This window comes from Pipistrellus hanaki (genome assembly GCF_964339955.1).
Source record: "Pipistrellus hanaki genome assembly, chromosome: 1".
Lineage (NCBI taxonomy): Eukaryota > Metazoa > Chordata > Mammalia > Chiroptera > Vespertilionidae > Pipistrellus > Pipistrellus hanaki.
In genome coordinates, this window is record NC_140503.1 from 148,349,482 (window position 1) to 148,908,630 (window position 559,149).

The following is a 559,149-nucleotide window of genomic DNA, read 5'->3' on the forward strand; positions in this document are numbered from 1 at the left end:
CACTTTCTGACATACTATGTACAATTCCCAGGTTGGATTCCTTTAAAGTAGAATTAGAACTCCAAGATACTCATGAAACAATCAGAGCACAGATTTCATCTAATTTTTAACAATCTTTTCCCAAAGAGTTAACTCACCCACACATAGTTCTATAGCAATATTTTCAGTGACTTGTTTTTATTGTCTTTCCAAAGCATTCTTTACAGTATTCATAGAAAAAAGAACTCTCATTTCATGGGATTATATAGTATGTAATTAAAATAATCTGACAAAAATAACAAGTACAACTCGAATTGACTGGTTTGGGGACAAAAATCCAATGGATCCTTGGACAGTGAGCAAGCCAGCTAGAGAAAACCAAAGGAGGTAGGTGACTGGTGAGGTAGGTGACTGGGGAGGTAGGTGACTGAAAAGCAGCCATAAGCAATGCCCATTTAGCCACTGAGGGCCTCAGTCAACAGGTTTTATTTAATTTTGAGAGAAGGTGATGCATAGGTCAGTTCATGGAACATCTGCTGTTTATCCCTTCTATAGTCCTATTTCCCTGAGGAAGCTCCTGAAGAACATCTGGAATGCCTAGGGCTGTGTGAAACACAATATGAAAATATCTGACAGAATCCAGTCCTTGCATAATAAAATGATAAACTGAGATCTAAAGGTATTATAACTAGAACTCAGTTTTTCTGGTTCCTAAGCTTAAACTTTTTTGCTACATTTTCTGTCTTTTATTTCCCAGGCAATTTGAGGATGCCCTTCACAGGCTCTTTCTGCCATCTGGTTATCTCTGTGTCGAATCCCAGAGGCCAGGAAGGAACATATTGGAACAGGTCCAACATGGCCCGAGTGCCCTGAACTTGTAGGTGCCAGCATCTAACCCCTGTGAATCAGCATGTGATGGGCCAGCATGATTTTCTTTCTGACCTTTCTTCAAGACTGTTATTTTCCAACACTTTGTGGACCAAAGATTTTTATTGTTTAGCAATTTTCATTGCTAAGTACATAGTCCAGTATTTGCCTTCAAATTTCTCCCAGGATAGGTAACATCTGAACTGGACTTGATCAGGAGAAGTGAAAGAGGAGTAGAAGGCATTATAGGCAGAATGAATCTCAAATGGAAAGGCCTTGACTTGCCTTGAACTAGTGTGTCAAAAAGGAGTAGATGTGATCAGGGACCAGAATCATGAAGGGCCTTCTACCCATGCAAATTGAGTCTGGATTTTATCTTGAAGGCAATGGAAAGTTATTAAAAGATTGCAAGCAGGATAATTACATGACCATATTTGTGATTTAGAGGGGTCACCCTAACAAACCTATAAAAGGGAAGGTGGTGAGAAGAGGGACTGTAAGCAGAAGGATAGAAAAGGAAGTGGTTAAAGTGACTCGGTAGGGAAAGATGATAGAGACCTGAATGAAGGCAATGACAATTTCATAGAGTGGAGGACATAGATTCCAAGGCATTAAGAATGCCTGTACTTAGAACACTTTTCAATGCTGAATATAAAGCTGGACTAAAGTGGTAAAACAATTTGGAGGACATAAAAGAGAGTGCAGATTGCACATGTGATCAAGCCTCAGATTGAATGTTAGAAAATATTCCAGAGCTTCTTGTTTTCCTGTCAGGGCTAACAACTATAGCTGGACATTGAACAATCTAGAAGATGCCACTGACATAGACTGCAATTTATCTGGAACTCCTTCAAGTTGTGTAAAGCTAGCATCCTTGTGGTTGTACAAGCAAACGTTTGCAGAGATAATTTACACAGCTTCTTAAGAAATATTATGTGAGGTATTGAATCCCACTAAATAGAAGAGGCATGGTAAGACAAGATTACTAATGGTAGACTGACACAGTGCTTGCTTCTCACAGGTGCTGAGAGAGGAGAAGAGTGCAGGTGGCAGGAGGCTCTCGGGCAGTTGGGGATGGATACCAGGAGGCCATGCAAAGCACTTGGCATCAGAACAGACTCTGGCAGAACTTCCACCAAAAGGGTGCACCTCTGGAACAGAGTAACCAGCCCCACCAAGGATACCCGGCCATGATTCCCAATTCAAGGGCTCAGGGTATGGACTGCAGAAGAACTTAGAATAGTATCCACAAACCTGTGATCCTAACAAATCTGTGAAGTGGGTGTTATTATCTTGGTTTTACAGAAGAGAAAACAGAAGCTCAAAAAGGTTAACTGACTTAAGTGCTCAAGGTCATACAGCTACTAAATAGTTTAGCTGAAACATTAATTGAGATCTTTGATTCTTTCCACCACTCAACAGCTGCTTGTAAAAGCTTTGTCCTGCCTAATTCCGATGGAAAGGAACCTACTTGGGAATCCTCTTACAAAAAAGAAAACCATGTCAAATGTATATTTTGTAACTCATTTTTTGATATTATTTTGGAGTTTTCTAGAATGGGGCTCTCATCTTATAAATGCATAAATCTCTACTCTCATTTTGAAAATGGAGTATCTAAAGGACGTAAAAAAATACACAAATGGGCTGGTGGCTACAAAAATAAAAAAGCAGAATACAAGAAAAAACTTTCCTCTTGTTTGTCCCATTAGAATCTACTTCTCTCATGTTTAAGCATTATATAATGTCTTACTTCTTTACTCTGTCTGATTTGAGACAGAAATATTTATTTTATGAATTTGAAAATCTAATTTGCTGGGTAGACTTGATAAACTAATGAAGTAGGTATTGGTCTACAGATAAATGAAAAACTTCCTCCTTCCTGTGCTCCCCGACCCCCGCAAAAAAAAAAAAAAAAAAAAAAAAAAAAAAAAAAAGTCACAAGTATTGAAAATTATAGATGAAAAGAGTCATGATCATTGGGGCTCCCATTTGTCTTCTATGTAAAAACAGAAGAAGTTGAGCTCAATGGTGAGAAGCTGATCTCAGAAAGTCTAACCTCCTAGAGGTGCCCCAGAGAGAGGGCCCTGCCCTTGCGTGGTTACTCCGTTCCCTGTCTCTCCCACCTGCGTGGGGGCTTGTGAGGTTTTGAAAACTTCACATCCTTCGGTGGTGTTTCCAGGGCTCCCACTGGAGAGCAGGTTCTTGGTTCCCATCCTAAATAGTTGCTGAGCTTTGCACACTGTGTGTGCTCTCTCCCCTGGTCTTTTTTTAGGTGAGGGGGAACAGAAGCCCAAGGATCGGGTGTTGGCTGCACAACAGAGATGTTTAGCTTCCATTAAGATCAAAGGTGAACATAAATCAAAGATAAGGTTAGCACCTTAACCTTTAGGGTCTTTCCCATAATAAATCAGAACATAATTTTACAATTATAGCAGCAGACACCTGCTCAGGAGAATTTGTCTAAGGCAATGCATTGGCCTAATTTGATGGACCTAGTCCTTATTTAACTGGTGGCAATGTCACACATGGACATAGGGCAGTGGACCTCCGTGGCCTGGTGGTATTTTCAAAAATTTCAGAGACCTCAACATTGTCTTTGGTTCAGCTCCATCCATTCAACCTTATCTGATTCAGAGACCCTTTCCTCAAGGTAATTTATCTAAAGTGCAGAGCAGAAACTGACCGAATGCCAAATGTTAAAAGGGAATTTGCTTAGTAATTTAGTTGATAAAAAGGGGCCCAATAAGACCAATATGTGTACTTGCATGCATAAAATCTTGGTGGAGGTAGCACTATATCCCACAGCCAGCAAACTGCAAATTCACAATGGTGTTTACTGAAGGGCACTATATTTAGAGAAGGCAAGTCTGTGGCAGCTTGGCTTTGAGAGAGCTGTTTGATCCTCCCTTTCATTGCTACGTGGCGGAGAGGGCCTTGGCGAGCCCGGGGCGGGGAGAAATCACCACCAGAGCTTCCACCGCACGAACCTCCGCTCTTGTGACCAAACATAGCCCTGTTGCTCCAGGAAGGTTTGCATAAAAGGGATTGATTTTCATTTGATTCTGCAAATAAACTCACTGAGCAAGCCTGGCAGAAAGGAAGATAATAAAAAGGGGAAAAAAATTTCTTAGGCAGTCTGGCCAGCTTCCAAATAGCACAACTGGTTTAATCTGCCTCTTTAGAGCTGCTGAATGGGTGCTTAACTTTCAAGGCCAGAAACCTGGGACGTAATGAGTGATTGCCCAAAATTCTGATTTCTTTTTCCGATTAAAAAAACAACAAAACCAATCCCCCAAGCAAGCTATTATGTTTGAACTATTCTGCATATATAGATGCAGAATACTTAATTTTTTACTTAATTTTTTTACTTATTAAAATGCATAACTTTTCCAGGGAAGAATTATTTTGCATCTGTTGTTACTATATGATGAAATTAAAAACTGTTTAAGACAAAAAGATGTCTCTCTTTAAAATGAAATTCATCAAGCTAGATCTTAAGTAATTGTCATTTACTTACTTGATGCTGGCTGAAATTTATTTATTACCACGGACCGGAATTAATGTTGGTTTAGTTACAAAAATAAAGACCAATAAAACATACCCACTATTCTCCGGGGCTCACAATCTAGCAAAGGAAACACAAATTCACAACTATGAAACGATATGTATTTTAATTTTTATAGAGGGTGATAAGTATTATATAAAAAGTGTGGGCAAGATGTAGTGGAAACAAGAAGACCGGGCAATGCATTTGACCTGGGGTGGAGCAGAAGTTTGTTACAGCTTTATATGGATACTAACTTTAAGCTGGCTTTAAAGAGATACTATCCAACAAGAATTAGGAGTAAGACCAGGGCTGAGTGCGGACATATAGTTCAATACTGCCAATTGGTGAGGCCAGCTCTGTTCAGACAAGGCGGCTGAGCCAGAGACAGGGTTCCTCAGCTGCTGCCACCTACTCCAAGCCCCCATCAGCTCTCACCTGAACTGGAATGCTAGGCTCCTAAATGGCTTTCTTGCTTCACTTCTCTCCCTTGTACAGAAAAACAAGATGTATGCCTTTAATATGATGACCCTCTCCTTAACACATATTTACAGAGCATCTGCTTGTAACAGGCACTCTGCTAGACACCTGGAATCGGTGAGTAAATAAAACCGTTAGAAACCCTGTCTTTGCTGAGTTTATTTCCCAGTAGCAGGAGACAGTCACATAATGGTAAATATAAATACGTTTTAGAACATATAGAAAGAGGTTGGCATTGTTGTTTCTTTAATTGAGCAGAGACAGGATATCATTAGTGGAGGTTAAAATTTTAAATAGGGTGGATAAGGTGGACCTCATGGAGAAATTGGCATGTAAGCAAAAACTTACAAAGCAGGGAGGAAGTTAGCCATGTGCACAAGTGGGGAAGAGTGTTACAGTCAGTGGAACAGCCAATGTAAACAACGAAAGTGGGACAGCAAAGAGGCCATTGAGGTTGGAGCAGAGAGCAAGGGGAAGAGAAGTAAGGATGAATCAGACAGGAGAAGATTTGACTTTGGGTGGTGGGCACATGGTCCTATATACAGATTTTGTAACTTAGTAATCCACACATGAAATTTATATGTTCATGTTGACTAATGTCACCCCAATAAAATTTAATTTAAAAAAGCAGTAATGGGGGTCCATCTCACAAAGGGATGGTTTGGGTTTTCTAAGGAATCTTGCTTTTACTCAAAATGGGTTTTGAGCTTCAGACTGACTTCAAAAAGAAACAATATGGCTGCTGTGTGGAGGATAGACTGGAAGGAAATGCTGAGATAGGAAGAAAACATGGGGGGCTGCATCAGTAACCCATGAGGTGAAAATGGGGCTGCATGCAGGGGAATAAGCAGATGAAGTGATAAGGAGGAGTAGGGTTCTGGATATATTTTGAGGGCAAAGCCAATAGGGTTTGCTGATAGATTGGCTGGGAGGTGAGAGAACGAGAAGATTCAAAGTTGACTTCAAGGAATTTTGCCTGAGCATCTAGAAGGGCAGAGTTTCCATCAACTGGAATGGGAAAGACTACAGATAAAACAGATTAGGGGATAGGATAAGATAAGGAGTTCGAGGTTGAAGTTTGGGATGTCCCTTTCTACACTGACATTATTTTCATGGTTTATTGTTACACCGAGGCTTGAATCTGAGTTTGTGAAAGAGGATGGGATAAAGATAATCATTTGGAAATCATTGGTATATAAATTGTACTGAAAGTACTGAGCTGCATTGAGTGAAATTACAAAGTGAATGTGTATATAGAGAGAAGAAAAGAAGACCATGGACAGAGAAAAAGAAAAGCAAGCACAAAAGACTGAGAAGGAACAACCACTGAGGTAGCAGGAACACCAGGCAATGTAGGGTCCTGGAAGCCACATGAGGAAAGTTACCATCAAGGAAGAAAGAATAGTCAGCTGTGCCCGTTGCTGCTGCAGAAAGTAGAGGACTGGCCTTTATGTTTAACAACGTAAAGCCTATTGTTAAATTCAAGGACTCATTGGTTATTCTTACAAAAGTAGTTCTAATGGCGTGGTGAGGATAAAGCTTGATTGAATTAAATTATTTGCAGCCTGTTTCAGAACCATGTTCCCTAACCTATTCCTGTTTCTGCCTTGCATATGATTTTCCTGCCAATTTCCTTGCTGTCGTCTCATTTCTGTCTTCATATCAGTTTTGAGTTTGGTGCTTGGCCCATTTCCATGGCTATAACTTTGACTCCCTTAAATAATGACTTTGTGTCCCTGTCATATTGTCTCAGATGCCTCAAACATGAATTCCTTCCAGCACTTTCTTATTCTGACCCTTTCTACACTGACCTTATTTTCATGGTTCATTGTTACTGGATTTGTTCTGGCTTTAGACAGGACCAGGTACAAGCATCAAAGAGCTTACCACCATTTGGGTGGTTGGCAAAACTTTCCTGGTGCACAGATCTTACTAAGCTTCTTTCTTTCCTTCACTCAGTCTGGTTCATTTTTTTTCTGATGCAATCTCCCCAAACTGAGGCTGGGACCCTTCATGTTTTGAGCTGGCTGGAAGACCTAGTTTCTCTTAGTTGGTCATGTGGCTTTCATGAAGAGCTCTATTTTCTAAGTAATCTGTCTTCTTCTGAATTCCTTTGAAGCTATTTTGGAACTTTCTCTTTCAAAGATCACCCTATATGGGAATTGCCACTAAGTTCTTGTCACCAAGAGCAGTATTAATATTCATCTTATTTGCATCACTCTATGCCAGACTATGATGAATATTAGGAACACACAGAAAGAAGGTCACAGGATTCCTAATAGATATTTGTCATGGAAAGAAACATGACCAGGAGTATTCTTCAGGGACTTATGTTGGTCCTTATGTTATGGCTCTATTTGACACCAAGCTGGGGCCATAATGATGAGGATGGTAATAGATTGCCAAATCTAAATTCCCTTTAAAAAAATAAGGAAATGATGGGATAACAATGGAAGCTTGTTGAAAGATAATTGCTAAAGGATACTATCCACAAAGAAAATTCAAACTAATTCTTTTTGTCAATGTACTTTAGTCTAAATATTTTATGAAAGCTTCCTAAAAATAACCACAATGCCTTAGAATGATCACAGTGATCAGGTTAGGCATCCTAATAGAAACCATGTGTAAAATTCACCATTTACTTATGTTGACAATTTGAAGAATTTTGGAAGATGTCTATGGTAGTCAGCCTCCAAGATGGTCTGAAGTGATCTCTCCCTTATTCACACACCTGTATAGCCCCTCTACCATTATAATCGATAGAATGAGGCAGAAATGCTGGTATGTGACTTCCAAAGCTAGGACATAAAAGACATCCAGTTTCTGTGTTGCTCTCTCTCAGATCATTTGTTCTGGGGAAGCCAGAAGCCATGTTAGGAAGACACTCAAACAGCCCTATGGAGAGGCCCACATGTTCAGGAACTGAGCCTCCTACTACTACCAGGAAGAAACCCACTGAGAAAGTATTTTGAAAGTAGATTATCCAGATCCATCTAATTCTCCACATATCTTCAAGCCCCTCTGACATCTTCACCGCAACCTCAAGAGAGTTCCTGAGGGCCCTTTAAAAGTGAAGTACCTTCCAAATTCCTGACCCACAAAAATTGTGTGAAATGATATATCTTGTTTTAAGTTGCAGTGAAATGTTAATCGCAATTGGTAGCAAATACAGTGCCATATGGAACTTCTTGAAGGTATTACCCTACCTCAAATCCTAGAGTGCTAAAACCAACTTCATTTATCAGATCTCCCAATGTACAATTTAATTTCAATTTGAAAATGTTTTCTGAGTTCTTGACATTTTAATCCTTCACCTTGGTTTTTGTCAACATTTAGCTGGGCTTCAGCTAAATGTTGAATTACTATATTGCCACCACTTTGTGAAATTACTGTCTGCCATCACTCATTAGTAGAATGACCTTAGGAAAAAATGTGCCTCAGTTTTCTTGACAGCATCATGATTATAATAAAAACCCAATTCAAAAGACTGATGTAAGGATTAATTAGGTAATACCTAATGAATGCTAAGTATATATATATATATATATATATATATATATATATATATATATATAAACACTTAGCATTCAGGTTTACAAAAAACTACTGGTGATGATGATGATAGTGACAATATGATGATATGATGAGGAGGAGAATGGAGAAGATAAAATCTTGTTTTCAACTTGCTGGTAAATTTTTAAAAAACATTTTTAAAATTGATGAGAGAGAGAGAGAGAAAGAGAGAGAGAGAGAGAGAGAGAGAGAGAGAGAGAGAGAGAGAGAAATATTGATTTGTTGTTCCACTTACTTAGGCATTCATTGGTTGCTTCTTGTATGTGCCTTGACTAGAGATCAAACCCACCACCTTGGCATATTGGAATGACACTTTAACCAATGGAACTACCCAGCCAGGTCTTGCAGGTAAATTCTTATGAGGTAAAAGAACCCTTGCAAATTTGTATAGTGGTTTCAGTTATTATCCCCTACTTCTTCCTGCACAGATGTAATTACCTCTATAATAATCATTACTTAATATTACAACATACATATTTAAATTATTACAACATACATATTTCTCTAATTTCTTCACTCCCTTTTCTATAGCTCACAATAAAACAAGCATGCTTCATGATAGAAGCACATAATGCTTGGACATTTAAAACACAATTTTAGCAATAAATTTAATTTTGATGATTATTTATGTTTGTTATTTCAGAGAGAAGAAAGGGGATGAAGAGAGGGCTAGAAACATCAATGATGAGAGAGAATAATCAATTGGCTGCCTCCTGCATGCTCCATATTGGAAATTCAGCCCGCAACCTGAGCATGTGCCCTGACTGGGAATCCCACCATGACCCCCTTGTTCTTGGGTCAATGCTCAACCACTGAGCCACACCTACTAGGCATGATTTTATTTCTATTGCTTACTCTTTTGACAAGTAAGTGACCTGTGATTAAATCTACTAGGGGCCCAGTGCATGAATCTTTGTTTCAAAAGGACTATCTAGTCTTAAAAGTGAACCCTACCAACTTTACTAGATGATTTCAAAAAGATCTAAACTTTTCCCCAGGATTCCTGTTGCCATGACACCAGCACCAGAAACATTATCAATAGCAATGAAGGGCTTCCTGTGTGCTGAGCATTATTTTAAGAAACTCACGTGTTTTACCTCCTTTAACCTCACCTCAACCCTATTAGCTACTGTTTTTCCCAGTTTACAGAGTTGCCTGGTATCTCATTATGAGTATCTACGTTGTCCACTCACCAGACAGAAGGGAGAGCATTCTTACTTCTCCATGGAGTCATCAACACAGTCTTCTTCCTGCCAGCAACAGTGGGAGTTGAACTTTAAAATGTGCTGTCCTTCAAAGTGAGAAGTAACACACACTGTTCACAGCAAAGGGATAAACATATGTTCTAGAAGTACATTTTAAGCTTTGCTTGGAAGTTGTAAAATCCAGTCCTCCCACCCTCCATGCCCACCCCGCATACAATACACACATACATGGGGCATTTGCTTCAGCCACTTTATTTTATTTATTTATTTAAAATATATATTTTATTGATTTTTTACAGAGAAAAGGAGAGGAACAGAGAGCTAGAAACATCGATGAGAAAGAAACATCTATCAGCTGCCTCCTGCACACTCCTCACTGGGTATGTGCCCGCAACCAAGGTACATGCCCTTGACCGAAATCGAACCTGGGACCCTTGAGTCTGCAGGCCAACGCTCTATCCACTGAGCCAAACCAGTTAGGGCTCAGCCACCTTCAATAACTTCAATTTGATTGCATACTACACATATTAGAAATGGAATGTATTTTATGTTTACTGGCTTTTTTAAAAAAAAACTCAATCTCACACTAAACATCCATCAGGTGAATGAATTACAATATTTCATAGAAATACAGATAGAAAGGCAGAAAATACAGATAGAAATTTGGGAAAATCAGGGCTATATCTAGGAAAGAAAAACCTGCCTGCCTTTCCAGATAATCAATTGGGTTGATGGGTGCCTAGATGACGGGTTTCTTGTGACTATTTGATTTATCTAATTAAAGCTGTTGCTATTCATTAACATTTTCCCCATGGAAATAATATCTAAGGCACACAGTTTGTTCCAAAAGGGCTTTTTCAAGCATACAACACAAGCAAAGCTTTAAGTGAGAACTTAGATCCTAAAAGGTGCCTTTCATTTCTGCAGTAAAGAGCCTTGAATTCAATACATTTGCTTAATGTCAATTCAACAACTCTGTGGGAATGGGAGGGAGCCTGGGAAATAAAATGTTACAAAGTATTATTTTGCATATTTATACCCTTTTCTATATACTGAGTAAACATGTACTTATATATTTCACATAATTATGCACGCTCACATATAATGTTATACAGGGATGTATATTCAAAACCCTGAATTAAGACTTACGGGCAATTGAAGGGATTTCTAATTTTGACCTCTCTTGCTTTTTGCTGTGAGCACATCCTTAGAATCCCAACAAGCCTGTGAATTCAATGTGAATTAAAATGGCCCTCAGTGGGTGAGAAGCCTACAAGATAGCTCTCTCCTGGTTCCAAATACTAATTCAAATCTGATTGTTGTTAAGGTGTGTGTCCCTGCCAGATACTGGAATTCACTAGGAATAGAAAAGGAAACAAGGTCAGAGTGACTCAGGAGCATTTTTTTTTTTTTTTATCACATCCAGAATTGTTCAAAGGTTGCTTTAGTCACACTAAGACACTGGGAGAACACTTAGGTGAAAGACCTTTCAAAACTAGGGAAACCGAGAAAAAAAGAGGAATAACTCATGGACATGGACAACAGTATGGTGATTGTGGGGAGGAGGAGGTAGGTGGAGGAGGGAGAGGGCCGAGAGGGGATAAATGGTGATGGGAAAATGAAAATACAATAAAAATAAACAAGTTCATAAGATCTTACTAAAAGTTAAAACAAACAAACATAAAACCATGGGAACATATTCCAGAGTCATTGGGAGAGTGTTCTGTGAGCTGCCATATTGGAAGTGCTGTGTTTGAGTTAGAGCTGGTTTTCATGCCTATGACTTGGCTGCGCTGGCTGCTGAGGACACACAGAGAGGGCAGGTCACCAGGGCCGGCCAGAAAACTCCTCTGCACCTACTGGTTTCTTAGGGGCTGTGCATGTGGTAATTATACAGAGAACAATGCAAGTCTTACGGACGGGCCTATATGTTTATAGGGACTCAAATAGAGCACATTCAAGTCAGGCAGGTGCTGGACCAGGGAATGCAAACCCATCTTCACAAAAGAAGCTCTGGAAGTTTTTATTTAAATGTTTTCAGCAAAATAAACTGTTACTAGGAAAACATCTTGTTGTAAATATAAGAAGGGTCTGCAGGCTTGAAATGTATCTGCCTGGTTTCTCCTTCCCTGGTAATCCCACTAAGCCTGGAAGCTCAGCAGTGAAAGTCAGATGTCCTTGCACCCTTTGTCAGCCGTGGCTGCTGGCAGAGAGATCAGCTTTCTGAGCTTAAAGTAAACAGTCTTTCTTGACTAATGACCCCTATAAATATAAAGACTATATATTCAGGGATGTCTTTTGGCCCAGGAGGCTCTTGCATGGTCTAATGGGCCATTAGAGAGCAAAGGGTTGTGCTGGAGAGAGTGGCTGATTTAATGAAGTGCTGTGGAATGTGCCAAAGAGGCCTGTTCTGAATTTATCTCTTTCACTGTTCAGTGGGATAATCAGCAAAAGTCACTGTTTTAGGATTTATTCATTCTGAATTTGTATTATTTGATAAGAATGTATTTGGAAGTTTATCTGCGTTATTTTAAAAAAAAGTATGTTACTTAGCAAATGTATAAGATTAATGAGATAACAGAAGAATGGTTTGTTAAGTTCTGAGTGTAAGTGTTTCTAAAGAGTTTGGATATTACCACTTATAAATAATCCTATATAATAAAGAGGAAATATGCAAATTGACCATTACTCCAACAACAAAATGGCCACCCCCATGTGGGCACAAGATGGCCAGCAGGAAGGGCAGTGTTGGATGATTAAGCCTGCAGGGGAGGGCAGTTGGGAAGGCAACATCTGAAGGGGAGGGCAGTTAAGGGCAACCAGGTTTGCAGGGGAGGGCAGTTGAGAGGGACCAGGCCTGCAAGGGAGCGCAGTTGAGGGGAACCAGGCCTGCAGGGGAGGACAGTTAAGGGAGACCAGGCTTGCAGGGGAGGGCTGTTGGGGGCAACCAGGCCAGCAGGGGAGAACAGTTGGGAGGGACCCAGGCCTGCAGGGAAGGACAGTTGGGGATAACCAGGCCAGCAGGGGAGGGCAGTTAGGGGCAACTGGGCCAGCAGGGGAGCAGTTTGGTGTCGATCAGGCTGGCAGGGGAGTGGTTAGGGTGTGATCAGTTTGGCAGGCAGAAGCAGTTAGCGGTAATCAGGCAGGCAGGCAGGCAGGGAGCAATGGGGATCTAGGGGTCCTGGATTGTGAAAGGTCCCAGATTGGAGAGGGTGCAGGCTGGGCTGAGGGACACTGCCCCCATGCACAAATTTTATGCACTGGGCCTCTAGTATATTAATAATACCCATAGATCACAATGCTTTGATGCATTGGTTACATATTCATTTAAAAAGAATTCTCCTTAAATAATTTTGCTGGCTTCTCTCTAGTTATCCAAAAGTAATAATTAAACAATTTATTTCTTGATTTACTTAATAATATAGATAAAATAGCATTTACTGGGTTCCTACCCTTTATTCAATAGTAAAAAAAAAAAAAGAAAAAAAAAATTTGTGAGCCTACTGTGTGGCAGGACCTTTGTAGGCATCAGGGTTGATACCAGAGAACAAAACAAAAAAGAAATGAAGAAATGAAAAAATAAAGAAAGGAAGAAAAAAGAAAGGAAGGAAGGAAGGAAGGAAGGAAGGAAGGAAGGAAGGAAGGAAGAAAGAAAGAAAGAAAGAAAGAAAGAAAGAAAGAAAGAAAGAAAGAAAGAAGAAAGAAAAATTCTGCTTTTATGGAGCTTATATTTCCCTAGATGTTGGAATTAAAACAATAAACAACTCAGACATGACCCCTGCCTACAGAGAGTTTAAATTCTGGTGGGAAAGATGGCAGTAAGTCGGGATAACAATTTTATAAAAGTAATTGGATTGCAATGTAATGTCATATACAAGATGATGGGATACATGGTCATTCTGCGGCTCACTTTAGTCAGAGTGCTCAGGGAAGCTCTCCTGAGGAAATGAGATTAAGCTAAACTAGGAAGGATAATAAGCCAGGTATTTTAGAGCCAGGGGAAGAGAGGAAGAATTTTTCAGACTGATAGCCCAAGGCAAGAAAGCGTTTGCTGCTGGAGAGAGAGAGAGAGAGAGAGAGAGAGAGAGAGAGAGAGAGAGAGAGAGAGAGGAGAGAGAGAGAGAGAGAGAAGTGAGAGAAACATCAGTTGGTTGCCTACCATACATGTCTGAACAGGGATCAAACCTGCAACCCATGTATATGCCCTGATGGGGAAAGGAACCAGCAACCTTTCAGTGCACAGGATGACACTCAACCAACTGAGCCACTCTGGCCCAGCAACACCTTTTTTTTTTTTCTTTTCTTTTTTTTTTTTTAATGTGGATTCGCAATTAAAAAAATATATGCAAGGCATACTGCTTAGTCATTGTGGACAAACAGATGTATAAATCAAACCCTTTATCCTTAAGATACTTACATTCTGACAGTGAGAGAGAAAAACACAGCACATGAAAATAAAAATGTCCAAAAAAAGGGGCAGGGGACACTTCCATAATCCAGAGAGGAATTACTATGGGCATCAAGAATGAGTCACTTTTCACAGTGTTGGTAGTCCAAGACCATACATGCAGGACTGATCAAGATTCAGGGGGATTGTAAAACCTTAAAAAATGGATGGTATATATATATATATATATATATATATATATATATATATATATATATGTACTTATTCTTTCTAAGATAGAAAATTGTCAAATTGAAATTGTTAAATTCTCAAAAGGGTTTATGAATCAAAACAGATTAGAGGCATTGCCATAAGAGATCAATTTAATCATGGTCTTAATTTATGGAAGTTCAAAGAAGGAGTAAAGATATTTCTGGAAGTGGGGAGAGTGCAAGACATAAGCAAAGAAACATTATGAGAAAGAAAAATGCAAGGCATGCTTGGAAATGGTTTTAGACTTGTGTGATTGGGATGGGGATTAACATAGAACAGTGGAGAAACTGAAACTGGAAAATAGGAGGGGGCTGAAATGGGGGACAAACTTAAATTCGAACTAAGAAGATAAATTTTCTCGTATAAACCATGAGGAGTCATTGGATTTGATTCAATTAAAAAATAGTGAGCATCTGATACTTATAAAGCAATTGTGGTATCCTGGTTACAGGAGTGAGGAAAGGGTTAAAATTTCTGCATAGAATAACTATAGTTAGCAATAATTAACATTTACCCCTTGCTTACTATGGGCCCATCTCTTTGCTAAGTGCTTTACATGGATTATCTAATTTAATCCTCACAACCCTATCAAAGTGAACCCTATTGGGATAAAGGGAAGTTAAATTCCTTGTCCTCAGTGATATGGGTAGGAAAAGTGGAGTCATTATTCAAACTCTTGCAGTGCAGCTGGAACACTTGGTTGATGGCCCCGGAATATTCTGATGTACTGCTGCAGCCAGAGATGGCCATGACATCATGCTTCTCATCAAAGCCACGGCTATGGACACCTCTGGAGTGTACCAAGGAGTATGTGAAGGACAAAATAAATGCTGTATATTTTAATAAACTGTCAACTTTATTTTAAGATTTTTAGAAAAATGTGTAAGAAAATAGATATGGGTATTCATGGTTCTAAAAATCATATTAATTTTAATGAACATATTCTGTAACAAATATTGAGAAGCGTGAACAATGACAGATGTGATACACTTTTACACAGTGAGTGATCCATGTAACCAGTCCCAAGATGAAGACAGAACTTTCCAGCCCTGCAGAAACCCCCTTGCCCCTGCTCTGACATCATCACCAGAGCAATCACTGATGTCCAACACTAGTGATTACTTTGTCCTGTTTTAGCGTTTTATATAAATAAAATCATTTCATATGTTCTATTTGAAGCTTTCTTCTTTTCCCAAAAAGATTCATCTCTATTATTGCATGTGGCAGTAGTTTGTTTATTTAATTCACATTCATTTTTAAGGTAAAACATAATGCCACAACAAATTATTTGCTGTTTTAGGGAACACACCCTCATTTTTTGAGAAAGCAAATCAGTCTCCTTTACCCTTTGGTCACTTTGATGGCAAAGTTTGAGCAACACAGGAAGAAGCACTGAATTGGGGATCAGGAGAAATGAATTCTAGTCCTCCTCCGCTACTCATAGCTATGTGACCTTCAATAAGTCACTGAAATTCTTTTTTTTTTTAAAAAAAATATATTTTATTGATTTTACACAGAGAGGAATCGAGAAGGACAGAGAGTTAGAAACATCGATGAGAGAGAAACATCGACCAGCTGCCTCTTGCACACCCCGCACTGGGGATGTGCCCGCAACCAAGGTACATGCCCTTGACCGGAATCGAACCTGGGACCTTCCAGTCCACAGGCCGACGCTCTATCCCCTGAGCCAAACCGGTCCCGGCAGTCACTGAAATTCTTGAACTTAATTTCCTACATTAATTAAAGAAAGAAGCAAAGTTCACTTTGGTCTACCCTAGTATGAGTTGCCTTTGCTTCAATTCTAAGTGGAATGGGTTTAATTTAAGTAAAGACTATAGAGGAAATAAAAATTTTCCAAAATAAAATTTTTTTCTATTATAAAAAAAAACCATGTGTACTGTAACAGTTCAAGCAACACCAAATGGCATAAAGGAAATTTAATAATAATTGTTCAATCTTACTTTCCCCTCATATACAAAAGCAATGTTAGCTTGGTGTTAATACGTCTATGTATTTTCTGTTGATACAACTATATGTTAACTTAATAAGCTATCTTATGGTTGTTTCTAGAATGCAATCATACTGATATATCTTATTCTGTAATTTTCTTTTCATGGGAATTATTTCAAGATTGGAATATATGTTCCTGTTGATTTAACGTCTGCAGAATTAATATCTGCCTGATGTGACATAGCATCCATCCACTGTAACCAATCAACCATTCCTCTTGATTGATATTTAGATGTTTTCTAATTTTCTTCTATCACAACATGCTTCAATAAACATCCCTGTACACATACTTTTATAAACCCTAATGTTCTTATTTTGTATGCTAGATAGAAACTGTCAGATTTGATTCTAAAAAATTGCTTATTTTTCATTTTAGTACTTGAGTTTTGAGCAGGTTCGAATGTGAAATCTGAAGCAAAAAAAAGAAACAAGATCTTAATTCTACATATTCATAGGAAATGGAAATGTGAAACATAAAATACTGAGTATAGCTTACAGGCTCATGTTTGAAATGGCTGAGGACTGAAATCAGAAATGTGGAAAGATGACACGTTTTCCTAAGTAACAAAATGAATCATGATTTGACAATGCAATATCAAGAATTAAAAGGCAAAGAAAAATCTTTGTAAATCACAGAAATAAGCCACTTATGTTATTCTGTAGATAGGCAGCAGAGTTGATTCATTATTGAAATTGTGTTTCAATACCAATTTGGAAAACTTACAGTTAAAGCCTTTTGTGGCATCTTCCCTGACCTGCTTCCTAGACCAAGGAGGTACCCTTCCCACACCCCTCCAGGACCCTGTCTCCTGCAAGCCAGGGTAACACAGTGAGGAACATGCAGTATTACGTAGAGGAAGATGTATTTGTTCTATCAATGTTTCACTTTGAAGCTGGTCTGGAAGAGAACATTTTCCTTTATCCAGTAAGATCTCAAACACCAAAACCTCTACCAATCTCTCAAGAGAGAACCAGATAAAAACTCTCATCATGAGAAAGAAGGGGAGGAATGGGGCTTGGGAAGAGGAGGGCAAAATGCCTAGGAGACCACAGAGGGAGGGGGGGAAACCAGATTGAGGAACCCCTTCATCCACATCCTGACTCCAGGGGAAAAGTAAAGAACCTTTTCGGCACCACCTCTGCCCTCTGCATGCAGGCTTGAGCGTCAAAGTTTTATTTCTGGTGGTGAACTGTTCCTTCCTGCCCTTCCAAGTTTTAAGGGCATAGCTCAGGGGTTGCGTCTGCAATGTGCATGGCGTGATTCTACCATAACGTGCTCTTCTTTGCACAGAAGGTAGTGTGTACTTATTCATCTTCGTGGTGCATGTTGTTTTCTATTCGCAGGGATGGTTTTACACTGATCCTGTTACTTCATTTCCTTGGATTCCATGGTGACCAGCTGGTCCCCTGTGCAGGCAGCTGCTTGAGATTGTGGAAGAGCTAATTGGCCAGCAGTGCGCATGAGCCTGTGACCTCCACCTCATAGATTGAGTGCTCAATCATCAACTGAGTGTGGGCTTCAGTCACTCAGAGCTGGGCAATCAGGGCTCCAGCAACAATTAATTGTGAAAAGTCATGCAGCTTAAAAAAGTCATGTCTTCACTTAACCTCACTTTGTTATCCATAAAACGGGAATGGCAATTGATCTCTCAAGTGTTTTGGGGGAGGGTTAAATGACCTAAAATATTTAAAACATGTACCTCAATAAGTAAACACTCACTCATTGGCACCCCCTCGTAAAAATCAAATACCATGGTGTCTTTCCTTTGGAAATAATTCTTATGTGTGTCTACCTAAGAAGTAGCTGGCTACACTGAGCAGTAAGCAGTGGCCAACAGAGAAGCCTTCTTCACATCAGTGTTTGAACATAGGTGTGCGGGTGTTTATGGAAAGCTTTATACAAAATTTAAAGCCATCTGGGGTGCAATCAAATATCTCCGACTGCACCTCAGAGAATCCTGAGAATGTCTGTGTTTGGTACAATTTTTTGTCTGACTCCTAATCTGAGTCAGAGTTTAAACCTATCTCTTCATTTCTAGTCTAGTCATCTACCTCTGATAAACTGTTCTTCCTTTTGAATTTGTCTATTAGATTGTGCCACTGTCAGAGACCTGAAATATAACCATGACCTTTTACCAGTTGGTAGATATCTGGTCTTCATTCATTTTGTTTGTTTGTTTTGTTTTGTTAATCCTGACTTGAGGATATCTTTCCATTGGTTTTTAGAGATTTGAAGGGAAGGAGAAGGAAGATGCTAAGAGGGGGAGACAGAGATAGGAGGAGGAGAAGAAAGGGGAGGAGGAGGAGGAGGAGAGAGGTGAGAAAGACACATGGATTGGTTACCTCCTGCACCCACCCTGACAGGGACTGGGGATCAAACCTGCACCCAGATGCATGCCATGGAATCAAATCCTCAACCCTTCAGTGCATGGTCTGATTCTCTAACCACTGAGACACCAACCAGGGCTGGCCTTCATTCTTAATTTCTTTAATCATATTAAAGTTTCCATACTATAATTCCATCTCACAAGACTTTCAGAGAAGACCAAAAAAACTTTCTCTGCACAGATTAAAAATAATGACACAGTCATTTCCTTCATTGCTCTTTGAATTCCCATATAAAGTTATCTACCAAATATACCTTGCCTGTCCTACCAAGTGTGCCTGCTTAACATGGGTTGATGCCTGTGACATTAGTCACCATTAATTGCTCAAGAGTTGAGATCAGGTAGGCAATCACTGAGTTCATCTGTAAAAAAATAAAATGACTACATTCGTATTAAGGAATAAAAGGCCCCATGGCTACCAAATGACTGCAAACTATTTCAAGAGAACAGAGAGTATATCCTTGTAACATATACTGTCCCAAATGCTGCAAACTCCAGAGAGCAGGCAGTTTGAATAATCCTTTTACTTTACCCTTCACTGGGTCATTGTTTTTCCACTTAGGAGTCTCTCCTTTTAAGAACATAGTTTAATAGAGTCTGTCCTACTCCAAATTCTGTGCTTCTTTGATTTTTAAATAGAATTTGTGGTTTGAATTAAACCCTACTTTCTGAAAATTGACTTTATTTGAAAAAGATTTCCCTACAATTTTTTTTTTCTTACACTGGCATTCATTGAGACAGAAAAGAGGAGAGGAGCCACACAGGTATTTTGGAGGTAAGTAGCTCTTTTAGGACAATTTCTCTCTTTGTCTCTTGGGGACCTTTGGCTAGGGCTGTGCTCTGGAAGAAGTTAGACTCTGGAAGTAGGTTTCCAGAACTTGGGCATTAAGCAAATATGCACTGTATCCAAGGCATCTGACCATCCAATGTTGTACTTTGCCAAATGCAAGGAGGTAAACTACTGAAATCTGTTCGAGTTGTCATGATAGACAGGGCCACATGGAAAGTGCTGGAAAAATTCCTCCTTAGACTATAATTGCCTTGATGGACAGAAACACTGCCTTCCATCAGCTGTGGTGTGCGATGGCCCAGTGTTTTGAGGCAGTGCTCAGGGTTTATTGTTTAAGGTCTCAAAGCAAAATTAAAATAGGACATTAAAAATACCTGAAGGAGCTAATTATATTTTATTTCATTTTATTTATAGTGTCAGGTTCCTTCATCCCTGAGCACAAAATGTGTATTCAGTTTGATGGTATATATATATATATATATATATATATATATATATATATATATCACAACCAAGATATGGTCATGTAGATGAAGTTGCCCAGTGGATGCATTGTTCCCTTCTAATTGAGCATCAGGGTGCCTTAGAGAGTAGTTGAGCATGGACGTCAGCAAGACCCTATAGCATAACTGTTAAGGTTCAACCTCTGGAGCGAGGCTGCCTGGGTTTGAATTCTGCTCCATACATCTCTGTGCCTCACCTTTCCTGCCTATAAACTCACTACAGCAATTAGACCTAACTCGTCCGGTTGTTCTGAGAATGAAATACATTAATATGCACATTTTAAAGTGCTTCAACTAGTACCTTGCATAAAGTAGGTGCTATGTCTTAGTTACAGTGATTATTTTTACATTTTTCATTATCATTGAGAATCCAGGATTTCATGTCACTGAACGTGGTTCTCTTTAACGAAAAAGCTGATCACCAATTTGGCAAATTCTCTCTCTCTCTATTCTTTCATTCCTCTCTCTCTCCCTCTCTCTGTTTCTTTCTCTTGCTTTTTCTCTTTTACTGCCTTCACCTGGCACTCTGGCTTCGCACCCACACTGCGATACTTGATATGTCCCGTCTTTGCCTCTGTAGTGTTTTTAATGGCAACGAAGTGGGCAGACCCAAGTTGTCGTGAGGGTGGTGGCAGGGCTGTGCTGTCCACCTCTTGAGTACGGAGAGGTAAATGCTTCGGTTGTTAGGGGCTCCCACTCCATACCCACCCCCACGCCTCACAGAGGAAGGAACATGTCTCTGTGCGGGGGTGGCTTTCATGCTGGAAGGGAATGGCTGATGGAGTTATTTTTGTTCCCCACAAATGTGGATGTTTAAAATAGTGCTTTATTCAATCGGCATAAGTGACACATGGACTATGTATAGTGGTGGAACTGGGCCTGCCAGGTGATGAGGGCCAGATCTCACCAAAACTAAGAGTGGTGGTTCTCCCCTGATAACACCCAAGGGGTCTTTCCTGAAAATGGCCAGCAAAGAGCCCCCATCGTGGGCTGCCTGGCAAATGCACTGGCACAGCCACTGAACTGTTGGAAATGGATGTACCTCGGAGCCAGTGAGCTGGGACTTTGGCTTCGTGTCCAGGGGGCATGCCAGCGGGTCACATTTCCTCTCTGAACCCCCCTCCAGGCAGCACTGTACTCCCGAAGGGTAAGTGTGTCCGTTGTTCTTTCGAGCCTCTTGACTCGCTGCCCTGCAGGCCTGGCATTCAGCCAGCGAAACCGAATCGGGAGGCTGCGGCTCAGGCCATGGTTAATTGGAGGTTTATTGTCTTGTCCCGGTTTCAGAAGTTTAGGGAACTTTTTTTTTTTTTTTTTTTTTTTTGTGGAGATTGATTGGATATTGTTGGGAGTTGAAGTAGTGTCAATTTTGACCTCATGCGCTCCTTTTTAGTGACTAAACTGAAAGTTTATTTAAAACATTATGTTTTAATTCTTTGAGAAAACTGCCCTCTTGTATTGCAAGTCAGCACAGTGAGGATTCTAGAAGGGACTCCTCCTATGTTGAAACAAACAGACTAGGTTTCATGGAGTGGGAAAAGGGGATGGAATGTTTTACTCCTATGAAAGTTTTTCTTATCAGAATTCATCTGATCTGAAGCGAACGAGAAGAAAATGCTTAGCTTCTGAGGCAAACGTGAAACTTGCCCTATGTCCAAGGGAGATTTCTAAATCCTTATAGATTGTCCTTAAATGGATTTGAGATGCAATGCAGAGCTTGGATTTTATTTAAGGGGTGGGGGTGGGGGTGGGTGGGTGGGGGTGGGGGTAAGGGTGGGTGGGTGGGAATCCATTGAATCAGAGGTGAGTGCAAGTGGCTGTGAGTGAGAGTGAGGTCACCCATCTCAGACACCGTTATGACAGACACACGGCATTTGGTTGAGAATCCACATGCCTCCTCCTCCCCCAACTTTCTCTTTCCATCACAGAGCCTCCTCTGTACCCTCAAGTGTGTTCCACTATGACCAGGGAATAGTCACTAAAAATATGTCTGGAATGACGTGACCCACTCTCTCCCCATCCAGGAAAAGGACGAGGCTACACGAGAAACAGCACATACTTTCCTTTCCTCTCTGGGAGCCCGGGGGTCGACCTACAGATGCTGCCCCTTCCATGGCCGATGGCTGCGGACAGTGCCCAGCGAACCACTGGACAGGACGGCTCAGCTACAGGAGGGTGGCCACAGTCTCGGCCAGAGCAGCAGCCCCCCAGCCACAGACCACCTCTGCCCCCACATCCAGGAGCTTTCCCACCTCCCTCAGCCTCGCCTGGGCCCCGCCACAGGGGCTGAAGCACTGGGCGGTGGTGGCCACAGGGGCGGTGGTGCCTACAGCCTTGGGGCCGGTCCAGGCCCGCAGGACCCTGCTCCGGGCAACTCTGCGCCCCCTCCGGGGCCAGGGAGGGACCCAGGACCCCCCCAGCGCTCACCACTGTCTCTTCCTGTCCCTGCTCCCTGGGCAAGGGCTCAGAATGGAAGCGGCTACTCCTGAGCCGAATCTGCAGGCCAGACTGAGGGAGGTGGGGGACGACGGGGTGAGCGGAGCTCAAGATAGCCAGGAGCTAAAGCAGCAGCTGCAGCCGCTGCCGGAGCCGCCAGCCTCCTCCCAGCAAGAAGCGAACTATGTGGAGATGTGCTCCGCTGCTGCCGGAGTCCAGAGGGAGAGGCCCCGGGCCATGGAACAGACCCCGGAGTGCGCCCCTGGGGATCCAAGAGCCTCTAGGAGTCCCGAGGAGAAAGCCCAAGACGAGCCCAGCAGTCCAGAGGGCCAGGCTCCGGCCCCCCAGAGGAAGCCTGCTTGGTTGGAGCTCAGCAGATCCCAGCTCTCCGGCTCTGAAGAGGGCAACCACCTCTCCTCCTTCTCCTCTTCTTCCTCCTCCTCCTCCCCTGCCTCCTCCTCCCCGGTGGACAAAGCAGAAGGCGGCCTTTTCCAGGATGAAGCCAGCACCTCCACAGGGGCGCTGGCCACCTCGTCCTCCTCTTTAGGCTTTGAGAGTGACAGCGGTGAGAGTGCAGGGAGCTGCCAGCCCCGGGGAGGAGTGGGAGAGGGAGAGGCAGGAGGAAGTGGAGGTGGAGGTGGAGGTGGAGGTGGAGGTGGAGGTGGAGGTGGAGGTGGAGGTGGAGGTGCAGGTGCAGGTGCAGGAGGACGAGGAGCAGCGAGGGGAGACGTTGGACCAGAGCGCAGGGACCTCATCGCCAAGTCCCAAGGGAGCAGGGGCCCCCCAGCCCCCGGGGAGGCCCACTACATCACCACCCACGAGATCCAGCTGAGCGAGGTGGAGCAGGACATGGACTTCGACGTGGGGCTCGCCTCCCGCTGGGACTTCGAGGACAACAACGTCATCTACTCGTTCGTGGATTACGCTTCCTTCGGCGGCAGCGACGAGACCCCGGGGGACATCAGCACCCCAACCGAGGAGGAGGAGGAGGAGGAAGAGGAGGAGGAGGAGGAGGAGGAGGAGGAGGAGGACAGCTGCTACCTCAGCACCACTCCCAGCACCCACGCCACCCGGACGCCCAGCCCCTGCAGCAGTGACCCTCCCCGGCCCGGCGGCAGCGCGGGCAGCAGCAGCAGCAGCGGCAGGGACACCAGCAGCACAGAAGTGGGCAGCGGCCCTTCTGACGGCGGCCCCACGCCCCCACCCCCCGGGCCTGGCACTGGCACTGCCCCCGGGCCCGAGCCCTCGCCGGAGCCCCCAGAGGAGGAGGCAGTGTCAGGGGCAGCCACCGCCACCGCCTCAGCAAGCAGCTGTGGGAGTGCAGCAAGCCAGATCCTCCTATCAATCAAACCGACTTCCCGGGCTATAAATGAGCCTAGCAACGTGCGTGCAAAGCAAAACAGGATTTATGCAGCCAAGCATGAAGGCGACATGAGCCTCCGCGTCTCCGCAGCTGCCCAACAGCGTTCCAGCCCCCTGAAGCAAGACCCGGCCGCAGCCGCCGCGGCTCAGGACCATGCAAAGAAGTTCATCGCCGTCCCGGCCCGCCTGCAGACCCGCTGCGGGGCGGTGCGGGCCAAGGAGCTGGTGGACTACTCCAGCGGGGCCTCCAGCGCCGTGAGCGAGCTGGACGATGCTGACAAGGAGGTGGGTAACCTGACCTCGCGCGCCTTCCGGAGCCTGGCGTACCCCTACTTCGAGGCTCTCAACATCAGCTCCCGGGAGTCCTCCACGCTCTCGGAGGTCGGCTTCGGGCGCTGGTCCACCTTCCTGGACCTGAAATGCGGGGGCGTGGGGGCGCGGGTGGAGCAGAGCCTGCTGCGGAGCAGCGCGGCCTCGGTGGCCGCGGGGCTGCGGAAGAGCGGCAGTGCGGCCAGGCCAGCTGCAGACCAGCTCTACATCCACTCCAGGAAGTCGCAGACCAAGGCCCTAGAGTTCGTGGTCAGCAAGGTCGAAGGGGAGATCAAGCACGTGGAGACGCCTCTGTGCTTCCAGAAGCAGGTCCAGGCGGGCGGGTCCTGCGTGGTCACCCTCCTGGAGCCCCTGAATGTGCGCAGCGAGAGCAAAGCCAGTTCTACCGCTGCTGCCTCCGGGCCCTGCAGGGCCACCAAAGGCTCCTCGGGCAAGGGCCCCGGCTCGGTGTACACCGATGATGATGTCTCGGAGACCCCCGAGAGCGGCAAGCCTGCCCCCCGCGCCGCCGAGGGCCCCCAGAAGAAGTCCACGTTCGCCTCCAGTCTGCTCAAGAACGTCATCTCCAAGAAGATGCAGCGGGAGCACGAGTTCAAGATGGAGAGGGGCGAGGTCACGGACACATCCCACCGGAACCTCGGCAGCGCGTGCAAGGAGCTGGAGGGCGCCCTCGAGCGGCCGCGGGACCGAGGCCTGCAGCGGCAGAGCTCCCGCCACTCGGAGGCCAGCTCCGAGCACACGGTGCTCAGCGTGTCCGATGCGGGCGGGGAGGGGTCCGTGGCAGGGTCCAAGTCCCCGATCTTCAAAGCCAGTGCCCCCCGGGAGAGCCTGCATGCAGGCTCTGGACCCCCGGAGGAGGTGTGTGAGATTAAGAAGAGCGCCTCCGAGACGGTCAAGGGCATCTTCCTCCGCAGCCAGAACAGCGCATTCCGGTCCTGGAAGGAGAAGGAGGCCGAGAAGAAGCGGGAAGACAAGGCCCCCGCCGTGGGGAAGCTGAAACTCCCCAAGGGGGGCGACTGGAGGGCCGACCTCGGGGAGGTCTCGGCCGGCAAGCCCACCATCATGTCCCGCCTCTTTGTCCCCAACATCCAGCAGACCCCCAAAGAGAAGCAGCCGGGCAAGCGGGCCACCAAGTACCCAGCTGCCCAGGCCGCCGCTGCCGCCTCCTCCACGGCAGGGACCGGGCCCAAGGCCCCGGAGATCAAGATCCGCCTGGGCAGCGTGCAGCAGCCAGACTCGGACTTCAGCATCGCCAAGCTGCTCACGCCCAAGCTGGCCGGCAGCAGCTCCTCCTCCGGCCTCCCCAAGGCAGGGGAGGACAGCAGCAGCAGGGGGCCACAGAAACCCTTCCGGGGGGACGGCCTGGAGAAGGTGCCCCAGTTCCAGGTGAGGGACGTCAGGGACAAGTCCAAGGCCCAGGGCCCCCTCCACCAGGTGAGGGACGTCAGGAAGCTCATCAAAGGGTCGGGGGACAGCGGTGACAAGGGCAGCGTGACCCCGGAGCAGGGGCTGAGCGGGGCCAAGCCCAGGCAGCTGGCTGCTCCTGCTGCCCCTGGCGGGTCCAGGTCCCTGTCCCCCCTGGTGATTACGTGTCAGGCCGTGGTGAACCAGAGGGAGGACGGCATGGACCGGGAGCCCAGGGAGGGCCTGGGCAGAGGCGGGGGCAGCAGCGGGGGCTTGAACCCCTCCTCGCCAGAAGGGACGGTCTTGGTGCACAGGGCGTCTGGGAGGCTGCCCGTGGCCACCATCGCCCCCAACAAGCCGGAGCAGGGCTCCTACCTGCCGGTGCTCAAGATCATCTCCAAGGCTTCCTCTGCTCAGAAGACCCCAGAGAAGGCCAAGGAGGAGGAGGCCAGGGAGGAAGGCAAAGGCCCCAAGCCGTCGAGGAACGCCCTGGAGAAGCTGACGGCTGCCGTGAGGTCCATGGAGGAGCTGTACAGCTTCAACAGGAACGAGTGGAAGCGCAAGAGCGACCCCTTGCCCACGATGGCCGACAGCCACGTCCTGTCGCTCATCGCCAGTGAGGAGAGGGAAGGGGCCGGTGGCGGGGCCGAGGGGGACCCCGACAAGCTGGCCAGACGCCTGGGCCTTGGTGAGGTGGGAGAACAGGGCGCAGGCCACAGAGACGGAGTGGTCCTGCGAGCAGCCCCCTTGGAGCGTCTGCAGAGGAGGAATTCCAACGAGAGCGTGTCTGCCCGGGCTGCGGCCTTTGAGAACCTGGCCAGGGAGCGGCCCCGATCCCTCTACATCCCCCCAGTGCACAAAGAGGGGGAGAGGACCCAGCCCCTGCAGCCCCTCCCGCCGCTCCCCAGCAGCAGGAACGTGTTCACCCTGAGTGCCAGCAGCATTCAGAAAACGGGGGGTGTTGCTGGCAAGTTCCCCCAGGGGCTTTCTCCAGAGAGTCCTTCGGCAGCAAAGGGCAGCAAGGCTCAGGGGCTCCGGTCCCTCAAGATCCCTCCGGCCACCCGGGCACCGCTGGATGAGGTGCCCGCCAGGAAAAGTGGCAGCACCTTGGAAAAGAGCCATAGTGACTGTGAAAATTACCTGACCATCCCCCTGAAAGGGAGCTCGGCAGCGGGGCCCGGGGCCAGGAGGGAGGGGCCCCCAGCCTCCTCTGCAGCCACTCTCTGCAGCTTGCCCCCTCTGAGTGCTCGAAGCCAGGCCCCCAGCTGCCCCAAAGGTTCCCAGGTCAGTGGAACCAGCCGGCCAGCTTGGCCTACCAAACCTGACAACCCACGGCAGTCGGTAGCGGCCCCCTCGGGGCCCCAGAGCCCCGGGCATCCCCCCACCGCTATCTACCACCAGCAGCCACTGCCCTTCCCCCTGCAGGGGGCCCAGCCCCAGGTCCTTTGCTTCTCCCCACCTGGCATGCCTGCCCCGGCACCTGCAGGCCCAGCTCCGGTCCCCACAGACGCCTTCCAGCAACCACAGCCTCAGCAGACCCAGCGAAAGATGCTGCTGGATGTGACAACTGGCCAGTACTACCTGGTGGACACACCAGTACAGCCCATGACCCGGAGACTGTTTGACCCCGAGACGGGGCAGTATGTGGACGTGCCCATGACCTCCCAGCAGCAAGCAGTGGCTCCCATGTCCCTCCCAGTGCCTCCCTTGGCCCTGAGTCCCGGGGCCTATGGACCCACCTACATGATCTACCCCGGGTTTCTGCCCACTGTGTTGCCTACCAGTGCCTTGCAGCCCACACCAGTGGCTCACACTCCAGGGGGAAGCGAGCTCTCCCAGATGGCCGCAGAGAGCCCCAGCAAAGAGCCAGCTGCCAAGTTCACCGAGGCCCCGTACTTCATGGCCTCTGGTCAGTCTCCCACCTCCGCTTCTTCCTCGGCCCCAGCAGCCACATCCCAGCTGGTGGGGGCCAAGGGCTTCGCCCAACTGCATGGCAAACCTGTCATCAGCATCACTTCCCAGCCCCTAGGGCCGAGGATCATCGCGCCCCCCTCCTTCGACGGCACCACCATGAGCTTTGTGGTGGAGCACAGATGACGGGCAGTCACCAGGAAGCAGGATGGAGCCGCTGCTGGTGAGTGAGTGGACTTTGATACTCAGCTTTAAGGGATCCAGATCAGTCCTGTTTCTCTGAAATGGCAGGTTTACAGCAGAGGAGGCTGTCTAGAAATGGGCATTTTAGAAAAATAGAACAAAACCCCACCCAAATGATTAAGGATATATATATATATATATATATATATATATATATATATATATATATATATATATATTTGTTATTATTATTTTTGCTGTGCCTCCTCCTCTCCACACTCCTCAGTCCCTGAGGCATTTCCCCTTTGACCTTTCAAATGGCCTATATGTTTTTCTCACCGTGAGTCGGAGAAACGTGAACCTTGGATCTGTCAGGGTAGCCTTTGGTGAAGGTTGACAGGGGAGAGAAACAAAAGCCCGTTCAGATTTCACGGAGCGAGCCTCTATTCCTGGAGCCCCCCTGGCAGAAGGCAGAACACCCTGAGAGATCATTTGGAACACTGTTAACGGGCTTGCTCCTCATTTTCTTGTTAGGGGGTTCTCTAAAATCTGCAGAAAAGCTTCTCTCCTTCCTCTCCATCTTCCTGAGGTTTCTTTTACAAGATACTGCATTTTTTTTAAGCTCTTGTTTTTCTGTTTTCAGACAGTCAGAATACTTTTTCTTAGATGAATCCAAGGTCTTTAAATTTACACACACACACACACACACACACACACGCACATGCACACTTGACCTCTGTGAGTGGGGGTGGGGGTGGGGGTGGGGGGCTGCTATGTTTGATCCAGTCGCTCAGACTGAATCCACTACTCTCAGCTGCCAGTCCCTATAAGGTGCTGACTTTCATATCTGCATTCGCTCCCTTCAGAAAAGAAGCAACTTCCACTGGCCCCCCTGAAAGGAAATCAGATAGATTCCTAACACCTCCGTTAATCCAAATTCATAGACAGGAATCCTTGCTGTAAACACAGTCCAAGAAACTTGATAGGAAAAGTGAGCCTGAATCAGGACACTTCAGGTCACACACGTAAGAAAGATAGTGGCAAGCTGCAGATCGGAGCACAGAGATGTCAGCACCATGGGGTCAAATCGCCCCTCATTCTCCTGCTCTCTTCACACTGGGAAGGGTTGGCATTATCAGTGTTTCTTGGATGTTGTTCACTCCTTGGTAAGGTTATACCGAACCAAGAAAGGAGATGGAGAGGAGAGAAACCCTTCCATGCATGTGTATGAAAGAAGTAAGCCATTTCTCTGTTCTGAGCTGAAAAAGAACAGAGAAGCATTGCTTCACTGAGCCTTAACTTAGGAAGTGGGATCATTCGATTAGAGTCACAGCTTCCTCCCAACAGATGTGTGTTCTTGGGCTACAAACTCTCGCACTCATGATACTCATGTGTCAGTTATATCTGCTCCTCAAAATGTATTGCGGGGGATGGTGGAGGTGAAAGAGGGCATAGAGGGGATAAATGGTGCTGGGAAAGATAATAAAATAAAATAAATGTCTCTGAATGTCCAATGATATAACAGCATATTGCAAGTTAAAAAACCCTCTTCAGATTAAGGGTTCATTACATTTATTGAACTACAAGACTCGAAGAATGCAGGTGAAAACGCAAGCCTCATTTTACTCACAGTCTAGAAATAGATGATTCAAATATTTCTCTTTAAGAGTTTGCCACACACACACACACACACACACACACAAAAAAAAAAAAAAAAAAAAAAAAAAAAAACACCAAAAAACAAAAAAAACAAAAACAAAAAACGTTGATGACCCAGTTGCTTTGATGATCTTACTGCTTTTGTGATCACAAATAAAGTGGGAGAGGGAGCTGAAAGAGAAATAATGCATCTTTTGTCTGATGTGGGAAATAAAGGAAAGTTCAGCATGCACATGGAGGAGAGTCAGAATCAGAGAATTCATTTTGCAGGAGGAAAAGAGTAGTCTCTAGATAAAGCGTTTTAATCTTCTGGACAGGTGGTGCCTTTACCTACGGCTATTTCGGAGCAGCTAATCCTGCAAGGCCTTTGTGTGAGCTGAGGAGGCGCAGAGACAAGGGGAAGGGAGGACAGGGCAGGCAGGGGAGGGGCAGGCACACCGCCTGCAGTCCCCTGGGCAGCTGCCTTTGGCCTTGCTCCTGTCTGCCGAGTCTGGAGGGGGTAGGCTTGGAGTTGTTTCCCTCAGACACAAAGATAAATCAGAGTTTTTAGCACTTAATATTTGAACAGTGATTATTTTGAAAGTTTATTTTTTTTGAAACACAACCTTTATGTTAGTCCACCACCCTGAAGATAGACAGAAATCAAAAGCTGGCTTCACGATTTAAGAAGACTGGTGAGGAACTGATTAGCTTTTTGTGCACAAGCAAAAATCTAATTATTAAAACTCAGATAACCGCCTGGCTGACATGGCTCAGTGATTGAGTGTCAAACTATGAACCAAGAGGCCATGGTTCGACTTCAGGTCAGGGCACATGCCCAGGTTGTGGGCTCAGTCCCCAGTCGGGGGCATGTAGGAGGCAGCCAATCAACGATTCACTCTCATCATTGATGTTTCTCTCTCTCCCTTCCTCTCTAAAATCAATAAAAATATATTTACAAACAGATAAACAAAAAACTCAGATAACTAACAAAAATCCTTCAAAACTCAACTTCCTGAGCGTTCTTTGCCACACCCCAAAGAAAAATCAGACACATAAACAAGTGTGTAGCTCTTTTCCTTGTATGTTCAGCTGTCTCAAAAATTACATTGCACACACTCACTTATCACCTGATGCTCTTATGGATGGTCCTTGTGAGAGGTCTTGGAAGCAGGTGTCAGGTCTGGATTTCCTTTGAAAACCTGCCTGGTTCCAGAGATTTTCCTGGCAGCAGGCTCCAGCTCTACGTGGCTCTTTCAATGAAGTCAATTAAATGATTTGATCCAATCACAACATTTCACAGAGCAGAAAGCTGGGGCTTAGAAAGAAATGGTTTTGCTCAAGACCCCAGAGAGTGAGCGAGCCAGAGCCTGTGGCACGCACTTAGCTCCTGGGCCTCACTGTGCTCCTGGTTATTCTGTGTGTTTGCTCTTGGGTAGGAGGCACGGAGCAAAGGATGGATGCAGAGGAGTGCTATGAGATCCACACTGGCAGCCAGGACTCCTGGGCCCGACTCTCTGCCTCTCTGGACATTTCTAAAATGAACGTTTGAATGAAATGTGCTAAAACCCTAATTCATTTAACAAACATGAATTGCATGTTTACACTCTACCAGCTGCAGTGTACTACGAGGTGACTCTAGGCCCCATGTGACCTGCTACGGTCCCATCAGCAGGAGCCTATACTCCAGCAGGAGGCACGCACCAGACACACAGAACTGCAAAACCAGTTTCCAGTTCTGTCTTAACCTTTAAGATGCCTGCCAGCTCAAATAATAAGGATTTCATCTTCTATTTTTAGTGGTGCCTTGTAGCAGGGAGCTCTGCTTTCTCCCCTGTATATCCACCGAGTGGCCAGATTATTATGATCTCTGAACACATAATAATCTGGCCACTCAGTGTATTTGAGCATAACAAGCTGCTGCTAGTTCTTTCTAATTATTGGGTCGGCAACTAAGTAAGTGCGGATTTTTAAAAGAAAATCAAAGACAATTTTTTTATGGAACTAAATAACTTTATTCTGTAATGTATTGCCCATTTTGATCAATGACCTTTTGCCATCTTTCAGGCAGCATCATAATCCCACGTTCAAAAAACTTCTGGTTTTTATTAGCAAAAAACTGAATCAGGTACGATTTGACATCATCATCATTATTGAAATTTTTACCATTCAAGGAGTTTTGTAAAGATCGAAACAAAAAGTAATCAGATGGTGCAAGGTCAGGACTATATGGTGGATGTGGCAAAACATCCCAACCAAGCTCCATTAATTTTTGCCGAGTGACCAAAGATGTGTGTGGCCTTGCATTGTCATGATGGAATACAACACCTTTTCGATTTGTCAATTCGGGCCGCTTTTCTTCAACTGCATTGTTTAATTTCATTAGTTGTTCAATGTAGACATCAGAATTGATCGTTCGGTTGGGTGGTAAGAGTTCAAAGTAGACAATTCCTTTGTAATCCCACCAAACTGATAACAAAACCTTCTTTTGATGAATATCAGCTTTTGATGTTGTTTGAGTTGGTTCACCTGGCCTGCTCCACGATCTTTTCCGCTTGATATTGTTGTAAACAACCCATTTTTCATCGCCAGTTATCAGTCGTTTTAAAAATGGATCATTTTCATTACGTTTCTTTAGCAAATCGCAGCTGCTAATGCGTTGCGTTAACTGTGATTCTTTCAGTTCGTGAGGAACCCATGTATCGAGTTTTTGAACATAGCCAAGTTGTTTTAAGTGATTTTCAACGCATGTATGTGATACATGAAGCTTCTCTGCAATCTCACGTGTTGTACTGTGACAGTCCGAATTGATTATTGCTTTGATTAGGGCGTCATCAACTTCAACTGGACGACCAGAGCGTTTTTCATCTTTGAGTGAAAAATCACCAGAACGAAATTTGGCAAACCAATTTTGACACTGCCGTTCTTTTAAGGCTTCGTCACCATAAACAGCACATAACTTTTTATGAGCTTGCGATGCGTTTTTCCCTTTGCGGAAATAAAAAAGCAAAATATGACGAAAATGTTCCTTTTGATTTTCCATTTTTCAACGAACGCCAAACGAAAACTACAAAACAGATCAAAAAACTTTTTTTACTGATTAACAGCTGAATAGCCAACTATCAAATAACAAAATGTGTTTTACATTTGTACTACGTCTGCAAACCTAAAAATTCAACTGAAGCCATATATGTGTGAAACCCGCAATTACTTAGCTGCCGACCCAATATTTTGGTATGAATTTTCCTTTAGTTTTGCTTTTATAGGTGGTTCTTTCCCATTACTGAAGACCATCAGTAATGTTTTTATTTTGTTATTATTTAGTAGGACATCGCAGATTGTGAGAAATGCACGGGGCTATGTATATCCGGTAGCCCGGTGGCCAGATAGTCACAACAGGAACCCATTTGTAACCTACCAGCATGCTAGGCACCGCAGCTGCAAAACTTCACTACTTTCTCCTTTTTTTGTAAGGACTTTCCTGTTATGGACTCTTGTTTGTAGATTTGTGTTTTGAAAGTCCCGGCTCCACAGGATCTTGGATGCCTTTTCCAATGAGATTATTTTTGTCTTTAGTTTTCTCTCTTTAGGTGCACATAGCTATATTTTTTCTTCTCTGACATATTCACTCACATGCTTTCTCCTGCCCACCCACTTGGATGCCATGTTTTTGTTTTAAAAGTTGTATTGAGACTTGATACTAAATACCATTTACTATGGCATAAAGATAAAATAAATATGTAATATAACAAAGGAAAACTTTAATTGGCACTATGCCTGCTATGCCATGAGTATTGCAATTATTTTGTTATATTTCAATGTCTTTTTTTTTCCTGTAAGATTTTATCTATTTCTTCATCTTTTCATTTATTTTTATTACTGACACTATCACAGATATCCCCATTTCTCTTCTTCCCCCCTCCCCCCGGCTTAACCCAGCCATGGCCCCCCTTCCCTCTGGCCACCACCACACTGTTGCCTGTGTCCATGGGCTATGTATGTCCTTTGGCTAATCCCTTCACCTTCTTTCATCCATTCCCCCCACCCTCTCCCCTTGACAGCTGTCAGACAGACTTTCTTCATTTCTGATTGTGCCCTGCGTGGCTACTACCTGTTGGTATTTCTTTTCTCCTTTCTTCCTCAGAGTTATTTCTACCCTCTGGGTAGAGCCCCACAGGTCAGTAACTGTAGTGGAAAGAGAAAGGGAGCTGGACTCAGGGGAGCTATTTTTATAGAGTGTTCTAAGGAGGTCCTAGAGAGATCCTTAGATCATCAAACCCTGTTCCTTGTGTTAAAAACTACAGGAGGAAATTTGGCCTCAGAGAGGGTAAGTGGCCCTTCTCCAATCACAGTGTTCTTTGGGGGCAGAGTTTTGACCCCAATCCCAAATGACCCCATGCCAGAGTCCTTTTATTCACTTTTACTTCTTTCTTATTGCCCTTGAGTCCCTTCTCCTTTTCTCCCCGAGGCCACTCTTGTGTTTGAGAATTTACTTTTAGTTCTTTGCTATTTTTTTTTATTTTTTTCAGGATTGGGGATCTTTTATTCCTTATTGTGGTTTCCCTTTCCCATTCACTTCAAGCTGATTTAGTTTAATGTCTCACCTTGCTTCTTCCCTTCTTACAGTTCTGTTTCTAGTTTGTTTTAACCACAGCCTGGACAGCTTAAAGGGCCAGGGCTCCCTGCCAGCTCCCTCACCAGCTGGGTTTTCGCAGCCTTGTGCAGGAGGCCAGGTGGCTGCAAGCTCGACATTACATTTTCTCTTCACTTCATAATTACATTCCCAAATCAATTTGTTTACTTCTATTTTTCTCTGACTTGGTTGTGACTTTCTCTCCCAATTATTATACAATATATGGCTGTTGTTTTATTTAAGTATCTTCTTAATGTCTTTCCTGTCCTTTTCCCCCCTCCCCTTCTCTCCAAAGGATAGCAGCTTTCCTCTTTCTTCCTTTTGCTTTTAATTTTGTGCCTCTCTCAACAATTTTGTTTTTATTATTTTCTTCTCTATCCTCTATAAAATTAATAAAAATGAAAAAAATAGCAGCTAATGTGTATTCACCATATGTTATGCAAAGATTTAACACCATGCTATCTGATTCTTAAAACAAGTAGGCACTATTTTCATCTCTATGTGAAAAATGAAGAAATGACTTGTCCCAAACAACATATCATTTGTAGCCCAGGCCCTTCATGCTCATGGCCGTGCTCTTACAGGTGGCACTTGTCTGCTGTTCTCTTACTCTCTGCCCTCCAGCTCTGTTCTTCATTGTGAACTGTCCCTCTTTCATCATATGGGAAAAAGAGAAAGGAATACGATCAGAAATTGACCTTGAATCTATTATTGCCTAGCACAGTGGTCGGCAAACTCATTAGTCAACACAGCAGCAAACATGTGGCTCTCGAGCTGCATTTTGCCAACCACTGGTCTGGCATATATGAAACCTTCATGTGTATTATTCTTTTGACTAAAAAAAAAAATCAGCTGTCTTTAGTTATTAGGACATTGTATGTCCCAAAGAGGGGTCTGAGCCAGTGTCAGCATTTCTAAGGACAGTGGCTCTCCGTGGTGGGGCAATTCTGTGTGTATGTGGGGAGGGAAGGGTGTGGGATGTCCCCTGGAGGCCAGCGGGTTCATGCATTTTAGTTGGAGGGGAGCTGTGTGGCTTGACTAAAGCCCAAGTATGTGCACCTCTGAGGTCCGGCAGCCCTGCGCCAAATTCTAGTATTCTTACTGCTCTGGACACTTGCTCTCTCTGAGCTTCAGTTTTCTCAACTCTGTAATGGGAATACCTCTCAGGAATGTTGTGATGATGGACTTTATAAGACGGTTACAAAGGACGTATCCAATAGTTCACAATATGTAGTAAGAGTTCCATCTGCCTTGGAGACTATAACTTCATAATGCTTTAAAAGCTCCTCACCTCTCAGGGGCCCTCACCAGAGCAGAAAAATCAGGCCTCATTCTTGTATACCCTCAGGGCAGCATGAGGAGATGGATCCGGGGCTGTTTTCTATTTCTCCAAACTGGAGGCAATGTCCATAGCTCTGCAGTCAGAGCTGGCTGATCTCTTGGGACAGGTCAGTTGGCTGTGGGCCAAGGTATTCTAGTATCCCCGAAGCTTTCCAGCATGTTATACAACGCTGAGCTGAGACTGTCAGTTGCATGGCGGTGATTTTCCTCTCCGTCTGGGCACAAGCCTGTGTGGAGCAAGGGAGACTCTGACCCTGCATCCCCTCTGAACTCTGTCATGTGCTCTGGCCCTACAGTCACAGGCCAAACTGTCTGGGCACAAGCCTGTGTGGAGCAAGGGAGACTCTGACCCTGCATCCCCTCTGAACTCTGTCATGTGCTCTGGCCCTACAGTCACAGGCCAAACTGTCTCGGTGACGCAGCAGAGTCACCCTCTCATCGTCACTGAATTCTTCCCAAGCCTCTAAATTAGGGGTGTCGAACTCAATCAGAGAAGGGGCCAAAATCTAAAATCCAGCCTAAATCGCGGGCCGAATGGTTTACTGAACAGTCATAAACTGTCAATGTCATAAACTGACAGCGGAGTGCAGTGATGACAGCGCGGTGCGGGCCACATTGCAAGGCCTGGGGGGCTGGATTTGGCCCGCGGGCCTTGTGTTTGACACATGTGCTCTAAATCATCAGTTAAACTGGCGATTTTATTATTTTATCCTTAATAAGAATTGGAGTGACTTTATTACTTTCAAGATTTTTAATAAAATTCCTCTTGAATGAGCAGAAACAATACGGCTGGTAGGTGAAAAAGCAGTGTCTGGTGATGGATCCCTGAAAATGTCTCGGTCGATTGTATAAACAGATTTTCCCTTCATTTCTCAACATTCTGAAGTCCTGCCCACTTTGATTTGCATACAGATGATTCTTTGTGGTCATCTATTTTCTTCTTTTCCTGGTGTAATTATATTTCCTTTTTCCTGTTGCTATTTTTTATGTCAACAGGTAGCAAAACTTAAATTTAGCAAATGAAAAGTCTCCAAACTCACAAAGGTCCCTTTCATCTTGAAGGTCATTCCTTAATGTAAAATACAAACAAATAAAAATTTAAAAAACATGAACTATTTATACATATGAAATCAACAATCATTCTTATAGACTTATTTTTTTAAGCACATATTTAGCAGGTCAGTTTCTAGATGGCAGGATTAAAATATCTCTTGCTGACTGCTGTGACGCCATATAATTGATTAGCTAACGGTTATATGATACTTTTTGGAGGTTACTTTTCACATGATAGACCTTCTTAATTCCTCACAAATATTACCTGTAGGCCACTCTATTTCTGTCTGTATAATATTATGTTCAAATATCAGCTTTCAAATGTTAAAAAAAAAGTTCTTTAGGCAAAGTTCTAGTAGATATACTGTAGAGAAAGATCAAGAGAAAGGGCTAGCCAAAACCAGTTTGGCTCAGTGGATAGAGGGTTGGCCTGCGGACTGAAGGGTCCTGGGTTCGATTCCGGTCAAGGGCATGTACCTTGGTTGCGAGCACATCCCCAGTAGGGGGTGTGCAGGAGGCAGCTGATCGATGTTTGTAACTCTCTATCTTTCTCCCTTCCTCTCTGTAAAAAATCAATAAAATATATAAAAAAGAAAAAAAGAGAAAGGGCTAATTTTTAGTAAACTTTTGAACATGTCACTTACTTATCTTATACTAGAGGCCTGGTGCACAAAATTCATGAAAGATAGACCTTCCTTCCCCCTGCTGCCAGCACTGGTTCCCCTCTGGCACCCGGGACCCAGGCTTCCCTTGCAGCCCTGGTTTTGTCCAGAAGGTCATCGGGAAGGATGTATGGTCTAATTAGCATATTATGCTTTTATTATTATAGATGGATTTAACTCCATTCTAAGGTATAGGCTCTAACCAGTATAAACAAAATGTACTAGATGAAATTCCACGTAATTTAGGTAGCAATCATTCATTCACAAAAATTCTTTCAACTAGATTACTAACTCATAGTAAATCCAATTTCTGAATAATATTTTAAGAACATATCTATTACACTGTTTTATCGCTGCTATGGATGATTTCAATGAAAGAGAACATTTCAGTCTAAAATCATTTTTGTATAATTCATTGGATTTAATATAATTTTCAAAGAGAAGTTCATCTTTGGGCACTTTCCTGAAGTAAGTATACTGTCTAGTAAGTTCAGAAACACATTTGCCATGCCAAAACCGGTTTGGCTCAGTGGATAGAGTGTACTTCGGTTGCGCGCACATCCCCAGGAGAGGATGTGCAAGAGGCAGCTGATTGATGATTCTCTCTCATCGATGTTTCTAACTCTCTATCCCTCTCTCTTCATCTCTGTGAAAAATCAATAAAAACTAAAAAAAGAAACACATTTGCCAAACATATTTTGAAATGCTAACTTCATCATAATTAATATTGAAATCAGAAAAATAGTTATATAAAATGAATTTTGACTTTTTTTTTGCTTCTTTAAAAGTGAATTTTACTTTTAGAATAACCATCTCTTCTTATCTATGCTTGTTTATAGGAGCAAGACAGCAAGATGGACTATTCTTTTTTAATCTGAAGGTTACATTGTAACAGAACTAAGAGTTCATCTGAAAAACTTCCTCTACATGTGTTATTCTTAGTTTTTGCTTCTTATGAACCAAGTGTGTAAGTTTCTATATTTTCCTTAACAACCCTGTTTAGAAAGTTTGTGCTATTTGAGTTTTACTAGGCTGATTGAATGATTGCATTTTCCCCCTGTAAAAATAATTTCTTTTTATACTTAATACAGGACATAAGGTTTTCATTTATCTTTTCCTCCATTTGGCTAGACAAAATATCCCTTAACTATTTTCATAGTTCAATCAAACCATATAGCAGAATTGGATTTGTTCTATTGTAAACCAAGCCAGTAAATCAATAACTTGGAACCCAAATCACCTTATAGGTTTTTGGAATACATGAGGACTAGCTGGTAGAATTGCAGCACATGCTTGGATTTTATATATGATGGGTCCTCACTTTGAATCATATGCCAGCCAAGCCTAGTCATTCTCTTGGTTATAATCTACATGCTCTTTTATCGGGTTTAGCATGATTTCAGGTGTGATTGTGCAAAATAGTGGTTTTAACTTTTGTGCTTTGTTTAAATTTTCCAATTTGTACAATGTCATGACACTGTTTTTTGTCTTATTTAAAATAGAATGGCTTAAAATACTGAAGAGCCAGTGATTATATTTAAAATTAAGTTCTTAGTCTCAGGAAAATATAAAATATTTATTTCCCTCTAGAAACCCAAACTTTGTTATGAGCGTATAGCTTTTTTTTTTTTTTTTTTTTTTTTTTTTTGTCTTCTTCAATGATTCCCTCCACAGTTGCATACTCCTGGCTCTCACGGATTATTTGGAGTCCGCAGAGTGACTGGTTTGGGGTGACAGAGCAGAATGTAAGCTCCTACTCAGTGGCTCCCGATCTCTCCAGCCACACCAAGAGCAGTGACCTAGGGTTACATCACTTGTTCATTGTGGTTGTAAGAGATGACAAGAGTCCATATCACAGAATCTCCCATCAACATTCAATACTGCCTCAGTTGTAACCCAACTTCTGAAGATCATTTTAATGAGTGTTCACAGTGAGTCTTGAAGAGTTGATAGACCAGATAAATATTTACCTTGTCGGGAATAATAAGTGTGTCAAATATATATTCGACAAATGTTACATTGAATATTTTTTACTGTTTAAAAGAGTACCTTGAAGGTTTTCCCAGGCTTTCTAATTTAATGAATCTCCGCTTCTTTATTGATTTATTCAAAGATAAAGCATTCTGGTAATTTTTTAAAAGCCTTATTTTGATTTTAGTAGTCATCAATATTTGGTTTCTGCTTAAAAATGATTCTTGAAGCCACAGGAGTTTATGCTATTCATGACTGAAGGTATGGGTAAAAAGTGGTGAGACTGATTTTTGTATGATTTATGTAATCTCATTATTTTATAGTTATGCTTCCTATCTCAAACACTTAAAAAAATAACTCAGTTTCACTTTCAAGGACTCCCTTACAGGGATATTTTTTTTTCTAGAAAATATGTTGGATAAAAGGAAAGGTTTGAGGGAGAAATAATTGGCTCTGTTCACAATTCAATCAATCATTGGGTTGATGAGCTATAAAATGCAGTGATAGCCTCCATGAGACATGAAACATGAAATATGAAGCTGCCTCTGAATATGGAAAAAAATGTCCTTGTGCCATATTAGGGAAGTATTATTCGTCACAGAGGTCTTACCCAGGTGCACCAGCAGATGCACCCCAGAACTGAATGAATTTTTCACCATTGGGAACTAGTTACAGGGTCAGCCCTTCCTCATTTTCAGTGGAGATTGTCTTGGTATGAGGTCACTTTGGATGAGTAGTACTGGAATGGATAAGATTGTTTTAAAACTATGTGTGACTTTGAGGAAAAACCAGTGGTCATGCTGAGTAGTCAACTGCTTGCCCGCTCTCAAAAATGAGAGACTCCCCTTTCCTAGAATATGTGAAGTTCTATCTACCAAGGGTCTGGGGCCCCATACGCTACTTATCATGATTTATCACCAGCAGATCAGAGCCTTAAAGTCTCACATTGAGGTAAACCAGGACAGACACTAGGAAAGAAAGGAGAACTTCTCAATTGTTGGTTCTATCAGAGGCCACGTCCCCTGAGGAGCTATCAAGGATATAGTAAATGTGTAAGTGGTTAAGAATGTAACTTTAAAATAATATTCTATGAATATGACACTATTGATAATTTTGTGGTTCTATATTTCCTTAAACCATACAAAGCTGCTAGGCCATTTACTACCTCAAATGACAGTGAGGAACATTTTAGAAGACCTGAGATAAGTCTAAATCCTCATTGTCATTGTTTTATCTATTCTTGAGGTCACATTGATGTTTGAGTGAAGTGGTGGTGCCCTTCCTTTTCAACCAAAGTTAAGTAGAAAAACAGTCTATAAACCTTCCAACCCATAAAACTATTACCCTAACACCATCCCTTTAGTTTATGTTTCAATACACAAAACTATTTGTGAAGCATGTGACATTTTCTAAATAGTGCCTTGAGCTCAAATCAAATTAGATTTGCAAAGTCTGGCTTTTGTCATTTTCTCTCAGGGTTACAAATATGACTCAGTTTTTCAGAGGAACCACAGTGCATTGTGGGTAGAAATGTTGACCCATTTCCTCTTTTTTTTCTTTCTTTCTTATGGTTAAATTGTCAGGTTGAAATATACTCTGATTTGTTTTTGGAAAACTGAACACATTTGTAACCAGTATGAAAATTAAATTCACCAGAATGTTTTTTCTTAAAATCACTCACTGAAACTGCCTTCAGGGTTAAATAAAGCCCAGATATGCAGACATATAAGCTGTCTGTATGTCTACATATGTCTGTGTATATGGCTCTTTCTATATCATTGAGTAAATAAGTTAAAACTAATTGCATCTTGACATCGCTATAATAATTCTCAATTGTTAAAAACACATTTCAAATTCATCCTTAGATCACTAGGAAATGCCTAGTAATATAAATTGTCCTTTAATTTCAGATTTGACTTTATCTTAGCCTCTTAAGGAGATTTAATGTGTTTAAATTATTTTTCTTACTCCATGTGTTTGCTGCAAATTGAATGCTCATGTTAACTGAAATACTTTGGATACTTTGGACTGTAAGACAGTATTAATTACTAAGTAGATTGACTATACTCATGATACATATATATACATATACACACATATATGTGTGTGTGTATGCAAGAGAAAACATATTCAATGATATTCTCTGTGTTTAAAAACTATCATGGTATACATTTTCCTATGTGGTGCTTGAGGAGTTTCATTCTACAGTTTACAAGGTGTAGGTTTGCACCCCAAATTCTCAGGGTATGCTATTTTACCCAAATACTTGAAAGAAAAAGGTGCCCTGTACTTTATCAGTACTGTTGAGGGGAAAAATGATAAATTATGTGTAGGTTTGTTTTAGAAAAATCAAATTCATACAATATGTTAGCCTCTTACAGAATTTCTAAGGAGATATACATATAGTTATGATATATATTTTCAAGAGACTATTTCTACATTCTTAACTAACTTCTGGGTCCTCAGTAGACCTTACAGGTGCATAAAATCATTAATAAAACATCTAGCATTTGCTAAACTGTACTTTGAACTTGAATCTAATCAGAATTGTGGACTCTGGGGGAAAAGCATGTTAATCTATGGCACATGTGATTACAAGGCCCAGGGGAGGATTCTGAAAATTGGACTTGTTTGTGTGCCCCATGTGTCAGAAGAAAACTGAACTTCACAGCAGCATTTGTAAGCTGTTAATATTCTCGTTCCAGGTTGCAACTAGAGCATATTATTAAATGTATTCCCATTTAATTCTTTAATTCACAATGGTGCAGAATAAAACACACACAACACTTATAATTTGATTTCTTTTTTAAGTTTCATAATTGCTTTTTACAACCTAGTGTTAATGGCAGAGTTCTTTAAAATCACCTATCGTCCTTGTATCTATTTTCTAATGGGCAGTCCTTCTCTCCCCCCTCCTACCCCCGCCCCCCTTGAAGATGAAGGTTTCTATATTTACATTTAAAGAATATTATTGTACAGTAAAGACAGTGGTGGTTGAAAAGGATGTGAAGACTGAGGAAGTTATGTCCTAAAAAGAGAAGAGTAAATTGTGTGATGAATGAAGAAAGACATTGGATAATGCTGAATTACACCCCTGGCCATGAGAAAAGCCGGTGGTAAATGGAAAGACTATGGACTGCTTTCAAGATAGAAATCTTTGTGGAAGAGTTCCTACCTTAGATCTGATGCAACTCTGTTAGAGAGTGCACTGAACTTGGCCAGTGGGACTGCGAATCCAGCCGGACAGCTCTGAGAATGACATTCTCGGTGTATTGCATATGGAGAAAACTACTTAGACAAGGACTCTGTGAGACTAGCCTGCTGACCTTAATTGCCAGCATTGGTAGGTGATTGTGCAATCTTGTGTAATGGTCTTTTATTGTGACTCTTGAGGAAAAATGTTTTGTTGTTGTTTTTTTTCCAGTAAAAGTAACTGCAAAGAATACATGCATTGTCTGTCTTTATTTTAACTCAGACATAAACTTTGGACATTTTTATTTCCTTCTGTCTTCTAACTGAAATCCTTCATTTAACTAAAACACTCTGATGGTTCATATCCAGGTTGTATTCATTTTCTACTGTTATTGTAACTACACACTCAGCAGCTTAAGATGAAGCAAGTTCATTATCTTGCAGTTCTAGAGTTCTGAAGTCTAGGATGGACCTTCCCTGAACCCATAGCATTTCACCCAGCCAACCAAAGGAATCTAGCTGCTTGCATCATTAAGGAGCACTGTGAGGAGCACCTCACGAGGTATGTGATGCTCCCCTGGCACCACACCTAAGTGTGATGTCCCTGAGGGCCCACACTGAGGCCCAGGAAAGTAATTGTAGTTATCCCCTTCAAAGCCTGAATAGGAGAGGCACACATTTTGGAGACCTACTGCACAAGATCAATGTTGTAACACATCCCTTAAATCAACCACTGTTAACTGAAGTCACTATAATAAACCTTAAGATTGAAGTCCCCAAAAGACTTGAACCCACATTTCACAAAGAGGGACAACCAGGATTCCTTACATATGTTCAGGGTTGAGGTTGATCAGGCAAGAAAGCAAATTGAGGGCAGTCTCAGGCCTCATATTTTTCTAAGTCAACTCTGCCTTCCAGCTCTTGTTTCCAGTGAATTCTCATATTCCATTATCCTTCTTGCCTCAAGCGTACACAGTTTTACTCTGCATTGCATTACCCTAGCAGTCTTCACTGCAGAATGCCCATTCAATCCTGAGCATTCCATGTGTGGCATGATTTTGCTGAAGGCTTAAGGGTACATAGGCTAGACATATGCATGTGCTCCTTCATATGGCAGCCAACTACATTAGCAGACACTTTAGACCTGAACTACTTACATACCTGTCCTCAAATACCCCTGTGCCATCTCTGGCACTAGAAAATTTTCACTGGTTGTTGAGTTTATTTGTGCTTCAGCCACCATCCCTCTCCCTCTCTTCATCCTTTGCTTCCTCTGTTTCTTGGTGTGCTGGCTCAGAATACTCTCATTTCTTATTTATTATATAGGGTAGTTTAGCCATCTATTGAATCCCTGCTAATGCAGATTCACTATACTACATCCAGAAGACCTCATCTTCATGAACCATGCATAGCCACTGTTCTAGTTGTGTGCTGCTGAGGAACAATCCACCTGAAAACTTGAGTCTTAAAAGCCACAAAAAAAAAGTTTTTAGCTCATTAATATGCAATTTGGACATAGCTGGGCATGGAAGGTTCGATTCTACTTCACACAAGAACTCAACAGGGATTTCAGAATCTACTTCCATGATGGCTCATTCCCATGACCAGAGAGCCAATGTCAGCTAGGGACTTCAGCTCCTCTTCAGCTGGACCTCCCTTGGGCTTCCTCCAAACATGGTGGGTGAGTGCCAACAATGTGTATCCCAAGAGATAAGAACTGGATGCTGCCAGTGTCTTAAAGCCTAGCTCAGAAAGTAACACAGCATCACTATCACCTATTTGACAAGCAATCACAGAATGGAGATTCAATGGGCAGGAACACAGATTCTATCTCTCAATGGGAAGAGTGTCAAATAATTTGGGAACATATTTTAAAACTATCATCCTCATTAAGGGCTGTTTTTAAATAGTTAATTTTAAAAGAGGAATTTTAAAGTCAATTCTCAGATTACTGTAAGCTCAGTCAAAGATTCTAGGGAAAAAATCTAAAGAATGAGAGTAGTGTATCGAAAGTGTGATGGGTATACTTTTATGTGTGTTAGACATATGTTGGAGTTTCATAGGGTAGAAGTCACTGTTATATTCCCAGTTTGGAGGATGTTAATGTTCTTTAGGAATAATAAAAAAGCCTACTATAAGCCAGGTGCTCTGATTCATGAAGAGGTTAATATTTCAGGAAGCCTTTAATATGGTGAGAATGCCTGATATGCTGATGAAGCTAGCTAGTCTAAGCCTTGTCAAAGGCACCGTGATTGAAAGAGGAAACTAGCTAATGGCCACAAAGAAGAGATCCATGCCAATGACCCAGCATGGAGTGGGCAGGGAGCAAGAGGGCTAAGTGTGAAGAGAACTCAGAAGTCCAGAGAGAAAGCAAGAGAATGAAAGTGAAGAAGCTGTTTAGTTTAGGGGCAAGGGAGCTATTGAAGATGACAAGGGAGGAGTGTAGCTAGAAGTAGCATGACCAAAGCCCGTTGATAAGAGGTTTATCCCAACAGAAGTATTGTGAAAAGAGTCATCAAAGACATAGCAAAAACTGATATTTCTTTCTGCCCCTTGAAATTACAATCTGAGCAACAGATAATCCCTTGAGTGAAGTGTTCTCTGAAAGCTTCTACACCTTCAGGACTACTGGGTAGAGTAAGAACAGGTGTGTATTACATTCATATGTATTTACACACTAGATATAGTATTGCAGAATAACATTATAGTCTATAGATTATGTGAGAATCATAAGATAATATTACCCTTGGCCTGTAGTTAGCATTTCAAAAATATTAACTACTATGATATATTCACTATAGCATTTCTACCTCTGAAAAATTCAAATTCACTGCGATATAGGTTGCTTGAAGATCCTCAAATTTATTTGCATGTTCTTTGAAGGAAATTTAGAGAATGATAAAATATTCTAAAAACTGAAAAGTAGGGCAATTTCTTAATTATTCAGAGGGACCTACTATACAAATTACCTTAAAAATGAATGCTTAGGGGGTAAGGGAGAGAGATCAATCAAAAAACTTGTAAGCCTAACCAATGGACACAGACAACAGGGGGGTGAGGGCATGAGTGGTGGTGGGGGGGGGGGCGGGGATGAGAGGGAATAATGGGGGAATAAGGACACATATGTAATCAGTAAATTTTTAAAAAAAATAAATGCTTATAATTATGTTTTGTAGACTATTATTTACTTTATGAAATTATAAAACAACCTCTTTCCAATATTCTTAGAGGGATGATTTTTATCAGCTGTATCTTATTTCCTCATATTGATGTATCATAATGTGTTTAATCAATCTCATATTTTGAAATATTTTGTTTTTATAATTTTGGGCTATGAAAATAATGCTGCAACAAACACCTTTGAGCACAAATCTTCCCAGGCATCTCTGAATATTTCCTTGTGATAAAGACTTCTAAATAGAATTACTGAAATAAAAGAATATAAATATTCATAAAACTTTTGACATGAGATTTTGAGATATCTCTCTACCTCCCATATCCCGACTCTGCCACACCCCCCAAAACATGCAAATACACTATTTAGAAACTTCATATTTTAGCACTTTACTTGTTTAAAATTACCCTGAAGATGAAGGAATAGGAGACTCTTATTGGTTTGCTGGAATACATATTTTACTGCAGAAAGTATGAACAATCTGCATACACACAAAGAAAGAGAGTGTGTGTGTGTTTACAAACATCACACCAATGATCTTCTTATGATTTTAAGTGTCTTCCTTTTACTCTGGGGCAAGACTCTCAAAGTTGTGGTCCCCATACTAACAGCCTGGGCTTCACCTGGAAGACTTCACCTGGGAAATCCTCGGCCCGACTCAGGCCAGTTGAATTCAAAATGGAGAAGAGCTTCAGTGTTCTGTTTTAAGAAGCACTCAGGTGGTCCTCATGGACACAATTTGAGAACGACTGCTGTGGACCACAGGGAACTGGCAACCATAAGTTTTTGGAGGAAATCAGAAGGCTGCTGCTCCTGAGTAGAGAACTCCAGTCTTGACCCATCATGTTAGCATACTGGTCCACAATGAGATAGACCCTTTTTGATCCTCATTTTCTTCAATGATTTTTTTTTTTTTAGTTGACACTACAAATGCTTATTTCAGGGTGTTTGCAAACTTTTTTAAAAGATCATGCTTAAGAAATATTGCCTTCCTTCTTTTTCTGAAAGTTAATCTAGTCTATATTTTTTATTTTTTTCCCTTGAAAGGAGTGTAAGAGCACTGGTCCCTGAAGAGAGAGTAAACTGCTTTGCTATGGATGCATCTTCCAAAGCCAATGTCACCACCAAAGACATATCACGTCCCCTTAAGGTTTCAATTTCTTTCTTTCCTCTTAGTAACCTAACAGTAAGGGTGCTGGTCCAGGGCTTTATGAAAACTGGGCTTAAAGCTTGTTTTCAGCTCCACAGGTCCTTACCCGGTTCTTGCTGCTGTGATTTTCAGTGGTCCATTTTCCCAGAGGGCTCTGACCTCCTTTTGGGATCTCTGGCCTGTCCTGTTCTATAGGGTTGCAAAGGCAACTTGTGTGTATGTCTGGGCGCAGAAATTGGCAAGAGCAGAGAGAGATGGTGTTTAAAGTAAAGGAAGACAAAAAGAATTCAATAGGATTTCCACATATTTATTTCATCACACATCATTTTAAATGTACAGTCAATGATAGGCTAGATAAACTTCTGTGTGTGCATGTGTGTGTGTATGTGTTTGTATATATTTAATAAACAAATGAACATCTGTTATGAGTTTTGGGTTTGTTACTATAAACATACTTTTCATGAATAAATATTTAAAAATGTTTAGCATGCCTCTTTTAATTTGAACAGATAAAAATCTTTCCTTGAATTCATATTTTAGAAGTCCAAATCCATCAGCACTAAATTCTCTCAGCCAACTCTACCTTGTGTACAGATTGTAATCACACAGACTAGAACTTTCACGATCAAACAGCTGAACAAAAGAGAAAATGATGACTACATCAAGTCCCTTATAAAGGACAGCACACCACATTATGGTCTCCAAGAGACACAGCACACAAAAAAATCAAATGGAGTTTCTGAAATTAATATCTCTAAATCTTACGTGCGAAGCCCAATGTTTTTGTAGGGCGGAATGCAGAGGACTGACTATGCGGTCAGCAGAAAGATGAGATGGTATGTGAATGTTGTATGCCTTCTCCCTCAATGCTCAATAAAACTAACAACAGAAGAGATATTAGTAAATGTCAATTCATGAATTTGGCTGAGAAAGTATTTAAAAAGTCTTGTTCCCTCCTCCCTCCTCACACCTCCCACGAAAAAAGGTCTGTTGTGTGTTTTTTTTCTTTGCATGAATATGTTTGGTAGAAACAATACACGTTTAAGATTCTATCGATGGCTACATACACACTGAAAATTATTGAAACAAAATTGGGTTTTGAGTGTGTGTATGTATTTTTTAAATAAACAATAGTTTCTTTATAGGGAAGGATAATTCTCGCTATATCAAATAGAATTTCCTAAAAGTATCACATTATTTTGGCTCAAAAAAATTGACACGGTTGGTGCTCTGAATAGGCCCAAATTTGGTCATTTGGGTTTTTTTCATAACTTTTTACAAAAATCTTAAATACAGGTAAATATGTAAACACTGTGCTCTCAGAGAGCAAGCACTTAGGCATGTCACCTGGTTTCCCTCCTGGGGAGATGAATTCAAGTGGGACATCACCCTTCAGTTTCAAAACCAACCCCCACCAGTGGAAGCACTCTCCGGCTGAGGGGGAAACACCACCTTGCACATATTAGCATTCTCTTGGTGGAGAGGGAATTCAGATCCTGCCACCATCATTTCTTTTCTTTTCCGCAAGACGTATCCTTTGCCTGTGGACAGCCTTTCATACTTGGTCTCAAATTGCCTGCAGAACAACAACAAATAGCAAAATCACACACATAGTCAAGTCACCTCATGCCTGTCAGAGCCACGCGCTGAGTGTGCCCTTGAAGCTTCTGTGTCTGTGTCGAAGCGATTTGAGAAAGGATGTGAGTACCAAGGACGACAGGCTTCCATCCCGTGAATGGGGTGATGTTTTTCTTCCCCTTTCTTTTCACACTTCACATGCTTGGAATATAAGAGTCTGCTAGACATTCTCCTGCAATGGAGGACTACATTCCTCTCAGTGCTTTGTTAGCTTTGCAAGCCTTGCTGGGCCCCCCTCTCCTCATCCTAGGAGCCCCACTTTGGGCTCAGTCCCCCTGTGAGGAAGGAGCAAGTGTAACTGGATTTAAGATGAGAATGCTGCCAGGGAAGCATTCCCAAAGCTGTAGCCAAAGGGAAATGTGGAGCCAAACGAGTTAGCCCAGTGCCTGGATTGGTGGTGACTGCATTGTGACCATTGGAAGGGTGATTTTTAAAAATGCATTAATGGAGGTTTATTCTATACATACATTAGTATAAACGAGCAACAGTTTAATATTCTGACTATAATCCACTCTATTCTGTAAAAATATAACTCATAATTATACTTATATCATTTATGCATATTTATATGGATCATGAAATGTCAAGAATATAAAGAAGGTGCTCAACTCTGGGTTACTTTTCAAAGAAGAAGAGGAAGATATGGCTGCTGTTTTAAGCAGACAAATTGCTTTCATGGTTAACAGTGTGTCAAGGAAGCCTCTACCACTCACAGTATCACCTAGACCAGTGTTTCCCAAACTTCTCTCATGATGAGAATCACCTGGTGGAGTTGTTAAAACACAGATTCCTGAATCCCAACTAAGAAGTGCTAAACTAGAATTTTTGGGAACATATAGGTAAAATTGTATACTTAACTAGTGCTCTAAGACAGATGTTATATACAGAGCACTAGTTAGGTATGCAATTTTACCTATATGTTCCCAAAAATTCTAGTTTAGCACTTCTTAGTTGGGATTCAGGAATCTGTGTTTTAACAACTCCACCAGGTGATTCTCATCATGAGAGAAGGTTGGGAAACACTGACCTAGACTAAAGGCATTTTACTTGCACGTGATAGTATTGTCATAAATATGGTCACATGATTCAAAGAACACAGTATAAAAGCCCTAGAGTGGGATAGGTGTTGGGAAATTAACATGGCCAATTACATATTCAGTTTTTGAGACACTAAGAATTCTGCTGAAAATTTTACAAACTCTCAAGCTTTGGCCAAAACTTAAACAAGGTGGAATTGCTGTTGTATGGATTACCTAAGCACTGTGAATTCATTTGGGCTCCTTAGCCATGGTAAGTGATTTCATGTTTTGTTTTGAGCTCTCTGCCCAGGAGACAACTTTGAAGATATAGCTGATAACAAATATATATCCGGTATTTTTAATGAAACTACATGGCAATTCTTGTGGTAAATCAGATCCCTTTATTTCCTTGATAAATTGTTTCTAGATAGAATATGATACCTCCTGAATTGAAAGAACTGGTCATTACAGTTCCTTGTTATCCTAGGGACTGACTCAATTTTTAGCCTCATCAAGAATTCTGTTACTAATTTAAAGATAATTTGTTTCATGAATTTCTTTTTACCATTTTCTTTTAATTTCCGAAAGTGAATGTTGAAGACTGGGTGTGAGTTCTGGTGAAGTGGGGCTGGCCCTGGAACATGCCCAAGCACTGCTTCTCACCTGTATGGAGCCTCAGCCCTGTCCATCTGCAGGCAGACTAGGAAGGGGTACTGAGAAAACTGCACAGTGGAGATAAACTCCATGCTGGCCTCCGTTTCTGCACTGATTTCCAGGCCAGCTTTCACAAAAGAGGAGTCCACAGTGACGTCACCAGCTATCACCACAGCCAACCTAAAGATTTGGGGCAGAAAAAACTATTAGCATTACATTTAACTGAGCTGGACTAACAGCTATAATTTCCCAGGATCTAAATTCATGATGCCAATGACTGTAAGGAAAGGGGCTAATATGCGACCTAAATGTGCTCAGAATTCTATTGGTAACCATGGCCCAATAGTCCCAGGGATTGTGCAGTGAAGATTTGCTCTTCCCCTAAACCCTCCCTCAGTCTTCAATTCTAGAAGTGGGAATGAAATGTCTATCAGGTACTGCTGTTTGGTATGGGCCTACTAAGAGCCAAGATGAAAATATTCCTGGAACCTGGTCTTCTCAGAAAGTCAGAAATATCTGAGTTATCTAAATTCAGCAAGAAGACAGCTAATGTTTATAATAATTTTCTTGCTCCCTTGGTTTCTCTGTTGGTGTCTAGGTAGATATTTCAATTCCATTTTATTGCTTTCTCCAAAGGGTCTCTAGGGAGCTAAGTCTATTTGAAAAAATATTGTCACAAAAAAAATTTCTATAGTGGGGCACAGTGGGTAGCCTAGGAATGACAGATATGGTGGGTTCTCCAATTGCTCAGAGGAATAGATAAGCAGATTGAATTGCCTAGGGAGAGTGGCTTGGATGAAAATGAAGAAGATAAATAACTCAGTAAAAGGCTTACCTCTAGGAACATTCTAATTTAAGTGTAGACTTTCAGTAATATTGTGGGAGTTACTCCTACAATTAAATCAGGGTTGTATGCACAAGCTTTTTTGATAGAGGTACTAATTTTTGCTGTGCAACCTAAAGCTTACCACCTACTGTTGTCAGGGTAAAAGTAGGTCAGAGGTATCCTGTTAAATCCCTGAATACCTCGCTATACCTTCTAATATCTTAACATTCAACAAAGGCTTAAGAGAGATTTTTAAATGAACAAATTAAAAATTGAGGATAGATTGGCTACAATGTGGATACTGATAGATTCTTAGGGATACAGTGTCCTTAAAAATCCAGATTTTGTTGTTGTTACTATTGTTGATTTCTTTCTAAAAAAAAAAAAAAAATTAAATTCAGTGTAATTTGGGGAAATTTCTACCTGGAAATACTTCAGAAAGAGGAAACAGATGACTGCTTCAATGAGAAGCCCTAAGTTATATTGCTGATCACTGCAATGACCACTCCATTTCTCATTCATTGGTTTGTTTTAGTAACACTGTGGGCCACAAATGTGACAGCTTTTAATAGCTCTCAATTCCTTCATCCATAGTTCAAAATAAACCAAAATATTTAATTTTACCACCCTAACTCACTTATCCCCAACCATAGTTTAAATATCTAAAAATATTTAAAAAATCTATTGCATTTCAATTTCCTTTTTTGATGTTATAATAAACAGAAGAGTAATTCTTTTGATTATTGCAATGGTTCAGAAACATTGTTTGTGTTCAAAATGAAACATTTCACTTAATCTGACAGGTAGATTAGGAAAACTAAAGGAGCCAGGAACATTTTGTTTAGAAAAATGAATGATAAAAAAAAAAACCTTAAGGACTAAATATTTAATATTTAGATTCTGCATAAAAGTGACCATTTAAAATTTTTTATCTACTGAAGACAGTAAAAAAGTAAAAACTTGAGATCCCAAATAGAGGGATAAGCTAAAAAAAAAAAAAAAAAAAGGTTGCTTCAGAGTAAAGTTTCCTAATAGCACTGTCAACTAGTGAGGTGGAATACCATGAGAAGATGAACCTCTCATCCACTGGGCATGCTGTTTATGGATGTCTTTAAAAGTCAAGAGTCAAGATTCTTGGCTGAGTTGTATTAGGCGCTGACCTGTTCATAAGAAGCTATGGAAAGAATGACTTCCCATGGTTATTTCCTACTCTATGATTTAATGATTACAAATAGAAAGTATAGATCCTGATAAACAAACAGGGATACATCAAACTAAAAAGTTTTTGCACATAAAAGGAAACCATCAACAAAATGAAAAGACAACCCATTGAATGAAAAAACATATCAATGACACATCTGATAAGGGGTTATAAAGAACTTCTATAACTCAACACCAGAGAAACAAACAACCGAATTAAAAAATGGGCAAAGGATCTGAAAAGATATTCTTCCTTAGAAGAGATACAGATGGCCAACAGGCATATGAAAAAATGGACTTGTATGCATGTATGTAAGCATAACCAATGGACACAAGACACTGGGGGGTGAGGGCATGTATGGGAGTGGAGTGGGGAGTCAATAGGGAGATATGGATACATGTAATACCTTAATCAATAAAATAAAAAAATAACATTAAAAAAAGAAAAGATGCTCAATATCCACTAATCATCAGAGAGGTGCAAATTACAACCACAATGAGATACCACCTCACACCTGCCAGAATGGCTACCATCAATAAATCAATAAACAACAAGTGCTGGTGAGGATGTTTCCTTAGTGCCAAGATTTGGAAGCAGCCCAAATGTCCATCAGTAGATGAAAAGCTGTGGTACATTTATAAAGGTGGAATATACTTGGCCATAAAAAAGAAGATCTTAGGAAATGGATGGACCTGGAGAGCATTATGCTAAGTGAAATAACTCAGTCAGAGAAGGACCAGTACCATACAACTTCACTCATATGTGGTAATTAATAAACAAAATAGAAACAGACTCAGCTAGAGAACAAACTGACAGCTGTCAGAGGGGTTGTAGGGCTGGGTAAAAATGGTGAAGGGATTTTTGCCCCTTGAGTTTGGGGCAAAAAAACAACACAATAATTACAACTCATAGACACATATTGTCGTGTGGTTATTACTAGAGGGAAAGGGGTGAGGAGGAAGGTAGAAGAAGGTATAGGGGGACAAGTGGTGATGGAAGGAGACTTGAACTGAGGTGATGAATACACAATACAATATACAGATGATGTATTATAGAACTGTACTCCTGAAACCTACATAATTTTATTAACCAATGTCACCCCAATAAATTCAATAATAAATAAATAAATAGTCAGAAAAAAGAGTACAGATTCTGAAAGGTCAGAAGGTTAAACAATTCCAAAACCTAATTTCTGAAGTTCTTTACATAGAGTACTTACAGATTTTTCACTCGTGTTTTTGACTCACGGTACCACAGACTAAACTCCATTGCACCGGAAATGTCAATGGCTAGAGCACCCTTGATGTCTATATTGGCCTTCAGTCCAGATTGCAGCTGAATCTCCTAGAAGCAAAAAAATATAATAATAGTAGTAATAATCACTATTTAGCCAACCCCTTTGAAAAAGCACATTCAACCTCCTCCTGTAGATAATAGCATTTGAGCTGCATTAATGTTGGAATCTTTCTCTAGGCTTGGAAACACATTTTAGTTCTGCATTGGGAGGGGAAATGGTTTTCAAAGAGTGGTCCCCTGACAAGTAACATCAGCATTCTGGAAACTTGTTTGAAACACAAATCCCATACCTACTGAATTAGAAACTCTGAGGGTGGGGTCCAGCAATCTGTGTTGTAACAAGTCCTCATGTTGATTTTGATGCATTCAAATTTGAGAATGACCAGATTAGGGAAAATGAAGGCATCTCTATCAGGAATCCAGCTGTGGCTTTGGAGTGGGGATGAGGATTGGGAAATGACCACTAATGGTCCTTTACCACTTTTCTTGTTATATGCTGTGTCAGATAGAGACAACTGCATCCTGCTGGCAAATGAAAATTATGATGAAAACTGCCAGTACAATGTAGATGTTCCAGGAATTGTCTAGTCCAGTTGGGAAAAGAAAGCAAGGCAATTGAACTAAGCCTTAATACCCTGCTCTTTGACATTTGAAATGACATCAAATTAATATGTTTTGTCCAACATGAACTCAACAGCATATTCCAGAGAGACAATACTTGCTGACAAACATAGTTCCTTCTAAGCATTTTTTAAAAATATATTTTGATTTTTTTACAGAGAAGAAGGGAGAGAGATAGAGCTAGAAACGTCAACGAGAGAGAAACATCGACCAGCTGCCTCTTGCACACCCCCTACCGGGGATGTGCCCACAACCAATGTACATGCCCTTGACTGGAATCGAACCTGGTACCCTTCAGTCCGCAGACCGATGCTCTACCACTGAGCCAAACCGGTTTCGGCCCTTCTAAGCATTTTTATGGTTGTCTGAACTTCATTGTTTTGTGCTGTTTGTGCCAGCATTTAGCTTTTAAGTCTTGCAGTTATAATATATATTAGCCCTGGTGATGTTGGCTGAAAATGTCTTCAGTTGGATTGGAATCAGATTGTCTGGGGACAGTGTTGGAAGTGATAATGATTTGGGGGGAAAGGCTTAGTATCCTTAATTTAGATATTCCTTCAAAGATCTTAGGTTTATGGTAACTGGCAGCATGACCAACTTTATGTAATTACCCTACTCAGATCAAACTGTGTTTTCACCAACTATAAATGACACTATGTTGCTTTCTAGGAAGGATTCTGTTGATCTCCTGGAATTATCTTCACTTTCCAAAAAATGTGGCAGGGAATGTCAGTCAAAGGACTTGGCTTACAACCAGGTATACTAAAAAAGTCTGATTGTGGCGTGAAGTTACCTTTAACTGAAAGACACTTGGACAAAAGAATGAGATTCTCAACATAGAGCTAACGACACTAATATAAAGGGACACAAATTACCCTGATAAAACCATAATTATGTCCACAGTTGAACCTATACCTATGAACTGCAGAACCATAATATCAGAATTCCACATTTGCACCGTAATTGTGATTGTTCTTAAATGAGCCATACTGTGTGCCCTACCTCAGAAGTATTTCTTTCTTTGTATTTTCTTCTTTGATCTCAATTTGAAAAATTACAGTCTGTGATGTGGAATTTGGCTTTCCTACTGACCATACATTAGGTGGATATCAAAACAAACCAAGTGTTTTGACAATCTTTACTTCATGAGAGGGATTAAGCTACATAGTGTAGTGGCTACATTTTTTCAGGGGTATAAAATGAGTGGAACGAACAGCTTTTAAGCACCAACTGTGTCCTAAGAGCTCTAGATTTGACATCTCATGCAATTCTCATACTAATCTTCCGTGGTGACATTACATCTAAAGATTGAAAAGAAAAATCAGGCTTGGAGGCTACATGTGGAGCCAGAATGAGCACCCGGAATGCCTCTAGTTGGGGAGACTTCTACTCCCATCCATGGCTGTAACAGAATCACAACTGTCTTTTGTCTCCTGGTGCTCAGGAAAGCATGTTCTGAGAAACACTGCAAAAGCGTGAGATCATAGGCTTGTGCCTGTGTTTGATCCAGAATGCATATTTTTTTTTTAAATTTTTACCTATGAACTGGACCTATGGTCGGCAAACTGCGGCTCGCGAGCCCCGTGCGGCTCTTTGGCCCCTTGAGTGTGGCTCTTCCACAAAATACCACAGCCTGGGCGAGTCTATTTTGAAGAAGTGGCATTAGAAGAAGTATAAGTTTAAAAAAATTTGGCTCTCAAAAGAAATTTCAATCGTTGTACTGTTGATATTTGGCTCTGTTGACTAAAGAGTTTGCCGACCACTGAACTTGAGGAATGAGATGCTGAAGCTTTGCATTTGTAGCTAGCATGACCCCTTGGTCTTTTACTTTTGGTCCCGAAGGTGTTTCTTACGGCTCAAATACTGACAATTTCACAACTTGTTCCACTGCTTCCATTCAGGAAAACACATTCTTTGCTGACTGAAGAGGGTCCCCCCTATTATGCTGACTTTATCAGACATCCTTCTCTGAAGAGTAACCTAATGATCTGAAAACAGAGCGTGAGCACAGAGTAATTCCATCTGCCCTGGTGGCTATGACAGGCCACCCACTGCCAAAATTTCCTTCAACGTCAGCACTTGACCTAATGTGGCATGCGCCTCTGAAGCTGGGATGGCATTCCTGGGTGCCTTGCAGAGCAGGGCACCTCCAACAGCTTATTTGTATAATAACCCCAGATCTTCCAAATACTCCAATCTGGAATATACAGGCATTAGGTTATGTTTAATAGCCTGGGCATGATCTTTCTCTTTGAATATGCCTTAGGGACCCTGGCTTAATGAATAAAAAAAACTAATAAGATAATCTATCTCAGGAGTCAGTGAACTATGGACTGTAGGCAAATCTGGCCCACTGGCTGTTTTTATAAATAAAGGATTTTGAAACACTGCCACACTTATTTGTTACTATGTCACTATTGGCTACCTTCACTCTACAATAGCAGAGCTGACTAGTTGCAAAGAGACCACATGTCCATGTGTCCACAAAGCCAAAAATATGTACTTTCTGCCCTTTTCATAAAAGTTTGACAACATTGATCTAGATTATTACTGATGTTTACATCCAGTTTTACACCTGCATTAATACCATTAGGCACTGTTGATGAGTAACTGAGTACATACACATGGTGCGGAACTATTATTATTCCTGTGTCTTAAAATACAAATTACATCCTCAGCACTCTTATGCCTTCTTCAGAGGATGAATCTCTCCAGAGGTAATAGTGCAAAGGAAATATACAGAATAAATATCAGACATAATAAGAGAATTGTTTTTATATGTGTGACCTTGAGGATTAAGGGATTTGAGAGGCACTGCTGATTGTCTTTCTTTTCACTCGTATGAACAGAAACACAGTCTTGTACACAGAGCTATTCAACCATTTAAAAACTATATCTGCTTCTCTTGCAGCTAGAAACATCCACATGACATACTTTTGGTCAATAACCAAAGGTATTCCTTTTATAGATACTTAGTTTTTATAGGAATGGATAGGGCTTCCAGGAAAGTTTCTGAAAAAGAGTCAGACTTTCCTGCTGCTTCCTCCTTCTTGGATTGAGGTAACAGTGCTGGCAAGGCAGCAGCCATCTGATGATCATGGGGTGACAAGCATGAGGTTAAAAGCCACAAGTAAAAATGGCTGAGCTGAAGGGAAAAGAGCCTGGATCTTGTAATAACTTAGGATTTCTGTAGCAACACATTACCTACTTTGGCTACTTTCAAATATTGTTATATGATAAAAATAAAACTATTTGGTTATACTACCCTGGGTTTTTTTTTGTTATATGCAGCTATCCTAAGTGCTATGAGGAATAATAAAGATTGGATATTAATACTTAGTTTTAACCTATGATGTTTTGGAGAGGTTTTAGTAAAATCTGATATTTAAGGTCTCTCTATCCCATGTCTTAAAATCTATGATTTCATAACTGGAACCCAACAAATCAGAATCCTCAAATTATCTGGCAAACAACAAAGCTGGTAAAAACTTTGGACTATCTGTTTCAAATGCCTTACTTTATTAGTAGGAAATCTTGGCTTAAAGCTATTAAGAACCTGCCCAAGAGCATACAGAAAGTAATGAGTAGGGACAAAATTCAAATGAATTTACTAAACCACAAAAGCAAAGTTTCCAAAAAATCTTATAGTCTGTGGATTTTAATCCAATCTACTCATATATCACTAATATCATAAGTATGAATTAGAGTACAAAGTGATCATTTTTAGGGATTTCCTCTAGGATCCTTATTTAACAAATATTCCATTTTTTATATTGGTATGCTAAGTAAGACAGGAAATAAGCCAAGCCATTGAAAACTTTTTTAAGCATGAAACATTTGAACTCAAAGGTTATTCAGATTAACACTCTTCTGTTTCCCAGAAAATCCATTGAGGCAGACCACTCCCATCCATAGTATCTTGGTCACCTAAATCTTACTGCACAGAAGATGGCATCATCATAACTTATCACAGTAATGTAAAACTTGGGGGTGGGGAAAATTGAAAATCATTCTGAAGATTATACAGTTCAAGTGAATGAAAGTTCTTTTATTCTCTACTAATAAATGGTTAAATCTTATATGATTCTGTGAACATGAGAGTTTGGGGCAAAAATTCTACATGTGGTTGATGTCAGTGATTTGTTGTTCATCTACTAATTTTTCATGGTCAAAATGATGCGCTACATGGCTCTTCATAATCGTTGTCATGATAAATGTCATTAGTAACTTGTGAAGCCATGTGATTTAGCTCCTACTTTCAAATAACTATCTAAGCCCTCATGTCCAGGAAAGCCAAGTGAACAGAGATAATGCCTGTCTGCTCTGTTTTATCTTAGACTATTTCCTCCATCATTTCTTGTTTATGTTAGAATTAGTATTTTTTCCATTTGTACTGAGATATAATTGACATTATACTATACTCATATTATATTTAGTATTTTTTTCTTTTGCAGCAACAATACCAAGAGAATGAATGCTTACAATGTGAGTTCCAAGATGCATGGAATTTTGTCTTGTATACTCAAAGCATAGAACACATTTAAAAAATACCTGGTACATTTTAGGAATTCAATAAAATTTGCAGAGTGAATTAATTACCTGGGAATGATCTATTAACAGAGCAAGTGCTTTCACCACACTGACAGGGTCGCTAGATGCTGACAGCATTTTGGACATCAAATCACTGTATCCATTGAAAAACGTGACAGGTCTGAGTTGCACATCAAAGAGAATGACTGACAGGCCAGCAAAGGAGTCAAGGTTCTCCTCCCCCTCATCAGGAGTGGCAGCAATTAAGGTCTCCAGTCCTTGGGCTTCAATGACCACCTAGGGAAAAATAGACATCACATTATATAACATGACATAACATAAGCTCCATGCCTGTTCTGTAAGTGATGGTGAGCTATAGCTAGAACTTTCCCAGGGGTTAATAATTTAAAAATCTGCAGCAACTAGGAAAAAACAACTTTATGCCTAAATATAAGGTTAGTTTTCTTTTTTGTTGTTATTAATCCTCTCCTGAAGATATTTTTCCATTGATTTTTAGAGAGTGGAAGGGAGAGGGAGAGACAGAAATATCGATGTGAGAGACACACATCGATTGGTTGCCCTCAGCATGCCTGACCAGGGCTGGGGATCAAGCCTGCAATCATGGTACGTGCTCTTGACCGGAAATGAACCCAGGACCCTTCAGTTCACAGGCCATCACTATCCACTGAACTAAATAAGATAGGGCTAGTTAGTTTTCTTCATTTAATCCTCACAGCCAACCTTTGGGATACATGTTATTTTATCCATTTTGTAGATGAGACCAAAAAAAGCTCAAATGCCGAGGCAGGATTCAAACCCTTCTGCCTAACTACATAGGCCACAAACTTTCCATTTTATGGTATCATCCCATAAACCCTTACTTAGTCTCTCCAGAACTGTCACAGAGATTGGGTCCGTTATTGTGTAGAGCCCCTACACAAAAGGAAGTGGAGAGGTGTTGGGACAGTCACCCTAAGGCTGCTGCTATGGGAAGATGTGGAGTTCTATAAACCATGACTCATAACTTTTGGGCCTATTCTTTCTCTCTAGCTCAAAGGAAGCATGATAAACACCACGAGGGGCTCACATCCTGATCTCTATTAGGCATAGGAATCCTACATATGCTCTATCCTCCCTACCCAGTCCCTTGCTACTGGGTACTTGGCATTTCAGAGCCCATATCAGAAAACAGATGGTGATCCCTCGGGACAGACAGAAGAGCATACTGTCTAGAGTTCTATCAAAGGGTACAGTGAGTTTATATAGCACTGGATCGTTTTTAAGCCTAAATGAGTTTATTTAGAAGGTTACAATTTGATATGAATGAAAACTAAAAAGAAAGCGTATTTCAAAATTAGAAAGCTTTTACCAAATTTTAGATAAAACAAAAGGAAGTCAGCCAGCTGTCAAACGCCTACACTTTATTCCTTTCTCTCCTAGCAGTATTGGAAAAAAACATAAATTGAACCTTTAGAGAGCCATATTGTGTTATGAAAGTTTTGAAAAATATATTTTTATTGACTTCAGAGAGGAAGGAAGAGGGAAAGATAGAAACATCAATAATGATGGGGATCAAGCCCACAACCTGGGCATGAGGCCTGACTGGAAATCAAACCATGACCTCCTGGTTAATAGGTCCATGCTCAACCACTTAGCCACACCAGCCAGGCTATTATGAAAGTTTTTATTTTGGGTAATGAATCTCTTCATAGAAACATCCAGAAAAAGAAAATATATTCTAGAATGAAATATCTGGAGCTCCAAGAAATATATCTTGTTTTTTAGAAGTTTTTTAAGACACATGTGAGAAATACTGGCATGAAATCTATACATATTTAGATTTCAAGATCATATTTAAAACTCTCTCTGGGCCTATAAACCATACAGCCTCTTACAGATGATGAAATTATGGGTGACACATGGCAGCAGCCACCATTAACTTACACATTCTATAATGTTGCAATCAGTATATAACTTATTTTACCCCACACTAATTTTTTTTACATACTTTATCCAGAAAAATTAATGGAAAATGAGTTACCTGGCTACCATGAAGTTGAGACTTCCCAATGTACTGAAAGATGTTCAGGTTACTTCTCCTTAGGATGCCAGAACCAGAGTAAAGAATGTCAAGACTGTAAGTGGATGCCGAATGGGGAGTACCTAATGGCCAAAAAAGAAAAGAAAGCCAACCCTGTAATTTAATAATAGTTCCAGCAAACCCACGCTGGGGAGGGGGGAGGGGTGAGGAGGGAGCACCCTTTAGGTTACATACGTCCTATGTAGCCAGTATAGGCAGAAGAAGATCCACTCTTGGCGAAACGGTCATAATTATGAGCAACCATCTCCTTCAGAACTCGACGGATCATTTTGCTGCAACACGTAAAAGGAAAAGCTGCACCTTCGTTGTAATGACTGATTCCCAAATCAGATTTGGAAAAAAAACCCAAGTCCTCGGTGGAAAACACAGGGGCCGAAATTTCCTCACGCTGCTCCAGGACTGGGCGGTGCCAGCTGGAGTGCCAGCACCAGGGTCAGGGCTTCCCCCTTCATTCCTCAGCAAGATGAGGACACAGCTGTGAGGCAGTAGGAGCTGGCCGATGGACACACCTCAGCAGTGGACAACACATATTCTTTGAGTCACTTTGGTTCCACTGTTAAACAGCATACTTGAAAAGAAAGCTGTCCCGAACTGGAGAACTTGCCAATTTTTCCTTAAACATTTTCCTACACCCTCTAATGTTATCACTGGCTAATAATATGTACATAATAGTAAACTTCCAGGAATGTTTTTCATGTTCATGTACCTTTCAATGGAAAAAAAAATTTCAGCTACATTAATATATAAATCATTGTCTCCTCTAATGTAAGTCTTGAACCTTACCCCATGTCTCTAACTTGTCTACTTATCTAATTAGTATGGAGATCTTTATATTCCTGACTACTTAACACTAATCATATCAGTAATTATAAAATTATAACAATGCATAAAGGAATCAACTAAAGAGATCTGGACCTAGGTCTGAGGTAGAGCATTACTGAGAGGAGAGAATGGTTACCTTATCATCTTTTGCCCCCAATATCCCTAGGTTCTAAGATTTCAGCCTAGAGAAGAAAAGGTGAGGACGACCATGACAGCTTTCCTCAAATAGTCCAAGGGCCTGCGTGTGGATAAATTATTAGGACTGTTCCTTATGGCTCCGGGGGTAAAACCAGGGCCAATACTAAGATTTCAGTTATATAAAAAAGTAATCCTGAGTCTCTGAATAATGACCTTCCTGCCACTGAAGAGGTGCAGGCAATGTCTGGACACCCCCTGCCAGAAGCCTCGGCCCCCACACTGGAAACACCAAGCAAGATAGCCTTTACTGGCCCTTCCAACTCCAGTGGTTTTGGTTCTGAGAATCTGACCAGAATGTTTGCCATGGCCTCCTTGCCGGTCCCCACTGCTTCCTCTTTATTGCCCCTGAATCACTAGGTTCACAAGACAAGGGCAGATAGTCCACCAGGATCTCCTCCATGATTCTCACAGAGGAAACGCAGCAATAGGAGATGTCAGGTCCTTGACTAGTAACTCATGGCTACAAATTAGGCTGCTTCTTTCCTCTATCCTCATGCCCCCTTTTCCTTATGTTTCCTGCTCTTTCCTCTCTTCTACTCATTCCCCATTTCCTGTCCTTCATTCTTCTTAGTTTTTGTTTTTCCTTCATTCTTTTGCTGCCTTTCAATTTGTTTCCATTTCTCCTTATTTTCCTCCCTCCCATTGTCTGTTTTCCTTTTCAACAGGTAATGCTCATATTTGATCGTTCCTAAGGGGAGTGCTCTGCATATAACTCAGGGGAAATGGGAATTCCTTTTCTGGCCCTCTGCTTCAGGGAAGAGGTGTAGAGAGTTTCAGGGAAGCCATTTTGAAGAGGGTGATCAGTGAATTAAGAAGAGTCTTGGGTACCAGCAGGAAGATGAAACCAGTAAGAGTAACTGGGAGCAACAATGTCTGTTGGTCCCATTCTCCATCCCTTGAGTGGTCCTTAAACTTCTGGCCATGTCTAAGATTTTAAATTTAAATGGTAAGTTCTTTTGACCTGTGATATGAGGCTTCAAAGATTTCTAACACGTGGAAAGTTAAGATGACAGACCATTTTGTGAGAACTTCACATCCTTTTTTTAGTACTATTTGTAAAAAGAACCCTATTAAAAATATAGCTGGATTCTAGAAAATGACTCACATTTGATCACATATTCTTATCAGACTGAGCAGGAGACCTAGAGTAAAAATCATACCTGAAGCTAGTGCTAAAATAAAGTTGCTTTAGTTGTTCCATTAAATGGTTCTCTTTTGGGAAATTTGTCAAACTCTTTCCCTGTGTAACACAACCCAGCATAGTGACCACACCAATGTTATTATCCACATGTGTACCACACAAATATACAGCTAAGCCTGAAAAAGCAGAGACAGGTGCACCGTACCATACCTTGCAGGCATTTCAAAATGTAGGATGTCTTGAACAGTGGAAAGCATGTATTTATTCATCTCTTTTGGAAGCTCCCCAATAGAGAGCAGGATGTTTTTCACTTCCATGTAGGATGGATTGTTGTTTAAAATGATAGCCGCTGCGGTGGTGCGCACAGTCTTCTCGTGAACCTTGCGATTCTGATGGTAAATCCTGTTCAGAGTCTTCCTCACCTGTTAGTAAGATGTTCAAGTTAATTAGTGCACATCTAGGCTTTCAAAATCGACATTGTAGCAGACATAGTTACTGCTCTCTGAATACACATTCTTACATTTCCCAGGTTCCTTTGCTATTACCGTGTTTCCCTGAAAATAAGACATCCTCTGAAAATAAGAAAGACCTAGTGCATGGAAAGATAAGACATCCCCTGAAAATAAGACTTAGCGCAACTTTGGAAGAAAAAATTAATATAAGACACTGTCTTATTTTCGGGGAAACAGGGTAGGTCGGGGCCATAGTCCTGCTAACGGATAGTAAACAGAATCACTTTGGGTAGCTTCTAGGCTGAGGCACTTAAGAGCTGGTACGCCATCTCTGTCTCCTTGTTTCACTATTGTAGTAAACTTCGGGCCACAATTTCCTTTACCTACCTTAGACAGAGCATGAATGAGAAATACATTTTTGATAAGCTGAGATTTATTTTGAGAGAGAAAGAGAATAGATTGGCTGCCTACTGCACAAGCTCCGATCAGGAATTGAACCTGCAACCTGGGTATGTGCCCTTCTGGTGTACAGGACGACACTCCAATCAACTGAGCCACTGGCCAGGGCAAGCTGAGATTTCGAGGTTCATTTGTAATTATAGCATATCACGATGTTACCTAACTAATACAGAATTTTTTTAATAAAAATACTACCACCGTGTGGCAATGGGGCTCTGGGAGAGATGGCTACATGAACTGATATTTCCTTACAATGAAGTACCTCAGAATTTTCCTTTCTCCTTTTTACAAACTACACAGTAATAATCTTTCTTTTTAGAGCAATTTTAGGTTCATAGCAAACTTAAAAGTACAGATAGTTCCGCCAAAACCAGTTTGGCTCAGTGGATAGAGCGTCAGTCTGCAGACTGAAAGGTCCTAGGTTTGATTCCAGTCAAGGGCATGTACCTTGGTTGGGGGCACATCCCCAGAAGGGGGTGTGCAGGAGGCAGCTGATCAATGATTTTCTCTCATCTATGTTTCTAACTCTCTATCCCTCTCTCTTCCTCTCTGTAAAAAATCAATAATATGTATATATATATTTAAAAAAGTACAAATAGTTCCTATATACCCTTGCTCCTCATCGCTCCCCCATTCCACACAACCTCTCCCTCTATTCTATAGCAGTCATTTGTTGCACTTGATGAACCTATATTGACACATCATTATCACTGAGAGTCCATTGGTTACATTAGGGGACTTAAAAAACAAAAACATTAACACCCAAGAAAATTTGCCAATATATCTGCATTCTGTGGCAACAAATAATTCTTCTGGTTACAAGCACTGCCTAATCTTACACTGTGTGTTGTGTTCTTATACTAGGCATTTATAAATATTTATTTCAATGTCTTTTACTATCTCTCCCACATGTTGGCCTTGTTCTTGGGTATATAGAAGTTAAGTGACTAACTTAAGCACAAACAACTAGGAATGGACACAGTCAGATTTTAAATGTACGTCTGTATGTCTCAAAAGGCTCTGACCTTAACCATCACATTTTTGAAAAAAAATGAAAACTAAAAAAAAGTGACACAAAACCAATGGAAAGATGTTTATCTGAAAATTGGAAACATCTTTCTCCACAGGCAGTTTAGCTTGGGATTTATAAACATTCTCTGCCTTAACAAAAGTTTAATTTAGATAGCTGCTTGAAAATGTAGCTGTAGACACCAATACTTAAGGTATGATATTTCAGTGTCAAAAAAATTAACAAAATTTTAAAATTTATAGAAATAAAGATATTTCTGAAAATACTTTATTTTTATTTTTATACTACTCACTTGAAGACATACTTTTTTTTTATCAATTTTCAGAGAGAAAGGAAGAGAGAGAGAGAGAGAGAGAGAGAGAGAGAGAGAGAGAGAGAGAGAGAGGAACATCAACGTGAGAGAGAAACATAGATCAGTTGCCTCCCATATGTGCCCCAATCAGGGATCAAACCCATAACCTAGGTATGTGCCCTGACTAGGAATTGAATCCCCCACATTTTTTGGAGCACCAACTGATATGCGGTCAGGGCAATTCTTTTGTTTCTTAAAGTAAAAGAATATGCTTTCATGTTTGTGCTTCAGGATATAGGACATTTTTTCTTTTCAAAAGGTGAGGCTGCTTGAGCATAACCTTAAATCCAATTTAAGAGGTATTCCTAAACAGGAAAGAGAAATTGGTAGTTTGGGGGGAAAAATAGGATGACTTCAAAGGCATCTATCTGCATTTGACTCATATTTGGATATGCTTTCTACTTTTGTGACTTTTACCATAACCTTGGAGACTTTACCTCATCCGTTATGAAGGGAACATCGTATCTCTGGAGAGCGGTGGTAGCCAGGTGGCTGATGGGCCCTTCTCCTGTCTCTGCATACTTGAGGAGGAGCGGGATGCCTTCTGGGAGCAGGGCATTCTTCAGAGCCAGCAGGTACATCGTGATGTCCTCTTTTTTCTCCGCCTTTTCCAGTCCTCCCAGAATTAATTTCTTGGCTTCTACCACTCCCTAAGAAATCACAGATTATCTCAGATATACATAGCCACACATTAAACAAGGCTTGGGCATGACTGGCTTCCCTCCTAGGCCCAAGAGAACAACTTGAGTTTTAGGAGATTTTTGCATTGGTTTCATGACTGAGGCGCACAGTGAAAATGAACAAGTAAAGCTTGGCAAAGAGCGGTGGTTTCTTTACATGTATTGGTTGACATACTTTTAGGAAGCAATGAGTATAATAGTAGACATATTAACTTTTGAACACATTCTGAATGCACAAAGTCATTTAAGAAATTCCCTTGATTAATTATTCATGAAACTGCCCACTCACTGTATTTCTGAAGCAACAATTCGATGGTGCCTAAGTGGTAACAGTTTTCTTGTGTAAAAACTTTGGTGAAAATATTTACTACTTGACCATAGGTCTTTTTCTAGATGTTTAAAAAGTGCTTGTTTCCACTTTATTTCATATTTTACTAATGCTGCCATACAGTTAAAAAATATATCTTGAGTGCCTCCTATTTGGCATGTACTTTGCTAGGTACTTTTTAAAAATATGTTCTTTAAGCAGAAAACTCCTTTTTTTCCTAGCCTAGAAATATAGAAATTGAGTACAAGTTGATAATTTAATGGAAAACCAAAGTAGGGGCATCTGAGTTTATATTTGTTACTATGCATATTTTAGGGCTTCAGATTCACCATTAAAATAAGGATTCCTAAAACCTAATCATCTATAGGATTTGTAAACTCTGAAATTAGGCTGCAGGCACACTCAAAAACAAACACACATGCACAAACCAGGGTGAGGGCAGGAGGTGAGGGGTTAGGGGAGACATAAAAGGTCTCTGACTGAAGGGAAGATACTATACTTTATTTTTCCTAACTATGCCAATTATCTATGCCAACTATCAGACTGATAAAAACACATTCAAAAATTTGATAACATACTTTGTTATCGAGGTTATGGGGCAATAGATATTCTCATACATTGCTACCGAAAACATAAAATGGTATGACTCTTATAGAGGATAATTTGGCAAAAGCTAACAAGCTGCATTTTGATCCTGAAGCTACAGTTCCAACAATGAGAAAAACAAATGCACCTAAAATTATTCATGTTAGCATTATTTGTAATAACAAAAGAGTGGAAACCACCTAATGAGGACACATAAGCAATGCTGCATAAACTGAGCTACATCAACACAATGGATGTTATAAAAACAGAGAGGAAGATATCTCTAAACTATTAGGACAGGGCGATTTTTCAAGACATATTTTTCAGTGAAAAAAAAAAGTAAGAGAAAGTATATTCAGAGCACTATATTTGTGCAAGAAAAAGGAAATAGGGATGTGTGTGTACAGCAGCTTAGTAGCACAGAGAAACACAGGAAGGAGAAAGCAAAAACTAGTAATAATACTACTTATGTAAAGAAGCCGGTGAGAATGGGTGGGAGAGAAGGAGACATATATATTTTGTGCTCCAGCTCCATTGAATTTTTCACTGTTTCCAAGTATACCAGGCACATTATGACTTTGGGCCATTTCATACACAGTTGTATTTTTCCTAGAATGTTTGTTATTCTATACTACCAACTCTCACCTAAGAGTTCTTCTTGACTAAGCTCAAATATGACAGAATAGTTAGTTACATCTTCTGTATTCTTAGGGCACTCTTTTTATATTTCAATATTATTGTACTTATCTGTTTATGTTTGATAAACAAACTAGTTAATTGAAGACAGTAGAATATTTTGTGTCTTTATATTAAGGGACCAGCATCATACCTAGACAGAATAAATGCTCATCAAATACTGCTGGATGGATGTTTTTATACGTGAGTTTTGTCTTTAGAAGTATACAATCTACTCAAATAATTATAAGAAGTCACAGTTCTTTAATATCATAAAAACTATACAAATTTGACTTCTGTCAGGTCTTAATAAGATACTCAAACATTTTCAATACCATTTTTCTGTGATCTTTTTTATACTCACATTCTAATTATGAGTTGTCTCTTTTGGAACTACTTTGTTTTAAGAACATTCTCTTTCTATTGTTTTTATAGCAAGTACTCAGTAAGCAAAATAGTATGGTTATATCTTTTGAAGATAGAGGAAAAATGCTGACTGGAAGCTAACTAATCTAATAAATGTAGAAAGAAAGAAAAGACTATGTTTTTATGTATTCAGCATCTTTAATCTATTTACACTATAGAAAGATGGGTTATGTTGGATAATAATCCAGCTGTATTTTCCGTACTTAGCTATGCTTACAAAGTGAGTGTTTTATTTTAATGAGAAATTGATAGTCCACTCAGGCAAGTGGAGAAGCTTTGGGAAAAATTAAATTAAAAATAAAATGTAAAGTCCTCAGTAAATAGAGGTAAATAATTTCCACCATATTTTACTCAAAGGCACAAACCACAATTACTATAGATGAAGTCTGCTCTAGGAGAGAGCCCTACAGTTTAATATTTTTCTAATAACTAGAACTAAACCCTACATATTGTTCAAAATTGAGTACACCAAGCACTTAATAAGAACATATTGATGAAAATATGTTCATAAATGATTCACTTTTTAGCATGTATTTATTGAACACTACCTGGGTACTAAATATCATTTTAAGCAACTGGTATTGAAAGAAAGATCCAGTTCTGCATGGAGCTTGCATTTCAGTGGGAGACAATAAACATAATAAATAACCGAATTGTAAAGTGTGTCAGTGGGCAATAATTGCTATGCAAACAGAGGAAGTAGAGTAGGGTAGAGGGGATTAAGAGCAGCCATGATGGGCAGTACGTGAGTGTTGAGGAGGATGGTCTGGAGGCACCTGGGTACCACGTGAGACGGGGTTCAACTTACTTTGAGTTTGCAGCCATCGTTCTGACACAGCTTCCTGACCAGGGCCCCGATGATGATCATAACACTTTCTCTGATGTCATTGCTCGCAAAGGAACCTTTGAACTTACTCTGTTAGCCGAAAAGGGATAAAATAAGTTGTCAAACAGTTGAAACGTTTCCAAGGGATATTTTTAAGTTAAGAAATAAAGTAACCAGTGCCTAAGGAAATTACATTCCTATATTGCAAACTCCCCTTTCCGGATATTCTTAACATTGGTCAATGAACCCCCTAGAAGTTTATGGATTGGATTCCTAATTCAGTGAACAAACAAACAAACAAACAAACAAACAAAAAGCTCTGTATAATTTTACACATGGGTGTAAAGGAGCTTCATACTTTTATCAGATTCTTAAGTGGACCCATTTTCCCACCAGACTTTGAACTGTTCGATTAGATAATAAGTGGGTAAATGTACTTAAGAAAAAAAAAAAAAAATCTTGGACCCAAGAGAAGTCTAGCTCTTATTTCCAATGTGAATTGTTTAATATCAGAAGACTGGTATCTCTTCAACATACTGTGTATTAAATATCTTGGAGATCTTTCAAGTTAAAAGAAATATTTTTAAATAACTTTTTGAATTGACCAAGATTTCTCCCCTCTTAAATTTTGTCTTATATCATATTATATGATAGGTAAACACAGTCCTTAAATTTCTATAAAGTCTACTTTGTTAGTTAGAGGAATTGCAAAGAAGACACTATGAAATAATTACTATAGTTAATAATTAATGAATACAAAGTAGTTCAACAGAATTTGAATATGAATAATCAGAAGGCTCCTGTTCTGCCTTCATGCTGATGCACACAACTTTTAATCACTGCTTCGATTGCTGAGAGCTTTTTAGTGGTGAGGGCCTTCATTTTCCCAGTGTCCATCTGACTTACAATGAGGGCTCTTAGGAGTTCTTCGTCGGGATGGGAGGCAAATCCGCAGGCATAGAGAAACCTCTCCTGAAGGATAACGTTGCTGTCACTTTTGAAATCCAAAAAGTCCAAAATCGCATCTAATGAGTCTGGGGTCTGAGCCGAGGTGACAGCATCCACCAGCTGTGGTCTATAAAAAAAAAGGTGTCGTTACAGATGTCAGTGTTTAGGGGGCTCACAGACCTGTTTAAAATCACTACCATTTACAGACTCTCCATTGGTTTGAATTTCCTAAAGAAGTGAACATTTTTTTATTTGTTTTTTGGTGGTGGTTTTTTGCAATTCTTTTTTTTTTTTTATATTTCTAAAATTTTTTATTTTAAAGAAAATAGATTTTAAATATAATAATGTTACATGCAATAAATATTAATATTTCAAGAAAAATTATTTTAGGTATAATAATGTCACATGTAATAAACATTAATATTTCAAGAAAATCTACTTTAAATATAATAATGAATTCAATAAACATTAACATTTCAAGAAAAACAATATAAAAAATAATACTATATGCAATAAAAATTAATATTTCAAGAAAAAGATATTTTAAATATAATATTACCAAAACTGTACTAACATAGTGTAATATCACAAAAGTTGTAGGCAATATTAAAAATCTGCAAATAACAGGATTTCTATTATATTCTAAATATTATATTCTAAGATATTTTTTTAAATTCTATTATATTTTAAAATATTTTTTTCTCTGGTTCTATTTTGGTTCATCAGTTTATGTTGTTCATTATATTCCATATATAAGTGAGATCATGTGATATCTTTCTCTGACTGGCTTATTTTGCTTAGCATAATGCTGAACAAAAAAATAACTATCTCAAAAAGACCACCCACATTTTATTTTAAACCTCTCTTTTAACTGCCCTCTCTCATTCAATGTACGCTCAGAAAATACAAACAAACAATTTTAGTATTTTAATCTAAGCCAAATATAATTTGGAGATTTGTAAATAAAAAGTATATAAATAAAATTATAAATTTATTTCAAGTCATTTTCTATACGAGTAATACAATTAGCTTTGTAAATATACTCATTCCCCAATTGCCTAATATAACTAGGGTGGTATTATTTACCAGAAAGCTGGAAGAGTTTTTTAACTTTAATTTATATCCAAGGGAGAAAGCTTTCTTCACGTTTTAAAAAATAAAAAGCCCCATGGTATAGTTCAGCCATATGACTATGTGTGAGCAGAACAAAAGTCCTATGGGAAAGTTTTAGTACGGGTCCTACCATCAAGAATCTTTGGTTTACGGAGCTTGGGATGATAAAATTTCAGAAGCTTATCATACTAATGAACATAGTACGTGTGTAAATATTTTATTCCACATCCATATAAACACATCATACAATAGATGGTTCAGTGTTTTATATTTTTAAAAAAGACTTACTTGTACTATGTAATTTTGAACCCAACAAAAACCCAGTGAATGAAATAAAGACTGAAAGATACTTCTTAAGTGTCTATTATACAAGCACTGCACTAGAAATTTTAGATATGTAGCTTCTATTTGCTTTAATTTCTTCATCTGTAACACAGGGCTAAAAACAGTAGTCACTTTAGGATTGTTGGAGGATTAAATTACATAACCTATGTAAAACACTTAGAATAATGCTTGGCACATTATAAATGCTATATAAATACATGCTCTTCCTAATATAATAGCCTCACTGAACATATCTGTCAATTCAATACTAATATTCCCTCTCATAGATAAGGAAACAGACTCAGAGATATCAAGTCATTTGTTCAAGGTTCCACAGCTGATAAAAGTATAGTTCGTCCTGGTTTTCCTGACTCTGGATTTCTAGGGGGGGAATGATATTCTCTTCTTCTTGGGTAATTGAGTCCTTCAAACTCAGTGTCTACTACTGCTCTCTCTGAGTGTGTTACTTGGCCAATTTCCACTTTTGATTATGTTAATGGCTAGTTTTAATTATACCACTGTTTCCCAAAGTGATTTCCATGCAACACTAGTCCTATAAAATGCTTTTAGAAAAGGTATTTTCAAGGTCATGTAAGTTTGAAAAATGTTTAAAGAAACTTACACCTAAACTTATCAGAATAAAGACGTTACAAATGTCTGCACCAAAGAGAACTATTTGACTTAGTTTTACCCAGTATTATTCAACTCAGTTGCTCACAGAATCCTTTCCTCTTGGCAAACTTGCTAACATTCTGTAAATTACAAGATCAGTACAACAGACACTTTGGAAAATGGTACATTCCACCACCCTGCCTTTCACCCTTTTACAAGAAATAAAAGAAATTATTCTCTGTATTTTACCGATGTTGAAAATGAAGTTCAGAGAGCCTAAATGTAAATGACTTGCTTGAGGATTATACACTGTTGGAAGTCGAATTTAAAACCAGGTCCTCTGATTGCAGTTCAACCTCATGCCATTCTACTATCTATCCTATGCTACATGAGTGTTACATATGGTATGGTATGATATTGTGTAAATAAGCTGATTTAGAAAATGCATTATGAAGTCATCCAAATTATTGTTGCCTTGAGATTTTTATGATACAAATAAGGTTAAAGTTTAGTTTAATCCCCATTATAAATTAGAGCTAATTTTGCACTTTCCTTGTTAGCATTTTTATCTTTGAGCTGAAGAAAAATCATCCTACCAATATATTTTAAAGTTCTATAATGAAAACAGTCTGAAAATCTATGATTTTGTACCTCTTTTAACTTCTGCTTTAAAAATGTATTTTATTTTTTTATTTTTTTTATTTTTTTATTGATTTTTTACAGAGAGTAAGGGAGAGAGATAGAGAGCTAGAATCGTCGATGAGAGACAAACATCGACCAGCTGCCTCCTGCACACCCCCTACCGGGGATGTGCCCGCAACCAATGTACATGCCCTTGACCAAAATCGAACCTAGGACCTTTCAGTCTGCAGACTGACACTCTACCACTGAGCCAAACTGGCTTCGGCTAAAAATTTATTTTTGAAGAGAGCCATCAACTTGTGTGGTTAGTTATATGAAATTCTTATAAATTTTTTTAATGTCCTCAAGGCAAGTAAATAACATAGACATTTAAGAATAAAGACTTCTCAGGAAAAAAACTAAATTCTCTTCTTTTTGGGTAATTAAGTCCTTTTAAAATATATATATATATATTTTATTGATTTTACACAGAGAGGAATTGAGAAAAACAGAGAGATGGAAATGTCGATGAGAGAGAAACATCGACCAGCTGCCTCTTGCACACCCCCGACTGGGGATGTGCTCACAACCCAGGTACATGCCCTTGATCGGAATCGAATCCGGGACCTTTCAGTCCACAGGCCGACGCTCTATCCACTGAGCCAAACCGGTCCCGGCAGGGTAATTAAGTCCTTTGAACTCAGGGTGTGTAACATGGCCAGTTTCCATTTCTGATTATGTTAATGGCTAGTTTTCAATGTCTGTCAAATTAGTTGAGCCATGTTCTATATCATCAATTAGGACAATTAGTATCACATAGCTGAATTTGTATTTACAGAAAAATTTACTTATCTGCCAAAAATGCTCATATTCATAGACCAAGTAAATTTGAGAATTAAGTTAACTCTATCAATTATGCATGTGAAATTAATCACTCTTGCATCAAATATCCATTTTATGTACATATTTCTTTTGTTTAGATTATTTTAGCTATTTACCTCAGTTCTCACTATTCCATATAAAACATGGCTTTGTTTGGGCTGATTATTGGATTTTAAATAAATCACGTTTTTCTGTGGAAAAATTCATACTTTTTTGTTTTTATAACGAACTCTGAAATCTTTTCAAGTGCTAATGAATAGCTCCCAGAAAAAAATTTCAAAAACAGTGAGGCAGCATGGGTTGCATGGTGTTATGATGAAGTCCTTCCCTATATCTTTGTACCTGATTTACTCATACACACTAAAAAAAAAAAAAAAAAAAAAAAAAAAAAAAAGTCCATTCTGAGACACTGCTGAAAATTTGTTATTGCATTTCTGGCTAAGTCAGCATTAGATGTCTGCATTGTGTCATAATTGTTCAAAGAAAATGCAGAACAACAAAATAATTGATTTGGAGTTGGGGCTATTGGTTAAAAAGAAGTGTTTCCTGCTTAATAAAAAGAAAGCAACCCAGAATTGCTTTCCTACAGACAACCTCGCACAGCGTTCCAGGAACTTACAGAACGTCCTTGTTTTCAGTCTTTAGGAGCTGGAGGATCTCATCTTTCTTCGCAGTCCTCAGGTGCTGAATAAAGACCAGGAAGTTTCTGACAGATTCTGCCTTGGAGAGGTTGTCAGGCTGTAGGTGTTTTCTGATGGACTGCCAGTGCTCCGAGAGCTGCAAGACAGGGTTGCAGGCTCATTCCCCATTCATAATTTAGAGCATCCACATTTACAAGAGATGTCCTCCCCAGAAATAATTTTTTTCCTTGTATCTGACAAGCAAAAGAGCATTTGGTATCTTGCCTTAATATACCTGATTACCCCCTGCCCTCTCCTGTGACCCTCAGAGGCAAGTAGAAAGGGCCTGCTAACCTTGTGTATGATACTTCTGTAGGAGGATTGTTTTTGTCTATGAGCAGTTAGCTCAAAGGACCTTGGGCTTCCAGGCATATAGGTCATTCCATTGCTATAACCAGGGAATTATATCTGAGGCCAGGCTTTGACTTTCATAGTGAAACTATGCAGAATTTTCATTAACAACAGAATATGTTGGAGGGCAAAACATTTAGAACTGTGAAGGTTTCTTATATACTGGGACCTCACTGAAAATCCATTGTTTTCTAATAATTTGAGCTCTCTATTCTCTCTTTATTTCATTGTTTGCATGAAATGCTATGTTTTAATATTGCTAAGGTCTTGGCTGTGTTCATTACTCATATCTATGGTAAGTACAACAATATTTACATAAAGGTAATTCTGACATACACTATTATTGTGCTACCGTGGTTTTAAGAATAGTATATAGTCCTATTTAATGACATCATGTGACTTTGAAATAGGCTAAAGAACTTATTTTTCATAATTTACTACTTTAACTCTAACTCTGGGATAATCAGCATGCTACCAGTTTCTAAATTATTCATTCCTTCTAATGAGCAATAGACATAATTTTCTCATTTTCAAATCCCTTTGGTTATCTAATCCTAAGAGGATATTGCAAAGAAAAATTCCAGCTATACTTAGCTAATGATTTACTGGGTCATTTCTGAGAGCAAAGAGCTTATCAATATAAAGTCAGATTTGTTTTTCTTTAAAAGGTTATAATCGTGACATTATACTGAAGTTGAAAAAGCAAATTCCTTAAAGACATAAATCCTCCCTATAATGATGAATAAATAGTTATAAAAATCATAGATGGTTCATAATATTTGATAACTATGGGGGAGAAACTAATAGTTCCATAAGAAAAGCTGGTTGGTTTCATTAGTCACTTTCCTAAGTAATTTTCATCTCATATGACATTAGAAAACTACACTGGAACATTACATGATCTATGGAAGAAAAACAAATAAAAGAAAAAACAAAATCTGAGATGGTGATTTTCTGTTTTCTCTTAATTCAACTTTGGTAAGTAGGAGAAGAAATTTCAGGACTCAGATGCTTGTCCATGCTCTTGATACCAGATGCTACCCCTAATTTCAGTAGGCTATTATTTCCCTTGAATTCTAGGTGTTACTTTTAAGAAACTGTCATTAAGTCATAACATTTCTTTTACTTAAGATAGTGGATAATTAACTATTTGTTAATTATTAGTAAGGAACTAGTGCCTTGTGCTTAAAGCAAATTATAGTATTAGTTCTTGATGATTCTACTTTACTGAACACTAATAATATCCCAGGGAAGCATATCTTCTACTTATGAACAGACCATAAAGCCAAGGGTTTGCTCTCCTGACACAGATTAACTGTTAGGAAGTGCAGGACCCTAAAGTCATTTCTGTGGCCATACATCACAACAAATTCATGCAATAAATGAAATTTCTCTTTGTTGCATTAAAAATGTTACAAGATGATCTTCCCTTTGCCTTGGGGGTGTGCTGTCTCATTTCTGGCTGTAATTTAGGGCAGGTTGGAGTGTGGTAAAGAAGTATTCCTTCATTTAAGCAGAGAGCTAAATATCCTTTTTTGTCCTCATAGCAATACTCAGAACACTGAGCTAGCTCAGTAAACCATTTCACCTGTGGACATACTGTTACTAATGGAAGAAATTTCAGGATTCAGATGCTTCCCCCTAATTTCAGTAGGCTATTATTTCCCCTGAATTCTAGGAGTTACTTTTAAGAAACTGTCATTAAGTCATAACATTTCTTTTATTTAAGATGGTGGATAATTACTTGTTAATTATTATTGTCGTGCATCAACTTAGATATATTAGGCTACTGTCATTATAACTCTGTAGTGGTTGGTAGTTCTTTAAAAAAAACTTTCTTCACAAAATTGGAGAGAAAAGTAAAATAGAATGTTAAGCCATGATTATTCCCATCTTGGGCTGCACAGCACAACTGTTCACACTTACAGAAGGACATCCTTTACACTCGCTCTGGAACACCTGCCCCTCAATGGGAAGGGCCTTGTACTTTGAATCAACTGCTTTAATTATGGCTTCTACGTGCTTTCCAGACATCAGTCTTGGGCCTGCGTCGGTCGTCTTCAGCTCTAGTTTCTGCCTGAATAACCAAGGAAGAAAAATATCACATCAGTAGAATTCTTTTGAGTGAACAAGCTACTAATTTCCATTTTGGGGGCACACAAAGATACTAATTTATTCACGTTGCGTTAAGGCCAGGTCTTTTAAACTGCGATGTCTCCAACGGTAACACAAACCTCAAGATAATTATGAAATATTTCTAGAAGAATGATTTTATTCAAAGACTGAAATTTTAAGGGTGGATTTTCAAAATGTAATGACAAGAGAACACAGAGAAGAAAATTTGCATGGATACTTAACAAGATATGCAATGTCCCCTCTTTTGAATTTAGCCCAGCTTTCTAAAAATGATATCCTTAATACAACCACATGTCACTTAATAACTAAGACAATTTGGAAATCTTCATTTTCCAAAAATGGCCTTGATAATATTCTTGTATAATATGATCTTTTAGAACCTCTCTCCCATCAAGAGGTAGAGTATACATCCCTCTCCTTGAGTCTGGGCAGGGGCTCTAACTGTCCCAATAATAGATGGTAGAAGTGACACTACATGACTACTAAAGCTAAGTCATAAAAGGGAATTCAGCTAGTCTGGCACACTAGCAGCACGTGTACCTTTGTAGACTTAATTGTCATGAGAGAAGTCTGGCTCCCTGAAGCTGCCGTGTTGAGAAACCACATGGAGATAAAGAGAGATGCATGAGGAGCCTCAGTAGTTTGTGTCCTCCCAGCCCAGATACCAGGGAGCTGAGGGAGCAACCTCTGAAAAGGTCTAGTCAATGACTACCTGCAACTATGTAGCAGACACCAAGAAAGGCAATCCTAGAGGGCAGGGCAAGCCCCAGATTTAAAGAGAAAAATAACATGAATGCTGCTTCTTACACCACTAGATTTGGAGTGGTTTGTTATAGAGCAATGAAAACCTGAAAGACCTGATTAGTAATTAAAAATGTTAATTTCTTTGAAAACAATAGTAGATCACAAAATTCTATTCTAGATGAGACTTCAATTACATTTCAAGAATTTTAGGCACCTCTCCCAAAATGTTGCAACCGTTCATCTCTGACATGACAGCTACTTTAGAGGAAATAGTTGTGAAATAATGTCATAAAATATAATACATTTAATGCTAAAATAATGTTCTTCTAAATTAAAATCTGAAAATAACATATACTATTAGATTTGAAATTCTAATTCTTAACCCTATGAGACCTATTCTGACCAAAGAATTTTTCTCAAATTGGAATAACAAGCTTGAATGTGTAAGTACTATAAATCATATAAAAATTCTGTCACATCACTTTACTATGAAACTTTTTATGTGTTTCTTAACAACAGTAACAAAAACAAATCGCAAGGAGAGAACATGTAAATGCCACCACCTTTTTAATACTAACATTGAAGACATTTGACAGAGAAATTAGAAAATAAATTAGAATAAATCAGATTGTCTTTTTAAAATTTAAATTCTATTTAATAAACAGTTAATTTTTAATGAAACTGTATTTTAAAATAGTATTTAATACATGCAATACTTATTGGTGATAATGTGGAAAATAAAATATGTGGAAGATATAAATTACTGTTTTCAAGAAGCTCACAGTCAAAATGAGGAAACACTGTATATATTTAAAAACCAAGTATAATAATCTATGGAAAAAGAATAAAGAAAATTTTAAATTTCAGCATTGTCTTACTTTGATACTATCTTGCCTGTAATGGTTCGTAGAAAATTCAGCCCAAAAGCATGTGTCTCTTCTGCAACCACAGCTATAACAAAGCTGTCTTCTATCTTGTAGGTAGTGACGGATGAGGCTTTCGAAGTGACACCCAAAACCTAAAAAGGTAAATGTGTGTAGTTGTAACATTTAATCAGCTTTCTATCTTTGAATTAAGTTAAATACCAAACTATCTTTTAATCATCAAAGGAGCTTCCTTTTCACTCCTCCCCTATCATTCAAACATATAACATATGAAAATAAACCTGTTCATTTTATAATATGTGAAATTATACCTCACTAAAAATTAGAAAGTTCCCAAATTACATCATTACCTTATCTTCTATTATTTTAAATTCAACTCTACAAAATGTAATTATTTAGATGCTTCAAAAAAGTGTATCAATCATACCTGATTTATAGCTGTAAATCCAGGCCTTTCTATTTTGCATGAATCCAAGGCCTTAACTTTGATCACTTTGTCTTGATGACCCTGGTAGGTCACTTTACAATCCCCAGAGATATCTACCTGAAAATAAAGTAAAGATATAGTGTTTAGGACTTTCACATGGATCATTTGAATGCCAGAGGGAATTAGCTTGAAAATTGGGGTCCCTACTATGTCATGGGGGGTTGCCTTTTTGTCCAGGCTGACAGGAAGAACTCAATGTTTCCTGCAGCAAGTGGGTTCTTTTTCATCCTCTTTGGTTGAATCTTACTAGTGCCTTTTTACTGCCCAAGGAATAATAATGAATTTCTGACTTCTCTCTAATGTGTACTAAGAACTGGACAAATAGCATGGTCAAATCCAAAACCTCTGGTAAATGGGTAATTATGTGGTAAGGGAAGTTGCTTTTAATGTTATATCTAGGCTGTGTATTGTTTGTGAGAGTGTGTGTGTGTGTGTGTGTGTGTGTGTGTGTGTGTGTGTGCGCGCGCGCGCGCGCGCGCATCCTCTGACCAGCTAAATATGATTAAAAACCTGTTTAGATTAATTCAACTCATAAGTCACATCAACAAATTGAGTGTAGGCAAATATCTCCCTTACAAATTCTGTTTAGCTTCTTTTGGCCTTTCAGCAGACCTCTGCCAGCACCACACCCAACCTCCATTCTAGCAAGCTAACATTCCCTTGGCCCAGCCCTGCCATCAGATTTTCTCACTCACTCCTGGGCTGTCTGAATTCAGGCTAGGAAACTTGGACTCAGCTACACCTTAACTCCAAGTGTGGTGTTGGGGGAGCCATGTAACTTCTCTAGTTTAACCTCAGTTCCTTCATCTGTAAAATGAAGGGGGTTGGTATAGACCAGTGGTTGGCAAACTCATTAGTCAATAGAGCCAAATATCAATAGTACAGCAATCAAAATTTCTTTTGAGACTCAAATTTTTTAGACTTAAACTTCTTCTAATGCCACTTCTTCAAAATAAACTCGCCCAGGCTGTGGTATTTTGTGGAAGAGCCACACTCAAGGGGCCAAAGAGTCACATGTGGCTCTCAAGCCACGGTTTGCCAACCACTGGTATAGACAAATAGGTTGTCAAACTGACAATGCATTCAACCTATCTGAGAAAACTGCTAAAATATAGATGCTTAGGTCCTCCCTAATGTAGTGAATCAGAATCTATAGTGAATCCTGGGAATCTATATTTTTAATAAGCTTCCCTTGGAAAAGGGATACAAAGTGAATGTCCCCACGTTTTTCTGCATCTCTGTCTTTCAGTCACTCTTTAAGTCTCCTTAGTGTAACTGAGTGGAGTTCCCTTTACCCTGTATGTGAGTACACATTGGTGTAAATGGCAATTTGTTTCATGTGTAAATGAGACATGACCATCCAGCTTACCTTTACCTTTACTGAGTATTACCATAGTATTAACTTTTTAAATATATATATAAAATATATATATATATTTTACAGAGAGGAAGAGGAAGGGATAGAGAGTTAGAAACATTAATGAGAAAGCAACATTGATCAGCTGCCGCCTGCACATCCCCTACATGCCTTTGACCAGAATCAAACCTGGGACCCTCCAGTCCACAGGCCAACGCTCTAGCCACTGAGCCAAATTGGTTAGAACAACTTTTTTTTTTCTTTTACTAACTTTCTATAAATAGAAAGCGATACAAATAATCTAGGGAAATCTATTGACAAATAAGATTCTGAGTTTTTAATCATATTAGTAAGTACCTCATTGGTGGTTCCAGAGCTTAACTGCATCTGAAATAAGCTAGCCAGTCCTCTCTTGATATTTTGGATGGCCACAGGCTCATTTTCATATGAGTAGAAGTTTTTGACCTAAGGAAAGAAAAAGACAAATATAAATAAAGCCAAAATTCATTTTTTTTTCTTCATATTTGGTTAAATAAGTGGCAGGAAAGGTTCAGATTCTTATCCCTCTCAATTCCAGGAGAAAGAGATCTGTTACTGGGGTTTCTTTTGTTGTGAAAAGAAGCTATTTAAATTTCTAAGAAGCTAGACCAACAGAATATGAAATTGCAGGAGACTGCTAGTGAAGGCTCTGAACAAGATGGGCATAGCATAGGGGAAAGAGGGTTCAGACATAGGCTGGGATTTCTGTGAAAATAAGGATTGCTTTATTTTAGAAATTAGAAACATTCTCTTTGAACAAGTCGACATATTCTCTACTTGTAACTCTGCTTGAAACAAAAACTGACCAAGGTTTAAAACAACAAAGAAATAGGTTTTTAGAAGAGAATGGCAATCACCACTCTTGAGAATCAGAGAAAGCACGGCCGCCAAGGGCTTTGATGAGGGCCCTGACGTGGCCATAATGCCCATGAACACAGTTCCACAGGGTTATTGTCTCTGCGTGGCCCTCCACAGCACTTATGTTGGCTTTCAGTCTAAGCAGATACAGAAGGTCTTGGGAAGACCTCAGGCTGATTGGGTTCCAGAATGGCCTGCTCCAGGCACTGCTTTGAGTTTCCCTTTAGAAAGCAGGAAACACAGGGTGGAATGAGGAGAGTGACTGTGATTTGGCTGCAGCAGTAAATGGCTTCCTTAGCTTTGCTTCATCCTTGATATTATTATAGGCACAGGGGTGATAACAATGCCTCATACCATTTTGATTATTTAGGTCATGTTTAAGAAATAAGGATAAAATACCAAGAACATTTTCTGGAAACCAGGCTATCATTTTCACCCTGTATTAACTCCAAAGAGTTCACACGATTTAAGACTAGAGGATGGATATAGCTTCCCTATAAAAATTCCCAAGGTCTATGGTAATTACAGCTGAGAACTTCTACTAGAAATATCCTGAATACCTTCTTATTTTTCTTTAAAGCCAACCATGACTTCTGAAGTAAAACAGCTCCTTAATTGTTCAATGAATTCAATTAATACCAATCTGAACAATTCAGCCTACATGAAAATTCTCCATAACTTAGAACAGAATATTTTGCTTGAATTATGCACAATTGCCTCAAATCTCTATTTTTATTTTCTATATGTATTCTGCCTAATGACAGATTTACTAGGTACTTTATCCAACTCGTAATCAGTTTTAGTCATTACACTGGACAAACCTTAAGTGTTGTAATTGTGTTTGTCCAGGTATAAAAGGAATTGGAATACTGACCTCAGCATCTGAAAATCTATGGTGTCTTATTCTCAAACAAATCACTGACAATTTCCCAGATCCCAGGCTGAGTTTCTGATGTCCTATTTTGTGAACTGGGTCTTTATTTCTTTTTAGGAATTACACTGTAACTTCTTTTTCAAATATTCCAGAGTATGATATCTCCAGATATCATGACTATTATAGGTTCATAACTGAATCACTTAAACCCGAGTACAATTAGAAGGACCACTGAGTGGCACAAGCTTATGACCTGTGACTTTTTAGGCCTCAGTCTTTCTTTTCTTTAGAAAGCAAAAAAAGTGGGAAAAATACTTTTACTTATCATCCATATTCTCACTGTCCTTCCAGGCTAAAAAAAAAATGATGTGCCTGAACTATTTATAAAGCTTGACCTAAAATTTCAGGAAACCCAGTTCTCAGATTTAATCTCGGGACTCTGCATAGAGTGAAGTGCTCTTCTATTATTGACCCACTTCTATGGATCAAGATTTGCTCTTGACTACTAGTCCCTAATAAAATGCTGTTTGAGAGTTTTTTTATTTTTCCTGGAAGGCTAAATAATGTAAACTGTGAAACATAAAGAGACTTTTTTTTTCATTCCTTCTATTTTTATTACTTTCCTAAAACTACAAAAGTGGGCAAGTCTCTTTTTCTTTGTATGACTGCTACTTTGGGGGCCTAAATTCTTTTTTAAAAATATATATTTTTATTGATTTTTTACAGAGAGGAAGAGAGAGGGATAGAGAGTTAGAAACATTGATGAGAGAGAATCATTAATCAGCTGCCTTTTGCACACCCCCTATTGGGGATGTGCTTGCAACCAAGGTACATGCCCTTGACCGGAATTGATCCTGGGACCTTTCAATCCACAGGCCGACACTATCCACTGAGCCAAACCGGTTTCAGCTGGGGGCCTAAATTCGGTTCTCTTAGTGCAGACCATTGAGGTTCAAACAGACAGCACTAGAATTTATATTAGCTGGGTCAAAACTGTTAGAATTAACAAGCTTTTGATAATTTTAAAAAAAAGTAATTAAGTCAGAACTTTGCAGTTCAATCCATGTGGCTATCACTGCAGTAACTTACATTTATTATTTCACAGAAGGAATTAAGTTTTATTACACTCAGGCCATAAAACTGATTTCTTCACTCGGTTTTGAAATGAGCTCTGCATATCTGAGAGCACAGGACTCTTATCTAAATTCAGAGTCCCCAGAACTTCCGGAGAGCCATAGTGGCACAACCTAGTGACAAGCTAAGCCTTGAACCTGAGGAAACCAAACATAGAGAGGGAGATGGGTTTTGGGGAAGGAGATGAGGTGCCTCTTGCTGCCAAATTTTGAGGGTCAATTTCCCCTTGAAATTAGTAGGGATTATTCATACTTTTTCTTTAGGATCAAAAATGCTTGTGTATATTCCCTTAATTTATACATTCTTTAAAAACAAGAGAAAGCAAAATTACATTAGCAGCAAAAATTTTAAAAAAGGATCCCAGCAAAGAGAGATTAGTCATTTTTTTTTTTTCTATTTAGCTGGAGTTATAGCTCTAAACAGATCTTTGGTATATATGATACATATGAACCAGCACATTGGAAAATGGACAAGTGAAGAAGTCTATGAGGAATGAGAGTTGCAAGGTGTCACATTTAGTTGGGAGGCTCAGTGTATGTACAGAAACCACCCTGCAGATTCAGAGAGCAAACCAATTCCTAGAAACAACACAAAATAAAGGGCTGACCCAGCAGCCACGTGATTAATCAATACTGACAGCAAAGCCAGAAATGGAAATTCAGTAACTATCCAGCTCACTGGATTCGAATTTTAGATCAAGAAGAATCCATGCTGCAACTTGAGGCACCTTTTGCTTGTCAGTATTAATCAACTTAACCAGAAAACTATCATGTTTCCAGCTTCATTTATGATTTATAGACAAAACTAGTCATGCCCCGACACTTAGGTAGGGGAAATTATTGGGCATGAAAAAAAAGATGTTCGATAAATATGTACCTAAGTGTTTTAATCGGCTTTTAAAAAATCAGCTTTTATCATGTAAATATGGAAGCTTTAAACAGCTTGTTTTAAGGAAAGACAAGAAATACACGCTAATGAGTATCCTTGGAATCACAGAAATTTCAAGGAGTGAAATTTAATTTGAGCCTGGCGTAGAAATACTCTTTTAAAAAAATGTTAATCAACAATTCAACCTTTCCTTTCCCATCTTCTCTCATCGTAAGCTGAAGAAGCAAGGGTTTAAATAATGATCTTTCTGACAGTGATGTGGCTGAAAATTCCACATAGCTTCTTAGTCTCCAGGTTCATGGGTCTTTTTCCAGTAATTTCTTTATCATATAATTGAAAGATATCACAATGTACTTTAACCTGTAAATCATGACAAGTCATAGCTCCTATAGAATTGGCACCGTGGAGTCACTCAAATAATGATGTGGCAGCTTCATCCCAGCCTTTGAACAGTGGGGGCACCAAGTTCTTTCATGTGTGTAACAAAAGACTTTGTACTCAACTGCTATCCAAGGAGCTATAAAATGATTGGTTGTCATTAAGACTATAAACGCAATTAATATTTTATAGGATCAAGCGTTTTGCCACATTGGAAGGCCAGAGAAGAAAATGACAGCATTTCATGTTTTTAACAAAGTTGTGGAGTGCGAAAATCAAGTGAGTTAATAGATATAATGAAGAATGAAATAGGGATGCTCAAGTCAACAAAAAAGATGATATTTTCCCCAAATGCTTTCCAGCTGGAAGGTAGTATACCATCGTGGTTTCCAGCATAGATTCTAAAATTAGACCCTGTGTTTTAAATTCCAGTTCCACCACTTGTCAGTGCTGTGAACCTAAGCAAATTTCTTCTCTTGACTGGTTTCCTCATCCATTTCAAGAGAACAATAAAGCAGTACCTGCTTCCTAGAGCTGTCCTGAGTATAAAAGAGATAATTTATATAATGCCTTCAATCAGTGTAGGCTTTGAGTGTGAAGTACTTTTAGCTATTATTAAGCAAACAATAAGCAAAGCCTTTCTCAAAATCGGACTCATTGCCATATAACCTTATTAGCTCCTTCCTTTAGTTTACAAGCATCTATTGCATGGCCACTATGAGCAAAGCCCTGGATATATAGACATAAACATAACGGCTACCCACAAGAAGCTGACTGCTAATGCGGTGGCAAAGAGAGGATTACAATATCCTGTGATAAATGCTTTCATGGCAATGAACCCAGGGAAGAGAGGGTTTGAGAGGACGTTGGGAAAGGTTTCCTGACTGATGCAGCATGTCAGTCAGTGCAAGGCATGGTTCTGGGTGCTGGGGGGAAGAGGGAGTCAAAAGGAATGAAGGTCAGGGGAGGGCTGGAATATAAATAACAGGAATTTTCTCTACTGAAACCCATGATTTAGCAGTGAACAGAAATGACCAAAAGAAAGTGATAAAGGCCATGAGTGAGCTACAAAGGGCTAAAGGGGTTGTTCTAAAGGGGACTATTTATTTCCAGCTGGCTGGAAGCACATGAGCTTTATAAAAGACAGGCCCCTGAGCAAAACCTGGAACATGGTGTTTTAACAAGTGAGAAGAAGAGAAGCATTCTTTTTTATCTCTTTCTTTTACCTTTCTTGTTGACAGTATTACAGATGTCCCCCCTCTTTTTGCTGAAATGTTGGTTCATAGTTGATTATAGTAAAGGCAACCACATAATAATCCTTCTTTTGTGAGTTCCTTTTTAGTACATTATATAAAAACATGACCATGATTAGAAATGTATTGCATGTCTAGATTTTATATTTTAAAGTATTTGTTTTCATCTTTATTTTGAATCTAGAACTTTTGAATCTAGAGAAATTTTAGAGATGTGTAAAATTTTAACTATAAGGCCTTTTCTATTTTTCTACTTTAGTTACTAAAATTGAGCTTTCATCTTTATTAATGCATTTTTATACATGTAAATGTAATATCTATACTTTTCATAAAACCACATATGTAATGCCTAATAATTCACTGATCACAATTGATTCTCAATCCCAAACATATTTAGACCATTTTCATAATACACCAGAATCAAATCACAAGTAATGCACAATTACAGAATTTTCTGAGCAAATTTTCAAATAGATATAGTGTCCATTCATTATGCATAAAGTGGTTTTCAAAGTTTTGAAATAATCTCTATATGCTTCTTAAAAAATCAACACTAACGTAGTGATGTCATATCCTTTCAAAAGCTTCAATTTTGTACTTTAGTCAGATATTAATATTTTCATAAGAAGTTGATATCACATACCTGTTAGTTCATTTCATTCATAATTTGTCAACTTTCCTAACTTTATTCAATCACCTGTGATAAATTTTTGCATTATCGTATCTTTTTAATCCTTCCCAATTTAATAAAAAATGCACCTTTCAACAATCTCTTATCAACAATCTCTGTTATAAACAAGTACTTGATTTTACTATAAAGATCTTTATAAAATCTTTAAATGGCTAGAAAATATAAATGAATTGAATGCCTCGATTTACTTCTGAAACAATTAATTTACAACCTGTTTATTAGGTTTTGAAAAAATGTAATTTACCATAAAAATAGTGATGCCATGATCACCTAAGAATAATACCTACTAAAGGGAAGAAAAATGTGAAGTTGGAGAGAAAAGATGTGCGATCCTGCCTCCCCCTGCCTCCCAAATCACTTTTACCTTTCCATGGACAAGATGAAGGAGCACAGGTCTTTGTAAAGCTTCCAAGTTTTCTTTTCTTACAATTTTGGTTGGATTTTTTCCTTTGAAAATGCTCTTCTCTCCCCTCTTCTGATTCACGTTTTCAACATTTACATCTTTGATCTGGAATCATGGGGGGGAAAACTATTAGAAAACTTTCTTTTTCTGTTTTCATCAGATTCTCTGAGAAAAGGAACATGATAAATAAATAAGCAGGGTTGGTCATAATTTCTTCTGTTGTTTTTTCAATTTATGACTCAGAGGACCTAGCCATTAACTTTAAAAGAATGGAGAAAATGTTCAACAATCAGGTTTTTAAATTAGGTAAAAATACCGATACTTAAAGAAATCTGTGACTTCAGGTTTATAATAATTATGACTAGAAGATGGCTCTTTTAAGTCACTGTCATTCATTTGTTTTGAACTGTTGAAATCTGATCTCTTTACATTCTGTACCATTTGTTTGGGAGGAGTCCTGCCCCATTGTACTTCATCTTCACATACAAAATTAAAGATGAAAAATGTAATTACTGAATAAAAGACACATAATATTTGCTGCAGAATACTTGCATTGAGAAATGGCTCAGAGAGATGGATGATGAAATTTTGATCCAATATGGAAGACACAATAGCTACTGGAGACACCCAAAGAAGCAAAGATAGCTTAATAAATATATTACAATGACACCTCATTATAAAGTATAACAGCAACTACTTATTGGTTACAATAAAGCAAATTTTGGTTTGTGTACCTTTTTCACATCAGCATGCAAAAGATTAACAGACTTTACTGAAGAAATAATTTGCCTTTAGGTGCTTAAAAGCAAATATGGAATCACCATATATTAAAACTGGGAGAAATCCCAGAGGCTATCTAACTTGACTGCCTGTCTCAACCCATATATCTAAAACATTGTAACTGACCAAACACTGCCATGCAGAGAGTACCCGGTTTTTCCTTAGAAAGAATACAGAATAGGCTTACTCTCTCATTGGTAATTCCACCTGTTATGTCAAGGAACTCAGGAAAACTGGGAAGTACAATTTATCTCCTCTTTCAGTTACAGTAGTCTCAATTGTTTTTCATATGACATTAATTATAGGCTCCTGACTCCCAGAACATTTCAAATGGATTCTAGTTTAATGTGTCTCTTAATATGACACATAGAACTGGACATCATACTCTAGTGACCCACCTGCCCTCTTTTGCCTCCTTCAACAATTTGGAAAGATTCAGGTCACTTTTGAGTAGTAAACACTTTAGCTATATGTGTTTTAGTGACAGAAAACAAACTAAATGGTTGAACAACCAAGAACATAAAACAAGTGCTATGGAATGGTACACATCTCAAAGACTTTGCTGACATAAAACGTTTGCATCTGTCTGGTAGAAAATGCCCACCGTGATTTGGATCAATTGGTCATCATCACCATCAGGATTCCTCCACAGTAAGACGACGTCCACATTGGATGAAATTCGGTAACCTACGCTGTCTTGGAGCTTTCCTTTGCCCTGATTAACAAAAACTTCAGTGGAGTATGTGAGTTTGTACAGCCGGTCATTATTTAAAGAGAGACCAGTGGTGTGACCTGCATAAAGATAGTGAAACAAGTCAAGTCTTAGTAATAAGGCATCCATCAGCCCAGGAATGTGCCGTCTTAAAATTGAAGCATTCTCATCTAGTACAGTCATGCCCACTGGGAGCTCAGTGAATATTTGTTAAATGAAAGGCAGTTCTACTTCTCATCTGTTAAAATCATTGTCTTGAACAGCAACAACAAAAACAAGAAACAATGAGCTTCCATTTCATAAACCTTCATTTGTATCCCTAATCAATAATCAGGTTATCTAAATGTTTCCCTAATTAAACTTTAGAATATTGTTCAAGAAATGTCACTGTATTGCTTTAAGTTATATGAATATGATTTCTCCTCTGCCACCCACCTCAGCTTCATCAAGGTATAATAAACTAGAGGCCCTGTGCACAAAATCCATGCACAGATAGGGTCCCTAGGCCTGGCTGCAATTAGGATCCATCTGTGGGGCCACTTGCAGGGCCTGGCACCACCTGCTCGTCTGCTCCATCATCCCACCATGGTCCCACTTTCCTCAGGGCCCATCAGGGCCGCAGCACCTCCAATGCCACCCATTGCCAGCGTCGCGTCACCAATGCCAGCCATGTTCCATGCCCCCACTTGGTGGTCAGCGCATGTCTAACTCCCGGTGGGTTGAACTCCTGTCCGTGGGGACAATTTGCATATTAGCCTTTTATTATATGGGATATGATTTTATTTTTATTTTTTTTAATATATTTTATTGATTTTTTTACAGGGAGGAAGAGAGAGAGATAGAGAGCTAGAAACATCGATGAGAGAGAAACATCGACCAGCTGCCTCCTGCACACCCCCACCGGGGATGTGCCCACAACCAATGTACATGCCCTTGACCGGAATCGAACCCGGGACCCTTCAGTCCACAGACTGACGCTCTACCACTGAGCCAAACTGGCTTCGGCTATATGGGATATGATTTTAAATAGATGTTCAGCCCTGGGATTGCTTTATAAAATTAATACAAATCATTTGTAAATAAATGCAATGGCTCATTGCCAAAGTTATTTTAGGGGTAAGAAGGCAGTTCCTTTAATTGGATATTTTGAATATTTAAGGAATATCCCTCCAATGCAATTTACTCTGTCAATTTCATTAGTAAACTTTTAGTATAAAGGTACATTTCTAGGTTACACCTATGTAAGTTTAAATTAGTTGTTTCTGAATAAAATGACGTTTCACTACATAAAACCTTAACACAAGCTTTAATTTGACAGAGGCAATTTAATGTCAAATAACATACAAGTCAGTATTGTAAGCCAAAAAAGATACATGGAGATCATACTCTTCAATTCAGTTTAATTCAAAAAATGTATGAGAGTAGGATCAAATTTTTCTTAGAGATGACTTGAAGTTCACAGTCTTACAAATTTTTTTCTTTGCATATTTCCTATCTATAGCTCTCAAGAAGTAGTAAAAAAATATTTTTGTATACATTTTTTCTCAGTGCTAATGAGCTTGCATTACCTAGTTAACTATCATAGGCAACCATATCTCCTTCCCCCACCACCTTAGGATATATGCATATGAGGGAGGTCAGGAAAGGAGGTTGAGATGTGTAGGCCAGAAATGACACAGTTGAGAGAAAAGGTATAAATTACTTTGCAAAGTCGAAAATCTCTGAAAAGTTTTTATCATCAACTGTCTCCCATTTAACACAACACTTACTGCCCAGAGAAAAAACTGGTCAAAATACATTGTCTCTAATAAACTAAGAGTTCTATGTGCATTAATATACAGGGTGCCCCTCCAAAATGTATGCACACTTTAGCAGCTGATAGCTCAATTTTGAAAATGAAATGCACTTCAATAGAAACTGCCTTTATAATTATTCAAAGTGTGTGTATATATTTTGGGGAGACACCTATTTTTAATCCTCACAAGAACTTAATAGGTATCATTATTAATCACATTTCATACATAAGGAAACTGAGAGGCACAGAGATTATACATTTTATCCAAGATCATCCAGATAGTTAGTGGTGGAGTCAGGAGATGAACTCAGGCTGTCTAGCTTTACCATATACACCTACATGTTTAGGTTGAACTCTTCTATTTCTAGGGAGTGAGCTAGGAATTCATTCATTCATTTGTTTGTTCATTCATTCATTCAACAAGATGTACTGAGCATCCACGGGGTGGTGGGCACCTTTATAGGCTCTGGAACTACACCAATTAACAAGCAGATAAAATGTCTAACTTTGTGAAGTTTATAAGGAAGAGATGGGCAATAGCTTATATACTTATCCTATCTAATAAAAGAGTAATATGCAGATTGACCATCACTCCAACACACAAGATGGCTGCCCCCATGTGGTCAAAGATGGCTGCCCTCATATGGACCCAAGATGGCCACCATAAGATGCCAGCAGGGGAGGGTAGTTGGGAGGGACCAGACCTGCAAGGGAGGGCAGTTGGGGGGTGATCAAGCCTGCAGGGGAGGGCAATTAGGGGTGACCAAGCTTGCAGAGGAGGGAAATTGGGGGCAATCAGGCCTGAAGGGAAGGGAAGTTGAGAGGGATCCAGGCCTACAGGGGAAAGCAGTTGGGGGTGACTAAGCCTGCAGGGGAGGGCTGTTAGAAGCAATCTGGCTGGCAGGGGAATAGTTAGGGGGTGATCAGGCTGGCAGGCAGAAGCGTTAGGGGCAATCAGGAAGGCAGGCAGGTGAGCAATTGGGAACCAGCAGTCCTGGATTGTGAGAGGGATGTCCCAGATTGGAGAGGGTGCAGGCTGGGCTGAGGGACACCCCGATCCCCCATGCACGAATTTCGTGCACCAGGCCTCCAGTAAGTAATAAAAATGTATAAAGAAAAATGAAGCAGAAAAGGGAATGAAATGCTGAGATAAAGACCTTTGTGGGAAGGTAATGTTCTGGGCAAAAGCTTCAGGCTACCCATGTGGATATCTGTGGGAGGGGCATCTCCACACTCCTACCACCCATCCTCCCACAGAAGGAACAGCAAGTTCAAAGGCCCTGAAGAAAGTTCAACCACGTATAATGGAGGAACAGCTGGGAGGCCAAAGAGGCTGGAATTAAGTGAAAGACAGCAGAAGGAAGTGAGGTCAAATAGGTACCTATGGGTGGCAGGGAGATCTGGGGGGAGGACCTTTGCCTAGACAAAGCTATGTGATCTGACAAACCTTCAAAGAAATGGGATAAGGAATCAAGAACAGGAAGTGTGAAAGTGTGTATCCAAGTGCATAAACACAAAAGTAGACTGTATCCAAGCAACAAATCAGAACCTCAGGTATGAGATATGAAGGCAGAAAAGGTCAGGAAAAACTTTGAAGGAGAAGAAATCTATGACTCCCTCTAGCCATCCTTACCTCCACCTCTTCTACAGTTTGAGTAGGGACACTCCTGCAGGTTCAAACACTAGCTCTCTGGCCAAGAAAGATATTTTGGGCAGAGAGGCCTTATTATAATGACACCTTTAGAATTCCACACAAGGCACAAAGGAAATACATGTTTTCTTATCTAATCCTCACAGTCATTCTGAAAGATAGTCATTATATGACAGCTAAAAAAAGCTGAGTCTGCGTTCAGCTCAACGTAGTAGATATAATGCAGAATTTGACACTTAAATTTACTGAGACCCAAGTTTTATGAACTACCTGAAGGTGACTGTGATTAAAGTTACTATGAAAAGTTTGTAGAAATGTAGCCTTCCTTAAATTCTGAAGCTTTCCAAACCATTGTGTTAACTATTATGTGATTTTTTTCTTACTTAGACTTAAGTGAACAATAGAATGTGAAAGAGGGCAGCATATAATAGACTGCTTTTTTATTATAACTTACAAATGATAAAACACAGAAAGAATGTGTTTTATCATTTGTAAACAGAAGCCTTGCTTCTCCTAGAATTTTTTTCTTACCTCTTTCAACAGGAGATAAACCTAAAATATTTCAAACAAATGGATTGTGTTGTAGTTGTCCTGTTATCCTTTCCTCTTTGATAAGTATTTCTGTTTATTTGTTTAGAGATTGGCAACACTGGGCAATGGGGACATGTTCTATTTATATTGTTCACATAATTTCTTTCTTAAGGTATTACTCTTTTGAGCCTGCAGAATAGCATTTTTGAAGCTAATCCTATATAATATAGAAGTAATATGCAAATTGACCATCACACCCTCACACAAGATGGCCGCCCTATGTGGTTACAAGATGGCTGCCATAAGATGGCCAGCAAGGGAGGATAGTTAGGGGCAACCAGGCCTGCAGGGTAGGGCAGTTGGGGGGGACCAGGCCAGCAGGGGAGGACAGTTAGGGGTGACCAGGCCAGCAAGGGAGAGCAGTTGGGAGAGACCAGGCCTGCTAGGGAGGACAGTTGTGGGGAGGGGAGACCAGGGGAGGGAAGTTGGGGGGAATCGGGCTGGCAGGGAGTAGTTAGGCATTGATCAGGCTGGCAGGCCGAAGTGGTTAGGGGCAATCAGGCAGGCAGGCAGGCAAGTGAGCAGTTGGGAGCCAGCAGTCCTGGATTGTGTGAGGGATGGCCCAGATTGGAAAGGGTGCAGGCTGGGTTAAGGGACACCCCTCCCTTCCCCCCGTCCCCCCAGTGCATGAATTTTATACACCAGGCCTCTAGTGTTAGATAAAACTAAAAGAGAAAGAGTCAATTGCTCTTCAAGGTTCCCCTTTAAGTGTATCAAGAATTTTTAAGGGGCTTCAAAACAACAAACTTAGTTTCAAACCTTTAGGAAATATGTTAAAATACTCATTTATCAAACCTGGATGAACCCAATAGACAGTTAATTGATTTAAGCAAGGAGACAAAGTAGGGATTTAGGATTCCAACAGAAAACTATAAGGCTGAAGTAAGGGTAGGGTGAAGGATAAGGGGGTGGGGGTGGGAATGGAAGATTATTAATGTGAATGAATTGAAAAATATAGGGAAGGCCATGAACTGAGAGAAAGACTGGAAATGAAGAAACAGTTCAGGTTTAGAAGTGGCAAGATTAAATAGAAAGTTTTTGTGTGGGTTAAGGAAAGTAAAAGTACTATAAAGAAAACCCAAAATACGATTCAGAAAAACTAGGGAAAACTTGAGTTTTCAGGTGTTCACACTCAGCATATCTCTTCTAAATAGACCTGCTTCCTGAATACCTTCCTCCATTCACTTCACAGGTCAACATGCATTCAAAACCCACCCAAATCTGAGGATTTGCTAAACAGTTTCATTGACAATTAAATTTGAGATGAGTTTTGAGGTGTTGCGTGAGATCCCCAAAATTTATAATGACCTTGAGGTAAATTCTTCTTATGTAGTTTGCTTGTTAAATGTGAATCATTATAGATAATAAGAAATTTATTACTTAGTCACAGTATATAACACAAAAGGTTATCACATCTAGGTAAGAGGGAGAACTGTCAAGTCCTGTACTTTTTATTTATGATATTTGGCTTAAGCAGTTTGTACCATGAAGCTAATGGCACTTAAGTTTTGGGGCCCTCACTTGCCCAGATTCATTTCAAGATCTTAGAAGGTGAGACCAGCAATATATACACATCTTATTTTATTTTCAGTAAAATTTCAAAAGTAAGATATTTTTGCAATCTTTTCTCAAAAATGTCCCCTAAGTAGCATAATCTTCAGGTGCTAAAAATCTGGATTTACCACTGAACTTGTACACAACAAACTGTAGCCAACTGTCATCTATCTTCTAAACCTGCGTGCTAATGTTGCCTGTATTTTTAAATCTTTACTAGTGCATGTATCAGAAAATATTAAGTTATCCAAACTGCTTATTTATAGGGTGGGGAGAAAGAGAAACCCACAAGAACTACTATATCTCAATTATTTTTTTTTCAAAATAATCATGGTATATTAGATTTGATATTATGTTGTAAAAATCACTGAGATTTTGCCAAAACTGGTTTGGCTCAGTGGTAGTCTGCGGACTGAAAGGTCCCGGGTTTGATTCCGGTCAAGGGCATATATCTTAGTTGTGGGCACATCCCTGGTAGGGGGTGTGCAAGAGGCAGCTGGTCGATGTTTCTCTCTCATCGACGTTTCTAGCTCTCTATCTCTCTCCTTTCCTCTCTGTAAAAAATCAATAAAATATATATTTTTTAAAATCACTCAGATTTCAAATACATTAGTTTATTTGACATAATTAAATATATCAAAGCTCTCTATATAATAATTCTCAGATATAATTTACAAACCTTTACATTTTTCTCAAAAATTATTTTTTCATCCAAGTAAGGACTGTATTTTTAAATACCAAACATTTCAGAAACTGGTGGGAAATATTGTCTTTAATTCAAGAAAAAAAAAAAAAAAGGGTCATTTGGTTATGTGAAATAATTTAAATTTAGCCCTCCATTTATTGTTGCCGTAATAAAGACTGTCTTTCCTTCATGTGAAAATTTTCCATGCAAAAAAAATCTTGAGGAAAACCTTCACTTTGTCATCAGAAACCAATTATTCCAAATAGGTTTTAGAAGTTTACAAATCAACTGTTTTATATTATTTACTTAGAGCACATAGTTATTCAAATTGGACCTTATTATGCTAAATGGTGTGTTAGATGAATTACCTTTGATAGTACGCCCTCTTAAGAAACTATAAAAAAAAGTGATAATTTTACAGGCGCAACATTTAGAAACCCCAGGAGTGTATTAACTAGAGATTTAACACAAGAGCCCATATTAATATAATCATGCTTCTCTTTGAAATGACAACTCATGGTTTTTCTCTCTCAAAAGTCTAATTCATAGGTGTGGTTGTTTTTTTAAATCAAATTTATCTTAAAGTAGAAATGGTAACTACCAACACTATTTTTCAAAAGATAATAAATCTTCTTACCCTATATAGTGTACTTTTATTTTATGTAATTCACCAACTATGATGATTCTATCACTTCTAATAGGTAATAAAATTAAATATGTGCTTTACCATTTCATTTGTAATTCTTTGGTAAATCACATGCTTTTACATTGGGTCTAATTCTTCTTGGCGTCACATTGCTAAGCAACTAGAAAGAAATTTAAGGAAGTGTGGTGTGTTGTTTTTTTTGTGTGTGTGTGTTTTTTTTTTTCGGTCCTCTTTTACAATTCAAATGAAGGAGCTGCATTCAGGGAGGACCAAAAGCAGCAGGTAACAATAGCTGGCATCTTTTCTCTCCCTTTTAAAAATCCACCATGAATGAGAAATTGAAACAAGAGGCACACTAATCTGAGGCACTGAATCTAAAAAGGAACCTCTGTTTTCTTATTGTTTGGAGGAATTTGAATTCGGTTTTCATTCTAACCCAGTCATGCCTTCCCAAACATCCCATAATTACATGGTTTTGAAGATGGTTTAGTTAGAAACTCTTTCACTATTCACACACACACACACACACAGCACACACTGCCCCTTCAATGATTAAAACTAAAATTTAGCAAGAGGCAACACAAACTTACCTTTAACAGAAGCTGAGTACGAGGAAATAAAGCAGAGAAAAAGCACAGCTAGAAGAATCATATTGACTGGCCACTCTCTAATGCATCCAGCACCCAGCAAGGAGTCACTAAGAAGTGGCCTCTTCTGATGGCAGCAAGGAAATGTCCCTCCTTAGAACCTGCAATGATAATGTTTATCTCTGGGGAAAGGTCAGATTCCAAACTCCAAAATCATGACCTAAGTTCACCAGAGGGCTCACTGTTAATGATTAAACACAGGTGGGCTATAGTTTTCAGTTTTCCACTCTTTATTGTGTTTTTTTTTTTTTTTACTCAATAGGGAAAATAATTTTCACTTTTGAGAGCTAAACTAAACCAGTCTACTTTCTTGTAAATTCAGAAATACTTAGGGACATTTGAGAAAAACCGGTGATGATACTTTTCTACTCAATAATAATCAACATGCCTATGATATTAAACCCCTGTCTTCATGTTTTACTATTTCACGGGAGAGAGTAGTGAGGATTCTCACTCAGCTAAACTTAATTGGATCTTGTGTATGTTATATTCTCATCTTTGAATTTGTTTATACCACCTGTGTGCATGCTATTAGAATAAATCACTCTGAATTTTAGGCTTAAACTTAAAAAACTCAAGTTGTACCACCACCAATCACTTTAAAGTAATGTTAGATAGAACGTTCATTTCTGAAACCTAGATAACTCTGTATGTCTGAAACGATAAATGATTGTAGTAAATCAGCACTGCCTATTATTAATACACTAGCAAGCCTGCTAGTGTATCAATATCATAGTAGGCCTCTAGCTTTATCTATAACAAGAAACAGTTGTCTGAGTCCCCCAATGTGCTGGATGGAGTCCCGGGGCTTTCTGAATCCCATTTCTAGGGAGAGATTCAGAAGGGAAATTCCAGCCCTTAACACTTTTGCGACAGAAAATTAATTAGGAAACTTCTCTAGAATCAAAGCAAATTCTCTAGGATGGCTAAGACCACATTAACTGAACCAAATTTTATCCTTGGAAACTCCTGCAAGGGACCTAATATGAACAAAACTTCCTAAAATAAGGTGGTTTGGGTGGCATGTGGGGTGGTTTTGGCAAAGGGAGACTAAAGTACTGGAGAAAGATGATATGAATGAACTTGAAAATACTTAAGGCCATATTTAATTACAAAATGGGTTCTCAAATCTACTCTTTGTCTTTCTCAAAACTTTTTTCTAGAATCTAGTTTAGACAACACAGGTAAAAGATAGCCAATTTGATAGGGCCACAGAATGAAACATAAAATTTAAAATCTACAAAGTTTATATAAAAAATTTAAAGCTGAAAATTGTTCATCTATGTCATCCATTGAGATTATAATTTTATTTGCTGCCATAACCTTTGTATATAAATTATTACCAAAGTACCCATTAAAAAATACAATGTTTGGCTGTAACTATCACATTAATGTTATAAATAAGTTTTCCTGGGATAAACAGACAAGACCATTTTTAGAAAAATACCTTTGTTGAAGAAATTTAAGTTTTTATGAATAGTAGGCATTATAAATACAGGGTGATGTGAAAGTCCTTTATTAATTTACATATGAATAGATTTCTGTATGTTTCCACAATCTCAGCATTACATACATAGGGATATGAAGCCATTGTAGCCACTCAAACTTTACATTCTTATTTATTTAAATTAAGTACCTGTTTGAATCATATGTGATTCTATGAGAACTGTCCTTTGTATTTCCATTTGAGGCTCAGTTAGTCAGACCAAATGGTGCATGATACGTGTCTCTCAGGTAAAAGTACCATTTGTTGTCAGGTGCCAGAGTCCAACCAATAAAAGGCATATCACTATTGCCTAATACTGTTTCACTCGAGCATTAGCTTTCTACTGGAAAGCTCCTATAATTCACTCTATTAGTCATTTCAATATAGATTGCTCAAATAAGGCTGCTTCTGTTGGCAATAAATAACATCATTAGTTTCTATTTTGTTATAATCTTTTCTATTTACACAACACTTGAAAGACTTAAAATTAATGCCACTTTCCATATTCATTGAATTTTGTTACCAAAAATGAGGCCTTCTCCTCTGTTGCTTTGTTGATCAAGCAGAGCAAACATCTCCTCTATATATACAAAAGGCTAATATGCTAAGTGGCCTTCCCTCCATCCAGGTAATGACATCACGTAGCAACACTCAGCTTCCTCTCCCTAGCGACAATTAGCCGCCTTACAGTTTCTTTAGCCGAGAAACAAGACCTGCTTTATAGCCAGGTGGAAACACTTTACAGTTTAACCAAATGTCTGTGAAGCATTTTCCCATGCCTCATCTCATTTGATTCTCACATAAGTCCTGGGGTAGGTAGATAGGAGACTGGATGGAATCCTATTTTCTTTTCATTAGCCAGAAAATGGAGATTTATAAAGTTTAGAAACTTGACTAGACTGAAAATAAAGAAATGGTGGACCTTGAAAATGACATCAGATTTTCTCACTGCACAGAATATAGTCAAACACTGCTGCAGTTAAATATTTTACCCTTTGTTCTTCTTGCGTGATCTATAATAATAATCTGCTTCATGTTGATATTTACTGCTGTGTTTCTGACAATTACCTAAAAGAGAAGTTGGGTTGCTTACGGGGCTGGAAAAAGTTTAGCTAAATCAGAAAGCAGGTCTAATTAAGCAAGTTTGTTCTATATCTATAAAAGGCTAAGTTGACTCACGCATGCAAGATACATATAAAACTCTCGCTGATGTCAATGTGTTTCAATCTGTCATTGTCAATCATGAATTTGGTTGACACTTCTATTATAGAGAAAAGGCAAATAGCAATATTAAGATATTTCTTCTAATTAATTTCCTTTCAATGTGCATGAGTTTGTGCACTGGGCCACTATTTGTACAATATATGTGGGAGATACTGTACCTCCCAAAGCACATCAGCTATTTTTACATGACATGTGAAGCAATATAGAAGTACAGGACAGAATAAAAATAACAAGAGTTGCCATCTGTGGAACGATTACTATGTAGAATACACTATGCTAAGCACTTTATATTTTTATATTATATCCTAGTAATTATTTTACATTAGAAAAATAAGACTCAGATTTAGTGAAATGATTTAAGGAGTATAAACAAACCTTGAAATATAGACCCAATATTCTCCTTCCCTTAAAAATGTTAGAGCATTATCCAGTTTTTCTCCTTCACTTAAAATGTTAGAGCATTTTCCAGTTTGGCTTGAAGACTGAAAGGTTGCAGGTTCGATTCCCATCAAGGGTATGTACCTCAGTTGAGGCTACATCCCTGGTTTTGGTTGGGGAACATGTAGGAAGCAACCAGTCTCTCTCACATTAATGTTTCTCTCTCTGTCTCTCCCCCTTCCTTTCACTCTCTCTGAAAAAAAAATCAATGAAAAAACAAAAATCCTTGAATGAGGATTAACAACAACAACAAAAAAAAATAGAGATAGAAAATAGAAAAGTTGATTTATTATGGATGATATAGAATTGTTAATCAGGACTATCCTTTAATAAGTCCACACGATTTGGGGTATGAAAACTAACAGAGCATTTGGCTGTTGTGATTAGATGTGCCTGGCTGAAATTACAGAGGAAAATACTGATCTGAGCCAGGTTGAAATAATTTAAGACAATGACATTCCACTGGTAGTACATGGCACTGCTATACTACTATATTGCAGTGATAAATAAGAGACTATGAAATAAGGATGGATGACTAATTCCAAAGTACAGTTGTATTTCTGTTACATATCAGAGGTTGTTATGAGTTAACTCATTTTCCTTGATTAGAAGATAAGTGAATTTCACCCCACTAAACGTGGAAGAAAATGTATTACCCAGTTAGATATAGATGTAGTAGGTCAGGAAATATGATAGCAATACAGGAGTAAAGTCTTTATAGCATCGGAACCACTTTACTCTGTCCTTCGAAAGAATCAATGAAAACAAAATGTTTAGGGGGCACTTCAAGTTATCCGTAAGTGGTTTCAATAAAATACAATTCAGTTAGGGAATTAGCATTGTCACAGCTTTGGCCATTGGGAGCTTTTTCAGGTGGCTCCTGTGCTCCTTTGACATCTCTGTGTCTAAGCATTTTCTTACTTTCTGCCACTACTAAATGCTCCAGTTTCATCTTACATATTTTCATCTTGTCATTTCTCCAAGGAATTCTGATTCCTTTTATTGAAGAAACAGAGGTCTGGTGCACAAATTTATGAATGGGTGGGTCTATCCAGCCCACCCTGATGGGGGCCAATTGGGGGCAGGACTTGCTTGGGGGAGGAGCCACCGAGGTTGGAGGGGGGGGGCGATTGGGGCCCCAATCCAGCTGGATGGCCACCACAGTGTGGGTCATAGCAACCAGTCATTCTGGTCACTTGGCATATATATATGTATATATATACATACATACATACATACATACATACATACATACCAGAGGCCTGATACATGATATTTATGCAAGAGTAGGCCTTCCTTCCCCTGGCTTCCAGCACCAGCTTCCCTCTGGCACCTGGGACCTGGGCTGGATTTCCAGAAGGAAATCCGGAATCACATCCAGAATGACATCTGGTCTAAATTAGCATATTACGATTTTATTATTATAGATGGTATTAGAAACCTAGATCTGGGTATAAAATGTACTATTTCTACAAGCCTTCTAAGCCATGAATACAGACTATCTTTACATTTACTTAGATCTTTATTTCCTACATAAGATTTGTAGTTTCCTCATATTGATCCTGTATATGTTTTGTTAGATTTATACCTGAGTATTTCTATTTTGGGGTCTAATTTTATTTTTTAATTTTGAGTTCCAAATGTTCATTGATAGTAAATAGGAAATCAATTGACTTTTGTATGATAACCTTGTATTCTGTGATCTTACTATAACCACTAATTAGTTCTATAAAGATTTTTTTGTTGATTTGAAAGTTTTTACAAAGACAATCATGTCATTTGAGAACAGTTTCACTTCTTTTTATTTCCTTTTCTTGTCTTGTTGCACTAGCTAGGACTTCCAGTATGATATTTGACATGATATTGGACATATTTGTGTACTTGTTATATTACATATTCTTTCCTGAGTTCTGTCACTTCAAATCTTTTCTCCAAATCCCTTGAATTTTTAAGGTTTATGTTGTTCTTTCTATATTCTATCATTTAGAAATTTTCTTGTTTTAAAATATTGGGTTATACTTTTCATCTATTTTTGTTTCATATTCATTTTTATTATAACTTTTAATAGGATTAAACTATGATCCCACTTTGTGGTAAACTTTTAGGCTAAGTAAGTTATTCTATACTTTTGAGAGAGAGGGGTAAGTAGAGTGTCTTTTCTAGCCTCATGGTTTTAGAGCATCCTTTATGGTGTTTTCTTATTTGAGCTCAGCCTCCTCTTCTCTCCAACTTTTATCTGGACCTGTTTTTTTCTTCTTCTTTTTTTCCTTTGCCTTTATTGTTTATATCCTGCTTAATTTGATTTCTTCTCCTAGAAGTTCCTCCTTAGTGTTGGGCTTTGTCCAAGAAGGGAGCTCAGGTTTAAGTTTTGAGAGTTCATAGTCCTCCTAACTCCACACACATACCCTTCAGCACTTTCATAGCTTCCTGCTCATTCCTTTGTACTCTCTCTGAAATTACAATCTGCAAGTTTTGCCAATTTCACATTGGTTTCCCTTGCTTTTCAGTGAATACCAGTTAGCAGTTTGTGGTCCTCCCATTCTTATAGCCTTCAGATGCTATGTTGTCTTTCCTCCCACACATATGTTGACACTGAATTGATTTGTCCACAGCCACTCATATTCTGAGCTTTATAAGAAATATTTTTCACTTAGTTTTATAGCTATGATCTGAGCATGCTGATATTAGTGTACTTTCTTTATCATACTTGCTCTACCTGTTTCTATGAGGAGATTCAGACTACACTGCCTCTGTAGTCACCTTCCTAGAGTCTTCAATATTACCTGGGAGGGGTGTGAATAAGGAATTGGGGGGGGGGGGGGCAAGAAAACACCATTTTAAACCTTTCCTATAACTTTGAAATCAATTAAAATTCAAGTTGGAATGACAGGTTGTTCCTGCTTTTATATAACTTTCAAGGTATTTTTAAAAATTAGTTTATATTTGGTTTTCCTAACTAGAAATTAATGTACAGTTGTCCCTTAGAGGGTTAGTAACAAGATGCCACCCTAGATAGTGAAATCCAAGGGCACTTGAGTCCCTTGTATAAAACTAGAGGCCCGATGCACAAAATTCATGCCTGGGTTAGAATCCTTAGGTCTAGCCGGCAATCAGGGCTGATCTGTGGGGCAACTGGCAGAGTGATCGAGGGCCCCCTCTGGCACCCACCTTGGCCAGCCTGGCACCACCTGCTCAAAGTCCTGCCCCCCCCCCCGCTGCTGCTGTTCACCTCCCTCTGCAGGAGGCGACTGGACGATGGGAAAGCAGTGCTGGCCCACTTGCCGGCTGGCCCTGACCACAGCGGGGCGACTGGCAGGGTGATTGGGGGCAGCTCCTGCATGAAGCATCTGCTCCCTGGTGGTCAGTGTGCGTCATAGCAACCCGCTGTTCCACCAGTTGTTCTGCTGTTCTGTCAATTTGCATATGAGGCTTTTATCTGTATACTAGGGGACCAGTGCAGGAATTTGTGCACCTTGGAAGGAACTATGGGCCGTGAGGCTGTGGTGGGCACAGGGGCGAGTGGTGGCTCTGGCATCAGCAGAGGGTACAATCGGCAGTTCTAGCACCAGCAGAGGGCGCAAGTGGGGCCAGTGTCAACCGCCAGTGCAAACAGGGCCAGGGCTGGCAGCGGGTGTGAGTTCACGGTGGGACCGGAGTGCGCAGGAGCAAAAAATTTTCAGTAACCACCAGAGGCTTACCCTGATGACAGCAACCAGCCCCCCACCTTGGTTGGCACCCCGGCTCACCTGCTCCACCATCGTGCCACAGCCAATATCCACCATGTTTCCCACTCTGCCAACACCCATGTTCCACACAAGCCCCCTGCTGGTCAGTGCCCATCATAATGACTGGTTGTTTATTTGTTCTGCCGATCAATCTGTTTGCATATTAGGGGATATATATATATATATATATATATATATATATATATATATATATTAGAGGTCTGGTGTATGAGATTTGTGCACTGGTGAGGGGCGTGGCCTGAGGGAATCAACCCACTGTTGGAGCACCACTCATCCCAGTCTGCCGAGGGGCTGTGGACACACCCTCTAAGCGGCTGCTCTCTGGTCCAACATCTTCTGTGGAGCTGGAGCACTCGGCCCTCCAGGGGACCTGGTTGGAGCTGGGCCCAGGGACAATAGCGCTGAGAGGTGGTGAAATAGGCCTCAGTCCCATGGCAGCCACAAACCTGTCTCCCAGCTCTGCGATCCTGGTGGCGGCACTGTGGGGCTTGCGGGGTGTCTGGAGGAGGCTGCAGGGAGCAAGGAGGAGGAGCCTCAGGTGATGATAGCAGCCCGGGTTCCTGCCCGTCAGCCCAGGGTTCACAGTGGGAGCAGCCACTCATCCCGGTCAACTGAACAGCACTCCCACTGTGGTAGTACACTGATCACCAGGGAGCAGCTCCTGTGTTGAGCATCTTCCCTCTTGTGGTCAGTGCATGTCATAGTGACTGGTCGACTGGTCATTCCGCCATTCACTTGCTGGCCTTTTATTACATAGGATATAAAAGGCTAATATGCTAAGTGTCCTTCCCACTGTCTGACTGGCCGCTATGACAGGCACTGACCACCAGGGGGCAGAGACGTTCAATGCAGAAGCCTCCATGATGCACACAGAGAAATGCCACTGTGGACCTGGTGCTGACAAAGCAACACTTGGCTTCCCCCAAGTGGGACACAGGCCCCACCTCCACCCCAGAGAGACAGTCCACCAAATCACAGCTGACGCTGCCATGGCACAAAATGCAGTCCACAGCCCAGTCCAGCTTGCAAACGGTGGCTGTGGGAGCCGGGTAAAGACGTCATGTTTTATTGACATTCTGAAGCCGAAATTGTCAACAGAATATGTCTGAAGACCATCTACTGCCACAAGGTACCTCTGAAGGCAAAAGATACCAGCGTCCTCGATAGAATGTATCTGAAGACCAACTACTGGCTAAGTGTACCTCTGAAGCTGAAAGAAAGTGATGTTGTTGACATAATATGTCTGAAGAACAGTCATTGGCAAGTACTACCAATACTGGTAGGAACTGCCTTCATAGTGAAAATGAGATAAATGAGGATGCAATTATTGAACAGTGTGGTGGAATGACTGTTGCATGTCAATTTTGCCTATCCCTAAATTTCTCTGATGAGAAAAACTATTTGATGGAAATTTACTCAGTGTTGTAGCAAAGGCAAAGTTTGTCCAAATGATAGAAATTTTCCAGAATACTTGGCACATTTAAAAATATTAATGATAAAGATTCTGACAGTAAAAATTTCATGGAAAATATTTGTTGTTAGATCATGTTGTTATTGTTTTTAATTAATCAATTTCTATATTATTTTCATGAATATTTTATTAATTTTCTTTAATCTCTGATACTTCTATTATAGAGAAAGGGCAAATAGCAATATTAAAATATTTCTTCAAATTAATTTCCTTACAATGTGCACAAATTCATGCATAGAGCCACTAGTTATATATAGAATGATGTTCTATTTGCATATAATCAATGCACTTCCTCCTGTATACTTTTTACTGTATAATCATCTATAGATTACTTGTGATATTTAATACAATGTAAACACTGTGTAAATAGTTGTTATACTAAATTTTTAGGGAATAATCACACAAAAAAATAATCTGTATATGTTCAACAGAGCACAAACATTGTAGGCTTACCTACATATAGGATGGAGCAAAAGCAGCTTTACAGTTGTTCTATGAAAAAGATAATCTACACTATAAAATAGAAACATACAAATTACCAGCACTCCGCTAGCTACCAGCCAATCAGAGTGAGTACACAAATTAACCTGAAAACATGGCAGCAGCCCTGTCCCCCCACCGCTCTGGGCCTGTGGGGGTCAGAGAAGTCAGGCTCCTGAGGCTGGGTGTGGCCCAGAAGATGAAAGAGCCACCTGCTCCATAATCCCAGTCTGCAGCCAGCTGGAGAAGTCACCCACACTGCATCCCAGGGAAGACAGAGAAGCTACCTGCCTGTGGTCCAGGTGCCAGCAACTGTGGCCGGCTACTGCCTGGTAGATGGAGAAGCCGCCCACCCCATGGTCCAGGGCGCCAGCACTTGCAGCTGCAGCCCAGGCAAAGCCACCTGCCCACCATCCCCTGCAGCTGCAGCTGGCCTGGGTGCCTATGGCTGACCAGAGGGAGGGAAGCCTGGATCCTGGGTGCCTATGGTCAGGTGGAGGAGGGAATCCTGGGTCCTGGATGTGGGGCTAAGGCAGAGGTGTTTAGGAGCAAGCAAGCCAGCAGGGGAGCAATTAGGGACAGTTAGGCTGGCAGGCAGAAGTTAGGGGCAATCAGGCAGGCAGGCGAGTGGTTAGGGGTTAGTAGTTCTGGATTGTGAGAGGGATGTCCAACTGCCAGTCATCCCTTGAGGGGTCCCAGATTGGAGAGGGTTCAGGCTGGACTGAGGGACATCCTTCCCCCCAGGCACAAATTTTGTGCACCGGGCCACTAGTAATTAAAATTAATGAGAATAAACTGTTTTCTGAACTCACAACAATGTAACTTTAAAATATATATATATATTGTGTGTGTATATATATATATATATATATATATATATATATATATATATACACACACACACACACATATATATATATATTTGATGCTTGGTTGGTTGAACATGATAATGTAATACCTGCAGATCTGGAGGGCTGACTGTACTCACAAGTGTGCTCTATTCCCATACCTCCCCACTCTCAACTTGTTGCAGAGTACTCTCAAACTTAATGGGATATCAGAATTAGACTTAAAATAATGACGTTTGTGATGATAGTCCAATGTTCTCAGGCCAAACATTTGGAGGAGCTTATAACTATTTACTTGTATGTTTCTGTGTCCTAAAATTCTGATTCTTCTATAGCCCCCTTCTCTCTACAATATACAGTTCAAGTTAACAAACGGGCAACCGATCGTCTGAATGTTCTTCCAAGACATGTTTTGTTTAGCCTGCTCAGTATTTTTTTTTTTTTAATCGCTGACATCATTTAAAAACCAAGCTTCACATAAAGATTCAGATTTCTGACTGGTCTTAAAAAATTGAGATCTGATGTCATTAGGCCCTCATTTCTACTTGGAACTTGTACCCTGATTAAACAGAAAATGTGCTCTCCTGTTTGTGATACTGTTCTCTCAGCTTTTTTTTCTCTTTTCTTACCTTCTAGTCCTCATCTATACTAATAAAAGTCTAGGTGACCCTCACGCGTGACATAGTCACAAGATGGACACCACAAGATGGCCACCATAAGATGGCCACATGCACAACGGAGGCAAAGCCCACAACCGCTCCATGCGGTGAGGCCTAAGGGTCCCACGGCTCCAAATGGCACAGAGGAGGCCAGTCCCGGAATCTCAGCTACCTCACATGGAGGAGGTGGGTCCCAGCAGAGGAGGCAGGTTGCGGCAGGTGAGGGCAGTTGGGGGCAATTGAGTTGGCAGGGGATCAGTTGGAGGCGATCAGGCCATCAGGGAAGGGAGTTGGGGGTGATCAGGCCAGCAGGGGAGCAGTTAGGCATCAATCAGGCCGGCAGGGGAGAGGTTAGGGGATGATCAGGCCGGCAGGCAGAAGCGGTTAGGGGCAATCAGGCAGGCGAGTAGTTAGGAGCCAGTGGTCCAGGATTGTGAGAGGGATGTCCAACTGCAGGTTTAGGCCTGATCCCAAGGGCCTAAATCAGCAGTCAGACATCTCCCAAGGGGTCCCAGATTGGAGAGAGTGTAGGCCGAGCTGAGGGACAACACCTCATGCATGAATTTCGTGCACTGGGCCACTATTAACCATTATAGGTTTGTAACCATAGACTAACATCTCTTTGATTTGAATCTCTTATGTTGGCTTAAACTACCAACTATGTGATTACGAAATCTGTTTCTACTTGGTCCTTTAGACTCACAGGACCCATAGTCAAAACCAAACTATTTTTTGCAAAATCTATTTTTCTTCTACTACTCTCTAAATGTTCCAGTTAGCACAATTACATTCCTACAGTTGTCCAGATTACAAGAATTCTCAGAAGTATTCTCTCTTCCTTCCTCACCCTACTCAAAACTTTTCAATCATGTGCCAAACTATGACATGTCTTTGCTTTCACTGTTCCCAATATTTTAAATACCTTTCTCTTTTTATCTCGAAAACTCCTACTTACTTTCCAAGATGGAGCAAACTTATTCAACTTCTGAAACTATGTCTCTTGACTCTAGGTTCATTCAGTTGCTCCTTTCCATGTACAAGCATCTCATGTATGTTATATGTTATATAGTATTTATTTGCTGCTGGTTCTCCAACTAGACTAGGGATTCCTTAAGGATACCAATCATGGTTTAGTTATCTTTATATCAAAATCAAGACAAAAAATATGGAACTCAGAAAATGTGTCCAACACATGAATTTTACAAATCAATAAACATGAAATTATTTCATGATTTTACCTTTTTTCTGGTACTTTTTTTGATGCTTGCTTTGGATTGATACTACAATCACTTCAAATTTTGCACCATAACTATAAAGTTAAAAGAAAACTTATTGACTCAATTATAAGGGTTTTTAAAGCAACAAGTTTTAAAAAAATATCTAAGGGCGCCAATTATTAATTATGAAAAAATATGTAATTATTCCTAACACAGATCCCTGAGGACCAACTGAACAGCTGTTAAAAGATCTGGCACATCACTATGCCAGCCTGAGTTTAATGACCTACATGTGAAGGGCTACATATCCAATTACTAATCCTCCCTCAGCTACTCTTTGCCCTGATATGGTGGCAGCTGAAAAAAGATCCCTAACAAATAAAAAATGGATCCAATGCTCAATTAAGAGATCTTTCAGATTTAAGATGAGGAATTAACAGAGTGACGCACAACAATGCTACAGCTGACATGTTTTTCAAGAAATATTTGAGAGTTTAAAGCAAGGGAAATGCCATCTTTTTTTTTGAGTGATTAAATTTAGATACATTTCAATTCTTTTTAAATATATTTTATTGATTTTTTTACAGAGAAGAGAGGATAGAGAGCTAGAAACATCAATGAGAGAGAAACATCGACCAGCTGCCTCCTGCACACTCCCTACCAGGGATGTGCCCACAACCAATGTACATGCCCTTAACCAGAATCAAACCCAGGACCTTTCAGGCCACAGACCGATGCTCTATTCACTGAGCCAAACCGGTTTTGGCGATACATTTCAATTCTTATAGAAAACTCAAATCCTGAATTTAATTTTTATTCACTGAAATCTTTAAAGATGTTCAGATATGTTTTCAAATATCAAGAATAATTTACTTCTGCCCTGCCGGTGTGGCTCAGTGGTTGAGCATCAACCCAGGAACCAGGAGGTCATGCTTTGATTCCAGGTCAGGGCACATGCCAAGGTTGTGGGCTCCGTCTCCAGTAGGGGGCGTGCAGGAGGCCGCTGATCAATGATTCTCTCATCATTGATGTTCTGTCTCTCTCTTCCTCTTTGAATTCAATAAAAATATATATTTTTTAAAAGAATAATTTACTCAGAATTGTTTTCATAATGATAGCAGTCTCCTATTCCTTTCAAACTTTATTTGTATCTTCAAATTCTGCAATAATCATTTGTTAAAAGTAGGAGAAAAAAAAAACAACACAAAAAACAGAAAACAACAATCTATTGGATTATGTTTCAGTTTTCTCTCAGTTGACTCGGTCTATATTTAGCAAAAAGATTACATAAGGTCAAGTATTATAAACAATGAAATGTCACCTGATGTTTTGCGAAACACCACAGGAAAAATAACTCAAGGAATGAATGGAGAGTAAGATTTCCAACCGTAAGCAAGAAAAACGGCAAACATTCTAGTTTTTAAATGCACCTTATTGGGAATTTGACTTTCCATTTGAATTGTGTAAAATATATGATACTGATAATCGTGTTCTGTATGAATTATAACACATCTAGGCAAGCGATGCTTTCATCTCCAACACAGACGAATTAAGAGCCCTTCTTAATAATTAAGAGTCAGTTTTCGTATTTTTAATTTTTAAGGGCAGGAATGTCTCAAGCACCCCTGCCCCATCATCCCCACAGGAATATATGAATGAACACATGCTTTTAAATGGAAACGCCGCTCCCAAAACCCCAACTCCTGACGCCGCCCCACATAAACCCCCCTCTCCACCCCACCCCCGCCCGGGTTCGCCCCCCATGCGGGTCCGGAGTTGGCGCAGTTACATGACGTCAGACGTAACCGCCGAAGCCGCCTACGCGTAGTTGCCATCGCTGCCTCTGGGAGTTGAAGTTTCACAAGGAGGACTCATGCGCGGTACCAAGACCCTTCCAGAAGGGCTTTCTGCGCGTGCTCTCAGACTCCCGGGAAACCCCTCAGCTCGGTAAGTCCCCTGGAACTGAGGCTCGCGCTCGCCTACCCTTTGGTTTCCTCCGGCCACAAAAAGGGCGCTCAGCCAGAGCTGCCCTGGACTAGCCATGAGGGCTTCCGGGGAAGAGGGAAGCGTGGGATCTAGAAGTGGCGGCCGGGACCCGGGTCCCGGAGGAAGTGACGTCATGTAGAGCGCGTTCCCCCTCCCCCCGCGGCCCTCCAAGAAGCTCCCTGATTGGTTGGTTTCAGCTGAGTCCCGCCTCTGGCGTGCGTCCGCCGGCGCGTGGCCTAGCGGGGAGAGGGGCTGCCTTCCGCCGCGGGTCTCCTGCTGTGGAGGACTAGTTTGGGGGTCGGGATCCGCTCCCTAGTTTGCGAAGAGTGTGAGTTTCCAAAGACAGAGGGGAGAGGGACATCTGCAGCCTGAAGGGCCGGGAAAGAGCCATGGTTTTGCCACGTGGTGTCTAGAGACCGCGGGCATCACCATTGAGAGGCCGACAGGGCAGAGCGCTCTGAGTTGTAGGGACCCCGTGCGAGTGGCCGCAGGTGCATGTGGGCCCCATCGGGACGATTTTAAGAAGACCGAGGTGTTACCTGATTACACGGAAATATATTTTAAGTGTTAGAATTCGGGCATTTTTGCAAAGTTGGAAGGATAGCAACAGATGGTTTTTCTCATTTTCTGTGTTTTAAATCCCCACCTCTCTCCCCATCCCAGCCACCTCTCCGCCCAGGCGGCCAGACCGTGAACCCAGCGCTTTTGCTTCTGCAGGTTTGGCCAGCACGTTTCTTTTAAAAAGAGTATTCCCTCTATAATATGAAAAAGTCACCGTCACATCAATTGATTTCATTCTGCAGTTATTTCAGCGTTCGTTTGGATCTTTCTGGAAGGGAGTCTGTCGCAATTTATGAAGACTTTAGTAGTATTTTAGCCCAATCAGTAAAATCCATGGAAGTGTGTGTCTTCCCCCCCCCCCCCCCCCACTTTTCTTAGGCTATTCACCCCCCCCCAAAAAAAATGTGTTCTTCCTGTCCAAATATGTATTAAGAAGCAGAAATAAAGGAAATAATGAAACACTTTATTATGTATTCATCCCACATCAAATGGCCTTATTCATATTTACACAGTTCTTAGTTTGGTTTTTTTTGTTTGTTTTATTTTAATATATTTTATTGATTTTTACAGAGAGGAAGGGAGAGAGAGAGAGTTAGAAACATCGATGAGAGAATCATCTATCAACTGCCTCTTCCACATCCACTGTTGGGATTGTGCCCGCAACCAAAGTACATGCCCTTGACCGGAATCGAACCTGGGACCTTTCAGTCCTCAGGCCGACGCTCTCTCTATCTACTGAGCCAAACCGGTATTGGTCACAGTTCTTAGTTTTATAAGACCACCTGATAACCTATTTCTGTAACTTTTTTTTAAAGTTCTATGCTAAATAGAATTTCACACAAATACTTCTGTATTTGCCACAAAATACCGTTCTTACATATATGTGGTGCATGGTTGGGTGAATTGAAATGTTCTGGGAGAGTGTCACTGCATGTAAAAGAGGAATGCAAAACCCTGCCGGAGCTTATAAACTGGACAAAACCCAAATAAGAAAACAAGCAAACCTATTAGACATCACACATGTATTTTTGCTTAATATGCAATCTGAACAAGCTAGTTACATAGGGAACTGTTATTGTAGTATAGAGAGGGAAATGGTACATGTCCTTGTATGTACAGTATGCTGTAAACAATAATATGTAGGGTCTCAAGTTAACTTTTTTGTTGTATCTAGCTCATTCAGCTTTGTTTTTTTAAAATTCACTTACCACAGTGCATTTTCTTAATTTGAAAGAGCTTTAGAAATGATAATGATGTTGACTAGTGTAAGATCTTGCGATGTATTTGACAGGGTATTTAAAAATGTTACTATGCCAAGTTAAATTTAACTCGTACTTAGATAGGAAAGGCAAAAGCTCCCCCTGGTGTACCTGAGCTGTAAAATGTTGCTGTAAATTGTTTTTTAAATTTTCATATTATAGAGCCAATCAACACTTGCAGTTTTTTAATATAATAGAGAACTAGAAAAAAACAAAAAACTATGCCAATCGTAATAGAAATAGTCTTTCTAAAATATTGTTTTATAAAGAGTAATTTGTTTCCTGTGAATTTTAATTGTGCTTTTAAGTTTGCATGTTTAGCTTAATGAACAGGCTTAACTTATGCTTTCTCCACCCAACACTGTTTTGGATACATGCATTACTGACTTTAATGTAGTATCAATGGAAAGAAAGTAAAATAAAAGTGATCCTGGGGATCACAATATTTATTTTAAAATTTTCTCCTAATGTTTTCACGCTTGAGTTTCCTCTGTCTCTGTTCTTAAAATGGAATGCTTACTTTATTTTTTCAGCTTTTTAAAAATTATTAATGAATATACTCAAGATTATACGTTTATCTCTACCTTTTTGCTTCTATTTTTCATTCTATAATTCAGGTCTTTTAACTGCTCTGACACATATGTATGTATATATACATATACATATACACATACACACACACATACAAATATATACACTGATCTCTGAATGCATAATACTCTGGCCACTGAGTGTATGCATGTGGGTATGTTATATATATTTAGAGGCCCGGTGCATGAATTTGTGCATGGGTGGGGTCCGGCCAGCCTGGCCAGGGGGAGGGAATATGGGTGGTTGGCCCGCTTGCCTGCTAGTTGAACTCTTGGTTGAGGGGACAATTTGCACATTAGCCTTTTATTATATAGGTTAGACACTGAGTGGCGAGATTATTAAGTGTTCAGAGATCATAATAATCTGAGACACACACACACACACACACACACACTGGTATATTTCATTCTGTATATCTGTCTGAACTCTGAGTCAGATGATCAGGATGTCTTCTAATTCATCAGGGCTACCTCTTGGGCTACAGGTAATCTGGAGTTTATCTCATTTGTTGAAATTTTTATATCTTCACTCTCTGGATTCCAAATGGGTTCTTTTTCATGTATTCTTATTTCATGTATTCTTTTGTGTCCCAATTTTCTATTTTGTTTTTATAGTTCTTATTCCTTGTAGTCTCTGAAAGATTCCAACTACTTTATTTTAAAGTCATTTTCATATCACTGTTATTCCCAGTTTATATAGAATGAATTTATCTCCTGATTGTTGATTTTGTTGTTTCTATTTTTAACTTTTCTTTTTGTAATTTTGCTTTGCAGACTAATATTGAATGGAATTAGCCTCTTCTCTCTGCACTCCCACTGTCTAGTACTGATTTTGTGGTTGCTCCCACTCATGGCCCTGTTCAGTGCTTCAGTCCACAGTAGAGTTTGTATAGGTGATTCAGAATTCTAATCATGTAGTGTCATAAGTTCATATATCACCTCAGTGGCTTGGCCCAGAGGCTGTTTCTGCTTCCTTCAAGTTTCCCTCAAGTACACAGCTTCTTATAAGCAAGTCTCATTTTACCTGTTTTCAGCCTTTTTTCATGAAGAAGCCCCACCTCCCACAATAGGTTAAGGGTTCATCTTAAACAGTCTCCCATCTCTCCTACCTTCTGTCTTGGATTATTATTATTGCCCTACTTTAATAGGGAAACTTCCAATTGCCTTTGCACAGCAGACCCAACAGCAAACTATTCTAGTTCTTGTTTGGTTCTTGTTTTGGCTATACCTTTTTTGTTTTTCCCTTTTTATCTTTTATTTAGTATTAGTGGCCCAGTACACGAAATTCATGCACGGGGTGGGGGATCCCTCAGCCCGGGCTGCACCCTCTCCAATCTGGGACATCCCTCTAGCAATCTGGGACCACTGGCTCCTAACTGCTCGCCTTCCTGCTTGATTGCCCCTAATCTGCCTGCCAACCTGCTTGTCCCCAACTGCCCCCCCTGCCAGCCTGCTCACTATAAACTGCCCCCCCTCCCGTTGTCCTGCTCACCTCCAACTGCCCTCCTCTCCTTGTCTGATAGCCACAAACTGCCTCTGCTTCAGCCTTGCCACCATGGCTTTGTCCGGAAGGACGTCCAGAAGAACGTCTGGAAGATCTCCCAGTCTAATTAGCATATTAGTCTTTTATTAGTATAGATTATCATGTATTTCAAGCCTGGGAATCAGGGTGTCTCAGAACATGAACTTTTGGCTATCATCTCTTAGAAGTCTGTCCTAATTTTTTTATTCGGTAGCATATTAATCTGTTTTTCCTCCTTTCAGAGACACAAATCTCAGCCCTCCAACAGCAGGATTGAAGTGGCGTAGCTCTACGTTCTCTGAAAATCCTTATTTTCTAAATAAGATTTTGGATTCTTAGAAAATAGAGTTAGATCTGTGTTTGAAGCTTAACCCTATTCATTTATCTATTCAAAAAGTATTTTGAGGACCCACTTTGTGCTAAATTTGTTCTAGCTGCCTTGTTTCTTAGGAATCATTTAGTAGTTTTGTAATTTAGGGCAAGTTATTTAATCTCAACTGTGCCTTCTTTATAAAGTAGGCATAACACTGTCTACCTCAGAAGGTTGGTTTTAAGGATTTAAATTAAGCACTGTAAGAATTATTTGCTATTACTATTTTCATTATTTTAAAAAATCCTTTGTAATAATACCATAGTCACTCATTTATTTATTTCACCAATATATAATAAACAGCTTCATGCCAGGCACCATGTTAGTACTGGCAATATATTTGCCATTGAAATTATGATGTGACTTGGTGTGGGTCTTTTGGGGTTGATCCTGCTTGGGACTCCCTGTACTTGTGTAATTTTTTTCTTCCCCATATCTGGGAAGTTTTCTGTCATTATTTCTTCAAATAGGTTTTCTAGTACTGGCAATATAATATTGGGCAAAAGTAGACGTCATCCCTATCCATATGGAGTTTTCTGTGTAGAGTCAAATTTGAGTTGTCATATCTAACAGATGTGTCTGTAAACTAAGGATACTGTTTGGTTAGTGGTTTAAGGAAAACTTGTGAACTCTTACTTGGATTACTAGATGATTCATTTTCCTTTTTAGTAATTTTGTGACTTAGTAAAATACTAGGGTTTTTTATGTAGCTTCCAAAGCACATCTTAAAATTTCTTATCTCTCAGTCAAAATTTGGTAAACTTTCCAAGTTTGCTTGGTTATCCCTGTATGTCCGTTATAACATTGTACTTTTAAAGAAAGCAAGAACAATATAACAAAACTACTGCTTAAATTATGTTCTGCAAAGGTTTTCTCCGTTCATTATCTGAGTTGTGTGGATTTTTCTTTTAGATGTTACCTTCTCTGCACAGATTTCTTATCTATTTCTATAAGTAGGAGAAATCATATAATTTTCTTTAAGGCTATTACTGTGTTTCCCCGAAAATAAGACATCCTCCGAAAATAAGATCTAGTGCATGGAAAGATAAGACATCCCCTGAAAATAAGACCTATCGCAACTTTGGGAGAAAAAATTAATATAAGACACTGTCTTATTTTCGGGGAAACGGTAAAACATTTGCAAGCTTTATGCTTAGTGTTTGGTAGGGATAAATAATAAATACATTTTTGAGCTTTGGTGTTAAAAATCTGTTAAAGAGAAATCTCAGTATTTTTAGCTTTTTTTTCCCTAATGTGAAGAGAAGTTCAGTTCTGGGCAATAGACACAAAGGTTTGGGTGGCTAAATCCAAATAAAGATGTTTGAGATGGCCCTAAGCATTCTACAACTGGTTTCAGAATCAACTTAAATATTTTTTTTTTAACCATGACTAAAGTGGAATATTTACAATTATATGTTGATAATGAAATATATGGAGGTGGGACAACCAAATTTGTTTTCTGTACTATCCAAACTACACAGGTTTGTAGCATATTTTTTGTAAAAAACTAATTATGAGTGTATATCCCCAGTCCTAGTTAGGGTGTGTGCGGGAGGCAGCCAGTTGATGTGTCTCACATTGATGTTTCTCTCTTTCTCTACCCCCTCCCTCCCTCCTTTTCACTCTTTAAAAAAATCACTGAAAAATAACCTCGGATGAGGTTTAAAAATATTTTAAGTGTTTAATATTTTTATATTATAAAACAATATAATCTCATTATATAAAATTTAGAAAATGCTAATATAATATAAACATTAATTTTAATATTTTACTGTGATTATAATATTTATAAATTTATTATATGTTTAGGAAAAAACATAGTAATAGTAAATATAGGGTTCAGTATTAGCCACCTTTTTGGGCATCCATCGGGGATCTTAGAATGTATCCACTGAAGATAAAGGGGGACTACTGCATACCCTTTTGCATCAATTTTGTGTATATTTCTCATTCATTTACAGGAATTTATTCTAAGGAAGTAAATTACTTAGTGAAGGGTATCAGTATTTTAAAGCTCTTGAGACATAAATCTGTGTTGCCCTCTGGAAAAATTGTGCCATAAAAGCACCCCATTTCATTACATGATCTTTGTCAGTAAATAACATTTAATTGTGTAAAGTTTCATTTAAAAAAATCCTTGGGTGAGTATATGTTAATTGATTTTTAGAGAGTGAGGAAGAGATGATTGATATATATATATATATATATATATATATAGATAGATAGATAGATAGAGACATTAATTGTTGCCTCTTGTACATTGACTGGGATAGAACCCACAACCTAGGTACCTAGGTTTGTTCCCTGACCAGAATCGAACCTGCAGCCTTTGGGTGTACGGGATGATGTTCCAACCAACTGAGCCATCCAGCCAGAGCTAAATTTTTATTTTTATTCATTTCTGAAATGGTTTAATTTTAATCAAATGTCTTGGTAATTTGGTGTTTACTGTGTGTGAATAATCTGTTAAAGTTGGTTTTCAATTTTTCAGAGGCATCAAATAATGTCATCTGAAATGGTGCCAGCAATTGTTGAGACTTCTAATGTTGAAAGAAAGCAAGACTTAAGTGAAGATCAAGAGGAAAGTCAGAAGCTAAGATTAGATGAAAAGTTTGAACCAATATCTAAACGACAAATGAAAAAGCTAATAAAACAGAAACAATGGGAAGAACAACGAGAACTCCGCAAGTATGTTTCAAAATGTATTCTACCCCTATTCAAAAATATGGAAAGTTGGGCCTTTCATGGTCCCTTTGACACATTAAAAGTAATTATGTTAATTAAAATTGGGACTATGCATATTGTTAGCTAACACTGTCAATTGGCTATTAAAACTATGTTATGTTTTGAATTTTTTTTTTAGCAATGTTTATGAATTTACACTGCACACTTTTTCTCACCCAAAATCTATTGTGAGTAGCAGCACAGTTTCTGAAATAACCAACTTAGGAAAAGGATATAATTAGCATTCATGTCCCAGATATGGAACAAAAATAGCCTCCTCAGAAAGATCAAATTTAGGCCTAACATTGATTTTTAACATTGATTATTGCAGGTTTTGAGAACAGTTAGGTTAAAGCTGTTATTAAACAGATAGGCAAAACTAGGTTTACAGTTGTGAGTATATGAAACAGTTTACTCTTGTATTACTATTTGCTGTGTTTTTTGTATTACAGTTGTAAACCTATTTTTGCTCACCCCTGTATAATGCCAAAAGTTACTGAGGGAAAATAAACTATAGTTGATGCTGATTAGAGAAAAAAAGTATATGAGATTTTTTTCACTAACTATTTTACTTTGCTTTTTTTCTACACCATATAAATGTTGCTTGAAAATCATGTAGGGGAAGAATGATACAAGTGAAACATATCACAACTCTTATATTAAATATTTGTAAAGTTTTCTTACTATAATACTAGAGGCCCAGTGCACAAAATTCATGCATGGGGGTGTTCCCTCAGCTCAGCCTGCACCCTCTCAAATCAGGGACAATCCTCTTGCAATCTGGGACCGCTAGCTCCTAACTGCTCACCTGTGTGCCTACCTGATCACCCCTAACCACTCTTCTGTCTCCTGATTGCCCCTAACTCCTCTCCCTGATTGCCTCTAACCGCTCTGCCTGCTTGCCTGATCACCCTGAACTGCCTCTGCCTGCCTGTCGGATTGTCCCTAACCACCTCTGCCTGCCTGATCATCCCTAACTGCTCCCCTGTCATCCTTATTGCCCCCAACTGCTCTCCCCTGCTAGGCTGATTGCCACTAACCCCCTGCTGGCCTGATCTTGCCCCCAACTACCTTTCCTTGCCAGCATGGTAATACCTAACTGCTTCTGCCTCGGCACCCACCACCATGGCTTTGTCTGGAAGTAATTCAGATGTCCAGAAGATGGCCGGTCAACCCAGTTTAATTAGCATATTAACCTTTTATTAGTATAAACTAGAGGCCTGGTGCATGACATTCACGTACTGGGTGGGGGTCGTTCCCTCAGCCCGGCCTGCACCCTCTCACAGTCTGGGACTCCTTGGGGGGTGTCCAGTTGCTAGCTTAGGCCTACTCCCCACAGTCAGACATCCCCTGAGGGGTCCTTACCGCTACCACGGCTTCTGGCTGAGTGGCATTCCCCTGTGGTAATGCACTGACCACCAGGGGGTAGCTCCTGTGTTGTGTATCTGCCCCTGGTAGTCAGTGCATGTCATAGTAACCAGTCATTCCACTGTTCTGTTGATTTGTATATTAGACTTTTGTTATATAGGATAGGATTGCTTAAAGGCGGGGGGGGGGGGGGAGGGGGCGTTTTCAGCAGGACAAGATTATCTTGGCAGACAAAAATACATAACCTCTATATCTGGACTGATAGCCAGCCATATGCACTATACTGCAAACTAGTTATTTAAAAAATTGAACCACTTTCTTTACACCTAACAACCAACAGCTGTTGCCCTTAAAACCCCTCCTCAGCCCCCTTAGGTTCTGCCTTTGCAGTTCACCCAGATTAGGTTTTGATTGGTCGGTTTCTATGCCAGTCAGTGTCAAAAGCTCTGCCTCCTAGGCAGCCATTGGCTCTTCTGAGAAATCCAGAACAGCCCCACTGACAGCTGCCTTTCCGGGCCTGATCCGCAGCCTCCATGGCAGCTGTGGATCAGGCCCCACCTCTCTCTCTCTATCTCTCTCTATCTCTATCTCTATCTCTATCATCTCCCCCCCCCACCCCCCCCCACCCCCCCCCGGGCCTCACCAGCCACCACCGAGGCTGCTGATCAGGCCCTGCCTCTCAGCCTGATCCACAACCGCAGCAGCAGCAACAGCAGCAGCGGTAAGGTCATTACACCTCTGGCCCGGCTCAGGCCGGAGGCTAAAAAACCTCACGGGAGGGACTAAGAGGTGCTCCATGCACTTTCTGCTGACCGGTCATCTGTCTGGTCCTTTGGGTCATGATGGCCCTAGGCTATTATTAGTATAGAATCAGGGGTCCTCAAACTTTTTAAAGTGGGGGCCAGATCACGGTCCCTCAGAGAGCTGGAGGGCCGGACTATATGAACTACTAATTCCTACTGTATCACCTCGGCTGCGCTCACTGCCCAAAAAACCTGGCGGGCTGGATCAGACTCCTCTGCGGGCCGCATGTGGCCCGCGGGCCGTAGTTTGAAGACCCCTGGATAGATGATACCGATAATAAATGAATTAATAGTTAAGATTTGTATAAAAAGCATTATACTGTTTTTTCAAACCCATTTTCTTCCTTTCTAAAATTTTTAGATGGACTGTATAAAATTGCTGATATGTGACCAATTTTGACCCACAAAAGTGGCAATTTCATTTGGTTTAGCCTGCTGATTTATTGTAAAAAAGTAATTGTTTCTTTCTATTTAGAGGAGTCTTGTATGTGAATCTATAAATAACAAACACCAAAAAGTTATTTCAATACTAATTTTAGACAAAAGAGGAAGGAAAAACGCAAAAGAAAACAATTGGAGCGGCAATGTCAACTGGAATCAAACTCAGATGGAAATGATAGAAAACGTATTCGAAGAGATGTTGTTCGCAGCACACTTCGCCTTATCATTGACTGTAGTTTTGACAGCTTGATGGTATTAAAGGTATGAATCATTGTCAGAAAAACCCTGTAGGTAAACTAGGCTAAATATTTCTTTCTTTAATCTGTAATATCACTTTAGTACATATATTTATGTACTAAAATGCATCTTAAATCAAGTTTTTCAAGCTCTGTGTCCCCTAAATTAAACTAGCTAATAAATTCCTCTTATGTATATATGTGTGTGTGTTGACAGGATAGACAAACACCATGATTAGATTATAAAACTCAATAACTGCATATTGATTATAAAGATCTGTGAGTGGTTTTCTTTGTCCTAATCACAATTAAGAAAATAAGAAGTAGATTGTCTTAATAGAATTACTTGTTATTTAATAGTTTGAGAAGCATGGTTATTTAAACAATGCTAGTGAAGAGAACATCCTTTAATTACTTTCCAAGCCATTGGTAAGTTATAAAAATAGTAATAGAATGGCTCTAAGAGAATTCTGTTTTTGTTTTGCTGACTCTTTAAGAGTAAATTTTTTCTTGAACTAGCATTTTTTTAATATGTGGAGACAGAATATGAAATAATGGTTCACTTTCAGAGTGTTGACTTATAGTAATTTTGTTAGTTATGTAAGGAAATTGAATGGAAATTATCAGAAAGGACTTGTATTTCAAAATAAAAAAATGTACCTGTCTAGTTATTTCTTCTGCTTATTCTGTTTCACTAAGATTGTGCAATGGCCATAGATGGTTTTGAAAATGGTGCTTTAAATTCTCTTTTATAGGACATTAAGAAACTTCATAAGCAGATTCAACGATGTTATGCAGAAAATCGACGAGCACTGCATCCGGTGCAGGTATGTTTGAGAGATTTAAAACAGACTCCAGTTTCCTTTTTATTATTTCCCTTGGGAAACAGCATAGATAATCCGGACTGAGTTTACAAGTGTTTTAACAGATAATCCTTCTTCGAGAACAAAATGCCTATTGGAAACATGTTTTCTGTAAAGATAAAGTAAAATATTTTAAACAGTTTTTCACATACTTCGTTCTCAGACACACTGCCCAGTTATCATCAGTCTTGTCCACAGTGACCTGCTCATTTCTGGGTAGTTGAACATCTTCACTGAAGGATGTACGCACATTTTCACACTGGTTTCTTAGCTCTCATTCCTTCTATTCTGGAGAGTAGGGGGAACTGATGTGTGCTGTGTTACCTGTTGGTAGGTTTATTCTACTTAAAAGAATCTGAGTCACTGATAATTTTGAAAAGTACTTCCTTAGCTAGAGTGAGGGAGTGCTTTGTGAGACTAGCTGCCTACTATCAAGAGCTGCCTACTGTTTGAATTTTCAGTGACCTAAAATTAACACTGCCTCACTGAGGCTGAGAAATAGAAATTCTTAATAAATTTTGGTTAGATATTTTCTTCTTATCAAATGATAGTAATTTTATATTTTTACATTTTATATTCTTCCCATCCTTGCTTAGACTTGAAATAGTGTCAGGTTTTAGAATCAAAGAATTATAACAGTGGTGGCAAAAGAAAGTGAAGGGAAACTTGACATAAAAATGGGGTGTTTATAGAAAAGTGATCATTAAGGGAAAGGCTGATTATGGATGCTTTGAAAAATGGGATAAAAATGTAGATGAAATTAGGAAGTTATTGTGGTAGAAGTTACACAAAATACTGGTAATTATTGTCATTTCTACCACAAGTTTATTCTTGTATGTTTAAAGCATGCCACAAATTTATTTTTTTCTAGAATGAAAATATTGTATTTCATTGACAATCAGATTAGTGTATAAGGGAAATAAAATGTTGCACTTTAATAGTCATTTGCTCTCTTTCATTGCTGATGACTCTACCAGTTTTACTTGACAAGCCATGGAGGCCAGTTGAAAAAGAACATGGATGAAAATGACAAAGGATGGGTCAACTGGAAGGTAACTACAGTAGATTAACTCTCCCATAATTTCACATAGTTTCAAACTTAAAGGTCTACATTTTTTACCCAAATTCTACATAATGTTAATAAATATAGGAGTCACCAGTCTCCAAACCCTGTGTGTCACTGTACCTAAGTTTAAAGGAATTAAGGAAGCTAAAAAGACTGTGATGTATTTGCTCTCACTAAATCTCACTTCTATTTTGCCCCCAACTTTAAAAGATATTTTTTAAAAGGAAAAAATTTAAACGTGTTTATTCAGCCTCTACCTAGAAAACTGGCGTTACATTATTTGTAAGAGTGAAGTCACTCTAAAATTTGAAAATGTACTTGCATTGTTGCTTCTAAATCTTTGCTTTCCTATGTCCACATGTGGCTATTGAATTCTTGAAATGTGACTGGTCTAAATTGAGTTGTGCTATAAATGTGAAATATATATTAGATTTCAAAGATTTGGTACCTATCCCCTCAAAAAGAATGTAGTAAAATATCTCCTTAAAATTTTAAAAAAGATTATATGATGAAATGATAACATTTTGGGTATATTGTGTTGAATGCAATGTATTAGTAAAATTAATTTCACATTTCTTTTCACTTTTTTTTTTTTTAAATGTGGCCACAGGAAGATTTAAAATTACATAGGTGGGTCACATTTTTTATAGGACTAAACCATTCTCAGACATTTGTAAAAATGACTAATAGATTGGCTTTAGTATCAATTCATGAGGAATCCTATTCTATTCAGAGAAGTACTGGATTATTCTGGTACTTTTTTTTTCTTTCTCAAAACCAGTTGTCACCATGACAAACTTTTCCTCTTACACTCTTTAATCCCATAATGACTGCATTTATTTTATTAATAGCCTATAGTGTAAAACATTTTTAAAGGCTTTTTAAGTTTTAAGTACAATATATTTACCAAGTTTTATGATCTGTTCTATTTTCCTGAGAAATAACGTAATCAGTTAGAAAAGGCATACTTTCAGTTATTTTGTGGCTTGTTAAATTTATTATTTACACCCACCAGCTTTCCAGAAAAATGTAAGTTCACTGGTCTTTTATTTCAAGTCCCTCTTGGGGCTCTTATTAAGTACAGGACACAAACTTATAACATTTTCAGAAAGGTAGTTGTACATGAAATTTGTGCACTCAGGGGGTGTGGACCCTCAGCCCGGCCTGCACCCTCTTGCAATCCAGGAGCCCTTGGGGGTTGTCCTACTGAAAGCTTAGGCCGTTCCCCACAGGCCTATAGCAGCAGTTGGACATACTTAGGGCTACCATGGAGGCAGGAGGGCCCCAGGGTGTGTCCGGCCCATCTTACTCAGTCCCCATCAGCCGGACCCCAGTAGCAAGCTAACCTACCATTTGGAGCATCTGCCCCCTGGTGGTCAGTGCATGTCATAGCGACTGGTTGACCGGTTGACTATCTGCTCCCAATGGTCAGTGCATGTCATAGGGAGCAGTTGAGTGGCCTTAGCATATCATTAGCATATTATGCTTGGATTGGTTTCATGGACGACCAGATGACTGGACACTTAGCATATTAGGTTTTTATTATATAGGCTAGGTCAGTGTTTCCCAACCTTCTCTCATGATGAGAATCACCTGGTGGAGTTGTTAAAACACAGATTCCTGAATCCCAACTAAGAAGTGCTAAACTAGAATTTTTGAGAACATATAGGTAAAATTGCATACCTAACTTAGTGCTCTGTATATAAAATCTGTCTTAGAGCACTAGTTAAGTATACAATTTTACCTATATGTTCCCAAAAATTCTAGTTTAGCACTTCTTAGTTGGGATTCAGGAATCTGTGTTTTAACAACTCCACCAGGTGATTCTCATCATGAGAGAAGGTTGGGAAACACTGGGCTAGGTTATACATTTTAGGTGAGACAAGTCCTGCTTTATTTTTTATTTCCTTAAAATAAAGGTTGAATGTCTCTGGTTGAATGTCATCGGAATCTGATGATGTATTTTCTCTCTCTCTCTCTCTCTCTCTCTCTCTCCATATATATATATATATATATATATATATATATATATATATATATATATTATTGATTTTTTTTTTTTTTTTTTTTTTTTTTTTTTTTTTTTTTTACAGAGAGGAAGGGAGAGGGATAGAGAGTTAGAAACATCTATGAGAGAATCATGAATCAGCTGCCCCTTGCACACCCCCTTCTGGGGATATGCCCACAACCAAGGTACATGCCCTTGACCAGAATCGAACCTGGGACCCTTCAGTCTGCAGGCCGACGCTCTGTCCATTGAGCCAGACCAGTTAGGGCTGATGTATTTTCTTTTCTTTTATCAATATAGTTTGCAAAATTCTGGCTGCCAACTGCTGTTCAGTTTTGTACCTCTGACCTAACAGTTTTGATGGAGATGATTTTATATGTGATTTTGTAGAAATGGATGCATGGATTTTATTAAATCTACAAGCCACTTTCTTTTGATGATTTCATATAGTCAAAGAAGAAATAATTGGAGAAAGCCAGGAAATAATGTGAGCAAATACATGACAGAATGCTTTTGTTTTGTTGGAGCAGAAATAAACTAAGAAAGGGTTGGTTAGTGTCACATTCAGGAAAGAGTTACAAAGTTAAGGAATTTCCGTTTTATCCTACAGATGAAAATAAAACATGGAAAGTAGTGTTTTTAGAAAATGAGTCTATCATTAGTGTGTGGAAGTAAATTGGAGGGATCTGAGGCTAAAGACAGGGCAATAGCATCAGGAGGCCACTTAAATAATTGATAAAACATCTTTTGTTTTATCAGAATGACCTTTAGCCTTTTTATTATTTTCTTAGTGGAAATATTCTATTTTGTCACTTATATAAAACCAAATTTTTATCTTTCATGTTATATGTGTTTTTAAACTAAAACACTTTGTTTTAGGGACTCACAATAATTACTGTGAGGTGAGAAGGAGTTTAAGTAGTAAGTTGTAAATAATTCATTGCATCTTCTTTCAGACTTCTTTTCATATGATTTACTTCTTTTCATATGATTTACTTGATTAGCCAATTTTCACAAAATCCTATTGATTAATCACATCTGTCCCCATGTGTCTTAAAGGATATCCACATTAAACCAGAACACTATATTGAATTCATAAAGAAAGAAGATCTGATTTATCTTACATCAGATTCACCTAATGTACTGAAGGAATTAGATGAATCAAAGGCTTATGTGATTGGAGGATTAGTAGATCACAACCATCAAAAGGTACTAAGTTTTTATTTTTGCTTTTGTCTATACTTGACATTGATATATCAATTTTCTTAATAGTAACAATAATACATTTTGATAGTAGCAATAATACTGGTGATAGCTGATCTCTACTGAGTGCCAGCTATATTTCAATCACCTTTCTGGCTAAGCAAAACATTTCACATACAAGATGGGGCAAATGTAGGTTTACAGTTATTTGTTTGGAAAGTAATACAATAATTAATAAATAATAATATAAGAATAAACTGTGTTTCACATACAACTGTAAACCTACTTTTGCACTCCCCACCCCACATATTACTATGTTTAATCCTCACTATAAACCAGTGAGGTCAGTGCTGATATTTTCTGCATTTTAAAGCTGAGGACATGGAAGCCTAAAGAAAATAAGTCTGAAGTCAATAGAAGTCGGCAGTAAAGCAGATATTTGAAACCTGGCAAATTGTTCTGGAGCCCAGATGCTTAACCAATATGCTGTATGATAGAAGATGCTGCTGCTAATCAATTTCTAGGCCACTGGCAAAATTTATAACCAAACTGATCATTTATATTTTAAATATGTGATTTTCATGAGATGTGTTTTCTGGTCTCTTATATTTCTACTTTTGTCTCTACCTCCTCATCCTCATTTGAATAAAAAATTACAGAAGTAGACTTTTTAACAGAAAATATCATTTTGTACTTTGCCAGCCTCTTAACAACATGCTATAATAAATTCAACCCAACTAAGGAAAAAGCATGTTTACTAAGTGTCTGATGAAATATTGTCAGCAGAAAAATGCAAATTCAGTATTTTTTACGTTGCACCACTGTGCAGTAGAACTTTTTCTAATATTGGAAATACTTTTTATCATTCTATCCATTGTGGTAGTTCTGTGGCTTTTGAACACATGAAATGTGTATAGTGTGATTGAGAACAGAATTTTTTAAAAGTTATAATCAGTTTAAACTTAAATAGTCACATGTGGCTCTAATTGAACAGTGCATCTCTATAGCATCAGAGGGAATTTTATCAGAATGACCTTTAGCCTTTTTATTATTTTCTTAGTGGAAATATTCTATTTTGTTACTTATATAAAACCAAATTTTTATCTTTCATGTTGTATGTTTTTGAACTTAAACACTTTTGTTTTCAAAAGCATTTACCTCAGTCATTATTATTTGTCCCTAAAATATGCAAATTACTGGTTGAGAAATTTAGTTCTTCCTTCTCTGTATTGTCTTTTGGCTATTTCAGTTTTGGTTATACCCAGGCTTTAAGGATTTTAATTTTGAAAAGAAAGAAAATGCATATTCAATATTCTTTTAATTGACAGAAGGGAAAATTAAATTTATAGGCAATTAAAATATTTTTTGAATTTAACTTTTTATAGAATTTGTTTGGTTATATACACCTCCTAGTGTTATATAAATGAAACATAATTTTATCTGTATGTCTTTTGTATTCATGGAAAGAGTGATGGTACTTTTCTAAGAGTTCTGATTGAGTATTTTAAACTTTAAGAGAAAGGTGGTATGGAATGGTGAAAAGGTATTTGAATCCGGAGGAATGGACCAAGTTTTTCCTATGGTTCTGCCACTGAGGAGCTTTGTGGCAGAGCAGGGAACATGTGTTTGGTTTCCTCACTTGTAAACATTTTGATTATCCTTATAGTCAAATTAGCAGTCAAACAGACACACACAAACTAAAGTCTTTCTTAAAATTAGTTATCTGACGTAGACCTTAAGTTAAAGTAATTTAATGTTCTAGTCCAAGTTATAGTGTCTTTGTTTTAGGGACTCACATATAAACAAGCATCAGATCATGGAATTGATCATGCACAGCTACCCCTTGGAAATTTTGTGAAGATGAATAGTAGAAAAGTTTTGGCAGTTAATCATGGTAAGCTATAAGGAGATAAACTGAAAATGTACCTGAGTGAACATTATGAAAAATAACATTACATTTATGTTTTGGAAAAATATGAAATATATATCTTGCTGGAAACAAAATTATACAATAAAATGTAATGATTTATAATTTGTTTGAATATAGAAATAATATATGCATATTTTATAAAATTTTGAAGATACAGAAAAACATAAGAACAAGCTATAATTTCACTACCTGGAGATACTTAGTATTAACTTTTTGGTGTGTTTCCTTCCAGTTCCTTTTCTTATGCATATATAATATTATTTATAACATAATTGGATTCTTACTCTATTACATGAAATAATATAAATCTGGGTGTTTCCCTCATTTGTAATTATATTTTTCTATGTTATTGAATTATTGTTAATGGCTTATAAAATTTCATCGTCTGAATATACAATAATCATTCTTCTGTTGATTTTTTTTGTTACTATTACAAATAACAATGTAAAGGATTTAGCAATTTGTCTAGAGTTTTGTTTAGTAGAGATCTTTGTTGATACACAACTGTTTATTGGGCTCTTTTTATGTGCTAAGAACTTATAGTTGACTCTAGGGAGTTTTTTATTGATTCCAGGACTGAGCTTCTAAGACCTTTGATAGTTTGTGGAAATTACTTTTCCATGAAGTAATCCAAATTGAACCTTCAACAATGTATTAATGTGAGAGTAATTTGCAGACAGAATTAAATTTTATTAAATATTAAACAAAAAGCAGGCAAGATGGTCCCTAGAGTGAGTGGCACTGTATAGGAAAATAGAAGAAATTTAGATTAATCCTAACCTTTTTTTTCTCCTAGTTTTATGTTAGCAAATAAAGGATAAAGAAGTAAAAGGGGTAAAGAATAGGAAGGAAGCAAAAGGATTCTCTGTCTGTTGATTATTACTGACAAGGAATAATGGTAAACTTCTAAGTGCTTAAGAATAGAATTGAGGAAAAGCTGAAGAACAGGCTTGAGAGCTTTGAGGCAAATTAGTTCTGAGAGCAAATAGGGAAAGAACCTGATAAGAACAAAGTAGAAATTATTAGGACATTGTAGCACTCTTAACACAAAGGCAATGCATTTTAAAATATAATGATGAACTTGGCTAAGAAATACACAGAGTTTGTCTTTGTTTCAGTGTTTGAGATTATTCTGGAATACCTGCAAACAAGAGACTGGCAAGAAGCATTTTTTACTGTCTTACCTCAGAGGAAAGGAGCTGTTCCCACAGACAAAACCTGTGAAAGTTCTTTGCATGACAAGACGTCTGCCAGGGTTGAAGGTGGATTGGACAGTGATTCCAGTGAGGAAGAAACTAGCAGAAATGAATTAGATCCACCACATGAAGAAGAAAAGCGGGATAAAGAAAATAGCACAGAATCTACAGTGCACTCTACACCATAGCAATGTCATCTGGGTTTTTTTGTGTGTGTGTGTTTTATTTTTGTTGTTTTTTTGGTTAAGGAAAAATTAGGAGAAAATGAGGTGCTTCATAGAATATTCAAATTGGAAGAAAATTTTATTTTTTCTTATTTCTGTTGTGAATGTTATAGTGTGGATAAACTTATAGAGTGGATAAAAAGTCCTTGAAAGAAAGTACTTTTTGTTTTTGCATACGATTTTAAAAATATGTAATAAAAAATATAGTTTTCTAAGCCTCAAATAATTATTTTTGAGGATTTTACTTTAATAAAAGTAAGTTGTATACTAAGTTGTATTATTCAGAATGTGCCTTCTGATCCTTTAGTTTTATTACTTTATGTTTATATCAATGTCTTTCTGATTTATTGCCTATTTGTGGAGGCAGATATTCACAGATCTATAAGTGTACCATTTTCAGTATGGGAGGTTACCCTGTATTTGCAACTTTTATATTCAATTTAATTTCTTTAAGGGAATATAGTGATTTTAGGAAAAAGTATCCGATTGATAAGCTCAACAATTTATTTCTTTTGTACTATGAACTTGTCTCTATTTCTGCCTTTTGGTGGTTCTGTAGTCACTGAAGAGTTAATTTAATATTTTTTTATTTTTATTTTATTTTTTAATATATTTTTAGAATTCAAACAATGGTGATAAATTATTTTGATTACAAACTTAATTTTTCAGGCTAGACTATATTAAAAGGCTGTTGAAGGATCAATTTTATCTTTACTTGAAATAGCTCTCAGCAGCTATCTTTTCATATAAACTTTTATTTTAAAAAATTGGTTGGTTTTTAAAGTAAATAAATTTATATGTGCATCGGCGTACTATCATATAAGTAAGCTATTGTAAATATATATTTCTGTAACTAATATAAGCATGTATGAAAATATTCATATACTGTATGTACATGTTTGTCCACATCATGTATGATTCTCATTTAATGATAAACAACATTGAGTTGCCATATATGTGTATTTGTGTGAATGGTTGTGTTCAACAATACTAAGGAATTTGAACTTCATAAAGTACAAAATCTATAAACATTTGTATAAAGGACATTGGCAAGGGAATAAGGGGCTAAATGAGATGTTTTAGTTTCCTACCAGGAACTGTAAAGCAGTTAAGTTTAAAGTAAGTGATTGTTCTTTGTCACAGCTATAGTAAGATTTCAGAAGCCTGAATTGATGATAAATTAAGTTTCTGGTTTTTTTTACTCACCAGCATCTTAAATTATATACACATTTGATAGAAAGTTTATTGGATTTAGTATAGATGTTCTCTGTCTCTTGTTTTTTGTTGCTTTATTCTTAGTAATCTATTATAGTTACCCATTTAAACTAAGGTTTGTGAGCAAGGTACATAATTACCAAGTCCCTACAATTCTTTTGTATTTTAAAATCTAGGACCAAAAGTCTTATGGGCATATCTGTGAGACATACCAAGAGAAAACACATTACTTTACACATCCTCTTTGTAGAGAACTAAAAAGGAGGGAACCTATGGCTTTATGAAGCTTGTTAAATGTGCTATTCAAGTCTTATATTCTTTTCCATTTTTTTTCATTGTGGCAAAAAACATATAATACTAAATTTACCATCTTAATCATTTTAAGTTTACAGGTCAGTGACACTAAGTATATTCACATTGTTGTACCACAGATCTATAGAACTTATTCATCATGCAGCGATGAAACTCTATGTCCATTGAATGCTAATTGCCTCTCTCTGCTTTCACCAGCCCTTGGTAACCACTATTATAATTTCTGTTTCTGTAATTTTGACTACTTTAAGATTTCATAGGAAATCATGAAGTAGTTGTTCTTTCCTGACTAGTTTACTTCTTAGCATATTGTCCTCAAGTTTCATCCATATTGTAGTATATTATGGGATTTTTCTTCTATTTTCAGGCTGAATAATATTCCAGTGTCTGCATAGCAGGTAAACCACATTTTATTTATTCAGTCATCTGTCCATGGACATTTGGAATGCTTCAACTTCTTGGCTATTTTGAACAATGCTTCATTGTACAGACATGTGCGAATATCTCTGAGATCCTCTTACAACTCCTTTGGATATTCTAGTATAATATATGCAGAAGTGGGACTGCTGGATCATAAATAATTCTATTTTTAATTCTTTGTAGAACCTCTATACTGTTTTTCATAATGGCTGTGCCATTTTACATGCCTACAAACAGTGCATGGGGTTCCAACTTCACATCCTTGCCAACAATTATTTTTTGTTCTTTTGATAGTGGCCATCCTAATAGGTGTGAAATGATATATCATTGTGCACTTCCCTAATGACCAGTGATGCTGAGCATCTTTTCATGTGCTTCTTGCCGATTTATTTGTATGTCTCCTTTGGAGAAATATCTATTCAAATTGTTTTAAAGTAATTTAATTTAAAAAGTTTATTTTTGTTTGCCTCTTTTATTTTTTATTTTTTTTTCTGGTTGTTTCAAATTATTTTTAAATTGGGTTGTTTTTCTGTCATTGAGTTATGGAAATTCCTTATATATCCTACATATCTCATATATAAGATGGAAATTTTTTTCTAATTCTACCGGTTGCCTTTTTACTATGGTGTGTGTGTGTGTGTGTGTGTGTGTGTGTGTGTGTGTGTGTGTGTGTGTAAGAAGTTTTAAAGTTTTGCCCAGCTGGGTATGGCTCAGCATTTGAGCATCGACTGAGGAACCAAGAAGTTACAGGTTTGATTCCCTGTCAGGGCACATGCCTGGGTTGCATGCTTGATCCCCAGTAGAGATGGTGCAGGAAGCAGCCAACTGATGATTCTCTCTCATGATATTTCTAGCTCTCCCTCTTCCTTCCTCTCTGAAATCAATAAAAATATTTAAAAATTTTCATGGAGTCTGACTTATCTTTTATTGTTGTTGCCTGTGTTTTGGTGTTATAGCTAAGAAATCATTTCCCTAGCCAATGTTCTGAAGTTTTCCCACTCTGTTTTCTTCTAGGAATTTAGTAGTTTTCAATCAAGTTTGAGCTAAATTTGTATATAGTGTAAGTTAATTTTATTCTTTTGCATATGGAATCCAGTTTTCCTAGCACTATTTGTTGAAAAAGAATGGTCTTTCTCCATTGTGTAGTCTTTCATCCATGTTGAAATTCATTTGGCCATCTACACAACAGTTTATTTCTGGGCTCTCTGTTTTCTTCCATTGATTTATAGGCTTATATGCCAGTACTACACTATGTTAACCACTTTGCTTTGTAGTAAGTTTTGAAATCAGGGAGTATAAAGCTTCCAACTATTTTTTAAATTCATTATCGCTTGAGATTCCATACAAATTTTAGGGTGGTGGTTCTATTTCTGTAGGAAATGTCATTGGGATTTTGATAGGGATTGCATTTATTTTATAGATCTCTTTGGGTAATATGGACACTAATTATTTTCTTCCCCTTCTCCTCCAATGTGTATGTCTTTTTTTTTTTTTTTTTTCCTTGTCTGATTGTTCTGGATAGACCTTTTATTATTTTGTTGAATAGAAGTGGTGAGGGTGGGCATCTTTGCCTTGTTCCTGAACTTAGAGGACAAGCCTTCAGTCTTTCCCTCACTGAATACAATATTAGCTATGATTTTTCATGTATAGCTTTTCAGTTAGGATCATTTCCTTCTATTCCTGGTTTATTATTTTTTATCATGAAAAGGTATCAAATTTTGTCAAATTATTTTTCTGCATTGATTGAGATGATGGTGAGATTTTTGTTATTTATTTTGTTAATGTGGAATTAAATTGATTGATTTTCATGTATTGACCCATCATTGCATCCGGGTATTAATCCCACCTTAAGAAGTTACGCTAATAACTTTTATGGGATATGGTATTGATTCATATCAGTAGTGCCTGGTAATTAAGCATATAGATCCTAGCCACATTTTGAATCATTCACTAAACCTCTGTTAGAGAAAGTTAACTGTCCACCAAAATTAAATTTTTCCTTTCCATAGTCTGTAGTACTAAAATATGATTTCTACTTAAGAATTTTATCAGCCCCTTTCAGTTAGACTATTTCTTAATCATGGAATATGATTGGAATTGATGCTTGCTGTTTGAAAACCAAGACTTTCAGCAGATGTACTCTCGTTGTGGAATGCAGAAAGTGCCCCCAAAGATTCTAATCCCTGTGATGTTATATAATAAGGGAGCATTAAATAGCTAATTATCTGGCCTTAAGATAAGACTATCTTGGATAACCTGTAAAACATGCAGGCCCAATGTAATCACAGGAAGAGGAGGACAGAAGAGTCAGTGTCAGAGTAATGTGGTCTGAGAAAGAATCCACTGGCCATTGTTGGCATTAAAGATAGAAGGACCCATGAACCAAGGAGTGTGAGTAATCTCTAGAAGTTGGAAAAAGCAAAGAAAACTTATTTCCCCCCCGTGGCCTCCGGAAGGAATGTAGCCCTGCCCATCCTTTGGCTTTAGCCCATTGATACCCATTGCAGCCCTCTGTCCCCAGAATTGTAAACTACATTTGTGTTTGTTTAAGCCACTGAGTTCGTGATAATGTATTACAGCAGCTATAGGAAGTTAGTACTTCCTTCCACTCTCCTTTTCTTTTGCCAGCAGGATGCAGTTGGTGGAACTATAGGTGATGGTTGAACCACAAGATGGAAGGATCCCAGACCTCTGCATCACCAGTAAAGGGAAGTCATCTGTTGACTTGAAACACACACTTTGAACTCGTAGGTGAAGTATAAACTTCTATTGTATTTGAAAGATGACACTTGTACCAATGTATATCCCATCCCAACGAGCAGAACTCTCTTCCTCAATTTTCTTTTAAAGATAGAATAACAATAGTAGCTATCTCAAATAGTATTATGACAATTAAAAGTTAATATATTTAGCCCAGCTGGCATGGCTCAGTGGTTGAACATCAACCTAAGAACCAGGAGGTTTTGGTTCGATTCCCGGTGAGGGCACATGCCCGGGTTGTAGGCTTGATTGCCAGTGTGGGGTGTGCAGGAGGCAGCCCATCAGTGATTCTCTCTCATCATTGATATTTCTATCTCTCCCTCTCCATTCCTCTCTGAAATTAATAAAAGTATATATTTTAAAAGTTACTCTATTTAAAATATTTAGGATGATTCCTGACATATGGTAAGTGCAATATAAATATTAAGATTACAAACACAAATGAACATATGTACAAATACACACAATTTATAGTATCTCTTTTAAATATCAAGCAAACATTCTAAATAATAAAGTGACTAATTGTAGATATAATCCAGCAGTATACTGACAGAATAATAATTATGGCCCAAGAGTGGTTTTATTTTAAGGAAAAATACAAATGCTCAATATTAGGAAATTTATTTCTAGTTAATATTCACAACTAGAAATGAATGGGAACTAGTTTCTTTCTGGCTCATAAATTAGGGATAATTTTTACAGCTTTTCCTTTATGGAAGGCGGTAAGGATTTTTTTCATAATATCCCAACAACATTTTAACACTGTGGGTTGTGGAAATAAGCTCAGATGTTAAAATTCTGTTTGTCTCTCTGTCAAAGTTTTCAGCAGGTGTGGAATCATAACTACTTAAATTGATTGTGAATGATTTTTCTGATATCAGGGCCAGATTGGAAATATAGTATGTAAATAAACATTTTTTTTTTTACATATGGTGTTAAAATTAACTACAAATAGAAATATTGTCTCCAGTAATATTTGTTTAGTAGCATTATCTGCTGGTGCTTTGAGATTTACATGTGCCACCAGTTTAGAGGAGCTATTGATTCCTTGAGACCAAAATATTTAAAAAATAATAATTTTGTGTTGCAACAAAGTGAAGCTCATGTGTATGAGAGAATTAGCCCAGTCTAGATTTTCTACCTTTGGTATGTTAAAGGAGAAAATGTTCTCTGGGGAGAGGGATTGTATTCTTGGTGTATACTCCTTGCTGACATTGGTTTTGTTGATCCTTTCTCCTGAGTGTTAGGTCTGGGAGGAGAGTTTGATTTGCTGAAGTATTCTGTAACTGGTATTGTCATCTTATTTCTTCTTATAAACATTGCAGGTTTGTGCTCAGCCTCTGAAATAGAAAAAATCAAAATAAGATCATAATTGAGACATGGAACACAGCTTCTGCCATGTTTTAATAGCAAATAGCATACAAAAAAATCTGTATGAAGTTTGGGTGAACCAAATACACCCCAAATTCATAAAATAATCTATTCTCATCTTTCATATCATCTGCTCATCTTGAATGAGTTATTTGTTCTATTGCATATAGGTATGTTCTCTGCTCTTAGAATTAAACATTATTTTGGTAAGAATAAACTAGGGCTTTTATGGGCATTATGGGGCTAATGAGAAAAAGGAGAAGGATCTATTGTCCTGACAGACAAAAAATAGACAAGTTTGTTAAAACAAATTATTTGCACTCATTAGACCTTCACAAGACCTACATGGTCACATCCGAGGAAGAATAAGGAATTTGGGAGATGCTAAATATCAATACTGGAACAAAGGTGTATGGTTTCAGGGATTCTTATACAAAAGTTTTCCAAATATCTAGATAGGGTAAAAAAATTTGGGACCAACAGACAAAACATAACATTGAATAATAGAAACATCACTATCAGGTTTTTGTAGTCCTGCAGTGAAAATTTTAATAGAAGAAGAAAGATACCAGAGACAGTCCTTGGAGTATCAGAATAAAGGGATATTTTCTAATTTCTAAATTACACTTATTACACTTATTATTGCCTATTAGCAGATAGAGCCCATTTTGGGTTGGATAACTCCAACAGAACTTGCTAGCATCAAGAGTGACCTCCAGAAATTCTAATTAATTACCATGTCATTCCTGGTATAAGGGGAACTTGTAGAAATAATAGGCAGACTTTTGTTTGAGGCTAGTAGACATGGTTTATAGCCATTGCTCTATAGTCATTGTTACTGTGCTGGTTTTAAGGCTGGGAGCTACCAATCTTACAGGGATATTTCAATTGGACTATTCTGGATCAATGTAGGTCTTTCCACAATTCTTGATTTTTCGTGGTCCAAATCATAGGCTGGGGCTGAGCTTCTAGTAAGGACACAAAATTGCTCCTCTCTTTCATATATCAGCTATCTCCTGGGGCATCTGCTGGCTGATTGCCATTTTACTGTTTTCTCTGGTTGACTTTGTGTCTAGTGAAAATCATTTGGCTCAGTGACAGTTAAGCTGCAAAGAACCAAAACTCTGAGATCATTGTCTTTTTGTTAAGTCAATCCAGGGCTCCTCCTGTCACCCTGAATTCCCTGTGTCCTTCTGTCTTGCTTCTCAAAGAGTGTCTATCCCTGAGGCACTTAACCTTTCAATACAAATTTATCAAATATTATCTCTATGAGAAATTCAGTAGATGCTGCCCCTCAGAGTAGCTGGAAGTCACTATTGTAGTTTACTGCATTTAAAACCATAGATCCTTAATATCTGTTTCCCTAACTAACTAGCTACTAACTGGTCTCCTTATAAAAATTCAGTAATTATCAAAAACTGTAGTACTTAACCTTTTGGCACCACCTTATTTTCTTCAAATTCTTGACTTGACACTCTAAATCAATTGGAGAAAAAGAAAATGAAATTCACAGATACAAATACGTATTTTCTATAGGCTGCATTATCATCATATGAGCTAAGTAATTTGTCTTAAATAGCCTATTCCAATACTTTGTGTTTTAAAATAGATAGTAGTAAATGTATTTTCCAATGAAAAATTCTTCTGACTTGAAGTAAATATCTAAACTAGTACATCATATTAAGGTAGAGAAAGTGATCCTGACAACCTCCAAGTTTCTAATTATTTTATTTTAGTTCTCACCTGAAGATATTTTTTTTTTCATTGATGAGAGAGAGAGAGAGAGAGAGAGAGAGAGAGAGAGAGAGAGAGAGAGAGAGAGAGAAACATCTATAAATCAGTTGCCTCCCATATATGATTGAAGACGCAACCTGGTATACACCCTGACCAAGAGTTGAACCCACCAGCCTTCAGTGTTCAGTGTCTGAAACAATGCTCTTAACTATTTAGCAAAAATTGGTCAAAGCATGCCAATTTCTAATTTTATGGAAACTTTAAGGTGGAGACAAATTTCAATGCTACAAAATTCTCTGTCTTAATGTTTTTTTAAAATGATCTATTATGTGTTTTGAATATTTACTGTTTTTGAATTTAAGTTTTACTCAACTTTTAATTTTAAAGCAATAAGATTTTCTCTCCCAGCTAAGTAACATCTTACCACATTCTTTCATCATGATGCTATACACAAATAGGCATTTTCTTTTGTCATTGAAATTATAATATTTAGGAAGAATTTCAATTGAAATATTTCCCAATCCCCTTAATAGTTATTTTTCCCCCCTTTGACAACCTCCAGGAGTATGTCCAAGATAATCAAGTGAAACAATGTACTTTAACCTTGCATTGTTTATACAAAAAGTGCTGCCTCTATGATACATGTTCAACAAGTTATACCATAACAATACAATTTAGATTTTCTTTATAGCTTTTATTTTTAAGTAAACTAAAAAACAAACTATATTTTCTTAGGTTTCTGGGTGGTTACTCTTACCCTAGAGCAAGTATGTCAATCTCTCAGCCTGTGGGCTGCATGTCTCTTTTATTTGGACTGTGTTAGCCTCTGAGTTTGACATGCTTGCCTTAGAGGAAAGAAAAGTTTGCTCAAAAAGAAAGATTATTGGATAAGGACTAGGGGTGTCGAACTCAATCAGAGAAGGGGCCAAAATCTAAAATCCAGCCTAAATCGCGGGCCGAATGGTTTACTGAACAGTCATAAACTGACAATGTCATAAACTGACAGCGGAGTGCAGTGATGACAGCGCGGTGCGGGCCACATTGCAAGGCCTGGCCGGCCGGATTTGGCCCGCGGGCCTTGTGTTTGACACATGTGAGTCCTAGCCTCTGCAAAAATACTCTGAAAAAATAGTAATTAGCTACAGCTGGTTTGGTTAAATGGATAGAGTGTCAGTCTGCAGACTGAAGCGCCCCAGGTTTGATCAGGGCACATGCCTGGGTTGCAGGCTCAATCCCCAGTAGGGGATGTGCAGGAGGCAGCCGATCAATGATTCTTTCCATCATTGATGTTTCTATCTCTCTCCCTCTCCCTTCCTCACTAATATATATATATATATTTGGAGTAGTTTTCATTGCATTTATAAAAATGAAAATACCCTACAAAACTAAACACACATTATTGTCATTTACTGAATAAAGAGGAGTCTTAAAAACTCAGCATGTTTCTAAATATAATGAAAAGAGAATTCAAAGTCTTTATGTACATATGCCCTCTACGTGGCCAGAGTATCTACTTACCTGGTCAGTTGATGTTCTTCTCTAGGTCTGGTCAGCACTTTTGATTTCACAGGTAAACTTGAAGGTTTAACTTTGGTTAGCTTTCCAGTCACTACTGCTGGTTCTGCGGAGACGCTTCTTCTCAGAGGGCGAGCCATCAAGTTTATCTCAGACAGCTCAGCATGAATCAAAGCTGAGACCCACTCTTTCTCTGATTTAACAAAAGGGATGAGAGGGACATGAAGTTGCAATGATCACTGTCTGGAAACACTGAACTACTTTTCTTATCCAGCACACCAGTGTTAAAGCTGCTAATCTGTTTTCTGGGTAGGCACCGACTAATATGTGTGAATCAATGTTTCTGCAGAAAAGTTGGTTTACAACAACCTAGTTTCTGATGACCTGCAGTACTATAGTGCCCAGAGTGGTTAACTCACTAAGGGATTGTCCATGAATGGCAGTGGGGTGGTTTTCAAATATTGAGTACAAAACTCAGCCTTACAGACCACTGCCACATGAAAAAAGAAAAGAAAAAAAAGTAAACCTCTAAAAGTAATAAGTACTGTGATCTTACAGATGGATAGTTAAATCATAGTTACATGCATATCTAGAAAGCAAAACACTATTCACTGAAATGATGTCTGTGATAGTTTTATTTATTATTATTGGTTTTCTTTTATTTTTTCAGGTTCCTCCCTGATCCTTAACAATAAGCACTTATTTCTTGTGTAATTTTTGTTACATTATTAAAAAGGGAATATAATAGAGAATAACTAAAGACTTATTACCCCAAAATACTTCTCAATTGCCTGCTGAGTAGTCTTGAATTCCTGAGGTAAGGAACTATTTCCAAAATGCTTCCACTTAAAATATGATTCTGTTCTTGGCACATTGGTATTTCCGAACTTTGATTAGTGCAATGGTTCTCAAATAGTTGTCCCCAAACCAGCATTATTGACATCATCTGGGGGTACTTGTTAGAAATGCAAATTCTCAGGGTTCACCGACCTCAGATGTTTAGCCTCCATCCATTTGATGACCAGTTAAGTGTGGGGATAGCTGCTCTGTGCTATTTATGGTTATCGCATTAAGACTGGCCTGTGTTTTCATGGATTAGGCCAAGAATGGCCCAAAGGAGGCTAGGAGATGACTGAGTTGATGGTTTGGGTGGGAATTTGCAGAGCGGCTAGAATCTGGAACTTGGAAGGCTATGCCACTGCCATCCATACCAAAGGAAGAAAAACCTTCTGTGTTAATCTCACCTTTTGAACTTGCGTGAAGCAGCCATTGTAGAACTTCGGTCAGAGAATCAGTATGTAAAATGTTGCAGAGCTTGGCCAGAATCTGATACAGAATGTTAGAATTGTATCGTGAGCAAATAAATGGTACAAGGCTTATAAAGTTCCCTTAACATTCTCCACAGTCTCCTCTTCCCAGATGTCACTATGTAAACAGTGTTCAATTAAATCAATTGGGATGTTAGCTTGGGAGCCAGCAGAATCTTTAAAGAAACGCCTCCAATACCAGTAATAATAGTTTAGGTTACAGGATGTGGTTTCCCTTGTTTTGTCTGTTCATTACAACCATTATCTGGAGGAGACATTTATTTTTCTTCTTCTGGGGAATTGATTCTTTCTCTTTGCACCATGGGATTCTAATGGGGACCTTCCAGTCACTGCCCTGTCTCCTCTGTACTGCTTGCTCCTTTCTACAGGGGTGAAGCTAGCTGGATTCGTCATTGTTCTTCAGTCCCCTGAACATAGTGATTGGCCCAATGGTTTAGGAATCTAATTCCCATTTGCAAATCAGAATCCTTCTTTGACACTTTTTATCAGGAGCTAAGGGCTGAAGTGTGTAGGATAGAGGAGATTAGTATGTGAAATAATGAATTCCAATAAAATGGACTATAATAAGTATTAAAATGCAAAGTATTAAGCTCATGATATTTCCAGTTTGACCCTAAACTCCCATCTGCTGTTAGAATTTAGACATATAGTAAATATATCAGCAGGTGAGTCTCATCTGTTGAAATTTGATTTTAGGATTTGGAGTGTAGGTCCATAGTAGCCCCTACTGTGGTGCTAGAATACCCTATTGGTTTTTATGAGGTTTGACCTTTCTGGGGTCTCCACTGAATTCCTGGTGTGTTCAACAAGGTCTCTTCAATCTGGAAGGTCAGAAGTCCAGCTTCTCTAAGCAACGTGCTGCCTCCCATCAGCCTCCTTCCATCAGGTCTCAGAATCTCCTCCTCTGCATGTGCAGCTTATACTAGACTAAAGATTCTCTCCACAGACCCCTTTTCTTCAGAATCTTAACTTCTAGCACCCCCCAAAACTGATATTATTATCCTTTACTGTTAACATAGGTCCTTATCAGGGTTATTCAATAACAACCTTTACAACAAGCATGGCAAACTCACAGTCCAGTGCATGCGGTCCACGATTAATATTTTTGCAGCCCAACCAATATAATGTTGTGAGCAATTATTTACAATTATGAAAGGAAGTAAGTCTCCTGTCAGATCCAGAATTTCTGACACTTACCTTGGGTCAGTTTTGAAAGTTATCACTGCGAATAAGATTTCCCCAAAGTAGGAGAGATTGTAACAGAGAAGAAATGCCAAGTGTCAGAAAGAAAACACTAATTTTATCATGGCTCTTGTCCTTTTTTCTATACTATACTTTTAGAAATAAACCCGTGTTTCTCTGAAAATTGAAGCTTTTGCTTTGTTATTTATTTTTGCAGCCCACATAAACTTAAACCTTGTTTATTTAGCCCAAGTTAGCCTTTGAGTTTGACATACTTGCCTTACAACATGCCCTGTTAATTTGCAATTGCTACTACTGACACTATTTTAAAATTCTGTCAGAGTTATCATTACAATATTTTGACCCTTAATTCATTACAGTGAGTCTTACAGTGAGGTGAGGTGGAAGTTACCAAAAGGATCTAACGAAGGGAAACGTTGGGCCAATAATGTTTGGCAAATGCCAAGCTTTTCATTATGTCTAAGCCAAATGCTGGGTTTTTTTTGTTGTTGTTGTTTGTTTGTTTTGTTTTTAATTTTTATTGGATTTATTGGAGTGCCATTCGTTAATAAAACTACATAGGTTTCAGGTGTAAAATTCTATAATACATCATCGTATATTGTATTGTGTGTTCACCCCCAAAGTCAAGTCTCCTCTCGTCACCAATTATTGCCCCTTTACCCTCTTCTAACCCTTTTCCTCTGATAATATTCATACTGTTGTCCGTGTCTATGAGGTTTTTAAAATCCCTTCACCTTAAACAAACAAAATAGGAACAAACTCATAGATACAGAAAACAAACTGACAGCTGTCAAACACTGTTTTCTTAAGGGTGATAGGATTCCAAGGAGAAGATTACAAGATAGCATTAGGTCTTGGATTTCAGGCTTAGTTGTTTTAAATCAATTCAGTTGTCAAAGGGGCACCCAAGAGTTTTAAAGATGCTAAGTGATGTAAATTATTTTTGTTTGCTCATGCTGTACCTAAGTAAAAGATTAAATAAACTTGCCCCTTACTTTGATTTCCTGGTCCAGATAGTTTGGTATGCGTATGGTATTCTCCTTGGCATTAGTCTTGGTATTCATCACCTCTGGAGAACAAGAGTCCATAGTAAGGCATGCCTTTGGAGGTAAGGGTGGATCTTTTACCTCACTCTCCTGAATCAAAGATATAATATAATAAATATACATTTTTATCCACTTATTAAAAATTAAATGTAAAATGAATCAGAAATATTGTAGCTAAATGAGAAACATACATAAAGGCAAAAAGGGGGTAGTTTCAACCTTTCCTTAAATATCTAGTTTTCAAATATTTACATTTGGAGACAGAACAAATAGTAATACATTATTTACTTTTTGTGAAACCATTTAAAACACTTGATTAAACATTAACATAGTAATTTTTAAATGTTTAATGTGTAAATTTTATTTATTTTGCTGTTTCAGATAAGAACAAACTCATGACACATAGTAAGATTTTCTGTTGAGTTGGGAGAATTTCTCTTTTATGGTTGGAAAAGATAGGCTTTGTGGTGTGTCTGTGAAGGGACTAGATAGCATGAACTGCTGCCTCCTTACTCTGCTAAATGTCAGCTGAAAGCTGGAGAATTAGAGAAGAAAACTTGTTTTCCTTGATTAGTTGGAAAAGGAAATAGAAAGTCTATTTTCTTGACTTGGGAGGTAAAATATCCTGTATGCCATAAAAAAAAGAAAAGGTTATAAGAGCATCAAGTCCAAGCAGGTATAGATATGGCTTTTTAACCTTCAGAAGCAAGTGATATACAAAGACACATAGAAACTAGTGGCTGAATCTATCAACAACTGGGGACTATGATGACTGGGCTTGATTGAACATTGTTGATATTTACTGAAAATAAAGCTGTATTGTTTTTAGATGCATTCTTTTGTTTCAGTTTATTATGTAGACTTCTAGTTTTGGGGAATAGTAACCCTCCCACTAAACATAACTATAAGGAAGACTAATATAAAACAACAACAACAAAAAACAATGTCAAGGAGGGGAGGTCTGGGTGGAGGTAGCGATGGCAGAATGTCGGGCAGTCAGAGGGTTTCAGATTCCTGAATAACATTTGGGCTCTGTCTCAGGAGCTGAAGTTTGTGAGGTGCAGTATAGAAGTCCATTTGAGTTATCCTGCTTTTCCTGAAGAATGGCACTAAGAGGGAGCTGGATGAGCTAAAACCATGGATAGAGAAGACAGTGAAGAGGGTACTGGGTTTCTGAGCCCACAGTGGTCATAGCAGCACTGAACTGTGTGGGGAAGGGCATGGACAAGAAGAAGGCAGCTGACCATGTGAAACCTTTTTTTGATGATTCTACTCTCCGATTTGATTTGTGGATAAACTGAGGCTGTAGAGGAAGGCCGAAGCTCTAGACATTCCAGGTCTAGCATTGACAGCAGCAGAAAATGAGAGCTAAAGAAAGTGTTTGGTGATTGATGACTCTGAGATCTCCAAGGAATCATCAGACGTAAAGAAGTGAGGAATACCCCGTTTTGAGGAGGTAAAGAGGAGCCAGAAGTAATCCCTGGGCCTCCTTCAGAGAGCCCTGGCATGCTGACGAAGCTCCCGATCAAACAACTCCAGAGCAGCATGACAAATCGAGAAGAGGAAAAAACAGCTGTGCTTCATCAGCCCCCTACACACTAGCCAAAGACTCCATCTTCCTCCCAACCAGTGCGGCTTCCAATTGGTAACTATTCAGGCCACCACTTTCATGAATGATGCCATTGAGAAGGCAAAGAAAGCAGCTGAACTACAAGCTCGCATCCAAACCCAGCCTGGCAATGCCAATATAGTGGGCCTGGCCAATCTTCATGCCATGGGCATTGCTCCCCCAAAGGTTGAATTAGAAGATCAAACTAAACCTACACCACTGATTCTCGATGAGCAAGGTCGCACTGTAGATGCAACAGGCAAGGAGATTGAGCTGACACACCGAATGCCTACTCTGAAGGCCAGTATTCGTGTGGTGAGGAGGGAACAATTCAAGAAACAGCTTAAAGAAAAGCCATCAGAAGATATGGAATACAATACTCTTTTTGGCCTCCGTGTTTCATTTGCCCCTTCCCTGCGGCAGAGATACACTTTTAAATTCCATGACAAGGGCAAATTTGAGAAGATTGCCCAGTGATTATGGACAAAGGCTCAACTGGAAAAGCTGCCAGCAGAGATGATCTCACAAACAGCTGGAAAAACAGGCATCCATACTTCAACTAGGCTGGCTCTCATTGTTCCTAAGAAGGAGTTAAAGGAAGGAGATATTCCTGAAATTGAGTGGTGGGATTTTTACATAATCCCCAATGGCTTTGATCTTACAGAGCAAAATCCCAAGAGAGGAAATTATTTTGGAATCACAAATCTTGTTGAACGTCCAGCCCAGCTCAACCCCCCAGTTGACAATGACAATGACACACCAGTTACTCCTCCAGATGCCTCCTCCAGAACCCAAAGTGAGAATTTCTAATTTGATGCGAGTATTAGGAACAGAAGCTGTTAAGACCCCCACAAAGGTAAAAGCCCATGTCAGAGCTCAGATGGCAAAAAGACAGAAAGTGCATGAAGAAGCCAACACTGCCTGGAAACTTACAGCAGAATAGAGAAAGGTTAAGAAAATTAAGAAGCTTAAAGAAGACATTTCTCAGGGGGTATACATAGTTAGAAATTTGAGCAACCCAGCCAAGAAGTTCAAGATTGAGGCCAATGCTGAGCAACTGTTCCTGACAGGGGTGGTGGTACTGCACAAGGATGTTGACATGGTAGTAGTGGAAGGGGGCCCCAAGTTCCAGAATAAATTTAAACGTCATATGCTGCATTGGATAAAATGGGATAAACAGACATCTAACACAAAGGGAGATGATGATGAGAAATCCAATGAGGAAGCTGTGAAGAAAACCAACAAATGTGTACTAGTCTGGGAGGGTACAACCAAAGACTGGAGCTTTGGGAATATGAAGCTCAAACAATGCCCTATAGAGAGCATTTCAAAAAGCATGGGGTGGAATATTACTGGACTTGCGCTAAGTGAATCTGTGTTGGAGTCTACTGACTGAAACTACTGCAAGCCCTTGCCTCCACCCTCCTGCCTATCCAGTCCTCTCCCTTATTCTTCTCAACCCAACTCACTTGTGTGTGTGATCTCAGAACTGTGCCAAGCCAACATTGGGACAAAGGGAGAATACATTGCTCTCTTCCCCTGCAAGCCTAGTGCTACCCTTTACTACCCTTATGTATATATGATTAAATAATTATTTTTTAAAAATAGAAAAGAAATGTATAATATAGAGGATGAAAACATTTATTCTATGATATAGTAATAAAATTGATAAACTATTGAAACTTATCAAGAAAAAGACACAAATTAATAAAACTGATATATAAAAGAGTACATACAACAGATCCTGCAAATATTTTAAAAAGAATATGAGGATATTATGTATAACATTGTTGATAAATTTGAACATTTATATGAAATTAATAATTTTTAGAAAAAGAATGTTACCAAAATCAATTCAAGAAGAAATAGTAAATCTGAGCAATTCTATAACAAAATAAGTTTCAAATAAAATAGTGTTATCAGGGTTGAAGACAGTAATTTAGTAATGATTAAAGGTTTATTTCATCAAGAGGACATAAAAATCTAAATAGTAATATTCCTAACAAAAAAAGGTTCATATGACATGTTTAAAAAATGATAGAAGTGAAAAAAAGGAAATCCACAATGATAGTCAGAAATTTCAACATCTCTTTCAATAATTAATAGAAAAAGTATTAATTATTGAAAGAATGAATAAAGCCATAGAAGACTTGAATGAGAATATCAACCAATTTGACCTAATTGGAATTTATGTTACATTCTACCCAACAACAGCAGAAGAGTGAACATTCCTTTTCATTGACACCTGGAACATTTATCAAGGTCAACCATATTCTGGGCCATATAACAAACCTCAATTAATTTTAAAACTTTCAAAGTATTCTGGACAAAGAGTAATTAGCTGGTATAAACATTCATGTCCCTGTAAAGGGTGTTGGTCACATTGCCTATAATTATGCAATCTGCCAGTTCTTCTTTAAAGTCCAGTGGCCTTTTACCAGAAATATGTGAATGAGGCTTACAAGAAGGAGATCAAAGCCAAAACCAGTTTGGCATAGTGGATAGAGCGTTGGCCTGGGGACTGAAAGGTCCCAGGTTCAAATCCGGTCAAGGGCATTACCTTGGTTGCGGGCACATCCCCAGTAGGGGGTAGGTATGCAAGAGGCAGGTCTTCAATGATTCTCTCTCATTGATGTTTCTAACTTTATCCCTCTCCCTTTCTCTTCCTCTCTGTAAAAAAAATCAATAATATATATATATATATATATATATTTTTTTTTTTAAAGAAAGAGGAGATCAAAGACATCCCAACACAATATGACTAGACCTGCTGTGAGCTGATCCCCATCACTGTGAATTTGAAAAGCTCGGGAGCCCTGGTGCTCACTGCCAGAAATCTTTCTGATAAGCCCATCATGGGGATCAGGCTTCATCATATTTATAATAAGAAATGGTTGTGGAATTTAAGGTTTCAAAAAAAGTGTATTCTCTGGTCACAATGGAATTAAACTGGAATCAAAGACATAAAGAATCTTTAACAATTTTAAGTAACTCATGGGTAAAAGAAGAAATGAAAAGGAACATTTTCAAGGTAGTATCTTGAATAGAATGAAAAGGAAATTTCAAAGTAATAAAGTTTTGGAGAATACCGCCAAGGCAGTATTTATAGAAAAACTGTAATAATACATGATAATATTAGAAAGAAAACAGTCTCATCACTGAACTAAACTTTCATCTTATATAGATACAAGCCAAAATCAATTAAATGGAAACAGAAAAATAATAGCATTAGAGATAATCAATGAAATGAAAAGCTGAGTCTTTAAGAAGATCAATAAAACTCATAAACCTCTGGCTACATACATCAAGAAGAAAAAAATCATAATCATTAAAAGGATATTACATGAATGACTTTATATCAATAAATACAACTTAGATGAAAATATACAAAAAATTTTTAAAAATGTAATCTATCAAAACTCACTAAAGAAAAAACAGATGACCTGGATAGCCTATATCTATGAAAATAAGAAATTAAATTTGTAGTTAAAAAATATTTACTCAAATAAAATTCCAGCCATGATGGCATTACTGAAGAATTCTTATAAACTTTTAAGGAAAAAAATAAAACCAATTTTACATCAAATCTCTCTGAATATTAAAGAGTTCCCAACTTATTCTATGAAGGTAGTATCATGCTGATACCAAAAGCAGAGAAGACATTACAAGTAAACTGCAAACAAATATTCCTTATAAACATGGACATAAGAATTCTAAACAATATATTATAAAATTATATAAAAAGGATAACACATGACTAATTTGGGTTTTCCCCCAGGAATGCAAGGTTAGTTGTACCTTGGATATTATGTAGTTTAACCTTTGAAGTTGACCAGTGTAACTCACTCTATGACTAGACTAAAAAAGAAAAATCACAGGATCATCTCAAATAGATGAAGAAAAAGCATTTGGAAAAAAATCCAACCCTTATTTCTTATTTAAAAGAGAAACTCTCAGAACAGTAAGAATGGAAAGGAAAATCCTCAAACAGTAAGAATGGAAAGGATATTTATGAATAAAGTAAACTAACATCATACTTAGTGGTGAAAGTCTGAATGCTTGCCCCCAGTGATTTAAATAGGTCAAGGATGTCTGCTCTCATCAAATCCATTCAACATTTTACTAAAGGTTCTAATTATTGCAGCATAGAGAAAGAAACACCAACTGCATTTGAAGCTATAATAGAATTTCAAATTTGGGCTTTATGAAAATTATAAATTTTGCTTCTTCAAAAGATGGTTACTAAAATAAGGAAACCTCATACTGTAAGAAAATATTTTCAAAATATGTATGTGACAAAAGTTTTATATCTAAAATAAAAATACTGACCATACTAAGGATGTAGAGGAGAGAAAAGTCTGGCAGGAATATAAAATGGTACAACCTCTTTGAAAAACAGTTTGGCATAAGTCTTTGTATCTCCATACAAAGACTTATACACAAAATGCTCATTGCATCTTTGTCAAAAATTGGAAATAAGCTAAATTTCTACCAACAGGTGAATGGTAGATCAATTGTGGAAATACTCCTCAGCAATAAAAAGGAATGAACTAGATGGAAGAGGAATAGGGGGTTGTGTCCCGAGCATTGTTCCAGAGCAGATAGAATGAGCAACTAAATTGAATAACATCCACTAGTGCCGGGGGTAGAGGGACTTGCAGTGGTGCAGCTCTTTCCCCTCTTTTTGCTCTTTGCTTTTGTTTGCTGAACCTAGTTCATAGGACCTTTCAAATACAGACACTCACCCACAGCTGAGGTGCAGGTGGAGGTGTGGATTTGAAGAGCTGGAAAGAGGAGAATCTGGTTCTGAGTCATACCTGAGGTGCTGGACTTAGGCAGCCATTTTCTCCTGAAGAGATAGCCCCTCCCCGCAGTCTCCAGGCAACCAATACAGCCACACTCAGACTACACCCGGAGTGGTAAAAAGGATATAAAAAACAAAGCAAAACAAACAAAAACCCTGGAATAATCCCTGAGAGCCCCACACGGACTGGCCTAATGAGGGTCCTTCAGTCCTAGCAACAGAAAACTGAGAAGCGGCAGACAGTACAGAAGAGTGGGATCTTAAATCAGCCATCATTTTATTTTTATTTTATTTCATTATTATTTTATCTTTTTTCTTTATTTTCCTTTTTTCATTTGTTTCTTTATTTTCTTCTTTTTGCATTATATTTTGTCATTCTAATTTTTTTTTATTTTGTCCTACTTTTTTAAATTAGAATTTTAAGCTTTTTATTATTTTCTTCTTTTTCTTTTTCTTCTTATCCACTCATCCTCTTTCTACTTCCTCTATATTGAACTGAGGTTCTCCCATATTCATCTAATCATCCAATTCTATAACATTACTTTCTGTCTATAAGATTCTCCCCTCACCTTCTTTACTGGGTATTTGGTGTTTGTATGTTTTGATTTATGTTTGTTTTCTGGTGTTTTCACCAGAGAACAAACATAAATCATATATATATATATATCCCCCTTTTTTCTGGCACCCCTATTATTCATATGTTGCTTTATTTAATGTTGTCCCAAATCCCCCCTTAGGCTCTCCTACTGTCTTTTATTTTTTTCTCCAACTGCAGTTCAGTTTTGCTTCCCTGTCTTCTAATTTGCTAATTTAGTCCTCTGCTTCTAGTCTATTGTTGAAACTTTTTATGGTGTTTTTTTCTTTCTTTCTTTCTTTTTTTTTTTTTTTTTTTTTTTTTGCAGCTATATCACTCTTTATTTTTTCTTGATTGTTACATAATTTGTTGATTTTTTTCATCCATCTGGTTTATGAATGTATGACCCTTGTTCTGAATTCTTTTTCAGACATATTGTGTGCTTCTGTTTCACTTAGGTGCTTTTCTGGCTATTCCTCCTTTTCTTTCCTTTGGGGGTTTTTTGTCTCCCCATTTTTGCTCTCACTGAAGGATCTAAGAAACCAGATTTAAAAAAAAAAGAAACCTCACTATATAATTTCATTTATATAAAACCCTAAAAATTGCATGCTAAAGCTTTAGTGTTTGCCCATGGGAGGATCAGGGTCATGAGAAAACTTTGATTGCCATTGTGGCTTCCATGGTGTCGATGTATATTTATCAAAGCTCATCAAAATATGCACTTTAAGTACAAGATGAGGCAAAAGTAGGTTCACAACTGTGAGTACAGTTTATTCTTGTATTATTATTTATTAATAACATTTTATTGTATTATTTTCCTACTACTGCCTCACCCTGTATGTGCATTTTATATCATCTTAATTGTGCTTAAATAAAGCTGTAAAAATATTGTGAAACATAGTATTTTTTCAGAAAAGTACATGAAGAAGAAAGAGGAGAGGGAATGATAAAAGTAAAACTAAATAGGTACTGAAAATAGTTGTTTCTTTACCTTTTTAATTACTAAAGGATTCTCATTGGAAGTTTTGAAGCACTCCTTGATTTTTCTACATGGCGCTGAAATGATATTGAGGAAAAATATACTTAGATCAAACTGGAAAAAACTGTCCTATCACATGCCATATATGTTAGTTGCTGAAACAGATGGAAGTATCTCTGAATTTTAGTTAAGATCAACCCCTCAATCTGTTTATAAATATTAAAAAATTTACAGGTATAATTATACTACAATAACATAATAAAAGCATACTATATTATAAAATGAATTCCATGTCCAGGAAGATAATATAAAGAAACACTGCAAGAGCTTTCTTGATCTGGGTAAACTGTTTTTGAAAGTACATATTTCAGTGTAAAATAATTTTTTTTCTGGTTCCTGTTCATGTAATTGTCACTTTCTCTAATTATAGAGAATGTATGTGTGCTGTTCACTCTGTAGACAGAAAGTGAAGATGTATGCTGAGATAAAATTAGCTTCTTTATTTGATTTCTTGTTTCATCATTCTCTTAACCCTACCCATTTCATGCAGTCATTTAGCTATAAATACCCCTAAAACTACTTAAACATTTGATTAATTTTCCCATGCATTAGTTTAAAGATATATCCTGTTTATATGATGCTATCTTTTTTACTGAAACCATAGTAAACATAGCAATTCTTTTAAAGGTGGAAAAATTTTTTGTGTATATACCCAATAGTAACTGAATTGATTGCTTAAGAGTATGGAAAACAAAGTCATGGGTATGAATCTATTAAGAGAGCTCTTGCGGGAAACAGAAACCACTCCAGTTATTCTAAGCAAAAATAATACAGGGAATTGGTTGTTTCTATCATTGGAAGGTACATACCCTTGACGAGAATCGAACCTGAGACCTTTCAGTCCGCAGGCCGATGCTCTATCCACTGAGCCAAACCAGTTTTGGCTATGTTATACTTTTGATTGATCTTGCTTCATTTCAATTCAATGAACATTAATTAATTCGTTGAATTGTTTTAAAAAGACGAGGCACTGTGCTGGAAGCTAGGAGATATCAATGGCAAGAACACAGACTTTTCCATTCAGTGGGGAAGATGTAAACATGAAATTCCATGCTTATTGCATTTTCCCAACTCACTTTTTGTCTGAAGTAGTTTCCCCATCTATGCTGGCTAAAGATTCTTTTTTTTTTTTTTTTTCTTTTTCTTTTTTTTTTTTTTTTATCTCTGAACTAATTTCGAAGAACTAGAGATTAGAACCACACAAATATGCCTTGGGTACAATGAATAATTATTATTATATTTATTAACATTTTTTAACTACTGGATTGAAATTAGAGGGGTGAAACATTCTTATAATGAAGTATTTCATGGTGAGAAGATTTCATGGCTGTTTAAAAATCACTGCAGCTATATTAGCAATCATGTAGATTTCCATGCACTCACTCCCACCATTCCCTGATAGTTTGTAGGAGGCCTCAGGAAAGATTTCATCAGTTGAGTGGGACTCACCAGAATGAGGCCGTGGGGGATGCACGTTGGCACTTTTCGGGGCTGGTGAGGCTCCTCTGACTGGGCCCTCCTCGGCTGCAGTGCTGGGTGGGTGACTGCATTTGGCAAATGGCATGTTGTCCGTCGTCTCTAAGTGGTTGAACTGGTCAACACTCCACATTGATCTCAGTGAATAATCATCATCATTCACAGTACATATAGGAATGTTATTCAAGCCTAAGGTGGTAAGGACAAGAAGATCAAACCATCAGATTAGGTTTGGGGCAGGTTTTCTTTGAGGGATTAGTAATATACCACCCAATTAGGTGTTCTTAAATGTGCATAAGTTGTATGAAGCACTGTGAGTCTTTGGAAGTCAGTGTAGCAAATTATATTTGCAATACATGCTTCCTTAAAATAGTCTGCCATCTTGTTAGCATGAATACCAGGTCCACATCTTTGATCTTGGTCTGAGAGTCAAGTTTGGTAGTTCTGCCTTTATTCCAACAATTTTGGTGGGAGTCTCACTTACTTCCTTGAATATAAAGAAAAAATAGATATTGGAGTCAAGTTTCTGTACCACCCTATTTTTTTTTTTTTTTTTTTTTAGAGACATTGTCTTGGATCATGTTCCCTGGAAATAGAAGCTTGGATGGAGATTTGTGTGAATTTATTGGTGAGCATTCTTGGGAACAATGTATAAGGAGGCCAGGGAAGCAGGATTGGGCAAAAGTTGAGCTGCAATATAGATACCATAGAGGCCTCGGTCAGTTCTACAAGGAGCAGTGGCTGGCTCTAAGGAGGTGCCTCAACTCAAGGCAAGGGTGTTAGGCCTTTCTAACCCCCATCAACCTCTCATTGGTCAAACTCCCATTGTGCCTGAGAGCTCTCTTCAGCTGCGAGCAATTCCCAGAGAGGAACTCAGTGTAAGCCATCAGTTGCTGACACACCTGGCAGGTGGGTAGCTGGGTGCCTTGGTCCTAAAGCCATGACGACCTAGGTAGGTGGTTGGTTCACTATAGCATGTACTACAGTAACTGTTGAAGCTTGTGACAAAATACAGGGTGTCCCAAGAAATCAGAAACAACAATCAGAACGGACATATGCAACCCTATGTTCATAGCAGCACAATTTACCATAGCTAAGATTTGGAAACAACATAAGTGCCCATTAGCAGATGAGTGGATTAAAAAACTGTGGTACATCTACATAATGGAATACAATGCTGTGGTAAAATGGAAGGAATTCTCACCATTTGCAACAGCATGGATGGAACTGGAGAGCATTATGCTAAGCGAAATAAGCCAACCAGAGAAAGATAAATACCACATGATCTCACTTGTGGAATATAATGAACAACATGAACTGATGAACAAAAACAGATCCAGAGACAGAGAAGCATCGAACAGATCATCAAACCTCAGAGGGAAGGCAAGAGGGGCAGGGGGAGGGAGGGATTTGTAGGAGATCAACTAAAGGACTTCTATTCATGCATGTAAGTATAACCAATGGACACAGACACTAGGGTGTGTGTGTGAGGTCCTGTGCTGGGGAGTGGGAGTGGCCGGGGAGAGGTCAATGGGGGAGAAAGGTCATTTATGTAATACTTTAATCAATAAAGAATTAAAATAAATAAATAAATAAATAAATAATAAATGGTGTTACAGAAACTAAATCTTAAAATGTAAAATAAAGAGAGGGAAAGATGGGATGAGAAAGAGATGAAGGAATGGAAAGAGGGAGCAAGAATGGAAGGAAAGAAGGAAGGAAGAAGGGAGGGAGGGAAGGAGAGAGAGAGAAGGGGGTGGGTAAAATATGTGCTGCTTCAGGGCTGGTATTTAGCATGCAGATGCTAGCACGGCTGTGTAAGTTGTTAAAATATTGAAATACTCTTATATCATTGGCCATTGCTACCCTAAACTCCCTGAGTGGCCCCTTTCCTAACAATGGAGCATGAAGGCCTAGCACAAGAGGTGCGCCAGCCTCTGCTTTAGCTCCAGTCCCAGCATCTGGTCCCATAGTCAGTGCCTGTGCATCTCTGGGTTTACCCACCTGAACCGCTAAGGAGGCCGTGTAGAGGAGAGAGACACATTCTAGGACCTGAGTCGCCTTACCTTTGATGTGGCAGACCCTTCTGGGATGAGGGGTGTGCCTGACTAGATAACTTCCATTTCTCGTCAAACTATGGCTGGTTTTGCTCTCAAACTGAGGAGTAGACGCTGAGGATTTGAGGCTCATGCTCATGGAGTGCTGGCTTCTCCCTCTCCACTGTTGCCACACAATGCCTTGGGGTATACCTTAGCCTTCCCCTTCCAAAGGTGCTCATACCCTGAAATTACAGAAGAGCAATTGCTCTGATAAGGGGTTCTTGACATTTTCTTCCCTTACTTTGTTTGCACTAAACTATTCCTCGTTTCAAAGCAATATGAAGCTATTCACTTTCGGACCACATTTTTTGTAAACTCCTAAATCAGTATGAACATGGGTGGAACAGAACAATTTTCTCATGGGAAAATCAAAACAGTGGAGAAAAACTTAGAGCATATTCTATATTTAATTGTATTTAAGGTCACTTTGTTGACTTTCCAATATAAAAATAGATAATGTGGTTATCAATTTGAATATAGTAAATTAAAATAATAGTTTTGAAATATCAGACCCATGAATGTGCTTTACATTAAATTAACTTTAAATAAGGACCTTTCTTATTGTATTTTAATAAAATCTGCATCTTAAATTTGTGTAATCTTCTGAGAAGATGGTAAAATCTGAAGAAGAAAAAAAAATCCAACAACAAAAGAATAATATGACAGAAATTTTGGTATGTTGTTCTTTGCAGTATTCAGTACTATTTAATGATCCCCCAATCACGCAGCAATAATTTATTAAGCACATATAGTATTATAGTCCTAAGGGATAAAAAATAATGTTATGGCTCTTGGGGAATTCACAATCATTTGGGAAAGAAAATTTCTGGATTAGGAACCTAAGAAAGAATTACTTAAATTTTCTTAAAGATGGTTTATTGGTTTTGAAATTTAAGAAGTTTTTTGTGTGTTTATTGTATGTTTTCTATCTTACATAAAAATCTTATTTATCACAGCACTATTAGGAAATATAAATTTTATTTTTAACCAAGGCAGGGAGTTATTCTGGTCAGAATAATTTGCAGTGTTAAAATATTTCCATATTCTAGAAATTGGTTTTAAGAATTTGTTAGTTCATTGACTATTTGGGCTACAGCAATCTGTATTCAAGCTTTTCACTGTAAATATTCAGTGTGCGGTATAGTAATTACTAGCCCTGTTGCCACAAAACATCTGATTTTCATAAATCCCTGCCAGTTTGGTCTCCCCAACTGCCCTCCCCTGCAGGCCTGGGTCCCCCCCCAACTGCTCTCCTCTGCCAGCCTGGCCACTCCTAATTGTCCTCTTCTGCAGGCCTGGTACCCCCAACTGCCCTCCCCTTCAGGGTTGGTCCCCCCCCAACTGCCCTTTCCTGCTGGCCTGGTCATCCTCCCCTGCCCTCTCCTGACTGGCCTGATCGCCCATAACTGCCCTTCCCTGCCAGCCATCTTGTGACAACATGAGGGTGGCCATCTTTTGGTGGCCATCTTGTGGCAGCCATCTTGTGATGACGTCATGTGGGGGCATGACACCACCTAGGCTTTTATTATATAAGATTGCCAAAATTGAAAGCAACCAAGATGTCCTTCAACAGTGAATGGGTAAACATACAATGGAGTATTATTCAGTGCTAGAAAAAAATGAGCTATCAAGCTATGAAAAGACATGGAGGAAATTTAAATCCTTATTGCTAAATGAAAAGCCAATTTGAAAAGGCTGCATATTATATGATTACAACTATGTGACATTTTTTTGGGGAAAAACAAACAAACAAAAAAGAATGCAGTGAGTAAAAAGACAAGTGGATACCAGGAGTTCCCAAGGGAAATGGGGGAGCAATGAATTGGTGGAGCACAGGGATTTTTAGGGCCTATACTAACCTATACTAGACTGTTTTATACTGTAACTAGAGACCCAGTGCATAAAATTCATGCATGGGGAGGGTTCCCTCAGCCCAGCCTGCATCCTCTCCAATCTGGGACCCCTTGGACATCCCTCTCACAATCTGGGACAGCTGGCTTCTAACTGCTCACCTGCCTGCTTGCCTGGTTGCCCCTAACTGCCCCCTCTGCCAGCCTGATCACCTCTAACTGCCTCTGCCTGTCCACCTGGTCACTCCCAACTGCCCCCCTCTGCCAATCTGGTTGCCCCCAACTGCCCCCCCCCCACTGGCCTGGTCACCCCCACCTTCCACCCCCCACTGGCCGGGTCACTACCAACTGCCCCCCACCCACCAGCCTGATCACACCCCCAACTGCCCTTCACTGCTGGTCTGGTTGCCCCCCTGCCAACCTGGTTGCCCCAGACAGCCTGCTATTCAGTTGTTTGGTCGTCCCTCACTAATCCCCCTGCTGGCCTGGTTGTCCCTCAACTGCCCCCCTGCCAGCCTGGCTGCACCCAAAATGCCCTCCTGCCAGCCTGGCCACCCCTCCAACTGCCCCCTCCCCTTGCTGGCCTGCCTGGTCTCCCCTCAACTGTCACCCTGCTGACCTGGTAGCCCCACACAGCCTGCTGTTCAGTCGCTTGTTCATCCCTTATTAACACCCCTGCTGGCCTGGTTACCCCCCAACTACCCCCCTGCCATCCTGGCTGTCCCAAAGTGCCTCCTGCCAGCCTGGCCACCCCCAACTGTCCCCCTGCTGGCCTGGTCACCCCACATAGCCTGCTTTTCAGTCATTTGGTCATTCCTCACTAATCCCCCTGATGATCTGGCCACCCCCCAACTACCCCCCTGCTGGCCTGCCTGGTCACCCCCAACTGCTCCCTTCTTCCAGCCTGCTTGCCCCTCACTTCCCCCCCTACTGATCTGGTTGCCCGATGCAGCCTGCTGTTCAGTTGTTTAGTCATCCCTTACTAACCCCCCTGCCGGCCTGGTCACCTCACACAGCCTGCTGTGCACTCATTTCGTTGTCCCTCCCTAACCCCGCTGCCGGCCTGGTCACCCCATGCAGCCTGCTGTTCAGTTGTTACTGTGAGGGCATCCTGACCAATTTGTATTTTACCCTTTTATTAGTAGAGATTAGTAAATTATTGAATTTCACTTAAAACTCAAAATCCTCAAAATAGGTGATTTTCAAAGCATTAGTAATCCTTCTAGTTCTAACTCTGGCCATTCTTACTTAGAAAAATACCACACATCTGCATTAAATATTAATATTCTAGGTCCAAAATAGCACATATGCAAAATTTATGCTTACTAAAGGAGAATATTATATCTGCTCAGTGGACAGCTGAAAGTTACAATGAATCCCTAGGGATGCAAAGATTACTAATTAGGTGATGAAGGCTGAACCATTTTACATTTTCAGGCCTACCAGCCTAGAGTGCAGGACACTGAGATCTCCCCATGGCTGCCTGTAGCTGTCGCTATAAAGAGACTTTCTCCACAGGCTTCCTTACTCTTCTCTAAAGTAGTTCCCACCACCATCCCAGCCTCAGTCACTCCCTACTCCACCCTCCTTAAGCTGTCTTCATGGTGCGTCACCCCTGACATTTTTAAATTTCTTTATTTTATGCTTCTCTCTAGTCCAATTTTCCACCTCTGTATCCCCAATACCTATCACATAGTTTATGCTCAATAGTTTTTTTTTTAAATGAACTTAAATGTTTCCCACAAAATAAATGTCTTTATCTCACAAACTTAGTAAATTTATTTGTATGATCTCAAAATAGGTGGCTACTCTAAAAGATACTTCACTTCCTCAAAACAGTCTTATTTGGCTTTTACATAGTCTTGAGAAGATGAACTTGAAAGTTTTAAAGATTATCTTTAAATGGTGTACGGTATTTAAAGTTGTACCTGAGGACAGTTTTAAAAGAAGGCAGTCTGGTCGACAGGAACTCAAGGCTGTTGATACCCTTCAAGTCTCAATATAGGTCTATACTGAATTGTCCTTAAATTTCTTAAATGTTTGCACTTGAGCAGGGAGTTTTTAATTGGCAGCGACAGTCTAATGTCTAATGCTTCCAAAAGAATATAGCTATCTCTCTCCAGGTTCTCCCACTCTTGCTCCAAGGACCCTATGTGGCTCCCTGGTTGTTAAGATACATCACACACCTTAGCAACGTGGTAACATTCCTTAGAGATCTCTAAGTTCCAGAACTCCTGCATTTGCCATTCTCTTCAGAGCTCCATTTAACCACAGCTTGACAGAACCACATGGCAGCATGACTTCAGTTTTAGATGTGTGATAGACCAAATCAAATGCCAAGAAAAAAAGAAAAGAAAGCAATTCTGCTTAAAGAACACATATTATACATGCAGATGTATTCAAGCTTAGCTCACTTAAAACCTATGGAAAGAAGGCATGAAGGATTTTAAAGCTATCCCAGCCATCCTGCTCGCGTAGTCAGGATGACTATACTGCTGTTCAACAGGCTTGAAAAAAGTTGAACGGTTAATTGAAAGTATAAAAGTTAAGTAATACAGTTGAAGCAATAGCATTGCCTGTGAAAAGTAAAAATTGAATCATATATTGTAATCCCATATATGTACATACACATACATATAGCATATATGCATATGTTGCCACCAGCTCTCAGGATACTGGTGCTTCCCAACATTTTTCTTTTCATACCACACAGGATTTTTAATTTCTGAATTACCGTTTCTGAAAGCAATGCAGATAATTTCTGAAGGGCAAATACTAATTTGTAACAATGTAAGGATAGATTCCCACTTTGTCTATTTTATTGACTGGCCCCAAGAATTAAAGGGCTCAAGATCTCTGCATGCCTGTAATCTATTCAGGACCTACACTACTTTATTGTATTCTATGGGGGATTTAAAGGACTTTCTAAGGGAATTTTGGCATTTTGAGATTTTTGTTCTACACTCTATAGTGGAAATCCGCTTTACACAGCTTGTAGGAGACTAATTTCTCCCTCATATGAAAGAGAGGTATGGAAACTAGTTGGTATGGAAACAATCTAGTTGGTATGGAAACTCCATGGGGTCATTATGGACCTAGATTTGTTCCATGTTTTATTTCCATCTTCTTTAATATGTGGCTTCCCTTCTTGAAGTTATCGCTTGCCTAAGATGGTTCTTAAAGTTCTACTCATCCAAATAGCTGTTGTATTTCCAGACATCAAATCCATAGTCCAAGCAGAAAGGAAGAGGAAAGAATGGTAAGGCAGGCAATGACACATGCTGGCTACATGCTCCTTTCATATCACTTCCTCGAGTCCCAAACAATAATCTAGATCACACATGTCAAACACAAGGCCCGCGGGCCACATCCGGCCCTCCAGGCCTTGCAACGTGGCCTGCACTGCGCTGTCATCACTGCACTCCGCTGCGTTCCATCACAATGATGCGCGGTGACATAGGAGGCTTGTGATCTCGCCGCTGCCTCGCCGGCCGCCGTACTTGCTATCTATTACGCATGCGCATAGATAACAAGTCACGCGAAATTCAGGAGGCGTGACCTATAGTCCGGCATCCGATGTGGTTGTGCTGGTGGCAGAGCAGAGGAGAGAGTGAGTGTGCGGGCATAAAAAATACACAGCAGAAGCTGCCAGTTCCTGGCATAAAGTGCAGGCATAAAAATCGCAACAGAATCTGCTATCTGTACCCAGCCAGGCATTTATTGACTGACTTTTTTTTTCTCCACTCCATCTGCCAAATCAAGCTATCCCTGTGCAGTTTTCAACTTTTTCCTTCTAACGCAGATTTCCAATAAACTACATCTTTTACTGCCAATATTGATCCCAAAATGTCCAGGAAAAGAAAAGTTGATGGTGAAGGCAGACAATTTAATGACAAATGGGAAAATGAATACATGTTTGTCCTTAGAGAGGGCAAACCAGTGTGTATATTGTGTTATGAGACAGTGTTGGTGATGAAAGAGTACAATATACGTCGTCATTTTGACACCAAACATAATGTTAAGTATGGCAAATATACTTTGGAAGAAAAGCATAAAATTGTTAAAGAACTAAAAGGCAAACTACAATCACAGCAGCAAATGTTTACAAAGGCTACAGCGAAAAATGATGCTGCAGTGAAAGCAAGCTTTATAGTGGCTGAAGAAATTGCCCGTACTTCAAGGTGTTTTTCAGAGGGTGCCTTTTTGAAGCAATGCATGCTAAAAGTGTGTGAGCAAGTATGCCCAGACTAGATACAGAGTTTTCAAAATGTCAGTTTGTCAAGAAACACCATTGCAGATAGAGTTCAAGAACTCTCAGGAAATCTATCATCACAGATGGCCGAACAGGCATGCAGTTATCTCGCTTTTTCACTTGCTATCGATGAAAGCACAGACAACATTGATACAGCGCAGCTGTCCATCTTTATACGTGCTACGAATACTGAGGAACTTTTGGATGTAGCTGCCATGCATGGGACGACGACTGATAGAGATATATTTGAGGCTGTGGAGAAATCTATAAATAATTTTAAATTACCCTGGGAAAAGTTGGTGGGGCTAACTACCGATGGCGCACCTTCAATGTGCGGAGAAAAGAAAGGCTTAGTTGGACTAATGAAGGAAAGAATGCAAAAAAGTCACTGCCACACACCCTTGATTACTTATCATTGCATTATCCACCAAGAGGCTACGTGTGGAAAAGTTCTGGACATGAATGACATAATGACCACAGTCATTAAAACTATTAACTTTATATGGGCACGTGGCCTGAATCATCGCCAGTTCCAGCAGTTTTTACAGGAGGTGGGTGCAGAGCATGGAGACATGCCATACCACACAGAAGTAAGATGGCTGAGCAAGAGCGCAGTCCTCAAAAGATTTTTTGAGCTCAGAGAACAAATTGCTCTTTTCATGGAAAGTAAAGGAAAGCCCTTGCCTGAACTGTCGGATCCCGCCTGGCTATGTGATTTTGCTATGATGTGTGACATATGCGAGCATCTCGCCCAACTGAATCTGAAGCTGCAGGGACGCAAACAAGTCATCACGAAGATGTCTGACATGATCACAGCATTCCAGCGTAAACTTCAACTATGGAAGTCCCAACTGGAACAGGACAATCTTGCCCACTTTCCCGTTTGTTTGAGTATCTCAACCACTATTTCTGGTACTTTTCCTTGCAGTCGGCTGGCTACCAAAGTTAGCCGTTTACTAAGTGAATTTGAGCAGCGCTTCTCTGACTTTAGAACACAGCACTCAGGCTTTGACATCTTTGCCAATCCTTTTACAGTTGATGTCAACAATGTGCCCCATCACCTTCAGATGGAGATAATCGAGCTTCAGTCTGACAGTGGCCTGAAATCAAGGTTTCAGGATGTTGAAATTGAGGACTTCTACCCTCTACTGCCCCCTGACTCAATGCCAGAGCTCTGACTTCATGCTCCATGTTCAGGAGCACCTATCTTTGTGAACAGATGTTTTCAATAATGAATCTGAACAAAAACAAGCACAGATCACGCATTACCGATGACAACCTCCATGCTGTTTTGCGGGTTGCTACAGCCCAAGAAATAAAACCGAACATTGACTCATTGATCCGGGGAAAACGGTGTCAGACATCTAGCCAGAAAACAAAACAATGAGCATTTTAGGTACATTCCAATATTACTGTTTTGCTTGATACCAATATTACTGTTTTGCTTGATAGCATGTGAGTTGGTTAACAGCACTGTTAAGGAAAAGATTGTTCCACTCATTTTAAATTCACATTTCTGGTTAACATTGTCAGTTTATGACTGTTCAGTAAACCATTCGGCCCGCGATTTAGGCTGGATTTTAGATTTTGGCCCCTTCTCTGATTGAGTTCGACACCCCTAATCTAGATGCATGAGTCACTTTTAATAGCAAGAAAGGATAGAAAATGTAGCTTCTCACACAGCCTAATGTCACAGGATGGGGGTAGTTTCTAACCAAAGTGGGAGAAAACATACATTGGGTTATAAATCCCTACTGCAGAACTTGATGTTCGTACCTATCCCCTGAGTAAGAATGATCTCCACTCCATGTGGTTTTACCTTTCCTTAGAGAGGGCTGAAGCCATTCCAGGGAGTCACTACTGGCTATGTAACCAGGCTCTTCCTTTTACTGTATGAAGACCTATGGGGACCTTTCTCACCTTGATACTAGAAAAGAAAACGATACAACTGGTTTGTTTGGGCAGAGTTTGCAGTCATTCTGTCAGAACCAAGGTACAGAAGAGGTACTGCTACACTGCTCAGGGCAGCACATATATCCTTGTTGCCATGGTAACAAGCGAACTACCAGCCCAAGACACTATTATTTTCATCAAAGATAAAAAGAGATGAAAAAATTTCTTAGAATATGTGCAGAAATTCATGAATGGTGATTAGCAATTTTAAAAACACTGTGGTAGTTATAAGCAGGATACTCCACAGGTTGTTCAGCATCCACAGGCACTTTGAGTATTATATGGACTGAACTGTGTCCTCCAAAATCCATATATTAAAGCGCTAGCCCCCAATGTCACTGTGTTTGGAGATAGGACCTCTAAGGAGGTAATTCAGGTGATAAGAGGGCATAAGGCCAGGTCCTAATCTGCTAGGACTGATGTCCTTATAAGAAGAGAAAGAGACACCAGAGCTCCCTCTCCCTCTATGCACTCACAGAAGAAAGACGCTGTGAACCTAGAGGATATTATGCCCAGTGAAGTAAGTCAGGCATAGAAAGTCCAACACCACATGATTTCCACTTTTATGTGGACTCTAAAGAACAACATAAATGAACAAACAAAACAAACAAATAAAACAAAACAGAAACAAACTAACTTTTTCACCAGTGAAAAAGGTGAAGAGATTGAGAAATACAGATCGGAAGTTACAAAAGAGTCATGGGGATGTAAAGTACAGGATAGGGAATGTAGTCTTTATTACTGTAATAACTATATATGGTGCCCATTGGGTGAGGGAATATCATGGGAACACTGTGTAAAGCAAGCATGTCAAACTCGTGCTGGCAGGACACATGCCTTGTTTGTTTGTTTACTTATTTATATACTTATGTATTTATTTAAAAAACATTTTCCATTGATTTCAGAGAGGAAGAGAGAGGGAGAGAGAGATGGAAATATCAATGATGAGAAAATCATTGATTGACTGCCTCCTGCCTGCCCCCTACTGGGGATCCAGCCTGCAACCTGGGCATGTGTCCTTGACCAGAATCAAACCTGGGACCCTTCAGTCCACAGGCCGACACTCTATCCACTGAGCCAAACCAGCTCGGGCTGTCTTGTGTATTTAAATGATACACACAAGTTTGACATGCTTGGTGTAAAGTATATAATTGGCTAACCACTATGCTGTATAACTTAAATGAATAAAATATATTGAATGTAAACTCTAAACTTTTTTAAAAATTAAAATATAAAAGAAAGGCCTCGTGAGGACATAGCAAGGAGGCATCCTCTACTAGCCAGGAACCAACCCTGCCAGCATCCTGCTCTTGGATTTCCAGCCTCCAGAATTGTGACAATTTTTTGTATGTGTATTTTTAAAAATATATTTTATTGATTTTTTACAGAGAGGAAGTGAGAGGGATAGAGAGTTGAAAGATTGATGAGAGAGAAATATCGATCAACTGCCTCTTGCACACCCCCTACTGGGGATGTGCCCGCAACCAAGGTACATGCCCTTGACCAGAATTAACCTGGGACCTTTCAGTCCTCGGCTGACACTCTGTCCACTGAGCCAAACTGGTTTCGACTGTATGTGGATTTTAAGCTACCTAGTCTGAGGCATTCTGTTTTGGCAGCCCAAGCAGATTAATACCAGAGTAAATGCACAGGACACTGTTAAGTCCATTTTTGCCATGTATTATATAAGCAGTCTGGTCAGGTCTTGGAGCTGTAATCTTATTAGGTCTGTTCATTCTTATCTTCATTTTGTATTTACTGTAAAAATGCCTCTGGAGTCTAATTAACATATAAGAAGGCAAACTAATGTATGAAAGAGGTATCTCTTACAATTACATTTTGGCCAAGCATGACATGGTGGGTGGTCTCTTAGCCCTACATGTTTCTCATCTTCTTGTCATTGTATTGAATCTGACTTCTTTAGCTCAGCATTATGTTTACAAAATTCATTCATATTGTTGGGAGTAATTGTAATTGAATTTCATTTCTGTATGATTGTACCCTATTATCGAAAATTCCATAATTTACTTATTCTTAGGCTGATGACCATTTGGATTGTATATTCATTTGGCTGTTTTGAATAATGCTTCTATGAACATTTTTGTGCCTGAATTTCTATTGAACACATATGTAGAATGCTGAGTCATAGGTTGTATATGTTTATTAGATAAGGTCAAAAGTTTCTTAATGTCATAGTGTCAATTTGTGCTCTTCCCAGTGATGTAGAAGAATTTTGGTTGCTCTGTATCCTTACAAACACTTGATAATATGTCTTTTTACATTTTTAGAGAGTTTGGATGGTGATTAGTACTATATAATTGTGACTTTAAATTTTATTTATTTATTTGCTTGTTTATTTATTTGAGGTAGAATTTGTGCACAATAAAATTCATCTTTTTAAAGGAATACAGTTCAATGAGTTTTAACAAATGTGAATACTACAACCAAGGTATAGAATATGCCAAACACCACAAAAATTCCCTCATCATGACCCTTCATAGAAGTCTCCCTTTTCTTCCCAATAGCCTTGAAAACACTAATCTATTTTCTCTCCCTATGATTTTTACCTCTGAGAATGTTACACAAATGGCATGTAGCTTTTGTATCTGCTTCTTTTACTTAGCACAATATTTTGGAGATTTATCTATGTTGCTATTTGTATTGTAGTTCTCTCCCTTTTATTGATGAGAGTTGTTTTATTGTTGGGATGTACCACAATTTGTTTATCCATTCACCAGCAGATCACTGCTTCCAATATTTTGTTATTATGAACAAAAGTGCTAAGGACATTTGTGTACCAGTCTTGGTGTAGCAGTATATTTTCATTTCTCTGGGTAGATAGCTAGTAGTAAAATTTTCATGTTCAAGTTATAGTTTACCTGCCCTTTGGAATAAAAATGACAGAAGAAGTGTATCTGGGCACTTTAATATTTCCTGAGTACTCACTATGGACAACAATTGACCTAAGTACCTAACATGCATACATTATTTAATATACTAACAATATACAAGACCTTTGTGGCCCAGAAAGATTCAGGGAATTATACGAGGTCACACAGACCTTGTCAGGGTTCGCATTCTAATTTAGGTTTATTGAACTAGCACCATATTCTCAGGCTCTGGTCCATGTGGGGATTAAATGTTGCTCAGATTTCTAAAAATTGGTTTAGAGCGTCATCCAAAATCTATGAAGGATGTGAAAGTGCTGTGCAAATAGTAAAGCAAAATGCAAAGTCAGATGTTAATATGTTGTGCTAAATTTTATTAAGGGCTGCAGATGATACAATTCAACGTACTTAGCTACAGCCTGGAATAAGTGCTGTTTAGTGGTTAAGAGCATGGATTTTATAGATAGACAATCCTGCATTTGAATCCTGGCTCTGACTTGTACTTGAGGTTTCTATGTGTAATAAATTATGTAATACTCTTATAATACATATAAATTATGTAATACTCTTGATTAGATCTTCATTGGATAAAAAAAGATAATAAAACCTACTGGATAAGATTTTTAAAAGGACAAAGGAAATAATGTTCATGAAAAAGAGTCTTAAAATTTGTGTGGAACCACAAAAGTACCTTTTCTCTACACTTGAACTCAATCACTGAAATTTTGTGGGAATCTTTTAGAGGCATAGAGCATATATTCTATTTGTAAGTAATTTCCTAATGAAAACGATCACTTTAATGGAGGAATCACAATAACAAGAGATCATTTTAAAAGGGGATAGGTGTTACCAGAGCTCGCTATGAAGGAACAAATCAGAGCACCTTTAATGCTCTGTCTTTATAGGAAAGGGTCTCTCTCCTTCTCTGCCTGTAACTTCTCTGCCCCTGAATCCTGCAAGAGGAGTTCTGGCAAATGTGTGGCGCTGAGAGCAGTTCCTTTGGAACATGTGTTTCCTTGCATCCAATGCTGCTCTTTATGGACAAAAATAGGAAGGCCTTTTGGTCTACCTAATTAATGTGTCTCCAGCAGATTGTAGTTCTACCTCACAAAAAGTACAAAACAAACAAACAAACACAGAACTCTGTGAAACGTGAAGGAGAGGTTTCAGTGGCTGAGTCCCGCACTCCCACACCTCAGGCTGCACTCAGAGTTCAGAGAACACCTTATCAACTCCCATCTCCATGACCTGTCAATGCAGTGGTTTAAACAACCCTCATAAAATTAATTAATTAATTAAACACCCCTAAGAATTCTATGTAGAGAAATAACCAATCAGCAATCTAAGGAGGAACAAAAAATCAATTTTGGATATCTTAAAAATCAGATAGAAAAGCAAAAAAGGGTCATTTTCACACAGACTTTCTAAATCTATTCTAGTCAGTGGGACTGGAGTTCATCATTTTCTTTCAACCTTCAGTTTTGAAGCCAATTTTCAAAAGGAAGGGCCACAAAGGACACTTAACACAGACAGATGTAACACTTCCCTACAAATGGAAGTAATAAAAACTCATCAAATGAAGATGATATTGCCCTAGTCCAGTGGTCAGCAAACTCATTAGTCAACAGAGCCAAATATCAACAGTACAATGATTGAAATTTCTTTTGAGAGCCATATTTTTTAAATTAAACTTCTTCTAACGCCACTTCTTCAAAATAGACTCGCTCAGGCCATGGTATTTTGTGGAAGAGCCACACTCAAGAGGCAAAGAGCCTCATGTAGCTCGCAAGCTTGCCAACCACAGTCCTAGCAGATTTGGCTCAATGGATAATCGGCCTGCAGACTAAAGGGTTCGATGCCAGTCAAGGGCACATGCCTGGGTTGTGGTCTCAATCCCCAGTGTGGGCCATGCGTGAGGCAACTGATCAATGATTCTTTCTTATCATTGATGTTTCTTTTCTCTCCCCCTCTCCCTTCCTCTCTGAAATCAATAAAAATATATATTTTTTAAAAAATGAAGGTGATATTATGCATAATCTATAACTTATGGGGAAAGTCCTGTAAGAAAAGTCTCCAAAATGTTAAAAGTGTTTTTTTCTGGATATAGAAATGACAAGCAATCTTGACTTTTTCTTCTAGTCTTTATTTTCTAAACTTTCCTCAGTGAATATATTATAGTTTTCAAAAAATTCATTTTCATATTGAACAGAATAAACCACATTTCCTCCCAATATATACTGTTTTTATTCATGTTTATTTGTAATGGTAATATAAGAATGCATTTTTGTTGTAAAAAAAATCCAAAAATGTCTATTAAGAATATAGAAACTTAGAGAGGCATACTGTCCACTGTGGTAGCAACTAGTCCCATGTGGCTATTGAACACGAAACATTCTATAATATGATGAGCTGTCAGTATAATGTAAAATACCTGATTAATAGTTTTCTTTATCTCAATTATATGTTGAAATAATATTTTTGAATATATCTTATTTGATCAAACATATAATTAAAATTAATTTCACCAGTTCCTTTACTTTTCTTCTTACAGCTGCTAGGAAATGAAAGATTCCATTTGCACTGCATTTATGGCTCATATATTTTTGCTGGGTGGTGCTGGTATAGATAGTACTCTTCCAGCTACCCTGGCCTTCTCCACCCAGTGTAATGACTCTCGGTGGCATAGTTGTATTCTCTATTTCTCCTATGCATTTGGCTCCTTGAACATAAAAATATGTCCTTTTTCCATAACTGGAAATAATATTATTAATATGATGCACTCTGCTTCCTGCCCTTAATATCAGATGTGATAGCATGTTTCGGTTATTCATGGCTGTTTAACAAATAGCCCCAAAACTTAGTGGCTTCAAACAAGAACAGGTTTGTGTGGTGTATTTTTACATGATTCTGTGGGTTGACTGAGTTGTGGTGTTTTGCTTTTGTTTCTTTCCCATTTTATCATTGAATTGAGTTTCTGTTCCTATTTCCTAATTTTCTAATACATAATGTTCAAATTCAAAGGTCCAAACCTAATAACTCTTCATGTGAATATATTTGTATTCTCCACATGCACCATAGAATTACATAAACAATATTTAGATACTCTTCTAGCCACTCACTTATTTTGTACCTTGGGCTGCTCCCTATATCTTATCACCTAAGAAACAGAAAGGAGAGTAATTAAATCTGGAATGTAAAAACATCTTCACTTCCAGGTAAATCTTCCTGAACCATAGCTCCAGGATTTTTTTTTAATTCTTAAAAATTCTATTGAACTTATTGGGGTTACATTGGTTAATAAAATTATATAGGTTTGAAGTGTATAATTCTATAATCCATCATCTATATATTGCATTGTGTGTGTTTACCACCCAAAGTCAAGTCTCTCTCCGTCACCATTTATCCCCCCTTTTCCTATTTCCTCTGGTAATCATTATACTGTTTTCCGTGTCTGTGAGGTGTTTTTTTCTTTGCTTTGCTTTGCTTAATCCCTTCACCTTTTTCACCCAGCCTCCCAACTTTCCTCCCCTCTGACAGCTGTCAGTCTGCTTTCTGCATTTATGAATCTGTTTCTATTTTGTTTCTTTATTTTGTTCATTAGCTTCCACATATAAGTGACGTCATATACTAGTAGTATTTGTCTTTCTCTCATTGGCTTATTTTGCTTAATGACAAGGATTTTAAAACCACACTCCAACTTGAGGACACTTGTTTTGAAAATTTCCATACCTGGTTTGATGTGCAGGATCACCAACCAGCACAGAGAAAGGGGGAGAGGACACACTTACTTTTCCCAGTTTGTGGAACTAATTCCTTCCATTCCCACGATGTGATCTCTCTGACAGGGAGATTCATCTCTGTTAGAACTCAAAGAGGGTACTTCCAAATTGTTCTCTTGGCTCTGAGAAGGGATATTTTGCCCTCTGAGAGAAGTGCTATATGTTCGATGCTTAATTGTTCATAAAACAACTTAAAAGATTGTTCTCTGTATTTGAATATCCACTTTAGATATTTCCGTTATTAAGGGGTTCGGATGATAGTTTGTTTCTACTCTTTTTTTTAAAAAAAATGTTAATAAAAACATGTCATAGGTTATGGATAGAGAAACGCAGGGAAAGACTTGGCATGCCCATGTTAAAAATAGCTCATAATATAATATCTAATCTTGTCAAAAGGATATATGTGTGTGTGTGTGTGTGTGTGTGTGTGTGTGAGCGAGGATGCAAGGTTGTTTTTATTTTTATTTTTTTCTTTATTAGGGTATTACATATGTGTCTTTATCCTCTCCTCTTACTCCCCTCCCCAAATTGATGTTGCTAATCCACTTGTGTTCTGAGATTTTTATTCCAGTCACAAGATTTATGTGTCATCATTACCACTAGGTGGCGACAGCATGCTATACACTAGCTCAGCCAAGGCACAGAGGAGCCTTTGGATGAACCCCTGTGGCCCTTCAATTTATTAAACACATAAACCCCTTAGAAGGGGAAAAACAATATAAGTAAAATCAACTTACACTTAAATTCTCTTGATAAATTTTAGCGTTGCTTCAATAGGTTGCTTTCACTAGTGGGACTGACTTTCTATAACTTGATATGGCCATTTATTAACAATGATCTTCAGTTTTCTTTTCATTACAGTTGTAATATAAATACTTATAATATTACATCTGAGGATATGCAGATTTAACATGTAAAATAATTCCTGCAAATAGACCTTACAAACAAGTATGCATACAATATTGTTTTAGTTCAGATATGCAACAGTGATTAGATATTTATATACTTTATGAAGGGACCATTCCCAATAAGTCTATTTTGGCCTCCTTGGCAGATTTTGTTTTTCCTGGAAAAGAAATTGATTTGTGATCTTCAAACTAGCTGGCCCCGCCCCCTGTTCACCTGCCCACTTCCAGCAGTTCACGTGGCCCCACCCCCTTGATCACCTGCCCACTTCTGGCCAATCACGCAGCCCCACCCTCTTCATCAGAAACTCATTCCAGTGGAACTCCTGGCCCTGCCCCCTTGATCAGATGTCCACAGCTGGCTGAATGAGTGGCCCCACCCTCTTGTACAAGTGTCCTCTTAACCCTGCCTAAGTGACCCACCCCCTTGAGACCTCAGTTGGTCTGTTTCTGGGGTGCCACCTCCCTGGTTGGCAGTCTGGCCATGGTCTTCCAGAAAATGATGTTCCTGCTGGGACTGTGACAGCTGGGATTAAAAAGGAGACAGGACAGCAAAGGTCTGTCTGAAGTCCATGCAAGAGGTCCAGAAGGGACTGTGCAGTCCCTGGAAGGCTGAGTGAGGGAGGGAAGGGTGGTGAAGCAGGGGTGTTGACTAGGCAGTGGAATGCCTTCTGGACAAGTGCTGCACACACACAATCACCCCACACTCCTGGGAGGGGACACTGTGGCCCATTGTCCAGGTGAGGCTACTGCAGCACAGAAAGAGTGAGCACCTTCCTGGAGGGCACACAGCAGTTAATGGGCAGAGCTAAAAAATAGAAACCTGGGTTGCCCACAGACTGTGCCTCCTTCACCCGTGACCTCTGGGTAGGCGGCCCTTCACTTTGTGGCCATTTGCTCTGATGGGCTTGACCCTTCCACCCACACCCCTTCTCCTGCCCCACAAGACAGGGGTCCCGTCATTGCCCCTCAGGGCGGCTGCTATCTTTGTCCCAAGGTCCCTTCCTTCTGGTAACCTTGGGGGATTACTCCCAGCCCTTCAAGTGTCCACTTCGGCTGTTCACTTGGCTCCACCCGCTTGATCACTTAGCCAATCATGCAGCCCCACCCCCTTCATCAGAAGGCCATTCTAGTGGAACTCCTGCCCCCCCTCCCCCCCCCTTGATCAGATGCCCACAGCTGGCTGAGCAAGTGGCCCTAATCCTTTGTACAAGTTCCCTCTTAGCCTTAACCATGTGACCCCACCCCCTTGGTACCTCAGTACATGCACAGTTTTTACAATATTATTGACTGTATCCCCTATGCTGTACTTTAAATCCTCATGAATATTTTTATAACTGACAATGCGTAATCTTCTATTTACCCTTTTAACCCATCTCCTCAACCCCCTCCTATCTGACAACCATCAGTTTGCTTTCTGTATCTATGAGTCTGTTTTTGTTTTCTTTGTTCATTTATTTTGTTTTTCAGATTCCACACATAAGTAAAATCATATGGTGTTTCTCTTTCTCTGTCTGACATATAATACCCTCTAGGTCTCTGCATGTTGTGGCAAATGGTAAGAGTTCATTCTTTATGTAGCCAAGTAATATCCCGTTGTATATATTTGCCACATCTTCTTTATCCATCCATCTACAGTGGACACTTAGGTTGCTTCCCTAGCTTGGCTATCTTATCTAATAAAATAGTAATATGCAAATTGACCATCACTCCAACACCCAAGATGGCCACCCCATGTGGTCAAAGATGTCTGCCCCCATATGGACACAAGATGGTCGCTACAAGATGGCCTGCAGGGGAGGGCAGTTGGGAGAGACCAGGCCAACAGCGGAGGGCAGTTAGGGGTGACTAGGCTGACAAGTGAGAGCAGTTAGGGGTTACTGGCCCAGAAAGGGAGGGAAGTTTGGGGCAACCAGATTAGCAGGGGAGGGCAGTTTGGGGCAAACAGGCCAGCAGGGGAGGGCAGTTAGGGGTGACCAGACCTGCAGTGGAGGGCAGTTAGGGGCAACCAGGCCTGCAGGGAATGGCAGTTAGGGGTGACCAGGCAGGCAAAGGAGAGCAGTTAGGGGTTACCAGGCCAGCAGGGGAGGGCAGTTGGGGGCAACCAGGCCTATAGGGGAGGGCAGTTAGGGGTGACCAAGCCTGCAGGGGAGGGCAATTAGGGGTGACCAGGTCAGCAGGGGAAGGCAATTAAGGATTACCAGGCCAGCAGGGGAAGGAAGTTAGGGGCAACCGGGCTGGCAGGGGAGCAGTTAGGTGTCAATCAGGCTGGCAGGGGAGTGGTTAGGGGATGATCAGTCTGGCAGGCAAAAGTGGTTAGGGCAATCAGGCAGAAAGGCAGGCAAGCAGTTGGGAGCCAGCAGTCTTGGATTGTGAGAGTGGTGTCCCAGATTGGAGAGGGTGCAGGCTGGGCTGAGGAACACCTCTCTCCCTCCCCTCCCCCCCCCCCCTGCACGAATTTTGTGCACTGGGCCTCTAGTCCTATAAAATGAAAGGCTAATATGAAAATAGACCAAATGGCAGAATGACCAGTTGCTATGGCACATAATGACCACCAGGGGGCAGATACTCAATGCAGAAGCTGCGTTTAATCAGATTGTATGGAATGGGTTTTTTTTTTTTTTTTTGGAGGCAGTTTTTTGGTGTTAAGTTGTACAGGTTCCTTATATATTCTTTATATGAACCCCTTAAATATATTCTCCCATTTTGTAGATTGTCTTTTTGTTTTGTTGATGGTACCCTTTGCTGGGCAAAAACTTTTAGTTTTATGTAGTCCCATTTGTTTATTTATTTTTTTGTTTCTCTTGCCTAGAAAAACATATCAAAAAAGTATTGATAAGAGTGATGTCAAATATTTTACTGCTTATGTTTTCTTCTAAGAGTTGTATGATTTTGGGGTCTTACAAGTTAACATTTAATCCATTTTGAGTTAATTTTTGTGTATGGTGAAAGCAATCAGTCTAGTTTCTTTTCTTTCTTTTTTTCTTTTTTTAAGTCTATGTCTTCCAGTCTTGGCAGAGTGGCCATGCAGAAGATGTATGTGGGGCCCAGTGGAACCTCATCTGAGCCTGTGTGGGTTGTATGTGCCCTTCTATGTATTTGAGTCTTATCACTGTTGGTCCCTTTAAGATAAGCACCTTGGTTTTTAGCAGCCCTTCGTCTTTATCAGATGCAATCCCCACTGGTTTTCACAGCCACATATTTTGGGGACTCCTCTTTTTGGTAATAAGACTCCAGGTTTGGGAGCCCACTGTGTGGCTGGGATGCCTCACTCTTCATGAGGGACCTATGTAGCCAGATAATCCTCCCACTTTTTCATTGTCACACCATATGCTCATTCAGCATCTTCATCCTCTCTACCAGTCTCAATGGGCTTCTCTTATATCCTTAGTTATAGAAATTCTGTTCAGCTAGATTCCAGGTGGTTCTGTTACAGGTACCTCTCACAGACACCAGAGATATTAGCAGGTAGTCCCCTGAATCAGAGGACTGTCCCCACCTCGATTCTTGTCATGCTGATAAAAATGAATTCTAATGAGTGACTCCAGATTATTGTGTTGTGTTAAAGTGAATTTATTAAGGAAGTAATGTATTTAAAAAAAGTAAAACATTCCAATTTGTTAAAGAAGCAAGGCAAGTAAATCTATCATCTGGCTTATGAAGTGCAGATGGACTCTCAACTAATTTGAAGAACCAGCTGGGTGGGGGTTTTCTACCTTATGTACCTTTTTGTCTATAGATTTTTAAATTCCTCTGCTGAATATCTTGGTTTAGATTAATTTTCAAGGTCCCCATTTTACTTTCTGTGGCTTTCCCAGAATTTGAGAAGCACCTTGCTGGAAGCCAATTCCAGCAGGGCTGAATCATCTGGAGATGGCTGGGGGCATTTCCCCAAACCTGAAAGGGATGCAATAAATTGATTACATGCTGCCAGACAGCTCATGGCATTTCAATCTATATGTCATTGACTCCTCCTGGCCAAGCACCTGAACACTTCATTCTTCCAGCTCTGAAAGAAATGATTCTCTATGAGAAGTAATATACAGCAACAAATGGAAAATGGAGAATATTTGCTTAGGAAATTTCTCAGTGTGTTTGTTATTCCTTCTTCCAATAATTTACTGGGTTGGAAAAAAAAAAAAGTAGAACATTCACTTTACTTTCAGGAAAATATTTTTGCACTTAAATCTTCTAAGAGTATGTGGGGAATCTGTGTCCAGATTTGTGACTATTACTAAAAAGAAGCTTAATTCATAGTTTCCAAATTTTCTTTAAGCCATGGTAGCCTTCCTCCAACTTATGTTTGGCTGTCCCTAAGATCACTTGATACAGAGTCTTTGAAACCTGCTTCGAGGTGATTAGAAAAGGTTGGATTCCAGACACAGTGCGAGTTTGTGGGGTAGCTGGCAATTGGGCTGAAGGAAATATTTGGGATCACTGACTTTTAGAATTAAGTAGATATTATGGCTCACATTAGCTGCATTAATTCATGAACGATAGGAATGTTGGTCTGGATGATGTTTGAATTCAAATTCCACCATTGCCTAGCTGTGTGACATTGGGTTACTTACTTAACCTATCAACCCCTCCATTTACTTACCTCTAGTATGAAGATAATTATATTAATCACTTCACAATGTTAATACACACACACACACACACACATTTATATACACACATATATATAAGCCTAAGTGACTGAACAACTGAATGACTGGTTGACCTGTCACTGACACACACTGACTACCAGAGGGCAGACGCTCAACACAGGAGCTACCCCCTGGTGGTCGGTGTGCTCCCATAGCCAACCTCCCATGGCTAGCCGGCCTGATTAGCCCGGATCACCAGCCAGGCTGAGGAACCCCACCTGTGGACAAATTCATGCACTGGGCCTCTAGTTTAGTATAATAAAATGATGCAATGTATGTACACTTAACACTATATCTGTCATGTGATGAACATTCAATAAATATTAGCTAATATTTTTATAATTGTATCTATTGCCAACTTAAATTACTTTCCATCTATGCACAGTACAGGAAGTCTACTGCCCAATACAACTTCCAAATATTGTTGACACTTTTGGTCTAAATTGACCAAAAAGGCACCTGCAATCAAAGTTTGGGTCTATTTTCCTGTTGTAACAAAAGATAGCACAACCTCAGCCAGCAGGAGCCACCTCAGCAAGAGGGTCAGAAAACTGATGAGCTTTGCTCTTGTGTTAGGTGTGTAAGTTTAAGGAAGTTAGGCTTTGCCCTGATGGAACATTGTCAGTAAGCAAAAACAATCCTGACTGCGAATTTTAAATATATATTTTATTGATTTTTGTACAGAGAGGAAGGGAGCTAGAAACATCGATGAGAGAGAGTCATCGATCAGCTGCCTCTTGCACACCCCCTACTGGGGATATGCCCGCAACCAAGGTACATGCCCTTGACCGGAATTGAACCCGGGTCCCTTCAGTTCCCAAGCTGACGCTCTATTCATTGAGCCAAACCGGTTTTGGCCTGACTGCGAATTTTAATAATGTGTCAAAAATAATATATATCAAGGAGGAAAGAGGAATGAACTTGTAATTAGTAAAGAAGCAGTAGTTACCAATGTTAAGCAGGTGCCTTAGTTATCTTTGCTGTATAACTCAGAATTTAGCAGTTTAAAAACAACTACTACTACTTATCTTGCACAATTTCTGAGGGTCATGAATCAAGGAAGGCTGAGGTTGGTGGTTCTGGCTCAGGGTCTCTCATGAGGTCTCATTCAAGCTGTCAGCTAGGGCTGCAGTCCCCGAAGATGTGCTGGAGCCAAAGTTCAATTGCCAGTCTCACTCACATCGCTCAGTTTCTCTCCACAGGGCTGTTCAGGACATGACTTTCCTCAGGGTGAGGGATCCAAGAGAGCGAGGACAGGAAGGAATAAGTTCCAATGACTTTTGTGATCTAGTTTCAGAACTACACATCATCACCTCCACCTGATTCTCTTCATTAGAATCAAGTCACTATGTTCAGCCCACTCAGAGAGAGCAGAGGCTCCACTTCCTCAAGGGAAAAGTAGCCAGGAATTTATGAACATATTTTTCAAATTACCAGAAGGGTGTTTGGTCCTCTCTGTTATTTGGACAATGCACTTGGTCTGTGGTGTGTGTGTGTGTGTGTGTGTGCGCACTTGCGCGCGCATGACATGATTTAAAGAATGTTCATGCTGATGAACAAAAAGATAGACACAGAAACAGTAAAGCAACAAGCAGATTATCAAATTACAGCCGGGAAGGTAGGGAGATATGGGGGAGATAAGAGATCAACCGAAAGACTTATATGCATGCATATAAGCATAACCAATGGACACAAAACTCTGGGGAGGGAGGGCATGTATGGGAGTGTGGGGGGGCAATGGTAAGATATGTACACATATAATACCTTAATAAAAAAAATGAAGAATAAAAAAATAAAGAATGTTCATGATTTGTTACCCATATTTTATCTTGACCTTTCTTAAAAAGAAACTTGTAGGGCTATTTAGCTTAAACAAAAGTTTATTAAGAATTTGTTATATTCTAAGTTTCTTATAACAGAAGCTACCTCATAACCCACCACCAATATCCTAACACCTATACCTGTAGTAGAAACTAATAAAATCTTGTTGAATGAATGGAAGATTCATTGAGTAACTGAATAAATGAATAAGCATTTATACTGCTAATGTTACCCGTGGGGTGCCCACTGTGTCCCACCTGTGGCCGATGGAAGTGGAATTCTTGCAATGTCACAAGGAAAGGGATTTCCTGAGACTTGCCCAGGAGAATAAGTAATTTTTGATTTCATGGAATTAAACTTCTGGGTTTTTAATGTCTCATTTCCCTTCTTCCCATCATGGAAAAAGTCCAATATTTACCTTCCAACAGGGCAAGAATTAAAGCTATTTCCTAGAATAGTGGTTGGCAAACTCATTAGTCAACAGAGTGGCAAACCATGGCTCGCAAGCCACATGTGGCTCACAAGCCGCAGTTTATGGACCACTGGCCTAGAACAAGCGTGTCAAACTCACATGCCTGGTTTATTTGGTTCATGTTAGCCTTTGAGTTTAACATGCTTGGCTTAGATTCTTTGTTCCATATGAAAGTCCAGTCCAGACCAGCATCTGGCTGGCTTAGCTGTGTCCTCAGCTGCAGACCATTGTGTGTGGAGTCTGCATGGCCATGGGCCATGCGGCTGCTTAAGGCCACATTTCGGCTTAGTACTTGGGCAAGTGCAGGTTACAGAGCAAACAAGAAATAAGAGTGCAAGAGTGAGAGAACTCTGTCTGGGGATCATAACTAGGAGTTTAACCAATTAACCCTTCAGGATTTCCCGCACTTGCAGTGGTTCTATGCCTCTAGCCAATTATCCCCCCAGGCCAGACTGACAGGCAAGCATCCTCGGTTCACTACCCCACCTTCACTGCACATGCGCCCATCTCCCCCTTCTCCCCGAAACAGTTCAGGACCAGGTGGGGGAAGGGGGGGCTGCTAATCCCCTTGGAAGAACAATGCTGTGTGAAGTAAGCTTTCTGGTGAAGCTTCCCAGGTGACCATGCTTATAATGTCTGGCCTCCCTTTTGCCCTCTTCCTATTGTTGATATTAGCTAGCTAATTATGACAATACAATAGCATTTGTGACTTTTAGGAGATCCAATTGAACTGAGTTTCTCAGATTCCGATTTGATTCAGTTCTTTCCTTTTCCATAAGCCCAGTCAAGATGTCTGGATCACAGGTGACCTTTGGAACTGGAGAACTAATCAGGTAGTTGTTCACATACTTTGGCTTCCTCCTGCCCTGCTGGAGGGAAGCTGCACTCTCACCATGACTCTGCTCTTTAACAATGCTTGTTTGATGAGCTACTTGTTGAATAAATTTCCTGTTTGTGTTTGGCATGAAAGGTTTCCTGGGTGTTGCTAAATCAAAGTCTTGGGAGGGGCTCTTGGGATAGGCCCCACCCTAAGGCCTGGGACTTCTAAAGCAAACAACATTACATAAAATAAAATAAAATAAAATAAAATAAAATAAAATAAAATAAAATAAAATAAAAAAGTTTTAAAGATGTTTGGTTAATAGGCTATTCCTGGATTAAAATTTGTAAGCTTGTAATTTAAAACTGGCTGACATAACTTGCCTTAATACAGTAGTTTAGTATCAGGTAATTTGGCTATGTACTTTAAATGATTTGTAACTTATTGTTGCCTGAATCTGTCTTGTGGGTCATCCTTAAAACACTTGAGCGGTCCAATCTCGGCAGAGCTGGTCCCTTTTAATGTGATTATGTTTTCTTCCCCTTCCTGCCTGGCCACCTGGTCCTGATGGTACAGGACTACCATCAGTTGTCCAGTGGGCCAACATAGATCCTGTACCTGCCCCTCGCTGGGACCCCAGAGGAGCCTCTCATTTACTCTAAGTGAGGCACCCACTTCTTCATCTCAAAGAGCAATGGAGCCCTTCATGACACTGTTATCACTTGAGGCAATTTGTGTTTTACTCTCACATGTTCCCATTTTTCTCAGGTACATTGTAGAAGTGAGGAAGTGCTGCAACTCTGTCCTCAGAGAGAAACTTGCAAAGATAAGCCAACCATTGAAGATGCTGTATTTGACCCTGGTAATGAAACAATAAATGATGAAGGACCCAGGAGCAGGCTTAGAAGGGCAGCAGGTACAGGTGGCACTTCCCACAAAGTGTGGTCTTGGGATGAAGCAAAGCGACCTAATACCTGGTGTTGAGCTGTGCTTCCCAAACCATCTGTGGGGGAGACCTCTTCTTCCCCTCCCCGAATACAGCATGGACTGATTCTTTAGTAAAATATAAATGAATATAAAAAATATACAACGCTCTCAGTAGTGGTACTTACCTCATCATGGACGAGTAGCTGACAGGGGGTTGACATGGGAACATGGACACTGGAGTGCCCCCACTACACTGGTAGAACAGCAGTTCCATATAGGCTTCAATCACCTGGGAATATACCCCAAGCTTATTTTTAACTGAAGGTGGGTTAAACGGTTGTTTTTTTTAGCAGTTGGTTTTTTAACAGTTGGTCTGTGTCATGTTTTTTTAAAGATTCCCGGTCTTCCTAATATGCAACCAAAGTCGAGAAGCATCACTTGAAAATAAAAGCCGCACTTTTATTTCAGCTTTGTTCCTGCCATGCACTGGCGAACAGCCAGGTTTGCCACATAGAGAATGACCCTGACGGTCCAGAGAGCTGAGACATTTGAGTCCAGTCTTTGCCAAAATAAAACAATCTAGTTGTTAGTTTTTAGTGTCATTCATCAGGAAAAGTCTTTAAGAACTTAAATAATTCCTTTAAGAAATCATGGTGTCCTTTATTTTTATCATATCAACAGTAGCTGACCCTCTGATCTAAACGTGTTTCCTCTGCAAATTTACCAGGGGGAACTTCCCTTTGCAATATAGTACGCATGGACCTGTGCTTAAAATCATACTCTAACTTTACTGCCTGTGGGACCAAGGACAAGTTGTCTAAGTCTCTGAGCCCTAGTTTCTTAAATGCCTCCTCAAAGGGTCATTTAAAGTTTTCAATGAAAAAAAAAACAAACATAAATTGATCATATAGTTGTTACTGGCAGGTGGTAGAGTGCCTCAGATATTAACTCCTGCCCCCATTTCCAGGGCAGACATCTCTCCAATATGATTGTAAATCCATTCCCATTAACTGGTGCCCATGCTTTTCAGGCTAATAAATACTTTGAATATTACATCCGTCCATCATGTTCCTTGTGCAGAATCTGTTCAAAGTTATAGTGCCAGGCATGACAAATTAATAAATTATGAATTTATAAATTGGTATCTAGTTTATCAAATTTTCATGAATGCGATTCATGTGACTCAGCTTTCAGGATCTATGCAAATTTAGGCATACTCATAAAATTAAGTTTTTGAACTTGCAAAACAGAGAAATTTCTAGACCCAAGACAACCTCATCATATTACAGAATCCCATGTAGCTGGGATTCAGCATTCTCCTGGATCTGCTCGCTAACCACCTAAAGACAATGTAACACACCAGGAGTGGCCGGTGGGGCAGCGCCCACAGAAACAGCTGACTCACTGTGACAGCAGCATTCCCCTTGCGCCGGGAGACGCTTTCTCGGCTCAGGGAGATGGAAGAAACGGCTGAGAAGTTACACTGTGGTGGTTTTTACACAGTTAAGTTTGTTTGTCTCTCATCTTCCTCTCTTTCACTTTCCTCACCTCTCGTTGCAAGCATGCCTGCATTTCAAGGTTAATGCTATATGACTGTTTTAGAAGACAGACCCAGGACTCTGCTCTTTACCTGCTGAGATATGGGGACCCAGCTTGGCTTCCCATTTTAGCAGCAGACACAGCAGTGCAAAGGAGGGAATTCAGTGACCTCCCTGGGCTCAGGCCCAGGCATGTGCTGTCTTTGCTGGTCCCCACATTTCCCCTGATCAGTTCTTATGTTCCCGTCTGAGATGATACTAAGGCTGGTCTGGCCTTCCAGCAAGGCAGGGGTTTGCCCTGGACTCTTACCTACAGGTGGTTCTGCCCTTTTAATGATAAGTAGCTCAAAAGCTTCGTATGTTAACCCGTTCAACATTGGAAAATTCTTCTTTAGACTGAGACCAAACAGCCTTAAGAGTTTCTTTCACTCAAGTTTCTACTTCTGTAGAAACACAAGGCGGTTCTTCCCCCTCCCACACGGGCCCAGAGGAAACTCCCTTCTTCCCAAAGGCTTATGCAGAACAGAGGGCAGCCAGGCTGTGGGGGCTGGGATGGTGTGGGCGCCATGACAGCCTCACAGGCCTGCCCGGAGCCACCCTCTGCAGCCTCTTCTGGAGCTGGCTTCCTGGAGCCCTGCCCCATGTTTACAGAGAAGCCTGGGGGAGCCCGGGAATAGATGCCAACAGGGAACACATGGTGAAGTAGCCGCCCCCGCAGTGCCTCTGGAGCTGCCTGCCTTGTTCCCTGGCTCTGCCTCCAGCTCCTCGCAGGCCCCTCTGGCCGCTGTGCCGCCTGGGGCCGAGCTGCCCCGCCAGGCGCAGCCCTGCTCCGCTCTGCGGGGAAGCCTGGCCGGCCCTGTGCCCCTGCCCATTCCCTCTCTGCCAGCCAGACTCCCGGTGCACGGACTTCTCCTCCTCCGTGGGCTTTCCCAAAGGGCAGCCAGGAAGGGAACTGACAGCTGGGGTTTGTGTTTGCCCAGATTGCTGGCCTCCCTGATGGACACTCTCCCAGCCCGCACTCAGTGGGAGACTGTGCCATAGGGAGGGCAGGAGGAGCGGAGGCGAAGCCCCCCCCCCTCCCCGCCCCCTTAGGGAATGTGGGCATCTTTCTGGGCAGGGGCTCAGGAGAGCGTTTCCCGAGCTCCCAGCACACCTACCCACAGCTCTGGGAGCTGGCACCGCGTCCTGGAGAGGATGAGCCCAATCCTGCCGCTGAGCGCACAGCTGCGCAGACCCCGCCCGCCTCTTCCCAGCAGGGCCTTCCGCGCGTGGCTGGCAGAGTCCAGGATCAAAGGCGGGCCCCAGCCTGCCAGGGCCTGAGCTGCCTGCTGGAGAGAAAACCTGAACAAAGGCCAGGATAAAGCCTCACCCCAATGCCTGGCGTTGGCTCTTGGTGATTCCGGGTGACTAGCAGTTGCTGCTCCTGTTGTTATTGCCTGGCCATTTCTGCTATTAAGAATGATTCAGCAATAAACTAGGTCCTTTCCCTGAACACAGGCCCGTTTCTTACTGGCTTCGTCTTGAAGTTGTCCTCGTTGTCATTTTCTGAATGTGTGACCGTGTAACGAGCACTTCCACACACACACACACACACACACACACACACACACACGACCTCCCTCAGGCGCCACAAGCCTGGAAGCAGGTGCTTCCTCTCCTGGGAAGCTCAGAGCACTGAGTGTGAGGCCACAGCACTGACAGTCCCAGTGGAGCAGCATTTCACCCAGTTCTCCTGACCGCAGGGACCCTGTCCTCCTCCCTGCTGTCCTCTGAGCCTGGTGTGCAGAGGCCTGGTTAGTGACCAGGTCAGAAGCTGTCCCTGAGGTGGAGGGTCAGGGCTGTGAGAGGAAGGCTGTCCCTGAGGTGGAGGGTCAGGGCTGTGAGAGGAGGGCTGAGCTCAGGAGCGGACAGGACCCCGTGGACCACACACACTCAGGGACACAGGGTGACAGTCCCCATGGCCTGGGACTCTCCTGGTTTAGCACCCACTTCCTGCGTCCTGGGACCCCTTGGTCCTGGGCAAACACAGTATGGATCAGACTGTGCCCTTGGCTCCACCGGAATTTCTGGAGGCACCTGAGGCAGGAGAGTCTTAGCCCCAAGCTTTGAGGGGAGGTCCTGGGTCTGCACAGCTGATTTCTGCAAACAGTTATTTTCTGAGCCTGGACTCCAGGCCATTTTGTCCCAAGTGGCTACATTTTAAATATTTAAAAAATATGAACCTTTGGATGCCAATGGGAGCCTAGTTAATTAATAATAACCCTGTTTGCTACTGATTATGATCCAGGAGGTGTAGGAAGTGCTGTAGGATCCTCACCACGGACCCCCAGGACAGGCGTGTAACGCATTGATTGTCATTCCCATTTACCGAGTAGGTAGCCAAGGCCCTGCATATTCCAGCGAGGCCCCAGGTCCTGAGCGGGTGTGTCTGCCACCGGAGCCCTCACCCCTGCAGCTCCCTTCCCAAAGCCCCTCCTGTGCATCTGTCCGGGGCACATGAGAGTTAGTGGGTGTTTGGAGATTCACACGTGTCTTTGGAGGCTCCTGGAGCGGCGCCAGGCTCACAGCATTTAGGAGATTCAGGATCATGAGTGATGGCCCTGAATTTCATAGAAACACTGTGGGAAGGTTTGCAAGACATTCAGCTGGCAACTCCTCCAAACCTAAAATTAGGGCTGATGTGCTATATGATACAACATGACTGTGAACTTCTTTAGTTCAACTGTTTTTTAATAGGTTACCTTCCACATTGCAGTTCTTGACATTTTATCATCCAATCAGCTCTCCTGGAGAAAGGATTAGGACCATAAAGCTTACACTGATGTTAAACCTCACTCAATACCACTATTTTCTGTAAAATGTGTTTTAGATTAATATGCCATATGGTTGTGCCAGGGCCTCAAGAGGGAGGGAGTTTACCAAATGAATATTTGTATTTGTGCTGGCACCTCCCAGGCTGGTGCTCTTTTGCCTTTGTTCATAAGTAAACAACTTTCCTTTCCGTTGCTGAGATAAAGTTTGGTTTCTTTGGTTTGGAGGCTGAGCCTCAGAATACTTTTGTGTCCAAACCTGCTGCACTTTGTCTGAAGATGCCTGCAAGGCGAGCCTGGTTCCTTAGCCTTTGCAGCTAAAACAATGGCTCACACTCAAGCTTCATGGGCTGATAGTGCTTTTATTTTATTTGGCTACAGGGCTAATCCTAATTGTTAGTTCTGAATTAGTCATAAATATATTTTAAATTGGACCCGTAATACTTAATAAAATATATTGAGAGAATTCTCTGTGGTAGAGTCTATAAGAGTTTTTCTAAATAAATTATGTATAGCTGTTATCTGAAAAGTACCTCAGAGTCTAAACATCTTTGTCTGAAGACTTAGAAAACCCCCTCTACCCTTTTAGTCCACAAGACTAAAATCTCCTTTGTGTGGAATTAATTCACTTGGAGGACAGTGAGCCACTGTGTCCCTAATATTATAATTAATAAAATCTGTCTTGGACACTCTCGCAACAATGCAGTCTGTAACTTCAGGAGATTCCAGGGTCATTGCATCTTCTATGAAGAAGTGGGGTGTGAAGTGGTCCAACAGCTGCTTCAGGAGGTGAAGCACTTACCCACGAAAGTGGAAGCCCTTTGGCCTCTGACAGTCAGCGTGCAGGCTGCGTTTCTGTTTGCTTCTGCCCTGTACAGTGCACCCGTGTGCCACCCACAAACTATACAACCAGATGAGACAGCTCTGTGTATAGTGGAGATTTGGGTCCAGATTGTAATTTGGACCACATTTAGGTGCAACAAGCTTCACTTTTCTTTCTACCCCCCAAACACCTAGAAACTACTGTTGTCCACCACTAAGTTCCATGGACCCCCAACTCTCCTTCCCAACCTATACCTTCTATTAATTTGATGACATCTCTGTGGCCCTATTGTCATTTATGTTTAATTGAGGCTTTACACAAACTATATCAAGTCTTTGCAGGATGAAGTAGAGCACAAATACAAATATTCACACACATCCTGAAACCTGGCAGAGTGGCTGCAGGAGCTCAGAATGTGCTTTTATTGAATTGTGTTGAACTCAGCTAACCTGACCCGTGTCTAAATCCCCAACTCTAAGGCAGATAACAATACCTCCAGCCCTTCTTAATAGGTTGGATTATTCTATCTTTGTTAGATCCCTACCGTTGGTTTGCTCAAAAGTCACTGTATTTATTTTCCTAACTTGCTGTGTAAAGGGTGGGGTTGCTTGAACCATTGGAAAGTCTTGGTGAGTCATATTGCTGAAGGCGGATTTGAACGGGACTATTTATCCAAGGGTACAAGATGCTCTTATTTACAGCAGAGCGAGTCAAGCATCAGTGAGAAAGAGTCTGTTGACTGAAAAACAGAACCAGGCAGAAAGCAGGATGAGCACTGCTGGAAAAGTAAGAACGTTTCTGCATCCTCATGATCTTGGTCTAATAATGTGGGGTTGATTTTTAGAACTTTGAATACTTAAGAGTAATTGAGTATTTGGGATATTTCTTGAGGAATTAAATGCCTAGGAGGAGGCATGGCAGGGCATATCAATCTGCCAATAAAAGTGAGATAAAACAGTATATGGGAGGTTTCTTAATAAAACATTGATGGAAAATGAAAAAATGGTTTACACTGTTTTTACTGTGGTTTATACTGTTTAAAGTGGTTTATACTGACATTATTAATAATTTAATTTCAGGATAGTTAGGCATTTGCTCTTGGCGGCGTAAATTTTTCCACGAAGAGACTTTCCATAGTCTCATTTACATGCGGCATTCAGCTCTGGTTGGGTGGGAGACCAGGAGCTGTTGGAAAGGTTTTTCTGCTGTTAACCATGTGAAAATGATAATTCTGGAATGCAGAGTAGACATCAAAGTATCATGCTTTTAAGATTTGTTCAAGATGTAGTTTCATCAAAATATAAGTTTTAAAAAATCCTTATAAACAGGAATACACTATAGTAAAGTATATTTTTTCTTTAAAAATCTGAATTGACAATAACTTTAGAAATAGCTTTGGCATTTTTCAAATTTTGCAAATTGGTCAGTACAGTTCCATTCTTTAAAATATAGATAACTGTTTATAGCATTAGAGGCTTTTGTTTGTTTTATTTATTTTATTGTTTTTATTTAAGTAACTTTGCCTTTAGCTTGACTTAAAGTTCCTAAAAATGAAGATATCTTTGAAGTCTGGGTAACGTGACAATGAGGAGGCCATAAGCTGTTAGAATTAGAAATCATTGATCCTGGAATTGAATTGAAGTAGAATAAAAGCATTCTAATTTGGCTCAGTAATCCAGCAAAACTAAATAAATTGGGGAATTAATTTTGCACTATAGAAGCTAGTAACTACCAAGTTCTAGTTATGCCGCCCCTATAAAATGGATATCTAGTTATTGTTAGGACATTTCCAATGCTGGAGAACTCAAGGCAGTAGGCTCAAGGCAGCACTTCCTAATTATAATTAGTAATACAATGTATAATTTAAGGTAATTTAGCATAAAAGCTGTATAATTTTGAGACAGAGATGGTTGTGTAATAGTGTGGTTTGCATAGGGGTTATGTATGTTCCAAGTTGCTCCAGTGCTTCAGTGTAGCTCATGAGAGCAAGGCTCTCTTTATATTGGGGATTACTTTCCCCCTGATTATCTATACTAATAAAAATGTAATGTGTTAATAAAGCTGGATGGCCAAACAGCAGAATAACCATCTGGTCGACCTTCTGAACAAAGCCTGGGCTGTGAGGGCTGAGGCAGCCCCAAGGCTGTGGGGGCCCAGCCCTTTGCAAGAATTTTACACATCAGGCCTCTACTAATATATGTTCAGTTTGCTAGGACTGCCATAGCAAGTACCACAGACTGGGTGGCTTACACGGCAAAAATGTATTTTCTCACAGTTGTGCAAGCTAGAAGTCTGAGATCAAGGTGTCAGCAAGGTTGGCTTTCTCTGAGCCCCTCTCTTGGTCTTGTAAATAGCCACCTTCTTTCTGTTTTCCATGATCTTCTCTCTGCATATGTCAGTGTCCTTATGTAGACACTGTCATATTGGATGAAGGCCCACTCTAATAACCTTATTTTACCTTAATCACCTCTTAAAAGACTCCATTTCCAATTACAGAGACATTCTGAGGTACTGGGGGGATCAGGACTTCAACATATGAATGTTAGGTAACACAATCTGGCCCATAACAATAATCCCCTAGAGAACCAAGATAGTGGCATAGGTAAACACAGTACTCGCAGCCTCCCACAACCACATCAAAATTACAACTAAAATACAGAAAACCATTCAGAGCTGCCTGAAATCTGGTTGTGTACTAGTTCTACAACCAGAAAATTAAAGAAGAAAGCACACATAGATTGGTAGGAGGGGCGGAGGTGAGGAACAGGCTGGTCCAACACCCACGTGTGACCTTTTTAATTGTGAGGGATATCTTTACTGAGGAAGCCTCCTTGAAGAGAAAGGGGTCTCAGCCCCACAGCATGCCCCAGCCCAGGGTTCCAGAGCTGGAAAGAGAAGTTCCAATAACTCTGGGCTGTAAAAACCAACTGGGATTGTGGCCAAATAACAAAGAGGCTGTGGCAGTCCCAGGTGTTCCTCTTAAAGGGCTGGAGCGCGAACTTACTCTAACTTACTGGGGCAGCAGCTTGAAAGGAGTCAGGGACATATGAGGAATCTAATGCTTCCTTTTTTTTTTTTAACTACAGTTATTCAACATTATTCCATGTTTGTTTCAGGTGTACAGCACAGTGGCCAGACAATCCCCTACTTCACAAAGTGTTCCCCCCAACACTGCCAGTCTCCACCTGGCACAGTCATACACAGTCATCACAGCATTACCGACTGTATTTCCTGTGCTGCACTATATATCCCTATGACTGCTTTGTAACTACAAATTTGTACTTAATCGTTCACCTCTTTCATCCAGTTCCCCAACCTCCCTGCTCTCTGGGGTTCACCAGTCTAATCTCTGTATCTAAGGTCAAGATACTCTTAAGTAGCGTACAAAGTTTTAGTTATGCAAGATGAACGAGACCTGGAGATGTATTGTATAGTGTGGTGATGATAGTTAACAATATTCCATTAAATACTTGAAATTTTTTAAAAGGATAGGTCTTAAACTTTCTTAACATGAACACAGACACATACACACACTCTCTCTTTAGTAACTATCTAGATACTAGAGGCCTGGTGCATGAAATTCATGCACAGAGGTGGGGGTGTCCCTCAGCCCAGCCTGCATCCTCTTCAATCTGGGATCCCTCTCAAAATCCAGGACTGCTGGCTCCCAACTGCTCACCTGCCTGCTTTCCAACCATTTCTGCCTGCCAGCCTGATCACCCCCTAACCACTCCCCTGCCAGCCTGATTGATGTCTAACTACTCCCCTGCCACTCCCCCCCCAACTTCCCTCCTCTGCCGGCCTGGTCACCCATAACTGCCCTCCCTTATAGTGTTGATTTCCCCTAACTGCCCTCCCCTGCAGGCCTGGTCCCCCTAACTGCCCTCTCCTGCTTGCCTGATTGCCCACAACTGCTCTCCCTTGCAGGCCTGGTCCCTCCCAACTACCCTCTCCTGCTGGCCATCTTATGGTGGCCATCTTGTGTCCACATGGGGGCAGGATCTTTGACCACATGGGGACAGCTATCTTGTGTGTTGGAGTGATGTTAGAGAGGGTAGAGGCCTGGTGCATGGGTGGGGACCAGCTGTTTTGCCCTGAAGGGTGTCCCGGATCAGTGTGTCCCGGATCAGGGTGTCCCGGATCAGGGTGGGGGTTTCCTTGGGGTGTGGGGTGGCCTGGGTGAGGGGCCTGTGGTGGTTTGCAGGCTGGCCATGCCCCTTTGCAACCCAAGTAGAGGCCCTGGTATTTATGTATCTTCTATAATTAAAACTTTGTAGCCTAGAGAGGAACCAAGCCTCCTACTTACTCCATGGCTGCCACCATTTCTGCTTAGATTTGTTTACCTTCTATAATTGAAACTTTGTAGCCTTGAATGGAGGCTTAGGCTGGCAAGGGCAGGTGGAAAGCTTGGCTTCCTCCATTGCCAGGGAAACCCAAGCCTCCCTCCTGCTCTCTGTGGCTATAGCCATCTTGGTTGGGTTTATTTTCATACGCCCTCTGATTGGCTGGTGGGTGTGACTGGTTGGTGTGGCTGGTGGGTGTAGCGGAGGTATGGTCAATTTGCATATTATTTTATTAGATAGGATGATGGATAAGTTATTTAGCTTGATTGTGATGATACATATAATATCAAGTTATATGCCTTAAATATATTCAATTTTTATTTGTCAAAGATATCTCAATACAGTTGCCAAAAAAATAAAATGTTAACATCTATGCTTGGCCAGTGTAACTCAGTGGTTGAGCATTGATCCACGAACCAAGAGGTCATGGGTTTGATTCCTGGTCAGGGCACATGCCCAGGTTGTGGACTCAATCCCCAGAAGGGGGCATGCTGGAGACAGCCAATCAATAATGTTCCTCTCTCATCAATGTTTCTATCTCTATCCCTCTTCCTCTCTCTCTAAAAATAAATGAAAACATTTTTTTTAAATGTTACTATCTACAAGGAAAAAATTTTAGTATCCTGATGTGCACTTACAAATTATTTTTTAATAATGAAGTGCTCATTTTGCCTCTCCTTCTAGCATACTGGGTATTTTCATCAAATAAAGAGTTATTATATGCCCTAACTGCTTTGGCTCAGTGGATAGAGTGTTGACCTGTGGACTGAAAGGTCCTAGGTTTGGTTCCAGTCAAGGGCATGTACCTTGGTTGCAGGCACATCCCCAGTAGAAGGTGTGTGGGAAGCAGCTGATATTTCTTTCTAACTCTCTATCTCTCTCCCTTCCTCTCTCTAAAAAAAAAAAAATCAATAAAATATGTTTTTTTAAAGAAGTTATTATGGACTTAAAATAGAATATTTTATTATTTTTATAAACATAAAAACCTTTTTATAACTAAGGAGAACAATTACTGCATTATATATATTAACTTGTATTTTCCTCCCTATGTCCTCCTTTTCATGTATACCTGGATATGAATATGGTATGTGGGAGGGCAGCAGTAGTAGGAATGGATGTATCTCTTCATGCTCTTCTTATAAATTTGAGTAAGCACTGGATGCATCACAAATGTTTACTTTTAGAATTTTCTGCTTTAAGCATTTAAGACCCAATTAGATGTAAAAACTGGGCTGGGTACAGAAAAGGAACACAGAGATGCAAATTGGCAGAGTGAGTCACCCAGGAACTCATTCTGTGATACTTAGAACGTTTGTGGTTCCCTGCATCTTTAACCGTGCTAATTTTCTAATTTCCTCCCCATTGCTACATGATTATACAGCAGTTAAATACTAGCTTAAATTCTTACAGAAAAATCAGCAGCATTATTATCTGTTTCATAAATTTGCCCTTGTGGATAAGTGATACAAAGATGACAGTGATACAAATATTATGTTTCACTAAAAAGCATAAAAAAGTCTGAAAAGGCTATAGCTCAGGTCTGGTCCAGCCCTGCTTGTCATGTGACTATGGATCAATCATTCACACTACATTTCTCATATATCAAAGCACGCAGGATGATCTTTAAGATTTATAATTCTAGTTTCAATGAAAATAATCCTGGTCAAATTAGAATGTTAAATAAAATATTTATTTATTTATTTATTTATTTATTCTTTTACTTATTGTGAAATATGTATATGTATAGACATAATTAAGACCCATTGTTATTCTCACCAATTTCTTAGGTTATTAAATGCAAAGCAGCCGTGTTATGGGGACCAAATAAGCCTTTTTCCATTGAGGAAATAGAAGTTGCCCCACCAAAGGCTAAAGAAGTTCGTATTAAGGTAAAGAGCCTTAAAATACATAAGCCTAAAATGCTATCCCAACTATCTTAAGTATATCGTTATTTGAAGTTGTATTCTTGAATAAAGAGGTGTTTCTCAAATTTTATACATTAATTTTCTTAGTGGATCTTATTTATTGTTAAGAGTCTTGTCATGCTGGTTATGAAATTAATGCCAATTATTTATTAAAAACAGCACTACTAATCTGCTCTATTAAAACTTTTATTTGTTGAATTTTTATTGACATGATTTATTGTTTTGCATTTTGATTTCTTTATTGGTTAAGGTATTACATATTTGTCCTCATCCCCCCATTTCTTTCCCAACCCCTACCCCCCATTCATGCCCTCACTCCCCTGTTGTCTGTGTCCACTGGTTAGCTTATATGTATGCATACAATCCTTTGGTTGATCTATCCCCCTTTTCCCATCCTCCCCTACCTTCCCTCTGAGGTTTGACAGTCTGATCTATGCTTTCCTGTCTCTGGATCAGTTTTTGATCATTAGTTTATAGTGTTCATTATTTTCCATAGATGAGTGAGATCATGTGATATTTATCTTTCTCTGACTGGCTTATTTCACTTAGCATAATGTTCTCCAGTTTCATCTATGTTGTTGCAAATGGTAGGAATTCCTTCTTTTTTAGCACATCATAGTATCCCGTTGTGTAGATATACCACAGTTTTTTAATCCACTCATCTGTTGATGGGCACTTAGGCTGTTTCCAAATCTTAGCTATGGTGAATTGTGCTGCTGTGAACATAGGGGTGCATATATCCTTTAAGATTGATGTTTCTAGTTTCTTGAGATATATTCCTAGAAGTGGTATTACTGGGTCAAATGGGAGATCCATTTTTAGTTTTTTGAGGAAACTTTTATAGATTGCTTTGGGTAATATGGACATTTTGATGATGTTGATTCTACCAATCCCTAAATACTGTATGTTCTTCCATCTGTTTATATCTTCCTCTATCTCTTTTTCCAGTGTCCTATAGTTTTTTGCATACAGGTCTTTTTCCTCTTTAGTTAAGTTTATTCTTAGGTATCTTAATTTTTTTTTTTTTTTTTGGTACGATGATAAATGGGATTGATTTTTTAGTCTCTCTGTAAGTTCACTATTGGTGTATAGAAATGCCATAGATTTCTTGGCATTAATTTTGTATCCTGCTACCTTGCTGAATTCATTTATTAAGTCTAATAATTTTTTGATGGAGTCTTTAGGGTTTTTCTATGTAGAATATCATGTCATCTGCAAATAAGAACAGTTTTACTTCTTGTTTTCCAATTTGGATTCCTTTTATTTTTTCTTCTTGTCTGATAGCAATGGCTAGTACTTCCAGTACTATGTCGAACAGGACTGGTAAGAAAGGGCATCCCTGTCTTGTTCCTGTTTTTAGGGGAAATGGTTTTAGTTTTTGTCCATTGAGTGTGATGTTGGCTGTGGGTTTGTCATACCGGTATATATCTTTTATTATGTTGAGGTATGATCCTTTTATTCCCACCTTGCTGAGAATTGTTATCAAGAAAGGGTGTTGGATTTTGTCAAATGTTATTCTGCATCAATTGATATGACTATGTGATTTTTATCTCCCAATTTGTTTATGTGATGTATCACGTTTATTTAAATGTGGATATTGTACCATCTTTGCATCCCTGGGATAAACCCTGCTTGGTCATGGTGTATGATCTTCCTGATGTACTGCTGAATCTGATTTGCTAGAATTTTGTTGAGGATTTTTGGCATCTCTGTTCAGGAGGGATATGATTTTGATTTTGGTTCGTAATCATGACTAATGATTCTTTTAAAATTTTTGGAAGTCAGCCGAAACCAGTTTGGCTCAGTGGATAGAGCATCGGCCTGAAGACGGAAAGTTCCCAGGTTTGATTCCGGTCAAGGGCATGAACCTTGGTTGCGGGCACATCCCCAGTGGGGGGTGTGCAGGAGGCAGCTGATCGATGATTCTCTCTCATCGATGTTTCTAGTTCTCTATCCCTCTCTCTTTCTCTCTGTAAAAAATCAATAAAATATATTTTTTAAAAATTTTTTTGGAAGTCAGATAATATTGAGATTTCTTTTCCCAAAGAATGATAAATTTACTTGTGTGGAGAAAGCACAGCTTCCTGGAGTGTCCCCTGTACCTTTGGACATAGCCTAAGCATTGTTTGGACATCAGGTTATTGAGTAGATGTTGCTGCCCATCTTTCTTTGATCTTCTGTGACTTGTGCACTGTAGTAAGATTTTGCTCCTCACTTACCTTCATGCACGCTATTCCCATCACCTTTCATTAAGAGGGTCCCTGCCGAAACCAGTTTGGCTCAGCGGTAGAGCTTCAGTCTGCGGAATGAAAGGTCCCAGGTTTGATTCTGGTCAAGGGCATGTACATTGGTTGCAGGCACATCCTGGTAGGGGGTGTGCAAGAGGCAGCTGGTCGATGTTTCTCAATCATCGACATTTCTAGCTCTCTATCTCTCTCCCTTCCTCTCTGTAAAAAATCAATAAAAAATATATATTTTTAAAAGGGTCCTAAGAGGGCCTGACAGAATCTACTTTTGTACTGGCCACATGGTAACATCTGCATATCTTACAAGAGCACCAATTTGTTAAAGGTAGATATTGAGATTCAAAGTAGGGCCAGAGACAGCAATATTGTAAATCAATCCCTTGGTGAGTGGGATTATGTCTGATGGTTGGTATAAAGCTCAGAATCTTCTATGAGTTAACACTATTATATTAGGCAATCAAACTGAATCAACAATTATAATCTTTTCAAGATTGAATTAGACGTCCTCCCAACTGTGAAGTGACCAGTGTGCTGATTGGTGCAATGTTCTTATCTTTGAGCACAGATTTTGGCCACAGGAATCTGTCGCACAGATGACCATGTGATTAAAGGACTGATGGTGTCCAAGTTTCCAGTGATTGTGGGACATGAAGCAACTGGGATTGTGGAGAGCATTGGAGAAGGAGTCACTTCAGTGAAACCAGGTGTGCAGATAACACGTCACAAGTTTGAGATAAGTAGGGTCTGATTATCCTAGCAAAAAAAACAGCACAACTAGGGATTAGCAGAGAGAGCCTTGACATAATTTAAGAGGATAAAATAATACAGGGAGAATGGATGACATTTTAATGTTAATGACCAACATCTTAAATCATGATGTTTTTCCTCTAGGTGACAAAGTCATCCCCCTCTTTCTGGCTCAGTGTAGAGAATGCGATATTTGCCTCAACCCAGAAGGAAACCTTTGTGTTAAGAGCGAGTAGGTTTTGGACATTTTTACTCTTAATGCCATTTCAAATTGTCCCTGTGTTAAATTTTGCATTGAATTAATTAACCTGTGTATTTGATGTATAGCATTACCGGCCGTGGAGTACTAGATGATGGCACTACCAGATTTTCATGCAAGGGCAAACCAGTCTACCACTTCTTTAACACCAGTACGTTTACTGAGTACACAGTGGTAAATGAATTCTCCGTGGCTAAGATTGATGATGCAGCTCCTCCTGAGAAAGTCTGTTTAATTGGATGTGGGTTTTCCACGGGCTATGGAGCTGCTATTAAAACTGCCAAGGTAAGAAGCCGGATGGACTAGTTTCTTCCTTTTTTTTTTTTTTTTTTAATGATTTTCTTAGAATCCTAAAGACTTTTGAAAGCATATTATATACGGGCCGTTTCTACACAATGCCAAATCAACTGGAGGAAAAATGAAAAATTCAGATTTGACATTTACTTCTAAACAAATGAAAATAAAATATCTAGATTTAATTATGTTTCCTCAACGTTTCCTTCAGGTTTATTTCTAAATTTTAAAATTCAGATTCGGAAACACATCCTTGATCCTTCACAAAACAGGTACCAATGCTGGTTTGTTAGTGTGCTAGGGCTATCACAACAAATTACCACTGACTGGGTCTCCTAAACTCACATTCTGGAGACCAGAACCAAGGTGCTGGCAGGACTGCTTTTCTCTGAGGGCTGTGAGTGGGGCATTTGTCCCAGGCAGCTCTCCTTGGCAGTCTCTCAATGTATCTCTTCCCATCACCTTTCAGCTATGCCCATCTTTGTGTCCAAATGTCCTCTTTTCAGAAGGATACAAGACATATTGGATCAGGGCCCACCCTAATGAGCTGGCTTTAGCTTGGCTACCTCTGCAAAGACCCTCTCTCCAAATAAGATCACATTCTGAAAAACTGGGAATATGACTTTAACATATGAATTTGGAGGGAACATAATTCAATCCATAATAGCTGGTATATAAGATGAAAACATGAGTGAGGTTTTTGTGTGGGATTTTTTTTTTCCTAGAACAACAACAAAAATAAAATTCTGGCTTATTGGGTTCTTTTTTTCTTTTGTTTTATTTTTGGTATGTGAATAAGTTTTTAAGAGAGCTTATTTGGACTAAATTTATTTTACTCTTATGAGTACAAGAAATAAGTAGAATAACATGTGATAATTTGTAATAGGACAACCATGCCACAAACAATCCAAGCAATTCCCATGATAGTTGTATGCTATCAACTCCAAAGTCTTTTGAAAAACTATATATGTTAGTTGAGTCCAAATCTATAACTTAAACTCTCTCCAAATTCTTTTTTTCCAACTCCCTACTGGACATCTCCATTGGGATTCCTCACAAGTATTTCAAACGGAATAGATATACAATGGAATTCTTAATTTTTTTACTTCCTGCCCCTCAAACATATTTGGCCCACTTCAATTTTCTTCATTCATTATCTTCCCTCTCTACCACCTTAAATGAAATCCAACAGCAAGTCCTGTTTACTTTACATACAAGGCATATTTTAAATATCTCCATTTTCTTCAAGGGATTATCATCATTATTTTTGACTGGACAAATGCAATGGCCTCCCTTCTGTTGTCTTCATGACTCTTCTTGACCATCTTAAAAAAATATCTATTTATAAGCTGGAATAATTTCATAAAACATAAATTGGAACACATTAGTTTTGCCGCAAAACCCTTCAGTAATTTTCATACTTGGAACAATCTCATCTCATCCACTGTGAGCCAGCCACACCTGCCTTTGTTAGTATCCTGACGCCTGCTGAGCTGTTCCTGTATGCGGGCATTTACACATGCTATTCTGATTGTCTGGAACACTCGTCTCCGGAATGCTCATGTAGTTGGTTCTTATCACTCTTGCTCAGAGAACGTCTTGTTTTTCTGTCTACTTCAACTAAGAGAAACTTCTTCCATTATTCAAGGGAACATGGCTGCTTCATTAATAGTGTCTGTCCCAAATCTCAAAGTCTCATATCTTTAGTGATGCTTATAGTATTGGATGATAAGCTCCAGAAAGGTATGGAACGAGTCTCCTTTATGCACTCTAGGACTTCCTTATTTAATCTCTAGTGAGCGTTAGACTATGGTGGCTATGAGGGTGATATTTTTAATCACTAAGGAGCTGCACCTCTAAGCAATTCTCCCTAGGACCCAGTCACCCATCTGCAGAGTGATAGTTTCTTGAACCTCCTCTTACCTGCCTCTGAATCTTTAACTTGATCAGAGCCTTCATTTCTGCTAATTTCAGATGGTTCCCTCTACCCAGAACAACATCACATAGATCATATATTGAAACAAGGAAGTTTGGTGCCTTAGCAGGCTTAGCTCAGTGGACAAAGCATCTACCTGCAGACTGAAGGGTACTGGGTTCAGTCCCACTCAAGGTTACATGCCTGGGTTGTGGGCTTGATCCCCAGTAGGGGGCATGCAAGAAGCAACTGATCAATGATTCCCTCACATTATTGATACTTCTCCCTCTCTCCCTTTCCTTTTCTCTCTGAAATTAATAAAAATATATATTCTTTAAAAAGAAACATGGAGATTTGACTTTGATAAAAATCCCACACAATTTATTTTAAAATGACTCAGAGTTATGGTTATTAAGTAAATGCTAGTCAGACCAAAATCTTAAACAGATTTAGTACAGCTTTGTGGAAAAGAGATACCAAAGAACTTAGTGCTTATTTAATCCTGCTGTGAGATTAGGTGACATTAAAAACTCCCATAACAAAGGCCTTTTATATGATGTACCCTTTTATAAAGGATTTTTATTTATTTGGCAAATACTGTTTTTGTTCCTTTTCTGTTTTCAGACCTTCTGTTTCTAGTCCTCTTTGTGGAATTACCAACAGAATAAGTGATCCAATTCTAACAGCCTCTGAATTTTGTGTTCCTAATATTGGAAATACTGTACAGATTTAACTTCTTTTATCCTACCTCTAACACTTGTATGAACCTTTCTCTCCACAGGTCACCCCTGGTTCCACTTGTGCTGTCTTTGGCCTGGGAGGAGTTGGTCTTTCAGTCATCATGGGCTGTAAGTCCGCTGGTGCATCCAGGATCATTGGAATTGACCTCAACAAAGACAAATTTGCAAAGGCAAAGGCTGTAGGAGCCACCGACTGCATCAGCCCCAAGGACTCTACCAAGCCCATCAGTGAGGTGCTGTCAGAAATGACAGGCAACACTGTGGGTTACAGTTTTGAAGTCATTGGGCGTCTTGACACAATGGTAAGAGCCAAGATTAGGGGAACCACACAATATGTGAGCTATTTGATTATAAAAGGTAAAAGTCATTTTATATGGCTTTATTAGCAAACAACTATTGAAATACTTATTAGGCAAAAGCTGGTAATGTGAAACAACCTTGCTTAAAAGCCAAAAGCTTATAAGCAGGTCCTCGTGACTAAAGTTAAGTATCACATCACACCACTCTCATGTAACCAGAGTGCAAGGTAGTCAACCATCTAAACAAATTTCTATGTTCTCTTCCTTGTTTGCACATGAAAATGTATTGGCAAAGGCAAGCCCATGGCTTATACTTCAGCAAGCCAAATAGCTCAAAGTGACTTCCTGAAGAGGGATGAGGAGATCCAGGGGTGAAATGGACTTTTCCAAATTTGTCAGTCTCTTCCCCAAATCTGTGATGTATCCAACTCTCACTCTTACACCTGAGATTAGTTTTCTCCTATATGAGTCTTCTTAAAATAGAATCCTTCAACTTTCTCAAACATGGCTCCATTGTGGCAGCCAGCAGCCACCAGCCCTCCATGAATAAACATGTGCAGAGCTTCTGGCTAACGAAGCCCCAGCTTGGGTAGGCTGAGGAGAGTCAAAAATATAAGACAAAGCCAATCTTGTTCATGATTGTATACTACATTTAATTCACTTTAAAATGTTGGTAATTTGTGACCCGTCTTTAATTTGCCATTGTTATCACATTCTTTTCCTAGGGCACTTAGAATTATCCCATAATAACAAATATCATTTTAGATTATACGTTTGCAGAGGCAACATGGACTATTGGACATACTGTTAGGGCCTGTTGATTTCCAGATGGTACATTTATCAACACTGATCTCTGAAAAATGCCAACAACCATTGCTACAAGCTAGCATCTATTCAAAAAACTATTAATGAAAAACCTGATGGGTGAACTACCAGAAAATGTGGAGTTAATTTCAGAGATGCCACACAAAAATAACACCACTTCTTTATCTCACATTTTAGTATTTTATTTACTTTGACACTAAATTTAAAAAACAAAGGTAATTGATTTTAGTATCATTAACTCGATTTCATTTAGTTCAAATGATTTCCCAAGGCTTATCTGAAATGGTGATATTAGTCTGAAAATATGGAAGGAATTTCCCACTGCTCTTTGATCATGACACACTGAAAATGCCATGAACACTGATCACAGTAATTTCTGTTTCCTGCCTTAAAGGGCAAATGTATGAAAGACGAAATTAAGACCAGAGCTGTCTTGAGAATTTTTAAACACACACACAAAAAAACACAAAAGTCACGTGGGCCTAATTTACTGTCATGACTTGGGAATTTGAACTACCTACTAGAACTGTGAGAGAATATAGGGCACCTATGAGCCCATAAGATACTATGAAACATAAGGAACCAATAGCCTTCTTCATTTTAAACTTAGGTTGATGCCCTCGCATCCTGCCACATGAACTATGGGACCAGCGTGGTGGTAGGTGCTCCTCCATCAGCCAAGATGCTCACCTACGACCCTATGCTGCTCTTCACTGGACGCACATGGAAGGGATGCGTTTTTGGAGGTAAGGATGGTGGAGCCTCTGGCTCAGGAGGACTTGAGTTCAGTTCCTTTGTTAAGTGAGGGAAGCCTATTCTCTCATCCTATCTCCCTCAAAGGTCTTTGTTCCAAGGATGGGTATGAAGTGACCTAACGTGAGACTGTGACAGCAAAGATACAAAACAAAGCACACTTCTCACCTTGATTTAAAGCTAGTATTGTTGGGCACATTTTTAATATTAACATTTTCAAATCAAGTTCCTCAAAGGCTTCAATGAGAGGCACCAGCAATCTTTCTATGGGAATGTTTTTATTGGATTGGAAGTGCTGATTGTATCCATTATTCTCAATATATACATTGAACATGTATGAAAAAATAGAATTTGTTCAGTCCACAATTGCATCAGCAAAACAATTCTGAACCCAAAGCCAAAATAAACGAACAAATATGGATTGCTTCATTTTATTAGGACAATTGAGATTCACACCAAAATGACTGGCAGAGACAAAGGTAAATTCTCACTCCTGGTTGCATATAAACTATCAGCAGGATTTGATAAAGCTGATGTCCCTCTTTTTCTCAAACACTCTGTTCACTTGGCTCCTAGATATTACTTTGTTTGCTGTTATTATTCTGTTTCTTCTCCTCCTACCCCAGTGGTCATTCCTTCTAGGAATATTTGCTGGAGCCTCCACAACCTCACATCTCCAACTTTGGTGTCAGTCCTCAGATCCTTTCCTTATTTCCATGTCCTTCCAAGGTAATCTCTGGTCTCATGGCTTTAAGTTTATATCTCAGCCTAGACCTCTACTTGAACTACAGTGCCTACCTAACATACCCATTTGGATATTTGATAGACATGCAAACTTAACCTACCATAAAAACCACCCCTGATGCTACCATCTCTGCCCTATCCCCCAACATACTCCTCCCACAGCCTTCCCATCTCAGTAAGTGATCTCTCCATAATTCCTGTCAATCAGGCAGGAATGCACTCTTTATCTCATGCATTACACTCTTTATCTCATGCATTGAATATCTCAGCAAATTCTCTTGACACTATCTTCGAAGAGTACCCCAGGGCCTGACCATTTCTCAGCATCACTTGTCCAAGCCACCATCAGCAACTTTCAGCATTGCTAAATGGTCCCCCTGCTCTTGTCTTAATAAGACATTCCCCATAGAGCAACCATAATGTGACTGTGTAATAAAGTTGCATCTTATTGGTTATGTCATATAAGATTGCATCAAATTGGTTAATTCTTGGTACCAGAAATGCTTACAAACAAGTATAGGCACCTAATTTTTTTTTTTTTTCAAAAAGTCACTTTGGAGCAAAAAGAGTAGGTAATTATAATTTTTTTTTTGCAAGTTGATAAAAATTATGCTTATTTCTTGTCAGATTGGGAAAAAATATGATGTCTGTTTTGGGGTACCACAGAATTTTAGTAATTAGTTTACTAACGAAGCTGCTCTAACGGCTTCTTTTCTCGCTCAGAATAAAATCCCCAAACATGCAATGGCCAGAAGGTGCCCTGTGACCTGGCCCCCTGCTCCCAGCTGCTACTATTCCGTTCTCACTCTGCTCCAGCCACTGGCCTCCACGCTGTTCTCACTTGCCAACACTCCTCAATGCCTTTGCATCTATTCTGCCCTCTCCCTGAAATACTCTTTCCCGAATTGCTCCCTAGCTCATTTCCCTTATGTTTTGTATGAATGTCACGTTCACAGACAGGCCTTCCCTGAGCTTTATAAAAATAGCACTCACTCCTGCTCCCACCTTGTCTGTCCCTCTAGCACTGCCTACAGCCCTTACTCTGTCTTTCTCCCCCTGCTGTCACTGGATGACCTCCTTTGCATTTGCTTGTTTAAGGTCAGTCTCTCTGCAGTAAAATGAAAGGATTCCCATGCTTCTTGGGAGAAGGAGCCTGATATGTTTTGCTTTATATTCCCAGCCTGGTGCCTGGTACTAGTGTATACCCAATAGATATTTACTGAATGATTGAATTTTACTTCTAATATTTCTGTATAATCTGTAATCTCTTTACATGTCACAAATAGTCAAAGTCAATATCTCTTATTGTTTGTTCATCAGTTCACGTCTTATTTCCCCTAAGGAGCCAGCTCTAAAGAACTGCCTTTGTACAATGCAGCCTCCCATGTTTGTGCCCCAATTGATGCTGTGGAAAGAGAATAAGCTTTCCTCACATTGAACATTGTGTGTGTCAGGGTGACTTCAACAAGAGGTGAAGAGCAGAGAGCTGAATGGGCTCAAGAGATAGTGGCAGAATACAAAGTTGAACTGGAAACAATGAACTAGAGATGCATTTTTCTGTAAAGTAAAAATTATTTTCTATAAAAGGAACAGAGATATTGGGCAGCTAGAAGTAGATTTGGGGTAATGAAAGGTTTTTATGGGGGTAAGGGGGTTCGCCTTTGAGAGAATAGCTTATTAGTATGCAGTTGAGAATAGTTCAATATGGGGAAAAGGTAAAAATGCAGAAGAGACAAAATACAAATATAATAAAATATAAACATTATTTAGTAAAGTCTAAAAAGAAAATATGTGCTTATTTACAGGTTGGAAAAGCAGAGATGATGTTCCAAAAATAGTGAATGATTTCCTGGCAAAGAAATTTGACCTGGACCAGTTGATAACCCATGTTTTACCTTTTAAAAATATCCAAGAAGGATTCGAACTGCTCTACTCAGGGAAAAGGTACTCATTTTTGATTGTTTGTTTGTTTGTTTGTTTTTTATGGTGATCTCAACTTTATTCCACAGGCTACCTTTAAAAATTCAATATTTATAAATATACCAGTTTCTTTCATATTTTATTTCTGATATTTTAAACTAATAAGATTGATATAGCTGATTACTTTTTCATAGACTTAGTATATCACTGTCCTATATTAACCAATTTAAAAATATATATATTTTATTGATTTTAGAGAAGAAAGAGGGAGGGAGAGATAGAAACATCAATGATGAGAGAGAATCATTGATTGGCTGCCCCCTGCACGCCCCCTACTGGGGACTGAGCCCGCAACCCAGGCATGTGCCCTTGGCCAGAATCGAACTTGGCACCCTTCGGTTCGCAGGTTGACACTCTATCCATTGAGCCAAACCAGCTAGGCCTGTATTAACCACTTTTTTTTAAAAAACCTCTGGGCTTTGGTTTTTCTACACCAGATTGGTTCCATGTTGGCTATTTTTCTTTCATCATAAAGATGCTAGGTTGTTCAAGAAATGCTACATTTTCATTACACTTTTCAAAGTGCTTTTCCAAATGTGCTTTCTTCAGATACTTATAGGTGAGATATGATAGCAATCTTCAGTTGAACAAACTAAAGTTGTGAGATGCAAATAACTTCCAGACCTTGTGGGGGCAGCACCAGGATGCAAACTCAGTGCAAAGCCAGTGCTCTTCTCACTGCGCCCCGAATTCCTCCCACAGATCTGGCAGGCTCCAGGAAAACCTGGTCTTCCTTTTAATACTCACCCAAGGATATGTTTTCATAGATCTTAAAAATATTTTTATTGATTTCAGAGAGGAAGAGAGAGAGAATCATTGATCAGCTGCCTCCTGTACATGTCCCAATCTGGGGATCAAACCCACAACCTTGTGGTGTACAGGACGACTCTCCAACCGAGACACCTGGCCATGGGTGTTCTTGTCACTATTGTTGTTATTTCTGAGGGTTGGACAAGGGGAGAGGTAGAATAGAAAAATTCACACCAACGTCACCGCCATGTCTGCTCATGGAAGCTTAGAACAGCCATCAGAGAGCCTGTCTCCAAGATGATTGACATTTCACTCACTGGGTCTCTACATCCTCATTGAACAGCCACTGTGTTCCAAGGACGTGGGTTTCATTAGCAGCAGAAACTGTTCATTAACCTGAGATCCAGATTCCACTAAGTTTCTCCTTCCTTGAGTGCTTTTCCAATGTTATCTGGTATCTCTCCATCTCGTCTAGATTCCAGGTCACTGTATTATGAACACATATTCAAACTGCTTTTAAGCAAGGAAACAATGGATTAAACGGCCAGAATAACCTTCACTCAGTTAAGGCAAACAAGTAGCTTCACATGGCCAGTTGGAAACATACATTCTTCTCTCAGGGATTTTGCTTCCAATATCACAAGTGGAGCTTCATAAACCCAAGTTCTTCATTTCCATCTACTTCCTGCATGGCCACACTTGTGTCCCACTTGCGTTAACTTCACCCCAAGTCATTCTCCCACCAGTACCTCTGACCTCAGCAAGCAATGCCTCCTTCCTGCTTTCACAGACCAGCAGTGGAACATCACCTTGGACTTCTCCTTCACGTTGCCCACCACATGCAAACAGATGCTGAGCCCAGGGATGCAACCCCAGGGTCTCCTCCATCTCCCCTCCCTCTCATTGCCCAGAGCATTACCTAGTTCAGTCCAGCCATCTCTCTCCTGGGCGTGTTAACACAGTAGCATGGAAACAGGTCTCCTGCATTCCTGTATTTTACCAAAGTGGTCAGGCCTTCACTAAGCTGCTAAAACTCAAGTTGCCTAAAATGTCAATGCCTTTGCATGGTTTTGAAAGCCTTTGCTCTTCATGTACTAATGTATGTGGTCATTCCACAGCTAAGAACTTAGCACCTGCTCTACCCTCAGTGCCAGGCTGTGGGATAAAGTGAGGGAGTAGGTCTCCAGGCGTCCAGGAGTCTAAGCACCATGCATCACCTTTCCTGCTCCCCTTCGTAGACTTCTTCATGCCTTCTCTTCAGCCAGTAAGCCCCTGTCCCTGTCAGCCTGCTGTAGATGTGCTTGCCAGTGACCCTCGAGAAGGAAAGTTCACTGGTGTGGACCTCAGACCTGAAACGATTTTCAACAACAGTTTAGCTATAACAGATAGGAAGGGTAATTTCTTAAACTGTTCTCGTTTGGAAGGTATGGGCACAGATCACTAAAGATTATCATTTTGCATTTCAGCATCCGAACTGTCCTGACATTCTAAGTGGCAGGAGTCTGTGTTGTGTGATGGAGACCTGGCTTCCCTTCTACTCTTCCCTCTGTGAGTCGTGGGTCTGCTGCAGACAGCTGAGGACTTGGTGAAGACACCCAATCCTTATGAAATACATATTAAGAGACTGATGAGCACCTGGGAATTAGCAGGGGGAGGGGTTAATAATATTACATTTAAATTTTTCATTTTCCAAGGCTGTAATAATATATTTTGAAAAAGCATATTTGCATTTTTAAATTGTAATATAGATTTTTTTAAAAAGAGTTTTAACTAAATGCTACCCCTTAGAGCAGATTTAGCATGAAAAGATAACATATGTATTTCCTAAAGTAATTCGCAATTTGTGGATAGTTTTTAACATATTACAAACATTCCTTCTTTGATTTTAATGTAAATTTTAAAAATAGTTATGAATTAACCTGAATTTGGTTTTAAAATCAATTTTTTGCATGGCACAAATTGATTAGATTAGGAAAGGACTAGGGAAGTTCTTTCATGATTAACTTTATGAATCATCATTAAATAACTAGGTGAATCTGAGAAATCATACTACCAGTACACATGAAACTATTTGCCAGTCTATATAAATATTTCAGAATACATACTTTTATAATACTACTTAAATATCAAAATGCTGTTAGAATCAAATTGTAATATATATTTTAATGTTTGGTCTAATAAAGTGGAATTATAAGTCATTTAATGCCTGTTTACGTAGCAATGACTCCTTTTAACAAAAATATATTTTCAGTTTGGTACAACAGAACTGGCAATTTCATCTATACTAATAAGAGGGTAATATGCTAATTAGACCGGGAGACTTTACGGATGTCCTTTTGGACAAAGTCATGTGGCAGGACTGAGTCAGAGGCCATTTGGAGTGATCAGACCAGCAGGGGAGGGCAGTTGGGGGTGAGAAGACCAGCAGTGGGGGCAGTTAGGGGCCATCAGGCTGGCTGGGGCTGTTAGGGGCGATCATGTTGGTGGGGAGGCAGTTGGGGGTAAGCAAGCCCTGGGAGTGGGTGGCAGGTGGGGGTAAGGAGGCCGGAGGGGGACACAGTTAGGGGGCGATCAGGCCAGCAGGGGAGCAGTTGGAGGCAATCAGGCTAGCAAGAGGGGCTTTTGGAGGAAGCAGGCCTTCAAGGGGTCAGTTGGGAGCAATCAGGTCAACAGGTGGAGCAGTTGGGGGCAAGCAGGCCAGTAAGGGGGACAGTTGGGGACCAGCAGACCAGCAAGGGAGCATTTGGGGTGAGCAGGCCTGCAATGGGGGGCATTTGGAGGTGAGCAGACAGGCGGGGGGGGGGGGGGCAGTTGTGGGTAATTAGGCCTGAGGGAGGGCAGTGGGAAGTGGACGATCAGGCCAGCAGAGGGTGGGCAGTTGGGGGCCAGCAGGCCAGTGGCGGGAGGGGGGGGGCAGGGGGGGGGGAGAAAGGGCTGTTGGAGATGATCAGGTCGGTAGGGGAGGCATTTGGGGACAATCAGGCCTATAAGGGGATATTTGAGGGCAAGCGGGCTGGTAGGGGTGGCAGTTGGGGGCAAGCAGGCCGGCGGGGGTGGGGGTGGGGGTGGGGGGAAGCGGGGGTAGTTAGGGGTGATCAGGCCTGAGGGCGAGGGGCAGTGGAGTGATCAGGCTGGCAGTTGTGGGTGAGCAGGCTGACAGGGGGCAGTTAGGGGATATCAGGCCTGAAGCAGGGGCAATTGGAAGTGATAAGGTTGGCAGGCAGAGTAGTTAGGGGTGATCAGGCAGGCAGGCAGATGAGCAGTTAGGAGCCAGTGGTCCTGGGTTGCAAGAGGGATGTCTGACTGCCGGTTTAGTTCAGATCAGGCCTAAACCGGCCAGTGGGACATCCCTGGAAGGGGGTCCCAGATTGGAGAGGGTGCAGGCCGGGCAGAGGGACATATCCCCATGCAAATTCCTAAAATTTAAGTATTTTACAAAATCTTTGGTGGCAATATATTTTGTTTGAAGAGGACAGTTTCATTAATTATTGAACTCTTATTGGCTATAGATAAAGTATTAAAGCAATTGAAAACTCATGATATACTTTATAAGAAAAAAGGTAGATATAACCTTTGAGAATTTTGATATAAGAATGTAAGATAGGGTGGGCAGTATGTGTAGTTCAGACCCTACAATCTAATTAATGACAGAAAAACTGCCCCAAAATAAACATTATTAACTACAAAATAAAAAGAATTAATGTTTGTGTCTCTTTTCTAAAATTTAAAAAATTAAATAGAATGTCTAAATTTGTATAAATAAAGTACACAAAAAGAAATAAATCAATGAAGGAATTAACATTAATATTCTGAGATCCCTGTTTTTGAAATGAACTTCACTTTATTTCTAGAGCTTCTTACAAATCTTGTTTTTATAAATGTTACACATGTCACAGTTTTATATATTTAATATTTATTGTGAAACCTTATGGATTCATTTCTCACTTATGAGCTTATTGTGGCTAAATAGTGAACAGAAAGAACTTCAAACATCTTGCCAGGAAAACCTGCCTACAAACAGTTTTTCAAATCATCTGCAAGCACTTATTCTAAAAAGGTCAGGAAATGGATGAGTGTTGGGTATTTTTCTTTCCTAGTCACTGAAGCCATGAGGCAATGTCAAACTGAGTTCTTGGATGTTAAATCAAGGGATAAATAAGCAAGAAATAGCTGCTAGAGGAATGTTAAATGAAACATTCTCCTTCTTGCTTAAAAATAATCCAGAATTTAATCCCTTAAATGAGTATTCATTTATTCAGCATTTTCTCCCTGCTTCCACTTTGTACCAAGCTCTGAGTTAGGTAAACACATAGCTCACAGTGAATCAAACTGAGACTATCTCTGAACTTATAGACCATATAGTGTTCTGAGAGACCCATTTAATCAGACAGTAAACAGATGTATAAAAATACCACTTAATGCCGAAACCAGTTTGTCTCAGTGGATAGAGCGTCGGCCTGTGGACTGAAGGATTCCAGGTTTGATTCCGGTTAGAGGCATGTACCTTGGTTGCAGGCACATCCCCAGTAGGGGGTGTGCAAGAGGCAGCTGATCGATGATTCTCTCATCGATGTTTCTAACTCTCTATCCCTCTCTCTTCCTCTCTGTAAAAACTCAATAAAATATATATTTAAAAAAAATACCACTTAAATGTGTGATGTGTTAAATGAAGCAAGAACCAAAGTATCATGTTAGAAAAAAAAAAAAAGGAGATAAAAGGGAAGGAGTTTTCATCTTTCTCTAAGGTGCCGTGGAAGGCCACTCTGAAGTCAATTCAAGCTCACGTCGGAAGGATGAGCTGTAGCAGACTCAGTGAAGAGGGAGCAAAATCCTCCCTGTTGAAGGAACCACATGCCCAAAGGCCTGTAATTTGGAAAAGCTGACCATCTCCTACTGGGAATTGTAAAAAGGCCAGCATATTTGCCTCAAAATGCTAATGCAATTGTTTAATTTCATGAAGAGTGCTAGTTTCTTATAGACATTTTTGTATGTTTATTTCTTTCAATGGTTGGCTTGCTCAGACACTCGTCCAGAAAAGAACATGCTTTAGTTATCACCAAGACCAATATGATTGTCACCCAGAGAAAGAAACACACTGTAGAGCTTTCCCAGGAAGGCTCCTTCCCCGTGACCTCAACTCCAGTCTGCAGAAGTTTCTTCCACCAGCATTTCCCTTCTTGTTTCTCACTCGTCTTTATAGGATTCTGTGTACTCCTCGGAAATAACCAGCTGCCTGGGCCTCATAAACTAACTTATAGTAACTACCTCCTTTGTGCATATGTACTTGTCCATCTTTTTGTTCCTGAGAGAGTTGGATTCCATTCACGGAGGAAAGTGAAAATCTCTGTTACCAAGGCAACCAGCCTTAGGTTCCATGGTTTTTTTCTACTTCTCTCTGACATTGTCAGTCACCGCTACAGAGAAGTGACTGATGCTTCCCAGAGAATTCAACCCATTCTACATGTGACATTTCAGAAGATAGGGACTCTGCTCCAAGTTCTTTCTTAAAAACAGAATCAAGTAGAACACAGTGTGCCCAATAAACACGATGCAAGCATTCTTGGCTGACTAGCTGATTGAATTAAGAGAATTTCATATTCATGGTTGTATCTCCCACACAGAAATACATCACCATGTTAGCCAAAGAGATGATTGAGGCACCAAGACATGTTCTTGGGAACTGCTCTTCCTGCTAGTCCAACATTTCATCACAAATGTTATTTATTTTTCTGTTCTGTGACTGAATTACACTTCTTGAAATCCTAGTCAATAATTTAATTTAAAATGCTGTTTACTTGAATTTGCAATTGCACATTTGGAAAAAAAACAGTGTTCTCACTTAGCATTTTGTAAATGTCAATGCAAGTTTTGGCAAAGAATTATATGATTACATAACTATCTGGCATACCTCAAATGTATTGCTATTCATTAAACAAAGCTCTTGGTAAACAAAGTTTCCTACAGGAAAAAAAAACAAACACCATAAGTGCAAATATTGAACTCTAGTTGTGGATTACAACTTTATTCAAAGCATGATGTGCTGGCTTGACTCAGAAGGCATGTGTAAAGCTCTTGGTATCTGTTTCTTGAGATCCCATCTAGCTCTAACTTTCAAAAGTTCTAATTAAAAAAAAGATTCTTGAGATGTTTGTAAACTTGATTTCTCTTTACTTTGGAAAAGAAGACAGGAGAATCTCCCTAGGAATAAAAAGTGCCGAAACACTTATAATTTATTTTTGCAAATTAGGAGATCCTTGTTAGAGTTTTCATTCTGGCAAATGAGAATGATAGAAATACGCTCTTGCTAGGAAGCCACTGAGTTTCTAGGAAATGCTTGGCTAAAATCAAGAGAAACTCTCATGTCAGTCAGCTTGACCAAGAATTGTCTCAGAGGGAGAGAGGGGTTCTAGCACTTCAGCTCTAGCACCATTAGGAGGCCCTATTTCATCCCACCTGCTTCTAGGATGCTTGCTATGGCAGAATTCTAATCTATTTTGGTCAATTGTCCAACAGAAACATTAAAAAGCTATCATTATAGCATGTTATTTTTAAAAACCCTATTTCCCCATAACCTCAAGTATCTTATTGAAGATGTGTTAAATCTCACCTCTTTCCTTCAGTTGCTTTATTAAGTGATAAAACCATGGGAAATGTCTCGTTTTATTCAAATTATTTCCTCTAACATTAGAAAGGGTAAAATGGAGAAATTGATATGTGTCCTAAAACTGAAGGTCTGTTTCAAAGGCTCATTTAACCTTTGGCTACCAGACTGATTTGCATAGAGGAGGTCTGGCATCTTCCTTTGGCACCTGTGCATGAGGCAATGCTTACAGAAATAGGAGGACTCCCTAAAAGGGAAACACCTGAGGGAAACACCTAATCATTACCTGATGTCTCCCCACCTCACTTAGGAGACTAATATGAGGGTTTATTTTCTCCTTTTCAAAATTTACACACTGGAAATATCCCAGAATCCATGCCCCACTACTTTGCCCTAAGAATATGTTACCCTGTTTCCCCGAAAATAAGACAATGTCTTATATTAATTTTTGCTCCCAAAGATGCACTAGGTCTTATTTTCAGGGGATGTCTTATTTTTCCATGATGAAGAATATGGTACACATTTATTGTTAAATGAAAATAAAGGAAATTTATTACCTGTATATGGTACAGTAGTACGGTAGTTGTCAACACAAACCAGACAAACTGTGAATCCAACAGTATCAAGAATTTACTCATTTATTCAATGACAATCATGTCATCATCTTCTGGAACAGCATCATAACAATCCAATTCCTGAATTTTCTGGTGAATTTCTTGTGACTCCATTTCTTTCAGAATCAGTGGACCAAATCTCTCATGTTTAGCAATAACACTATCTTTAAATGAGTACTTCTTGTCAAGGTAGCCTGCTCACAGTGCATTTGCAATGCAACTGTCAGTGATTTTCTCCCATGAATTCTTCACCCAAGTCACAACTTCTTGCAGTTTAGGTTTCACAAAGTTTCCACACTGATTTCTCTTCATTCTATTTTCAATGTAGTCATTAATTTCCATGTGCAAATTGTCTTTGAATGGCTTGTTTATTGCAATATCAAGAGTGTGGAGATAGGCCGTCATTCCTGCAGGAATCATTATCTGATCTATTTTTCTTTCGTGAAGAAATGTCTTCATGTCTTTAGCGTGGTGAGTGCTGGCTGCATCCCAGACTAGCAGACCTCTTTGGCTCCCTCGCATAACAAGAGGAAGCATTAAATCGACCCACTTCCTTATAACTGCTTGTGTGGCCCAGGCTTTTTCAGTTTCAAGAATAAAAATGCCCAAAACACGTTCAATCTTTTCCTTCTTGCCCTTAGAAATGATTAAAGGTGGGATTTTAGTGCCATCCAGACGAATTGCCAAAATACAGGAAACACATGCACTTTTGTAAGCAGTGGAGGGAATGTACACTAAGGAGGCACCCGGCTGTTCAATTGTTGTTTGAGATGATTGGCCCATAAACACTGCAGTTTCATCCTTAGCAATCATGTTGGAAAGATTGTATTTAGAGAAGTCAGCATCATCAATAAAGGACTTGAATGCAAGTGCTCGCTTAATAACTTGAGTATCTTCCAACCTAAACAATGTTGTAGATCTTCTTAAAGACAGTTCACTGAAGGAAATTATCCAGCCAGTGTTGTGATGCTTTGAAGTCTTCGGGGGCTATGTCAAACTGTGGTGCCATTGCAAGGGCAAATTCTTGAATCTGAGCCCTATTCACAACCAAAGCCTTTGCTCTCCTGTCAACAACCCATTCACAGATCAGGTCTTCCAGCTTGGAAAATAATGGTTGCAGACCTGATCCACACTTGTGCTTTTTAGAATTTCCCTTGTCCACTGTTCAATGAGGTTACCATACTCTGCTCGCCATTTTCGGACCAATCAGATACTCAACATCTTCTGTTTGCAGAAAGCAGTAAGATTTTGGCCCCAAGAGTCTTCCATGATTCCTTTCTCATACTCCACGGAGTAGCTTTTTCTTTTTGCGCTCATTTCTAGGGGTAAAAAAAAAGGAATTGGGGTATCAAGGTGGGGGGAGGGGGATCACTTAAAATGACACAGGGGGATCAGAGGGGGGAATCAAAATGGCACAGGAGAATCAGAGGGGGGATTACCATTTTACCTTAGTAACACCTTTTGATCCTCCTGTGTCATTTTGATTGCCCCCTCTGATCCTCTTGTGCCATTTTAAGTGATCCCCCTCCCCCCACCCCTGTGCCACTGAACACCTTCACCAGACATCCCCCCTACCCCTTTATCAGACATTTACCCCCTGGGATCTGCCTGGGGACTGTCACTGGGCTTGCTGGAGCCTGGTTCTGGGCTGGAGCAGGGTCTGCCACTGACTGAGAACCTTCAGTCATCATGAGGGCAGCCGCGAGCATCAGGTAGTGTCACCAGAGATAGACCAACATTCACCACCTTCGCCGTGTCCCATCTTCTCTAATCCTCCTGTTCTTCTTCAGGCATCTGGGAAAGTCTCCCCTTCTCTCCCGCCCCGCACTCACTGCTCACTGCTCACTGCTCACTGCGACCTCTGCTCTGCCTCCACACAGCAGTGATGTCAGGACTCCGCATAACGTCACTGGTTGCTAGACAACAGTCGGAGTGGCCCTAGTGACCAGTTTATGGTAAATTAATTTTCATTCTGAGACAGAGCCTAGGGGGGGCCTTATTTTCAGGGGGGATGCCTTATATTTCACTCAGAAGGAAACCTGTAAGTAGGTCTTATTTTCGGAGGATGTTTTATTTTCGGGGAAACATGATAGCATTTTGATCTTACCCTCATGGATTAACTCCCCAATGCCTGGAAATAATCACCTGGATGCTCTATAGGTAACTCAAACTAACATGACCAAACTGAACTAACATGGCCAAACTGAACTAACATGACCAAACTGAAGCCTCCAAAGTTGGTCTGTCTCCTGGGGTCTCCATTTTAGTTTGTGCTCCTCCCCCCTTAACCCCCATCCAATCAAGCTGGAAAGCTGAGCTTCACACTGGATTCCTTCCCCTGTTCCAGCCTCTACATCTAAGAATCATCAAGGCCTCTTGGTTTTCCCTCCTAAATATGAATCAATCAATTCCCTCTCCCTCTTCCCTGCTAGCATCTTCTCCCCTGCTCTGTTCCCGCACATCCGGCCCAAATTCTGCAAAAACCATCTAGCACATGTCTCTGCCTATTGTAGAATGGCTTTGAAATGACTCACCCATATCCCTAAAGCCCATCCACAAGAATGCCCAAATTCAGCACTCTCTATTTTTGTTATTTAAAATGCAATAAAGCTCTTTGAGGGCAAAGTAGAAAGCCACACCAACTTCCTGGTATCCCATTCTCTCACCTTAGGCCTCAGAGCCAGACACCTCACAATGCCAGCATGGACAGCATGTGTAGGGTAGACAGGGCATGCCCTGTGTGCCATGGACCAGCTCTGCCTGGGCCCCTGCTCAGGTGGGAGTGAGAGACATGGGCCAGCCCTGAAAGGGTGGATTTCTGCCGAGCACAGGTGCACTCTGTGGCTAGGGGTCAGATCTTGTTGCTGCGGTCTCCTCCTTCCCACCAGAGCAGGATTCTTTCTTTCTTTTAAAAAAAATATATTTTATTGATTTTTTTTACAGAAAGGAAGAGAGAGAAATAGAAACCTAGAAACATCAATGAGAGAGAAACATCGACCAGCTGCCTCCTGCACACCCCCCACTGGGGATGTGCCCGCAACCAAGGTACATGCCCTTGACCAGAATCAAACCTGGGACCTTTTAGTCCATAGACTGACGCTCTATCCACTGAGCCAAACCAGTTTTGGCAGGACTCTTTCTTATTGTCCCCTTTCCCTTAAGAAGAAGAAGGGGGTTTGTCTCTCACTGCCTTGTTTGCCCTGAAAACCCAGACAAGACTCAGGACCTAAATACCATAGACTTACTAGTAACTACTTCAACATTCATTGGAGACAAGCTTCGTAACAGTTGGGGGATCATTATATTCTTCTATTTAGATTTACTGAGTTTTTAGTCTATTCATTGCTCCCCAAAAATGTAGTCTGTGTCTCTAACTGAATTTTCCCTATTCTTTGGAAAATTCCCAGTACTGAAGACATTTTTCTATCCTATTTCCTTCCTTCAAGGAAATTACAACAGAACTTTGGGAAGATCCATGTACCCTGCTCATGTCCGGTTTCCCTCCAAATGATCTCCCCCACAGTCCCCAGCTGAGGCATCATGAGGCAAATTTGATCATGTCACTCAAGTTAAAAAATCATTTCAGGGCTCTATTTTGTCTCCAGGATATGACCACAAATCAGAGTCCCCTTGTGATGGGCCAGCTGACCTCCTATCCCACACTGCTTGCACTCCCCCTGCACCCACCATGTTCAGGTCTCATTTTCTTCCTTGCTTTCTTTCTTGCTATTCTTCTCCCACCAATCCCCCTTATCTTAGCAAATTCCTGCCTATCCATTAGGATTTACATTAGTCTTACTCCCCAGAAGATTACTTGTCTGACCTCAGTGCCCTCTGCTCATCATGCTGCCAGTGTGTGCGGCAGGTTACACTGTAGTATTCTGCATGTGTGTTTGTTCCTTCATGAGTGAGATCATCTATCTCCAGCTGCTGTCAGAGTGTCTGTCAAGAGTAGATGTCCAATAGTGTTTCTGAAATAAATGCATGAATGACAGGCTCTTGATCCAGGAAGACTGGTTTCCTCTTCAGGACTTAGAAAGGGCAGCAGGTGGCAGTGTCTAGCTAGGCATGCTATGAGCCAGTTCACAGCTAAGGCAGCAGGAGAGTGAGTAATAACAGCTGCCTGCAGCATGCGCTTGGGGCACTTTTCCCGCTGCTTGTTTGTTTCTCGTTCCCAGAAGAGTTGAGGAAAATGAAGCCACAGCTGCAATTTTTGTGCTTGAGGGAGACAACTAACCCTGCAGTGTGGAGCCAGCTGTGCATCTTACTCAGGGCACACACACACCACCACCACCACCACCACCCCCCCCCCACACACACACACACTTTTGTCATGCTCGATCCAGAACTGCTTTAGGAAGGAGAGAAAATGTAGAGGAAATGCTCTCTTACTCAGTATGTAAACCAGCCTCTAGCTGACAACCCACTTCATGGACTGAGGGATTATTGGAGAGTATTTACACCCCACAGTGACTCCTGCTAATTCTTAACTTACTTTTATTAGTTTTCAATCCCACTGAATTGATCTCATTCCCCATGTTAAATTCTCCAATTCCCCTACACAAGTCTTTACCTGTAATAGTTCTCAATAAGTAAATGTAGGCTGAAAGAATGGTTTAGTTTAGTGACCCCAAGTGTTTGCTTTGGTTGTTGTTATAACTTCCGCTTTATATTCTTCCTGCTGTTCCTTATGTTGGTGAACTTCTAACCCTGTATGCCAGAACCTAGATTTTCATCACATTTCTTCTCACCCTGAGTGCTCACAGCTTCTTGACTTGTCTGATGAACAAAATGAGGACAGGACCTCTATGAGGCAGGATCCTAGCAGAGAACAGTAGACTTAGTCAAACTAGAGTTTAGTTGAGGAAAGTTTAATGAAGGGCTTTTTAGAGGTGTCAGCAGTTAGTCACTCCAACAAGCAGTGACAAAGTATCTGAGGCAATCACTGCAACCTCCTGCATCTCAAGGTCAAGGGCAAGGGAGAGTTACCAGAATCTAGCAGGAGCAGGAGCCATAGCAGAGGGTCTACCTGACAAGGAGCAGTGACCATGGGCAGAAGAAACAGTGACTGCCACGTCAGAGCAGGCAATGAGGAAGTGAGGGGAGAAACACCCTGACCTCTCTCTCTCCTTCTGCCCTCTGACCTTCTGCTGCCCTCTGATCTTCTTCTTCTTTTTTTTTTTTAATATATTTTATTGATTTTATACAGAGAGGAAGGGAGAGAGATAGAGAGTTAGAAACATCGATGAGAGAGAGTCATCGATCAGCTGCCTCTTACACACCCCCTACCGGGGATATGCCTGCAACCAAGGTACATGCCCTTGACCGGAATCGAACCTGGGACCTTTTAGTCCCCAGGCCGACGCTCTATCCAATGAGCCAAACCGGTCCCGGCTGCCCTCTGATCTTCTGCTGGTGACTCCTTGACTCCCCTCAGTCAGAATCTAGAAGCCAAGGAGACCAATGTTTGCTAGGGGATCAACCCCCGGAGACACAGAGCAGGGAGAGAATGGGTCTGAGGGCAGACAGAGTATCACAAACACAGGACATACTTCATTCTTCCCGGTTCTGAGCACAGTGCTTTTACCTGGCTCTCCATAGGATTAGCAAACCAAAGACTCCCTTTGAAACACATTCCAACATGAGTCTACTACACAGGTCCACATACACAAACATTTCTTGAATTTACCCAAGAAGTTGAAACTTCATTCTTCAAGGGTCACTCAACCTTTGTGAATCCCTGTATGCTGTGGGCCAACTGTAGTTATATTTGAAATTTCTTTTGTGCAAAATGTCATCACTCCTCACCCCTGACACATTCAAGACATAGCCCACTAGCTTCATCACAGCATTATTTACCATAGCCAAGATATGGAAGCAACCTAAGTGTACATCAATACATGAATGGGCCTGAGCCGGTTTTGCTCAGTGGACAGAGCGTCAGCCTGTGGTCTGAAGGCTCCCAGGTTTGATTCTGGTCAAGGGCGAATGCTGGGGTTGCAGGCTCTATCCCAGGTAGGGAGCATGCAGGAGGCAGCAGATCAATGATTCTCTCTCATCATTGATGTTTCTCTCTCCCTCTCCCTTCCTCTCTAGATTAATCAAAATATATTTTTTTAAAAATACACAAATGGATGAAACAGGATCAACTCTATTTAGAGATAACAGGCTAATCCAAAAATGACTCAGAATTGTTCTTCGAAGTATTCACCACCAAAGACTGGTTGACCATAGTCTCCTTTTTATTTCTTATGTATCTTTATCAATTCCCCTGTCATTATTACAAGCCTGATATGGATTTCAGATTTTGAGAAAATGTGTCTACCAAACATATTTTTAAGTCAATTATTATTAATCAATACCACACATTGTCGCCAGCTTCTGATGGCAGCATAAAATTCCGTGGTTACCACATGGAATTTATATACAGCCCAACCAAAAGAAAAAGTAGTTTGACCATTTAACTCTCCTCTGCAGTCTTATCAAGAAAAAGACTCACGCTTGTTTACTACCCAACTCTATCTTTTTTTCTGTTACTTTTCAGAGCTTCAGGACTCTCTAGGATCAAGAACCAGTGGAGCAAGTATTGAAATTTGATAGACTAGTATTCAGTAACAGATTTAAAACCAATGTAAAACTTATAATTGATATGTGACCAAACCAGTGGAGCAAGTATTGAAATTTGATAGACTAGTATTCAGTAACAGATTTAAAACCAATGTGAAACTTATAATTGACATGTGACCACCAGGTCTCCTTTATATAAATGTGTTAAATATTCATGTATAAATTGATTTTTTCAGATCTATAAAATAATGCACTACTTTAAAGGAGATTGGTGTCTTGTCCTGGGACAAGATGATCCATTTTCTCTATCATAGTAACCCACTAATCTCTGAAAACACATGGGTCTCTAACCATCGGGATACCCAACTTCTGAAATGACCCCAATATTGGTTATATAGCTGGATCTGTCTTGTTTCATGCATTTTTTTTTTTCTGAGAGATGGGCATAAAAAAAACCTTGCTCGTTAAAAACAAAGGTTGGAATTTTATGTGTTCATGGCAATACATGCTTCAGGATAACTCTTTTATTGTAGACACTTTTCAGTTCCTAGGAAGATGTAAAACCACATTCGGTTATCAGAGTGCTGCAGCTATTACAGGCTCAATGTTAGGTGGCATATTGAGTTTACAATCTGTTTCAGATCCAGTGTTGGCTGGTTTTCCTGTTGAACTTTGCATTCACAATCCAGTTTTGGGGAGAATCAAGAACATAAGTATTTTCATTACTCCCTCATACTTTTGGTGGTCAATCTGTGTATAATTAGCTCAGCTTCCATGGACTCAAAGTTCATAAATATGGTAGAAATCCTGAACACACACGTTGTTCAATTTTCACAAGTGAGGAACAAAGTCTATTACTAGAGATCCTTTGAAAGAAGGGCCTTCCCTAAAGCTGAGTGTGGGCTGGGCAGGACGTGGGACTTAAGGAAACCTTGTGCACAACAGGAATCATGCTGAATTTGAGGGGTGGTGAACGGAGTGTCCCAAAGTGGCTGTAGTGGACATAGCACTGGTCTCAGGAGAGCCAGAGGTGCCTTTGTCTTGGACAGAGTGGGAGCAGCAGTATCTGATCATTGTACCTGGAAGTAGGTGCCTCAGGCCCTTTTTGGCTTCAGCTCTGCCCACATGGCAAAAGGGGGATGATAGAAATCTAAATTGGACTTTTTGGTTTTCTTTTTTGTATGGATTTGTGTAAAATTAAAGAGCTGACCTCTTTTTTTCCTAGCTGGGAACAGGGGTGTGGCTAAGTAAGGAGGAGTTTCTTGGCATACAGTGGGGATTGGGTGTGATTGGGGGTATGCCCTTCTGAAAACACAGGGATGGGCATGCAATATGCGTACACCTCTCTGTCAGGGATAAGGACCTTTTACATTGTCCTTTGAATTTTTGGTACTATGACTTTGATGTTCTTATGTAGCAATGGAGAAAGAGAATGACTACGTACTGGTGTGTGTGTGCTGGAGGGTGTCTGAGTATTTCTGCAATGTCAAGTGAATGAAGTGAGTATTGATTTATGCAGCCCTGGGAATTGATGCCGGGGAAGATGGGAGAACATGGTGCTTTCAGTCTACAGGGGTTAAATGAGAGTGATTCCCACCATTTTTAGTGCATGAGCCTATTGCAATATATTTATCACTCCAGCTTATTTTACCCATTCATTGCCTACCAGATGTACAGTTGCACTAACAGCAATGGTAGGTCAAGTCCTAAAGGTCACATGACTGTCTTGTTTATTTATATGCTTAGGATATAACACATGCAGTACACAGACCTAAAGAAACCTTTTTGGGTGAATAAACATTTCAAAGTGTCTCTGCCCTAGTCATCTGTGAGTTATTCTTTGTCCCATCCCACACATCTTACACTACGTGGCCTGGAGAATAAATAGCAAGGGGGAAAAGTTTTTATGTATGATAGGTCATCTCCTCCCACCCCCACAACTTTCTCCCTTGAGTCATGAAATAGAGAGATTTAGAATCTTCCAAATCATATAAATTATTATGAGAGACCTCATAATATCTTGCTCTTGGCAGGCCCATGGGGTAACCCAATATCCCTTCACTTGTGATCCTAGAGGCTCCCTGACAAAAGGCCTGCAAAGACCAGAGTGGGAAGCTGCCAGAAACTAATTCCATCATGTCAGCAGGGCTGAATAATCTGGAGTGGCTGAGGGCATTTCCCCAAATCTGAAAAGGATGCATAAATGCTTGCTGCCAGACAGCTGAGGACACTTCAATCTACATGTTATTGCCTCCTGCTGGCCAAACACCTGAACAGCCGAAGACAGTTACCCAATTTGAAAATGGATTCTATATACTAAACCTTGCCTTTTGATATGTATATCTACTTGCTTTAGGACAATTTGTGTTAATAAAAAGCAAGGGATCCAGAAAGAAGGAAGAACTTGGTTCCTTTAGCTAAGTCTTTCTGGCTCCCCAAAATGCCTTCCAAAATTATGTTTTGTCTCAGGACTCTTTAATTAATTTACACACAGTGTCTTCTCCAAATTCCTGAACCCCTTCTAGATGCTGGATTAAAACCCCAAGCAGGAAACTACCCTGGCAGGTCAGTACAGTTCCCATTTCACCTGCCAGTAAGAGTCCTCAGGATTTGCCTGGGGTTATTTCATAAGTGATGATCTGGAGTGTAGTCTTTGTCTGAAATCCCATCAGCTTAGATTTAAGCTTCTGTCATTAGCAACATTGAGGTTTCTATGCACAGAATTTGTGGGATGGATGAAAGGACAATGGATACCCACTGGTGCCTACTCTTTGGAGGGTCCAAAAAGAAAAGAGGAAAGGTCGAAGCGATCATTTTCCTTAAGGGTGGCGATAAGTTTCCTGTCTATAAAATGGGCATAACTCCATGTTCCATCTCTCTGCCAGGATGATGGTGGGACACAATAAAGTTAGAGAGGACAATCAGGCATCAATGGACACTGAATCCTTATGGTCAGAGTCAGACAGTGGTTCCACCAAGAGACATAAGAGAACCACAGAGACATTATAAGGAGCTATGAGAAGGAATAGGGTAGGATGGAGGTGTTAGACCAGTGGGCAGATTGGATCTTGATTCAGCAACCTCAGTACTTGAGTTCTAGATAGGAACAAATTCAGAGCCAAGACTCAAACTATAAAAGAAAGTTTATTTAGAAAGTCTCAGAGATAGAGGAAGTGAGTGCTAAAACAAATGGGCTCAGAGAACAAGTTACAGAGGCAAAAGAAGGGCCCTTGGAGCTTAGGAGAGAGAATGGTAAAGGTAACAGGCCTAGGGTGGGAAGAAATGGGGGGTGAGAAAATGCACAAACATAACTCCCCAAAGGGAGAGTATGCTGAGTCCTTCCTCCTAAGGGCTTTTAAGGGAAGGGATTGAATCACATCCAGCATGGCCAGAGGTATACCTGAGGAGGGGCGGTGAAGGATTGAAAAAGACAGACAAGAGAATACAGTTCGGGCCAGGTAGAATCACTGTGCCTGGATGAGGACAGAGCATATAAGCCAAAGCTTTATTTTATAGTCAGATCACACAAAGCAAAACAAGGGGAGTGGTCAACATGTTTACACTGTTCCTGAGAATTTCAGATCTATTTCGTTCCTCAAGCCTTGTTTTGGCAGCACTTGCTGCACCTCCCACAGCCGATTAGCTACCTAGGAAGGAACAAGGGAGGATTATAAGGTCAAACTTAATTATGCTAAAAGGGCTCTGCCCTCCAAGCTGGGACTTGTACATGGCTCTGCCACAGGTCATTCCAAGGCTTGACCCTATAGCCACTCCCTAGAAGGGATTTTAGGAGAGGTCCTAGGGGAGTATCTCAATAGAATAGTATTCATCAGATTTCCAGGTGTGTCATTTCAGAGTCATGCTCTCCACTGGGCAGGGAGTAATTAGTCAATGCGGTTAGTTGGTCCTGATGTCAGCCATTGCATTACTTGTCTGGTTTTGCCACTTTTCTGGGACTAACGTTGAAACACAACTGAGGCCTAGATGTTATCCCTAGGGGTTAATGCTAAGGGAGTGGTCAGGCAAGGCCCAAATGGAAGTATCGTGAGGTCACTCTTGTTCTTCCTTGAAGGGTGTCTATCGCATGACTAGAGACATGCCAGGGGAGGAAAGGTCAGGGGAAAGTCTGAACCTCATGACCAGTGATATGAAAGATAAGGAGCTCTAAAATACAATATGCTCAGGGAGAAAAGGTTACCTTGGGGGCAAGGTTCTTGTTTTCCCAATTTGGCCTGTTTTCATTGCTAGACACTAAGGCCTTCACCCTGGTGACCTTCTGCACCTGGCCTATGGTCATTGCTCTGGTCATGTCTGTCTAACTGCCACCCACAGAGAGTGCTTTAATCTTTAGCTCTTCACCTACGGAGCCTATGGTTTCATAGCCTCTTGAGTAGAATTGTGGCCTGAACTCCAGGCTCAACTCCAGGTTGAGTCACTAGTAGTAAAATTTTCCTCATGCACACCCTGTGAGCTTAATCAAAGCCTTCTCAGGTGCTCTGTGAGAGGAAAAAAAGAAACTAATGATCCTTACAGGACTGCTTGCTTGCACTGAATCAGTTCTTACTATTGCTGTATACATGGAAATCTCTTTGCTAACCTGATATATATTAAAAGAATATTTCTTTGTCACTCTTATTCTCTCATTACTATGTCCCCTGACACTCCCAAATCACATTCCACTAATCCCAACCCTCCTTGTGGCATCTTTTATAAGAAAAACATGGAGCTCTTCAGTTTTTACATACAAAGGCTGAGGGATAACCCAAACAAATAAACAATAAACCAAACACAACGACACTGGAATGCACAGATTTTTATGAGAAGGAAAACTGAAGTGGTAATATGTAGTGAGCAGAAGGCAGATACTTTAAAAAAAAATGAGAGAATTATAGACTATGAGAGATAGAAATGGCCTTAAATTTCTTCAAACTGAACCTCCTTATTTTATAGGTGAGGAGTGTGGAGAATAAAGATGCACAGCTGGTTGATTCAAAAATAGGAACAGAGAGAGGAACCATGAACTCTTTCTTCCTAGTGTTGTTTCTTCTGCTCCTTTCTGAGGGAAACCTACTTTCCAGGAGCAGGTGTGGGTTTCCATTATTAAGCTTTAGAACAGAAGGGTCTGTTCTCTGCTGCTTTTAGTGAAAAGGTCAGGGAACTATATGCATCCACCAACAGCCAGAAGGTTCTAAATGCCAATTGAAAAAGCTGTAGAAGTCAATTCCTGGGACCACCCCTCCCATCCGGCGTTGAACTTCTCTTTTGACTGTGATTTAATTTCTGCTGGAATTATACAATCTGCATCTCAAGGCTACCCGTAAATGTATTTCACTGCTTAACACTCAGCCTAGGGAACTTGTTCATCAGTCGGGCTGAATTGCCTCTTTCTCACTCCTGCCTCATACGCCCTAGAAAATGGGTCTGCTCTTTTTTCCCATGTGCCTGCCCTTCTTCAGAGAGTAAATTATCTTCCTCACTTTCATCTCAACCTCTTCCTTCCCAGAGAAAATAGCCCAGTTTCATCAACAATTTCTTCACTCTGACCAAGCTGAGAAGTTGCAAAGACAGCAAAACATCCCAGCACTGCCTTTAGGATCTAGCAAAGACCATGTCCTTTGAGGCCTCCTGCTGTCTCAAATGAATATGCATCTAGAAATAAGCAAAATATTATGCAATTTTAATTTATTATAGGTTTAAAAATTTTTCCATAAAGCATTTTAATGATTTCCTAGCTCTAAGGAAATAGGTCTTTCTGTTTTGTATTTTTCCCCCAATAACTAGCTAACCATACTGAGTCTGAATTCCCTCATTTTTGAAATGTGTTAATAATACATTGTGGGCTATTAAAGATTATGTCTAGAAAGTGCTAAGCAGAGAGAGGGCCTGTCACAAAGCAGGCACTTCTTGTGTGGCAGAAATTGTCACAACCTGTCACAGTAGTACTTGTGCTGTCTTCCTCTCTGCTGACTCCTCATCTCTCCTCTCTTTCCTCTCTACAGAGCTAGAGCTCCCTCTTTCTCCACAACCCCTCCAGCTGCTTCTTTTTGAAGATTCCAATTAACATTTGTTTTTCCTTTCCCAGAGTTTCCACAAAATTGGCATCAGAGTTGTCACAGTCTCTCTCCTATTCTCATGTGTTTTAAGTTTCCTAATTCATCTCTAACACTCCCATGTGCTTTCCATTCTCAACCAACAGACTGAAGGATCCTGTTAAGATATGTCAGATTTTGTTTTTATGTCTTCTTGGGAAAAGTGTCTGTTCAGGTCCTTTTCCCATTTTAATTGCATTGCTTGTTTGGCATTGAGTGGTATAAGTTCCTTATATATATATTGGATATTAACCTCTCGCCAGAGCTGTTGCTTGAAATATCTTTGCCCATTCAGTTGGCTGCCTTTATATTTTGTTGGTGGTTTCTTTTGCTGTGCAGAAACTTTTTGGTTTGATGGATCTTCAGAATATCATGCTAAATCTTGAGAATACCATGCTAAGTCAGGCAGAAAAAGTTAAGAACCATATGATTTCACTGATATATGGGACACAAAACTAAAAGCACAAAATGAACAAACAAGCAAAAACTCATAAAGACAACAGCATGGTGGTTACCAAAGGGAAGGGACTTAGGGATGGATTTTGGTAAAGGGTATAGGGGGTCAAATATATGGTGGTGGAAGAAGATTTGGATGATGCGCATGCAGTGCACTAATATCATAGAATTGTATGCTTGAGACCTATATAATTTTATTAACCAATGTCACCCCAATAATTTAATTTAAAAATAAAATTTTTAAAATAATAAAATATGTCAGATCAGGGCATATCTCTGCTCAGAACCTTCCTGTAGATTTCTATCTCAATTAAAACAGAAGCTGGAATCTTCTCAGACTGGCTCAGCACTCCCATGACTTTGCTACTCATTGCTTTTGACCTCCCCGCTTCATAGTCATATTTACTATGCCCTGTCTACACAATTCCCTCACCGACCCTGCAGCCATCCAGACAGACTCTCACTTTTATTGGGCCCTTTGTGTGCAACAATTTCCCTCAGACAGCTTGTGTCTATCTCCCTCAGCTATGTCAAGTCCATGGGAAATGGAATACTCTAAAAGGCCTTCTCTACCCCATCCTCATTCCCCCTGCCCCTCAGTGCAACCAGTAATCTTGTTTCTGTCATGACAGACTTTCTTTCTGCTTAAATAATTTTCTTTAATATATTTTGTACTGTAGGTATGATGGTATTGAATTATTTCAACCTTTGTATGCTGAAAAAAAAGTCTTTATTTTTTGTAAGATATTTTCATTGGGTGTAGAATCCTTGATTGAAAAGTGTTTCTTATTTATTTATTTAATAATTTAAAGATATATTTTCACTTTCTTCTGTCTATGTTGTTTCCAACAACAATTTTGCTTTCTTGCTTATCTTTGTTCTTCTGAACATGACCAGTCTATTTTTTAACTGTTTTAAGATATTTTTATCACACTAGCTTTGAATGCTGTGACTATGATTTTCCTTGGTGTAATTTTCTCCATGTTTCTTGTGCTTGGGTTTTACTGAACCTCTGGGATCTGTGGGTTTAGAATTTTCATAAAATATGGAAAATTGTCAGGCATTATTTATTCAAATATTATATTTCCCCCTTCCCTTTCATTTCTCCTGGGACTATAATTACACATATATTATATCTTTTTTTAGCTGTCTCACCTCTCACTATTTTTTTCCTGTATTTAAGATAGTTTCTATTTTTTCAAATTTATTAATCTTTTCTTCTGCAACAGCTAACCTGTTGTTAATCCTATCAAGTGCATTTTTCTTTTTCTTTTTTAGATATATATTGATTGATTGATTTCAGAGAGGAAGGGAGAAGGAGAGAGAGATAGAAACATCAATGATGAGAGAGAATCATTGATCAGCTGCCTCCTGCACACGCCCTACTGGGGATCCAGCCACCACCCAGGCATGTGCCCTGGAATTGAACCTGGGACCCTTCAGTCCACAGGCTGACGCTCTATCCACTGAGCCAAGCTGGCTAGGGTTCAAGTGTATTTTTCATTTTAAAGTATGCTTTATATTCTTTTAATGTGGTAAAAAAAAATTTCATAAAATCTACCACCTTAACTATTTTTAAATGTATAGTTCAGTAGCGTTAAGTATATTTACATTGTTGTAAACAAATCTTCAGAACTTTTTCATCTTGCTAATCTGAAACCCTACCCACTAAATAACAACTTCTTTTCCCTAGGGGTTAATGCTAAGGGAGTCTTGCTAAAAGACCCTTCTTTTCCTCTGTTGATAACCACCTTTCTACTTTCCATTGCTATTCATTTAACTATTTTAGATACTTCATGTAAGTAGAATTAAACAGTATTTGTACTTTTCTGACTGGCTTATTTCACTTAGCATGGTATCCTCAATATTCATCTATTGTTGTATCTGATAAAATGTCCTTCCATTTGAAGGGGACATAGTATTGTAAGACATATACTACATTTTCTGTATCCATTCTTCTGTCAATTTACATTTGGGTTGCTTTCACCTTTTGGCTATTGCAAATAGGTGCAATGATCATGGCTGTGCTTTCAGTTCTTCTGGATGTATTATATACTCAGAAATGAGATTGTTGGATCATATGGTAGTTCTATTTAAAAAATGTTTTAATTGCCACATTGTTTTTCATAGCTGTTGTGCCATTTTATAGTCCCACTAACACTGTGCAAAGCTTCCAACTTCTCCATCTCTACCAACACTTATTTTTTAATAGTAGCATCCTAATTAATTGATGTGAATTGATACTTATTTGTGATTTTGTTTTAATGACTAGTCATGTCTCCTCCAGAGAAAAAAAATGGGGAACATTTCCCAACTCATGTTATGAAGCCAAGATAGTATATAATAATACCAAAATATGATCAAAACATCACAGAAAAAAAGGAAGATTACAGACTAACATTTCTCAAAAAATAGATGAAAATATTTGCAAAATATAAATTAAAATGAATGTCCTTATTCTGATAAAGTTTGTCTATATATATCAAACTACAGTGAATATCATACTTAATAATCTATTACTGACATTGACAATGAGGCAAAAATACTCATATAAACACACCTATTCAAAATATTCTGGAGGCTCTGGCCAACACAAGGAGGCAGGATGAAGAAATAAAATGTTTAAGAATTGGAAAGGAAAAAAATAAAGCTTTCATTATTCCCAATGCTGCATAAGTAGAAAATCTTTCAAAACATTCAAATTTTCAAATTAATAAATGATTTTAGAAAGATCACTGATGTAGTCAATATAAAATTTTATTTCTGTACTCCAGTGACAATCAGAAATGAAATAAAAAAATAAAACTTTTGGTAATAGAAAGACCACCCAGCATAAAATATTTAAGAAGTCCACAAATAGACCCAAAGGTTTTAATCAATGAAAAAAGAACAGATAATTCAATAATTTGTATTGATATATTTGTTCATATTTATACTAAATTCTATGGATCTAAATAAGTACCAGAGACAGTAAAGTTCATAGATATGTACTCCATTAGTAGTAGAAAATATATGTCAAAGATGAAAAATAAAATTCTTAACTGCCAATGACAAGTTGAAATTTTTTTCAAATTAAACATAAGAATTTAATATATTTTTGGAAATATTTTTGCATATCAGTAAAAGAAAGACAAAAACCTCAAAGAAAATAGAAAAAGAAAATGAGTAACAATTCATGGAAGAAAAACAAATGGTCAATAGATCCATTTTTAAAAAAATGTCAATAATTAAGAAAATGAAAACTAAACCAACCAGATAAACAAAGATTTTAAAGACTTAAAATACTTAATTTTGGCTTGAATGTGGGAAACAAAGATTCTTACATATTGCTTATAAGTTATGGTATAGACATATAATAAAACTAGAGGTCCAGTACACGAAATTTGGGGTTGGGGGAAAGGATGTTCCTCAGCCCAGACTACACCGTCTCCAATCTGGGACCCCTCAAGGGATGTCCAACTGCTCACCTGCCTGCCTGCCTGATGTCCCCAAACTGTCTTCCCCTGCATGCCTTATTGCCCCCAACTGCTTCCCCTACCAGCCTAATCACCCCCAACTTCCCTTCCCTCTGACCTGATTACCTCCTAACTTCTTGCTCCCCCTAACCTGCCTGATCTCACCCCTAATTGCTTGCTCCCCCACTGGCCTAATCACCTCTAACCGCCTCTGTCTTGGCCCCTGCCACTGTGGCTTTGTCCAGAAGGAAGTCGGACTTCCAGAAGATGTGAGGTTGACCCAGGTTAATTAGCATATTACCCTTTTATTAATGTACTAGATACTCTTCAGCAATTTAAAATGTCATAGATTAGCCGAAACCGGTTTGGCTCAGTGGTAGAGGGTCGGTCTGTGGACTGAAAGGTCCCGAGTTCGATTCCGGTCAAGGGCATGTACCTTGGTTGCGGGCACATCCCCGGTAGGGGGTGTGCAAGAGGCAACTGGTCGATGTTTCTCTCTCATCGACGTTTCTAGCTCTCTATCTCTCTCCCTTCCTCTCTGTAAAAAATCAATAAAATATATTAAATAAATAAATAAATAAAATAAAATCTCATAGATTAACATTTGCCAACATGAAAGTATTTTCACAACTATTGTGCCATGAATTTAAAAAGTACTGAAGAATATATAAATCATACAAAAAATTCTAAAAAGAAATACACCTCAATGTGATTTATATTAACCTCTGGATAGATTTTGTTCTTTTTATTATCAGTATTTTATAATAATTCTACACTAAACATGTATTAGTTTTCAATAAATTTAATGCCATATTAATAAAGGAAACTTTAACCTTATTTATAATTTCTATTGTTGTGGGAGACCCGCGAATGACCAGTCGGCCAAATTGGAATTTAGGAAGCCTTTATTACGAACTCAAGTCCGGGCTCCCATCTCAACTGACACAGCAGCAGCGAGAGCCCCAACCCACTCTAAGCATGCTACTTTTATCCCCGTCTTAGGGATGCCTGGCAGATTATGATTGGCTAAAAGTTTTAACAAAGAAACGTCAGTTATAAGTTATAGAAAAATTCCACTAATACAGTAACATTTAAAGTTTATACAACACCTGGGGTGGGGGTTTATTTTCAGCTTAAGCAGTCTCTGTTTGACCTGGTTTGGTCTGTTTGTCCTGCCTTGCAGCTACTGGAAACAGGACACACCTGCCTGGGGGTTGAGCCAACAGAACTATTTTATGACTAAAAGTTATGCTTCATTCTTTGTTGTGGGTCTGGTTGCTCATTCCTTCCCTGCCCTGGAGTCCTGCCTCGATAGGGTCTTGCTGGCCATCTGGAGCCCTGCCTCAACCAGGCCTTGCTGGCCACAACACTATTAAGAATAAACATTCCTGAAGAAATTATCTATTTTAAATATTCTCCTTAGCAACTGTAGTTCATTGACATTAACAAAGAATATTATCATTGGTACTGATTTCACTGGAAATCTTATGTAGCATACACATTTGCTTTAGATGTTTGGTTTTATTGTAATTCTTTGTGATAAGACAATTCTCACAAACAAATGATAAACTGTCTTCTTTTCCTTAGGTGTATTTTCCCTTAAGCCATGACTGTTTATTTGCTTGTCTAACCAATTAACTTAATAGATGAGTACTTTTTTGAATTAGTAGAGAGTGCTATGGGCTAGATGGTGTTCCTCCCCTCTCTCCCTCCCCCCAATCCCCACCTCAATTCTTGCTGACAACCCCTAAGTGAATATACATATTGGAGGGCAGGAAGTAATTAAGGTTAAGTGGGATCATAAGCTAGAACCCTGATTGATAAGATTAGTGTGCTTAAAAGAGGAAACACCAGAGAGCTCCCCCTCTCTCTTTCTCCGAGACACAGGGCACTGAATTAGTTGGCACATTGATCTTGGACTTCCCAGCCTCTCGAACTGTGAAAAACAACAATCTGTGGTCATTTGTTTTGGCAGCCCAAGTGGACTATGATACGCAATGCAGTATTTGCTTAGATAAGTATTTGGCTGGTTCAACAGCTCCTTCCCATAAGACAGTTACTACAAGAGTCTTTTTGTTTTCTCTATTCCTTTAAAACATAAGGATGTTTATTTTTATTGCTGATGGTATTACAGATGTCTCCCATCTCTCCCCACTTTACACTCCTCCTACCAGCCCCTACTACAATAGTCTTTTCAACGAATGTTGCCCACAGTGAAAAAACTAACGCTGTATTTGATTATTGACGAGAAAATTAGCATTGCTTATAAACTAACACCTACAGGAAACTATTGTATGCTCGAAATTAATTACTCTTAATACTCCCTGTTCCTTCTGGCCATCTCCTAAGCCTGTGCTAAAATAAATAAGTAAGTAAGTAAGTAAGTAAATAAATAAATAAATCCCCTTCTGGGGATAACTTAATTATTTTTAGTATTATATTGTAGAAATAACCTTTCAGTGAGGCAGATTTAGGTTTTACTCTCAGCTTTCCTTCTTTCCAGCTATGTAATTTCAGGAAAGTTACTTAGTCTAGCTGAGCCCCAATTTATCTGCAGAGACAACCATAACTACTTTAAAGTGATGTTGTGAGGCCTCAGTGAGGTGGTATTTGTTAAGTGTGATTGGCACATTTAAATTCTCAACAAGCTCTAGTTTCCGTTCATGGCCACCCATTGCTTCAACCTATCCAGGAATAGAGAGGTGCTGTTACCTGTTCCTCAATAAGAAAATGACAATTAGGAGCTTGAGCATAGTCTTATTTTAATTTTTATTCCACTTACCAGCCTCCAGAACTGTGAGAAAGAACAATCATTGGTAATTAGTTTTGGCAGCCACTGCTTTAATTTTGATTTATATCTTCCAACTTAAAGGAATATTTCTATTTAAAGAAGAAACAAAAACTCCTACTCCTCAACCCCCTTATCCCGACACACAGTCTTCTTGTACAAGACTGGGGTTTTTATAAAACACAGCTTTGATCCTTTCATTTCAATACTGAGAGCTTTCAAGGGAGTTCTTCCTTTGTCAAAGGAAATGCAAACTCTTTAAAATGCCATTTGAAGTAATATATCATTAGAGCCTACATACTTCTCAAAATTACTGCCTTAGACTTTATCTCTCCACATGCTCTACTCCCCTTCAGAATATGCCTAACATTGCCCCTGTCCATTCAAAGGATTCCTCAATTTAAATTCAATTTTCTTCCTCTCTTCTTAGTCTCCATTGCCCTAGGAGTTGTGTCAGTAAAGATATTGCTACAACATATGTATGCTATTTTGCTGCCTATGGAAACTTGTAGGATTTTTATGGTTTCCCATATCATGCTTAAATCCTTTAGCCATTTTGAGTTTGTTTTTGTATATGGGATAAGTTGGTGATCTAGTTTCATTTTTTGCATATATCTAACCAGATTTCCCAGCACTATTTATTGAAGACACTGTCTTGGCTCCGGTGTATACTCTTGCCTCCTTTGTAAAATATTAATTGAGCATACTGGCTTGTGTCGATTTCTGCATTCTCTGTTCTGTTCCATTGGCCTATATTTCTGTTTTTGTGCCATTACCAGGGTTTTGAGAACAGTGGATTTATAATACAGCTTGATATCTAGTATTGAGATTCCTCCAACATTGTTCTTCTTTTCAGGATTGCTATGGCTCTTAAGGGTATTTTTTTTTTTATTCCAGATGAATTTTTGGAGAGTTTGTTCTAGATCTTTGAAATATACCATTAGCATTTTAATGGGGATTGCATTGAATCTGTAGATTGCTTTGGGTAGTATGGACATTTTAATATGTTGATTCTGCCAATCCATGAACATGGTATGTTCTTCCATTTATTTATGTCTTTCTCTATCTCTTTACTCAATGTAGTGTAGTTTTCCAAGTACAGGTCTTTTATCTCCTTAGTTAAGTTTAATCCTAGGTATCACAATTTTTTTGGTGCAATGGTAAATTGGATTGCTTTTTGTTGTCTTGTTTTTTCTCTTTCTGAGTTAATTATTGGTGTATAAAAAGGCAACATAGATTTCTGGGTGTTAATTTTGTATCCTGCTATATTACTGAATTCATTTATTAGGTGTATTAGTTTTTTGATGGAGCCTTTGGGGTTTTCTATGTATAGTATTATGTTATCTGTGAATAGGACAGTTTTCTTCTTTTTAAAGTTGGATACCTTTTATTTCTTCTCCTTGTCTAATTGCTACGGCTAGCATTTCCAGTACAATGTCAAACAGAAGTGGTAAAAGTGGGCATCCCTGTTTTGTTCCTGTTCTTAGAGGAAATTTGTTTAGTTTTTGCCCATTGAGTATGATGTTGGCTGTAGGTTTGTCATATATGGTTTTTATTGTTGAGCTATGATTTCTCTATTCTCACTTTGCTGAGAGTTTTTATTAAGAAAGGGTGTTGGATTTTGTCAAATACTTTTTTTGCATTGGTTGATATGATTATGTGATTTTTGTCTCTCAGTTTGTTTATGTGATGTATGGCATTTATTGATTTGTGGATATTCTACCCTCATGCATCCCCAGGATAAATCCCACTTGGTCATGGTGTATGATCTTTTTAATGTAATGCTGGATCTGATTTGCTAGAATTTTGTTGCATCTATGTTCATCAAGGATATTGGCCTGTAATTCTCTTTTTTTGTGGTATCTTTATCTGGTTTTGGTATTAGAGTAACACTGGCTTCATACAAAGAGCTTGGAAATGTGCCTTCCTCTTGAATTTTTAGAAATAGTCTGAAGAGGATTGGTTTTAGTTCTTCTTTGAATGCTTGGTACATCTCTCCTGTAAAGCTATCTGCACCAGGGCTTTTGTTTGCTGGAAGATTTTTGATGGCTGCTTCAATTTCTTCGGTAGTTATTAGCCTATTCAATTTTGTTATTATTATTATTATTCATGATTAAGTTTTGGAAGATTATATTTTTCTAGGAATATGTCCACTTCCTCCAGGTTGTGCAGTTTGTTGGAATAGAGTTGTTCATTATATTTTTTTAATAATCCTTTGTATTTCAGCAGGGTCTGTTGTTATTTCACCTCTTTCATTCCTAATTTTGTTTATTTGGGTTCTCTTTGCTTATTGGTGAGTCTGGCTAAAGATTCATCAATCTTGTTTATCCTTTAAAAAAAAACAATTCTTGGTTTTGTTGATCTTTTGTATTTTTTTTTTTTGTCTCTATGTTGTTTATCTCTGCTCTGATCTTTATCATTTCTTTCCTTCTGCTTATACTGGGCTTTTCTTGTTGCTCTTTATAACTCTTTGAGTTGTAGGGTTAGGTAATTTATTACCATTGTTTCTTATTTTTTGCAGTAGTTTGTAGAGCTATGAATTTCCCTTTCAAGACTGCTTTTGCTGTGTCCCATAGATTTTGGACTGTTGTGTTTTCATTGTCATTTGTTGCCATGATTTTTTTTTATTTCTTCTTTCATATCTTTTGTTACCCAATCATTGTGTAATAGTACGCTATTTAGTCTCCATGTGTTTGATTTTTTTGGATTGTTTTTATTGTAGTTGATTTTTAGTTTTATGCTATTGTGATCTGAGAAGATACTTGATATGATTTCTATCTTCTTGAATTTGAAAAGACTTTGCCTGTGACCCAATACATGGTCCATCTTTGACCCATGTACACTTGAGAAGAATGTATATTCTGAGTCTTTGGAGTGAAATGTTCTGAATATGTCAATTAAATCCATCTAGTCTAGTGAGTCATTTATGATTGATGTTTCTTTGCTGATTTTTGTTTAGAGGATTTGTCCAATGGTGATAGTGGAGTATTAAAGTCTCCTACTATTATTGTATTGCTGTAAATCTCTCCCTTGATATACTCCAGAAGTTTTTTTTGTTTGTTTATTTGTTTGTTTTTTGTTTGTTTGTTTGTTTGTTTGTTTATGTATTTGGGTGCACCTGTATTGGATGTGTATATGTTTACCAGAGTTATTTCTTCTTGTTGGATTGCTCCTTTTAGTTTTATGAAGTGACTTTCCTTATCGCTTGGGTATTTTTTCCTACCTTGTCTTCTAACTCACTGATGTGGCCCTTTACTTCTTCTACTGTTGATGCTTTCTATTGAGTTCTTTATAGCAGCGATGTCATTTTTCATTTCTTCTTTTTTTTTTTTTCATTTCCTTTTTGTTCTTATGCATGTTGTTGAATTTGTCTTTCATTCTTTTCATCCACCTTGTGACCATTTCTCTGAATTGTTTTTCTGACAGATCGCTTGCCTCCATTTTGTTTACATCCTTTTCTGGTGATGCCTGCTTTTCTTTCATAAGTGGGCTGTTTCTTTATCTCCCCATGATCTCTCTTTTCCAGGTGTCTGGTTATGTGGTTCTCTCACTCCTGTGTTGATTTAAAGGGACAAAATACAACACAACAAGGCACAATGCACAAAGCACTGAACACAAATGTATTCATGATACATTGGAAGTCATCAACTGTCGAATGCTGCTGCATGCTTTGGAATGTCCCTGTCAGAGAGGAAGGTGCTGTGTGTCAAATAAATAGCTCATGACTCATCCACACGTTTTCTGCTATTTATTTTTATTTGTGCATTGGGTGAGGAGGGATGCTTTTGAATTTTGTTTCATAGATTAAAAGATATATATTTTTACTCCAATTTTTTGTTTAGCTTCTACTTTCCCAAGGCCTAAATTTAGACTCAAGAAAAATACTTATTCCTGAAATTATTCTTTATATCCTTTGCTTTTCCTACCTGAAACTCAGATCGCAGGCAAGGCAACTCAAGAGAATTATGACTTTGGACATTGGACTAAATAAAATGAACATTCATCTCTTTTAAGACTATAGTGATTTGCCTTACGGAAACTGGGCATAACCAAGCTTACTGCAATTTCTGGAGTTCCGGGGTGAATAATAGGGCAGAAACATAATGATTACATAAGAATGATCTTGCTTTTCTCCTGGTTTGCTTTCATTGAAAAGAAAGTTTCTCAACATTTGTTAATATGATAAATATCTTAAATTACTTGCCTGGCATTCTTTCACACAATTGTGCAAACAAGGATTTGAAAATTTTCTACTTAGCATGCAGTTAAAACTAATAAACAAGTTCTGGTTTTGTTTGATGTTTGTGCTAGCAGCACACAGAATGTCTTCTGGATTATAAAAAAACAAAACAAAACAAAAGTTCATATATATGACTATTAATCTCTTCCAATACCAATTTTATTAAAGTTATAGTGTAACTATTGTTCTTTTCACTCATTCTTATTCCAATAATTTTGTCTGTTCTTATGCAATAGCTCATTTCCTGTTTATTGCAAGTTTTATACAAATAAAATTTGACTTACTTCAATACAATTACCACTTTCAAATCTTTCAGTGAACATTTAACTGAGGTTTTATAATAATAATTTCCTTAAAGAATTAAATATTTAAGTACTATGTAGTTATTGAATATAGATTTTGATCCATTCTAACTTAGCTGCTAATTTTCTTGAGTCTATCAAAATTTTTAGGTTACATTAGACTTTGCTGTTTCTAATTCTAGACTAGTTTAAATAATTCATAAAGAAGTGTTAGTTAAGTGTCATTCTGTTAATTAATACAGAATTTTGTATATTTAATTATTACAATAACTAGAGGCCTCGTGCACAAAATTTGTGCACAGGGTGTGGGGGTCCCCTCAGCCCAGCCTGCATCCTTTCCAATCCAGGAACCTTCAGGGTTGGACATCCCTCTCACAATCTGTGACCACTGGCTCCTAACTGCTCACCTGCCTGCCTGCCTGATCACCCCTAACCGACCCTCTGCTGTCCTGGTCATGCACAACTGCCCCCCCCTTGCCAGCTTGGTCACTTCTCACTGCCCCTCTGCCAGCCTGGTTGCCCCTCACTGCCCCCCCCACACACACACTGCCAGTCTAGTTGCCTCTAACTGACACCCCTGCTGGCCTGGTCACCCCACGCAGCATGCTGCTCAGTCATTCAGTCACTCCTCACTAACCCCCCTGCTGTCCTGGTCGCCCCACGCAGCCTGCTGCTCAGTCGTTAGTCATCCTTCACTAATGCCCCTGCCAGCCTGTTTGGTCATCCATTTGGCTGTTTCAGATGCGATGGTCACTTAGCCTTTATATATATATATATATATATATATATATATATATATATATATATATATATATATATAGATGCTGAAACAGGTCACCACCAAAAGAGCTATTGGTTAAGCAATTAACATTAAGTTATAACTCTCAAAATCTTAACATGTTCTTTATTCCATGGGGGCATGGTGTTCTCATGCTCAGGCCTAGTTCACATGCAGGTACAGTAGGGTGATCACATAATTAATCATCTGAACTAGAACACCTTAAAAGTAAAAAGTGAGCTATTAATAATTCCTTTGGGACAACAAAAATAGCCATTGTATCTAGCAAACCCAGATGTGTTTTATATAGCTGTAACTGTTTGCACAGGTCTTAAGTGAACCATGGACTTATCAATCATCATATGAATATTAGAGGCCCAGTGCATGACATTCGTCTCTGCCACTGCACTCACTGAATGGCACTCCCCCTGTGGAAGCATACTGACCACAAGGGGGCAGCTCTTGCATTAAGCTCCTGGTGGTCAGTGCACATCATAGTGACTAGTTTTTTCACTGTTCAGTTGATTTGCATATTAGGGTTTTATTATATAGTATCATCCATAATATGTCAAGGGACTAGCATGGTAAACAAAATATCAGAGCCTGGTTCTCATGAATATAAGATATGTAAATTCACAGGGTGACAATTTGAAGGGAGACTAATAAAGAATGAAGTTCTTAATATTAGAAATGTTAACTGGTAGAAATATTTTATTGATAGAAGCCAGCCAGGCACTCTGAGCTGGTGCACTATTGTATGACATAAAGGCTTTGATTACAACTCACTTCCTTCCTGCCACTGAACTGAAGAGGAAGTGCCAGTGCTAGCCCAGGAGATCCCCTCAGACTCTAGAGAATTGCACCATGCTTGCAAATCCCTGACTATGCCACCTGTGCCTTCATTTGAAGCTGGAAGGAGTGAGAACACAATGAGGGAAATAAAGGAGAAAGGGACAGAAGGAGAGAAATGAGAGTACCAAATCAAGAAACTCAATATCTGAGTAGTAGGAGTTCTAAAATGAAAGGCCAGATAAAGCAGGGTGGGAGGGTTGGAGAGGAGAAAGCATTAATGAAACAATTTCAGTAAATTTTCTAGAACTGAAGGAAGCAAATCTTCATATTTTTAAAAAAGCCACAGGCTAACATAGATAAAAATAGACCCACCAGAACAAATCATTTTAAAATTCCAGACAACTAGGATAATCAGAACATTCTATAAGCTTCCAAACACAATATAAAGAAGGAGGAGGAAGAAAGAGGTTGGAGTGTGTGGCCACTAGCCAGGGACTGCAACAACACCAAACCTGGAAAAGGCAAGGACAGATTCTCTCCTAGAACTTCTGGTGAGAGCATGGCTGAGCCAACACCTAGATTTCAGCCCAGCAATACTGACTTAAGACCAATGACCTCTAAAACTTGGAGAAATGAACCTATTGTTTAAGCCATCCAGTTTTGTTTAATTTATTACAGCAGCCACAGGAAACCAACACAGTGAGTAATGCCAGATATTGAGCATAGACAGACCATTTGGAGCAAGTCAAAGACTCCAGGCAAGATTTCTCTGCAAAGCAAAATTAATGATACACAATGCATCTCTAAGATTTGAGTGAGGAATTATACAACTGGCAATTGAATATGGGAATTGAATTTGTTGTAAGTATAAAGACAACACCAAGGTAAAGAGAAATAAAAGCATTGTAAACTACATGGTTCATCTGTAAGTAGCACTTACATAATCATCCTATGTAATAAAAGCCTAATATGGTAAGTGTCCAGTGGTCTGATCGGCCATTCAACCAATCAAAGCATAATATGTTAATGATATGCTAAGGCAGCTCAACCACTTGCTATGACATGCACACCAGGGGGCAGATGCTCCAACTGACATGGTTAGCTTGCTGCTGTGGTCCAGACAATCAAGACTGAGCAAGATGGGCCAGACATGCCCCAGAGCCCTCCCATGGTCCTTCCTTATCTGGCTAACCTCCCAAGTTCCTCCCCACCCTGATCATGCACCAAGAGGGCGTGTTCCTTGGCCTGGCCTGCTCCCTCACACTATTCAGGATCCCTAAGAATTGGAGAGCCAGTTTTGGCCTTACCCCATAGGCCAGGCTGAGGGACCCCACTGGTGCACAAATTTGTGCACTGGGCCTCTAGTAATAACACAAATTATTCTATTATTCTACTGGGAAACAGTGGATAAGTAGGGTCATTTTGTGGTAATGGCCACTCTAATTTTTCATCTTCCCAAATGGTAAGTCAATAAAAATGCCCAAAGGAAAACCAGGTTAGGAACATATGCATCCTACATAGATAAAGCAAAATAAGTTTCAGAATTTGAAAGCAGTGGCTTCTAGGGAGGAATACATGAAGGAGAAGGGAGAAAGCAAACCCTGCTGTTTTTCCTAAGAGACTTTGTGGAAAGAACTCTGTACATGTATATATGCATGTATAATTTTGGAAAACATGAGAATTAAAAAACCAAACCTGGAAAAATGTGAAGATAATAAAAGAATGATTATATTCTAGGACTCAAAAATTAAAAGTGAATGAAATTTTAAAAACAAATTTTATGGCATAGTGCAAGAGGGATTTATGGGCTGATCATGATATTTTCAGTGACTAAATCATGCAAGGAGTCAAAAAATTACTCTGCTTCAAACTGGTGGAGGTGCTCTGGAAATCTTGTACTGAGGAAGGGCACAGGGAGGGTGTGCAAAACCTAGCAGTGGTCCAATATCAACTCTGTGATGGAAAAGAGCAGCTTGTCTCTCTATTTACTTCTTCTTTGTTGACCATTCTGGATCTTTTCCTTCTTAAGTCCCTTCAACATTCTCATTCCAGTGCTTTCTGTTTCAGCAAATTATGATCACTAAAAAGACATCAACTTAATCTTTTGTTTACTTGAAGGTCTGTTTCCAGGACCACTCCTGGTTCCAAGAACTATATCAATATGTCCAGTTAGGGAAATGGAAAACTCTGTGTTTCAAACAAAGTGGATTTAATACAGAAAATTAGTGAATTTTATACAGAAAATTAGTTGAATTGCTTGAGGCTGAAAGTTTACAAAGGGCTTGTTGAGGTCACACACATCAAGAATATTAAACCCCAGAGGGCTAGGGAAACATAAAGTGGTAGGGTTGCCAGAACTGAAACCACACAGAGGGGACTAGGAGTTGGGGCTTAGGCCAAAGGGGAGAACGGACAGCCCAGTGTTTGCTCAGAAGACAAACTTCATCTGAGGACAATGAAAACTAAGGAGAAAGTAAACAAATAGGACTACATCAAAATAAAAAGCCTCTGCACAGCAAAAGAAACCATCAGCAAAACAACAAGAAAGCCTACTGCATGGGAGAACATATTTGCCAATGTTATCTCCGATAAGTGTTTGATCTCCAAAATTTACAGAGACCTCATACAACTAAAAGAAGATAAACATTCCAATCAAAAAATGGGCACAGTACCTAAATAGACACTTTTTGAAAGAGGACATACAGAAGGCCAATAAACATATGAAAACATGCTCAAAATCACTAATCATCCAACGTATGCAAGTAAAAACAACAAGGTACCATTTCACATTGTCAGAATGGCTATCATCAACAAATCAATAAACAATAAGTGCTGGCAAGAATGCTGAGAAAAAGGAACCCTCCTGCACTGCTGATGGGAATGTAGACTGGTACAGCCACTTCCTCAAGAAATTAAAAATGAAACTCCCATTTGACCCAGTGATCCCACTTCTAGGAATATACCCCAAGAACTCAGAAACACTCATCAGAAAGGATATATGCACCCCTATGTTCATAACAACACAATTTACCATAGCTAAGATTTGGAAATGGCCTAAGTGCCCATCAGCAGATGAGTGGATGAAAAAACTGTGGTACATCTACACAATGGAATACTACTCTGCTACTAAAAGGAAGGAACTCTTACATTAGCAACAGCATGGATGGACATGGAGAGCATTATGCTAGTGAAATAAGCCAGTCAGAGAAAGATAAATATCACATGATCTCACTCATTTGTGGCATATACTGAACAATATAAGTTGATGAACAAAAAATAGAGTCAGAGAAAAAAATATATTTTAGAATATAATAGAAGTAATCCTATTATTTGCAGATTTTTAATATTTCCTACAACATTATTTCCTACATATTATACTATGTTAGTATAGTTTTGGTAATATTATTATATTTTAAATCATTTTTCTTTAAATATTAATGTTTATTGCATGTAAATGGATAATTATTTTGTATCTAAATAAATAAATAGGAAAAATAAAAAAGAAGCCGAGACCGGTTTGGCTCAATGGATAGAGCGTCAACTTGGGGACTGAAGAGACCCGGGTTCGATTCCGGTCAAGGGCATGTACCTTGGTTGCGGGCATATCCCCAGTGGGGGATGTGCAAGAGGCAGCTGATCGATGACTCTCTCTCATCGATGTTTCTAGCTCTCTATCTCTCTCCCTTCCTCTCTGTACAAAATCAATAAAATATATTAAAAAGAAGAAGAAGAAGAAGAAGAAGAAGAAGAAGAAGAGGAGGAGGAGGAGGAGGAGGAGGAGGAGGAGGAGGAGGAGGAGGAGGAGGAGGAGGAGGAGGAGGAGGAAGAAGAAGAAGAAGAAGAAGAAGACAAAGCTCATACTACTCACAAAGCCTAGAGCTGGGCCCAGCTGCCATAGCTCCCTCTGGGGGTGAAAGCAAGGCTGGTACCAGGAGGTGGGAATGTAGACTGGTACAGCCACTTCCTCAAGAAATTAAAAATGAAACTCCCATTTGACCCAGTGATCCCACAGGAGGGCAGAAAACAGCTGGAAGTAAAACCAATGTGTGACATGGAGGGCTCTAATGGGGAGAATATACATATACTCCCTTCAATGCACTGTTTTTGCTATATTGCACAAAATTTCCTAAGTTGTGTTTTCATGTTTATTTTACTCAAAATATGTTTATATCTCCCTTTAGATTTCTTCTATGTTATATAGAAGTGTGTTGTTTAATTTCTATGTATGTGGGGATTTTTCCAGTTTTCTTTCTTTTATTAATGCATAGTTTAATTCCACTGTAATCTGAGATCAGATGCTATATTTTTATTTGTTAAATTGTGTTTTATGGCCCAGAAGTGATCCACCTTGGTGGAAGTTCCATGTCAGCTTGAAAGGAATGTGTTCTGCTGCAGTTAGATGAAGCAGTCCATAAATGTCTTATATACAGTTAATTGATAGTATTGTTTAGTTTAACTGTGTCTTCACTGATCTTCTGCCTGCTGGGATTGTCCTTTTCTTTTAGAAAGGTGTTGACATTTCCAGCTATACTAATGAGTTCATTGATTTCTCCTTGTAGTTCTATCGGGTTTTGCTTCAGCAGTTTAGTGATCTTTTCATAGGCACATACATGTTTAGGATTATTATGTCTTCTAGTCTTTTAACCTTTGTACTAGCTTTTGTGTTGGTTGATCTATTGCTTTTATTACATCTTTGCCTTTGTCAGTGAGAAATATTTTTTTCCTCTATTTTCTTAGTCATTTAAAAACAAGTTTTCTTCTTAAAGAGGTCTCCTAAATATCCTATCTAATAAAAGAGTAATATGCAGATTGATCATCACTCAAACACACAATATGGCTGCCCCCATGTGGTCAAAGATCCTGCCCCTATGTGGACACAAGATGGCCAGCAGGGGAGGGCAGTTGGGAGGGACCAGGCCAGCAGAGGAGGGAAGTTGGGGACAAACAGGCTGTCAGGGGAGCAGTTAGACATCAATCAGGCTGGCATGGGAGTGATTAGGGGGTGATCAGGCTGGCAGACAGAAGCAGTTAGGGGCAATCAGGAAGGCAGGCAGGCAAGCAGTTGGGAGCTAACAGTCCTGGATTGTTAGACTTTCCACCCTCCAAAACTCTCAGCAATAAATGTTGTTTAAACCAGTTTGCTGTTTAAACTGATCTTTTTAACAGCAACCTAAATGGAGGACCATAAATTGAATTCAAATTATTCCTAATACTTACCTCATCATCACTCCATAAACTCACTCAAGTCCAATGTGTCTTTCTAAATTGATTGGGGATTTGAGCTCCTTGAGGCCTCCCAGCATCTCTGAAAAGTGGTCAGACTCCCTTTCTTCATACTGCCCTGCACAAGTGAAGGTGAGCAGCAGGGAGAACAAGGTGGTGGCCGTACTGTGCAAGCAGTGTCTTCTCTTCCGGGTGGATGTAGTGTAGCCCCCTAGGACCCTACACAAGTAAAGTTGAAAACAGACAACAGTGTCATGCATTGACAATTTTAGAGAAATGTAAACTTTATGCTAATGCGTACATGTTGACAGACTACTATATCTAATTAAGTAGTTGAATGCAGCATGCTGCCAAGTGTTGGTATAAGACTTGAGACTTATTAAAAATAAAACCTCACATTCTTTCTCTTATTCTTGTTACTGATTAGCAGGGGTCCTCAAACTTTTTAAAGTGGGGGCCAGATCACGGTCCCTCAGAGAGCTGGAGGGCCGGACTATATGAACTACTAATTCCTACTGTACCATCTTGGCTGCGCTCACTGCCCAAAAAACCTGGCTGGCAGGATCAGACTCCCCTGGGGGCTGCATGTGGCCCGCGGGCCATAGTTTGAAGACCCCTGGTAAAGGATAATAGAATTGCACGAGGGTGTGTGTTTTTGATTTTTGACCCAGAGAAAAAGATCATTACGGTATTTAGTTTTTAACTTAAGTGTTCTCTCCACAAAGCCTCCTTTGAGTCCTTCAGTCAGGTGCCCTCCCTTTGAAACAGCACATCCCGATGGTCTGACTTGTTTGCCTGTCCTTTTTGCCATAGGTTGTGAGCTTTCTTTATGGGTAATCATTGTAGCTAATATTTATTGAAGACTGTCCTATCTGCCAGGTACCTTGGCCTTTTAAAGAGCTTGTCTCATTGGTTCAACAAACAATGCTTTGAGGTGATACTATTATTCTATTATTTTACAAATAAGGGCAAGTTCACGCAGCTAGTAAAGATAGGGTCTGCCTTGAATCCAAGGTCATATCATAAGCATTACGCCATACTGCCTGTAGGCAGAGGTAGAGGCCATCCTTATCCCTCCCTGCCACCCCAGTGTACCCTACTGAATGCCTGCAACAGGGAGGAGCTCAGTCAGTGCTGTTAGCTATTGAGTAGAGCAGAAATGCCAGGGCCATGAGCCCCTTTGCTGTGACTGACTGGTGCTGCCATCTCTGCTATAAAGAGGAGGAGGGTGCTGGGGCAAACACATCCCTCTGCCTTGTACTTCTCTCTGTCCTATGTCATTTGTGCTGCTTCCTTACTGCTCCTCCTTTCTAACTGCAGCATGAGGGTTAGAAGTTGCAGCTTAGTTCACACAAATGGGAAATAGGGGACTGAGAGAGAATAAATGTGTAATCCAGAAAAATGTGGGAGAGAGATTAAGTTTATATGTAGAGAAATATTTAACTAAAGAAAACACGCTTGACCTGTAATTGGCATATTACAAAGTCCAGGTCTGGGGGCTGGCTTAGTGCCTCTTTCTTTCTGATATGACATGGTTTGAGAATAAAGTTATGGGTGTGTCTTAAACACAGCAGATCACGTGTGTGGAACTGGGTGTTGCTCAAGCAAATAAAACATCTGTGCAACATATCTGCTTCATGTAATCGAGTAGGAAAGGGTCTGACAGAATCCATCCACCTCCTGGCCTGCAGAAAGAACAGAAACATGAGCACAGCAGGAAAAGTAAGCATTTCTTTTTAATTTTTGAAAATATATTCTCATTAGATAATACACAAAAAGAAATAGTATTTGATGAGAATTTAAAATTTATATCTAAATTAGAAACCATATAAACTGAAATATAACACAGAATGTATTCTTTGTTATGCAATGTATATTGAACCAGAATTGAAATAGGTTGTTGCTAAATATCTTTAAAAGAATGTACAGCTTCTGTACCTATTAAAGCTTTTATTTTGCATATTAAATAAATAGGTAGTAGTTACAGCCAATCATGAATAATTTGAAAAATATAAAGTTAGAAATATTTTAATCAATAATTTAACTTTATATTAAAAATTTAACATTATTTTTTGTAATCATATATTTTTTTATAAACACATGAGGAAAGTTAAGTCTGACATAAGTTTTATTGATCTCAAAGCATTAGAATCATCAAGATTAAACAAGCCAACAACATCAACATGCAAATTCTAATTTTAAAGGGTACTATGATGACTCAATCCAGGAAATTTTCATAGAAATCTTATAGAAAAATATCATTTCCATACAAAAGTCAACATGATTTTATCAAAAATTAATACTGATATAGTTTGAATCACTTATTAGTGGTAGGAACAGGGATATTTGCTTCTAGATCTTTCATAGATCTTTTTACTTCTTCAATGTGCTTACAAGTGCAGAGAAATGCATGTGATCATTCAATATAATCAACTCACATCATTTAATTTCTCAGTCCCAAAAAATGTCCAGTATATTTGTTGTATTAGGAGTGGACCACACACTCTAATATTTTGCTATGATAACACAATTGAAAGTTTCTGAGATTTCTACACACCCTGTGTTATATAATAGGGCTATATGTCAATACGATTTGTTGGAAATCTGAAGGAAGCCAATTGTCAGTTTTTTCATTTCAATTCTATTTGCATTTGTTACTGATTAACCTTTGTGATGGCAAATTACATTCCAAATGAAAAGTTAGAAAAAATTAAAAATAAATTTGTCAAAACTCAGCTTGGAAGAAATAATGAGTTCAGAGAGCAAATGGGTAAAACAAATATATTCATGAGAACAGCAAATGCTAAGCAATCAGTTCTTCCCCCTCCGGGGCAACATCCAAAGCTTTCAGCTTTGTGGTAACACTTCTTTTTATTCTTCCTGTATTATATTTTCCTCAACTGCAAAACAATAATCATAATAACACCTGCTTCATAAGATAGTTGTGAGAATGTAACAAATTAATAATCCTTAGCACTTAGGATAGGGCCTGGAACATAGAAATAATTCAACAAATGTTAGTAACGACTACTAATGTTGTTATTTAAACTTTGGTTAATATTTTACTATCATAGGTTGGTGAAAAGATAAAGTTGGATTGATCTTAATTCTCTGGGCAGGAAACTTTGTGACTCTGCAAAAATTACTCAGTCAGATACTAAGTCAATTGAGCCTCAACTTGGCCATCTATAAAATAGACTAATAACTTAATAATACTGCCCTCAGGGCTTTAAAGATCAAGATGTAACTCATTCAGCATTGGCCAAGGTGTGCCTGCTCATTAAATGAGCACCTGATAATCAGGACCTATGACCTATTAGTGTATTATTTCTAAGTACTCTCATATTTATTGTGATATTGATCATGACAAACACTCGGAAAAGTGAGAGAATTTGACATATAAATAATGAAAATTAATTTGCAAAAGTCAATTAATTTTCAATTGACTTTTAAAATTATATTTACAATTGTGAATTTAAAATTCATAAGTAAAATTATTACATAATTTTCTATCTAGCAAAAAGATCTCAAATGTATAAACTTATAACAATAAAGACAGGTTTTATATTACATTCTCAAGTACTAAAAATAAATGTTCAACTTTAATTTTAAAGAACATCTATGGATAACATGCTGGATTAAAAAGTCAAACACACAGTTATCCCACTTTTAAATATATGTATGAATATGTGGGTAAGTGTGTGTGTGTGTGTGTGTGTGTGTGTGTGTGTGTACAGCTGTAACCTCTGTGCTTTTTGGCTCACATCTAATCTGGAAAAAATAGCTACACATAAATTAGAGAAGAAAACCGAGTTGCCAAAGCTCACTTTCAAATGAGTCATGCAAACTATATAGTAGCACACAGACGTAGTGGGGAGAGAAAATCAGAGGAGGAGGTCAAGCAAGAAGAAAGAGAATTCACCTATGCAGGGAGGCAAGTATGCACTGGAGTTCTTTGGGGCTTAAGCAGAGAATTGAGCAAGAGATTTTATGTGATCAAACAAGTGATTCTATCAGTGAAATAATTTTGATTTAAAGCTTCATTACAAGCCAACATTTGTGGGCAAACAACCAATTTCAGGACCGACTTCATTAGGAAATATCACAAATAAACAACCCTTGGAAAAAACAACAACATAAGGATGACCTAAAAGAATATATTCCATTTTATCTCAATGCTTCATTATAGTTAATTCTATTTATATTTCTTTATGTTATTACTTTACACTTTTTAAAAATGTTTTTTCATTCTCTTTGCAAATCAGAAGTTTTCCATTTCTATATAACATTTATTAGATTCCAAACATGGGACTAGATGTTGCATATAAAAATATGAAGTCACAATCCCTAACTTCAGGAGTGGATAAGCACTTGTGTCATCTTTCTGTTCAATTTCCAGGTAATTAAATGCAAAGCAGCTGTGCTATGGGAGTTAAAGAAACCCTTTTCCATTGAGGAGGTGGAGGTAGCACCTCCTAAGGCTCATGAAGTTCGTATAAAGGTGAAACACTTTTTTCACTTCTATTGAATTTTAGGTATAAGAAAAATCAGAGAATATTACAAAAGGAAATAACAAAAAGTTTATTAAGAAGCACTTAATTTTAATCCTCATGCAAGGATGTGTTTGTTTGTTCATTGATTGGAGAGAGAGGAAAATGGGGAGGGAGGGAGGGAGGGAGAGAGGGAGGGAGGGAAGGAGAGAGAGAGAGAGAGAGAGAGAGAGAGATCAATTGGTTGCTAAATGACCCAATGAAGGATAGAACCAGGAAACCTAGATAAGTGCCCTAGGTAATCCAAACAGTGGAAATTACATTTCTTGTCAAGGAAAGATAAAAATACAAACTGCTAAACTTTTAAAAATAGAACAGATAGTATGTACAGTATAATCCTAATGTGAACCTCAATAAAGAGGTAAACTGAGTCGGTAAAAAAGAATATTTTATTCAAGAATAAAAGAGTAGTTAGTTGCTATTTGGAACATGCAAATTGTAGCAAGCTATAGGCCAGTCCATGGGGGGGGGGGGGAGAGAGAGAGAGAGAGAGAGAGAGAGAGAGAGAGAGAGAGAGAGAGGGACAATGCATAAAATTCATGCATGGGACATGAGGGATGGGGGTCCCTCAGACTAGCCTGCACCCTCTCAATCTGGGACCCCTCTCACAATCAGGGACTGTTGGCTCCCAACTGCTTACCTGCCTGCCTTCCTGATTGCCCCTAACCACTTCTGCCTGCCAGCCTGATCACCCCCTAACCACTCTCCTGCCAGCTTAATTGACACCTAACTGCTCCCCTCCTGGCTCAATTGCCCCTAATTACCCTCCTCTGCTGGCCTGGTCACCCCTACCTGCCCTCCCCTGGAGGCCTGGTCACCCCCAAATGCCCTCCTCTGCTAGCCTGGTAACCCCTAACTGCCTTCCCTTACAGATCTGATTTCCCACTACTGCTCTCCCTTACTGGCCTGGTCCCTCCCAACTACCCTCCCCTTCTGGTCTAATTGTCCACAACTGCCTTCCCCTGCTGGCCATCTTGTTGTGGCAATCTTTTGTCCACATAGGGGAGGTCATCTTTGACCATATGGGGGCAGCCATCTTGTGTGTTGGAGTGATGGTCAATTTGCATATTATCTCTTTATTATATATAATAGTATATTTATTAAAATAATGTATTTTTTATTATTATACAATATTTTTTTTCTCATTTAATTAGTTTGGGCCTTGAATTTTTATTAATCTGATAATAATATTTCAGCCATGTATTCTTTTATTTTGATCTCATTAAACATTTTTTTATCTTTGAAACAAAAACAAATGGACACACATGTTGGAAATTTCTCGTGGAGAAAAAAAACAAATCCAGTCATACAAATAAAGCTCAATTCAGCTTATTTTGTGAGATGAATCCTACCAGAGTCATTTTAGTTCAAAATTTCCCAAAGGTTGATATGTGGCAACTCCTGACAACTCTTTATCATATAGGAAAATTCTAATATTATCAGTTTTCCATAAATCTGGCATTTACAGAAAATTGATTTCTTAGTCCTTGTGTTTTGCTTTCCTGATGGCACAGAGATGAGATTTTTGTCTTTATATTCTTCAGTTCCATTTTAGATTAAAATTCTTTCACAAGAATAAAATTTAAAAAATGATGTTCTTATACAGGAAAAAGTGCAAAAGAAGATTTTTCCCCCCCAAGATTTCAAAATCAATTAGCATTACACAGTGGAATTTAACTGACTTAATTTTCTTGCTGCTAATCTATAGTTTCTACTTCTATAAAAATGGATAAATTCTTATTTATTATGTAAGACTTAAATATTTGAAAAATAATTATTTTATAAATTACTCTGATTTGCCTAAGGCAAGGGAGGAAAGTATAGGAGGGTTTTTAACTGAGGTAATCTTGAGAAACAGGTTTTTATATATTTGGGAAAAGTAGAGATTTTTAGCAAAATCCTCGAAAACTCTTCAGAAGTCCAACTTCAGGAAATGAGGCATGTGAAGTCCATATGAGGGTCACAATTTTTCTGAACCTAATTATCTTCCCTTTACTCTGCAGATGGTGGCCACCGGAGTCTGTCGGTCAGATGACCATGCGGTTAATGGAGCCTTTGTCACACCTCTTCCTGTGATCGTAGGCCATGAGGCAGCTGGCATTGTGGAGAGCATTGGAGAAGGGGTGACTACAGTAAAGCCAGGTATAGAACTCCTACTTGGAGAAGGTACTATTCAGGACCCCAAGATCGCCCAGCCTCGAGGACGAAACTGAAGCAAAGAGAGATTCAAGACAGGGCAGCAGCAGAGCCAGGGCTTGAACGGAGGTGTCCTACATTTCTGACCCCTTTCTGCCTCAGACATGTATGTATTCATGCACTCCTGCGTTCTCTCCTTCAGCAAGAATTTGTTGAGTACCTGCTGTATGTCCTCCACCAGGTTAGAGCCTTGGGATACATTAGGATCAAAAAGGACCCACTACCTGAGTTCCTTGAAATAATTTCCATTTCAGTGTTGCTGAGCAGTGTCTTCTCTCGGGTCCAAAAAGAACTATAAATGGGACACAGGAAAAACATCTAAGTCTGTGTGCTGAGCCTGTAGGTCAGTGTAAGGGAACTGTTCAGTGCTGACTTCCCAGAATGGGGAGCCTGAGACCCTGACTGAATCAACATGATCTCCTCTAGGAGGGAATTGGAACCCATGCACTGGTTTTCCCTTCCAGTCTGTCCTTCCTTCTTGAGCACAGAGTGAATGACACCGACTAATTATAAGAAAGGGAGAGAACTGGCAGAAGGCCCTGCAATAAATAATATCTGTTTTACTACATTTAACCATGGCTAAATATGACTGGTTACAGAGTACTAGTTTATCCTTAATATTTATTTTGTCTTAATTGTATTGTGCATAAATATCTATGCTAATAAAAGCCTCGGAGGTCCTCAAGCCCTTGAGTGACACCCTCACATCATCACAAGATGGTTATCACATGATGACTGGCAGGGGAGGGCAGTTGGGGTGATCAGACTGGCAGGGGATCAGGCCAGCAGGGGAGCAGTTAGGGGGCAATCAGGCAGGCAGGCAGGCAGGCAGGCGAGTGTTTAGGAACAAGTTGTCCAGAATTGTGAGAGGGATGTCCAACTGCAGGATTAGGCCTAACCCAGCAGTCAGACATCCCGCCAAGGGTCCCAGATTGGAGAGGGTACAAGCCAGTCTGAGGGATACCCCCATCCCGTGCATAAATTTTGTGCACCAGGCTTCTAGTACATAAATATTTTTAGCAGTAAAGAGTGAATAAATATAAAATTTTCATGCTATAATATCCATATAAAGTTTATCTATTAAATGTTATGGCCTAACAACTTTTGTAGGTTTTGAGGATATGTAGAATAGCTAGTTGAAAGTAAAAAATGATGTTTAATTCTAAAAAACTAATAATAATAACTAGCCAGTAGATTTGACCTCCCCCATTGCCAAATACATATTTAAATTGTTGAGAGAAAATATTAAAATATATGATCTGGTTTGAGTTTCAGCTCTTAGTGTTTCCTTTACTTAGAACTAAATTAACAATAAATGACACTTTTACTTTCACCCCAGCTCCCTCCACCATAGCAAGCAAAATAAATAATTCACAAATCAAGTTATCAGCTAAAAACATTTAAAAATCAGCTCTCCTTCTAAAAGAAAGTGCCTAACTCATTGTTGAGGGTTGAGATTTTCAAAGTAATTTCTTTAGTTCTTTTTGTCACATTCTAATTATATTTCCTTTAAGAAATTAAAATTTAAAAAAATAGAAACTCATTTTATAGTAAAAATAAGCAGTCACTTTGTGTCTTCTTAATTTTTAAAATATATTTTTATTAATTTCAGAAAGGAAGGACGAGGGAGAGAGAGAGATAGAAAAATAAATGCCTCATTGGCTGCCTCCTGCACTCACTGGGGATCCAATCAGCAACCAGGGCACGTGCCTGAACCTGGGACCCTTTAGTCCGCAGGTCAACGCTATATCCATTGAGCTAAACCAGCCAGGGTATAAGCAGTCACTTTGAAAAGCCATGAATGGTTGTCAAAATTCTCATTTTTACTGTATCCCAAACTATTACAAAATACTAGCTGTCCCTAACATCTAGTAATCCCATGGCAGCCTCTCATAACTAAAATTTATATATATATATATATATATATATATATATATATATATATATATATATACACACTTACAGTGAATACATTTGAGATTTAATTATTAAATTAAGTGAGATGCAAAGTCACCAAGAGAAAGGGCGCGGAATAAAAGATAACCACTAATGCAGTGGAAATACTTTAAAATCCACGTAGTTTCCCACAGTCACATGTCCTCTTTGGCAGTCTTCAGGCACACACAAACCCAAACCAGTAACAATGCTGCCAGGCAATGACCAACGACATCATGGTGCCTGGATCCTGTTTCTGAGAGACTGTTCAAAGACGACTGCCTCTAATCCACACCATAAGCTTTAAGTGCTCACTCTATTCATTCCTGCATAGAAATTAAATAAGAATTTGCTTTATCCCACTCCAGGTGATAAAGTCATTCCACTCTTTACTCCCCAGTGTGGAAAATGCAACGTTTGTAAACATCCAGAAGGCAACTTCTGCGTGAAAAATGAGTAAGTTTCCCTTACTCTCCTTACATAGCCAATGAATTTACACACTGTTATGCACGTGTCTCATGCCCTTGTGTGTCTGTGTTTTGCACTGGCCAGTCTGAGCATGCCTCGCGGGACCATGCAGGATGGTACTACCAGGTTCACCTGCAAAGGGAAGCCCATCAACCACTTCCTTGGCACCAGCACCTTCGCCCAGTACACAGTGCTGGACGAGATCTCAGTGGCCAAAATTGATGCAGCCTCACCACTAGAGAAAGTCTGTCTCATTGGCTGTGGATTCACAACTGGCTATGGGTCTGCAGTGAAAGTTGCCAAGGTAGGAATGACAACAGATGATAAACCAGTCGCACTGGGGCTGTCAGAAACAAAAAGGGAAGTGATTTCTCACAAGAGTCAGAAGTCATTCTACATAGATTTCCCCCCTCCCACTACCACAATAACATTGATATATTTCATAGACTATAGTGTCGATTATGAGTAGAAAATGCACTTAGAAAAATTAAGAGCATAAATTAGAAATTTAATCTGTTTATAAAAAGTGAAAAAGCTGTTGATAATTAGTGAAGAAAAAGCAAAGGTGACATTTTCAATCATTGTTTTTCTATATTTGTTCTTTATGGGATTACTAAATTTTAGAGCTCGGACCTTATCTAGTCATTTTTTCTACGGTGAGTCAACACAAACTTGCACCAGGCACAGTGAGTCCCTCTAGGTCCTGAGGCAGCAAAAGGAAATGAAATGAAAGAGTTACCTTTGAGGGACATCTAGTCCATGGACCCTCTACTCCCAGAATGAGGATCAGCAGTAGATTCCAAAACCTTACCTGATACACATCCAGACCAAGCATCACCAACATACCTGCCCTGTGGAACCCTATGAGGAAAGCAAGGAAGCTACTGTGATGCATTATGCATATATTGCACTCATTAGGGGATCTCACTGCTTCATCTCCTCCACTGCCACGGACATACACATACACACACACACACACACACACACACACACACACACACACTTTAGAGGTGGTAGATTTGAAGGAAAAATTGTTTAAAGGCCCCTCTTCACAAAAGGTTGGAAATCTAGTAGGCCCAGATCCATAATGCTATTTGGTGCAACTAGCATGTATTTCTCCTACAAAATCTTATGGTGCAACTAGCATGTCTTTCTCCTACAGCATCTTAAACCATCCTATATAATAAAGAGGTGATATGCAAGTTGACCATCACTCCCACACACAAGATGGCCACCACAAGATGGCTGACAGGAAAAGATAGTTGTGGGTGATCAGGCCAGCAGGGGAGGGCTGTTGGGAGGGACCAGGCCTGCAAGGCAGTTAAGGGTGACCAGACTAGCAAAGTAGGGCAGTTGAAGGCAACCAGGCCTGCAGGGAAGGGCAGTTAGGGGCAACTGGGCCTGCTGGGGAGCAGTTAGGAGTTAATCAGGCTGGCAGGAAAGTGGTTAGGGGAAATAAGGCAGGCAGGCAGTCCTGGGTTGTGAGAGGTATGTTCAGCTGTTGGTCAGAGTCAACCCATGGGTTCAGGCCTAAATGGGCAGTCAAACATCCCTTGAGGGGGTCCCAGATTGGAGAGGGTACAAGCTGGGCTGAAGGACACAACGCGCTCCCCACCACCACGCCTCCAGTCCTATATAATAAAAGAGTAATATGCTAATCAACGGTGGAATGACCAGTCACTATGATGCATACTGACCACCAGGGGGCAGATGCTCAATGCAGAAGCTGGTCCCTGGTGGTCAGTGTGCTCCCCCGGCTGAGCCATAAGCTGGGCTTAGGGCACATGCCTGGGTTGCTGACTGTGAAATGGCATAGGCTGGGCTGAGGGACCCCACCCTCCAAGTACATGAATGTCATGCACTGAGCCTCTATATATAAAAGCATAAGCAACTGTCCAACCATTTGACCATCTGACCAGTAACTATAACCACCAGGGGGCAGACACAATGCAGGAGTTGCCAAGCGACAGCAACTTTGCAGAGTGCCCTTTCGCACTCTGGGACCCTTTAGGGGAGATTGGACTGCCAGTTTCAGCCCAATCCCCACAGGCCAGGCTGAGGGACCCTACCTGCCAGAGGGACCCTGCTCACTCTGCAGTGCCCTTCAGGCCCTGGCACCACCCCACTGGTGGCTGGCGGGGAGGGACCATCGGAGGTTGGCTCCAGAGTATGTCTGAAACTTCTTGCCCAGTCCTGCCCACCAGCCACCTTCTAATTAATTTCCTTTCAATGTGCACAAATCCATGTACTGGGCCTCTAGTAATATATAATTACCTGCATTTTAAAATCACAGTCACAAGTCTCATACTTCTTAAAGTAAAGTAAAAATTAATGTAGTACCCCAGAGAATGCTTGATGACTTGGGACAGAAGGAATATTTTACCCAATCTGAAGGCTGGCTCCTCTAGCTGACTGGGTGTATTAAACAGTCCCTAGCCAATTTCAACAACTGAGAGCACATGTTTTTCAAATTTCTGTGACTCTTGTGCAATTGCCTCCTCTATCTGAGCAGGTGGTCTAACTGAGCCTGCACACAGAGCAGAAGGCAAGGGCATTCATGAAAATGAATTTCATCCATTATTAGAATGTAGGCCAACTTTTATTGCATTATTGTTCATTAGTGTATTTTTAAAAAGCAAAGATAAAGACCCACTAAGATCACATTGGTCTCAAGCTGTAATAAAGTTTCCAGTTACATTTCCCTGGTTTTTAGGATTGACTTGAAGCTGAGAATAACTCTTCTCTGCCTTACAGCTAATTTCTATTCTCATTGTACTGGCCATGACTACTAAAGCTAATGAAACAAGCAGTTGATCACTGAGAGTTTAATTAGATTATTTGTGCTCTCCTGGAATAACCTTTCCCACTTATTTTATTTTCAAGAATTGCTTCTGAGTATGTACAGTTGACGGAAGCCTGTCAATGGACTTCAGCCACTAGATTCTCTTCAAGATGGGAGTCATTGGCATTTAGAGCTCAGAGATCATCCAACCCACTGACTCCCAGCCTGGGCTTTCTTTCCATTGGAATTACCTGGGAACCAGACACACCTGCAGAGATTCTGATGTAATGGTTGTGGGCTGTGACCTGACCATTGAGAGGTTTTAAAGCTCCTCAGGGGCGGGCGGGTCCTAATGTCTGGAAAAGTTTGAGGAGCACTGATCTGGTTCAAATCCCTCAATTTAAATATGAAGCAACTGAAGCCCAAACAGGTTTTGACAGCAAGTTGGACATAAGAATGTGATTAGTCCTCATAGTGGATAAGACAGGACACTTTATACAGCACTGGCACTTTCCAGCAATCATTACTTAATTCATTTCCAACAATCATTACTTAATCATTTCTTAATTCATTTTTGCAACAATCATTACTTAATTCGTCTTTTCAGTAATCATTACTTAACTCATTTTTTGCATTCTCTGAAACACAGGTGACCCCAGGCTCCACCTGTGCGGTGTTTGGCCTTGGAGGAGTCGGCCTGTCTGTTGTCATGGGCTGTAAAGCGGCCGGCGCAGCTAGGATCATTGGGGTGGACATCAACAAAGACAAATATGCAAAGGCAAAGCAAGTGGGTGCCACTGAGTGCATCAGCCCACATGACTTCAAGAAACCCATCCACGAGGTGCTGAAGGAAATGAGCGGTGGAGGAGTGGATTTTTCCTTTGAAGTCATTGGTCGGCTTGACACCATGGTATGTAGGTACATGGGATGCCTGGAAATACGTGTTTCCACATTCTGGAGTGTGTTTTTAGGCAATAGAATATAAATATTATATGTACAGAATATTTTTCAATCTATGAACAATTATTTTTGATCTCCTAATTAGTAACTGGATTATTGAATGTATTATTATAAAAAATGTTTCATTTCATGAACTAAAAAATGTATCTCAAGGAGTATTTCCATTTGAGTATTAGACAACTTAAAATTTACTTTGTTAATTTTTAGTTTAAAATATTCGATCTCAAGTAAATATAAATAATACTAATGCTATTCTCACATTGAAAATTTTTATTTTTCAATTTCTCCTCACATTTTTAAACAAAATGGTTTAATAATTTTTGTTTAATGACTTCTGAATTTTTTCATAAACCACAAGATGCTCAAAGGAAATAATGAGAAATTTAAAGAAAGTTATCATTTTATTAACATAAAACATGCCCCATTTACCACAGCATACAGCACTGTTCCTGGCACACATATTAAGCACCAAATCTATGTGTTAGACTGAATACTTTTAAAAGTCAACAGATTTTTCACCAAAATGTTTAAGAAATACATATCTCATAGCGATGGATTACATGAGACAATGCACGTAAAACACTAGCCCAGTGCCACTTGTCCAGTGGAAAGCTCCTAATAACTGTTATCTAGTGGGAAAGTCCTAATAACTGTTATCTGGTGGGAAAGTCCTAATAACTGTTATCTGGTGCTACTGATGGGAAACAGTGTTCTCAGTGATGCAGTGCTTCCATCATCTCTACAGCATGCAGAATATTGCTTTCAAATCCTTACACACACGACCAATTACCATGAGGAAAACCTCTCCAGCTAAATGCCTTCCAAGTCCTCACGCAGATTGATTGTTACTTTATTTGAAAGCACCAAATGTCTGGTAACCCCATGTCCCAAGGTCACCCGGTTGTCCAGATGTCATACTCCAAAATCAAAGGACTAATCAGCATATATCTCTGTGGGATCCTGACAAAGTGTCCTACTACAACATGTTTGAAACCCTGACTGGAAGAGGAAGGCTTGGGGGAGGTAAAAGCCCATTTAAAACATGTTCATTTCAGTGCAGCGGGAATGTTAAAAAGTGCTCACCATCATTAATTATCAGGGCAGTGCAAGTCACAATTACAGAGCCAACACCTCACCACTCCTGGTAGGATGGCTGCTATCAAAGGGTCAAGAAACGGTGTTGGCGGGGATGTGGGGACAAGGCAACCCTTGTGCACTGTTAGTGGGAATGTAAAGTGGTTCAGCATTCTGAAAAGCAGAATAGCGGGTCCTTAGGAAATAAAAAATAAAACTACCATATGATCTAGTAACCCCATTTCTAGGTATACATTCCAAGAAAACAAAATCACTACCTCAAATAGGTATCTGCACCCCTATGTTTACTGCAGCGGATTCACAATAGTCAAAATGTGAAAATAACTTCAGTGTCTGTCAATTGATGAATGAATAAAGAAATGGTGATATGTATATAGTGGCTTATTATTCAGCCATAAAAAGAGGATCATTCTGCCATTTTCAACAACATAGGTAAAGCTGGGGACATTACGCTAAGTAAAATAAGCCACACAGAGACAGAAAATACTTTATGATCTCCTTTATATGTGGAATAAAGTTGAAATCTTATAACCATTGAGTACAGTGGTGGTTACCAGGGCTGGGACTGGGTAGGAAATGTTGGTAAAAGGGTACTAACTTTCAGTTATAAGATGGGTGAAGTCAGCTTGCAATGTACAGCATAGTGATTATAGTCAGTAATATTGTATTCTAATCTTCAAGTTTGCAAAGGGAATAGATCTTAAGTGTTCTTACTATAGAAAAGAAAATAGTAACCATGGATATGTCAATTAGAGTATGATAATGATTTCATGTTGCATATGTATGTTAAATAATCATATTGTAGCCCCTAAAAATAACATTGTATAACCTACATTTATACAATTTTTATTTGGCAATTAGACCTCAACAAAGCTGAGAAAAATACAGAAATCAGAAAAAATGTCCACATTAGAAATGAATAGTAATGTAGGGAAACATGAAAAGGGGAGATCATCAAGAGGGCAAGTGAGAAATTATGATGATATCATTGACCTTATATCTTGTTCACCATCAAAACACCTGATTTCAAAGTACTGAGTTCAAAATATCTATTTGATAAACAAATAAAAATGAGTAAACCTACTCATTTTTTGCCTCAGAGTCATGTGATGACAAACATTACTTGTATTTGTGGAATCAGACTTTAAGTAGATATATTTGTAATGATGTTTGCCTCTTCGTTACATTATTAAGGAAGAATTAAGAGTGTATACAAATTTATTCATCCATGGTCTCATTCAAAAAGTGTTTTATGGGCATTTTCTAAAGCACTATTCTGGGTGTATAGGGATTGAAGAAGCCATAAACATAATATCTTCCCTCCACATGTGTGCAATCTAGCTAAATCAATATTACGTGATTCTGTGTATCATGAATGAGGATTCATGATGCCAAATATTAATTTTATTCCAGGAGGCTGCCTTGGCAAGCTGTCAGGAGGCATATGGCATAAGCGTCATTGTAGGAGTACCTCCTGATTCCCAAAATCTCTCCATGAACCCCATGCTGCTATTGAGTGGGCGTACCTGGAAAGGAGCAGTTTTTGGTGGTATGTATTTAGGCTCAAAGAATGAATTTTTATTAACATTTATCATTTGATTAGAGGCCTGGTGCACTAATTTGTGCATGGGTGGGCTCCCTCTAGGTGGCCTGCAGGAATCAGGCAGAAACCTCCTACAGTTCCTAACTGCGGCTCCACTATGCCCAATCAGTCCAATTGGGAGAGTCTTGTGCTGCTCACCAGCCATGAGCCCTGTGTCTGGCACCCTCCCAAGGGGCGTGGCCTGAGGATTGGGCTGAAACTGGCTCTCATACATCCCAGACATCCCCCGAGGGGTCCCAGATTACGAGAGGTGCAGGCCAGGCCAAGGGACCCCACCAGTGCACAATTAGGGCAGGAGAGAGACCACCCACAGTAGAGCTCCAGGGTGTGTCCAGCTGTCTCACCTAGTCCCAATGATCACCAAATGGGGAGGGACACGGGAATTTAGCCAGCTGGGAACAGACCACAAGAGGGCCCCTGGGAATGTTTGTCCTGTCTTGCTCAGTCCCAATCAGATCCCAGCAGCAAGCTTACCATGTCAGTCAGAGGCCTACCCCCTGATGGTCAGTGCATGGCATAGCAACTGGTCAACCAGTCAAAAGTCTGCCCCCTGTGGGCAGTGTTCATCATAGTGAGAACTGAGTGGCCTTAGCATATCATTAGCATATTACCCTTTGATTGGTTGAACAGTTGAACAGTCATCAGACAACCAGACACTTGCATATTAGGTTTTTATTATGTAGGATTTCTTCCCTTTATCAAGTGCCAATGTGAGTTTTTAAAAACCAATGTAATTAAAATAAAGTAATTTGTATTTATATGCTCCAAATTAACTAGAAGAAGAACTAATACACACATTTCCAAGACAGGCTTTTCTGGTGTCCCCATAAACTAGGGTCTTTCAGCACCACTTCTCTTTATACATGTGACTGCACAAGGCATGGAATATACCCAGAAGAATGCAGAAAATCCATAGCAACAATCCATGTTTATTCTCATTGTCCAAGTCTAGACAGTTGCACATTTTGCTCCTTGACTTTGGGAATAACCATGCATACAATAATGTCTTTGTAAGAGAGCTAATAACCAAGGACCCTAGTCCAGATAGTCAGAATTTTTTAAGTAACAAAAACAAAACAAAACAACAACAAAAAAGTCTAACCACTGCAAAGGGATATTGAAGCACTGAGCCTCTCATTGACCTCAGTAATAGTAGTCTGAGTAGAAGTGAGTAGCAGTAGAATTTCCATTTTAATTCCATTCAGAAAATCTCCTCTCCAGTTCTCTTAACCCTGGCTGTATCTGACAATGATGTCATGTTCTTTTCAGGCTTTAAGAGTAAAGATTCTGTCCCAAAACTTGTGAGTGAGTTTATGGCTAAGAAGTTTTCACTGGATCCATTAATAACCCATGTTTTACCTTTTGAAAAAATAAATGAAGCATTTGACCTGCTTCGCTCTGGAAAGAGGTAGGTTTTAAGTTTCCTTTTATGGTGGTGGTGGTGGTGGTGGAGGGGAAGGTTGGTTAACAGAGAAAAGAGGTGAAAGTATGAGAAAAACATTTGAGTTTCTTGGTTTTCCATTATTAGTTCAGTCTTTGCATATAAAACACTTAAGATCATATTATGAGAAGCTAGGAACAGTTGTTTTGCTTTCCAGTGTTACTGAAATAAAATTATATATGTTGGTTACAGTGAGTCTAAATGATCAAAGCCATTTATCTTTATATATCAATACATTCACCCTTGCTAAGGAAAGGAATCAGAATTCCACAGACATAAGCATAACATGGAGTCACTGCTCCTCTGCCTGGCCAGCTAAAAGGTTGACATTAATGACTGTAAATGCAAATTATATACAGGAGTAGGTGGAGCTACATTGGGATTGTTTTAATATAACGTAACATTTAATATAATTGTTGTATTTATCTACACTAATAAAAGAGAAAGATGTAAATTGATTGTACCTTCGTGACATCCACCAGCCAGTCAGGAGTGAGTATGCAAATTAACCCAACAAATATGGTGGGTTAATTTGCATGCACAAGCACATAGCTGCTGGGGGTGGGATGGTGGCATTGTTGCCATGGTGACAATGCAGGCATTCTGCAATGTTCCAGCCTCTTCAGGCCTCTGGGCAGTGTGGGAAGGCAGAAAGGCAGCTCTGGCTGGAGCAAAGGCGGTGCTGGCAACCAGGGAAAGGAAGGCCCATTCTCGCACAAATCTTCCTGCATTGGGCCTCTATTATTAAATATTAATATGATATAACATATCACATAAATAATTTTTAAAGGCATAAACACATTTTTCTAAAAGTATTTATCCAACAGAAGATGATTTTAAGAAAGGACATGAGTTGCAGTATAAATGTTATAAATCTGATCTTCCCAAGAATGAAGTCTCTCTAGCTTTATCTTCTTACCAAGGCTCCTTAAGCACCACTTTATTAGAGCTGTATTAAGTCTTCATCATTTATTATTACATCATTGCTTCCTTCAGGCAAGTTACTTGACATCTTGTAATTTGTACAATTTTGTCTTCAGGTTTAAATCCCAGCAAGTTGCACTAGATGTGTGACCTAGAGCAAGTTACAAATATCTCTAAATCTCAGAATTTTAAATCTCTAATCTTTAAAGCCTGCATCATAGCATTGTTGAGTTTAAGTGATAAAATGCACAAGGAATATGTATGGAGTATGTAACAAATAGCAAGAACTCATTACCCATTGTTGTTTTCAATTCATTATTATGCCAGGCATGGAGGATCTCAAAAATGTTTTTGAGAACCCCAATCTATAATAATAAAAGCATAATATGCGAAATAGATTGGATGTCCTTCCAGACAAAGCCAGGGCTTCCAGGGAAGCCCGAGTCCTGGGTTCTTGCCTGGGGCCAGAGAGAAGCTAGACTCCTGGGTGCCAACGGGAAACTGGTGGCAGCAGCCAAGGAAAGGAAGGCCTATTCTTTTTTTTTTTTTTAAATATATTTTATTGATTTTGTACAGAGAGGAAGGGAAAGAGATAGAGAGCTAGAAACATCGATGAGAGAGAGTCATCAACCAGCTGCCTCTTGCACACCCCCCACTGGGGGTTTTCCCCCAACCAAGGTACATGCCCCTGACCAGAATCGAACCCAGGACCTTTCAGTCCTCAAGCCGATGCTCTATCCATTGAGCCAAACCGGTCTCGGCGGAAGGCCTATTCTTGCATGAATTTCATGCATCAGGCATCTAGTCTATATATATAAAAGCCTAAGAGACCAACCAACTGAATGACTGGAATGATCAGAACGACCAGTTACTATGATGCACACTGACCACCAGGGGGCAGATGCTCAATGTAGGAGCTTCTCCCTGGAGGTCAGTATGCTCCCACAGTGGGAGCACTGCTCTGCTGACAGACTCATCCTGGTGGCAGCCACTCCCTCAACAGTCCTGCAGGTCCAATCTCCAAAGAACAGGCCAGGCACCAATGGACCAGCGACACTAGCACAATTCTGACAGTGCCACCGGCCCCCTGGAAGTTCACTTAAGTCACCGTAGCCGCTTCCCCTCCCTAGACAGTTTGCAGTGAAGACAGGCTATAAAAGTGGCTCCCAGGTGGCTCCCCACAGCCTGCACAAACGTCAGCAGGATGGATCCAGATACTGGTCCCACAAGGGAATCCCACAGTCTGCACTGAGGGCCGATCATGTCCTGGGCCCTCACCCACCTTAGGATCCTAGCCATGCACAAATTCATGCAGTGGGCTTCTAGTTCATTATAAAGCTCAAATGACAGTCATGTTTAGGTTGGAGTTTAAGGTTGGAGAAAATACAAAACCAAACCCGGTAAAGGTTTTGACTTGCATGCATAGGGACAGGAAGGGAGAGGCAAGAAATGCAGACACCTGTTCACTGAGACACAACAAATGCCCCTTGGACTCTTACATGGAAAAGTGTGAACTACATAAATATTAAAATAATTAATATCTTTTATTTTGTGTTTCAGTATCCGCACTGTCCTGACATTTTGAAACCATACAGAGGCCTTCACTTGTAGCTAACTTCTGGCTCCTTCATCATTTGGTGCATCAGACAAACAACATCAATAATTCTTTTCTTCAGAGATGCTGTCAATAAATTGCACGTGGGAAGTTTCCATGGAAAAGAAGAAACAAAAAATTATGTGAAAATCTTTTTCAGGCATATTTTTAAAATCTAAGTGAAAGTTAGATGAGTAATTGAATCCAATAAATATTTCTTCTTAATCACTCCACTCATGTTGCTAGGTGTCATCTTTCCCATTAAGGAAAGGTATTTCTTTTCTTTCTTTCTTTTTTTTTAATATATTTTATTGATTTTTAACAGAGAGAAAGGGAGAGAGATAGAGAGCTAGAAACGTCGATCAGAGAGAAACATCGACCAGCTGCCTCTTGCACACACCCCCTACCGAGGATGTGCCCACAACCAAGGTACATGCCCTTGACCGAAATCAAACCTGGGACCTTTTAGTCCGCAGACCGACGCTCTACCACTAAGCCAAACCAGCTTCAGCGGAAAGGTATTTCTTTGGCTGCTTGCACTTTTTGTGCCTTTGCCACCCTTAGTCACTGAGGCCCAGTGGAAGAGGTCCTCATTTTACTTGTCCCCAGCACACACTTGGTGGGCTCTTGTGCTTGAAGTCTTCTACTTCTGCCTCTACTTCCCCTGCCTGTGTTTTCCTCTCTATGAAAGGTACCAACGCCCAAAGGTAAAAACTGCCGGGGAAAGGGTACACTCAGACTTTTAAGTGATTACGGACCAGGATGTCTAAATGCAGGAAATTTCTTAGGGAAATGTGGCACACTCATTTTATATGATACAAGGGGGTAATATTTATTGATTTTATACTCTTTGCTCTTAATATGTAATTGTTCTTTTAAATAAAAACAGTTTCATGCTGCCCGTGATAATTCTGAGGTTCTGATATTAAATGTAAAAACTGAACTATTCTTGGAAACATATTTTAAAAATCTGGAATTTTTACTCACGAAAGTGCTTCATTGGTTAAACCATTTTACTTGTTATAATTAACTGAAAAAGAGTCATAGGTAATTAAAAATATGGTGGCTTAAAGTATATGGGTGAAGCAGGTGTGGACACAGCATGTAAAATGGTAACTAAGAAATGGCACAAACTTCAACAGCAATATGTTTTCTAAATGTGTGCATGTATACTGGTGTATAATTTTGCAAAAATTATTTTCTATCTAGAACTTTTCTATTAAATACCATGTCTTAAATTAAGCTGATAACACTGCAATTAGTTTGATATTTTTAAATATGTGAAAGCCTGTGGTAAGTTTGTGAGTGCTTCTCCACAATTGGGAAGATTTGCATTTTGGCTTTATCTCTAAATGTGTAATGGGAAGTTTATTCCTATGAGGAATTTTAGCTTTCTCCAAAAGAGTATTTGTTTCCATGTCTATAATTTGTTTGGTATTATGGAAAGGACTCCAGACTAGGATAAGCGATTTCCCAATTCTCTGTGGCCTCCTGTAACTTACTCAACCTCTCTGAGCCCATTGCACCCTTTATTTTTTAAAATATATTTTATTGATTTTTTATAGAGAGGAAGGGAGAGGGATAGAGAGTTAGAAACATCAATGAAAGAGAAACATTGATCAGGTGCCTCCTGCACATACCCTACTGGGGATGTGCCCTCACCCAAGGTACATGCCCTGGACTGGAATCAAAGTTGGGACCCCTCAGTCCATAGGCCGACGCTCTATCCACTGATCCAAATTGGCTGCACCTTTTATTTTTAAAAATTATTCTACTATCCCATTATAGCTTCAGAAAGCTTAGATGAGATGATGCTAATTAGAGAGATTTCTCAACTATGAAGTGCCATGAAAATGCAGGGGACAGTACAATTGTTTTTTAAGAGGCTGAAGGAGATATTGAGGGTCCAGGCAGCTGCAGAATGTCCCTTTGGGTCCATGCAGCTGGGTGCTCCAATGTTTTTATTTTGGTGCTGATGATGTGAGAGCCACAGAAAAAGAAGATGGTTCTAAATGCCCATGTCACAATAGTGAGCATACCATTCTGCTGGTTGCACAGAGGCCTACATCCAGCTTCATCGTTCCTCCCGCCCAGGTTGTGGGGAGCAAGAGGAGAACAGGATGTAGGTAGGTATGGCAGTGGCACAGCCCTCTTCCATGGGGTGTGTGGAGAGGTGGAGGGCGGGTGTTTTTTGGACACTGGCTCTCTGTACACATTGGAATTGGTGGGGAAGGAGACAGCTGAACTCAACATGTAAAAATGGGACTCCAAATGGGGGGATGAGAATACATATGTAATACCTTAATCAATAAAGAAATTAAAATGCAATAAAATGGAATGAAAGCAATGCAATAAAATAAAATAAAAATGGGACTCCAGATTGTGGTATCCTGATAAGCCTGTAAGGGGCACATGGACCCGGTGTCCTGCTGGCCTCTAGCAAGGAGAATTCTGACTCTAGAATCAAGAATTTCCAATTTGCCCTGGCCTGTGTGGCTCAGTTAGTTGAGCATAGGCCTGTGCACCAAGAGGTTGCTGGTTTGATTCCTGGTCAGGGCACATGCCCAGGTTTCGGCACTGATCCCCAGTAAGGGGCATGCAGTAGGCAGCTAATCAAAGTTTCTTTTTTATTGATGTTTCTCATTCCCTCTCCTTTCCTCTTTCTAATATCAATAAAAAATATTTTTAAAAAGAATTTCCATATTTGTTTATTAATTTTCTTGTGAAAAAGTAATTGTACATGCTTACAGCTTACACTCATTTTTAGCCAGCTATAAAAAGTTTAATCAAGATGAAGACAATTTCCAGTTTTAAGAAAAAGAATTTCATGTTGATGTTTTAACTAATCACTCTAATAAATACAATGACTTAGGTTCTCCAGAAATAGTAAATAAACAAAAATTCAACTTTGAATTAACCCTTTGTTGCTTTATAAATCATACAAGCTGCTCTAAGATTAGAAAGTCAATTTGACAGAATCACTAGAAAATCAGAAGTTAAAGTGAGAGCAAGCCTATATTTAATAATTAATTCTTAGCTACCTGACTGCTTAATTCTGATAACAACTGATTGTTGCACAAATAACCTCAATATGTGGTGTGTTTTTTTTTTAGAAGATTCTAAAGTAACAATTTTATTGAAGTACATTAAATTCTATTTACCTGTCAAGTACCTAGCAATTTTCATGGAACAGGCCATTGCATAAGAAGAGAAACTAATTTTAGTGGGACAAGGATAAAAGTAGGTGGGAGCACTACAGTGGAGGCCACTCACCATTCAGAGGAGATTAATGGTCAGATGTGTGGACTTGGTTAGCTCCTTTCCTTCAGGACCCAGTGCCTGGAAGCCCATCTTCACAGCCCTATCACAGTCATCAGGAGAACCCAGAAGTTGCTTCATTTCTCAGGAACAATGCTAACTCAGGAGAGAGGATAACCAGAGGGAGAAAGCATCTGGTCTCCTAGTCCAGGCTTGCTCTTTGAAGTATTTGGTGTGTCAACAAAGAAGTCAGTAGATTAGTATGAGAGAAAGCAAGTTCAGAGAGATTGCCAAATAATCTATACTTATAAAGAGCTAATATGCTAATGGTTGGGACGCTATAAAGGATAACAAACAGACCATTAGCGTATTAACTGGAGCATTGCTCTGGAGATGGGGCAGAAGCAGGAAGGTGCCCAGAGGAGGCTGGACCATCCTGTTCCGGGGAGGGCAAGGGTGAGAGCCCATAGCACCCGCCCCCCCCATCAGTCCTTCACCACCCACTGCTCACACTCTGAGTGCCCTGCAGCCCACTGCCAGGGGAAGGGGCATAGTGCAGCAGGCAGGAGGCTTCCATTCTCACCAAGTTATTCCAGAGACAGGGCGGAAGTGGGGAGGCACCCAGAGAAGGTGGGGCCAGCCTGAGGTCACTCAAGGAACTGAGGGCAGGGCTTAAAGCAGCCAGAGAAGGCCAGAGGGTTTTGGGGCTGGGCCAGGCGCACTGGAGCTCTGTGTAGACAGGTTTGGGCCTCAAGGAAGGGCTCCTAGTATTTATATAAATAGGTTCTTTATATACTACCACTCACCCAGAAATCAATCATTCACAGTGTTTTTGGAGATATATAATTGCCCTAAGGGTGAGTCAATACTATAGCTTTGAAACAAAAATAATTTTAATTCATTCTAAATTTAAGTAATAAATTATTACTTAATTATTACTAAAATTATTAAGTAATAATAAATTATTACTTAAATTTAGAATAAACTAAAATTATTTTTGTTTCAAAGCTAATTTCATATTTCAAAGTGTAACAGTGTAGAATTGTAACCCATCACACCCTTCATTTGACATTATTTCTACAAATGCTGAGTCTGACTAATATTTAGCTTGTAGATAAACAACATGATTATATGAGAATCTCAGAGGGAAGGAAGGAGGGGGGCATGAAAAGATCAACCAAAGAACTTATACATGCATAACCCTTGGACAACAGTGAAGTGAAGCAGAAGGAGTGGGATGTGGGTGGAAGTGTCAATGGGGACATCTGATATAGTTTCAACAATAAAGGTAAAAAAAAAATTTTAAAGATCCTAGGAACTAACTTCAGAACATGTAGACTCTGACTATAAGTCATACCAGCACTGAGAAATTTGCTGATCTTGAGCCATAAAACTGGGTGACAAAGGCCTGGATGATGCACCCAAACCATCACTTGACCAGTTTTTGAGATCTTATCCTAATGGTCTGTACTGGTCTGACATAGAAAACTTCAACTGCCTCCCCTTGACCTCTTTATTCTTCTTTCCCTCTCCCACCTTATAAAAACTGTCTGCTCTAGAGATGTAGAGATAGACTTTGTGACAAGAGTTTCTGATCTTCTCAAGGTGTCTGGCACTTGAATAATCCCCTTTTCTTTTTCACCAACATCTGTCTAATGAGTTTGGCTTTCATGGCGGCAGGTACTGATCCTTAGTTCTGATTACAAGAATGGATGGGAGAATGAGATTGGAAAATAACTGGGCAACTAAGTATTTCTTTTGAACGTCAAGCCTCAGTAAATTGGAAGTGAAAGAAAGCTAAAGTGAAGTAAATTTCTTCATTAATGAAAGGAAATACTAAGGCATTTGTTTTATCTTTCCAAAATCTTCAAACTATAATGAGTATCAGAAAAATTTTAGAGCTATTAATGATCCATTATTTTTCATTTGCTTCCTTCCCCTCTTCATAGGCATTGAAAGACAGGACTTTGAAGAATATGGTGGTTAGTTTTTTTCAATGTGAATGATATTTGAAATTCTCTGGCCTCTTTTCCTCCATCTTTGCAATAGTTCTGAAGAAAAATAAAGGATTTAAGAAAGTAGAGGAATGGATAACAATTATATCCAAAACTAATACCTAAAGGCAAAAATATCAATGTTTAAGTTGAATTTTGCATTCTGTGATTACAATGATTGCTACCTAGGAGCAAATATTTACACCTAAATTTAAAGGATGAAGAATAGTTTCAAAGGAGGAAAATTGGAGGATGGCTCTGCAGATAGAGGGATCAGTATGAAAGAGCAGAATGTGTTTAAGAAATTATAAGCATTTAATATTGCTAACCTGAAAACTTCACAATGGATAATGTCTGGGTTAGGTAACCATGATTCTTGAATTCCTCAAAAGAGCTTTAGATTTAATCATCTGGATAAAGGGAGCTCTATTCAAATCTTCTGCCCAGCTGAGGTGGTTCAGTGGTTGAGTGTCAACCTATGAACCAGAAGGTCATGGTTTGAATCATGGGTTGTGGGCTTGATTCCAAGTAGGCGGCAAGGAGGAGTCAGCCATTCAATTATTCTCTTTCATCATTGATCTCTCTCTCTCTCTCTCTCTCTTTCTCTCTCTCTCTCTCTCTCTCTCTCTCTCTCTCTTTCTCTCTCTCTCTTTTCCTCCCTTCCTCTTTAAAATCAATAAAAATGTATTTTTTTAAAATTCTGAGCAGATTGATAAAATGATCAGATTAACATTTTTAGAAGTTCATTCTTGCACCCATGGGTGGGGTTATTAGAGGTGAAAAGAGAAACAGAATGAGAAGGATATATACAAGAGAGGATGGGGCCCATTTTAGTGAAGTGTCCAAGGGGAAGGATTTCATCAGAATGAGATAATCTTAGGAAGTATCGATAGAGTTGACTTGGCACCAGGACTGAGGGAATGTGGGCCCATTCTGTCCTGACAACTGAGTATGGATCAAAGGCCCCTTCACCAACTTAGGAGCTAAGACCATTGGACCTGACAAGTTCAAAGCACTTCTAATATTTACAACTGTAGTTGTCCATACAAATCTGCACCTAGGAAATAAGTTCTGAGTTAAATATATAGCTTGCAGGTTGATTCCCATTTTGAAAATTCCCTATAATGTAAGTCCTCCTTTCCTAGCATGGAATTCTCTCCCAAAGCATTACAAGATCCAGAAATGTGAATTAAATTATACTAATCCATAAAATCATGAGAATCCATGCTGAAGAATTGCACTTTCTCAAAAGAGGCAGGATATAGAGCAAGCATGTCAAATTCTCAGCCTGAGGGCCACATGTGGCCCACAATGATTTTTTTTTGAAGCCAGCCAATATAACCATATGTAATAAATATTTTAATAAAAATTTCATAACTTAATTTTTACAATATCCTGTTATATATAAGTATTAATAACAAACTACAACATTCGCCAGTGACTAATTACTATCATCGTGTTGCATTCATTTCCCTTAGGCATCTTGTGCACCATTTCTCTCCACTAATACTAGCAGTAAACATTTTTGCAGCCAACTGCCATGTCATTAATCTTGGACTAACTTGTTTGGTATGTGCAACAGAAAATATTTGTTTTCAGAGAACAAGAAAAACAGATTTATTTGCATTACACTTATTAATTTGTGCAGTTATTCAGTGTCTAGTAAGTTAATGTTCAAGAAAAAATATTAATTTTTAGTAAAATGTTGTATTATTTTATGTTAATGATTACTCATTGATTTCAGCCCTTTGTATTCATCACATCCCTACAAAATTAGCCTATGTTTCTATGAAAATTGAAGCTTTTTTTCTTTGTGGCCCACATAAACTTAAACCTTGTTTATTTAACCCATGTTAGCCTTTGAGTTTGACCTGCTTGATATAGAGGACCCATTCTACTGGTGTGGATCCTTGTGAGGATAGATAGGGTCTGGAGTTGGACTCAAAAGCTGGCAGCTCCCTAATCAAGGCAAGATGGATCCTGACGTTATCTTTGGAAGCTCAGCCTATAGTCTGCTTGCTCAATCATCTCAATTATTCTGCTTGCCCAAAATAGAAGGTTTTGAGATAATGGAGATGATAAGTAATATGGAATTAATCTGCTTGGCTTCTAGGTGTTAGTTGAGTCCTTGGGCATAGATAATATTGCCCAGGTCGATAGTATAGGACAGAAGGAGAAATGGAAAGAGCATTTTAGCTAGGGCGAAAATACCAGCTCAGAGCCACAGACAGAGGTGTTTGCACTACTCACAGTGGAACCAGGAGTGAGTCAGTTGATTGAGAGCTGGGAGAAATGATTGAACAGGCAGAAAGATGACTTATTATGGTCATCTTAGTGATAGGCTTTGGCTCCTTTCCTAAAGAAAAGAACTATTGAAGGTTTGGCAAATGTGGTAATCTTGAAAATTAATTTAACAGCAGTAGGTAGGATAGACTAAGGCTAAACAAGGCAATCAATTGGAGGAGAATTTTAGTGTGACATGAGTGAGACAGAGGAGAAAGGATCATAAGAGGTGGGTGTGAGAAATGCCATAACGTGTGACTCATAGAAATGAGTATCTGTTATGAGAATAAGAAACCAAAGATGAGATCAGAGGAGAGGTGAAAAAGAATAATCTCATTAACATATAGTAAGCATCAAAAAGAAAGAGGGTTTTTATAAAGAAAAGAAATGGCCATGTCTTAGAAACATAGATTTTGATGTGACAGGAGGCATTCATAAGATGTCCAGTAAGTAGACATGAGACTTGAGGTCCTGGATGGCAGGGGAGATGGGGGGACCATTTCAGGCAGAGATAAAGTATGAAGCATAAAAATAAATGTAATTTCTGAGAGCAGAGGAGATATATTTCTATCTTTAGGGTGAAAGAAAGAGCAGCCATATGACATACTTCTTGCCAACAGAGATGTAACACAATTTTGACAGCCTTCTGGGATCGAGCTGCCTACTATTTGATGAAGAAAAGTATGATTAGTACTATATTTTTAACACTATTCTTTTTTTCTCCATTGCCTGTTTTCCACCTCCTCCCTCCCCTTTGCCTGCCCTAAACATCATTATATAACCTGAGCTGGGGCGGCCACCCTGGAACCAATAATAACAATATGGGAAATGGTAAAGCAATTTCAGGAACAGTGGCCTTGGGGTCCTCATGCACAAAACACATGCAGGAAAATGCCTACAGCCAAATCCTGATTATCCAGGGGGAAAAGAACCCCTAGGCATTCAGTCCACTCTCAGTCAGGTTTTCAGTTATTTGCCCTTGAATTTATATCCTATATAAAAAAACCCTAATATACAAATTGGCTGAATGGCAAATGACCAGTGGAATGACTGGTCGCTATGATGCGCACTGACCACCAGAGGGCAGACGCTCAACACAGTCAGTGCATTCCCACAGGGGGAGTACCACTCAGCCAGAAGCTGGGCTCACAGCTGGTGAGCACAGTGGCAGTGGCAGGAACCTTTCCCACCCCTGTGGCAGCATTAAAGTGCAGCAAGCAGGTGGGTGGTAAGGAGCGAGGGTTCTCGGACTGTGAGAGGGGTGTCCACCTGCCAGCTTAAGCCTGGTCCTCAAGGGGTCCCAGACTATGAGAGGGCACAGACTGGGCTGAGAGACCTCTCACCCAGTGCACAAAATTCGTGCACCGGGCCTCTAGGCTAATGAATATATTTCATAGGGCTGCTTTAGACTTCCTGACCCCCACAGCAAAATTTGAATTTAAGCCCCACTATCTAGCCTCTTCCTCCTCCCTCATGTAAGCCTGCCGGACACAAAATGCCATCTAATACCCACTGCTGAGACACACTACCTGCATGCAATAAGCTGCTGATAAATAATTGTTGTTATTTCATTGTCGATCAACTTTGGTGATAAAAACAAAAGGGGAGAAACAATATGAGCCACTAAGACATTTCTGTAAGAGGCACCAATGGCTGCCCCACAATAACCACATGGACATTGGAAGTGAGAGATTTCTCCTCCTCTGACTCCTAAATGGATAGTTCTATAGCTCTATGTCAAATGTTCACATGTTGCCTTCAATGCTATATTAACTTAAATATTATGATAACCTTTAATATGTTTATTATGTAAATATTATATAAAATTATGTTTAACTTTTACTTGAATCTCTTACTAGGTCTATGCCTTACGGTGCTAAATCTTGTATTCTCCTAGCAACTAACACACTACAATGTAGGGGACCAGTAAATGTTGACTTGCAACTTAATCTTTTGCCAATATAGACATTTGCAATGAGCAATAAATCACATCAGTGTAATCTGATTTCATCAAGTGCAGTAAAATGACTTTAAGCCCATGAATGAGTCTTGCTGGCTGGCTGCCTGGGGTCTACATTTCTATTCAATTCTGTGGTTGTCCACACATCATTAAAGACACAATTCTTGTGAAATAACCAAAAACTTTTCTCCAAAACAGTTGTCAAAAGGAATTACATTTCTGTCTACTTTGACAAGTGATGAAAAATTGGAGAACTCTAATTAAATGATAGTTTAATTAGAAAATTAGTATTACATAAAGAAGAAAAGATAACACTTCAAGTTATTTCTTTTTTTAAAATATGTGTATTTTTATTGGTTTCACAGAGGAAGGGAAAAGGAGAAAGACATAGAAATGGCAATGATGAGCCCTAGCTAGTTTGGCTTAATGGATTGAGTGTCAGCCTACAGACTAAAAGGTCCCAGGTTCGATTCTGGTCAAGGGCATATACCTTGATTGCTGGCACATCCCCAGTAGGAGGTGGGCAGGAAACAGCTGATTAATCTTTCTCTCTCATCGATGTTTCCAACTATCTGTCTCCCTTCCTCTCTGTAAAAAAATCAATAAAATATATTTTAAGAAAAGAAATATCAATGATGAGAGAGAATCACTGATTGGCTGCATCCTGCACATGCCACACTGGGGATCAAGCTTGCAACCTGATCATGTGCCTGACTGGGAATGGAACAGTGAGCTTCTGTTTCTTAGGTTGAAGCCCCTCAACCATTGAGCCACACTAGCCAGGGGATTTCATTTTTTTGTTATGAATTAGTTTACCATCTGAGCAATTGGGAAATTGGTATATAAGAAATATAATGACTCATGAAGGAGAGTGTACTTAACCAGTGTCAAAATTAAACATTAAGTGAGAAGTAAATCATTAAAAGACTAACATATATTATCTACACTAATAAAAGAGAAAAAATGGTAATTGACCGTACCTTCACTACTCCCACAGCCAATCAAAGCGAGTATGCAAATTAACCCAACAAAGATGGTGGTTAATTTACATATGCTGAGAGACAGCGGAGTGAAGACTGAAGACAGCATAGAAGGAAGAGGGAGGGAAAGCAGAAAGCAAGGTGGCTGTGGGAGGGAAAGCGCAGGTGGGGCAGGTGTCAGATGGTAGTGGCAGAAAAGGGCAGGTCAGCAGCAGAAGGGAAAACACAGGGCAGCAATGGTGGGAGGGAAAGCGCGGGGGGGGGGGGGCGGGGGGTGCAGCGGCTGCAGGAGGGAAAGTGCGGAGGGTGGGGGGCAGCATCTGTGGGAGGAAAAGCATGGGCTGGGGGTTGGGTGAGAGAGGTGTCAGGGAAAGTTCGGGGCGGGAGTGGGGGTGGCAGGAGAAGTGGCAGTGACAGGAGGGAAGCCCATGGAAGCCCTTGCAGGAATCTTCCTGCAATGGGCCTCTAGTTCAATATATTCAGCTACTTACCTGTAATGAGGGGTCGGTGGAGGGGGGGGGGATTTATATAATAGACTTCAACAATTTGACAGATTATAACACTTTGGGGCCTAGCCATTGTGAATACATAATGTGCATTACTCACAAAAGTAGAAATCTCTGGGATGGCCCAGGTCTTGCAGCTCTTCCCACAGGCTGAGAGAGAAGAAGGAAGGTAGGGAAGAGCTACAATGCTCCTAGGGCAACAACTCATGATGCTGACACTTTCCCCTTCCCCTTGTCCAATCTTCTACATACACTGGGGGATGAGAGGAACAGTTATTGTGGGGCCAGACATTAGTAATCTTTGGGAGGAAGAGGCCTCTGGCCCCTATTGGCAATAGAGTCCTCAGGTCTCCTTGCTACATTTTAAGAACTAAAAAAAAAAAAAAAATTGTTAATTAAATGTTCTACTTAAAATTCCTTTGTATATATATATTACAAGTAGAAATAAATACTTTTAACCTTTAGCCAGTATGTAAAACTTTCTAAATTGTGCTTATTTCCATTCTTGTATTATAATCTTTCCTATTTTAAACTAAATTTCCCATTGAAAACATATGCTTAGCAAGCAGTATTATACAGTCAGTTTCTCCTATGCCTTCCTACAAGCCAAAATCTTAACAAATGACTTTCCTGTCTCTACTCACATCTCCTTCACGTCATTCCAAAAGTTCCAGGACACCCTGAAGCCTGTTCTTACTGAAAGTGATCCCCTTCTAAACATCTCCCTTGGTTACACATTAAAGTTTACTCTTCATCTGTGAAACTGTACTTGAAAAACTAACAGCTGGAGGTGCCTAATAATTACATGAAACATTTCTTCACAAGTGTATTTTCTATTGCCCAATACAAATTACCACAAAATTAGTGTCTAGAAAGAGCATTCATTAATTATCTCATAGTTTCTGTAGATCAAAAGCCTGGGCAGGGCTAGACTGGTTTCTCTCGGGATCTCTCAAGGTTGCATTCAAGGTGTCAGCCGGGCTTCTGTCCTGGAGCTTGGGGTCCTCTTCTAAGTTCATGTTGCTGTTACCTAAGCTCAGTTCTCTGTGGGTGAAGGACTAAGGATCCTGTGCTCTTGCCAGGAGCAATCTCAGTGTGGCTCACTCCATAGCCCCTCACACATCCAATCTCCTGAATTTTAATCCTCTGACCTCCAATCCCCCTCCAGTTTATACAATGTAACACAGTCATGGAATTGACCAAACCATCACCATTTGTCATATGACATAAACTAGCATAATCTAATCAAGGGTCTGACTATCCCATGCCCATTATATTCAAAGGTTCCATCTTCACTTAAGTGAAGGGGATCATACTAGGCATGTACACCAGGGGAATCTTAGAAGTGACCTGAGAATTCTGTCTACCACATGACAATAGCATTCAGAACTGAAAACCCTCAATTTCAAGTACTTACAAATCATTAAAGAATGTTAGTGAATACAATTCCATTACCATGTTTCTTTCAAGGCTTTCACAAATATTAAATAAAGGAAAATTTTAATGGGAAAAATGATTAAATAGGCCAAGGTTGCAGATTTGATCCCCAGTTAGGGCACATACAAGAAACAACCAATGTGTGCATAAGTAAGTGGAATAACAAAGTGATATTTCTGTCACTCCATTCCTTTATTTCTCTTTTTAAAAAAATCAGTCAATAAAAAATGTATTGTAGCAGGAATGAAAATATAACAGAACATAAAAGAATTCAAGAAATTTATCCTCCAGTGCACCTTGTCTTGGAGAGCTACCTGTTGAACTTCCCAAAATTGATAAATTAATTCAAGAAAAAAAAATGAGATCTTGGAAGCAGGGGCTCTCACCCTGGAGAAAGTGAAGGGATTTTCAGGACTAGGAGGGGAAAGCTCCAGGAAGTGGACCTGCTCAGGCACTGAGCATCCCTAGCACACGCTGGAGTAAGCCAACGACTTCAGTAGGGAATGTGTCTGGGTTCCAGCACTGCTTCAACTCTTGTTTGCAATCAACTTAGATGGAAGCAAAGTTGACATGTTCTGTGAAAATGTTCTACAAAAATCAAAAGTGGCTTTAGTGATGGGAAAGACATTGATGAGAAACATGCAGCTCTAAAAGGGGATGACAGTGAACCTACCACAGAGTTAGGGTGAGGATTAAAGGTAAAAGATTCAGAACAGCACCTGGAGCATTGTGGGAGTTATTTTATTATTGCAAGGCAGGTTATTAAAGTCTGGAGTTAGGCATCCTGGAATACTGGCCCTACCACTAGTGGTTTCACTTTGGGAAGTTTAAATAAACTGTCTTCCCCTAGCCTGGGAGGGAATTTTGGTCAATTAAATGTTTGACCAAATGCAGCAAGCTAACTTTGTATGGCTCTCGAATAATTATAAATGTGCCAAATGGCCCTTGGCATAAAAAAGGTTCCCCACCCTTGCTAGATGTTCATGACAATGATACCATCTCATTCTTTCATTTAAGGACTTAATTCAATGAGACAATGTATGCAAGTAGCCAGCAAATATATCACTCCATAAATATTAGATATTGGTTGTAATTCGTGTTTTTGATGGAAATAACAATATTATATATTTTGAGGAGAAATATCTCCATTATTAAAGTACTATATTTTTGTTTTTAAGGTGCTTTCATTTCCTTGCAATAATAGAATTTGTATTGTTTTGTATTATTTTAAAGTATTGTGAACATTTGGTATTTCTACATCAGCTCAATTAATCACATCAACAAAACTCTTGTGAGACATTTAGAGTGTTTGTAATCTGGCTCTCACAGAGAAAAGTGGGGTGAAGATCTTTGTGGTTTTGGAGTTTGGCTTCTCTTAGGTTATTTCCCAAGACCCTTGGGAGACACACAAACAAAATTCCCTCTCAGCTCCACGGCCACAGCATCATTGGTGAGCATTTCAGATCCTTCAACAACTTGGCTGCAGTCTTAAAATAAAAATGAAATGCTAATTGTATACTATTTAATATTGCTCTAGAAAGTTGTTTCTGGTCCAGTCTATGTTCTAGGACTAAATTCCCTTCCCAACTGTTCATTTTGAACCTCATCTTTCAACATGCTTTAAAGTTCACAGACTATTTATGCATAAATGTAAAGATTACATTTATTTTTCTTTCTAGATTGTTTAAAAATAATATTCACCTCAGCCTCTGGGGAAGTAATTTGACACCCCCCCTCCCCCATTCCAAATGAAGCACAATTTTGAGGCCTCCAGGCAAAAAGGAAAGAGTTGGGTCTGATAGAGATGCTGTTATTTCCCTCCTAAGCTTTGGAGTCATACCAGCCCTGCTCATTATTAGCTGTAAAACTGTATTATATTCTAGTTCTTGCCTTCCTCTTAATCTTCCAAAAGAGTTGATGGTAATTTGTTACAACAGCAGTAGAAATCGAATGCACCCCCTGTTGTAATATGTCCATCTGAGGGTCGTCAGTAATCACATTACTCTCTCTGACCACAGCCTGGAAAGCTTCTCCTATTTTAAGAATGCTTGTGTTTGGATGAGCTTCAGCTCCATCATCCAGGATAATCTTCTCATCTCAAGATCTTTATATTAATCACATCTGCACTATCCCTTTAGAGGCAACTTATTCATTCATAGGTTCAGGGATTAAGAGTGGACATCTTTGGGGGCCATTATTCTGCCTTCCACAGGGAAGCATCCTAACCTAAACTGAACCAATCCTATCCTCTCTGCAGAATTTAGAAGATGGCTCTAGGATTGAAATGTTATACAGAGTTGATCTGGGCTACAAAGAGAAATATAAGGAAATAGAAAGAGAGAGGTGAAGAGGAGAGATACCTATGGCCCTTTAGAGATTGATAGGGCGACCTCTGGGCATTCCAGGTGTCGGTTTACTGCCCAGAAGGCTGAGCTCATTGCCTTAACTAGAGCCCTATATCTGGGCAAGGGACAAAGAGTCACTGTTTACACAGACTCTGAGTGCGCCTTCCTCCTCCTGCATGCCCATGCAGCGATATGGAGAGAACAAGGACACTTACCATCAAAGAACTCCCCTATCCAGGCAATACTCACCTTCTATGAGCTGTATTAAAACCTGTGGAAATAGCTGCAATTTACTGACAGAGCATCAAAGGGGAGACACAGATATTATGGGAAACAACCTAGCTGATTCTGCTGCAGCCTGGTCTATTCCCACAGAATGCTGTCTGCTAATAGAGGCCACAATACACAGAAAGGAACGTGACTAGGCTCAGATATTTTCTCAACCCCGAGGGATCCTGGGAATAAGGTCATTGACTATTCCTTCCTCAAAACTCTCAATGGGAAATCATTAAGGGGTTTCATGATTCGTCTCATTTAGACAGAGATACATATCTCACTACTTGATAGCACTTTTATAGGATTTGGACTCCATAAGACTATCAAGGAAATTACGATGGCTTGTGACTTGTGCTTTACTAATACTCCAGGAGAAGGGATTCTATCCTCTGCCCAGTTAACCCCTAGCCAAAGATGGGGAACCTACTCAGGAGAAAATTGGCAAGTAGATTTTACTCAAATGCCACTTTCTCAAGGAAATAAATACTTACCTGTGTTTACTGACAACTTCATGGCCTGGGTGGAACCATACCCTCTTAGAACTGAATAGGCCCAAGAGGATGCTAAGATTCATTCCTCAATTTGGACTTCCTAAGTCTTTACAAATTGGCAATGACCTTTCTGTTGTTTCTAAAATTACTCAACAATTGTCCTCTGCTTTGAGCATACAATCTCATCTCCACTCTAGTTGGAGACCCCAATCCTCAGGAAAAGTTAAAAGGGTCAGAGTTCTTTTTAAAAAAAATTCTTTATTGCTTAAAATATTACATATGTCTCCTTTCCCCCATTGGCATCTCCCCAGCCACTCCCACCCCCAGCACATGACCTCAAACCCCTAGTCTGTGTCCATTGGTTATGCTCATATGTATGCATACAACTCCTTTGGTTGATCTCTTACGCCCCCATCACCCACCCTCCCCTGCCTACTCTCTGAGGTTGGATAGTCTGTTCGATGCTTCTCTGTCTTTAGGTCTATTTTTGTTCATCAGTTTATGTTGTTCATAAACTGGGAATAAAACCCTGACCATCATTCAAAAAAATGAGTGAGATCATGTGATATTTACCTTTCTCTCTCTGGCTTATTTTGCTTTCCATAATGCTCTCCATGTCCATCCATGCTGTTGTGAATGGTAAGAATTATTTTTTACATTAGCATAGTATTCCATTGTGTGGATGTACCAGTGTTTTTTAATTCACTCATCTGCTAATGGGCACTTAGGCTGTTTCCAGAGATCAGCTATTATAAATTGTGCTGCTATGAACATACATATATCCTTTATGATTAGTATTTCTGATTTCTTGGGATATATTGCTAGAAGTGGGATTACTGGGTCAAGTGAGAGTTCCATTTTTAATTTTTTGAGGAAACTCCATATTGTTTTCCACTGTGGCTCAGTAAGTGATCTCTTCATCATTGCTGTCATTCAGGCTCAAAACCTTGCATTACACTTTTTATCTCAAGCAATGAATATTTCAGCAAATCCTGTTTGCTCTATCTTCAAAATATACCCAGGATCTGACCATTTCTCAATATCACCTGTACAGGCCAACATTAGCAACTTTCAGCATTGTTAAATGGTCCCTTGTCTTTGCCTTTGTCCCCTATATATAACTTTCCCATAGAGCAACCAGATTGTGACTATTAAAAAGGAAGGCAGATCAAGTCATGCCTCTCTCAAACCCTCTAATGCAGCGATTTTCAACCAGTAGCCTGAAGCACATTGGTGTGCCCACAATAATTTTTAAAAACACGCAATATTGGCTTACTTAGTCGAGGGCACTGACCTCTTTCCCCTTAAATTGTCAAATTTTAAAAATGTCAACATCCAAAAAGATATAAATAATAAATAAATAAATAAATAAATAAATAAATAAATAAATAAATAAAAATAAAAAATAAAAATGTCAACATATAACCTAATAGCCAGCTGGTGTTAATGCTCTGTCTTAAACCATAAATATATAGGTCATATAATAGAGTTGCATCTTATTGGTTATGTCACATAAAATGGTATCCAATTGGTTAATTCTTGGTACCAGAAATGCTTAAACACAAATAGAGGCACCTGATTTTTCAAAAAGTCACTTTGGAGCAAAAGGAGTAGCTAATTACTATTTTTTATTGTAAGTTGATCAAAATTATATTTATTTTTTGTCAGATTGGGGGAAAATGTAATGTCTCTGTTTTGGGGTGCCACGGAATTTTAGTAATTAGTTTACTAAAGAAGCTGCTCTAATGGCTTCTTTTCTTGCAAAGAATAAAATCCCCAAACATGCAATGGCCAGAAGGTGCCCTGTGATCTGGCCCCGTCCTCATCTGCTACTCTTCTGTTCTCATTCTGCTCCAACCACTGGCCTCCTCACGGTTCTTACTTGCCAACACTCCTCAACACCTTTGCATTCATTCTGCCCTCTCCCCGAAATACTCTTTCCCAAGATTCCTGCCTAGCTCATTTCCCTTATGTTTTTGTATAATGGGGGAGTTGACCATTGGGAAAATAGCTTAGTAGTGTGTAGTTGAGAATAGTTCAATATGGGGAAAAGGTAAAAATGCAGAATAGACAACATACAAATGTAATAAAATATAGTTTTTAGTAAAGTCTAATTAGAAAATGTGTGCTTATTTACAGGTTGTGACTGATTTCCTGGCAAAGAAATTTGACCTGGAACAGTTGATAACCCACGTTTTACCTTTAAAAAAAAAAAAATCCAAGGAGGACTCGAACTGCTCTACTCAGGGAAAAGGTTTTATTTATGGTGATCTTGTCTCCATTTCATAGGCTACTTTTAAAAGAAAACCTCAATATTTATAAATACACCAGTTTCTTTCATAATTTTTATTTCTGATTTTTAAACTAGCAAGATTGATATATCTGATTACTTTTTCGTAGACTTAGTACGTCGTTGTCCTATAGTAACCAGTTTTAAAAAAAAATTCTCTGGGCTTCGGTTTTTCTACACCGGATTGTTTTTTTGTTGGCTATCTTCCTTTCATCATAAAGATGCTAAATTGTTCAAGAAATGCCACAACATTTTCTTGCTTTACACTTTTCAAAGTGTTTTTTCAAATGTGCTTTCTTCGGATACTTGCAAGTGAGATGTGATAACAATCTTCAGTTTAACAAACTAAAGTTGTGAGACGCAAATAACTTGCCAGACCTTGTAGGGGCAGCACCAGGATGCAAACTCAGTGCAAAGCCTGTGTTCTTCTCACCGTGCCCCGAATTCCTCCCACAGAGCTGGCAGGCTCCAGGCAAACCTGGGTGTTCCTTTTAATCCTCACTTAAGGATATGTTTTCATAGATCTTAAAAATATTTTTATTGATTTAAGTGAGGAAGGAAGAGGGAGAGAGAGATAGAACCATCAATGATGGGAAAGAATCATTGATTGGCTGCCTCCTGCACACTCCCCACTGGTGATGAAACCTGCAACCTGGGCATGAGCCCTGACTGGGAATAAAACCCTGACCTCCTGGTTCATAGGTCGACGCTCAACTACTGAGGCACATGGGCTGGGCTGTTTGCATGGATTTTTATATATATAGAGAGAAACTTTGATGGTTTGCCTCCTGTACTTGCCCCAATCTGGGGATCAAACCCACAGCTTTTTGGTGTACAGGACAACTCTCCAACAGAGACACCTGGCCAAGGCCAAATATGGGTGTTCTTGTCACTATTGTTGTTACTTCTGAGGGTTGGGCAAGGAGAGAGGTAGAATAGAAAAATTCACACCAACATCACCACCATGTCTGCTCATGGAAGCTTGGAACAACCATCAGAGGGCTTGTCTCCAAGATGATTGACATTTCACTCACTGGGTCTTTCCATCCTCATTGAACAGCCACTGTGTTCCAAGGACATGGGTTTCATTAGCAGCAGAAACTAACTGTGCATTAACCTGAGATCCAGATTCCACTAAGTTTCCCCTTGAGTGCTTTTCCAATGTTATCTGGTGTCTCTCCATCTGGTCTAGATTACCAGGTCACTGTATTATGAACACACATTCAAACTGCTTTTAAGCAAGAAAACAATGGGTTAAACGGCCAGAACAACCTTCACTCAGTTAAGCCAAACAAGTAGCTTCACACGACCAGTTGGAAACATACATTCTGCTCTCAAGGATTTTGCTTCCAACATCACAAGTGGAGCTTTATAAACCCAAGCTCTTCATTTCCACCTACTTCCTGCATGGCCACACTTGTGTCCCACTTGCGTTAAATTTACTTCACTCCAAATCATTCTCCCACCAGTACCTCTGACCTCAGCAAGCAATGCCTCCTTTCTGCTTTTACAGACCAGCAGTGGAACATCACCTTGGACTTCTCCTTCATATTGCCCACCACATGCAAACAGATGCTGAGCCCAGGGATGCAACCCCAGGGTCTCCTCCATCTCCCCTCCCTCTCATTGCCCAGAGCATTACCTAGTTCAGTCCAGCCATCTATCCCCTGGGCGTGTTAACACAGTAGCATGGAAACAGGTCTCCTGCATTCCTGTATTTTACCATAGTGGTCAGGCCTTCACTAAGCTGCAAAAACTCAAGTTGCCCAAAATGTCAATGCCTTTGCATGGTTTTGAAAGCCTTTGCTATTCATGTACTAATGTAGGTGGTCATTCCACAGCTAAGAACTTGGCACCTGCTCTACCCTCAGTGCCAGGCTGTGGGATAAAGTGGGGGAGTAGGTCTTCCCTATTGCCACAGTCTCTAGGCGTACGGAAAGCTAAGCACCATGCATCACATTCCCTGCTCCCCTTCTTAGGCTTCTTCATGCCTTCTCTTCAGCCAGAAAGCCCCTGTTCCTGTCAGCCTGCTTCAGATGTGCTTGCCAAAGATCCACAAGAAGGAAAGTTCACTGGTATGGACCTCAGACCTGAAAGGATTTCCAACAGTTTAGCTATAACAGATAGGAAAGATAATTGCTTAACCTGTTCTCATTGAGAAGGTATGGGCACAAATCACTAAAGATAATCATTTTATATTTCAGCATCTGTACTGTCCAGACGTCTGAGAGTCTAAGAGGCAGGAGTCCATGCTGTGTGATAGAGACCAGGCTTCCCCTCTACTCTTCCCTCTGTGAGTCGTGGGTCTGCTACAGACAGACAAGCAGTGGAGGACTTGGTGAAGACACGCAGCCTTATGAAATACAATATTTAAAGTCTGATGAGCACCTGGGAATTAGCAGGGGGAGGAGTCAACATCATTAACATTTAAAATTTACATTTTCCAAGTCTATAATAACGTATCTTGAAAAAACATACTTGCATTTTTAAGTTTGAATAGAGAAAAGAATTTTAACCAGTTGCCACGCCTTAGAGCAGATTTAGCATGGAAAGATGGCATACCAGCATACATTTCTAAAGCAATAGTACTCATTTAATGGGTGGTTTTAAATATATTATAAGCATTCCTTTTTTATTTAAATGTAAATTTTAAAAATTGTTGTGAATTAACTTCGATTTTGTTTTAAAATAAATTCTTTGCGTAGTACCAGTTGATTAGATTAGGAAAGAACTAGGGAAGTTTTTTAATAAATAACTTTAAGAATCCTCGTTATATAGAACTAATCAAGATCTGGGGGCTCAGGGAGTTAACCCTTCCAGCCCCGGAGGGCGACAAGGAGGACTTGGAAGGGCGCCCGCTGCAGACCCCCCACCCCCCTCCTGCAGGCTGCATCTGGCACCTTGGGCGGCTCAGGATGCCCGCGTCTGGCCTCCGAGGCGGGGTGAGCGGATTTCAGATCAGATGCTCAGGAAGCTGCTCTGGCTGCGAGGAGCGGCCGCCTCCCGCAGCCCCGGGGTGCCTCGGACCCCTCCTTCGCGCAAGCGTGGCCAAGTGAGGGTGCTCAGCTTCAGGTAGCAGAGGCGCGGGGACCAGGGCGCGGCGGCCCATCCCAGCGCCCCCCGGAGAGATCGACGGATACCCGACAGATGGATTCCCCCCCAAAGCCCCGTCCTGGGCATTAGTGACTGTCTGCGCCGGCCACGTGGGGACATGGAGTCCCGGCTGCTGCTGGCGCTGGAGGCGCCCTCGGGGGCGGCGGGGCTGCGCGGAGCTGGGTGAGGGAGCGGTGCGCTGCACGCCTCCGCTGCATACCTTCCTCCAGGATGTGGTCTGGTGTGGGCGCACGCTTTCCCGGCCGCGCACCCCGCTCACACTCTTTCCCATGGGCTACTTGCTGCCCCGCATCATCTGCCCAGGCCCTTGGGGTACTCGCGGGGTCCAGCGCGGCGGGGCCGCCCGAGGACGGCGCCGGCTCACCCCGCTACCTGCAGGACGAGGCCGCCACAGACTCTCAGAACTCGCTGCTGGGCAGAGGCAGCGGGGGCCCGGGCCCGGAAGGCGGCGGGGTTCTGGTCCCCTCCTGCACCTCAGAGCACGTTAGCCTCGCCCGTCCGCCTTCCTGCAGCTCCCCCGCTGCCAGGAGCTCAGGGCTCAGGTACCAGCTGCCTGCAAGGAGTCCATGAGGCTGCAGCAGCTCTGCCCCGCGAGGTGGTGCTGCCCTGTCGGTGCTTGGCCTTGGCCGCTGGGCGGCCCCTGGGAGCACGAGGGGCCCGAAGGCAGGCAGCTCCCCGCTGCTCTGAGCGCGCGGGACCTGACCTGCAGCTCGCTCCAGGACCACGTGGACAGAACGGAGCCGGGGCTGCAGGTGAGACGGCCGTTGGCAGCGAACAACTGCCACTGGGCCTAACCGCCCATCGCCCGGCGACTGGCAGCGAACAACTGCCACCGAGCCTAACCGCCCATCGCCCGGCGACTGGACTGGGGACACGCTGCCCCCGTCCCTGGATCTTAAGTTTCCCTGCCTTTCCTTCAGTTCAAGGAAACATTGGACGCCCGGCGGGGCACCTGCAGCAGCGGCCTAGGCCAGAGCACACCTGGGGAAGATGTTCCTGGGCGCCCAGATGGCCTTCGCTCGTAAGTGCCTGCGTCCCGCATCCCAGGAGAGCACCAAGCCCTCAGTGCGCCAGGAGAAGGGCAGCACCCATGAGGGATGAGGGGGAAGGGATGAAGCTCCACTCTTTTGCCTCCATCCAGGACAGGTCACTTGGGGTGAGCCCAGGCTAGAGCCTGGATTGGGTGCCTCCCTGAAGGAGAACCCCCAAACCCTCCCTAGTCTCCCTGGCCAAGCATAACACAGCAGCTGGCTCACAGTCTGGTGGGGAATACTCGTGATAACGGTTAGTTGCTGTCCCTATTCGAGAGACAAGGAATAACGCATATCCAAGACCATATATGTAAGAAGGTACAGTTGGACTTCGGATTTTTCAATAACGGAGAAGACATTTATATTTGTCTTTTTGAAACATGTTTACCATGTATTGAACATATCCTGAGGGTATATCTGCAATTAATGACAACATAATTGTCTTATCATCTTTTATAGGCCTTAATGGCCCAGGAATTGCCCGTACTCTCATGATTTTTTAATAAAATGTTGATTGTTTAATAAATTGTTAATAATTTTTTTCTTCTTTTTTTAAAAAAAATATATTTTATTGATATTTTTACAGAGAGGAGGAAGGGAGAGTGATAGTTAAAAACGTCAATGAGAGAGAAACATCGACCAGCTGCCTCTTGCACACCCCCTACCGGGGATGTGCCTGCAACCACTGTACATGCCCTTGACCAGAATCGAACTTGGGACCTTTCAGTCTGCAGACCGACGCTCTACCACTGAGCCAAACCGGTTTTGGCTTTTTTTTTTTTTTTTTCTTTTTAAAGAGATCTCCTAAATATTTCAAACCTAAATGGTTTGATGGTGGTGAACTCCTTCTGCCTTTTCTTGCCTGTGAAACATTTCATCTCTCCTTTGATTCTAAAGGATAGCTTTCCTGGTTAGAGTAATCTTAGTTATAGGTCCTCGTGTTTCTCTCTCTCTCTCTCTCTCTCTCTCTCTCTCTCTCTCTCTCTTTTTTTCCAATTACAGTTTATATTCAATATTATTTTTCTTTCAGATGTTCCAATCTCTTTTTTCCCCTGCAAATTTTCTCTTGAGAAATCAGTTGACAGCCTCATAAGAGCTACATTTTCTCTTGCTGCTTTTAAAATCATCCTTTCGCATTTTTGTTTTCTTTTGTTGGCTTTTTTATCTCCCCTATACGCTCATTCCCCTCCCCCTGACTCTCCCCAAAACAATCATTGCACTATTGCCCATGTCCATGATTTTTTGTTCTTTTTTTTTTTTTTTTTTTTTGTTGTTGTTCTGATTTCTTCTTATTTGGAACTCTGCACTTTCTGTACTTGTATGTCTATTTCCTTTGCCAGATTATGGAACTTTTTAGTAATTATTCAAGTATTTCTCTCTCTCCCTCCCTCTCTTTTCTTTCTGGTACTCCTATGATACAAATGTTAAACTTCAAGTTGTCCCAGAGATCCCTTAAACTGTCCTCGTGTTTCAATTTTGTTTTTTTCTTTTTGCTACTTGGGCATTTTCTACTTGTTTTCCAAATTACTGATTCTATTAAATGCTTTATCCAATCTGCTGTTGATTCCTTCCAATGTATTCTTCATTTCAGTTATGGTAGTTTTTATTTCTGACTAGTTCTTCCTTATTATTTCTATGGCCTTGGTACTCTTTGAGTTGCTGTCCCTTCTCTGGAGCTTAGGATGAGTGTTGTGCGCAGGTGAGGCTGTGCTTAGGCCCTTTAAGATCATGATTGTGTCTACAGCAACCCTGCATCTCACCGAGAGTGAGTCCCTGCTGATTTTCATAGCCAGCTATTGTGGGGATTTCTCTTCTCAGCACTGGAGCTGCAGGTTTGGGAGCTGAAACTCCTCATTATTCTGTGGGGACCTCCATGGCCAGCATGTTACTCCCTATTCTTAACCACCACATGTGGATGTGTGACCAGCTTGTCCCACATTTCTGCTCACTCAGAATATTTCAAGATTACCTAAAATGTGTTGATGTATGAATATGCAAACCTGTAGGAAATTTTTATAATAATTTATTTGAGTCAACCAAAGATATGTCTGAAAGCAAGATCTCAACAGACTGAGAAAAATGCTTCCAAGAAATGACAGTTTGCAGGTTCCTTTATGCATTTGGAATTAAGAAAAGAATGCAAGGCTCAGCCTATGTGGCTCAGTGGTTGAGTATCGATCAATGAAGGAGGATGTCATGGTTCAGTTCCCAGACAGGGCACAAGTCTGGGTTGCTGGCTTCATCCCCAATGGGGAGCGTGCAGGAGGCAGCCAAACAGTGATTCTCCCTCATCATTGATGTTTCTACTTCTCTCCATCTCCCCCTTCCTCTCTGAAATAAACAAAAACATATATTTAAAAAGAAAAGAGAATGTAAGGAAATCACATGAAGCTAGGAGACAATAAGGAAGGGACTGAAGGGCAAGATAGTTAATGAGATTATGCTTCAGACAGAGGTGGCTGAAAAGAAGCATTTCAAACTCAGGTGCACTGAAACAATGGACAAGGCTTGCTTAAGGTAAAGATAGTTATTTTACTAAAGGAGTTATATGCCTGAGCATAACTACTCACCACCACCTGCCAGCTAAGGATTTGTGATGAGATCAGCCTGAGAGGTTACTTTCATAGAACCACTTTTCTGTCCACCCACCCCTTCCCTCATACTATTTTTATAAAACGAATACAGTTGAATTCATGTCACTTGCATACTTTACAATCATTATACAATATTTTTATTTCTGCAGCATCTCAAAAATGATCATTTGCAGACCCATAATATTTCACTTAAGCATTAAGATTATTTCAGTTAGGTACTAAGAAAAAAACTGCCAAGAACCAAATTTATGGTGTTGGATTTGGGTAGATCAAACATAATTATTTAGCAACTTAAATGTTTGGATACTATGAACCTCTCTCCTTATCCTGCCTCAAACCCATGATATTTGAAAGCTATTGGATTATTTATGTACCCATGAGAAGAGTTACATCTTTTCTTATTAGCCACATTGCTTTGCCATGACATTTGGCCTATAAAACAAGGAATTTGGAATAGATAATTTCAGAGTTCCTTGCCAGCAGGGTTCTTTCTGAGGCTTCTATATTTAATTAAGTAGTTGAATGTGTTGTATTTGTATTTCCAAATGTTGGTATAAGATTTGAGGTTTATTAAAAAGCAATCTTATAGCCTTTCTCTTATTCATGGCACTGACTAATGGATAATAGAAATGCACAAGATTGGGTGTTTTTCAATTTTTACTGTGCAAGAGAGATCAATATTGAGTTTTAACCTAAATGTTCTCTCTGCAAAGCCTCCTTCAAGTCCTTCAGTCAGATGCCCTCCCTTTGAAACAGCACATCCCGATGGTCTGACTTGTTTGCCTGTCCTTTTTGCCATAGGTTGTGAGCTTTCTTTATGGGTAATCATTGTAGCTAATATTTATTGAAGACTGTCCTCTCTGCCAGGTTTCCTGGTGTTTTAAAGGGTTTGTCTCATTTGTTCAACAAAAAATACTTTGAGTTGGTACTATTATTCTATTGTCTTACAAGTAATGAAACTAAGAGCCTTGAATCCAGGCATTACGCCATACTGCCTGTAGGCAGAGGTAGAGGCCATCCTTATCCCTCCCTGCCACCCCAGTGTACCCTACTGAATGCCTGCAACAGGGAGGAGCTCAGTCAGTGCTGCTAGCTATTGAGTAGAGCAGAAATGCCAGGGCCATGAGCCCCTTTGCTGTGACTGACTGGTGCTGCCATCTCTGCTATAAAGAGGAGGAGGGTGCTGGGGCAAACACATCCCTCTGCCTTGTACTTCTCTCTGTCCTATGTCATTTGTGCTGCTTCCTTACTGCTCCTCCTTTCTAACGGCAGCATGAGGGTTAGAAGTTGCAGCTTAGTTCACACAAATGGGAAATAGGAGAAAGAGTAAATGTGGAATCCAGAAAAAAAGAAGAGCAATTAAAATTTATGTGTAGAAAAATATTTAACCAAATAAATCAAGCTGTTATTTGTAATTGGCGTATTATAAAGTCCAGGCTTGAGTGCTGGATTAGTGCCCATTTCTCTCTGATTTGACGTGGTTTGAGAATACACTTATGGGTCTGACTAAAGACATCAGATTGCATGTATAGAACTGAGCATTATTCAAGCAAAGAAAATAACTGTGCAACATATCTGCTTCATGTAATTGAGCAGGAAAGGGTCTGCAAGAATCCATCCGCCTCCTGGCCTGCAGAAAGAACAGAAATATGAGCACAGCAGGAAAAGTAAGCATTTTTTCGTTTTACTTTTGAAAATATATTTTCATTATATAATTCACAAAGAGAAATAGTATTTAATGAATAATTTAAAATTTATATCTAAATTAGAAATTATATAAACTGAAACATAACATAGAATATATGCTTTGTTATGCAATGTATATTGAATCAGAATTGAAATAGGTTGTTGCTAAATATCTTTAAAAGAATATGTAGCTTCTGTACCTATTAAAGTCTTTATTTATTATATTAGATAAATATGTAGTAGTTACAGCCAATCATGAATAATTTGAAAATCTACAGTTAGAAATATTTTAATCAATTATTTAACTTTGCATTAAGAAGCCATAACTTAAACATTATTTTTTGTAATCATATATTTTTTTATGAACACAGGAGAAAAGTTAAGTTCAACATAATTATTGATCTCAAAGCATTAGAATCATCAAAGTTAAACAAGCCAACATCAACATGCAAATTCTAATTTTAAAGGGCCCTGTGATGGCTCAATCCAGGAAATTTCCATAGAAATCTTATAGAAAAATATCCTCTCCATACAAAAGTCAACGTGATTTTATCAAAAATTCATAGTGATATACTTTTAATTACTTATTAGTAGTAGGAACAGGGATATTTGCTTCTAGGTCTTTCATAGATCTTTTTACCTCTTCAATGTGCTTGAAATGCACGTGATCATTCAATATAATCAATTCACATTGTTTACTGCATGTCATAGCAACCAGTTGTTTGTTTTTTTTCAGTTGTTCTGCTATTTGGTCTATTTGCATAATAGGCTATTATTATATAGGATCATCTATCCAGAAGAAAAGCTCTCAAATGTAGAAGCTTTGTAGCATTGAAAACAGATTTTATATTACATTTTCAAAATTACATTCTTATAAAAATATGTGTTCAACTTTAATTTTGAAGAACATCTATGAATAACCTATGCTGGATTAAAATGTCAAACACACAGTTATCCCACTTATAAATATATATATATGAATATGTAGTAAGTGTGTGTGTGTTTGTATATATATATATATATATATATATATATATATATATATATGTATATGTATATATGAATATGTGGTAAGTGTGTGTGTGTTTGTGTACAGCTATAACCTCTGTGATTTTTGGCTCACATCTAATCTGGAAAAAATAGCTACACATAAATTAGAGAAGAAAACCGAGTTGCCAAAGCTCACTTTCAAATGAGTCATGCAAACTAGTAGCACACAGAAGTAGTGGGGAGAGAAAACAAACAAGGAGGAGGAGGAAAACAAACAAGGAGAAGAAGAAAGAGAATTCACTTATGCAGGGAGGCAAGTATGCCCTGGAATCATAAAGTTGGATTCTTTGGGGCTTAAGCAGAGAATTAAGCAAGAGAGCAAGAGATTTTATGTGACCAAATAAGTGATTCTATCAGTGAAATAATTGTGATTTAAAACTTCATTACAAGCCAACATTTGTGGGCAAACAACCAATTTCAGGACCGACTTGGAAAAAACAACAACATAAGGATGACCTAAAGAACATATTGTAATTTATCTCAATGCCTCATTATAGTTAATTCTATTTATATTTACTTATTTTATTGATTTACACATTTTTAAAAGATATTTTCATTCTCTTTGCAAATCAGAAGTTTTCCATTTCTCTATAACATTCATTAGATTCCAGAATTGGGGCTAGATGTTGCACATAAAAATATGAAAGTCTCAATCACTGACTTCAGGAGTGGGTAAGCACTTGTGTCATCTTTCTGTTCAATTTCCAGGTAATTAAATGCAAAGCAGCTGTGCTATGGGAGTTAAAGAAACCCTTTTCCATTGAGGAGGTGGAGGTAGCACCCCCTAAGGCTCATGAAGTTCGTATAAAGGTGAAACACTTTTTTCACATCTTTTGAATTTTAAGTATAAGAAAATTCAGAGAATAGTACAAAGGGAAATAACAACAAAAAAAACTTTATTAAGAAGCACTTTTTTAGCCCAGCCTGCATGGCTCAGAGGTTGGGTATTGACCTATGAACTAAGAGGTCATGGTTTGATTTCCATTCAGGGCATAGGCCCGGGTTGTGGGCTTGATCCCCAGTGTAAGGCATGCAGGAGGCAGCTAATCAATGATTCTCTCTCATAGTTGAAGTTAATGTCTCTAGTCCTCTCTCTTCCTTTCTGAACTCAATAAAAAAAAAAAAAATTTTTTTAAAAGCACTTAAAAAAATCCTCATGCAAGGATATGTTTGTTTGTTTCTTGATTTGAGAGAGAGAGAGAGAGAGAGAGAGAGAGAGAGAGAGAGAGAGAGAGAGAGAAAACGCTGAGAGAGAAACATCATGCCCAAACTAGGATCAAAACAGAAACCTAGAAGTGCCCTAGGTAATCCAAACAGTGGAAATACATTTCTAGTCAAGGAAAGATAAAAATGCTAATACAAGTTGTTGAACTTTTAAAAATAGAATAGACAGTATGTATAGTATAATCCCAATGTCGACCTCAATAAAAATTAAACCGAGTCAAGCTCAAAATGACCAAAAAGATGAATTTATTCAAGAATAACCTTTTATATTTCTTCTTGGTTAGCACTTCCAGTATTATATCAAACAGTCATGGTGAAGTTGGGCATCCCTGCCTTGTTCCTGTTCTTAGGGGAAATGGGTTTAGTTTTTGCCCACTGAGTATGATGTTGGCTGTATGTTTGTCATATAAGGCTTTTATTATGTTGAGGTATGATTCCTTTATTCCCACTTTGCTGAGTTATTTGTGTGTATGCGTGTGTGGTGTTGTTGTTGTTTTTTATCAAGAAAGGATGTTGGGTTTTGTCAAATGCTTTATCAGCATCAATTGATATAACTGTGGTTTTTACCTTTGAATTTGTTTATGTGATGTATCGTATTTTATTGATTTGCAGATAGTGTACCAGGATTGCAAACCCAGAATAAATCCCACTTGGTCATGGTGTATGATCTTCTTAATGTATTGTTGAATGTGTTTGCTAATATTTTGTTGAGAATTTTAGCATCTATGTTCATCAGGACTATTGGCCTTATAATTGTCTTTCTTTACAGCATCTTTATCTGGTTTTTGGACTAGGGTAATGCTGGCTTCATTGAAAGAGCTAGGAAGTGTTCCTTCCTCTTGAATTTTTTGAAATAGAGGAGGATTTGTATAAGTTCTTCTTTGAATTTTCATAAAACTCCCCATGAAGCTGGAAAAGAAGAAGTAAAATTGTCATTATTCGCAGATGACATGATATTATACATAGAAAAACCCTAAAGACTCCATCAAAAAACTAAATTTAATAAAATATTTTGGCAACATAATAGGATACAAAATTTATACCCAGAAATCAATGGCTTTTTTAGACACCAATAATGAACTCACAGAAAGAGAAACTAAAAAACAATAGCATTTACCATTGCAATAAAAAACTTAAATAGTTAAAAATAAACTTAACTAAGGAGTTAATAGACCTGTATTCAGACAACTACAGATGTTGAAAAAAGAGATAGAGGAGGATATAAACAAGTAGAAGAAATACTGTGTTCATGGATTCATAGAATCAACATCATGAAAATGTTGATTCTACCCAAAGCAATCTATCAATTCAATGCACTCCCCATTAAAATATCAAAGGCATATTTCATAGACCTAGGACAAACGCTCCAGAAAAAAAAAGAAGAAAAAAAAAGATCTCCCAAAACTGCAGCAACCAATCTTAAGAACAAAATTGGAGGGATCACAATACCAGTTATTAAGCTATATTACAAAGCCACTGTTCTCAAAACTGCCTGGTACTGGCACAAGAACAGACATATAAAACAATGGAATAGAATAGAGAAACCAGAAAATGACCCAAACCAATATGCTCAATATTAATATTTGACAAAGGAGGTAAGAGCATACAATGGAGTCAAGACAGTCTCTTCATTAAATGGTGTTGGGGAAATTGGACAGATACATGCAAAAAAAATGAAACTAGATCACCAACTTACACCATACACAAAAATAAACTCAAAATGGATACAGAACTTAATCATAAGACAGGACACTATAAAGATCTTAGAAGAATCCATAGAGGGTATAGAAAGGGGAGGAAAGTTGGTAAGAGATCAACCAAAGGACTTGCATGCATGCATTTAAGGATAACCAATGGACACAGACAGAAGTGGGGCAAAGATATGTGCTAGGGGAGGGAGCGGCAGGAAGAGGTCAATGGGGAAAGGAGACATATGTAATACTTTCAACAATAAATAAATTAAAAACAAAACAAAAAGAATAACGGAGTAGTTGTAATTTGGAACATGCAAATTGTAGCAAGTTATAGGGCAGTCCTTTGAGGATTTGGGGTAGGCTGTTCTTGCAGGCAGGAAATTTAAAGAGGGAAAGTTCAGTTACAGTCTGTTAAAGTGTATGTATGTTTTTTTTTTTATGAGAGTATCTTTGATTATTCTATAATACTCTTTTTGTCTCATTTAATTACTTTGGGCCTTGAATTTTGCTTAATCTGATGATAATATAGCAGCCATGTATTTTGTTTTTATTTCATTAAACAATTTTTCATCATTGAAACAAAGCAAATCCAGTCATACAAACAATGCTCAATTCAGCTTATTTTGTGAGATGAATCCCACCAGCCACTTCAAATTTCTCAAGGTTGCTATGAGGCAACTCCTGACCAATTTTTATTTAGGAAAATTCCAATATTATCAGTTTTCTATAAATCAAGCATCTACAGGAAATCGATTTCTTAGTCCTTGTGTTTTGTTTTCCTGATGACACATACATGAGATTTTCCTTTTTATATCCTCCAGTTCCATTGTAGATTTAAATTCTTTCACAGTAATAAAATAAAAAAGAATTGAAGTATTTATACAGGGAAAAAGTGCAAGATTTCAAAATCAATTAGCATTAGATGGTGGAAACTTAATTGAATTTTCTTGGTTGCTAATCTATAGTTTCTACTTCTATAAAAAAGGATGCATTCTTGTTTGTAAGAAGACAAATATTTGAGAAATATTTCACAGATTATGATGAATTATTACTAAAGATAGGGAAGGAAAAAGATACTAAAGATAGGGAAGGAAAAAGATAGGGAAGGAAAAAGATACTAAAGATAGGGAAGGAAAAAAGTAGAGGGTTTTAAACTGAGTAATCTTTTTTTTCTCTAATAAACTTTTGTTTTTTAATTTAAATTCTTTATTGTATAAAGTCTTACATAAGTCTTCTTTTCCCTCCCCCGCCTTGACCTCTCCCAGTCCGCCCCCAAAGGACTTGTATGCATGCATAAACTGAGTAATCTTGAAGAGAAACAGGATCTTGTATATTTGGAAAAAGTAGAGATCATTAGCAAAATCCTTGAAAACTCTTCAAAAGTCCAACTTTAGAAAGCTGGGCATGTGAAGTCCATGTGAGGGTCACAATTTTTCTGAACCTAATTATCTTCCCTTTACCCTGCAGTTGGTGGCCTCCGGAGTCTGTCGGACAGATGACCACGTGGCTAGTGGAAGCTTCGTCACACCTCTTCCTGTGATCGTAGGCCATGAAGCAGGTGGCATTGTGGAGAGCATTGGAGAAGGGGTGACTACAGTAAAGCCAGGTATAGAACTCCTACTGTGTTTCCCCGAAAATAAAACATCCTCCGAAAATAAGACCTACTTACAGGTTTCCTTCTGAGTGAAATATAAGGCATCCTCCCGAAAATAAGGCCCCCCCAGGCTCTGTCTCAGAATGAAAATTAATTTACCCTATACCCGACTGGCGTCTAGCAATCAGTGATGTTACACGGAGTCCTGATGTCACTGCTCTGTGGAGGCGGAGCAGAGGTCGGAGTGAGCTGTGAGCACAGGGCAGAAGAGAGGAGGAGACTTACACAGATGCCTGTAGAAGAACAGGAGGATTAGAGCAGAAGGGACATGGCGAAGGTGGTGAGTGCTGGTCTGTCTCTGGTGACAGTACCTGATGCTTGCGGCCGCCCTCATGATGACTAAAGGTTCTCAGTCAGTGGCAGACCCTGCTCCAGCCCAGATCCAGGCCCCAGCAAGCCCAGTGACAGTCCCCAGGCAGGCCTCAGGGGGTAAATTTCTGATAAAGTGGTAGGGAGGATGTCTGGTGAAGGTGTTCAATGGCACAGGGGTGGGGGAAGAGGGATCACTTAAAATGACACAGGAGGATCAGAGGGGGCAATCAAAATGACACAGGAGGATCAGAGGGGGCAATCAAAATGACACAGGAGGATCAAAAGGGGTTACTAAACTGGTAATCCTCCCTCTGATTCTCCTGTGCCATTTTGACTCCCCCCTCTGATCCCCCTGTGTCATTTTAAGTGATCCCCTCCCCCAACCTTGATACCCCAATTCCTTTTTTTATCCCTAGAAATAAGCGTAAAAAGAAAAAGCTACTCCAGCCGAAACCGGTTTGGTTCAGTGGTAGAGCGTCGGTCTGTGGACCGAAAGGTCCCAGGTTCGATTCTGGTCAGGGGCATGTACGTTGGTTGTGGGCACATTCCCTGTAGGGGGTGTGCAAGAGGCAGCTGGTCGATGTTTCTCTCTCATCGACGTTTCTAGCTCTCTATCTCTCTCCCTTCCTCTCTGTAAAAAAATCAATAAAATATATTTAAAAAAGAAAAGTAAAAGCTACTCCAAGGAGTACAAGAAAGGAATTGTGGAAGAGTCTTGGGGCCAAAATCTTACTGCTTTCTGCAAAGAGAAGATGTTGAGTATCCGATTGGTCTGAAAATGGCAAGCAGAGTATGGTAACCTCATTGAACAAGTGGACAAGGGAAATGCTAAAAAGCACAAGTGTGGATCAGGTCGGCAACCATTATTTTTAGAGCTGGAAGACCTGATCTGTGAATGGGTTGTTGACAGGAGAGCAAAGGCCTTGGTTGTGAATAGGGCTCAGATTCAAGAATTTGCCCTTGCAATGGCACAACAGTTTGACATAGCCCCCTAAGACTTCAAAGCATCACAACACTGGCTGGATAATTTCCTTTAGCGAAGTGAACTGTCTTTAAGAAGATCTACAACATTGTTTAGGTTGGAAGATACTCAAGTTATTAAGTGAGCACTTGCATTCAAGTCCTTTATTGATGACGCTGACTTCTCTAAATACAATCTTTCCAACATGATTGCTATGGATGAAACTGCAGTGTTTATGGACCAATCATCCCAAACAAAAATTGAACAGCCGGGTGCCTCCTTAGTGTACATTCCCTCCACTGCTTACAAAAGTGCACGTGTTTCCTGTATTTTGGCAATTCGTCTGGATGGCACTAAAATCCCACCTTTAATCATTCCTAAGGGCAAGAAGGAAAAGATTGAACATGTTTTGGGCGTTTTTATTCTTGAATCTGAAAAAGCCTGGGCCACACAAGCAGTTATAAGGAAGTGGGTCGATTTAATGCTGCCTCTTGTTATGCGAGGGAGCCAAAGAGGTCTGCTAGTCTGGGATGCAGCCAGCACTCACTGCGCTAAAGACATGAAGACATTTCTTCACGAAAGAAAAATAGATCAGATAATGATTCCCACAGGAATGATGGCCTATCTCCACACTCTTGATATTGCAATAAACAAGCCATTCAAAGACAATTTGTGCATGGAAATTAATGACTACATTGAAAATATAATGAAGAGAAATCAGCCTGGAAACTTTGTGAAACCTAAACTGCAAGAAGTTGTGACTTGGGTGAAGAATTCATGGGAGAAAATCACTGACAGTTGCATTGCAAATGCACTGTGAGCAGGCTACCTGGTACTCATTTAAAGACAGTGCTATTGCTAAACATGGGAGATTTGGTCCACTGATTCTGAAAGAAATGGAGTCACAAGAAATTCACCAGGAAATTCAGGAATTGGATTGTTATGGTGATGTTCCAGAAGATGATGACATGATTGTCATTGAATAAATGAGTAAATTCTTGATACTGTAAGATTCACAGTTTGTCTGGTTTGTGTTGACAACTACCATACTATGGTACTACCGTACCGTATACAGGTAATAAATTTCCTTTATTTTCATTTAACAATAAATCTGTACTGTATTCTTCTTCATGGAAAAATAAGACATCCCCTGAAAATAAGACCTAGCACGTCTTTGGGAGCAAAAATTAATATAAGACACTGTCTTATTTTCGGGGAAACAGGGTACTTGAAGAAGGTACTACTCAGGACCCCAAAATCGCCCAGCCTGGAGGACGAAACTGAAGCAATGAGAGATTCAAGACCTTGCCTAGGGCAGCAGCAGAGCCAGGGCTTGAACAGAGGTGTCCTACATTTCTGACCCCTTCCTGCTTCAGACATGTATGCATTCATGCACTCCTGCTTTCTCTTCTTCAGCAAGAATTTGTTGAGTATCTGCTATATGTCCTCCACCAGGTTAGAGCCTTGGTATACATGAGGATCAAAAGGGACCCACTGCCTGAGTTCATAATCAAATAATCTCCATTTCAGTGTTGCTGAGCAGTGTCTTCTCTCGGGTCCAAAAAGAACTACAAATGGGACACAAGAAAAAACATCTAAGTCTGTGTGCTGAGCCTGTAGGTCAGTGTATGGGAACTGTTCAGTGCTGACTTCCCAGGATGGGGAGCCTGAGACGCTGACTGAATCAACATGATCTCCTCTAGGAGGGAAGTGGAACCCATGCACTGGTTTTCCCTTCCAGTCTGTCCTTCCTTCTTGAGCACAGAGTGAATGACACAGACTAGCTGGAAGGAAAGGGGAGACCAGGCAGAAGGCCCTGCAATAAATAATATGTTTCACTACATTTAACCATGGCTAAATATGACTGGTTACCTGTTACTAGTTTATCCTTAACATTTATTTTGTCTTAATTTTATTGTACATTAATATAGGTAAATATTTTAGAGGTAAAGAGTGAATGAGTATAAAATGTTATGATCTCCATATAAAGTTTATGTATTAAATGGTCTCACCATTTTTGTGGGTTTTGTGGATATGTAGAAGAGCTAGTAGAAAAGAAAATAATGCTTAACTCCAAAAAAGAAAAATAACTTTAGCCAGTAGATTTGGCCTGTTCCATTGCCAAATATTTATTTAACTTGTTGACAGAAAATATTAAAAAATATAGTCTTGTGTGAGTTTCAGATCTTAGTATTTCCTTTACTTAAAAATAAATTAACAATAAATGAAATTTTTACTTTTCACCCTGGCTCCCTTCACCATAGCAGGCAAAATAAATAATTCACAAATTAAGTTATCAGCTAAAAACATTTAAAAATCAGTTCTCGTCCTAAAGGAAAGTGCCTAACTCATTGTTGAGGGTTGAGATTTTCAAAGGAATTTCTTTTATTCTTTTTTTATCACATTTTTGCTACATTCTCTTTGGGGGTGGGGAATCCTAAAATTAAAAAAAATAGACTAATTTTATAGTAAAAATAAGCAGTCACTTTGAAAAGCCAAGAATGGTTGCCCAAATTCTCATTTTTACTATAACCGAACCTATTAGAAAATACTGGCTGTCCCCAACATCTAGTGAAACTATGGAAGCCTCTCACAACAAAAATTTGTAAATATGTACACTATGTACATTTAAGTCTTAATTCTTAAGGGTTAAATAAAATGTGTATAAATCTATCTAGAGAAAGGGCGCGGAATAAAAGATAACCATTAATGCAGTGGAAATACTTTAAAATCCACGTAGTTTCCCACAGTCACATGTCCTCTTTGGCAGTCTTCAGGCACACACAAACCCAAACCAGTAACAATGCTGCCAGGCAATGACCAACGACATCATGGTGCCTGGATCCTGTTTCTGAGAGACTGTTCAAAGACGACTGCCTCTAATCCACACCATAAGCTTTAAGTGCTCGCTCTATTCATTCCTGCATAGAAATTAAATAAGAATTTGCTTTATCCCACTCCAGGTGATAAAGTCATTCCACTTGTTATTCCCCATTGTGGAAAATGCAGTGTTTGTAAACATCCGGAAGGCAACCTCTGCTCAAAAAATGAGTGAGTTTCCCTTACTCTCCTTACATAGCCAATGAATTTGTACACTGTTATGCAAGTGTCTCATGCCCTTGTGTGTCTGTGTTTTGCATTGGCCAGTCTGAGCATGCCTCGCGGAACCATGCAGGATGGTACTACCAGGTTCACCTGCAAAGGGAAGCCCATCAACCACTTCCTTAGCACCAGCACCTTCACCCAGTACACAGTGCTGGACGAGACCTCAGTGGCCAAAATTGATCCAGCCTCACCACTAGAGAAAGTCTGTCTCATTGGCTGTGCATTCTCAACTGGTTATGGGTCTGCAGTTCAAGTTGCCAAGGTAGGAATGACAACAGATGATAAACCAGTCGTACTCAGGCTGTCAGAAACAAAAAGGAAAGCGATTTTTAATAATAATCCAAGGCCATTCTTTATAATAAAAGGTTGTCATGCAAATCAGCCAAATAACAGAACGACCATTGGCTATGACATGCACTGACCACCAGGGGGCAGATGCTCAATGCAGGAGCTGTCCCCTGGTGGTCAGTGTGCTCCCACAGGGGAAGCGTCATTTATCCAGAAGCCAGGTTCATGGCTGGCTAGCACAGCAACAGTCTTGGGAGCCTCTTCTGTCTCCATGGCAGTGCTAAGGATGTCCAACTGATGGCTCGAGGTGCAGTCTGAACTGAGGGGTCCCTCTTCACCCCCCTCACCCTCTGCCCGACTTACACCTCCTAGTGCATGAATTTCGTGCACTGGGCCTCTAGTTATTCATAGATTTACTGTCAGCTTTCCTCCCTTCCCACTACTACAATAACATTGATATACTCCATAGATACTCCAGAGTGTCTATGAGTAGAAAAATACCCTCAGATAAGAAAAAAAGCAAAAAGAAAAGTGACCTCAGAAAAAATTAAGAGCATATCCTATAAAGTTAATCTGTTTATAAAAAGTGAAAAAACTGTTGATAATTAGTGAAGAAAAAGCAAAAGTGCCATTTTATCATTGTTTTTCTATATTTTTTTTCTTTATGGAATTACTAAATTATAGAGCTAGGACCTTATTTAGTCATTTATTCTACAGTGAGTCAGTACAAGCATGCACCAGGCACAGTAGGTCCCTTTAGGTCCTGAGGCAGCAAAAGAAAATGAAATGAAAGAGTTACCTTTGAGGGACATCTAGTCCATGGACCCTCTACTCCCAGAATTAGGATCAGCAGTAGATTCCAAAGCCTTACCTGATACACATCCAGACCAAGCATCACCAACATACCTGCTCTGTGGAACCCTATGAGGAAAGCAAGGAAGCTACTGTGATGCATTATGCATTATGCATATATTGCACTCATTAGGGGATCTCACTGCTTCATCTCCTCCACTGCCACGGACGTACACATACACATACACATACACACACATACACACACACACACACACACACACACACACACACACTTTAGAGGTGATAGATTTGAAGGAAAAATTGTTTAAAGGCCCCTCTTCACAAAAGGTTGGAAATCTAGTAGGCCCAGATCCATAATGCTATTTGCCCAAAATCTTATGGTGCAACTAGCATGTCTTTCTCCTACAGCATCTTAAACCATCCTATATAATAAAGAGGTAATATGCAAATTGACCATCACTGCCACACACAAGATGGCCACCACAAGATGGCTGACAGGAAAAGATAGTTGTGGGTGATCAGGCCAGCAGGGGAGGGCAGTTGGGAGGGAATAGGCCTGCAAGGCAGTTAAGGGTGACCAGGCCAGCAGAGGAGGGCAGTTGGAGGCAACCAGGCCAGAAAGGGAGGGCATTTAGGGTGACCAGGCCTGCAGGGAAGGGAAGTTAGGGGCAACCAGGCCTGCTGGGGAGCAGTTAGGAGTTGATCAGGTTGGCAGAAAAGTGGTTAGGGGCAATAAGACAGGCAGGCAGTCCTGGGTTGTGAGAGGTATGTTCAGCTGTTGGTCAGAGTCAACCCATGGGTTCAGGCCTAAATGGACAGTCTAACATCCCTTGAGGGGGTCCCAGATTGGAGAGGGTACAAACTGGGCTGAAAGACACAAATGCGCCCCCACCACCACGCCTCCAGTCCTATATAATAAAAGAGTAATATGCTAATCAACGGTGGAATGACCAGTCACTATGATGCATACTGACCACCAGGGGGCAGATGCTCAATGCAGTAGCTGGTCCCTGGTGGTCAGTGTGCTCCCACAGGAGAAGCTCTGCTGAGCCATAAGCTGGGCTGATGGTACATGCACGGTTTGCTGACCTTGAAAGGGCATAGGCTGGGCTGAGGGACCCCACCCCCGAGTGTATGAATGTCGTGCACCGAGCCTCTAGTCTACAAATAAAAGCATAAGCAACTGTCCAACCATTTGACCATCTGACCAGTAACTATAACCACCAGGGGGCAGACACAATGCAGGAGTTGCCAAGCGACAGCAACTTTGCAGAGTGCCCTCTTGCACTCTGGGACCCTTTAGGGGAGATTGGACTGCCAGTTTCAGCCCAATCCCCACAGGCCAGGCTGAGGGACCCTACCTGCCAGAGGGACCCTGCTCACTCTGCAGTGCCCTTCAGACCCCGGCACCACCCACAGGTGGTTGGCAGGGAGGGACCATCGGAGGTTGGCTCCAGGGTATGTCGGAATCTTCTTGCCCCACCAGCCACCTTCTAATTAATTTCCTTTCAATGTGCACATGTCCATGCACTGGGCCTCTAGGAATATATAATTACCTGCATTTTAAAATCACAGTCACAAGTCTCATACTTCTTAAAGTAAAGTAAAAATTAATGTAGTACACCTTGATTACTTGGGACAGAAGGAATATTTTACCCAATCTGAAGGCTGGCTCCTCTAGCTGACTGGGTGTATTAAACAGTCCCTAGCCAATTTCAACAACTGAGAGCACATGTTTTTCAAATTTCTGTGACTATGAGCGAAGTCCCTTGTGCAATTGCCTCCTCTATTTGAGCAGGTGGTCTAACTGAGCCTGCACACAGAACAGAAGGCAAGGGCATTCATGAAAATGAATTTCATCCATTATTAGAATGTAGGCCAACTTTTATTGCATTATTGTTCATTAGTGTATTTTTAAAAAGCAAAGATAAAGACCCACTAAGATCACATTGGTCTCAAGCTTTAATAAAGTTTCCAGTTACATTTCCCTGGTTTTTAGGATTGACTTGAAGCTGAGAATAACTCTTCTCTGCCTTACAACTAATTTCTGTTCTCATTGTACTGGCCATGACTACTAAAGCTAATGAAACAAGCAGTTAATCACTGAGAGTTTTATTAGATTATTTGTGGTCTCCTGGTATAACCTTTCCCAAAAATTGCTTCTGTGTATGTACAATTGACAGAAGCCTGTCAATGGACTTCAGCCACTAGATCAGTGTTTCCCAAACTTCTCTCATGATGAGAATCACCTGGTGGAGTTGTTAAAACACAGATTCCTGAATCCCAACTAAGAAGTGCTAAACTAGAATTTTTGAGAACATATAGGTAAAATTGCATACCTAACTAGTGCTCTGTATATAACATCTGTCTTAGAGCACTAGTTAAGTATACAATTTTACCTATATGTTCCCAAAAATTCTAGTTTAGCACTTCTTAGTTGGGATTCAGGAATCTGTGTTTTAACAACTCCACCAGGTGATTCTCATCATGAGAGAACTTTGGGAAACACTGCACTAGATTCTCTTCAAGATGGGAGTCATTGGCATTTAGAGCTCAGAGATCATCCAACCCACTGACTCCCAGCCTGGGCTTTCTTTCCATTGGAATCACCTGGGAACCAGACACACCTGAAGAGATTCTGATGTAATGGTTGTGGGCTGTGACCTGGCCATTGAGAGATTTTAAAGCTCCCCAGGTGAATCTACTCTCTGGCAAAGTTTGAGAAGCACTGATCTGGTTCAAACACCTCAATTTAAATATGAAGCAACTGAAGCCAAAACAGGTTTTGACAGCAGGTTGGACATAAGTGTGTGAATAGTACTGATAGTGGGTAAGACAGGATACTTTATATAGCATTGGCACTTTCCAACAATCATTACTTAATTCATTTTTCCAATAATCATTTCTTAACCCATTTTTTTGTTATTGTTTTTTTTCATTTTCTGAAACACAGGTGACCCCAGGCTCCACCTGTGTGGTGTTTGGCCTTGGCGGAGTCGGCCTGGCTGTTGTCATGGGCTGTAAAGCAGCAGGCGCGGCCAGGATCATTGCGGTGGACATCAACAAAGACAAATATGCAAAGGCAAAGCAAGTGGGTGCCACTGAGTGCATCAACCCAAAGGATTTCAAGAAACCCATCCACGAGGTGCTGATGGAAATGAGCCATGGAGGTGTGGACTTTTCCTTTGAAGTCATTGGTCGACTTGACACCATGGTATGTAGGTACATGGGATGCCTTGAAATATGTGTTTCTGCATTCTGGAATGAGTTTTTAGGCAACAGAATATAAGTATTATACGTACAGAATATTTTTCAATCTGTGAGTAGTGATTTTTTCATCTCCTATTTAATGCCTGGAATATTTATTATTAAAAGAAATGTTTCATGCCATCAGTTATGTCATCCTAGCTCAAGTAATATTTCTCTTTTAGAGTATTAGGCCACTTAAATTTTACTTTGTTAATTTCTAGTTATAATATTTAAACCAAGTAAATATAAACCATACAAATCCTATTCTCAAATTGGCAAGTTCTATTTTTCCATTTCTCCTCACACTTTTAAACAAAATGGTTTAATAATTTTTATGTTTTAATAACTTCTGATTTTTTTCATAAACCACAAGTTGCTCAAAGGAAATAATGAGTAATTTAAAGCAAGTATCATTGTATTAACATAAAACATGCCCCATTTTATCACAGCATACAGCACTGTGCCTGGCATACATATTAAGCACCAAATCTATGTATTAGACTGAATACTTTTAAAAGTCAACAGATTTTTCACCAAAATGTTTAAGAAATATGTATCTCATAGCGATGGATTACATGAGACAATGCATGTATAATACTAGCCCAGTGCCACTTGTCCTAATAACTGTGATCTGGTGGAAAACTCCTAATAACTGTTATCTGGTGCCACTGATGGGAAACAGTGTTCTCAGTGATGCAGTGCTTCCATCATCTCTACAGCATGCAGAGTATTGCTTTCAAATCCTTACACACACGCAATTACCATGAGGAAGACCTCTCCAGCTAAATGCCTTCCAAGACCTCACACGGATTGATTGTTACTTTATTTGAAGGCACCAAATGTCTGGTAACCCCATGTCCCAAGGTCACCTGGTTTTCCAGATGTCATACTCCAAAATCAAAGGACTAATCAGCATATATCTCTGTGGGATCCTGACAAAGTGTCCTACTACAACATGTTTGAAACCCTGACTGGAAGAGGAAGACTTTCTTTTGAAGATGCTAAATAATAGATATAATTTAAAGTAAAACCAATATTCATTTGGGGAGGTAAAAGCCCATTTAAAACATGTTCATTTCAGTGCAGCAGGAATGTTAAAAAGTGCTCACCATCATTAATCATCAGGGCAGTGCAAGTCACAATTACAGAGCCCAACACCTCACCACTTCTGGTAGGATGGCTGCTATCAAAGGGCCAAGAAATGGTGTTGGCAGGGGTGTGGGGACAAGGCAACCCTTGTGCACTGTTAGTGGGAATGTAAAGTGGCTCAGCATTCTGAAAGCAGAATAGCGGGTCCTTAGGAAATAAAAAAAAAACTACCATATGATCTAGTAACCCCACTTCTAGGTATATACCCCAAGAAAACAAAATCACTACCTCAAATAGGTATCAGCCCTCCTATGTTTACTGCAGCGGATTCACAATAGTCAAAATGTGAAAACAACCTCAGTGTCTGTCAACTGATGAATGGATAAATGATGATATGTATATGTTGGCTTATTATTCAGTCATAAAAAGAGGAACATCCTGCCATTTTCAACAACATAGGTAAAGCTGGGGACATTATGCTAAGTAAAATAAGCCACACAGAGACAGAAAATACTTTATGATCTCCTTTATATGTGGAATTAAGTTGAAGTCTTAGAACCACTGAGTACAATGGAGGTTACCAGGGCTGGGACTGAATAGGAAATGTTGGTAAAAGGGTACAAACTTTCAGTTATAAGATGGGTAAAGTCAGGATACAATGAACAGCATAGTGATTATAGTCAATAATATTGTACTCTAATCTTCAAGTTTGCAAAGGGAATAGATCTTAAGAAAATAACCATGTGAGGTAACGGATGTGCCAATTAAACTATGATAATGATTTCACGTTGCATGTGTATATTAAATCATCATATTGTAGCCCCTAAAAATAAGTATAACCTACATTTATACAATTTTTATTTGGCAATTATACCTCAACAAAGCTGAAAAAATACAGAAAAATTACCCATATTAGAAATGGACAGTAATGTAGGGATCCATTAAAAAGAGACCATCAAGTGGACAAGAGACAAATTGTGATATATAATTGACCTTATATCTTGTTCACCATCAAAACACCTGGTTTGAAGTACTGAGTTCAAAATACTATTTAATAAGCAAATGAAAAATCAGTTAACCAACTTCTAGATAGCCTGGCAAATGGGTGATGACAAAACATTACTTTTATTTAAGGAATCAGACTTTAAATAGATATGTTTGTAATAATATATCTATTTGCCTTTTCATTACATTATTAAGAAAGAATTTAGTGTACACAAATTCATTCATCCATTGTCTCATTCAAAAAGTGTTTTCTGGATATTCCCTAAAGCCACAGCACTATTCTGGACTGGGCATAATGGGAATGAAGAAGTCAAAGAAAATATAATCTCTTCCCTCCACATGTTTGCAATCTAGCTAAATCAAAATTACATGATACTATGTATCATGAGTGAGGATTATCAGAAAGTTCACTTCAGTGATGCCAAATATTAATTTTATTCCAGGAGTCTGCCTTGGCATGCGTTCATGAGGCATATGGCGTAAGTGTCGTTGTAGGAGTACCTCCTGATTCCCAAAATGTCTCTGTGAACCCCATGCTGCTATTGACTGGGCGTACCTGGAAAGGAGCAATATTGGGTGGTATGTATTTGGGCTTGAGGGATGAATTCTTTTTGGTTTTTTTTTAATTCTTCATTGTTGAAAATATTATATGTCTCCTGTTTTCCCCCACTGATTTCTCCTGCTACCCAGCACATGCCCTCACTCCCCATACTGTCTGTGTTCGTTGGCTATGCTTATAAGCATGCATGCAAGTCCTTTGGTTGATCTCTTACCCTTGCCCACTGCCACGCTCCACTGCCTTCCAAGAGGGCTGAATTCTTATTAACCTTAGGATCTCTCCCCTTCATCAAGTGCCAAAGCTAGGTTTTAAAAAGCAAAATGTTTGAAATAAATTAATAGGCCCAAATAAATCTACAGGCTCCAAACCGATACATTCCTAAGATAGACATTTCTGGCGTCCCCATAAACGAGGGTCTTTCAGCACCACTTCTCTTTATACATGTGGCCGCACAAGGCATGGAATATGCCTAGTAGAATGCAGGAAATCCATAGCAATAATTCATGTTTACTCTCATTGCCCAAATCTGGACAGTTGCACATTTTGCTCCTTGACTTTGGGAATAGCCGTGCATACAAAAATGTCTCTGTGAGAGAGCTAATAACCGAGGACCCTAGTCTAGCTAGTCAGATTTTTTTTTAAGTAACAACAACAACAACAACAAAAAGTCTAACCACTGCAAGAGGATATTGAAGCATTCAGTCTCTCATTGACCTCAGTAACAGTAATCTGAGTAGAAGTGAGTAGCAATAGAACTTTCATTTTAATTTTATTCAGAAAGTCTACTCTCCAGTTCTTTTACCCCTGCCTGGCTGCATCTGACAATGATGTCATGTTCTTTTCAGGCTTTAAGTGTCAAGAAACTTTTCCAAAACTTGTGAGTGACTTTATGGCTAAGAAGTTTTCACTGGATCCATTAATAACCCATGTTTTACCTTTTGAAAAAATAAATGAAGCATTTGACCTGCTTCGCTCTGGAAAGAGGTAGGTTTTAAGTTTCCTTTTATGGTTGTGGAAGGGGGATTGGTTAACAGAGAAAAAAGGTGAAAGTATGAGAAAAACATTGGAGTATCTTGGTTTTCCTTTATTAGTTCAGTCTTTGCTTATAGAACATTTAAGAACATATTGTGAAAAGCTAGGAACAGTTGTTTTGCTTTCCAGTTCTGCTGAAATGAAATTACATATGTTGGTTACAGTGAATCTAAATGATCAAAGCCACTCATCCTGTATATATAATAAAAGGGTAATATCGATATGCAAATCAACTGAACAGCAAAACTACCAGAATGCCTGCAGCCCCTCGCCCCAGCTGGCCCCACCCCCAAGGGGTCATCAAGGGCTGGCCAGCTGGACCCCACAGTGCACATTTTCTGCACCAAGCCTCCAGTCTTTCTTTCAAAAACACTCACCCTTTCTAAGAAAAAAAATCAGAGTCCCACAGTCATAAGTATAACATGGAGTCACTGCAGCCTCTGCCTGGCCAGCTAAAACCTTGACATTAATGTAAATGCAAATTATATATAGGAGTAGGGATTGCTTTTAAAAAATGTTATATTAAAATTAATGTAATATAATATGTAATATAACTAATTTTTAAAGGCATCAAGACATTTTCTTAAAGTATTTATTCATCAGAAAATCATTTTGAGAAAAAACATGAGTTGCAGTCTAAATGTTATCTGTCTGATCTTCTGGAGAATGGAGTCTCTCTAAATACAAATCAGCATTATCTTCTACTAAGGCTCCTTAAGCACCACTTTATCAGAGCTCTCTTAAATCTTCATCATTTCCTGTCACATCATTTCTTCCTTTAGGCAAGATACCTGTCATCTTGTAATTTGTGCAATTTTGACTTCAGTTATAAATCCCAGCAATTTGCACTAGATGTGTGACCTAGAGCAAGTTACAATATCTCTAAGCCTCAGAATTTTTAATCTCCAATCTTTCAAGCCTGCCTCAGAGCATTGTTGAGTTTAAGTGATAAAATGCACAAGGAACGCCTATGGAGTATGTGACAAACAGCAAGAACTCATTTCCCATTGTTGTTTGGTTTTCAATTCATTATTATGCCAGGCATGTAGACTCTAAGAATGTTTTTTGAGAATCTTAATGCATAATAAAGCCTAAATGACAGTCAAGTTCAAGTTTGAGTTTAAGGTTGGAGAAAACACAAGACGGAACCCAGAACAGGTGAACTGTCTTTGACCTGAATGCACAGGGACAGGAAGGGAGAGACAGGAAACACAGACACCTGTTCACTGAGACAGAACAAATGCCCCTTGGACTCTTACATGGAACAGTGTGAACTACATTAATATTAAAATCATTAATACATTTTCTTTTCTGTTTCAGTATCCGTACCGTCCTGATATTCTGAGGCCATGCAAATGATGTGAAGTCATTTTTCAGGCAAATATTTAAAATCCAAGTGAAATTTAGATGAGCCATCAGCTTAGTAATTGAATCCAATAAACATTTCTTCTTAATCACTCCACTCATGTTGCTAGGTGTCGTCTTTCCCATTAAGGAAAGGTATTTCTTTTCTTTCTTTTTTTAAAATATATTTTATTGATTTTTAACAGAGAGAAAGGGAGAGAGATAGAGAGCTAGAAACGTCGATCAGAGAGAAACATCGACCAGCTGCCTCTTGCACACACCCCCTACCGAGGATGTGCCCGCAACCAAGGTACATGCCCTTGACCGAAATCAAACCTGGGACCTTTTAGTCCGCAGACCGACGCTCTACCACTGAGCCAAACCGGCTTTGGCAGAAAGGTATTTCTTTGACTGCTTGCACTTTTTGTACCTTTGCCACCCTTAGTCACTGAGGCCCAGTGGAAGAGGTCCTCATTTTACTTGTCCCCAGCACACACTTGGGCTCTTGAGCTTGAAGTCTTCTACTTCTGCCTCTATTTCCCCTGCCTGTGTTTTCCTCTCTATGAAATGTACCAAAGCCCAAAGGTAAAAACTGCCAGGGAAAGGGTACACTCAGACTTTTAAGTGAATACGGACCAGGATGTCTAAATGCAGGAAATTTCTTAGGGAAATGTGGCACACTCATTTTATATGATACAAGGGGGTAATATTTATTGATTTTATACTCTTTGCTCTTAATATGTAATTGTTCTTTTAAATAAAAACAGTTTCATGCTGCCCGTGATAATTCTGAGGTTCTGATATTAAATGTAAAAACTGAACTATTCTTGGAAACATATTTTAAAAATCTGGAATTTTTACTCATGAAAGTGCTTCATTGGTTAAACCATTTTACTTATTATAATTAACTGAAAAAGAGTCATAGGTAATTAAAAATATGGTGGTTTAAAGTATATGGATAAAGCAGTTGTGGACACAACATGTAAAATGGTAACTAAGAAATGGCACAAACTTCAACAGCAATATGCTTTCTAAATGTGTGCATATATACAGATGTACAATTTTGCAAAAATTATTTTCTATCTAGAACTTTTCTATTAAATACCATGTCTTAAATTAAGCTGATAACCCTGGAATTAGTTGAATATTGTCAAATATGTAAAAGCCTACAGTACATTGCTAATGCTTCCCCACAATCAGGGGAAGATTTGCATTTTGGCTTTATCTCTAAATATGTAATGGAAAGCTTATTCCTGTGAGGAGTTTTAGCTTTCTCCAAACGTGTATTTGTTTCCTTGTCTATAATTTGTTTGGTATTGTGGAAAGGACTACAGACTAGGACAAGTGATCTCCATTTCTCTGTGGCCTCCTGTAACTTACTCAACCTCTCTGAGCATATTGCACCCTTTAGTTTTTAAAATTATTCTACTAACCCGTTACAACTTCAGAAATGATGCTAGTTAGAGAGATTTCTCAACTATGAAGTGCCATGAAAATAAAGGGGACAGTACAATTGTTTTGTAAGAGGCTGAAGGAGATATTGAGGATCCAGGCAGCTGTAGAATGTCCCTTTGGGTCCATGCGGCTGGGTGCTCCAATGTTTTATTTTGGTGCTGATGATGTGAGAGCCAGAGAAAAAGATGATGGTTCTAAATGCCCATGTCACAATAGTTGGCACACCATTCTGCTGGTTGCACAGAGGCCTACATCCAGCTTCATCGTTCCTCCCGCCCAGGTTGTGGGGAGCAGGCGGAGAGCAGGATGTAGGCAGGTATGACAGTGGCACAGCCCTCCTCCAGGGGGTGTGTGGAGAGGTGGAGGGCGGGTGCTTTTTGGACACTGGCTCTCTGTATATGTTGGCATTGGTGGGGAAGGAAACAGCTGAACTCAACATATAAAAATGGGACTCCAGATTGTGGTATCCTGATAAGCCTGTAAGGGGCACATGGACCCAGTGTCCTGCTGGCCTCTAGCAAGGAGAATTCTGACTCTAGAATCAAGAATTTCCAATTTGCCCTGGCCTGTGTGGCTCAGTTAGTTGAGCATAGGCCTGTGCACCAAGAGGTTGCTGCTTTGATTCCTGGTCAGGGCACATGCCCAGGTTTCGGCACTGATCCCCAGTAAGGGGCATGCAGTAGGCAGCTAATCAAAGTTTCTTTTTCATTGATGTTTCTCATTCCCTCCGCTTCCTCTCTTAATATCAATAAAAAATAGTTTTTAAAAGAATTTCCATATTTGTTGATTAATTTTCTTGTAAAAGTTATAACTGTAAAATGCATATAGCTTGCACTCATTTTTAGCCAGCTATAAAAAGTTTAATCAACTGAAGACAATTTTCAATTTGAAAATAAGAATTTCATGTTTTTTTAAAAAAGAATTTCATGTTGATTTAACTAATTGCTCTAATACAATGACTTAGGTTCTCCAGAAATAGTAAATAAACAAAATTCAAGTCTGAATTAACCCTTTGTGACTTCATAAATCACACAAGCTGCTCTAAGATTAGAAAGTCATTTTGACAATCTGTATGACCTTCTGGATGAAGCCATGGTGGTGGAGGCTGAGGCAGAGGCCGCCACAGCAGTGGGTGGGGACCAAGCCTCTTGCTCAAATCTTGTGTATCAGGTCTTTAGTATTTCATAATTATATTCTTAGATACCTGGCTGCTTAATTCTAATAGCAAATGATTATTGCATAAGTAATCTCAATATATTTTCTCTTAACATTCTAAAGTATACCTAGCAATTTTCATGAAATGGGCCATTGCATAAAAGAGAAACCAATTTTAGTGGGACAAGGATAAAAGTAGGTGGGAACACTACAGTGGAGGCCAATCACCATTCAGAGGAGATTAATGGTCAGATGTGTGGACTTGGTTAGCTCTTTTCCTTCAGGACCCAGCGTCCTGAAACCCATCTGCACAGCCCTATCACAGTTGGGAGCCAGTGGTCTTGGATTGTTAGGGATGTCTAACTGCCAGTTTATGCCCAATCCTCTGGCCTAAACCGGCAGTTGGACATCCCCTGAGAGGTCCCAGATTGGAGAAGGTGATGGCTGGGCTGATGGGACCTGAGGGGACTCCTCCCCATGCATGAATTTTGTGCACGGGCCTCTAGTGTTTATATAATAGACTCAGAGGGAAGAGATGAGTGAGGCAGGAAGAAATTAACCAAAAATGTATATGCATGTATGCATAACCCATGGGCATAGACAATAGTGTGGTAAAGGCCTGAGCAAGAGCCATGTTTAATGGGAACAACTGTAACACTTAGAACAATAAAGTTACATTTTAAAAAATAATCCTAGAAACTAACTTCAGAAGATGAAGACTCTGACCCATCAGTAATCCCAGTTTTGGGATTTTCTGACCTTGAATCATAAAACCAGGGTGACAAAGGCCGGGATGATGCACACCAGACTATCACTTGACCAGTTTTTGAGATCTTATCATAATAGACTGTACTGGTCTGCATATAGGCAACTTTACAACTCCCTCACCTAATCTCTTTGTTCTTCTTTTCCTCTCCCTCCTTATAAAAACTGTCTGTTCTAAGATGTAGAGATAGGCTTTGTGACAAGAATCCCCCATTTTCTCAGGTATCCGGCACTTGAATAAACCATTCTCCTTTTTCACCAACATCTGTCTCATGAGTTTGGCTTTCATGGCAGCAGGCACTGAACCTTAGTTCTGGTTATAAGATTGAATGGGAGAATATGATTGAGAAATTACTGGGCAACTAAGTATTTCTTTTGAACTCTCAATAAATTAGAAGTGAAAAAAAGCTGGAGTGAAGTAAATCCCTTCATTAGTGAAAAGAAATACTAAGACATACTGAAGAGGGACATTTAAAGATAGGACTTTGAAGACTATCTTGGTTAGCTTTTTCAATGTGAGCAAGATTTGGGGCTCGCTGGCTACTCTTCCTCCATCTCTACAATAGTTCTGAAGAAAAAGGATTGAAGAAAGAAGGGGAAAGGATAACAATTATATCCAAACTAATACCTAAAGGCAAAATTGTCAATGTTTAAGTTGAATTTTGCATTCTGTGATTACAATGATTGTTACCTCAGAGCAAATAATTACACCTAAATTTAAAGGATGAAGAATAGTTTGGAAGAAGGAAAGTTGATTCTGCAGACAAAGGGCACAGCATGAAAGAACAAACAGAATGTATTTAGGAAATTATAAGCATTTAGTATTGCTAACCTGAAAATATCACAATGGGAAATGTCTGGGTCAGATAACCATGATTCTTGAATTCCTCAAAAGAGCTTTAGATTTTATCCTCTGGATAAAAGGAGCTCTATTAAAATCTTCTGTTCCACCAAAGTGGTTCAGTGATTGAGCATCAACCTATGAACCAGGAAATCACAGTTCCATTCCCTGCCTGGGTTGTGGGCTTGATTCCCAGTAGGGGGTGAGCAGGAGGCAGCCAATCAATTATTCTCTGTCATCACTGATGTTTCTCTCTCTCTCCCTCTCCACTCCTCTCTTACATCAATAAAAATGTTTTTAATTTTTTTTTCTGATTGCATTGGTAATATTATTAGATTAACATATTAGAGGCTCATTCTTGCAGCCCTGGGTGGAGTATTAGAAATGAGCAGAGAAACAGAATGAGGAGGATTTAGCTATGTACAGACAAGAGAGGATTGGGCCCATGATATTTATTTTTAAATACTTCTTTATTGTTAGAAGTATTACATAATTGCCCTCTTTTTCCCCATTCACCCCATGAAGCCCCCTCATCCCCTGCCTCCATCCCAGGCCTTCAGCACCTATTGTCTGTGTCCATGGAATTACCTCCCAACCACCCATCTTCCCGCTGAGATTCTGCACTCTGTTCCATGCTTCCACGTCTCTGGATCCACTCCCTTCATCAGTTTATTTAGTTACTTAGATTCCACATATGAGTACTATCATGTGATACTTTTCTTTCTGATTGGCTTATTTCACTTAGCATGACACTATCTAGGTCCTTTAATGCTGTCTCAAAGGGTAAGAGATTCTTATTTTTTTACTGCTGCCTAGTATCCCATGGTATAAATGCACCACAGCTTTTTTATCCACTCATCTACTGATGGGCACTTGGGCTGTTTCCAGATCTTAGCTATTGCAAATTGTGCTATGAACATAGGGGTGCATACATTCTTCTGATTGGTGCTTCAGAGTTCTTAGATATTTCTAGAAGTGGGATCACTGGGTCAAATGGCAGTACCATATTTAACTTTTTGAGGAAACTCCATACTGTTTTACATAATGGTTGCACCAGTCTGCATTCCCACCAGCAGTGTATTAGGGTTCCCTTTTTCCCACATCCTTGTCATTTGTTGATTTGTTGATGGTAGTCATTCTGACTGGTGTGATATGATACTCATTGTCATTTTGATTTGCATCCCTTGAATGGTTCTTGACTTTGAGCATGTTTTTATTTGCCTCTTAGCCTTCTGTATGTCCTCTTTGGAGAAATGGCTATTTAAGTCCTTTGCCCATTTTTTTAATTGGATTGTTTGTCTTTCTTTTTGTTAAGTCATAAGAGTTCCTTATATATTTTGGATATTAGCCTTTTATCACACATATCATTGCCAAATATATTCTCCCATACAATGGGCTCTCTTTCTGTTTTGTGGATGGTTGTTGTTTGTTTGTTTGTTTGTTTGTTTCTGTGCAGAAGCTTTTTATTTTAATGTAGTCCTATTTGTTTATTTTCTCCTTATTTTTATTTTCCTTAGGAGATGTGTCCATAAACATATGGTTAGGAGAGATGGCTGAGATTTTGCTGCCCATGGTTTCATCTAGGATTTTTATGGTTTCACGATTTACATTTTGGTCTTTTATCCATTTTGAGCTTACTCTTGTGTGTGATCTAAGTTGGTGGTCTAATTTCAGTTTTCTGATTTTGTCCAGTTTTCCCAACAACATTTATTGAAGAGACTCTCTTGAGTCCATTGTATGCTCTTGTCTCTTTTGTCAAATATTAATTGAGTATATGGCTTAGGTCAATTTTTAGGTTCTCTGTTCTATTCTATTGATCTATATACCTGTTCCTGTGCCAGTACCAGGTTGTTTTGATTACGGTGGCTTTACATAATAACTTGAAATTTTATATTGTGATTCCTCCAACTTTGTTTTTCTTTCTCAAAATTGCTGCAGATATCAGGGGTCTTTTTTGATTCCTTATAAATTTTGGACTCTTTATACTAGCTCTATGAAATATGCTATTGGTATTTTAATAGGGATTACATTAAATCTGTAGATTGCCTTAGGTAATATGGACATTTTAATGATTCTTATTCTACCAATCCATGAATGTGGTATATTCTTCCACTTATTTATTTATATTTTCTTCTATCTCTTTTTTCACCATCCGGTAGCTTTCCGAGTACAGGTCTTTTGCTTCCTTGGTTTCAGTTTATTCCTAAGTATCTTAATATTTTTGTTGCAATGGTAAATGGAATTGTTTGTTTACTTTCTTTTTCTTAGAATTTATTGTTAGTGTATAAAAAAAGCAATTGATTTTTGGGTGTTGATTTTGTATATTGCTACATTGCCGAATTTATTTATTAAATCTAGTAGTTTTTTTGGTGGAGTCTTTAGGGTTTTCTATGTACAATATCATGTCATTTGTGAATAATGACAGTTTTTCTTCCTCCTCTAAATTTGGTTGCCTTTTGTTTCTTCTTCTTATCTGATCACTGTGGCTAAGACTTCTAGTACTATGGTGAATAAGAGTGGTGAAAGTGGATAAAGCTGTCTTGTTCTTATTCTTAAGGGAAATGCTTTTAGTTTTTGTCCTATGAGTATAATGTTGGCTGAACGTTTGTCATATATGGTCTTTATTATGTTGAGCTACGCTCCCCCTATTTCCACCTTGCTGAGTGTTTTTCAAAAATGGGTGTTGGATTTTGTCAAATGATTTTTCTGTCTACTGATATTATCAAGTGATTTTTTTCTTTCAATTTGTTTATGTGATGTATCATGTTTATTGATTTGTGAATATTCTAGCAGCCTCACTGGTCATGGTGTATGATCTTTTTATTATATTTATGGATGTGATATGCTAATATTTTTTTGTGGATTTTAGCCTCTGTGTTCATCAGGGATATTGGCCTGTAATTCTCTTTCTTTGTAGTGTCTTCATCTGGTTTTGGAATTAGGATAATGCTGGCCTCATAAAAAGAGTTTGGGAGTATTCCTTCCTCTTGGGTTTTCAGAAATAGTTTGAGGAGTATAGGTATTAGTTCTTCTCTGAATGTTTGATAAAACTCAATGAGGCCCATTTACAGCGGTGTCCAAAGGGAAAGAATTCATCAGAATGAGATATTCTTAGGAAGTGTGGGTGACTTTGCACCAGGATTGAGGAACTGTGGGCCCCATTCTGGCCTGACAACTGAGTATAGACCATAGGCCCCTTCACTATCCTGGGAGCTAAGAGCAACATCAGGTATTTGTGGTGAGGTGGTTAAATTTGACATTGGACTTGACAAGTTTGAAACACTTCTAAGATTTTCAACAGGAGTTTTGTATATAAATCTGCAGCTAGGAATTAAGTTCTGAGCTAAATATATAGCTTGCGGATTAATTCCCATTTTGATAATTTGCCTGCAGTGTAAGTTCTTCTTTCCTAGCACTGAATTCTCCCAAAAACATTACAAGATCCAAAAGTGTGTTTTAAGCTCTGCTAATCAAATACAATCATGAGACACCATGCTGAAGATCTGCATTTTGTCCAGAAAGGCAGAATATAGAGGATCCATTCTACTGATGTGGATCACAGTGAGGACCAACAGGGTCTGGAGTGAGAGTCAGAAGCTATTCTGGCAGCTGGGTTCTGACATTGTTTTTGGAAGCTCAGCCTATAGTCTGTTAGCTCAACCCATTTCAGTTACTCTGCTTGGCCAAAGTATGTAAACATAGGAGTTTTTGAAATAATGAGGAAGATAGCTAATATGGCATTAATCTGTTTGACTAAGGGGTGATAGTTAAATCCCTGGGCATAGATAATATAGCTTAAAAATAGAGCATAGAACAGGAGAAATAGAAGGAGCATTTTAGTCAGGGAGAAAATATCAGCTCAGGGCCACAGGCAGAGGTATTTGCACTATTCTCAGTGGAACCAGGAGTCAGAGCTGGGAGACATGATTGAACAGGCAGAAAGATGACAGACTGTGGCAAGACCCAAAAGAAAAGAGCTATTGAAGGTTTAAAAAATGTGGTAATTTTGAAAATTATTTTTAACAGCAGTAAGTAAGATAGATTGAGGCTGAACAAGGGGATCAACCAGAAGGACTTCAGTGTGACATGAGTGAGACAGAGGAGAAAAGGGGTCATAAGAGGTGGATGTGAGAAATGCCATAAAGTATGGCTTATAGAGATTGATATGTGTTGTGAGAATGAAAAACAAAAAATGAGATCAGAGGAGAGGTGAGAAAGACTAATCTCATTAATATATATTAAGCATCAAAAAGAAAGAAGGATTTTTATAAAGAAAAGAAATGGCCATGTCTTAGAAACAGATTTTTTTTTTTTTTTTATGTGACAGGAGGCATTCAAAAGGTGTAAGCAGACATGAGACTTGAGGTCTGGGATGGCACGGGAGATGAGGGGATCATTTCAGGCAGAGATAAGATACGAAGCATAAAAATAATGATTTCTGAGAGCAGAGAAGATATATTTCCATCTCTAAGGTGAAATAAAGCAGCCATATGATATACTTCTTGCCAACAGAGATGTAACAAAATTCTAATGGAATCTTCTGGGATCAAGCTGCCTATTATTTGATGAAGAAAACAAATATGTTTAGCACTACATTTTTAACACTACTCCTTTTGCCTCCTTTTCCTGTTTTCCACCTCATCTCTCCCTTTTGCCTGCCTTAAACATCATTATATAACCTGGAGCTGAGGCAGCCATCCTGGAACCAATGACAATGACAACAATATGGGAAAAGCTAAACCAATTTTAGAAACAGTAGCCTTGGTGCCCTAATGCACCAGAACACATGCAGGAAAATGCCTATGGCCATATCCTGATTATCCAGGAAGGAAAGAACCCCTAGGTGTTCAGTCCACTCAGTCATTTTCAGTTATTTGCCCTTGAATTTATATCTAATTTAAATACATTCTTTAGGACTGCTTTAGATTTCCAGACCTCCACACCAAAATTTGAACTTGAGCCCCACCACCTGGTCTCCTCCTCATTTCTCATGTAAGCCAGACAAAAACAAAATTCCATCTAATATCCACTATTGTGGTATTACAGAAAACCAGAGAAGACCCAAGCAATACTTAGAGAGATGGAGTTACATTTTTATGCGAAGGTCCAGAGGAAAATGTCTCTCAAATTTTGGGCCCCAACATGGAGGAACTTTCCCCATTTATATGTTTTTACCTTTTTTGTCTCCCAAATATAGGGTGTTTCTGGCCCCTTTTGCAAGTTCTTAAAGAGCCCCTATGTGTTAGGCCCTTGAGACCTCAAGCAAAGGCCTGGCCTGGTGCCAGCACTGATAATTTCATCTGGGGAAGGTTTAATGGCCTCTATGAAGTGGGAGTAGTCTTCTTTTCCTTATTATTTAAGCAGGCAAGCATTTACAGAAGCCAAATAGCAGGGTTAAAATTTCAAACGGCAGTTTTTATACATGATTGATGCTTCAGTGCACACTGGAGCTTCTCAGATCATAGTGGCATAAAACTGGAAATTAACTACAATAAAAATAATTCAAAGTAATCAAACACATGGAGACTAAACAGCATGTTATTAAACAAGGACTGGGTTACCAGAGAAATCAAGAAAGAAATTAAAAACATCCTGGAAACAAATGACAATGAAAACACAACAATCCACAATCTATGGGACACAGCAAAAGCAGTTTTGAGAGGGAAGTTTATATCCCTACAAGCCTATTGCAAAAAACAAGAAAAAATGGTAACAAATTATCTAACTCTACAACTCAAAGAATTAGAAAAAGAGCAACAAGAAAAGCCCAGTGTAAGCAGAAGGAAGGATATAACAAAAGTCAGAGCAGAGATAAACGACATAGAGACCAAAGAAACAATACATAAGATCAACAAAACCAAGAGGTGGTTCTTTGAAAGGATAAATAAGATAGATGAACCTCTAGCCAGGCTAACCAAGAAACAAAGAGAGAGGACTCAAATAAACAAAATCAGAAATGAAAGAGGTGAAATAACAACAGACCCCACCGAAATACAACGGATTGTTACAAAATACTACGAACAACTCTATTCCAACAAACTGAACAACCTGGAGGAAATGGACATATTCCTAGAAAAATACAAACTTCCAAAACTCAATCAGGAAGAATCCAAAAATTTCAATAGACCAGTGACTTGGGAAGAACTTGAAACAGTCATCAAAAAGCTTCCAGCAAACAAAAGCCCAGGGCCAGATGGCTTCACAGGAGTGTTTTACCAAACATTCAAGGAAGAACTAAAACCTATCCTCCTCAGACTATTCCAAAAAATTCAAGAGGAAGGAACACTTCTAAACTCCTTCTATGAAGCCAGCATCACCCTAATACCAAAACCAGATAAAGACAACTCAATGAAAGAGAATTACAGGCCAATATTCCTCATGAACATAGATGCAAAAATCCTCAACAAAATTCTAGCAAATCAGCTCCAGCAGAACATCACAAAGATCATACACCATGACCAAATGGGATTTATTCCAGGAATGCAAGGATGGTACAATATCCACAAATCAATAAACGTGATACATCACATAAACAAATTGAAAGATAAAAATCATATAGTCATATCAATTGATGCAGAAAAAGCATTTGATAAAATCCTATCCTGGTAAAAACTCTCAACAAGGTGGGAGTACAAGGATCATACCTCAACATAATAAAAGCCATATATGATAAACCCACAGCCAACATCATACTCAATGGGCAAAACTAAAACCATTCCCTCTAAGAACAGGAACAAGACAGGGATGTCCACTCTCGCCACTCCTGTTTGACATAGTACTGGAAGTACTAGCCATTGCAATTAGACAAGAAGAGGAAATAAAAGGCATCCAAATTGGAAAAGAAGAAGTAAAGTTATCCTTATTTGCAGATGACATGATATTGTACTTAAAAATCCCAAAGCACTCCATTAAAAAACTAATTGACTTAATAAATGAATTTGGCAATGTAGCAGGATACAAAATTAACGCCAAGAAATTCATAGCATTTCAATACACCAACAGTGAAGTTACAGAAACAGAGACTAAAAAAGCAATTCCATTTACCATTGCACCAAAAAAATTAAGATACCTAGAAATAAATTTAACTAAGGAAATAAAGGACCTATTTGGGGAAAACTACACTACATTGACCAGTTAATGAGCAGATAATTATGCCAAGACAGACAAACATCCATATTCACACTCTCTCAGTAGACTAGCCCAGACTGGAGCTCAGCAGATAAAATAATGCCCAACTCCCCAGACAGGCTTGGGGGCACTCCCAGAACCCACGCCCCAGAACAGAATTCTCGACCAACATCTTGGTGAGAACCTACTGAAGGAGTTAAGACTGTGTCCTAACTTTTTGGTAGCAAATTGGCTAGTCCCACACTAACAAATAGCAGAGTTAACTCATAATTCGTTCATTCACTTTCAGAGTCCCACATTTATAAAATGGCTAGTCCGAATTTTTTTTACTTCTATCAGATATTTACTCAGAGTTTAAACAGTCCACCTGATTCCTGATTAATTTGCCTGAGGAAGCCTTGTAGCTTCCGGGTAGGTGATCAAGCTCTCCCTTCCACTCACTCGGATATAGGAAAGTTGGCCATTCTCGCTCACAAAATTTCTGTAAATCAAAAGCATTAACAGAGGCTCCATAGTCATCTGCCTGCCGCTTGAATTCCTGAAAATTTTTCAAAAAGCATTGCAGGGGAGTACAGACAGAGGAACATGAGGTAGACGGACCCATTCTAATGATAGAGACAATTGGACCACACAGGGGTCTTCAAACTACGGCCCGCTGGCCACATGCAGCCCCCAGGGGAGTCTGATCCTGCCAGCCAGGTTTTTTGGGCAGTGAGCGCAGCCAAGGTGTTACAGTAGGAATTAGTAGTTCATATAGTCCGGCCCTCCAGCTCTCTGAGGGACCGTGATCTGGCCCCCACTTTAAAAAGTTTGAGGACCCCTGCTAGAATAACAAAGACAATGACAACCAAACAGGATCGCTGGGCACTGTTGTGAACTGGGATTTGGTCTCAGAAGTAGTGCCGTGTCCTGCTTTCCAGAAACCCCAGATGGTCAACCACAGAACAGAACCAGAAATAAGTTTCTTACCGGTAAGAACCAGATCCAGGTGGCTCTGATCAGAGTCAATCAGGAAATTTAGCAGGTGGAGTTTCCGACATTCCTCCAAGTCAACTGGGAGGAAGCATGCTCAAAAATTCCCACTCTCACATTTCTGGAAGAGGCCCCAGAGCTCCTTCATTGTGACAAAGGCTGCCCCACAATTAGAACACGAACATCACAAGACATGGCAGTGAGAGATCTCTCCTCCTCTGACTCCTAAATGGATAGTTCTACAACTTCTATGTCAAATGTTCATATGTTGCCTAATACTATATCAACTTAAATATTATGTTAACGTTTAATATAATGTTTATTATGTAAATATTATATAAAATTATGTTTAACTTTTACTTGAATCTCTTACTACTAGGTAACTTACCAGGTCTGTGCTTTACAGTGCTAAGACTTACATTGTGTGTATCTCATTCCCCCAGCACCCAACACACTGCAGTACACAGACTAGGGGACAGTCAATGTTGATTTGCAGCTTAATCTTTTGCCAATTTAGACATTTGCAAGGAGCAATAAGTCACATCAGTGTGGAGTAATCTGATTTCATAATGTGCCGTAAAAATGACTTTAAGCCCATGAATGCACCTTGCTGGCTGGCTGCCAGGGTCTACATTTCCATTCAATTCTGTGGTTCTCCACACATCATTAAAGATACAACAATAACTGTGAAATAACCAAAAACTTTTCTCCAAAACATCTGTCAAAAGGAATTACATTTCTGTCTACTTGGATAAGTGAAGAAAAATAGGAGAACTCTAATTAAATGATAATTTATACATTGAAAATTAGTACTATATAAAGAAGAAACGATAACATTGAAAATAGTTTCATTTTTTGTTATGATCTAGTCTACCACCTGGGCAATTAGTAAATTGGTAGATAAGATCAAAAATGACTCATGAAGCAGGGTGTCCTGGCCTATGCCAAAATTAAACATGAAGTGAGAAGTAAATATTAAGAGCATGAAAGATGTCACTCAATATATTCAGCTATTTCCCTGCAATTAGGGAGGGGAAATTATGTAATACACACTCACAGTTTGAGGCTTTACAATACTTTTGGGCCTAGCCATCGTGAATATATAATATGCATTACTTACAAAAATAGAAATTTCTGTAATCTCTGGGAAAGTCCAGATCTTACAGGTTCTCACAGAGGCTGGGAAGGAAGAAGGACGAGAGGGAAAAACTATAATGCTCCTAGGACAACAACTCATGATGCTGACACTTTCCACTTTCCCTTGCCCAATATTCTACATATATTGTTGGATGAGAGGAACTGCTATTGTGGGCCCAGACATTAGTAATTTTGGGGAGGAAGAGGCCTCTGGCCCCAATTGGCAATAGAGTCCTCAGGTCTCCTTGTTACATTTTAAGAACTATAAAAATTGTTGATTAAATGCTCTACTTAAAACTCCTTTGTGTATATATCACAAGTAGAAATAAATACTTTTAACATTTAACCAGTATGTAAAACTTTCTAAATTGTGCTTGTTTCTACTCTTATATCTTTCCTATTTTAAACTAAATTTCCATTTAAAATTTTTGTTTAGCAAGCAGTATTGTACTATGCTTTCCTGCAAGTCAACACCTTACACAAATGACTTTCCCACATCTACTCACCTCTCCTTCATGTCATCCCAAAATTTCCAGGACACCCTGAAGACTGTTCTTACTAACTGAACATGATCCCCTTATAAACATCTCCCTTGCTTACACATAAAAGTTTACTCTTCATCTGTGAAAATATACTTGAAAAGTTAATGCCTAATAATTACATGAAACATTTCTTCACAGGCACATTCTCTGTTGCCGAATACAAATTACCACAACATTAGTGTCTAGAAAGAGCACTCATTAATTATCTCACAGTATCTGTAGGTCAAAAGCCTGGGCAGGGCTAGACTGGTTTCTCTCGAGATCTCTCAAGGTTGCAGTCAAGGTGTCAGCCGGGCTTCCATTCTGGAGCTTAGTGTCTTCTTCTAAGTTCACGTTGCTGTTGCCTAAGCTCAGTTCTCTGTGGTTGGAGGACTAAGGATTCTGTGCTCTTGCCAGGAGCAATCTCAGAGTGGCTCACTCCCATAACCCCTCACACATCCAATCTTCTGAATTTTAATCCTCTGACTTCCAATCCCCCTCCAGTTTATACAACATAACACTGTCATGGAATTCACTAAGCCATCACCATTTGTCACAGGACATAACCTAGCATAATCTAATCAAGGGTCTGACTATCCCATACCCATTATATTCAACGGTTCCATCTCCACTTAAGTGTAGGGGATCATACTAAGCATGTACACCAGGGGAATCTTAGAAGTGGTCTGAGAATTCTGTCTACCACATGACAATAGCATTCAGAACTGAGAATCCTCAATTCCAAATACTTACAAGTTATCAAAGAATGTTATTGAGTACGATTATCATGTCTCTCATCAAGGCTTTCACACATATTAGATAAAGGTGTTGCAAAAAATCAGAAAAAAATCAAACAACTCTTAGAGAGCTTGGAATTACACTTTATTCACTGGTGTGTATAGAGAAAAATGAATTCAAATTTTAAGTAGAGCCACAAGCAGAACTTCCCTTTTCATTAAAGAGCCAGCCCTATGTGTGCTTAGTGGTTATCTTGCTGGTGCCCTTGAAAACCACACAGTTCTATCCAACTGAAAAAGATACCTGGCGTGGCATTGAGAGTATGGGCATATCTAGTCTCTGGCTTACAAGGCCAGACAGCTAAGTTTATCTTCCTCATTAGTCAAGCAGGCTAGAAAGCAAAGGTTTGTTTTTATTTGTTTTCAGACTAACAGACTGTTTAAAAAATAGCAGAGAATTTCAAACAGTAGTTTTACAAAATAGGGGTTAGTCCTCTCAATGGAACTTCTTTATGAGACAAATTGATTAAATAGGCCACAGTTGCAGGTTTGATCCCCAGTAAGGGCACATACAAGAAACAACCAATGAGTGCATAAGTAAGTGGAATAACAAAGTGATATTTCTGTCTCCCCATTCCTTTCTTTCTCTAAAATAATAATAATCAACAAAATTATCATAGCAAAAATGAAAATCAAACAGAAATATAAGAGATTTCAAGAAATTAACCCACAGCCCTAGCCAGTTTGTCTCAGTAGATAGTCAGCCTGCCACCTAGGGGTTCCAGGTTCAATTCCAGTCAATAGCACATGCTGGGGTTGCAGACTAGGAGGGGACCTGAAGGAGGCAGCTGGTTAATGATACTGTCTCATCATTGATATTTCTATCTCTCCCCCTTTAAAACTAATAAAAATATATCTTTTAAAATGTATCCCCCATTGCAACTTGTCTTGGAGAGCTACCTGTTGAACTTCCCCAAAATTGATAAATTGATTCAAGAGAAAGACATGGGATTTAGGAAGCAGGTGCTCTCACCCTGGAGAAAGTGAAGGGATTTTCAGGACTAGGAGGGGAAAGCTCCAGGAAGTGGATCTGCTCAGGCACTGAGCATCCCTAGCACACACTGGAGTAAGCCAACGACTTCAGTAGGGAATGTGTCTGGGTTCCAGCACTGTTTCAGCTGTTGTTTGAAAAGGTGCTGCAATCAACTTAGATGGAAATAAAGTTGCCATGTTCTGTAAAAATGTGTTATAAAAATCAGACAGAGGCTTTAGTGATGGGAAAGACATTGATGAGAAACGTGCAACCCTAAAAGGGGATGCTAGTAAACCTACCACAGAGTTAGGGTGAGGATTAAAGGTAAAACACTTAGAACAGAACCTGGAGCATTATGGGAGTGGCAAAGATATTAGGTGACACGTGTGAGTGGCTTTGTTAGAGAGCGGAAAGGAGAGCGTTCTCCTCTGGGAGCTGAGTAACTGCTCTTTCTTTGTGCTAACTGACAGCCTTGATGCTCCTTCTTTTCATGCCTTCTAGAAGGCAGAAAACCATGTGGTCTCTGCAGGCAAGTCCTACTGCCCTGATTTAAGACCAACTGGGATCAGTCTGGGGACTGCGGTAATTCCTGTGGGGAACCTGTTTGGCTGGGCTGAATGTAAAGTATCTGCACATTTCTGGGCAGCCCCCCAGATCTAGAGCCTTTCCTCAAGTTGGCAGCATTGGGAGAGAAGGACGGTGAAATCATTCCAGATCAATTCATAGGTTTTGTTACTGGGAAACCCCTGGTTGGGCTCAGGCCACCTGTCACTGAGTCAAATAAGAAGCCAGGGTTGAATAATTTAAGGTGTTTATTGAGAAAGCTTGCCAACCAAGAGGACAGGGTGCTTACACACATTCAAATCCTGACTTACAGCAGGGTGCAGGGGACAGGATTATGAAGGGGAGTGGGCTGGGGAATGGAATGTGGCTGCATGTAACCCTAGAGGTCCCCAGAAGTCATCAGGCGATGAGATGATGATGTTTTGACTCCTGGTGGGTTGCTCTGACCATGCTTATCAATTCTGCTTGCTGGATTCACAACCCAGTCACCTCCTCAATAGCTTCACCCAGGTCTTGAAAAGGAAACTTAAGAGAAACTTAACCCCCTCTTCACATATAAGACTTAGACCCTTATCCTATATAATAAAAGCCTAATATGCAAAATGTCCTATCATTCAGTTGGGCATTCAACCATCAAAGCATAATGTATTAATGATATGCTAAGGCTGCTCAACTGTTTGCTTTGACGTGCACTGACTACCAGGGGTCAGACAGTTGACCAGTCGCTATGACATGTACTGACCACCAGTGTGCAGATGTTCCAACCGGTAGGTTAGCTTGCTGCTGGGGTCCAACCATGGAGCCCTCCCGAAGTCCTTCCTTGGCTGGCTAACCTCTCATATCCTTCCCCGGCCCTGATCCATGCATCAGTGGGGTCCCTCGGCCTGGCCTGCACCCTTATGCAATCTGGGACCCTCAGGGGATTTTGGAGAGCTGGTTACAGCCTGATCCCACAGACCAGGCCAAGGGACCCCACTGGTGCATGAATTCGTGCATCGGGCCTCTAGTTTACATATGAGACACTTAATCCCCTATTTACATAAGTATATGTGTTCTAAGTTTTAAAATAATAAGATTATTTTTCATATTAATTCAGGTACTCTTCAGATTCTAAGTCCCCCCTTATCCGTTTGAGTTATAGTCTGAAATTCCTCTATGAATCTTGTAGGATCCTCTTAGAATCAACTTAGCCCTGCCTTGTAATCTTTTAAATCTAACGAAGAGAAGGGTGTGTGAACTCAGGTGATGCCCCGCCCCTCCTATAGGAGTCAGAAGAGGCTTGGTTCCAGATAGTCATCAGACATCTGGAGAATCCAAGAGATGTGGAGGTGAATAATCAAGTGCAGATGCTTATATTAGAATCTCTGAGTCTAGACCTTCAAATCTGGAGACCATTGTGGAAGCAACATCATCCATTGTTTTTGAGGACAGAAAGTTCCTGTAAAAGAGGGTGGTATTTGGGTAGCTGAGGAAAAACATGAGCATTCCCAATTTCCCAAGCTTCACAGCTGTGTCATCAAAGCCCAGGTTGATGCAGGACTCCCCACTGTCAGTGTCAGTGACCCAAGACTCAAATCTGGCCCTTCCCACACAGAAAGCCAAGACCTTCTTGAAGAGCGAAGAAAGCAGTAATATTTATGCCCCACAATAACGACAGAAGTTCCTGGGTGCAGACTTCAGGATTGGTTATAGTTAAGATCCAAGATCTCTAAAGATCCCTTTTTCCTTGTTCCAAAATTGCCCCCCGGAGGGAGAGTCCAGCCAGGGCTACAAGTGAAGAGGGCCTCTGGCGAGGGTTGAGGGCTCTCCCAAATCTGGATAAATATCTCAGTGTCCCATATTTTACCGGAGGTCCCTTGCTCCATCCCAAACCTGAGGTTCTCAGAACCAAGTACCAATGGCAGAATATGAGGTATTTTATCAAACAAGCAACCAGAACAAACTCCAGCTGGGTAACTTCGCTAGCTAGGGCGAAGAAATGTCTTAGTGCAAAGCGCCTGTGCAGAGTCACCAGTTCTTGTTGGGAGACGATGCAGATAAGTGAGGCACACGGACCAGTAAGAATTCTGCCAAAGCTGCTCAGCCCCAAACCCCTAGAAGGGCTCTGTGTCCTGGGCCCCAAGAAAGCAGCAGAGGCAGCCTGTCCAAGCCCTAACCAGAGGCAGCAGGCAGCAGCCATTGCAGGGATGAAGCAGTGGAAGGGAGTCCTAGGCCAGAGGGGACAGGCTGGGCCAAGGAGGACAGCCCTTCATCTCCAGGCACCAGAGGGAGCTGCTGGGAGGGGCTCATACAGCAAATAGGATCATGTGATATAAAGCACACCCCTGACTTGGCAGCCTGTAAAAAAGATCAGTAATGTTGTCCCCCACCCAAGGGGCAAATGGCACTAAAATACCACTCAGATGGGCAGCAGAGGCTAAGCAAGGAGTGTGAGATGCCATTAGAAAGACAATAGAGCATCCCAGTGTCTTCCACTAATCCTAACCAGAAACTGCCTCAGGTTGGGGCTCTGTCTTTGCTTGAAGCTAGTGTTTCTTGGTAGTTGAATTTGTCTCCTTTTTTTCTTTATTGATTAAGGTATTACATATGTGCTCTTATCCCCCATTTGCCCCCCCTTCCTTACTCCCCACTCATGCCCTCACCCCCTTGGTGTCTGTGTCCATTGGTTAAGCTTATATGCATGCATACAAGTCCTTTGGTTGATCTCTACCCTTACCCCTACCCACCCCTACCTTCCCTCTGAGATTTGATGGTCTGATCAATGCTTCTCTGTCGCTGGATCTGTTTTTGTTCACCAGTTGATGTTGTTCATTATATTACAAAAATGAGTGAGATCCTGTGATATTTATCTTTCTCTAACTGGCTTATTTCACTTAGCATAATGCTCTCCATTTCCATCCATGCTGCTGCAAATGGTAAGAATTCCTTCTTTTTTACCACAGTGTAGTATTTCATTGTGTAAATGTACCACAGTTTTCTAATCCACTCACCAGCTGATGGGCACTTAGGCTGTTTCCAAATCTTACCTATGGTAAATAGTGCTGCTATGAACATAGGGGTGCATATGTCCTTTTTGATTGGTGTTTCTAGTTTCTTGGGATATAGTCCTAGAAGTGGGATCACTGGGTCAAATGGAAGTTCCATTTTTAGTTTTTTGAGGAAACTCTGCATTCCTACCAGCAGTGCAGGAGGGTTCCTTTTTCTCCACATCCTTGCCAGCACTTGTCATTTGTTGCTTTGTTGATGATAGCCATTCAGACAGGTGTGAGATGGCATCTCATTGTTGTTTTGATTTGCATCTCTCAGATGATTAGTTGACTTTGAGCATGTTTTCATGTGTCTCTTGGCCTTCCTTATGTCCTCTTTAGAAAAGTACCTATTTAGATCCCCATTTTTTGATTGGGTTGTTTATCTTCTTTTGTTAAATTGTGTGAGTTACCTTTAAACAATGGAGATTAAACCCTTATCAGAGTTAACCTTGGCAAATATGTTCTCTCATACAGTGGGCTTTCTTGTTGTTTTGTTGATGGTTTCTTTTGCTTTACAGAAGCTTTTTATTTTTATGTAGTCCCATTTATTTATTTTCTCTTTAGTTTCCATTGCCCTAGGAGCAGTATCATTGAAGAAGTTCCTTTGGCATATGACTGAGATTTTGCTGTCTGTGGATTCCTCTAGTATTTTTATTGTTTCTAGTCTTACATTTAAGTCCTTTATCCATTTTGAGTCTGCTTTTGTGTATGGTCTAAGTTCATGGTCTAGTTTCATTTTTGTTGCTTGTATCTGTCCAGTTTGATTGAATTTGTCTTGATCATGGCGGGCAGCCTGATGCCTCTGGCCCATCTCACACAGGTCATCCCCCACGGGTAACTTCTTTATTTGGTGGCAGGCACCCTAATGGTATTTAAATGCCTGACCGGTGCCCACCATCAGTTTGTGGTTTGAAAACACCTGGACAAAAGGTGGAATAAGGAAAAAAACAAGAGAGGCAGGCAGGAGCACAAGCCGGGGACAAAGATGTGGGGATGGGCCTTTGGCCACCTGGAGAGTCCCAGATCCCACCACAGCTGGCTGCTTCTCCAGCCCTGGCAGAGTCGCCAACTGTTCCTGGTGAAAAATGAGTGCTTTTTGCGGTGTCATGAGAAAAGAATTTCAAAGACCCATGCCTGGAGAAGTTCACACGTGATGGCAAGGTTTTTAATTAGTTTTAAATGAATTAATGCACCCTGAGGGAGGTAGAGAGTGGGTTGCTCTAAAAGCACTGTCCTAATTCTGCCCTATAATTTCTTGTTTCCCCTAAAGAGCAAAGCACCATTCAAACTATCAAACCCAACTCTGACTTTTCCCAGGCCTGAGTCCTGCTTCCTGCCTCAGCATCCCAGTTTATCAAGCTTATTATTTAGTTCCCTTTTGCTTCCTTCCTTATATTAATAATTAGCTACCTATGCTAACAACCAGGAGCTCTGTGAGCAAAATATAGCATCTTGTCTTGGAAGTGACTAAGATAAGTGAATGGTGTGATTTGAAATTGGTGTATGGAGTGAGTGTAAAGTTAAAGGGAACAGTTTTTTAAAATAAAAAATGGTATCTTTCTAAGAATGGTATATTTTTTAGGCATAGCCATTAGCAGATGAAGAGGGAAGAAAAAAGTTGTCTGTTTAATCTGCGAGCGATGCTCTGTAATTTAACTCCTACATTAACCTAAACTTTCTGGCTCCCAAAGACAGGCTTATAGAGAAGGAGTGTTATTGTACATTGGGAGGAAGGTGTTCTGGACTGTTCATTGCAAGTAAATTAGATAAAATTAAAATATTGCTTTTTAAAAAGGATTAAGAAGTACAAATTGCCACTAACAAAATTGGTCACAGGTGTGAAAAGTATAGTATAGGGAGTATAGTCAATAATATTGTAATTACTATTGTATGTTATGGTGTCAGATGGGTAGTAGACATAGGGTGATCACTTCATATGTTACACAATTGTCTAATCACTATGTTGTACAACTGAAACTAATGAAATAAATGGCTATGCTGTTGCTCCAGCATCATTCATTGAAGTCTCCCTATTCCCCCACTGAATTCCAGTGATGCTCTTTTATTATAAATCAAGAATGTAGCCAAAACCGGTTTGGCTCAGTGGATAGAGCGTCAGTTCTGTGGACTGAAGGATCCCGGGTTCAATTCCGGTCAAGGGCATGTACATTGGCTGTGGGCACATCCCGAGTACGGGGTGTGCAGGAGGCAGCTGGTCGATGTTTCTCTCTCATCGACATTCTGGCTCTTTATTCCTCTCCCTTCCTCTCTGTAAAAAATCAATAAAATATTTTTTTAAAGAATGTATGTATGTGGATTTATTTTTGGACTTCCTATTGTATACCATTGACTTGTTTATTTCTTGCTCCACTGCCAAACTGATTTAATTACTCCTACTTTTAATAAGCCCTGATATCTAGAAGTTAAGTCCTCCAGTTTTATTCTTATTCAAGATTGCATTGACTGTTCTAGGTCATTTGCATTTTCACATGAATTTCTGCATCCTCTTATGGTTAGGCTTAATAGATACATATCTATTATATCTACATCTATAGATACCTTGGGACCCAGAAATCTCACCCCTAAGGAATGTGTTCAAAGTAAAGAATGTAATGTCCACCAAAAGACGTGCAAGAATGTTCATTGCAGCTGTAATTATAATAAAAACTGCAGATGAGACAACTATCCAAAAACAGTAGAATAAATAAGTTGTATATTTATAGAATGGAATACTACACAGAAATGAAAAATAATGAACAACTTTTTGCAACAATATGGATGAATGTCAAAGTTAGGTTGTTGAGAGAAAGTAGCTGACACAAGAGTAAATACTGTGTTTTGTTGATAATGCTCTTCCATGGGCTGCGCTGGTTTCACCAGTTTAAGTATGAAGATTAAAGTCCCTATGTAAAAGGAGGCCAAGTGCAGTTTTGGCTTTTCAGCTGACCTTGAATAACACAGGTTTGAAATACACTGGTCTATGTATAAGCAAATGTCGGGTGACCCCAAAAATGTATACACAAATTTTGAATAATTACAAAGCATTGTTTACTAAAATACATTTCATTTTCAAAATTGAGTGAACACCTGTTAAAGAGTGTATGCATTTTGTATGTATTTTTCAATAAATAGTATAAATGTATTATTCAATATAGACAGAGTATGTGTTTTAAAGAGAGAGTAATACTGTGATTCTGCTATAATAAAATTCAAAAACAAGCAAAATTATGCTATGAGATTAGAAGTCAGTGCATTCCATTGAAGATAGTGATTGAGTGGAAATATGAAGGAGTCCTCTGAGGTACAGAAAGTGTTCTACTTTTTTTTATTTGGAAGAGGGTTATTATCGATTTTAAATAGGTAAATATCCATTAGCTCTAGCTACTTATGATACATTTTACCATATATATAGGTTGTTGTTTTGTTTGTTTTTTTTTAATCCTCACCAGAGGATATTTTTCCATTGACTTTTAGAGAGAGTGGGAGAGAGAGGGAAAGACAGAAATAGCAATGTGAGAGAAAAACATCAATTGGTTGCTCTCCTGCACATGCCCTGACCAGGGTCCAAGCAGGGGAGAGCCCTGTGACTGAGGTATGTACTATTGACCAGAATCGAACCCAGAATTCTGGGTTCACAGCCCAATGCTCTCTCCACTTAGTCAAACCCAGCTACAGTGTTTTTTGTGTGTTTTTTAAGTTCATATCCTTAGTCTTAGCAATCCCATTTTTAGGAATCTATTTTATACAAATCATTCAAGAATGCAAACCAGCTTTTTGTTTAAGAATGTTTATTTGTTATTCATAATTTCAAAAATACGCTATAGTACAACAAAAAAGATGCATTTAAATTGCGGAAGGAATACATTTATGGATGAAGTACAATAAAGCCACTAAAAGCTACATTTTAGAAGAAAATTTAACAGTATAAGACATAGTAATAATGTAATTTTAGGTTTGTAAAATGCAAAAGACAAAATTGTATATATAATATAGTCTTAACTTTAAGAAATAAAATTTATATATGTGTACAAAAAGTTATAAAATACTTATAGTGATGTGATTTTGAGACTTTTTTACCCTTTTTGTTTTCTATATTTTCTAAAATGATCCTATATCACTTATAATAAGAAAAATATCCTATCTAATAAAGAGGGACTATGTTAATTGACCCTCACATCATCACAAATATGGCAGCGGCCACAGCCAATAAGGAGGGAATATGCTAATTGACTGCCCTATCCTCAAAGATGGTGCCCACACCAATAAGGAGGGAATATGCTAATTGACTGCCATGCCCTCAAAGATGGTGGCACCCAGTCCCTTCAGACCCTCTGGTGTGCCTGCCTTTGGAGTTTCCCAGTCCCCTCAGCCTCCTATCCATCCAGGGCCAGCCTGAGGCACAGGCAAGCCTTGGCTGACGGCTGCCCAGGCAACCAGGGCCAGCTGAGACTTGAGCTGCAAGCAGTGGCAACAGCAAAGGTTTGATGTAGGTATCACCTTCCCATTTTCACCAGGTCACATCCCACCCATGGGGGTCTTAGACTGTGAGAGGGGGCAAGGCCAAGCGAGGTACAAGAATTTTCATTCACAGGGCCTCTAGTCTACCTAATAAAAAGTAACATGCTAATTGACTACCTCTGCAATGCCCACCAGCCATTCAAGAGTGAGTATGCAAATTAATCCAACAAAGATGACAGACAGTGCATAGTCGCCATGGTGATGATGCACACGTTCTGCACCACCTCAGCCACTCCGGACCTCTGGACAACGTGGGAAGACGGAAAGGCATTTCCAGCCAGAGCGAAGGCAGTGCCAGCAGCCAGGGGAAGGAAGGCCCATTCTTGCACGAATCTTCGTGCATCGAGCTTCTGGTTACTTTAATAAAGAAACAGGAGAAGTATCTTGTCTAAAAGTTATCCACACTGAATATGATGGTTTAAGAAGAAGACAAAGTACAAAAGAACAATTACAACCTGGACATTTTATTCCTAATCTCCTGAAGTTGGAGGTAGACCAGAACTAAGAATCAATCATGCCTAAGATTACTTACAGGGATACTGAAACTCCAGAGGAGTCTGAATTCTCAACTTCAGCAAGTCTGCTCTGCCAAAGTCAGGAACCTGGGTGGGAAGACTTAATGGCCTAGAAAAAGATTATAAGGATTAATTTTAGAAGTCAGAAAAGGAACAGCTAAATATAATGGAAGAAAAACTAGGATACTGTTAAGCCAAGAAGTCAAAAGAAGATTGTTTAAATAAGGGGAAAATCAATAGTTATTAACTGACAGAATGAACTCTGAAAAAGATGGCCATTGGCTTTACAGAACAGGAGACTGCTGATAACATTAGATATGGCTGTGTGAAGTGCGGGGGATACAAAACCTAATTGCACAGATGAAAGACTAAGAGGGAGGTGAGGAAAGGGAGACAAGTATAATAGGCCTTTTCTTAAAATCTACAAAACTGGTTTATTGCTGACTTTGTAATCCTACCATACACCTCCTGAATCACTCTGGAAACTCCCCAAAGCCACAAAGAAAAAGCTAGTCAAATTATACATTGGCAAGTTCAAATTATTTAAACTTGAAAGTCAACCCACAGGTTAGTTGAATTGCAAAGTCCCATTTTAATCAGAACAATTATAATTTATGCAGGCCAGACAACCAAACCCTAATTAGTAATATTTAGGTCAGAACTCTTCAACATCAATTAAAAATGCCATATAAATATCCATTTGACTACCAGTGGTCATCAGAAGGAAAAGTGAGAAGTTTGTTTCTGTTTTTCTTTTTAGTGAAGGGATGATATGTTAAAGTGTTGACAGGTCACATTGAAAGGAGAAAAAAATATAAACAATGAGTTTCCTAAGCAGAAATAGGTGATGAGGAAGGAGGATATTATGAGTATAGATGCAGGTACATGACTAGTAATTAGCATTTAAGGGAGATCCTATTTGAGAACTTCCATTTAATTATTTAATAAATATTTATTGAACTCTTACTATGTATTAGGCAATTTTCCAAACCCTTGCTATAGAGAAATCTAACAGGAGATTCAAGAACATTATTCTTTAAAAATTACATTATAGAGGAGGGATTTATACATTAAACACTAACAAATTTGAGAGATATATTGGGGGCAGAGCTGGCAGAACTTGTTAATATATTGGATATAGAGCTATTAGATGAATTATCTGTATTGTAAGTTTATCTGCTGAGTAAAAGGGGAATGGAGGAATAAAGGGGCAGGGGATAGTCAGATATTTGACATGAGTGTTACAAGACTGCCAGTTATTTCAGAAATTGCACAGCAGCTTGTCTAGGAAAATGTTGGATTGTCAAGCAATGTTGAGACTTCATTGGACCTTAGTGAGCAAGAATTTACAATGGAGGCAACCTGCCCTGTGATTTTCCCCACGCACCTTCAGCTGCTCAGGAGCATCAGTGTGGCTGTGACAGTAGCTGCCAATTTCTACCCCAAACCCACAACTTCGGCTAGATGTCATTGGTGCAGGAGTGAACACCTGATGGAAGCTGAGCAAGGAGAGCCTTCCTTACACTTCTTACTTAAGATGAGAGACAGACCTCCTGAACTGTCTTCTTGCAGTTGTTAGATTTAAGAATCAAATGGTCTTTTTGTGGCCATATTTCTCACTATTTGGCAAAAGCAAGCTAGTGGTGAGAAAATGAAATCAGTGTGCTGAGAGACACCATAGTAATAATGGAAAACACGTATTCATGCCATGCTATGAGATGGGCGCAGTTCTAAACATTTATATGTTAACTCACTTAGTGCTCATAACAAACCTATGAGGTAGGAACTATTATAATTATCCTCACCTTGCTGATGGAGAAACTGAAGCACAGAGAGGTTGGATTTCTTGCCTTCTTTCATAGCAGGTAAAAGACAAAACAAAGACTTGAATACAGGTCTGTTAGTGCTAGTATCCATGCTTTTAACCACTATGCTGTATGACACATAAAGGAGAGGCAAAATTCTATTGAAGTTTCATTGAGTTTCTGCTCCCAATTGCATTTCTGCCCTTGACCTTATTTGGTTGTTCATATCTGTCATGCTTTCTTTCAAGTCACCATTGCTACCTTCAAACTGTTTCTCTCCTCATTCAGCATCCTTGCTCTCAAACCCCTCAATAATGATTTCTTTAGATTTCTTTCTGTCCTTCATTCTCACACGTTGGGCAATCACTTCACCTCTCTGGTTTCTGCATATTGCGCAATGATTTTTAACGAGTTTCAGTGTATAAAAACCGTAAGTACCTGACCCTGTTTGCACCAGAGCAGAGTCCACAAGTGAAATTCTCTCTGGCATACCCTAGAAGACACCAGGAAAACCAGAAAATTCATCATGGACACCTTGGGCAAAGTAAGTGCTACCTTTAAAATAGATCCATATCATCTTGATTACTTATACCAAAACTGCATATTGAAACAAAGTTAAAACACCATTTTCTCCGATCAGAATTTAATGACAATAACCAATGTTATTAAAATTCATATACCACTGTTGGAAAATAAATTACTAGAAAATTCTTGGGTGATAGTTTGACAATATTGTATCAAATACCATGAAAATGTAATTATCATTTGATTCAGAATTTTGTGTCGCAGAAATAATGATGTAGTTTTTATAGACAGGTTAACTGCTTTATTATTTTTAGGAGTATAACACTGGAAGCAACATAGGTCAAATACCAGGAAACTGAGTAAATTTTGATATATTAGTCAGTAAAGTCCAAAGTGGTTATTTTAAATTACCTGTGAAGTAGTCATAATGTTAACTGAGAGAAGACTATAAAACAGCATTCTCATTACAATTATACAAATATACACATACATAGAATGTTAATTGAAAAGACTTACACTAAAATGTTAAAAATAGTAATAGCTGGTACCAAACTTGCAGTTTTTCCCTCTTTACCCTTGTCTGTATTTTCCATTTTTTTAATTTAATTTTTCAATTATAGTTGACATTCAATATTATATCAGTTCCAATACTTGCTTTAGACATTTAAGTTCTCCTACATTGGGTGCATAAATGTTTACAAGAGTTACATCCTGTTCTTGGATTGATCCCTTTTTAATTTATGTAATGCCCTTTTTGTCTCTTGTTACAGACTTTATTTTAAAGTCTATTTTGTATAATATTTTGTCTGATGTAAGTGTCTCTACCTTTTTATTTTGTTTCCATTTGCACAAAATATCTCTCTTTGTCTTTACTTTGGCATTAAGTTATGATCCCAAACAAGTACCCAAGACTATAGCTGGTCTTGGGTACTTGTTTGGGATTCTCTGTGCTTGGGATTCTATATTTATTTCCTTTCCCAGAATAACTAATACTTTGAACTCTGTATCTGGTTGATTGTTTGTCTTCATTTTATTTAGTTCTTTTTCTGAGGTCTTGCACTGTTCTTTATTTTTTTATTTTTCTAAATATTTTATTGATTTTTTTCATAAAGTATATATTCTCACTTAAGTTTGATAAGTGAAAGCAGAATAATTCTATCCTGAGGAAAAAAGTAATATTTTCTACAATATAACATTTTCTTTAAAATTTTTGTAGCATTTGTCCCTTTTCTCTGTATTTTAAGGCAATTATCTCTTCTTTAGTATCTAAATTCCTAAAGACATAACAGATTTATCCATTTCAGTATAAGTTAAAATAAGTAGGGTAGTAAACTTGCAAATAGAGTATACATGATATTATGAAGGGTACTAGTGTATGGTATTAAGATGCATCAAAAAGTTTAAGTATTTGAAATATTGAGGTGCTCATGCAAGAATAGAGAGAAAGATTAGCAGAATAGAAGCAGTTTCCAAAAAGAAACTTGTAAATGTAAACACATAGAGTAAAGTTGTTAATTTTTTATATCTTGCATTTGTAACTAATATCTACTGATAAACATTATTATTTCTCTTTGGTCTCTACCATGGGAGGAATATATTTAACTTAGCAATCTTAAAAATGGTATAGTTTCATGTTTCTTTCATTGTTGTTGAGATATCTTTGGTTTAGAACCATCTGAGTTCTTTTATTTTTAACTTACATTTTAAAAACTATTCATGGATTCAAAGTCAACGGCAGGGAATGGGGATGCATCCAAGAAAGAGGGTAGGGCCATCATCCCAAGACCAGCTATAGGAACTCAATATTGCCCTAACAGACAGCCTACCACAATGTACCACACAATGCAGACTTCCCACAGGGAACACCAACATAGTGACACAAACATGAAAACATCATGCATGGCACTAATACGCTAGTGGGGACTCTTCAAAAAAGCATGTGTGGGATGATCCATCATGTAGGGCAGATGCATTTAAATTATATCATAATAACTTAGCTTTCAGAAGAAATAAGAGTTCATCCTGGGATGATTCATTTAGGTTTCATAACTTCACACAACAAAATAATTTTCAGTTGAATTCAAAAGAAATATTTTAAAATCAAACTATAAAAAACTAGAAAGAGGATACAAAATATTTATTTGGTCTCTAAGAATTTTCAAAATATAGAGATGGAATTAAGAAACAAAGAAAAAGATACTTTTATAAACCAAAATTTTAAAATGTGTGTTTATCTGTGTGTATGTATATGCCTTCATAAAACATTGCAGGCCAGAAATCAGCAGGGAAAAATAATGTGTCAAATTGACAGACAACAGGTGATTGCTTTCATGAAGTCAAATGATTTTATAAAAAAAAAAAAAAAAAAAAAAACAGCAAGAAGTCAGAAGATACTTATGTAAATTATATGACTAAACACTGCACAACAGAGTAATATGTGCAATTAATATAAACATAAAAAACATTGAACATCATTAACATTCAAAATACACTAATTAAATGAAGTAACTAGCTTGTTTCTGCCTATCTGTTATTATATTTTTAGTTACTTATAATCAGTGCTCAGGAGAGTGAAATCAATGATGATATAGATATTCTTTCATATGCCTATGAATGGTGCCATATATCTCAACCTTCCTATAGAGAGATTTGGAAATCAATTTAGTCCTAACAATTTCTCTATCCTTTCCAAAATATTTCTTACTTAAGAAAGTCAGGAAAGTCAAAATTATAAACAAAGTTATTCACAATATTCTTTATGATACTCAAAACAATGTAAATAACTAGCTGTCTTGGTAATTACTGATTAAGCAAATTTGGACACATTCTAATGATGAAATAAAAGTAGTCGCTTAAAATTATGATTTCATAGCATTTTTAAGTCATGAGAAAATGCTTATGAACAAGTAAAGAGTAAATGTTCAATACATGATGGCTGTTACTAGCAAAAAAGCAGAATAAAAAATGCTTATGTGACATGATCTCAACTACATAAAAATACTATAAGAGACTAGGAGGATATATGCTAAAATTTCAACAGCTTGGTCCTGAAATTGCAATGATCTTTTTCCTGTGTCTTTATTATTTTTGCATGTTTACAAATTTTAACACATTAGTGCCATTTGTGTGATCAGAATAAAAGTTAAATGTCATTGCTAATGATGTCGTTTTATTGTCCTGCCAACAGACAATTACTTGCAGGGCAGCCATTGCCTGGGAAACAAATTCTCCTCTTGCCATTGAGGAAGTTCAGGTGGAGCCTCCAAAGGCTGGGGAAGTTCGCATTAAGGTAAATCTAAGACCTTTAATCTTTACCTTTGAAGATAAATGAACAAAACCCTGTTTTAGTATTTAACTAGTATATAATTTGAGTTTCAGTCTGTTCACTTAGTAAAAGAAGATTTAAAAACTGAGATTAATGAATGTAGTCAATGAATGTTTGAGATATTCTTAATAATAGTAAAATATTGGTAGTTCACTCACCAATATAATTACTTTTATTATAGTATTACTTAGTATTAAATTTTTTACTTATATAATATCATAGACCAATATACTTGACAATGTGATCTGGAATGTTTTTTTAAGTGTTACGTAATTTTCATTTTGAGGAAAAGGACAAAGAATGCATTTCCCCATATTTCTATGAATACAAATGAATATTTAGTGACTAACAGACTTATTTTATATCTCATATGTTGTGCTCAGATGTTAAAAAAAAAATGTCAGAATTTCTCTGAAAAAGTGCATCATGTGTAAATTTCAATTTCTAAGAAAGAGCAGCTGGACTCCGTGATGGTATTCAAAGTGATTTGAAAGCATTAACAATAATTGAACAGAGCTTAGACCAGGGACTGGAAAACATTGATCTGTCAAAGGCCCCTCATTGCTCTCAAATCAACCTCTCAATCAGTATATCTCAAGTTTTATGAAATCATTAAAAACTCAAGATTAAGAGTACTTTTGCTTAAAGTCTTATTAAACATCAAATTTACCTGTATTCTAATTTAAGACCAGGAAATTCAACACTTGATTCAATGAATGCAACAAACACTTAAAGCTATGTGCCTCTATGTCATAACTAACCTAAGTATAGTAAAAGGTATAGAAGGATGGTTCAAAGAGTAACAGAGAAAAGGAAGGAAGGGAATGAGAAGGATGCCAGAAGGAAAGAGAGATGGAGAAAAGAGGAAAGTAGAAAAAAATAGTTGGGCAATGAAAAACAAAACAGTAAAATATGAGAACTAACACTAAGTGAATTATCAACTGTCTTTTGTTATGGTAAAGACTTTATTTCACCAATGACAAGGTTAAAAAGAAAAGAGAAAGATGATAATAATGTACACAATGGAACATGTTTGGTAACTGACCACTATTGAGAAGTTACATCATCTATTTCATTCATTTAAAGTGCATCTAATTAATCATTAATTATTGTGTATTAGATCATCATCATTGAAATATGTAGTAATTAGCCAACGTTTTCTGTTCTTCTTACATTGATATGCTCCTTAACTACACAGGCTGCACCTTAAATAATAAATCCAGAATAGCTTACCATGGTGAAAGTTATACGCCAAGGACCTAAACAATATCACTTTGAATCCCAAATAAAATCAAGGTTGAGGCCTGGCCACAGTGGCTCAGTTTGTTGAATGTCATTCTGTGTACCAAAAATTTGTGGACTTGAACCCAGATCAGGCCACATACAGAAGCTTACCCATCTACACTAATAAAATAGAAATATGCAAATTAACCATACCTTCCTGATGCCCACCAGCTAATCAGGAATGATTATGCAAATTAATCCAACAAAGATGGTGGGTTAATTTGCATACATAGGCCCCTAGCAGGCAGAGGTAGGACACTTGCATCATCACCATGGTGACAATGCAGGCATGCCGCACTAACCCAGCCACTCTAGGCCTCTGGGCAGCATGGGAAGGCAGAATGGCAGCTCCAGCCCAGTAAAGGTGATGCTGGCAGCCACTGAAAGGAAGGTCCATTCTAGCATGAATCTTCATGCATTGGCCTCTAGTATATATGTATATATGTTTCTCTCACATTGATGTTTCTCTCTTTCTCCCCCTTCCTCTCTCTAAGCATGTCCTTAGGTGAGGGTTAAAAAATAATATATATATATATATATATATATATATATATATATATATATATATATATATATATATTAATCAAGGTTAAGAACTGGATTTTCTCAAAGAACAGACCATCCTACCTCCAGTTTATGTTAAGGACAACTTCTCATGAATAATTGCATATTTTTATTTTATATGTAGAATACAATTAATAAGAATATTCTAGCCTGCTGCATACCTAAGATAATACTTTTAGCTTTGAATCTTGAATCTTGAAGCTAATTTAGCACAGTGAGAACAAAACCACAGCATATTTCTTGTGAGCATATTTCCTCACACATTTTCTGAAATTATATATGTGAGTTGTTCTCAGTATCTCAGGAAGAAATGCTATGTTTCCCACTACAGGTGCTGGAAAGCTAGTCAGTATGCCTGGGTGTATGCGTTCCTGGCCATTTACTAGGCAATACAGTAATATAGAAGCTGTGGTGCATGAAATGTCTCATTTTTATGATCATTTCATAAAATTGCATTGAATCTATTCACAGACAAAAAGAATTAGAAGCTATGTTAGTTAAATTTTGCAAGAGTTATTTTAACTTAAACCCATTTTATACTATTAGTATAAGAAATACTTTTGAATGTAAAACTTAAATTTTTTTAAATCTATTTTCCCAAAGTATTCCCTAATATTAGACTTAAAATTATCTGTTTTCCAATAGTGGTGCCATTTTTTTTGCTCTTTTTTAAAATTAAATTATTATCTGTGTACATATTTTACCATTGCCCCTCCCCTGCCATACATACACACCCTCCCCAGAGATTTGTGTCCATTGGTTGTGTTTATATGCATGTATACAAGTCCTTCGGTTGATCTCTTATCTCCCCCAGATCTCCCAACCCTCCCGGCTGTAATTTGACAGTCTGCTTTTGCTTTACTGTCTCTATATCTATCTTTTGGTTCATCAGTTTATAATGTTCTTTATTATCCATAAATGAGTGAGTCATGTAGTATTTCTCTTTCATTGACTGGCTAATTTCACTCAGCATGATGTTCTCCAATTCCATCCAGGTTGCTGCAAATGATGAGAATGCCTTCTTTTTTATGGCAGCATAGTATTCCATTGTGTAGATATACCATAGTTTTTTAATTCATTCATCTGCTGACAGGCACCTAGGCTGTTTCCAAATCCTGGCTATTGTAGATTGTGCTGCTATGAACATAGGGGTGCATATATCCTCTCTGACTGGTGTTTCTAGTTTCTTGGGATATAATCCTAGGAGTGGTATTACTGGGTCAAATGGGAGTTCCATTTTCAGTTTTTTTGAGGAAACTCCACACTGTTCTCCACAGTGGTTGCACCAGTCTGCATTCCCACCAGCAGTGCACGAGGGTTCCTTTTTCTCCTCAACCTTGCCAACACTTGTCGTTTGTTGATTTGTTGATGTTGGCCATTCTGACAGGTGTGAGATGGTACTGCATTGTTGTTTTGATTTGCATCTCTCAGATAATTAGTGACATTGAGCATGTTTTCATGTGCCTCTTGGCCTTCCTTCTGTCTTCTTTTGAAAATATTCTATTTAGGTCCATTGCCCATTTTTTAATTGGATCATTCATTTTCCTTTTATTATATTTAGTTGGATAAGCTGTCTGTAGATGTTGGAGATTAAACCTTTATCAGTGATATCATTTGCAAATATGTTCTCCCACACAGTGGGCTTTCTTGTTGTTTTGTTGATGGTTTCTTTTGCTGTAAAAAAGCTTTTTATTTTGATGTAGTCCCATTTGTTTATTTTCTCTATAGCTTCCATTGCCCTAGGGGCAGTATCAGTGAAGAAGTTCTTTTGGCATATGTCTGAGATTTTGCTACCTGTGGATGCCTCTAGTATTTTTATGGTTTCCCGTCTTATGTTTAAGTCCTGTATCCATTTTGAGTTTATTTTTGTATATGGTGTAAGTTGGTAATCTAGTTTCATTCTTTTGCATGTATCTGTCCAATTTTCCAAACACAATTTATTGAAGAGACTGTCTTAACTCCATTGTATATTCATGCCTCCTTTATCAAATATTAATTGAGCATAGTGATTTGGGTTGATATCTGGGTTCTCGATTCCATTCCATTGATCTATATGTCTGTTCTTGTGCCAGTACCAGGCTGTTTTGAGGACAGTAGCTTTGTAATACAGCTTGAAATCTGGTATTGAGATCCCACCTACTTTACTCTTCTTTCTCAGGATTACTGTGGCTATTCAGGGTCTTATATTGTTCCAAGTGAACTTTTTGAGAGTTTTTTTTCTAGGTCAGTGAAATATGCCATTGGTACTTTAATGGGGAGTGCATTGAACCTATAAATTGCTTTGGGAAGTATGGACATTTTGATGATGTTGATTCTATTAATCCATGAACATGGTATGTTCTTCCATCTGTTTACATCTTCCTCTATCTCTTTTTTCAGTGTCATGTAGTTTTCCGCATACAGGTCCTTAACCTCCTTAGGTATCTTAATTTTTTAGTGCGATGGTAATTGGAATTGCTTTTTTAGTCTCTGTTTCTGTAAGTTCACTGTTGGTGTATAGAAATGCCATAGATTTCTTGGCGTTAATTTTGTATCCTGCTACATTGCCAAATTCATTTATTAAGTCAATTAGTTTTTTAATGCAGTCTTTTGGGTTTTTATGTACAATATCATGTCATCTGCAAATAAGGATAACTTTACTTCTTCTTTTCCAATTTGGATGCCTTTTATTTCCTCTTTTTGTATAATTGCAATGGCTAATACTTCCACTACTATGTCAAACAGGAGTGGTGAGAGTGGGCATCCCTGTCTTGTTCCTGTTCTTAGAGGGAATGGTTTTAGTTTTTGCCCATTGAGTATGATGTTGGCTGTGGGTTTATTATATATAGCTTTTATTATGTTGAGTTATGATCCTTGTACTCCCACCTTGTTGAGAGTTTTTATCAGGAAAGGGTGTTGGATTTTATCAAATGCTTTTTCTGCATCAATTGATATGACTATATGATTTTTACCTTTCAATTTGTTTATGTGATGTATCACATTTATTGATTTGCAGATATTATACCATCTTTGCATTCCTGGAATAAATCCTACTTGGTCACGGTGTATGATCTTTGTGATGTTCTGCTGGAGCCAATTTGCTAGAATTTTGTTGAGGATTTTGACATCTATGTTCATGATGGATATGGGCCTGTAATTCTCTTTCATTGAGTTGTCTTTATCTAGTTTTGGTATTAGGGTGATTCTGGCTTCATAGAAGGAGTTTGGAAGTATCCCTTCCTCTTGAATTTTTTGGAATAGTCTGAGGAGGATAGGTTTTAGTTCTTCCTTCAATGTTTGGTAAAACACTCCTGTGAAGCCATCTGGCCCTGGGCTTTTGTTTGCTGGAAGCTTTTTGATGACTGTTTCAATTTCTTCCCAAGTCACTGGTCTATTGAGATTTTTAGATTCTTCCTGATTGAATTTTGTAAGGTTGTATTTTTCTAGGAATATGTCCATTTCCTCCAGGTTGTTCAGTTTGTTGGAATAGAGTTGTTCGTAGGATTTTGTAACAATCCTTTGTATTTCGGCAGGGTCTGTTGTTATTTCACCTCTTTCGTTTCTGATTTTGTTTATTTGAGTTCTCTCTCTTTGTTTCTTGGTTAGCCTGGCTATAGGTTCATCAATCTTGTTTATCCTTTCAAAGAACCAGCTCTTGGTTTTGTTGATCTTATGTATTGTTTCTTTGGTCTCTATGTTGTTTATCTCTGCTCTGATTTTTGTTATTTCCTTCCTTCTGCTTACAGTGGGCTTTTCTTGTTGCTCTTTTTCTAACTCTTTGAATTGTAGAGTTAGATAATCTGTTACCATTTTTTTTCTTTTCTTTTTTTTCTTTTTCGTTTTCTGCAATAGGCTTGTAGGAATATGAACTTCCCTCTTAAAACTGCTTTTTCTGTGTCCCATAGATTTTGGATTGTTGTGTTTTCATTGTCATTTGTTTGCAGGATGTTTTGAATTTCTTCCTTGATTTCTCTGGTAACCCAGTCCTTGTTTAATAATATGCTGTTTAGTCTCCATGTGTTTGATTTCTTTGGATTATTTTTATTGTACTTAATTTCCAGTTTTATGCCAATATGATCTGAGAAGATGCTTGATATGATTTCTATCTTCTTGAATTTGAAGAGACTTTGTCTATGTCCCAACATGTGGTCTATCTTTGAAAATGACCCATGTGCACTTGAGAAGAATGTATATTCTGTGGCTTTGGGGTGGAATGTTCTGAAGATGTCGATTAATTCCATTTGGTCTAGTGAGTCATTTAGGATTGATATTTCTTTGCTGATTTTTTGTTTAGGTGATCTGTCCAAAGGTGACAGTGGTCTATTAAAATCACCTACTATGATTGTATTGCTATTAATCTCTCCCTTAATGTTCTCCAGCAGTTTTTTTATGTGTTTGGGTGCTCCTGTATTGGGTGCATATATTTTTACCAGGGTTATTTCTTCTTGTTGGATTGCTCCCTTTAGTATTATGAAGTGGCCTTCATTATCTCTTGTTATATCCTGCACTTTGAGGTCTAATTTATCAGATATAAGTATTGCTACCCCAGCTTTTTTTTCATTTCCATTCGCCTGGAAAATCTTTTTCCATCCCTTCACCCTCAGTCTGTGTGCATCTTATTTTCTGAAGTGGGTTACTTGTAGACAACAGATATATGGGTTTTGTTTTCTTATCCAATCAGTTACCCTATGTCTTTTTAAAAATATATATTTTATTAATATTTTACAGAGAGGAAGGGAGAGAGATAGAGAGCTAGAAACGTTGATGAGAGAGAAACATTGACCAGCTGCCTCTTGCACACCCCCTACTGGGGATGTGCCCACAACCAAGGTACATGCCTTGACCAGAATTGAACCCAGGACCTTTCAGTCCGCAGACCGATGCTCTACCACTGAGCCAAACAGGTTTCGGCACCCTATGTCTTTTGATTGGAGCATTTAATCCATTTACATTTAAAGTTATTATTGATAGGTACTTATTTGATGCCATTTTTATTCTATACCCCTGTGTTCCTTCTTCGCTTTCTATTTCTTTTATTTTACAGGAGACCCGTTAGCATTTCTTGCATTGCTGATTTGGTGGAGATAAATTTTCTTAGTCTGTTTTTGTCTGTGAAGCTCCTGATTTCACCTTCAGTTTTGATTGCTAGCCTTGCTGGGTAGAAATATTCTTGGATTCAGACCTTTCCTTTGCATGACTTTGTATATTTCATCTCATTCCCTTCTGGCCTGATAAGTTTCTGTGGAGAAATCAGTTGCTAGTCTGATGGGGGTTCCATTATATGTAACTTTCTGTCTCTCTCTGGCTGCTTTTAAAATTCTTTTTTTGAAGTTGGTGTTTGCCAGTTTAATTATAATGTGCCTTGGGGTTAGTCTTCTGGGGTTCATTTTGCTTGGGACTCTGCGAGCATCTTGGATTTGTGTGGGTTTTTTCTTCTCTATCTCAGGAAAGTTTTCTGTCATTATTTCTTGAAATACATTTTGCATGTCTTCCTCAATTCCCTTTCCTTCTGGAACCCCTATTATTCTAATATTGTTTTGTTTTGTATTGTCCCAAAGTTCCCTTAGACTTTCCTCCTGCTTTTCAATTTTTTTTTTTTCCAGAAGCTGCTCTAATTGGGTATTTTTTTCCATCTTGTCTTCTAGCTCACTGATGTGGTCCTCTGCTTCTTCTAGTCTACTCTTGATGCTTTCTATTGAGTTCTTTACAGTAGCGATGTCATTTTTCATTTCTTCTTGGTTCTTCTTCATTTCTTCTTGGTTCTTACTCATATTGTCAAATTTGTCTTCCATTCCTTTTAGCCATCTTATGATCATTACTCTGAATTCTTGCTCTGGTAGGTTGCTTGCCTCTAACTCATTTACTTCTTTTTCTGGTGATGCCTGTTTTTCTTTCATATGCGGGCTGTTTCTTTGTCTCCCCATGATCTCTCTTTTTAGGATGTCTGGTTGTGTAGTTCTCTCTCTCCTGCTTTGATTTAAAGGCACAAAATACAACACAACCAGGTACAACACACAAGGCACTGAATAAAAATGTGTTTGCTATATTAATAACATCCAATAAAGGCGACTAGAACCCAGCTAGCAAAAACATACAATCAAACAAAAAGAGTAGGCAAATCAATCTTATTTTAAAAAAAAAAAAGCATACAACTTCAATATAGTTAACATTCAACACATAACTACAAAGAGATAGAGAGAAAGACTGTTTTTCTTGTTTTGTTTTGTTTTGTTTTGTTTTGTTTTTTTAGGACAGCGACAAGGGAGGTGTGAATGGACTTGGAGCAGGGGGTTGAAAATTAGATATACACAAGTAGGGTGGAATTTTAGGAGGGTGTAAACAGAAAGAATGGGGAAAATCTAGAGCAGGAAAGGGTTAAGATAAACAGGGCACCAAAGGAAAAGGTTAGGAGGAGAGTGAAAGCATAAAGGTAGGGTTGAGATAGAATAAAGTGTTGGAGAAGGAAAGATAAATATAGGCTGTTGAACAATAATCCCAAAATTTAAAAAAAATAAAAAAGGAAAAAATTAAAATAAATAAAAAATAAAAATAATAAAAATAAACAAAAGAAAATAAGATAAAAAAGGTAAAATAGTAGTAGTAATAATGTTAATTATGTATACAATGTAATAATTAAAAAGGGTAAAATCAACTGAGGAAAAAGGAACAAAAAATAGTTTCTTGAGTAACATTGCAAATAATGAAAACAAAAATTTAAAAATTTAAAAATTTAAAGAAAATTTGCAGTAATGAAGGTCATTTGCTTCCTCTATTGTAATCCAGTCCTGATTTTTAAGCAGTTCTTCCTTTGGTTTTATTACACTAGGGTCAATTTGTGAATTAGCCTCTGGGTGGCAGTGTTTCTAGGTTGTCTTCCCAGGCTCTAAAGTAGGGGTGTTGAACTCAATCAGAGAAGGGGCCAAAATCTAAAATCCAGCCTAAATCGCGGGCCGAATGGTTTACTGATCAGCCTTAAACTGACAATGTCATAAACTGACAGCGGAGTGCAGTGATGACAGCGCGGTGCGGGCCACATTGCAAGGCCTGGCGGGCTGGGCACATGTGCTCTAAAGCCTCTCCAGCTTTTTTTTTTTTTTTTCCCCCTTCTCTGTGGCACTGATCTATGGAAGAGGGGAGGAGCAAGTCCGAGCCAACTGTAATCTCCTGTAATTCTCCGATATCCCTCCGAGTCAGATCCAAATGTGTTTCTCTTTAGATATCTCCCCTGTTAGGAGCCCCGTCTACTTTCACAGGTGACACCCACCCAAAAGCTTGGGCTTCTACTTGTAATCACCGCCCCTGTCCTCCAGTTTCCATGAGCCCTGTGCCTTTGTCTTCGAGGCGAACACTCACTCACTCTCTCCCCGCGAAGTCTGAACTTTTCGAAGTGCGGTGGGCACTCCTGTGAGTCCAAGTGTTTGCGCCGCCTGGGATCCGCGTTCTGGGGGGTCACAGCTGCTTGGTGGTCGCTGTGGCTGTGGATATTCAGGCCTCTGACAGGATCCAATCTTCCTCTCAAGATGGCAAGATTTTCCCGTCCAAGCTGGTAGGTAGCTCCGGGAAGGGACCTCGCCCCGCGTGGGTGCTTCCCTGTGAGGGGCACCCTTGTCAGCGGCCCCTCAGCAGTTTCTTCTGGTGTTCAGCTGTCTCTTGGCTTGCTAATAAACACTCACAGCATGAGACAGTCAGCTGCTCTATCTTTCTGCTCCGGGACAAGGCTCAGAATCCATCTATTCTTCCGCCATTTTTTCGGCCAACTATCAATGGTGCCATTTTTAAGTTCAATTTACTAGGGTAGCATTAGTTAATAACATTATATGTGATCCAGTTGTACAATTCTACAATACATTGTCTGTACATTGCATTGTTTGTTCACCACCCAAAGTCAGATCTCCTTCCATCACCATGTATTTGATTTACCTTCTTTATTCTCCTGCCACCTCCCTCCCTCTATGGTAACTACAGTACTGTGTTTGTGTCTATGAGTTTGTTTGTTTGTTTGTTTGTTTGTTTTGCTTGGTCATGTGTTGCTCTCTGTTCTGTATCCTACCTCTGAGTCAAATCATATGGTTATTGTTCTTTTCCATCTGATTAATTTTACTTAGCATGGTACTCTCAAGATCCATCCATGTTGTTCCAAAAAGCAATATTTCATCTTTTTTTATGGCTGAGTACTATTTCATTGAATATATGTACTAGACCTTCTTTATCCAGTCAACCATCAAGGGACACTTAGGTGGTTTCATGTCTTGACTATTATGAATAATGCTTTAGTGAACATAGGGGAACATATATAATTACAAATAAGGTTTCCAGATTTTTCAGGTAGATATCCAGAAAAGGAATTACTGGGGTCATATAGTAGCCACTTCGGATATTATTATCAGAGGTATTGTTTGCAAATATCTTCCCCTGTTTAGTTGGTTGCTTTTTTGCTTTGTTGATGGTTTCTTTAGCTGTGCAAAAGCTTTTAAGTTTGATGTAGTCTCTCTCATTAATTTTGGTGCCATTTCCCTTACCTCTTTGGTCAAGTTCATAAGCAACTCTCTGATACCAAGGTCCATAAGTTTAGCACACATGTTTTCTTCTATGTACTTTATTGTTTCACAACTTCTATTCAAATCTTTAAATTATGTTTTGTGTATGGTTTCAGATAGCAATCTAGTTTCATTCCTTTACATGCGACTTTCCAGTTTTCCTAACATCATTTATTGAAGAGGCATTCCTTAGTCCATTGTATGTTTTCAGCTCCTTTGTCAAAAATTAGTTATCTATGTATGTGTTGGTTTATTTTGGGGCTTTTAATTCTGTTCCATTGGTCTGTTGATTTTTCCAATGCTATACTTTTTTATTGTTGTAGCTGTGTAGTATAATTTGAAGTCAGGGAGTATGATACCTCTGACTTTGCTCTCTATTTCTTAGGATTATTTTGGTTATTCAGGAGCTTTTGTGACTCCATACAAATTCAAAGATGTTTTTGTACTATTCATTTGAAAAATTCCACTGAGACTTTGATGAGGATTGCATTAAGTCTGTATATTGCTTTAGGTAATATGATTATTTTAACTATGTTAATTCTTCCAATCCACTAACACAATGTCCTTCCCTTTTTGTTTGTCTTCTTCAATTTATTTCAACAATGTATTATAGTTTCCAATGTATAGAACCTTCACTTCTTTGCTTAGTCTATCCCTGGGCATTTTATGTTTTTGGCTGCAATAATAAATGGATTGTTTTCTTCATGCCTTTATTGATTTTTTATTAGTAGTTATATAGAAATGCAGTGGATTTTTGTACCTTGATTTTGTATCCTGCAACATTACTGTATTTGTGTGTTATTTCTAATAATCCTTTTGTGTAACCTTTAGGGTTTTCTTATAATCATGTCATCTGCAAATAGTGAGTTTTTTGGGGTTTTTTGTTTTTTTTTTCAAATTTGGGCACCTTTTATTTCTTTCTCTTGCCTGATAACTCAGGCTAAGACTTCTACTAATATTTTGAATAATAGTGACAAAAGTAGGCATCCTTGTCTTGTCTCTTATCTTAAAAGAAAAGCTTTCAGTTTTCCACCTCAAACACAGTATTATTAATATGTGGTCAAAAAGTCCTTCATTGTAATTGCCCTTCATATTTCAAAACTGTTTTTATGACATGTACCAAATAGTTTTTGAAAACCTCAGTTTATTTCCAGGTCTTAAACATGCACCATGTGACTTTGTACAAGTCATTCCAAATATTTGAATCCATCATTCTTCACTTCTAGGTTTGAGGTAATAAAGCCTGCCCTGTGTTCCTCTGAGAGTTGTTATAAATATCAAAGAAATAATTCATGTAAAAATTTAGCCTCAGATAAAAGAAAGAGAAAAAAATCCAAACCAATTAATCTTTTGTCTCTTAATTCCTATGCAGCTAATATCTACAGGAATCTGTGGTACTGATGATCATGCACTGAAAGGAGTAGTCACCCTGCATTTTCCTTTCATCCCAGGCCATGAAGGAGCTGGTATTGTGGAGAGTATTGGCACAGGAGTGAGCTCAGTGAAACCAGGTGGGTAATGGGCCATAAAAGCCTTTAACTAAACAACCTGCCAAAGAGCTTCCTTACACAGTGAAAAAACTTATAATGCATTACCATATTTATAAAAGAAATAACTTGGTTTACCTCTATATTATTCTAACTAATCATATGTCTTGATATTAAATATATCTAGTCATTCCATGAGTCACATAGTTTCCCTGTTGTCATCACTAGCAATCCAGGGGCAATGGCTGGGCCAAGTATATATTCATAGCTGCTGGAAGCCAATTCCAGCGTGTCATACTTGCAAGAGTTTTATTGAAAGGTTGATGGAACGTGAGGACTCAACAAGGGCTGAGTCACATATGTTATAGGCTGTTGGGAATGGCTAAAGGCATTTCCCCAAACCTGAAAAGGATGCATAAAATCATTGCTTGCTGCCAGACAATTCCAGACCTCTTCATCTACATGTTATTGCCTCCTACTGGCCAAACACCTGAACAGCCGGAGGTAATTCCCCATTCTGATAATAGATGTGTGTAAGAACCCTACCTTTTGGTGTATATATCTACCTCACCTTAGGATAATTTGTGATAATAAAAAGCAAGGAGTCCTGAGACTAGCAGAACTTGGTTTCTTTAGCGAGGCTCCTCTGCCCCCCACCCCCTACCCACTCCCAAATGCCTTTCAAAATTATGTTTCGTCTTTGGGTTCTTATTTAATTTACTCACAGCTCTTCTACAGATTGCTGAACCCTCTAGATATCGGATCAAGACCACCAGTATTACATAGACAAATGAAAGTTGAGAGAGGACCAGTGAACTTCTAAATAGATTGAAAGGCACTTATGGTCAGGGAAAGTTCATATATATATATATGCTTAGTACAGGGCTTGTCCCAAGGGTAAAGTATATTGAATGGGTATGACAAATGAATAAATGTTCATAAAAACTAGAATATAGGACTTGAATTTTCATTAATAGGATGATAATGCTATTTCAAAGAATCAAAGAAAGCAAGTATACGCTCTTTACCAGGCTAATCAAAAGGGACGTTGGCATACCTATTCTGAGCATGTCTGAAATGATCAGAGTGAATAAAAGCAGTCACACAGATTGAGATACTATAAACACTCACAGCCTGTAGCCACGCATACAAAGAGTTAGGAAAGTGCATGGTCAGAACATTCACAACCTGCCATCAAGGCATACATTTGTCAATCAAGTATGGATGTCTACTCTATATGTGACACTAGTTATAGTAGGAGGGACAAAAGTAGAAAGTCATGGCCTTTACATAATTCAATAACATAATGCAAATAAGATGGATATATACTGTAACTCCTCTTCAGCTAGAAAAATTCCAAGGCAAGTTTTATTAAAAATGATGTGCACTTGCAGAGAAAGGATGAGAGCAGGAACTTCTGAATATGAGATTTAGTACCTTTGGTCAGTGGAGGTGAGATCTGCCTTATTTAACCTACAAGCAATTTTTTTAATGCCAACTAAACTCTGCAAGAGGCCAAAGGGGAGTAGTTTCTGCACTGTAAAAGTTAGTAAGGACCAATATAGGAACAACATTGTAGACCTCTGACAAGGCCTTTGTAAGTTGTGATGATCATGTTAATTTTCTTCCCTGACCCTACTTAGTCTGTCACCCTAGGATCCAGGAAGGCTAGCTAGTGGCTGGATCCAAATGTAATCAATATTCTTCCCACAACTCTGCAACTTAAAAGCCACCCTCCATAGAAAGGGCTCCAGAAGCAGAAAGAGGGATTACTTTTATTCTCTGAAGTTACCATGTCTTGGAACTTAGCCTCACTAAAAAAAACATGTCAGAGGTCTGTCTGCTATGGGTCAGTGTGAGCAGATTATGAGGAGGCCTCCTAATAACAATATAATAGTGAGAGTGGATATAATAATCAGGGGCATTTTATTTCATATATGTGATAGCAATAGCATTATAGTTGATGACCTATACATGAATAGCCTGAATGGGGGGCAGTGGGGCTCAGTAAAGAGAGTTCTGCTGTTATCTAGCCAGGCCACTTCAGGCAGGTGACAACTACTCTGGAACTTAAATCTTTCAAAGGGATTAAACTAGACGACGTCTCTAAGGTTCATTCCTAATTTCATTATTCTATTGCCAGAAAAGAGGCAAGCCAACTTACAACTCTCTGTCACACAGGGAATATCTCCAAAGTTCTATTATTTGCCCAAAAGAATTATGGCATTTCTGAAACCAGGTTATATGGTTTCTTCTGAAAAAATAACCATGGGAAATGTTATACGGGCTGCTGTAATCTGTCCACACCAAGTTTTCAAGTCATCCAATGAAATCTTTATAAATATATTATGGTATATCTGCTGCAATAATAATTTTAACTAATGATCACTTTTCCCCCCTAAATACAGGAGATAAAGTCCTCACGATGATTATTCCACAGTGTAGAGAATGCAATTCCTGCTTGCACGTCAAGGGAAACTTCTGTGAGAAACAAGAGTTAGTAGATTAACCCCTCACTCTTTTACTAAATTTTTATATTGTGCAAGCATTGGCCTGTAGCTAACGGTGCTCACTTTTCTCTTTAAACTCCGTGTCTGTGCCATTACCTGTTTCTGTGTCTATGTTACTGTGAATTAGTATTCCACCTTCTGGATTATTGATGGATGGGACTAGCAGATTTACCTGCAAAGGAAAAAAGATTTATCACTCTTTCCGCACAAGCACCTTCACTGAATACACTGTTGTGCCTGAGTTTTCAATGGCAAAAATTGATGATGCTGCTCCTATGGATAAAATTTGTCTCATGAGCTGTTCGGTACCTACAGGCTATGGGGCTGCTGTTCACTCAGCCAAGGTGAGGAAGACCCCTGTGTAATAGTATGTGTCATGGTGATCTGCCTAGAAAACATTAAAACTACACTAATGTTTCAAATGGGGTTCCTAAAGTCTCAATGGTTGTTTTTATCACTTGGTTTTTTTGTTTGTTTTCTTAATCACAGATGTCCAGGTTTGATTCCTAATACAAACATGTCTTGTGACTTTGTAGGTCACCCCTGGTTCTATCTGTGTGGTCTTCGGACTGGGAGGAGTAGGCTCAGCCATTGTCATGGGCTGCAAAGCCTCTGGTGCTTCTAGAATAATCGGAGTTGATATCAATGAGGAAAAATTTCCCCGGGCAAGAACTTTAGGGGTCACTGATTGTCTGAACCCTCGGAACCTCAAGAAGCCAGTCCAGCAGGTGATCAAGGAAATGACAGTCGTTGGTGTTGACTTTGCCTTTGAGGCCATTGGACTCGCTGATACCATGGTACGTAGGCTTGGGGCACAATGAGTAGATGTTTACCCAATGGACACGCCTTAAATACCCTCGTGCAGATAAGTAAAAATCTCCTTAACATATGTTTTGGAACTATGAACTCCAAATAAAAAATAGAACATAAATATAAAGTTTTCATTTTTATAAACAAACAAAATAGAAACAGACTCATTGATAGAGGACCAACGACAGACTTCAGAGAGGGGTGGAGCAAGGGAGTTGGGTAAAATAGGTGAAGGGATTAACAACAGCAACAGAACACTCATAAACACAAACAAAAGTATGGTGATTATCAGAGGGAAAGGGTTTGGCAGATAGATGAAGCTAAAGGGGGAATAAATGGTGACAGGAGGAGACTAGACTTAGGATGGTGAACACATAATACAATATGCAGGTAGTGTATTATAGAATTGTACACTCAAAACCTATATAATTTTGTTAACCAAGTAACCCCAATAAATTTGTTTTGAAAATAAAAAATATATATATTTAAAGATATGTCATTATAGCATACAAAGTTTAAACATGCTAAGGCCCATAATACCAATACTCCATTTTCTTTATTCCTAGCTCTTTCTTCATATATGTATTTATATATAATGATATACGTTATTTAATTCACATCTGATATTTATGTGTGTCCTATATCAGAACACTACATTTCTTTGGGAAAATGAGCTTTTATGCACCTGTGTTACATTCTAGGGATACAAGAGTGAATAAAATTGGCACCACACTCTTGGATCTTACAGTTTAGAAGAGGGAATATAGACATTCAATACATTTCAGTATGTGGCTAATGTACTTAGCCAAAAAATGAAGTTGAAGTAATAATATAGACAATAGGAAAGAGACAAATAAGTCAAAATGGAGGAAAAGGGGGAAGACAGCAGAGCTAAGAACCAGAAAGGAAATAAAACCAGATAGATATGAAGAAATGCACTATGCATCTTTAGAACATTGACCTTTTTAGATTTAAAAATATGTATATATTTGTGTGTTTGTTTGTTGTTGTTTTAATAGAAATGAGTTGGACAGAAAGTCATGGCAAGTAAGAAGGTTTGACAAAGAATAAAGTGTATGGCCTTTGAGGCAGTGGGTATTTTATTTAATAAACACATGGTGCTTACTATTTGCCAGACAGTCTTCTAAATGCTTTAAGAATGGCAAACCACTTAATTCTCATAACTCTATGAAGCAGATAGTATTATTCTTTTTTACAAATAAAGAAGTTGAGGCATTTGAAGTTTAAGTAACTTATGCAAAGGTCACTCAAATAGCTAAATCTGTGCTTTTACCACTAAACTCTATTGGTTCTCTATTGAGTTCCCATCATTGGCAGTGTTGAAGTTGAAGTAGCATCTGCCCAGGAAGAGGTTAGAAATCTAGGAACTTCATAATTCCTTCCACCTCTGGTGGTAATTGCTATTTATAAAAGGAAATGTACTTATATTGATTATTATCATTGTCAGCTTGCTGCTTGGGATTCCTGCAACCTGAGCTATGGTGTCTGTCTGATTGTTGGGCTGGCTCCACCAAACACAAAGCTTTGTCTTGAAGCAGAGAAGATTGTCACTGGACGGACATTGAAGGGTGTATCTTTAGGAGGTAAGTGGATGAATAGATGGAACCAGTTTGTTGATCTCATGAAATCATTTTTAACTTTGTAGAAACATGGAATTCAAAATTCTTCTCCTTGAAGAAATGCAGCTATAATGGTAGAAGTCTCCAAAGACTTCTCCTCCAATGTGTTTGTGCATTTTGCAAATCAATTTTAGTTTATTTAAATAATCAACTTTTAAAAATTTAAATAAAATATTATCTCATGCAAAACAGTTTTAGCATTTTTTCAGTGTTCGAAATAATTCAGACAACTTTGGTTTTACATTGGTGGCTTCAATTTGTTGTGCTATTTTAACAGCAATGTCTTTTGGGTAATTATATCCACCAACTTGATGTTTTAGCACTGATTTTTGCCTTCCCAGAAGATCCCTGATTTCTGAGAAACACGAGGCAACAGATTTAATAAATTAACATTCCCATCTTCTGATGGTAAGTTCCAAAGTCATCACCATATGTGTAAATAAATAGAGGAGAAAGTGGTTCTACAACAGTAATCCCTGGAGGTGGGTCGAAGCCTGGTAGGTGAAAAGGGTCATTTTTCCACTCAATAGCATGTAAAGATTGACCCAATTTTTCTTCAAAAGAGTTCTAGGTAACAGAGCTGTTTATGGAAGCCACAGTTAGCAGCAGAAGTCGATGGCTTCTGATGTACAAATCAATTTTTTAAAATATATTTTATTGATTTTTCACAGAGAGGAAGAGAGAGGGAGAGTTAGAAACATCGATCAGAGAGAATCATCGACCAGCTGCCTCTTGCACACCCCCCACTGGGGATGTGCCCGCAACCAAGGTATATGCCCTTGACCAGAATCGGACCCGGGACCATTCAGTCTGCAGGCTGACGCTCTATCCACTGAGCCAAACCAGTGCCAGCCAAATCAATTATTTTTTATGTTCAATGGTAAATATTGAGAGAAACACTTTACCCATCTCCATGATTTCTTTGACTTTTTTCCTTTTTGTTGGTTTGGTATTTCTCAAATCTTATTACAATAGCTTTTTTGTTTTGCAGATTATAAAACCAGAGACTGTATTCCCCAACTAGTGACTTGTTACCTGCAAAATAAAATTAATATCGATTTATTAGCAACCCATCAACTTCCTTTTGACCAAATCCACAAAGCTTTCGAGTTGTACCATGCCGGAAAAGTGTGAGTGTTTTATTTGATAATCTTCCATATTCTGAACTAAATTCAGAGAAAATCATTCTTCAAGTATTTCTAAGAGGTTTTGTTAGAAAGAAATGGCTACTTGGACCTTCGATGTTTTTTATATGCTCCACCCTATTTTCTTCCAAGATGATAAACAGTTTTATCTTCAGGCCGTTCTTTGGGAAAGACCCAGATCAACCTATTTCAAGGAAATGCTCAAGAATTTAGTAAAACACTATGAAACATTCTAACCCACATTAGTCAATTATGTGTTATGTTTCTGGTTAAAGAAATAATCTAGAATAAATGAGCTGACTTTTCTAGAGTCTTACAAGGAATCTTAAAGGCAGAAGTTTAGACTCCACCCAGGACACAAATCCTTTCTGCGCTATTTCTGACAAATGGTCAGTCTGCTTTAGCTAGCTCACCTTCAGGGATAGGTTTTTCACTCATTTACTCAGTCAAAACATATGTAGTGATGGAACACTCTATGCCACGAATGTCCTAAATGCTGAAGATACAGTGGAAAACAAGCAATAAGCAATAAAGGGAGAATACTCCTTTTGTGATGAATGTTTTGATTTCCCCATTCTGATTGCAAGCACATCTTCCTTCTCCAACTGTACCTATAGTCTTTATTTGTTAAGCAATGTTTAAATAAGTTTAATCTATGTTTTTAAATTTTACACTGCTCTACCTTGTTGGTTTTGAACTAGCATGTCAGCCATTAAATCAGAAATGAAAAGTCAAGGAATCTCTTATGAAATTAAAGGAACAAATTTATGAAGAGTGGAGGGAAGGGATTTAGCAAGCAGTAAATATACTGCCAAAGGGAAGGAATCAAGGGAACCCATTTTTTCTTCCCTAACTAGACACGGGACTATGTACTAGAGCTAGTCAAAGTTTATCAGAAGCTGTAGCAGAGGGTTTTAATGTTTTTGTGACCATACATCCAGAAGAAACAGTGCTAAAAACTGGGGGCTTCCATTCATGGCTAGTCCAGATGGTGATAAGAAAAATATCCCAATCAGGTGGTGTGGTGATGTCATATAGGTGAACTAAGGTGAAGATGGAGTTGAGTTTGGACATGGTTAGGCAATGCAGACTCTCATGATATAATGCATAATTGTTTTGCTGAAATCATTGTTTCTGAAGCAATTCAAGCATTTTAACTTTGCACTTTTATGTTTCCAGGATTCGTTGTATTCTGCTGTTCTAAGACCCAAGATGATACATGATACAAGATAATCCTTGGATACTTCTTTCTTTTCCTATTTCACTTTCCTGATGGTCCCAGTACAGTGGAATAGGGGGCATCAGAGATGGAAACGCAGTGTGATTTGCAAAATAAAGCAAGTGCATTTTGAGTTTAATCATAATAAAATAACTTCTCAGAGAACAAATCTATAATAATAAAAGCATAATATGCTAATTAGACCTGACATAATCATAATAAAATAATTTCTCAGAGAACAAATCTATGATAATTAGTCTGGACTAAGCTGGGGCTGTGAGGGAAGCATGGTTCCCGAGTGCCAGAGGGAAGCTGGTGCCGGCAGGTGGGGGAAGGAATGCCTACTCTTGCAGGAATTTCGTGCAAAGGGCCTCTAGTATTATATAATGCATTCTGTGTCCTTCAAAAAACTAATGGGATTTAATTGATGATATTGTTGATGTGACTCTCAGCCCAGGACTGATCTCTGTCATCAGTCCAGGAAAATTGTCACTGAGTTATCCCTTGTTCACATCCTCAATTTACCTTCACGATATACAGATTTCTCTGTATCTTTCATACCACTCTAAGTTTTATATAATGATTTTGCTGTTTCCACAACATGCTTGGGGGTCATATATCTTTGGAAGGCTAGAGAAGTTCATCACCACCAAACGAATAAGTATTATATGAAAGGTTCTTCCTTAAGAAAAACAAGGGGGATAAAAAATAATAATAAAAGAGCCAAAACCGGTTGGCTCAGTAGATACAGCTTGTGGACTGAGTGGTCCCAGGTTCAATTCCGGTCAAGGGCATGTATCTTGGTTGCAGGCACATCCCCACTCTACAACTTAAAGAATTAGAACAAGAGCTACAAAAAAAGCCAAAGTGAGTAGAAGGAAGGAGATAATAAAGATCAGAGCAGAAATAAATGACATATAGGAAAAAAGTACAAAAGATCAATGAAACCAAGAGCTGTTCTTTGAAAGGACAAGAATGATTGATGAATCTCTAATCAGGCTCTCCAAGAAGCAAAGAGAAAGGACCCAATTGAACAAATCAGAAATGAAAGAGGCAAAATAACAACAAAGCCCACAGATATACAAATAATTGTTTAAAAAAAAATACTGTAAACAACTTTATTTCCAACAAACAAGACAGCCTAGAGGAAATGGACATATTTCTAGAAAAATACAACCTTCCAAAACTCACTCGGAAAGAATCAAAACATCTCAATAGGCTGATAACTTTGGAGGAAATTGAAGCAGTCATCAAAAAGCTTCCAGCAAACAAAAGCCTGGGGCCAGACAGCTTCACAGGGGATTTTACCAAACATTCAAAGAACTAAAACCTATCCCCCTCAGACTATTCCAACATATTCAAGAGGAAGGAACACTTTCTAGCTTATTCTATGAAGCCAGCATTACCCTAATACCAAAAGCAGATAAAGACAGCACAAAGAAAGAGAATTATAGGCCAATATTCCTCATGAACAAAGATGCCAAAATTCTCAACAAAATTCTACAAATCAAATCCAGCAGTACATCAGAAAGATCATAACCATGACCAAGTAGGGTTTATCTCAGCGATGCCAGGATGGTACAATATCTGCAAATCAATAAACGTGATGCATCATATAAACAAGTTGAGAGATAAAAACAAAGAGTGACTAAAAAAAAATCCCATTTACCATTGCACCAACAAAATTAAGGTACCTAGAAATAAACTTAACTAAGGAGGTAAAAGACCTGTACACGGAAAACTACAGGAAACTGAAAAAAAGAGATAGAAGAACACATAAACAAATGGAAGAACAAACTGGGTTCTTTGCTTGGTAGAATCAACATCACAAAAATGTCCATACTACCTAAAGCAATCTATAGAGTCAGTACATGCCCCATTAAAATACCAATGGCATATTTTGCAGACCAGAATGAACTCTCCAAAAATTCATATGGAATTTTAAAAAGTCCCCAAACAGTTGCAACATCCTGAGAATGAAGAATAAAGTAGAGGTGATCTTAATACCAAATATCAAGCTGTCTTACAAAGCCACTGTTCTCAAATCTGCCACAAGAACAGACATATAGACCAATAGAATAGAACAGAAAACCTAGAAATTGACCCAAACTATACTCAATATTTGACAAAGGAGGCAAAAGCATACAATGGAGTCAAGACAGTCTCTTCACTAAATGGTGTTGGAATAATTGGACAGATACATGCAAAAACTGAAACTAGATCACCAACTTACACCATACACAAAAATAAACTCAAAATGGATAAAGGACTTAAACATAAAACAGGAAACCATTAAAATACTAGAGGAATCCACAGGCAGCAAAATCTCAGACATATGTCAAAACATTTCTTCACCGATACTTCTCCTAGGGCAATGAAAATTAAAAAGAAAATAAACAAATGGGACTGCATTAAAATAAAAGGCTTTTGCACAGCAAAAGAAACCATCAACCAAACAACAAGAAAGCGCACTGCAAGGGAGAACATATTTTCTAATGTTATTAACGATAAGGTTTGATCTCCAACATATACAGGAAACTCAAACAACTTAACAAAAGGAAGAGAAACAACCCAATAAAAAAATGGGCAATAGACCTAAATAGATACTTTTCAAAAGATGACATAAGGAAGGCCAAGAGACATATGTAAACATGCTCAAAGTCACTAATCATCTGAGAAATGCAAATCAAAATGACAGTGAGGTACCATCTCACACCTGTCAGAATGACCATCATCAACAAGTCAAATTAACAAATGGCAAGTGCTGGTGATGATGAAAAGAAAGGACCCCTCATGCACTGCTGGTGGGAATGCAGACTGGTACAGCCACTGTGGAGAACAGTATGGAGATTCCTCAAAAAATTAAAAATGGAACTCCATTTTGATCCAGTGATCCCACTTCTATGAATATATCCCAAGAAACTAGAAACATCAATCAGAAAGGATTTATGCACCCCTATGTTCATAGCACAATTTACCATAGCTAAGATTTGGAAACAGCCTAAGTGCCCATCAGTAGATGAGAGAATTAGAAAACTGTGGTACATCTACACAATGGAATACTACATTGCCATAAAAAGAAGGAACTCCTACAATTTGCAACAGCATGGATGGATCTGGAGAGCATTATTCTATCTAATAAAAAAGTAATATGCAAATTGACCATCACACCAACACACAAGATGGCCACCCCCAGTGTTCAAAGATGGCTGAACACTGGGGGTGGCCGCCACAAGATGGCCTGCAGGGGAGGGAAGTTGTGGGAGATCAGGCCAGCAGAGGAGGGTAGTTCAGAGGGCCCAGGCTAGCAAAGGGCAGTTGGGAAGGACCAGGCTGATAAAGGAGAGCAGTTGGGGGTCACCAGGCTGACAGAGGAGGGCAATTGGGGGTGACCAGACCTGCAGGAGAGGGTAGTCAGGGGTGACCAGGCCAGCAGAGGAGGGCAGTTGGGGGTCACCAGACTGGTAAAGGAGGGCAGTTGGGAAGGAACAGGCCAGCAGGTGAGGGCAGTTGTGGGGGATAGGGCCTACATGGGAGGGAAATTAGGGGCAACCAGGCCTGCAGGGGAGAATAGTTGGGGGGAACCAGGCCTGCAAGGGAGAGCAGTTGGGGGCAACCAGGCCAGCAGGGAAGGGCAGTTAGGGGTGAACAGGATGGCAATAGAGGGCAGTTAGGGGCAATCGGGCTGGCAGGGGAGCAGTTAAGCATCAATCAGGCTGGAAGATGAGTGGTTAGGGGATTATCAGGCTGGCAGGAAGAAACAGTTAGAGGCAATCAGGCAGGCAGGTAGGAAAGAGGTTGGGAGCCAGCAGTCCTAGATTGTGAAAGGAATGTCCAACTGCCCAGTGGGATTGGGCCTAAATGGGTGGGATTGGACCTAAACAGGCAGTCAGAAATCCCTCAAGGGGTCCCAGATTGGAAAGAGTGCAGGCTGGGCTGAGGGATGCTCCTCCACCCCGTGCATGAATTTTGTGCACTGGGACTCTAGTGCTAAGTAAAATGAGTCGGTCAGAGAAAGATAAATATCACATGATCTCACTCGTTTGTGGAATATAATGAACAACATAAATTGATTAACAAAAACAGGTCTAGAGACAGAGAAGCATTGATCAGACCATCAAACCTCAGAGGGAAGGTAGGAGAGGGTGAAGGAAAGGGGAAGAGATCAACCATAGGACTTGTATGCATGCATATAAGCAAAACCTATGGATACATACATGGGGGGCAGTGAGAGTATGAGTGGGAAAGTGGGGGGGTTATGAAATGTTAAGGGTATATATGTAAAATCTTAATCAATAAATAAAATTTTTAAAAAGAGAACTTGGGGTAGTGAACACACAATATAATATACTGATGCTGTATTGTAGAAATATACACTGGAAACCTATTTACTTTTATTAACCAATGTAACTGCAGTAAGTTCAATTATAATATTTATTTATTTTTGCACTAATAAAATTTTAAAATCATAAAGCAAATCAGAAAACAGTAAAAATAAAATTTAACCATTCACAATGAAAGTAGAAAGAGACAAAATTATAAAGCAGCCATCCATGGAATGATTTCATTTTTATAAAGGACCCAGAAAATGGTACATTTAAAATCACTGTTCAGGCCACAGAACTGCAGTCTATCTCCCGAGTCTTCCAACTTTGCTGGAAGATGTTATCAGAAAAAAAGAGCAAAGCCGATCTACACTAATAAAAGTGAAACATGCAAGTTGACCATCACTCTGCTATGCCCACCAGCCAATCAGCAGTGAGTATGCAAATTAACCCAACAAAGATGGTGGCGACTACAGAGCTGGAGCAAGCAAAAGGCTTGGGTTGCCCCCAGCAACAAAGGTAACCAAGCTTCCCACCTGCCCTGGCCTCCCCTGAAGCAGTGGCTGGGGGCCTGGGTCACCCAGGACAACCCAGGCTCCCAGCTGACCCTGGCCTCCATTCAAGGAGGGGCTGGAGAGAAAAAAAAAGGAGGGGCAGAGAGCTTGGGTCACATGGGGGCATTGGCCATCCTGTAAATGGCCCATAACCCTTTACCCAGGCTGGCCAGGCACCCAATCAGGGACCCCCACCCTGAAGGGGATGTGGCCAGCCTGAAAACAGCCCTCAGTGCTCACCCAAGCTGGCCACACACCCCAGCAGGGACCCTCAACCTATGGGGATGCAGCTAACCTGTAAACCAACACAGGCCCCTCACCCAGGCCACCCCACACCCCAAGGGAACCAACCCTCCATGATCTGGGACACCCTTCAGGGCAAACCAGCCAGCACCTACCCATGCACCAGGCCTCTATCTACAGCACATGTGTCAAACACAAGGCCCGCGGGCCAAATCCAGCCCACCAGGCCTTGCAATGTGGCCCGCACCGCGCTGTCATCACTGCACTCCGCTGTCAGTTTATGACATTGTCAGTTTATGACTGTTCAGTAAACCATTCGGCCCGCGATTTAGGCTGGATTTTAGATTTTGGACCCTTCTCTGATTGAGTTCGACACCCCTAATCTACAGTAATAAAAGGGTAATGTGCTAATTAGACTGGAAGACCTTCTAGGACACCTTCCAGACCTTCTTCTGGACAAACCCATGGTGGTGGGGCCTAGGTACAGGTGGTTAGAGGCTAAAGGGGGAGTGCAGTTGTGGATGATCAGGCCAGGATGGGATGGCAGTTGTGGGAGATCAGGCCAGGGGAAGGGGGTGGAGGGGAGAGAGTTGGGGTGAGCAGACCAGCAGTTGGGCCAATTGGGGGCAAGCAGGCCATCAATGGGGGTCAGCAGGGGGTGATCAGGAAAGCTGGGTGAGTATTTTGAGGTGAGCAGGCTAGCAGGGGTCAGTTGGAGGTGAGCAAGCCAGTGGAAGGGAAGGTGGGGGCAAGCAGGCCAGCATGGGGGGCAGTTGGGGGCAAGCAGGTCAGAAAACAGAGTGGTTAGGGGCAATCAGGCAGGGTGGCAGGTAAGCAATTAGGAGCCAGTAGTCCCAGGTTGGGAGAGGAATGTCCGACTGCCAGTTTAAGCCCCACCCCTTTAAACTGGCAGTAAGACATCTTTCGAGGGGTACCAGATTAGAGAGGATGCAAGCCGGGCTAAAATCCATGAATTTAATGCACTGGGCGACTAGTCCTATCTAATAAAAGAGTATTATGCAAATTAACCAGCACTCCACTACATCCACAAGCCATACTCACCAGCCAATCAGGAGCAAATATGGAAATAAAGCAAACCAAGATGGGCTGCAGCCACAGAGAGCAGGAGGGAGGCTTGGGTTTCCTCAGCAATGGAGGAAGCAAAGCTTTCTACACACCCTGGCCAGCCCAGGCCTCCACTCAAGGCTACAAAGTTTCAATTATAGAAGATACATAAATCCTAACAGAAATGGCTGCTGGCCACGGAGCAAGCAGAAGCTTGGATTCACTCCAGCCTACAAACTTTCAATTGTAGAAGATAAATAAGCCCCAGATACCAGGGTCTCCACTTGGGTCACCAAGGGGTATGGCCGGCCTGCAAACCACCACAGATCCCTCGCTCAGGCAACCCAATGCCCCAAGGGAACCCCCACCTTGATCTAGGACACCCTTCAGGACAAACCAGCCAGCCCCCACTCATGTACCAGGCCTCTATCCTATATAATGAAAGAATAATATGCAGATTGACCATCACTCCAACACATAAGATGGCTGCCCCCATGTGGACACAAAATGGATGTCACAAGATGGCCAGCAGGGGAGGGTAGTTGGGAGGGATCAGGCCTGCAAGGGAAGGCAGTTAAGGGCAATCAAGCCTGCAGGGGAGGGTAGTTAGGGGTGACCAAGCCGTCACAGGAGGGAAGTTGGGGGTGACCAGGCCTGCAGGGAAGGGCAGTTGGGAGGGACCCAGGCCTGCAGAGGAGAGCAGTTGGGGGGAACCAGGCCTGCAGTGGAGTGAAGTTAAGGGCAAACAGGCTGGCAGGGGAGCAGTTAGGCCTCAATCAGGAGAGTGGTTAGGGGGTGATCAGGCTGTCAGGAAGAAGCGGTTAGGGGCAATCAGGAAGACAGGCAGGCAAGCATTTGAGAGCCAGCAGTCCTGAATTGTGAGAGGGATGTCTGACTGCCCACTGGGATTGGCCCTAAATGGGAAGTCAGACAACCCTTGAGGGGGTCCCAAATTGGAGAGTGTGCAGGCTGGGCTGAGGGACACCCTCTTCCCAATGCACAAATTTTCTGTACTAGGCCTCTAGTATAAATATATAAAAGGCTAATATGCTAAGTGTTAGTCTGGAAAATGACGTCATGTAGTACGTCATTCCCTGGCTTACTCTCCCTAACTACTAGCATCCTTTGAGTTTCTTCAGTCCAGGAACATGACTTGCTTTATAGCCAGGTGCAAACATTTTACACTGTCACCAAATATCTTTGAAGCATTTTCCTGTGCCTCATCTCATTTGATCCTCACAGAAGTCCTACAGTAGGTAGATAGGAGATTCATTGGAATCCTATTTTCTTTTTTTTTTTTTTTTTTTTTTTTTTTTTTTTTTTTTTTTTTTTTTTTTTTTTTTTTTTTTTTCCTTTCTTTCTTTATTTATTTATTTATTTATTTTTTACATATTTTCTTGATTTTTTTTTATTGCCCCCCTCCCTCCCTCCCACACATCCCCTCCCTCCCCATAGTTTTATGTCCATTGGTTGTACTTATATGCATTTATACAAGTCCTTCGGTTGATCTATTATCTCCCCCTGATATCCCTACCCTCCCCACTGTAATTTGACAGTCTGCCTGTTGCTTTACTTTCTCTATATCTGTCTCTTGGTTCATCAGTTTATAAAGATCTTTATCATCCACCGATGTGTGAGGTCATGTGGTGTTTCTCTTTCGTTGATTGGCTTATTTCACTCAGCATGATGCTCTCCAATTCCATCCAGGTTGCTGCAAATGATGAGAATTCCTTCTTCTTTATGGCAGCATAGTATTCCATTGTGTAGATGTACCATAGTTTTTGGATCCAATCATCTGCTGACGGGCACCTAGGCTGTTTCCAAATTCTGGCTATTGTAGATTGTGCTGCTATGAACATAGGGGTGCATATATCCTTTCTGATTGGTGTTTCTAGTTTCTTGGGATATATTCCTAGAAGTGGGATTACTGGGTCAAATGGGAGTTCCATTTTCAGTTTTTTGAGGAAACTCCACACTGTTCTCCACAGTGGTTGCACCAGTCTGCATTCCCACCAGCAGTGCACGAGGGTTCCTTTTTCTCCGCAACCTCGCCAACACTTGTTGTTTGTTGATTTGCTGATGTTGGCCATTCTGACAGGTGTGAGATGGTACCGCATTGTTGTTTTGATTTGCACCTCTCGGATAATTAGTGACTTTGAGCATGTTTTCATGTGCCTTTTGGCCTTCCTTCTGTCTTCTTTTGAAAATATTCTGTTTAGGTCCATTGCCCATTTTTTAATTGGATCATTCATCTTCCTTTTATTTAGTTGTATAAGCTGTCTGTAAATGTTGGAGATTAAACCTTTATCAGTGGTAATATTTGCAAATATGATCTCCCACACCGTGGGCTTTCTTGTTGTTTTATTGATGGTTTCTTTTGCTGTAAAAAAGCTTTTTATTTTGAAGTAGTCCCATTTGTTTATTTTCTCTTTAGCTTCCATTGCCCTAGGGGCAGTATCAGTGAAGAAGTTATTTTGGCATACGTCTGAGATTTTGCTACCTGTGGATGCTTCTAGTATTTTTATGGTTTCCCGTCTGATGTTTAAGTCCTGTATCCATTTTGAGTTTATCCTTGTGAATGGTGTAAGTTGGTGATCTAGTTTCATTCTTTTGCATGTGTCTGTCCAATTTTCCCAACACCATTTATTGAAGAGACTGTCTTGACTCCATTGTATATTCGTGCCTCCTTTGTCAAATATTAATTGAGCATAGTGATTTGGGTTGATATCTGGGTTCTCAATTCTATTCCATTGATCTATTTGTCTGTTCTTGTGCCAGTACCAGGCTGTTTTGAGAACAGTGGCTTTGTAGTATAGTTTGAAGTCTGGTATTGAGATCCCTCCTACTTTACTCTTCTTTCTCAGAATTGCTGTGGCTATTCGGGGTCTTTTATTGTTCCAAATGAACTTTTGGAGAGTTCTTTCTAGGTCAGTGAAATATGTCGTTGGTATTTTAATGGGGAGTGCATTGAACCTATAGATTGCTTTAGGAAGTATGGACATTTTGATGATGTTGATTCTACCAATCCATGAACATGGTATGTTCTTCCATCTCCTTACATCTTCCTCTATCTCTTTTTTCAGTGTCGTGTAGTTTTCCGCAAATAGGTCCTTTATTTCTTTAGTTAAATTTATTCCTAGGTATCTTAATTTTTTTGGTGCGATGGTGAATGGAATTGCTTTTTTAGCCTCTGTTTCTGTAGTTTCACTGTTGGTGTATAGAAATGCCATGGATTTCTTGGCATTAATTTTATATCCTGCTACGTTGCCAAATTCATTTATTAAATCAATTAGTTTTTTAATGGAGTCTTTTGGGTTTTTTATGTACAATATCATGTCATCTGCAAATAAGGATAACTTTACTTCTTCTTTTCCAATTTGGATGCCTTTTATTTCCTCCTCTTGTCTAATTGCAATGGCTAGTACTTCCAGAACTATGTCAAACAGGAGTGGCGAGAGTGGGCATCCCTGTCTTGTTCCTGTTCTTAGAGGGAATGGTTTTAGTTTTTGCCCATTGAGTATAATGTTGGCTGTGGGTTTATCATATATAGCTTTTATTATGTTGAGGTATGATCCTTGTACTCCCACCTTTTTAAGAGTTTTTAACAGGAAAGGGTGTTGGATTTTGTCAAATGCTTTTTCTGCGTCAATTGATATGACTATATGATTTTTATCTTTCAATTTGTTTATGTGATGTATCACGTTTATTGATTTGCGGATATTGTACCATCCTTGCATTCCTGGAATAAATCCTACTTGGTCATGGTGTATGATCTTTGTGATGTTCTTCTGGAGTCGATTTGCTAGAATTTTGTTGAGGATTTTGGCATCTATGTTCATGAGGGATATTGGCCTGTAATTCTCTTTCATTGAGTTGTCTTTATCTAGTTTTGGTATTAGGGTGATGTTGGCTTCATAGAAGGAGTTCGGAAGTGTTCCTTCCTCTTGGATTTTTTGGAATAGTCTGAGGAGGATAGGTTTTAGTTCTTCCTTGAATGTTTGGTAAAACTCTCCTGTGAAGCCATCTGGCCCTGGGCTTTTGTTTGCTGGAAGCTTTTTGATGACGGTTTCAATTTCTTCCCACGTCACTGGTCTATTGAGATTTTTAGATTCTTCCTGATTGAGTTTTGGCAGTTTGTATTTTTCTAGGAATATGTCCATTTCCTCCAGGTTGTTTAGTTTGTTGGAATAGAGTTGTTCGTAGTATTTTGTAACAATCTGTTGTATTTCGGTGGGGTCTGTTGTTATTTCACCTCTTTCATTTCTGATTTTGTTTATTTGGGTCCTCTCTCTTTGTTTCTTGGTTAGCCTGGCTAGAGGTCCATCAATCTTGTTTATCCTTTCGAAGAACCAGCTCTTGGTTTTGTTGATCTTATGTATTGTTTCTTTGGTCTCTATGTCATTTATCTGTGCTCTGATTTTTGTTATTTCCTTCCTTCTGCTTACACTGGGCTTTTCTTGTTGCTCTTTTTCTAACTCTTTGAGTTGTAGAGTTAGTTCATCTGTTACCATTTTTTCTAGTTTTTTGCAATAGGCTTGTAAGGATATGAACTTCCCTCTCAAAACTGCTTTTGCTGTGTCCCATAGATTTTGGATTGTTGTGTTTTCATTGTCATTTGTTGCCAGGATGTTTTTAATTTCTTCCTTGATTTCTCTGGTAACCCAGTCCTTGTTTAATAGCATGTTGTTTAGTCTCCATGTATTTGATTTCTTTGGATTATTTTTATTGTAATTAATTTCCAGTTTTATGCCACTATGGTCTGAGAAGATGCTTGATATGATTTCTATCTTCTTGAATTTGAAGAGACTTTGCCTATGTCCCAAAATGTGGTCTATCTTTGAGAATGTCCCATGTGCACTTGAGAAGAATGTATATTCTGTGGCTTTGGGGTGGAATGTTCTAAAGATGTCAATTAATTCCATCTGGTCTAGTGAGTCGTTTAGGATTGATATTTCTTTGCTGATTTTTTGTTTAGATGATTTGTCGAAGGGTGACAGTGGGGTATTAAAATCTCCTACTATGATTGTATTGCTATTAATCTCTCCCTTAATGTCCTCCAGCAGTTTTTTTATGTATTTGGGTGCTCCTGTATTGGGTGCATATATATTTACCAGGGTTATTTCTTCTTGTTGGATTGTACCCTTTAGTATTATGAAGTGGCCTTCATTATCTCTTGTTATGTCCTTCACTCTGAGATCTAATTTGTCAGATATAAGTATTGCTACCCCAGCTTTTCTTTCCTTTCCATTTGCCTGGAAAACTTTTTTCCATCCCTTCACCCTCAGTCTGTGTGCATCTTTTTTTCTGAGGTGGGTTTCTTGTAGGCAACAGATGTAAGGGTCTTGTTTTCTTATCCAATCTGACACCCTATGTCTTTTGATTGGAGCATTTAATCCATTTACATTTAAGGTTATTATTGATAGGTACTCATTTGATGGCATTTTTATTCTATACCCATGTTCCTTCTTCAATTCCTATTTCTTTATTTTTACAGTAGACCCTTTAGCATTTCTTGCATTGCTGGTTTGGTGGAGATAAATTCCTTCAGTCTTTTTTTGTCTGTGAAGCTCCTGATTTCCCCTTCAATTTTGATTGATAGTCTTGCTGGGTACAGTATTCTTGGATTCAAACCCTTCCTTTGCATGACTTTGTATATTTCATCCCATTCCCTTCTGGCCTGATACGTTTCTGTTGAGAAATCAGTTGCTAGTCTGATGGGGGTTCCTTTGTAAGTAACTTTCTGTCTCTCTCTGGCTGCTTTTAAGATTCTTACTTTGTCGTTGTTGTTTGCCACTTTAATTATAATGTGCCTTGGCGTCTGTCTTCTGGGATTCATTTTGCTTGGGACTCTGCGAGCATCTTGGATTTGTGTGGGTTTTTTCTTCTCTATCTCAGGAAAGTTTTCTGTCATTATTTCTTGAAATACTTTTTCCACGTCTACCTCAGTTTCCTTTCCTTCTGGAACCCCTATTATTCGAATATTATTTTGTTTTGTAATGTCCCAAAGCTCCCGTAGGCTCTCCTCCTGCTTTTTAATCTTTTTTTCTAGAAGCTGCTCTAATTGGGTATTTTTTTCCATCTTGTCTTCTAGCTCACTGATGCGGTCTTCCGCTTCATCTAGTCTACTCTTGATGCTTTCTATTGAGTTCTTCATGGTAGCGATGTCATTTTTCATTTCTTCTTGGTTCTTCCTCAATTCCTGATGGTTCTTCCTCATTTCTTCTTGGTTATTGTCAAATTTCTCTTCCATTCTTTTTAGCCAACCAATAATCATTATTCTGAACTCTTGCTCTGGTAGGCTGCTTGCCTCTGGCTCGTTTACTTCCTTTTCTGGTGATGCCTGCTTTTCTTTCATTTGTGGGGTGTTTCTTTGTCTTCCCATGGTATCTCTTTTCAGGATGTCTGGTTATGTGGTGTTCTTTCTCTTGCGTTAATTTATAGGTGCAAAATACAACACTACCAGGTACAACACGAGAGGCACTTAACAGGAATGTATTTACAATATTAATAACCTCTAATAAAGGTAACCCCTAGCGATAGGCAAATTAGGGTATAGGAGAGAAGGAAGGAAGGAAGGTAAAAATAAAATAAAGAAAAATTAAAAAAAAAAAAGTCAAAGAAGAAATAAAGTAATGACAAAATGAAGTTAGAAAACAGGGAGAAAAAGAAGAGAGAGTAAGAGAGAGAGAGAGAAAGAGAGAGAGAGAGAGATAGAGAGAGAGAGAGAGAAGAAGCAAACTAAAAAAATGGGAAACAAACTATATATATGTGGAGAAAATTGCCATAGATCAACCACTGAGCCCAGCCAATGCCGGTAACAATACTTGGAGATTAATACAAACTACAATACAATATCCACTATTATTAAGTAAGGTTATGATATACAGAAGTCAAAGAAACAAACAAAAACAGAGGATTTAAAAAAAAATACAAAGCAACAATAACAACACTGGAATAAGCATAACAATTTCACTGAAAAGCACAAATATTCACAATAATCAACCTTCACTCAAACAATGAGAAAAGGATAGAAAGTAGAACCGTTTTTTTTTGTTTTTTTTTTTTTTTAACTAGTTAATATAGTGCAGAGAGTGATATTTATACACTTGTATCAGGGGTTGGAACTTAGGTCTATGAGTATAGTGAGAGCTTTAGCAGGGGGTATACAGAAAGAATAGAGGAAAAACTAAAGCCGGAAAGGGATAGGATAAACTGGAGACTAAAAGGTTAAAGTTTAGTAAGAGAGTGATGGGGTAAAGGTCGAATTGAGATAGGGTTGAATGATGCTATAGTAGAGATTAAAATAGAATGAAGGTTACTCCCAATGTAAAATAAAGACGAAGTAAAATGGTACTGGGGAGGAAAAGAAAAAGAAAAAAAAAATTGCAAAATAGCAGTAGTAATAGTGAAGATAGAGATTGAAAAATGTAATAATTGAAAAGGTAAAATCAAGTAAGGAAAAAAGAAAAAAAATCGTTTCTGAAGTAAAAGATGTAAAAAATGAAAATTAAATAAAAAATGTAAAAAATGAAAATAAAATAAAGAATAGTATAATTAGCATAAAATTATCCAGTAGAGTTCAATCACTTCCTCTGTTATTGTATTTGGTATGCCTGGTTCTTGGATCAGAGAGTCTTGCAGTTCCCAGCTTTCCACTGCACCTCAGTTTTGTAAGGTAGTCCTTAATTTTAGGTAGGCTATATCTTAGTTATTTGTGTCCATTTATTTTTGATTAATTAAAAGAAAAAGAAAAAGAAAAAAGAAAAAAAAAAAAAAAAAGAAAAAAAAAAAAAAGGCAGTTTGTAGTTCAGCCCTTAGGTGTCAGTGTTACTGGTTTGACCTCCCAGACTTTGGTTGCTCTGGCCCTTTCTCTCTGGGGGCGGGCCCTCGCAGCTCTCCTGGGCTACAATATAGGCGGGGCCGCGGCCGCACTGGGGGCGGGGCCTCGCGGCGCTTTGGTGCTACAATATATCAATAGGTGGGGCCGTGGCTCTCAGGGCTGCACTGGGGGCGGGGCCTCGCGGCACTCTGGGCCGCGGCGCTCAGGGCCGCTCTGGGGGCGGGGCCTCGCGGGAGCAATGGGGCTATCGCAGCCTGAACTCTCAGCCTAGCCACGCAAACTCTGACCTTTCTGTGGGTGGTTGAAGAGCTTCCTTGAATCCACGCGCTTGCTCCGATCGGGGCGCCACAGGTGCTCGATGGACTCCTCGGCTGTGGGTTTTCCAGGCCTCAGAGAAGCTGCTCCCTTCCTGGTAGGGTGGCGCCGCCTTTGAGCCGAGCCCGGAGCTCCGGGAGAAGTCGGGAGTGCTGGCCGCTTGGTCAGGAAAAATTGTCCAGCGGACACTTCCTTACCTTCCTAGAGTGATCCGCTGCCCCTTAGCTGCTAATCAACATTCCCTGAGCGACTCAGATGTTGCTTCTATCTGTTTTGGGACCGGGGTCAGAACAAGTCCATCTGTTCGGTCGCCATCTTCAAGCTCCGCCTCGGAATCCTATTTTCTTTTCTCATTAGCTGGAAGACAGATTTAGAAAGTTTAGAAACCTGACCCAACTGAAAAGAAGTAAGAATGGTGGAGCTTGAAAATGACTTAAGGTTTTCTCACTGTGCAGAATATAGTCAAACACTGCTACAGTTAAATATATTACCCTTTGTTCTTCCTGCCTGATTTACAATAATAATCTGCTTTGTGTTGATATTTACTACTGTGTTGCTAACTATTATCTGAAAGAGAAGTTAGGGTGCTTCACTGGGCTGGGAAAAGATTAGTTAAATCAGAAAGCAGGTCTAATTAATTAAGTTTATTCTATATCTATAAAAGGCTAAGTTGCTCACCCATGTGCAATTCATATAAAGCTCTTGCTGACACCCATCAGACCCATGTGTTTCCATCTGTTATTGTCTATCATGAACTTGATTGACTCTTCAATTAAAGAGAAAGGGAAAATAGCAATATTAAAATATTTCTTCTAATTAATTTCCTTTCAATAAGCACGAATTCGTGCTCCAGGGCACTAGTAATATAGAGTTACCTGCATTTTAAAATCACAGTCATAAGTCTCATATTTCTCAAGTAAAGTAAAACTTAATGTTGTACCCAAAAAAAAATGCTTGATTCCTTGGGACAGAAGGAATATTTTATTTACACTGAAGGCTGACTCCTATAGCTGACTGGGTGTGTTAACAGTCCCTAGGCAATTTCAACAACTGAGAGCACACGTTTTTCAAATTTCTGTGACTTTAGCAATCACCTCGTCTATTTGAGCATGTGGTCTACCTGACCCTGCACACAGAGCAGAAGGCAAACACTTTCATGAAAATGAATTTCACCCATTATTAAAATGAGGCCAATTTTTATTCCATTACTAGATGCCCGATACATGAAATTCATGCATAGGGGTGTGTATCCCTCAGCCCAGCCTGCACCCTCTCCAATCTGGGACCCTTGAGAGATGTCCAACTGCCCGTTTAGGCCCAATCCCACCAGGATCGGGGCAGTTGGACATCCCTCTATTAACCGTTTCTGCCTGCCAGGCTGATCACCCCCTAACCACTCCCCTGCCAGCCTGTTTGCCCCTAACTGCCCTCCCCTACAAGCTGGGTCACATCTAACTGCCCACCCCTGCAAGCCTGGTTCCCCCTAAACTGCTCTCCCCTGCAGGCCTGTGTCCCCCCAACTGCCATCCCTGTAGGCCCATTCACATCCAACTTCCCTCCTCTGTCAGCCTGGTTGCCCCTAACTGCCCTCCCCTGCAGGCTTCATCCACCCCTAGGCCTGGTCCCTTCCATCTGCCCTCCCCTGCTGGCCATCTTGTGGCAGCCATCTTATGTTCACATGGGGGCAGCCATCTTGTATATTGGAGTGATGGTCAATTTGCATATTACTCTTTTATTATATAGGATAGAGGCCTGGTGCACAAGTGGGGGCTGGGTGATTAGCCCTGGACAGTGTCCCAGATCAGGAAGGGGGTTCCCTTGGGGTGTGGGGCATCCTGGGTGAGGGGCTTGTGGCAGTTTGCAGGTGGACCATGTCCTCCCCCTCCAGTAACCCAAGTGGAGACCCTGGAATCTGGAGTTTATTTATCTTCTATAATTTAAATTTTGTGGCCTTGAGCCGAGGCCAAGGCAGTCCAGGACTGGGGAAGTTTGGCTTCCTCCATTGCCTGGGGCAACCTAAGCTTCCTGCTCTCTCTGTGATTGCAGACATCTTGGTTTAATTTGCGTACTCGCTCCTGATTGGCTGGTGGGTGTGGCTTGTGGGTGTAGCGGAGTGATGGTTAAGTTGCACATTACTCTTTTATTACTGTGTTTCCCCAAAAATAAAACATCCTCCAAAAATAAGAACTACTTACAGGTTTTCTTCTGAGTGAAATATAAGGCATCCCCCTGGAAATAAGGCCCCCCCAGGCTAAACATGAGAGATTTGGTCCACTGATTCTGAAAGAAATGGAGTCACAAGAAATTCACCAGGAAATTCAGGAATTGGATTGTTATGATAATGTTCCAGAAGATGATGACATGATTGTCATTGAATAAATGAGTAAATTCTTGATACTGTAGGATTTAGTTTGTCTGGTTTGTGTTGACAACTACCATACTACCGTATCGTATAAAAGTAATAAATTTCCTTTATCAATATTTTCATTTAACAGTAAATGTGTACCGTATTCTTCATGGAAAAATAAGACATCCCCTGAAAATAAGACCTAGCGCATATTTGGGAGCAAAAATTAATATAAGACACTGTCTTATTTTCAGAGAAACAGGGTATATAGGATTGTTCATTAGTGTATTTTAAAAAGCAACGATAAAGACTCATTAAGATCACATTGGTCTGAAGCTATATTAAAGTTTCCAGTTACATTTCCCCTGTTGTGAGGTTTGACTTGAAGCTGAAAATAACTCTTTTCTGCCTTACAGCTAATTTTTGTTCTCATTGTACTGGCCATGACTACTAAAGCTAATCAAACAAGCAGTTAATCACTGAGAGTTTAATTAGATTATTTGTGGTCTCCTGGAATAACCTTTCCCACTTATTTTATTTCCAAGAATTGCTTCTGAGTATGTACAATTGACGGAAGCCTGTCAATGGACTTCAGCCACTAGATTCTCTTCAAGATAAGAGTCAATATCATTTAGAACTCAGAGATCATCTAACCCAGTGTTTTTCAACCTTTTTTGGGCAAAGGCACACCACCATTAGAAAATGTTAAAAAATTTAACTCTGTGCCTATATTGACTATATATAAAGTAATTCTCTTGAATAGGAATCAAATAAACACAAAGAAAGTATTTTATAATTACTTTATTATGAAATATTAAGTAAACAAAATAGTGAAAAATTATAAAATTATAAAAATTATAAAATTTTTGTCTTGTCTGCACCTACGGCACACCAGGCAACAGCGGTTGAAAAACGCTGATCTAACCCACTGCTCCCAACCTGGGCTTTCTTTCCATTGGAATCACCTGAGAACCAGACACACCTGCAGAGATTCTCATGTAATGGTTGTGAGCTGTGACCTGGCCATTGAGAGATTTTAAAGCTCCTCAGGGGGCGGGCAGGTCCTAATATCTGGAAAAGTTTGAGAAGCACTGATCTGGTTCAAACACCTCAATTTAAATATGAAGCAACTGAAGCCAAAACAGGTTTTGACAGCAGGTTGGACCTAAGAGTGTGAATAGTCCTCATAGTGGATAAGACAGGACACTTTATACAGATTAGGCACTTTCCAACAATCATTACTTAATCCATTTTTCCAACAATCATTACTTAATCCATTTTTGCATTTTCTGGAACACAGGTGACCCCAGGCTCCACCTGTGCAGTGTTTGGCCTTGGAGGAGTCGGCCTGTCTGTTGTCATGGGCTGTAAAGCAGCAGGCGTGGCCAAGATCATTGGGGTGGACACCAACAAAGACAAATATGCAAAGGCAAAGCAAGTGGGTGCCACTGAGTGCATCAGCCCACAGGACTTCAAAAACCCATCCATGAGGTGCTGAAGGAAATGAGCGGTGGAGGTGTGGACTTTTCCTTTGAAGTCGTTGCTCGGCTTGACACCATGGTATGTAGGTACATGGGATGCCTGGAAATACGTGTTTCCACATTCTGGAGTGTGTTTTCATGAAACAGAATATAAATATTATACGTACAGAATATTTTTCAAACTATGAATAGTGATTTTTCTTCTCCTAACTAGCACCTGAGTTATTTAATTTATTATTATAAAAAAATGTTTCATTCCACCAACTGAAAAACATATCTCAAGGAATGTTCCCCCTTTAGAGTATTAGACCACTTAAAATTTACTTTGTTCATTTTTAGTTAAAATATTCAAATCCAAGTAAATATAAATCATACAAATCCTGTTCTCAAATTGGCAAGTTTTATTTTCCCGTTTTTCCTCATATTTTTTAAACAAAATGGTTTAATAATTTTATGTTTAAATGACTTCTGATTATTCTCATAAATCACAATTTGCCTAAAAGAAATAATGAGAAATTTAAGACAAGTACCATTTTACCACAGCATACAGCACTGTGCCTGGCACACATATTAAGCACCAAATCTATGTGCTAGACTGAATACTTTTAAAAAGTCAGCAAATTTTTCACCAAAAAGTTTAAGAAATACGTATCTCATAGCGATGGGTTACATGAGACAATGTACAAAAAACACTAGCCCAGTGCCACTTGTCCAGTGGAAAGCTCCTAATAACTGTTATCTGGTGCTACTGATGGGAAACAGTGTTCTCAGTGATGCAGTGATTCCATCATCTCTACAGCATGCAGAGTATTGCTTTCAAATACTTACACACATGACCAATTACCATGAGGAAGACCTCTCCAGCTAAATGCCTTCCAAGTCCTCACGCAGATTGATTGTTACTTTATTTGAGGGCACCAAATGTCTGGTAACCCCGTGTCCCAAAGTCACCCAGTTTTCCAGATGTCATACTCCAAAATCAAAGGACTAATCAGCATATATCTCTGTGGGATCCTGACAAAGTGTCCTACTACAACATGTTTAAAACCCTGACTGGAAGAGGAAAACTTTCTTTTGAAGATGCTGAATAATAGATATAGTTTAAAGTAAAACCAATATACATTTGGGGAGGTAAAAGCGCATTTAAAACATGTTCATTTCAGTGCAGCGGGAATGTTAAAAAGTGCTCACCATCATTAATCATCAGGGCAATGCAAGTCACAATTACAGAGCCAACACCTCACCACTCCTGGTAGGATGGCTGCTATCAAAGGGCCAAGAAACGGTGTTGGCGGGGGTGTGGGGACAAGGCAACCCTTGTGCACTGTTAGTGGGAATGTAAAGTGGCTCAGCATTCTGAAAGCAGAATAGCGGGTCCTTAGGAAATAAAAAATAAAACTACCATATGATCTAGTAACCCCACTTCTAGGTATATATCACAAGAAAACAAAATCACTACTTCAAATAGGTATCTGCATGTTATGTTTACTACAGCGGATTCACAATAGCTAAAATGTGAAAACAACCTCAGTGTCTGTCAACTGATGAATGAATAAAGAAATGGTGATATGTATATGGTGGCTTATTATTCAGCCATAAAAAGAGGAACATCCCAGTCTGACTTACATAATAAAAGGGTAATATGCAAATAAATTGAACAACAGAACTATCAGAATGCCTGCATTCTGGTCACCCCAGCCGACCCCAGCCATAATGGGGGCCATCAAGGTCCGGCTGGCTGGACCCAACCAGTGCACGACTTTGTGCACCAAGCCTGTAGTCTTTATATACAAAAGAACCCTCACCCTTGCTAAGAAAAACAATCAGAGTCCCCCAGTCATAAGCATAACATGAAGTCACTGCAGCCTCTCCCTCACCAGCTAAAACCTTTATGTAAATGCAAATTATATATAGGAGTAGGTGGAGCTACATTGAGATTGCTTTAATATAATGGAATATTTAATATAAATGTTATATTAAATATTATTGTAATATAATATGTAATATAAATAATTTTAAAGGCATCAAGACTTTTTCTAAAGTATTTATTCATTAGAAGATAATTTTCAGAAAGAACATGAGTTGCAGTCTAAATGTTATCTGTCTGATCTTCCTGAGAATGGAGTCTCTCTAAATACAAATTAGCTTTATCTTCTTACTAAGGCTCCTTAAGCACCACTTTATCAGAGCTCTCTTAAATCTTCATCATTTCCTGTCACATCATTTCTTCCTTTAGGCAAGATACTCGTCATCTTGTAATTAGTGCAATTTTGACTTCAGGTATAAATTCCAGCAAGTTGCCTAGATGTGTGATCTAGAGCAAGTTACAATATCTCTAAGCCTCAGAATTTTTAATCTCCAATCTTTCAAGCCTGCCTCAAAGCATTGTTGAGTTTAAGTGATAAAATGCACAAGGAACGCCTATGGAGTATGTGACAAACAGCAAGAACTCATTTCCCATTTTTGTTTGGTTTTCAATTCATTATTATGCCAGGCATGTAGACTCTAAGAATGTTTTTTGAGAATCTTAATGCATAATAAAGCCTAAATGACAGCCAAATTCAAGTTTGAGTTTAAGGTTGGAGAAAACACAAGACGGAACCCAGAATAGGTGAACTGTCTTTGACCTGAATGCACAGGGACAGGAAGGGAGAGGCAGGAAACACAGACACCTGTTCACTGAGACACAACAAATGCCCCTTGGACTCTTACATAGAACAGTGTGAACTATATAAATATTAAAATAATTGATACATTTTATTTTCTGTTTCATTCTCTGCACCTTCCTGACATTTTGAGGCCATGCAAATGATGTGAAGTCATTTTTCAGGCAAATATTTAAAATCCAAGTGAAATTTAGATAATCCATCAGCTGAGTAATTTAATGCAATAAAAGTTTCTTCTTAATCACTCCACTCATGTTACAAAATGTCGTCTTCCCAATTAAGGACAGGTATTTCTTTAACTTCTTGCACTTTTTGGTGTAGGGGACAATGATCCAAAGGACTGAGCCACCTGGCTAGGGTGGGATTCTTTTCTTGCACTTTTTGTACCTCTGCCACCCTTAGTCACTGAGGCCCAGTGGAAGAGGTCCTCATTTTACTTGTCCGCAGCACACATTGGGTGGGCTCTTGTGCTTGAAGTCTTCTACTTCTGCCTCTACTTCCCCTGCCTGTGTTTTCCTCTCTATGAAATGTACCAAAGCCCAAAGGTAAAAACTGCCGGGGAAAGGGTACACTCAGACTTTTAAGTGATTACAGATCAGGATGTTTAAATACAGGAAACTTCTTAGGGAAATGTGGCAAACTCATTTTCTCTGATACAGGGGCATGTATTTATGGATTTTATACACTTTGCACTGAATATATGTTTGTTCCTTAAAATAAAAGCAATTTCATGCTACCTGAGATAGATGTGAGGTTCAGATATTATATGTGAAAACTGAGCTGTTACATATTTTAAAAGTCTGGAATTTTTACTCATGAAAGTGCTTCATTGGTTAAAACCTATTAATTAGTACCTTAATTATTTCTCACTAACTGAAAATGAGTCATACACAACTAAAAAGTAATATGGTGATTTAAAGTGTAGGGATGTAGCAGCTGTGGACATGTAAAATGGTAACTAATAATACAAACATCAAAAGCAATATGTTTTCTAAATGTGTGCATATATACAGATGTACTTTTTTGCAAAAATTATTTTCAATCTAGAACTTCTCTATTAACTACCATGTCTTAAATCAAGCCAATAACCCTGGAATTCGTTTAATATTTTTAAATATATGAAATCCTACGGTACATTGTTAATGCTTCCCCACAATCAGGGGAAGATTTGCATTTTGGCTTTATCTCTAAATGTGTAATGGAAGGTTTATTCCTGTGAGGAGTTTTAGCTTTCTCCAAAAGTGTATTTGTTTCCTTGTCTATAATTTGTTTGGTATTGTGGAAAGGATTCCAATCTAGGATAAGTGATCTCCCACTTATCTGTGGCCTCCTGTAACTTATTCAACCTTTCTGAGCCTATTACACCCTTTATTTTTTTTAATTATTCTACTAGCCCTAACTGGTTTGGCTCGGTGGATAGAGCATCTGCCTCTGGACTGAAAGGTCCCAGGTTCTATTCTGGTCAAGGGCATGTACCTTGGTTGCAGGCACATCCCCAGTAGGGGGAGTGCCAAGAGGCAGCTGATGGAAGTTTCTCTCTCATTAATATTTCTAACTCTCTATCTCTCTCCTTTCCTCTCTGTAAAAAAACAATAAAATATATTTTTTTAAATAAAATTATTCTACTAACCCATTACAGCTTCAGAAAGCTTAGATGAAATGATGCTAGTTAGAGAGATTTCTCAACTATGAAGTGCCATGAAAATAAAGGGGACAGTACAATTGTTTTGTAAGAGGCTGAAGGAGATATTGAGGATCCAGGCAGCTGTAGAATGTCCCTTTGGGTCCATGCGGCTGGGTGCTCCAATGTTTTATTTTGGTGCTGATGATGTGAGAGCCAGAGAAAAAGATGATGGTTCTAAATGCCCATGTCACAATAGTTGGCACACCATTCTGCTGGTTGCACAGAGGCCTACATCCAGCTTCACCATTCCTCCCACCCAGGTTGTGGGGAGCAAGCGGAGAGCAGGATGTAGGCAGGTATGACAGTGGCACAGCCCTCTTCCGTGGGGTGTGTGGAGAGGTGGAGGGCGGGTGCTTTTTGGACACTGGCTCTCTGTACACGTTGGCATTGGTGGGAAAGGAGATAGCTGAACTCAACATAAAAATGGGTCTCAAATGGGGGAGATGAGAACACATATGTAATACCTTAATCAATAAAGAAATTAAAATGCAATAAAATAAAATAAAATAAAAATGGGACTCCAGATTGTGGTATCCTGATAAGCCTGTAAGGGGCACATGGACCCGGTGTCCTGCTGGCCTCTAGCAAGGAAAATTCTGACTCTAGAATCAAGAATTTCCAATTTGCCCTGGCCTGTGTGGCTCAGTTAGTTGAGCATAGGCCCGTGCACAAAGACTTTGCTGGTTTGATTCCTGGTCAGGGCACATGCCCAGGTTTTGGCACTGATCCCCGATAAGGGAGATGCAATAGGCAGCTAATCAAAGTTTCTCTTTCATTGATGTTTCTCATTCCCTCTTTTTTCCTCCCTCTAATATCAATTAAAAAAATAGTTTTAAAAAGAATTTCCATATTTGTTGATTAATTTTCTTGTAAAAATTGTAACTATAGATGCATACAGCTTGCACTCTTTTTTAGCCAGCTACAAAAAGTTTAAACAAAATGAAGACAATTTCCAGTTCGAAGGAAATTAATTTCATGTTGATGGTTTAAAAAATAATCACTCTAGTACAATGACTTAGGTTCTCCTGAAATAATAATTAAACAAAAATTCAACTCTAAATTAACCTTTGTTGCTTTATAAATCTCACAAGCTGCTCTAAGATTAGAAAGTCATTTTGACAGAATCATTAGAAAATCAATCAGAAGTTAAAGTGAGAGCACGCCTATTTATAAATGCTAATTGGACCAGATGTCCTTCCGACAACTTTCTGGATAAAGCCACAGTGGCAGGGGCCAAAGCAGAGGCGGCCATGGCGGTGGGTCGTGGCCAAGCCCCTTGCTCAAATCTCCTGCATCAGGCCTCTAGTATTTCATAATTATATTCTTAGATACCTGACTGCTTAATTCTGATAGCAAATGATTATTGCATAAGTAACCTCAAAACGTTTTCTCTGAAGTCTCTAAAGTAACAATTTTATTGATGTATGTTAAATTCTATTTATCTGTCAAGTACCTAGCAATTTTCATGAAACGGGCCATTGCATAAAAGAGAAATCAATTTTAGTGGGACAAGGATAAATGTAGGTGGGAGCACTACAGTGGGGGCCAATCACCATTTAGAGGAGATTAATGGTCAGATGTGTAGACTTGGTTAGCTCCTTTCCTTCAGGACCCAGTGCCTGGAAGCCCATCTGCACAGCCCTATCACAGTCATCAGGAGAACCCAGAAGTTGCTTCATTTCTCAGGAACAATGCTAACTCAGGAGAGAGGATAACCAGAGGGAGAAAGCATCTGGTCTCCTAGTCCAGGCTTGCTCTTTGAAGTATCTGGTGTGTCAACAAAGAAGTCAGTAGATTAGTATGAGAGAAAACAAGTTCAGAGAGATTGCCAAATAATACTTATCTAAATATGTTGTTAATACACTACCGTCACCCAGAAATCAATCATTCACAGTGATTTGCAGATATATAATTACCATAATGGTGAGTCATTACTATAATTTTGAAACAAAAATAAATGTAGGTCATTCTAAATTTAAATAATAAATATTCCCTAGCTAATTTCATAATTCAAAGTGTAACAGTGAGGAATTGTAACCCACCACACCCTTCCTTTGACATTGTTTCCGTAAATGCTGACTCTAATATGTCACTTGTAAATAAGCAGCATATTTATTTAATAGTCTCAAAGGGGAGAGGAGAAGGAGGCAGGAAGAGATTAACCAAAAAACTTATATGCATGTATGCCTAACCCATGGGCACAGACAATAGTGCTGTGAAGGCCTGGACAAGACCCAGGTTAATGGGGACATCTGTAACACTTTCAACAATAATCCCAGGAACCAACTCAGAAAATGAAGACTCTGAACATCAATTATCCCAGTTATGAGAGGTTTTCCGACCTTGAACCATATAACTGGGTGACAAAAGCCACGAAGATGCACACCAGACTATCACTTGACCAGTTTTTGAGATTTTATCATAATAGACTGTATTAGTCTGCATATGGGCAACTTTTCAACTGCCTCACCTGATTTCTTTGTTCTTCTTTTCCTCTCCCTCCTTATAAAAACTGTCTGTTCTAAGATGTAGAGATAGGCTTTGTGACAAGAATCCCCCATCTTCTCAGGTGTCTGGCACTTGAATAAACCATTCTCCTTTTTCATCAGCATCTATCTCATGAGTTTGGCTTTCATGGCAGAAGGCACTGAGCCTTAGTTCTGATTATAAAAGTGGACGGGAGAACAAGATTGGGAAATAACTGGGCAACTAAGTATTTCTTTTGAACAACCCTCAATAAATTAGAAGTGAAAAAAACTGGAGTGAAAAATTCCTTCATTAATGAAAGAAAATACTAAAGCATTTGTTTAAACTTTTCAAAATCTTCACACATTAGAGCTGTTAATGACCCATTATTTTTCATTTGCTTCCTTTCCCTCTTCAGGGACATTTAAAGATGGGACTTTGAAGAATATGTTGGTTAGCTTTTTCAGTGTGATTAATATTTGAGGCTATCTGGGCACACTTCCTCTATCTCTGCAATAGTTCTGAAGAAAAAGGATTGAAGAAAGAAGGGGAAAGGATAACAATTATATCCAAAACTAATACCTAAAGGCAAAATTGTCAATGTTTAAGTTGAATTTTGCGTTCTGTGATTACAATGATTGTTACCCAGGAGCAGATATTTATACCTAAATTTAAAGGATGAAGAATAGTTTGGAAGAAGGAAAGTTGGTTCTGCAGACAGAGGGTTCAGCATGAAAGAGCAGAATGTGTTTAGGAAATTATAAGCATTTAGTATTGCTAACCTGAAAATGTCTGGATCAGGTAACTGTGATTCTTGAATTCCTCAAAAGAGCTTTAGATCTTATACTCTGGATAAAGGGAGCTCTATTGAAATCTTCTGTTCCACCAAAGTGGCTCAGTGATTGAGCATCAACCTATGAACCAGGAAATCACAGTTCCATTCCCTGCCTGGGTTGTGGGCTTGATTCCCAGTAGGGGATGAGCAGGAGGCAGCCAATCAATTATTCTCTGTCATCACTGATGTTTCTCTCTCTCCCCCTCTCCATTCCTCTCTTACATCAATAAAAATGTTTTTAATTTTTTTCTGATTGCATTAGTAATATTATTAGATTAACATATTAGAGGCTCATTCTTGCAGCCCTGGGTGGAGTATTAGAAATGAGCAGGGAAACAGAATAAGGAGGATTTAGCTACTATGTACAAACAAGAGAGAATGGGGCCCATGATATTATTTTTAAATACTTCTTTATTGTTAGAACTATTGCATAATTGCCCTCTTTTTCCCCATTCACTCCATGAAGCCCCCCTTACTCCTTGCCTCCATCCCAGGCCTTCAGCACCTATTGTCTGTGTCCATGGGATTACCTCCCAATCTTCCCGCTGAGATTCTGCACTCTGTTCCATGCTTCCATGTCTCTGGATCCACTCCCATCATCAGTTTATTTTGTTACTTAGATTGCATATATGAGTGTGATCATGTGATACTTGTCTTTCTCTGACTGGCTTATTTCACTACCATGACACTCTTCAGGTCCTTCCATGCTGTCTCAAAGGGTAAGAGATTCTTATTTTTTACTGCTGCATAGTATCCCATGGTATAAATGCACCACAGCTTTTTTATCCACTCATCTACTGATGGGCACTTGGGCTGTTTCCAGATCTTAGCTATTGTAAATTGTGCTATGAACATAGCAGTGCAAACATTCTTCTGATTGGTGCTTCAGAGTTCTCAGAATATATTTCTAACACATGGTGTCAAAACAAGCCAGAAGAAAATCATTTGGGGGGAAAAAATGAAAAAGGATCCCCAGTCAAATTTATAGAAAATATCCCTTTATTAACTTTTGGTCGAGAATATGTTTGTATATTTTCAGAAAACAACTCCGAGACCATCCGGATTCCTGTAACAGAGAGGAATAGACAGAAGTGCTCCAGCCATGAAGACAGAAGAGAAACAGTTCAGAGATGGAAGACACTGATGATGCCTCGCCATACCAGCAGATAGAAGCTGCGTGTTACTGAAGGATGCCCAGGACAAAACCAGAGATGGTCAGACCTGCATCACTACCATTTGTCCACCAACCAGATCTGAAATATCATGGTTGACATGTACGCATAAGAAACTCTTTGACATAAAAATTGGGACTCAAAAGAACTGTTGGCCCAGAAAGGAACTCTCTACAGACTGATTCATTTGCCTCTCAGCATAACCATTATGGCTTGTCTCGGTTTCAGTTCTTACAAGGGTATTTCTTGGATCACATGATCTCACACATCTAGGGGAAATAATGAACAACATAAACGGATGAACAAAAACAGACCCAGAGACAGGGAAGCATCAATCAGACTGTCAAACCTAAGAGGGAAAGTAGGGGAGGGTGGGAGTAAGGGGAAGAGATCAACCAAAGGACTTGTGTGCATGCATATGGGCATAGCCAGTGGCCATGGACAACCGGGGGGTGGGGACTTATGTGGGGAGGGGTTTGGGATGGGAATGGGGGGATGAGGACAATTATGTGATATCATAATCAATAAAAAAATTTAAATTAAAAAAAGAATATATTTCTAGAAGTGGGATCACTGGGTCAAATGGCAGTACCATATTTAACTTTTTAAGGAAACTCCATACTGTTTTACATAATGGTTGCACCAGTCTGCATTCCCACCAGCAGTGTATTAGGGTTCCCTTTTTCTCACATCCTTGTCATTTGTTGATTTGTTGATGGTAACCATTCTGACATGTGTGATATGGTACCTCATTGTTGTTTTGATTTGCATCCCTTGAATGATTAGTGACTTTAAGCATATTTTCACATGCCTCTTGGCCTTCTGTATGTCCTCTTTGGAGAAGTGTCTATTTAGGTCCCTTGCCATTTTTTAATTGGATTGTTTGTCTTCCTTTTTTTAAGTCATAAGAGTTCCTTATATATTTTGGATATTAACCTTTTATCACACATATCATTGCCAAATATATTCTCCTGTACAATGGGCTCTCTTTCTGTTTTGTGGATGGTTGTTGTTTGTTTATTTGTTTGTTTGTTTCTGTGCAGAAGCTTTTTATTTTTTGCTAGGATATTTATGGTTTCACGACTTACATTTTGGTCTTTTATCTATTTGGAGTTTACTCTTGTGTATGGTGTAAGTTGGTGGTCTAATTTCATTTTTCTGATTTTGTCCAGTTTTTCCAACACCATTTTTATTGAAGAGACTCTCTTGACTCCATTGTATACTCTTGCCTCCTTTGTCAAATATTAATTGAGCATAATGGCTTAGGTTGATGTTTAGATTCTCTGTTCTGTTCCATTGATCTATATGCCTGTTCCTGTGCCAATACCAGGCTGTTTTGACTATGGTGGCTTTGTATTATAACTTGAATTCTGATATTGTGATTCCTCCAACTTTGTTTTTCTTTCTCAAATTGCTGCAGATATTGGGGGTCTTTTTTGATTCCTTATAAATTTTGGACTATTTGTACTAGCTCTGTGAAATATGCTGTTGGTAGATTAATAAAGATAAATCAAATCTGTAGGTTGTCTTGGGTAATATGGACATTTTAATGATGCTGATTCTACCAATCCATGAACCTTGTATATTCTTCCACTTATTTATATCTTATTCTGTCACTTTTTTCAACATCCTGTAGTTTTCTGAGTATACAGGTCTTTTGCCTCCTTGGTTAAGTTTATTCCTAAGAATCTTAATTTTTTTATGATAAATGATAATGATAAATGGGATAATGATAATGATAAATGGGATTGGTTATTTAGTTCCTTTTTCAATGAATTTATTATTGGTGTATAAAAAAGCCATCAATTTTGGGCTGTTGGTTTTGTATCCTGCTATATTGTCAAATCCATTTATTAAATCTAGGAGTTTTTTGGTGCAATCTTTATGGTTTTCTATGTACAATATCGTGCCATCTGCAAATATTGACAGTTTTACTTTCTCCTTTAAATTTAGGTGCCTTTTATTTCTTTTTGTTGTTGATCACTATAGCTAGGACTTCCAATACTATGGTGAATAAGGTGGTGAAAGTGAACATCCCTATCTTGTTCCTGTTCCTAGGGGAAATGCTTTTAGTTTTTGCCCATTGAGTATGTCAGCTGAAGGTTTGTCATATATGGCCTTTATTATGTTAAGATATGCTTCCCATATTTTCTCCTTGCTGAGTGTTTTATCTAAAATTTGAACTTGAGCCCCACTAACTAGCCTCCTCCTCCCTCATGTAAGCCTGCCAAACACAAAATGCTACTAATACCCACTGTTGTGGCACACTGTTTACACATGGTAAGCTACTAATAAATAACTGCTGTTATTTTCATTGTTGATCAACCTTGAAGAGAACAATAAATGGGAAAACAATATGAGCCTCTGAGACATTTCTGTAAGAGGAACCAGAGCTCCTTCATTGTGACAATGAGGACAATAAGGACATGGACATCACAAGACATGGCAGTGAGAGATCTGTCCTCCTCTGATTCCTAAATGGATAGTTTTACAACTTCTATGTCAAATGTTCACATATTGCCTTTAATACTATGTTAACTTAAAAATTACATTAACCTTTAATATAATCTTTATTGTGTTTAATATTGTATCAAATTATGTTTAACTTTTACTTGAATCTCTTACTATTAGGCAACTTTCCAGGTCTGTGCCTTATGTTGTGTGTATCTCATTCCCCCAGCACCTAACACACTGCAGTACACAGACTAGGGGACTGTAAATGTTGATTTAAAGCTTAATCTTTTGCCAATTTAGACATTTACAACATGTAATTTAGACATTTAGACATTTGCAACATGCAATAAATCACATCCATGTGGAGTAATCTGATTTCATGATGAGCAGTAAAAATTACTTTAAGCCCATGAATGCACCTTGCTGGCTGGCTGCCAGGGTCTACATTTCCATTCAATTCTATGGTTCTCCACACATCATTAAAGATACAACAATAACTGTGAAATAACCAAAAACCTTTCTTTTCTCCAAAACATCTGTCAAAAGGAATTATATTTCTGACTACTTTGATAAATGAAGAAAAATGGTAGAACTCTAATTAAATGGTAATTTATACATTGAAAATTAGTATTACATAAAGAAGGTATGATAACATTGAAAATAGTTTTATTGTTTTGTTATGATAACATTGAAAGGAGCTTCTTTGTTTTGTTATGTTCTGGGCAATTGGGAAATTAGTAGATAAGAACAAAAATGACTCATGAAACAGAATGTCCTGGTCTGTGCCAAAATTAAACATGAAGTGAGAAGTAAATATTAAGAGCCTGAAAGATGTCACTCAATATATTCAGTTATTTCCCTGCAATTGGGGAGGAGGAAAATTTATATAATAGACATTCACAATTTGAGGGTTTACAGCACCTTGGGGCCTAGCCATCGTGAATATATAATGTGCATTACTTACAAAAAATAGAAATATCTGTAACCTCTGGGATGGTCCAGGTCTTGCAGCTTCTCCCACAGGCTGAGAAGAAGGAAGGTAGGGAAGAGCTACAAGGCTTGTAGGACAACAACTCATGATGCTGACACTTTCCCCTACCCCTTGTCCAATCTTCTACATACACTGGGGGATGAGAGGAACAGTTATTGTGGGGTCAGACATTAGTAATCTTTGGGAGGAAGAGGCCTCTGGCCCCTATTGGCAATAGCGTCCTCAGGTCTCCTTGTTACATTTTAAGAACTAAAAAAAAAAATTGTTAATTAAATGTTCTACTTAAAACTCCTTTGTGTATTTATTATAAGTAGAAATAAATACTTTAAACATTTAGCCAGTATATAAAACTTTCTAAATTGTGCTTGTTTCTACTCTTATATCTTTCCTATTTTAAACTAAATTTCCATTTTAAATTTTTGTTTAGCAAGCAGTATTTTACTATGCTTTCCTGCAAGTCCAAATCTTACACAAATGACTCCCACATCTACTCACCTCTCTTTCATGTCATCCCAAAAGTTCCAGGACACCCTGAAGCCTGTTCTTACTAACTGAAAGTGATCCCCTCTAAACATCTCCCTTGGTTACACATAAAAGTTTACTCTTCATCTGTGAAAATGTACTTGAAAAACTAACAGCTGGAGGTGCCTAATAATTACCTGAGACATTTTTTCACAGGTGTATTTTCTATTTCCCAATACAAATTATCACAAAATTAGTGTCTAGAAAGAGCACCCATTAATTATCCCACAGTTTCTGTAGGTCAAAAGCTTGGGCAGGGCTAGACTGGTTTCTCTCGAGATCTCTCAAGGTTGCATTCAAGGTGTCGCCGGGCTTCTGTCCTGGAGCTTGGGGTTCTCTTCTAAGTTCACGTTGCTGTTGCCTAAGCTCAGTTCTCTGTGGTTGGAGGACTAAGGATCCTGTTCTCTTGCCAGGAGCAATCTCAGTGTGGCTCACTCCATAGCCCCTCACACATCCAATCTCCTGAATTCCAATCCCCCTCCAGTTTATATAATGTAACACAGTTATGGAATTGACCAAGCCATCACCATTTGTCATATGACATAAGCTATCATAATCTAATCAAGGGTCTGACTATCCCATGCCCATTATATTCAAAAGTTCCATCTCCACTTAAGTGTAGGGGATCATACTAAGCATGTACACCAGGGGAATCTTAGAAGTGGCCTGAGAATTCTGTCTACCACATAACAATAGCATTCAGAACTGAAAACCCTCAATTCCAAACACTTACAAGTTATTAAAGAATGTTATTGAGTACAATTATCATGTCTCTCATCAAGGCTTTCACACATATTAGATAAAGGTGTTGCAGAAAATCAGAAAAAATTAAACAACTCTTAGAGAGCTTGGAATTACACTTTATTCACTGGTGTGTATAGAGAAAAATGAATTCAAATTCTAAGTAGAGCTACAAGCAGAACTTCCCTTGTTATTAAAGAGCCAGCCCTATGTGTGCTTAGTGGTTATCTAGCTGGTGGCCTTGAAAACAACGCAGTTCTATCCAATTGAAAAAGACACCTGGCATGGCATTGAGAGTATGGGCATATCTAGTGTTTGGCTTACAAGGCCAGACAACTAAGTTTATCTTCCTCATTAGTCAAGCAGGCTAGAAAGCAAAGGTTTGGCTTTTTTTGGGGGTGGGGGGGTGTTGTTTGTTTGTTTGTTTTTTGTTTTTTGTTTTGTTTTCTTTTGTTTTGTTTTTTCTGAATAAAAGGCTGTCTAAAAAATAGCAGAGAATTTCAAGCAGTAGTTTTACAAAATAGGGGTTAGCCTTCTCAAAGGAACTTTTTTATGGGGCAAATTGATTGAATAGGCCAAGGTTGCAGGTTTAATCCCCAGTCAGGACACAAACAAGAAACAACCAATGAGTGCATAAGCAAGTGGAATAACAAAGTGATATTTCTGTCTCCCCATTCCTTTCTTTCTCTAAAATAATAATAATAGTAATAATAATAATAATAATAATAATAAATAAATAAATAAATAAATAAATAAAATTATCATAGCAAAAATGAAATCAAACAGAAATATAAGAGATTTTAAGAAATTACCCCGCAGCCCTAGCCAGTTTGTCTCAGTAGATAGTCAGCCTGCCAACTAGGGGTTCCAGGTTCAATTCCAGTCAATAGCACATGCTGGGGTTACAGACTAGGAGGGGACGTGCAGGAGGCAACTGATCAATGATTCTCTCTCATCATTGATATTTCTATCTCTCCCTCTTTGAAATCAATAAAAATATATTTTTTTAAAAACGTATCCCCCATTGCACCTTGTCTTGGAGAGCTACCTGTTGAACTTCCCCAAAATTGATAAATTAATTCAAGAGAAAGACATTGGATCTGGGAAGCAGATGCTCTCACCCTGGAGAAAGTGAAGGGATTTTCAGGACTAGGAGGGGAAAGCTCCAGGAAGTGGATCTGCTCAGGCACTGAGCATCCCTAGCACATGCTGGAGTAAGCCAAGGACTTCATTAGGGAATGTGTCTGGGTCCCAGCACTGTTTCGGCTGTTGTTTGAAAAGGTGCTGCAATCAACCTAGATGGAAGTAAAGCTGACTTGTTCTGTGAAAATGTGCTACAAAAATCAAAAGTGGCTTTAGTGATGGGAAAGACATGGATGAGAAATATGAAACTCTAAAAGGGGATGACAGTGAACCTACCACAGAGTTAGGATGAGGATTAAAAGTAAAAGACTCAGAACAGCACCTGGAGGATTAAGGGTGTGACAAAGACATTAGCCTTATTATTATTGCTAAGCAGGTTATTAAACTCTGGAGTTAGGCCTCATGGAATACTGGCCCTACCACTAGAAGTTTCACCTTGGGAAATTTAAATAAACTCTATGACTCTCAGTGTCCTCCTCTAGCCTGGGGGTGGAGTGAGATAATTAAATGTTTGATCAAATCCAGCAGGCTAATTTTGTATGGCTCTTGAATAATATTATAAATATGCCAAATGGCCCTTGGCAGGAAAAAGGATCCCCACCCCTGCTAGATGTTCATGACAATGATACCATCTCATTCTTTCATTTACGGACTGAATTCAATGGGACAATGTATGCAAACTTATCACTCCATAAATATTGATTGTAATTTGTATTTCTGATGGGAAATAACAGTGTTATAAATTTTGAGAAGGACTATCTCCAAGCATTAAAGTACCATTTTTGGTTTTTAAGACATTTTAATATCCTTACAATAATAGGATTTGTACTACTTTGTATTTTTTAAAGTAGTATGAACTTTTGGTGTGTCTACATCATCTCAGTTAATCACATCAACAAAATGATTCAAAATAAGTCACCAAAACTCTTGTGGGACATTCAGAGTGTTTGTACTCTGGCTCTCACAGAGAAGACTGGGGTGAACATCTTTGTGATGTTGGCGTTTGGCTTCTCTTAGGTTATTTTTCAAGACCCTCAGGAGACACGCAAACAAAATTCCCTCTTAGTACTCTTCATGGCAAGGTTCCCAGCTCATTGGAGAGCATCATTGGTGAGCATTTCAGCTCCTTCAACAACTTGGCTTTAGTATTAAAATAAAAGTAAAATGCTAATTGTATTATAACTAATACTACTTAATATGGATATTTTCCAAATTGCTCTAGAAATTTAAATTTATGGCCCTAAGTGCTATGTCTTAGTACTAAATTCCCTCCCCAACTCTTCATTTTGAACCTCATCCCCCAGCATGCTTTAATGTTTGCAGACTACTTGTGCATGTATGTAAAAATTACATTTATTTTTCTTTCCAGATAATTTAAAAATTAAATTCACCTCAGCATTTAGGGGAAGTCATTTAACCCCCAAAAATGAAGGATTTGGACTGAGGGTGATTTTTGCCAGTTACAATATTCTTATCGGTTCTGAGGCCTCCAGGCAGAAAGGCAACAGTTGGGTGTCCTAGAGATGTTGGTATTTCCCTCCTTAGCTTTGGAGTCAAATGCCAGCACTGCTTTTAACTTTTATGTGCTTTTAACTTTTGATTGTGGCGTTGCTTCTGGGAGCATCCGATGACCCTGGTACCTTTTTCTGGTTGGGGCTCTCTACCCGTCCTCCTCAGGACAGGGGACAGCTCCTCTCTCAGTGCCCCTTCTTCTTATGGAGGGGACAAGGTGTCTTCATCGGTTGGGGCCATTGCTCTGCGGCCCCTTCAGGACATGCTGGGCCCTTACAGGAGTAACATACTCCCTCTCCTGAAAACCTCGGGGGGGGCGGGGGGGGGGCTGGGGGGAGGGGCGACCAGTGGGCCATCCCTGAGGTGACAATGCCAACCATAAGGCAGCTGCCAAAAAAATTGACAAGCTTTTATTCTTTGTTTTCCTCACCTTGATCTTGAATGTCGAAGGCAGAGAAAGCCACATCTACCAATTCCTTTAGTGGGGTTTGGGGGCGTAGCGCTAGTCTCTGCAATTTCTTCCGAAGATCAAGGGCAGATTGGTTAACAAAGGGGACCGCTGGCACTGTTCCTCCTCCCGCCCAATCCCATCCACGCTGGGACACTTGTGAGCGGCTCTGTTAGAGGATGGGAAGGAGAGCGTTCTCCTCTGGGAGCTCAGTAACTGCTCTTTCTTTGTGCTAACTGACAGCCTTGATTCTCCCTTCTAGAAGGCAGAAACCCATGTGGTCTCCGCAGGCAAGTCCTACTGCCCTGGTGTAAGACCAACTGGGATCAGTCTGGGGACTGCGGTCATTCCTGTGGGGAACCTGTTTGGCTGGGCTGAATGTAAAATATCTGCATATTTCTGAGCAGCCCCCAAGATCTAGAGCTTTTCCTCAAGTTGGCAGCATTGGGAGAGAAGGACGGTGAAATCCTTCCAGATCAATTCATAGGTTTTGTTACTGGGAAACCCCTGGTTGGGCTCGGGCCTCCTGTTGCTGTGTCCAATAACGAAGTCAGGGTTGAATAATATAAGGCGTTTATTGAGGTTTGCCAACCAAGAAGACAGGGTGCTTACACACATTCAAATCCTGACTTACAGCAGGGTGCAGGGGACAGGATTATGAAGGGGAGTGGGCTGGGGAATGGAATGTGGCTGCATGTAACCCTAGAGGTCCCCAGAAGTCATCAGGCGATGAGATGATGATGTTTTGACTCCTGGTGGGTTGCTCTGACCATGCTTATCAATTCTGCTTGCTGGATTCACAACCCAGTCACCTCCTCAATAGCTTCACCCAGGTCTTGAAAAGGAAACTTAAGAGAAACTTAACCCCCTCTTCACATATAAGACACTTAAACTCTATGTATGCTAATAAAAGGGTAATATGCTAATTAGACTGGATGTCTTCCTGATGTCCTTCTGGACAAAGCCATGGTGGTGGGGGCCAAAGCAGAGGCAGTTAGGGGACAATCAGGCCAGCAGGGGAGCAGTTAAGGGACAACCAGCCTGGCAGAGGGTAAATTAGGGGGTGACCAGGCTAGCAGGTGGTAAGTTAGGGGGAAACCAGGCTAGCAGGGGGGGAATTAAGGGGTGACCAGGCTGGCAGGGAGGCAGTTAGAGGGTAGCCAGCCTAGCAAGCAGAGGTGGTTAGGGGTGATCAGGCAGGCAGGTGAGCGGTTGGGAGCCAGTGGTCCAAGATTGTGAGAGGGTGCAGGCTGGGCTGAGAGACACCCTACCCCCATAAACAAATTTTTTACCCCAGACCTCTAGTCCTATATAATAGAAGCCTAAGGTGCTAAGTGTCCAGTTAACTAGTTAGCCATTCAACCAATCAAAGTGTAATATGCTAGAGATGGGCCAGACAGGCCCTGAAGCCCTCCCTCAGTCCCTCCCTGGCTGGCCAACCTCCTGTGTCCCTCTCTGACCATGATCATGCACTGGTGAGGGTCCCTCAGCCTGGCCTTCACCTTCTAGCAATTCAGGACATTGCAGGGGATGTTGGAGAGCCGGTTTGGGTCTGATTCTGCAGACCAGGTCAAGGGACCCCACTGGTACATGAATTTGTGCACCAGGCCTCTAGTGTATATATAAGAAACGTAACCCCCTATTTACATAAATATATTTGTTCTAAGATTTAAAATAATATGATTATTTTCCAGATTAATTCAGGTCTTCTATCTATCAGATTATAAATCCCCCCCTTATCGGTTTGAGTTATAGTCTAAAATTCCTCTATGAAACTTGTAGGATCCTCTTAGAATCAACCTAGCCCTGCCTTGCAATCTCTTAAATCTAACAAAGAGAAGGGTGTGTGGATTCAGGTGATGTCCCGCCCCTCCTATTGGAGGTAGAGAAGGTTTCGTTCCAGATAGTCATCAGGTATCTGGATAATCCAAGAGATGTGGGGGTGAATGATCAAGTACAGATGCTTGTATCAGAATCTCTTCAGGGGTCTTCAAACTACGGCCCGCGGGCCACATGCGGCCCGCAGAGGAGTCTGATCTGGCCCGCCAGGTTTTTTGGGCAGTGAGCGCAGCCGAGGTGTTACAGTAGGAATTAGTAGTTCATATAGTCCGGCCCTCCAGCTCTCTGAGGGACCGTGATCTGGCCCCCACATTAAAAAGTTTGAGGACCCCTGCTAGACCTTCAGTTACGGAGATCATTGTGGAGGCAACCTTATCCATTGTTTTTGAGGACAGAAAGTTCCTTCCTGTAAAAGAGGGTGGTATTTGGGTAGCTGAGGAAAAACATGAGTGTTCCCAATTTCCCAAGCTTCGCAGCTGTATCAGAACAAACTCCAGCTGGGTAGCTTCGATAGCTAGTGTGAAGAAATGTCTGTGCAGAGTCACCAGTTTTTGTTGGGAGACAATGCAGATAAGTGAGGCACACGGACCAGTAAGAATTCTGCCAAAGCTGCTCAGCCCCAAACCCCTAGAAGGGCTCTGTGTCCTGGGCCCCAAGAAACGGCAGAGGCAGCCTGTTTAAGCCCTAGCCAGAAGGAGCAGGCAGCAGCCAGTGCAGGGACAGACAAAGGGAGTCCTGGGCCAGAGGGGACAGGCTGGGCCAAGGAGGGCAGCCCTTCATCTCCAGGCACCAGAGGGAGCTGCTGGGAGGGGCTCATACAGCAAATAGAATCATGTGATATAAAGCACACCCCTGACCTGGCAGCCTGTAAAACAGATCAGTAATGTTGTCCCCCACCCAAGGGGCAAATGACACTAAAATACCACTCAGATGGGCAGCAGAGGCTAAGCAAGGAGTGTGAGATGCCATTAGAAAGACAATAGAGCATCCCAGTGTCTTCCACTAATCCTAACCAGAAACTGCCTCAGGTTGGGGCTCTGTCTTTGATCACAAACTAGTGTTTCTTGGTAGTTTAATTTGTCTTTTTTTTTTTCTTTATTAAAGTATTACATGTGTGTCCTTATCCCCCGATTGCCTCCCCCCCACCCCAAATCACCTGCTGGAAAACAAATCAGTTTCACTAAAAAAGAGATGTTGACAGGAAGCCAGGAAGGCTGGTCAACAACCTTAATTGCTCTAACCTTTAGTTGAGATATTGTTAGCTGAAGCAGAATCTACCTTGTTTGTCCCTTGAAAGTTTCTGTTATTTCCTGCTTAATGGCTACATGTAAATTTCTGTTTATGTTGCCTAAGATGTTTTCCCCAAGCCTCAATAAAAGGGGATGGCAGGGCCGAACAGGTACCGTGTTTCCCCGAAAATAAGACATCCTCCGAAAATAAGACCTATTTACAGATTTCCTTCTGAGTGAAATAGAAGGCATCCCCCTGAAAATAAGCCCCCCCCAACCTCCCCCCCCCCCCCCCCCCGGCTAAACATGAGAGATTTGGTCCACTGATTCTGAAAGAAATGGAGTCACAAGAAATTCACCAGGAAATTCAGGAATTGGATTGTTATGATGATGTTCCAGAAGATGATGACATGATTGTCATTGAATAAATGAGTAAATTTCCTTTAATTTCATTTAACAATAAATGTGTACCGTATTCTTCTTCATGGAAAAATAAGACATCCCCTGAAAATAAGTCCTAGCGCATCTTTGGGAGCAAAAATTAATATAAGACACTGTCTTATTTTCGGGGAAACAGGGTAGTAGTTCTTCCACTAGAGTTGGACTACCACCTGGCCCCCCATATCACCAAATTGAATTTCTTCAAGTCTCTTTTCATTTGTGTGTGGCCCTTCTCCAGAACCTGAACCCTGAATTGGAACTCTTTCTACGCGGGCAGTAAAAAAGAGTCCTATAATCACCCTCCTGGTGTCTGTGTCCATTGGTTAGGCTTATATGCATGCATACAAGTCCTTTGGTTGATCTTGTCCCCTTACCCCCTCCCTCGCCCTCCTTCCCTCTGAGGTTTGATGGTCTGATGGATGCTTCTCTGACTCTGGATCTGTTTTTGTTCATCAGTTTATGTTGTTCATTATATTCCATAAATGAGTGAGATCATGTGATATTTATCTTTCTCTAACTGGCTTATTTCGTTTAGCATAATGATCTCCAGTTTCATCCATGCTATCGCAAATGGTAAGAATTCCTTCTTTTTATAGCAGCATAGTATTCCATTGTTTAGATATGCCACAGGTTATTTCTGATGGGCACTTAGGCTGTTTCCAAATCTTAGCTACGGAAAATTGTAGTGCTATGAACATAGGGGTGCATGTATCCTTTCTGATTGGCATTTCTAGTTTCTTCATATATAAATCTAGAAGTGGGATCACTGGGTCAAATGGGAGTTTCATTTTTAATTTTTTGAGGAATCTCCATACTGTTCCTGCACCAGTCTGCATTCCCACCAGCAGTGCACGAAGGGTCCTTTTTCTCCACATCCTCTCCAACATTTGTCATTTATTGATTTGTTGATGATAGTCATTCTGACAGGTGTGAGGTGGTACCTCATTATTGTTTTGATTTGCATCTCTCAGACAATTAGTTACTTGGAGCATATTTTCATATGTCTCTTGGCCTTCCTTATGTCCTCTTTTGAAAAGTGTCTATTTAGGTCTGTTTTCCATTTTTTGATTGGGTTGTTTATCTTCCTTTGGTTAAGTTGTATGAGTTCCCTTTAAATGTTGGAGATTAGCCGAGACCGGTTTGGCTCAATGGATAGAGCGTCAGCTTGGGGACTGAAAGGTCCCAGGTTCGATTCCGGTCAAGGGCATGTACCTTGGTTGTGGGCATATCCCCAGTAGAGGGTGTGCAAGAGGCAGCTGATGGATGACTCTCTCTCATTGATGTTTCTAACTCTCTCTCTCTCCCTTCCTCTCTGTACAAAATCAATAAAATATTATATATATATATCTTAAATGTTGGAGATTAAACTCTTATCAGTGAAAAGGTTGGAAAATATGTTCTCCCTTGCACTGTGCTTTCTTGTTGTTTGGTTGATGGTTTCTTTTGCTGTGCAAAAGCTTTTTATTTTGATGTAGTCCCATTTGTTTATTTTATCTTTATTTTCCATTGCCTTCGGAACAGTATCAGTGAAGATATTGCTTCGGCGTATGACTGAGATTTTGCTGCCTGTGGATTCCTCTAGTATTGTTTCCTGTCTTACATTTAAGTCCTTTATCCATTTTGAGTTTGTTTTTTGTGTATGGTATAAGTTCATGGTCTAGTTTCATTTTTGTTGTATGTATCTGTCCAATTTGGTTGAATTTGTCTTGATCCTGGCAGGCAGCCTGATGCCTCTGGCCCATCTCACACAGGTCATCCCTCATGGGTAACTTCTTTATTTGGTGGCAGCACCCTAATGGCATTTAAATGCCTGACCGGTGCCCACCATCAGTTTGTGGCTTGAAAACACCTGGACAAAAGGTGGAATAAGGAAAAAAGCAAGAGAGGCAGGCAGGAGCACAAGCCGGGGACAAAGATGCGCTGATGGGCCTCTGGCCACCTGGAGGGTCCCAGATTCCACCACAGCTGGCTGCTTCTCCAGCCCTGGCAGAGTTGCCAACTGTTCCTGGTGAGCAGTTAGTGAGCAATTAGCTTTAAATGAATTAATGCACCCTGAGGGAGGTAGAGAGTGGGCTGCTCTAAATGCACTGTCCTTATTCTGAACTATAATTTCTTTTTTCCCCTAAATAACAAAGCACCATTCAGACTATCTAAACCAACTCTGACCTTTCCCGGCCCTGAGTCCTGCTACCTGCTTCAGCTTCCCAGTTTATTAGGCTTATTATTTAGTTCCCTTTTGCTTCCTTCCTTATAGTAATAACTAGAGGCCCTTGCCCTAACTGATTTGGTTCAGTGGATAGAGCATCAGCCTGCAGACTCAAGGGATCCAGGTTTGATTCTGGTCAAGGGCATATACCTTGGTTGCGGGCACATACCCAGTAGGGAATGTGCAAGAGGCAGCTGATCGATGTTTCTCTCTGATCTATGTTTCTGGCTCTCTATCCCACTCCCTTCCTCTCTGTAAAAAATCAACAAAATATATATTTAATTTAAAAATAATAACTACAGGCTCAGTGCACAAAATTCATGCAAAGGGAAGGGGTGTCCCTCAGCCCAGCCTGCACCCTCTCCAATCTAGGACTCCTCGAGGGATGTCTGAATGCCCGGATAGGCCTGATCCCACTAGGATTGGCTCTAAATAGGCAGTCAGACATCTGTCTCCCAATCCAGGACTACTGGCTCCCAACCTTTAGCCTGCCTCCCTGCCTGCATCCTGATTGGCCCCTGCTTCTACCTGCCAGCCTTATCACCCCCTAACCACTCCCCTGCCAGGCTGATTGATGCCTAACTGCTCTCCTGCCAGCCTGATTGTCCTTAACTGCTCCCATGCTGGTTTGATTGCCCCTAAACCACTCTATCTTGGCCCAGGATTCCCTCCTCCAGCTGACCACAGGCACCCAGAATCTTGGCTTCCCTCCCTCTGGTCAGCTATAGGCACCCAGGCTGGCTACAGCTGCAGGGGATGGTGGGCTGGTGGTTTCGCCTGGTTTGCAGCAGCAAGTGCTGGCGTCTGGGACCATGGGGTGGGTGGCTTCTCTGTCTCCTGGGCCACAGCCAGCTTCAGATACTGGTGCCCAGGACTGTGGGGTTGGCGGCTTCTTCATCTCCCGGGCTGTAGCCAGACGCAGGTTCTGGTACCTGGACCATGTGCAGGCAGCTTCTCAGTCTTCCCTGGGATGCAGTGTTGGTGACTTCTCAGGCTGGCTGTGGCCTGGGATATACCTTCATCTCCTGGGCCACACCTAGCCTCAGCCTCTGGGGCCCAGTTTCTCTGTCTGCCCCAAGATGTGGACGGGAGAATGTGAGGTGGGAGGATGTGAGGCAGGTGGCTTCTGCTGCTGGCTGCGGCCAGGGATCCCGGGGCAGATGGCTTCTTGGTCTCCTTGGCTGCAGCCAGCCTCAGGTACTGGTGCCCAACTTCTCCGACTCCCACAGGTCTGGAGCAGTTGGGGGGCAGAGCTGCCACCATCTTTTCAGGTTAATTTACATACTCACTCTGATTGGCTGTTGGGCATAGCCAAGTGATGATAATTTGCATGTTTCTCTTTTATTAGTGTAGATCTCCTGAAGTTTGAGGCAGACCAGAACTAAGAATCAGTCATGCCTAAGACTTACTTACAGGGGTACAGAAACTCCAGAGGAGTCTGAATTCTCAACTTCAGCAAGTCTGCTCTGCCAAAGTCAGGAACCTGGGTGGAAAGACTTAATGGCCAAGAAAAAGATGATAAGGACTATTTTTAGAAGTCAGAAAAGGAACGGCTAAATATAATGGAAGAAAAACTAGGATAATGTTAAGTCAAGAAGTCAAAAGAAGAGTGAGTTTTAATAAGAGGGCAATCAGGATCAAAAAACTATGGTACATCTATACAATGGAATACTATGCTGCCATAAAAAGAAGGAATTCTTATCATTTGCAGCAACCTGGATGGAATTGGAGAACATCATGCTGAGTAAAATAAACCAGTCAATGAAAGAGAAACACCACATGACCTCACTTCTTTATGGACAATAAAGAACATTATAAACTGATGAACAAAAAGATAGATACAGAGACAGTAAAGCAACAAACAGACTGACAAATTACAGCGGAGAGGATAGGGAGATATGGGGGAGATAAGAGATCAACTGAAGGACTTGTATGCATGCACATAAGCAAAACCAATGGACAAAAAACTCTGGAGGGGGAGGGGAAGGGCATGTATGAGTATGGGGGGGGACACACGCAATGGAAAGATATGTACACATATAATACCTTAATAAAAAATAAAATAAAAATTATAATAGGGGGCAATCAGAAGTAATGAACTGTCAGAATGAATGCTGGAAAAAAATGGCCATTGGCTTTACAAAAAAGGAGACTGTTGATAACATTAGATATGGCTGTGTGAAGTGTTGGATTGTACAAGATGAAAGACTAAGAGGGATGTGAGGAAAGGAAGACAAGTATAATAGGTCTTTTCTTAAAATCTATAACATTGGTTTATTGCTGACTTTGTAATCCTACCATACACCTCCTGAATCACTCTAAAAATTCTGCAAAGCTACAGAGAAAAAAAAAACTACAGTAAAGCCGGACATTGGGCACCATTTAGCACTGGTGGGTCTTGATCTGGCATATAGAAGGGTCCAGGAATATGGAGAAGGGGCTGTGGATAAGTTATTGAGAGTCCAGAAATGAAACATAATTTTGAAAGGCATAGGGTGGGGACGGCCCAGAAGAGCTTCACTGAAGAAACCAAGTTTCCTTTGTCTCAGAACCCCTTGATATTTATTAACACAATTGTTCTAAGTCAAGGTGGAGATATACATATAAAAGGGTAGAGTTTCTCATACAGAAGCATTGTTAGATTGAGGAATTGCCTGTGGCTGTTCAGGTGTTTAGCCATCAGGAGGAAATAACATGTATTAAGATGCCCTGAGCTGTCTGGCAGCAAGCAATCATCCTTTCAGGTTTGGCAAAATGCCTTCAGATGATTGAGCCCTTGTTGACATACTGGAATTGGCTTCTGGCAGTGTAGTAAAATTATACATTGGCAAATTCAAAATTTTTTTAAACGTGAAAGTCAACCCACAGGTTGTTGAATTGCAATTATAATTTATCTAGGCCAGTCAACCAAAGCCCTAATTAGTAACATTGGCTCAGAACTCTTCAACCTCAATTAAAAGTGCCATATAAATATCCATTTTGACTCCAAATGGTGGTCAGAAGGTAGAAGTGAGAAGTTTATTTCCGTTTTTCTTTTTAGTGAAGGGATGATATGTTAAAGTGTTGAAAGGTCACATTGAAAGGAGAAAATTGTTAACAATGAGTTTCCTAAGCAGAGATAGGTGATGAGGAAGATGGATATTATGAGTATAGATGCAGTTATATGACTAGTAATTAGCATCTAAGGGAGATCCTATTTGATAACTTCCATTTAATTCATTTAATAAATACTTACTGAGCTCTTACTATATATTAGGCGATTTTACAGACCCTTGCTATAGAGAAATCTAACAAGAGATTCAAGAACATTATTCTTTAAAAATTATATTATAGAGGAGGGATTTATACATTAAACACTAACAAATTTGAGAGATATATTGGAGGCAGAGCTGGCAGAACTTGTTAATATATTGGATATAGAGCTATTAGATGAATTATCTGTATTGTAAGTTTATCTGCTGAGTAAAAGGGGAATGGAGGAATAAGGGGGCAGGGGATAGTCAGATATTTGACATGAGTGTTACAAGACTGCCAGTTATTTCAGAAATTGCACAGCAGCTTGTCTAGGAAAATGTTGGATTGTCAAGCAATGTTGAGACTTCATTGGACCTTAGTGAGCAAGAATTTACAATGGAGGCAACCTGCCCTGTGATTTTCCCCACCCACCTTCAGCTGCTCAGGGGCATCAGTGTACCTGACAGTAGCTGCCAATTTCTACCCCAAACCCACAACTTCGGCTAGATGTCATTGGTGCAGGAGTGAACACCTGATGGAAGCTGAGCAAGGAGAGCCTTCCTTACACTTCTTACTTAAGATGAGAGACAGACCTCCTGAACTGTCTTCTTGCAGTTGTTAGATTTAAGAATCAAATGGTCTTTTTGTGGCCATATTTCTCACTATTTGGCAAAAGCAAGCTAGTGGTGAGAAAATGAAATCAGTGTGCTGAGAGACACCATAGTAATAATGGAAAACACGTATTCATGCCATGCTATGAGCTGGGCGCAGTTCTAAACATTTATATGTTAACTCACTTAGTGCTCATAACAAACCTATGAGGTAGGAACTATTATAATTATCCTCACCTTGCTGATGGAGAAACTGAAGCACAGAGAGGTTGGATTTATTGCATTCTTTCATAGCAGATAGAAGACAAAACAAAGACTTGAATACAGGTCTGTTAGTGCTAGTATCCATGCTTTTAACCTCTATGCTGTATGACACATAAAGGAGAGGCAAAATTCTATTGAAGTTTCATTGAGTTTCTGCTCCCAATTGCATTTCTGCCCTTGACCTTATTTGGTTGTTCATATCTGTCATGCTTTCTTTCAAGTCACCATTGCTACCTTCAAACTGTTTCTCTCCTCATTCAGCATCCTTGCTCTCAAACCCCTCCATAATTATTCCTTTACATTTCTTTCTGTCCATCATTCTCATATGTTGGGCAATCATTCACCTCTCTGGTTTCTGCATATTGTGTAATGCTTTTTAATCCGTTTCAGTGTATAAAAACTGTAAGTACTTGATCCTGTTTGCACAGGAGCAGAGTCCACAAGTGAAGTTCTCTCTGGCATACCTTAGAAGACACCAGAAAACCAGAAAATTCATCATGGACACCTTGGGCAAAGTAAGTGCTATCTTTAAAATAGATCCATATCATCTTGATTACTTATAGTAATCAAGGGTCCTCAAACTTTTTAAAGTGGGGGCCAGATCACGGTCCCTCAGAGAGCTGGAGGGCCGGACTATATGAACTACTAATTCCTACTGTAACACCTCGGCTGCGCTCACTGCCCAAAAAACCTGGCGGGCCGGATCAGACTCCTCTGCGGGCCCCATGTGGCCCGCGCGCCGTAGTTTGAAGACCCCTGAATACCAAAACTGCATATTGAAACAAAGTTAAAACACCATTTTGTCCAAACAGAATTTAATGACAATAACCAATGTTATTAAAATTCATATACCACTATTGGAAAATAAATTGCTAGAAAATCTTTGAGTGATAGTTTGACAATATTGTATCAAATACCATGAAAATGTAATTATCATTTGATTTAGAATTTTGTGTCACAGAAATAATGATGTAGTTTTTATAGACAGGTTAACTGCTTTATTATTTTCAAGAGTATAACACTGGAAGCAACATAATTCAAATACCAGGAAACTGAGTAAATTTTGATATATTAGTCAGTAAAGTCCAAAGTGGTTATTTTAAATTACCTGTGAAGTAGTCATAATGTTAACTGAAAGAAGACTATAGAACAGCATTCTCACCACAATTATACAAACATACACATACATAGAATATTAATTGAAAAGACTTACACTAAAATGTTAAAAATAGTAATAGCTGGTACCAAACTTGCAGTTTTTCCCTCTTTACCCTTGGCTGAGTTTCCCATTTTTTTAATTTAATTTTTCAATTATAGTTGACATTCAATATTATATCAGTTCCAATACTTGCTTTAGACATTTAAGTTCTCCTACATTGGGTGCATAAATGTTTACAAGAGTTACATCCTGTTCTTGGGTTGATCCCTTTTTTATTATGCAATGCCCTTTTTGTCTCTTGTTACAGACTTTATTTTAAAGTCTATTTTGTATAATATTTTGTCTGATGTAAGTGTCCCTACCTTTTTATTTTGTTTCCATTTGCACAAAATATCTCTCTTTGTCTTTACTTTGGCATTTAAGTTATGATGTGTCTTGGGTACTTGTTTGGGATTCTCTGTGCTTGGGATTCTATGTTTATTTCCTTTCCCATAATAACTAATACTTTGAACTCTGTATCTGGTTGATTGTTTGTCTTCATTTTATTTAGTTCTTTTCCTGAGGTATTGCACTGTTCTTTATTTTTTATTTTTTTAAATATTTTATTGATTTTTTTCATAAAGTATATATTCTCACTTAAGTTTGATAAGTGAAAGCAGAATAATTCTATCCCGAGGAAAAAAGTAATATTTTCTATAACATTTTCTTTAAAATTTTTGTAGCATTTGTCCCTTTTCTCTGTATTTTAAGGCAATTATCTCTTCTTTAGTATCTAAATTCCTAAAGACATAACAGATTTATCCATTTCAGTATATGTTAAAATAAGTAGGGTAGTAAACTTGCAAATAGAGTATACATGATATTATGAAGGGTACTAGTGTCTGGTATTAAGATGCATCAAAAAGTTTAAGTATTTGAAACATTGAGGTGCTCGTGCAAGAATAGAGAGAAAGATGAGCAGAATAGAAGCAGTTTCAAAAAGAAACTTGTAAATGTAAACACATAGAGTAAAGTTGTTAATTTTTTATATCTTGCATTTGTAACTAATATCTACTGGTAAACATTATTATTTCTCTTTGGTCTCTACCATGGGAGGAATATATTTAACTTAGCAATCTTAAAAATGGTATAGTTTCATGTTTCTTTCATTGTTGTTGAGATTTCTTTGGTTTAGAACCATCTGAGTTCTTTTATTTTTAATTTACATTTTAAAAACTATTCATGGATTCAAAGTCAACGGCAGGGAATGGGGATGCATCCAAGAAAGAGGGTAGGGCCATCATCCCAAGACCAGCTATAGGAACACAATATTGCTCTAACAGACAGCCTACCACAATGTACCACACAATGCAGACTTCCCACAGGGAACACCAACATAACGACACAAACATGAAAGCATTGTGCATGGCACTAATACGCTAGTGGGGACTCTTCAAAAAAGCATGCGTGGGATGATCCATCGTGTAGGGCAGATGCATTTAAATTATATCATAATAACTTATGTTTCCTAAACAGAAGAAATAAGAGTTCATCCTGGGATGAATCATTTAGGTTTCATAACTTCACACAACAAAATAATTTTCAGTTGAATTCAAAAGAAATATTTTTAAATCAAACTATAAAAACCTAGAAAGAGGATACAAAATATTTATTTGGTCTCTAAGAATTTTCAAACTATAGAGATGGGATTAAAAACAAAGAAAAAGATTCTTTTATAAACCAAAATTTTAAAATGTGTATTTATCTGTGTGCATGCATATGCCTTCATAAAACATTGCAGGCCAGAAATCAGCAGGGCAAAATAATGTGACAAGTTGACAGACAACAGGTGACTACTTTCATGAGGTCAAATGATTTAAAAAAAGAAAAAAAAGAAAAACACACAGCAAGATGTCAGTAGATATTTATGTAAATCATATGACTAAACACTGCACAATAGAGTAATATGTGCAATTAATATAAACATAAAAAAACATTGAACATCATTAACATTCAAAATACAGTAATTAAATGAAGTACTAGCTTGTTTCTGCCTATCTGTTATTATATTTTTAGTGACTTATAGTCAGTGCTAAGGAGAGTGAAATCAATGATGATATATTCTTTCATATTCCTATGAATGGTGCCATATATCTCAACCTTCCTGTAGAGAGATTTGGAAATCAATTTAGTTCTAACAATTTCTCTATCCTTTCCAAAATAATTCTTACTTAAGAAAGTCAGGAAAGTCAAAATTATAAACAAAGTTGTTCACAATATTCTTTTTGATACTCAAAAGAATGTAAATAACTACCTGTCTTGGTAATTACTAATTAAGTAAGTTAGGATACATTTTAATGATGAAATAAAAGCAGCCACTTAAAATTATGATTTTGAAGCATTTTACTTACAAACAAGTAGAGGATAACTGTTCAATACATGATTGCTGTTACTAGCAAAAAAGAAAAAGAAAACAGAATAAAACATGCTTATGTGACATGATCTCAACTACATAAAAATACTATAAGAGACTAGGAGGATATATGCTAAAATTTCAACAGCTTGGTCCTGAAATTGCAATGATCTTTTTCCTGTGTCTTTATTATTTTTGCATGTTTACAAATTTTAACACATTAGTGCCATTTGTGTGATCAGAATAAAAGTTAAATGTCATTGCTAATGATGTCGTTTTATTGTCCTGCCAACAGACAATTACTTGCAGGGCAGCCATTGCCTGGGAAACAAATTCTCCTCTTGCCATTGAGGAAGTTCAGGTGGAGCCTCCAAAGGCTGGGGAAGTTCGCATTAAGGTAAATCTAAGACCTTTAATCTTTACCTTTGAAGATAAATGAACAAAACCCTGTTTTAGTATTTAACTAGTATATAATTTGAGTTTCAGTCTGTTCACTTAGTAAAAGATGATGTAAAAATTAAGATAAATGAATGCAGTCAATGAATGTTTGAGATATTCTTAATAATAGTAAAATATTGGCAGTTCACTCACCAATATAATTACTTTTATTATAGTATTACTTAGTATTAAATTCTTTACTTAAATTACATAATATCATAGACCAATATACTTGACAATGTGACCTAGAATGTGTTTTAAGTGTTATGTAATTTTCATTTGGGGGGAAAGGACAAAGAATGTATTTCCCCATATTTCTATGATACAAATGAGTATTTAGTGACTAATAGATTTATTTTATATATCAATTATGTTGTGCTCATATGTTCTAAAAAATGTCAGAATTTCTCTGAAAAATTGCACCATGTGTAAATTTCAATTTCTACAAATGAGCAGCTGGACTCCATGATGGTATTCAAAGTGATTTGAAAGCGTTAACAATAATTGTACAGAGCTTAGACCAGGGACTGGAAAGCATTTATCTGTCAAAGGCCACTCACTGCTCTCAAATCAACCTCTCAATCAGTATATCTCAAATTTTATGAAATAATTAAATATGCAGGATTAAGAGTACTTTTGCTTAAAGTCTTATTAAACATAAAAATCACCTACCTTCTCATTTAAGACCAGGAAATCCAACACTTGACTCAATGAATACAAAAAACACTTAAAGCTATGTGATTCTAGTCCATAATGAATCAAAGTAGAAGGTATAGAAGGATGGTTCAAAGAGTAACAGAAAAAGAAGGGAGGATATTAGCAGGATGCCAGAAGGACAGAGAGATAGAGGGAAGGAGGAAAGTAGAAAAATATACTTGGGCAATGAAAGATAAAATAGGAAAATATGAGAACTAACACTAAATAATCAACTGTATGTTGTTATGATAAAGACTTTCTTTCACCAATAAGAGAAGTTGAAAGGAAAAATGAGCCCTGACCGGTTTGGCCTAATGGATATAGCGTTGGCCTGCGGACTGCAGGGTCATAGGTTCGATTCTGGTAAGGGGCATGTACTTTGGCTCTGGGCATATCCCCAGTAGAAGGTGTGCAGGAGGCAGCTGTTCGATGTTTCTCTCATCGATGTTTCTAAATCTCTATCCCTCTCTCTTCCTCTCTTCAAAAATATCAGTACAAAATATATGCAAAAAAAAAAAAAAAAAAAAGAAAAGAAAAATGAAAGGTGATAATAATGTTTGGTAACTGACCACTATTGAGAAGTTACATCATCTATTTCATTTATTCAAAGTGCATCTAATTAAGCCTTAATTATCGTGTACTAAATCATCATCATTAAAATATTTAGTAATTAGCCATTGTTTTCTATTCTTACATTGATATGCTCCTTAACTATAGAGGCTGCACCTTAAATAATAAATTCAGAATAGCTTACCATAGTGAAAGTTACACAACAAGGATCTGAACAATATCATTTTGAATCCCAAAATAAAATCAAGGTTGAGGCCTGGCCACAGTGGCTCAGTTGGTTGAGTGTCATTCTGTGTACCAAAAATTTGTGGCTTTGACCCCCTATCAGGCCACATATAGAAGCTTACCCATCTACACTAATAAAAAAGAAAGATGTAAATTGACCATTATCTTCATGATGCCCACCAGCTAATCAGGAATTAGTATGCAAATTAATCCAACAAAGATGGTGGGATAATTTGCATACACAGGCACCTAGCGGGTGGAGGTAGGATGCTTGCATCATCACCATGGTGACAATGCAGGCATGCTGCACTGCCCCAGCCACTCTAGGCCTCTGGGCAGCGTGGGAAGGCAGAATGGCAGCTCCAGCCAGAGTGAAGGCGATGCTGGCAGCCACAGAAAGGAAGGCCCATTCTAGCACGAATCTTCATGCATCGGCCTCTAATATATATGTATATATCTTTCTTTCACGGCCTCTAATATATATGTATATATGTTTCTCTCACATTGATGTTTCTCTCTCTCCCCCTTCCTGTCTCTAACATGTCCTTGGGTGAGGGTTAAAAAATAATTATATTTTTTTTCTTCTTTTTTTTTTTAATCAAGGTTAAGGACTGGGTTCGCTCAAAGAACAGAGCATCCTGCCTCCAGTTTGTGCTAGGGACAGCTTCTCACAAATAATTGCATATTTTAATTTTATATGAAGCATACAATTATTAAGGATATTCTAGCCTCCTGCATACCTAAGATAATACTTTTAGCCTTGAATCTTGAAGCTATTTAGCACAGTGAGAACAAAACCACAGCATATTTTTTGGGAGCATATCTCCTCACCCATTTCCTGAAATCATATACGAGAATTGTTCTTAGTATCTCAGCCAGAAATGCTATGTTTCCCACTACAGGTACTGGAAAGCTAGTCAGTATGGTTGGGAGTATGCTTTTTTGGCCATCCACTAGGCAAAGCAACAACATAGAAGCTGTGGTGCATGAAATGTCTCATTTTTATGATCATTTCATAAAATTGCATTGAATCTATTCACAGTTAAGAAGACTTAGAAGCAATGTTAGTTAAATATTGCAATAGTTACTTTAACTTAAACCCATTTTACACTATTAGTATAAAGAATATTTTTGAATGTAAAACTTAAAATTTTATAAAATCTATTTTCCCAAAGCATTTCCCAATATTAGACATAAAATTCATTGTTTTCCAATAGTAGTGCTATTTTTAAGTTAAATTTACTGGGGTAACATTAGTTAATAACATTATATGTGCTCCAGTTGTACAATTCTATAATACATAATCTCCACATTGCATTGTTTGTTCACCACCCAAAGTCAGATCTCCTTCCATCACCATGTATTTGATTTACCTTCTTTATTCTCCTGCCACCTCCCTTCCTCTATGGTAACTACAGTACTGTGTTTGTGTCTATGAATTTGTTTGTTTTGCTTGGTCATGTGTTGCTCTCTGTTCTGTATCCTACCTATGAGTCAAATCTTATGGTTATTGTCCTTTTCCATGTGACTAATTTTACTTAGCTTGATACTCTCAAGATCCAGCCATATTGTTCCAACTGGTAATATTTCATCTTTTTTATGGCTGAGTACTATTTCATTGAATATATGTACTAGACCTTCTTTATCCAGTCAACCATCAAGGGACACTTAGGTGGTTTCATGTCTTGACTATTGTGAATAATGCTTCAGTGAACATAGGGGAACATATGTAATTACAAATAAGGTTTCCAGATTTTTAAGGTACATATCCACAAAAGGGATTACTAGGGTCATAAGTAGCCAGTTTGTATATTATTATAAGAGGTATTATTTGCAAATATCTTCCCTCATTTGGTTGGTTGCTTTTTTACTTTGTTGATGGTTTCTTTAGCTGTGCAAAGCTTTTAAGTTTGATGTAGTCTCTTTCATTAATTTTTGTGCCACTTCCCTTACCTCTTCGGTCAAGAGGTAAGGGAAGTGGCACAAAAATTAATGAAAGAGACTACATCAAACTTAAAGTTAAACTTAAAACAAGTATAAAAAACTCTCTGATACTAAGGTCCATAAGTTTAGCACACATATTTTCTTCTATGCATTGTATTGTTTCAAGTCTTATATTCAAATCTTTAAGTTATGTTTTGTGTATGGTTTCAGATAGCAATCTAGTTTCATTCCTTTACATGTGACTTTCCAGTTTTCCTAACATCATTTATTGAAGAGGCATTCCTTAGTCCATTGTATGTTTTCAGCTCCTTTGTCAAAAATTAGTTATCTATGTATGTGTTGGTTTATTTCTGGGCTCTTAATTCTGTTCCATTGGTCTTGTTTTTTCCCAATGCTATACTTTTTTATTGTTGTAGCTGTGTAGTATAATTTGAAGTCAGGGAGTATGATACCTCTGACTTTGCTCTCTATTTCTCAGGATTATTTTGGATATTCAGGAGCTTTTGTGACTCCATACAAATTCAAAGATGTTTTTGTACTACCATGTTTCTCCGAAAATAAGACATCCTCCGAAAATAAGATCTAGTGTATGGAAAGATAAGACATCCCCCGAAAATAAGACCTAGCGCAACTTTGGGAGAAAAAATTAATATAAGACACTGTCTTATTTTTGGGGAAACAGGGTATTCATTTGAAAAATTCCACTGAAACTTTGATGAAGATTGCATTAAGTCTGTATATTGCTTTAGGTAATATGATCATTTTAACTATGTTAATTCTTCCAATCCATGAACACAATATCTTTCCTTTTTTGTTTGTCTTCTTCAATTTCTTTTAACAATGTCTTATAGTTTTCAATGTATAGAACCTTCACTTCTTTTTTTTTTTTTTTTTTTTTTTTTTTTTTTTTTTTTTTTATTGTTGTGCAGTATTTTAATTGTTTTAAAACCCCATGAATTGGGGCTGGGAGGACAGGGGAAGTGGGGGAGGGGGGCAATAGGGGACATCTGTAATAATGTCAACAATTAAAAAAAACCCTAAAAATATCAAAAACCAAAAAACAATCACACTACCCTCCACCCCCCTATAAATTATACATTATTATAGATATTTTATACAGGCAACATTTGTCTGTCCACGTTTTCCAACTTCCTTGTTCTTCCTTGACTCTCTGCCTTCCTTCTAGGGTCATTTTCCTTCTTCCTGGAGGGACATGCTTTAGCAATTCTTTAGTACACGTTTATCGGCGCTAAACTCAGTTCCTGTTTAGCTAGCTGTGTCCCTGACTCTCCTCGTTTTTCAAAATAGTTTTGCTGAATATATGATTCTCGCATGACAGCTATTTTCTCTTAATCCTCTGAGGATACTATCTGCCAGCTTCTGTTTTCTACTCTTGCTGTTGAGAACTCTTTGTCAGCTAAATTTTGTTTCTTTGTCGGTGACGTGACTTTTCTCTGCGATGGCCGTAAAAAAAGCTTTTTATTACGGAAAATTTCCAGGGCACCCCACAGGAGAGAGAAGCGTTGAATGAACTTCCACAGTCCCGACCCCCAGAAAGTTCACATTTTTGCCGCCAGTGGTCCCTTTATTCTGATTTCCTTTCCAGCAGGCATTTTTTTCTACACGATTTAAAGCAAATTCCACAGTATCAGATCGTGTCGTTGGTAGATAAGGACTTTTTGATTCATTTTTATGTTAATCTCATAATATCTTTGAATTGCCCATGCACGCTCAAATTCCCCTGATGGTTCTAAAGAGGCCTTTTCACAGGTGGTTGGTTTGACTCAGCATCCGAACAAATTCCATGCTGTGGCCTTAGCTGATAGGGCGTTTAAGTCTCCCTCCATCTACGGCATCAGCCCCACCCACTTCCTTTTTTAAGCCATTGATTTGCTGATAAAAACAGGCCATTTGTCCTGCAGAATTCCCCACCATCAGGATTTGGCTGAGTACTTCCTCACGGTGTCCACTCACTTGTTCCTGTAGCCCCTGTGTTGACGACGCCTTAGTAGTTACAAAAGAGCTTGGACCAGATTCATGTTGAATTATTTTGGCCGGTGGCACCGTGTGTCTCTTATTGCACCATGCCTGGGAAGCACGCGGTGTTTGGCTGTTGCACTTTGATGCTAAAGTCATTCATAAGTAGATTATGGGGTGCAAAGTGGTGATTTCCTTCTAATTCTATCATTCTCTCTTCATTTATTAACTGAAACTCCTGTATAAGAAACCTTTCTTCACCACCTACTTGATTGAAAGAACCTTCACTTCTTTTGCTAAATTTATTCCTAGGCATTTTATCATTTTGGCTGCAATAATAAATGAATTGTTTTCTTCATTTCTTTACTGATTTTTTATTAGTAGTATATAGAAATGAATGGATTTTTGTACCTTGATTTTGTATCCTGCAACATTACTGTATTTGTGTATTGTTTCTAATAGTCTTTTCCTGTAATCTTTAGGGTTTTCAATATATATAATCATGTTATCTGCAAATAGTGACAGTTTGTTTTTTTTTTTCAAATTTGGGCACCTTTCATCTTTCTCTTGCCTGATTACTCAGGCTAAGACTTCTACTACTATTTTGAATAATAGTGACAAGGGTGGGCATCCTTGTCTTATTTCTGATCTTGAAGAAAAAGCTTTCAGTTTTTCACCTCAAAGACGTTGTTATTGATATGTAGTCAAAAAGTCCTTCATTGTAATTGCCCTTCATATTTCAAAACTCTTTTTATGACATGTACCAAATAGTTTTTTAAAAACCTCAGTTTATTTCCAGGTCTTAACATGCACAATGTGACTTTGGGCAAGTCATTCCAAATCTTTGAATCCCCCTTTCCTCACTTCTAGGTTTGGGGTAATAAGGCCTGCCCTGTGTTCCTCTGAGAGTTGTTATAAATATCAAAGAAATAATTCATGTAAAAATTTAGCCTCAGATAAAAGAAAGAAAAAAATCCAAAACAATTAATCTTTTGTCCCTTAATTCCTATGCAGCTAACATCTACAGGAATCTGTAATACTGATGATCATGCAATAAAAGGAATACTCCCCATGCCTTTTCCTTTCATCCCAGGCCATGAAGGAGCTGGTATTGTGGAAAGTATTGGCACAGGAGTGAGCTCAGTGAAACCAGGTGGGTAATGGGCCATAAAAGCCTTTAACTAAACAACCTGCCAAAGAGCTTCCTTACACAGTGAAAAAACTTATAATGCATTACCATATTTATAAAAGAAATAACTTGGTTTACCTCTATATTATTCTAACTAATCATATGTCTTGATATTAAATATATCTAGTCATTCCATGAGTCACATAGTTTCCCTGTTGTCATCACTAGCAATCCAGGGGCAATGGCTGGGCCAAGTATATATTCATAGCTGCTGGAAGCCAATTCCAGCGTGTCATACTTGCAAGAGTTTTATTGAAAGATTGATAGAATGTGGGGACTCAACAAGGGCTGAGTCACACATCTTATCGCCTGTTGGGAATGGCTAATGGCATTTCCCCAAACCTGGAAAGGATGCATAAAATCATTGCTTACTGCCAGACAGTTCAGGACTGCTTCATCTACGTGTTATTGCCTCCTAATGGCCAAACACCTTAACAGCCAAAGGTAATTCCCCATTCTGACAATGGACTACATATAAGAAACCCCACCCTTTGATGTGTATATCTATCTCGCCTTAGGACAATTTGTGTTTATAAAAGGCAAGGGATTATGAGATGAGAAGAACATGGTTTCTTTAGCCAGATCAAGACCACCGATAGACAAATAGAACTTGAATTTTCATTAATAGGATGATAATGCTATCTCAAAGAGTCAAAGAAAGCAAGTATACACTCTTTCCCAGGCTAATCAAAAGGGATCTTGGCATACCTATTCTGAGCATGTCTAAAATGATCAGCATGAATAAAAGCAGTCACACAGATTAAGATACTAGAAACACTCGCAGCCTATAGCCACGCATACAAAGAGTTAGGAAAGTGTATAGTCAGAAAATTCACAACCTGCCATGACGGTATTCATTTGTCAATCAAGTATAGATGTCTAGCCTATATATGACACTAGTTATAGTAGGAGGGACAAAAGTAGAAAGTCATCGCCTTTGCATAATCCAAGAATATAGTGCAAATAGGATGGATATATACTGTAACTCCTCTTCAGCTAGAAAAATTCCAATGCAAGTTTTATTGAAAATGATGTGCACTTGCAGAGAAAAGATGAGAGCAGGAACTTCTGAATATGAGATTTAGTACCTTTGGTCAGTGGAGGTGAGATCTGCCTTATTTAACCTACAAGCGATTTTTTTAATGCCAACTAAACTCTGCAAGAGGCCAAAGGGGAGTAGTTTCTGCACTGTAAAAGTTAGTAAGGACCAATATAGGAACAACATTGTAGACCTCTGACAAGGCCTTTGTATGATAAGTTGTGATGATCATGTTAATTTTCTTCCCTGACCCTACTTAGTCTGTCACCCTAGGGTCCAGGAAGGCTAGCTAGTGGCTGGATCCAAATGTAATCAATATTCTTCCCACAACTCTGCAACTTAAAAGCCACCCTCCATAGAAAGGGCTCCAGAAGCAGAAAGAGGGATTACTTTTATTCTCTGAAGTTACCATGTCTTGGAACTTAGCCTCACTAAAGAAAACATGTCAGAGGTCTATCTGCTATGGGTCAGTGTGGGCAGACTATGAGGAGGCCTCCTAATAACAATATAATAGTGAGAGTGGATATAATAATCAGGGGCATTTTATTTCATATATGTGATAGCAATAGCATTATAGTTGATGACCTATACATGAATAGCATGAATGGGGGGCAGTGGGGCTCAGTAAAGAGAATTCTGCTATTATCTAGCCAGGCCAGTTTAGGCAGGTGACAACTACTCTGGAACTTAAATCTTTCAAAGGGATTAAACTAGATGACGTCTCTAAGGTTCATTCCTGATTTCATTATTCTATTGCCAGAAAAGAGGCAAGCCAACTTACAACTCTCTGTCAAACAGGGAATATCTCCAAATTTCCATCATTTTCCCAAAAGAATTATGGCATTTCTGAAACCAGGTTTCTTCTGCAAAACAACCTTGGGAAATGTTATACTGGCTGCTATAATCTGTCCACACTGAGTTTTCAAGTCATCCAATGAAATCTTTATAAACATATTATTGTATTTCTGCTGCAATAATAATTTCAACTAATGATCACTTTTCCCCCCTAAATATAGGAGATAAAGTCCTCATAATCGCCATTCCACAGTGCAGAGAATGCAACTCCTGCTTGCACGTCAAGGGAACCTTCTGTGAGAAACAAGAGTTAGTAGATTAACCCCTCACTCTTTTACTAAATTTTTATATTGTGCAAGCATTGGCCTGTAGCTAACGGTGCTCACTTTTCTCTTTAAACTCCATGTTCATGCCGGTACCTGTGCCTGTGTCTGTGTCACTGTGGATTAGTATTCTACCTTGTTCTGGATTAATGATGGATGGGACGAGCAGATTTACCTGCAAAGGAAAAAAGATTTATCACTCTTTCCGCACAAGCACCTTCACTGAATACACTGTTGTGCCTGAGTTTACAGTGGCAAAAATTGATGATGCTGCTCCTATGGATAAAATTTGTCTCATGAGCTGTTCGGTACCTACAGGCTATGGGGCTGCTGTTAACTCAGCCAAGGTGAGGAAGACCCCTGTGTAATATTATGTGTCGTGGTGATCTGCCTAGAAAGCATTAAAACTAGACCAATGTTTCAACTGGGGTTCCTAAAGTCTCAATGGTTGTTTTTATTACTTGCTTTTTTTGTTTGTTTTCTTAATCACAGATGTCCAGGTTTGATTCCTAATACAAACATGTCTTTTGACTTTGTAGGTCACCCCTGGTTCTATCTGTGTGGTCTTCGGACTGGGAGGAATAGGCTCAGCCATTGTCATGGGCTGCAAAGCCTCTGGTGCTTCTAGAATAATCGGAGTTGATATCAATGAGGAAAAATTTCCCCGGGCAAGAGCTTTAGGGGTCACTGATTGTCTGAACCCTCAGAACCTCAAGAAGCCAGTCCAGCAGGTGATCAAGGAAATGACAGTCGTTGGTGTTGACTTTGCCTTTGAGGCCGTTGGACTCCCTGATACCATGGTACGTAGGCTTGGGGCACAATGAGTAGATGTTTACCCAATGGACACGCCTTAAATACCCTCGTGCAGATAAGTGAAAATCTCCTGAACATGTTTTGGAACTATGAACGCCAAATGAAAAAAATAAATAAATTTTGCCGGTTTGGCTCAATGGATAGAGCGTCGGCTTGGGGACTGAAGGGTCCCGGGTTTGATTCCAGTCAAGGGCATGTACCTTGGTTGCGGGCATATCCCCAGTAGGGGGTGTGCAAGAGGCAGCTGATCGATGATTCTTTCTCATCGATGTTTCTAACTCTCTATCTCTCTCCCTTCCTCTCTGTACAAAATCAATAAAATATATTTTAAATAAATAAATTAATAAATAAATAAATAAATTTAAGCCATTCATTTTTATAAACAAACAAAATAGAAACAGACTCATTGATAGAGGACCAACTGACAGACTTCAGAGAGGAGTGGAGCAAGGGAGTTGGGTAAAATAGGTGAAGGAATTAACAACAGCAACAGAACACTCATAAACACAAACAAAAGTATGGTGATTATCAGAGGGAAAGGGTCTGGCAGATAGATGAAGCTAAAGGGGGAATAAATGGTGACAGGAGGAGACTAGACTTAGGATGGTGAACACATAATACAATATGCAGGTGGTGAATTATAGAATTGTAGACTCAAAACCTATATAATTTTGTTAACCAATGTAACTCCAGTAAATTTGTTTTGAAAAAAAACATATCTATATACTTAAAGATATGTCATTATAGCATACAAAGTTTAAACATGTTAAGGCTTATAATACCAATACTCCATTTTCTTTATTCCTAGCTCTTTCTTCATATATGTATTTATATTTAATGATATATGTTATTTAATTCACATCTGATATTTATGTGTGTCCTATATCAGAACCATCCATTCCTTTGGGAAAATGAGCTTTTATGCACCTGTGTTACATTCTAGGGATACAAGGGTTAATAAAGTTGGCACCACACTCTTGGATCTTACATTTTAGAAGGGGGAATATAGACATTCAATACATTTCAGTACATAGCTAATGTACTTAGCCAAAGAATAAAGTAGAAGTAGAAATATAGGCAATAGAAAAGAGACAAATAAGTGAAAATGGAGGAAAAGGGGGAACAGCAGAGCTAAGAATCAGAAAGGAAGTAAAAACAGATACCATGTTTCCCCGAAAATAAGACATCCTCCGAACTAGCACATGGAAAGATAATACATCCCCTGAAAATAAGACCTAGCGCAACTTTGGGAGAAAAAATTAATATAAGACATTGTCTTATTTTCGGGGAAACAGGGTAGATATAAAGAAATACACTATGCATCTTTAGAACATTGACTTTTTAGATTTAAAAATATGAACACATTTGTGTGTTCCTTTGTTTTTTTGTTTTTTACTGTTTTAATAGTTGGACAGAAAGTCATGGCAAGTAAGAAGGCTAGACAAATAATACAGTGTATGGCCTTTGAGGCTGTGGGTATATTATTTAATAAACACATGGTGCTTACTATTTGCCAGACAGTCTTCTAAATGTTTTTAGAATGACAAATCACTTAATTCTCATAACTCTATGAAGTAGATAGTATTTTTTTTTTACAAATAAAAAAGTTGAGGCATTTGAAGTTTAAGTAACTTACCTAAAGGTCACACAAATAGCCGAATCTGTGCTTTTACCACTAAACTCTATTGGTTCTCTAATGAGATCCCATCATTGGCAGTGTTGAAGTTGAAGTTGAGCTAAAGTAGTATCTGCCCAGGAAGAGGTTAGAAATGAGAAACTTCATAATTCCTTCCACCTCTGGTGGTAATTGCTATTTATAAAAGGAAATGTACTTATATTGACGATTATCATTGTCAGCTTGCTGCTTGGGATTCCTGCAACCTGAGCTATGGTGTCTGTCTGATTGTTGGGCTGGCTCCACCAAACACAAAGCTTTGTCTTGGAGCACAAAAGATTACCCCTGGACGGACATTGAAGGGTGTATGTATAGGAGGTAAGTGGATGAATAGATGGAACCAGTTTGTTGATCTCATGAAATCATTTTTAACTTTGTAGAAACATGGAATTCAAAATTCCTCTCCTTGAAGAAATGCAGCCATAATGGTAGAAGTCTCCAAAGACTTCTCCTCCAATGTGTTTGTGTATTTTGCAAATCAATTTTAGATTATTTAAATAATCAACTTTTTAAAATTTAAATAAAATATTATCTCATGCAAAATAATTTTGGCATTTTTCAGTGTTCAAAATAATTCAGCCAACTTTGGTTTTACATTGCTGGCTTCAGTTTGTTGTGCTATTTTAACAGCAATGTCTTTTGGGTAATTATATCCACCAACCTGGTGTTTTGGCACTGATATTTGCCTTTCAGAAGAGCCCTGATTTCTGAGAAACACTAGGCAACAGGTTTAATAAATTAACATTCCCATCTTTTGATGGTAAGTTCCAAAGTCATCACCATATGTGTAAATAAGGAGAGGAGAAAATGGTTGTGCAACAGTAATCCTAGGAGGTGGGTCGAAGCCTGGTAGGTGAAAAGGGTCATTTTCCACTCAGTAGCATGTAACAATTGACCCAATTTTTCTTCAAAAGAGTTCTAGGTAACAGAGCTGTTTATGGAAGCCACAGTTAGCAGCAGAAGTCGATGGCTTCTGATGTACAAATCAATTATTTTTTATGTTCAATGGTAAATTTTGAGAGAAACACTTTACCCATCTCCATGATTCATTTGACTTTTTTCCTTTTTGTTGGTTTGGTATTTCTCAAATCTTATTACAATAGCTTTTTTGTTTTGCAGATTATAAAACCAGAGACTGTATTCCCCAACTAGTGACTTGTTACCTGCAAAATAAAATTAATATCGATTTATTAGCAACCCATCAACTTCCTTTTGACCAAATCCACAAAGCTTTCGAGTTGTACCATGCCGGAAAAGTGTGAGTGTTTTATTTGATAATCTTCCATATTCTGAACTAAATTCAGAGAAAATCATTCTTCAAGTATTTCTAAGAGGTTTTGTTAGAAAGAAATGGCTACTTGGACCTTCGATATTTTTTCTATGCTCCACCCTATTTTCTTCTAAGATGAGAAACAAATTTATCTTCAGGCCATTCTTTGGGAAAGACCCAGATCAACCTATTTCAAGGAAATGCTCAAGAATTTAGTATAACACTATGAAACATTCTAACCCACATTAGTCAATTATGTGTTATGTTTCTGGTTAAAGAAATAATCTAGAATAAATGAGCTGATTTACTAGAGTCTTACAAGGAATCTTAAAGGCAGAAGTTAGACTCCACCCAGGACACAAATCCTTTTTGCACTATTTCTGACAAATGGTCAGTCTGCTTTAGCTAGCTCACCTTCAGGGATAGGTTTTTCACTCATTGTGTTCATACATTCATTTACTCAGTCAAAACATATGTAGTGATGGAACACTCTATGCCAGGAGTGTCCTAAATGCTGAAGATACAGTGGAAAACAAGCAATAAGCAATAAAGGGAGAATACTCCTTTTGTGATGAATGTTTTGATGTCCCCATTCTGATTGCAAGCACATCTTCCTTCTCCAACTGTACCTATAGTCTTTATTTGTTAAGCAATGTTTAAATAAGTTTAATCTATGTTTTTAAATTGTACACTGCTCTACCTTGTTGGTTTTGACCTAGCATGTCAGCCATTAAATCAGAAATGAAAAGTCAAAGAATCTCTTATGAAATTAAAGGAACAAATTTATGAAGAGTGGAGGGAAGGGATTTAGCAAGCAGTAAATATATTGCCAAAGGAAAGGAACCAAGGGAACCCATTTTTTCTTCCCTAACTAGACCCGGGACTATATTCTAGGGCTAGTCAAAGCTTATCAGAAGCTGTAGCAGAGGGTTTTAATGTTTTTGTGGCCATGCAGCCAGAAAAAACAGTGCTGAAAGCTGCGGGCTTCCATTCATGGCTGGTCCAGATGGTGATATGAAAAATATCCCAATCAGGTGGTGTGGTGATATGTCATATAGGTGAACTAAGGTGAAGATGAAGTTGAGTTTGGACATGGTTAGGCAATGCAGACTCTCATGATATAGTGCATAATTGTTTTTGCTGAAATCATTGTTTCTGACGCAATTCAAACATTTTAACATTGCACTTTTATGTTTCCAGCATCCGCTGTATTCTGCTGTTCTAAGACCCAAGATGATACATCATACAAGATAATCCTTGGATACTTCCTTCTTTTCCTATTTCACTTTCCTGATGGTCCCAGTGCAGTGAAATAAGGGGCATCAGATATGGAAACGCAGTGTGATTTGCAAAATAAAGCAAGTGCATTTTGAGTGTAATCATAATAAAATAACTTCTCAGAGAACAAATCTATAATAATAAAAACGTAATATGCTAATTAGACCTGACATAATCATAATAAAATAATTTCTCAGAGAACAAATCTATGATAATTAGTCTGGACGAAGCTGGGGCTGTGAGGGAAGCATGGGTTTCGGGTGCCAGAGGGAAGCTGGTGCCGGCAGGTGGGGGAAGAAAGGCCTACTCTTGCAGAAATTTCGTGCATCGGGCCTCCAGTATTATATAATGCATTCTGTGTCCTTCAAAAAACTAATGGGATTTAATTGATGATATTTTTGATGTGACTATCAGCCCAGCTGATCTCTGTTATCAGTCCAGGAAAATTGTCACTCAGTTATCCCTTGTTCACATCCTCAAGTTGCCTTCACGATATACAGATTTCTCTGTATCTTTCATACCACTCTAACTTTTACATAATGATTTTGCTGTTTCCACAACATGCTTGGGGGTCATATATCATTGGAGGCTAAAGGAGTTCATCACCACCAAACCAGTAAGTATTATATGAAAAGATCTTCTTTAAGAAAAAAAAGGGGCAGAAATATTTTTTTAAATTAATGATAAAATGGCAATAAATACATACCTATCAACAATTGAATCTAATAATCAAAATAAATGAACAGGAATCTAATGAACAAAATCAAATGATGAAAAGAAATGGAACCAGCCCCAGCCAGTTTGGCTCAATGTATAGAACCTCAGCCTGTGGATTAAAGGGTCACCAGTTTGATTCCAGTCAAGGGTACATACCTGGGTTGTGGGCTGTGTCCCCAGTAGGGGGCATGCAGGAGGCAGCCAATCAATGATTCTTTCTCATCATTGGTGTTTCTACCTCTCTCACCCTCTTCCTTCCTCTATGAAATCAATAAAAATAAAAAATAAAAAATAATAAGAAATATATATTTAAATGGAACCATAGGTATGGAAAAATGGAACAGACTGATGAATCTCAGAGGGAAGGGGGTAAGGGTGGGAAGAGATTACTCAAAGTCTTACTAGTATATGCATATATACATTACCCATGCACAGAGGCAATAGAGTGGGGAAGGCCTGGGTAGGGTGGGTTCTGGGTGGTGGGGGAGAAATGGGGGAGAAATGAAGGATATCTGTAATACTTTCAAAAATAAAGATTTAAAAATAATAATCCTATCTAATAAAAGAGTAATATTCAAATTAACCATCACTCTGCTACACCCACAAGCCACACCCATCAGCCAATCAGAGCGAGTATGCAAATAAACCCAACCAAGATGGCTAAGGCCACATACAGCAGGAGGGAGGCTTGGGTTTCCCAGGCAACGGAAGAAGCCAAGCTTTCCACCTGCCCTTGCCAGCCTAAGCCTCCACTCCAGGCTACAAAGTTTCAATTATAGAAGGTAAACAAATCCATACAAAAATGGCAGCAGCCATGGAGCTGGAGAGAGCAGGCTAGGGTTGCCCCCAGAAACGGAGGAAGCAAAGCTTTCTGCACACCCTGGCCAGCCCAGGCCTCTGTTCAAGGCTACAAAGTTTAAATTATAGAAGGTAAATAAATTCCAATAGAAATGGCTGCTGGCCACTGAGCGAGCAGGAGGCTTGGCTCCATTCCAGGCTACAAAGTTTCAATTGTAGAAGGTAAATAAATTTCAGATACCAGGGCCTCCACTTGGATTGCTAGGGGCATAGCTGGCCTGCAAACCACCACAGGCCCTTCGCCCAGGCCATCCCACACCCCAAGGAAACCTCCACCCTGATCTGGGGCACCCTTCAGGGCAAACCAGCTGGCCCCCACCCATGCACCAGGCCTCTATCCTATCTAATAAAAGAATAATATGCAAATTGACTGTCACTCCAACACACAAGATGGCTGCCCCCATGTGGTCAAAGATCCTGCCATCATGTGGACACAAGATGTCCTCCACAAGATGGACAGCAGGGGAAGGCAGTTGGGAGGGACCAGGCCTGCAAGAGAGGGCAGTTAGGGGCAATCAAGCCTTCAGGGGAGTGCAGTTAGGGGTAACCAGGCCAACAGAAGAGGGAAGTTGGGGGCAAACAGGCTGGCAGGGGAGCAGTTAGACATCAATCAGGCTGGCATAGGAGTGGTTAGGGGTGATCAGGAAGGCAGGCAGGCGAGCAGTTGGGAGCCAGCAGTCCTGTATTGTGAGAGGGAAATCTAGGCCACCAGGATCGGGCCTAAACAGGCAGTCAGACATCCCTTGAGGGGTCCCAGATTGGTGAGTCTGCAGGCTGGGCTGAGGGACACCCTCTGCCCCCATGCACAAATTTTGTGCACTGGGCCTCTAGTATAATAATAATAACAATAATAATAATAACAATAATAATAATAATAATAATAATGAGAAAGGAATCTCAAAACAACATTACAGAAGAGAGCAAGCAAATTAGAAAGGAAGAGAGATGAACAGTGATGTTCCTATATGCATTAAGCCAAGCCCCAGATGTGTGCATTTGTTTATTCCCAGTGACTGGTGAATGCACACATTTACTAGACTTATTTAGTATAAATTTAAAATTACTTTAATATATATAAAAGACTGTTGATGGACACTTAGGTTACTTCCATAGCTTGGTTATTGTAAATAATTCTGCTAAGAACATAGGCATGCATGTATCTTGAATGACACAGGGTTACAGGAAATTATATACAGGAATTCTCAAAAGTTGAAGATGAAGTTTCAACTGCTTGGATAAATTCAAGAAATGTGTGTGTGTGTGTGTGTGTGTATGTGTGTGTGTGTGTGTGTGTGTGTGTGTGTGTGTATCTGTGTAGTTCAGGTTCATGTTGGGCTGTATTTCAAAGGGAATCTTTTGTGTTCTAATAATATGGAGAGCCAGTCAAAAGCACTGTGCTAGGTACTGGGGAGAACAAGGCATGTCCTGTCCATGTGATATTCTGCCTGCCCTCAGACCCATTCTCTGCCTGCTCTGTGCCCTTGGGGGTTGATCCCCCAGCATACATTGGCCTCCCTGGCTTCTGGATCCTGACTGAGGGGAGTCAACGAGTCACCAGCAGAAGGTCAAAGGGCAGCAGAAGAGAGAGGTCAGGGTGTTCCTCCCCTGTCTTCCTCATTGCCTGCCCTGACATACAGTTACTGTTTCTTCTGCCCATGGCCACGGCTCCATGTCAGGTAGACCCTCTGCTATGGCTCTGCTCCTGCTAGATTCTGGTAACTCTCTCTTGCCCTGACCTTGAAACTTAGAGGCAATCACGGTTTCCCACTGCAGTGAGACCTCAGATACTTTGTCACTGCTTGTTGGAGTGACTAACTGCTGACACCTCTAAAAAGCCCTTAATTAAACTTTCCTCAACTGAACTGAGTATGACTACATCTACTGTTCTCTGCTAGGATCCTGCCTCATAGAGGTCCTGCATTTTGTTCACCAGACAAGTCAAGAAGCTGTGAGCACTCAGGGTGAGCAGAACTGTGATGAAAATCTAGGTTCTGGCATACCGGGTTAGAGGTTCACCAACATAAGGAACAATAGGAATATAAAGTGGAAGTTATAACAACCACCAAAGCAAACACTTAGGGGTCACTGAACTAAATCATTCTTTCGGCCTACATTTACTTAATGAGAACTATTACAGGTAAAGACTTGTGTAGGGGAATTGGAGAATTTAACATGGGGAATGAGATCAATTCAGTGGGATTGAAAACTAATAAAAGTAAGTTAAGAATTAGCAGGAGTCACTGTGGGGTGTAAATACTCTCCAATAATCCCTCAGTCCATGAAGTGGGTTGTCAGCTAGAGGCTGGTTTACATACTGAGTAAGAGAGCATTTCCTCTACATTTTCTCTCCTTCTTAAAGCAGTTCTGGGTCGAGCATGACAAAAGTGGGGGGATGTGCCCAGAGTAAGGTGCACAGCTGGCTCCGCACTGCAGAGCATGGTGTCTCACTCAAGCACAAAAATTGCAGCTGTGGCTTCATTTTCCTCAACTCTTCTGGGAACGAGAAACAAACAAGCAGCGGGAAAAGTGCCCCAAGGCTCATGCTGCAGGCAGCTGTTATTACTCACTCACCTGCTGCCTTAGCTGTGAACTGGCTCATAGCGCATTGGCCTAGCTAGACACTGCCACCTGCCGCCCTTTCTAAGTCCTGAAGAGGAAACTAGTCCTCCTGGATCAAGAGTCTGTCATTTATGCATTTATTTCAGAAACACTATTAGACATCTACTCTTGACAGACACTCTGACAGCTGGAGATAGATTACCTGACTCATGAAGGAACAAACACACATGCAGAATACTACAGTGTAACCTGCCGCACACACTGGCAGCATGATGCCAGGGTACTGAGAGAGCAGAGGGCACTGAGGTCAGACAAGTAATCTTCTGGGGAGTCAGACTGAAACCTAAAGGATAGGCATGGATTTTCTAAGACAAGGGGACATGATGGGAGAATATTCAGGGAGAGAAACAGCAAAAGAGAAAGCAAGGAAGAAAACGAGACCCCAGAATGGTGGGTGCAGGGGGAAGGCAAGATAATAGTGTTACCTAGCCAGTGTGCCTTTGAATGATTTTTAAGTTGAGTGACATGATCAGATTTGCCTTCAAGATGCTTCAGCTAGAGTCTGTGAGGGTATAAGTCTGAGGGGAATAGAATAAGAGTGGAGGACATGGAATTTCTCAAAATTCTCTTGTAATTTCCTTGGATGAAGTTAATAAGATAACAAAACTTCTCCTTAAGTATTGGAAACCCATCCACCCACCCCACCCCCCCAAAAAAAAGGGGGGGGGGGAACAAAGACACCCAGATAATTTTTGGTGAGTAAACATAAATTTAAATTTAAAAACTCAGGCCCTGGTTGATTTTGTTCAATGGTTAGTGCCTCTGCCTGAGCACCAAAAGGTCATGGGTTTGATTCCTGGTGAAGGGCACATATCCCGATTGCAGGTTCAGTCCCCGGCCCATCTTGTGGTTGGGCAATCTCATGGTTGGAGCATGTGCTAGAGGGTAACCAGATGATGTTTCTCACATCAATGTCTGTCTCTCTCTTCCACTCTCTCTAAAAAGCAATGGGAAAAAAATATCCTCAGATGAGGATTTTTTTAAAAAAATTTTTTTTACTCAGAAAATCTAAATAAGAGGAATATCATGAGCCTCCAGGTGTCACAAAGCTTGTCTCCAATGAACGTTGAAGTAGTTACTAGTAAGTCCATGGTATTTATATCCTAAGTCCTGTCTGGGTTTTCAGGGCAAACAAGGCAGTGAGAGACAAACCCCCTTCTTCTTAAAGGAAAGGGGACAATAAAAAAGAGTCCTGCTCTGGTCGGAGGAAGGAGAAGGCCACAGCAACAAGACCTGAACCCTGGCCACAGAGTGCACCTGTGTTCTGCAGGAATCCACCCTTTCAGGGCTGGCCCATGTCTCTCACTCCTACCTGAGCAGGGGCCCAGGCATGCCCTGTCCACCCTACACATGCTGTCCATGCTGGCATCGTGAGGTGTCCAGCTCTGAGGCCTGAGGTGAGAGAATGGGAAACCAGGAAGTTGGTGCTGCTTTCTACTTTTCTCTCAAAGGGCTTTACTGCATTTTAAATAACAGAAATAAAGAGCAGTGAATTTGGGCAATCTCGTGGATGGGCTTTGAGGATTTGGATGAGCCAATCCAAGACATGCTACAATAAGCAGGGACAAGTGCTAGATGGTTTTTGCAAAATCAGGGCAGGAGATGAGGGAACAGGCCAGGGGAGAAGATGCTAGCAGGGAAGAGGGAGAGGGAATTAATTGATTCATATTTAGGAGGAAAAACCAAGAGGCCTTGATGATTCACTAGATCTGGAGATTCGTATAGAGGGAGGGATCCAGGGTGATGCTCAGCTTTCCAGTTTGAGTGGATGGGTTTGGTGGGGGAGGGGGACCCACAAACTAAAAAGGAGAACCCAGGAGGCAGACCAGCTTTGTAGGCAATGAAGGGTTCAGTTCGGTTATGTTAGTTTGAGTTACCAGTTATGTTAGTTTGAGTTACCTATGGAGCATCCAAGGTTACATTTCCCTTATTTGCAGAGTTCATCTGTATGTGTAAGGTCAAAATGCCAAATGTTCTTAGGGCAAAGTAGTAGAGCAGGACTTTTATGGAAACTTTGAAAATGAAAAAAAATGTGCTTGGTTGAAGACAGACTTCATATTAGCAGTCTCCTAAGCAAGGAGAGGAGATACCAGGCAATGATTAGCTGTTTCTCTTTTAGGGACTATTTCTACAAGCATTGCCTGACCTCCTCTATGCATGTCCTCAGTCTGGTAGCCATCCAAAAGATTCCATCCAAAAGACATTGCTAATAAATGAAAGAAATGTCTAAATGTCTAGAAGTGGTTCTGAGGTATCGATTGAATATATGTTATATATATATATATATATATATATATATATATATATATATATATATATATATATATATATTCATACATTTTTATAAAGTTTGACAGTTTATAAGTGCTTTGAGGGTTACTAATTAAACTTAGCCGATGATAAAGTTATTTAACAAAGGAATTCCATATATTTTTTCAGGCATTTCAGTTTCTTTTCCCCTCCCACAAGCCTAGATTAAGCCTAGATCAACAAGGTGATGAAAGGAAAAACTTTTACCCTGGGTTCAAGCCACTTTTCATTGGGAAATATTTATTGTGCAAAATGGCTCGCAATTACCTGGATATTTTGCAATCTACCCAGGCAGGACTGCCCAAGCTATATTACATCCTTCTATTGAAAGCCCCATTTCTGCCATGAATCGCTTGCTTGTTTTTCTTATAAAGTATTTTGAGTGTTTTGGGTTTGTTTTTTTTCAGGTACCTCAATATTTCATCCATTGCCAATAAATGTTCAATAACAAAATGAAATCGACTCGTCAAACAAAAGATAACACCATAAAACATTTTGTAAAATATTCAAACTTCATTAGGAATTTTTAGTATATTATATATAGACTGGAGGCCCAGTGCACAAAACTCATGCGTGGGGGAGGGGTCCCTTCGGCCCAGCCTGGACCCTCTCCAGTCCGAGACACCTCGGGTGATTCTGACTGCCGGTTTCAGCCCAATCCCAGGGAAGGGGCCAAACCAGCAGTTGGACATCCCTCTCACGACTGCTATCTCCTAATTACTCACCTGCCTGTCTGCCTGCCTGATCACCCCTAACTGCCCCCTGCTGGCCTGGTCACCCCTAACTGCCCACCCCTGCCAGCCTGGTCACCCCCAACTGCCTCCCACTGGCCTGGTTGCCCCCAACTCCCCCCCTCCATTAGCCTGGTTGCCCCAAACTGTTCCCCCTACCAGCCTGGTTGCCCCCAACTGCCCCTCTTGCCAGCCTGGTCACCCCTCACTGCCCCCGCAGACCTGAGCTACAACCTTTCCAGCCATTTGCTGATTTTGCTAACCCCCCTGTCGACCTGGTCACCCCACACAGCCTGCTGGTCAGTTGTTACTGTGAGGGCATTGTGACCAATTTTCATATTGCCCTTCTATTAGTATAGATAAAGATAAATAGTAATGCTAGTACAGTTGTAGCAAATAAAAAACTTTTTTTGTTAAATTGAGTCATTGCTAAGTAAAAGAGACTTAAAGACTTACAATTCTACTTTATTGAACTGGACATTAGTATACATATTGTAATGTGATTCTAGCTGCAATTTTATATTTATCTTTATTTTTATTTTTTTTTTATTAAATTATTATCTGTGTACATATTTTAATATTGCCCCCCCATACATACCCTCCCTCCCCAGAGTTTTGTGTCCATTGGTTGTACTTATATGCATGTATACAAGTCCTTTGGTTGATCTCTTATCTCCCCCAGATCTCCCTACTCTCCCCGCTGTAATTTTACAGTCTACTTTTTGCTTTACTGTCTCTATATCTATCTTTTGGTTTGTCAGTTTATAATGTTTTTTAATATCCATAAATGAGTGAGGCCATGTGGTATTTCTCTTTCATTGACAGGCTTATTTCACTCAGCATGATGTTCTCTAGTTCTATCCAGGTTGCTGCAAATGATGAGAATTCCTTCTTTTTTATGGCAGCATAGTATTCCATTGTGTAGATGTACCAAAGTTTTTGGATCCAATCATCTGCTGACGGGCACCTAGGCTGTTTCCAGATTCTAGCTATTGTAGACTGTGCTGCTATGAACATAGGGGTGCATATATCCTTTCTGATTGGTGTTTCTAGTTTCTTGGGATATATTCCTAGGAGTGGGATTACTGGGTCAAATGGGAGTTCCATTTTCAGTTTTTTGAGGAAACTCCATACTGTTCTCCACAGTGGTTGCACCAGTCTACATTCCCACCAGCAGTGCACGAGGGTTCCTTTTTCTCCGCAACCTCGCCAACACTTGTCGTTTGTTGATTTGTTGATGTTGGCCATTCTGACAGGTGTGAGATGGTACCGCATTGTTGTTTTGATTTGCATCTCTCAGATAATTAGTGACTTTGAGCATGTTTTCATGTGCCTTTTGGCCTTCCTTCTGTCTTCTTTTGAAAATATTCTATTTAGGTCCATTGCCCATTTTTTTATTGGATCATTAATCTTCCTTTTATTTAGTTGTATAAGCTGTTTGTAGATGTTGGAGATTAAACCTTTATCAGTGGTAACATTTGCAAATATGTTCTCCCACACAGTGGGCTTTCTTGTTGTTTTGTTGATGGTTTCTTTTGCTGTAAAAAAGCTTTTTATTTTGATGTAGTCCCATTTGTTTATTTTCTCTTTAGCTTCCATTGCCCTAGGGGCAGTATCAGTGAAGAAGTTCTTTAGGCATATGTCTGAGATTTTGTTGCCTGTGGATGCTTCTAGTATTTTTATGGTTTCCCGTCTGACGTTTAAGTCCTGTATCCATTTTGAGTTTATTTTTGTGTATGGTGTAAGTTGGTGATCTAGTTTCATTCTTTTGCATGTATCTGTCCAATTTTCCCAACACCATTTATTGAAGAGACTGTCTTGACTCCATTGTATATTTGTGCCTCCTTTGTCAAATATTAATTGAGCATAGTGATTTGGGTTGATATCTGGGTTCTCGATTCGATTCCATTGATCTATATGTCTGTTTTTGTGCCAGTACCAGGCTGTTTTGAAAACAGTGGCTTTGTAATACAGTTTGAAGTCTGGTATTGAGATCCCTCCTACTTTACTCTTCTTTCTCAGGATTGCTGTGGCTATTTGGGGTCTTTTATTGTTCCAAATGAACTTTTGGAGAGTTCTTTCTAGGTCACTGAAATATGTCGTTGGTATTTTAATGGGGAGTGCATTGAACCTATAGATTGCTTTAGGAAGTATGGACATTTTGATGATGTTGATTCTACCAATCCACGAACATGGTATGTTCTTCCATCTGTTTACATCTTCCTCTATCTCTTTTTTCAGTGTCGTGTAGTTTTCCGCATATAGGTCCTTTACTTCCTTAGTTAAGTTTATTCCCAGGTATCTTAATTTTTTTGGTGCGATGGTAAATGGAATTGCTTTTTTAGTCTCTGTTTCTATAAATTCGCTGTTGGTGTATAGAAATGCCATAGATTTCTTGGCGTTAATTTTGTATCCTGCTACATTGCCAAATTCATTTATTAAGCCAATTAGTTTTTTAATGGAGTCTTTTGGGTTTTTTATATACAATATCATGTCGTCTGCAAATAAGGATAACTTTACTTCTTCTTTTCCAATTTGGATGCCTTTTATTTCCTCCTCTTGTCTAATTGCAATGGCTAGTACTTCCAGTACTATGTCAAAGAGGAGTGGCGATAGTTGGCATCCCTGTCTTGTTCCTGATCTTAGAGGGAATGGTTTTAGTTTTTGGCCATTGAGTATGATGTTGGCTGTGGGTTTATCATATATAGCTTTTATTATGTTGAGATATGATCCTTGTACTCCCACCTTGTTGAGAGTTTTTATCAGGAAAGGGTGTTGGATTTTATCAAATGCTTTTTCTGCATCAATTGATATGACTATATGATTTTTATCTTTCAACTTGTTTATGTGATGAATCACGTTTATTGATTTGCGGATGTTGTACCAACCTTGCATTCCTGGAATAAATCCTACTTGGTCATGGTGTATGATCTTTGTGATGCTCTGCTGGAGCCGATTTGCTAGAATTTTGTTGAGGATTTTGGCATCTATGTTCATTAGGGATATTGGCCTGTAATTCTCTTTCATTGAGTTGTCTTTATCTGGTTTTGGTATTAGGGTGATGCTGGCTTCATAGAAGGAGTTTGGAAGTGTTCCTTCCTCTTGAATTTTTTGGAATAGTCTGAGGAGGATAGGTTTTAGTTCTTCCTTGAATGTTTGATAAAACTCTCCTGTGAAGCCATCTGGCCCTGGGCTTTTGTTTGCTGGAAGCTTTTTGATGACTGTTTCAATTTCTTCCCAAGTCACTGCTCTATTGAGATTTTTAGATTCTTCCTGATTGAGTTTTGGAAGGTTGTATTTTTCTAGGAATATGTCCATTTCCTCCAGGTTGTCCAGTTTGTTGGAATAGAGTTGTTCGTAGTATTTTGTAACAATCCTTTGTATTTCGGCGGGGTCTGTTGTTATTTCACCTCTTTCGTTTCTGATTTTGTTTATTTGAGTCCTCTCTCTTTGTTTCTTGGTTAGTCTGGCTAGAGGTCCATCTATCTTGTTTATTCTTTCAAAGAACCAGCTCTTGGTTTTGTTGATCTTATGTATTGTTTCTTTGGTCTCTATGTCGTTTATCTGTGCTCTGATTTTTGTTATTTCCTTCCTTCTGCTTACTCTGGGCTTTTCTTGTTGCTCTTTTTCTAACTCTTTGAGTTGTAGAGTTAGATCATTTGTTACCCTTTTTTCCAGTTTTTTGCAATAGGCTTGTAGGGATATGAACTTCCCTCTCAAAACTGCCTTTGCTGTGTCCCATAGATTTTGGATAGTTGTGTTTTCATTGTCATTTGTTTCTAGGATGTTTTTAATTTCTTCCTTGATTTCTTTGGTAACCCAGTCCTTGTTTAATAGCATGCTGTTTAGTCTCCATGTGTTTGATTTCTTTGGATTTTTTTCATTGTAGTTAATTTCCAGTTTTATGGCACTATGTTCTGAGAAGATGCTTGATATGATTTCTATCTTTTTGAATTTGAAGAGACTTTGCCTATGTCCCAAAATGTGGTCTATCTTTGAGAATGTCCCATGTGCGCTTGAGAAGAATGTATATTCTGTCGCTTTGGGGTGGAATGTTCTGAAAATGTCGATTAATTCCATCTGGTCTAGCGAGTCATTTAGGATTGATATTTCTTTGCTGATTTTTTGTTTAGATGATTTGTCAAAGGGTGACAGTGGGGTATTAAAATCTCCTACTCTGATTGTGTTGCTATTAATCTCTCCCTTAATGTCCTCCAGCAATTTTTTTATATATTGGGGTGCTCCCGTATTGGGTGCATATATATTTACCAGGGTTATTTCTTCTTGTTGGATTGCTCCCTTTAGTATTATGAAGTGGCCTTCATTATCTCTTGTTATGTCCTTCACTCTGAGATCTAATTTGTCAGGTATAAGTATTGCTACCCCAGCTTTTTTTTCATTTCCATTCGCCTGGAAAACCTTTTTCCATCCCTTCACCCTCAGTCTGTGTGCATCCTTTTTTCTGAGGTGGGTTTCTTGTAGACAACAGATATATGGGTCTTGTTTTCTTATCCAATCCGTTACACTATGTCTTTTGATTGGAGCATTTAGTCCATTTACATTTAAAGTTATTATTGATAGATACTGATTTGACGCCATTTTTATTCTATACCCCTGTGTTCCTTCTTTGCTTTCAATTTCTTTAATTTTACAGTAGACCCTTTAGCATTTCTTGCATTGCTGGTTTGGTGGAGATAAATTCCCTTAGTCTGTTTTTGTCTGTGAAGCTTCTGATTTCACCTTCACTTTTGATTGATAGCCTTGCTGGGTACAGTATTCTTGGATTCAGACCCTTCCTTTGCATGACGTTGTATATTTCATCCCATTCCCTTCTGGCCTGATAAGTTTCTGTGGAGAAATCAGTTGCTAGTCTGATGGGGGCTCCTTTATATGTAACTGTCTGTCTCTCTCTGGCTGCTTTTAAAATTCTTTTTTTGTCGTTGGTATTTGCCAGCTTAATTATAATGTGCCTAGGGGTGGATTTTCTGGGGTTCATTTTGCTTGGGACTCTGCGAGCATCTTGGATTTGTGTGGGTTTTTTCTTCTCTATCTCAGGAAAGTTTTCTGTCATTATTTCTTGAAATACGTTTTCCATGTCTTCCTCAATTCCCTTTCCTTCTGGAACCCCTATTATTCTAATATTGTTTTGTTTTGTATTGTCCCAAAGTTCCCTTAGACTTTCCTCCTGTTTTTTAATTTTTTTTTCCAGAAGCTGTTCTAATTGGGTATTTTTTTCCATCTTGTCTTCTAGCTCACTGATGCGGTCCTCTGCTTCTTCTAATCTACTCTTGATGCTTTCTATTGAGTTCTTTACAGTAGCAATGTCATTTTTCATTTCTTCTTGGTTCTTCTTCATTTCCTCTTGGGTCTTACTCATATTGTCAAATTTGTCTTCCATTATTTTTAGCCATCTTATGATCATTACTCTGAATTCTTGCTCTGGTAGGTTGCTTGAGTCTATCTCGTTTACTTCCTTTTCTGGTGAAGCCTGCTTTTCTTTCATTTGCGGACTGTTTTTTGGTCTGCCCATTATCTAGGATGTCTGGTTGTGTAGTTCTCTCTCTCTCCTGCTTTGATTTAAGGGCACAAAATACAACACAACCGGGTACTACACACAGGCACTGAATAGAAATGTGTTTGCAATATTAATAACCACCAATAATGGTGACTAGAACCCGGCTAACAAAAACATACAATCAAACAAAAAGCATAGGCAAATCAATCTTATATAAAAAAAAAAAAGCATACAACTTCAGTATAGTTAACATTCAACATACAACTTCAAAGAGTTAGAGAGATAGACTGTTTTTTTGTTTTGTTTTGTTTTGTTTTGTTTTGTTGTTAGGACAACTATGAGGGAGGTGTGAATGGGCTTGGAGCAGGTAGTTGGAAATTAGATATATACAAGTAGGGTGAAATTTTAGGAGGGGGTAGACAGAAGGAATGGGGAAAATCTAGAGCAGGAAAGGGTTAAGATAAACGAGGTACCAAAGGAAAAGATCGGAAAGAGGGTGAAGGCATAAAGGTAGGGTTGAGATAGAATAAAGCGTTGGAGAAGGAAAGATAGATAAAGACTGTAGAACAGTAATCCTGAGATAAAAAAAAAAATCTATATAATCAAATGAAATAAAAATAATAAAAAGAAATAAAAGAAAATAAGATGAAAAAGGTAAATTAATAGTAGTAATAATGTTGATTACATATACAATGTAATAATTATAAAGATAAAATCAAGTGAGGAAAAAGAAAAAATAATAGTTTCTTGAGTAAACGTTGCAAATAATGAAAACAAAAATAAAAAACAAAAATTTAAAAATTAAAAAAATAATAATAAAATTTAAAAAATTTAAGTAAAATTTGCAGTAATGAAGGTCATTCGCTTCCTCTATTGTTATGATCCAGTCCTGATTTTTAGGCAGGTTTTGCTTTGTTTTTATTACACTAGAGTCAATTTGTGAATTAGCCTCTGGGGGCAGCGTTTCTAGGTTGAGTTTCCAGACTCTAGTCTAGAGCCTCTCCAGCTTTTTTTTTTTTTTTTTTCTCTCTGCCCTCTCTGCAGCAGGAACTATGGAGGGGGGAGGGGGCAGGCCCGAGCAACTGCAATCTCCCGCAACTCTCCGATATCCCTCCGAGCCAGATCCAAATGTGTTGCTCTTTAGATATCTCCCCTGTTAGGAGCCCCGTCCACTCTCACGGGTGACACCCGCCCAACAGCGGGGGCTTCTACTTGTAATCACTGCCTTTGTCCTCCAGCTTCCGCGAGCGCGGACGCGCAGGCTTTTTATCTTTGCTGCGAGCACTCTCCACCCTCTCCCCGCGAAATCTGACCTTTTCGCCGAGCAGTGGGGTATTCCAATGCAGTCAGGTGTTCGCACCGCCTGGGATCCGCGTTCTGAGGGGCACCGCTGCTTGGTGGTCGCTGCGGCTGTGGATATTCAGGCCTCTGACACGATCCTATCTTCCTCTCAAGATGGTGAGGTTTCCCCGTGCAAGCCGGTAGGTAGCTCCGGGCAGGGACACAGCCCGCGTGGGTGCTTCCCTGTGAGGGGCACCTCCGTCAGCAGCCCCCCAGCAGTTTCTTCTGGTGTTCGCTATCTCCCAGCTTGCTAATAAACACTCTCAGCACAAGACCATCAGCTTCTCTCTCTTTCTGCTTCGGGAGCGGGCTCAGAATCCGCCCATCTATTCTTCCGCCATCTTACCTCCTCCTTATATTTATCTTTAAGTAGTATTATTATAAGGCATCTTTTCTGCAGTATTAATATACTGGACAATAGCCTCCTGCATCTTGATGTTGTTCCAGGTCCACCTAATTATGTAATGATGATTCTGAGAGTTAATCATTGAAATGGGCTCTTCAAGTTCCCTTCTTTCCTAATCTAATCAGCTTGCACATGCAATCAGCCAATTTTTAAACTAAATTCAAGTTAATTTATAACAAGGGTTTTTAAAAATATTTACAATTGATCCCAAAAAAAGAATGTTTACAAAGTGCTAAAGACCATTCTCAATTCATGTTACTGAATTAAGTGGGTAATTAAGTCATTAATTTCATATCCAATATCACAAGATTCTTAACAATAAACAAGAGCCCATAAGAGAATTAATATACAAAATTTAGGAAACATCTTATTTAAGAATCCAATCTCACAACAACATAGGTGTGATAAAATTTTAGGCTTATCCGATCAAAGACTCGTTACCTTGATACGAATTTCTTTAGCCTTTAGTGGGACAACTTCTATTTCCTCAATGGAAAATGCTTTATTCAGTTCCCATAGCACAGCTGCTTTGCATTTAATAACCTAAGAAATTGGTGAGAATGACAATGAGTTCTAATTATGTCTTCACAAATACAGATTCTCCAAATAATAAAAATATGGACAGAAGATATCATATAATATTCTAATTTGCCCAGGATGATATTCATTAAAAAACTAGAATTGTAATCATTGGAGATCATCATGTGTGCACCACGTTTGCTATATGAGAAAGTGTAGCCCAAATGATTGCTCCACGGTCACACAGCAGGGCTGGACTAGACCTGAGCTACAACCTTTCCAGCCCTTTGCTGATTTTGCTTGTGGTCACATAATATTTCACTAAATTAGGTTCTGGTGCTACAGTTTCAAACGAACAAAACTGTCGTCTCTGTATTACTTATCCACAATGGCAAATTTATAAAAGCGAATTTTATTTGATTTTTCTGCAACGATTTAAGCCGGTATTTAAGTGCTGTATAATCATGTAGCAATAGGGAAGAAATTAAAATGAGCATGCTGAGTTGAAAGGAGCCATGAACATCATGAAGTCTATAGACTGTGAGTTCTTGAGTGACTCAATTTGGGACTTCCATCTGTGTATCCCTTTTTTGGCATCGAGCTCAGTATTTGTATCTCATAGGTCTTGATAGTTGGACAAGTTAAAGCTTCTCATCTTACAGAAGAGGAAGTTGAGGTTTAAAAGGTTTTACTGTAGTCATTCAAGGAAATTGTTTTGCTGAGATTATCAAATTCTGAGAGAGAGAGAGAAAGAGAGAAGATCTCTATCTTCCCACACCCAAAACTGCTTAGGAATCCTATTAAACATTGTAATTATTTTGTTCAGATGCCAAATAAGTTACAATTCATTTTACTTGTCAAATAATGCAACACTCCTGCATGGCTCCTTTATATGGTTACATGGCTCTCTTGCAAAGAGATTAAACATGAAAAATAATATTCTAGAAACAGATGGGTGGCTGAAAGCCATCAGTGACTCAAATTAACATTCATCCTAAGCCTCTGTAAGGAAAATATTATGTGACACAGTGCAATTTGGCCCAATGTTGAAATTAGAATCGCACACCACAATTCCACACAAATTCCAACTGGAGTAATAGTTGGGATTTGTTTTTAAAATCAAACCATTGTATCAATCAGTTAGGACATAAATATCACTATCTGGAGCAGGAAGAAAGTTTTAGGCATAAGCATGATAGGAAAAAGTCAGAAAGAAAACTTCTAAATATGAAAATTTTGTGTATTGAAAAACAGTAACTAAATCTTCCAAATTTAACTAATTTAAACCATTATAAGCAGTTTTTATAAATACAATGCTTAATTAAATTTCTAGGGAAAGTATGACGATGTCCACTCCTACTACTTCTGTCCTCCTATGCACCATACTCACATCCAGAGACATGAAAAGGATAAGGAGAAAAAGCCAAGTTCATCAATACACTGTGAAGTGTTTGTTCTCCTCCATTATAAAAAGGCTTTTAATGAAAACAATTACATAATTCTCTAATTAAAGTTGGTAATGACTTATACTTAAAGACACAGTAGTGTCAAAGGGGTGGTGAAATAGGCAATGTTATTTATGTCAACACTTTTGAAAAGTAATTTGCAGTATATATCAGGATACTTAAAAATGTTTTCTTTTATTCTTGCAAATAGTCACATTTTTTTAGCAAATTTACTGAAATATCTTTGAGATATAAAAATTATTCATATTCAAGGAATATAACTTGATGTTTTGATATATGTATGTATTGTCAAAAGATCACCACAATCAAGTTAAACAACATATCCATCACCTCTACATAGTTACTATGGTGTGTGTGTAAGGGTGGTTGTGTGTGTGTGGGTTGAGATTTAATTGAAGGTTTATCCTCTTAGCATATTTCAATTATACAATACAATATTGTTCATTATAACCACCATGCTATATATTTGATTTCCAGAACTTATTCATCTTGAATAGCCAAAACTCTGTATCCTACTTAAGAATATTTTGAACCTTTCACTCTTATAATCTTGTTTTAAAATCTACTTTAATAAAACGCTAAATTCAGAAAAATCTTATTTCACTTAGCATAATTAAAGGGGGGAAAAAACATACTAAAACAATTTTTTTTAAAAAGAAATATCTTAATATAAATTAGAGGTCAACATAACACTATTTATAAAGAGAAACAAGTAACCAATATGTGCAAACAAATCCTATATAATAAAAGGCTAATATGCAAATCAACCGAACTGCAGAATGACAGGTCGTTATGATTCACACTGACCACCATGGTGCAGATGCTCAACACAGGAGCTGCCCTCTGTTGGTCAGTTTGCTCCCACAGGGGGAACGCCACTCAGCCAGAAGCCATGGCCAGCACAGGGGCGGTGGCAGGAGCCTCTCCCGCCTCCACGGCAGCACTAAGGATGTCTGGCTGCCTATGGGGAGCGGGCCTAAGCCATCAGTCAGACATCCTCCGAGGGCTCCCAGACTGTGAAAGGGTGCCGAACAGGCTGAGGGATCCTGGGAGTGCATGAATTTTGGGTACCGGGCCTCTAGCATGTAAATAAAGGAATGATGAGGTGAACTGTGCTAAATATCAATGTAATATAGTGTAGGTCCAATATAACTTATATTTTTGCCTAATGCAAAATCAGCCATTAGGATTAGCCCTGTAGTCAAGTTAGATCCACCAGGTAAAAGCCCCACCAGTCAGTCAGGCTTGAGTGTGAGCCATTTTTTAGCTGCAAAGGCTGAGGAACCAGGCCCGCCTTGCAGGAATCTTCAGACAAAGTGCAGCAGGTTTGGACACAAAAGTATTCTGAGGCTAGCCTTCAAACCAAAGAAACCAAACTTTATCTCAGCAACAGCAAGTTGTTTCCTTATGAACAAAGGCAAAAGAGCACCAGCCTGGGACATGCCAGCACAAATACAAAATATTCATTTGGTAAACTCCCTCCCTCTTGAGGCTCTGGCACAACCTTATGGCACATTAATCTAAAACACATTTTACAGAAAATAGTGGTATTGAGTGAGGTTTAACATAAGTGTAAGCTTTATGGTCCTAATCCTTTCTCCAGGAGAGCTGATTGGATGATAAAATGTCAAAAGCTGCACCATGGAAGGTAACCTATTAAAAATAGTTGAGCTAAAAAAAAAAAAAAGAATTCATACAGCACATCAGCCCTAATTTTAAGTTTGTGGGAGTTGCCAGCTGAACGTCTTGCAAACCTTCCCACAGCGTTTCTATGAAATTCAGGGCCATCACTCAGGATCCTGAATCTCCTAAATGCTGTGAGCCTGGCGCCGCTCCAGGAGCCTCCAAAGACACGTGTGAATCTCCAAACACCCACTAACTCTCCTGTGCCCCGGACAGATGCACAGGAGGGGCTTTGGGAAGGGAGCTGCAGGAGTGAGGGCTCCGGTGGCAGACACACCCGCTCAGGACCTGGGGCCTCGCTGGAATATGCAGGGCCTTGGCTACCTACTCGGTAAATGGGAATGACAATCAATGCGTTACACGCCTGTCCGGGGGTCCGTGGTGAGGGTCCTACAGCACTTCCTACACTGCCTGGATCATAATCAGTAGCAAACAGGGTTATTATTAATTAACTAGGCTCCCACTGGCACCAAAGGTTCAGATTTTTGAAAATATTTAAAATGTAGCCACTTGGGACAAAATGGCCTGGAGTCCAGGCTCAGAAAATAACTGTTTGCAGAAATCAGCTGTGCAGACCCAGGACCTCCCCTCAAAGCTTGGGGCTAAGACTCTCCTGCCTCAGGTGCCTCCAGAAATTCCGGTGGAGCCAAGGGCACAGTCTGATCCACACTGTGTTTGCCCAGGACCAAGGGGTCCCAGGACGCAGGAAGTGGGTGCTAAACCAGGAGAGTCCCAGGCCATGGGGACTGTCACCCTGTGTCCCTGAGTGTGTGTGGTCCACGGGGTCCTGTCCGCTCCTGAGCTCAGCCCTCCTCTCACAGCCCTGACCCTCCACCTCAGGGACAGCCTTCCTCTCACAGCCCTGACCCTCCACCTCAGGGACAGCCCTCCTCTCACAGCCCTGACCCTCCACCTCAGGGACAGCTTCTGTCCTGGTAACTGACCAGGCCTCTGCGCACCAGGCTCAGAGGACAGCAGGGAGGAGGACAGGGTCCCTGCGGTCAGGAGAACTGGGTGAAATGCTGCTCCACCGGGACTGTCAGTGCTGTGGCCTCACACTCAGTGCTCTGAGCTTCCCAGGAGAGGAAGCACCTGCTTCCAGGCTTGTGGCGCCTGAGGGAGGTCGTGTGTGTGTGTGTGTGTGTGTGTGTGTGTGTGTGTGTGTGTGTGTGTGTGTAAGTGCTCGTTACACGGTCACACATTCAGAAAATGACGAGGACAACTTCAAGACGAAGCCAGTAAGAAACGGGCCTGTGTTCAGGGAAAGGACCTAATTTATTGCTGAATCATTCTTAATAGCAGAAATGGCCAGGCAATAACAACAGGAGCAGCAACTGCTAGTCACCCGGAATCACCAAGAGCCAACGCCAGGCATTGGGGTGAGGCTTTATCCTGGCCTTTGTTCACGTCTTCTCTCCAACAGGCAGCTCAGGCCCTGGCAGGCTGGGGCCCGCCTTTGATCCTGGACTCTGCCAGCCACGCGCGGAAGGCCCTGCTGGGAAGAGGCGGGCGGGGTCTGCGCAGCTGTGCGCTCAGCGGCAGGATTGGGCTCATCCTCTCCAGGACGCGGTGCCAGCTCCCAGAGCTGTGGGTGGGTGTGCTGGGAGCTCGGAAAACGCTCTCCTGAGCCCCTGCCCAGAAAGATGCCCACATTCCCTAAGGGAGGGGGGCTTCGCCTCCGCTTCTCCTGCCCTCCCTATGGCACAGTCTCCCACTGAGTGCGGGCTGGGAGAGTGTCCATCAGGGAGGCCAGCAATCTGGGCAAACACAAACCCCAGCTGTCAGTTCCCTTCCTGGCTGCCCTTTGGGAAAGCCCACGGAGGAGGAGAAGTCTGTGCACCGGGAGTCTGGCTGGCAGAGAGGGAATGGGCAGGGGCACAGGGCCGGCCAGGCTTCCCCGCAGAGCGGAGCAGGGCTGCGCCTGGCGGGGCAGCTCGGCCCCAGGCGGCACAGCGGCCAGAGGGGCCTGCGAGGAGCTGGAGGCAGAGCCAGGGAACAAGGCAGGCAGCTCTAGAGGCACTGCGGGGGCGGCTACTTCACCATGTGTTCCCTGTTGGCATCTATTCCCGGGCTCCCTCAGGTTTCTCCATAAACATGGGGCAGGGCTCCAGGATGCCAGCTCCAGAAGAGGCTGCAGAGGGTGGTTCTCATGGCGCCCACACCTGGCTGCCCCCACAGCCTGGCTGCCATCTGTTCTGCATAAGCCTTTGGGAAGAAGGGAGTTTCCTTTGGGCCCGTGTGGGAGGGGGAAGAACCGCCTTGTGTTTCTACAGAAGTAGAAACTTGAGTGAAAGAAACTCTTAAGGCTGTTTGGTCTCAGTCTAAAGAAGAATTTTCCAATGTTAAACGGGTTAACGTACGAAGCTTTTGAGCTGCTTATCATTAAAAGGGCAGAACCACCTGCAGGTAAGAGTCCAGGGCAAACCCCTGCCTTGCTGGGAGGCCAGAACAGCCTTAGTATCATCTCAGACGGGAACATAAGAACTGATCAGGGAGGTCACTGTGAATTCCCTCCTTTGCTCCCTGCACTGCTGTGTCTGCTGCTAAAATGGGAAGCCAAGCTGGGTCCTCATATCTCAGCAGGTAAAAAGCAGGGTCCTTGGTCTGTCTTCTGAAACAGTCATATAGCGTTAACCTTGAAATGCAGGCATGTTTGTAAGGAGAGGTGAGGAAAGTGAAAGAGAGGAAGATGAGAGACAAACAAACTTAACTGTGTAAAAACCACCACAGTGTAACTTCTCAGCCGTTTCTCCCATCTCCCTGAGCCGAGAAAGTGTCTCTGGGCGCAGTGCCCCACCCGGCCGCTCCTAGTGTGTTACATTGTCTTTAGGTGGTTAGCGAGTAAATCCAGGAGAATGCTGAATCCCAGCTACATGGGGTTCTTAATATGGTGAGGTTGTCTTGGGTCTAGAAATGTCTAGGCTTTGCAAGTTCAAGAATTTAATTTTATGAGTATGCCTAAGTTTGCATAGATCCTGAAGTCTGATTCACATGAATCACACTCATGAAAATTTGATAAACTAAATACTAATTTATTAATTTATAATTTATTAATTTATAATGTCTGGCACTATAACTGACCAGATTCTACACAGGGAACATGATAGGCAGATGTACTATTCAAAATATTTATCAGCCTGAAAGGCATGGGCACCAGTTAATGAGAATAGATCCACAATCCATTACAATAGATGTCAGCTGGTTCGTTATTTCAGGTCCTATTAGGAGGATGGTAACCCTGGAAATGGGTGTAAGAGTTAATATTTGAGTAACCCCACTACCTTCCAGATACTAACATAGTATTTTAATTGTGGTGATATTTGCATATATCTGTGAATGTACAAAAAAATTGAATTACCATTTAATTTAAATGGGTGTCTTGCATAGTAGGTGAATTATACCACAATAAAGCTATTTTAAAAAGATGGAGATTGGCAGAGTGTATTTTAAAGCCTGACTCAGTGTATGTTGTCGATAAGAAATTCACTGTGTATATAGGCAAGTTAAAAGAAAAGAGGTGAAAAATATACCATACAAACATTAGTCAAAAGAAAGCAGGAGTGGCTATATAAATATCAGAAAAAGTGTACTGCAGAGAAAATAAAGTTATCAGAGACAAAGAGGAACATTATAAAGGGTGGGACAATGGTAGGTTTATAGTTGTGAGTATGCAAAACACAGAGCTTATTCTTGTATTATTATTTATTATTTACATTATTTTCCATATGAACAACTGTAAACCTACTTTTGCATTACCCTGTATAATGATAAAAGGGCAATCTATTTAAAAGAGATGACAGTCCTAAATGTGTATGCACCAGGACTGCAAATTTCTGGGGCAAAATCTGATGGGACTAAAAGAAAAAAATAGACAAATGCATATTTTTAGTTAAAGGCTTTAATATCCCTTTTGAAAATTTTAAAGAAGAATTAGACAGAAAGAAGGTCAAGGAATAGAAGAACTCACAAAACTGTTAACCAACTGTCAGAAATTTTAAACTTATACATTTAAAAGACCAAATTTAAAACTCAACATATATTAACATTAATGATTATTAGAAGGTTTAGTCCAGAATTTTTTTTAAATCACTGCTTAAATATATGCTGTATGAAGCCTCTTAAACACCAACCCAATTATTCTTGTATTACTAGTTTTGTATTCAAATTAGTTTTGCAATACTAATTATATATTATTGAAAGAGAAAATATTTTGCACAACTTCACTTTTTGTTCACTTTCACTGAGCTAAGTCTGTTTCTGATAAGATATGGGACAATCTGAGTTTCAGGCATATCAATGACAAGATTACACAAAAACACAGGACCCAGCCTCTTAATCAACCTGTGTACTCTTGGACTTTCCACAGTGAAAGTTGTAACCAGAATCTCCCTTTCCCAACATACTCATTTGTGGCAAGAAGACCGCGAAGAAAGTCAGCATGAGTACTACAGGGAAAGTAAGTACAGCTTTCTTTATGTCATGTCACAATTGCGTCCATTTGTGTGCTTGTCTGTTTAACAACAACTCAACACCCAACTAATCTCTATATTCCTAAAGGTGAGAGACTGTCTTAGTCTTAGTTCCTCTCCTCCTTTCCCTTTGCTTTTACTCCCAGTATGTTTTGCCTTTCCCTGGTGTTTTCAGTCCTTCCATAAGTAATATATCAAGCCCTATATGAATTTTCCAGATTTGAAGACACAGATCTTATGGAGACACAGAGTAATTATAAAAGACCTAGAGGCCCAGTGCACAAAATTTTTGTACTGAGGGGTGAGTGCTGTGCCCTCTCATAGTCCGGGAGCCCTCAGGGAATGTCTGACTGACAGCTTAAACCCGCTCCTCACTTCTAGCTGATCTGTGATCCCCCTGTGGGAGCGCACTGACCACCCCAGGCAGCCCGTGTGTTGAGCATCTATCTGCCCTGGGTAGTCAGTGCACGTCATAGCAACTGACCATTCAGCCGTTTAGTTGATTTGCATATTAGCCTTTTATTATATAGGATAATTATAAGAGTGCACAAGTGTTTTCTAGAGCAACACCCTGGAGAACTTGTTGCTGGTACCTCACCTTCCCCTCCATTCCGCCTCCCCGCCCCCCACCCCCAGAGTAATTAAGTCAGTAAGTTTGGGGGTAGGACCCAATAATTTGCAAATATTGATGCTGCTGGTCTGGGACTACACCTTCAGCACCACTACCTTACAATAATATTCTGCTTTGTTAAACCAGCAGGGTAAGACAGGTAAAAAAAAATTATCCTCTAAAAATGAACTGCCTTTTACCACTAAAAACAAAGAGTGTGTGCAAGGGTAGCAAGAGAGGGAGAGGAAGTGTTCCTAAGCTGGCTAGACTTTCCTCAGAAGGGGACACTTAGCATTTCCAAAATATTTTTTTGAGCCAGGAGGGTAAAGTCAGAGGAAGAATGTGACCAGAAATAAGGCTGGAGAGATAGATAAGGAGAAACTCATGGAGAGTCTTATATATCATGTCAACAGATCCTGATAAACTATCGGTAGCCATAATATTTTAGGTAGGAAATTATTATAGTTCAAATGGCAATGAGGATGGATTTAAAGGTGATGAACCCAAGCCAGGTAAAAGGCAAGGTAAAGTCCTGAACCACACATTAGCAGCAGAAATGGAGAAGAGGGGACAGATTCCAGGAAGTTTTAGATGATAGAGGTGAAGAGATAAAAATTAGGGCTACTTCCCAGGTTTCTTTCTTGGGTGAGTGAATAGGTTACATGGCCACACAGTGAAATAGAAAATGCAGAGGGCAGAGCAGATTGTGGGTAATGTCCACCACTGACAGCAAGCGGTGGGAAAAAGAGAAAGAAATAATTATGTGTTCATATTTTAACATGTTGAGTTTAAGATACCTGAGGACATTCAAATAGCAGGTGAATAAATGAGTCTAGAGCTTAAAGATGTCTGTCCATAAATACAAGCTGTCAAAGTCATCTACATAAAGATGGTGGTAGAATCTACAAAAATAGGTGAGAACACATAAGAAGAGGATTTATAGTGAGAACAGTGGTGGCTGAAATCAGAAAAAGAACTACTTTGCCACCAACAACCTCTCCAACCTCAACCTGCCTATGACCATCACCATTTGATGAATTGCCACAACTAGATGTTCTCCATTATCTGCTCCATAGCACACCCCTCCACTCCAAAACTGGTTCTCTCCTTCTCTCCCTCACCTAGGATCACAAACAACTCCCACACTGCAATGCCATTCCTACCCTGAGACAAACACTGGACAACTTCAAGATCAAAAGTATGGCATCTACCCTCTTGATTGTGTAGCACTTCGTAAATATAATTAGTATTGCAAAACTAATTTGAATGAAGAGACCAATAGTATAAAAAAAGTTGGACTGAGATCCAAGAGGCTACACACAGAATATATTTAAGCAATGACTTTTTTTTTTGTTTGTTTTTGTTTTTTTTGTTGAGTGTGGAAGACCTGGACTAAACCTTCTAATAATCATAACTATAGAATCCATCTCCCAAGCCTAAAGCGTTTCCCTTTCTGCCCCATGTTCCCTTTCCCAGGTGATCAAATGCAGAGCAGCTGTACTCTGGAAGGCTGGTGCACCATTTTCCATTGAGGAGGTAGAAGTGGCCCCACCAAAGGCAAAGGAAGTTCGCATAAAGGTAAAAAGAAAAAATACACATGTCCACACCAAAAATCAGACCTGTTCACTGCAAGTTATGTATTATTTTCACAATGTTAAAATCATGAAGAAAACTACATTGTCTTCTGTTTCTTTTTCATTAAACATTTCCATCTGTCTTTAAGTCCAGCCAGAGAAAAGTACAAGGAGGTATAGCATAGGCTAATTGCCCAAAGGATATTTATTCACAGCTGCAGTATACTACTTAAAGGAAGTTTCGACCACTGACCATATTTTAATCTGTACTTTCATATTTGTTTATGACATTCTTCATGATGTTTAAGTTATCTTGAAATCTGACATATGAAAAAATGTGTTTGATTATAGATAAATCAAGTCTAACCCCTGGGAGGTCAGATTAGGAATACCTGTTATTTTACAGATGAAAAGATTTTAATCCACTGAGGTGTAATGACTGGTCACAGAGCTAAGTAGAGTAAGAACACAGATGTCAACAACTTTCCTCAACTTTGATTACATATTTGGAAGCACCGAGAGCTTTAAAAAATGCTGATAACTGGGTCCCACCCCAGACATTAAGAATTTGTGATTTAATCGGTTTGGGGTACAGTCTGGTCATGAGAGTCTTTAAATTTCCTCCAGGGGCCACCAGACCAGAACATTGTCCACCTGACTTTGTTGTCATTATTTAATTTTAATATGATGACTAAGTATTGTTTGTAATGGACTACAAAGAGGCAGTCCTTTTTTTTGTCACATGTGCAATCCATACCCCTTCTCAGAGTCTTCTCAGGCCTGCATCCATGCAGGTGCACTGGAGGCCACCTGGCCCACTCACTCCTACCCACAGGGTCACCACTTACACAGCCAGGTTTAGACCTGGACCCAAAGGTATACAACCATTATTTGACAAGCTACAAATATGAATTTTTCACCCATGAATTTGAACAAGATACAGAAACCGTGTAAAGCAGGAGATGGTAGGCACTGAAGAGGCTGGGAGGACTCAGGACCGATTGCCATCTTTTACCATATATATAAGCGTGAGAAATAAGAAAAAGCCTTTCTTCAGAAAATAGTATGCACATGTTGAATCAGAGTGTAGATCTTAAGTCTGCTTGCTGGATTCTAGATCCATGAGGCCTAACTGTACTTCCAGTTGGATTGTAAGCAATTTTACAGTATTCTTCCAATAATCCCCCTTTTACATGAGCAAATCTCAATAGATTTCAATTCTTGGGGTGTATGTGTGTATGTGTGTGTGTGTGTGTGTGTAACCATCCTCACACCAATTTAGATATAAAGAAACTGAAAATCATGAAGAATAATGTATCCCAGGTCACACAGCTAAGAAGGGCATAGCCAGGATTTCGGCCTTTCTAGACCACTGCTCCAGAGTGCTTCCATTTTAAACTGTCTGGTTGATTTACAGCAAAACGTGGGATTATAAATTGTATCAATAACACAACTATAATAGAAGATAGTATTTTTTTTTCCTTCCTGTGTTCCAATTCCTTCATTTCTATCATTGGGCTTTCTCCTCCCCCACACCTCCACCCGCAAGCTCCAATGAAGGACACAGTAAGATATTTGATGTCACACTGTGGCTTTACAACTGTCCCTCCTGAACCCATTCTGACCTCCCCAGTAAGTTTTAAAATCATCATTTTGATTCTGAAATTACCTAATAAAAAAATATTGCATTGCTTTAAACAAATTATTAACACAATAAAATTATTAGAAATAAAACTAAGAAATATGCAGCATATCAACCTAGAAAAAAAGATTTAAAACATTAACAATCCTAAAATACCTTATCTGAGACAGAGAAAATTATATTTCTCTTTGCCTTCCATACAGATCACGGCTACAGGGCTCTGTGGTACCGAGATTAAAATGTTGGAGAATCAAATGCAGTATCCCATCATTTTGGGCCATGAAGGGGCTGGAATCGTTGAGAGTGTGGGAGAAGGAGTGAGCACCGTGAAAGCAGGTATGAGCTGGCAGGTCCCTGGAGTTAGGAAATAGCAACAACTTGGAACTTACATAAGGAGAATATGAGATCAAGTGACATAAAAAGAGAAATGTTGACTGTTTGTTAGAAAAAAAAAATAATCTATAGCCGAGACCAGTTTGGCTCAGTGGATAGAGTTCGGCCTGCAGACTGAAGGGTCCCGGGTTCGATTCCGGTTGAGGGCATGTGCCTTGGTTGCAGGCACATCCCCAGTGCGGGGGGTGCAAGAGGCAGCTGATCGATGTTTCTCTCTCATCAATGTTTCTAACTCTCTATCCCTCTCTCGTCCTCTCTGTAAAAAATCAATAAAATATATCTTTTTAAAAAATAATAATAATCTATACTAATAAAAAAGTAATATGCTAATGTCTTCTGGACACCTTTCCTGACAAAGCTGGGCCTGGGAGAAGCCGCCTGCCCAAGGTCCCAGGCACCTGTGGCTGTGACCCATGCCACCCACCTCGGTCCCAGATGACTGCGCCTGTGGCCTGCTGGGGTCCCAGGTGTCTGTGGCCAGTCAGAGGGAGGGAAGCCTGGGTCTCTGGTTCCTGCAGCTGGCTGGAGAAGGGAAGCCTGGATTCTGAGTGAGGGGTCATGACAGAGGCAATTAGGGGCGACCAGGTGGGCAGGCAGATGAGGGGTTAGGAGCCAGCAGTCCAGGATTGCAACCTAAAGTGGCAGTCAGATATCCCCCTAGGGGTCCCAGACTGGAAAGGGTGCAGGCTGGGCTGAGGGACTTTCCCCCTGCCCTGTGCACAAATTTCATGCACTGGGCCTCTAGTTATGTTATAAAAAAATTAAATGTATATATCCTTTGCATTTATATCTTGATATTAATAAGGACAAGAACTAAAATGCACTGAAACAGAACCTGAAAGTATAAATGAGACAAAAATGTACAAAAAGAAGTGCACTGTTGAATAGTTTATTTAAATGAAGCATATGATAAATAGTCAAACAGTGGAACCAAATAGAGAAGGAGCCCAGAACGGGATCAAATATATACATAGGAATAAAATTCAGGATTAGGTCTGGCTTTTAAATATGAGGAGAAAAACATGATTATTCAATAAATGACATTGAAACAACTTGAGAGTCTTTGAGGGAAGGGGGACATTGCGTTGCTACTGCATTTTTTATATTAAAAAAATAATGCTCTATGAATCCTAGAATTAAATGTGAAAAAAAACTAAAAGAACATTGTATTATTTCAGAGAAGAAAGTTTAATCAGAAACACACACACACACAGAGAGATGATGTAAATAATATATAAAGTTGACAACATAAAAAGTTTTTTAAATTCCATTTATAAAAATTACAACTGGGGGTAGCTCAGTTGGTTAGAACGTCATCCCATACATCAAAAGGTTTCAGGGTCAATTTCCAGTTAGGGCACATACCTAGGTTTCAGGTTCGATCCTTGGTCAAGGTGTGTACAGGAATAAACTGATCAATGTTTTTCTCTCATATAGATGTTTCACTCTCTCTTCCTTCCTCTCTCTTCAAAAATAAATAAAAACATATCCTCTGGTAAGGATTAAAAAATAAAAATGCCCTCCCCAAATCAATAAACAAATTTTAAAAATGGGAAAATTTCTTTATTATATAAAGAATTCTTTAAAAACAATTTAAAAAACAAAAACAACAGCCCAGCAGTATATGGGTATAATGGGCAAAGGAAATGCACAATCTAGTATGGAGGGGGAAATATATACATATTAAATAAATACAAATTTTAAATACAATGGTAAAACATTGTTTACCCAGATTAGAAAAGATTTAAAAGTTTGATAATATATAAGATTGATAAGAGTATAGGCAACCAACTTCTTTGTAGCTTATTATTTGAAAAGTAAGTTTATATAACTTTAAATTTGGCAATATGTAACATTATTTATATGCACCTAATTTGCACACAATACTTTCAATTCTAGAAAGTTGTCCACAGATATATACCCATGTCGTAGCTTTCTATTGCTGATTGGGGGAAAAAAATCTTTGCGAAGTTAGCAGCTTAAAACAAAACAAATTTACCATGTCCGTTTCTATATGTCAGAAGTCTGTGTGGGTTTGACTGGGTTCTCTGCTTAGGGTCCCACAAGATAGAAATCAAGGCTTTGGACAGCTGGATTCTTATCTGGAGACTCTGGAGAACCAGTTCCTTGAGGTTGTAGAACTGACCAGTCACCCTCAGCTTTTTAAAGATGCTCACATCCCTTCCTATGTGGCCCCTTCACCCATTTGCCTCAAAGCAACAATAGCACATCAAATCCTTCCGGTGCTTTGAATTGCTTTGTCTTTCTCTCCTGCTTTCCTCTGCTGTCCTTTCAAGGGCACATGTGATTACTGGGTCTGCCTAAAGATTCCAGGGCACTCCCTATTTTCGTGTCAATTGATTAGTACCCTTAAATACATTTTCAAAGTTCCTCTTTCTATATAACATATTCACAGTCATGGTAACAACATGTTCAGTTTCTAAGGATTAGGACAGGATGTCTTTAGAGGACTATTTTGGAAATTCTGCCTACCATAGCCCAGATGTGCACAAAATACTTATTGCATTGTTATTTATCATGTTGGGAAAACACACACACAGACACACACACACACACACAAAGTTAAGGCAGGAAATAACCTAAATGTTTAAGAGACCAGTTAAATCAATTATGATATATCTATACAACAAAGTTCCACATAACTATTACACAAAATGATAGAGTGCTATATGTACTAAAATGAGAAATCTCCCAGTTATATTGTTAAATAAAAAACCAAGACTTAGCCCTGGCTGGTGTTGGTTTGATTCTCAGTCAAGGAATCCATCCTTGGCACTGGTTGGGGAATGTGCAGGAGGCAACCAATCTATGGGTCTCTCTCATCTCTCTCTCTCTCTCTCTCTCTCTCTCTCTCTCTCTCTCTCTCTCTCTCTCTCTCTCTCTCTCTCTCTCTCTCTCCTTCCTTCCTCATCACTCCTTTGCTCCCTTCCATTATCTCTATAAATCAATGGAAAAATGTCCTCAGGTGAAGATTAATAAAGAAAAACAAAAATCAAGGCCTACCACAGGGTAAATAACATGCTAGCCTTTGCCTTTTTAAAGGGGTTATAACTCTAAAAATACCATGCAGCCTGAGAAGAGTAATTGTCTCTAGGGTGGGGGAAAGGGAACTGGAGACTGGGGCTAAGCTTCACATTTGTGCAGTTTAAGTTCTTACTTTCAAAAGACTAAAAAATAAACAAAACAAAAAAACCTACGTCCTACAAAGGTTTTTAACTAAAAATATAAAATAAATTACTCTAGTTTACAGTGATAGACACTGGGGCAGTCAGAACGTCCATCTTAGGCAAGTTATTCTGATCTTCTCCTTATATGTTGAATATTACTAGAGAAATTTACTCACCTTTGTCTCCATGGCCAAGGAGACAGAACCGATGTAAAATACATAGCACAGCATATAGGCAATCCCTTTTTCTGGATCCAGAAGCGTACGTTGTGAACATGTGGTATCCATGTTGACAAATCCAATTCCTGACACCAGAAGTTCATGTGGAAAATTAAAGCCAAGATTTGGTTTAATGGCTAACATTTGAAACGTCAGGATAAATTACAAAGGAGACAAGCCGGGGGCCAGCTCCTAGAGATTTGGCCAATGAGCCTAGGGGGACCCAGATGCCAAAGGGGACCCTTCTTGTAAGTATTTCATATTCTCCACACTTAAATGTGGAGATTGCTCTCAGGATTCATATTCTTCTTGGGTGCCTTGCTGTTTACATTTTGAGAAACAACTATCTCTTTACTATAAAAGATAACATCTTATTAAATGACTTTGTTCTCTTAGGTGATAAAGTTATCACACTCTTTCTACCACAGTGTGGAGAGTGTGCCTCATGCCTTAATTCTGAAGACAACTATTGTATACAACTCAAGTAAGTTTTTATTTTCTTTTTGAAAAATTAATTCAATGTCCTTGGAAGGAATATAAACTTGCTAATTCAAAATATTTTTAAAATATTTTTTTCATTTATTAAAGACAGTCGCATACCAGCCTGATGACTGATGGTACCAGTAGATTTACCTGCAAGGGAAAAACAATATATCACTTTGCCAATACGAGCACCTTCTCTGAATACACGGTGATAAGAGAGATCTCAGTTGCCAAGGTCGATGCAATGGCTCCTCTGGAGAAAGTATGCCTCATTAGCTGTGGTTTTTCCACTGGGTATGGTGCTGCAATCAATACTGCCAAGGTGAGAAACACTTATACCCATTATGATTGGAACTCTTAGTATATGAGGTAGATCAGCCTCGTGCATCTGGGCCATATCTGATCATTCAACCTGAGGAAGAATTACAAACCTGCCTCAAAACATCCCTGAGTTATTTACAATCTGTCTAGTCATCCCATACCCTCGTCAACATCTTTCCCATGCCCTCTTAGTCAGTAGAAAATGCCAAATTATGTGTGGTTGCCATTCACAAGTGGAAACATCAGGAATTACTGGCATTAAACATAACACAGTCACAAAATCGCTATGTGTCTTCCATATCCCAGTTCATTCTTTTTTTCATTCAACAACCATCTATGGAGTCATTCACTGTTGCAGGTGTAGAGATTTAGCAGCTATCAAAACTCATCAAGCTTCTATTCTGTTGTATAATGCATCCGGTGGTGAGCCATGCTCCTGAAAAGAACAGGAGAGGAGAAAGATCAGCTGATGAAAGGGGTGTTGCTGTATAAGACAGATTGGTCAGGCAACCCCACTCTGACTGAGTGGGGTACTGTTATACTTCTGTTTTGGAACATCACCCAATCCTGCCCAGCTCCACTGTTTAATTGGCTGTTGAATTTTAGTTCTTTTTCCCCCCAATTTTTATTAGTCCCAATACCATACAAAGAGATAGGATGGAAGGGATTCAACTTAAATTAGCCTCATTTGGGACCCAATAAGAAATAAGCCTTTGCCTTCATAAGCCATTGACATTGTAAGTAATGGGAAGTTTACAGATATTCACAAGAAAAGAGAAAGAAAGGGTTGTAGGAATTTGAAGATTGTTTTAAAGAACTCAAAATATCCTAAATTAAGTAAATACGGATCAAAGAAAGTTCATTCAACTGCTTATATCCATGCTAATTCCTTGGTTGAAATGTTCTACTATATTTGCAGGTTATTTTTTGTTCGTTGGAAAAAAAAAAAAAGTATCCCATATTTAGAAATACCTTGAGAAATTACAACTTTAGTTATAATATTATTATTTTAAAATATCCTTTGCTACATCTCAAAAAAAAAAAGTATATATAGGCTTGATCTTTCCAACTGACTGAATATGGGTGTCCTCATTGCTTTTGTTTTATGCTTTTACGTGCTCAGGTGACCCCAGGCTCCACCTGTGCGGTGTTTGGCCTTGGAGGAGTCGGCCTGTCTGTTGTCATGGGCTGTAAAGCGGCCGGTGCGGCCAGGATCATTGGGGTAGACATCAATAAAGACAAATTTGAGAAGGCAAAGCAAGTGGGTGCCACTGAGTGCATCAGCCCACAGGACTTCAAGAAACCCATCCAAGATGTTTTAGTTGAAATGACAGGTGCTGGTGTGGAATTTTGCTTTGAGGTCATCGGAAATCCAGAAATGGTGGTATGTAATCCTCATGAATGAAAATTACCAAATTTCTACCAATCATCACCTTAGATTTTACTTGAACAAAACTTCTAAAACTTCTTCCACATTCCTCTATTTGATTTTCCTGCACTCATGACATCCCACCTGATACCCTCTGTCCACTCCTACAAATCTATTCATTACCCAGAACTCCCATACTGTTTTTTTTTTTCCTCTCTCTCCTCAATGGCATGAAGGGAATCATACCATTCCCTTCAAATAAGCAGACAACCTCCAATAAGTAGGACAGAAAGGCCTTGTTATGAATTCTCAACGGATTATTTCATAACAAGCAGAAGCCCAGGAACTTAATGTCTAAGCCAGAACACTTAGGCAGGATAAGGAAAATATTGGCTTAATGATCCTTTAAAGCAATGTGAGCTTTGCTCTCATAACAAAGTCTTTCGGGTTAGATCTGAGATAAGCTTCCAAGGAAAATATTTACCAATCTTGGTTAAATAAACTCATTTCAAAAATAAAGAAAAAAGATGTTGTTTTTCTGGCTAAATGTGGTTGATATCAGAGAATATGAATGGAGAAGAAGTTATTTTGCAAGTAGAGACTTGCTTTCCTGGAAGATTTGTAGAAACAATGTAAAGATTGGGTTGTACCCTCCATCAGAAGAATGGAAACCCAAGAACTGCCTCTTCTAGCCTAGGTCCTTTCTTCAGCTTACAAAACCTTTTCACTCCTCACTACACATAAATCTCTCTCACAATCTTTCCCACAGACCATCAGGTTCTCAGAAATAGCCTTTCAAAATAACTAATGGGAACATTAGTTTATTGCTTTGCTAATACATGATGTAATACAAATATCCAACTGTACTCTTTTTTTGTTGAAAAGAAGATGTCAACTCTATCCATCAGTATCAATAATGGTTCTAGTAGTAGTAATGATAGTAGTATTACTACCATAGATATTATTTTAATTTTTAAATTTCTATCTGTTCAATCTAAAATGCCAAATACTATATATACCTGGCAGTACACAATGTCTTATTTATGTTTCAGCATATTCTTATAAGAAAAAAAATGTTATTTCAAATGAGGATAGAGAGCCATAAAAGAATGTCATAGACCATTCAGCAGTCAAGCAGAGATTTAGACTTAAGTCCCTACCTCTGAAGTACATCTTTTAACCCCTGCATTGTCTTGCATTGCTTTCCAACAGGCAGCTGCCCTGGCCTCCTGCCATGAGAGCCATGGAGTCTGCGTGATTGTGGGGCTCTTGGATTATGGTGTCCAGCTCAACATCAATGGCTACTTGTTCTTCTCAGGACGTTCTTTGAAGGGATCTGTTTTTGGAGGTATGGATGAAGCAAAAAAGAGTGGAGATGTGTGGGGGTTTGGAGATAGCATAATAGATAAATATATCATAAATGCTTGAGAAGGCATATAAAACAAGAGCTTTACACCACAGTTTTTGTTTCAACACAAATATCCAATATAGGGAGAGGAATATTGAATATCTACAGTTGCCTCTTGGTAAGCTTTTTCTCACAAAGAGAGAGAAGAGACTTTAAAAAATTGATTAGTGGCTGAAACTGGTTTGGCTCAGTGGATAGAGCGTCGGCCTGTGGACTGAAAGGTCCCGGGTTCAATTCAGGTCAAGGGCATGTACCTTGGTTGCGGGCACATCCCCAGTAGGGGGTGTGCAAAGAGGCAGCTGATCGATGATTCTCTCTCATCGATGTTTCTAACTCTCTATCCCTCTCTCTTCCTCTCTGTAAAAAATCAATAAAATATATATTTTTTTAAATTGATTAGTGAAGAAGCCAATGTCTAAAGTTTAATGCAAATTCTAAATTGAAAAGGAAAAGCAATTTTATGATCAATAACCATACTTCAATAGAGTATATACCTGCCAACTGGCATTCTTTGGAGAGTATATTGAACCATTAGTGGTCATTGTTCAACAATGTAAATCTTATATGAAACAACTGAGTTGTCATTATTCCAACTCAAACGATATTAAACATAATAGATTTACGACTAAAAAGAAATACTACTGATAACAAGCAAATGATATTTTTTTTGAGAAAGAAAAAAATCATCAAGTACTTTGATTTTTATATTATTTTAAAATTTTATAGATTTTATGAGTTTTTTATGAAAAAGAATAAAGAAGCTAAATTAAATAAGTCTGTTTAAGACCTGTGCTTCTAAACAAGTAATCTGATATTTAACAAAATATATATTTAGCCAGAGATTTTTGGGCAATCTGAATTCTTGGGCAAAAGAGATGAGAATTAGGAGCCATCTGCATTATTTGGACTAGTGAGCTAGCTGTGGTCTCCAAATTAGCTATGGTAGGGTAGTCTTACAGATATAAGGAGTCTTACCCTGTTCATTTGCAAAAATGATTAGTAGATAAATGACAGAACCAGAGAAAAGGCAAAAATCCAAGTTTAGATTGTACTTCCAGTTCCTCCATTTGGGATCATTGGACGAACACACTGTTATTTCCCTCTATTGTGTTTACAGACAATAACTGCTGATTACAAATACATACACTCAGCTAACTCATAAAATAACATCACCAATATTTTAAATAATCCTCATAAAAAAAAACTATGACACTGGCCACTTAAACATTCACGTAAACATCATTTAGTTAATTCATTTCTCTGGTTCAATAGTTTTCAATTAAGGGTATCATTTAATGGGTGTTGAACAGGCCTGCTTAAACTTCCTGCAATTTACATTTGGAAGATTTTTCCCACCCAAAATGCCATCAGGCATTCTCCTGATGACTGAGACAAGTTAATGCAAAATCTCTTGACAATTCCCTGTGCCATTCTTGCTGCCTTTAGTGCTACTGTCAAGAAACACTGCCTAGCCTAGTCTGTGTTCCTGGGGCCTTACTCTTTGGATTGTTTGATTGAAAGAAGGGGTGGGGGGGGGGGGAAGCGCAAGTGAAAGTGTTCCTTATGTAGGTATGAAAATGCTTTATCCAATCACCAAGCAAAACATATAAACAAAGACAGTAGATCTTAAAAGCTGTCATCACAAGAAAAAAAAAGTGTTAACTATGTGTGGTGATGAATGTTAACTAAATTTGGATTAATAGTAATCATTTTGCAATATCTATATATATCAAATCATTATATTGTACACTGAAAACTAATACAATGTTATGTCAGTGATATCTCAATTTTTTAAAAACAAATAGAAAAATACACTAGCCCTTCATTCCATGACATGCAGCACATTGGAATTATTGATTACATACATCAGAAACCAACTTAAATGCAAAATACATTCCTTGGAATAGTGTTGGATAATTCTGAGAACAGATGGGAAGACTGAAGAATGTGGCACAGGCTGGAACCAAGAAAAGCACGTAACTGCCAAGACCCTATCAAAGGATGAGCTGCTGAGGACACTTGCCTCCTTGCACAGTTACACCTCACTTTCCCCTTCCAGAAACAGGCAGACCACCTCTCTGTGTGGTAACTTGTTGGCATGTCACTTAGCAGTCCTAAATATAGAAATAGTATTTCTTAAAAATTATGAAAACAGGAAATACAATGCTAAGTTTCTGTTCCCTTGGCGACCCCACCTTTCCCTGTGCAATTCTTACTTCCAGAGAAAACATTTCATTCTTATCTTGCTGAATACACATTCTTCGTTCCAAAAACTGCCAGTGAGATCACTGCCATGTGGAAATTCTTCTCTTTCCTTAAGATATTTGGCTCTTTCATGAAACTGCAGACCAAAACCACACGTGAAATGTACTATTCCTAACCTTTGATTTGCTTTCTTTCATAGTTCCCAAGATTTTGGCCTTTTTTTTTTTTTTTTTTTTTTGGTGGTTGTTGTATAGGCCAGCGTTTTTCAACCGCTGTTCCGCGGCACACTAGTGTGCCGCGAGATGTTGCCTGGTGTGCCGTAGGTGCAGACAAGACAAGAATTTTATAATTTTTCACTATTTTGTTTACTTAATATTTCATAATAAAGTAATTATAAAATACTTTCTTTGTGTTTATTTGATTCCTATTCAAGAGAATTACTTTATATATAGTCAATATAGGCACAGAGTTAAATTTTTTAACATTTTCTAATGGTGGTGTGCCTCGTGATTTTTTTCATGAAACAAGTGTGCCTTTGCCCAAAAAAGGTTGAAAAACACTGGTATAGGCTATCCCCCCAAAAAAATGTATTCACACAGTTTGAATAATTAGAAAGGCAGTGTTTATTAAAATACACTTCCTTTTCAAAATTGAGCCATCAGCACTTAAAGTGTGGAAACACTTTTTGGGGACACCCTGTACATTAGATGTGGGCTCCCAGCTCCCAGACAGTGCCACCTGACACCAAAACATCTGAGATAAGGACCACAGTCCGCTGGCTTTCAGTAAGTTCTCTATAGCACCAGAGGTCTCAAGACTTTCAGGAGAACAGCCTTCTACACAGGGTATATGTTTGGGACAGGCATTCTCCTGGTGACTGAGACAAGTTAATGGGAAATCCTTAGATTTCCTCAGTCAAAGCCAACACCTCCAGCAGTTCACTGGGCCCTTTGTGTAGAGAGAGTCTCATGAATAAAATCTCTTGTTAATCTGTTGTATTTCCAGGCTGGAAAAGCAGAGAGAACGTCTCTAAACTGGTTTCAGATTATATGGCAAAGAAGTTTAATCTAGATCCACTGATTACCCATACTATGAGCCTTGATAAAGTCAATGAAGCCGTTAAATTCATGAAAACCGGAAAATGGCAAGTTCCTCCCCTAATGTCCGAGTGTTTGGGGCAAGAAGTGGGGGTGGGAGTCGGAGGCGGGGAAGAAAAGTCGTGGCTGGTGATCCACATGCAGACAAGCGAAGGCGGTTTCAGGAATCTATAAAGCACCTCCTCTCCCTCTTTAATTTACTCCCAGTCTATCAATGCAATTCTTGAAATATTTAAGTGCTCATCTACCCTCACCATTCGTATTTTATTTCCAGTTTGGCATTTTTTATATGACACATTAACCAATGAGTTTGGCTCAGAAAATTTTAGCTCATAATTTATAAAGAGGCCATGATTGTTCTATTTCAAAAGGGGGGAATTACCCCTAGAATTCCAAATTCTGACACCTATCTTTGGCCCACAAACAGAACTCCAGCCACCACCTGGACACTGGCCTTCCCCACAGGGCACAGACCTGCTTACGTGTTCCTCACCCTCGGAGCTGGGTGTCATTTTGAAAAATCTCACCACTGATTTAATATCTCCATTTTTCACATAACATGAAGAGAAGGAATCTAACTTACTTACTGGACTACAAAGTGAAAATGTGAAATCACAAACACACATGTTGCTTTGGAACTGTTTCAACTTAAGTTTTTCTTTTTTTTCCTTTTTTTTCTTTTTCAGTATCCGCTGTGTCATGTTACTTTAAGGACAATGTAATGAACACAAGATCCGTGGCATATTTTCACCAACTAAATTGCATCCTGTATAACTTCCATGACTTAAAGGATTATCCACACAGCGCTGTGTCTATGGTCTTGCCTCTGATTCATTCCTTAGTGGGCTCATATCTGACTTCTGCTCTCACCACCTCATCAAAATTGATCCTTTGTCACCCAGTCTCACCCAGGAACAGCTCCCTGTTAGAGCTAGTTTAGGGTTGATTTGAATCACCTAATTCCAAATCCTTCAAACAGTCACCCCAAGATACTCCCATTTTCATAGTTGCCCTTACCTCTGGGCCCCTGATTCTTTGCACACTATGTCTCTCATCCCCATGAAACCCCACTCATTTCACACCAAAGAAATAAAATTTACCAATCATGAGTTTATTGTACATTCAGGTTAAAGCCAGCTGATGGGGGGGAAGGGGACTTGATTACATTAACTTAAATATATCCCAGTTAAACACTAAGTACTTCATTCTTAGTATTACTCACCCCAGAGATACTTCTACTGGCATTTCACCTTATATAACCCAGCCTCAAACCATCACTTATGCTTCTATGTCACTCACCTCTTCTCTCATGGATTGCCAAAGGAACTTTAAGTTCTTTTTTATTTGACCAAGACAATTTAGCTCTCAGCAGTTTGTGTCACTTGGCTTCCTAGCCAAGCCATCTAAAATTCAGCAGAAAGAAAAAGGGGCTTGAAAGAAAAGGAGAGTCATTAATTACCAGGATCCATGCACCCTAGGAGGCAGCTATGGTATTAAACAATAAAACTGGCTTCTATTCCACTCGCCAAAAGAGGAGATAGTGTGTAGTTATTACCAATGAGTATCATTGTTTCTTTCCTTCAAGAAGTAGATGAGATAAAGACAAGGTCCAGCAGGGATTTGTGACACCAATCCCTCTCTACCCACTTCTCTGCCCTACTCCTTCCTAATTCTCCTAGAACCTGGGTTAAGATTGAGCCCTCGTGGGATATGGCTTCTGCCCTATTCCCTAGATATAGAGTCTCTTTCAAACCCTCTTCTCCAACACACACACCAGAGCTCCCTTCCTAGTTAAGGTTTCTTCTGCTGCAGTTTAGGCTCCCCTAGGACTGAAGCCACTAGATCAGACAGGAGTCCCGTGGATCAGCAGACCTCGACAGACCTCGGGAAACCAGGAGATGAGATGTCATGTTTTTACCTCGTCCAGTCGCCTCATGAGTTAAGATCAGCCAGGAAGGTGAGCTACATCCCCAGCCTATCTCTGCAGTCACAGCTGCCATGTGTATCAAAAGGCTCTCATGAGACTCTGATTTTCACACTGAGAAGCAGCCTCATGAGGTGGGCAGCCTGTCTTTCCTTCAGGGTCCCTGCCTGCTACAAGCAGAGGGGATAGGCGCTATCAAACGTGTTCTTTGTCTTCCAAACTGTGATCCCAGTGGGAGTGGGCTCTCCTGCAGCGGGTTCAACCCTCAGCCTCTGGCAGAATTCTTAGAGTCCTAATGAAACAATGGACAGCTAAGCATGGAAAAATGATTAACTTCAATGCCAAGTAGTCATTTGTTTTTGCATCTGGTGTGCTGTTTATTCTCAACACTTTGTTCAAGCACAGTTGTCTCTGGGGCCCTTCACCCTCCTGCCTCGGAATAGAAAATGGCTTGTATATTGATTTTATTCAACCTGCTGTCTACATTAGAATCAGAGAAGGGCCTAGGCCCCAGCGGGCTGCCACTGCTGGCTGCCTCCTCTCTAGTCATCACAAAGAGTATTTTGACAAAAACTGAGGGCTCAGCATAGGGCATGCCCTATCGGGGATGCCTCTGCCAACAGGGAGTGGCACTCTCCTTCTCCATCTCCCCAAGTCTGAGCCAGATGCCAACTCTGCTCTGCTCTGCACCTCTGTTCCCTGAGGGCAGCTCAGCATGCCCCTGCCCTGCCCTGCAAATAACCTTACTAACACTGAGAACTTGGAGAAGTCTTCAGGTCTTGGAGGGTCTGAGTCTGACCGAAAATGTTTTGCTCTCAACAGCACCTACATCCTACCCCAAGAAAGCCCACTTCTTTAAGCTGCTTCGAATGTCTCTTTAAGTTGTAGCGCATTGCAAACGTCTGTGATCCAGTCACAAATGAAGACTTTTCCTCCTTTCTGTTGATACATGGCCAAAAATAGTACACAAGTTCAGGTGACTACACACGTCATTGTATACCCATCCACTGTCGCTGCTGGCCACGGAGGGAAAGAATTCATGAAAATATAAAAAAGGCTAGAAAAATTAAATGTTACAGAGAAATTTTTTTAAAATCCTTTGTTACAAACGAAACCACTAACAATTTGCAAGAAAACAGTTTTAATTAAAAGATAGGAATGAAAAAGAAGTTAAGAAATGAAATGAGGAGGTGAGAAAGTGGAAGCAAAGAGTATAAATATACTTCCAAATAGTATACTAGAAAATTTTAATTATTCTACAATAAAATATTACTTAAAGTCTGGACGAGATAGTGGAATATTATGGGATTAAAAAGAAATGGTATAAAGAAAAACACGCTGACAGAGAAGGCAAAATACATTGTCAAACTTTTAAAAATACGTACAAGGAACACTTGCATGAACTAATAGCAAGCCTCAAAGTATGCAAAGCAAAAAGTTGGAAAAGGCCCTGGCTGGTGTGGCTCTGTGATTAGAGCTTTGGCCAGCACACAAAATGGGTCATGGGTTTGATTCACAGCCAAGGGCACGGACCTAGGTTTGCAGGTTTGGTGCCCGGACTCAGATGGGGTGAATTAAGGAGGCAACCAATCGATGTGTCTCTCTCACATTGATGTCTCTACCTTCCTCCTTCCACTCTCTCTAAAAATCAATGGGAAAAAAATAGCTTCAGTGACTATATGAACAAACTTATAGTAATTATTTTTAAATATCTTAGTTAATAGAATAAGCAGACCAAAAATCAATATGAGCTGGCTCCAGTACACCACTGGTGCTTATTCTCATTAATGATCACAGAACTAAAAATTAAAAGCAATTATTTATCACTCCACGCCCACAGATTATCAGAAATTATAAAGTCCAGCAATTCCAAGCATAGGCACGGTTGTGGCCCAATGAAAACACTGATACACCCTTGCTGGTAAGCAAAGCCATATTGTAAAAACACTCTGGTCTTCTCGATCAAAGTTGAAGATACAGTACTTCCACACCTTCTCAAAATATTTAACAGCCTCTGTGGGACACTCCATTTCCCACCAACAGCCCAGCAAGAGTTCCAGGGGAGCTTTGGCCCACAGCACCAGTGGCCACGGCTCCATAAGCTCAGACGGGGCACCAGGTACTTGCCTACAGGCATCCAGGGTCTACTCTGCTGAGCACAGCCAGAGACCCGAAACCTCTGCTTGGCATAATAGTGGGTACTGTTTGCATATTAGTCCTGAATTTTCCTTAAGAAAACTTTTTTATGCAACCCTTAATTCATCATAAGAAAGAAAAAAGAAAGGAAAATAAATGATAATAGAATAAACAGCTACATGCAATGTGGGGGGTTTCTCAAAAACATGGAATTGAGAGAAGACATACATACACTTAGATTTCATTCTTATAAAGTTTTTAATAAGTAAAGCTAAACAATACTTACAGAGAAGCATAAATTACAAAGAAGTGCAAGGAAATAATTATTAGGGTGGTACATAAAAAGGGTGGGTACAGGAAGGATTCTGGAGCAGTGGAAATGTCCTTTATAATTTTGTGTTAACTCATCTGTATGTGTAATAAACTTTTACCTATCAAATTATATTTTTCATGCTTGGGAAAGGGTTTGGGATGGGAATGGAGGGGGGGGGGATGAGGACAAATATGTGATACCTTAATCAAAAAAGTAATTTTAAAAAATTATATTTTTCAATAAAAGAGAATAAAGTAAACAAAAATCTCCTCCAAATAATGTCTGGGAGCAAAGGCTGTTTGCAGCTGAAATACGATAACACAAATGACGTGATGAAATATGAGCAGAGATAAATAGATATAAAAAAAGGAAAGTGATTGGAGAATAAAAGAGCAGGGATGGCATTTATTCAATGGCAGTTCAATCCAGGATACAGAGAGAGCACCGGGACAGAACTGAAAGCACGTCTTAAATCAGAAACGAGTTTCCAAGGCGAGTTTCCCAAAGAAAAATGGGCACCACGGGCAAAGTAAGTAAATGTACTTGTACTATTTCTTTGTTCAGATCTTCTTTATTTGTATACTTTTGCTTCCATTTAAGGTAACCTCTGAATGCATTCATTTAAAGTTGACCCAAAGTACCCCTTCATGCTAGAAATTTACTTATAAAATTATTGTAGACTGGCCATAATGCTTACAGCAGGGTGTCAAATTAAATATTTATAATTGTCAAAAGAAGAGAGAGATTTGGGTAACTGTACTCTAACCATAAAATAGAATTTGCATTTGTTAAAAGTAGTGTTAGAGAACAATATGGAAAATATTATTAATATATTAATAAGTAGAAAAAGTAGATTAAAAGTATCACATACAATAAGATCCCATTTGGGGGGATAATTCAAAGGATTTATCTCACAAAATTGCAGGTGGATTTTATTTCTTTTCTTCTTGTTTGTATTTTGAAACTTCCTATAATAAATATATATTGTACCTGTAAATAATACTAGTGATATTTTTAAAAATAATTCAAAATTACATAACTGTCAAAAATATGTATTCATGTTGTCAAAGACTAGGAAAATTACATCAAAAGAAAAAAATAGAAGTATTAGAATGGAAAAATATATGTTTGTTTCTTTCTACTTTCTTTCAATATTGCTTATATTTAAAACTAAAAATATAATATTAAGAGGGAAGCCCAGCCGGAACCAGTTTGGCTCAGTGGATAGAGCGTTGGCCTGTGGACTAAAAGGTCCCAGGTTCAGCCGAAACCGGTTTGGCTCAGTGGTAGAGCATCGGTCTGCGGACTGAAAGGTCCCAGGTTCGATTCTGGTCAAGGGCACGTACCTTGGTTGCAGGCACATCCCAGTATGGGGTGTGCAAGAGGTAGCTAATCCATATTTCTCTATCATCGATGTTTTTAACAACTCTCTATCCCTCTCTCTTCATCTCTGTAAAAAATCAATAAAATATATTTTTAAAAAAGAGGCAAGCCCAGCTGGTGTGGCTCACTGGTTGAGTGTTGACCTATAAACCAAGAGGTCACAGTTCCAAACCTCATCAGGTCAAATGCCCAGTAGCAGGCTCAAACCCTAGGAGGAGTGCACGAGGCAGACAATCAATGATTCTCTCTCATTATTGATATTTCTATGTCTCTCTCCCTCTCCTATCCTCTCAGAATTCAATTAAAATGTTTTAAGAGGCTAAATAAAATTTTAATTATAGAATCTTGCTTAATTTATAAAATAAGTTTATATAATACTATTTAATTTCTTTTATACATTTTTACCCAAAATTTTTGCAGTGACCAATTTTTTTAAATTTTTTATTTATTCTACTGATAAACTTACTAATTATTTAAACCTCACTTATCAAACTTTTATGTGCATATGAACCACCTGGATCTTGTTCAAATGCAAATTTTGATTAAGGGAATTTGGGACAGGGTTTGTAGCTCTAACAAGTTCCCTGGTGTTGTCAATAACTTCTGATCCTAGCGGGGATCATACCATGAGTAACAAACATGTAAAATCACATCTGTAATCTAGCAATAAGGAACTCAGTTAATTCAGAGCTGACAATAAATCCATCCGTCAACAAATACTTATTGGCCAAACCCTATAAATTTATTCCCTCTGCTACTGAAGAGGGGAAAGATCAAAGCATTATATTGAGGTAAACTTTAATGCACCTGTTTTTCTCAAAAAATTAACAGGGCACCCTGGCCAGTGTGGCTCATGTGGTTGGGCGTTATCCCTTGCACCAAAGTGTTGCCTGTTTGATTCCTGAAGAGGGGCCTGTGGAAGGCAATTGATCACTCTCAGATCTATGATTCTCTCCCTTCCTCTCTCTAAATAATCAATAATCTACTCTTTTAGAAAAAAATAGAATGCAATGATTCTGATGTAGATCATGGTTTCTTATTTTCATTAATCCCTTTTCTAGAAAATAATTATATACCAGTAAAACATCCAGCTACAAGTTATGGTATCAACATGCTTTTTAATTTTCCCCCGTAATATTCTCTCTTTCTGTCTCCCTTCCTCCCGTCCTCCACCCCAAACTCTCCCTTCTCTCTCCTCTTCTCTCACTCTGTCCCTCTCTGTCTCCCAGGTTATTAAATGCAAAGCAGCCATCGCCTGGGAAGCAAACAAGCCCCTCTGCATAGAAGAGGTGGAGGTAGCTCCCCCCAAGGCACATGAAGTTCGAATCCAGGTGAGTGGGGACTCTCCCTGGGCAGGGCACACAGTAGGCACTGACTTGGTGCAGACTTGGCTCTGTCAGGTCAAACCTGTGTGATGTGACTGGGAAGTGCTGCCTGCTGTTCTCAGTGTGGATGATTGTCTCTTTAGGTTCAGATACAAATATGCCTTATCTCCAGGAAGGTAAATCATTAATTATTTATCAGTAGTCATTAATAAAGGGCTTAAAATTTAACTAAAGTACCTTAACATTAATCATTAACCTTAAGAATCAGATTAAGAAATTCCCATTGGATTACAATTAGCTGTGTTTTCTTTTTGTTTTCCTCTTGCCAATTATTAGAAAGTGTTATTAAAAGGAAGAAAGATAATTTAGTTCAAAATAAGGGAAAGGAAAACCTGAAGAGCCGCTCGAGGCAGCACAGGTCTTGGGTGCAGATGAAGGGAAGGCAGTGGGTGGGCAGGGAGAAGAGCCCACGATGAGTGGACAGATCATCGATGGCAAGTTGGGGTCACATCTCCATTTCCCCAGAGCTGGCTGCCCAGGCTATGTTTTTTCTCCAACCGCCACGGAAAGGGCTTATACATGAGAATGAATGGGATACCCTCATGAGCAGAATCTTGAAGAAGAATATAGATACAGCAGTAATTAATTTAGACAATCTTTTACTTGACCTCTCACTGTTAACTATAAAATTTTAATTTCCTCTGTTTTATTTCATGTCATTTCAACAAAATTTGAACAAGGCCTAGAAACCTGTGTTCTCTCCACTCCTCTCCCTATTAGACTTTCCTCTGCCTATTAGACTTTGTTTAAATTTTTCCTATTGCCTTTGATTTCTCCTCTCCTGGAGACAGTAACTGCCAATTTTATCTCTCTTTATGATTTTCCAATGATAGTAAAAGCCAAAAAACTAGACTTGTATAAGAGGGAAAGAATAGATGCTAACATATCTTAACTTGGTGTGTGTTTTTTAAGCATTATGTATTTATTGAGTTCTAAGAGTGCTGTAAAGTTTCAGGATGACAGTGAAATTATCCTAAAATTACCCACTTAACAACCCCAATGATATAATTACAGAAACAACTCAAGTATCTGGTTGCTTTGTAGATGATCGCCACTGCTCTGTGCCATTCTGATGCCCATTTTCTCCATCCTGCATTTACAAAGGCTCTGTTCCCAGTGATCCTTGGCCATGAGGGGGCAGGTATTGTGGAAAGTGTTGGGCCAGGAGTGACCAATTGCAAACCAGGTATTTTATTTTCTCAATCCAGTAAGTGGGAATGTCAGGATATTTCAGAAATAATTCCTGATAGATTCCTGGCTCTGCATGCTATATTGATCTATGTTTACATAAGGGACCATCTTTTCCAAAGCAAAAGTGAGAACCCAATCTATCACAGTCTAACAATGAGACAGAATACTTGAGTCAGAATTGTCTGGTAAAATCTGGGAAATATGGTCATTTCATTTACATAGTAGAGGATTAATGTCAGTAGGACATCCCCTAAGGGCTCCCAGTATGTGAGAGAGGGCAGGTTGGGCTGAGGGACTCGCCGACACACACACCCGGTGCACAAAATTTGTGCACCGGGCCCCTAGTGAGAGGATAGAGCCATTTTAAAATCAAAATTGAATGAAAAGTAGAAGATGTGAAACTTAACAGTAAAACAAATGGTGAAACACAGTGGTGATGGTTTAACATATACTCTCCATATCTAGTCTGTCACTGCCCCTCTCTCCTGTTATATGAGGACATCCTATTCCACATGGGTGTTTAGAAATGTAGTAAATAACAGTTATGATATAGAGAGCTACAAAGACAGCAGAGTCTCAGGTAGGACTCTTCACCTGATGGTATCAATATAGACTTGTTGCTTGAGTGCCCAGCAGGAGGCAGGGCTGCGGGGGAAGAATATAGGTAATACCTGGGAAAATCAGCAATCTTTTAAAGCAGTGATTTTCAGCCTTTCTAAGGCCGCGACCCTTTAATACAGTTCCTCATGTTGTGGTGACCCCAACCATAGAATTATTTTCTTTGCTACTTCATAAATATCTACATTACGATTCATTAACAGTAGCAAAATTACAGTTTAATAAATATCTACATTATAATTCATTAACAGTAGCAAAATTACAGTTATGAAGTAGCAACGAAAATAATTTTATGGTTGGGGGTTACCACAACATGAGGAACTATATTAAAGGGTCACGGCGTTAGAAAGGTTGAGAACCACTGTTTTAGGGTAACAAAATGTTTTGCCACTTATACTATGCTGAACATAAAATGTATACCATAAGGAATGGTGTTTTCCACTGATTCATCTGGTAGAAATTATTTATAGGTAACATTTACAAGTAACGTTTATAGGCATCCAACATATGGCCTTTTTTTCTAGGTGACAAAGTGATTCCTCTCTACATGCCTCAATGTAAAAAATGCAAGTTCTGTCTAAGTCCACTCACAAATTTTTGTGCAAAGCTCAGGTAAGCTCTACACACTGTTTGTAAGACTATAAGTTGGTACCAATATTTTGGGCAGTACATTGGCAAAACACAAATGAAGTTGAAGACATGCATATTTCTACCCAACAATTCTACTCAGGTATGTACAAGGAACTTTTGCAAAATCACCCAGGGAGACATGTGCTAGAATGTTCATATCAGCATTGTTTATTTCAGCAAACAATTGAAAAGAGCACAAATGAATTTTCATCGATACCTTGCCTAAGGCCAGAGAAACAAAGGAAAAAATAAACAAACAGGACTACATCAAACTAAAAAGCTTCTGCACAGTAAAAGAAACTAGATTCAAAATGCAAAGGGAACACACTGTATGGGAGACTATATTTGCCAATGATACATTGGCTAAGGGGTTAATTCCCAAAATATATAATGTACTCATATAACTCAACAAAAGGAAGACAAACAATCCAATTAAAAAACGGGAAGAAGATCCAAATGCACACTTTTCCAAACAAGGCATACAAACGGCCAAAAGACATCTGAAAAAAATGCTCAGCATCACTAATCATTAGAGAGATGCAAATTATAACGACAATGAGATAGAACCTCACATCTGCCAGAATGGTTAACATCAACAAATCAACAAATAAGTGCTGTCGAGGATGTGGAGAAAAGGAAACCCTATACACTGCTGGTAGGAATGCAGACTGATACAGCCACTATGGAAAACAGTGTGGAGTTTTCCAAAAAAAATTAAAAATGGAACTGCCACTTGACCCAGGGATCCCATGTCTAGGAATATATATTAAGAATCCCAAAACACCAATCAGAAGGAATATAGGTACCCCTATATTCATAGCAGCATTATTTACAGTAGCTAAGATCTGGAAATAACCCAAGTGCCCATCAGTGGATAAAAAAGCTGTGGTATATTCATACAATAAAATACTATGCAGCTGTAATAAATAAATAAATAAATAGATCTCTGACCCTTTCACACAGTATCCAGGGACCTGGAGAGTATTATGCTAAGTGAAATAAGCCAGATAGAGAAAAACAAGTATCACAGGATCTCACTTACATGTGGAATCTAATGAATACAATAAACTGATAAATAAAATAGAACCAGTAACATGGAATCAGAGAACAGACTGACAATTCCCAGAGGGAATGGGTTGGGGGGAGGTAAGAAATTAATCAAAGAATTTATATGCATATATGCATTGTCCATGAACAGAGATAATAGCCGTGGTAAAAGCCTGGAGGCAGGGTTGGAACCCAGTGGTGGGGGACAAGTGGGGAAAGAGGGAGACATTTGTAATACTCTCAATAATAAAGATTAAAAAATAAATAAAAATTTTAAGTTTATTGTTATCATTATGATCTTTAGATGACCCCTGACTATTATGTCTGTTATATCACACTAGTAGCCCTATGCACAAATCTGTGCACCCACTGCCCAGAGGCTCTCTACAGCCCAGAGGCCCTTCCAGGACCAGGCACGGAAGGCTTGCCTCATCACCACGGCGATGAAGCAAGCATTCCACAAGGCCATTCATGCTGCCCTCTCTCAGCAGCTGCCCCACACACAGGACTGGGGGACTCAGGTGGGGCTGAGAGGACTGGACACTGCCATCTTGTGGCTATGGGCACCACCATCTTTGTGATGGAGTGATGGTTAATTTGCATATTACCCATTTATTAGATAGGATTATATTATGTATTATACATATTATATTTTATGTATTATTTATATTGCATACTTACTATGTCATCATATATTACATACAATAAATATATTAAAATTATGTTTTTATATTATATATAATGACAAAAATTTATACAAACTTTGAATGATTATAAAGTCAGTGTTTATTATCATACAGTTTATTTGCAAAATTTAAAAGAATCTACAGAAATTAATATTTTTTTGTCAATGCCTGTTTTCAAACTGATGAACATACTGGTCCAGACACTGCTGATGCAAAGCAATCATCAAGAATTGCAAACATCAAGAATCATTTTGTCAGTATTTGTATGCCCTCAATTCATTTACTGTTGTTAGTTTTGTACCATAAACTTTACCTTTTATTTATCCCCATTAAAAAAGTCTAGTAGCACTTTAGAATAAGTTTTCTTTGCTCAAAGCTTAGTCTGGCTTCACCCATTATTCCAAATTAGTTAAACCTGAAAAGGAGTGAAAATTACATGAGTTATCAATTGTTAAAGTATGTATACATTTTTGGGGAATATATATATGGCATATGTGTGTATGTGTTTGTTTGTATATATATATGTATGTGTGTGTATGTGTGTGTGTGAGTATATATATATATATATATATATATATATATATATATGCAAAAAGTTCCCAGTGATTTTCTCAATTTTTTCATATCTTAAAATTGTTATAACTAATACAAAATGCCTTATTATTTTTTTAGGAAAGTAATCAGTGATCCATTTACTTTCTCTTTTTTGTATCTTTTTTAAAATCTCTAGTCAATTCAAAGATCCTATTATTCAGCAAGAACTAATGGAAGACAAAACCAGCAGGTTTACCTGCAAAGGAAAACCAGTTTACCATTTCCTAGGGACCAGTACCTTCTCTCAGTACACTGTCGTATCAGATACTAATCTTGCCAAAATAGATGATGATGCAAATTTAGAGAGAGTCTGTCTGCTTGGATGTGGATTTTCAACTGGCTATGGAGCTGCCATCAACACTGCCAAGGTAAAATGGTTAATCACCAGGTTCTATAAAACAGAAATTATTAGGAGGCAGCGTGATAAAGCAGCTAGAATTATCTTCCAACCTTGGCTCTGTGTTTATCATCCCTGTGGTTTTAGGCAAGCTATTTAACCTCTTTACTTCTACTTCTGTATAACAATATTCTGTATATTACTAATTACTGTGGGAAAACTAAATTGTATTGCATAGGTAAGACATTTGGCCCAGTAGCTGGAATACAGTTGGCACCAATTCATGTCAATTTCTTTCCCTATACTAGTATGTTATATTATAGGTCATCCCTAATTTAAATACAGCCTGTAAATATGTCCCCTAAATATGAATCCTCATCCTGGGACAGCAGACCCAGTCAAGAGACAATAGAAACTGCAGAGACCCCACCCACCCCCTCGTGGCCACGCCTACTTTCTCCCTGAGGGAACAGATTCCTCCCTAAACTGTAGTAATTCATCTCTGCTTCTCACCCTATCCTTTTGTGTTTCCAGTGCAGGTTCTCAGATGGCAGCCCTAATGGTGGACAGATGTGTCCCTGAGTCCCGTGTTAGAATTTATAAGCTTTTCAAAGCTGTTTAACTCAAGAGATTAGAGAGATGTCAGTATCCCTCAGACAATCTCCTAACTTAAATCTCTTTAACATCAGAGTTCATCCCTTGACTCCAAATTGCAACTAAAATTGGTCTTTCTAAAGAGCACATATGACTATTTCATCCCCCTTCCATTATTCCTCTTTTCCTTAAGCACGCAGCAGTGGTTCTCCCTCCTTTTCCCTGCCCAGCCTTGCCTCCGGTCACTATGGCCTCTGGGCTTTGCACACCTTGCTCCCATCAACATTGCCTGGAGAGCAGCTCCCTCCACCTCTTCTGGCTGGCTTTTCGTATTTGCCACGTCCTGTTGGAAAACTACTCCAGTCCTTTGGGCATGAATTAGGTGCCCCTCGCAGTTTTCCCCAAAGTACCGTGTTTATTCCAGTCTACTTATCACCCTAGGGAGGAATTCCCCATTACTTCTCCTTCCTATGAAACTATTTGCTCCTTGAAGGCACGAACTCTCTCTTGTTCATTGTGATGTTTCTGGAGCCTAACCCTGTGCCTGTCACACAGTAGGGATGTGACAATCTTTCAGTGAATGAATGAACAAAACTAGGTTCATATACAATCCTTAAAACATCTTGGTGAAATTCTGCCCTCAGTTTTGCAACAAAAATTTCTTTTTATCAGATTGACTAGAGTGGTTGGGTTTCAAGGAAGCAAAGTCATCCTAATGAAAATAAGAAGATGATTTAGTAACCAGAATATCTAGGTCTGACTTTTCATTGAGAATTATATTGGCCAAGCACACAGGGATGCTAATCTTGGCCATCAGTATATTGCCTCCCTCTAAAATATCATTTGTTCGCTGAAACCGGTTTGGCTCAGTAGATAGAGCATCGGCCTGCGGACTGAAAGGTCCCAGGTTTGATTCCGGTCAAAAGCATGTACCTTGGTTGTGGGCACATCCCCGGTGGGGGTGTGCAGGAGGCAGCTGGTCGATGTATCTCTCTCATCGATGTTTCTGGCTCTCTATCTCTCTTCCCTCATCTCTGCGAAAAATCAATAAAAATATATAAAATAAAATAAAATATCATTTGTTCATTCATTCATTCATTCACTTATTCACTCATTAATAAAAATTAAAAGTGTTCGCTGAAACTGGTTTGGCTCAGTGGATAGAGTGTCGGCCTGCAGACTAAAAGGTCCCAGGTTCGATTCTGGTCAAGAGCATGTACCTTGGTTGCCGGCATATCCCCAGTGTGGGGTGTGCAAGAGGCAGCTGATTGATGATTCTCTCTCATCCATGCTTCTGGCTCTCTATCCCTCTCTCTTCCTCTCTATAAAAAATCAAATATATATATATATATATATATATATATATATATATATATATAAATTAAAAGTATATGGGAAGACAAGCTACAATACGAAGGCTCCTGGGAGAAGGGTGTTAGTTGGGTAATGTTAACAGCTTATGTGACCTTGGCAGTCAAAGCACATTCTCCTGTAGATGGCACTGGCCTCTCAAGGAAGGATTATTGCTCTTGGGGTTAAACACATCCCCTTTTCTGGACTCCATACAGATGCTCGCCTTCTACTACTATGATCTTTTTTCAGGAATGTTAACTCTAGAGAGTCAGCTACAGTTTACTTTTAAATCTAGTCATAGCTTATCTAAATTCCCATGTTATCCCCACTGTTGAGGAACAACTAAACCAATTCAGGAGATGTTCAAAGAAGAAAAATAAATCTGATAGGACCAAGTAAAGGAAAGGGAAGTATCAGTAATCCTATATAATAAAAGGCTAATATGCAAATCGACCAAACAGTGGAACGACTGGTCACTATGATGCGCACTGACCACACAGGAGCTGCCCCCTGGTGGTCAGTGCACTCCCACAGGAGGAGCATCATTCAGCCAGAAGCCAGGCTCATGGCTGGCAATCGCAGCGGCAGGGGCAGGAGCCTCTCCCACCTCTGCTGCAGCTTTAAGGATGTCCAACTGCTTCCCCAGGGGAAGCAGGCCTAAGCTGTCAGTCGGATATACCTAAGGTGACCAGATTTTAACATTGGTGAAGCGGGACACCATTGACTGAGGGGGGGTGGTTCTATTTAAAAGGGAAGCAATAAGCCCTTTACAGTGTGTGAGCTTTCAGGTTCTGTTCTGATACCACTAAAGGGGAAATGAAAACAAGGAAATTATTTCCACTTGGGCTTGTTCTTATAAACTGATGATCCTAATGACCCTCAAATGATTCTCCAAGTTCAGTCAGTGATTCATTCATTTCTACATTGGTAAATTTCCCCAAGTGGCTAAATCCCTTAGTCTTATGACAGGAAATCCTTCATATGTTCCTGCCCCCACCTCACTCTGTATCTTTAAAGAAGGGGGGACCAGCTGCTTTAATTTATGATTTTCCTGCCTGCAGGTTACCCCAGGTTCTACTTGTGCCATCTTTGGCCTGGGAGGTGTCGGCCTTTCTGCTTTAATGGGTTGTAAAGTAGCAGGAGCTGCCAGAATCATAGCTGTTGATATCAACAGTGAGAAGTTTGCAAAGGCCAAAGCCCTTGGAGCCACTGACTGCCTCAATCCTAGAGAGCTACAAAAACCCGTCCAGGAGGTCATCATTGAAATGACCGGTGGGGGTGTGGATTTTGCACTTGATTGTGCAGGTGGATCTGAAGTCATGGTATGTATATTTTTTATAATAGCACATAAGTAATATTTATTAACATTAATAAACATTGACTGTATGTATATATTAATATATTTATTCACTTCATAGTCAATATTCACATATTTGTATATATATAAATTATGTTAATACTAGAAGCCCAGTGCACCCTCTTCAATCTGGGACCCCTTGGGGGATGTCCAACTGCCAACCAACAGGGATTGGGCCTAAACAGGCAATCGAACATCCCTTTCACAATTCAGGTCTGCTGGGTCCCAACTACTTGCCTGCCTGCCTGATTGCCCCTAAACGCTTCTGCCTGCCAGTCTAATCACCCCCTAACCACTTCCCTGCCAGTCTGATCGATGCCTAACTACTCCCCTGCCAGCTCAATTGTTCCCAACTGCCCTCCTCTGACTACCCGATCACCCCCAAATGCCCTCTTTATTAGATAGGGGTTTTTTTCTTTAACATATTGGACAATCCTAACTGGTTTGGCTCAGTGGATAGAGCATCAGCCTGAAGACTCAAGGGTCCCAGGTTCAATTCCAATTAAGGTCATGTACCGTGGTTGGGGCACATCCCCAGTGAGGAGTGTGCAGGAGGCAGCTGATCGATGTTTCTCTCTCATAGATGTTTCTAGTTCTCTATTCCTTCCCCTTCCTCTCTGTAAAAAAATGAATGAAATATATATTTTTTTAAAAAAAAATGAAAGAAACATTTAAGATTCCTCCATATCTGCCTGGCTGGTGTGACTCAGTGGTTGAGACCCCAGGCTGCCCGGAGGGGATCACGCCTGGGGGTGCACACCCCTTCCACCCCTCCCAGGCTGAGACCCCAGCCCAGGCTGCCACCGCTGGGAGGGGATCATTCAGTGATCGTGTGGGCCCCTCCCAGGCTGAGACCCCAGGCTGCAGGTTTGTGTGTAGGTTCACTCTGCGGGGAGTGGACTTGTTTTTGTTTTGTATAAAGGGTCAGGAGTGTCTCTGGGAAGCATGCTGCCAGGCCGCTTACTCTGCAGGCTCTCAGTGGCAGCCCTCCTCGAGACTGGGGGACTCTGGCGAGGCTGAGAGGAAGGGGTGCAGCCATCTTATGGCTATGTGTGCCATCATTTTTGTCGTGGAGTGATGGTTAATTTGCATATTACCCTTTTATTAGATAGGATAATAAGCAATGTTTATTAATAATATATTGGATATAATGTAGTGTGTGATGATTAATATTTAGTCTATTGATAAATATTACAGATTTATTATGTTATTATTATTTGTTTATTCTTCCACATGAAATTCAGAGGAAACTTATAAGTGAAAATTTTTAAGGAATTGTGCCTGCAAGAAGTGAGCAAAACAATGAGAACAGGAAAGGCAGACTTAAAGGAGGAGAAAGAGAATGTGGCTGGTGTCACCCTAACAGCCTGAGGTAGCCACTCGTAGAGCAGGGAGAGGCCAGCAACTACACACAATCCAGTTCTGTCTGCCAGTCCTCAAAAATTGGCTGCAAAATTAGGTCCAAAGTAAATATTTAACATGTTTAATATATTCAATGCACACATGCTGCAAAATTAAAAGTATGGTCCATATTTTCTTTGCAAACACTACAATTTTTAATCATTCAGTTTTCCTCTCCTCTCAGGTCGGGCTCCCTGACTTGCAGGGTCTGAGAAGCTACCTCTGTCTATCCCATTCTCCTAAGAGTGGGCAGAGCCACCCGCACATGTGGCAACAGATGGACAAGTTGGCTTGCCAGAGTGCCCAGCATCTTGCTACCCTTTCACTCAGCCTGGCTCTTAACACCCTCCTCTAGGGAAGGAACCATAATAAAAGTCCATGCCTCCACCAGGAGCTGGCTTTGCAGGTTCTTCCCCCTGCTTCTCACCTGACTGGTGAGTTCCCCAGAAGAGGGGAGACCAGCAAGAGCTGCTGAGAGGAACAGGCCGCCCTTCCCAGAATGGTTTCGTTGTAATAACAGAGCTGTTTGAAAGGGGATCTGTTAGGTAAATGTAGCTCTTCCTGAAGATTCACACATTGACAGCTCCTTGTCCTGCACTGCTCTTCTGTGTCAGGCCCTGCTTTTTAATGGTCCTTGGCACTTGGAGCTTGCAATGTGCCACATCCATTCCTACTCTTTCCAAAGCTCAAACTGTTTACAAACATTGACATTCAGCCTGTTCACCTTATTTTCAGAGTACAGATATTCTCAACACTCGCTGCTTTACAAGTGCCTGGGAGTTGTTGTTTGTTAGTACCAGATGGAGGCCCAGGAACCAATATTTTTTGTATAAGTTTCTCAAGCTGAGAAACACTGACCTGAAACTTGGCAGGTTCTTTTATTACCTGATTTATTATACCAAGAAATGTATTTTAAATTATGGAATAGAATTACACCAAATTTTAAAAGGTGTCAATTATTTAATTGCAAAAATTTCTAGGTTGTAATAGAGATTCCACTAATGGCTATGAAACTGATTTCAATGACTTTTCATGCCCTAAAGCAGCATAAAGAACTAAACAGAATTAGAAACTTAAAATAATTAACAATTATATAAGATATATAAGTTAAAATAATTGACAATTATATAAGATATTGAGAATTCAAAATAATTCTGATTAGAAGTTATTAGAGGATACTAAATAAAACTCTGAACTTGCACATAATACCCATTGAACTAAGTCATCTTTATGGAGGTTAAATTCTTGCTTGGAGCAAACTTCAGAAATGTAGGAAAAGCAATAGAAAAAAACATAAAAATTAAAAAAAAAACAGAAATCAATGTAAGCAGCTATCTTAAGATGACCAGTAGTACTTTGTGCTCTTTTTCCCTCAACACGAATCTATGTTGTATATATAAACAAAAATAAAACTGCCATATAAAAATTGCAAAAAGCAGAAGTTAATATTTAGAAATATTACCAATTCTCAAAACAATAAATAAGCACATAATCAGATAAAAATTTCAAAACATATTCTTAAAGTTCTAGGTCATTGTGTCTTCTGTCACTAGTAACAGATGGAGAGAGAGAGAGAAGATGGAGAGAATTTACTGTACTTCAAATTCCTTCTTTTATATAATGATCAGGGATGAAAAAGAACTGTACTTCCTATTGGAACTTCTGAAAAAGTAAAAACTGCCCCAAAAGGTAAAAAATAAAGTTGCCCCCTGGCTATGGCAACAGATATGGCACAAAGTTTACATTTCTCTTCTACTATAGGCCCAGTGCATGCAATTTGTGCACTTGGGAGACTCGCAGCCTGGATTGCCAGAGGGCACAGGCCAGGCCAAGGGACCCCACCAGTGCAGGATTGGGTCTGAGGAGGAAAGCAAAAGGTTGGCTGGCCAGGGAGGGACCTTAGGAGGGCTCCAAGGCATGTCTGGCCCTTCTCGCTCAGTCCTGATGGGCTGGACCCTAGCAGCAAGTTAACCTACCAGCTGGAGCCTCTGCCCCCTGGTAGTCAGGGCCAACATAGCAAGTGCTTGAGAAGCCTTAACATGTCATTAGCTTTGGTTGGTTGAATGGCCAAGCAGATGACCAGACACTTAGCATATTAGGCTTTTATTATATAGAATAATGCTTGTCTCAAAACATTTTAGCTGTTTATCTATTTACCATTGGGCTTCTAAGTGGAATGGCTATCCACAATTTATAGCTTTCTTAAACTTATTTACATTTTTAATGCTTGGAAATTTTATCTTCATCCCAAACTTGCAGTAGGATAAAATAACAGTATTCTTTTTTTCTCTCATGAAAAGATCAATGCAACTCCCCCAACCCCCACTGTCACTGTTTTCTATGTGGTGAGTTACCCATCAAGGAAGTTCAAATTTGTGGCTTCACAATCTCAACATGCAGTCCCTCTGGCTGTAGCAGTAGGAGAAGGGACAGCTGGCAGGTTCCACACTAGCTTTTCTGTTTTGGCCAAGAAATGACACTTCACTTCTACCCAAAGCCCATTAATTGGCCAGAACTGGTCACATAAGACCACCTAACTGCAAAGAGCTTAAAAAATTGGAGAGGGGCAGATAAAATGTTTCATGAGAAGCAGCCAGTGTAATTTTAACTGTTTTGCCCTCTATTTTAAATGGCTTTTCTTTGCATTTATCCCACATTGAAATGCACTAAGTTTGCCGTATATGCCTCATCCCATGCTCTAGTGAATAATCACCCTCTTCTCATGATTTTAAAGATTTTTATTCTATGCCCCTGAAATTGCAACCTTTTTACAATACACACTCGGTAAATAGTCAAAAATTTGTTGTTTTGAGTTTATAATACCTTTTACAGATCTTTCCAAACTTCATGTGTGTATTTTTTATGGACAATGATATACATTCTAGGTTCAGCATACCAGTAATTATAATATTAAACAAGATGAAATAATATATTCTCTTTCTAATATCTTTTTTTTATGAAGCTCAACATTTTATTGAATGTTCTATCTGAAGCAAGGCCTCAATAGTCAATCTATAACACTATGACCTCATGAGCTTGGCTCCCTTTATTCTTATGCAGAGTGTATAAATTTTCCCTGAAACCCAGTACATACGCACACTGATGGCATGGTCTACCTTTCTACTTATTCAGCTGGTCTTTTTTGTTTAACCTTCCAGAAAGCAGCCCTGGACTGCACAACAGTAGGCTGGGGAACGTGTACTGTCATTGGAGTAGCCATTGGTGATAAAGGATTGACTATTTCTCCAATAGAGCTAATAATGGGCCGTACTATCAATGGAACATTATTTGGTGGTTAGTGCTATCATTTTTTTTTCTAATTTTCTCTATACTAATACTCAAATTGTTACACTGAAAATTATTAAAAGGAAAGAAACATAACCTATTTAAATATTGAGTGCTTAGAATACATCTAAGACTACATAAATGCTATTCTATTAATTACTTGAAAGTAAACAGTTTGTATAGTAGGATTACCACAACTTGCAAATAGAAGTTCAATTTGCATTAAAATAAACCAACCGAAACAAAAGTCAAATTTGGACCAAATAGAGATAATTACTTATGCAGAAATACAATTAATCTTGAATTTCTGCTATGAAGAAAAACTTAAAGTAAATAAAAGTATAGACAAGTTAAATATGGGGTTTAATCTATTTGGAGGAAGCCAATCTAACCCAATAATTTCATTCATTCGACAAACAATGGTTAATCTACTTCTTCATGTTAACCACCACATCTTTATTTGAACTTTTGGCCAAATTACAGGTTGCAAAGGTAGAGATTCAATCCCAAAGCTGGTTACTGATTACAAGAATAAGAAATTCAACCTGGATGCACTGGTGACCCATACCCTGCCTTTTGAAAAAATCAATGAGGCATTTGACCTAATGCACCAAGGAAAAAGGTAAATTACCAAACAGATGAGTAAGTGGTTTGACAAACTTTCATGATGACTTTGTTTTTATTTGATGTTTAAATCTAATCGGTTTCTTTTCTGACATCTTCAACATCACCAGACATACTAGAAGTGCTTAAAAGATGAAATAGTGGCCATTGGGGGAGGGGGGACCCCCAACATTACCTACCTTCCTACTCTGTTTCCATAATGTACACTGCCATACACTGTTCCAACACAGAGAGTGGCATAAATTGAAATATGTTTTTTCTTTCACAGACAATCATTAACTTAGTTGGGGCTGCTCCCTAGAAAGAGAGGTTTCTATACTATAACATCAGGTCCCTCTGGTACAACATAGCCTGGTTCTGTTATGTTTGACAGAGTGCACCCTGAGGCCCTTCTTTCTCAGAATCGGGTGAAAACCATAGAGATGTGAGTGGTCAGTGGCAGGCATCAGATACTTAAAGGATGTCCAACTCTCTCATGCTCTTGCTTTGTCAGAGGTCTCCTATAAGAGACATCCGATCTACAATTTTAGCTGTAGTGAGCTCCCTTGCCATGAACCCTGAGAACTGATTTATAGAAATGTCGCAACTGGGGGATCCCTAGCAATTGGGAGTGAATAAGACTGAGATCAATGATTTTAATTAAAATGATCAAGCATAGGCCTGATCAATAGCAACAAAGGGCAAGACACCAGGAACAATGTGGCACAGAGGAGATGCAGGACAAAAGAGCAAAGAAAAGAGAGGACATTACAAAAGGGGATGGGGGACCTAGAGTTAACTGGCATGGGTTTGAAGCAGAGAAGCAATGTCACAAAAGAAGAAAATAGGTCCATGGTGGGAGGACACAGGATACTTCACAGTGTAAAAATCTGAGAAAATGTTCCTACTGACTGACATGAACTCCCTAATTTGAAACACGTTAGCTACAACATATCAAAAAGGAGTTGAACAAAAATCAAAGAAATAGCTTTCTCTGGCTTGGCTCAGTGGATAGAGCATCAGCCTGCGAATTGAAGGGTTGATGGTTGTATGCTAAGTAACTTAGTGTAAAAGCCCTGATACACCTTGCACAATGTCTAAGTCCCTATATTCCTCAAATGAGGAATTGGTTGGGTTTGGGGCCTTGGAACCTGGTGCTCATAACTCCCCTACCACTAACCATGGGTTCTCAGTCATAGAACAAACCCAACCAGGAATGCTACCTGGCAGCCAAATGCAAAATGTTGCATGGCTTTAGTAATAACTGGTCAAGTCTCCCATATTCTAAAAACAGACCTGGTAGTCACTGGTAGAACAGAGGCCTCCGGGAAACACTTACATGAGGCCTCCTACTCTCCCTCTGGCCACTGAGAGACCACCTGACTGCCCACACAGGTGGAAAGGTGGCAACAGAGAAGGCAGAGGGTGGTCCTTCCCAGGTGTGCTTACCACATGGGAACAGGAAACACATGGAGGACAGGTGCTCTTGGCATGCCAGCTGCACAGATGCAAGGAAATGGGAGAGGGGAGCTGGGATATAACATCATTGGCCTATTAACGTGCAGGGACCCCGACTCATGGTGAGGAATGGACACAGAGCCTCTCCCCCCACAGAGAGGTGGCTCTTCCAGTCCCTGAGTGAATAAAGCATTTATGCATGGCAGCCCACAGCTCCAGCAGTAAGATCCAAGATAAGGAATTCCCTGTCCTTAAGGCTTACCCCCCATTTTGCTAGTACATATGGAAGGACTAATTCAGAAGTTAGAATATTTCAGTTCTCAGAAAGTAGCATCCCAACACACCAACCACCTCCTTTTACTGCCTAATTTGCCCTCAGCTACCGGAGAGCCAAGAGCAGGGGCTATTCCATGACTAAAACATCACTACAACATGGCATACTCTGCCTCTCCATAGTATCACTAGGCAACCAAGTCCTCAACCAGGAGCAAGTGAGGTCCCCAATTCTCTCCCAGCTTATTGGCATCATATATAAAGTTTAATACTACCAGGAATAAAGGAAAATAATAAGATTTTAAAAAATTAGGCTTACCAAATTATGTGTCTATAAAGAAAGATTAAATCAAATCCCAAAAGGAAAAAACAAAAATTATTTGTGACTTTTGGTTAAAATTATCATAAAAGTTATACTAATTTTTAATATAATTATTAACAGCATTCGAACAGTTCTGACCTTCTGAAGAAGCCAGGAACAATTTGGAAGACTATCTGACTGAATCTGAACCCATCTGGTTAATTTATAACCTGATATGATGAACCAAAGATCAACAGAAATTTAAACAAATATTTACAGTTAATATCTCAACATCAAATAGCTATAAAGATTACAGCATTTCTACTAAAACACATTAATATTTCTTGTGTTAAATAACTATAACTAATGTGTTTATGAATAGAATCATATGATGTTTGGCAAAAATATAAATAATTTTGGGTAAGTGGGAATGAGGAATAAAGGGGTAATAAAAAAAACTAAATTGGCTATATGTTCACAATATTTTAGTTTGGGTAATACATATATGGGGTTTCAATACACTGCTCTACTTTTGTATATGTTTAAAATTTTCTATAAAAAAAAAACATAAACTGGTGAGCAAAAACAGATCCAGAGACAGAGAAACATCGATCAGACCATCAAACCTCAGAGGGAAGGTAGGGGAGGGTGGGGGTAAAGGGGAGAAATCAACCAAAGGATTTGCATGCATGCATATAAGCCTAACCAATGGACACAGACAATAGGGGGTGAGGGCATGAGTGGAGGGGGTCGGGGGTGGTAATGGGGGAATAAGGACACATATGTAACAACTTAATCAATAATGAATTTTTTTTTTTAATTACTAGAGCCCTAGCTGGTTTGGCTCAGTGGATAGAGCATCGGCCTGTGGACTGAAGGGTACCGGATTCAATTCTGGTCAAGGGCACATGCCAGGTTACAGGCTCGATCCCCAGTGGGGGGCACTCAGAAGACAGCCAATCAATGATTCTCTCTCACTATTAATCTCTCTCCCTCTCCCTTCATCTTTATTTTACTAGAAATAAACCACGTACATATGTACAAAAAATAAATATATCTTTAAAATATCCTATCTAATAAAAGAGAAACATGCAAATTGGTCATACCTTCGCTATGCTCACAAGCCAAGCCCACCAGCTAATCAGGGCAAGATTGCAAATTAGCCCAACCAAGATGACAGTAAATTTGCATATCCAGGTCAGAGTGAAGACTGAAGACAGTGTAGAAAGAAGCCAAGCGCTGTAGAAGGGAGGGAAGCTGCAGAGAAGCAAGCAAGTGGGGTGGGGGAGAAGGGAGGGAAGGAGGCGGGGCAGCGACCACAGCAGGAAGCCCTATTGCAGGAATCTTCCTGCAACAGGTCTCTAAATGTATATATTGTTAGGTCGAGGCAGTGGGGAAGCCCAGAGCTGATGCAAGCATCTGCAAGGTGGATGGTGACAAAGCCCCTGAACCCCTGCCGAGGCTCTCAGTTTTTTAAATATAATATATCAAAGAGTCTGGAATGTGAGATTCTCCCTCCCCCACAACTGCTGGGCGGAGTTATGACATTACTGGCATCTGCCACAGACATCCCCAAGACATTGAACCACCAATCAGTGTGTGCCAAAGTGCCCTGAAACCCACCCCTTCCTGTTCCGCCCTGGGTCCAACCCTCTCCTATTCCTCCCCTGAAAAGACTTCCAGACCAGCCCACGTGCTGCTTCCCTCCATGTCCAGGTGTCAGCCCGGCTGGGTCCTTTCCCCCTCCCCACTCCTTCAATTCTGATTTCTCTACTTCCATAATGAGTCCTGCTCATTACTGGGGAATAAACTTTACTTTAACATGTCTTGGTGGTCATTTTCTGTGCCTCAAACCTTACATATATACACATATGTAGTGCTATTATATAATTTCTGAGTTCCAATAAACTACGAGCTACTCTTCTTTAATAAGCTGCTAAATAATTTCCTTTTTAACATCTGTTCATTTCTTTTCATTTAGCCCCACTTTACCTCTGTAAACTATAATCACAGTAGTAGGATATTAGAAGCTATATACGTAATGTGTAATGAAGATAAACACACCTATACTCTCAAATTTCCATCTTTATTAGATAATAGCCCTTTTCATCTTTGATAATTATTACAACATATAATGTTTAGAGCTTTACAAAGTTTAATGATCTGTAATTTGCACTAAGTAATCTATTCTCTATAGGCAACTAAAAGTGAAAAAAGCAATGTACTTACAATAAAGTAATGTAAAAATTTTTTAGCTATAAGATTTAACAGACAATAAGACTCAAAGGAAAAACAAAATGAAGGTGTTCAAACTATGACACTCAGAGATGCGACATGAACAGTTTAAGGATAGGATATACAGTCATTTGGATCAGAGTAACGAAGACTATACTTAGTTTAGCATAATTTCTGAAACCCACCACTTTTGTTAAAAAATGTTTACCACATATTGACCTCTGAGAGAATATAAACTTCCCTGAAACTTTGGCTGAGGAGGGTGGTGATATACTAGGCAGTTAGACTAACATGAGCAGAGTAGAACAAAAGGCCAGGTATCTGTCACCTAGGCAGATAGCTCCAGTTGCCTAGCAACAGGTAAAACTGGGCTGGGACCCCCACCCCAGGTTGACCTTTCCTCCCATAGCATATCACTGGTCTTGTGGCTTAGATCCGCTGACCTTTCATATCACTGGTCATGTGGTTCAGACCTTCTGCTGACCTTTCCTCCCCTGGCATATCACTGGTCATGAGTACACCCACTTAGAAGAACCAAAGGCAGGAGAATAGCCTCATAGAACTTCCATACAAGCCCTTACACAATCACTGCCTTAAGCATTAAGCCTTAAGCCTTAAGAACAATGGGGTTCTGGCCCACCTCAAATAACCTTAGGAACAAAGCCTCCAGTCTGTTGACCACAGAGACAGAGTTGATTCAACTAGAGAAAATATCTAGGCCTCAGCTGTGTTTCAGCTCTAGGCCCAGAAAAGCAGCAAGGCCAGGCAGGGCTTAGCATTGACTAATGACCTCCTGCCCTGACACTGACCAATCAGTGGAGAACAGGATCCTGAGGAGAATACCTGGAAAGCTGATGAATATTCCCCTGAAGTCTCCAGAAAAACAACCCTTCAGAGGAAGGACCTGCATGGTTCACTCATTCTGGAGCATGCCCATGCCTTTCTGATTCCCTTCTTTGACAGTGTTCTCTCTCTCTCTCTCTCTCTCTCTCTCTCTCTCTCTCTCTCTCTCATTCTCTGTCATTATTCTCAGATGGCATGATATTGTACCTAGACAACCCTAAAGATTTCACCAAAAAAATTACTATATTTATTAAATTAATTCGGCAAAGTAGCAGAATACAAATTTAATGTCCAGAAAGAAATGACATTTTTATACACCAATAAAGATCTCTCTGAGAGAGAAACTAAAAACAATCCCATTGCAACAACAATAAAAATTTACCATTGCAACAACAATAAAAATTTAATATACTTGGGAAAAAACTTAAATTAACACTTCTCCAAAAAGGACATACAGATGGCCAAAAGACATATGGAAAAGTGCTCAAAGTCACTAATCATCAGAGAGATTCAAATTAAAACAACAATGAAGAACCACCTCACACCTGTCAGAATGGCTACCATCAATAAATCAACAAACAACAAGTACTGGTGTTACGCCCAGACTTCGTGATCCCCAAGGACCACCAGGGAGCCGAGTCCGATGCAATAAACAAAAGAGCCTTTTCCATGCTAGCATGGGCTCTGTCCCACTCACACTGGCAGCATGGCGGAAGAGAGCGAATTTCACCCAGTCCAGGGGTTTTACTCCAGTCGGTGGTGATGTCACTGCCTCAGCTAACCCTGATTGGTTGGGTGAGGGCTAGGGTTCAATTACAGAATGGAGGATAACTCCACCCTGCCCCACAGTGGAGTCAGGAGCCCATCCTCGCCCCCCCCCCTGCCCTCTCACTGGCAAGAATGTGGGAAAAAGGGAACCCTAGTACACTGCTGGTAGGAATGCAGACTGGTACAGCCACTGTGAAAAACAGTATGGAATTTCCTCAAAAAAATTAAAAATTGAACTGCTATTTGACTCAATTACCCCACTTCTAGGAATATATCCTAAGATTCCCAAAACACCAACCAGAAAGAATGTATGTACCACTATGTCATAGCAGTGTTATTTACAATAGCTAAGCTCTTGAAATGTCCTAAGTGCCCATCAGGAGATTAATAAATAAATAAATAAATAATTTAAAAAAAAAACCTGATACATCTACACAATAAAATATAATGCAGTTGTTAAAAAAAAAAAAAAAAATGGATATCTCACCCTTTGAGACAGCATGAAGGGACCTGGAGAGTATTATGCAAGTGAAATAAGCCAGTCAAATATCTCATGAGCTCACTTATATGTAGAAACTAATGAACAAACAAAATAGGCCCAGTGGCATGGATGCATGGCACAGACTGATTAATATCAGAGGGAAGGGTAAAAGAGGGAGAGTGGGCAGAGAATAATCAAAAAACTTATATGTATATATGCTTAATCCCTGGACACAGGTAATAGAAGACCTAGGGTAGGATGGGAATTGGGTGGAAGGAGTAAAGGGGGGAAATGAGTGTCATATGTAATAACCTCAACAATAAACATAAATATTTTAAAGTTATGTGAAAGAAAAGTATAGAAGGCTTTGAGAGTGTACCACAAGGGGCCCTAACCCCATCTAAGAGACTTAGGAAGCGGTACCTTCAATAAGAGATGTCTACACTAAAATCTGAAAATTCAGAGTTATATATGCCTAGGGTCCCAATGTTAAAATAATTATACATTATTATGAATTGTTATCTTAAACACTCATGTAAAGATGAAAAAATTCTTTTTTTCTATCTAACACTTAGAGTAGCAATTCCATTTAGTACTTATTACCTTTACAGCAATAAAAAGGAAAAGAATAGTATCCTAGAAGGCAAATTCAATTTACAGGAAATGGTAAGAGAAGAGAAGCTATAGAGCCCAAATTTTATCAAACAACCTAAAATGTTCCAGACCAGCAGCTGAACTGAAAAAAAAACACACATGAATTTATAATCAAACAAACCTCCAATTTAATCCCTGCTCCCCTAACTAAGAAGTCAATAATATCAAGTAAGGCAGTTATGTACCTTATTTATTAACAGGAAACATGATATCTACCTCACGGGGTTGTCGTGAGAACTGAATCAATAAGTGTACAAAGTCCCTGATATTCACTAGGCACCCCACATGGGTTAGTTTCTTCCCATTAAATGAGGAAACCAAACAGTTTTATATTAATCCTATCTAATAAAGAAGGAACATGAAATTGATCCTCACAAAGATGGCAACGCCCATTGTCAAAAGCTGCCTGGGAAGACACATGGGCATTTTCCTTAATTATCGTCAGCTGAACTCAAGGCATAGGCAGAGCCATGCCTTGGGAACATGTTTCCCCAAGATGGCAGACATGTTGTCAGCTTGGCCTTCATATCAGCCCAGGTGTCGGCGGGGAGGTGGGGGGGAACTAGATATGTAAATCCAGGCATGCTAGGGCCTACTTAAGAATGCAAATAAGTTGGTGTTACTTCCTGATATTGGGGGTACAAAATAGATGTGCTGAGAAGGGTCATCATCATCGTCTTCCTGCCTCTCCAGCAGACAGTATGGCAGCCCACCCAGCTCCCAGCTTAAAATCTATCTCTGTGTCTTCTCTGTTTATTTCTATTATTTCTCAATCCCTGGCTGCCTCCACTTAGAACCAGTTCGATCATCTCTCTTTCCATGCGGGATGCGGAAAAGGGAGATCCCCGCCATGTCTAGCCTCCGCCGCATCAGGCCCCCCCAGCCCATAGCCACAAGGTGGTGGCACCCAGTCCCCTCAGCCCTGCCAGAGCCCCCCAGTTCTTTCAGCCCAGCCTTGGGGAGGAGGGAGGTCAGGTGCACAGTGTAGTTGGACCCACCCTCAGCCCCCAGATGCCCAGAGCCAGCCCGAGGTGCAGGCAAGCCTCGGATATCAGCTGCCCAACCACCTAGGACCACCTGAGGCTCAGGTAAATAGGGCTACCTGAGGCTTGTGCTGCAGGCATTGGCAGCAGAGGTGTGATGGAGTCTTCACCTTCCCCTGATTGCCTGGTTGCCTTCCACCCCTGAGGGCTCCCAGACTGTGAGAAGGGGCAGGCTGGGCTGAGGGATCTGGGTGCCACCATCTTGTGGCTATGGGCTGCGGGGGGGGCTGATGTGGTGGAGGTCAGGGCCTCAGTCCTATCTAATAAAAGATTAATATGTAAATTGACCATCACTCCAACACACAAGATGGTCTCCCCCATGTGGCCAAAGATGGCTGCCCCCATATGGACACAAGATGGCTGCCATAAGATGGCCATCAGGAAAGGGCAGTTGTGGGTGATCAGGCCAGCAGGGGAGGGCAGTTGGGGGTGATCAGCCCTGCTGGGAAGGGCAGTTAGGGGCAATCAGGCCAGCAGGGGAGCAGTTAGGCATCCACCAGACTGGCAGGTGAGTGGTTAGGGGATGATGAGACTGGCAGGCAGAAGCAGTTAGGGGAAATCAGGCAGGCAGGCAAGCAGTTGGGACCTAGCCATCATGGATTGTGAGAGGCTAGATCCCAACTGCCTCTCACAATTCTGGAGAAATCCCCACTGTACAATGGGATCGGGCCTACACGGGCAGTCGGACAATCCTCGAGGGGTCCCAGATTGGAGAGGGTGCAGGCTGGTCTGAGGGACACACACACACACACACACACACACATACACACACACACACACACACACATACGTGCACAAATTTTGTACACCTGGCCTCTAGTTAATAATAAATAGCTAACCAAAATTAAAACAGGAACAAACTGCTCCAATAAAACCAATTGATCAATCAGAATAAGGCTTCCCTTTTCTTTTCCCCACTGGAGACTGTGAGGACAAAGTTCCTTTGGCTAGAAATTTAATGGAGTTCTTAAATTTGCACAGACACATCAAAGACTTCCTAGAAACCCGAGAACTGCCACTGAAGGGTCAAATGACTATTATTACTACTCTGACCTGGCCCAAAGGAGAACTCCACTCAGTGTAAAGACAGTGGAGGCTGGCTGGTGGCCTTATGCTAATTATGAAGCTAGAAATTGTGTCCTCTTTTTCTCTCCTCAATATAATGTTAGGCCACAAATTCTCAAGAATTAATGTTTATCTTTGAAATATAGCTGTATGTTGTATACACATGACAAAATCAGTCCAAAGGCTTAAAACACACACACACACACACACACACACACACACACACACACACCACAAAGATGTGATTAGTGTTCAAACTAGCAGAAATGTCATCCAGGAGAACCAACATAGAGGACCTGGACCTAGCCCCACTCTAGATCTGGGACCCGAAAGCCGCAACCCCACAAATTGTCCTGCTGCTATCCCACAAATTAAATATAGTTTGATATTAGACTCTGCTGCCCTCATCTTAAAACTCTGGTGAAGCTTCAACTGGAACAGTGGGAATTTCTCCAGAAGTCCAAACCATGTAATGTAGATTTGGTAGGATGGTTTTTAAAAGGAAACTAGCTCCAGGAGTGAGGTGGAGTTTGTCTGGGTGTTTGTAATTACCTCGATAAATATTTTAGGTGGACACAAGGGCAGACAGATACAGACCTGCAGTTTCAGGAAATTAGGACAAGCGCTTTCCCTTTGATTCTTCAGAGGTATTGTTCATTCACATTTTATTAACCCCTCTATAAATATTTTGATAAAAAATGAAGGAAGATAAACAATCCGTTCAAAAAATGGGCAAAGACCTAAATAGACACTTTTCTAAAGAGGACTTAGAGAAGGCTAAGAGACATATTAAAAAAAAAAAAAATGGTCAAAGTCACTAATCATCTGAGAGATGCAAATCAAAACGACAATGGGGTATCATCTCACACCTGTTAGAATGGCTATCATCAACAAATCAATAAACAACAAATGCTGGAGAGGATGCAGAGAAAAAGGAACCCTCATGCAGACTGGTGCAGCCACTGTGGAGAAGAGTATGGCATTTAATCAAAAATTTAAAAAAATGCTGAAATCAGTTTGGCTCAGGGGATAGAGCATCCACCTATAGACTGAAAGATCCCAGGTTCAATTCCGGTCAAGGGCATGTACCTTGGTTGTGTGCACATCCCTGGTAGGGGGTGTGCAGGAGGCAGTTGGTTGATATTTCTCTCTCATCAATGTTTCAAGCTCTCTATCCCTCTCCCTTCCTCTCTTTAAAATTCAATAAAATATATAAATGAATGAATGAATGAATAAATAAATAAATAAATAAATAAAATTTAAAAATGGAACTTCCATTTGACCCAGTAATCCCACTTCTAGGAATATATTCCAATGAAGCAGAAACATTAATCATAAAGGATATATGCACCCCTATGTTCATAGCAGCACAATTTACCATAGCTAAGATTTGGAAACAGCCTATCAGCAGATAAGTAGATTAAAAAATGGTGGTACAGCCGACACCGGTTTGGATAGAGCGTCGGCCTGGGACTGAAAGGTCCCGGGTTCAATTCCGGTCAAGGGCGTGTACCTTGGTTGTGGGCACATCCCTGGTGGGGAGTGTGCAAGAGGCAACTGATCGATGATTCTCTCTCATCGATGTTTCTAACTCTCTGTCACTCTCTCTTCCTCTCTGTAAAAAATCAATAAAATATATTTTTTTAAATGGTGGTACATCTACATAATAGAACACTATACTACTATAAAAAATAAAGAACTCTTACCATTTGTAACAGCATGGATGGACCTAGAGAGCATTATGCTAAGCGAAATAAGCCAGTCAGAGAAAGATAAATATCACATGATTGCACTCATATGTGGAATATAATGAACAACATAAACTGATGAACAAAAATAGATCCAGAGGCATAGAAGCATCAAGCAGATTGTCAAACCTCAGAGGGAAAGCAGAGAGGTGGTGGTGATAAGAGATCAACCAAAGGATTTGTATGCATATAAGCCTAACCCATAGACACACACAGTAGGGGGTAAGGACATGTGCTGGGGGTTGAGAGTGGCCAGGGAGAAGTCAATCAGGAAAAAAAAGACATATGTAATACTTTTAAACAGTAAAGAATTTAAGAAAAGCCCTAACTGGTTTGGTTCAGTGGATAGAGCTTTGGCCTGCAGACTGAAGGGTTCAATTCTGTTCAAGGGCACATGCCTGGGTTTATAGGCTTGATCCCCAGTACAGGAGGCAGCTGATCAATGATTCTCTCATCATTGATGTTTCTATCTCTCTCTCCCTCTCCCTTCCTCTCTGAAATCAATAAAATAAAAAATAAATAAATAAAACAAATTTTTTAAAGAATTTAAGAAAAAAGAAAAGAAATTGTATTAAATAGCATTTGTAATAACATCTAATTTTTTAAGAAAAATAAGTGTGTCTGTGAACATTTATAATGTGCATTAAGACGTCTGGAATGATAAAGACCAAAATGTAAACTATTGATATATTCATCTTTGAGTGGTAAATTGTGGGTTACATTATTTTCTTCTTGCTTATGTATTGTACATTTTCCAGTATTCTACAATGAACATCCTATACAATGAAGAGGTGATATGCAAATTGACCCTAACACCATCACGTGACAAGACATCTGCCCCCACATTGTCACAAGATGGCCACCACAAGATGGTCACCCCCACATCATCACAAGATGGCCACCCCACATTGTCACAAGATGGTCAGCAGGGGAAGGCAGTTAGAGGCAACCAGGCCTTCAGGGAAGGACAGTTGGGCATGACCAGGCCTGCAGAGGAGGTAGTTGGGGGGGAACCAGGCCTGCAGGGGAGGCAGTTCGGGGTGACTAGGCCTACAGAAGAGGACAGTTGAGGGTGATTGGGCTGGCAGGAGAAGGCAGTTGGGGGTTGGGAAGGGAAGATCAGGCCGGCAGGGGAGCAGTTAGGTATCAATCAGGCCAGCAGGAGAGTGGTTAGGGGTGATCAGGCTGACAGGCAGAGTGGTTAGGGGCAATCAGGCAGCCAGGCAGATGAGTGGTTAGGAGCCAGCAGTCCCAGATTGTGAGAGGGTTGTCCAACTGCTGGTTTAGGCCTGATCCTGCTAATCTGGCAGTCGGACATCCCCTGAGGGGGTCGCAGATTGGAAAGGGTGCAGGCTAGACTGAGGGACACATCCCCAGTGCACAAATTTTGTGCACTGGGCCTCTAGTATATTATGTAAATGAAAATAAAATAGCAGCTAATTGTACTGGCAAAATGAAAAGAGAATGCTAGCAAACAACAGAACCCATGGAGTACTAGTTTGACTATCCTCCTACACAAGAAAATGTCATTGACTTTGTGATATAAAGAGAAATCTTGTCCACATATAAATACAGGAATTAAAATTTCTTAAGCAATTTGCATAAATCAACTCAGTAGAATGAATATCTGTGAGATTGTCTATTAAGCTCACCTCCTCACTGGGACCTGTTTATTTCTTAATTTTATAAGCTCCTAAGAGTCCTCTTTATTGATGGGCCAGGTGTGATCACGAAACTCCTGGGAATTTGGAATCTAGACCAAAGAAAGTATGTTGATTCTGTTCCTTCCTAAGAGTCTGTGACCTGGAGAAATAGTCAACCTGGGAAAATAATTTCAACCACATGAACAAAGACTGAAACAAAGCCAGCCTTCAGCAAAAGGAATGAAGAAGAAAAATGAAATTCTGGTGGAGGTCTAGTGTCCAGGTCCAGTTCCTTCCTAAGATCGATCTTACCCTTGCTTTTAGATTCCATAATATACTCCAATATATTCATAGTTAAATATCTGTCTAAAGCCAACTCAACTGGGATCTGAAACCTCATGTAATTCTATAGGTTTTGCAATACAAAGTAAAGTGTACTTTAAATGGCTCTCTGTGTAAGGTGATATCCACCAAAGTAGACATACCTTTTTTCTACTAGCAGTAATATATTTTTACTGACTCATAAATATCATATCACCCAATCCTCTCTGTGATGTTTAAGACAAACATTAGTAATATAACAATTTAATCTAAAATCTTGAACACAAAAAATTCAATTAATACTAAGCAGTTGAACCAATGATATTGACATAGCACCCTTATACAACCTATAAACTAACAAAGATAACCATGTGACAATTAATACACACATAAAACAAACATACATGGAACATAAAAATTATAAAAGTAGAATATGCCAATATTCATCCATGTCTCTTCATGGGAGAGGTTGTTTTGTCTTTAAGTCATTAACTTTTCTCTCTCTTTCTTGTTCTTTCAGAGAGAGAGAGAGAGAGAGAGAGAGAGAGAGAGAGAGAGAGAGAGAGAGAGAGAAACAGGGAGTGTCAGAGAGAGACAGAGAAGAGAAAAAATCACATTCATTCTTTTGATTTCCCAATAGCCAACTGAATTGTCTAAACTCTGAATTCTAATTTGAGTTTCATAAATGGGCCTACCAATCACCAGAAGAAGGTCAACACCAAGCATTCAGAAAAGTGTGTTAACGGCTATGGTATTTCCAAGGTAAAGATTCAATTAAATCGGCAGTAATAAGCACCTAATAATTTTTAGGATTTGGAAGTACATTCTGCAGGACTTGAAACTAAGTAAAATGCAACCTTTACAATTAAGGAGGCTTTGGGGGAGGTGTGCAAAAGGGACACAAGAACATAGAGCATGAAACAGAGTAAGTGTTGCTTTAGGTGAGTTTAGGAGGTCTATCTATGTGTGAGCAGTGAGAGGGGTACAAATATAATGAGTGCTATGGGATTCAAGGAGGGAAAAGATCTTATCTGAAGAGAAGGCCTGAAAAAGGCAAGATAGGTGCCTAAAGAGGGGCTTTAAGCATAAGTTAGGATTCAGTGGGCACAGATTGTAACAGGTGTTTCAATCAAGCAAACAGTTTGAATGAAAGCATAGAGGCAGGAGTGCATTTGAGAAAGATGGATTTTCAGTTGAGGCAAGAACATTAACTGGGAAACCTGAAAGGAAATCCTAGCGCCATTTTGAAACATGAACTGGCAGAGGGAGCTCTGAAAATAGGAACATCAGAAGGAGAGCTATTATGATAGTGCAAGCAAGAAGTAATAAGAATTACTGCAGTGTGATGATAAAATAGAAAGAAGGAAATGAAAGGCACGTGACAGGTAGAATACACAGAGCTTGTAAACAACATAGATCGCAAAGTCAATGCAGGTTTCAGAAAGAGAAGGAAAAATGGAAGTGCTAGTATCAAAAAGGAGGAGCCCAAGAAAGGAGTCTGGAGTGGTGAAGGATGAGGTTGTTCTGTGAACATCAATACCATTGTTAAAACAGAGATGTCTAGGTGCAGATAGAAACTCCTGTCTAAAGTTCAAATTAAAGGGAAAGGATTCATAAAAATATTATATAAGAAGGTCTAAAAAAAATCAATGCTACGAAGAAATTCTTTTAAGTTCTTTATTGTTCAAAGTATTACATATGTCTTTTTCCCACCTTGACTGCCCCCCGCCCACTCCCACCCACCAGCACATAGCTTCACCCCCCTTCTACCTGCCCCGTCGGTGTCTACTGGTTATGCTCATATGCATGCATGCATACAAGTCCTTTGGTTTATCCCTTACCCTTCACACACACCCTCCATCTTCCCTCATAGATTGGACAGTCTGTTTGATGCTTCTATGACTCTGGTTCTATCTTTGTTCATCAGTATATGTTGCTCATTATATTCCACAAATGAATGAGGTCATGTGATATTTATCTTTCTCCGACTGCCTTATTTAGCTTAGCATAATGCTCTCCAATTCCATCCATGCTTTTGCAACTGGTAAGAATTCCTTCTTTTTTACAGCAGCGTAATATTCCATTGTGTAGATGTACCACAATTTTTTAATCCACTCGTCTGCTGATGGGCACTTAGGCTGATTCCAAATCTTAGCTATGGTGCTGCTATGAACATAGGGGAGCATATATCCTTTCTGACGGATGCTTCTATTTTCTTGGGATATATTCCTAGAAGTGGGATTACTGGATCAAATGGAAGTTACAATTTTAATTTTTTGAGGAAAAATTGTGGCTACACCAATCTGCATTCCCACCAGCAGTGCCTGGGAGTTCCTTTTTCTCCGGATCCTCTCCAGCACTAGTCATTTGTTTTTGATAGTCATTCTGACTGGTGTGAGATGGTACCTCATTGTTGTTTCGATTTGCATCTCTCAGATAATTCTTGACTTTGAGCATGTTTTCATATGTCTCCGGGTCTTCTGTATGTCCTCTTATGAAAGTGTCTATTTACATCTTTTGCCCATTTTTCAATTGGACTATTTATCTTTCCTTTTGTTAAGTTGTATGAGTGCCCTATAAATTTTGGAGATTAAACCCTTATCAGAGATAACATTGGCAAATATGTTCTCCCATGCAGTGGGCCTTCTTGTTGTTTTGTTTATGGTTTCTTTTGCTGTGCAGAATCTTTCTATTTTGATGCAGTCCCATTTGTTTATTTTCTCCTTAGTTTCCATTGCCCGAGGAGTTGTGTGATAAAAATATTGCTATGACAAATGTCTGCTATTTTGCTGCCTATGGTTCTTCTAAGATTTTTATGATTTCCCATCTTACTTTTAAGTCTTTTATCCATTTTTATTTTATTTTTGTGTACGGTGAAAGTTGGTGGTCTAGTTTCTTTCTTTCTTTCTTTCTTTCTTTCTTTCTTTCTTTCTTTCTTTCTTTCTTTTTTGCATGTATCTGTCCAATTTTCCCAACATCATTTATTGAAGAGACTGTCTTGCCTCCTTTGTCAAATATTAACTGAGCATAAAGGCTTGGGTCAATTTCTGGTTCTCTGTTCAGTTCCATTGGTCTATATGTCTGTTCTTGTGCCAGTAGCAGACAGTTTCAAGAACAGTGACTTTCTTGTATAGTTTGATATCTGGGATTGTGATCCCTCCAACTTCGTTCTTCTTTCTCAGAATTGCTGCAGCTATTCAGGGTCTTATTTTGTTCCAGATGAATTTTTGGAGAGTTTGTTCTAGATATTTGAAGTATGCCATTGGTGTTTTAATGGGGATTGCATTGAATCTATAGATTCTTTTGGGTAGTATGGACATTTTAATGATGTTGATTCTACCGATCCATGAATGTGGTATATTCTTCCATTTGCTTATGTCTTCCTCTAGCTCTTTTTACAGCGTCCTGTAATTTTCTGAGTAAAGGTCTTTTACCTCCTTGGTTAAATTTATTCCTAGGTATCTTAATATTTTTTTTGTTCAATGGTAAATGAGATTTTTTGTTTGTTTGTTTCTCTTTCTGTGAGTTCATTATTGGTGTATTAAAAAACCATAGATTTCAAGTGTTAATTTTGTATCCTGCTTCATTACCAAATTCTAGTAGGTTTTTATAAAGTTTTTAAGGTTGTCTATGTACAATATCATGTCATCTGTGAATAATGACAATTTTACTTCTTCTTTTCTAATTTGGATGTCTTTTATTTCTTCTTCTTGTCTGATTGCTATGGCTAGCACTTCCAGTACTACTATGTCAAATAGGAGTGGTGAAAGTGGGCATCCCTGTCTTGTTCTTGTTCTTAGCAAAAATGGTTTTAGTTTTTGCCCATGGTGCATGATGTTGGCTGTAGGTTTGTCATATAAGGCTTTTATTATGTTGAGGTATGATCCCTCTATTCCCACTTTGCTGAGAGTTTTTATCAAGGAAGGGTGTTGGATTTTTTTTCAAATGCCTTTTCTGCATCAATTGATATGATTATGTGATTTTTGTCTCTCAATTTGTTTAGATGATGTATTACATTTACGAATTTGCAGATATTGTACCATTCTTGCATCCCCGTAATAAATCCCACTGTTTCATGGTGTATGATCTTTCTGATGTACTGCTGGATCCAGTTTTCTAGAATTTTGTTGAGGATTTTAGGATCTTTGTTCATCAGGGATATTGGCCTGAGTTCTCTTTCATTGTGTTCTCTTTATCTGGTTTTGGAATTAGGGTAATGCTGGCTTCATAGAAAGAGCTTTACTATGTATTATTTAGTATTATTTATTTATTCCCCTTGAATTTTTTTGAATAGTCTAAGAAGGATAGGTTTTATTTCATATTTAAATGTTTGGCAAACTCCCCTATAAAGCCATCTAGCCCCTAGCTTTTGTTTGCTGGAAGTTTTTTGATGATTACTTCAATTTCCTCCTTAGTTATTGGCCTATTGAGATTTTTTTATTCTTCTTGGTTGAGTTTTAGAAGATTGTACTTTTCTAGTAATATGTCTATTTCCATCTAGGTTTTCTAGTTTGTTGGAATTGAGTTGTTCATAGTATTTTTTAACAATAGCTTGTATTTCTGTGGGGTCTGTTGTTATTCCACCTCTTTTATTTCTAATTTTGTTTATTTGGGTCCCCTCTCTTTGCTTCTTGGTGAGCATGGCTAGACTTTCACCAATCTTTTTTTTATCTCTTGGTTTCATTGATCTTTTGTTTTGTTTTGATTTTGTTTTTTTGGTCTCTATGTCATTTGTTTCTGCTCTGATCTGTATTAACTCCTTCCTTCTGCTCATTCTGGGCTTTTCTTCTTGCTCTCTTTCTAATTCTTTAAGTTCTAGAGTTAGCTCATTTATTACCACTTTTTTCTTGTTTTTTGAGGTAGGCCTATAGAGTTATGAACTTCCCTTTCAGGACTGTTTTTTCTATGTCTCATAGGTTTTGGATTGTTGCGTTTTCATTATCATTCATTTCCAGGATATTTTTAATTTTTTCTTTGATCTCTTTGGTAACCCAATCATTTTTAATAGTGTACTATTGAGTCTCCAATTGTTTGAATTTTTTATTGTTTTTACTATAGGCCTGGTGCATGAAATTCATGCATGGGTATGATTCCTAGGCCTGGCCTGCAATAACAGCCATCTTCCCTAGCAGCTGGCCCTGCCCCCCACTGCCACCCTTCTGCCCACCCATTCCTTGTTTGCCATCGGGTAATCAGAGCCTGCCAGTCAGAGGGAGAAACCAAGAGGTTGACCATTTCCACCCACTTGCCGGCCCCGCCCCCTCCCACAGGTCATTCTCTGTCTGTGGTGAGACTGGCAGGGTGGCAGCCTTGGCCTGGCACTGCCCACACTGGCTGCCACCCCTCCCCCAGTTTCCTGTTCTTCATAGGGTGATCAGAGCCTGCCAGCCAGGGGAAGGGATCGAGAGGTTGGCCGGCAGGTACCCATCGGGTGATCAGAGCATGTGGGCTGGGGGCAGCTCCTGCATTGAGCATCTGCCCTCTGATGGTCAGTTTTAATTAAAAGACAGAGTTGAAAATAAGGTAAGAATGTGAGAGTGAGGAAGTGGAAGCAGAATATAACTATATTTCCAAAAAGCATAACAGAAAAACTTAATTATTCTACAATGAAATATTACTGAAAGTCTGGAAGATATAATGGAATACTATAGGACCATTTAAGTAAAACACGCTGACAGAATAAGATGCTAAATACATTAAGTGTTTTAAAATAATACCACAAAAAAACACTTTCATGCAATAATAGCAAGCCTCAGAGTAAAGCAAAAAGTAAGAAAAGAACTATAAGACATGAATAAATTTATTATAATGATTAAGCATATCTTCCAGACTTTCACTAATATTTTATTGTAGAATATTTAATAAACTTCCTGGGACATTTCATTTCTCACCAACAGCCAAGCAAGTGTGATTCCAGAGGAGCTCTGGCCCACAGCACCAGTGGTCACAGCCACATAAGGACAGGTGGGGCACCAGGTAATTGCCTACCAGCATCCAGGGACTACTCTGCTGAGCACAGCCAGAGACCCAGAACCATCGGGAGGTGGATGATGAGCTCACACATCCAGAGGGCCATAGGAGCCGCTCCTCAACAGTGATGAAAAGGGCTCCCCAGGCTGCAACACAGTTGAAAGAGACTGGCTTTTTACCAACAGGAATAAAAGTATTTCTATTTTAACTGTTGGCATCACCTGAATAGTGGGTACTGTTTGCATATTATTCCTGAATTTTCCTTAAGGAAATTTTTCAATGCAACCATTGATTCATCACAAGAAAAAAAAAAAAAAGGAAAATAAATGATAATGAAAATAAACAGCTACAAGCAATGTGGGTGAGACAAACATAAAGTTGAGAAAAAAGTCATGAAAGCATACATACATTCAGATTTCATTCATATAAAGTTTTTAAGTAAAACTATACACTACTTATAGAGGATTATAAGTCATAAAAATGCAAGGAAATAATTATTAGGATGGTTAAGGGAAATGATGGGAACAGGAAGAATTCTGGAGCAGTGGAAATGTCCTTTATAATTTTGTGTTAACTCATACGTATATGTAATGAACTTTTACCTATCAAATTATATGTTGCAATAAAAGTAAAAAAGTTAAAAAAAAATCTTCTCCAAATAATGGCTGAGAGCAAAGGCTGTTTGCAGCTGAAATACGACAGCACAAATGACATGATGAAATATGGGCAGAGATGCATAGCAACGAAAAAGGAAAATGATTGGAGAATAAAAGAGCAGGGATGGTATTTATTCAATGGCAGCTCAATCCAGGTTACAGAGAGAGCATCCTGGATAGAAGTGGAAGAACTTCTTAAATCAAAGAGAAATTTCCTAGGCAAGTTTCCCAAAGAAAAATGGGCACCAAGGGCAAAGTAAGTAAATGTACTTGTACTGTTTTTTTGTTCAGTTCTTCTTTATTTGTATATTTTGGCTAAAAAACTTCCTTTTCAGCTAATCTCAGGAAGGAATCCATTTAAAGTTTATCAAAAGCACCCCCTTCATGTTAGAAATGTACTCTAAGAAAATTATTGTGGATTTGTCATAATGCTTACTACAAGGGTGTTAAATTAAATATTACTTATAATAGCTAAAAATGAGAGAGAGATTTGGTTAACTATGCTCTAACCATAAAATAGAATTTGCATTTGTTAAAAGTAGTGTTAGAGAACAATATAGAAAATATTTATAGTATATTAATAAGTAGATTAAAAATATCACATATAATAAATTCCCATTTGGTATTCACTCAATGGATTTACCTCATAAAATTACAGGTGGATTTTATTTCTTTTCTTCTTATTTGTATTTTGATTACTATATATTGCATTTGTAAATAAGATTAATGATATTTTAAAATATAATTCAAAGCTGCATAAAAATGATAAAAAATATATGTATTCATGTTGTCAGACTGGGAAAAATCACATCAAAAGCAGATATAGAAGCAGTAGAATATAGAATTATAGGTTTTTATCTTTTTGTTTTTTCAATGTTATTTATATTTAAAACTAAAAATATAATGTTAAGAGGATAAATTAAAATTTAATTATAGAATACTGCTTAATTGATAAAATTAACTTATAAAATATTACTTAATTTCTTTTTATACATTTTTACCCAAATTCTTACATAATCCAATCTTTATTTTTAAGACTTTTTTAAAATATATTTTATTAATTTTTTCACAGAGAAGAAGAGAGAGGGATAGAGAGTTAGAAACATCGATGAGAGAGAACCACCGATCAGCTGCCTCCTGCACACACCCCACAGGCACATGCCTCCGACCGGAATCGAACCCGGGACCCTTCAGTCCATAGGCCGACCCTTTATCCACCGAGCCAAACCGGTTTCGGCCAGAGTCCAATCTTTTATTTAATTTATATTCTACTGATAATTTTACTAATTATTTAACCCTCTCTTCTAAAACTTTTATGTGCCTATGAGTCACCTAGACCTTGTTCAAATGATGATTCTTAACTAGGGGATTTGAGATGGGGCTCGTAGCTCTAACAAGTTCCCTGGTGATATCAATAACTTCTGGTCCAAGGGAAGTTATTTGCTACCATGAGTAGCAAACAAGTAAAAACACATCTATATTCTAGCAATGTGGACTCAGGTAATTCAGAGCTAATAATAAATCCTTCAGTCAACAAATACTTTATTGGCCAAACCCTAGAAATCTAGGCATTATAATAAGGTAACCTTTAATGCACTTATTCTTTTCCAAAATTAAAAGGGCACCCAGGCCAGTGTGGCTCAGGTGGTTGCGCATCATCTGTGCACAGAGGGTTGCCTTTTTGATTTCTGAAGAGGAGCCTGTGAAAGGCAGTTGATCACTCTCAGATCTATGATTCTCTCCCTCTCTTAAAAATCAATAAACTACTCTTTAAAAAAAAAGTGCAATTATTATAACGTAGATCATGGTTTCTTATTTTCATTAATCCCTTTTCTATAAAATAATATAATTATATAAAACTTCCAGCTGCAAGTTATGGTATCAGCATGCTTTTTTAAAAAATATATTTTATTGATTTTTCACAGAGAGGAAGAGAGAGAGATAGAGAGCTAGAAACGTCTATGAGAGAGAAACATCTACCAGCTGCCTCTTGCACACCCCCTATCGGGGATGTGCCCGCAACCAACGTACATGCCCCCGACAGGAGTCGAACCTGGGACCTTTCAGTCCACAGGCCGACGCTCTACCACTGAGCCAAACCGGTTTCGGCACAGCATGCTTTTTAATTTTCCCCCATAATATTCTCTCTTTCTGTCTCCCTTCCTCCCGTCCTCCATCCCAAACTCTCCCTTCTCTCTCCTCTTCTCTCACTCTGTCCCTCTCTGTCTCCCAGGTTATTAAATGCAAAGCAGCCATCGCCTGGGAAGCAAACAAGCCCCTCTGCATAGAAGAGGTGGAGGTAGCTCCCCCCAAGGCACATGAAGTTCGAATCCAGGTGAGTGGGGACTCTCCCTGGGCAGGGCACACAGTAGGCACTGACTTGGTGCAGACTTGGCTCTGTCAGGTCAAACCTGTGTGATGTGGCTGGGAAGTGCTGCCTGCTGTTCTCAGTGTGGAGGATTGTCTCTAGTTTCAGATACAAACATGCCTTATCTCCAGGAAGGTAAATCATTAATTATTTATCAGTAGTCATTGATAAAGGGCTTAAATTTTAACTAAAGCACCTTAACGTTAATCATTAACCTTAAGAACCAGATTAAGAAATTCCCATTGGATTACCATTAGTTATGTTTTCTTTTTGTATTCCTCTTGCCAGAGAGAGAGAGAGAGAGAGAGAGAGAGAGAGAGAGAGAGAGTGTGTGTTTGGGGGGGGTGGGGGGGGAATTAAATGAAACGAGAGGAAAACCTGAAGAGCTGCCCGAGGCGGCACAGGTCTTGGGTGCAGATGAAGGGAAGGCAGTGGGTGGGCAGGGAGAAGAGCCCACGAAGAGTGGACAGATCATCGATGGCAAGTTGGGGTCACATCTCCATTTCCCCAGAGCTGGCTGCCCAGGCTATGTTTTCCCTCCAACCACCATGGAAAGGGCTTATACATGAGAATGAACGGGATACCCTCATGAGCAGAATCTTGAAGAAGAATATAGATACAGCAGTAATTAATTTAGACAATCTTTTACTTGACCTCTCACTGTTAACTATAAAATTTTAATTTCCTCTATTTTATTTCATGTCATTTCAACAAAATTTGAACAAGGCCTTGAAACCTGTGTTTTCTCCACTCCTCTACCTATTAGGCTTTGTTTAAATTTTTCCTATTGCCTTTGATTTCTCCTTTCCTGGAGACAGTAACTGCCAATTTTATCTCTTTTTATGATATTCTAATAACAGTAAAAGGCTGAAAAGTAAGGTATAAAGGAAATGAATACATCCTAATATATATTATTGATTTCAGAGAGAGGAAGGGAGAGGGAGAAACTTCAATGATGAGAGAGAATCATGGATCGCAGCCTCCTGCACGCCCCCTATTGGGGAACTCCAGCCTGCAACCAGGGCATGTGCTCTGACTGGAAGTTGACCCTGACCTCTTGGTTTACAGATTGCCACTCTGCTGAGCCACAGTGGGCAAGCTATCCTAATATATTTTTGTTTGATATTTTTTCCCAAAGTGTTATTTCTTTTTTGAGCTCTAAGAGTGGTGTAAGTCTCCTGGTAACATTAAAATTAGCCTAAAATTATCCACTTAACAACCCCAATGATATAATTACAGAAACAACTCAAGTATCTGGTTGCTTTGTAGATGATCGCCACTGCTCTGTGCCATACTGATGCCCATGTTCTCCATCCTGAATTTACGGAGGCTTTTTTCCCAGTGATCCTTGGCCATGAGGGGGCAGGTATTGTGGAGAGTGTTGGGCCAGGAGTGACCAACTGCAAACCAGGTATTTTATTTTCTCATTCCAGTAAGTGGGAATGTCAGGATATTTCAGGGATAATTCCTGATAGATTCCTGGCTTTGCATGCTATATTGATCTCTGTTTACATAGGGACCATCTTTTCCAAAGCAAAAGTGAGAACCCAATCTATCACAGTCTAACAATGAGACAGAATACTTGAATCAGAATTGTCTGGTAAAATTTTGGGATATGGTCACTTCATTTACATACTAGAGGCCTGATGGATGAAATTTGTGCAAGAGCAGGCCTTCCTTCCTCTGGCTGCCAGCATCGGCTTCCCTCCGGCACCCAGGACCCGGGTTTCCCTCTGTCGCCAGCTGGCTGAAACCGGAAGGTCATTCAGAAGACCTCTCATCTAATTAGGATATTACATTTTTATTATTATATATGGCACTAGGAAACTGTGCTATAAAGCTAAGCTACAAAGTTAGATTAAACTGACGCTTCCATGGACACACAAATGACAACTTACAACCTCCCCTAAATAAAGCAAAAAACTAATTTAATATTATAAAGAATTTAAAGAATGAGGTAGCTCATTCTATAGGTAGCTTAAGTGAGAAATATTACACATATACCAATGTTAGCCTAAGTTAGTCTTTCTGGAAGTTTGAAAAATAAAAATGAAACATGCCAATGACTGAAATTATTTACTGCATATTTCATAACAGATATTCCACCAAATACTGGAATAAGGGCTCTGTAATCCTCACTTGTCAGACTTCCTTCCTTTAATTAGGATGCTCCAAACCTTGAGGTATACATATTAGTATCTTTCCATTCCAAACAAGATCATAAAAACCAGCTGCTCCCGATAGTTTTGCATCCTTGAGGGGGTCTGATCAATGTAGTCCCAGCTCTGCCACCTCTGTGACCTTAGCCAGTTAAGTCACTTTTCAGTGACAGATTTATCTTCCCAAAGTGGACAATAAAACTACCTTCTCAAAGGGTTGTTCTGAGAATTAGATGGGACAATATACTAGTAAGTAAGCAGTTAGAATGGTGTCTGGCACCTACTATACTAAGTGTTAATTATTATTGGACCTTGGTTAACAAAGGATAGACGCCATTTAAAAGTGAATAAAATGTAGAAAATATGGAACTTGAATTCTTTATAATATTAGTTTTCTTCTTTATTTGGAGTAAAACGAATAGTGAAAGACAATGATTGTGTGTCGTTGACTCTATATCTAACCTATCACTGTCCACCTCTCCTTTTATTTGAGGATGTCCTATTCCTCATATAAAATGTAATAGATAATAGTCATGATGTAGAGAGCTACAAGGAGCAGAGCCTTAGGTAGGACTGTTCACCTGATGGTATCAATACAGACTTGTTACTTGAGTGCCCAGCAGGGAAAAATGAAAAAGTATAGGTAATACAAGGGGAAGTCAGCAATGTAATAGAGTAATAAACTGTTTTTGCCATCTATACTCTGCTGAACATAAAATATATACCATAAGGAATGGTGTTTTCCACTGATTCATCTGGTAGAAATTATTTATAGGTAGCATTTACAAGTAACGTTTATAGGCATCCAACATATGGCCTTTCTTTCTAGGTGACAAAGTAATTCCTCTCTACACGCCTCAATGTAAAAAATGCAAGTTCTGTTTGAGTCCACTCACAAATTTCTGTGCAAAGCTCAGGTAAGCTCTACACACTATTACTGAAGTATAAGTTGGTACAAATATTTTGAGCAGTACATTGGCAAAACCTAAATGAAGTTGAAGACATGCGTATTAGGAGGCTTTTTTCTTAGAGTTTGATTTTCCTCATTCTGGATTTTCCTGATTACATTACTGTAATCTGGTTTAACATGTTTTTCCATCCCCAAATTTTCTCTAGTTTCTTTTATCTGAATGCTTGATCTGATTTGGGTTTTAAATTGAGAGTCAACAATTAGAATTGAGAGTCAACAATTCTATTCAGGTGTGTACAAGGAACTGTTGCAAAATCACCCAGGGAGACATGTGCTAGGATGTTCATATCAACATTGTTTATTTTTTTTTATTTATTTATTTATTTATTTATTTATTTTAATATATTTTATTGATTTTTTTTTTTTGCCCCCCACCCTCCCTCCCACACATCCCCTCCCTCCCCAGAGTTTTGTGTCCATTGGTTATACTTATATGCATGTATAAAAGTCCTTCGGTTGATCTATTATCTCCCCCAGATCTTCCTCCCCTCCCCGCTGTAATTTGACAGTCTACTTGTTGATTTACTATTTCTATATCTATCTTTTGGTTCATCAGTTTATAATGCTCTTTGTTATCCACAAATGAGTGAGGTCATGTGGTGTTTCTCTTTCATTGATTGGCTTATTTCACTCAGCATGATGTTCTCCAGTTCCATCCAGTTTGCTGCAAATGATGAGAATTCCTTATTTTTTATGGCCGCATAGTATTCCATTGTGTAGATGTACCAAAGTTTTTGGATCCAATCATCTGCTGACGGACACTTAGGCTGTTTCCAAATTCTGGCTATTGTAGATTGTGCTGCTATGAACATAGGGGTGCATATATCCTTTCTGATTGGTGTTTCTAGTTTCTTGGGATATATTCCTAGGAGTGGGATTACTGGGTCAAATGGGAGTTCCATTTTCAGTTTTTTGAGGAAACTCCACACTGTTCTCCACAGTGGTTGCACCAGTCTACATTCCCACCAGCAGTGCACGAGGGTTCCTTTTTCTCCGCAACCTCACCAACACTTGTCGTTTGTTGATTTGTTGATGTTGGCCATTCTGACAGGTGTGAGATGGTACCGCATTGTTGTTTTGATTTGCATCTCTCGGACAATTAGTGACTTTGAGCATGTTTTCATGTGCCTTTTGGCCTTCCTTCTGTCTTCTTTTGAAAATGTTCTATTTAGGTCCATTGCCCATTTTTTAATTGGATTATTTATCTTCCTTTTATTTAGTTGTATAAGCTGTTTGTAGATGTTGGAGATTAAACCTTTATCAGTGGTATCATTTGCAAATATGTTCTCCCACACTGTGGGCTTTCTTGTTGTTTTGTTGATGGTTTCTTTTGCTGTAAAAAAGCTTTTTATTTTGCTGTAGTCCCATTTGTTTATTTTCTCTTTAGCTTCCATTGCCCTAGGGGTAGTATCAGTGAAGAAGTTCTTTTGGCATACGTCTGAGATTTTGCTGCCTGTGGATGCTTCTAGTATTTTTATGGTTTCCCGTCTGATGTTTAAGTCCTGTATCCATTTTGAGTTTATTTTTGTGAATGGTGAAAGTTGGTGATCTAGTTTCATTCTTTTGCATGTGTCTGTCCAATTTTCCCAACACCATTTATTGAAGAAACTGTCTTGACTCCATTGTATATTCGTGCCTCCTTTGTCAAATATTAGTTGAGCATAGTGATTTGGGTTGATATCTGGGTTCTCGATTCGATTCCATTGATCTATATGTCTGTTCTTGTGCCAGTACCAGGCTGTTTTGAGAACAGTGGCTTTGTAATATAGTTTGAAGTCTGGTATTGAGATCCCTCCTACTTTACTCTTCTTTCTCAGGATTGCTGTGGCTATTCGGGGTCTTTTATTGTTCCAAATGAACTTTTGGAGAGTTCTTTCTAGGTCGGTGAAATATGTCGTTGGTATTTTAATGGGGAGTGCATTGAACCTATAGATTGCTTTAGGAAGTATGGACATTTTGATGATGTTGATCCTACCAATCCATGAACATGGTATGTTCTTCCATCTCCTTACATCTTCCTCTATCTCTTTTTTCAGTGTCGTGTAGTTTTCCCCATATAGGTCCTTTACTTCCTTAGTTAAAGTTATTCCTAGATATCTTAATTTTTTTGGTGCGATGGTAAATGGAATTGCTTTTTTAGTCTCTGTTTCTGCAGTTTCTCTGTTGGTGTATAGAAAAGCCATGGATTTCTTGGCATTAATTTTGTATCCTGCTACATTACCAAATTCATTTATTAAGTCAATTAGTTTTTTAATGGAGTCTTTTGGGTTTTTTATGTACAATATCATGTCATCGGCAAATAAGGATAACTTTACTTCTTCTTTTCCAATTTGGATGCCTTTTATTTCCTCCTCTTGTCTAATTGCAATGGCTAGTACTTCCAGTACTATGTCAAACAGGAGTGGCGAGAGTGGGCATCCCTGTCTTGTTCCTGTTCTTAGAGGGAATGGTTTTAGTTTTTGCCCATTGAGTATAATGTTGGCTGTGGGTTTATCATATATAGCTTTTATTATGTTGAGGTATGATCCTTGTACTCCCACCTTGTTAAGAGTTTTTATCAGAAAAGGGTGTTGGATTTTATCGAATGCTTTTTCTGCATCAATTGATATGACTATATGATTTTTATCTTTCAATTTGTTTATGTGATGTATCACGTTTATTGACTTGCGGATATTGTACCATCCTTGCATTCCTGGAATAAATCCTACTTGGTCGTGGTGTATGATCTTTGTGATGCTCTTCTGGAGTCGATTTGCTAGAATTTTGTTGAGGATTTTAGCATCTATGTTCATGAGGGATATTGGTCTGTAATTCTCTTTCATTGAGTTGTCTTTATCTGGTTTTGGTATTAGGGTGATGCTGGCTTCATAGAAGGAATTTGGAAGTGTTCCTTCCTCTTGGATTTTTTGGAATAGTCTGAGGAGGATAGTTTTTAGTTCTTCCTTGAATGTTTGGTAAAACTCTCCTGTGAAGCCATCTGGCCCTGGGCTTTTGTTTGCTGGAAGCTTTTTGATGACTGTTTCAATTTCTTCCCAAGTCACTGGTTTATTGAGATTTTTAGATTCTTCCTGATTGAGTTTTGGAAGATTATATTTTTCTAGGAATATGTCCATTTCCTCCAGGTTGTTCAGTTTGTTGGAGTAGAGTTGTTCATAGTATTCTGTAACAATCCGTTGTATTTCGGTGGGGTCTGTTGTTATTTCACCACTTTCATTTCTGATTTTGTTTATTTGGGTCCTCTCTCTTTGTTTCTTGGTTAGTCTGGCTAGAGGTCCATCTATCTTGTTTATCCTTTCAAAGAACCAGCTCTTGGTTTTGTTGATCTTATGTATTGTTTCTTTGGTCTCTATGTCGTTTATCTGTGCTCTGATTTTTGTTATTTCCTTCCTTCTACTTACACTGGGCTTTTCTTGTTGCTCTTTTTCTAACTCTTTGAGTTGTAGAGTTAGATCATTTGTTACACTTTTTTCTAGTTTTTTGCAATAGGCTTGTAAGGATATGAACTTCCCTCTCAAAACTGCTTTTGCTGTGTCCCATAGATTTTGGATTGTTGTGTTTTCATTGTCATTTGTTTCCAGGATGTTTTTAATTTCTTCCTTGATTTCTCTGGTAACCCAGTCCTTGTTTAATAGCATGCTGTTTAGTCTCCATGTGTTTGATTTCTTTGGATTATTTTTATTGTAGTTAATTTCCAGTTTTATGCCATTATGGTCTGAGAAGATGCTTGATATGATTTCTATCTTCTTGAATTTGAAGAGACTTTGCCTATGTCCCAAAATGTGGTCTATCTTTGAGAATGTCCCATGTGCATTTGAGAAGAATGTATATTCTGTGGCTTTGGGGTGGAATGTTCTGAAGATGTCAATTAATTCCATCTGGTCTAGTGAGTCATTTAGGATTGATATTTCTTTGCTGATTTTTTGTTTGGATGATTTGTCGAAGGGTGACAGTGGGGTATTAAAATCTCCTACTATGATTGTATTGCTGTTAATCTCTCCCTTAATGTCCTCCAGCAGTTTTTTTATGTATTTGGGTGCTCCCGTATTGGGTGCATATATATTTACCAGGGTTATTTCTTCTTGTTTGATTGCTCCCTTTAGTATTATGAAGTGGCCTTCATTGTCTCTTGTTATGTCCTTCACTCTGAGATCTAATTTGTCAGATATAAGTATTGCTACCCCAGCTTTCTTTTCATTTCCATTTGCCTGGAAAACCTTTTTCCATCCCTTCACCCTCAGTCTGTGTGCATCTCTTTTTCTGAGGTGGGTTTCTTGTAGACAGCAGATGTATGGGTCTTGTTTTCTTATCCAATCTGTTACCCTATGTCTTTTGATTGGAGCATTTAAACCATTTACATTTAATGTTATTAATGATAGGTACTCATTTGATGCCATTTTTATTCTATACCCCTGTGTTCCTTCTTCGCTTCCTATTTATTTATTTTTACAGTAGACCTTTGAGCATTTCTTGCATTGCTGGTTTGGTGGAGATAAATTCCTTTAGTCTTTTTTTGTCTGTGAAGCTCCTGATTTCCCCTTCAATTTTGATTGATAGTCTTGCTGGGTACAGTATTCTTGGATTCAGACCCTTTCTTTGCATGACTTTGTATATTTCATCCCATTCCCTTCTGGCCTGATAAGTTTCTGTTGAGAAATCAGTTGTTAGTCTGATGGGGGTTCCTTTATATGTAACTTTCTGTCTCTCTCTGGCTGCTTTTAAGATTCTAACTTTGTCATTGGTGTTTGCCAATTTAATTATAATATGTCTTGGCGTCGGTCTTCTGGGATCCATTTTGCTTGGGACTCTGCGAGCATCTTGGATTTGTGTGGGTTTTTTCTTCTCTATCTCAGGAAAATTTTCTGTCATTATTTCTTGAAATACATTTTCCATGTCTACCTCGGTTTTCTTTCCTTCCGGAACCCCTATTATTCGAATATTGTTTTGTTTTGCATTGTCCCAAAGCTCCCGTAGGCTCTCCTCCTGCTTTTTAATTTTTTTTTCTAGAAGCTGCTCTAATTGGGTATTTTTTTCCATCTTGTCTTCTAGCTCACTGATGCGATCCTCTGCTTCTTCTAGTCTGCTCTTGATGCTATCTATTGAGTTCTTCATAGTAGCGATGTCATTTTTCATTTCATCTTGAGTCATCTTCATTTCCTCTTGAGTTTTTTTCATTTCCTCTTGGGTCTTACTCAAATTGTCAAATTTGTCTTCCATTCTTTTTAGCCATCTTAAGATCGTTACTCTGAATTCTTGCTCTGGTAGGTTGCTTGCCTCTATATCGTTTACTTCCTTTTCTGGTGAAGCCTGCTTTTCTTTCATATGCGGGCTGTTTTTTGGTCTCCCCATGATCTATGATGTCTGGTTGTGTAGTTCTCTCTCTCCTGCTTTGATTTAAAGGCACAAAATACAACACAACCAGGTACAACACACAAGGCACTGAATCGAAATGTGTTTGCGATATTAATAACCACCAATAAGGGTGACTAGAACCCAGCTAACAAAAACATGCAATCAAACAAAAAGCATAGGCAAATCAATCTTATAAAAGAAAAGCATACAACTTCAGTAAAGTTAACATTCAACATACAACTTCAGAGTTAGAGAGTAAGACTGTTTTTTTTTTTTTTGTTTTTTTTTTTTTGTTTTTAGGACAACTGCGAGGGAGGTGTGAATGGGTTTGGAGCAGGTAGTTGGAAATTAGATATATACAAGTAGGGTGAAATTTTAGGAGGGGGTAGACAGATGGAATGGGGGAAATCTAGAGCAGGAAAGGGTTAAGATAAACAGGGTATCAAAGGAAAAGATTGGAAAGAGGGTGAGGGCATAAAGGTAGGGTTGAGATAGAATAAAGCGTTGGAGAAAGAAGGATAGATAAAGACTGTAGAACAGTAATCCTGAAATTAAAAAAAATATATATATAATCAAATGGAATAAAAATAATAAAAATAAACAAAAGAAAATAAGATGAAAAAGGTAAATTAGTAGTAGTAATAATGTTGATTACATATACAATGTAATAATTATCAAGATAAAATCAAGTGAGGAAAAAGAAAAAAAATAGTTTCTTGAGTAAACGTTGCAAATAATGAAAACAAAAGTAAAAAACAAAAATTTAAAAATTAAAAAAAAATAATAATAAAATTTTAAAAATTTAATTAAAATTAGCAGTAATGAAGGTCATTCGCTTCCTCTATTGTTATGATCCAGTCCTGATTTTTAGGCAGGTTTTGCTTTGTTTTTATTACACTAGAGTCAATTTGTGAATTAGCCTCTGGGGGCAGTGTTTCTAGGTTGACTTCCCAGACTCTAAAGCCTCTCCAGCTTTTTTTTTTTTTCCGTCCTCTCTGAAGCTGGAACTATGGAGCGGGGGGAGGGGGCAGGTCCGAGCAACTGCAATCTCCCGCAACTCTCCGATATCCCTCCGAGCCGGATCCAAATGTGTTGCTCTTTAGATATCTCCCCTGTTAGGAGCCCCGTCCACTTTCAAGGGTGACAACCGCCCAACAGCGGGGGCTTCTACTTGTAATCACCACCCCTGTCCTCCAGCTTCTGGGAGCGCACTCTGTGCGCACAGGCTTTTTGTTTTCGCCGCGAGTGCTCTCCACCCTCTCCCCGCGAAATCTGACCTTTTCGCTGAGCAGTGGAGCAATCCTGTGAGGGCAAGTGTTCGCGCCGCTTGGGATCCGCGTTCTGGGGGTCACAGATGCTTGGTGGTCGCTGCGGCTGTGGATATTCAGGCCTCTGACACGATCCTATCTTCCTCTCAAGATGGCGAGGTTTCCCGTCCAAGCCGGTAGGTAGCTCCGGGCAGGGACACAGCCCGCGTGGGTGCTTCCCTGTGAGGGGCACCTCTGTCAGCAGCCCCCCAGCAGTTTCTTCTGGTGTTCGCTGTCTCCCAGCTTGCCAATAAACACTCACAGCACAAGACCCTCAGTTGCTCTCTCTTTCTGCTTCGGGAGAGGGCTCAGAATCCGCCCATCTATTCTTCCGCCATCTTACCTCCTCTCAACATTGTTTATTACAGCAACAATTGAAAGAGCACAAATGTCCTTCAATAAGAGAACAGATTAACAGTGCAATTTTCAACCTTTTTCATCTCATGGCACACATAAACTAATAACTACAATTCTGCAGCACACCAAAATTATATATTTGTGCCGACCTGAAAAAAAAAATGTATAGGTATACTTTTCAGGGGGGGAGGGGTGAGAACATGTTTAATACTTTCAATAATAAAGAATTATTATATTATAAATATATATAATTCTGATTCAGTCACACCAGTCAGCTATTGTTGTGCTGGCTGTTGCAATTTTTTTTTATTCAACAATCTAAGGGAAAAAAGGTCAGTGCCCCTGACTAAATAGTCAGGTATTGCAGGTTTTAAAAATCCTTGCAGTACACCAGTCTACCACAGCATAATGGTTCAAAATCACTGGATTAATAAATTTCTATGCAATAACAGAATACTACTTAACTACAAAAATGGCTAAACTTGATCTATATGTATCACATAGAATACAGTATTCCCCCTTATTTATAGTTTCACTTTCCAATGTTTCAGTTTCCCATGGCAAACTGAGATCTGAAAATATTAAATGGAAGATTCCAGAAATAAACAATTCATAGTTTGACACTGCATGCCATTCTCAGTAGTGGGATTTCATCCTACCCCATCCCATCCCTAAAGTGAGTCATCTCTTTGCCCAGCTCATATGCCCCCAGTTCATTAGTCACTTAGTAATCATTTTGATTATTAGATCCACTACCATAATATCTCTGTGCCTCTGTTCAGTTTACCCTTATTTTACTTAATAATGGCCCCAAAGTGTAACAGTAGCTTTGCTGGTGATTCTGATATGCCGAAGGGATTTGGTAAAGTACTTCCTTTTACTGAAAAGGTATACTGTACATTTGGGGGTGAAAACTACATATATAGGGTTTGGTGCTATCCAAGGTTTCAGGTGTCCACTGGAGGTCTTGGAACATATCCCACAGGGATAAGGGGGGCGGAGGGACCACTGTAATCTCACACAAATAATGTTAAGAGAAAGAAGCAAGTTGCTGCCCTAACTGGTTTGGCTCAGTGGATGAGCATTGACCTGAGGACTCAAGGGTCCCAGGTTCGATTCTGGTCAAGGGCATGTACCTTGGTTGTGGGCACATACCCATTAGGGAGTGTGCAGTAGGCAGCTGATCAATGTTTCTCTCTCATTGATGTTTCTAACTCTATTCTTCTCCCTTACTCTCTGTAAAAAATTAATAAAATATTATTTTTTTTAAAGAAGCAAGTTGCTGTCAGAAATATTTAGCAAGGCATCACACACAAAAATAATATTATATATTGTTTATGGTTACATGTATATTAGTAAAGGTATAATACATCACCGGAATGATTAATGCCAGATTCAGAATAGTAGCTACCACTACAGAAGAGGAGAGAGGAATGCAATGAAGAGCAGTAATTTATTCCAAGGCCACATAGGTATGTCCTAGGACTAAATTTTGAATCTGGGCCATTAGCTGCAGAGTCCAAAAATTTTAATCACTTTATTCTTTACTTTCCTGAGACTATAGAAAGGTTTGTCCTTAATGCTAACTGACACTAGCCATGGTGCCATTACAATGCCTCAATTTCCTCATCTGTGAGATGGGGATAGTAATACTGCCTGTTTCACATGGTTGTTGCAGATATTCAAAGAAGTAATAGATCCTTTTGTAAACCTTTAATGAAATAACAAATTCAGACAATGACCACCAATTCTTTCTGACATCACAAAAAGACAGATAAGGTATGTGCTCCAAATGAAAACACACACCACCTTTGAAGTACTCCTACAAAAATTTAAAACCCAAATCAGATCAAGCATTTAGATAAAAGAAACTAGAGGAAATTTGGGGATGGAAAAATATGTTAAATCAGATCACAGCAATGTAATCAGAAAAATCCAGAATGAGAAAGATTAAACTACAAGAAAAAAAGGGGGGGAGGGAATGAGAATCTGTCCATTAAAAGGGATACAAGAAACATATCATCTAGATGCCACGCATGGAGTTATAACAATCGTTATCTTTTAAAGATACATGCTGAAATATTTACAATGAAATAGTGATGTTTGGGATTTCTTCAAGGTAGTCCACCATGGGGAGAGGATAGGTGGTGGTGTTGAGGGAGGAGGTGGGTAATAGATGACTCTAGATCAACCATGACTTGATAATTGCTGAAGCTAAGAGATGCTTACATGGAGGATCATTCTGCTATTTTTTCTACTTTTATATTTGTTTGAATTTTTCATAATAATTTTTTTCATAATAATTTTTAAAGAATCCATACATAGTGTTCACTTCAGCAGAAAATATACTAAAGTTGGAACAATACAGAGAAGATTAGCATAGCCCTGCACAAGAATGACACACAAATTCATAAAGCATTCCATATTTTTAAATTTTTATTTAAATAAATAAAGAAAGAAAGAAAGAATCAATACATGTACAGCTCTTAAAAGAGTTTCTGGTGCAAGAAAAAGTATTCAATAAAGAGTTTATTGTTATATCATTATTATAATTAGATGACTCCTATTATGTCTATTTTATTATACACTATATTACAGATGTTATTTATATAATAGCTAATATATTACTCATATTATATATTTACTATATGTTATAGTATATTATATATAATAAATATATAAAAATTATGTTACTTATAGAGATATAAATACAAAATTTATTTTATATTTAAGCAAAAAGTCCCAAGTCATTTTCTCAATTTCTTTATATCATAAAAGTGTGTCATAAGTAATACATAATGCCTAACTTTTATTTCAAGGGAGTAATCAGAGATACATTAACTTTCTCTTTTTTGTATCTTTTTTAAAATCTCTAGTCAATCCAAAAATCCTGTTGTTCAGCAAGAACTAATGGAAGACAAAACCAGCAGGTTTACCTGTAAAGGAAAACCAATTTACCATTTCATGGGGACCAGTACCTTCTCTCAGTACACTGTCGTATCAGATACTAATCTTGCCAAAATAGATGATGATGCAAATTTAGAGAGAGTCTGTCTGCTTGGATGTGGATTTTCAACTGGCTATGGAGCTGCCATCAACACTGCCAAGGTAAAATGGTGAATCACCAGGTTCTATAAAACAGAAATTATTAGGAGGCAGCGTGATAAAGCAGCTAGAATTATCTTCCAACCCTGGTTCTGTGTTTATCATCTCTGTAGTTTTAGGCAAGTTATTTAACCTCTTTACTTCTATTTCTATATAATAATATACTGTATATTATGAATTACTGTGGGAAAACTAAATCATATTGCATAGGTAAGACATCTGGCCCAGTGGGTGGCTATAGTTCGCACCCAATTCATGTCAATTTCTTTCCCTATACTATAATAGTATGTTATATTATAGGTCATCCCTAATTTAAATACAGCCTACTTAAATATGTCCCCTAAATATGAATCCTCATCCTGGGACAGCAGACCCAGTCAAGAGACAATAGAAACTGCAGAGACCCCACCCACCTTCCACAAGGCCACACCTACTTTCTCCCTGATGCACACAAGGATGGTACTCTTGGCCTCCCTCTGAAATGTCACTTATTCATCCATTCGCTCACTCATTAATAAAAATTAAAAGTTGTATGGGAAGCCAAACTATAATATGCAGGCTCCTAGAGGAGATAGTTGGGTGGAGTTAAAGCCCAGGTGACTTTGGCAGTCAAGGCATATTCTCCTATAGATGGCATTGGATTCTCAGGGAGAAATTATTGCTCTTTTGGCTACACACATCTCCTTTTCTGGACTCCATGCAGACTCTCACCTTCTACTACTGTAATCTCTCTTCGGGAATATTAACACTAGATATTCAGCTACAGTTTACTTTTAAGTATAGTCAAAGTTTATCTGAATTCCCAGGACATGTTCTTCCCGCTGTTGAGGAACAACTAAACCTCCTCAGGAGGTGCTCAAAGAAGGAACATAACTCACAGGACAAAGGGACGTGAAATATCAGTATTTCTAGATAAGAGGTGAGACCCTTACTAAAGTTTAATTTAATTCTGGGAAGAAAAGTGATGCAACTGCTCGGTATAATTATTGGGGATCTTCCACAGCATAGCCAGAACCATGATTTGTTTTAATATGCTAATATCATTTATAGCAAGATTAATTACATTTCATGGATATCTTTGGAAATATGAAAATGCCCTGTAACAGTGTTTCCTGCAGAGAGAAAATCAAATGGGGAGAGGGCATTTTATAGTGACTGCCCCAGTTCTGCAAACAAAAGCACTTTTACTCTCAGGGGTCTGCTTATATAACACAATCAGCGCAGTGTATTCAATTTATACACTGCTGTGAGCTGGCCTGAGAATCCAACTACTGGGTACAACATTGTGCAATGGGGAGAATGCTTTTCTACTCTCCATGAGACTTAGAGGCGAGCTTTTTAACACAGTCTCTGGAGGTATATACTTGGAAATAAACTAAACATATGCTACAATATTATAGTAAATAGTACAGACTCTAAATAAAACAATATTCTGAATATTACAAATATATTTTTATTTCCCCTGAATAGCAAAAGCTATTATACAAATATCCAATATCATTCATAAAGTGAGAGATGCCACTTCTCTTAGTAATTTTGTTTCCAATACATCTCATAGGCAGATTTTCTACTTTCTCTTTTGTTTATGCTTTAAACAGTTTCCCATCATCATGAGAAAATAGACATAGTAAGCATCTCTCTGTGCAGGATCTTTGGGGGACTTTTTGCCACTATCTCACTTTATAGAGGAACATATTCCAATTGTCACTACCTTCTGATTAAAGAATCAAAAAATATTTTGTGGCCCTAGCTGGTTTTGCTCAGTGGATAGAGCGTCAGACTGTGGACCGAAGGGTCCCAGGTTTAATTCTGATCAAGAGCACATGCCCGGGGTTGCGGGTTCAATTCCCAGGGCGGGGGGTGTGCAGAAGGCAGTCAATCAATGATTCTTCTCATCATTGATGTTTCTATCTGTCTCTCCCTCTCCCTTCCCCTCTGAAATTAATATATAGTGGGGAGAGTGTTAAGTCAGACCAAAAATATACAATAGATCATACTAAATATAGGTTATACTTTCATTAAATGAAATAAGGTGAAAAGTATAGCAGGCTGAAGGAACAGCATGAACTAAGACATGAGGAAAAGAAAGTGAGACAGTTTGTTGTGGCCATAGTACTGAGAATATCATGGAGGTGAAATCTGAAGGCAACAGGGGTCAGATAATAAAAATCTTTCCATGCCATGCAAGGAATTTGGATCTCATTCCATTTAAATAATTTAATAATTCGGATGACTGAGTTAACTCACATTTAGAGAAATATTAGTGGTCATCAAATGATAATATTAGTGGTCATCAAATGTTAATGTTACCATCATTAGTGGTAACATTAACACAACCAAATAAGGCCTATTAGAAATATAGACATCACATTACTTGCGATCTATTTAAAAGGGCAAACAATAAGCCCTTTACAGTGTGTGAGCTTTCAGGTTCTGTTCTGATACCACTAAAGGGGAAATGAAAACAAGGAAATGATTTCCACTTGGGCTTGTTCCTTATAAACTGATGATCCTAATGACCCTCAAATGATTCTCCAAGTTCAGTCAGTGATTCATTCATTTTTACATTGGTAAATTTCCCCAAGTGGCTAAATCCCTTGGTCTTCTCATGGGCAGTCCTCTATTTACATGATCCTGCCCCACCTCACTCTGTATCTTTAAAAGGGGATGGGGTGAGTGGAGGGATGGCCGGTTGGCCAGCATGGCTCAGTGGTTGAGCTTGGACTTATGAACCAGTAGGTCATAGTTTGCTTCTGGTCAGGGCATTTGTCTGGGTTTCAGGCTCGATCCCCAGTGTGGAGTGTGCAGAAAGCAGACAATCAGTAGTTCCCTCTCATCATTGATGTTTCTCTCTCTCTCTCCTGCACCTTTTCTCTCTGAAATCAATAAAAATATATTTTAAAATAATAATTAAAAAAATAAATAAAAAGGAGTGGGGACAGCTGCTTTAAGTTAACTTATGATTTTCCTGCCTGCAGGTTACCCCAGGTTCTACTTGTGCCATCTTTGGCCTAGGAGGTGTCGGCCTTTCTGCTTTAATGGGTTGTAAAGTAGCAGGAGCTGCCAGAATCATAGCTGTTGATATCAACAGTGAGAAGTTTGCAAAGGCCAAAGCCCTTGGAGCCACTGACTGCCTCAATCCTAGAGAGCTACAAAAACCCGTCCAGGAGGTCATCATTGAAATGACCGGTGGGGGTGTGGATTTTGCACTTGACTGTGCAGGTGGATCTGAAGCCATGGTATGTATGTTTTTTATAATAGTATATAACAAATAATATTATTAACATTAATAAGCATTGACAGTATTTATATATTAATATATTTATTCACTTAATAGTCAATATTGACATATTTGTTTATATATAAATTATCCTATCTAATAAAACGTAACTGCAAATTAATCACCTACAAGCCATGCCCACCAGCCACGCCCACCATCCAATCAGAGCGAGTATGCAAATTAACCCCAACCAAGATGGCTATAGCCACAGAGAGCAGGAGGGAGGCTTGGGTTTCCCTGGCAATGGAGGAAGCCAAGTTTTCCACACATTCTGCCGAGCCCAGGCCTCCAATCAAGGGTACAAAGTTTAAGTTATAGAAGGTAAATAAATTCCTACAGAAATGGCCACAGCCACTGAGCTGGAAGAGCAGGAGGCTAGGGTTGCCCCAAGTGATGGAGGAAGCTAAGTTACTGCAGCCCTGGTTGGCCCAGGCCTTCACTCCAGGCTACAAAGTTTCAATTGTAGAAGATAAATAAATTCCAGATTCCAGGGCCTCCGCTTGGGTCCTTGGGGGGCATGGCCGGCCTGTAAACCACCACACACCCCTCACCCAGGCCACCCCATGCCCCAAGGGAACCCCCACCCTGATCTGGAACAGCCTTCAGGGCAAACCAGCCGGCCCCCACCCATGTACCAGGCCTCTATCCTATCTAATAAAAAAGTAATATGCAGATTGACTATTACTCCAACACACAAGAAGGCTACCCCCATGTGGTCACAAGATAGCTACCACAAGATGGCCAGCAGGGGAGGGTAGTTAGGAGGGACCAGGCCTGCAAGGGAAGGCAATTGAGAGGGATCAGACCTGCAGGCGAGGGCAGTTGGGAGCGATCAACCCTCCAGGGGAGGGAAGTTAGGGGTGATCAGGTCAGCAGAGGAGGGAAGTTGGGGGCAAACAGGCTGGCAGGGGAGCAGTTAGACTTCACTCAGGCTGGCATGGGCATGGTTAGGGGGTGATCAGATTGGCAGGAAGAAGCGGTTAGGGGCAATCAGGAAGGCAGGCAGGCAAACAGTTGGGAGCCAGCAGTCGTAGATTGTGAAAGGGATCCCAGATTGGAGAGAGTGCAGGTTGGGCTGAGGGACACACCTCCCCACCCCCATGCATGAATCTCATGCACTGGGCCTCTTGTGTTTATACAATAAGCAATGTTTATTAATAATATATTGGATATTATGTAATGTGTTATAATTGATATTTAGTCTATTGATAAATATTACAGATTTATTATGTTATTATTATTTGTTTATTCTTCCACATGAAATTCAGAGAAAACTTGGAAGTGAAAATTTTTAAGGAATTGTGCCTGCAAGAAATGAGCAAAACAATAAGAATGGGAAAGCCAGACTTAAAGGAGGAGAAAGAGAATGTGGCTGGTGTCACCCTAACAGCCTGAGGTATCCACTCCCATCAAAAAGCAGAGCAGGGAAAGGCCAGCAACTAGCTAGCTATCCTTTCACACAATCCAGTTCTATCTGCCAGTCCTCAAAAATCGGCTGCAAAATTAGGTCCAAAGTACATATTTAAATCTGTGCATATATTCAATGCACACATACTGCAAAATTAAACGTACATATTTTCTTCGCAAACACTATAATTTTTAATCATTCAGTTTTCCTCTCCTCTCAGGTCGGTCTCCCTGACTTGCAGAGCCTGAGAAGCTACCTCTGTCTATCCCATTCTCCTGAGAGTGGGCAGAGCCACCCGCACATGTGTCAACAGATGGACAAGTTGGCTTGCCAAGATCTTGTTACCCCTTCACTCAGCCTGGCTCCTAACACCCTTCTCTAGGGAAGGAACCATAATAAAAGTCCATGCCTCCATCAGGAGCTGGCTTTGCAGGTTCTTCCCCCTGCTTCTCACCTGACTGGTGAGTTCCCCAGAAGAGGGGAGACCAGCAAGAGCTGCTGAGAGGAGTAGGCCACCCCTCCTAGAATGGTTTCATTGTAATAACAGAGCTGTTTGAAAGGGGATTGTTAGGTAAAAGTTAGCTCTTCCTGAAGATTCATACATTGACAGCTCCTTGTCCTGCACTGCTCTTCTGTGTCAGGCCCTGCTTTTTAATGGTCCTTGGCACTTGCAGCTTGCAATGTGCCACATCCATTCCTACTCTTTCCAAAGCTCAAACTGTTTACAAACATTGACATTCAGCCTGTTTACCTTATTTTCAGAGTACAGATATTCTCAACACTCGCTGCTTTATAAGTGCCTGGGAGTTGTTTGTTAGTACCAGTGAATGACCACACCTTAGTCTCATGAGCTGGAGGCCCAGGTACCAATATATTTTACCAGTTTCTCAAGCTGAGAACCACTGTTGTGAAATTTGGCTTTTTTATTAACTGATTATACCAAGAAATGTATTTTAACTTATGGAGTAGAATTACACTAGAGAGCCCAAATTTTTAAAAGATATAATTTGTTTAATCACAAAAAGATGAGCTAGCTAGCTATCCTTTCACCAAAAGTTTCTGTAACTTTTGGGGCAAGTTGAATTTCAGAGTTGTAGAGATTTCAGTAATGGCTATGAACCAGATTTCAATGACTTCTCATGTTCTTAAGCAGCCAACAGAACAGAACAATTAGAAAGTTGCAATGATTGACAATTTATAAGACTTTGAGAATTCAAAATAATTCTGATCAAAAGTTATCAGAGGATAATAAATAAAACCCTGAACTTGCATACAATGTCCATTGAACTAAGTCATCATTTTAGAGGTTAATTCTTTGCTTGGAGCAAACTTCAGAAATGTAGAAAAAGCAATAGGAAAAACATTTTTTTTAGAAAACAGAAATCAATGTAAGAAGTTGTCGTAAGGTGACCAGTAGTACCTAGTGTTCTTTTCCCCTCAACATGAATCTATGTTGAAAACAAACATGGTTTTACCATATAAAAATTGTAAAAATGAGAAAAGTTTCTATTCAGAAATGTTACAAATTCTCGATACAATAAGTAAGCACATAATCAAATAAAAATTACAAAACATATTAAGGTTATAAATGGTTGTATCTTCTATCATTACCCTGTTTTCCCGAAAATAAGACAGTGTCTTATATTAATTTTTTTCTCCCAAAGTTGCGCTAGGTCTTATTTTCAGGGGATGTCTTATCTTTCCATGTGCTAGGTCTTATTTTCGGAGGATGTCTTATTTTCGGGGAAACACGGTAGTAAGACACACAGAGAGAGAGAAGATGGAGAGAATTTACTGTTCTTCAAATTCCTTCTTTCATATAATGATCAGGGATGAAAAAGAACTTACTTCCTATTGGAACTGCTCCAACAGATCAGAATCAAGTTGCCCCCTGACTATGGCAAAAGATATGACACAAAGTTTACATTTCTCTTCTGTAACACTAGTCTCAAAACATTTAACTGTTTCTCTAGTTACCATTGGGTGTCTAAGTGGAATGACCATCCACAGTTTATGTCTTTCTGAAACTTTCTTTAACTTTTCATTTACATTTTCAATCCTTGGGACTTTTATCCTCATCTCAAACTTGCAATAAGCTAAGATAACAATGTTCTCTTTTTCTCTCAAGCAAAGATCAGTGCAACTCCTCCAAGCCACTGTTTTCCATGTTGTGAGTCACCCATCAAGGAAGTTCAAATTTGTGACTTCACAATCTCAACATGAGGTCCTCTTGGTTGTTACAGCGGAGGAGAGACACCTGGCAGGTTGCACACTGGCTTTTCTGTTTAGGCGAAGAAATGACACTTCATTTCTGCCCAAAGCCCATTGGACAGAACTGGTCACATAAATCCTACAGAGAGCTTTATAAAGTGTAGGGAAATAGATGAAATGTTTCACGAGTAGCAGCCAGTGGCATTTTAACTATTTTTCCCTCTGTTTTAAATGGCTTTACTTTTCATTTATCCTACATTAAGATCCACTAACTTTACAGTATGTACCTTATTCCAGACTCTAGTGAATAATCACCCTCTCCTTATGACTAAATATAGGACTCTCTTTCACGGCCCGCGTAGAAAGAGTTCCAATTCAGGGTTCAGGTTCTGGAGAAGGGCCGCACACAAATGAAAAGAGACTTGAAGAAATTCAATTTGGCGATTTGGGGGGCCAGGTGGTAGTCCAACTCTAGTGGGAGAACTACTCCTGCTCTGGTCCTGCCATCCCCCTTTATTGAGGCTTTGGGGAAAACATCTTAAGCAACATAAACAGAAATTTACATGTAGCCCTTAGGCAGGAAATAACAGAAACTTTCATGGACAAGGTAGATTCTGCTTCAGCTAACATAATCTCAGCTAGAGCAATTAAGGTTGTTGACCAGCCTTCCTGGCTTCCTGTCAATATCTCTTTTTCAGTGAAACTGATTTGGTTTCCAGCAACTAAAGATTTTTATTCTATGTCCACAAAATTGCAAACTTTTTACAATACACCTTTGGTAAATAGTCAAAAGCATGTTCATTTGAATTTAGAATATGTTCTATGGACCATTCTTAATTTCATGGATGTGTATTTCTCTTAGTATACAATGATATATGCTATAGATTTGGTATAATTATAATGTTAAACAAGATGGAATAATATATTCTGTTTCATTCTAATATCCTTTTTAATTTTTTAATATATTTGTATTGATTTCAGAGAGGAAAGGAGCAGGAGAGAGAGATAGAAGCATCAAAGCTGATAGAAAGAATCATTGATCAGCTGCCTCCTGCACACACCTCCATTGGGGATAAAGCCTGTAACTTGGGCATGTGCCCTGACTGGAAATTGAACCCTGACCTCCTGGTTCATAAGTCAATGCTCAACCACTGAGCCATGCAAACTGGGCCTAATATCCTTTTTTAAAAAGCTCAAAATTTTATTGAATGTTCTATCTGAAGCAAAGCCTCAATTGTCAATGTACAACACTATGACCTCATGGTCTTGACTCCCTTTATTTCATATGCAGAGTGTATAAATTTTCCCTGAAACCCAGTACATATGAACACTGATGACATGGTCTACCTTTCTACTTACTCAGTTGGTCTTTTTTGTTTAACCTTCCAGAAAGCAGCCCTGGACTGCACAACAGTAGGTTGGGGATCATGTACACTCATTGGAGTAGCTGTTGGTGATAAAGGATTGACTATTACTTCAATAGAGCTAATAATGGGCCGTACTATCAATGGAACATCATTTGGTGGTCAGTGTGTGTTTTTTCTGTTAATTTTCTCCAAAATAGTACTCAAATTGAAATAAAAATAATTTGTTTAAATACTAAGTGCCTGGAATACATCTAAAACCTATAGGAAAGATATTCCATTAATTACTTGAAAGTAAACAGTTTGTATAGTAGGAATACTACAACTTGCAAACAGAAGTTCAATTTGCATTAAAATAAACCAACAGAGAGAAACAAAAGTCAAAGTTGGACCAGAGATAATTTCTTATGCAGAAATAAAAAATAATCTGAAATTTTTCCTATGAAGAAAAATTTTAAGGTAGATAAAAGTATAGAAAAAACTAAATATGAGTGGGAGTTTAATCTATTTGGAGGAAGCCAATCTGACCAAATAATTTCATTCATTCAACAAACAATGATTAAATTACTTGTTCATGTCAAGTTCTACATCTTTATTAGGACTGTTGATCAAATTACAGGTTACAAAGGAATAGATTCAATCCCAAAGCTGGTTACTGATTACAAGAATAAGAAATTCAACCTGGATGCACTGGTGACCCATACCCTGCCTTTTGAAAAAATCAATGAGGCATTTGACCTAATGCACCAAGGAAAAAGGTAAATTACCAAACAGATGAGTAAGTGGTTTGACAAACTTTCATGATGACTTTATTTTTATTTGATGTTTAAATCTAATCGGTTTCTTTTCTGACATCTTCCACATCACCAGACATACTAGAAGTGCTTAAAAGATGAAATAGTGGCCATTGGGGGAGAGGGGACTCCCAACATTACCTATCTTCCTACTCTGTTTCCATAATGTACACTGCCATACACTGTTCCAACACAGAGAGTGGCATAAATTGAAATATGTTTTTTCTTTCACAGACGATCATTAACTTAGTTGGGGCTGCTCCCTAGAAAGAGAGGTTTCTATACTATAACATCAGGTCCCTCTGGTACAACATAGCCTGGTTCTGTTATGTTTGACAGAGTGCACCCTGAGGCCCTTCTTTCTCAGAATCGGGTGAAAACCATAGAGATGTGAATGGTCAGTGGCAGCTATCAGATACTTAAAGGATGTCCAACTCTCTCATGCTCTTGCTTTGTCAGAGGTCTCCTATAAGAGACATCCGACCTACAATTTTAGCTGTAGTGAGCTCCCTTGCCATAAACCCTGAGAACTGATTTATAGAAATGTCGCAACTGGGGAATCCCTAGAAATTGGGAGTGAATAAGACTGAGATCAATGATTTTTGTTAAAATGATCAAGCATAGCCCTGATCAGTAGCAACAAAGGGACACCAGGAACAATGTTGCACAGAGGAGACACAGGACAAAAGAGCAAAGGAAAAAAAGAGGAACATTACAAAAGGAGGGTGAGGGAGAGAAAAAAAACTAAATTTAAATGACAGGAGTTTGAAACAGAAGCAATGTCACAAAAGAAGAAAACAGGTCCATGGTGTGCGGACACAGGATACTTCACAGTATAAAAATCTGAGAAAATGTCCCTACTAACTGACATGAATGCCTTAATTTTAAACATGTTAGCTACAACATATCAAAAAAATATTCAATAAAAATAAAAGAGATAAACATTATTTTTAAGCTATGCTAAGTAACTTAGTGTAAAAGCCCTCCCAATAACTTGCACATTCTCAAAATCCCTGTATTCCTCAAATGAGGAATTGATTGGGTTTGGGGCCTTGGAACCTGGTGCTCATAACTCCCCTACCACTAACCATGGGTTCTCAGTCATAGAACAAACCCAACCAGGAATGCTACCTGGCAGCCAAATGCAAAATGTTGCATGGCTTTAGTAATAACTGGTCAAGTCTCCCATATTCTAAAAACAGGCCTGGTAGTCACTGGTAGAACAGAGGCCTCCGGGAAACACTTACATGAGGCCTCCTACTCTCTCTCTGGCCACTAAGTGACCACCTGACTGCCCACACAGGTGGAAAGGTGGCAACAGAGAAGGCAGAGGGTGGTCCTTCCCAGGTGTGCTTACTACATGGGAACAGGAAGCACATGGAGGACAGGTGCTCTTGGCATTCCAGCTGCATAGATGCAAGGAAATGGAAGAGGGGAGCTGGGATATAACATCATTGGCCTATTAACGTTCAGGGACCCCGACTCATGGTGAGGAAAGGACACAGAGCCTCTCCCCCCACAGAGAGGTGGCTCTTCCAGTCCCTGAGTGAATAAAGCATTTATGCATGGCAGCCCACAGCTCCAGCAGTAAGATCCAAGATAAGGAATTCCCTGTCCTTAAGGCTTACCCCCCATTTTGCTAGTACATGTGGAAGGACTAATTCAGAAATTAGAATATTTCAGTTCTCAGAAAGTAGCATCGCAAACACACCAACCACCTCTTTTTGATGCCCAATTTGCCCTCAGCTACAGGATTATTCCAAGACTAAAGGTTACAACAACACGGCATGCTCTGTTTCTCCACAGCACCACTAGGCAGCCAAATCCTCACCAGAGTCAAGTGAGGTCCCCAATTCTCTCCCAGCTTATTGGCATCAATATATAAAGTTTCATTTAGTGCCAGGAATAAGTAAGGATAACAAGATAAAGGAAATTAGACTTACCAAATTGTGTGTCTATAAAGAAAGATTAAATCAAGTCCTAAAATGAGTAAAACAAAAATTATTTGTGATTTTTAGATAAATTTTTCATGAATATTGTACTGATTTTTTTAATGTAATTATTAACAGCATTCGAACAGTCCTGACCTTCTGAAGAAGCCAGAAACAATTTGGAAGACTATCTGCCTGAATCTGAACCTGATAATCTGGTTAATTTATAATCTGATATGATGAACCAAAGATCACCATGAATTTAAATAAACATTTATAGTTAACATCTCAACATCAAATACCTATAAACATTATAGCATTTTCAGTAAAATACAGTAATAGTTACTGTGTTAAATAACTATGATAACTGATGTATTTATTAATAAATTTGTTTAAAATTATTTCTGGAGAAATGGTAATAAAGAATAAAGGGATAATAAGAAAACTAGACTAGCTACACATTCACAATATTTTAGGTTGGTTGATACATATATGGGATCTCAGTACACTGTTCTACTTTTGAATATGTTTCACATTTTCCATAAGAAAAAATTTTACTAGAAAAAGAATTACATGTATACATACAAAAGGTACATATACCTTTAAAATATATATCACATATATGTAATACTATATGTAATTTCAGAGTTCCAATAAACTATTCTTCTTTAATAAACTGCTAAGTAATTTTCTTTTTAACATCTGTTCATTTATTTGTATTAGCCCCACTTTACCTCTGTTAACTATTATCACAAGTAGTAGGATATTAGAAGCTATATAAATAAATAATATGATATTCAAGATTTTTTAAAAATAAAAACAATTTCTTGAGAGGATCCAAGATGGCTGCGCCCAGGTAAACACCTAGCTGCAGCCGCACACAACAATTTCAATAAAATACAACTAAAATATACAATGGACATTACCCAGAACTACAGGAAAATCGACTGACTGGAAATTCTACAACGAGAAGCAAGGAGAAAACCAGAAGGAAGCGCGGAGGAGCTGTAAAAGCCTAAGGTATGGAGACACGCGGCGCACGGAGAGGACGGAGCCGGAGAGGAGGGAGGCCGAGTGCCTGGCTGGCGTTCCCTAGCGGGAAGGAGATAAAACTCTAACTGTGTTGGGCCCCAGTTCTGACTGCTCTGAACCCCAATTCTAGGCCAGACCCCGGGGACCCAGGCTCATCCATAGGGAGCTGGGCTGTAAGGCGGAACCCCGGGGAAGCAGCGAAAGGAGGTCCTGGCTGCACGCACAGTGCGCACAGGGAAGGGACAATCGGCTGTGCTGCAGGATTGCCCTGGCCGGAAGGAGACTGGGGCTCCAGTCTGCTCTGAACGCCACCTCCAACTCCACTTCCAACTGAACTGAACCCCAATACCGGGCTCATTAGGGGAGAGCATAGACTGTTTGGCAGCAGGCGAAAATCGAGGGCACCTATCTCTCAGAGGCGCTTTGCAGCGAGTACTGAAGGACCCTGAGACGCAGGAGCTGCATAGGGCGGGGCTGATGGAAGCCAAGGCTGTAGGCTCCACCCTGAAATCCAGTCCCATCTGTAACTGCAAAATGCGACAACGAAATAGATCACAAACGAAAGAAATGGAGGACAAAAAGTGACTGGATATAGAGTTCAAATCTACGCTTTTAAGGTTTTTCAAGAATTTCCTAGAAAAGATGGATAAGACCTATGAGGATATGAAAAGAAATCAACTAGAATTAATAAGGAGTCAACAAGAAATGATAAGGGATCAACAAGAAATGATAAGGAATCAACAAGAAATAAAGAATACATTGTCTGAAATAAAAAATATTATACAGAGTCCTAAAAACAGAATGGAAGATCGCAAAAATCAAGTCAAAGATTTGGAACATAAAGAGCCAGAAGACACTCCTCCATAGAAGCTAGAAGGCAAGAGAATCCAGAAAATTGAAGATAATGTAAGAAACCTCTAGAACAACTTCAAGCGAACCAACATCAGAATTATGGGGGTCCCAGAAGATGAGAGAGAGCAAGATATCGAAAACATACTGAAAGAAATAGTGACAGAAAACTTCCCTCACCTGGTGAAAGAATTAGACTTACAAGTCCAGGAGGCACACAGAACTCCAAACAAAAGGAATCCAAAGAGGACCACACCAAGACACATCATAATTAAAATTCCAAGAGCAAAAGACAAAGAGAGAATATTAAAAGCAGCAAGAGCAAAGAAGGTAGTGACCTATAAAGGAGCACCTATACGATTGTCAGCTGACTTCTCAACAGAAACCATGCAGGCCAGATGGGAATGGCAAGAAATATTCAAGGTGATGAATAGTAAGAACCTACAGCCAAAGATAATCTATCCAGCAAAGCTATCACTCAGAATCGAAGGTCAGATAAAGAGCTTCACTAATAAAAAAAGCTAAAGGAATTCATCAACACCAAACCAGAATTATATGAATTGCTGAAGGGGGTTCTTTCAGAAGAGAAAGTAAATAAAGATAAAAATTATGAACAACAAATACGTAACTATCAACAAGTGAATCTAAAAACCAAGGAAATTAAAAAAAAAAATCTGATGAACAATATTAACTGTTGAATATAAATAGAATCAGAGGTATGGAAGGGGAGTGAACTGACGATTCTTGGGGAAAAGGGGAGAGGGGGATGTGGGAAGAGACTGAACATAAACTGTGCACCTATGGATGAAGACAATGGGGAGTGGGGAAAGGGCAGAGGGTGGGGTGGGAACCTGGTGGAGGAGAGCAATGGTGGGGGGGCGGGGGGAAGGAACATTTGTAATAATATGAACAATAAAAATTTATTAAAATAAATTTAAAAAAAATAAAAAAAAATAGCCGGGACCGGTTTGGCTCAATGGATAGAGCGTCGGCTTGGGGACTGAGGGGTCCCGGGTTCGATTCCAGTCAAGGGCATGTACCTTGGTTGTGGGCATATCCCCAGTAGGGGGTGAGCAAGAGGCAGCTGATCGATGACTCTCTCTCATCAATGTTTCTAACTCTATCTCTCTCCCTTCCTCTCTGTATAAAATCAATAAAAAATATATCTTTAAAAAATAAAAAAATAAAAATAAATAAAAAACAATTTCTCAAATTTCCATCTTAATTAGATAATTGTTTTTTTTTCATTTTTAATAATTATTACATCACTAGAGGCCCATCTGTGCACCGGTGTGGTCCCTTGGATTGGCCTGCAGGGATTGGGCCAAAACCGGCTGTCTGAAATCACCCAAGTGATCCTGAATTCTGAGAGGCCAGGCCAGGCCAAGGGACCCCACTGGTGCACATATCGGTGTACTGGGCCTCTAGTATGCATGTAAGATCTTTGGTTAATCTCTTCCCACCTTCCCCCTCCCCCTTTCTCTCTGAGATTCATCAGTCTGTTCCATATTTCCTTGTCTGTGGTTTCGCCTCCTGTGTTGAGTATCGGCCCCGTGGTGGTCAGTTTGTGTCATAGATAACAGCCGGTTGGCCAGTTAGCTGGTCACTTAGGCTTTTATATATCTACTAGAGGCCTGGTGCACAAAATCTGTGCACGGGGTGGGGGGGGAGGGGGCCTGCCTCAGCCCAGCCTGGAACCTCTCCAATCCAGGATATATCTGACTGCAGGATCAGGCCTAAACCAGCAGTTGGACATCCCTCTCACAAGCCAGGACCACTTGCTCCTAACTGCTCGAGTGCCTGCCTGCTTGATCGGCCCTAACTACCTCTGCCTGCCAGCCTGAAGCCTCTAACTGCTCCCCTACTGAACTAATCACTAAGCAAGTCTTGCAATCACAGAGGTTCTCCCATCATAGACACAGCTGATCCTCACAGCCAATTGGCCTGGAAGTCAATTCCTCCAAGTGATACCAACAATAATCAAGGATTAACTACAAGAAGACTGTGCACACAGCCCACAAAGGGGTGCACCAAGAGTGTCCACCTCAGGTAACTGGGGAGGGTGAACCACTGTGCCCTATCGGACACCTAGCACACAAAACCACTTTATTAACACAGGGAAGCAGCCAAAATGTGGAGACAAAGAAACAGGTCACAGATGAAAGAAATGGAGCATATAGAGTTCAAAATCACGGTTATAAGGTTTTTCAAGAATTTTCTAGAAAAGGCTGATAAATTTAGTGAGATCCTCAAGGATATGATAAAGGACCAACTAGAAATCAAGCATACACTGATTGAAATAAAGAATAATATACAGAGATCCAACAGCAGACTAGAAGATCTCAAGAATTAAGTCAAAGATTTGAAATACAAAGAAGCAAAAAACACCCAATCGGAAAAGCAAAAAGCAAAAAGAATCCAAAAATATGAAGATAGTGAAAGGAACCTCTGGGACAACTTCAAGCATACCAACATCTGAATTATGAGGGAGCCAAAAGAAAAGAGAGAGCAGGATATCGAAGGCCTATTGAAAGAAATAATGACAGAAAACTTTCCCTACCTGGTGAAAGAAATAGACTGATAAGTCCAGGAAGCACACAGAACCCCAAACAAAAGGAATCCATAGAGGACCACACCAAGACACATCATAATTAAAATGCCAAGAGCAAAAGACAAAGAGAGAATATTAAAAGCAGCAAGAGAAAATCAGTTAGTTACTTACAAGGGAGCACCCATATGACTGTCAGCTGATTTCTCAACAGAAACTATGCAGGCCAGAAGGGAGTGGCAAGAAATATTCAAAGTAATGAATAGCAAGAACCTACAACCAAAATTACTCTACCCAGGAAAGCTATCATTAAGAATTGAAGGTCAGATAAAGAGCTTCAGAGACAAGAAAAAGCTAAAGGAGTTCATCACTGCCAAACCAGTACTATATGAAATGCTGAAAGGTATTCTTTAAGAAGAGGAAGAAGAGGAAGAGGAAGAGGAGGAGGAGGAAGAAGAAAAAGAAGAAGAAGAAGAAGAAGAAGAAGAAGAAGAAGAAGAAGAAGAAGAAGAAGAAGAAGAAGGTAAAGATAAAATTTATGAACAACAAATACATATCTATCAACAAGTGAATCTAAAAATCAAGTAAATAAAAAATCTGATGAACAGAATAAACTGGTGAATATAATAGAATCAGGGGCATAGAAAGAGAGTGGACTGACAATCCTGGGGGGAAATAGGTGTGGAGGTTGTGGAAAGAGACTAGACAAAAATCATATACCTATGGATGAGGACAGGGGGAGGGGGGGGGGCCTAGGGTTAAGGGGTGGGAACCGGGTGGAGGGGAGCTATTGGGGGAGAGAGGAACAACTGTAACAATCTGAAAATAAAGATTTACTAAAAAATAAATAAAATGTTCTATTATTTTATGTCAATGATTACTTATTTATTTCAGCCCTTTGTATTCAGCATTTCTTTATTGAAATAAACCTATGTTTCCATGAAAATTGAAGGTTTTGTTATTTTGTGGCCCACATAAACTTAAACCTTGTTTATTTGGCCTGCATTAGCCTTTGAGTTTGGCATGATTGTCTTAGTCTGTCACTGTTTTCTAAATGCTACTACAGCGCCCTCTGGTGATTTTTTATTTAACATTTTTCCATCTCAGATCCTATTTTCTTAGAAAAAAGGAATGCAGGGAGAGAGTAACAACTTTTATTTTTTTTAATTTCTTTATTGATTAAGGTATCACATATTTGTCCTCATCCCCCCAGTCCCATCCCCAACCCCTTCCCATTCATGCCCCCCCACCCCCCTGTTGTCTTTGACCACTGATTAGGCTCATATGTATGCACACAAGTCCTTTAGTGGATCTCTCCCTTTTATCGCCACCCTCCCCCTGAGGTCCAACAGTCTGATCCATGCCTCCTTGTCTCTGAGACTGTTCTTGTTCATCAGTCTGTGTTGTTCATCATTTCCCCTAGATGAGTAAGATCAAGTCCTACTGGAAATACACTAATAAGAACTGAAAATGAGACAAGCAATAATGGTTATGCTGAAAGAGTAACAACTTTTATTAACATCACTAGAGGCCTAGTGCACAACATTCGTGCCCCCTCACAGTCCAGAAGCACTCGGGGGATGTCCGACTGAAGCTAAGACCCAGAACGGGCCTAAACTCTCAGTCAGACATCCTTAGCACTGCCACGGAGGTGGGAGAGGCTCCGCCCTGGCCACTGTGCTCACCAGCAATGAGCCCAGCTCAGGACTTCTGGCTGAGCGGCACTCCCCCTGTGGAAGTGCACTGACCACCAGGGGACAGCGCCTGTGTTGAGCATCTGCCCCTTTGTGCTCAGTGTGTGTCATAGCAACTAGTCATTCCAGCGTTAGTTGATTTGCATATTAGCCTTTTATTATGTAAGATAGTTGACTTTTGGGTTTGTTTTTTGTTTGTTTTTTTTAGTATCTTGCTTTTTTATTGATTTATTGATTATGGTATCACATAATTGTCCTCATCCCCCATACCCATCCCAAACCCCTCCCCACATATGCCCCCACCCTCCTGTTGTCCATGACCACTGGTTAGGCTTATATGCATGCACACAGATCCTTTGGTTGATCTCTCCTCCTTACCCCTACCCTCCCCTACATTCCCTCTGAGGTTTGACAGTCTGATTGCTGCTTCTCTGTCTCTGGGTCTGTTTTTGTTCATCAGTTTATGTTGTTCATTATTTCCCCTAGATGTGTGAGATCATGTGAACCAAGAAATATCCTTATAAGAACCGAAACTGAGATAAGCCATAATGGTTATGCTGAGAGGCAAATGAATCAGTCTGTAGTGAGTTCCTCTCTGGGCCAACAGTTCTTTTGAGACCCAATTTCAATGTCAAATAGTTCCTTATGTGTACATGTCAGCCATGGTATTTCAGAACAAATGGTGGTGATGCAGGTCTGACTGTCTCTGGTTTGGTTCTGGGCATCCTTCAGGGAGACACAGCTGCTGACTGCTAGTATGGCAAGGCATTGTCAGCGTCTTCCATCTCTGGACTGTTTCTCTTCTGTCTTCATGGCTGGAGCACTGATGTTTTAAAAAGTACTTTATGTGCACTATTTTGCTTCTTGAGGGCAAGGACATTTTTTACAATCTTTGAGTCCCCTGGAGATAGCAGGCATCCCAACAATGAGACTTATGAGGTAGGCAAGGCCAAATTTACTAATCTCAGTGAATGAATCCTGTGTTACAGAGAAAACAGACATTATTTATATTTTTATAAGCAAGTCAGAAAAATCTTGAAGATTCATAAAATGTAATAATATTATCTTTATGATGGATAGTAACAATTAGGAAATGTCTCTGTTCTTAGGAGATAATTGCTGAAGAAGTTAAGGATGAATTTTATGAAATTTGAACTTCCTTTCATATAGCTCATCAAAAGTGTGTGTGTGTGTGTGTGTGTGTGTGTGTGTGTGAAAGAGAGAGAGAGAGTAAATGTGACAAAAAATTTTAATTGATACATTTGGTGAAGAACATAGAGGTGTTCATTGTCCTGATTTTTCAAATTTTGAAACTGTGAAACTTTTTAAAATAAAATGTTGGGTTAATAAAGATGGATGGTTTCCAATCCCAAATTCAATAAATAAATCTTTTCTTTTTTTTTCCAAATAGGACAGGTAATCAGTCAGCCATGGATTAAACACCTTCACAGGTCAATTTTTTCCTTATGGTTAAAGGGTCCCCCCCTCATCTGCTCTCTGGGGCATCACAGAGTAAGCACAGACCCTCGGATAGGTGAGGACAGCAGGCTTGTCCCCTTTTCCCCACCACCTGTCTTGTTTATTCCTAATGAAATATTTCTAAGTATACTTTTTCTCAGCATTCTTGCACTTGTCGTTTGTTGATTTGTTGATGATAGCCATTCTGACAGGTGTGAGATGGTACCTCATCATTGTTTTGATTTGCATCTCTCGGATGATTAGTGATTTTGAGCATGTTTCCATATGCCTCTTGGTCTTCTTTCTGTCTTCTTTTGAAAAGTATCTATTTAGGTCCAGTGCCCATTTTTTGATTGGGTTGTTTATCTTCCTTTTGTTAAGTTGTATGAGTTCTCTGTAGATGTTGGAGATTAAGCCCTTATTGGTGATAAAGTTGGCAAATATGTTATCCCATGCAGTGGGCTTTCTTGTTGTTTTGTTGATGGTTTCTTTTGCTGTACAGAAGATGGTTTCTTTTGTGTTTCATTTTGATGTAGTCCCATTTGTTCTTTTTCTCTTTAGTTTCCATTGCCTTAGGAGCAGAATCAGCGAAGAAATTGTTTCGGCATATGTCTGAGATTTTGCTGCCTGTGGATTCCTCTAGTATTTTTATGGTTTCCCGTCTTATGTTTAAGTCCTTTATCCATTTTGAGTTTATTTTTGTGTATGGTGTAAGTTGGTGATCTAATTTCATTTTTTTGCATGTATCTGTCCAATTTACCCAACACAATTTATTGAAGAGATTCCATCATATGTTCATGCCTCCTTTGTCAAATATTAATTGAGCATAGTGGCTTGGGTGGATTTCTGGGTTCTCTATTCTATTCTATGTCAGTTCTTGTGCCAGTACCAGGCTGTTTTGAGAAAAGTGAATTTGTAATACAGCTTGATATCTGATATTGAGATTCCATCTATTTTGTTCTTCTTTCTCAGGATTGCTGCAGCTATTCAGAGTCTTTTTTTATTCCAGATGAATTTTTGGAAAGTTTGTTCTAGGTCTGCAAAATATGCCATTGGTATTTTAATGGGGAGTGCATTGAATCTATAGATTGCTTTGGGTGGTATGGACATTCTAATGATGTTGATTCTTTCAATCCATGAACATGGTTTGTTCTTCCATCTGTTTATGTCTTCCTCTATCTCTTTTCTCAGTGTCCTATAGTTTTCCACATATAGGTCTTTTACCTCTTTAGTTAAGTTTATTCCTAGGTATCTTAATTCTAAGTATACTTAAACTCAATATTTCATATGCAGTCTGAGAAATATACCTATACAGAATTATAGCCCAGAAAACTATCTACACTAATAAAAGGGTAATATGCTAATTGACCTGATAGACCGGATGTCTTCCAGAGGTCCTTCTGGGCAAAGCCGCAGCAGCTGTGAGGGCAGAGGAGGGCTGGCAGCCGTGGCTGCTGCGAGGGCTGGCAGTGGCAGCAGCAGTGGAGTGATGGAGGCAGTGCCTTCCCCTGATCGGCCCGGTCACCTCCTACAGAGGGAGGCCAGACTGTGCATTAGGCCCGCTCCTCTCTCCCCCTCCCCCTCGCAGGTACCAATTTATTCCTGGTCCTCTGAAGGCTCCCAGACTATGAGAGGGGGCAGGACAGGCTGAGGGACTCCACCCCACCCCCACCCCAGTACATGAATTTTCATGCACCGAGCCTCTAGTATTTATATATTTATAAATTCTTTAGTCAGCTAACTTCATTGTTGACAAATATTGAGATATATAAAATGCCTAAATATTTCCTGTCTGGAATGCTATTAATCCAGAATGCTCCTATTCTACCACTTTAAATCAAGAACAAACCATTGGTCTTCTCTGAAATTTCAAGATCTTTTGAAATGGAAATTATAAGAAAATAAGGCATTTAATAATATGAAAGAAAAATTATATCCTCTTTACTTTATTGTTATTAAACATTTTTATCCCTTTCTCCATTTCTGCCAATAAAATTTTGTTCTAAAGGGCTGCTTATATTATAGCTAATGAACTGTGGAACCTGACCTTAAAAATGAAAGTCTTAATAATTAACTGAGTCTGAGACAGACATGAAAGACATGTCCCTTCTTGCAGCTATAAAAAGAGAAATAAAATTCTATATCATAACCTACTTTTAAAAACCTGATTTAATAACAATGTTCCCACCCAGCCAGCATAGCTCAGTGGTTGAATGTCGACCTGTGAACCAGGAGGTCACAGTTCAAATTCCCAGTCAGGGCACATCCCCAGATTGTGGGCTCAATCCCCAGTATGGCACATGCAGGAGGTAGCCAAATCAATGATTCTCTCTCATCATTGGTGTTTCTATCTCCCTTTCCCTTCCTCTTTGAAATAAATTTTAAAAAAAAAATGTTTTTAAAGAATGTTCCACCCTAGCCAGTTTGGCTCAGATAGAGCATCAGCCTATAGACTGAATGGTCCCAGGTTCGATTCTGGTCAAGGGCAAGTACCTTGGTTGTGCGTACATCTCCAGTAGGAAGTGTGCAGGAGGCAGCTGGTCAATGTTTCTCTCGCATCTATGTTTATGACTCTATCCATTTTCCTTCCTCTCTATAAAAAATTAATAAAATATATGTTTTAAATAATAAATCACAAGGATAAATTCTAGACAGAGTAGGAATATTCCTACTTGAACTGGTTTTCCCACATAGTGTTATATGTTGCTTTCTCTTAAGTTTGAAGAGTGTGTGATGTTAAAGTTGTAAATACTTCATTATAAGAAAAATTAGTCAAGCACTCTGAAAGTATTTTTACTCTTAATGTGGTATATAGGGAGATATTAAAATAAGTTTAATCAATTTATCAATCAGTATTATTTTTACATCATGTTTTTGTTGTTTTTATATCATATCATGTCTTTGTTGTTGTTATATCATGTTGTGATTATTTGTTAACAAATTTATATATTACTAGAGGGCCAGTGCATGAGATTCATGCATGGGGCGGTGTGTCCCTCAGCTCAGCCTGCACCCTCTCCAATCTGGGATCCCTCTCACACTCACAATCCAGGACTGCTGGCTCCCAACTGCTCGCCTGCCTACCTTCCTGATTGCCCCTAACTACTTCTGCCTGCCAGCCTGATCACCCCCTAATCACTCCACTGCCAGCCTGATTAATGCCTAACTGCTTCCCTGCCAGCCTGATTTCCCCCAACTTCCCTCCTCTGACAACCTGGTCACTCCTATCTGCCCTCTCCTGCAGGCCTGGTCACCCCTATCTGCCCTCCCCTGCTGGCCTGATTGCCCACAACTGCCCTCCCTTACAGGCCTGGTCCCTCCCAACTGCCCTCCCCTGCTGGCCATCTTGTGGTGACATCTTGTGTCCACATGGGGGCAGCCATCTTGTGTGTTGTGAGTGACAGTCAATTTGCATATTACTCTTTTATTAGATAGTATTTTCATATACATTTTACTAATTTTTTTCATCTCTGACACTTCTATTGTAGAGAAAGGGGAAATACAATATTAAAATATTTCCTCTAATTAATTTCCTTTTAATGTGCACAAATTTCATACACTGGGCCACTAGTCTATAATAATAAAAGTGAAATATGCAAATTAACTGAACGGCCATCTGAACCGCCTTCTGGATGAAGCTGGGGCTGCAGCTGTGGGACTGAGGCAGCCACAGTGGCTGCAAGGGAGGGATTGAGGCAGCCTCCGAGGCTGTGAGGGTTCAAGGCAGCAGCCATGGCTGCGAAGGCCTACTCTTGCACAAATTTTGTGTATCTAGTATGCATATAAATTCTTTGGTTAATCTCTTCTCAGCCCTTCCCCCTTCCCTCTGAAATTCATCAGTCTGTGACACGCTCCATGTCTCTGGACCTATTTTGTTCATCAGTTTATCTTGTTTTTTAAACCAAAAGGTCTTTTAAGGATCCAAATGCTTTAGGAAGTGTTGCCTGTCCTGTGAAAGTAACCGCCAAGAGGAATCTGCAATTCTGGTTACCTTATTGATAAGGTTTTGACCTGACAATAATAAATGACATCTCTATATTCCTAAGCAGTCTTTTAATTTTACTGACAAATCATAAAAGAATCATTAGCACTTTCCTTTTCTCAAATGCTTACCATGTGGAATTATTAACTGTTCCATAATAATGGGATAATTAAAAGCCTATGCCTTTGCTATAATTACTTTTTAAATCTGAGAATCTGAATCTGTGTTTCATTTCTATTAATAAATCCATGGATGATGATACAAGTGGAAGCATGACAGATAGGGAAAATAATTCTAGACCCCAAATAAGAATTCACCCCAGTGAGAATAATGAGGGGGACTTACATAATCAGTCACAGAGCTGCCATCTGGTCCCCTTTAGGTACTGCACCATATTGAGGACCCAGGGGTGGGTGCTGCTATCAATCTGGGTGGTCAGCATGGAAGAGCCAGGACAGCCTTGGTAATGAACGTCTGTGCTCTTGGGCCCAACCTCATCTCCATGGCCGCTACATTATCAGCCCACTAAGCGAGGCCTTGGGGTGCTGCTGAGCAAAGTCCCTAGGCCAGTCACCTTGTTCACCTGATTGACAATCTCTTCCAGGATCAGACCTTTTAGTGAGATTCACATGGAACGTAAATTTCCTCACACAGTGCCTATTATTGAAAGTTTCATCCCCATTATCTTTCCTAGTCTTCCTTATTACAAATGTTACAACCTCATTCCTTTGAAGACCCTTATCACCTAACCAAATCACTAATTACTGCCTCTTCATCAATGTAGGTCCATATTTCAGAGCATTTCATTCCTGTCAAAGAGGGTTCAAAGAGATGTTATGCTTAACGTTCTGTACCCTGGCAGGATTTTTCAAGTCTACCCCTACCAACCAGAATATGGTTTTTAATATGTTTTTATTGATTTTTTGAGAGAGAGGAAGGGAGAGGCATTGAGAGATAGAAATATTGATGAGAGAGAAACAGCTGCCTCCCACACACCCTTTACTGGGGATTAAACCCACAACCCAGGCATGTCCCATGACCAAGAATCGAACTGTAACCTCTTGGTTCATTGGTCGGTGCTCAACCATTAAGCCACACCAGCTGGGCACAACTTCTAGAATATTATGTAGAGCTCTATAAACCAAACTGAAATTCTCTTCCTCCTCTACAAATGGATCATAGGAAATGTCTCTGAAGGGTGGAAGTGCAGTAGGAATATGAGTCGATTGCTCAAGAATTTACTGTGCCTTCAGAATCTTCTTCCACATCTATTACTTCCACTTGATAATGCTATCCTCCTGGGCATATCGAGCCTTATAATTCTGTGGATCCAATAATACCCCAGTTCATGGTGAGAAACTCTGATAGCATAATTATCTAGTATGCCATCCCCAGAGATTTCTTAAAAATGTGTTTTTATTTAGGAGAGGGAGAGGGAGAGAGAGAGAGAGAGAGAGAGAGAGAGAGAGAGAGAGAGAGAGAGAGAGAGAGATCTATCGGTTGCCTCCGATAGGTACCCTGACCAGGAACTGAACTCACAACCTGAGCTTGTGCCCTGACTTGAAATTGAACCAGTGACTTTTTGGTGCATGGGACAACACTCAAACAACTGAGCCTGGCATGCCCAGACATTTTTAATCAAAACCAAGAATGAAGCGAGCATGACTTGCTCTAAAACTTTATGTTTTCCATGATTCTAGTATTGGAGCTTACATCAGGCTCCATACAACATTCTGCCATGGACACTTAAAAACCATCCAGCCCATAAAAGGAAATTATCAGAGTAGTTCTCACAGCAATTGAGACCAGGTGGACTTCTCTTGCTCTAGGTTCTATTCAAAGTTGGTTTTTTAGGTCACACTATACACCAGTGAAAGCTGCCCAGAGATGGTGTTGCCTGTGCTGATTTCCTACTCATTAGCTGGTCCTCACTTCTCCCTTACACACAGACTCTGATTTTAGCCAAGTAATACTCAATAATGAGCCCAGAGTGGGTGGTACTCTCCCTCAGCTCCATAAGTCACACTATGATTAGTCTAATCCCATTCCTCTTTGCTAGGGACTGATTTGGGATTGACATCTGACTCCATTCTGGTAAGTGAGACATTAGTGGGGGTCTGCCTGAGGAAGAGGGAGTGAGGGAGTGATTTCCCTCTTGGTTTAAAAACAAAACAAACAAACAAACAAACAAACCATGGAGGAGGATAATGAGAAGATCCCTTCCTTCTTCCCTCTGCATGTTGTCATGTAAGGATATGACAGCCTGGAGCTTCAGGTGCCCTCTTGCAACTATGATGAGAAAGACAAGAGGGTGGCAGAGCAGCTGAACTAGAGCGCTGGCATCACTGAGCTGCAGAATTCACCATTCTCTTTCATTAAACTGTCCAGCCCTTTTAGAAGCAAACATCTACCCCCACAGGCTTTGAATGAAATGCACTTTATACTCTGCTGTGGCAAAACCTTGTAGTCCCCAAAACTTTGCCTTCAGTAATTTTCATGCCAGGAAATCAGAGTTGACTTTTTATTAACTGTTCCACCCCTAAATGCCCGGAGATACTCTGCTCAGAGTCAACTGAATGTTCACTGCTTTCACCCTCAACCAGGGCAGGTAATTAATTCCAGACTGGCCCATTCCCCTGGTAGTCACAGAAATCAATTCTTGCTAATTAGTTTAAATTAATTCTTTAAAATAATAAAGAATGTGTTAAAAGGATATTGGGTAGCTCATAGAGTTACCAGGAGGACTAGAAAATACTTACAGAAATAAACAGCTTGCTATTATGTCCAAACCTTGCAGCGAATGATTGGGCACCTTTTTGCTGGCCCCCAGGCCTCGGATGCTGCAGACTGAACCACCAATCCCACCCCTGGGCATAGGACACCACCGCTGGCGTGGCTGCCATTGCTGCCCCAAGAAATTAAATCTGCAGGAAGGAAGGAAGGACAGTGTTGCTTATTCTCCCTCCCGTTCTCCATCTCTCCCACTCTTTGCCAGCTACTGCTTCATACCCCTTCCATTGCCCAGCCTAGAAGGGAAAGGAAATTCAGAGAAAAAGACTACACTTCACATGACCAGTACTGTTGCAATCAGATATTGATGTTCTTTGGGTGTAGCATCTTTGAAATACTGGAGTTCTTTGTGATTAGGGAATTTCTGTGTATTTCACAAAGAGCCCTCTGCCGCATTAGGAATCCCCTACCTCCAATTTCTCTATTGGGATGATCCTTTCCACAATGGACCAACTAAGACTCTGGCTTCAGCCCTGGGCTTTCACCAGTCACCTTACCTCTCCAGGTAGATCTCCTGGTAAAGTTCCCTTTAAGATTATCTAAAACTGTATCCCTGTGTAGGGTCCACATTTGGTCCATGGAAAACACACTTGTGTCCTTGTCCCCACTAAACCCTGCTCTGCTTCATTCTGTTACCAGACAGGCTGTTCTACGTGCCTCTGGCCATACATTTCTTTGTTTCAGATACCAGACCTTGAGACCTCCAGCTTCCAGAGAAAAGATCTGAAGCTTTTTGAGTGGTTTTCTTCTCTTGGCTTTGGATGAGGGGGAGTGCTTCCCTCATCTTCACCAGGAGGTGGAAAGAGCACATCCAGCACGTGGAAGCTCTGTCCAAAGAGACCTTCCCTCCTGACCATTTCTGTCCTTCGCCACAAATCCTTTGCCCTCCCCTACAAATAGAAGAGCTAATACTGGCAGTTGAAAGGTTCTGCGTCCTACATTAAGTAATCTAGTACCTGGCCTTAGAATGTGGGGGCAATTTTGGTACCCATGTTGCTTGGCCTTAGAATTTTTAGCCAAAACTGAGGCAGTATGAAAAGTCATCTTTGAATTTCCTGTTACATTTAATCATGGAATTTTACCTTGCTCTTCTCCATCCTGTCAGGTTTTCCAGAGGCTCCAGGGTCCCTGTTAGGAAAAGATATGGTTAGGTTATTTACAAGAATGGATAACTCACAATATATTATTGACTGCAAAAAATACAAGGAAAATTCACTTCTTCAGGATCATAGAACCACCTTGAGGGAGTCTCTGACTCCCAATTCTATAATATGTGTTTATCTTGAAAAGTAACAGAAAAAACTGCACAACACAATTTAAATCTGCAGCTCCAAATTAGATGGCCACCTTCTCTGTTGCCAAGGGTATGAGAAAAAGGATTTGATGGGTAGCTTTGGAACCTCGATATTGAACAGAATTAGTACCAACCACTTCTGGCTCCCTCCTGTTCAACCCTTTGGGGCTTTCTTCAGTTCAGACAGTTTTCTGCTCCAATTCATGGGGGCTACAGCAAGGGCTATCCCTCAAAACGTAGCAGACATTTACGGCTTCATGAATTCCTCCCTTCAATTCGCTCAGTATTTATCTTTCTTGTAAGCATTAAGAAATATGCTTCACCCTCCTAGCTGAGACTCTGCTGATCCTCACAGCCAATTGGCTTGGAGATCAAAGCTTCCCAGTGATATCAACAATAAGCAAGGCTTAACAACAAGACTGCACACACAGCCCACAAAGGGCTACACCAAGACTGTCCACCGCAGGTAACTGGGAAGGCTGTGCTTCTGGGCTCTACCAGAACACCTAGAACACAAAGCTATTCCATCAAATCAGGGAAACAACTAAAATGCAGACAAGAGGAAGGAGACAAAGGAAGGAGATGGAGGAAAAGAAAAGATTAGACATTGAGTTCAAAACTACAGTTATAAGGTTATTCAACAATATCCTAAAAAAGGCCGATAAAATAAATGAGACCTATGAGGATATGAAAAGGGAACAACTAGAAATAATAAGGGATCAACAAGAAATGAAGAAAACATTGTCTGAAATAAAAAATATTATACAAAGTCCTAAAAACAGACTGGAAGATCACAAGAATCAAGACAAAGATTTAGAACACGAAAAGCCAGAGGACACTCCTCTGCAGAAGGGAGAAGATAAGAGAATCCAGAAAGTTGAAGATAGTGTAAGAAACCTCTGGGACAATTTCAAGCGAAACAACATCAGAATTATGGGGATTCCAGAAGAAGAGAGAGAGCAAGATACAGAAAGAATACTGAAAGAAATAGTGGCAGAAAACTTCCCCCACCTGGGGAAAGAAATAGACTTACAAGTCCAGGAAGCCCGCAGAACCCCAAACAAAAGGAATCCAAGGAGGACCACACCAAGACACATCATAATTAAAATTCCAAGAGCAAAAGACAAAGAGAGAATATTAAAAGCAGCAAGAGAAAAGCAGGTAGTTACCTATAAAGGACCACCAATATGATTATCAGCTGATTTCTCAACAGAAACCATGCAGGCCAGACGGGAATGGCAAGAAATATTCAAGGTGATGAATAGCAAGAACCTACAGCCAAAAATAATCTACCCAGCAAAGCTATCACTCAGAATCAAAGGACAGTTAAAGAGCTTCACAAATAAAAAAAAGCTAAAAGAGTTCATCACTGCCGAACCAGAATTATATGAATTGCTGAAGGGGGTTATTTAGGAAGGGGAAGAAGATAAAGATAAAAATTATGATCAACAAATACGTAACTATCAACAAGTGAATCTAATATCCAAGGGAATTAAAAAAATCTGATGAACAATATTAACTGGTGAATATAATAGAATCAGAGGTATGGAAGGGGAGTGGACTGACGATTCTCGGGAAAAAGGGGAGTGAGGGTGAGGGAAGAGACTGAACAAAAACTGTGCACCTATGGATGAGGACAATAGGGGATGGGGAAAGGACAGAGGGTGGGGTGGGAACCTGGTGGAGGGGAGCAATTGAGGGGGGAAAGAGGATCACATTTGTAATAATCTGAACAATAAAGATTTATTTTAAAAAAAAAGAAATATGCTTCAACTTTTTTGAAACCTGCTTCACTATGACAACAGTACACTTTCTTGCCTGTTAGAAAGTCCAAAATGGCAAGTCATTTTCACCTAATAAGTCGGTCAGATCAAAATAAACTGAACTATTTCCTTAGGAGTCAGAATTAAATAAAAGTTAGCACTGTCACTCATTGTTTCCTGTCTTCTGCTAGCTGAAATGGAGAAAGGTAGGTCAAGAATTTAACAAAGAGCCTGCTTCCAAATGATACCTGGCGTTTGAGGTTCTCCCACACTTCTGTATTTGAGGCTGCTCTGCTGCTCATTTTGTGATCTGTATTTGTAAAATACCTGCCTCCTGCCTGGTCAGGTTATTTCCAATACAGTCCACACTAGCAAAGTCTCTAAAGGGACTGAGAGCCTCTAATTTCACCTTATAACAATTCATCCTCATAGGATGTACAAATCTACTAAGTAATTCCTGTCTATGATTTTTAAAAATATATTTTATGTCCGGGGCAGCTGGAATAGGAGCCTAGGACGTTTCCCTGAATGGGTTCCCCCGTTCTTGGTGTCCCTTTTCTCATTCTCCCGCTCAGTTTTCCCTCTCGATGGAGAATCTTGAAGGGCTTTATCTTACTCATCTTGCATCCTCAACACATAGCAGCGCACACGAAGTACCGGGAGCACCAGACTCTCCCGGTTCCTCACGTGCCTCCGGTGAAACTCCTGGCCCCTCACCTTCCACCTCTCTCCCTTGTGAGACTGCTCTGCGCTGCCTCGGCTACAGTTACACGAGGAAACCCCTTCCTGGCACAGACGGGTTTGCGGTCAGGCATGAGCACAGCCAGGACACCGCCGCTAACCCAGCCTCGCCCACACCCTGCCGGCCTCTGGGGCAAGACCTCCCGTCACCGCCAGAGTGCGCCCCGCGCCGCACCCCCGGCCCCGCCCATCCCTCCCAAGCCCTCGCAAACCCCGCCCCACGCCCCGCCCCGCCCCCCGGCATCCGAGGAGGCGGGACTACGCCCAACGCAAGCCCACCCACGTCCCGCCCCGCCCCGCCCGGTGCGTCCGGCACACGCCCCACCTACGTCCCAGCTGTACGGCGCAAGCCCCACCCACGCCGCGCCACGCCCCCTGCGTCCGGCACACGCCCCGCCCACATCCCGACTGCTTGACCCGCCCCGGATGCCCACGCGCGCTGACCCGCACCCGAGGGCATGGCGAACCAGGTAGCGTAGGCCCTGCGGCGGGCCCGAGTCCGGGGGTGCCGGGGACGGGGAGCGTAGCCTGGAACCGGGCCACCGGGCACCGGAGCCGGAACGGGGCCTGGGAGGGACGGTTCAGCGGGAAGGAAGCTTTGTTTCGCCTCCTCATTCGGGAGGGTTTTGCGCTTCTGGGCAGCTGCAGCGGAGCGGGGAGAACGGGGGCGGGGGACCAGGGTGGTCGGTGCGCATCCCGGTGAAATGGCTCCAGGGCCACGCTTTGCCTGTGCAAAGGGTACAGCAGGTTCTTTTGTTCACGGTTATTTCGTTCGTAAAGGTGATCAGATGCCGTAGGAGCTTCACTCTGCTTTGTATTAATTAGCAGCATAAGGTAGGATTAGATTCCTAAAACGTCGTTTTGCCTTAAGTTGCAGAGCCTATCCAGGACTTACTGTGACTTGCCCAGGATCATACTTGCAGGTGCAAAATTATAATTCCTATTACAGTTCAGGTGTTGAAGTGAGGCAATTGCCCGTGATTTAGAGTGGGGCTTTGTTTCGATTAGAAGTGTCACTGAAAGGAAGAGTTTAAACTCCTCTAAAACATTCTTCAAAAGTGGCGAGGGTAGGGGTAGAATAAAAGGTATGGATGAGCTATTCTTGTTGCTTCACATCTCTAGTGTACAATATGACTTCATTGATACTATTCTGAATTTGACCTTTGAGGTTTAGGGTACATAGAGGTGAAAAGGATTCCAGTGCAGTGTCTGGATTTTTTTTTTGTACCATCAGATTTAATATATACATTTTAACTTTAAAAGCAAAATTTATCACCTCACCAACTTACACAAGTTTCATCTTATATAATCCTGTATAATAAAGAGCTAATATGTTAATTAGACCAGACTGCTGAACTACCTTCCAGGACGACCTTCCAGATCGACCAGTGGAGGGGGGGGGGGGCAGGGGGCGGGCGGTGCCAAGCCCCTTGCACATACATGGGGACTATAGTCTCTATATACAGTTTAACTCTCCTCTCCCCTCCACTGTTTCACTGCTACTAATAACTACTAAGTTATTTTTGCAAAGCTACCCTGTGCCAAAGACTGTATTAGGCATAGGGTAGCTTTGCTTCATATTCATTCTCATTCACCCTTCACAATTACCCGGAATGTAGGTGTTTTATCACCATTTGTAACTCTTCTCCGTATCCCAGTTAAAAGTGATGGTTCTCAAACTCACTGCCAAAGTTACACTCTCCACTTTTTGAATTCTGTAGCACTATGTGCCTCTCCCTTTAAATCACACTTTTTGTAATTATTGACTTTCCATTCTGTCTCCCATAAACCCAGTGGCTTTCAACCTTTATTCTGCCAACTTGTTTCATAACCATTATGTAACTGATCGAAATCTTCCCTGTTACATCTGATTCTAGGGCAACATTATGCTATAGAAATATAATACACTTGGCATATGTAATTTTAACTTTTCTATTAGTCATATCAAAAAACATTAAAATCATGTTCAAATTTAATCCAACATATTGAAAATACTATCTCAACATGTAATCACTATTTTTAAAATATTATTGAAGTATTTTTTTTGTACTAAGTCTTCAAAATCTTACAGCTTAACTCAGTTCAGACTGGCCACTTTTCAAGTGCTCAGTAGCCACAGGTGGCAAGTGAATAATATACTGGATAGTACTTTTAAAATGGATAGGAATAGCCTGACCGGCTGGTGTTGCTCAATGGTAGAACAACCTGGATATGTGCCCTGATGGGGAATCAAACCTGCCACCTTTTGATGTACAGGACAGTGCTCCAACCAGCTGAGCCACACCAGGGTGATAGGAATGGTTTTCTAAATTTCCCCCATTCTGGTACTCCTTACTGGTACAGTCCTTCCCATCCTATGGTTTTGTATTACAGCAATGTTACTTACACCAACCTGAACAAAAGAATGTCACCGTACGTGTTAAGCATTCAGATTCCTTGGGTCCTATGCCAGACCTACTGAATCAGATTCTCTTAGACCTGTATTCTTAGCCTGCTCCTGTAGAATATCAATAAGTATTCCGTGAATAAAACTTTTCAACCAGAAGAGGCTTTTATATCTGACCAAAGGACATCTAAGTTAAATATTTTAATGAATATTACTTATACAAAATCTAAAAAACAGGCAGAACAATTCTCTGTATCACTTAGAAGTACATGTTTCTTTTTCTTTTATTAATATATTTTTATTGATTTCAGAGAGGAAGGGAGAGGGAGGGAGAGATAGAAACATCAGTGATGAGAGATAGTCATTGATCAGCTGCCTCCTGCACACCCCCTACCAGGGATCGAGCCCGCCACCCAGGCATGTGCCCTGACCCCGGGAATCGAACCCAGGACCCTTCAGTCCAAAGGCTCTATCCACTGAGCCAAACCGGCTAGGGCATTGCATGTTTCTTTGTGAATCTTTGATATACTAATACTTCCCAAGATTAACATTCATCAATATCTAAATTAACTAATAAGCAGTTCATTATTCATTCAGGTGAATAAACAACTTGCTCTCTTTTTTTTCCCCATTTCAGGTGATCAAGTGCAAGGCAGCCATTGCCTGGGAGGCCGGGAAGCCTCTCTCCATTGAGGAGGTAGAGGTGGCACCGCCAAAGGCTCATGAAGTTCGAATTAAGGTAATGTTACATCTAAGGCAGTGGAAAAGATGACTTACAATTAGGTCTCTGGATAGATTAATACTCTTGAGTTCTGCAAAGGATAAATCCCAAAGGAGAGTGGGTCGAGAACAAGGTATTGGAAGTCTTCCAACCACAGAATCACATCCTCCTCCTCTTATTTTATCCTCCTTTGCACTCCTCCCATCTTGTAGCTTTGATGGTGGGCTGAGCAGCCTGCCCCAGGGATCACTGGGTGACTGCAGTTTATTTCTGTAGCCTAAGTTTAAGGTGACTTTGCCGGATGTTCCCCTTTCTGCTGACCCATAACTTAAAATGTATGGTGACACATTAGAAACAAAAGAAAAAGAAGTGGCCTTTAGTTTTGTTAGGTGAAACTTCAAATAAGATTTGGGAAGAGGCTCCTGATCAACTGGAGCAACAACCAAGTAAAGTCATCTTATTAGAGAGCTTTAAATACTGACCCTTGCAGACGGGGCCCGAGTTCAAGGGATGCATTTATTATTCCAGTGCTTAATGAAGCTATCCCAGGAGAAAGGCATAGTTCACAAAGCCACCAGCTGGGTGTTTTTAGCATTCTTCTCTTTGTTTTGATGTAAAATTAATCATTTAAGGTAGTGACCTTTGCCCTGGCCCGTGTGGCCCGGTTGGTTGGGCATCATCCCATGCACACAGGAGGTCACCAGTTCAATTCCCAATCAGGGTACATGCCCAGGTTTCCGGCTTGATCCCCAGTAGGGAGTGTGATCGATATTAGACTCTCACATCAGTGTTTCTCTCTTCCTCTCCCTCTCTAAAAAAAAAAAAAAAAAAAAAATCAATAAAAATATTTTTAAAAAATAAAATAGTGATCATTAAATAAAACTAACATCCTAAAAAAAATCAGCTTTTTTTTTTTTTTTTTTTTTTTTTTTTGCTATAAACTGGAGTAAATGTCCCTGGTCCTACTTCCAAACACACAGCACATAAACACATATTGACTCATGCTCCCAGGGATCCCACATATCAGGTCAAGAAGCACAAATAACTTTTCAAGATCCTTTTCAACCCAAACCCAGAAATCTGAAATATTTTAGTAGTTAAATTCAGAAACTAACCTGATTGTGATTTTGCCCCTGAAAAAGAAAATGTTTTGTCCTGAATGTATTGTTTGGGGTACACTGAGTTCAGCTGCCTTTCCTGGGACTGCCAATAAATAGCAAATAACGTTACATTGTAAGTGGGTATGTAAGCGAGAAGCAGAGGAATGTAAGTTCATTCTAAGACTTTCTCTTTGTGCTTTTTTGGTGGTTTGGAAAGATAACATTATTAAAAGAGATAGGGATAAAGGACTTATTTAAACAAATTTGTTTGTGTGCTAAAAGGGAGTTGGTTCCACTAAAAGCTCTGAGTTTTAGTGCAGACCAAGCAGGCTGGCATATTTCAGAAATAATCCATACCTTTGTAGAAATACCATTTCCCAACAGGCCTGAAGAGCCCAGCGGTGAAATGGCTTCGCACACAGATGCTCTTCCTCTTCACCTTATTTGCTTTGTCTTGCTAATATGCACTGAAAAGGAGAATAGATGTGCCATCTGTTATTGAATATAAATACACTATAATATACTACAAAGAAAAGCCTGCCAATTCTAGTTGTTAAGATGTCATCTATTTGTAAGCATCTACTGATTTTAGAGAGGTTAAAGTGTGAAAAAAAAGTATTTTGGAATCAGTGGATTATATTGAAATAAAAGGACCTTTCCTTTGATGCCTTACTCTGAGTTGCATGCACACACACTGAAATGCTCTTTATTCGAATATCCTGATAGATTATTGCCACTGCAGTGTGCCACACCGATGCCTACACCCTGAGTGGGGCTGATCCTGAAGGCAGTTTTCCAGTGATCTTAGGGCACGAAGGTGCTGGAATTGTGGAAAGTGTTGGCGTAGGAGTTACTAAGCTAAAAGCAGGTAAGAGGGCATTTGAACCACTTATTTTACACCTCCATAGGGAAATAGCATTTCTGATCAGCTACCCATTGTTTACTTATGAACAAATTATCACCTAAGAAAGTTGTGAAGATTGATTTTATTCCTCACCCAGGAAGCATAAATGGAGGGTGGGCAAAAGTAGGTTGCAGTTGTTTGTATGGAAAATAATACAATAACTAATAAATAATAATACAAGAATAAACTCTGTGTTTCCCATAGTCACAACTGTGGAACTACTTTTGCCCACCCCATATTTGATGGGTTTTTTTCCTCTGAGTTTGCAGGCTGCTGTTCATCTGAAACTGTTAAAAACATTTCGGAAGTCAGTTTCTAAACAAGAAATTTTAAAGGTGCATCAGTGAGTCAGTAGTTTGAGGCACATGACGCCTTGTTCTCCAGTTATTGTTTTTAAAAGTTTCCTTTAATCAAAATTTTGTAATTTTTGTAGTCAGGCTTCGTCTAAATGATGTTATGTAGGTGAAGTTCTAAGCCTTAAAGAGCTTAACTTTCAAAGCCGAATGAGCTAACAGGAATAGGCATTTGCAGGGGCTGATACATTCATTAGGAATAGATGCCACGTGTCCAGGATAATATCTTTGCATTCATTTTCCAGGTGATACTGTCATCCCACTTTACATCCCTCAATGTGGAGAATGCAAATTCTGCCTAAATCCTAAAACAAACCTTTGCCAGAAGATAAGGTTAGTATCTTTTTGCTCTTTGTTTCTGGTAATATTTCTATTTTTCTCTCAAAGAACTTGTATTTACTCTTGAATCCAAAGGCAATCTATTTCTCTTCATCTGTGTATTTGTTTATTCATATGTATCCCAAAGGGTTTGTCTAAGAGTGTACATCAAATTGTTTCCTGGTGGGGTCTGGGCCCAGAGCGGGTCTGCCTTGAGCCGGCTGGTAGCATGTGAGTTCTTCAGGCAGGAAAGAGTTCATGAAAGGATTCCAGGTGATTTTGAGATTACATTAATTAAAACTGGTGACAGTGAAAAAAGGGAAGAGTTAAAGGTAGAAGAAGCAACAGGAGAGAGAGTAGGCAGAGGGCTTTGGCTCTCTGAGAAATAGAAGTCCCAGGAAAAGAAGTGAGCCAGGGAGGGGCTGCTGTTAACTCACTGGAAAGTCAGAGAAAAGGGAGCCTTGGAGACAGGTTCAGGGGTAAGCCCAAGATGAGATGCTGCTGCCCGCTGCTCCCCTGGTTGCAACTCTTGTGGGTTAGAAAAAGCAGAGATGCAAGGCACAGGCATGCTATAGTGAGAGTGCACTGTTGCTTCTTTGTTTTGAGGCATTTTCTCTTCAGCCAGTGGAAATCCAAGTGGAGGTTTCAGAGGAGGGTCTTAACAGAATACTCATTAGCTTTCCAGGTGTGTCCTTCAATATGTTGATTCATCAAAATCTGCGTATGGAGGGATCAGGGATAATTTTCTGGTTAGTTTAATTTTAAAACGATTTCATCAACGAGGGACTGGGATGAGGCCAGGCTTTCCCAAAGCAGTCTGGAGTGTGTAAACCAAGCATGTCAAACTACCGCAACCACGCATGTCAAACTTACTGCAAGTTTGACATGCTTGGTATAAACAATTTGCTCCTAAGTGCCCTTGGTTAGGGAAGGTAAAACCTTGTGATTCATTAGCTGGCTGTAAATTACTCAAATTGTTTTGCCTTGTTTAATTATCTTCTCTCAGATTCCCATATTCTGCTTCCCTAGCTTCTTACTACCCTGCTTTAAAAATTATAGTGTTTATTTTTATTAACAAATAACAAATATTTATTTAGCACTCTGCTAATGCTTTACATAACATCTCACTTGATATTTTTCTTTCTTTTTTTTCTATGAGAAAGAATTATTCTCTGTATTTTCTTTTTTTTAAAATATATGTTATTGATTTTTACAGAGAGGAAGGGAGAGGAATAGTTAGAAACATCTATGAGAGAGAAACATCGATCAGCTGCCTCCTGTACACTCCCTACTGGGAATGTGCCCACAACCAAGACCAAGGTATATGCCCTTGACTGGAATTGAACCTGGGACCCTTCAGTCTGCAGGCCGATGCTCTATCCACTGAGCCAAACCAGTTAACCTGTTCTCTGTATTTTCTAGACTCGGAAACTGAAAGTCCAGTATAGGTTAACTTGCCCAACATTACACAGGATTTGAGACCAAGGTGTGTCCCTGACTTTAGGGCTCATCCTCCTAAACGAGACACTATATCACCTATAAATTTAGAATATCTAAAATAATTTTTACTAACATGTATTATATCAGTTGCCTTTGTAAGTTTGCTCTCCCACCCCCAGCCCCATTATTGTAACCAACTATATGGGCAGAAAACTAAGTGAAGAGAGAAAGTAACTTGAATCCTTGAGGATTGTTACACTTCTGAAAAGGCCTGCTAAAAGGTCTAAATTGCCAGTTTGGCCATCTGTTTTCCTTAGCCAAATGGATTATTCATTGCATGTGGTCTTTGTGTAAATGCTGGGTTTAACTTTATGCTTTATGAAGTTACATTTGCTCACAGTGTTATGATGGAATTTTAAAATAATTTTATCTGATCCATAAGTTGTACCTGTTAAAAATTATTTCAATACTCTGACAGTAAGATCCAAAAGAATACTGAACGTTGAAAAACATATGAGGTTATAAATCTCTTACAAGTTTCTCTATTGTTGAAAGATAACTGATTAATACATACATTAGGAATTGGACTTTTTGTCTTAGCACACTTTTCTAACTATTTATTAGTTGTTGTTGTTTTTTTTTTTAATAATTCTTTTTCTTATAGGTTTTAGGGAACCTAATTCTATCCTGCCTTTTTCCTTTTCTGTTTTTTTTAGAGTCACTCAAGGGAAAGGATTAATGCCAGATGGCACTAGCAGATTTACTTGCAAAGGAAAGAAAATTTTACATTACATGGGAACCAGTACGTTCTCTGAATACACAGTTGTGGCTGACATCTCTGTTGCTAAAATTGATCCTTCAGCACCTTTGGATAAAGTCTGCCTCCTGGGTTGTGGCATTTCCACTGGCTACGGTGCTGCTGTGAACACTGCCAAGGTAAGTGTTGGCCTGGCTTTTAGCTTCCACCTTCTAATTTGATACAACAAAGCTTTGCTGAAATAATTAAATTGGTCTGATCTGTAAGAAACCTAGTGACTTTCTTGACTCTGTGGAAGCAGTATCTCACAGACTATCTTACTGTTAGGTGGAGCCTGGCTCTACTTGTGCCATCTTTGGCCTCGGAGGAGTTGGATTGGCGGTTATCATGGGCTGCAAGGTAGCTGGTGCATCCCGGATCATTGGTGTGGATATCAATAAAAATAAATTTGCAAGGGCCAAGGAGTTTGGAGCCTGTGAATGTATTAGCCCCCAGGACTTCAGTAAACCCATCCAGGAAGTGCTCGTTGAGATGACTGATGGGGGAGTAGACTACTCCTTTGAGTGTATTGGTAATGTGAAAGTCATGGTAAGTATGCTTGGTTGGCTTCATTTCTCTCTCTCTCCCTCTCTCTCTCTCTTTCTCTCTCTCTCTCTCTCCCCCCCCCCCTCTCTCTTTTCTCTTTTCACTAGCTGCTTTTATGAAAAATATATATTTTTACTTATTTCAGAGAGGAAGGGGAAGGGAGAGATAGAAACATCAATGATGAGAGAGAATCATTGATCAACTGCCTCCTGCACCACCCCCTACTGGGCATGTGCCCCATCCAGGAATCAAACCGTGACCTGGTTCATTGGTCAGTGCTCAACCATTGAGCCATGCTCGCTGGGCTGTAACTGCTCTTTTAATGCAGTTTTCTTAAGATTTAAAGTTGTTTTATTTTTATAAAGGAGAAGTCTCAGTAAGAATTATTCTAGTAGAAGAAAGGAAAAATAATGATTTGAACTACAAATGGGAAATTACATGAGTGACTCAGGGAAAGATGAAGAAAAATGTTTCTTTGCCTTCCATGTATGTGAATCTTAGAGTATGTCTACTTAAGAGGCAGAATGGTGCCTTTGTAGAGAGCATGCGTGAAAGTAGATAAACACCTGCATGCTAAATCAGTGACCCTGAACAATGACGTCTCTAAATCTCAGTTTCCTCTTGTGTAAAATATAGACAGCAAAGCCCCTACTTTGATACAAAGGAGGCATTCAGCAAAAGTATCAGAATTACTTCTCTGCATACTTCTTTTATTAAAGTCTTTAGAATTTTGAGTTGGTATTTACTTTTAAAAATGGACAGCAAGTAAAAGCTTTAAATCCATCCCATTTGTGTCACTACTTAGCCAACTTAGTAAGTTTCTTAAAGAAAGTAAAATTGTTCAATAAGATTAAATGCACTAAGCATTCCACTTGACCATTTTGCTGCCATTTTTTGGAAAGCTTTGTGAAACCACTCTCTCGTTTTTGGGGAAGCAGATATTCTCGGCAGAATGCACTGACTTCTGTGATTTGGTTCATCTCTGCCCGCAGAGAGCCGCACTGGAGGCCTGCCACAAAGGCTGGGGCGTCAGCGTGGTGGTGGGAGTCGCTGGTGCCGGGGAAGAGATCGCCACTCGGCCCTTCCAGCTCGTCACAGGACGCACGTGGAAGGGCACCGCCTTCGGAGGTGATTGCTGGATGGGATGGCACGTTTCCTCTCTCGTTTCTATTTGCAGAGTTTTAATTCCAGGCCAGTTTTCTTGGTTTAACAATTTTCATGGGCTTCTTTTCATACTGAGTTGTTGTATACAAAGTTATCTTAATAGAAAAGTTTCGCATACAATCGGTATTTTCTCATGAAGCTCAAAGCCACATTTTACTCAGAAAAAGAAGGAAATTAACATTCTCTTAATGAGGCCCTCATTGGGGGTAGGGCAGGCAAACGACAGTCATCCATACTGTGTCTTGTTATGGAGTTAATAAGTTCCAGGCATTTTTTGCTCATTTTTCTGGAGGGTGCAGTGGTCAATCATACCTCTGGCTGAAGAGGACTGATTTCAGCATAACTAATACTAAATCTTAAACGGAAAATGTTAAATTAGACAAAACCTTATAACAAAATTAAAAAGCTGCCAGACGGGTTATTTTTCCCAGGTATGATCCTAAAAAGTGTATGGTTGTTAACCCTTTGTACATCATAAGCGTCTATAGATGCAAGGATGGTTTCCATTTTGGATGCATGGCAGTTAACTGGTTAGGGTTGCCTAAGTGTTAACAGGCTTTTTAAGAAATATATTCTTACTATCCTCTTAGGAATAAGATCATATAGCATGAGTTTTGCATAATCTGTGTATCTGTTAACATCCTCTACCTTATGTTATGCCTGCTTTTTTAAAAGTCAGAAGAAAATTTCAGGAAATATGCTAAAAGGAAGAATTTGGCCAAAGTTTTCCATCTTTATACTACAAGATTTGCTATAGAAATGTCACTCTGACTGAACTCTCCTTTCCTGGAAATATGCTGAACTTGAGGATCTAAGAACAGACTTAAAGCCACGCATGCAACTCAGAGGCATCCTCTCAGGATCCATATGTGTGAGCCCCTTCCACGCCCCACGTGGTTCAGGGTTCCTATTCAGGGGTTCAGGTTCTGGAGAAGCCACACTCAAAATGGAGAGAGGGAGAGAGGCTAGAAAAGAATTAATTTGGGAAATTGGGGGGCCAGGCGGGAATCCACCTCTAGGGGGAGGACTACCACTGCTCTGGCTTTGGTATTCCTTTTATTAAGGTTATGAGATTCACCCATATACTTTAGGCAGGAAATTCCAATAATAGACAACCGGCAAGAAGTTACATATGAAGTCTCAACTAAACAATGAGTAATTAGCTCCGACCATTCAGAGCAATTAAGGTTGACTAGCCTTCTGGATTCCCTTTTCACATTTCTGGATTACCTTTTCACATTTCTCTATTAGTGACAATGATCGGTTTCTGGCATCCATAGCTGAATTTGAAAGGCCTTCTAAGCTTGGGTGACTGAGCCATGACAGGTGATAGGAACCTCTCACTGAACCTCATCCTAGTACAATGCTGATTGGGAAATAAGCAGGAGCATTTGGGGCCCAATGGTGTTCCTAAAACAGCGGTCGCCAGACTTCTGAAACCACTGGTTGGTGACCGCTGTCCTAAAATATGACCCACAGATGTAAATAGATGTTTTGGTCTAGAGTTGTAGATGTCTCAGTTTTAAAAGAGAAAGAAAAAGTCTCAGTTTGTAGGGGGAAAAATAATTAGTAGAGGATATAATGAGGGAGATTTGGGGGAAAAAGCTCAAAAGAGATTTGAAATATGATCCAACGCATCTGTGCTTTAAAAAGTAGGAAGGCTGCTTTGATTTATTGCTTCTTTCAATAACAAGTGAAAAGTTAAAGCATCTAATTTTCTACCTTGCTTTCAGTTTCACAGTTTTCTATTCTGAGTTGCTATCCCTATTCATTGTTGATTTAACACCAAAGAAAGAGCCATGTAGCACATCAATATTTTTCTTCCATGCATTTAATTATTATGGAAATCTGCTATTATGGACCTAAAAAATAAGCTTGTTCTAAGACTTACAGAGTTCTATCCTGGGTAGTCTAATAGTCTCAATTGAAACTTAATGACATTTTAGTAAATCAATATAGAAAGAGGAACGAACTAGAAAGGCATTTACTTTTTCCTTAACTAATGATGTTCATTAAATTCTTTCTCTATGCTGATTTTGATGTTTTTCCTTCCTCTGTAATGAAAACATTTATTCTCTTAAATGTCTTTATTTAACCCACAAGGTAATAAGCATACTGTAGAAACTTGCTGAAAAAAAAATTAATAGATGTATGACTTCTTTTAGGATGGAAGAGCGTAGAAAGTGTCCCAAAGTTGGTGTCTGAATATATGACCAAAAAGATAAAAGTTGATGAATTTGTGACCCACAATCTGTCTTTTGGTGAAATTAACAAAGCCTTTGAACTGCTGCATGCGGGGGAGAGGTAAGCTGTCCTAGTTGTATATTATGGAATGTAGGAGTGATGTGAAGTTTATGGAGGAAAAAGGATAAATATATTAATTTAATCTTCTTAAGAGAAAAGATACCATTCAAAACCTACATGTATTGTTTTTCTTACAGCATCCGGACTGTTGTGAAGTTTTAAATTCAAAGAAAGTATGTCCATCCTTAGAACTGAGTCATGTGAGCTGATTGGAGCAGCCAGGCAGGCTGGGAGAAGCTCTTACAAGTCCACAGCCCCTTAGATGTTGGGTAACCTACTCTAGGGAATAATGTTTTCTGTATAATTAATATCTCTAATCAAGTGGAAGGCTAATAGTGTCATAAATCTGTTTTCTGGATGATCCTTGTGAATAATTACTAGCTCATTAAGGAATTTTTTAACAAAATAAAAGTAATTTCTGTATAAGTGTTTTATCTCTGTTCTATGCTAAATTTATGTTCATGGTTCTTTTCCCACTATCTTTATTATTTAAAGGAAAGAGAGAGGAAGCAGGCCAATAGTGAGTTTATGAACCTTGTCTGCTGCTGGCTCAGTAACTTTGGCTTAACTTTTAAGAGTCTCAGGCCCACTTCCTGAAGAACAGATTTCCTTGGCCACAGTGACAAAGTTAATCAGAACCCCAGAAGGCCTTTGTTAGTTATCTTCTTGAGGGCAGGAACTGTGCCTTGTTCAAACTTACATACCCACAGTTCCTAGCATGTTATCTAGCTCACAATGAGCACTGAAATTCATCATTGAAACTACTGTACTTAAGTAGGGGTGTGTATGTGTGTTCTTAGCGCTATAAACTATTTCAATATTTTAAAAATTAGTTATTTATGTACTGAACGTCCAAGTTCTGGGCACTTACTTTGATCAGATCTTCACATCTGGCAAGACACTTGCCCTTCCAGAGGAAGCAGCATCTAGAATTCGATGTCTATCACTCTCTTGCCCATTATGTGTTTTACTACCCCGGGCATACAGTAAGTCCTTGCTTAATGTCAATAAGCTCTTGGCAACTGCAACTTTAAGCACAAGGACACATTACCAAACCAGTTTTCCCATAGGCTACTGATAGAAACAACAGCAAAGTTCCTACCGCATATTTCTGGTCACAAAAACATCACCAGACTAAAGATTCAACATTGAAATAAATGTGAGCTAAACATACATTGAAGAAAGATTAATAAAAAACAAATCAGATAATCATGTTCCTCCAACCCAGTCAGGGTGGCTATAGCATCTCTGCAGCTTAGGGCTCAAGGAGGGACCCCCACCCTGGACAGCAAGCCCCTCCCCTCCCCCCCATCTCAGGAAGAGTCCATCAATGTGTCAAGCTTCACAGTTCTTATAAGAAATTGCCACACTCACACGCACGTGCACTCAGACTGGGACAATGTGAACACGCCATTCACCTCACCTGCACACCCACCCAGACATGGGGAGAAAGTACCAACTCCACACAGACAGTGGTCTCAACTGGGAATCAATTATTTTTTTCTCATCAACATTACAACAAAATCAAGTTGAAGAAAATGAGGTTATTCAAGGACCTGCTATACCCCACTATATTGTGCTGCTCAGATATGGGTTCCGTTTTTTTTATAAACAGGTTTGTGTGGCAACCCTGTGTCGACCAAGTCTATTAGCACCATTTGCAACAGCGTTTGCTCACTTCGGGTCACATTTTGGTAATTCTCACAATATTTCAGATAGTGGTTCCTCTGATGGATCTGGGCAAAGTACATTGAAAACCTAGAAAAGATTCATCACTCTAGATGCCATTAAGATCATCCATGACTCATGTGAAGAGGTCAAAATAGCAACATAAACAAGAGTTTGGAAGAAGTTGGTTCCAACTCTCATGGATGACTTTGAGGGTTGAAGACCTCATTGGAGGAAATAACTGCAGATGTGGTGGAACTAGCAAGAGAACTGGAAGATGTGACAGTTATTGCAATCTCACATGATAAAACTAATAGATAAGTTACTTTCTAGGAATAAGCAAAGAAAGTGGTCTTAAGATGGCATCTACTACTGGCAAAGATGCTATGAATACTGTTGAAATGTCCACAAAATGAATTAGAATATTACATAAGCCTAGTTGATAAAGCAGCAGCAGGAACTGAGAGGATTGGCTCTAATTTTGAAAGAAGTTTATAGGTAAAATGTCATCAAACAGCATCCAGCACTATAGAGAATTTATGAAAGGAAGAGTCCATCAATGTGTCAAGCTTCACAGTTCTTATAAGAAATTGCCACAGCCACCCCAACCTTCAGCAACCACCACCCTGATCAGTCAGTGGGCATCAGCAAAATGATTACAATTCACTGAAGGCTCAGATGGTAGTTATTTTTCAGCAATGCTTCTAATTATGTACATTGTGTGTGTTTTCAGACATAATGCTATTGTACTTAATAGATTACAGTATAATATAAACATAACTCTTATATGCAACTTGGAAACCAAAAGAATGTGATTTTATTGCCTTGGTCTAACACTGAACTTATACCTCAGGGGTAAACCCTCTCATCTTCAGTATTGTTGTGCATGTTTTAAACTTGATACTGTCTCATTCTGCAGCTTTAACTTTTCATTCATTGTATGATTAGGCTGTAATTTTGTGCTTAATCTCTGTTGTATGTGAAGTTCTCATTAATTACAATCCTATATAATAAAAGTAATATGCAAATTGACCATCACTCCAACTCAAGATGGCCACCCCCATGTGGACACAATATGGTCACCACAAGATGGCCAGCAGGGAGGGCAGTTGTGGATGATCAAGCCTGCAGGGGAGGGCAGTTGGGGGAGGGGGGACCCAGCCAGCAGGGGAGGGCAATTAGGGGTGACCGGGCTGGCAAGGGAGGGCAGTTGTGGGGAATCCAGCCAGCAGTGGGGGCAGTTGGGGATGACTGGTCACCCCCCGCCAACTGCCCTCCCTTGCAGGCCTGGTCCTCCCCAACTGTCCTCCCCTACTGGCCTGATCACCCACAACTGCCCTCCCCTGCTGGCCATCTTGTGGCGACCATATTGTGTCCACATGGGGGTGGCCATCTTGTGAGTTAGAGTGGCGGTCAATTTGCATATTACCTTTATTATATAGGATTGTTGCATGATATTATAATATAGGATTGTTGCATGATATTGTAATGAATGAATGAGAACTTCATACACAACAGAGATTAAGCACAAAATTACAGCCTAAACATACAATGAATGAAAAGTTAAAGCTGCAGACTGAGACAGTATCAAGATAAGAGGGTTTATGGATATGCCCAGGTATACCCCTGAGGTATAAGTTCAGTGTTAGACCAAGGCAATAAAATCACATTCTTTTGGTTTCCAAGTTGCATATAATTTAAAAAGTATTAAACAACAGCCCATGGTTCCAATCTAACCAAAGGATATATCAATGCATGACATACTTTTGATTGATGTGGATTAATTGCTCCCAAAAGGTTGTGTTTCTGATTGAGCAAATTTAGTTGAAAAGTGGAAAAGTAGAAGTATGGTCTGGGTTCTTCTTTTTAGATCTTTGTGCATGTGAAGGGCTAGACAGTGTAACCTACCTCTCATTTAGCCAGAGGGCTGGAGAGACAGTAGGGACCCAAGTGATCCTGAAATATTTATTATCTTGGGGAAATTAAAACTAGCTTCTACCCCTGCAGTAGAAAATTGTCCAATCCGGTTTGGTTTAGCCCAACCTTCCAGGACAAAGCATGACATTGCCATGGGCAGTTGCAATAACAAAATGGGCACATAGGGTACTATTGGAGAGCTAATAATTCTTTTAAAAAGTTTTTATTTCCAATTTTCTACTATAAGGATTCCTGGATCATGGGACTATAGGTATAAAGTATTCCTTATTCAGATCCTTTTAATACATCCTCTTGGGTGGCATCTAGAATGTCATGTATGTTGCTGAACCAAAGTTTTTGGAGGAAAATATAGATTCAGCACAGGACTAAAAACCATTCATTATATGCATGTCAGCAAATCTATCCTGGTTGTCCAAAATTAGAATTCTGCCACCTTAGAAATGTTGGAAATTTTTTAAAAGTATCTTGGACAAAAGGTATATAATCTACACTAATAAAAGAGAAACATGCAAATTATCATCACTCCGCTACGTTACTAGCTAATCAGAGTGGGTATGCAAATTAACCTGAAATCATGGTGGCAGCAGCAGGAACTGCTCCGGGTCAGAGAAGTTGGGTGCCAGCACTTGAGGCTGGCTGAAGCCAGGGGGACAAAGAAGCCACCTGCCCTGTGATCCCAGGCTGCAACCAGCAGCAGAGGCCTCACATCCACCTGCCCCATGTCCTGGGGGAGACAGAGAAACCAGGCCCCAGCGCCTGAGGCTGGGTGCGGCCCGGGAGAAGCCGCCTGCCCCCTGATCCCAGGCTGCAGCCAGTCAGAGAAGTCGCCCACATCGCATCCCAGGGAAGATGGAGAAGCCATCCACCTGTGGTCCAGGCACCAGCACCTGTGATCCAGGCACAGCCTGGTAGATGGAGAAGCCGCCCACTTGAATATTTCTTGCCATTCCTGTCTGGCCTGCATGGTTTCTGTTGAGAAATCAGCTGATAATCATATTGGTGGTCCTTTATAGGTAACTACCTGCTTTTCTCTTGCTGCTTTTAATATTCTCTATTTGTCTTTTGCTCTTGGAATTTTAATTATGATGTGTCTTGGTGTGGTCCTCTTTGGATTCCTTTTGTTTGGGGTTCTGTGCACTTCCTGGACTTGTAAGTCTATTTCTTTCCCCAGGTGGGGGAAGTTTTCTGTCACTATTTCTTCCAGTATGTTTTCAATATCTTGCTCTCTCTCATCTTCTGGGACCCCCATAATTCCGATGTTGGTTCGTTTGAAATTGTCCCAGAGGTTTCTTACATTATCTTCAATTTTTTGGATTCTCTTGTCTTCTTGCTTCTATGGAGGAGTGTCCTCTGGCTCTTTGTGTTCCAAATCTTTGACTTGATTCTTGCGATCTTCCATTCTGTTTTTAGGACTTTGTATATTTTTTATTTCAGACAATGTATTCTTTATTTCTAGTTGGTTCCTTTTCATATCCTCATAGGTCTCGTTTATTTTATCAGCCTTTTCTAGGAAATTCTTGAAAAACCTTATAAGTGTGGTTTTGACTCTATATCCAGTCCCTTCTTGTCCTCCATTTCTTTTGTTTGTGATCTGTTTCCTTGTCTCGGCATTTTCACAGCTTCCCTGAGTTGGCAGGGTGGCTTTGTGTGCTAAGGTGTCCTCTATGGTCCAGTGGGTCAGCCTCCCAGTTACCTGAGGAGGACAGTCTTGGTATCGCCCTTTGTGAGCTGTGTGTGTAGACTTGTTAAGCCTTGCTTGTTGTTGATATCACTGGGAAGCATTGATCTCTAAGCCAATTGGCTATGAGGATCAGAAGTGTCTCAGCTAAGAGGGTTTCTGTATTCCACTTGGATGGGATGGAGTCTTGGGGTGGCACAGACAAGCTTTGGTGAATCCCGCAAGATTGCTTGCAGGTGCGCGCACCTCTTTGGTATAGGTGCAGACAAGCTTTAGATTCCTGTCTGTCCCTCCCTAGGAGAGTCCTATTGGCAGCGAATGAGGAAGCTAGCCACTGGAAGGGCTTGTGTTCTGCTTGGATGGGGCGGAGTCTTGGGTGGTGCAGACAAGCTTTATTCAGTCCCTCCCTACAAGGGTCTGGTTTCTGAGTCCCGCAGTAATGGCCACTGGCTTCACACACCTCCGAGAGATCTCTGCCCACTGCCTGATAGTCTGGCCTCTCCCTGTCTGGGGCCGTCTATCAGAGCACTAGGGTGGCTCTGTTTTCCTCCCGAACAAGAAAGCTAGCCACGCATTAGCTGCCCGCCCTCTGCACGCAGGGAGTAAGCCAGTAGCGAACTCGGCCCACCCTCTCCGCGCTCCGCAAGCAAGCCAGCAGCGAAGTCTGCGGCTGCCTTTTCACGCTCTGTTCACCGCACCTTCACAGTTCCTGAGGTTCAGCATGCCTTCTCTCTCCTTCCCAGATTGTAGAGCCTCCTCTCAGCCAGCCATCTGGCACTTCAGGGCAATGTTTCCCGTTTTCCAGTTCTAAATTCAAATTTGTTCTGGCAGGCTGCATTCAGGTGTCTACCCTATGCTGCCATCTTGGTTCCAAACAACTTAATTTTTATATTTTATTGAAAATTTTTCACATACCTTTTTTCAAATCTGCATACTCCATTTTCAGTGTTAGGCTCTTCTGCTTTCTACTTAATCCATTTAATGGTGCTCACTGAAAATTGTCCATATACAGGTATGTCTGATTTGGAACAAGTTCTTTTAACCTCCTGGTTCATAGGTCGACACTCAACCATAGGGCCAGGCCGGCCAGGCTGGAACAAGTTATTTATTACATGCACAAAGAACAACATATACAAAAGAATGTATAGAATGATGGGTGTGTGGTTTTTTGGAGGTGAGAGAAAACTGCATTATGTCCAAAATTCTGTCACATAGAGCAGGTTAATGTGTGTAAAACTCACACCAAACAAAAAATGTCTCCAAAGCATACACATAATGTTACTCCTATTTCTCCATTTTGAATGCAAATGATATGTAATTCTCAAAATGTTTTGATGGGGATGGGGCAAATTGTGCATGTATAGAATGCTTCAGAACATTTTCTGCTTGGCTACCAACCTACAAGCAGGCTGATGATCAAAGTCCGAAAGTAACTTTGGGCCTGGAAACATTTTGCTGACCCAGGAAAAATACCAACTTTGGACTCAATTTTGTTTCAGTCAACACGCAAGATCAGAGACTCTCTGTCAGCAAATACTTTTAGGAAAAAGTACACTGCAAACACATTTGGAAAACATTTTATTAAGTCTATTTAAAGCTATTTAGATAATAAATGCATAGAACTATATCAAGGAAACCATATCTTTAGAGAAATAACCATAAAGTGAACAGGGGTATTCCAAGTCCTCCACTATACCAATTTCATTTTCTTTACAGGAACAAAGCAGATGGGGTGGGCTTTTAAGCAGATTGACTTTTATCAAACAGAACACTGTGACAAAATCCCTTGAGATGAGGTGAACATGCAAATGCTCCTTCCACGAAAGGAGTATTAATCCACCCTAGAACTACCTCATTTAGAAATGGACTAAAATACCAAAAATAATTAAGCTATGTTAAGGTAAAACAGTGGAAATTTGGATTAAAATATGTTGATCTCTTTTCAAATCTACATTTTCATACTAAAAGTTTTTATCCTTGGCTATTTTGATTCCTCAAAGTCAGCTAGGGCTCAGAATTACTGATCAAGTTTTAAAAATTCTAGCCTGAATCTTCTGTTGAATTCTGACACAGCTACTAAAGCAGATCTGCTTTATAGTTATACTATCTATAATAATAAAAGCGTAATATGCTAATTAGAGCATATGTCCTTTGGCCGTTCTTCCATCCTTCTGGACGAAGTCCAGTCCCAGGTGCCTGCTGGCGGCCAGAGGGAGGCCCGGGTCCCGGAGGGAAGCCCAAGTACCAGGTGCCAGAGGGAAGCTGGTGCCAGCAGCAGGGGAAGGAAGGCCTACTCTTGCATGAATTTATTCCATCAGGCCGCTAGTATATAAAATACAACAGTTGCTACGTAGTGGTATCATCCTATATAAAGATCAAGTATGGCACTTGTCCTCCAAGCCATGCAACCAGGGGAAGAATCCGGGAAATCACAGCCTTGTGTCCTGACTGTTGGTCTTGTGCCTTCTCAAGACATCATAGGGCCAATGCAATGTGCCTACACATTTTGAGAAGTACTGGCATGTGTTTGCTGTTGGGAGTGGGATGAGCATGTGGGGTAATAACAGTAAAAGGACTAACCACCCAGGAGATGGGAGCAATTACTCCACTAAAAGCTTTACAATTGTCAAAATCGGATGATAGGAAAATATTAAAATACTTTGAATTATAACAAACATATTCATACTACCAATAAGAAATACATTTAAAAAAACATACTGATGTGAAAATCCAGGAAGGCTTTCCTGTATATTCCACATATTGACTTTTGGGCACCTTTTAGTAAAATATAACAGTGTTAACACATTTAATGTAATCACAGAACTGCCGTCTAGACAGTTGTGGCTCACCCAGTCTCCAACATGAAAGGTGGCAGATGACAGGGAGCCAATGCTCTTTTGCAAAATAACCAAATGCAAACCAGTTTTTTATTGAAATCCTTCACACCAACAGGAAGAGGTAAGGGAGAGGCTGCCACCAAGGCTGCTTGCACCTCAGAGTTCAGACACTGAGGCTGGAGAATTGCCATGTGCGGGGCATTGTGCTACGAAGCTGACCTTTCCTTAAATGTTTATATTTTAAAGCTAAACAAATTACCTTTTAAATTCTTAGCATACTGCAGCCTGCACTGTGAAACAATTTGTTCCTAAAACATTACTGTCTAGATTTTCCCCCTACTATATTGGAAAATAAGCCACATATCCACAAGTGGTATAATTTGCTCCTGTCGTAGCTAGAGAGCCTGGGAGAAGTCAAACACCATCAAATGCAGACAGAATCTTATCATATTATCTCAAATGGTTCCAATATTTCTAACTCCCAGATCACTAAATTATGCTCGCTACTCCTACTGTATTCCCCTCATTCATTGTTAAACAGTAGCTCAGTTTATGAAATTTAGCATACAGTAGGATCAAAATTAATTACTTCAAATAATTTTTAAACCAATACTCTGCACGCCCTTAATGACACGTTTCAAGAATAAAAAGAATCACAAATTTTGGACTAAATAACTTTATTGTTGGTAGTTATCTTCACGCAGTCATTCTGAAATAATTTTACAACTTGTAGAATCAACCAAATAGTATCTACTGATGATGTTCAAAACCAAAGTTCTCATCATCAGAGAAGATACAGATAGGGAACAGGGAAAGGTGAAAAAGACAGATTTGAAATAAAGTATGTGAAGAAACTCATGACATGTAAACAATGCATTTCCTGGCTCCATTCCCTGAAAGGGCCTAGGAACAATGATACCCAGTATCCAGCATCCAGATCTTGATTTCCCAAGAAAAGAAAGTGGGCTTTTCTTTAAAGAAATAGCCAGATACCAGTCTGGGGCAGGCAAAAAATATCTCGCTATAGCAAAAGGCCCGGTATTATGCCTTTTAGGCACAAGTCAAAATAATCATAATTAAGCTTAAAGGTTCTCCTGCTGACTAAATTTGGAATTCCAGTAATTTAAATAGAATGTTTAAAAAGAATCAATGAACCCAAAGATACTAAAAATAATAATAATAAAAAGTGGATAAGAGGGAGGAAAAATGCTTCTTTGTAAAAGAGTGCCAGCTAATAATGCAGATGAAATACTAGGTTTAGAAAGTTCCAATTTGCAGCAATCAATAAAATAATAGATTCCTCAATGAACACTATAAAACCATTGCATGAACAGGATCTCCAAATGGTCTCCAAGTATCTCCTCCCAAGTTATTTGCTTTTTAAAAAAAGATGTTTTTGATTTTTAAAATATGAAGATCTGACAGAATCCAAGTGACAAACTTGTATTGGCATTAAATATGACAATATTATGTGCCTCCTAATGAGATATGATGCAATGAATGGGACATACCATATGTAATTATGGTGTCTTCTGCCAAAATGTTTATCTTGAACCTACTCATGAGAAACAAGAGAAATACAGAATTCTACAGGCTAACTGGCCTGCTTTTTTCCAAGTGTCAATTTCATTTAAAAAAAAAAAAAAAAAGGCGGGGGAGGGATTGCTCTAGAGCAGTGTTTCCCAAAGTGTGGTACACGTACCTCCAGGGGTACGGGCAGTTTGGTGGGGGTATGGGTTGCACCGGAGTTTGGTGGGGATATGCACTGCACCGTGCTTAGCTGCGCCTAATTCTACGTTCTCATGAGTACGAGGGGTACTTAGCGCTATGAAAATTATAGAAGGGGTACACATATGTCAAAAGTTTGGGAAACACTGCTCTAGAGTAAAGAAGACCACAGATATATAACAACTGAATGCCATTGGTCTGGATGCTGGATTAAAAAAACAAAACAAAAGAACTTTGAAAAACATTTTGGAAGAAATTGAGAATCAATTGAATATGTATGATACATTAGCCCAACGATTTCCAACCGGTGTGTCATAAGAAATTTTTAAAACATGCAATATCTGACTATCTAGTCAGGGTCACTGACTTCTTTTCCCCTAGGTTGCCAAATGAAAAAAATAACAGCTAACCCAAAAGCCATCTGGTGTGAATAAATTAAAATATCTTTTTTGGAGGGTCAGATCAGCAAAAAAAACTTTTTTTGGTGTGCCGAATTTTAGTTTGTGTGCTGTGAAATGAAAAAGGTTAAAAATCACCGCACTTAACAATTGTGTATCAATGTTAAATCCCTGGGTAAGATACTATGGCCCTGTAGGAAATGTCCTTATGTTTTAAGTTACATGCTGTCTGAGTAACGAGTAAAGTACAATGCCACTTTCAAATAAAAAGTGTGCTTATATAGACAAATTATGACAAAATAACAATTGTTGAGTACAAGAAAAAGATATATGATTATTTTATGGTACTATACTTTCAAGTTTTTTTTTAATTTTCAAAATAAAAAATTGGAAATGAAAAAAAAAAGAGAAATAGCTTACTGATACGATGGGGTGCATTGGGAGCTTTAGCAAAGTGGAGCATCCTGCTCTTAATTTTAACCAAACCCAAGGAAATACCAGAAGTGATAATAGAACAAAGTGAGGAATCAAGCTAAGTTGGCAAACAAGATATCTAAACCTCTTCTTCCTATTAACTTAAGACATGTGGATGGCAAGTGGTATAAAGGTGTTGCTAAATGAGTTCTAATGAACCTTAATCCATTTTTTCAGCAAAAGATATAAAATGAAATTAAAAGGCGAATATGTTTTCCTTCCTCTAAATTATAATTCCAAAGGGGCATGGAGGACTGGTAGGGGGGAAAAAAGATTATCTTAAAAGTTATTACAGCCCTCGCAGGTTTGGCACAGTGGATAGAGTGTTGTCCTGCAGACCATAGGATCCCAGATTCAATTCTGGTCAAGGGCACATCAAACTCATCGCGGACCCAGGACCCTGTCAGGGAGTGTGCAGGAGGAACCAATTGATGTGTTTCTCTCACATCAATGTTTCTCTCTGTTTTTCCCCTCTCTCTTCCACTCTCCCTAAAAACCAATGGAAAAATATCCTTGGGTGAGGAATAACAAAACAAAACATTATTACCAAAAAAAGTTAACACATTGGCTCTTTTTTTTTTTTTTTTTTTTTTTTTTGAGAACTTGGCAGAATGATGTAGCTAGATGTTTTCTTATCTAAAACTAATAAACATCTATAATTGGATATATACAATCAGAACAGAGCCTGTATTATTTTAAAATCTCCCAAACCGAGAAAAGCATCACCACCAGTATGGTGTCTTATCTTTTAACAAAAGAACCATCCCA

At 39.5% G+C, this 559,149-nt stretch overlaps 12 protein-coding genes and 1 pseudogene across 17 annotated transcripts; 11 read left to right on the forward strand and 2 right to left on the reverse strand.

Moving 5' to 3' along the window:
• Positions 1-21,834: 21,834 nt before the first annotated feature.
• On the forward strand, positions 21,835-358,598 carry LOC311628140 (uncharacterized protein C4orf54). The gene is made up of 4 exons (XM_084895049.1): positions 21,835-23,086; positions 23,138-27,661; positions 37,788-38,596; positions 358,480-358,598. The coding sequence occupies exons 1-2, from the start codon at positions 22,108-22,110 to the stop codon at positions 27,622-27,624; spliced, it is 5,466 nt and encodes a 1,821-aa protein (XP_084751175.1). The 5' UTR covers positions 21,835-22,107; the 3' UTR covers positions 27,625-27,661; positions 37,788-38,596; positions 358,480-358,598.
• On the reverse strand, positions 46,730-95,117 carry MTTP (microsomal triglyceride transfer protein). Of its 2 annotated transcripts, none has more exons than XR_014795974.1 (18): positions 94,958-95,117; positions 87,338-87,525; positions 85,915-86,058; positions 79,793-79,900; positions 78,019-78,135; positions 77,586-77,725; positions 75,754-75,904; positions 73,416-73,573; positions 69,203-69,371; positions 68,279-68,386; positions 65,214-65,426; positions 62,694-62,905; positions 60,497-60,594; positions 60,263-60,384; positions 58,291-58,518; positions 52,994-53,118; positions 49,102-49,927; positions 46,730-48,795 (listed from the first exon to the last, which is right to left on the reverse strand). XR_014795974.1 is itself a non-coding variant. In XM_084895126.1 (18 exons), exons 1-18 carry the CDS (start codon positions 95,016-95,018, stop codon positions 47,835-47,837), a joined length of 2,691 nt encoding a protein of 896 aa, XP_084751252.1. In that variant the 5' UTR covers positions 95,019-95,117; the 3' UTR covers positions 46,730-47,834. The 2 variants fall into 2 exon arrangements, 1 of the variants encoding a protein (XP_084751252.1); XM_084895126.1 differs by having other exon boundaries at positions 46,730-48,012; positions 49,757-49,927.
• On the forward strand, positions 108,348-358,598 carry TRMT10A (tRNA methyltransferase 10A). 3 transcript variants are annotated; one of them, XM_084895212.1, is made up of 9 exons: positions 108,348-108,530; positions 115,363-115,559; positions 118,306-118,468; positions 119,199-119,270; positions 120,284-120,358; positions 123,440-123,589; positions 125,372-125,477; positions 126,632-129,377; positions 358,480-358,598. In XM_084895212.1, the coding sequence occupies exons 2-8, from the start codon at positions 115,375-115,377 to the stop codon at positions 126,895-126,897; spliced, it is 1,017 nt and encodes a 338-aa protein (XP_084751338.1). In that variant the 5' UTR covers positions 108,348-108,530; positions 115,363-115,374; the 3' UTR covers positions 126,898-129,377; positions 358,480-358,598. The 3 variants fall into 3 exon arrangements, with proteins under 3 accessions (XP_084751338.1, XP_084751339.1, XP_084751337.1); XM_084895211.1 differs by lacking the exon at positions 108,348-108,530 and adding an exon at positions 108,806-108,897; XM_084895213.1 differs by lacking the exon at positions 125,372-125,477.
• Positions 132,216-179,019, reverse strand: LOC311628206 (uncharacterized protein C4orf17). Of its 2 annotated transcripts, none has more exons than XM_084895183.1 (10): positions 178,662-179,019; positions 175,940-176,043; positions 151,406-151,620; positions 149,313-149,528; positions 147,816-147,880; positions 139,787-139,927; positions 137,505-137,586; positions 136,264-136,453; positions 134,444-134,487; positions 132,216-132,980 (listed from the first exon to the last, which is right to left on the reverse strand). In XM_084895183.1, exons 3-10 carry the CDS (start codon positions 151,533-151,535, stop codon positions 132,778-132,780), a joined length of 1,071 nt encoding a protein of 356 aa, XP_084751309.1. In that variant the 5' UTR covers positions 151,536-151,620; positions 175,940-176,043; positions 178,662-179,019; the 3' UTR covers positions 132,216-132,777. The 2 variants fall into 2 exon arrangements, with proteins under 2 accessions (XP_084751309.1, XP_084751310.1); XM_084895184.1 differs by lacking the exon at positions 178,662-179,019 and adding an exon at positions 178,450-178,526.
• LOC311628176 (U4/U6 small nuclear ribonucleoprotein Prp3-like) lies at positions 141,344-142,842 on the forward strand (annotated as a pseudogene). Its single transcript has one exon. The product of its transcript is annotated as a U4/U6 small nuclear ribonucleoprotein Prp3-like (transcript).
• ADH7 (alcohol dehydrogenase 7 (class IV), mu or sigma polypeptide) lies at positions 181,583-201,475 on the forward strand. The gene is made up of 9 exons (XM_084895337.1): positions 181,583-181,711; positions 187,056-187,157; positions 190,005-190,143; positions 190,331-190,418; positions 190,514-190,730; positions 193,436-193,696; positions 195,129-195,264; positions 197,821-197,959; positions 200,212-201,475. Exons 1-9 carry the CDS (start codon positions 181,694-181,696, stop codon positions 200,234-200,236), a joined length of 1,125 nt encoding a protein of 374 aa, XP_084751463.1. The 5' UTR covers positions 181,583-181,693; the 3' UTR covers positions 200,237-201,475.
• Positions 238,234-256,431, forward strand: ADH1C (alcohol dehydrogenase 1C (class I), gamma polypeptide). Its single transcript, XM_084895325.1, has 9 exons — positions 238,234-238,372; positions 241,050-241,151; positions 243,204-243,342; positions 245,700-245,787; positions 245,884-246,103; positions 249,231-249,491; positions 252,050-252,185; positions 253,509-253,647; positions 256,165-256,431. Exons 1-9 carry the CDS (start codon positions 238,355-238,357, stop codon positions 256,187-256,189), a joined length of 1,128 nt encoding a protein of 375 aa, XP_084751451.1. The 5' UTR covers positions 238,234-238,354; the 3' UTR covers positions 256,190-256,431.
• Positions 277,655-302,602, forward strand: LOC311628182 (alcohol dehydrogenase S chain-like). Its single transcript, XM_084895149.1, has 11 exons — positions 277,655-277,884; positions 278,053-278,153; positions 282,354-282,424; positions 284,202-284,303; positions 287,879-288,017; positions 292,302-292,389; positions 292,486-292,705; positions 296,501-296,761; positions 299,334-299,469; positions 300,295-300,433; positions 301,802-302,602. Exons 2-11 carry the CDS (start codon positions 278,123-278,125, stop codon positions 301,824-301,826), a joined length of 1,212 nt encoding a protein of 403 aa, XP_084751275.1. The 5' UTR covers positions 277,655-277,884; positions 278,053-278,122; the 3' UTR covers positions 301,827-302,602.
• LOC311621041 (alcohol dehydrogenase 6-like) lies at positions 328,398-351,164 on the forward strand (the record flags this gene model as incomplete). The annotated part of the gene is made up of 9 exons (XM_084880827.1): positions 328,398-328,430; positions 331,668-331,814; positions 343,587-343,725; positions 346,110-346,197; positions 346,339-346,555; positions 346,748-347,008; positions 348,490-348,625; positions 349,653-349,791; positions 350,986-351,164. 9 exons carry the CDS (start codon positions 328,398-328,400, stop codon positions 351,008-351,010), a joined length of 1,185 nt encoding a protein of 394 aa, XP_084736953.1. The 3' UTR covers positions 351,011-351,164.
• A 33,758-nt stretch (positions 358,599-392,356) lies between the features above and the next one.
• Positions 392,357-413,383, forward strand: LOC311621052 (alcohol dehydrogenase 1-like; the record flags this gene model as incomplete). The annotated part of the gene is made up of 10 exons (XM_084880830.1): positions 392,357-392,525; positions 396,044-396,168; positions 399,455-399,601; positions 406,069-406,207; positions 408,299-408,386; positions 408,528-408,747; positions 408,940-409,200; positions 411,071-411,206; positions 412,008-412,146; positions 413,359-413,383. The coding sequence occupies 10 exons, from the start codon at positions 392,357-392,359 to the stop codon at positions 413,381-413,383; spliced, it is 1,449 nt and encodes a 482-aa protein (XP_084736956.1).
• Positions 413,384-435,834: 22,451 nt separating this feature from the next.
• Positions 435,835-518,167, forward strand: LOC311621063 (uncharacterized protein). The gene is made up of 17 exons (XM_084880838.1): positions 435,835-436,057; positions 438,157-438,258; positions 440,100-440,232; positions 444,092-444,179; positions 444,284-444,500; positions 445,623-445,883; positions 447,081-447,216; positions 450,487-450,625; positions 451,265-451,274; positions 492,955-493,209; positions 494,512-494,653; positions 496,231-496,318; positions 506,261-506,492; positions 509,468-509,728; positions 514,778-514,913; positions 515,372-515,510; positions 517,616-518,167. Exons 1-17 carry the CDS (start codon positions 436,040-436,042, stop codon positions 517,638-517,640), a joined length of 2,382 nt encoding a protein of 793 aa, XP_084736964.1. The 5' UTR covers positions 435,835-436,039; the 3' UTR covers positions 517,641-518,167.
• On the forward strand, positions 451,286-475,273 carry LOC311628188 (all-trans-retinol dehydrogenase [NAD(+)] ADH4-like). Its single transcript, XM_084895161.1, has 9 exons — positions 451,286-455,480; positions 457,564-457,665; positions 458,764-458,905; positions 460,053-460,140; positions 462,622-462,853; positions 465,831-466,091; positions 470,686-470,821; positions 471,296-471,434; positions 473,589-475,273. The coding sequence occupies exons 1-9, from the start codon at positions 455,463-455,465 to the stop codon at positions 473,611-473,613; spliced, it is 1,143 nt and encodes a 380-aa protein (XP_084751287.1). The 5' UTR covers positions 451,286-455,462; the 3' UTR covers positions 473,614-475,273.
• A 17,840-nt stretch (positions 518,168-536,007) lies between the features above and the next one.
• Positions 536,008-548,088, forward strand: LOC311628198 (alcohol dehydrogenase class-3). Its single transcript, XM_084895171.1, has 9 exons — positions 536,008-536,098; positions 538,652-538,753; positions 540,562-540,703; positions 541,338-541,425; positions 543,567-543,786; positions 543,935-544,195; positions 545,185-545,320; positions 547,522-547,660; positions 547,798-548,088. Exons 1-9 carry the CDS (start codon positions 536,087-536,089, stop codon positions 547,820-547,822), a joined length of 1,125 nt encoding a protein of 374 aa, XP_084751297.1. The 5' UTR covers positions 536,008-536,086; the 3' UTR covers positions 547,823-548,088.
• The last annotated feature ends 11,061 nt before the right edge of the window (positions 548,089-559,149 follow it).

What these genes read in the sequence shown, in the direction of transcription:
- LOC311621063 (XM_084880838.1), top strand. An exon ending in AGTGACCAACTGCAAACCAG is followed by an intron (nt 494,654 to 496,230) that starts GTATTTTATTTT and finishes CTTTCTTTCTAG; the next exon opens with GTGACAAAGTAATTCCTCTC. An exon ending in CTGCCATCAACACTGCCAAG is followed by an intron (nt 506,493 to 509,467) that starts GTAAAATGGTGA and finishes TCCTGCCTGCAG; the next exon opens with GTTACCCCAGGTTCTACTTG.
- LOC311628198 (XM_084895171.1), top strand. An exon ending in CTGCTGTGAACACTGCCAAG is followed by an intron (nt 543,787 to 543,934) that starts GTAAGTGTTGGC and finishes TCTTACTGTTAG; the next exon opens with GTGGAGCCTGGCTCTACTTG. An exon ending in TTGGTAATGTGAAAGTCATG is followed by an intron (nt 544,196 to 545,184) that starts GTAAGTATGCTT and finishes CTCTGCCCGCAG; the next exon opens with AGAGCCGCACTGGAGGCCTG.
- ADH1C (XM_084895325.1), top strand. An exon ending in GGTGACTACAGTAAAGCCAG is followed by an intron (nt 243,343 to 245,699) that starts GTATAGAACTCC and finishes ATCCCACTCCAG; the next exon opens with GTGATAAAGTCATTCCACTC. An exon ending in CTGCTTCGCTCTGGAAAGAG is followed by an intron (nt 253,648 to 256,164) that starts GTAGGTTTTAAG and finishes TTTGTGTTTCAG; the next exon opens with TATCCGCACTGTCCTGACAT.
- LOC311628182 (XM_084895149.1), top strand. Translation starts at nt 278,123, where the DNA reads ATGTTCCTGGGCGCCCAGATGGCCTTCGCTC. An exon ending in AACCTCTGCTCAAAAAATGA is followed by an intron (nt 292,390 to 292,485) that starts GTGAGTTTCCCT and finishes TGCATTGGCCAG; the next exon opens with TCTGAGCATGCCTCGCGGAA. An exon ending in GAAAGGAGCAATATTGGGTG is followed by an intron (nt 299,470 to 300,294) that starts GTATGTATTTGG and finishes TGTTCTTTTCAG; the next exon opens with GCTTTAAGTGTCAAGAAACT.
- ADH7 (XM_084895337.1), top strand. An exon ending in AGTCACTTCAGTGAAACCAG is followed by an intron (nt 190,144 to 190,330) that starts GTGTGCAGATAA and finishes TTTTTCCTCTAG; the next exon opens with GTGACAAAGTCATCCCCCTC. An exon ending in CTGCTCTACTCAGGGAAAAG is followed by an intron (nt 197,960 to 200,211) that starts GTACTCATTTTT and finishes TTTGCATTTCAG; the next exon opens with CATCCGAACTGTCCTGACAT.
- MTTP (XM_084895126.1), bottom strand. Translation starts at nt 95,018, where the DNA reads ATGATTCTTCTAGCTGTGCTTTTTCTCTGCTTTATTTCCTCGTACTCA. An exon ending in GTACTCAGCTTCTGTTAAAG is followed by an intron (nt 87,526 to 94,957) that starts GTAAGTTTGTGT and finishes ATCTTTATGCAG; the next exon opens with GTCACACCACTGGTCTCTCT. An exon ending in AGGGCTGAGGCTCCATACAG is followed by an intron (nt 48,013 to 49,756) that starts GTGAGAAGCAGT and finishes GTTGTTCTGCAG; the next exon opens with GCAATTTGAGACCAAGTATG.
- LOC311628188 (XM_084895161.1), top strand. An exon ending in CTGCCATCAACACTGCCAAG is followed by an intron (nt 462,854 to 465,830) that starts GTAAAATGGTTA and finishes TCCTGCCTGCAG; the next exon opens with GTTACCCCAGGTTCTACTTG. An exon ending in CTAATGCACCAAGGAAAAAG is followed by an intron (nt 471,435 to 473,588) that starts GTAAATTACCAA and finishes AATTATTAACAG; the next exon opens with CATTCGAACAGTTCTGACCT.
- LOC311628206 (XM_084895183.1), bottom strand. Translation starts at nt 151,535, where the DNA reads ATGAGCATGAGCCTCAAATCCTCAGCGTCTACTCCTCAGTTTGAGAGC. An exon ending in AAGGGTCTGCCACATCAAAG is followed by an intron (nt 149,529 to 151,405) that starts GTAAGGCGACTC and finishes TTACCACCTTAG; the next exon opens with GCTTGAATAACATTCCTATA. An exon ending in AAATAAGGTGGTGCCAAAAG is followed by an intron (nt 132,981 to 134,443) that starts GTTAAGTACTAC and finishes TTTCTATTTCAG; the next exon opens with AGGCTGAGCACAAACCTGCA.
- TRMT10A (XM_084895212.1), top strand. Translation starts at nt 115,375, where the DNA reads ATGTCATCTGAAATGGTGCCAGCAATTGTTGAGACTTCTAATGTTGAA. An exon ending in GAACAACGAGAACTCCGCAA is followed by an intron (nt 115,560 to 118,305) that starts GTATGTTTCAAA and finishes TACTAATTTTAG; the next exon opens with ACAAAAGAGGAAGGAAAAAC. An exon ending in GAGCACTGCATCCGGTGCAG is followed by an intron (nt 119,271 to 120,283) that starts GTATGTTTGAGA and finishes TGACTCTACCAG; the next exon opens with TTTTACTTGACAAGCCATGG.
- LOC311628140 (XM_084895049.1), top strand. Translation starts at nt 22,108, where the DNA reads ATGGCCGATGGCTGCGGACAGTGCCCAGCGAACCACTGGACAGGACGG. An exon ending in AGGTGGAGGTGGAGGTGGAG is followed by an intron (nt 23,087 to 23,137) that starts GTGGAGGTGGAG and finishes CAGGTGCAGGAG; the next exon opens with GACGAGGAGCAGCGAGGGGA.